General features: G+C 39.0%; 17 protein-coding genes and 1 long non-coding RNA gene across 28 annotated transcripts in view; 7 read left to right on the top strand and 11 right to left on the bottom strand.

The window, feature by feature from the left end:
* Window positions 1-22714: 22714 nt before the first annotated feature.
* On the bottom strand, window positions 22715-23531 carry LOC109406439 (CDGSH iron-sulfur domain-containing protein 3, mitochondrial). Its single transcript, XM_019679536.3, has 4 exons — window positions 23376-23531; window positions 23151-23298; window positions 22989-23082; window positions 22715-22921 (listed from the first exon to the last, which is right to left on the bottom strand). Exons 1-4 carry the CDS (start codon window positions 23421-23423, stop codon window positions 22792-22794), a joined length of 420 nt encoding a protein of 139 aa, XP_019535081.3. The 5' UTR covers window positions 23424-23531; the 3' UTR covers window positions 22715-22791.
* A 13703-nt stretch (window positions 23532-37234) lies between these two features.
* On the bottom strand, window positions 37235-53205 carry LOC109403780 (bone morphogenetic protein receptor type-2). Its single transcript, XM_029866615.2, has 6 exons — window positions 52578-53205; window positions 40418-40569; window positions 40252-40345; window positions 39782-40190; window positions 39571-39716; window positions 37235-39512 (listed from the first exon to the last, which is right to left on the bottom strand). The coding sequence occupies exons 1-6, from the start codon at window positions 52636-52638 to the stop codon at window positions 37705-37707; spliced, it is 2670 nt and encodes an 889-aa protein (XP_029722475.2). The 5' UTR covers window positions 52639-53205; the 3' UTR covers window positions 37235-37704.
* A 14273-nt stretch (window positions 53206-67478) lies between these two features.
* LOC115263127 (zinc finger protein 43) lies at window positions 67479-69555 on the bottom strand. Its single transcript, XM_062848436.1, has 4 exons — window positions 69541-69555; window positions 68543-68627; window positions 67707-68334; window positions 67479-67636 (listed from the first exon to the last, which is right to left on the bottom strand). Exons 1-4 carry the CDS (start codon window positions 69553-69555, stop codon window positions 67483-67485), a joined length of 882 nt encoding a protein of 293 aa, XP_062704420.1. The 3' UTR covers window positions 67479-67482.
* A 124-nt stretch (window positions 69556-69679) lies between these two features.
* LOC109403797 (zinc finger protein 16) lies at window positions 69680-77631 on the top strand. Its single transcript, XM_019676696.3, has 3 exons — window positions 69680-70018; window positions 76571-77247; window positions 77463-77631. Exons 1-3 carry the CDS (start codon window positions 69890-69892, stop codon window positions 77590-77592), a joined length of 936 nt encoding a protein of 311 aa, XP_019532241.3. The 5' UTR covers window positions 69680-69889; the 3' UTR covers window positions 77593-77631.
* A 7980-nt stretch (window positions 77632-85611) lies between these two features.
* On the bottom strand, window positions 85612-94295 carry LOC109406059 (protein krueppel-like). Its single transcript, XM_062852851.1, has 2 exons — window positions 92751-94295; window positions 85612-86426 (listed from the first exon to the last, which is right to left on the bottom strand). Exon 1 carries the CDS (start codon window positions 93971-93973, stop codon window positions 92777-92779), a length of 1197 nt encoding a protein of 398 aa, XP_062708835.1. The 5' UTR covers window positions 93974-94295; the 3' UTR covers window positions 85612-86426; window positions 92751-92776.
* Window positions 94296-115448: 21153 nt separating this feature from the next.
* Window positions 115449-132779, top strand: LOC109406069 (uncharacterized). The gene is made up of 5 exons (XM_019679148.3): window positions 115449-115755; window positions 115983-116634; window positions 124053-124771; window positions 124841-124951; window positions 130517-132779. Exons 1-5 carry the CDS (start codon window positions 115751-115753, stop codon window positions 130635-130637), a joined length of 1608 nt encoding a protein of 535 aa, XP_019534693.3. The 5' UTR covers window positions 115449-115750; the 3' UTR covers window positions 130638-132779.
* Window positions 132780-146556: 13777 nt separating this feature from the next.
* Window positions 146557-149285, top strand: LOC134288326 (uncharacterized protein K02A2.6-like). The gene has a single exon (XM_062852850.1). The coding sequence runs from the start codon at window positions 146928-146930 to the stop codon at window positions 149094-149096; it is 2169 nt and encodes a 722-aa protein (XP_062708834.1). The 5' UTR covers window positions 146557-146927; the 3' UTR covers window positions 149097-149285.
* A 2933-nt stretch (window positions 149286-152218) lies between these two features.
* Window positions 152219-156102, bottom strand: LOC134286765 (uncharacterized). Its single transcript, XM_062848435.1, has 2 exons — window positions 155083-156102; window positions 152219-152329 (listed from the first exon to the last, which is right to left on the bottom strand). Exons 1-2 carry the CDS (start codon window positions 156100-156102, stop codon window positions 152219-152221), a joined length of 1131 nt encoding a protein of 376 aa, XP_062704419.1.
* Window positions 156103-181675: 25573 nt separating this feature from the next.
* LOC109403790 (uncharacterized) lies at window positions 181676-193900 on the bottom strand. Its single transcript, XM_062852849.1, has 2 exons — window positions 187637-193900; window positions 181676-186797 (listed from the first exon to the last, which is right to left on the bottom strand). The coding sequence occupies exons 1-2, from the start codon at window positions 187673-187675 to the stop codon at window positions 185859-185861; spliced, it is 978 nt and encodes a 325-aa protein (XP_062708833.1). The 5' UTR covers window positions 187676-193900; the 3' UTR covers window positions 181676-185858.
* A 64579-nt stretch (window positions 193901-258479) lies between these two features.
* LOC134287241 (uncharacterized) lies at window positions 258480-259391 on the bottom strand. Its single transcript, XR_009997146.1, has 2 exons — window positions 258998-259391; window positions 258480-258959 (listed from the first exon to the last, which is right to left on the bottom strand). It is a non-coding gene; the product is annotated as an uncharacterized LOC134287241 (long non-coding RNA).
* Window positions 259392-261068: 1677 nt separating this feature from the next.
* On the bottom strand, window positions 261069-266375 carry LOC134286764 (uncharacterized). Its single transcript, XM_062848434.1, has one exon. The coding sequence runs from the start codon at window positions 266373-266375 to the stop codon at window positions 261069-261071; it is 5307 nt and encodes a 1768-aa protein (XP_062704418.1).
* A 25882-nt stretch (window positions 266376-292257) lies between these two features.
* Window positions 292258-293672, top strand: LOC109406083 (26S proteasome non-ATPase regulatory subunit 4). Its single transcript, XM_019679152.3, has 2 exons — window positions 292258-292686; window positions 292744-293672. Exons 1-2 carry the CDS (start codon window positions 292383-292385, stop codon window positions 293577-293579), a joined length of 1140 nt encoding a protein of 379 aa, XP_019534697.2. The 5' UTR covers window positions 292258-292382; the 3' UTR covers window positions 293580-293672.
* A 16337-nt stretch (window positions 293673-310009) lies between these two features.
* On the bottom strand, window positions 310010-311904 carry LOC109403784 (microspherule protein 1). The gene is made up of 3 exons (XM_019676678.3): window positions 311690-311904; window positions 310255-311590; window positions 310010-310192 (listed from the first exon to the last, which is right to left on the bottom strand). The coding sequence occupies exons 1-3, from the start codon at window positions 311779-311781 to the stop codon at window positions 310100-310102; spliced, it is 1521 nt and encodes a 506-aa protein (XP_019532223.2). The 5' UTR covers window positions 311782-311904; the 3' UTR covers window positions 310010-310099.
* Window positions 311905-315473: 3569 nt separating this feature from the next.
* LOC109406140 (probable trafficking protein particle complex subunit 13 homolog) lies at window positions 315474-317386 on the top strand. The gene is made up of 4 exons (XM_019679203.3): window positions 315474-315624; window positions 315689-316076; window positions 316140-316581; window positions 316655-317386. Exons 1-4 carry the CDS (start codon window positions 315588-315590, stop codon window positions 317060-317062), a joined length of 1275 nt encoding a protein of 424 aa, XP_019534748.3. The 5' UTR covers window positions 315474-315587; the 3' UTR covers window positions 317063-317386.
* An 8-nt stretch (window positions 317387-317394) lies between these two features.
* Window positions 317395-543532, bottom strand: LOC109406155 (RING-box protein 2). Its single transcript, XM_062852848.1, has 2 exons — window positions 543290-543532; window positions 317395-317633 (listed from the first exon to the last, which is right to left on the bottom strand). The coding sequence occupies exons 1-2, from the start codon at window positions 543435-543437 to the stop codon at window positions 317452-317454; spliced, it is 330 nt and encodes a 109-aa protein (XP_062708832.1). The 5' UTR covers window positions 543438-543532; the 3' UTR covers window positions 317395-317451.
* Window positions 429310-508094, top strand: LOC109406109 (facilitated trehalose transporter Tret1). Of its 4 annotated transcripts, XM_029866550.2 has the most exons (8): window positions 429310-430040; window positions 452037-452441; window positions 459877-460182; window positions 460255-460497; window positions 494842-494967; window positions 501761-501932; window positions 505678-506577; window positions 506933-508094. In XM_029866550.2, the coding sequence occupies exons 1-8, from the start codon at window positions 429966-429968 to the stop codon at window positions 507118-507120; spliced, it is 2415 nt and encodes an 804-aa protein (XP_029722410.1). In that variant the 5' UTR covers window positions 429310-429965; the 3' UTR covers window positions 507121-508094. The 4 variants fall into 4 exon arrangements, with proteins under 4 accessions (XP_029722410.1, XP_029722411.1, XP_029722413.1 ...); XM_029866551.2 differs by lacking the exons at window positions 429310-430040; window positions 452037-452441; window positions 459877-460182; window positions 460255-460497 and adding exons at window positions 468315-468842; window positions 494487-494705; XM_029866553.2 differs by lacking the exons at window positions 429310-430040; window positions 452037-452441; window positions 459877-460182; window positions 460255-460497 and adding exons at window positions 468315-468862; window positions 494487-494705.
* LOC109403774 (speckle-type POZ protein-like) lies at window positions 443177-448480 on the top strand. Its single transcript, XM_019676649.3, has 2 exons — window positions 443177-446853; window positions 446923-448480. Exon 2 carries the CDS (start codon window positions 446994-446996, stop codon window positions 448011-448013), a length of 1020 nt encoding a protein of 339 aa, XP_019532194.2. The 5' UTR covers window positions 443177-446853; window positions 446923-446993; the 3' UTR covers window positions 448014-448480.
* Window positions 543533-554838: 11306 nt separating the features above from the next.
* Window positions 554839-558643, bottom strand: part of LOC109406167 (protein grainyhead) — an 827965-nt gene continuing 824160 nt past the window's right edge. For 5 of the 8 annotated variants that reach the window (XM_062852843.1, XM_062852840.1, XM_062852838.1 and 2 more), the window contains one exon: window positions 554839-557315. The gene's annotated coding sequence lies outside the window, so the exon portion shown is untranslated. Of the gene's footprint in view, window positions 557316-558544 lie in introns of those variants that run through there. The other 3 variants (XM_062852842.1, XM_062852845.1, XM_062852841.1) reach the window with 1 other exon arrangement.

Below are 558643 nucleotides of genomic sequence, written 5' to 3'. Positions count from 1 at the left end.
GAAGAGAATAGAACATGTAGCACATATCTTGCATATTCTCTAATCTGTGATTTTGCCACAAAATGGGTTTCAAATTAACTTCTTCCGCAAGTAACAGAGTAATGATGAACATTTTGAAAACTATGTTATTTACAAGTATATCGATCGCACAGAACTATAAAAAATCACGGATGATTTTCTTGCGAAGCTGACCAGACTACTTAAAGTAACGATGGACGTCGTAAGTATTTCAGGTGAATTATCCAGTTCATTCGAATCTCTCATGGAACCACGACAAGGTGACGGACTCTCATGTCTACTCTTCAAAACCGCTCTGGAAGGTGTAATACGACGAGCCGGATTTGTGGTGAATGCGTCAAAAACGACATGCTTGCTGACAGAACTGAACACGACCGGATCCGTTAGGTGCCTTGTATGGAAAAAATAATCCTCGCTTCAGTCGACTTTTTAGATCCCATTTAGGTCCCATATGAACTGTACAAAATTTCAGCGCAATCGGTGGAACTATAATTTAGCGCAAGCGGTTCAAAGTTTTCATAGGATTTACTATGGGAAAAGTTACACTTTCAATCAAAAAATTCCAGAGGTCGCCCTTTGTCTTAATTCAAATCGATCAATGTTTCATGTAGAAAAATCATTTGTGAAATTTTCCTTCGAAGACCGCAAAACGATTGGATGCTTTTGGAAAAAGTTATTGATTTATTACCGATTAGTGAAGAACGGCATTTTGTTTTGTCGCAAAATTTCCATTTCAAGAAAAGTTGAGAAATTTTGATTTTGAAATTATACTGAAATTTCAAATTTTAGGTAAGTAAATATATGCTTTTGCAAAGTTGTTTAGTCCAACGAAGCACACAACTTTTCTAAACAAACCATTTACTTCAAGTAATCCGTTTACAAAATAATAAAAAAAACCCCAATTTAGCATTTTTTTTGAAATGGGAGTTTTACGATATTTTAAAAAGTTTTGCTCAGAAATATTTTTTTTTAACAGATCAAATTTAAAGTTATTACGCATGTCCAGACAAAATTTGGGATCAATCGGTGCATTAGAAGCTGAGATTCGACCCCCTGAACATGAGCATTTTGAATGAAAAACAGCCAATCCCTACTAACAAAAGTAGCTGCATAACAGCTCAATCAAGTGTGGCAACCCATACAAAAATTTCAGAGGTCTCAAAAAGTGTGACATTGGGGGGAAGGGGGGGGGGGGGTTGAAAATGAGCAATTTTTGCGATACGTTATTTATGGACGCTCCCTAGGCCTGAGAGGACGTGCCAGACGGTCTTGCCATCTTTCTTAGGTGACCAAAATCCAACTAATCTTCCTTTATCTGCCCTCAGTTGTCCCAAAAATGTGGGCAGGACAGCTACAGATTTATAAGATATTTTGAATGTTTAGGAACTGAAAACTAATGCACTATAGTTATTTATGTAACGAGTTGCAAAAAGTTGATTTTTTCAGCACGAGTCGTACATTTATCCAACGAGGCTTCCCAACTAACATTTTCAGCGCTATAAGCTTCAGTCATTTGCTTTTTGTTGTGTAACCATCGAATAAAAGCAGTCAACGCTGAATAAAAGGGAAGTTAATCAAATATAAATCATAATCTAATACACGACTGCAAAACCATACAGCTACCAAACTCGGTTTTCAGAAACCCATTGCTTGTCACTGAGGTTGCCTTTACTCCACTCTATTCCAACTCTGGGAGATTTCCCGGAAGATGTGAAAACATGAACAAATCGAATAGGAGTCTCCACTAACAAAATAGCTGCTACAATACAGTACAATTCGTCATATGTACTGACAAATCCCCAAACCAGCAGCGCTTTAAAGGCCGTTATGCGATTTCATTACAGCTAGAAGCTGTAATAAAGAAACTGTTGGTTTACCAACACGGCTTGTCGGATGTAAACATTATTGTCAAAACAAACTTTGAGCGGGATACATAGCTACTACACAAATTCTTTACAGCTATCCATCTCTGTGCTGTGAAATTGTATGTGTTGCTCTTATTGCACTTTAATTCAATGCCGGAAGATGTGCAAATCGAGTAAGAGTCCCAGCCGCTACAACAGCTGCTTTTATACAGAACGTTTTGTAATATTGCCAAAACACAAAACAGCAGCGCTTCGTAGCCGTTTAAAGAACACTTTTTCAGCTAGAAGCTGTGAAGAAGAATCTGTTGGCGCAACCACACAGCTTGATCAATGTAAACATTATTGAGTTTCACGTTTCACAAGCTTTTGCAGCAAGATGAAGTTGGGTAAGGTTTCTTGTGTCACAATTATGAAGCCTTGTGTGGAGTAAAACAAAATGGGCTATTTTCTACACGGAGAAATAAAAGTACCCAAAACTGAGTTCAATCCACCCAACTTCGAGGTTGCGTGCGGGAAGCCAATTTTGAGTTGATGGAGTTGATGTTGAGGTAGGTAGTTTGCATTTAGGCGTATTCGGCCAAAGTACCTAAAGTCGAAGTTTTGTTTACTAACCGTCAGTTAAATTTACTCAACTTTCGGTTCTATGTCACTTACTCAATTTTGGCTTCCCGCATCGAACTCTCAAAGTTGGGTTGTTTTGCTATTCACTCTTTGACAACAACCAAGAGAGCGAATGAAAGAGGATGCGAAAAAGAACTCAAAAGTGAGTTTAAAAATACTCAAATTTGGGTTTTCTTGTTTTTTCAGTGTATGCCATTTATATATAGCAGTGTGGCAGCGAGGACATCATCGGGACCAGTGGATACGGCGATCGGAAGTTCGATTCCAAGTAGCGGCAAGTACTTTAATTATTCAATTTTAAAAGTGATAATTCCAGTTCCACATGTATTGCGTCACGGTATCCATAACCTAATTATATTTAATCGATTAATTTGGGGATATCGTATAACTATTATCAAACATCTGCGAAAAGGCTGAAAAAGCGCCTTCTCAAAATGTTATTCAGTTAGTGGTTACATAGGAGCCGAGAAAAGAGCTATGACTTCGTGGCATAGAAGCTTCTCGCACAGCCAGCGGTCGGAATTTTCGCTCATTCTCACGAAAATAGAATTCTCCCTCACGCCAATTTTCAGCGAAAATCTGACTTGAGAAATCTCCCGCACAAAGAGCAGAGCGAAAACATTTTTTCACTCACTCCCAAAGGTGCGAGAATTGCGTTTGCCCTTTGTCGGCCGATTATGTTGTCTTTCCTTGACTCATATGACACCGACGATAATTGGTTTTATGCATTATATTTTCTACACTCTCTGTGTGGTTGGCGTGGTGGTGTGGATAGAGTGCGCGTGTCGCGTATGTTTTTAGTAGTGTTCCAGGTTCGAATCCCGTCGCGGGCACAATTTTTGTTAATCTTCTTTGAAAAGATTTTCGTGAAAATTGGGTGAGAGAAAATTTAACAGAACGAAAAGAAATTAGGGTATTGGTTCCCTTATTAAGCATGTGGCTCCCATTTTCATCCCACGAAAAACAAAGGATTGAAGCGCTGTTTGTTTTGTTTCTCATTTTTGTATTTTTTGTTAGAAGTGAGCACCCATGAAAACAAAAAGAACGGAGTCAATCGGTGCCGTAATCGCTTGTTTTCGAATAGGATGAAAAAGGGAGCATGAGATTACTGATGGCACACATACCTGTAGTAAACTTTACTTTTTCCGTCCGAATTCTAACAATTTTCTCACACGCGCCCGTTTTCGTTTTTCAGTTTGCCCGAATTAAAAATAAGAGAATTTCTTACACGCGTCCGTCCATCGCAAAAATCACCAACAGAAAGAGAAAACAATCAAACTTGTTTTCGTTCAATCCTGACTCAAAACCTATCGCCATTTCATTCTCACATTCATTCACCGACATTCTATCTCACATCTCCCATTCACTCTCTGAGTCCATTCAAACCATGCACGGAAACTCTGGCCATCATGAGCTTGGCAGTCAGTCAACCCATCTCTTTTTTTCTGTCTTCTATAGTGATATTCCCTTTCATTCATTGTGCGGCTATCCGTAGCAAAACAAGCGTACGCATACATTGCCATCTAATCATCAAAATCATCAATGCCGGGCAGCCATTCTAGTACTGCCTAAAAGCACGCTCAATATTTTCCAATCAATTACTCAGAATCAAACCTTATTCACTACATCCTTTCCCTTCTCTACTCTCACTCGATGAAAGTAATATGTTTTTATTATTATTATTTTTTTATTATTATTCAAAATATACCCGAATAAAACAATTTATTTCATCTATTTTAGTTTTCAAGGTTTTCCGTATGCTCGATCGCAATTTAAAGGATCCTTCTTTTACTGTTCTTGTCGAAGAAATAAAATACTGTTGATTTTGAAACCAAACTTCATTCAAATCTATAACAAATCCAACCCATTTTATTTTAAAGCATATACTAGCACTAGCTCAATCCAGACTAAATCCATTACAAATCTGTATGCAAATATTTGAAAAGCAGTTCCACAACATCCAAATTTAATCAAATCCAAATACAATCCCACTTTTCATCCAAATCAAAAATCAATCCAAATATAATCTAATTTTATTTTGATCTCAAAAGAATCCTACATGAAAACAAATTCACCAGTAAAATCCAACTAATCTATTCTATGCCAATCTAATAAAAATCCAATCCAAATCCAGTTTAAATCCAATCTAATCCAATACAAATTCAACTCAATCTAATTCCATTCCAAATCCAATCCAAATCTTACCCAAAGCCGATCCAAATCCAATGCAAATCCCATTCCAATCAAATCTAATCTAATCCAACCCAAAACCATTTCAATTCCATTCCGAATCCAATCCAAATCCAATGCAAATCCAATCCTAATCAAATCCAATCTAATCCAATCCAAATCCATTTCAATTCCATTCCAAATCCAATCCAAATCCAATCTAAATCCAATTCAACCCAAACCAAAACCAATCCATTCCAAATCCAATCCAAATTAAATCTAAAACTATCAACCCAATCAAATTCAAATACAATATAATCCAATTCAAATCCAATCCAATCCAAGTCATATATAATCCAGTTTCATTCCAAATCCAATTCAATCAAGATCCAAATCAAATACAATCCAAATCTAATGCATATCCAATCTCATCTAATCCAAACCCAATCCGAATCCAATCCAAATTTATTTCAAATCCAATCCAAATCCATTCCAAATCAAAAATAAACCCAATCCAAATTAAATCCAATCGAAATCTAATCCAATCATTATCTAATCCAAATCCAAACCCAAATCCAATCCAAATCCAATCCAAATCCAATCCAAATTAAATCCAAATCCAATCTAAATCCAATCCAAATCCAATCCAAATCCAATCCAAATCCAATCCAAATCCAATCCAAATCCAATCCAAATCAAATTGAAATCCAATCCAAATCCAATCCAAATCCAATCCAAATCCAATCCAAATCCAATCCAAATCCAATCCAAATCCAATCCAAATCCAATCCAAATCCAATCCAAATCCAATCCAAATCCAATCCAAATCCAATCCAAATCCAATCCAAATCCAATCCAAATCCAATCCAAATCCAATCCAAATCCAATCCAAATCCAATCCAAATCCAATCCAAATCCAATCCAAATCCAATCCAAATCCAATCCAAATCCAATCCAAATCCAATCCAAATCCATTCCAAATCCAATCCAAATCCAATCCAAATCCAATCCAAATCCAATCCAAATCCAATCCAAATCCAATCCAAATCCATTCCAAATCCAATCCAAATCCAATCCGAATCCAATCCAAATCCAATCCAAAACCAATCCAAATCCAAATCCAATCCAAATCCAATGCAAATCCAATCCAAATCCAATCCAAATCCAATCCAAATCCAATCCAAATCCAATCCAAATCTAATCCAAATCCAATCCAAATCCAATCCAAATCCAATCCAAATCCAATCCAAATCCAATCCAAATCCAATCCAAATCCAATCCAAATCCAATCCAAATCCAATCCAAATCCAATCCAAATCCAATCCAAATCCGATCCAAATCCAATCCAAATCCAATCCAAATCCAATCCAAATCCAATCCAAATCCAATCCAAATCCAATCCAAATCCAATCCAAATCCAATCCAAATCCTATCCAAATCCAATCCAAATCCAATCCAAATCCAATCCAAATCCAATCCAAATCCAATCCAAATCCAATCCAAATCCAATCCAAATCCAATCCAAATCCAATCCAAATCCAATCCAAATCCAATCCAAATCCAATCCAAATCCAATCCAAATCCAATCCAAATCCAATCCAAATCCAATCCAAATCCAATCCAAATCCAATCCAAATCCAATCCAAATCCAATCCAATCCAATCCAAATCCAATCCCAATCTAAATTCAATCCAAATCCAATCCAAATCCAATCCAAATCCAATCTAAAACCAAATCCAAATCTAAATCCAATCCAAATCCAATCCAAATCCAATCCAAATCCAATCCAAATCCAATCCAAATCCAATCCAAATCCAATCCAAATCCAATCCAAATCCAATCCAAATCTAATCCAAATCCAATCCAAATCCAATCCACATTATATTCAATCCAAATTAAATCCCATCAAAACCTCATCCGAACCTAATCCAATCATTATAGAATTCAAAACCAATCCAATCCTATGCATATATAATCCAGTTTCATTCCAAATCCAATTCAATCAAGATCCAACTCAAATACAATCCATATCCAATCTCATCTAATCCAAATCCAATCCGAATCCAATCCAAATTTATTTCAAATCCAATCCAAATCCATTCCAAATCCAAAATAAATCCAATCCAAATTAAATCCAATCGAAATCCAATCCAAATGCAATAAAAACCCAATCCGAATCCAATTCAAATCCAATCCAAATCCAATTGATTGATCGATTTGTCTTTATTTAAGAGACTTTCAGCTCCAAATCCAATCCAAATCAAATCCAATCCAAATCAAACCCACATCCAATCCAAATTCAATCCAAATCCAATCCAAATCAAATCCAATCCGAATCCAATCCAAATCCAATCCAAATCAAAATCAAATCCAATTCAAATCCAATCCAAATCCAATCCACATTATATTCAATCCAAATTAAATCCAATCAAAATCTAATCCGAACCTAATCCAATCATTACAGAATCCAAAACCAATTAAATCCAATTCAAATCCACTCCAAAACTAACCCAGATCCAAATCCAATTCAAATCCATTCTGAATCCAATCCAAACTATTTCAAATCCAATCCAACTTGAATCCAATCCAATTCCAATCCAAATCTAATGCAAATCCAATCTAATCTAATCCAAATCCAATTCAAATCCAATCTAAGTGCATTTCAAATCCATTTCAAAGCCAATCCAAATTAAATCCGATCCAAATTAAATCCGATCCAAAATAAATACAATCCCAATACAACCTAAACCCAATCCAGTCCAAATTCAATCCAATCATTATCCAATCCAAATCCAATCTAAATCCAATTCAAAACTAACCCAGATCCAAATCTAATCCAAATTCATTCCAAATCAATTCAAAATCCAAACCCAAACCAAATCCAATTCAAATCCAATCCAATCAAGATCCAATTCAAATCCAATCCAAATCTGACACAAATCCAATCTTATGTAGTCCAAATCCAATCCAAATCCATTCCAAATCCAATCCAAATTAAATCCAATCCACATCCATTCCAAATCCAAATTAAATCCAATCCATATCTAACCCCATCATCGTTCAATCCTAATCCAATCCAAATTCTTTCCAAATCCAAATCCAATCCAATCAAGATCCAATTCAAATCCAATCCAAATCTAATGCAAATCCAATCTAATCTCGTCCAAGTCCAATCCAAATCCTATAAATCCATAATTCTATTCCAAATATTGGAAGTCCAATCCAAATTCAATTCAATCCAATTCGCATCCAAATAAAATCCAATCCAAATCCAATTCAGTTACAATACCAAAAACCCAATCCAACACAACTTCATTTCAAAATTCAAAATCAATTCAACTACAATTCAACATCCAACTTCATTTCAAATTTAATCCAAATACAATTCAGATGCAGTTCCTAACTTATTAATTTTCGCAATCATTGATAATAATCCGTTTTTTTTTTATTCTGCGTTCATCACAGCACACCTTTCCCAAGCAGCACACTTTATCGCATTTATGTGACTGTCACTGCTATGAAACATATCGTAAATTACATTGAAGGCCTCTGTAACGTAAATTTCTACACCTCTGTAACCCAAACAGCGCAGGAGGTGGAGCCTAAATGTAACTTCTTTATTGTTACAGAAGATGTATTTTTGTAATCGATATGAAACTTGATTTGTCGCATTTAAGTCAAACGGTCACACAGATAAAATTTTTGAAAGGTGCTCTTCAGCAACATAGAACGGGTAAAGTTTATGTTTCAATCTAACCAATTTCTGCAACATATGTAATATATTTCCACAGACAGTTTGTTACAGAAATAAATTTAGAATGCCGCACACGAACTTTTCCACATGGACTCATTAAAAATATTACATCACTTATTTCTTTGGCAAAATTATGTCGATTTATCGTTTTAAGAGCAAATTTAACATGCGGCTCCAAATTTATGGTGAAATACGGTGTTGTACTTATAAATAATTCACGCGCTTCAAGAATTATGAGCATTCTAGGAAAAATTGCAAATAATGAACCAATGATTTTTTTCATGTGCATCCATTTACAATTACATGTTTTTTAAAAATGTGCTCCAAATAAAGTTCAAACCAATTTTTATCTTATTATATTGAAACTTAATTGCTTGGCGGTTATTTTGGCATAATTTTACTGTGTGTAAAGTTCAGTGATAATTTAATTTTCGCCATTTATCGCCATTTTTTCGGGCTTACACTGCCGTCTGAAAAAATGGATATTAGAAGGAAACAAACATGTTTAAAAAATAAAAAATACAAGAATCACCCTCTCTTTTCCTTGGCGTCATGTCCTGACTGGGACAAAGCCTGCTTCTCAGCTTAGTGTTCTATGAGCACTTCCACAGTTATTGCCCGTAGTGTGGCCAGCAAAAAATACACCCGTAGAATGCCGGCACGAAACTACAAAATTAAAATGATGCGGTCCACTAATTTTCCATAGATTTTATTATTATTATTATTAGCTTTATTAGGGAGATTTTCAGCCCGAGGCTGGTTCATCTCCGCCATAGATTTTAGAAATTTTGATCTTGTTCAACTCAGACAAACATTATTTGTCGACAAACCGGTCGGTTGGACCGGTCCGATCACCGTAGGTACCGGATACCGTTATAATAACTTCACTTTGAATATCTTTTGTTTGGGCCTAATAGCCAAGGCAGGGGGAGCTATTTTGGGCACATTCCGCTATAACTCAATCAATTTCACACTAATTAACTTGAATTTGTGTACATAGCTAGATACTGTACGTATCTCACCGTGTCCAAAAAACCACGTTAATCGAATAAACTATATTAGGAAGTGTCCAAAATAGGTCTCCATGCCCAAATGGGCGCAAACAGTATATGGTATTAGAATAACCCGTATAAAAGCTGAACAACGGATAGTGAAAAGAGTGACATAGGTATGTCAGTTTGTCAGCGAAAAAAAACTATTCAGTGTATACTAGATCATACTATGAAGAACATGAATGATGCAACGCCCATCGCGAACCGCCAAGAGGAAGACTTTTCTGAATTTGAAAATATTCCTAAAATTGATTCCGATGAATCTTTCAAAGCATTTGAACGTGGTTTAGCTGAACGCGCGTTTTCGGAGAAGTTTTTCCGGTATTTACATTCAATTTACAGTCTGAATGGGAAGCGAGACAGTGGACCACTGTTCCGAACAATTATGCGAAAACTATTGGCGCCGAATGTTTTGATCCCGTATTCTTGGAAAGGAAACAAAAGGACAAAGAAAGGGTCGACTGCTGATTCAGGGGCGAACATGAATTTTCAGGAAACATTCCCGAATTTCATCAAAACCATACACCAAGTTCTTCATGCCGCAGATTACTCCACCACACGCGAACAGAATGACAACCTGTTTAAAAACCTTTTAAGGTACAAAGTATTAGAGCTCAAGCGATACGAAAGCGGCAATGGTGAGCGACGTGCATCGTCGTCGAGGAAGCGACAGAAGCGTCAAGTGAAGGAAGATACTGCTCCCGTGGAAAGTGCAAACCATGCAAATCACGACGAGCCATGTGATGCGCCCTCCAAGACATTTCAAGAAGCACAGCAATTATTGCCTCTAAATCAAAGTCAAAGCAGCGAGAACAGTTCTGAAAATGAATCTGGAACTAGTGATGACGCGTCTTTCGGGAGTGATGAGTAAAAGCCTGCAGTTCACGCACTCACTACGCAGGATTTTCGTTGTAACAGAAATAATAAATCGTATGATAGATGTATAAAAACGATCGAAGTTTATTAATGTTTACAATATGAGCAATAAAGATTGATTCCGTAACAAATATTACTAATATTTAGCATCGTCGAACTACTATCCCCATAGATATTCTCATGTCTGTCTAATTGTATGAATTAATGGAAAAAGGACTGATTTGGGCAATTTCGGATCCTGGCAATCTATTTTGACCATTTTGCAGTAAATATCGTTTGATTTAACCACGATGTTAGATGCATGACTAAGATGCGATCCGAAAATTTGCAAGGATGATGAAAGGACTGGTTCTTCAAAAAAGTCGCATAGGTCATTCAATGGCTGCCCAATAAAATAGATATTACCTGATGTACTATTTTGCACAATTTGGTCAATAGAGATTACTTGCATACTTCGAGTCAAAATCCACTTGTCCACAGCTCTCTGAGTGTCTACACAAAAATCACCAAAATCTATGAAGGAATAGACATCTGAATCTTTCTCCATTTGCGATGCAAGTTGATCTAAGACATTATTCGCTGGTAATTTTCGCTTTAGGAGAGGCCGTTGGTTTCGTTCAGGAGTTTTTGATACATTCTGTTGCATTTCACATATTCTTTTCGCAACTTGTGCCAGAGGTAGATTTCCAGTACGAATTAAGCGTTTTAGAATGTATAGCTTCGACTCAAATGGGTAAGCATCGAATGTGTCGAGAGGTCCAAACCTTTCGACATCGTCAACTAAATGCGATAAGCTATGGACGTTACTGCAGAACAATTGCTCACCGTACAATATTTTTACCCCATTTAGAAAGTCCGTTATTAAACAGCGTGCCACTTTGTAATTACTCTGATCCTGATCACGTCTAATGCAAATTTGAATGGCACAGAAAAAATTCAAGAAGTGATCAACTATTTCGCTGGACTCGAAAGATTTCTTCAGCACAATTATACTCAGGTATAACAGAAAGGTTCTGAACTCGGTGCCCTTCCAACGAGCAAGGTGATCTAAGCTCCTGACTGGTCGATTAAACTCTCTAGGCAATTTGCAAGTTTTGAGGTAACTAGAAATACCTTCTGTTTGTTTAGCTGACCATTTAGCATTGAAATTATTCAGGGTGCCAGTTTTCCATCCATTTAGTAATCGTTTCATAATACCTAAGTCAATTAAGTGCAGTGAATCGCCTATCGGGAAATCTTTGATCATATCTAGATCCCGTATTTCTTCAAGAATGCTGTCGAACTTGTAGTGGCCTTCGTATACTCGAGAGCGAAAATCTGCATCATTTCGCAGTGCAGCGTTGATTTCGGGAAATATCATTGTTTTGAATGCATATGAATATTCCCCTTCAGTAACACATTTTAAGCACGAATTGTAGCCGTTGTGACCAATCACGCCTGAAAGAGAGAATTCGTTAAAACATGTTGTTCTCAATAGCATCTATCCAAACTAGCCTCGAAGCATGGAGCGAGCCGGCGTATCACAGATAAAGCAACGCAGCTGTACGGTTAACAGCTGTTGATTGATGAGAAGTCCGCGGTCAAATATGTCGTTCAATTCAGTAACAAGAGGTCTTAGAAAACCATTTACATCTTTAGGTTTTGCTGAAAAAAGGATATGAGTTAGTGATGGCATTATACATATTATTTATTGTCCAATTACTTGTTCCACAAAACACACCAACTACTAGAGGAGACATGGTGTTTTTAAGCTCGTGAACGTTTACCAGTATTGGCCAAAATGATGTTGTCGAGCTTTTAAACGTAGGCAAACCATCGATATTAATGTTCAGCGATATTTTGTTTGGTAGTTCCGCATATGTAGATAACGTATCCATAAGAATCTTTCGTAAGCCGTAGTGCCAGTATTCTCCTCCAATGTTCGGGTCCGACAAAATACCGGTGTTACGGGGAGTGCCGACTAATGTTCTGGCATCCTTGGGAAGAATGTTATCTGGGATATGACTTTTCAGCAAACTTAGCAACGAATTTATAGCTGTGTGTTTGATTTGAAATTTTAACGCCCAGTTTTTCAAATCTTCTCGAAAATCTTCCATGTCTGCCTTTGGGTTAACATCATTCGTTTCGGTTTCGGAATCAGTTTCATTCTTATCATCGTTTTGAGGATACTGCTCGCCACTAAATAGAATCGACGATTGCATCTGATCCACAATCATCTTTTCATCAGCGATCATTCCTGGTTGTGCAGGGTTTGTTGAGCTTTCTTCTGGGATATGTTGATGATTTTCTTCTGGTGTCTTGGTACGACGTATTAGCACTTTCTTTGTTTTGGAAAAATTGCCATTCCTCTTTATTTTTTTCCATATTTTTTTGTCGCTTTCACTGATAACGTTTGATGGGTCCATTTCCACATCCATATTTTGACAGATTTCAAAACATTATATCACTGTAAGGATTTGAGACAAGCATGCTACATTGAAGTTGCTTAGTGATGACGTGAAAACAAAAAAACATATGAATGTTACTGAGAGATAACTTCGTAAGTGAATAGTAACTACCTTTGCTACATTTTAGTTACTGTTTGACAATCAAGTTGCAGCAACCGCTGTGCAACGTTTATGTACCTCAGAATGATAAAATGTCAATGCGTGTCAAATATGTAACTTTTTTCTCGCATATGTAACCCAGTTTGTTTCAACGTAGCTGCTATGAAATCTTAATGCAACATTTTTTTTATTAACTTTTGAGCGACGATGTTACAGGTGCTACTTGGGTTCCTCCTCTTTTTTATAAAGAAAAAAATATCAAAAATTCATATGTAACAACTTATCACACAGAAAATTGAATGTGGCCAGCGTTCAATTATCTGTGTCTAATGCGTCAATGATTTCCATAACCAAACCATAAAAAACATTTAGTTTCACGAAAGATTTTCATTTTTGTTGTGCAAATTTATCTCTTCATAAATCGTCCTGCAGATACCCACACGTTCTGCAGATATGGCGAGGTACCCACGCGTCCTGCCTTTTATTTTGTTCAACAAATTCATCATTGCAGATACCCACACGTTCTGCATTTTAATTCATAATCGTCACAAACTTTTTTTCTCATGCTGGAGCAGATACCCTCGTTCTGCTCTCAGTGCAAGGAACCCAGTCGTCCTGCATAAATACGAATACCATTTTCTTTATTCTCATGCTGGAGCAGATACCCAGTCGTTCTGCTCCAGTGCTAGGAACCCAGTCGTCCTGCATATTTTCGAGTTCTATTCTTGTTCTGCTCCAAAACCAATATCGTCAAGCACCATTTCTATCCCTCTTCCATACCCCATTATAAAATTATCCTTAAAATCATCACTGTTCACTTCAATTTGAAAATTCAATGAAATCCCTACCGAGCCGCGCCATGTAGTAAACTTTACTTTTTCCGTCCGAATTCTAACAATTTTCTCACACGCGCCCGTTTTCGTTTTTCAGTTTGCCCGAATTAAAAATAAGAGAATTTCTTACACGCGTCCGTCCATCGCAAAAATCACCAACAGAATGAGAAAACAATCAAACTTGTTTTCGTTCAATCCTGACTCAAAACCTATCGCCATTTCATTCTCACATTCATTCACCGACATTCTATCTCACATCTCCCATTCACTCTCTGAGTCCATTCAAACCATGCACGGAAACTCTGGCCATCATGAGCTTGGCAGTCAGTCAACCCATCTCTTTTTTTCTGTCTTCTATAGTGATATTCCCTTTCATTCATTGTGCGGCTATCCGTAGCAAAACAAGCGTACGCATACATTGCCATCTAATCATCAAAATCATCAATGCCGGGCAGCCATTCTAGTACTGCCTAAAAGCACGCTCAATATTTTCCAATCAATTACTCAGAATCAAACCTTATTCACTACAATACCCTATCTGCAGGTTGAAGCGATTTTCAGTTATCATGAATCGCTACTCTAGAAAGAAGTGCTGGAGGGGAAAAGTGTTCCTCAAGCAAAATAGTGAAAATAAGCACTCCCGCCGCCGTGAGAATAGCCATATTTCGTATCGCTGAAACGAAAATTACGAACCCTGCGCACAGCATATACTTGTGGATTAAGTTCGCCAGATTCATTGGTATAGGGCTTGCATAGAAGCTTCCGTCCATGTGTACAACACAGTAACTCAGCATCAAGCCGTATTGAGGATGCTTTGTTGACGTTTACATTCACAATAAATGTTACCAACAAACTCCTATAGACCTTGTTCATCTATGAAAGTTCTTATCTGAAAATGAAATAGGGCACTTGCTGGCTTTGTTTAGTGTGCCCACAGACCCATTTGATTTTGCTAGGAAACGCATTGTAACATGTTTGGCGTTACAACTCGTTTCCCAGCCAAATCAAATGGGTCTGTTGTTGCCCTATTGAATTAAATGTGACTGAGATCAATTTATTGTCTATCCGGTTGGAATCAAGACAGTCATTCAATCAAAAATTGCCATTTTTTTGGTCCACAAGTGTCGCAACTGTTTCGCATCTAGTGCGCTGTGTTGCTAAGAACAACGACAAGGATGCGCACTACTTTTGACATAATTCAAAAACGTCGCGAGTTGGGTCGCGTCGCGACTTGATTGTGCGCGGTCCGGTTTGGTGGCGGCCCGGCGGTGGCGATGCACGATTTCGACATTTAAATACATTATATTTCCAAAGCCTATATGAATGAAATCAGCGTTCCCTTGCCATTACCAGTGTTGCGAAATGAGCGAGTACTCACACAACTTGTCAAACTCACGAGTGAGTATGAGCAGTACACCTTAAACTCACCGTGAGTATTACTCACATTTGAGTAAGCGCTGTACAACTCACACTCACTCGTGAGTATTGACGTGCAGATACTCACTCACGAGTATGCTTTACTCATATTCAAACGGTAATCTAAAATTTATCTAAAGGCTTGGAATCCTATCAAACATTAAAATGGTATGTTTTATTGGGGCGAATGTATTGAATCAGTAGACAAGGTTGCTTGTCAATAATTGTGTTTTTTTTTATTCTAGTGAATTGTATCTTACTGGTAGTTCTAAGCACCCCGTTAAGGGCGGTCCTGTAGAGGTCCCCTTTGAGCCCAACAGCTCAACGTGAGGGCTTTTGTTTGAACTCAAACCTCTTGTAGACAGAGATCAATCCCCTGAAATGGCTGTCATCCACATATAACTGGCGTTAAGCTAAAAATTTGGTGCAGGACGTTGTGCTGATTTGAATGGGCGGTTGCATTAAGCTGAAAACAGTGTTTTTTTTTTCTGTTAGTGCAGGCGTGATATTCACATATAATTGAGTTCAGCGTTGTTTTAAATGGACGAAATGTATTTGCATGCTTGTGCGTCTTGTAAATTTAATAAAGAACACTAAACGCATTGAACAAATGTGTAAACGATCGTTTCTCAAATGCACGATAATTCGTACGACAAAGTTCGCTTCCACAAGTAGCAGATTGAAAGGCAGGCTGAAATTTCGTAAACGAGCCCGTTCGAGCTCCCGCATAGTTGTAAACTGCAAGCGTACTATCTCGCTTATTGTCCAAAACCACTTAAAACTGTGCCTGTACAATTTCACATGTTATCCGGCATCACATCATAAAATAGTGTTCGTATATTGTAGTGTACCATTTGACAATTTGTAATGGGCCAAATCACAATATGGCGAATAGGCTGTTAAGTTAGGTTACAATAAAAAATCGGCCTTTTTCTCGAACAAAATTTTCGCAAAACAACAAATCATATTGTAGACATATAATCCATTTTTAGCGATAATGACAATAAAGTAAATTGTTACAAATCAGTTAAACTATAAATTTGAGACAACGTTTGAAATATCTATGGAATTGTTCGTTTATTGTTCAACAAGTTTTTATCGACAGTATGCTTTATTGTATAGTTGTACTTTTTTCAACAGTTTGAATATCATTTTCAAGCAATTTGCTGTTTTCAAATATCTGCTTTCGCAAGGACGCAATCTTCATATCGACTTGAAATAAATGTGCCAAACTGCCTCAACCCTCATGTTTTACGAAAATTATTCATTAAATTTGAAATCGTCATGAAAATTACGGAAGCAAATATTCAAAAATAACGCCGAGCAAAATACTTCGGAAATGGTAAATTAAATTACTTTTTCAAAATATTGATAATTACAACTGGATAATTTATTTAAGAACGGTTTCTGCCCAAAGCAAAAACATGAAACTAGACAAAAAAAGTTGCTACGCTGCCTTCCGCTGCTCCCCTAGTTGTAGTCTGCGGTTATAGCTTAGATATAGGTCTCTTCTTGAAAGTCGGGAATGCACAACCAAAATCCGGAACCAGGAAGTGGACCGATGCAGTTAGCGCACAAAACAGTACGTAAACTTCCAGGAAGGAGGGCGGCCCTCAGGAACAACAAGCGAGTTACTTACTCTCGAGGCCTGCTTGCGATCGCTTCAGGGCAGGGTTATTTTCAGAGATCGTATCGACATTCTATTCTTTTCAGCGTCTTGGCCGTACTTCCCAGTCTGAAATTCGAAATCAGAAGACAAACAGTAATAATTTGTGAGTGAGATCAAAGCTTGAAAAAAAAAGATTCACTAAAAACTCACCTTTATACCGCTTCTTCCGATCCGTGGCTAGAAACTTGTCATTTCTTGGAACCTGCATTTGTGTATGATTCCGTTGATACCGGGCGGACGATCTCATACTTTCAGGAGGACAGCACTCTGCCGATTGACTGGTAGCAGCGTATGTACAGAAAGGGTTTTTGTTCAACCACCGCCGGTGTTGGGGTATTGATTGGGGCTGCTCCGGCTGCGCTAAAACAGATTTGTTTCACTTTTCTGACATTAAACAATAATTTGGAATGCTTACCTGATTAAACTTTTCGCTCAGAATGGCCAATAAAGCTGGTACTTCGTGAAAGAAAAGTACGATCTTTTCCGCAAAACTTTCGTGCTGCCAAATAAGTTGAAGACCGAATCAAATATGGCTGTTCGCCGCAAAGGCAGGAAAATTAGCAAAAATAAATTATCACACACACAGTTTATGTTTAACAATATCAGATGTGGTCCATCGAATGTGATACAATAAAATGTGTCGATGTGTTTGTGACAACATAGTCTTTCCCATTTGATGATAGAAAAATACAATGTCAGCAAGATTTGACATAGTGTTACATCTTGTGAGATAGTTCTTATCGATTGTTTATTGTCATAAGCAAGTGATATGCAAACTTATGGACAGTAAATAACAATTCAACGACAATACGTTATATTTTTAAAATAAAAGGTATTGTTACTGAAGTGTCATATGTTGTTTTAAGTCAAGAGAATCATTTTGTATTACATTAAGTAAACGATATCACAAGGACCTACACTATGGTATGAAACATTTTTTATGTTAGAACTACAAGACAAAGTGTTTTTGGCTATGCGGGCTGGCTTCAAGAACTAACGCTTTCTTCAGGGGGTTGGCAGAGATAGCAATTAAGAAAAAGTAATTTTACGGGATCGTGTGGTGTGCTCGATTGGTAGCCGATTTGACCTTGGATTTGACAGTTCGATAGCCTGCTACAAAGGCGCATATAGTGCTGAATTAATGCCACTTTAGCTGCTTATTGGGGGCTGTCCATAAACCACGTGGTCATTTTTTTGGGACTTTTCAACCCCCCCCCCGCGTGGTCATTGGTCCATACAAATTTTTTTAATGGTCCATACAAAATGGTCATTAGCCGAACCCCCCCCCCCCCCCCTCATGACCACGTGGTTTATGGACAGCCCCTTGGTTACCTGGGTGTGATTTGTGGCCATGTTACTGGTAGTAATTTGCTCGGCAGTTTTTTTTCTTTTTAGGTCTGAGGCTCATATAATTAGGGTGGTCCAACTATATATGAAAAAAAAACTAAGACTTGAAAAAGCTCATGGGATTGCTTCAGAATTTGTTCCTTTTTTATTCTTCAATCACTTTACCTAATTTACAGCTCTTTTGTCCACTAGGGCACTGCGTGAGCGATTCCAATTGGAAGCTGTACTTACACTTGGTACAGCTCCTAAATGTATTCTATTATAATTCCACTAGATCGAACTGGATTCCGTTGCGCTGCTTTCACTTTCTACACTATCATGGTAGAATGATGAGCACGAGGATGTTGATGTGTGGCTCTTGTTCCTTTTTCAGCCCGATTGGGGGTCCATTATGAGTTGCCGTTAGCCGATATCCAGGTGTCCGGGTCCGTTGGAGCATATGCTCTGAAGAGGGTCAGGTGCCAGCTGCTCTCGGGGGGAAGAGCAACTGACGAAAAATTGCAAGTGCCGGGCTGGGATCGAACCAATGACCATCCACTTATGAAGTGAACGTGTAGCCACTACGCTACGGGCCCCGGCAATTTGTTCCTTTTGCCACCCATAAGTTCCAATACAGTTTTGTTTCAATTCTATCAAGTCTAAAAACTTTTTTATGAAACATCTAGCAATTTGTGCTGATAGGGCACAAAGTTGTACCGGATTCTAGCAAAAAATTTCTTAAAAATCAACTATTCGTTTTGCTGGTTTTTGCTTTGCTGGATGCGTTTAGTGTGTAAGTTTCATGTTCGATAGTTGAGTACTCAAGTAAATTTACTATTTTTTGTAAATTTTAAATTACAAACTGATCAAGTATTTAGTATGAGGAAAAACGTTACTTTTCCTTGCGGAATAATAGAACGGACTATTTTTCCGCGCAGAAAAAACTACAGCTCTTTTAGATTTGCAAGGGAGGCGTTACCAGTGTAAAACTTTTTTTTTCCTTACTTGCCTACTCAAGTAATTTTGAAGCGAAACCACTATTTGTCCATTATATGCCTTATCTTTTTGCACAGTAATAGAAACTAGCCATATGGGAAAAAAACGATCAAATGTATGCAGAAAAGACAAGTTTTAAATGTTTGGACCTAGGAGATGCTGTAATTGACCCTACCATTTTTAATTTGAAGGTAGGTAAATATATGCCAAACATCTTTATTGAATACCGTAAAGTGACCCGAGTTATACCATTAACAAAGTGTGGTGAAATATAGAGATTTCCTAATTGATGATATTACTTTGCATGCGTAGGTAAACAATAAAAGTTTTTAGCCTATGGTGCCAAAGCTCTCGAGCAGATCCACCTTTCCTCGAAAACTGTGCCTTGTATATAAATAATCACCATTGCATTGCAGTACATAACAAACAAAAACATCATTTCAAACCAACAAAAATAAGTTACTCACTAAACTCACCGTGAGTAAAATGAGTAACTCACGCGTGAGTAATGACGTCATACTCTCGCGTGAGTATTACTCACAAGTGAGTAATACTCACGCGAGAGTATGACGTCATTACTCACGCGTGAGTATACTCATACGCGAGTAACTCACAGCGTGAGCATTACTCGCAAATGAGTAAGGTGATTGAGTATTTTTTACTCGTGAGCATGAGTTTCGCAACACTGGCCATTACCCGAGCAGAAGAGAAAAACAACAGCATAACAAAATGCGTTATTTTGGCAAAATAACTGCATAATAAAATTTGTTATTTTTATGTTATTAACATAACATATTGAGTTATAAACTTGTCTGTCATAAGCGGCAAAATAAGGGTCTGTGTCATTTGGCATAAAGTCATTTGGCATAAGGTCATTTGGCATAAGTCCACTTGGTATAAAGACATTTGGCATAATGGTCATTTGGCATAATGGTCATTTGGCATAATGGACACTTGGCATAATAAAGAAAGGTGCATTTCGATTATGCCAAATGTCCATTATGCCAAATGACCGTTATGCCAAATGTCCTTATGCCAAATGACTTTATGCCAAATGTCCCGCTCCCGCAAAATAACAAGTCGTCTAACAAAAATTTGTTCCGTGAAAATCAATTTAAGACCATGTTTTATTGCAGTGAATTTGAGAAATACATATTTCAATAACAAATTTTGATATTAAAGAGTTATTGATAACATTTCTAAAGAAAATTAGTTACGATATAAAACAATCACATATGCTGTTGAATAGGATACTAAAGTGGAGACGATATGCGTACACTTTACCCGTAGTTAAATGGAAGCATGTACGCATATGGCCTCCACTTTAGCATCCTATTCTTCATCATTTATGACTTCGTGTTGGCTGAGAATGCTATACATATTTAGACCAACATGTGAGAAGGGCTAAACAATCAATGCGAACTTCAGCTTGTCTGTTCCCTCATAGGCGTATTTTCATCTATTCATGTAATCTTATACCACAAATATACAAATATATATATAGGTAGATCCGACTTCATCCTTTGAAACGACAGGAAAAAACATGTGTAAATACAAAACAAAACATTTCTGAAAAATCCCGTTCATAACCATCTACAATTTTGGATTCAGCTGTCTGTATTAGCTGCGTTCAACCAAATTTACTCAATAAGTTTGACATTCTTATGATTGAAATTCTCATGTCAAAGATGGAATCTGGAACGTCCCTTTCAAACCCCACCTTCAATATCGTCTGCTATGTTCTCGTGTTGATGTATGTAGGGTGCTGCGCCACTTGGGCAATGGCTGGTATTTTGGGTACTTTTCAGCTACAACTCAATCAATTTCAAACCTACCATAAAAATACCATAACAAATTTTGATTTCGTAATTCTCCTGCTTGGTTAATTTAAAAGCAGGAAAATTACAAGATCAAAATTTGGTTTACTTTTTGTGTTTTGTTTTATTTTTGTATTTTCACTACTAATACTTTATTTGTTTCAAGCAATAATTGATTTTAACTATAACTTTAATATAATAACTATTTGTTTCAGCGCTGTTCAGGTAAATAAAGTTGTAATTGTAATGTAGGTCAATTATATATCATAGTAATATTTATTATTTCAGGTACAATCAGGTAATTGATCAACTACATAATTAATTATATTTAAATTACATGATACATGGGATTTTGGGAGGGGTAGCCTAAGGAAGCTAAATGAACTGGTTTCTGGACAAATGTTCGTGGGGTGGCCAGACTTTGTCACGAGATAACAACCATCGTGTTGTCTTCCGAAGGTTTCCAGTGAATTTAGCTTACCCTGCTACAACAAACCATCAGGTAGACCATTCCCTTCTGGTATGACTCTGCAGCCATAGGTAATCCTTGCGCTGATGGTGGGTACACAATCATCATCATTCATCATCATCACAACTCAATCAATTTCAAACCTCGCGCCGTCCAGCAGGGACTTGGTTTTGTACACATTACAGCACCTCCATGTCACGTAATATACCACATCTCTTATCAAATGTGATACCGTAGGCGTACCATACTTTGCGCACTTTTCCAAAAATCGTTAAACAATTTTGCTGGTGCATTATGCAAACTTTTTCTCATGAAATACTAGCTTGTGATAGTGGGCATGCACTCTTTCTCAGTTAGGATGTAATGATAAATGCAAGAGGAAGACAAATTGATGAGAGAATATACAGTTGCTTCCCCCCATTCACAAAGTGTTGTAAAAATAACGTTGTAGAATAACGTAGGTTTTATTTCAAAACTTGTTTTAGTTTTGATAGCAATACCATAAAGTATTTGTACACTCTCAATAATACAATAATAACACGGGGGTGAATATTCGTCACGAAAAGCACTGCCCGTTTGATAGCTCAACACTAGCGAACCTGGTGTTGGAAGTCAAGCTTTAGCCTGCAGAGAGCATAGGGAGGCGGCGCAGCACGCTTTGATGATTTTTTATTTTCCCATGGAAATTCATTCCAATCTAGTTTTCCAAGTGACAATTTCACGACTTCCACCTCGAAACTTTACATTTGTTCGAAGATACACATCTGTTCCGTGATAATAACTAAGCTTGTTCCACAACAAAATGTAATATTAAAATGTTATTTAATGGCTGTATACCAATAGCTTAATCATAACAAAATAAGATTGTCCAACAAAACATGTTATGGAAACGTAATGCCTTGATAATTCAATAATAACAAAACAAGATATAAAAACAGGTTTTGTGATTTCGTCAAGGATTTCGTAGTTATTAATTTGATATTGCCCTCTGCTCGGGTATTGTCAGATTAGTGTTTCTACTATAACTATATCACCCAATAGATAAATGCAAGGTAATCGGTTTGAAGTAGGGAAACGATGCCTTTGAAAACTGTCGCATTTTTGGACGAAGTGTAGAATTAGCAATAAGTTAAAATACACATTAATAAAAACAAAAAAAAAAACCTTGTGGATAAATAATAGATTGCAGATATCTTCGAAACGATTCGATGCTCGTGAATATTGCATTTTTCTGTGGAGGTTATCACTGCTAAGGAAGTTTCAAATATGAGTGGAAACAAAGACATGTTCGCCTACAAAGATTTCTTTATTCAAAAAATGCTACAAACACAAACCATACACAGCATCAACCCACTAGAGCAAAATCAGTTTTTGCCGGAAGTCTTTTGGATATCTTCGGTTTTATGCGTGCCATCACAGAAGGGCCGGTTTTTAGTGTGCTTACAGTTACATAACCAATAGGTGCCGGTTTTCTCCACCTGGAATCGCACCGGTCTGGAAGAATAAACATATTGAATATATGAGCAGTGAAAATCTTGTGAGCTATCATGAGCATACTGACCTCAGGGTAATTTTGTACTGTTCGATCTTGTGCGTTCCGTCGCACAGAGGTTGTGTTTTAGACCTTCCGCACAAGCACCATGAATATCGCTTTCCTACAATATCAATTCCCCTCCATTAGCATATTGCCAATTATCATGCATCCAATATCACCCATGCATACCTTCAACCAATTCTATCTTGAACGGCTTCTTATCGTAGATGAGCCCATTTTCCTGTTGATACTGGGCAGTAGTGAGATTTTCCGCTACATTTTTAGGGATATCGCCACCGCCAGACGACCGCACCGACGAAGTCATCAATTGGCGAACCTGCAAAGACACATTGCATTTGATGTGCTCTCCTCTCAAGCTGGCTGCATGTGAACTCTTGGTTTCCATTTACATACCGATGAAAATGGTTGACGAATCAACAATACACTTCGTACAAAACTCATGTTGTCTTAGAACTTTTTAGATTAATTTTAAAATAATCACAATTTGTGTAACAATCGCTGTAATACCTAATAAAGTCCCCAGCTGATAACAATCGCTCCAAACGATGCAGAACATAAACAGATGATTTTGACATTTGGTGAAGCAAGCTTTTTAAAGCATGCTGGATTATTGGTTGACCCCTTGCAAGGTGTACGATTCAAAAAAGACGTTCTGTGCCATACATGCAACAGATTTTGAATCTGCTTTCACCGGATCCAAAAAACTTTCATTCAGAGAGTCCGTAAAATAAATTAATAAAAACATGTTTTGTTTTTTATTGTTGTATTACTTGTTGGCCACCGTCAGCACCACTCTAATCAAATACTCTAATAAAGAGTATTTGCTCTAATGCTGTGTACAAAAAGCGATATTTTTTCAACGTGTTGCACAAAATTACGAGGGTGAGCCGGTGAGCGTCGAGTTGCAAAAATACACTTTGTTTATAAATGAAATGAACTGTTCTGATGATTTATACCAACTTCTTTCAGAATACAGCATATTGTGATCCATATTTTTTTTGTATTTCCTTCAACTTGTCGAGTTATCTAACATTTAACTTCATTCTTCAAATTTGCAATTGCACAAAGGTTGATTTCAACATTATTCATCACTGAATAACAAAAATGAAAAATATAACTTTTAATCATATTCGCTTTCTTTACAAGTTGCCTAAGAAATGCCTTCCTCAGAGCCTGAAAAAAATCGATAAGGGCATTTGCACAACTTTATTTCTGACATCAAGATTTTCTTTTTTTAAGGTTTTCTGCGGAACCTAAGGATTACCCCACAGTTAGCTTTTTTGAATACATTTAATTTAAACTAACTTATTTTTTTCAGCTCATTCGATCCTTCAGAAGATGTTAATGCCTTCTTCTCCTTCTTCTGTATGGCTCTACGTTCCTACTGGAACTTGGCCTGCCTCTCGAGCACTTCCACAGTTATTAATTGGAGGGCTTTCTTTGCCAGCCATTGCATGAATTAGTATATTGTGAGACAAGCACTGTGCCAATGCCACAGTGGGCAAAAACAAAGAATTCTATATATTTTTTCCAAGTGACATCGAACATTGAACTACTTACCTTACCGGTCAGGCTAAGGCCGGGGTGGCCTCTGCTGTACATAGTAGCCGCCTCCATTCCACTCGGTCCATGGCTGTTTGTCTCCAGTTCCGCACTCTGCGTAGGGTCCGCAGATCGTCCTCCACTTGGTCGACCCACCTAGCTCGCTGCGCTCCACGTCTTCTTGTACCGGTCGGATGACTCTCGAGAACCATTTTAGTCGGGTTGCTATCCGACATCCTGATGACGTGACCCGCCCACCGTAGCCTCCCGAGTTTCGCGGTATGGACGATGGTTGGTTCTCTCAGCAGCTGATGCAGCTCGTGGTTCATTCGCCTTCTCCAAGTCCCGTCTTCCATCTGCACTCCGCCGTAGATGGTACGCAACACCTTCCGTTCGAAAACTCCAAGGGCGCGTTGGTCCTCTGCACGTAGGGTCCATGTTTCGTGCCCATAGAGGACGACCGGTCTAATCAGCGTTTTGTAGATGGTTAACTTCGTGTTACGGCGAACTTTATTCGATCGTAGAGTTCTGCGGAGTCCAAAGTAAGAACGATTTCCTGCCACAATGCGCCTCTGAATTTCTCTGCTGGTGTCGTTGTCGGCGGTCACCAGTGAGCCCAAGTACACGAATTCTTCAACCGCCTCGATTTCATCACCGTCGATATGAATTCGGGGTGGCGGGCGCGGTGATTCCTCCCTGGAGCCCTTTGCCATCATGTACTTTGTTTTCGATACATTAATGACTAATCCGATTCGCCTGGCTTCACTCTTTAGTCGGATGTACGTTTCCGCCATCGTCTCAAATTTACGAGCAATAATATCAATATCATCGGCGAAACCAAGCAGCTGAACGGACTTCGTGAAAATCGTCCCACTCGTGTTTATCCCCGCTCTTCTTATTACACCCTCCAAAGCAATGTTGAACAGCAAGCACGAAAGACCATCACCTTGTCGTAACCCTCTGCGAGATTCGAAGGGACTCGAGAGTGTCCCTGATACTCGAACTACGCACATCACTCGATCCATCGTCGCCTTGATCAACCGAACATTGAACTAACCGAATGGAAAAAAAGCCTGGGAATAGATTGAGACTAGTTTCATTCACCGCTCGTGACGGCAAATTTCTTTACGAGGCTTATTCAGCCCCAATTCCCTTATATTTCGAAGAAATCTTATAGTTTTCTCATCGTAAATCACACTTTTTGGTATTAGGGTAGGACGGGACAAGATGGCGTTTTTATGTCAGAATCAAATTTTTACCATAATTCTGGTTATCAACCAACATTACTAGCTTGCTTACTTTACCTTACCGGTCAGGCTAAGGCCGGGGTGGCCTCTGCTGTACATAGTAGCCGCCTCCATTCCACTCTGTCCATGGCTGTTTGTCTCCAGTTCCGCACTCTGCGTAGGGTCCGCAGATCGTCCTCCACTTGGTCGACCCACCTAGCTCGCTGCGCTCCACGTCTTCTTGTACCGGTCGGATGACTCTCGAGAACCATTTTAGTCGGGTTGCTATCCGACATCCTGATGACGTGACCCGCCACCCGTAGCCTCCCGATTTTCGCGGTATGGACGATGGTTGGTTCTCTCAGCAGCTGATGCAGCTCGTGGTTCATTCGCCTTCTCCAAGTCCCGTCTTCCATCTGCACTCCGCCGTAGATGGTACGCAACACCTTCCGCTCGAAAACTCCAAGGGCGCGTTGGTCCTCTGCACGTAGGGTCAATGTTTCGTGCCCATAGAGGACGACCGGTGTAATCAGCGTTTTGTAGATAATTAACTTCGTGTTACGGCGAACTTTATTCGATCGTAGAGTTCTGCGGAGTCCAAAGTAGGCACGGTTTCCTGCCACAATGCGCCTCTGAATTTCTCTGCTGGTGTCGTTGTCGTCGGTCACCAGTGAGCCCAAGTACACGAATTCTTCAACCGCCTCGATTTCATCACCGTCGATATGAATTCGGGGTGGCGGGCGCAGAGATTCCTCCCTGGAGCCCTTTGCCATCATGTACTTTGTCTTCGACACATTAATGACTAATCCGATTCGCCTGGCTTCACTCTTTAGTCGGATGTACGTTTCCGCCATCATCTCAAATTTACAAGCAATAATATCAATATCATCGGCGAAACCAAGCAGCTGAACGGACTTCGTGAAAATCGTCCCACTCGTGTTTATCCCCGCTCTCCTTATTACACCCTCTAAAGCAATGTTGAACAGCAAGCACGAAAGACCATCACCTTGCCGTAACCCTCTGCGAGATTCGAAGGGACTCGAGAGTGTCCCTGATACTCGAACTACGCACATCACTCGATCCATCGTCGCCTTGATCAACCGTATCAGTTTATCCGGGAATCCGTATTCGTGCATAATCTGCCATAGCTGTTCTCGATCGATTGCGTCATACGCCGATTTGAAATCGATGAACAAGTGATGTGTGGGCGGCACGTTGTATTCGCGGCATTCCTGCAACACCTGGCGGATGGCAAACATCTGGTCCGTTGTAGCGCGTTCACCCATAAATCCAGCCTGATATTGCCCCACGAACTCTCTTGCAATCGGTGATAGACGGCGGCATAAAATTTGAGAGAGTATCTTGTAGGCAGCGCTCAGTAGTGTGATCGCGCGGTAGTTCCCGCAATCCAACTTGTCGCCCTTTTTGTAGATAGGACACACAATCAACACGGTCGAAATAAAACCAATCTAGAGTGCGGTGCTGTTATGAGCTCAACAGTTGTTAAAGTACCACATCTTGGCAAGGCAGAGTTTGCCGGGACAGTTAGTTTTTGAATAGTTATCGATATGGTCAAACTTAATGCGTTTAATAAAGTACAACCACGGTTTTCATCAGGCAACGCGGTCGATACTTTTACAGCAAATCATTTTAATCATAATAAAATTTAATGTCTTTTGAAATGAAAAATCAAAAAATTTACTTTCGGGGTGAAATTGATCAGTCAGTGAAATGCCTTTGTAAGTGCTGAACATAATATGTTGTCCACCTGAATTAACCACCCCAAAATGCGAAAAGCTAAGTAAAACTTTTACGACTCTGCAATTTTTTTTATTATTTAAGCACGGACAATCACACGTAACTTCTTCATAAAAATTACAGGCGATTTGTGTAGCAGTGTGCGTGTTAGACAAACCTCAAATCGAAATCCATCATGGCCGACAGTACAGTGTCTCGCGCGATTCTACCAACAGTTGGTAGTGTGCTTATGAAAAAGACAGACAGACAGCAAAAGTGTTTGAGTTTGTTAGAGTTACGTCTGTTTGTCTATATGGATAGCTTCGTTAAGATAAGATAATCTCCATAAGTAAGCTAAATTCAAATAATAGATATTTTTGAAATCTGTAGCAGTACCGTCGTGGGGGGTGAGAATGGGTCAAAAAAGGATACTCAAAGATTGTTTGTTAAATAACAAATGCAATTGAAGTTGGAATAACTTTTTATTTGGTATGTATAGTCTCCTATGTGGTAATGATAGCTTAGCAAGAAAGTATCACGTTATATGAATTGCCTACTAAACTAAAAATGATTGAAAATTGACCCAATCTTACCCCTTAGAGGGGGTGAGAATGGGTCGAAGTAATCGAAATCACCTATCTAAGAATATAAGTTAATTTTATTAATCATATCTAGTAAACCCACTTAAAACATAATGTAATCATGACGAATAAAAACTTAAGTAATTTTAAAAGATGATTAATCCGCCTAAAAGGGCTACAACCGAAAAAATGGTTGAAATTTGACAAAATAACGTTAGCATACTGTATCACCATTTTTTGCCGTCATCATCCTCATTAAGAGTTTCAACCTCCATGAGAGGAGGGGAGATTACAATAAGGGAGGGGCGCATTGAAAGATTGATTGTAAAAAAAAAACATGATAGTTTTAGTATACTGCATAAGAAATGTTTAACTAAACCCTCCGTTATAAACTCTTATGTACATGATCATTGGCCTCTATATTGCTAAAACAAATCACTCCATCTCAAGATAGAGGGTCGTTCAAATATTATGTTAAGTCTATTTTGTGAGCTTACGATATTGCAGTACACTAAAGATTAGCTGATGATTAGAGGAGCTGTCCAAACGCATTGGTGTATTGTTATAAATGATTTTAGGCACTAAACGTATTAACACTATCGTTTGAAACTTCTCGACATATTTTTGAAAGAAAGCGTGCTTTTATGAAGATACGGTGAACATGGCACCACTCTAACGTCAAATGGGGACTGGATAACAAGTTGAGTTTTTAGTTAAGGTTATGGCCACTCGATAATTTGCTTGACCCAATCTCATCCCCATTCTTAATATTTAGACATAGGGTCGAAAATATTGAGTGTTTAAATAAAAAGAGCAATGACAGCCCGCTTTTTTCATAACATTTAGTTCCAAATGTTTTGTTAATTGCTTGTTAATTCCTGTCCTTTTAAATGCAAGTCTTGTTAGTAATTAGCATTAAGAGTAACATGGCGAGACCCCTCAGGTTGGGCTCGAAGGGGGCCCCTTCCGGGCTACCCTCCCTAGCATTAATTTAAGAAAGGCCTCCTCTGGGCCTTTCCCTACTTGACGTGTGAAGAATTAGCATTAAGTTGAAATTCACAAATACAAAGAATTTAAAAAAAAATTAATGACATCAACCAGGTAATATCTACAGCTATCCATTTATAAGAAAATTTATGGGTAGATACTTCAGTTAAACATAACGAAGGAGAATTTTTTTCAGAGTGATTTACAAGTAGTTTCGTCGTATAAGTTTAGCCACAAATTTAACAAAAACGATTATTGAAAAACATCTTATTCTCAGGGCTGGTAGCGATCAGGTGGCAAAATAATAGTGACTTTAGTGACCAAAATTAGCCAAAAAGTGACCAAATAGTGACTGAATAGTGACCTCAAAATTCATAAAAAATTGAGTTTCTATGTTGAACTTTCGATCAATTAACGAATTCCCAAGAAAATCAATGCCTAATTTTAAACTTCCAGAGTTTGTGCTCATGAATAATTTATTGTTTAATTTTTTTTTGTTTTGGAAAGTGTCCAATTAAGGAAGCCTTAACTATATTTTTTGCTATTTTCGAAAGTTTTGATAACTGATTGTTGGTGACAATAACAATATCAACTTATCGTACTTCATTACGCAAGAAAATATGGTTTTAATTTGTTTGCACGTTTGCAGACATTAGGAACTCTTTAAGTTCAATACTGTTTCTTGTTTTGATGATGTATAGGTGTACTACTGATTAATATAATATGCAAGGATGTTTTCGATCATCTGGCAATCATTTGACTCATTTGTCTATACAGTTCAGAAGCCTAATATTGAAATGAGGTGTTCAGCAAACTTGTAGATTACCAAGGATGCCATATCCTTACTCTTATATTTACGGCGTAAAAGTGTTAGTTTGAGTAGGTGTTACTAGCGCTCTCATGCCGTGTGTATGAGAGTTAGTCCTTGGTGATATTTGTAGGAAAAACACTTATCTACAAGTTTGCCGAACACCTCATTTAAATATTAGGTTTCTGAACTGAGCTATGGATAAATGAGTCGAATGATTGCCAGGTGATCGAAAACATCCTTGGATGAATACTAGCCGAGCGACCGAAACTTCGAAACCCCTGTTATTTTCAAGGAATTTTATTTTACACCGAAATATCATGTAATTGGCACAATTTAAAGCGCACATTTGGGGCCCATATAGCCGAGGCGGTAAACGCACGGGTATTCAGCATGACCATGCTGAGGGTGACGGGTTCGATTCCCGGTCGGTCCAGGATCTTTTCGTAAAGGAAATTTCCTTGACTTCCTTGGGCATAGAGTATCTTCGTGCCTGCCACACGATATACACATGCAAAATGGTCATTGGCAGAGGAAGCTCTCAGTTAATAACTGTGGAAGTGCTCATAGAACACTAAGCTGAGAAGCAGGCTTTGTCCCAATGAGGACGTTACGCCAAGAAGAGAGAGAGAGATTTGGGTGAATCTGTTGTTAATTTTATTTTATGGACGAATTCTAACGCACACGTTTTTACAATAAATATTGTGCCATTGCCTACCAGTACGAAAATTTCATTTTCTTCGAAGAACAAACGCAAAAAATATAGATTCCCGAGACAAATATACGACCACAACTTTCTGAAGGTTTGACCAAATCAAATGAAACTTTCGTACAATATTCCTACATACATAGATAATATTACAAACAGGTTTCATTGCAACCTGTTTAGTTTCTCTGTTTCTAAGAAATATATGTTTTCATAATTCTTTGTTTGTACAAGATTCCCAAAATCTAATTCTTTACACTTCTAAAAAACTTTCCCAGAAACTGAATTTCTGAAAAAAAAAACTGTTTAATCAATTTCTCGAAGACGCAGTTGAAAAACTGATCTATATTTTATGAAAATAATTACAGAAGTTGAGCAAATTTTGCGAAAGAAACTTTGGCAGATTTCTTATTGAATCTCACCATCGCATATTGGTTGACATTTTGATAAAATTAGATTCCAAGAAAAGAAATAAACTTCATTATAAACTTTTCCGGATTTCAGTAAAAAAAAAATGATGATCAAATGATGTCACTACTACCTCCAATAGTTTCATCAGAAATTCATCTCGCATTTGTAACACAAATAGTTCTGCAATCTACTGAAAAATCTGAATAATCTTTTCTTTACCTACTATAAAAGTTCTTGAGCTGTAAATTTCCGATTTATCCAAGATTAACTGATACAGGGGAATACAATGCACTGCCCAATCAACAGATGATCGCATATGATGTTGAATAGGATGCTAAAGCTGGGTATGTGTTATCGTATTCCGATCCGTTAAACTCCATCCAAACATCTAATTCTTAACAGTTTGAAATAATGCGAAGATATAAGGTGATATAATTAAACTGAAATTTTCAATGAAAATACTTAAGGAATATTGCAATGTTATTATTGAAAAAGTATAATATTTCAGAAATTCATCTATGATCATAGCCACACATTCGTTTTTACTTCTTCGGAATACGAGAAAACTGTAGCTATAGTTTGCATTAACCCTCCTTTAGGTAATTTTCGATCCAAACCGTATACTACGTCAGCGAACTGCTTCCAACGTGATGAAGGTTAATAAAGACAAAAACAATAATAGTGTAATAAGCGGCGCAGCCGAAATTTTTTTTAAGGATAAGGTTTCTGAGGAAAATTTGTCCATTGATTTTAACAATAAATGTTTTTGAATGTAGTCCGATTAACGAAAATAGTGACTTTAGTGACCAATTTACTGAAAAAAGTGACTTTAGTGACTTTTTCATGCAAATAGTGACTTTTTAGTGACCGACTCAAAAATAGTGACCAAATCACTAAAAAGTGACTCGCTACCAGGCCTGTATTCTGCATCATGACGTGTAAAAACATCTCCTCTTTGAAATAATTAAAGTTTTAAATATAAATTAACGATAGTTGATGGGCTATTTCAAATTTTATGTTTCTCTGTTTTGATCCAATCTCACCTCCCAGACCCATTGTCACCCCCATCGACGGTAGCTAATTTTTGAATGCAAAAATTCATTCCAATGTAGCAACTTTTGCTAAGACTGCATAAAAAATCCAGGTTAAATGCGGTATTCTCGGTCCACTCTTACTACACCAACATCGCGCAGAATCGTTTTTTTTTCTTTTTGAATGCCACATGTTTTAATGTAAAATTTGTTAAGCTACACCGGGGCAAGTTAAGACGGGTGGGCCAAGATGAAACACGAAGTTTTGAACAGAGCGTTCATGATTAACCTTCCGTAACTCGCGCGGTTGACTACCTGCGTCAGCACCACGCTAATGCTGAGTACAAAAAGCGAGATTTTTTCAACGTGTTGTACAAAATACAACAGCGCGATCGCTCGAGGGTTAACAAAAATTTTAGCCATGATTAATCATTGATGATTAAAATCCCAATTTTGGTGATTATTGATTATGATTAACAATTAAGTTAAAAAACACATTAATAAAAAAAAGATTATGATTAATGATTTATTTGATTTTAAGGATGATTAAAGATTATGATTAATGATTAAAATTGGTTTTATCTGTGATTATTGATTATGATTAATGATTAAAAATGGCTCATTGATTAAAACTCATGCTTAATGAATCACAAAAAACTGGAAATGATTAAAATATATTTATTGTTTAACATGTTTTTGAAGTTTCAAAAGTAAAAGGGAACTCTGTCCGGGAGATTTTTGAAAAAAGAATCATACATTATATTATTTAGAACAGCATTTGAAACAATTTAAATTGGATCATTTATTTTATATGATGAATCATTTTTGGTGCTGAATGATTAATGATTGTTTAATATTTTTTCTTATGATTATGATTACTGATTAATGATTAGATTGCAAAAACAGTGTGATTAGGATTATTGATTAATGATTGAATGAGATTTTTTGTGTTTTTGATTAATGGTTTTGATTAATCTTAATCATTAATAATTAATCATGATTAAATTTATGATTAATCATTAAAGGCTGTCCATTAATTACGTAAGGGTTTATGGGGGGAGGGGGAGGGGGCTTGAGAAATCTTACGCGCCATACAATATTTTTGGGATTTCATACAAAAAATCTTACAAGGGTAAGAGGGGGTGTCATAAAATCGCTAAAATTCCCTTATGTTATTAATGGACAGCCCCTTAACGCTCTGGTTTTGAAATAGTTTTCAATACAATTTGGTAATTTTTCTTTCGCCAAAAGATAATCAAAAACTATGTGTTAAGTGTTATGGCATTCAAGCTGTTTACCATCATTGGATAACATCATGTTAACCCGCTGTTTAATCTTGCCCCACCCGTTTCAACTTGCCCCGGTGTACCTTACAAGAATATATTTCTGCAATTGAGTATAACAAATTTGATCAGTATCACAATTGATTTCAGCATTTGTGGCCTTTTCTGAGTTTTAGTGGCCAATATTTATCATCATTGATGGGTAAAAGACGGAGAGGGCAGAGTATTGCAGTCTAGATTGCAGCTTAAGCCTGTTATAATTTCATAGGGTATATTTACAACTCCCGTTCCAAAACTTTCCACAAGCAACAATGACTTGACCTATTTGTAGCTGTCAGATTCCAGCAGGCCTGGTAGCGAGTCACTTTTTAGTGATTTGGTCACTATTTTTGAGTCGGTCACTAAAAATTCACTATTTGCATGAAAAAGTCACTAAAGTCACTTTTTTCAGTAAATTGGTCACTAAAGTCACTATTTTCGTTAATCTGACTACATTCAAAAACATTTATTGTTAAAATCAATGGACAAATTTTCCTCAGAAACCTTATCCTTAAAAAAAATTTCGGCTGCGCCGCTTATTACACTATTATTGTTTTTGTCTTTATTAACCTTCATCACGTTGGAAGCAGTTCGCTGACGTAGTATACGGTTTGGATCGAAAATTACCTAAAGGAGGGTTAATGCAAACTATAGCTACAGTTTTCTCGTATTCCGAAGAAGTAAAAACGAATGTGTGGCTATGATCATAGATGAATTTCTGAAATATTATACTTTTTCAATAATAACATTGCAATATTCCTTAAGTATTTTCATTGAAAATTTCAGTTTAATTATATCACCTTATATCTTCGCATTATTTCAAACTGTTAAGAATTAGATGTTTGGATGGAGTTTAACGGATCGGAATACGATAACACATACCCAGCTTTAGCATCCTATTCAACATCATATGCGATCATCTGTTGATTGGGCAGTGCATTGTATTCCCCTGTATCAGTTAATCTTGGATAAATCGGAAATTTACAGCTCAAGAACTTTTATAGTAGGTAAAGAAAAGATTATTCAGATTTTTCAGTAGATTGCAGAACTATTTGTGTTACAAATGCGAGATGAATTTCTGATGAAACTATTGGAGGTAGTAGTGACATCATTTGATCATCATTTTTTTTTTTACTGAAATCCGGAAAAGTTTATAATGAAGTTTATTTCTTTTCTTGGAATCTAATTTTATCAAAATGTCAACCAATATGCGATGGTGAGATTCAATAAGAAATCTGCCAAAGTTTCTTTCGCAAAATTTGCTCAACTTCTGTAATTATTTTCATAAAATATAGATCAGTTTTTCAACTGCGTCTTCGAGAAATTGATTAAACAGTTTTTTTTTCAGAAATTCAGTTTCTGGGAAAGTTTTTTAGAAGTGTAAAGAATTAGATTTTGGGAATCTTGTACAAACAAAGAATTATGAAAACATATATTTCTTAGAAACAGAGAAACTAAACAGGTTGCAATGAAACCTGTTTGTAATATTATCTATGTATGTAGGAATATTGTACGAAAGTTTCATTTGATTTGGTCAAACCTTCAGAAAGTTGTGGTCGTATATTTGTCTCGGGAATCTATATTTTTTGCGTTTGTTCTTCGAAGAAAATGAAATTTTCGTACTGGTAGGCAATGGCACAATATTTATTGTAAAAACGTGTGCGTTAGAATTCGTCCATAAAATAAAATTAACAACAGATTCACCCAAATGTGCGCTTTAAATTGTGCCAATTACATGATATTTCGGTGTAAAATAAAATTCCTTGAAAATAACAGGGGTTTCGAAGTTTCGGTCGCTCGGCTAGTATTCATCCAAGGATGTTTTCGATCACCTGGCAATCATTCGACTCATTTATCCATAGCTCAGTTCAGAAACCTAATATTTAAATGAGGTGTTCGGCAAACTTGTAGATAAGTGTTTTTCCTACAAATATCACCAAGGACTAACTCTCATACACACGGCATGAGAGCGCTAGTAACACTTACTCAAACTAACACTTTTACGCCGTAAATATAAGAGTAAGGATATGGCATCCTTGGTAATCTACAAGTTTGCTGAACACCTCATTTCAATATTAGGCTTCTGAACTGTATAGACAAATGAGTCAAATGATTGCCAGATGATCGAAAACATCCTTGCATATTATATTAATCAGTAGTACACCTATACATCATCAAAACAAGAAACAGTATTGAACTTAAAGAGTTCCTAATGTCTGCAAACGTGCAAACAAATTAAAACCATATTTTCTTGCGTAATGAAGTACGATAAGTTGATATTGTTATTGTCACCAACAATCAGTTATCAAAACTTTCGAAAATAGCAAAAAATATAGTTAAGGCTTCCTTAATTGGACACTTTCCAAAACAAAAAAAAATTAAACAATAAATTATTCATGAGCACAAACTCTGGAAGTTTAAAATTAGGCATTGATTTTCTTGGGAATTCGTTAATTGATCGAAAGTTCAACATAGAAACTCAATTTTTTATGAATTTTGAGGTCACTATTCAGTCACTATTTGGTCACTTTTTGGCTAATTTTGGTCACTAAAGTCACTATTATTTTGCCACCTGATCGCTACCAGCCCTGGATTCCAGTGACAACCTGATGAGAGAGTGTGCGTTCCTCAAGCAGTGCTCCCAGTTCGCAACATTTTTTCTTCATTGGAGTGTGGTTGTGGGGTATGTGGTCCACTCTAGAAAAATCTTTCCGGGAAAATAACGAGATTCAGGCGATCTTTGGAGGAGTTCTGGAATATAAAAAATCTATATCGACATGCCCATGGCCCCCGAAATCTATGACCTAGTTACGCTTCTACGGATTTTTTTTTATGATCGTACAAATTAGTACGACGATTCTCAGAATTTAATATTTTTTTTTTTCATAGGTAGAGTTCATATACAGGTATTAGGCAAAATTTTCCACTGTTGAGGGAAGTCGGTTGGAAAAGTCGGAAAAACTTTTTTTGAAGTCCGCAAAAATTCCTTATAATATATATTTTTGAAAGGAGATTTTATACCTAAGCTACATTCTGTACACTTTTCAAGATGTGATTTTTCTCCGTTCCTGAGTTATGACCAATTTTGTGGAAATTGTCCAGATGTGCTATATGAGCCGCTTTCTTTGAAAAATCATAGCTTAAGAACGAAGCATCGCAGACAAAATGTTTTTTTTTTGTGAAATCGTAAGCAAATTTTCTCAGCAATAAAAAAAAAGAAAATGGTTTTCCACAAAATTTTCCACTGTTGAGGAAAATTGGTTGAAAAAGAATATTGGAAAATAGTTTTTCAGACTTTTCTAACCGATTTTCCTTAACTGTGGAAAACAATTTTCATTTTGTATTTTTTTTTTCAATTACTGAGAATATTTGCTTAATAGGGTATGTGTTCCATCAGTAATCTCACGCTCCCATATTCATCCTATTCGAAAACAAGCGATTACGGCACCGATTGATTCCGTTCTTTTTGTTTTCATGGGTGCTCACTTCTAACAAAAAATACAAAAATAAGAAACAAAACAAACAGCCCTTCAATCCTTTGTATTTTGTAGGATGAAAATGGGAGCCACGTGCTTAATAAGGGAACTAATACCCTATTTCACAAAAAAGTGTCTACGATGCCTTGCTCTTGAGTTATGACTATTCAAAATAGGTGGTGTCTGTGGGAAATGTTTGTTTTCCACTGGAGTTTTCCCGATTTTTTCAATTTAGTTTTTGTTCATATATATATGAACCCTATCTGTGAAAAAAATGTCATTAAATTCGGAGAATCTTCATACCAATTTTTATGATAATAAAAAAAAAATCCCCCGATGTTGTTGTATTTCATGACGTTTTGAAGTCCATATTAATTGCAATTTTTGCCCAGGGATCTTCATTAATGAAACAGTTCAAAACTTACTTGTGTAACACTTCAGTGTTTTATTTCTTTTGAGTAATAATTATCGTTCAATACGTTTCTCACTGTCATGGAATAGTGCGTTTTTTTATCAAGATATTCTACTTTTGTCTTGCCTACAAGTAAGTCTTTTCCATTGGGTACATAATTGCATACATACTTTGCATTATACCACCACGATCAACTTAGATCCTATCTTTCCTCCTACATCTTAACGAAGGTTGAGATTTCTTTTTACTTCCTAAGTGGAACAACTCCGAACATAAATGACTAGCCACACAAATATCGTGTTTTATCCTTATAGGTAATTTTGTTCAAAGTTCATTTACGGTTATAAAAGAAAACTGAAATATAGAACATGTTTATTCACTATCGACTCGTGTGAGATTCTCCTGTTTGCGTTGTTGTTTGCTTATGTTAAGCCCTCTCGCGACTACGCGTTTCTACAGCTCAAGTAGAAGTACCTCCTCGTGCTATACGGAGTTGGCCAGTTTACTGGTGTCCATCATGCGATCATCGTACAGGGAGAGGGTTTTCGATGCTCGAACTTTCCGAACCGATGGCGGCACATCGCCAGGAGTTTTCACCCGTTGACTCGGATTGCGCAGTCTTTCGATGCTGCCTTTTGGTCCGAAGACTTCGTGGAACACTTCCAGCGAGCGTTGACGCTTCATGAACTTGCTATCGTCTGGACCACGGTCGCTCAGACTGGTTCTACTGGAGTTGAGATTCTTCACTGCATTCGCCGATTTGGAGACCACGATACGCAGTTTGGGATTCGGGGAGTTTGACTGGATCATGGTGAACGACTGGCTTGTGAAGTCGTCGGCAAGATTTTTGAATTTGGAGCTCTCGTTGGCGGATCGTATGAGGTTGTGTTCGTAACGACCGCTACCCGAGGACAGATCCAGATTGGTTGGGCGCTCGACGGTACGCTTTTCAATGTCATTATCTGCTGAGTTGATCATGTTAATATGGAGGCTATTTGAGTTAGTATTGACTAGATCGGATGGAAAATTTTCTATGTTTACTGCATAAGTAAGGGAGTTAACGACTAGATTTGATTTATCGTCACAGTCCTGCTGGGACAAGGATTGAGGTTTATGAAACGTTTTCTGCAGCATAGCTTTGACACTGTTCAAACCTCGTATTTTGCGTTGAGTTTCGCTGTTGTCTAGCTTAGGTAGGCCACGGGGGTTGCTGAACATAACTTCCGGTTGATGGTCATGAGACAGAGATTTGAATTTGTCTTCTACATCAGGTATGTAAGCATCGTTGATGCTGTGTCTCTGTAGGCCATTTGGGATAATCTTCTGACGAGTATCAACGGAGGCGTTCATTGTTTTCGGATAGCTTGCTAACCCAGTGCTTGTATCACTGTAGTGATTTGTGTGTGGAATGATTTGTTGATTGGGAGGAGTCATGAAAGAGACTGCTGTTGGGCTGACCTTACTGTGGGCAGAAGGTGTTGTGATGATCAAATTGTTTGTGCTGAGTGGCGGAGTTTGTCCTTTGTGAAGCTGAGCTTTTGGATTCATTGTGGTAATATCCTGAATCCGTTCCTGTACACAAAGTGCAGTTAAGCGAGCTTCAGCATCATGATCCCAGCAGTCCTCACATGTGTCTTTTATTACTTTAGCGGCCACACTTTTTTCGTAGTTTATCGGGAATCTTGGTCTGGCCTTATTTCTGGATACCAAAATTTGCATTTGTTCGAAGTTTGGGTTGGTACCTATCTCCTCTTCATAAGGGGCCTTATATTCCGGAACTGCGGTTTCATCAGAATAAAAGTCTTCACATCTTGTTGCCAACTCCCACAGCACCAATCCCAATGAGTAGACGTCAATTTGCTTCAGAGCTGACTCACAATCTCTAAGATTGACCGCACCTTCGAGCACTTCAGGAGCCATGTATCGCAACGTACCAACTTCGTTGATACTTTTTGTTTCAGCGAGAGCGATCTCTCCACGACATTCGTAACGAGGTCCAAAGGTTTTCAACGCGAAGCCCAAGTCACAGATGCAGCAAGACAAATCTGCCTTTACCAAGATGTTACGAGAGTTGAGATCACGGTGGCACACGCATGGTTTGATTATATCTCCTTTGCGAATTTCTGTATGTAAATGCGCAAGTCCGTTAGCCACCGATTTTCCCATTCGACAGAAAACGCCGAAAGGCATCCTATTATCGGTTAACCAATCTTGCAAACAGCCCAAGGGGGCCAACGACAACACCAATAGATATTCAATTCGATCGTCCATAGTTCTACGCTCATCACAACCTAGTAAATAGGAACAACATTGTATAAACTTTCGCTTAAACCAGTTTATTCAATTTACCAAAATAACTTAGCAGAGATGGTGATTCCATTAGAGGTATGCTGTAGATGTCTTTCTCATTCAGAAAATATTGTCTTTGTTGAGCTGTAAAGATCTTGACTGCAACGTGCTGTTCATTCACGATACCTTTCCAAACAGTCCCGTATCTGGAAAAGCCAAAATAATAGTACAATTACTAGTCATTTCTTGGTGTAAAACCTTGTTCACATACTTTCCCTGTCCGATCATGGACACCAGTTTCAGATTATCCACGTTGTACAGATTGGAACTGTAACCCGGACCGGACGGTGCCAATGGAGCGAGTTCCGACACGGCTTTCGTGGTCTTCCGACACGTCAGAAAGCCAATAATCAACATCAGAATAATCCCAACCATGGCAAAGCATATGTAAACCGTCGGTGAACTCCAGATGGAAGTGTACGGTGCAAACGGAGTGTACTCGCCATCTGATGCCGAATTGGCTCCACCATCGGTCAGCGTGGGATTCGTAGCATAGCTGAAGTTTCCGTTGCAGTTGTCTCCCGAACAGCAGCAGAAAAAGTGACCACTTTTAGTCTCCTTGTAGCTGATACACTCGTTGTTGATGCAGGTTTCCTTCTTATCCGAGACTTCCCAGCAACCTATGTCCAGATCAATAGGAAAGTATTAGACAATCTATTACTTGCTTCTACGAAACTATACCTTGCACGACAATTTTAGTTGTATTCTTCACTGCGTCTACGGTCCATAAGGCGTAGCAAAAGGTGGCATATCGTGAACAAGAAACCACGGTGGACTAGAATCAAGAATGAATTCAATCATCAATAACGGTTATAACAGTAATAATTTTTTGGATTTCTCAACGTACGGTATTTTTGTCAATGAGTCCATCATCTGTGGAGTCCGCTGGGTCGTCATAGCTGTCGTAATCGTCCGAGTTATCCGGGTTCTGCTGGTTGTTGGTGTTTGTGGCAGACGTTGTTCCGTACTGAAGACAGGTTCGTACCTTCAATGGTGTACCTGTTTGAGAAATAGACGATACAGGTTGTTAGTAATTTGGTTTCTCTTTCAAAGCGATTGCACTGACTATGGAGCATGGAGACGCATGGTCACTAGCGAACCAATACACTTTGAGTGTTCTATACAACCAATATACAATTGTTCGTGTCGCAGTTGCCTATCACTGAATTTGTTTCTATTGCTTGTTAAATACGTTGTACGACATTTTGTAGAACAGGCGTTACTAAATCGAACAAAGTGAACCATGTTGTAGGGGAAATATTAGGTAAAAAAGAATAAAGGAACATTATTTGAAGAGCGATTTTATAAATAGATAGGGTTGAGTTGAACCATTTCATAACTTCTTCTTCTTCTTTTGGCATAATGTCCCCACTGGAATAAAGTTTGTATCTTGCAGTTAAGTTCGCAGTAATTTATGTTTAGTCCTTTTCTTGTCAGATCGGTGTAACACGCCAAATATAATTTACACAAAAGATAATTTACAGAATTTACAGAAATACACGGTAATGAATATTATTGGGTACCGGACTGGACACACAAAATTTAATGGTTTTCTTTGGTACATCGAGGTCTCGAAACTACAACACCACTTTATTATTCACTATTAAACGTATTGTAATATGCACAGCACACTTACCATCTCCAATATTCTGCCCATATTCGCATAGTCGACGTAAGCGCCACTGTAGTTTTCAGCTCACTTTTTTAAACATTAACAATGAAATAGTTGAAAGTTAAAGATTTTTTTTTCACGTTGACATCAATCTACGGGTAAGATGTTTTGCTCTATTGAATTAAATTGATCACAGATATGTCCATGCGTTAAATATTAGCCAGTGTATGCTGACTTTGTCAATGGTGGTTACGTCAACTATGCGATCATGGGCAGTATTGTTTAATACCATTCGGTGAATGGCAAATTGCACTTTTACAGTACAAAATGGTGGTCGTTATGTATCTGTTGTTGGTAAATAAAATTAATTGAATTACGTCAATTAAATCGTTGTTATAATAAAAATACAATAATATCTGTTGTTATTTATAAGCAGTTTTCGCTTTCGAAAAACAATAGAATTCATATTTCCCGGTAACATTTCTATCCAGAGAAAATTCATGCGATGGTTATTCAAAAGTAAAAAATGCTTACGTATGACAACAAATATTATTGTATGTTTATTTAACAACTGTTCAATCGACCCAAACAAATTAACTGTATTTTTATTGTTATCAATGGTAGTTTAATATTTATTAGATATTTTAATTTATTGGAAAACAATAGGAAAACCATTGCTCTTATTGCATCTGTACTTCATAAAATGATTCATCTATAAAGAGTATTGTTGGTATCTGTCCATAAATCGTTTAACGAATGGCAACATAGTAAGAATCTTAAATAAGCCAGACACAACACTGTACAGGTCAAATATTTGTACTGAAATTGAAAAAGAAAACTAAAAAATGCCAAATGAATTGTATTTGATTAAAATGATTAAAGCAACAATAATATTTATTATTGTTTCATTGATGTGTATTGTTTTAAAGTGTAGGTGAAATATTTTTTTTAATTAAAAGTCCATGAGAACTTAACAGGTTCAAGTGTATAAACCAACATAAATTGATTTTTACTTATAAGTCTCTCTCTCTCTCTCTTCTTGGCGTAACGTCCTCATTGGGACAAAGCCTGCTTCTCAGCTTAGTGTTCTATGAGCACTTCCACAGTTATTAACTGAGAGCTTCCTCTGCCAATGACCATTTTGCATGCGTATATCGTGTGGCAGGCACGAAGATACTCTATGTCCAAGGAAGTCAAGGAAATTTCCTTTACGAAAAGATCCTGGACCGACCGGGAATCGAACCCGTCACCCTCAGCATGGTCATGCTGAATACCCGTGCGTTTACCGCCTCGGCTATATGGGCCCTTTTTTACTTATAAGTAGTGACATTAAATTACACAGCGTAACAAAATTTACCTTTTGGTCTGTCTCAATAGCAAACTTATGTGTCTCTGACAGATTATGGGCTGCTGAATCCAAATCCGGGCTCAGATTTGCTCCAGCTCGTCGCAATTTTAAGCTATACCTCAATTTATAGGGCAAAATATGCGATTTTGCGCTTTTTTGACTGCAAGCCATTAAGCATGGAAATATATTTTTTAACCAATCAAAGGATAAATTGATCAATTAACATCTGAATTAACGACTCATGCAAAATATTTAGTTCTACCAAATCGAATTTGATAGATTAGAGACTACGTGACTACTAGTGATTTCGATTGTGCATTGCGTTATTTTTCAACAGCTGATGGTATATTTTCAGGCACTCAGATATCTTTTGGGCGATTTCAAAAAGTCTCAATCCAAATCGCAATATAACTTCCCAAGAAATTGTTTCATCATGCTGTGATGCTAACAGCGCCAAGTACTGGGATTTTGGAAAACGGTTCCGATGATGATGATTTCATGGCATTGCGAAACTTTAATGTGAAATCATTATCTCGACACTGATGTAATTTAAAAAAACATATCATATATAATACCAGGAATTTCTTCTGAAATTCTGAAATTGGACTTCCTCCAGCAATACCTCCAGTAATGGATAGAGACGAACCAGCCAAGGGCTGAAAGTCTCTTTAACCCTAAAAGGGATACCTGGGGTTCATTGGACCCCAGGCGCCTTTCAGAGCTCGTCTTTTATGGAACACACTCAGCGAGGTAACGAAACTGAGGCCATGAAGGTATCCCTTTTAGGGTTAATAAAGACAAATCAATCAATCAATCCAGTAATGCCTACAGTGATTTCTCCAGAGATTTCTCCAGAGATTCCTCCAGGAATTCTTCCAGCGAGTCCTCCACGGATTCCTCCAGGAAGTCTTCCAAAGACTCCTTTAGGAACGCCTTCAGGGATTCCTCCATAAATTCCTTCAGGGATATTTTTTGAAATTCCTCATGGGATTCATTCTGGAATTCCTTCAGAATTGCCTCCAGGGATGCCTGCAGATATTCCTTCAACGATTTCTCCTAATGTTCTACCAGGTATTCATCCTAAATTTCTCCTGGAATGCGTTCACGGATTCCTCCCACGGTTCCTTCAGGAATGACCCCAGGAATCCCTCCAGAAATTTCTTCACGCATTCTTCCTGAATTTCTTCTAGGGTTTTCTTCAGGGATTGCCACCGAGATTCCAATGAATTCTTCCAGGAGTTCCTTCAGAAACTTTTCCAGGAATCCCTCCATAAATTTAGCCAGGAATTCTGTAATCCCTTTAAGGATTCATCCGAGAATTCCTTTACAGATTCTTTAAGGAGCTTCTTGATGAATTTTCCAGAGCTTCCTGCAGAAATTCTTCCTATGAATCCTTTAGGACTGTATCCAGGGATTCCTCTAGACATTTCTGCATAAGTAGATACCTCCTAAAATGCATACAAGGATTCATCCAGGGATTCCTTTAGAATTCTTCCAAAGATTTCTTTAGGAATGCCTGGGATTCCTCCATGGATTCCTCCTGAAAATCCTCCAAGAATTCCTCCTGGAATGCCTCCACGGATTCCTTCACAGATTTCTCCAGGAATACTTCCAAGGTTTCTTTCAGGAATGCCTCCAGGGTCTCCTCCAAAAATTCCTTCAGGAATTACTCCTGAAATTCTTCCAGGATTGCTCCAAAAATATCTTTAGGAATTAATCCCTTAATTTCTCCAGGAAATCCTTCAGGAATTTCTTCAGAAATTTCTCCAGGGATGCCTCCAGAAGACCTCCAAGAATTTCTCTAGGGATTCCTCCCGGGGTGTCTCTAGAGATTCCTCCAGAAATTCCTCAATGGGTTTCTCCAGGATTTTTTCCAGGGATTCCTCCAGCAATACAGCCGAGGAATTCTCCAAGAATTCCTCCAAAGATTCCTCCGGAAATTACTCCAGGAAATCCTCCAGGGATTCCTTCCGGGATTTCTCCAGGAATTGCTTCAGAAATTCCTCCAGGAGTTCTCCCATAAATTCCTCCAGGAATTTCTCCACGGATCCCTCCAGAAAATGCTCATGAAATTTCTCCCGGAATTCCTCCAGATATTCGTTCAAGAATTCCTTCAGGAATATCTCCAGGAATTTTTTTAGGAATAGAACGCAATCAGTGAAGTACTAGATTGAAAGTAGTGAGCTGGATTTTTGTATGGTGAGATGATCAGATCTGCATTTCTGTAAAGAAATGGTGCAAACAGCGTGGGTTATATGTTTTCTTACCTAATTTGATGCTGTTTGAGCAAAAGTTTGGGTGACAGTGTTGTTGTATTAATTATTTCTTGCAACTTCAACAACACAGTTATCCAAACTATTGCTCAAACAGCATCAAATCAGGCAAGAAATCATATAACCCACGCTGTTTGCACCATTTCTTTGCAGATCTGATCATCTCACCATACAAAAATCCAGCTCACTACTTTCAATCTAGTACTTCACTGATTACGTCCTATTGCTCCAAGGATTCATCCAAAAATTCTTCTAAGAATTTCTTCCTCCAGGAATTCCTCCAGGCATGCCTCCGGAAGTTCCTCTAGACATACTGTAGGAAAGCTTCAACAATTTCTCCGGAAATTCCTTAAAGGATTTCTCCGGAAATTCCTCTAAGACTTCCTCCAGAAATTCCTCCAAGTATTTCTCCATATTTTTTTCAGCAACTCCTCCAGAAATTCTTTCAGAAAACCGCCAGCAATTCCTCCAGGATTTCCTTCAGGAATTCCTCTAGCAATTCCTTCAATGATTCCTCCATAAAATCCTTCCGGAATTCCTACAGGAATGCCTCCACGGATTCCTCCAGAAATCTCTTCAGGAATTTCTACACGGATTCCTGCAGGAATTCTTCCAAAGATTCTTTCAGGGATTCCTCCTCAAATTCTTCCAGGAATTTCTCCACTAATTCCTCCAGGAGTTCTTCTATGGATACCTTCAGGAATGCCTCCAGGGATGGCTCCAGAAATCCCTTCAAAGATTTATCCTAAAATGCGCTTACGAATTCCTCCAAAAGTTCTTCCAAGAACTCCAACCATGACTCCAACGGAAATTCCTCCACGAATTCCTGCAGTAATTCTTCCAAGGATTCCTTCAAGAAAACTTGCAGAGATGGCTCCAGAAATTTCTTCAAGGATTTCTCTTCAAATACCTCCAGGGAATCCAAAAATTCTTTCAGGAATTCCTCCAGGAACTCCTCAAGAAATTTCTCGAGAAATCCTCCAGAGATTCATCCTGGGCTTCCTCCGATGGTTTCTCGAGGAATTGCTTCAGGAATTTCTCCTGAAATTCCTCTGGGAAATGCTTCTATAATTCCTCCTAGAATTCTTCCAGCAATTTTTCTAAAAATCCATTCATTAATTTCTCCAGGAGTTTTTTCTGAGCTTTTTATAGAAATCCCACCAAGGACTCCTTTAGTAATACCTTCAGGGATTTCTCCTGGTATGACTCCACCAATTCCGCCAGAAATTACTCCACGAATTTCTACAAGATTTTCTCTATGAAAACCTCAACGAATTCCTCTAGGAATTCCTCCAGAAATTTCTTCAGGGATTTGTCAATTAACTCTTCCAAGAATTCCTCCAGAATATCCTACAAATATTTCTCTGGAGATGTGTCATTGAACTTCTCCAGGAATTCCTCTAGAAATTCCTTCAAATATTGCTCCTGAAATTTCTCCAAAAATCCCACTAGGAATTCCTCCTGGAAATTCTCCAAGAATTCCTACATGAATGCCCCCAGGAATTCCTCCTGAAATTCCTCCAAGGATTTATCCTGGGATTCCACCACTAAAGCCTGTCCACGTTAAATTACGGACATCTAAAAACTGCAGAATCTCAAAAACGCTGTTACAAACTTCAAATAAAATAACACTCAAACAGTCAGTATGATGTATTAGAGTCGATCTTGTTTATGGTCATAGAATGCAGTTTTGATGTACGAAGTTTCAAAAAATAATCAGGGTGCAATAGATGATCTAGTGAACGCCACGATTGCGCTTGAATAGATTCAGTAATGCTTGAAATGTAACGATGGTGCATGATTTCGCATAAGACACATAATTGATTCAAAGATGATGCCTAAATGATTCTGTGAATATCATGGTGCATGAGCATGAGATTACCGTACAATTCGTAGTTGCTACTCCGTTACTGACCAGAACAGTCAACATTGCACAGGGAACCAAATGGATGGGGCCTGGGTGTAGCTTTCCATCCTCAATGTACAATTTTGAAGGTTCAAAACTTTATATTGTCAGTACCGGCGCCGGCCACGTCCTTACGGTCATCGGGGAAGGGAAGGAATGTTGGTGTGACATCCGTTGCTACTAGAGACCGTGTGTACCTCCGCATCCCCACGGTTGTCACAGGAAGGAAGTTTGTTAGTGGGAAGGGAAGGGATAGAAAGTTACATAGATCTGGATTCACATTGGTAAGTGATGTGAATTATGCAACCCTTGATATGATTTAGTCTTCCGCCAGCCGGCTGTCGGAAGAATACAATAATTTTATTGTATATTTGTGTATTAAATTTAATTATATACCGGGTATGAATAATTTTTAAACCACGCTTATGTCGGATCAACTCGTAATAACGCACGTTTTAAGCTTATCGTTTCTCAGTCAGAAAATAAACTGTATGCAATTCCGTTTAGTGTTACTGCCAATGCTGAAAACCCGAAACCCGCGCCGTAGCTTTACGAGAAAACTAGACAACTAGAATCGTTGCTTTTGAGTTTCATCTATGTTCTTGTATTACTTTTTTTTTCGCGTTCCTGTGTTAATAAGACTGCGGATAATAAAACCGTTGTACATATTTATTATCCACGAATGTTCGCAACGCGTAATATAAGTTGAAGGTGTGATGAACAAAAATACATTTCGAAAATGTTCGAAAAAGAAATCGAATTATTGAACTCGGCGCGAATAAATCGACGCGGAAAACGTGGTCTACTTGTCACTGTAACGTACGGTAATCTTGACCTTTCTAAAGAAAGAGATACTTCGCCGTTTTGATCGCTGATTGCCTGCTTGTTAATCTGAAATAGAAAAAAGTATTAAATTGTGATACGTTCTCCACTGTTATATTTTTGTTAATTGTTATTTACAGTACTGGCCAAAATTATAGGCAGTGGTGATGATACGATGTTAAGGTGGATGAATCTCCCTTTGAGATAGCTTTATTCAAATGCAATAATTTTTGTATTATTGTTTATTGACTACGTAATAACAATACAACGTTTCTTACTTCGAACGATTATCAATGAAGAAAATAAAATCAAAATATTGAAATTGGTCAAAAACTACCTGGCCAAAATTATAGGCACTATTTGAACCTGCTAAAGACAGTGTGATATCTTATTTCTGTAACTACTTAAAATTGAGGTTATAATACTTCCTCGAGCTTTCAATGTTCTTTTGACACGGTTTGGAATCGGGATCACTAGTTTAGGCTATTGGCGTTTGGTGTATTTTGATCAAATACCTATGAAAGCTCCAACGAGTACCTGGCAATTTTTAGTTTGATAATTTTACAACTGATGATCAATATTCTTCAAGTGTCCTCAATACGGTTGTTGTCTAGGCTAGTTGGCGATTAAGCTGGGACAGGAAATTCATGGCTTTGAAACCAAAGAATTGATATTTCAACATGTGATATGAATCATTGTCTTGCTGGGAGTACCATTTATCACCATTATAACTAAAGTTTTAATCAAAGTGTTCATCCTAGACAATAGATAGGGTGATGATATATCGTTTGGCATTCAGCATACCCTTATATAAAATCAGGGGATCAATATCTTGGGCAGAAAATATATCCCCACACACTATTACTACTCCACCTCTTTGCAATCGTGCTTGGATGCTAAGTGGTATATGGCGTTATTCTACTCTCCACCCAACAGACACCCCATATTCCAGTGAATTTCCTCAAAAGCGATAAAATCAATCAAAAAAACATGATACCATTGTATTTTGTTCCAATAGACATATTTTCGGCTCCATTCGAGGCGTTGGTAATTTGTTTGTTGTATCGAACTGGACACCGCTTTTTTGAGTAGCTCTATAACTTACAACGACAAGTGGGACTGGATACAAACAGTGTGTAAGACTGAAATTCTTCAATCAAAGCTGAACTGCTGGTTTCATAGAAAGGTAGATTGAATGCCATTTGGTATGTCAGAACCATTTTCAATGTTCGCGAGAAATATCTCAATTAGAACTTTGGTCGTAATGATGGCTACAGGTATTTCGAACAAGCCAACGCTTCACCTCACTATTCAAAATAATAAATTTTAATGCCACACAATCAAAACTAATCCATTACAATGCCTAGGAGTTCCAATTCTGGATGGGTTGCCCACTTATCCAAACTTAAAATCATTTAGACACGGTTGGAGGACATTTACTGTTAACTTTAAATTTATAAACTAGAAATCACAAGAATCTCGATATACCTGTCATGGACATTTTATAAAACACACCAAAAAATAAACTCAAAAATTAGTGATCTCGATTCTAAACCGTACTAACAGTTCTGCTAAACAGAATATTTGAGAATCCTGATGATTTTTATTATTAACGTCTGAGATAGAACATCAAACTTTCTTAAGAAGGTCTTAAGTGCCTATAATTTTGGCCAGACAATTTTCGATCAAATTCAAGAATTAAATTCGTTCTCTTTCGTTAAGTTTCACCTCATGTTGGAAACAATGCAATTATATTTTGTGATCAATAAACAATAATACCAAAATTATTGCATTTGAATAAAGCTATTTCAAAGGGAGATTTATCAACCTAAACATCGTATCACCATCACTTCCTATAATTTTGGCCAGTACTGTATATATAGGTTAAATTTACCTCCATCCCTCTGAAAAAAAAAAACGGTTTATTAGCGGTGAAAAATAAATAGAATAAAAAAATAAATAAATAAATAGTGTAAAAAAGTACACCAAATCTTGATCCTGAAATGTTCCTGCATTTAAATTAACCAGGCTGGAAAATAGCAAGATCAAAACTTGAAATGGTAGATCTTACACCGTAACGCACCATTCCAAGGTGATCTACCCACGTTACGGGTAGTAGATCCGATCCGTTCGTGAGTTCTCTAAAGCACCCTGGATTTTCATTGCAAATTTCCAAGTAATCAAAGCTAATTGTCTGACTGTAGCTTCATTATCTCGATTTTCATTAGGGCCTAACTGATTCGTTCGATTTCTCTTCGTCTATTGTCTCTTTGGCTGATAAGTTGATCAAAACAAACTAAATCATTATTCTTTTTTCTTTAGCAAGATGTAATAACACAAAGAGATAATCGTTTGCTTTCACAGCCTGAGTTTTGTCTATGAAATTTCTAATCCTAAGGGGGTATACTGATTATGACGTCTGCACTTTGATGTCCCTGTTAGGTAAGGGTTTACACATGTCTTCTAGTTTATCATTGCCCGAAGTGACATGAAAGTAGGCCATCCGAAATAAGACTGTTGAAATATCATGCTCTATTATGCCAGGACACGCCAGTTTGCTGCAGCAATCAATCAGCTGGTAGCATTAGCATTAGCATTAGCATTAGCATTAGCATTAGCATTTAGCAAGTCGCACAAATTCGTAGGTGGTACAGCCCTGGATCGCTGTTATGAGGGTTGCATCTTTCCTGTCCGTTATCAAAGCACTAAGATTTGGGACTAATCTCTGACTTTTAGACAAGATTGATGCAATCCTCCAACGGTCGAGTGCTGTCCTGGCCACGTCCTTGCGACAGCTGAGGGATGGGGAAGGAAGATTAGTTGGACACCTATGAAAGTACATAGAGACCTCTACATTCTTTCAGGCCTAGGCGTCACGGGAATTTGGATGTTAGTGGAAGGGTAAAGTTCAAAGGAAACGTTTGGTCAACGTTCAGGTGCACGCAATATTTTTGGTTGATGCCTGGTTGCTTTCCTAATTCCTTGTTGGGTGTTCGATTCCAAATCTGAAATAAAAAGTAAAATTATAGATTTTTAAATGGTGATAGGCTCACAACAGTAACATAATTACAAATTACCTGAATCCTCCTGAAAGAGATGGTTTATTAATAATGAAAAACATAACATGTAAAAGAAAAAAAAAGTAGAGCAAATTGTGATCTTGGATTTTTTCTGCATTTAAATTAAATTAAATTAAATTAAATGGTAGATCTTACGCCGTAACGCACCATTATAAGGTGATCTACCCACGTTACGGGACTGGTGGTATATGAAGTGCAAAGAAGCTGCTTGATGTCAGAATGGTGCATTAGTTTCACCATGATTCCGTTAACCTCAAACATGTTTCATGTTTAGGTGCACGAATTGCAAAAAAGATGCAGGCCTGTGGAAAAAGTTATTGACTGTAAACCGAATGGCATGCCAACGCTGTTTAACATGTAAGGAATAACAATAAATAATAAAATCTCGTCATTTTATCGATCGGGGAGGCTTAATAACATTTTCCACGAACGTCGCATCGGTTTGCGGTCTTCGGAGGTCTGATTCCTCGTGAAGTTTTCTACAGAAATCATTCATCGACTTATTTTTAGGGATCTAGGGGGACTCCTAGCGATTTTTCTGTGCAGAAGTAAAATTTCCCCATGCTAAATCGTATGAAAAACTAAGAATGGCGGGCGCTAAAATATAGTTTTTCCGATCGATCTGAAATTTTGTACAGTTGATATGGGACCAAAGTGGAGCTCAAAAAGTATACAGGAGTTAGAGTTTTTCCATTTTTTGTATTTTCCCATATAAACCGTGTACCAGGCTAATACCAAATTGATTAAAAGACAGTGTATGAGATTAGCATAATAAAAGACAATTACACCGTCTTCGACCTTGCGGCCTCTACAGACTGAACATTACAAACATTTGACAACGGACAACGCATATTACACCCAGTGGCCCAGTGGAGAATTTTCCGTTTGACGAAAAGTTTTCCCCGACTGGAGCGGGAATCGAACCCACACTCCGAGGCTTACGAGACACCTAAACGACTGACGCCGCTAACCGCTCGGCCACGAAGCCCATAATGCGTGGATGTCTAGATGATTCTATGGACATAATGGTGGTGCATGGACAGCTTTGAAGAAGGTCCATGATTCTGTGAACATCATGGTTGTGCATGGAATACTAAAAAATGCATGTGTCAGTATGGTGCATTAGTTACTATCATAGTTCAGTGATTCTCAACATTGCATGGTTAGATGCAAGGGGTAAGAATGGCAAAAATGATGTATAGAATTTAATGTGGTGCGGGATTCAACATGAATCAGGTACATGGAATGCAATTTGGTGTACGCTATACCAAAATGGAGCATATGAAATTCAAATCTGAAATAAATGCTTAGAAGTTATATGAGATGAAATGTTCAGATGGTGCATGATGTGAGCATACTGAATTTGATGGCAATAATTCAATGAGTCTCAATACGATGCATGGGATGCTGTTAACCCACGTGCAGTCGCATCTTTCGACATCTTCCATATTTCTTAGATGTATTTTTTTATAAAAGGGGGGACAACTACCTCTCCTCCTTGCCACCTCCTGTGCATGCTAATGCATTTCATAGCTCTTAGTTTAAAGAAAATACTAGCAAACATATTTATCCAAGTAAGGTTGCTATACAAATATTTGTCATTGTCAAATATATGCAGTTATTTTCCCTTCAAATGAATCATGTGCCTAAAAGGAGATGTGTAACAATAGATCCTTGTCAAATACATTATAAGACATGCATCCATGAAAATTTTAACAATAACTTTAGGTCTTTCTCTGCCGTGTGCAGCATAGTATGTATAAATGTAATGTATAAACTTGCAAAATATGATTTCCTGCCATGTGTGAAAATCGTTTAGTATTAAAAGTTAAAGACAAATTAAGAAAAAGGGATCAAGTTACCCCAGTCTCCTCTAATATGGAGGTATTTTATTCAGGATAATATTAGCTGTTGGACGTTCATGTCCAAAACTAATTTAAGATATATTGATTTTTGATATGCTTACCTCTCACATTGGCCCAGCAATGAAGCACAATCAATACGATGATACACATTAGGTGTTTCATGATTAGCCGTTCCTTCGTTTTCGTTGCTGCTAGTAGATATATTCCTTTTTTCAATGCTGGCTGGTGATGATGACGCCAAATGTGTAAGAAGATAAACACTTCACGCGACTAAATGCTGACATCGATCAAACTTTGGTTACCCATTGTCCTTTTTTTCTTAGGTCAGTTTTTTACCGCACTATTTTTTTCTCGCTTCAGCTCCAGAAGTACACAGCATAAAATTATTCACACTCCTGAATCACTTTTCTGTATAGGATATTCGCAAAACTATCGTGCTGACACACACTTTCGATTTAGTGGGCGTTTTTCGACGTAGTATCCATAGTAAGCGATAAGAAGGGTCCACACATACAGAAGTTTGCGCAATTCAATAATAAGGTAATGTCATCTTGCACGATATTTCAAGAACATAGTGAATGTGCGAATTTGAAAAATTCGCATAATGGAAATTTATGAGTACCCGGCAGAGCACCGAAAATCAGGTCCACTTTCAACGTATCCAGTCGTTGCGCATATTTGGTGTGTGACACCATACATATCTATAGCATTGAACTAGAATGTCGATGCCTACATAATGTGCAAAAAGCATAGCCCAAGAATCAGCGAAAACAAACAAACTATGCCAAATAGCCGTAGGTTAATTTTCTCTTCACAGTAATTAGGTATTTTGTCCGTAATTTGAGACAAAATATCAATTGTCATACTTTTTTCGTTCACATGTGTGTTGATGGGTCTTCATTTTCTATTCGTGTTTCTAAGATAGTTTTCCAATTAAAACACGAAAGAGGCTTTTATAGTTGTTTTTCCATCACAAACATTTAACGACAGATTTCGTATTTTTTCGTGATTCAATTTTTATTTTTTCAAAGTTTATCATGGGCGTGTAACTTCAATTTTCCTCGCTATAAAGCACTTGAGGCAACTATGATTTTTTTCCTGCATGCCTACTTCAAAAATCGACGAAGGTTACCTAAACAAGTTTCTCAAAACACTACTAAAATATCACAAGTAATCCAAATGATCCCTATTATCACAAAAAACCGCTATCACTAAAACAATATTTTCGCAACCGTAAATTGAAGCAAACTCCCGGAACAAGGCTCGAAAATTTGAAAAATTATCACGATGTCACTCCATTTGCGTAGCAACTTTGATCCCAACGCCACTACGTCTGGAACGATATTGATTTTTCCTATGGCCGAACCAATTTTCTCCGAGCGAGCACAACGCGGTGCTCTCCGATTGAATGAATGGCCACCCTCTTGCAATTTCTCACCACCTTACAAAATACACCCTATACACTATGCGTCCTCGCGATCAGATGTGTTCAACGAGAGCGAAATTTCAAAAGTGTGTGCTTATAGTTAGAACGAATAGCGTATTTTCATGAGTATTCTGCGTACTATTTCGCATTTGTACATGGCATGAAATGCGAACAACGCAACAACGAGTTTATAAGGATGTTGTATACCGTATACATTAAGGGGAGAGGAATCAAAAGTTCTCTCCTACTATATGCACATACCTGGGTTGTATCCATCATTCGATACATACTCAATATGCCGGGTTATGCTAAGTTTATGTTTGCTGATTTTGAGATAAATGTAGGAAAGAAGTGGCAATTCTCTTTTTATTTTAAGTTGCCAGCCTTCTACTCTAGTACGTGTCCTAGGGTTACTTGATTAAAAGTGCTTCATTTTATTTAAGAAGTGTATGTTTTCAATTTTTAAAGCCTTACAACTATTAAAAGTACTAACATTAACTGGCCGATATTCGCCGATGTTACAGTGGAAGTATATACGAAACCAATGCAAAAGAGTGGTGTAAAACGATCATACGTTAGCTAAGAAGTAGACTAGGTATAAAGACATTAAGTACAATGAACATTTAGCATAAAATCATTACAATCAGGTTTTTTTTACGCGGGGGATACGTACCGCGTAAAGCGCTGTTTGCAGTTCAGAAGAAATTTTTCGGCCTATCTTGATGCATGGGAAATTCCTTGCCTGAATCGCCCAAGAAACCGTTTTTCTTCGATCACAGTACGCAGTTGCGAAGAAATGACAGTTCAAATGGCAGTCACCGTGGAAAGTTTCTGCCAGGAATCGGTCAAGAAGTTTCTTGAGCGATTCCTTTCAAACACCAAACTAGGCTTAAAAGAAAACTCAGTTCAAAATTAAAAAAAAACGCGTTAAAAAAGTCTCACCATTTCTCGACGAATCATGCAAAGATAAGACGCGAATTTTTTTTTTGTATGGAGTTTTCATTTACGCGGCCGGGTAAATGAAAACCGCTTAAAAAATGACCTGACTGTATTCATTTGATGAAGTGTAGTTTTGGAAGCAAATTTGAAACCGCCCAAGTAAAATAAAACTTTGATAACAATAACGTAATACCGTCAGCGGGGGTGGCATTTGGGCCAACATTTCATAGTCCTTCCTTTTTTTTTAGTTGCTACAACTCAAATAGTTTAGCTCCAAATACATTTGAAATTGGGTGAGTACGTTCATTTTAGTATCATTTAGGATTGATTCAAATATATCGTATGCGTGATAATGTTTGCACCATCGTTAATTAGGTCCTTTAGGGGTATCCGGATTATTTCATAATCGGATTCTCCGCCCAAAAATCAGTCGAAATCCTAAATTTCATAATTTTTGGAGTCTTTAAACTATTTTTAAAATGAATTTTAAGTTTGTATGGGAAATTTTTTTTGGTCGGGTCGAACTGTCATTTTATCGATTGAACTGTCATTCTATCCACGAAAATTGAAACTCTTGTTAATTTTACCATCAAAACAAAGGCATTGGAATCTAATAAAATCACGTTATACTCAGTAAAATGAGCTTTTTGTATTAGGCTATAGAAAATAGGAATATTTTATTCACTAAACAATCCAATTACCGTTCCAGTTTTACTTGTGGATACAAAATGTATATTGGTTTTCTTTGCAGGCATTTAAACTATAACTCATGTCATAGTAGATTGTGAATAAAAAAATGTTGATTTTCTTAGTTAGACACTTGCACAAAATGTGCAACAACATTTCTCTTATTCACAGTCTACTATGACATGAGTTATAGATTAAATGCCTGCAAAGAAAACCAATATACATTTTGTATGCCCCTTGGCTGGTTCGTCTCTTTGTATGCACTAAGTGGCAGCCTACTCGTGATTTGTCCACGCACAAATGTCGAAAAGTGGCTTTGCAGTCACCGTGGGAGTGTCACAGTTAAAAATCAAAAATTTTTGAGATTATTATTTTTTTTTCTTTTGACGTTGCTTAATGGTATAGACATTAACACACAAAAAAGATTTAATATAACTAGGGTATGTGTTCCATCAGTAATCTCACGCTCCCATATTCATCCTATTCGAAAACAAGCGATTACGGCACCGATTGATTCCTTTCTTTTTGTTTTCATGCGTGCTCACTCCTAACAAAAAATACAAAAATAAGAAACAAAACAAACAACGCTTCAGTCCTTTGTTTTTCGTAGGATGAAAACGGGAGCCACATGCTTAATATGGGAACTAATACCCTATTGATTCTGGAATTTGGTACGGGATCGTTAGTAAACATGCTTTCGTCGGAGAACGAAAAAAAACGGATGTTTTGTTCGGGCAAATTCAAGATTTTCTTATATGGCGCTACTCGTAGCCCCCGGATGCCATTGCTATTTATGTGATTTTTTTTTCTATGGTCGAAGGATCATCAAGGCCACCGTAATTTTCCTTTTAGATCTTCCGTGCCGTTAAGTCGCTGATTTCGCGTTTCTTTGCTTTTTTTGTCATAGAGCGCACATAATTCACCCAAATCTTCTTTTTGGTGACAGCGATAGCCTTTGTAACCCATACTAACCTTGCACGACCAGCGGACACCAGTGGACAGCTTCGGGAATAGTTGCCCTTGATTTTTTTTTGGTCTATGTCTAAGACCGTTTTACGGTCCACCTGAACATGAACACTCCTTAAATGTTTTTTTTTTAACATTTGCGCGTGAACACATCTCGACTCCCGCTGCCACCTCTTCATGGTGCGAATTTTAAACTTAGAAATCGGATTTTTTTACCCGCAGCCTACTATTATATGAGTTAGAGTTTACGTGCGTCCAAAGAAAACCAAGATACAGTGATAGACATTCGTTTAGCCGAGGCTAAAAAATTTTCAAAAAAATGTCAGGAAACTCATACAAAAGATTTTATGATAAAACTTTTTATCGTAGTGATAGTATATCTAGTACTGTTTTATAAAAATGTGATACATCATACTTACATATACACTGAAACAAAAACGAGGGTAAAAACCCAACAAATGTCATTTTTTGCCTAGACATTCGTTTAGCCGAATTAAACATTTTTTAGAATTCCATAATAAAAAACTAATAAATTTCGAAAAATATCCAACAAAGTCATTTTGTATGGTGACCTGCATTATAGATCGACTTGTAAATCATTAATTAGGTCGTTTTTGGAAGTGTTGCCATATTAGTTTTGCATGCATCTCATATGAATATGTCATAATTTTGTAAATGTTTCCAAATTGAGATTTGATGTAATTATTTTTATCGGAAGTGTTTCAAAAGAATGCAATGAAAGTTTCATGACCAACACAGGTTGGAAATTTACGATGTTTTTAACAGAAAAAAATAACACAAACCATAAAAAAATCACGTATTTAAGTATTGTTTTGATGAAATATTATGGTTTCACTTGCAAAAATTACAGCGTTTACTACTATTCCGTCTTATTATAGCTCCCAATATCTTCCAGACTGTATTCTGGCTGAAATAACTTACATTGGACGGCTCATATTTCGAGAAATGGCAATGAAAGTATTCAAATTTCTAGCTTTAACTACTTGTTTCATAATTTAGACATTCTTTTCAAATAGATCATGTTAAAAATGAATGTGGCTCACAACTAAGACTCATTTATAATATATTTCTTCAGATTGAATGAAATAAGCCAATTGTTTGACCATATCTTGCATTTTTGTATGAGCATATGCTTTTAAATAAACAGGGTACAAAAATTCTGACACTACTTGCAGTTCTTTCACTTAGCAGTCTTCTGACTCATTATGTAATGCTAGTATCAAACAGGTATACTACAGGCATAAAGGCACGTCTTTATTTCAATGCAGAACTATTTATTTTAGCTTTTATCAGTCCCATTTAAAGTTTAAACAACCAAAAACTAGTATACTTAATTTTTTCATGACATTTTATGCAATAATTTGAACATTTCTAACAATAGTTCTGTGCCATATTTTCAAAACTGCTAATCTTGCTTACGTTTGAGTGTTTACAAAAATCAGTTTTCTTAAATAAATTTGTTTATCGTCGCTTCTCCTTATCGGGACACTTTTTTATAATATTTCTCTGAATTTCACAAATAAATAAACTTTTAAGGTCAATTATCTTGCTAACACGTCATAAACTAAATGCCTTGGAGTATATCCTCGAAATATACTCACGAAATTGCAAACAAAACTATTGAAAATCAATTTTTCATTTACCTCGGCTAAACGAATGCCTAGGAAAAAGATGACATTTGAAGGGTTTTTACCCTCGTTTTTGTTTCAGTGTATATGTAAGTGTGATGTATCTTGGATGTATCACATTTTTATAAAACAGTACTAGATATACTATCACTACGATAAAAAAGTTTTATCATGAAATCTTTTGTATGGGTTTCCTGACACTTTTTTTGGTCCCGGCTAAACGAATGTCTATCACTGTATTGTGTGTGCAGGTGATATGGGAATCTTATTTGTACGTTGGTGCAAACATTATCACGCATACGGTAAATACTTTAATTATTGCTTTCACAATAATAAAACTTATATGAATTTGGCCTAATTTCACCCCTTCTAGGGGGTGAAGCTTATCCAAACACTAAAATTAAAACAAAACCTTCAATGTGAGAAAATATGAATCATGAGTCAAAACTATTGAATATATAGATAATTGCGCACACTTTTTTAGTGTCTAATCACTATAAAATAAGATCACAGACAAACAAATGTAATTGTTTAACCGCATACACTCCCGTTCAAAAGTTTGGGGTCACCCCCTCAAAAACATGTCATTTTTTAGGCCCATATCTCTGCCAATTTGCGTCCGATTTCAAAACCCTAGGTTTCATTCAAAAGATAATAAGTCAAAGAAACTTTAGCCAAAAATAATTAAAATTGAACTATTGATGACGAAGATATCACCAAATCACTTTTCCATGTTTTACGAAAGTGACCCCAAACTTTTGACCGATACATCATATTGAGGGGTGACCCCAATCTTTTGGTCGATGACATCAAGGATTAATTTACTTAATAACTTTTTTTTCTAGATTTTTTAGCTAAGTTCTGTAAAGAGCAGTTGAAAGCTAATAGAAAATGGGTCATATTACCGCTCTCATCTTAAAATTTGGTCGACCCAACTTCCAGCGACACTGCCGTAAGTTTATATTCATTTTTTAGAAAATTTGGTAACTTTGGGTTAAGTTTACATACAAAATTTTTTGAAAATGTTTCTTTTAAATCATGTTCAAAGTTTCTTTGACTTATTATCTTTTGAATAAAACCTAGGGTTTTGAAATCGGACGCAAATTGGCGGAGATATGGGCCTAAAAAAATGACATGTTTTTGAGGGGGTGACCCCAAACTTTTGAACGGGAGTGTATGTTGTCAATAGTTTATGATCCAATAGAATACATCCGCTATCCCTTCAATAAAATTCTTATTAGCTTTATCAAATCAACATCAACATCAATTCTATGGAAACTAACAATACGTTAAATGAATGGGCTCTGGTCAAAATAGATCTAGTGCTTCAAAGTACTGCGTCAGTTTTGACCATATTCCTTACTTTGGTTTCTATTTTGGCCAATCGCGTATTTTTCTTAATGAGTGGGGCCAAATTAGAAGCACCCTGGCCAAATCAGCCATATAGCTGATTTTTAAGAAAAGAAAAGTTACTTCTATCTTCCAGTGTTTAATCAAAATGTATGGTTTTCATAGATGTAATCATCATATTATATTATGATCCACTAGTAAAAAAAAATGCTGATTTAGATCGCTACAGGTTGAATAACGCACTATGACCAAAACACCCGTCTGGCCAAAACGGATGCTTCTACCCTATTCTTTATCATCTACATAGAAACTGAGAACTTACATTAATCTACAAAACTTCACACAGAATTATGCGTAAAATAATATGAATGGTCAAAGTTGCTCAAATGAATATCTGTAGGGTTCTTGAACTGATTTTATTGCTTTTGTGTGGGATTTTGATGTTTCGTGACCTTGTTGTTTACAAAATTTCTGTAAGAGTGAAAGAGAAGGTGAGAATTGCATACGGAGGTTGGTATGATATTTCGTGACGTTTCGTGGCCTTGTTGTTTACGGTTTGAACTGGGATACCTCCCTGAAATCCGTCCCGATTTCTCCACAAATTTGTTCAAGGAGATTCATCAGTGAAGAGTGATAAATGAAATTCTTCCAGGGGTTTATTTAGGATTCCTTTAAAAGTTCTTATTGGGGGTTTTCCAGGAGTTTCTAAAGAGGTTCCGTCTGGGATATTATTAAGAGCACCTGCTTGGATTTCTCGAGGAAGTTCTCCCGAGATTCTCCCAGAGATCTTTTCTGGGATTTCTTAAGGAACACATTTTGAGATTACTTCAGGAGTTTCTAGATTATTTCAAATTCCTTTCAAAAGTTCTCTACCAATAATTTTCGAGATTCCTTCATGATTTTTTCTGGGATTACCCCAGCAATTTTTCCTGAGATTCCTCCAGAAAAAAATTCCGTGGTTTCTCTACAAATTTATTCTAGGATTACTCTCGGATTTCCTTTTACGATTTCTCAGGGAGCTCCATCTGAGATTCTAATTGGTGTTCCTTCAAAAAATTGCTCTAGGATCCCTTCTGAGATTTTTATAAACCTTTTAAAAGGTTCCTTCTGAACTTCTTCCAGAAACTCCTTTCAGGATTCCTTCGAAGATTTACTCTGGAACTTCAAGAGCTTTCTTCCAAGATTTCTCAATGCATTCCGGAAATCCCCTAGGAATTCCATCCGAGATTCTCCCATTAGTTTTTTTTGAATTTCTTCAGAAGTTTTGTTGGACTTCCAGGAAGTATTCCAGCAATTTCACCCGGCATTCCTCTAGCAGTTCTTTCGGGGATTTCTTCAGGAATTCTTTCCGAGATTCCTTCAGAAACTCGTTCCAGGATTCCGTAATACTCCAAAATATTCTTCGGGATCCCTCCAGGAACTGCTTCCGGAATTCTTTCAGGAACTACTTCTGAGATTGCATAAATATTTCCTTCCGGGATTCCTCCAGGTAATACTCCTAGATTTTTTTGGGAACTCTTTCCGGTAACTCTTTCTGGTCTTCTGTCAGGAATTGCTTCTGGAATTTCTTCCGTAACTCCTTCGTGGATTCCTCCGGGAACTTCAGTGATTCCTTTGGGAACTCTTTCCTGGAAATACAGGAAAGAATCTCTGGAAGCATCCAGGGAATAATTCCTGGAAGAATCCAGGCTACAGCTTTTTATAATATCCCATACGAAAAGTCTTTATTAATCTTAGAAGAAACTCCTGGGAAAACCCCAAAGGGAACTTTTGAAGGAGTTCTAAATAAACCCCCGAAAAAATCTCATCAAGAGCTTCTGGCAATCCCAGAAGAAACTTCTGGAGCAAATTTGTGAAGAAACCGCGAAGGATCTCTTGGAGAAATCCCGGATGGAAATTCTGTGAAATCCCGGAAGGACCTCCTGGAGGGGTGCCACAGTGCCGCCATCAAGTCATAAAACATCACACTTTCCTACGCCCGCCTGCATTTGGAAACGAAAAAGAAAAGTGATGTTTTATTTTATTTACTCCAGATCATTCCATCAAAGTTGCACAAGGTCCTGAAAAACAATAGTTTGACCGCCGAATAGTGTCGCCGTTATCAGCAAAATGTGCTCGCCACCTTAGAGCAAAAGTTGGTTATATCTAAGATAAATGCTTATATTGTAGTATTCGGGCCAAGGTAGCAATAGGCATACTATAGCGTGGTTAAAAAAATCGGTTTTGCTCCACACCGCTTATTCGATTCGTAACCAGATTCTAAACTTTCTCCCAAAAAATGAGCTGATTTGGTTGAAAATTGAGAGTGCACAAGCCCTTCAAAGTTTATATGGAAATTACTAGGGAAAAGGACGTTTTTCATTCAATTGATCGTAGCATTTTCCCAAGTACCCTAGAGTGTTAGTTGGCCCTTGGCTTAGGCTACTCTATCAGCTACAACTTTGCCGAAGACCACATTCAAATCGGACGCCTCATTAACTTGCTATCGATTTTTTTTCCAGAATGAAAATCTTTGATTATTATTATTATTATTTATTAAAGACACTTTACCACGTTTGGTAGTGGCATTCTTGTCTGCCCATCGTTGGTTATGATGATTACACCATTCGATGGGCATCACTGCAATTTGCCCTGAAACATAGTAGCAATGATTTATGTGTGCTATTTTTGGCGCCATGTGCAGCAATGTTGCCTGCTTGGAAGCTGAACGATCACCGTTAAAGTTTCTGCAGTTGGATAAACATCGATAACTAATTAATGAGGCGTCTGATTTAAATGTGCTCTTTGGCAAAGTTTAGCTGATAGAGTAGTCTAGGAGTACCAAGGGTCAACTAACACTCTAGGGCACTTGGGGAAATTCTACGGTCAATTGAATGAAAAACGTCCTTTTCTCATAGTAATTCTCATACAAACTTTGAAGGGCTTTTGCACTCTTAATTTTTACCCAAATCAGCTCATTTTTTGGGAGAAGGATTAGAATCTGGTTATGAATCGAATAAACGGTGTGAAGCAAAACCGATTTTTTGAAGCACGCTAAGGGTAGGTGAACGTTGTATGGGAAAATTTAAATTGATCAGATTCAATCAGATCAAAGTTTTTAAGATGCCCTTTGAGGTCATAAATAGCTGTGCAAAATTTGGGCATGATTGGTTTAGCCTACATTTTACGCATCGCGATTGAAGTTTGTATGGGATTTTACATGGAAAACCATACTTTTTCGTATTTTCCTTGAAAGTTGCTCAAAATTGTCCGCTAATGTTAAAGTATTACCCAGGATGAGCCGAAAAACTTTGTCGAAGACCGCAAAGCGATCTGATGCATGTGGAAAAAGATACACTCTTCTAAAGCCAGGCCAAAAATTGAGATTTTATTATTGATGTTTATTCCTTTACATGTTAAAAGATAAGCACACTAAGGTGATCAGTGGGTTATAACTTTTGTTACACGACTCGGATCGATTTGCAGTCTTCGGCAAAGTTTTTCAGGACATCCGAGGCTATACTTTTACATAATCGGTTAAATACTTTCAGAATAATTTTATTCTTTTATAAGGATAATGCAAAAATGTGAGTTTTCCCATATAAAATCCCATACAAATTTCAATCGCGATGCGCAAAGTGTAGGCATGACTGATCGCGCTCAAATTTTGTACAGTCGTTCAGGACCCGAAATGGAGTTAAAAAACCTTGATCTGGAAAAACAACCTCCATGACCCACGCTAACACGCAACCATGCGTCTCCATTTAATTTAACATAATTAAATCAAACACTACAACAAACACAAGCTACTACTGGAAGGACTGGTATAGCAGAAAGAAAAGCGGATTAAATTTAGAGACGAGATTTTACACTGAAAGACGGCTTGCGGATGAAATTACTATTCCGAGGATCAATTTAAATACACAACGCCACTAAATTTGTGCAGACTGATTTTCGTTTCATTTCAACAGATTTATGTTTTCAATTTTACCATGGACCCGATTGACAATTAAAAAAAGTTCCTATTGGCAGCCAGATTCGAACCAAGAACCTTGAGATCACCTGACTCGCATGCTACCACTCGGCTATCGATCCGGTTGACATGAGAGGAAACAAAAAGCACACAAGAACCGTTTGTGGATCGACGATCTCGTTTTGCCATATTAAATTTAAAAACATTTTTATGGTGGGCATTACCGTAAGCCGTCTTTCAGTGTAGCCATTGCGCTCCAATTACATTATTATGATCATTACATTTTTGGTAATCACGAGCTTGTTTTTTTTTTTCGAGACGTGGTACTGATATACACTGGACGATTGTTATAATAATCATTGATATTTAAAAATTACCACACCGTCCTCAACCAGACATTGTACAAACTGAACATTAACATATGCCAACAGATCAGTCGTGTTCAGGTTGAAGCATACCGCGGGCCGAATTGAGGCTTTGCGTCTGCCGCGGGCCGCAGAATAAAAATCATCACTTGAATAGAAAAAAACAAAAACCTTAAACCGTCTTGAAATCCCAACTCAATATCGCACCAGAACTTCAGATGCGCAAATCTCAAAAAGTGAACTTCTAAAGATAGTAAAATTTTAATTTTGTTCTTGCTCACTTGTAGCTCAAAATAAGATGATCTTTATGAATGTAAAAAAAAACACAGTAAGCAGGCAGTACGACGTTTGCCATAACAGCAGGTATTTACTATGTAAGAGCCACTGGCGTAGCCACGGGGGGGGGGTAAGGTTTAGGGTTAAACCCCCCCCCCCAGAGCTAAAATTTGTGGAACAAATTTTCAGTATAAATCGCTTTGTGACGAAAAAAATTTTCGGCTGCGCCGCTATTTTTTAACTACGAATACAATTACTCATTACTGCTTACGAAATGTGACTGTAAAATCAAAAAAGGTATCATTAACCTTTGAAAACCCCTCCCAGAGACAATTTCTGGCTACGCCACTGTTAAGAGCTAATTCCAGATCGAAACATTTGTTAAAACTTATTACATCCCACTAATTGTAAGAATGATTGTCCTTTCTGAAAGTTCTTCTCGGAAGAAATAGTAATACAGATTAACTGAGTTATGTACAGTAAAGATTAGTAAGAACTTGGCTTTATTTTGTTTGCAAAACTTCGTCATGAATCATGGAAATTTATTGAAAAGTATTCATGTCGGGAGCGGTCGCGAAGTGTACCGAGTACACGCACCGTATAAAAAAGCACTTGTGGTACATAGCGTGAGCGTGGTGTCGCTGAGGGTGGCCGAAGACGCGACCGTTCGAGGGTTAAAGACATTTTTTCATAAGATTGAGCATTATTGCAATATTGTTTTATCATTTTAACCAATCACCTACTTTTTTCCAAAGTGTTACCGTCCTAAACGACAACATGTTAAACGGAAAGGAGGATCGCACTATTAACACTGTAACGTTCATTTCGAACGTTTTGAGCGATAGCACCAGCGGCGTCATGGTCGCGATTTTTTTCGCAGTCAAGTTCGCAGATTGTGAACAATCCTCGGTACTCACTTTACGTAATTTATGTTTAGTCCCTTACTGTCAGATCGGTGTAACACGCTAAATATAATTTGCACAAAAGGCTATTTACACGGAAAAAAATATACGGTTATGAATATTTATTGGGTACCGGACTGGTCACCGAAAATTTGATCGTTTTCTTTGGTACATCGAGGTCTTGAAATTAGTCTATGATAGCACCATAATGTTGATGCATGGAGCAATAGCACCAAAAGCTATGAACTCAGTAACAAATTTTGAAAACGACGTATAATCAATGCTACACCATTGATTATACGTCGTTTTCAAAATTTGTTACTGAACTAGCCTGAAGTCTGTCGCACTGGGGCAGCGGATCTCCTCCTCCTCTTCTTGGCGTAACGTCCTCACTGGGACAAAGCCTGCTTCTCAGCTTAGTGTTCTATGAGCACTTCCACAGTTATTAACTGAGAGCTTCCTCTGCCAATGACCATTTTGCATGTGTATATCGTGTGGCAGGCACGAAGATACTCTATGTCCAAGGAAGTCAAGGAAATTTCCTTTACGAAAAGATCCTGGACCGACCGGGAATCGAACCCGTCACCCTCAGCATGGTCATGCTGAATACCCGTGCGTTTACCGCCTCGGCTATATGGGCCCTGGGGCAGCGGATCCTCAGCGGCGAAAAAGGCCAAAGAGAGCACCGATTGAATGGACGATCGAGGCATGTTCGGGAGTCGGGCGAATGTGATCGGTCGGTGCGGCGATCGGCGCGACCGAGAGCGGCAGTTGGTTCTAGCGCTCGTCACCGCAAGGACGCACCTCGAGACGAACGTTCGGGATCACCAACTTATCCACGATAGACGCCGATTGTGCCCCCCCTCGATAATCGGGTACGGTGCCCGTTACCCTCGATAGCGCCCCAGAGTCGGTCCGGTCATAATCACAAGTGACATTGCAGTGCTTATCATACGTGTGGACACCTCCCCCCCCACACACAACATCGGTGGGCGGGTGGAGCGATCGCTATCATCAACGAGAAGGTGATTTATCGGCCGTATCAGTCTAGGTAGCAGCAAAAACGGTTTTGCATCTACATCCGACGGTTTCGGTAATTTATTTTACCTTTTCCAAGGACTCTAAAAATTTTACAAATAATTTTAGTTTTACATAATTGTTCCTGTTTTGTGCATCCCTATAACTTACAGAAGCTCGTTTTCTTGTGAAGACCCGATTGAGCTCTACGGAATGTTGTCCATGTATTGGATTAAATGGATGTAGATGCAAAACCGTTTTTGCTGCTACCTAGACTGATACGGCCGATAAAATCACCTTCTCGTATGGTATACAGTCGTCAAGCTTCCTTCAGCTACCATCAACGTTTGTCCATTCGGAAAAGTGCGTCGGCTGACTCTCGTTCCATCCCCGAAACACCGGAGCACTTGGGAAGCTATCGAGGAACCACCTGGAGAGAGCCAACGATAGTACCGTACCAGCCACGCCCACGCCATCACCAAGTCTGCTTCATTGTGTGCAATACATCGGATAGCTTTAAACGTGAGTAAATGTTCCACTTTCCCACACCATCCGAAAACTCTCCCTTTCATCGCCCTGGGACTCGGGAGCAAAAGAGGCATTTCGCGCCCACTCCGGAAGCTGCCGACGGTCAGACCAGCAGCTTGGGGTCTAGGTGGGTCCCCTTCTGGGATCGCACGAGCTCTCGAGGTCAAAGACGTTTCAAAAGTATTCTGCGGGCCGCATTCTAAAGCTTCGAGGGCTGCATTGGGCCCGCAGGCCTCAGTTTGAGCACCACTGAGTGTAGCGGAAATCGAGATTTTCAACTGCATGAACAGTATGAACCTCAAGTTGAATTAATAATGGAGGGGCCCACAATCAAAGGGGCGTAAGTGACCTTTTTGTCTATTTTGAGCTAAGCATATAATAAAATTCTTCAGATTTCAAGCTTTCAGGAACTTTTTTAAGAATGTTTCTACGATGATTAGAAAAATTACAATAAATCAGAGAAAATTGGGTTCTTTCATACATTTAGTATTCAGAAGTTTCAATCATACATTTAGTATAGGATGAAAAATTGATCAACAATTTTAAACCTCGTTTACTCGAAAGTGAGTTTTTGTCACTTACACCCCTTTGGTTCTAACCCCCTCAATTATAAGATTTGATCTCATTGCAATGAGAAATCTATATGTATAAAAATGAGTTTCAAGTTCCTTTGAGACAACAAACTTCACGAACGGATGAACCGTTCAGCATGACTTCGATTTGTATACATAGTGGCTGTGTTTTTAAATAAAATGGTTACGATAATCGACTACAAAGTAGTACAATTGTGAAGTCGCTGAAACTGTTTTTATGAAGTCTTCGTTCGTCAGCTGGAGGAAGCTGAACTGTCGTCGGTCTGAATTTCTCCTCCTGATCCATACTTAGCATTTGTGCCCAATCAAATTACAAAAAAAAACGGCAACAATAAGAAAACAAACTTGCACTTTTACTATCTTTCCTCAAACACAGATATATCAGGAAAATTGTGTACACTTGCTCTGTGCTCTTTCATAATCGCTGCCTTCGGGAATGCTTGGCCACATTCCGGGCAATCATACGGATGTCTTTTGGTGTGAATTTTTTGATGCAGCTTCACTTCACCTCTGAAAAAGTAAATAGTAAAAGGTAGCGAACCAAGATTGTTATGAAAAATGCCTTAAGTATGCTACTTACGGTGTCTTGAACATTTTGCCACACTCGGAACACGCGTGAACCTTCTTGGTGCAGTGCGTGGTTCGCATATGACCCTTCAGTCCACTGGCTATGGCAAATTTCCTACCGCAAATGTTGCACTCGTGGTCCCGCTTATTCGAGTGCATAATTATAGAATGTTTCCTCAGTGTCGAAGCCACATCGAAAATCTTTCCACAGTTTTCCACCTGGCAGGGTAATTGAATTTTTTTGGTGTGGGTATTGAGATGCTTCGTAAGGTTGTGGTTCTGCCGGTACGAGCGGTTGCAAATCGGACAAGTGAACCTTTCGGTATTGTCATTGTGCAAGGCAACGTGAACCGTATAGGCAGCATTCGAAACTAGCTTACCGCACACATGGCATGGCAGTTTTCTTCGATCGCGGACATAGGTGGGTTTGGTTTTGCTGATTTTGTTTGATGTGTCGTCAATCTTGATATTGGATGGTTGAATTCTCAATGTATCTGAGCTACGATCGAATTGGGTGCCAGTTTCATTCAACAATGGTTGATCTTCGGAGCGGCCATCCTGTTTGGTTGATGCTACATCGTTTACCTGTTTGAATTGATATCTAGCTCGAAATTCCAAATCATTGATAGGGTATTGGTTCCCTTCTTAAGCATGTGGCTCCCATTTTCATCCTTCGAAAAACAAAGGATTGAAGCGCTGTTTGTTTTGTTTCTTTATTTTGTATTTTTTGTTAGAAGTGAGCACCCATGAAAACAAAAAGAACGGAATCAATCGGTGCCGTAATCGCTTGTTTTCGAATAGGATGAATATGGGAGCGTGAGATTAATGATGGAACACATACCCTATTACATTTGGTTTTGAATTCGTTGAATTCTTGTAAAACTTCATGACACTTTTTACACAGGTAGTAATCTTCTAAACTATCGGCAATAATCTGAAAATATGTGAGTTTAATAAGAAAACATTAAAGTGATAGCATTATACCTCTATTTGTAGAAAGTTAAAAATGCGATCAACTAGGGTAAAAGCTCCCTTAGTGGAGGTAGTACCAATAGTGGTGGTAGTGGCAATTTAGCACTATTTCGACCAAAAAGCTTGCAAATGATATTTTTAATAGATGCATCATACCCCATTAATAACATTAATTCAGTTTTGTATTCAGGATTTCCCGAAAAACCTATTTTAAACATTTATTTTCCTTAATTATTTTGCTCCTTTGCACCTATAGTGGTGGTAGTGTTCCTATAGTGGTGGGTCCCATAAGAATTCAATGGGATGCGCCACTATAGGAACCAATGTTAAATTTTACCTCCATAATAGGAACCGTGTACCTATAGTTGGTGCAAGCGATTTATTAGCAAAAACTGAAATAAACAATGGTTTTTACATTTTTTCTAGCAAATTTAAGTGAAAAACTACCGAATAACGTTTTCAGACTTTTCATTTTGTGGTATTATCAATTTTATTCAATTATTTTACTACAAGGAGCTACTAATAGCACCACTATTGGTACATTTACCCTAGTTCTACTTTTTCATTCAAAATAATGAAAATGGTGTTTTCATGTACACTCAGGAAAATTGCCTCATACTTAATGGCAAATATCCATGTGCCAAACCACATCCAAAGTATATGCAACCAATACCCGATTACGCAGGCAAATTAGCACATGAATAGTATGTGCTCTAAATTGTATGAGTTGCTGCTGTATGGTGCCTCATCAAAAGTATAAGTCGCACTAATGGAAAACATTTGTTTACCCCCATTGCAAAAATCCATGTCCCGGACACATAGAAGGAATGAAGATTTTTTTCCCAGTGTAGAACTTTGAGGCACAACCGGCAAACTTTCATAGATTCCATTACTAAATTTATAAACAAGATACCTAAATGCAAATCGTATTGGAATTCAATACATAAAGATCAAATGAATCAACCGATTGGAAATTTATGTGTTAGTGTTGCTTTATGCTTTGTAGATTGCATGCATGTCTGTAAGGCTCTCTCTGGTACAGATACAGTATGTGTGTATCGATCACAACTACCTTCAAAGAATAAGTTAATCGAATCTTTCTGAAGGGTTTAAAAGTTGGAATCAAAACAGAAACTCATATTTTTCTCATTTGCAGTCTATTCATCCAACTACCTAAGCGGTAAACTTTAATAAATTAAAGTTTTGATAGCATTACGAGCTACAATGCAAGAAAAGTTGTTGCTGGAAGCCTGTAGGTTGTGCCTACGTAAGTTGGAATCAGAGTTCGATATGGTGATACTGAATGGAAACGAAGCATACACAAGCATGGTCAAAGATCTGTTGTGCATTGCGGTGAGCATTGATTGGGATCTCTATTTACGTGTAACTAAGGTTTTATTTAATAACCCGCTTCTATGAATTGCTTTGAATGTTATTAGTTCCTTCCTTAGCTTTGTGATAATTATTCTATTTACTTAAAATCAAGCCTACCTCATAATACAATTTTAATTCAATTGTCGGCAAACAGTGATTAATTTATATATTCATACATAATTATGCTTAGTATTATTATAGAGTTTTGGCACTTCTCAGCAAAAATTGCTGGAAACTTTCACCTACCCCGGGCAATCGAAATGCCAAAGGGGATTAGGCTCTGTGGATTTCGTTAGCCGGTTTCCTTATGCTTATCCTAATGAGTGCTTCGGATGTCAGTTGTGATGATTCAGAAACCGCCTAACTATACTACAGGTTCCAAGAATCACCGCTTTCAGGATGCTGCTCAGGTCCTTCTTCAATTTCAGCTTGTCTAGGGAGGGACCTTAGGAGAGATTTAGGGACAACTCCAGTTGCCGAGAGGACAACCGGAACTATACGGACGTCAACCAGGTGCCACATCTGCTTCAACTCCTCCGCTAGGTCGTGGTACTTGGTTATCTTAGCTGAGAACGTTGATTGGACAGTACAGCTATGTCGATGAGGGTTACTCGCTTCATCCTTTTGTCGTAAACCACAATGTCGGGCCCCGGTTGGCACGAATGAGGACGTCCGTAATGATCTCGCGATCCCAGTCAGAGTTTAAAATTTTCATTTTTAATGAGTGAAGTTCAATGTGAATTTTGAAAATTCTCAACTGAAGGATCAAAATAAAATTCATTTTGGTGAATGAATTTTCTCACTTATTCATTCATTTTTCTGTCACTGAGAAATATAACTAGACCAAAACTCCCGATTATTCTTCCAATCGTCTCAAAACTTGTGCTAAGTAGTTAATTAGAATACTTACTGCTCCATTTGTTCATTAAGTCGGATTGTGCGTCTGTTAGCAGAAATTGGGCATTTTATGACGTGCGAAAAAATATTCGTGACAGAGAATTGGATAAAAAAAGAGAGGCATTCAGCTGACAATGAATGTGGCCAAACACGAATGAAAAAATGATAATGTCAATCTTCACTTTCAACCTTCGATTTTTTTTACACAATGATCCCAGTACAGCTTTATGCAACTATTTTTCGGAACCGGGTCCGGCTGGTATTTGTTGTAGGGTACACATCTGTCGACCAAGTTATGCTTTAAAGCAAGCTGTTGGTGCACAATCTTGGAAACTTCGTTGTGACGATCGAGGTAGGCTGATCCAGCTAACACTGAACAGCGTACAACGACATGCTCGATTGTTTCCCCTACTGAATTGCACTTCATACACTGCCGTGAATCGCAAGTCAGTCCCATCTGCATTTTGGGAAAATCTTAATTAATGGCAGTTTTTGATCTTTCTTCGCATGATCCTCCAGCTGTATGAATAAAAATATATAGTTTGTTCGGTAATATCGAAAAACAACACCAAGTCAGATTGTCCCATAATGAAAAGTAATCGCAAGTCAGTCCTATTACGAACTTGTGTGTAAAACTGAACACTGTCTTAGCCAGCTTTATAGTCTTTGCAGTTACGTATTCACGTTTGAAACAACTTGTGAAAGTTTCACGATGATCGCAAACGTGTTCAATTCATGGTATTTTTTGAAATTTCATATAGAAAATGAACTTAACAACTTCAGAGTTTATTTTCTCAATGCCTACTTTTTACAGATGGGACTGACTTGCGATTCACAGCGGTCCTCCACGTCTTCGTGAATATGTACCCGCGACAGTTCTTCGTCGCAATTAACCGGTCCTGGATGGCTACCATGAAACCATCTGTTTCCGAGAAGAGGTTACCTCACACCAGCCAACGTCAACGGTCTGATGTCGCAGTTCAGCTGGTAATCTTCCTGCGCCAGATGCAGGACGCTGTAAGTATGATCAGTTTCACATACAATGTGGTACATTTCGTGAAAGTTCTGGCTTTCTACGAAACATGCTCGCAACTGCCGGATTTGGGAGACACGTAGTGCCTGGATTTTGGTGACGCCTCTTCCTCCTACTGCGCGTGGCAGGGTGACTCTCGATGGACGACTTTAGATGGAGCTTGCGATGCTTGGTCAACGCCACTCTAGCGCCTCGAGGCCACTTCACCACCAAGTTCACCACCCGAAGCTATAGATCAACACAGCAAACGCGTTGATCACTTTCACCTTGTTTCCGGCTGACAGAGAGCTTCTCAAGTCCTCAGAACACCGTTGACACGATGCAAGAACTTGTCCTGTAGCTTTTTCTTGATTGCTATATGGCGAATACCTCAAACATGTATGAAGCCGAGGTATTTGTACGCTTCGCCTTCAACCACATTACTTCTGTTCGAAACAGCTGGCATACCCTACTTAACCCCAGGGAAGATGGACTGACCGACATTTGTCGATTCCAAACTCCATCCGGATGTCGCGTCGTTGCTGAGTACCGTCACAAGCTGCAACAGTTGATGAAGCCTCTGCACTGATTCCGCAATCAGCTTCAGATCGTTCATACAGAAGGCGTGGGCTGTCCTTGTGCTTCTTTTCTCACTTTTGCAGCTACCATAGCTGCTTAACCTCGCTTTGGGGGTTATATTTTTATTCACAGGTGTCGGATCACTTTGCACTTTGCCACCTACAAGAACACCAAAGGATAATTGGACGCTTACAGTGCCACCAAGCGGCAAAAATCGCAAACTTAAGATTTCTACATACATATGGACAAGTTTTTCCATACAAACTCCAACCCCAATAGCACACTTGTTCTACATCAGTTTTTGTGACTCTTATATGACCAAATTTGGTCATATAGGCGTTATATCGACTTTTCTAAAACATCCCAAGTAACATTTCAAGTTTTATCAAATTCTACAAGGTTGCTATAAAACGACTTTCATAAAGCCATGGCCAAGATATTTTCGACTTTATTTCATCGACCATAACCTCACGAAGAGTGAAATCAGGCCAGTTGGCCCACCCTGCAGGAGGTTTCGAAAGAACCTTAACAAAAGCGATTTGGCATTTATGGATGCCGTTTCTATGCCACGCTTTCTAAGCGCTTGCTTTTTCCACTAATAATTGCTTTTATCATAACATTTTTGTGTTTATGAATTACATCCAATCTAAATAAATTCTTAAAAACAAAAAAAAAAGAGAACACCAAATTCGAAACATGATGGCTCCATCATATTTTTTCAGGTGAAATATTTATCGTCTAGTACTTTAATTTCAATTGCCACGTGAAATTCACTGCGAAACATACTAAAATAGGCCTAAAAATAAAAAGCCCCTTCGAAAATCGCTCTCATTTCGATTTATTTTTGGTTCCTACCAAAGTAAGAAATGTTGGACAAAATAATAATTTGATGAATTTCACTTACATGTTGCCTTTTTAATATGCTATTTTAGTCATTAAATAAATTTCAGTTGGTATCACTCCATTATCAAGCAACACTATGTGCACAAATGCTTAAAAATAAAGTATAAGAATGAAATGAAATAAAATAATTATGGCGGCTATCAGATTTATCAACATTGCTGTTTTGCAGCCATAAAAGAATCTATTAGTGCGTATACATTTATAATTGCATTTGTGAAGACAGTATTCTTGCCAAAATGTTCTTATAAAAGCCGTTTGTAGACCGCTTGGCTATTTTTCAGAATTTATGATGACCAAACAGCAGGCAAATAAAATTTTGACAGCTGGTTTGTTGATCCGTTTGTTTATGCACTTGTTGGTCCATTTTCAGATCGTATTACCTATAAATTTATCCCAGTTTTCTCTGTACTGCGCGGAAATAATCATGAATCATCGATATACGTCCGCACTACAAAGAAGCTTCTTCGGTAAGTTTGCTATGTATCGTGTTAAAGCTGAATTCTGTTGCAACTTTATGATCCCGAGCCTGACCATTGGGACGATGATAGCGAGTCGATGCAAGCGCTACCGGATTTGTATCTAGTTCAGCTTTGCAGTCCTGTTCATCGCAAGCTAAGTTATATGGGGAAATAAGCTTGTTGTCGTCAAGAGGTTTTTGCCAGCCGATGACCTGGGAGAATCCTTTATATGAAAGTATTCCACCAAAACGCTAAAATAGTGCTATACAGATTTTGCTCGACCACCACTCAATCGATTACAATGAGGGTGTTGAGTGAATTTGGTAGAAGTGTGCAGTGTTTGTTTTTACGTATTTGCATATCATTTAAGTTGGTTATATATTTTCAATTTAACAAATGCATAGAATTTTATGATATCTTTTTCGTGAAGCCGAAGATCATACCGTTGGGACTTTCATAAAGCTAAACGGCTTTATGCTGCGTTTTGTAAATTCAAAACAGTCTTATGATGTATTTTAACATAGCAGTTATTAGCAACGGTTTTATCTTGGGTTTCATAGAGGAATTGATTACCGTTTTAAACCTGCTAATAATGCCAAACGATATTGGCATTTAAATTTGTCTTCAAAAGGTTTCGAAAATAACCAGAAGAAAAACTTTAAAGTTTATTGTTTTAGCAACCGTAAATGCTCTTTGTAATCAAAACGGCAAGCTTAATGCCATGATAAAACCGTTTTAAATTATCTTGAAAGCAAAATGGTTATTGAATTGTTACTTGGGATATGTGCTACTAGGGAAGTTCGTTGAGCGCCCCCTAAGACTAAATCGATTTCTTTAAAATTTTGAACGTAGTTTCTGGGACTCCAAAATAACTCCAAAGTACTCCAAACTCGCTTGAAAAGAAAATGTCCTAAAAACCAATTTTCTTGACTTAAAAACCTAAAAAAAATCTGCGAGTGATTCGACCAACATTTATTTCAGCGATTTTTGTCATGATTCTTTCAGGAAGGCTTAAGGCTTAAGGTGTTTTTAGAAACTTCTAAATAGATGCATGTAGTAGTTCAGGAACATAGCTTTCTTTAGTACCAGATTTTATAAAAAAGTCTGTGAGTAATGGCTACAAAGATCTCAGATATTACCTGAAAATTCTGTAAAAGTTTCAACTAAAAATATTTCACATGCTTCTCAAGAGATTTAGCATTAGCATTAAGCGAGTTGCACAAATTCATTGGTGGTACAGTCCTAGACCGCTGTTGTGAGGGTTGCTTACTTCCCGTCCGAACCAAAGCACAAAGATTTGGGACTAATCTCTGACTCTTAGACAAGACTGACGTAATCCTCCAATGGTCGAGCACTGTCCTGGCAGCGTCCTTGCGACTGCTGAGGGATGGAAAAGTATGGTTAGTTATGGTCAACTGCACGAATTTATGCTCACCTGCTTTCTCTCACAGAAAAATTGACGTTTGAGAGGTGTCGGCACCGCTCAAACGTCAAATTTCGTGTGAGAGTAAGCAGGCCAGTATAAATTCGTGCAGTAATCCATTGGACACATATGAAAAATGTAGACAGCTCTACGATCTCTCAGGCCTAGGTGTCACGGGAATTTGGATATTGTTAGTGAAAGGGTAAACTCCAAACGATACTCTTGGTCAACGTTCAGGCACACCATTGTTAGACTTCTTCGAATCAGTTGTCTGCCCGATTCATCCTGGTTTCCTCGACATCTTGATGGCATTTGGTTAAATTACTATATTCTTCGGTTGATAATTTGAAATATAAAATAATATTAACATCGTACGTCAAATAAGCATCATATTAGTGATACGCTCGCCACAGTTCCATATTTTTACAATATTATTTATATCATGCGATAAATTTACTGAATCCTGCTGAAATAAAATGTTAATTATCAGTACATTGAAACCAAAATACTACAACACACAAAAAAGTGCATCAAACTTTGATCTTGGAATGTTTCTAAATACGGTAAATGCTTCTCAAGAGCAATGGTGGATGTTTCCTCGACCTTCTCGTTCGCCCTTAACGTGGCCGAGTACCCTCTCTCTTGATTGCGCTCTCGTATTGAACCGGGAAAGAGAATGAGTAGTATTTAGTGAAGCGTTACCGAGCATGTTGATTACGAATTGCTGCATTCGCGAGTGTAGTACAAGCTGAGTATAGACCGTTCAGTGGCTCGCGATAAAATTCCAAACTATGAGGATTTCCATAAAAAAAACTAGATTTTCGTAGAAAAAGATGACCACTGAAATGGGACACGTTCGGTAAAGCACTAGATTTGAAGTAATGAGCTGAATTTTTGTAAGATGAGAAGGTTAATTCGCCGTTTCTGCATTGAAATGGTTCTAAAACAAGTTCTAAAAGCGTAGTAAAAATCTAATACTTTACCGATCGAGTCCTGACAAAGAAAATTTAGAATTATTATGTAGTTTAGTATATAACACATTGTTTCCATTTTTCTTTGGAAAATCCCTCGAATTTCAGGAAAATAATCTGGGAAAACTCTCTGGATGTATTCATTGCTTTTAAATAAAATGCGAATTGCTTGGAGCTCTATCAAAATTTTCCGCATTATTATAGATATTTCATTTTTGATCATCGTTGAATCTTTAAAGTTTATGTGTGTTTTAATGTTTATTTCCAAACTTTTAATTTTTGAATTAGATTCTTACAGATCCTACACGAGACTACTTTATATGTTCGTCATGTCGACATACTTTGGACGATTTTAGTACTTTTAGAAGCCTTTGCCAGGAAAATAATGCACTATTTCGCAGCCAACTTCAAATTTCCTCCACTACATCGGATAATGTTAGTACGGATAAAACACGATGTCAAAATGAAATACTCGAAAATGGGCACAAAGTCAATCTTGAAATAGTGAGTCCCAGCTTTGATTCGCCGGATCCGTTGCATAAAAAGTCGAGCAAACCACAAAGTGTCAAGAGGAAACACCCGACCATCGCCTGCACTCAGTGTGGTAAAATGGTCAGCAAGAACAACATGGCGGCCCACGTGGAAACCCACCAGGAATGCAGAGTTCAATTCCCGTGCGCTAACTGCGACAAGGTGTACACCGATGCAAACAATTTGAAGAAACACATCAATACGCATACCAAAAGTGCCATCTATCGGTGTGAGGAGTGTGACAAGAGCTTCGACAGAACAGATTGTCTAAGAAAGCACAGGAAAATCATGCACAGCGATGAACGGGATCATGTTTGTACTGTTTGCGGCAAGGGATATGCATTGAAGCAAAGTTTGACTCAGCATCTGAAATCCGCCCATTCTAGCACCAAAACGAAGGAATGCATGGTTTGCGGAATGTTGTTCAAATTTAAGTAAGTGCCCAGTCAACACACGATCGTATATGCTGTTGGATAGGATGCAAAAGTGGAGGCGATATACGCACACTTTACACGCGGTTAAATGGAAGCAGGTACGCATATGGCCTCCACTTTAGCATCCTATTCAACATCATATAGGACTTTGTGTTAGCTGGGTGGTGGATGGTTGTTTTCTTAGGGGCTATGAGTAATTTTCTGTTTCATTTCAGTAACGAACTTAAAATGCATATGACAAAACATACTAAGGAAAAACAGCATTCATGTCCCATGTGTTCGAAGCAATTCACAAGAGCTTATTATCTTAATGTACATATAAAAAGTATTCACACAAATGATTAAATGATTAATGATTGATTACAGTGTTGTTTTTTATTCTCTTTTTGTTATTTTTCTTACTTACTACTTTACTTTAATTACTATTTACTTACTAAATTATTTCATTATTCACGTTATTTACTTCACATTGAAACTACTTTTCATGCCATAAAATAGGAGTGCATAAGTTAAAACGTTAGCATTAGCATGTTAGCATTAAACAAGAAACACAAATTCGTAGGTGGTATAGTCCCAGAGACCTCTACATCCTAGTAGGCCTAGGTGTCACGGATATTTGGGTGTTGTTAGTTTAAGGGTAAATTTCAAAGGAAACGATTGGTCAATGTTTAGGCACCAAATCGATATACAGGAACAAACTCATCAAATTCAGTATCAGCTATATCACTACCGACAGCAATATCACTAAAAAATACACGAAAATCACGTGAAAATGAAGACGAATTTCGGCACCCTGACGGGAATAAGACAAACTCTCACAACAATCGAATTATTCTGCTCAACACTACGTGACCCGCTAAATCGTCAGGTAGGCAAGAGAAATACGTTGAACACCGAAGATGAATTTACAATCATTTTCCGAGGTAGGCATTTGCGGAAGGCATATCACCACCATTCGTTTCTCAATTCGACCGGTCATATTCAACACACGCAGAGCAAAGAAAGCGCAGGACAGTTTTGATAACGCAGCCGCTCACGCGTTCAGCCTGCTACCATGGACTAATTTCAAGACCCCGATGTACCAAAGAAAACCATTAAATTTTCTGTGTCTAGTCCGGTACCCAATAAATATTCATTACCGTGTATTTTTTTTCGTGTAAATTGCCTTTTGTGTAAATTATATTTGGCGTGTTACACCGATCTGACAGCTTTGACAGTAAGGGACTAAACATAAATTACGTAAAGTGGGTACCGAGGTGTTGCAATTCGCAACGAAAGAGACAGTTTTCCGATTCTTTAAACGATATATTGTAGCGAAATCGATTACAGTGACGATAACGACAGTAGCGTTAAAAAATCCCTGGCAAAAGAACATAGTTTCGTACATAAGTTTTTGTTTTCGTATTCGTTTTAGCTTTTTCATTTTAAGGATTTTATGATTGTTTTGTACACAGCAGTATGTAAAACTTACGTTTAGTGTCCCTTTCTAGTAGTCTAGGCAATAGTTCAGTGGTGGGTAAGCTAAAATTTACATTTCAGGTTAGATTTAGTTCAGAGGTTTTAATATACACACAAATACCTGCTCTGCGTTTTTCCGGCGATTACTTGTGTCTCGATTTACTGCACAGTGTCCGCGTCACGCGTTTATGTTTGATATCTGTATGTTTTATGTTTTAAAGTAAGAATCATTCATAATTTTAGGCTATAATCCATTGAACCCACCTGTGATAATTCGTCGTACTACTAGTTATAAGAATTTATCAACTAACTGCATGATACGTTTTAACTTAGTATTACAATAAACTTCTGATAACACTCAGTAGAGAAAAATAATTTTATAATAGTTTTAAGGTAGATTTAAGAGCAAAAGAAAATAGTGCTGAATTCACTTTCGACCGCATGCTGACTTGCTAATTTTCTATCTTCTCGCGATCTATCTGTCCCTGACGTTTACTACCGTTTTTTGTCATTCTGACGTCCTACACAGCGGCGCGCTGCTCACGGGGGCCTGTCATAGTGGACAAGGTAAAAAATGTAGGTTCGTACTGTTTCGCTGGTTGGATGTGTGGGGCGGTGCGACTAGAAGTCGCGACACGAGGATTGTTCACAATCTGCGAACATGACTGCGGAAAAAATCGCGACCATGACGCCGCTGCTGCTACGATTTCTCGGGAGCGCACGAATTGAAACAGGGCATAAAAAGAGGGAATTTAATGCATAAATTAAGTCAGAGGGCACTTAGTCTTCGTGATCAGGGTTGAACCTGAGGGTTTGAGATGGCGTCAAGGTGGTTTTCGGGAGTTTCAGGAGAGATTTCAGAAAAGGGGTTCCTAGGGGTTTCTGTGATATTCAGGTGGGTTCCAAGAGGATTTGAGAGATCTTTAACCCTTTGAAGCTGGATTTTTTAAGCGTTATTATAGAGCATAGATTCCCAAACTTTCAAGTTGTGCGACCCCCTTTGGTCAGAAGACATACCTTTAGCGACACCCCATAGAAATTCTCTCATTTGTTGTCTGTTACAGTGAAATATTCGACTCTTTCTCGCGACCCCCTGGATGATGTCCGGCGACCCCCCTGGGGGGTCACGACCCACAGTTTGGGAAACCATGTTATAGAGTATTTATCTACTTTTTTCTATTGTTTTGATGCTCTGCAGCATATGATGCAGTTTATTTTTTCTTGTTATCCTAGGTCATCCAAATGGTTTAGATCCTGAAATCTACGGGTGTAACAGTAACTTCTATAATTATACAAATTTACGATTTGTATTCTATCATATCTAGTAAGTCTTCTGAAAGTTTAATAGACAGTATCAGATCAGTCGGGATATCCTAGGTCATCCAAATTGTTCTTGAGTTCAGATCCTGAAGTCTACGGGTGTAACGGTAACTTATTTCATTATACAAACCTACGATTTGTAATCTATCATGTCCAGTAAGTTTTCTGAATGTTCAAAAGACAGTATTAGATAAGTCGGGATACTCTAGGTCATCCAAACTGTTCTTGAGTTCAGATCCAGATCCTAAAGTGTACGGGTGTAACGATAACTTCTCTCATTATACAAAGCTAAGATTTGGATTCTATCATGTCTAGTAAGTCTTTTGAAAGTTCAATAGACAATATCAGATCATTCGGGATATCCTAGGTGATCCAAACTGTTCTTGAGTTCAGATCCTGAAGTCTACGGGTGTAACAATAACTTCTTTCATTATACAAAGCTACGATGTGTAGCCTATCATGTCCACAAAGTCTTCTGAAAGATCAATATGTGCACAGTATCAGATCAGTCGGGATATCCTAGGTCATCCAAACTGTTCTTGAGTTTAGCTCCTAAAGTCTACGCATGTAACGGTAACTTCTTTCATTATACACAGCTACGATGTGTAATCTATCATGCCCAGTACACATAAAATACAACAAATGCAGATTTCTAATAATGAATTTCATAAAAGTCTGAACAACCATAAATATTAGAAAGGTACAGAGCAATGCATACTAGACCTGTTCACTTTGAAACTTTTTTTCTCCGATTCTCCGTGACACATCAAATTATCAATCCACATGCAAAAACAAGTCTTCAGTCCAAAATTGAGCCAAATTGATAAAGATTTAAAGGTGTATCAAATCGATTTTGTGTTTTTTTAACCGTTTTCACAGAAATTTACTCATAAATCCAGAAAATTGCTCCGAAAGGGTGCCGAAAATACCGTTAGGATATAGTTAGTACAATACTCTACAACTTTGCCGAAGACACTACGGTGTTTCAATTGCTTATTTCGAAGTTATTCAATAATTTTAGTTGAGAAATCACGAAAAAACACGATATTTTTACGATTTCACATATGAAAGTCATGTAATTTTACATTATTTTAAGTGACTAAATTAATTAGCTATTTCTCCTTTATGTAACGAACATTTCGTCCATACATTGTTTTTGTGTAGGAATTCGTTTTCAATGACTAATTATCAAAAGTATGTCACGTTGATACTAAAAATCGCGTAGAGTTGCCAGCACGAATTAAAACAAAGTTACCCATGATTAAGACGTCATGCCATCGTATTCTAATGTCTTTTGATTCAAGTATCAGAAATGGCGCAGATGATAAGGCTCGAGCCTGCGGATCAGAAGGTCCCAGGTTCAAGCTCAAATACATAATAAACTTTTTTTCTTTCTTTGTAGCAGTTAGGATGATGAATCTGCCATGAGCCATGGCCCATGACTTACACACAATCTCCCAAATAATGATGATCGACACCAGCCAATTAAGGCCATTCCAGGACTAGCTAGATATTTAGTATACTTGTTGACAAGAAATCGTGTCGACGAGATCAGCTGGACGAAATATTGGACATCTGTTTGATACCGATTAATTTAGCTAAAACAATTCAATACGATGATGGAACTGCTTCTGGATGCAAAATTCATCATACAACTGTGGAGATTACTTCCATCTATCTAGCCACAAGCAACACAACTACATGATAAAGGGAAACTTCATTCTTACTATGCACTCTACGGTTTCGAAATAAGGCTATGATGCCAAATTGCAATGAGATGCAGAGCGTAGTCTCATTAACTTATAGCTGGATCGAGACGCAACAAATCCTATTCCAGAGCTCGAACCTTGAATCTTCGAATCGGCAGTCTCATGCTCAACCATCTACACCAAATTGAAACTGATGCAGATGCGACAAAGAAATGTAATGACGTTTTAATCATGGGTAACTTTGTTTAATTTTGTGCTGGCAACTCTATGCGATTTTTAGTATCAACGTGACATACTTTTGATAATTAGTCAATGAAAACAAATTCTTACACTAAAATGATGTATGGACGAAATGTTCGTAACACATAGAAGCAACAGCTAATTAATTTAGTCACTTAAAACAATGTAAATTTACATGAGTTTTACATGAAAAACCGTAAAAATATTGTATTTTTTCGCGATTTTTTAACGAAAATTGTTGAATAACTTTGAAATAAGCAATTTAAACACCGTAGTGTCTTCGGCAAAGTTGTAGAGTATTGTTCCAACTATATTTTAACGGTGTTTTTGGTACCTTTTCGGTGCAATTTTTTGGATATTGGAGTACATTTTCGTGAAAATGCTCTAAAAAACACAAAATCGATTTGATACACCTCTAAACCTTTACCAATTTGGCTCATTTTTGGACTAAAGACTTGTTTTTGCATGTGGATTGATAATTTGATGTGACACGGGTAGGTCAAAAAAAGTGAACAGGTCTAATGCATACTAGTCTTTGAAGAATATGTTATCATTAATTAGTGTAGCAGGCTATAGCATTGCAAGTGTAGATATAAAACTGTGTACTCCATAAAAGATTGGATGACCTGAATTATCACAAATCCATCATGAAGTGATCATTGAGGTTCATGGATCCTATTTGGTTGTGTATCAGTGGGTCGGCTCCAGAGACACGTTCTTCTCCGTTTGGGAAATTTGTGCCATTATTTGGTTGTGTAACGTTACTATCTACTTTATCAACTAAACTCCATAACAGTAAGGATGGCCCATAATATCCCAAAAATATATAACAACGCCTAGTATTCCTCGAACTGCTTTGGTAAATACAGTGGATGTAACACTACTCAACGTAACAGCAAAAGCTATTATCACAAGTGTAGACCTGAAGATATAATCTCTGAAGTAGTTTGGTTGATCTGGAATATTTATTACAAAAATAAAAGAAAATAAATTACTATAAATGGATTAACACATCACGAACACACAGAACCTTACAAATTCACAATATACAGACATCACAAATTGATGCAACACGACACAAAACATAAATGTGCCTTGTTATGCAGTTGGATAACTTCTTCTGATCACAGGGTGACGGACGAGGTTTCATGTATTGATTTGGGTCCATCCTGGAATTGTATTTTAGATGGCAATTTGCCTTTTAGTTCACAGCATTTGTTGCTGTGTTCATAGCTTAGTTTTGTCTGGGAAAACTAATCCGGGCATCCCGTTCGGGTTTTATTACTTGCTATAACTTGAAGTTCGTGTCAGAGAAAGGTTTTTATCTCTAGTATTTATCCGCTGAACGAAATGGCCTGAAAGTTGCCAATTAAAATTTGATTGCACTTGATAGGCCACTATTCTGCCAGAACCCTATGAATGTGCATTGAAATTAGGCGATTATTTATAAGTCAAATTGAAACATATATATAACACAAAGAACTCACGAATGTTTAGAACACTTTAAAAAATATTTTGTCTTATTATTGTAACAAATACTTATACCCGTAACATATTTCAAAACTATTTTCGAATGACTCATGCAATGCCAAGGGGATTGCAGATTACTGTTGGATATGTAATGTTACAATTCAGTTTTAAAATAACTACTAAACTTCAGGACAGTTTGAACGATACTTAATGTCCCACAGGTTCATAATATATAGTAGACTTCAGGTTGGTCCAGTAACCGCGTTGGCTGACCTGGAATATTCCTATTATGTCTCTAAATGACATTTAAGATTTCAAGAGCTTCACGGATCCCAGTAGATTATGCATAACTATTATTTATTAAAATTTAATTTATTAACGAAGGAATTTGTTATAGGACAGTTTAGACGACCCTGAATGTTCCAAAGGCTGATAATTATTTCTAGTAGACTTCAGGTTTGTCCAGTAACTACAGTTGATTATGCAACGTCATTCATGATAGCAAATATGGACGCTGTTACGAATGTAAATCTGAAGTTTTTAACTCCAAGGTAGTTGGGATGACCTGGAATATCCCTGTCTCTAAATGACATTGTTGATTTCAAGAACTTCACGGATCGCAGCAGATTAGACAATCCTTCTATTTATGGCGCATAAAGTTATTCTTGAAGATTTGAAGGACTTCATTATAAGACAGTTTGGGCGACCCTGAATGTCCCAAAGCTTCATAATAATATCAAGTAGAGTTCAGATTGGCCCAGTAAGTGCGGTTGATTATGCAATGTTACGAGTGTAGAGATGAAGTTCTGAACTCTAAGGTAGTTCGGATGACCTCTTTATAGTGTCTCAAAACTACATTGTAGATTTCAAGACCTTCACGGATCCTAGTAGATTGTGTAATTCTATTATTTATGGCGAAAACACATAAAGTTATACTTGTAGATTTGAAGGACTTTACTACAGGACGGTTTGGAACACCTAAAACATCCCAGAATATGAAACACCTTTTGACATTCTTGACAAAGGTTAAATAAATACATATGAATGTAACGCATATCCAAATCCAGCTTTTAGAACAACTGGTATGTCAATTAGTTCGTTTCTCCAAACTTTATGATGTTTAGGATGTTCTAGGTTGTCAGTGAAGTCTCAAATATAAATAGTCCCATTTTTCTTTAATAGAGGACTCAATTTGCAACAACTTTGCCGAAGACAGTATTCTGCATTGAATGTGAATTTTTACAGCCGTCTCTATGTTGGGGTTATATATGACCCCTCCAGCTCCAAAGGGTTAAGTGGTTTTTGGGAGTATTATATGCGATTCAGGAGCGCTTGAAGGGGTTTGAAAGATTTCCGGGCCTTCATGAGGATTTTAGTTTTGTTTTAGAGAGTTATTTCATAGGGATTCAGAAAGCCCCTGCACTACACCAAAAAAAAAACCCTGAAACGCTCCAAAAAATCTCATGAATCCCCCTCAAACCTCTTGGAACGATTATATAAAAATCCCTGGTAGTTTTCTAAAACGCCCTGAGAAGGATGCTCTGAAACGATCCTGAATGCCCCATGAATCATTTACACATAAAGGGTATGCGATAATTGGCGAAATTTTTATGTGAAAATAAATTTAATCGACCCAAAGAAATTTAAAATAGTGAAACATATGCTCGCATAACAATATGCAAATTTATACAAAGGCAGGCAAAGAAAGCCCTTCAATGACTGTGGGAGTGCTCAAGGAACAGTACATTGAAGAAAGGCAAGCCAAGATCCAGTGGCAATGTTGAGCCACAAAGAAGAAGAATATCAAAACGTAGTGCTATTTTTGTTTTAACTATTGTTGGGGAAGAAAACCCGTAGTGAAACTTTAAAACCATCCCTGCATGGATCTCAATGTTTCTAAACCCAAATCACATAATCTTTGAATTTGAATTTTTGAGACTAACCAATGGGGCACGTTCGGTGTAGCACTAGATTTGTAGTAATGAGCTGAATTTTTGTATGTTGAGAAGGTGTCCTATTAAGTTTTGTATGAAATTTAAGAATAATTTCAATTTGCTTGGGATCCGGATAACTCCTTCTTACTGACTTATTGTCCCAACTGGGACTGAGACCCATCGCCTATATGATCCCAGACAAGGATGTTCGGATAACTATCAACTACATAACATACTTATTTACTTACGTTTACTTTATTAGCAAGAATGAAAATGAAATGTTCGTTTGAAGATGATGTTTTCTATAACCAAAGGAAGAACGTTTGTAGCTCAACTTCAGAAGATGACCCATTTTAAATGAAAGAAATAAATAAAAGCCTAACTGTTTAACTTACTGCGCTAATACTACAAACACAATGCACTGCACTAATCGGATGGTAACAAATCAAACCCACCGGCTTGGGATTGCAAATAAACAGTTTCACAGACAGTTTAAGATATGATGACTAAAATAACAGAGTGTTCTTTTAGAGAAAACTTAAACAACTTGCAGGTCTTTCTTGATAAACAAATAGGTATACAACAGTAACACAGAACGTCGAGTGCGAATTACAATGTCAAGTAAAACTTTGAAGTATTACATGCTGTTCGATCTTAAAACTACGTATGCTTAAGTAACTTCTATCTGGGTGAATGATTTAGGAAGCGATGATGGCAAGACTGTGTGTAGTTGCCTGGTCGAAACCAAATTATTTTTGCTTTTGGGTGGAAGATAATGTTTACTGGGGAATAACAATTTTACGTATTTCCAAACTCTTTTATGTTTTGATTTTTGTAGCGTTCGTTACGAGTTTTTTTTTGTGTGTGAGTGGTACAGCTTAGTAATATCATACTTCAATTTCACTGTCAAATCTCTAATGTTACTTGAGGGGTAGGTTTGTCTCCGATCTCGTCCTCGTTGATAATCTCATCCAATTCTCTATGGGTTAGTGCATAGTATGCTGTCGAATGCTATTATAATGTAGCGGCCAGATTTTCCGATGTTTATCTGAAAATAAGGGAAAATACATAAGGAAAAAACGGTAAGGGTCGAAAGCTTCAAAATATTATTGTTGGTAGTTTGGCTTATAATAAATTATTATAAGCCAAACTACCAACAATAATATTGTTGAAAAATTCATTTCGTCATATCTGAATTCAATTCCCTACAGCTCATTTTACAAGCTGAATCTGAGAATATGGTATATGAAAAACTTGTGCGTCTAGACCAGTTCTGCAAGAAAGTCACGGAAAAACCACTACTTTTCGAATATTTCAGGTAAATGTCACGGACTACCTTCGAAAAATCCCAATGATATTCACGGTGAATATCATTTGGCATTTTTCGAAGGTAGTCCGTGACATTTACATCAAATATTCGAAAAATAGCGGTTTTTCCGTGACTTTCTTGCAGAACTGGTCTATCCGCAGAAGTTTTTCATATACCATATTCTCAGGTTCAGCTTCTAAAATAAGCTGTAGGTGATTGAATTCAGATATGACGAAATGAATTTTTCAGCACTGAATTAATAATGCATTGTATTGAAAAATAAAGTTTTTTTTTTGCATCCACAGTTCTTTTTAATTTGAGATATATAAGCAATCAAAAGGCCAATTGGTCAATTAACATCTAAATAAACGACTCATGAAAAATATTTCGGTATACCAAATCAAATTCGATAGATTTAAGCATTTTAAGTTAGTATGTAAACTTGCATGCAACTTTTGGAGGGTGACTTGTTTGGGAAATATCGTACCTAACATTAATCGCTTAAAACTATCAAATTCAATTTTGTAAAATGAAATATTTTGAGTCGTTAATTTAGATGTTAATTGACCAATTTACATTTGGATTGCTTAAAAAAAAAAATTTCCATGCCTAATGACTTGCAGTTAAAAAAGCCCAGTGTTGAATATTTTGCCCTATAAATTGAAGTATAGCTCAAAATTGTGACGTGCTGGAGCAAATCTGAGCCCGGATTCGGATTCAGCGGCCCAAAATCTGTCAGAGACACATAAGTTTGCTCTTGAGACAGACAAAAAGTTATTTTTTGTTACGCTGTGTAATCTTTTGACATGTTATTTTAAATTTTGTGTAATTTTTGTTATAATTCTTAGAAGTCTGTCCTTCGGTCCAAGGTCATAAATACATAAAAAAAACATAATATGGTAATGGCCAAGACGTACGACATGAAAAATAGCCCACTTTTACCACATTCCTCACTTACACATTTTGTATTAGACATCTGAAATTTTCTTATGAGTTTTGATTTTTGAAACATTGTATATTACTTTGCCCATTACGTGCTGCTGAAGTGCTGATTGCACTCCGCACATAAGAGCAAAGATTTAGCCTTAGCTCACGAGAATAAACACCAGCACCTGCTCTACCTTCGAGCAGGGAGCCATCAGTGTAACATACGATGCCGTCTGAAATACTTCTCTCCAGATAACCAGATGTCTACTCTTCCCGGGAAGGGAATTTCGTGGAAAATGCCCTATATGGAAAATTACAAGCAATTGTAAGATCACTTGGGGCAAGGACAACTTTGTCCCAATTCACCAAAAGTGGAAACAACGAGGTGTATGTTGAACTGCGGTTCACAGGAGTTTTCTCTAGTAAACCGAGTACCCATAGGCTGTAAGTGCAAGAAAGTGCTTCTTGTTTGAGATGAATGTGTAGTGGGGCAACGTCAAGAGAACTTCGAGCGCTGCCGTAGGAGTTGAAGAGAACGCTCCAGACATCGCCATTAAGCGCATCCTTTGGAGATGGCCTAGCTTTGATTGGACCGTTCTCACTTCGCCCTTTTGCCACCACACAAGACATCCATAGGCCAATATTGGACGAACAACAGTTGTGTAAATCCATCTGATATACTTGGGTTTTAGACCCCAACTTATACCAAAGGTTCCCCGGCATTGCCCAAAGGCCATACAAGCTCTCTTGATTCTGAACTCAACATGAGGTGTCCAGGAAAGCTTGGAATCAAGAATGACACCATTACGGTTTCGCTTTTCCGTGAAAAGCACAATAGATGTTTTACTCGGATTTACTGAAAGGCCATATTGGCGACACCAACCCTCAACTACCGGAAGAGCGTTTTGCATCAGGTCGAAAAGGGTGCTGATGCACATGCCGACTAACAATGTTAGGTAGTCGTCGCAAAACCATAAGTAGGAAAACCGCTATTATTGAGTTGCCTCAATAGCGTATCTGCTACGAGATTCCACAAAAGTGGTGATAAGACTCCCCCTTGGGGGAATCCACAAACACTCAATTTCCTTGACGCAATGTCGAGAAGAGATGTCGGTTTTTGAGCATTTGGTGAATCCTATTGGAAATCATTGGAGATATACCATGACCTCGTGCGGCTTCCAATATGGCATCGAAAGGCACTTTATCTAAGAAAACACCCAAGCAGGATTGCTTTTCAGCGAATGCCTTCTCGATATCGTAAATATTTTTGTGTAAAAGAGTCACAGTGGACTTTCCAGATTGGTAAGCATGTTGGTTCACATGAAGAGGCACATTGGCCAGATGAACATCACGGATGTGATGATCGATAATGCATTCTAAGCATTTCAGAAGAAAAGAGGTCAAACTGATAGGTCTGAAGCTCTTTGCTTCTTTATACGACGCACGACCCACTTTCGGAATTAACTTTACACTAATTTCCCGCCAGGATTTGGGAATATACCCTGTGGCAAAACTGCAAACAAGTTGTTGTTTCAAAACATGTTTGAAATAATCAAATCCCTTCTGAAGCAAAAGAGGATAAATCTCATCTGCCCCAGTAGATTTGAAAGGAGCAAAGCTATTGAGTGACCATTCAATCGATTTTAAAGTTATGATACTCCAAGCCGAAGCTAAAGAATCATAACTACAAGAAAAGATATCAGGTTCATCCGAAGATGTAATATCCACACATCCGGGGAAGTGTGTGCTGAATAAACATTCCAAAACTTCCTCATTAGAGGAAGTGAAATCACCAATTGGCAAACGAAGTTCGTTCACTTGAAAATCCTTAGATTTTGCAAGGATTTTGTTCAACCGACTGGCTTCACTCAGACTGGAAACATTTGTACAAAGGTTTTTCCAGCCGGATCGTTCAGCAGACCGGAGAGCTTTCCTGTAGGCCTTGCAAGCCGACCTGAAAGCCTCCGAACCAGCCGAACGTCGTCTGTTCCAACTCTTTCTACATTGTTTCCTGAGCTTCGCCAGATCAGAGTTCCACCAAGGGGTTCCTCTTGTGGTCTTCACAGACCGTAGAGGGCATGCTTCTTCAAAAGCTTCCATGATGAAGGTCGTTGTAGTATCAACGGCATCATCTAAATCACTTGGAGTGCCAATGGATGGTGAGTATCCATGAAATGTGGCCGCAACCAAATCAGTAAAAAGATCCCAATTTGTTGACCGGGAATTCCTGAAACGCAATGTTTGCGAAGTAACATTTAAATGTTCAAAAAAGATGTAGCGATGGTCAGATAAAGATTCTTCATCTGACACATGCCAATTGGTCAGCTCGTGACTAATTCTGCTAGAGCAAAGCGTTATGTCTAACACTTCCTCTCTAGCAGATACCATGAAGGTTGGGCGGTTGCCTATGTTAAGTAATGCAAGATCTGTACTACTTAATTACTCCATCAAACTGGAGCCTCTCAAGTTAATGTCTGAGCTGCCCCAGATGATATGGTGAGGATTAGCATCACTGCCAACAATTAGCGGAAGGCCTTTTGAAGTACACTATGCGATGACTTGTTTGAAAGCATCCGTAGGGGATGGTTCATCATGCGGTAAATAAACCGAACAATAGACGTATTTCCTGTTGAGGTTTCCAACAGATACATCAATTGTGATAGCACATACATCTCTGGTGGTAAGTTCAGAGATGAGTGTAGCAACTATTGCGTTGTTGACAAGCACACAGGCTCGAGGCATGACACGCGAGTTTGCCATTTCATGTTTACTGAAAGGCAAACACCGGGTTCACAAGGTTTCCTAGATAAAAATTCCCCTTACGGAAGTAAGGTTCTTGGACCAAGGCCACTTGGGCTGAACCATTTTGCATAAGTCTGCAAACATTGATTGTTGCTGTTCTTTTATGCTGAAGATTGATCTGAGCTATCCTAACCGTAGCCACTACCCAAACTAGGCAAGATTAAACTCTTCGCAACAACAGCACAACAAAGAACAGCAGCAACAAAACCAGATCGGTATCGATTGGAAAACGCCAAAGGCGAGGATACACCGACTACACTATGTAAATCATATAATGCGAAATCATATAGGTGAAAATTTAAACTAATTAACAACATCTTCATAATCCCGCCCTTATTTAGCCTCAAGTGAGACTAAAGAAGGGCAGCCGATTGTCTCGGAGAAAGACAAGGTCCACTGCACCATTGCTCCGGTTAGCGCAGTAAGGGCAACATACTGTGGAGGGCGCCCTGGTACTCCACAGGCTCCGTTTGCGGTTAGGTTTTTATTAGACCCCCTAGCCATTCATTCCTAGGCACGGTAAGCATGAAGCCGCATCACACCATAAATTAGGGGTCACCTGTTGGTGTACTCTTACCACTGGAACAGGTGGTCCGTAGTGTTATTCTTAGCCAATTGAGTCAATCGATACCGACACTATACAGCTATCTAGGCTGATCGAGAAAAGAAGTTAATATTGATGATCAACTTCATACGGGTCCAAACAGCCTTAAAATGACTCAAACTATTATATTTTCTCAAAATACTATTCATCAACTGTGAATATCAACTATTCCTAAGACCACAATTTAAAGCCGAATGCTGAAAGTTTTCCAATTTGTAGAAGACTTCAGTAATCCAAGATATAAGGTACACCGGGGCAAGTTGAAACGGATTGGGCAAGATGAAACACGAAGTTTTAAAATAGATTTCAATACAATTTGGAAATTTTTCTCCCGCCAAAAAATTGTTTGAATCAAAAACTATGCGTTATGGCATTCAAGCTGTTCACCATCATTGGATAGCATCATGTTAACCTGCTGTTTTATCTTGCCCCACTTGTTTCAACTTGCCCCGGTGTTCCTTAATTCTAAAACCGGTTTTAAAAACAGATTTTAAAAATGTTTTCGTTTGTTTTCTATGTGGTTTATTTGTAAAATTTAAGTATTTATTTAGTAATTCAACGGGGAATACATTCTTAAAAATCTTATAGAATTTTTAGCTACAATGTTTTCTTAAAGAAAATACTGTCAAAAGTTACCTTCAGAATTCCAGTGAAATTTCAGGAATTGAGCAAGATACTCTTCAAAAGATTTCCTTTCGTTTAAACTTTCTCTGAACTCTTTTTTTTTCAGATTTTCCTGAAGCTAACTGGAAAATACATTGCAGTCTGATAGGAATTTTACTAAATACTTTTTTTTCCTAGTAGAGGTTCGACTGGGAAGTTGACTTATTTCTCGTCCAAGAAAAGCGTTGATTTTCTTATCTCATCGCCAACGTTTCGATCCAGATGTTGGGATCTAAATCGTCCAAATTTGTTTGAATAAACTTCATAGAAAATCTTGTTTACTGGTTTTCGTTTTGTTCTCCTTCATAGAGTTGTACAAATTTTCAGAATTCCAAAATTCAAAATAAAGGCTTCGATGAACTTTGCAGGAAAGCTACGGTTTAAGACTTTCTTCCGAAAATTTTTAAAATTAACTCCGATTGAACACTATAATTACAAAGAACTACAACGTTTTGTAGTTTTTTATATTTTGCACAATATTTAAAAAAAATCAACTCAGTGATTTTATGTTGGATCCTGTAAATTGTTGAAATTAATTTCCTGAATGATTTGCGCCCTTTCTCTATTTGAAATTGAATTTTGGCCCGCAAAGCACACATCTGAAGAACCAAATGATGGCCAAATGGTGATGACCAATCAATCAACTGTTCAGCGCAGACCTTCACATAGTTTTCAGATTTGTACTCTTGAAAATTAGAGATGCGGCATCGTTATATCTTCATCTTAAATGAGATTCGTGTGTAGGAATCAAAGGGCCCATATAGCCGCGGCGGTAAACGCACGGGTATTCAGCATGACCATGCTGAGGGTGACGGGTTCGATTCCCGGTCGGTCCAGGATCTTTTCGTAAAGGAAATTTCCTTGACTTCCTTGGGCATAGAGTATCTTCGTGCCTGCCACACGATATACACATGCAAAATGGTCATTGGCAGAGGAAGCTCTCAGTTAATAACTGTGGAAGTGCTCATAGAACACTAAGCTGAGAAGCAGGCTTTGTCCCAGTGAGGACGTTACGCCAAGAAGAGGAGAGGAGTGTAGGAATCATACGATCAATGTGCAAAACTTACCTAGTTCTAACGTTGTCCTCGGCGTTCTACTTTGGACCAGCATCTATTCCATGCACCCGGCGATTGTGCCGGTAGAAGCTTTGAACGAATCGGAACGAAACGTTGCACCGTTCGCAGATGAATGGCTTCTCGCCCGTGTGCTTGGTCATGTGAGTCTTGAGCAAACAGGGCCACTCGAACGTTTCCTCGCAGTAAGGACAACCGATGGATTTTTTCAATCCTCCTTTTGGGCAATTGGCGTCGTCCACCAACCGATGGGTTCGCTCCATGTGGGTTTCGAAATCTTCCTGGCTGGGGAAAAATTCTTCGCACTCGACACAGTAGTGGTTGAAATTGGTCAGAATGGGTGTGCTGGATGAGCTGTTCGGGGAGGCATTTTTCTCCGGTGTTGGATCGGAATGATGCCGCCGCATGTGATGTTCCAGTTTGCCAATGCGGTTGAATCGTTTGCCACATGTTTTGCAGTCCAATCGTGTAGTTTTGTGCGTTTGTTCGTGTACGTATAAATTCAGAGCAGATTTAAGCTCTTTTGCGCAAATCCCACATTTGAACACACCATCTTCGACCTCACTTCCAGAGACATGCTTCAACAAAGGTAATTCGTCATAATTGATCCAATCACGTTCTTCATCGTTGTCTGCGTCTTCGCTCGCAGGCGTTGGATTGCTCGCTGGAGGTTCTGCAGGGTCGTCTATGTAGCTGATGTGAAACACTTGACCATTTTTTACCACCACTTCCTCTGCTGGCGCAGCTGCGTCGTTCACTACTGGTCGTTCAACGACGGGTTCCAGGTTGACCGGTACTGGTACTGGCACTGGCGGCATTCCTACTGGGAACGGTGGTTGTTGAGGTGGCTGTGGTTGAAAGTTGAAGTGGTGAGTGGATGGTATGATGGGAGGAGGTGGTTGTGGTTGTGCCATCGGAGGCGGTATTGCTTGAAGCGCTGCCAGCGGTGAAGTATATCGAGGATATCCTCTGTGAATTGGTCCCATCATGGAGGGGTTCGGAGGACATGGCCCTGGAATCATCGGTCCCATGGGCATCGGTATGCCGGCCAGCGGAGGAACGAAATTATAACTACCGTTATCGAACTGCGGTCCCATCATTGGCGGAGGGGGAGGATGATGAGGTGGTTGCAGTGGTGGGGGATAGTTTGTAGGCCCCCCGTCAAATTCATTCCAATAGTTGAACAATGGATCTTCCGAATATAGATTTGATTGCATCTAGTAGGGTAGATTCGTTAAACACCGACTCACAAGGTTTTATCTAAACTTTTCAATTGCACTATCACTAGCGGCGATTCAATTGGCTTCAATCACGTAAGAAAAACTCTTATAAGTCACTTGAAAACAGGTAGAAAATCTATTCCATCCTCTGCCTGGAGCAAAAGGTAGCTCGTGAAATATATTGACATTTTTTCTTCACATTCTGCTTTCTACACAAAACATCACTGAGCCGTGTGGCCAGTCGAATACCACTGAACATGTTGATTTTCCGTTGGATACGTAAGGGCATCTCCATGCAAAACATAGACAAAAATTACTTCTACCTGAAACCTATAGGTATTTTTAAGCGTATGTTCTTTGAACGTCAGTCATTTGTTTCGTTTAATTTACCTGATGATTGAAATCAGATTTATGAATGAAACTCTGAATTAATCCATCTATGGCGAACAGAACCCTTCTTACACTCATTAAGATTTTTGCTGTATTATTCGTATTTAACATATTTATTGTGCCTCTTGGTCATTCAATAAAATATTATAGAATTGGTTTCCAAAATAGCATAATTGATCTTGGGTAACCTAGATCCATTTACATCATTCATCAAAAAGAATTTATTTACATGTAATAGGTGTCGCGGCCGGGCTGCAAAACGGTGAGTCGATAAGGAGAGCGTCCAATATAGCTCTGGTCCTCACAAGTTCCTACCTCATGCTTCCACGGGTCAAACGATGACAAAGACCGCCAGCTAAGAGTTGTGTGCTTAGCTGGTAGCGCAGCCTGGGCACTGTTGTCCTTCTGACTTCAGCTAGATTGAGGAGGTACGATCCGAGTGTCTGTTCACCAAGGAGGTGCGGCTCAAACAGCGTCTGTTCTGGCATCCAGCGGCTGAGTAAGAAACGCTGCACCACGCCCAGCTAGATCCAAGGTGGTAGCCCCATCAGCGTGGTCGTCCCAGTGTTGGTTGGGACGTTAAACAGAACTGGCACGATGGCCCTCCGGCGGGACAGGAGTGTTGGCGTAGGCCCAATAAGCCACCCGTAAAAATCCCCATTGCGAATAACATAGGAGAAAATACGACTCGATACAATCGGCAAAGACCCACGCGACGAAATAAGGACTACGATTGGAAACTTGGAACATGGAATTGCAAGTCACTTGGTTTCGCAGGATGTGACAGGATAATCTACGACGAACTACATCCCCGCAACTTCGACATCGTGGCGTTGCAGGAACTTTGTTGGACTGGACAGAAAGTGTGGAAAAGCGGGCATCGAGCGGCTACCTTCTACCAAAGCTGTGGCACCACCAATGAACTGGGAACAGGATTTATAGTGTTGGGCAAGATGCGACAACGTGTGATCGGGTGGCAGCCGATCAATGCAAGGATGTGCATGTTGAGAGTTAAGGGCCGTTTCTTCAACTACAGCATCATCAACGTCCACTGCCCACACGAAGGGAGACCCGATGACGAGAAAGAAGCGTTCTACGCGCAGTTAGAGCAAACATACGATGGTTGCTCGCCGCGTGACGTGAAAATCGTTGTCGGCGACATGAACGCGCAGGTAGGAAGGGAGGAAATGTACAGACCGGTAATCGGGCGAAACAGCCTGCACGCCGTATCGAATGATAACGGCCAGCGATGCGTAAACTTTGCAGCCTCCCGTGGTATGGTAGTCCGAAGCACCTTCTTTCCCCGCAAAGATATCCACAAAGCCACCTGGAGATCACCCGACCACCAAACAGAAAACCAAATCGACCACGTTCTAATCGACGGTAAATTCTTCTCGGATATAACCAACGTCCGCACATACCGCAGTGCGAATATAGATTCGGATCACTACTTAGTCGCTGTATGCATGCGCTCAAAACTTTCGACAGTTATCACCACGCGTCGAAGTCGAACGCCGCGGCTCAACATCGAGCAACTTCGTAACGTAGAAGTGGCTCAAGACTACGCGCAGCAGTTAGCAGTGGCCCTACCAACGGAAGAGCAGCTTGGCGCAGCTACACTTGAAGATGGCTGGAGGGACATCCGATCCGCCATAGGTAGTACCTCGGCTACAGCACTAGGCTTCGCGACTCCGAATCACAGAAACGACTGGTACGACGGCGAATGTGAACAGTTGAAAAACGAGAAGAATGCAGCATGGGCGAGAATGCTGCAACACCGTACGAGAGCGAATGAGGTACGTTACAAACAGGCGCGGAACAGGCAGAACTCAGTCTTCCGGATGAAGAAGCGCCAGCAGGAAGAACGAGATCGCGAAGCGATGGAAGAGCTGTACCGCGCTAAGGACACACGAAAGTTCTACGAGAAGCTGAACCGCTCGCGCAGAGGCTTTGTGCCACAAGCCGACATGTGCCGAGATAATCACGGGAATATTCTCACGAACGAGCGTGAGGTGGTCGAGAGGTGGCGGCAGCATTACGATGAGCACCTCAATGGTGACGTTGCAAGTACCGAAGGTGGCGTGGTAACAGATCTAGGAGTACGTGCACAGGACGAAAGACTTCCGGCCCCTGACCTTCAAGAGATTGAGGAGGAGGTTGGCCGGTTGAAAAACAACAAAGCCGCTGGAGCAGATCAACTACCAAGCGAGCTTCTAAAATACGGTGGAGAAGCACTGGTGAGAGCACTACACTGGGTCATTACCAAGATTTGGGAGGAGGAAGTATTACCGGAGGAATGGATGGAAGGTATCGTGTGTCCCATCTACAAAAAGGGCGACAAGTTGGATTGCGGAAACTACCGCGCGATCACACTACTGAGCGCTGCCTACAAGATACTCTCCCAAATTTTATGCCGCCGTCTATCACCGATTGCAAGAGAGTTCGTGGGGCAATATCAGGCTGGATTCATGGGTGAACGCGCTACAACGGACCAGATGTTCGCCATCCGCCAGGTGTTGCAGAAATGCCGCGAATACAACGTGCCCACACATCACTTGTTCATCGATTTCAAATCGGCGTATGATACAATCGATCGAGAACAGCTATGGCAGATTATGCACGAATACGGATTCCCGGATAAACTGATACGGTTGATCAAGGCGACGATGGATCGAGTGATGTGCGTAGTTCGAGTATCAGGGACACTCTCGAGTCCCTTCGAATCTCGCAGAGGGTTACGGCAAGGTGATGGTCTTTCGTGCTTGCTGTTCAACATTGCTTTGGAGGGTGTAATAAGAAGAGCGGGGATAAACACGAGTGGGACGATTTTCACGAAGTCCGTTCAGCTGCTTGGTTTCGCCGATGATATTGATATTATTGCTCGTAAATTTGAGACGATGGCGGAAACGTACATCCGACTAAAGAGGGAAGCCAGGCGAATCGGATTAGCCATTAATGTGTCGAAGACAAAGTACATGATGGCAAAGGGCTCCAGAGAGGAATCACCGCGCCCGCCACCCCGAATTCATATCGACGGTGATGACATCGAGGCGGTTGAAGAATTCGTGTACTTGGGCTCACTGGTGACCGACGACAACGACACCAGCAGAGAAATTCAGAGGCGCATTGTGGCAGGAAATCGTGCCTACTTTGGACTCCGCAGAACTCTACGATCGAATAAAGTTCGCCGTAACACGAAGTTAACCATCTACAAAACGTTGATTAGACCGGTCGTCCTCTATGGGCACGAAACATGGACCCTACGTGCAGAGGACCAACGCGCCCTTGGAGTTTTCGAACGGAAGGTGTTGCGTACCATCTACGGCGGAGTGCAGATGGAAGACGGGACTTGGAGAAGGCGAATGAACCACGAGCTGCATCAGCTGCTGGGAGAACCAACCATCGTCCATACCGCGAAAATCGGGAGGCTACGGTGGGCGGGTCACGTCATCAGGATGTCGGATAGCAACCCGACTAAAATGGTTCTCGAGAGTCATCCGACCGGTACAAGAAGACGTGGAGCGCAGCGAGCTAGGTGGGTCGACCAAGTGGAGGACGATCTGCGGACCCTACGCAGAGTGCGGAACTGGAGACAAACAGCCATGGACCGAGTGGAATGGAGGCGGCTACTATGTACAGCAGAGGCCACCCCGGCCTTAGCCTGACCGGTAAGGTAAGTAAGGTGTCGCGGCCGGTTCTTTACCTAGCCAATTCTACAGCATGCTGTGCTGGGTTAGGTAGTTAGTGGCCCTGTAGCTATTGATGATCTGGCTCGAAGATCGGAACAGATTGCTCTGCACTGTGCACCTACCAACTCACCAGCATTAGCCGGCCTCTACGAGGTCGTGCTCAGACCAATGATTCACCATGTCGAAATCTGCAAAATAATAAGCTGCCTCAGCTCACCACGCGTCGCGGATGGATTGCTTCGTGTGATAGTCAGAGATCAAACTAGCATCTGGCGAAGTATTCGACCGACTGATTGTTGAAACTCGCCTGCTCTTCGTCAACGATGAGCAACAATGTAGCTTTCGCTGCTTGACTTAAATTGAATTATAATGTATAACCATTATTAGTTATTTATGTAACGAGTTGCAAAAAGTTGATTTTTTCAGTACGAGTCGTACATTTATCCGACGAGGCTTGCCGAGTTGGATAAATACGAAGAGTGCTGAAAAATCAATTTTTGCAACGAGTTCCATACAACATTTTATGCAATGATTTTTTTCGTAATGCAACTCATTTGAGTTGCATAATGTTCATAATGCAACTCAAATGAGTTGCATTATGAACATTGTGCAACTATTTTTCATTATGCAACTCATTTCGGTTGCATAATGAACCGGTACGGAAAAATAGGTCATTATGATACTGAAATGGGTAGTATAAAATAGAAATTATGATACTGAATTGCATGAAATATTATAACCACTCTGTTATTCTAACACACACACTTGAACTAGTCTTCCTAAAATTTGAAAGAAATTCATTCATTGCATTGCACAATGGGTCCAGAGCCGTATTTACGAAGACAAAAATGTTCGTGCCTGAACCTTAAGTTTTTGATACATGATGTCTTTGGGAAAGTTTCTTCATATTTTTCGACCTTTTTTCTCATCATTGTGAAATTAGGGTGGTCCCTCTAGTTTAGCTGATCCAAACATCTGATTTTTAATAGTTTTATGTACGCTTAAAAAATGTTCTACAAAGTTGTAAAAGAACTTATGTGGAGCAAGTTTGCCAAAGAAACCATTATTCTATCTCTTATGGTTCCCAACTTTTAATTTTTTCAAAAATCATGTTAGGGTAAGGACTGTTCAATTTATAAAACGGACAACTTGCTTGTGCGATATCTTTTTTATTTTTCAATAAAATCATTATCAGTTTTTTGCGTAGCTTTCTATAGCTATTCTCAAATGTAGGAAAAATATAACATTAAGCAAAATGTTCTTTATTGTGTAACTGAAGCGGTTTTCGTAAAACATCAATAAAAACCCATTTCTCAAAATTCGACATAACTTTCCACATACTTAATATGCACATTTTCATGAAGTTTTCAATGTATTGGAATCTTATACTATTCTACTAAAGGTGAAGCTTAATAGTTGGTCAGTAATAATGCACCAAGCAGTCTCCGGCTTGATATGGTGAGTTGCCTTATTTTCATAGAAATTATGAAAAAATGTTCATTTAAGTCCTGTGCTGCAATAACATCACTGATTCGGCAAAAAATTTGTCTAGAATAGTAGGATATTGCTCTCTGAATGATACAGAAGAAAACTTTACTTATAATTGCATTTTTCATCAAAAATTTAATCCATAAAGATGGCCATACTGAAAAATGTCATACTTTTTGCTCCATTGATGCAGATTTTCGACTCTAGCGAATCTTGTTATTATTTATTTTCAACAAAGTTGGTCCTATGTTATTGTACACCTTATTCAATAATAATCGGATGCACAGTTTTCATTTTCAACATTATTGTTATGCAAAATTTGCATTAGGTTGCATTGTTATTTGTAAGAACCTTCAAAGATCGAAACCGTTTTGATTACTGTGTCTGCAATAGCGCACAGTTACCAAACCAGCAATGCTATTAAGATGCAGTTTTCTGCATTTAAATCCACATTATTCCCAGTTTCGACTGCATGCATAAAAAAATTGATTATTTAATATTTTCATGCCCTTTTTGCTTTACAATTGAATTTTATTGAAAAAATCGAATCTTACTTGAGATTTTAATATCTCAACACTTAATTTTCCGATTAAGTTTAAATTTTGCCAGAATGTTTAGCACTCATGCGGCTGCAGCATGGCACATACTTTTCTGGTATTAAAAACGATATACCATATGTGAACAGTAATTTTAAATATATTTTCAATTTTTAGCAATCGAAAAATTCACCTTATTTAACTCCTGGCCGATTTTCTATAAAATAAAACTATTTTTATTCGATTAAAAAATGATCACTATAATGACAGATGATGCACTGAACAACGAAGCAAGGGTGGTTAAATTTGAACTACGCGTCTTCTTTTTATAGCCCTGTAAAGTTGTCCGTTTTATAAATTGAACAGTCCTTAGTCCATGAAATTCATTTTTCTTGTAATAACTTTTAATCCATTCGTTTCTTGTAAAAACTTTGTTCCCAGCACTTTTAGAACTATCATTGAAGTGTATTTTTTTTTTCCAAAGAGCTCAATGTTCTATCTCTCATAGTTAAAAAGATATTGGCTTTTTTCCTCAAAAATTCCTTTTTTTTCTTCTAAAAGTCATATCTCAAAAAGGAGCAAATGGATTCTCAATCGCCGAAATGCATTGAAAAGATCGCACTCTGTTCTTTTGATGGTAAAAAACTTGTGAGTACCTTTTTTGTTTGAAGCTTTTTATTGAGTTGTAAAAATACGGTTTTTTTACATAGAAAATCAGTTGTAACCCTTAAAATCGATGAGATACAAACTTGGCGTCTTCGACAACATTGTGAATTTTTTGATGGTCTGAAGGTGCTGAGAACAAAGTATAGCGAAAAAATCAACGCATAAAATTATATTGAATAAAAACGGATTTTCATATGGAAAACGAAAAAAATCAAGCAAATTTAACTCGTCTTTGCTAGATAGATAAAAGTAGCTTGTTGAATGGTCATCCATTTCATTTCAGAACCAATGTTTATACTATCATCACCATTAAGGCACAATTGTATGATATTGTAAATTATGTAACTCTGATAGACTTTTACGTCAACATTTTGCAGTGATTCACATTTTCGCTATCCATGAATTAAAGAGATAAAATTAAAATTATTTTAATGATTGTTGGTTAACGGAAATTAGCTCAAAATCAATTTTTAGGTTGAGTCCATTGATGGAATGTAAAATATAAACAAGTTTAAACTTTTTTGGCATGGTTACTTTGATCTATCTAACAAAGACGATTTGAATTTTTTTGAAATGTTTTGTTTTCCATTTGAAAATTTGGTTTTATTCAATATAATATTATGCGTTGATTTTTTCGCTATACTTTGTTCTGAGCGCTTTCAGAGCATACAAAAGCTCAAAATATTGTCGAAGACGCCAAGTTTGTATATAATCGATTTTAAGAGTTACAACTGATTTTCTATGTAAAAAACCATATTTTTAAAATTCAATAAAAAGCTTCAAACAAAAAAGGAACTCACTATTTTTTTACCATCAATAAAACAGAGTACGATGTTTTCAATGCAGTTCGGCGATTGAAAATTCATTTGCTCCTTTTTGAGATATTATTTAAAAAAGTGATTTTCTGAAGAATAAAGCCAATATCTTTTTAACTATGAGAGATAAAACATTGAGCTCTTTGGAAAAAATATGCGTCAATGATAGTTATAAAAGTGCTCGGAACAAAGTTTTCACGAGAAACGAAAGGATTAAAAGTTATTACAAGAAAACTGAATTTTATGGATCACCCTAACATGATTCTTTTAAAATAATATAAGTTAGTAACCATAAGAGATAGAATATTGTTTTTTTTTTCGGCAAATTTGCTCCTAATAAGTTCTTTTACAATTTTGTAGAACATTTTGTAAGCGTACATAAAACTATTAAAAAGCAGATGTTTGGATCAGCTAAACTAGAGGGACCACCCTAACTTCACAATAATGAGAAAAAAGGTCGAAAAATATGAAGAAACATTCTCAAAGACATCATGTATCAAAAACTTAAGGTTTGGGCACGAACATTTTTGTCTTCGTAAATGCGGCTCTGGACCCATTGTGCATTGGTGGCCGGTATGTTGCGTCCACAGCAATATACAGTTTCTTATCGATTTTAGCAACACGAGGTTAATTTTATGTTGCCAAAATCTGGAAAACTTTTTTGTGAACTATGTTGAACTTTTATGCGTCATTTTGGCCTATATTATAAAAAGTGGACTATTCACAAGTATCGTTCATAAATTACGTCATGATTTGTAAAATTGTCGTTTAAGGAAAATTTAATGAATTTTCATTTTTTTTAAAGAAAAGTAGCGTTAAAATATGTATTTAAAACGATTTTTCAGTATTTTTTTGTCAAAAATTGTTTTTGCCAAAATCGGTGAAAATATGTTGCCAAAAACAAGTGTTGCCAAAATCACGAAGAAAATGTTGCCAAAAATGTGTGTTGCCAAAATCGGGAGCAGATAAAAACGGGTGTTGCCAAGATTGGTAAGAAACAGTAATATATGTTAAGTTTGAAACAAAATTGTACCCTACACAGTACAAGTTTTGATCCACTGTGAACACCGCATACCATATATGAGGGTATGAAATGCCCATTGATTCCCTGTAGCCAGTTATCACCATCTCTCCGACACGGCCGGTCGCGAATACACGCCGTTTGTTAGTGAATTGATGAAGTGAAACTATTTTTCTACCGATCGAAAATCAGCAGTGATCGGGTTTCTCCCTGCGAATCAGTGATCTATCCCGAGCTCCGTCCACTCCTTCTTTTTTGGGCTCCTCCAAACCGACATGGCTGTCGCTGGTGACAGCCATTTTTCAGGTGAGTGCTTCATCTTCAAAAGCACATTGGGTATCGCGCCACTTGGGTGGTGGCTTCTATATTCGTCTGTTTTCCACTATAACTCAGTTAATTATGAACCAATTGACTTGAAATGTTGTACACGGGTAGATACTATACATATCTCACCACATTCCAAAAGTTGTGTCAATTGGTTCACATTTGACTGAGTTATAGTGCGCGATTCTCTATTGGAAAAACATAACAACGCTTTGTGCTGGATTATTGGATAAATTTTTAAGCGCGATGGTGATGATTATTCGATAATTTTTTAAGCGTGATTCGAAGATTGATTTTTCTCACTTGTGCCATTGAAAATGCACAATGGCCTAAAACATCGCTGTCATGGTCAAAAATCTTTAGGCGTAGAATCTATCGAAGAGGATAGCAGTCGTGCGTGGACAGCAGTCTTATTGAATACCTGTGCATTAGCCGACAGCCGTATCGGCTGAATGAGCCCAAACATAAAATACAGTAAACAAAATTCAAATTTGATTTCAAACCTATGTTTCATTTAACCAGTAAACACATGGGACGATCTTGTTTTGGTAGAAATGGAATAACTTCTTCGTTTCTAAAGTGCAAAGATTCACAGGTATTGCAACCCATACTTCAAAATAATTGGAAACCATTTGTAAGCTAGAGTACGCCCAAAATGCCAGTGGACGCACAAATAACAACACATATTAACCTTCCGTAACTCGTGCGGTTGGCTACCTGCGTCAGCACCACACTAAAGCGGAGTACAAAAAGCGAGTTTTTTTCAACGTGTTGTACAAAATACAACAACTCGAGGGTTAAGAAGTACAACATAAACCGTCATTAATGAATTACATACATGTAGATAGATAGAGTAACAAGACTTGAAGGTCATAGTTCCACAATAGTTTGTATGATCAAGATCACCAAGTGAATGTAGCAAGTTTATCAGAATTGTTCTCTGAGGCTCTAAAAGTAGCGTGGACTATATTCCGCGTGCATTCGCTGCAATACAAAAATTCTAAGTTTTACAAATATTGCGACCCATACATACATTGGGGTCCATTTTTATGCCAGTGGACCAAGGGCGTAGCCAGCTTTTCGGACAGGAAGAAGCAACTCTTAAGCAGTCACGCTGTTGTATTTTGTACAATAGAGTAAAGTGGGGCGAAAGTTCAACCCTAATTCAAATTTTACAAAAAAAAAACCAAAGCAGATAAAAATAAATGAATACCGTTTGATCATTCCACCATCCATGAGCTAAAACTTTGCTGAACAAAAATACGCCAAATGTCATTTCAATTTTAAGTTACAACATGTTTTGTCCACTGCCCACACGAAGGGAGACCCGATGACGAGAAAGAAGCGTTCTACGCGCAGTTAGAGCAAACATACGATGGTTGCTCGCCGCGTGACGTGAAAATCGTTGTCGGCGACATGAACGCGCAGGTAGGAAGGGAGGAAATGTACAGACCGGTAATCGGGCGAAACAGCCTTCACGCCGTATCGAATGATAACGGCCAGCGATGCGTAAACTTTGCAGCCTCCCGTGGTATGGTAGTCCGAAGCACCTTCTTCCCCCGCAAAGATATCCACAAAGCCACCTGGAGATCACCCGACCATCAAACAGAAAGCCAAATCGACCACATACCGCACATACCGCAGTGCGAATATAGATTCGGATCAGTACTAAGTCGCTGTATGCATGCGCTCAAAACTTTCGACAGTTATCACCACGCGTCGAAGTCGAACGCCGCGGCTCAACATCGAGCAACTTCGTAACGTAGAAGTGGCTCAAGACTACGCGCAGCAGTTAGCAGTGGCCCTACCAACGGAAGAGCAGCTTGGCGTAGCTACACTTGAAGATGGCTGGAGGGACATCCGATCCGCCATAGGTAGTACCTCGCCTACAGCACTAGGCTTCGCGACTCCGAATCACAGAAACGACGGCGAATGTGAACAGTTGAAAAACGAGAAGAATGCAGCATGGGCGAGAATGCTGCAACACCGTACGAGAGCGAATGAGGCACGTTACAAACAGGCGCGGAACAGGCAGAACTCAGTCTTCCGGATGAAGAAGCGCCAGCAGGAAGAACGAGATCGCGAAGCGATGGAAGAGCTGTACCGCGCTAAGGACATACGAAAATTCTACGAGAAGCTGAACCGCTCGCGCAGAGGCTTTGTGCCACAAGCCGACATGTGCCGAGATAATCACGGGAATATTCTCACGAGCGAGCGTGAGGTGGTCGAGAGGTGGCGGCAGCATTACGATGAGCACCTCAATGGCGACGTTGCAAGTACCGAAGGTGGCGTGGTAACAGATCTAGGAGTACATATGTGCACAGGACGAAAGACTTCCGGCCTCTGACCTTCAAGAGATTGAGGAGGAGGTTGGCCGGTTGAAAAACAACAAAGCCGCTGGAGCAGATCAACTACCAAGCGAGCTTCTAAAATACGGTGGAGAAGCACTGGTGAGAGCACTACACTGGGTCATTACCAAGATTTGGGAGGAGGAAGTATTACCGGAGGAATGGATGGAAGGTATCGTGTGTCCCATCTACAAAGAGGGCGACAAGTTGGATTGCGGGAACTACCGCGCGATCACACTACTGAGCGCTGCCTACAAGATACTCTCTCAAATTTTATGCCGCCGTCTATCACCGATTGCAAGAGAGTTCGTGGGGCAATATCAGGCTGGATTCATGGGTGAACGCGCTACAACGGACCAGATGTTCGCCATCCGCCAGGTGTTGCAGAAATGCCGCGAATACAACGTGCCCACACATCACTTGTTCATCGATTTCAAATCGGCGTATGATACAATCGATCGAGAACAGCTATGGCAGATTATGCACGAATACGGATTCCCGGATAAACTGATACGGTTGATCAAGGCGACGATGGATCGAGTGATGTGCGTAGTTCGAGTATCAGGGACACTCTCGAGTCCCTTCGAATCTCGCAGAGGGTTACGGCAAGGTGATGGTCTTTCGTGCTTGCTGTTCAACATTGCTTTGGAGCGTGTAATAAGAAGAGCGGGGATAAACACGAGTGGGACGATTTTCTCGAAGTCCGTTCAGCTGCTTGGTTTCGCCGATGATATTGATATTATTGCTCGCAAATTTGAGACGATGGCGGAAACGTACATCCGACTAAAGAGTGAAGCCAGGCGAATCGGATTAGTCATTAATGTGTCGAAGACAAAGTTCATGATGGCAAAGGGCTCCAGGGAGGAATCACCGCGCCCGCCACTCCGAATTCATATCGACGGTGATGAAATAGAGGTGGTTGAAGAATTCGTGTACTTGGGCTCACTGGTGACCGACGACAACGACACCAGCAGAGAAATTCAGAGGCACATTGTGGCAGGAAATCGTGCTTACTTTGGACTCCGCAGAACTCTACGATCGAATAAAGTTCGCCGTAACACGAAGTTAACCAACCATCTACAAAACGTTGATTAGACCGGTCGTCCTCTATGGGCACGAAACATGGACCCTGCAGAGGACCAACGCGCCCTTGTAGTTTCCGAACGGAAGGTGTTGCGTACCATCTACGGCGGAGTGCAGATGGAAGACGGGACTTGGATGGAGATGACCCAGCCTCGGGCTGAAAATCTCCCTAATAAAGCTAATAATAATAACGGGACTTGGAGAAGGCGAATGAACCACGAGCTGTATCAGCTGCTGGGAGAACCAACCATCGTCCATACCGCGAAAATCGGAAGGCTACGGTGGGCGGGTCACGTCATCAGGATGTCGGATAGCAATCCGACTAAAATGGTTCTCGAGAGTCATCCGACCGGTACAAGAAGACGTCGAGCGCAGCGAGCTAGGTGGGTCGACCAAGTGGAGGACGATCTGCGGACCCTACGCAGAGTGCGGAACTGGAGACAAACAGCCATGGACCGAGTGGAATGGAGGCGGCTACTATGTACAGCAGAGGCCACCCCGGCCTCAGCCTGACCGGTAAGGTAAGTATGTTTTGTAAGTGTGCGCCCCTTGGTGCGTCCAATTCGAACTCTTGCCCCACCGCTGGGGCAAAAGTTCGAATCTAGTGTTTGTCGAATTAAGCTAACCGTAACACAATATTCTGACACTTTAGTAATAGGACTATCTGCAATCAATTGACTTTTGATGTTTGATGTGCAATACTTTTTAAAGTTCGATCTGGTTTTACCTTGGGTTTTACCCAAATTAGGGTTAAATAAACCACATCAAAAAGAGTAGTTTTTCGCCAAATCCAGTCAAAGTGGTAAATTTTTATAACTTCGACCGAAATATCTCACTATTTTCTTCATTTTTAGAGGTAATATGTACATTTTGAAGAATTTTAGGTTTTTACCTGAAGTTGCCACATGACACGAACTCTTGCCCCGCAATTTGAACTTTTTCCCCACTATGTGTAAATTATGATGTCTAAATCATTTTTGCAAAATGTTATACACGCCAAAGCATCTTCAAAATATACCTAGTTAACCCCCAAAATAAAAGACCGAGTTTGAATACATTACAATTCAAACCCACACGTTGGAAGTACCATCGAAAATTACAATTTTTTGATCAAAAACCAACATTTAGTCGTATCTTTTCGGAATAATATTAAATTTTCATAATGTTTGGGGTGAGAGACTCTCATTACAAAAGGTTTCGAGCAACCTTGACACTAGTAAGAAATAATTTGAATTGAGCTCAAAAACTTCAAAAGAAACTTGCCCCACTCGATTTTTTGCCCCACTCCATTCTATGTTGAAAAAAGCTCGCCTGTTCTACAAAAATCAGCGTGGTGCTGGTAATGCTGGCCAAATTTTGGAAGATTAGGGATTTTTGTTTACTTGTACATTATTTCTTCTGGAGCTCATGATATTTATTTTGTTAATATTTACAAAACTTTCGTAAGAAATCATAACTGAACTCTTTCGGAAATTACGAAATCTTTTTAGGGCCAACCCAGAATTTTCGTCATGATTTCTTTCAAAGATTGCTCCAGCAGAACATAATGGAAACCCTTTGTGGGGTTTTTCGTCACCGTTGAATTTTATGTTTCGAGATTTGTTGATTTTTTTCGGTGAAAAAAGACTTTCCAAATCGTTTTGGCATAACGTTTCGGCCTACTTCATTCAGCCATCATCAGATACAAAACGTTTATTCTCCACCACTGTGGTCTAACAACTAACCTTAGTTGTTAGACCACAGTGGTGGAGAATAAACGTTTTGTATCTGATGATGGCTGAATGAAGTAGGCCGAAACGTTATGCCAAAACGATTTGGAAAGTCTTTTTTCACCGAAAAAAATTAACAAATCTCGAAACATAATGGAAACCCGTCCGAAGATTTTTCGAAAATGTCTACATATTGTCTTCCATGACTAACTGTAATTATTTCAGTAAATAATCATCCAGTTTTTTTATGCTAATCAGTAATCTTGAAATATCCGGGATCACCATTCCTCTGAAGGAATACCCTTAAAACATCTCAAACTCCTAGAGCAGGGGTTCTCAAACTTTTTCAGCTTGCGACCCACTTTAGATTGTAATAAAATTTGGCGACCCACCAGCACATAACATGAGCCATTTTTAAAATTTGGAACAAAATTTTTGAATAAATCAAGGAATAAATACATTTTACCGTTTTTATGACTGCAAAAACATAATGTAACATATTTTTAAGGTTTATTATTAATAGTGCTTTATCCGTTTTTTTTAATGAAAATATGGTTCCGTTTCAAGTAGTCTGAAGAACTTGAGATAACTTGGCACTTTTCTAATGCAAATTAAATCATTCGGGATCCATGCAAAACAATAATATTTCACAGATTTAAAGTATCATATCAAATCACACATTTTAAAAATAATAAAAAGCATAATATTTATACAAACTGTTTGAGTTTGACATGCAGTGGCAAATTTGCGTAACTTTTTAAATTTACTTTCAAACAAAAGGAACTCAAATCATGTATTTCGCATCGTGTTTTCTCGTGCAATTATTTTAAGATAGCTGAACAACAGTTTCTTAAGCCAAAATTAGCTTAAGAATGGTTTCTTCCACTTTTAAACAACAACAATGTTTGTTGGGAATGCAGTTCTATTTTCTCTATACGGCGAGTTGATAACTCTCAAGAGTAGTTTTTAAAACTTCAGTACAGCGGGTTGGCCGAACGAGTCCTCTTGAAAATGTAATCTCAGCCTCTATTCGCTTATTTAAATTACATTTTGTTTGAATATTCTACTGTTCTGATAACTGTAAATGTTCAGATTACTGAAATTCAGCCATTTATTTAGCCTGTTTGTGCCGAAGTTAAGCTTTACCGAAGTTTCTTAAAATTAAACAGATAATTCGGTGGATATACCAAACGTTCATAGCTAGGTAATTTGTTGTTTATTTTTAGTATTTGTTTTCAATTCAAATTGCTGAACGTGGCGTGGGAATCTAACTGAAAAAAAAAACTGAAACTTCAAGTAAATAACAACTTGAACCCATTTGTTCTGAAAAACACGAGACAAATCCAAAATTTACCCATCAGTTTCGATTGCAAAATATTAGTATCAGAATCGTTTCCAGAACACAGATAGTAGTTTCAATGTTCGATATACTCCGGGCTGATACTGATAAAACACACGATTAAGAATCAAGGAGAAATATGATTTCTTCAAAAACCTCTGCTTTTAAAGAAAGCATCTGCGAATTTTAAAATTTGTCAAAAATATCATAAGACGTTTTTTACAACATCGCTGAAGCTTTCGCGACCCACCAAAATTCAGCCCGCGACCCACCAGTGGGTCGCGACCCATAGTTTGAGAAACGCTGTCCTAGAGGACTCTCTGGAAGAGCTCTTTAGATAAATCAATTGAAAACTTCTTGAAGAATTTGAGCTTGAGCTTGAGCTTGATTGATCGCCCGTAGATGCTACTCCAGTATCGCCAGACCAGCTACACTCACACAAGAAACCAATGAGATTATCTGCCAGGGACTAGCAGGCATCTTCAGTGTGTGAGTGTTGGCGATTTTCTAGTTTTAGGCGACAATGGCGCCTGCCACGTCAGGTTGCAGGTCAATGTGAGGAAGGGGAAGGAAGTGATGATCGCAATCATTTGTATCCACTTCAGACCAAATATACCTCTGCGTCTGCACAAACTCATGCGGATGTCGGAGTGTTGGTGGGATATGGTTGGCAGAGGGCTAACACATTCGTGCGTGGATGCTCGGCGTAGGGTGATAGATTAGTGCAATTACACAGCGTTACAAAAAATAACTTTTGGTCTGTCTCAAGACCAAACTTATGTGTCTCTAACAAATTTTGGGCCGCTGAATCCGAATCCGAATACATATATCAAATTTGATTTGGTAAAACGAAATATTTTGCATGAGTCGTTAATTTAGATGTTAATTGACCAATTTATCCTTTGATTGCTTAAAAAATATGTTTCCATGCTTAATAGCTTGCAGTCAAAAAAGCCCAAAATCGCATATTATTTGTCCTATAAATTGAGGTATAGCTCAAAATTGTGACGTGCTGGAGCAAATCTGAGGATTCAGCGGCCCGAAATCTGTCAGAGACACATAAGTTTGCTCTTGAGACAAAAAAAAAATGTTGCGCTGTGTTATTACTATGAAGCTACAGCGGCATAGTTCGCTTGATTGCATAATCTGTAGGCGTTATCTGCTAGATTGACACTGGCTGTGAAAGTTGGAAGGAAGGGAAACGGCTTTTCAACCGTCTCTGGTTCTAGCGATGGCTATGAACATATAAATATACATGAGTTGTATATATATAGAGAGGAGAGTACATATAGAGAAAATTGATAGAAAGATACAAAGCAGAAGGAAAGGACGGACAAGGATTGAACCCAGGACCTTCCACATATGAATCAGAAGCGGTAGCCACTAGACCACCAAGCCCATCTCCAGATAACTTCTTGAAAAATTTCTTGAAGATAAAAAGAATCTCAGGATATATTATTGAAGGAAACGCAGGACGAATATCTGAAGGAATTCCTTTACAGCAGCTGTAGGGGGTATTCTTGAAGGAGTTTGTGGATAGATTTCTGATCAAATCCATACATGAACTCCCAAAAGATTTCTTGGAGATACTTGTGACAAAAATCATGGATGTCTTCTTGAAAAACTTCCTGGCTCCTGTATGCATCCCTCTAGAGTTATCTTGAAGAATTCTAATATAAATCGCTGGGGGAATTTCTTTAGAAATCCTTGCAGTAATTCAAACAAATGCAGGTAATTTTGGAGAAACTTTTGGGTGCACCCCTGGAAAAGATGATGGAAGGATTCAATGAAATTTCTGAAGGAACCTCTGAATAATTTTTTGAAGAGATATGACGAATTTTTGAAGGAATGACTAGAGAAATTTCAGGAGCAATCCCTGACAGAATTGCCGGAGCAAACCCTGGAGGAATTCTTGAAAAAATAAAAACCTGTAGAAATTGCAGGATAAATTCTGAAATTTCAACAAGAATGACTGGAGGAAGCCCTGGAGGTTTTCCTGGAAGAATCCGAGGAGGAAATCCTGGCCGAATCCCTGGAGAAATTCCTGAAGCAATCCCTGCAAGAATTCCTGAAGCAAACCCTGGAGAAACTTCTGAATAAATGTCTTGACTGAAGAATTTCTAGAGGAATTTCTGGAGTATTCCCTGGAAGAATTCGTAGAATATTCTGGAGGAATCCCTGAAGCAAAGCATGGATGAATCTCTGGAGGAAATTATGAAGGAATGGCTGTAGGAACTTTTGGATTTCTTCCCAAGAAACAGAACTAGCTGAATAACAGTTTCTTAAGCTAAAATTTTCTTAAGTCTGTTTTGTTCCACTCTTGTACAGCAAAAATGTTTGTTGGGTTTTTTTTATTACGAGATTTTTTTATCGTAGGCGGGTTCATCCCTGGAAGAAACTCTGGAGGCTGAAAGATTTTCTGAAGGAACTCCTGGATGAAACCCTGGAGGAATTCCTGGAGGAATCCCTGGAGAAAATCCTGGAGAAGCCCCTTGAGGAGTCCCTAGAGGAATTCTAGGAGGAATCCTTGGAGAAATTTCTGAAGAAATCCCTTAAAAATTTCCTAGATGAGTTTCTGGAGAAATTCCTGTAGGAATTCAGGAAGGAATTCCCGGAGGAAGCCCTGGAGAAATTTCTGAAGAAATCTTTTGAAGAATCCCTGGAGGAGTTCTTGGATAAATCCCTGGAGGAATTCCTGAAGCCATTCCTTGAGAAATTCCTGAAGCAATTTCTTGAGGAATATCTGAAGGAATTCCTGGATGTATTCCTGGAAAAAATTCGGAGGGTTTCCTGGAGGAAATCGTGGAGGAATGCTCTGAGGAACTTCTGGACAATTTCCTGGCGCAATACCTTGAGGAATTCCTGGAGGAAACCATAAAGGAATCCCTGAATGAGTTCCTGGAGAAATCCCAGAGGAACACCTGAAGAAATTCCTGAAGGAACTCGTAGCAGAATTCTAGGAGGAATACCCGGATGAATTTCTGGAGGAACTCCTATTGGAATTCTGGAATATCTGAAGAAATCCCTTGATAAATTCCTAGAGGTATTTCTGAATGTATTCTGGGTTGAACCCTTGGATGAATCTCTGGAGGACTTCATAGAGAAATCCTTGGAGAAACTCCTGGAGGAATCCCTCAAGACATCCTTGCAAAAAATCATGGAGGAACCCCTGAAGCAATTCCTGGAGGAATCTCTGGAAGAATTTCCTGGAGGAATTCCTGGATATATTCCCAGAGGAATTCCTTATTGAATTCCCGGTGGAATTCCTGGAGGAATCTCTGAAGCAGTTCCTGGAAGAATCTTAGGAGGATTTCATGAAGGTGGAATTCCTGGAGGAATCTCTGAAGGAATTCCTGGAAGGATCTCAGGAGGACTTCATGAAGGAATGCCTGGAGAGTTTCCTGGAGGAATGCCTGGAGGAATTCCTAGGGTAGTTTCTGGAAGAATTCTTGGCGGAGTTTATGGAGGAATCCTTTGAGAAATTCCTGGATGAAATCCTAGAGGAATGCCTGCAGGAACTGCTGGAAGAGCTGAAGTATCCCTAGAGAAAAAAAAAACGAAAAAAATCATGTCGACAGTAATTTCTGAACGAATTGGATGGACTCTTGAGGGATTTTTGTAAAAAGTTAGGTGATTCCACATGGAAATAAGTTAGCAATCTCTAGCGGAATGCTTAAAGGAATATTCGGATAAGTCACATAGAAACAGACGTAACACTCTAATAATTCCCATCGTACACCGATTTAATTGCCAATTTGAAAAGTTGATAGTTTAGTCAACTGACCACCCATGACGCTCACAACACTTTTGTTTGAATTTGACGGTTACACACTACCACCACCTGGTTAATGGTTGTCCAAACTCAGCAGTTTCAGCATTGGGTAGTTATTTTTCCGTGAACATAGTCACGGAATGGAAAAGTGTTCGAAGTGTTACGTCAGTTTGTCTGTTGAAAAATATCTAAAGCACCTACAGAAATACCTAAAAGGATATCTGCTGAAATTCTTTGGGAATCCTTAGAGAAATTTCTGAAAATCCTCTTAAAAAGTGTTGGAGCAATCACTGGATGAAGCTCTAAAGATATCCCAGGGGATATCCCCGAAGGAATGTCTGGTGAAATCCTTAGAAGTGTTCTTGAATGTATCTCCATAGGAATTCATACTGGAATCACTGAAGGATGCTGTGGGAAATTCCTGAAAATGTTTTTTGAAAAATTATTGAAGGAATCCTTGCAGAAGTTCTTGAAAAAAAGAAGCATTTCTGAAGGTGTCTTTGTAGGTATGAATAAAGAAATCCCAGTTTTTTTTTGCTTTTAGTATGTATAAGGTTTGTTTGAATTGTTAACTAGTGAAAATTCGTGCATTTGAACAACTACTCTCTATAATAGTATTATATGGATCTAGTAAGCTCTTCTCTTTACCTACCGGAACCGGATCTGATATAAATTGGAAAATTTGTCATGTTGTTTATAAATGTCACAAAATTTGACCATTGAACCAACGATCAAGAAAGAATTACGCCGATAGAGTGAAGAGAAACAATAATAAAGCCTGTAGATATTGAAGTTCCTCATTCCAGAATTGTTTGGATAGCCTAGAATATCTCATGAATGTACCACAGTATCAAGTTGCTCACAATATTACGAGGTCTAAATAATGGTCATCAACGGGTCTAAATTTCTTGAACAGAGTGTACAGAAATGGTGGTAGCTCCTGTATATCTTAAAAAAAAAACAATTCCAGAGTGGTTCGGTTTGGATGACCTAGATCACCCAATTCATGTACCATGACTTTTTTAAAATTATCTCTATTAGATTTTTAGCCTTTGGCAAGTTCATCTCGGGACCCACGCTTTACTTCCCTTCCGAAGGAAGAACTCACATTTTGCGAGTTTGTCGGGAGTGGGATTCGATCCCAGGTCCTCGGCGTGATAATCAAGTGTTCTAACCATCACACCAGGTCCGCTCCACTACCATGACTTTCCTAGCGGTGCTTTGAGGCTTTTTGAGTACCGCAGACTGTGTTCTGCGATTATGCAACGAGTATAAAATTTGATTTAGTATGTTGGATTTGTGACACAAACTTCGGAATAATTTGCAGGCCTTTGCAGGCGTTCTGGAAAGAAAATTGCAACAGATTATGATGGGAAGCAAAACGATTAAGTTTGAGCAAAACCATGCAGAATTCATAAAAAGTGCAAAAAAACCACGTATTATCAGTTACCAGCAAAGAGGGAGAATGCAAAGGAGGAGGTACCATGTAAATTTCAGCACAACTATTCTCATTGACTTTAAAAAAGACTCAAGGGTAATATGTTTGAAAATGAAGAAGATTCTTTATTTCTACGAAAAGAAGATCGTCCCGGGTGTTTAGGAGTAAAGGAAAGAACATATTTATTCAGAAGTATTACGCGAACCAAATACGTACGTTAAGTAGGCCTACCCTAGCTACTGAAAAACTTTTGGAGGCAAAATGATGAGGTCAAACAAAACGCCCGGTGGGTTTCAGAGAAATACTAGCGGGTTCCAACGAGATCTACCCAGTAATAATGCAATGGAAGGAGAGGAAACGCGTGATATTTTATAAGTTGATGCTTTAAAATCAATGCACAATTGCTCAATTCGTTCTGAATGCAGAAAACGTCGTTTGTCACGTTTTTTTCTCCCAAGGGCACCAACTGTTCTTGGTTGCTGAATTTGAAGAAACTTGTCTGAAATATGTATAATTAAAAAGTGTGATGGTGTTTCAAGCCTATTAAAAAAAGGGAAGAAAATTGCGCAAATTCGTAAGAACGTAGTTGCGTGAATGATATGTGGTAATTCAAAAGTCCCTGTGTGGGTCAATGGAATTCCGTCAAGCTTGGCAACAGCTACGAAGTTGTGCTGAGCTGTGTATTTATTATGGTTTCACATTTCCATGCTATGGCTGCGCACTGACTTATGTTGTTTGATGCCGCTTGGTATACATTCCATTAGGTACCGATATCTAAATACATATTCATAGCTTACAGCGCGAGTCCGTTGCTGTGTGGGTTCTTGCATACGATAGCGAAATGTCAATGAAAAGGATAACGAAAAGACGATGATGACACTAGTTTCTTATGCACCAGAGAGAACATTCGATTGAATGGAAGCGTACGAGTTGGTTGATTTTGTTTATAAGTTGCTTCCATTGTGAAGAAAAAAATACATAAAAGTGCTGAGATTATGAATAGTTTACTAGAAAAATGTGCACTGATTTTCCGATGAATACCTAGATAGAGTTTAACCAAACCATTGTTGAAGTGCATCAACTGGAAAAAAAAGTTCTATAGTGTCTGATTTCGTGGAAAGGACAGTCAGCAATATCTGCAGCATTCTATTTATAGATGAGGTAGGTTTTTTGTTGACTGCACATTTTATTCTCAATAAATGCTTTATATTTGGTGGATTCAAATGTTTCTTAATAAGTATAATTTATGTCCATATAATTAACGTCACTCAATCATACTTTTACGCAATGTCCTTGAATGGAGAGTATATTCTGCAAAGAAATCATGAATGTACGTGAAATACGTAGAACGGGTATTTAATTGTGCGTTCGTTTCCTTATAATTTCAGTCAAAATTTAGAAGACAGTCCAATATCGGACAACAAAATGGACATATCGGAAACAACCACATCTCAGGATTCGCCTCCCGGTTATTCGCCAGAAGCGGAGGAATGCAGTGGGGAATATAGGCAGGATCATCGTGGCAGTGATGTCACTATCGCTCCAGAAAGAATGATGTCAACTGTTAGATCCGCAAATGATACTTGTTGTGGTAGCAGTACGACGTATCAGCAGCAAGAAATTCTTTCCAAATACCTTGACAATCGTAATGATGATCCGATAAATGTTGATATGTTAAGTTCAAAAACAGGAATCCGCACTACCAATAGTGGCCTAACACCGGTCAGCAATCACCCGTTGATGCTGATGTCACCCACTGGCAGCGAGTCGGACTCATCTGAGGTGGTCAATGCCAATAAGAATCACCAGGGACTGCGAAACTACTATCAGTTCCCCGATGTAGTACCGGTTAGCGAGCAGCCGCCCCTACGCTTGGCCAATCCGTTTCCAAACAGACCTGAGGCGACAGGGACTCGCACCGGGACAACATCGAAAACAACCACTTCAACCAGATCGACGACGTCCACACTGGACGTGATAAACAACATAGATAATGCTAATACTGTGAAAAAGGCTTCCTTGCTGCAAGATGCAAGTCCGGTAAGTGATTTTAATTTCATCCAGTACATCCATAGCATTTATTTTATAATATGCATATCTCTTTTCGCTTTGTTACTCGTTTACTAAAAACTTTGTGGATTTTAAATTGATATGTAGGGTTTTGGTTCCCTTCTTAACCATGTGGCTCCCATTTTCATCCTACGAAAAACAAAGGATTGAAGCGTTGTTTGTTTTGTTTCATATTTTTGTATTTTTTGTTAGAAGTGAGCACGCATGAAAACAAAAAGAACGGAATCAATCGGTGCCGTAATCGCTTTTTTTCGAATAGGATGAATATGGAAGCGTGAGATTACTGATGGCACACATACCCTATACCTATAGACAGTATTTTACATGGATATATTGCCTGAAACATTATTGCTGCTACTATTGATAAAAAATCTCGAATGTTAAAAAATTCAACAAAATTCAAGTGACACCATCTCTTTGTTCTGATGTGTTAAAAAATCAACTGAACTCAAGTGGCATTGATTCTCGCTCCACGTTCTATCTGGAACACTTTTGTGTGTTGTGTGAAGAATTAGCAGTAACTTTTATGCTATTACATGAATTTGTTTATTATGTGGCAAGCGCAATGCACAGTGGTCCACGAACCAGATTTACGAGGAAAGATGCATTCAGCGCCTTCAAATGATTGTTTGGACAAATATGGTCTTCTACAAAGTTGTTCCTAAAAATTAGGAGTTCTTTTCAATGTGCATGAAAATTGGGGTGGTCCATATTTTCGAAGAAATTGGAACCAAACTTTTTTATTTGCAAGAATAACTATGTATATTCATTCTTCAAGTTGTAGATCTATCAATTTTGAGCAAGTTTGTAGAAGACAGTTTTTAGGTAGCTTTAAAATTGACCGGGCTAGGGATATTTTTCTGAATTAGCTTAGGGTGGTTCAAGAAAAACCGGTTTTCTGGCATTAACTTTTTTAGTTTTGATTTTTAATCAAAGTCGCCCAAAAAACACTTGTAGAGCATTTGAAGACGCGTCGTTTTGTGTGCTGAAATGGTCTCTTTTGGTTCAAGAGTTACAGGTGTTTAAAAAAAAAATCATACACAGAAAAAATATGTACCGTCAAGGCACCATTCACCGTGGATCTAAGAGGATTTGGGGCAAATAAGGGCTGTCATTTGACACCAGTCTTATAAACATTGTTGGTGCCGCCTTTAATTGCCTTCATTATAGGTTAAAATAGTAAAGAGAATTGTCAGACAAAAGAAGCACAAAACAAGCAACAAAGAAGGCGCGACGATTATTCTTTATCCCTACTGGTAACAGATAATGACATGATCTCAATTTTTTTGTTGCAGACAAAACGGAAGCTGAATTTGTTGCGTACTTTTCAACTCGTGAATAATCAATTATTACAAACCCAAAGTCGAAACTGTTTGATGATAGATCTTCAGCAGAGTTTCAGTGTTAACCTACTCGAAGTTACCGCTTGAAAGTCTCGTGGTGTATGATGTTTGTCCTATTATTTTCAAGTTAGGACAATCTTATGTCGCATTGGGTGGATTGTCGCAACAAATCCAGGTTGCGACATTGTCATTATTGTTGCGCGATGGTTGAATATTGATTCACTGGTTAAAATTAAAGCAATACCACAAAAGTAGAAAATTTTTCACAAAATTTGGTGATATAGTACAATTAGTAAAGGGTAGTAGGGTCGCCTAATTCCGTGGTAGGTCACCATTCACCGTGGTAGTAGGGACCCATTTACCGTGTATGAGAAATTTTATTCTACTTTGTTTCAAAATGATCAAAACAACCTAGCCAATTGAACTTTCTTCGTTTAAATTCATTTCAAGTAATAACTTTTTATTTTATTAGATTTTATTAGAAAAACGAATGTTCAAATTTTCGATTTGTTTGCAGTTTTGGTTTTTTCACTATGAATGCAGTGAACGACCAGAAACCCGCTTCATGTAAACACACTTTAGTGTCAAAATGATACTTTTAAATGTTTCTAATGAGCGTTTTGGCATGGTAACAATACATTAGTGTTGTATTGGTGAAATTGAAGGGAAATTGTCATATCATTCAGTCATAATATGGAAATAATGAAAAAATATTCGAAGGCACACGGTGAATGGAGCCCCCACGGTGAATGGCGCCTTGACGGTAATTAAAATTCAGCGAGAAATCATGCACATAAAGGGAATGCTAGATTTAGTGCACTTTTACATGAGATGTAATGTAAAATTACATTACCATAGTGTAAATTTCCGCCAACCATCGCGTAAACCATCATGGACTCCAACCAGTTACGTGACTATTAGCGGAATTTACACGATTGTAACGTAATTTTACATGATATCTCATGTAAATATGCACTAACTCTAGCATTCCCTTTATGTGCATGATTTCTCGCTGAATTTTACATGAATATTTTTTTCTGTGTAGTTTTTCGAAAGGTGATATCAGTAACAAATTTTGAAAACGACGTATAATCAATGCTACACCATTGATTATACGTCGTTTTCAAAATTTGTTACAGATATGATAGGTTGGGGCAAACAAAAAAATCTTTTGCCCGAATTCAGAAGAAGAAATGTTGTTATAAATGTTGTTATTTTGGTAACTCAAGCAAAAATACTTGAAAAGAGTGCCTATTTTTTCTAGAAAATCATCCATATCTTTTGAACGGAATGACGTAGCAACATTTTCAGCGCACAAAAATGTGCGTTTTTCTGAGCTCTAAAAATCGTTCTTAGACAACTTTGATGATAAATTTGAGTTGATAAGCAAAGGAGGGCGGAATCAAAAGGTACGAATCTGATTACACTCATTCGAAGAGGGTATTCTGTCTAGAGGGTTCAAAAAGTCGGTACAAGAACAACCAATTGAGATTTTTGCGGTGAAAACTCGACCCCTAAATCTCTTGCCCAGGTGGACAGATTATTCAAGGAATTTTGCAGTGGTCTTTGAAACAATGCTACATGTGGGCCATTCAAAGAAACTACAGCATCATCTGCAAGTTGTCTTAGCGTGCATTGTCGTTCCAGACAGCTATCAACATCCTTTACATAGAAATCATAAAGCTGTCAGTTGTCAAATTAAATATACACTATTGTGTAGAAACTGAATCAAAAGCGCCCTTAATGTCCTAGAAAACTGAAGTTAATTGCTCGTTCGTTAGTTTACCCTTGCGAAACTCGAATTGTGTATTTGAGAGCAGGTTATTCGATTCAACCCAATGCAATTGGGTCGAGTCGCGATAGGATCATTTTCTCTAACAATTAAACATGATGACGTAGAAATTGGGCGTTAAGAACTATGATCACTGGTTCACCGGGCTTTTGAAGGGCTATTATTTCGAATTGTCTCCCTTTCTTGCGGAACAATGTTGTTCTCCATGAATGAGTTGGACAAGTCTAGTAATCAGGGATGCCAGATGATTTCTTGAAAAATTTGTATCGCTCTTTTAAAAAATCTCTATTTTATTCAAAATTTGGGTGGAACATCTGTATCCCATTCAAAAAATGAATAGCCTCTGTAGCTCAAAAATCTGTGTTTCATATAAAACGAAATCTATAATACAGCTCGAAAATCTGTATAATACAGATAAATCTGTATAAGGTGCGTATACCAATTAAAAGACAGCTTAGTTTCCATACTTTACTGGTAGAATATAGAAACGGAGCCAAAACTACTTTAAGTATTGATTACAGCGTGTGCCAATGATAGGAACCCTGTACCAGATATGGTTACATTTTTTAACTTCGGTTCGTTTTCGCACTATTTGCATGCATTCCTTAAGGGGTTAGCCATAACTGCTACACTATGGTGAAAAAGGGTGCACGGAAGCCGAAATTTTAAGGAAAATGATTTATTTCCACCATGATTTGAGAAAACTGTGTAGTTTAAATGAGTGCGACTATCTTTTGTGAACGTGATCTGTTGTTCACTAAATTTGTCTTGTGGATTTACATCGTTAAAGGGTGAAAATTAACTATAACGAATAATTGGTACCATAGCTATAATTGGTACGCTTACCCTATATGGTATCCCTGCTAGTAATCGTCTTTTCGCGATATCGGGGAGATTCTTAAGAAGATTGAACTTCATCATATCATCGCGGAGCAGAATTGTTTGAAGAAAGGAGATCTATAGAGAACTCCAGCATGGGGAATGGTCAGTCCAGAGAACCATCTCTTGAAGGGTCTACCCAAGAGGGCGGTCTAGCTGGAACGGAGTCTGATATTTTTTGCGAAGTTGAATATCCCAGGAGTTGGAGTATTCGTCACTCTCAGATGAGTTGTTTCGCATGTTACGAGCCACTCTTCAAAGCGTTGTCATAGAAGTTTCTCTTAAGAGATCCTCAATGAAGTGTTGCCAATAAATACACTCTTTCGCTTTCAGCAGGTTCTTTAGCTGTCTTTTGAGTTTGGGGTACCCTCGTTAAAGATTTGAGGTGCCATGACTTCGAAAAGCTTTGAAAGCATCAGCTTTTTAAAAATAAAACTGGGTGCAATCATCATCCCAACCCAAGTAACAGAACTAGCTATATAGCAGTTTCTTAAGCTAAAGTTTTCTTAACATTTCAGGACGCGCGCCAACAAGCAACCGAAACTGCACCGCGCTCGCGCTGTATACGACGAGCGAGGTTTTTTGGTAGTGTTGTACTTTTTACAACAGCGCGCGTGCTGAAGGGTTAAGAGAAGTTTGTTCCACTCTTGTACAGCAAAAATGTTTGTTGGGAACCTAGTGTGGCTGATCCTCTTTTGAAAGTTGCACTTGGAATACACCGTTTTTGTGATTCCAATGCACTCTTGTAAATTTGTTCAACCAGGAATCGATACTCATCCAAAGAAGGGAAGCGATTGAATGATTAAACACCAAAGGATACTTCTACTGCATATGTTTGTTTGCCAATCTGTATTCCTTGTGAGGTCAAAAGAACCCTGAATTGGTCGGTCTGACCTTTCGCTGTTATGTTCTATGATGGTTTTAATCAGGGGGATGACGAAGGGCCAGAATCATCTACCCAGCAATCAATTCAACATGGCGTCCAATGTTTTTGTTTTGATTGCTTAATTCATGGAAAAAATGCGCTGGAAACATCGACACTGCTTCGCTGCTACATATAATATCGTGCAAAGTGATAAGGAACGAGAAACAATCATTAAAAACAACGATTTCGTTTGAAATGTGTAATTTCTGAAATAAGCACTAGCAACACACAAGCCACACACCCGAAAATCAGGAGCAAGTTAGGGTAAACCGACCAGAAAGTGGGTACCAAAACGCGCCGTACCAAAAATGATGTTGGGTGGAGCGGCGATGTACCGAGTTTGACAGCCGTGTCACCCCACTGGTTTTAATAACGGGAAAGTGATCACTACCACGAGGATCTTCAATCACCTCACAAGCAATTGAATGATAGCAAACTTGATCCCAGAGAAAGATCAAAGTGACTTTCTTTGCCGTCAGATGCAATAAGTGTCACTCACTTCATCTGTGTTGAAAATGTTCAAAGTGAAATTGTCGCACAAATCATATAAGACAGCCGTTCTGTGATCGTCATATGGTTCACTCCACCCAGTGCCATGTGAGTTCATATCACCCTGGATTAAAACTGGATGTGATAATAGAGAAACTGCATGTAAAGATGGCAACGGTTAACCTTCCGTAACTTGCGTGGTTGACTACCTGCGTCAGCACCACACTAATGCTGAGTACAAAAAGCGAGATTTTTCAATGTGTTGTACAAAATACAACAGCGCGATCGCTCGAGGGTTAATTAAAATTCCTGAAGGAATGCAAACGGAAGCCACGCAAAGATCTATACTCTTGACGTTTATTTGATAAGTGACATTTCTACCCCAGAATGAATCGGAATTGGAATGAGTAACCTTTTTTATTCCCCAAAGAGTATTCTCCCATAATGGTCATATCGAACCTGGCGTGTAATGTTAAAATCGTGGAAGTTGAGTTCGTCTTCAGAAGAAATCTATGTTTCACAATCAGAGTTTTGAATCAAAAATTTATATAGGTCTTGCTTATGCTTCAAACTTCCACTGTAGCACAGTGATCATATCTGAGATCTAACATACTCTTCTACTACTGGGAGAAAAATGTGAAGTATGCATCTGAATGAGTAGGAAACAGAAATTCCGAGGTTAAGTGTAGAATTAGCATTAGTTAAAATACACAAAAAAAATAAATATAAAAAAATAAAAAAAATCCAAGGTAATACATATAAGCGATTCACAAGATCCCTGAAAGTTAGCAGTTCTCGTTAGTTTTGGCAGATTAAGTTGGAGTTCGACGAGCTTTTGTAGCTTTTACGTCAAAGAATAAGAATATCAAGAATGGTCACTCCGCTGATGCTCGGGGCCTCGGGGGACACTACCACAACGCTATCTGCGGATGAAAGTTCAACCTTCATGCGGTACTGTGCGTTACTGATTGTATCCGGATACCAAAACATATGCATACCACCTCCTCTTGTGACTATTTAATCTCGAATACTGTTACAGAGAGCTTCCACCTTGATTCGCTTAGAGAGCGCCACGACGATTACATACAAAAAGGCGAAAGATGGAATTCTTGCTATTTTTATTCTTTGTTTTACTTGCTACCTTGTAAAATGCTTCTGTTTGAAATATAGTACTTAACTGTTGGTATCTAGGTCTTTACTGCAGCGTGGTACTGAGTAATCAGAGACCTGTGTCTTCGGAGTTTTTAAATTTACTCCGCCTCCTTTCGTGTTAGGCAAACTTTTGAGGGAAGATTTCAAAAAGACCTTTCGGTGCAACGCCGGGGAAGGTGATGACTTCCTTTTTCCAGGTGCGTCTATCTCGGAAAGATACCCACCCTCATCAGTTTCGACATCGTCCTGATCATCAGAAGACAACTCGTGAAAGGGATTTTCAACTGGGACAGCTGATTCTGACACGGAGTCTGGTGTTTTAAAAAATATCACCATCTCCGCATATGTCCGTTTGGAGCGCCTTTGAATAGAGCGACTCTCATTTAGGATGCGTCTTTTGTAAGCCGGACAAGCTTGCAAGTCATGTGGATCTCTACCACAGTAGCTGTATTTTTTTCGCTTTCTTCATGCAAATGGGCTTAAATGGAGGACGGCGAGTACACTTTCTCACTCCATTCGGACCGTGTATAGCCGTTTACAATCTAGGATAGGCACATCAGGGATAGATCTTTTTTGCAAACTTCTTAACGCTGATCTTGATATCCTCGCAAGTTAGCGTTTCGTCCAGGATCTTCTTTTCACCGTTTATGGATACAGTAGATCAACATGCACCTCTTTGATTCCGTTTTTGATTAATGTGAAGTTGTTGGTATACCTGGAATGATTTTTTTTTCTGTATTTACTTTTGAGTTTAATTCTACTTACTTCTAGTCTCTAACGTAAACTCTATACCTTCTCTTTCCTTTAGGATTTCTTAAGCAGTGGATCTGAGCTGGATTTATCGCAGTTTCAAGCATCGGTTACGCCGACATTCCAATCGGTTGCTCTGGTGCAATCGCAATCCAACTCCCAGCTACAGCAAGTGTTCCAACACAAATCCATATCGCCCAGACTGCACAAACGACGGAAAGGTCCCTCTGCTACGGACCTGTTGGTAGATGATATAAGTTCGTTTGAAGAAACCATCTCCAATCATAGTGTGGACGATTTGCAGCAAAATCTCGTATCGTTGAGCCCTTCGTCATCGATTCTGGACGACAATGGTTTCAATGTGGATATCGATGAAGATTTTCTGGACGTCCCGGGAAGTCCAAAGACCCCCAGTGGCAACAGTGCGCCCCTGCCGCAGTACTCAGCCCGCGCCGAGGCCCGTGATATCAGAAGTTGGCAGAAGATTACTCTGCCGGACGGGAAAACGCGTGAAATAGACATGAAGGTGATTGAACCGTTCAAACGGGTATTGTCCCATGGGGGTTACTTGCAGTCCGGAGGACACAACGCCATAGTGGTGTTCAGTGCGTGCCATTTGCCCGATCGTTCTCGGGCCGACTATCATTACGTGATGAACAATTTGTTTTTGTATGTGGTGAAAACGCTGGAGCAGCTGGTGACCGAAGACTACGTGCTCATCTATTTGCACGGTGGATCGGGTAGAGGCAATGTTCCTCCATTCCCGTGGCTTAAAAAGTAAGCGTTATTGGAATTAACAAATTATTAGCAAATGTTTTCTAAGTTGTGGCAACATTTTTATTCCAGGTGTTATCAGTTATTGGATCGACGTTTGCGGAAGAGCCTGAAGAATCTGTACATGGTACATCCAACATTCTGGCTGAAATCAGTAGTTTGGATGGCCAGACCATTTATAAGGTGAGTTGTTTTTTTTTCAATATCATGTAAGGTATATAACATTTGATTGATTAACACATAATCAACAAGTTCAAGTCACTATCTCCACCCTTGATCACGTCCAATACTCACTGGTTCGCCTACCTTTCTCGCTACATATATGCTTTCCTGTGCCAATCGTCGTGGGTCAGGTCGTATTTCTGTGAACATCTTTGATTCCAAAATTTTATTGGCGTTGATGGTAAGAATTGTATCCGAGGAGCGGTGATAGTATATGCATCCTTACCTCACTTCAGCGACGACCTGAATGAGATACCATTGCGCACGTATTCTGCTTGAAGATGCCTTGCACTGTGCTTTAATGAGGCCAATGGTGTTTTCAGGGACACCCTTGCGCGTGAGAGCTCCCTACATATTTTCGTGATTCAGACATTCGGAAGCTTTCTCATGATCTTGAATCTTAGCGGATCATGCCGAGTTGTTAGAAAAAACGTTTCCAAAGTTCAATCGAAACAGGAAGGGCGTAGCCAAAGGGTGGCGGGGGGTGTGGGGGGTGGGGGGAGAGGCGGCGTGACCCTCCCCCCCGGGCCGACAGATTTTTTTTTTTAATTCGTGCCGACTCAAAGATTATCGATAATTCAAGAGTTCCAGAAAAAATATATAAAAAAAAACAATTCTCTAGGCTGTTTTAAACTGAGGTCTTTATTTACAATTATCAAACCTTTTTTTCATAAGAATCACAGGAAATTTCGCCAAGTATTTCTCCAAGAGATCTATTTCAATCTTATCATAGAATTCAACCAAATAACAAGCTTGGTTGCTTGGTTAAATTTTGTGATGTTTATTCATGGAATACAAAAACAGCATGCCAAATTTCCGGTAGGGAAAAAGAAGGACTTTGTAGAATTATATGCTGCTATAGAGTGCAGTTATGTGCTACTTCTACACGAATTTTCACTTGTATTCAATTCAAACAAACGTCATGCTAAGAGAATAATACCTGGGATTTCTTGACAAATTCTTTCAAGGACATCTCCAGAAATTCCTTCTTTATTCAGGAACTTCTCCAAGGATTCTTTCGGAAATTCCTCAAGGGACAAGTCCAGGAGTTTCTCTTTCGTGATTTCTTCCATGGACATCTTGCAGGGTTCAGATAGTTTTTTTAGGGTTTGTTCCAAGAAATGATTAAAGAATTCCTCCCACAAATCCTTCAGTTTTTTTTTACAATTACTTCTGAATTCCTTTAGGAATTTTCCATAGATTCCTTCAGTGGATTGCTCCAGAGAGTTTTTCAAGAATTCCTGTATGGAATTCACCAGACATTCCTCCGGGAATTTCTCCTGGGATATCCTTAGAAGTTCCTTCAGTGATTGTTCCAGTGCTTTTTTCGATGATTCATCCAGGAATTTCCAGGAGTTCCTTAAATCATTGTACAAAACATTCTTTTGGGAGTCCATCCACAGATTCCAACAATAATTTGTCCAAAAATTATTGCTGACATGGATGTCTTTATTTTTTTCCTACAAAAATTCTTCCAGGAATTTGTTAAGAAAGCTTTCCTGGGATTTTCTAAGGAATTCATCATGGGATTGCTTCCGGGATTCCTCCAGGTTTCCCTTCAAGCATTCCTCCAAGGATTCACTCGGGAATATCTTCTGTGTTGCTTTCAAAAACATCTCCAGGAATTATTTTAAAAAAATCCTCCAAGGATTCCGCCAGGATCACTTAGAATTCCTTCAGGAGTTTTTCTTGGAATTCTTTCAATTCTACTCCAAAAAATAACCCAATACTTCCTCCAGGAACTGTTTAGGAATTCCCCAGGATTTCTCCTGGGGTTTCTTCAGGAACTGCTATAGGGATTCCCTAAAAAGTTCTTCCACGAACTCTTCTTTGAATTCCTTCCGGATTTTTCCAAGGATTCCATCTGCAATTTCTTCAGAAACTTTAACTGGGATTCCTCCATGAAATTCTTCAGAGATTCCTCTAATAATTATTCCAGGGATCCTCTGGGAATTGTTGCATTAAAATTCATCCAATTAATAGAAATGCGTATAGAGATATCTCCAGAAATTCCTCAAGGAGTTCCTTCTAGAGATTCCTCCAGGAGTATTTCTAGAGATTCCTCCGTTAATCTCTACGGGTATTCTTCTAGGATATCCTCCAGGGATTCCACCAAGAATTTCTGCACTCGGGACTTCCTTCTGCGACTCTTTCTGGAACAACTTATTTCAAACATCGTCCAAAGATTCTCCCACGAACTCTTTTTAGGGTTCCTCCAGCAATTCCTCTTTGTATTTTTTAAGGAACTTTTCTAGGAATTGATTCAGTACTTCCTCCAGGAACTGCTTAGGGATTCCCTTAGTAATTCCTCTTGAAATTTCTTTCGGGTTTCCTTCTGGAGTTTCTTCAGAAACTCTTCTAAGGATTCCTCCCGAATTTGTTCAAGAAGTCCATCTGCGATTTCCTAAGGAATTATTTCTGATATTCCTATACGATACGAATTCTCTAAGAGATTCATCCACGAATTTCTTCAAGAATTCTTCTAGGAATTACTCCAGGAAATCCTCCAGAGATTCCTTCAGAAATTCTTCCAGGATTTTTTCTAGGAATACCTTCTGGATAATCCGCCAAGATATCTTCCAGTATTCCCTCCAGGAATTGCTTCAGGCATTCCTCCAGGACTTGCACTAAAAACTCCTCCAGAAACTTTTTTAGTGATTTTTCCAGGGATTTCTTCAGAAATTCGTTCGAGGATTTCTCCAGGAATTCCTCCACAGGTTTCTTTAGAAATTCCTCCGGGAATTTCTCAGGCGATTTTTTCAGAAATTTCTCCCAGAGCTAGGGATTCCCCCAGAAAATCATCCATAAATTGTTGAAGGAATTCCTACAGAGATTCCTCCTAGAATTCCTTCAAGGATTCCGCCAGCAATTCCTCCAGGATTTTTTTAGGAATTTCTCCAAGAACTATTTCAGGAAATTCTCCAGGAATTACTCCAAGAATTTCTTGAGGAATATCTGCAGCAATTTCTCTAGGAATTGATCCAGGAATTGCTCCTGGACATCCTTCAGAAGTTATGTCAACAATTGCTCCAGGATTTTTTCCAGGAATTCTTCTAAAGATTTTTTCAGAAATTCTTCCAGGAAATTCTCCAGGAATACCCTCAGGAATCTCTCCAGGAATTGCTCCTGGACATCTTGCAAAAATTATGTGAGCAATTCCTCTAGGTTTTTCTCCAGGAATTTCTCCCGAGATTCCATCAGGAATTGCTTAAGGGATTCCTTCAGAGATTTCTACATGAAAAATCTCTTCAGGAAATTCTTCGAAGATTCCTCAAGGAAATTCTCCAAAAGTTTCTCCAAAGATTTTTCCAGGCAATCCTCTCAAGATTTCTTCAGAAATTCCTCAAGAATACTCTCCAGGAATTCATTCAGGGATTCAGGGATTCATCCAGGTATTCCACCAGGAATTCCTCCAGAGATTCCTCCATGGATTTCTTCACAAATTTATTCAAGGATAACCCCAGGGATTCCTTCAGGTATTCCTTCGAGAATTTCTCCAGGAACTGCACTAGCAATTCCGCTAGAAATTCCTCCAGGAATCTCGCAAGGGGTTCTTTCTAAAATAGAAAAATAAAACAGAAATCTCTCAGATTTTTTCTGAAGATTCCTCTAGATATTCATCCAGTAATTCTTTCAAGAATTCCTATAGAGATTCCTCCAGAAATTTCCACAGGAATACCACTAGGAATACCTCCAGGAAATACCTCAGGAATTTCTTCCGGAACACTCCTGACATCCTTCAGGAATTATGCCAGCAATTCGTCCAGGAATTGCTCCTGGAAATCCTCTTTGGATTTCTTCAGAGATTCTTTCAGGAAATTCTCCAGGAATACTTTGAGGAAGTTTTCAGAGATTCCTCCAGGAATTACTAGGGATTCCAAGAATTCACTCAAAAAATTGCTCAAGGAAATTCACCAGGAATTCCTGCTGGGTCTAATCCAAGAATTCCTCCATGAATTTGCTTAGAAGTTTCTACATGCATTCCTCCAAGGATTCCTTCACAAATTTCTCTAAGATTTCCACTAGGATTTTTTTAAAGAGATTTCTTACGAAGTTTTACTAGGGATTCCGTCCAGAATACCTCCAAGAGTTTCTCCAGAATTTCCTCCAAGGAATCCTCCAGAAATTTATCTAGGATTTTTTTCTAGGATTTCCTCATGTGATCTCTTCGGAAATTTCACTAGGTATTCCTCCCATAATTGATCCAGGAATTCGTTCAGGTTTATTTTCTGAAATACTTACAGGAATTCCTTCTGGAATTCAAAAATTTCTGGAGGAATTTCTCTATCAAACAGTATTGGAAGATAAATGGACGCATACAAGAACCAGGAAATTCTAGGTTTATCCTCAAAAGAGTTCGTAATATCAAAAAAAGTTCAGCTTTAATTTCTGATGAATGTTTTGTAGACATTGACAAAAAAATCAGAGCAAAATAATGCATGAGTTAATAAAAATCCTTAATCTTCCAGAAATTGGTCACCGCTACCAGCACCACGTTGATTTGTGTAGATCAGGCGAGCTTTTTTCAACGTATTGTACAAAAATACAACAGGGTTAAGGGTTAAATAAAGCTTTTAGAATATAATGTTTTTATATTCAATTTCATCTTGTTGCGTTTAGTTATAAAAGCTAGTAGGTACACATTTACTAAGGGTGCATGCCCTTCCCCCCTCCCCCCTTACCCGAAAGCTGGCTACGCCCTTGCGAACCAGCGTTTCTACTGGGTTTCATCAGGGTCGGTTAACAACAGTCCAGACGTGTCTTTCACGTGTTCCCATTCCTTTTGGCTCTACTACGGCGGTGTGAGACATCGTAGAAGTGACAAATGTCGCCAGTATTCACGACTTTACGCCATCGCCGACGGGGGAGTCTGTTTACGATCTGATATTTCGTATATTTTACTTCCTTTTCGAGAGAGCCAAACAGCGTTGTTGGTCTGTTAACTGTTACTATGTTTGGCTTCTCGTGTTTCCGCTAGCTCTATCGCAGCTTTGGTTTTCCTTTGCCGCTCTCTCTTCCTACACTGCCGTCCTAAGCATAATTGTCCCATGTTATATGGGAACGGGAATCCCATATATCATGGGACAATTATGCGTAGAATGGCAGTACAGGTGTCTCCTTCTGGTTGATTTGAGCGTTCAAGTCTTCTATGATTGATCATAGATTGGGCAGTTATCGTGCTCGGGTTCATCTGCAGGGCTCCCGGAGCTTAGGATGTTCGCACGTACCTAGATTAGCTGATGTTTATATCCTTAACCAGCATTGTGTGACTTTGGGTATTATTGGCAGGTTTGTTCACTTCGTCACGAGGAGTTCAGAAACTTGGACATATAATTCATTTTGGTTGGGAAAGATTCGGGGCCTGTTTCTAGTTCAACTACTTTCGTCCATCAGACAACAATCCATCACGTGCCTCAGGGTCAAGTGATCGCAACAGCATCAACCCCTTCTAACAAACCTCCTTATTCAATGTGAAAATCATAACGGGTATCAGTTTATCAAAATATCCATCTGTTTCATTTGCAGTTCCAAGTTTTGGCGCAAGCTGGTTTATGTGAAAACTCTGGATGAACTGTACCAGCTCGTGCCCGTGGAAAAAGCCGCTGTTCCGGACAAAGTGAAGAACTACGATTCGCGTCATTCCTAACTTCAAACGTACCAGTTGCAGCAGCAGTTTCCCAGCATGGCTTTGCCTTGTCATTGTCGTCGTCGTCGACGTCGTCGTCGATACCTGCAGCATCATCGAAGTTTCGCCACAACTAGATTCAGCTGACAGTGACCTGGGCTTGGCCGGTAGCCGATCTGACAAGGTAGGACGATCTCGGTTAATATTTTATAATGCACGGACCTAGTCAAAACAAGAATGTAAAATAGTATTAAGTGCGCAAGCGAAAGGATATCATCAACGTTAGGGAATAGAGTACTATAATAACGCAATTTATAAGCAATGATTTCATCGACGGGACTTAGTAGAGCACTGGTTATCGAATAGTGTTGTACTGCGGTAATGTACATTCATTCTAGGAAGATAAATGATATTAATATACACAAGTTAAAAACGATATCTGCGAGGAGCTGTTATTAGGAAAAGTGTAGAGTTAGTTATTATATTGTTGTACATATAAATATTCGAGAAATGCTTTTTAATATCCATCATTCTACTACCGCTTGCAAGGGATACATGGTTAAACCACTTACAAACAGACATAACACTCTATAAAATTTCAATTGATCGTACCTTGGCGATCGTTTTGAATTCATTTAGTTTATTTAATTTAACAACCAAAGTCACCTAGGGCCCATATAACCGATGCAGTTAGCATGTGGATATTCAACATGACCATGGTGAGGGTGACGGGTTCGATTCCTAGTCGGTCCAGGAACTTTTTCTAAAGAAAGTTTTCCTGATTTCCTTGGACAGTCAAGAATTATGTAGAATAAAGTATCTACGTTTCTGCCACACCACAAACACATGCAGAATTGTCATTGGAAGAGGAAGACTTTGACCCATTTGGGATATGTATTACGGGAACAAGAAGAAAATGAACCAGCAGTGCGGGCATCATGGCATTTCAAACTTGCACCTTCTTTCAGTCTTGTTTCAAGATTCCGTGCAAAATGCTCACCAGATGGATATTATATGTAAAGTGAGCAATAGAGACATTTGTTCAAGGTGTTACGTCTGTTTGTCTGTGGTCAAACCATGTAGTTAGGTTAACTAGTTTAAATTGATTCGGATGAAGACTGCACCTATATCATGGTTTAAACTGATAAGTTTCCGGTTATTTTCATCTGACTAAATTGTGCAGTATTCAACATAATTTTCAGAAAATCACATTCATTTGCACCGAAATCTGTAAACATTGAACCAGTGAATTAAGGAAATCGGACGTTCAAGTTGCGTTGCATTCCATAGTAACCTGTACAATCGCATTCGTGTATGTGTGTGTCCAATGATGATAACAAATTTCTGATCATTAACAGTGTTTCGCATAAATGTGTATTACTGACTGAGAAAAGCTTCAACAGTTTCACAGACGTGCAGCTGTGTTCATAAAAATAGCAGTGATAGCCGTTTTTCATACAAAATGGCCAACTTTGACAAGCTGTAACTTTGTGCTCTAATGAGCAATTGAGCTGAACATTTCACAGTGAACTACAAATATGGTGAATATTGGTATAACAAAATCTGAGAATTTTCGAAGGTCGTGGGAAAAAATTAAACACTATGTGAAATTGTTCAAAAAAATTGCAGTGTGAATAAATTGAAAGGTAGCTTTACCTTGAAGTAGCAAGAAATATTTTCGCACGCTATTCGAACAGTTTCCACCTTGATAACAAGTTATTGTTTGACGTTGAAAATTTTAAAAATGTTTGCTGTATAAAAATCAAAACAAACACTGCTATTATTTTGATCAATTTCACATAGTGTTCAATTTTTTTCTACGTTCTTCGAAAATTCTCAGATTTTGCTATAACAATATTCACCATATTTGTAGTTTGCTGTCAAATTTTCAGCAGAATTGCTCATAGTAGAATAAAGTTTCAGCATATCAAAGTTTGTCATTTTGTATGGAAAACGGCTTTCACTGCTATTTTTATGAACACAGTTGTACATTTGATGATTTATCTTACATGCAAGTATGGGAACACTCACTTGCAAAGAGTTACACTCACTTGCTATTTTCTCAGCTCAGAAACGCGCAATCAAGAAACGATGTATGGACGACTTTTGCATTGTGGTTTTGTCTAAAGCTTTGCCGAATAGAGTACGGGGTCGCACACGCATACCGGAGTCGTGAAGGAGCTGCGAATGCAACTCTCCACGAGGTGACTGTAAATCACACTCACCTCGTCGAGAGTCGCTTTTACAACTCTGTCACGACTTTGGTATGTGTGTGCGACCCCCTACTCTATTCGGGGAAGTTTTAGACAAAACCACAATGCAAAAGTCGTCCATACATCGTTTCTTGATTGCACACTTCTGAGCTGAAAAAATAGCAAGTGAGTGTAACTCTTTGAAAGTGACTGTTCCCATCCCTGCTTACATGCATAACCAAAACGAAAAACAAAATCCATCATAAAATCTACTGTTTAGATTAGTGACAAAAAAAAACCATTCCTGTCACGGTCGCCATATGGTGATATCCGTGTATGGAATTATTTTCGATCGAACACGCCGTCATCACGGTAATGCAATGAAGTCTAGCCACTTGTAGAATGAAATACTTCCCCCAAAAGGAGGAGCTTGGATGATTGAAGAAGCTTTTGTCCAAAACATTATAACATAATGCTTTTGGACTTACAGGTCGGATTTGGGTTCTGGTGCTTCTCCAACATATATTTGGGGAACGGAATGCTCTATAATCCTGAAATTTTAACATTTTGTCAAGCCAACTTAGATTTTAATATTCAATATTTCAGCTTTTTACAGCTTTTCGTTTTTGAGATATTATTTTGGGAAGCGCCAGAACCTCACTCCGGATAATCAAGTCCGATCCGTATTTAAATATGTACATTGTATGTTTGAAAATGCTTCGCATGTTATAATATGCACAGAGAACAACTTAAAATAAAACAAATCTTTTGGTTTAGATTTGTGATTCCTTGAGCGCGAGACTCTTCATCATATCACAGCTTTTCTGTTAAAAAAATGTAAGGTTTTCAACGTTATCTGTACAGTTTGATAATGCTAATGGGAGTCTGATGGGATAAGGTGAAGAAAGGATTTTTTCACCCAGAATCAGTTTTTAAAAACTTTACGATAGTCTTGTACAAGCTGTTTTAAGTAACCTAGATCCGAACTATAAATGCAATATAAAAATATAAAAAACTGCTCTAAACGATCAGAGTTTAAAAAAAAAGTGTCTAATTAATCGGTTACAACAAATATCATTAATTTCACACTCAGAACTGTCTGAAAATTCCTACCGCTAGACCTTTAACTAACTAAACCTATCGATTACCGGCCAAAGTCTGCATCAATACCTTTCGATCCGTCATCGTCCTTGGTGGTTGGATATGCGTTGCCACCTCGATTGGATAATTAGCTGGCTCATCACTTCTGCGTTGCAACGATCGATGAGCCGATCGATGTTGTGTTCTGATTGGCTGACATGTGGGTAAGTCTGTTCCCAATGCCTCCCCCCTCAAGTATTAAGCGTCCCTAGTTTGATGTTTCAGGAGCTCGAATCTTGGCTCTGGGATGAGTTTCGGCCGCTTCTTCTCGGGATCCTTTCCTTCTGTTTGAGTAGTGGCACACACTGGTTGGTTCTTCATCTCCTAGATTCTTCGCTCTGAGCAGCAGAGCGTCGACGTGGCTCTCCTTGGCATCATTGTTGTAAGTTTTCTTGTAAAGAAAAGCAATGACGAAACAAATAAATGTTAAAACCAGAAGGGCTAGGCCCCCCAATGTTACCCTTTTGTGTGTGTGCTGTTAAGGGAAAGTTGAATCTCGCTGAGTTCTTCCAGGTTTTGAATCCGCAGCATGAAAGTTTCCTCCTCGATGTACGTGTAGTTTGCTTTCTGGAGAGGTTTGCTGAAAATTGGATCGACTCGGCCTTCTTGACTCCCTGCTAGTTGCCTTGCTCTGAAGGCCTTGTACTTAGAATCGTTGAAAATAGTCTACAAACCAGTGCTCGACAGACCAGACTAACGTTTGGAGTTCGGATGATAGCATAACATGTCACGTTCTCTGTTTCAGCTTCAGTACTCGACTGCACGTGTATTTCGCTTACCATATATCTTAAAGGCTACTTGCTCATGCTTGCCCAAACTCAAGCCACCAGCGATGTTTCCAAAAACAATTTAATTACAACCATATGGCCCTGCAGCGTAAGCATAGCTGCGCCCATGCGGAAGGCTAAAAACAGTTGTGCTTATTCAACAGGCAAAAGTGTGTAAACAAAAGAAAGGTTCGAGACGACCTTGTAATGGAATTTTATGACCTACTGAGAACGGAATGTAAACTAGGGTAAGAAATCAAATTTTGAACTAGTCAAATTGTAATCTTAATTTGAACCATTTCAAAATTCATTAAAACGACGTACTTTTCAGGCAAATATTGTCCCGAAAAAGATGTTAAATAGCTTTCCGTAATATAACCTGATACATGGACTTTAAAAGCATTGAAAAAAGCGTTTATGTCATGGAAAACAGGCATTTGAAAAATCACTGTGATTTCGCCCATTTCCCCCCAGAGAAAGCACTTTTTCGGTGCACTCGTACAGCTCATGCATTGTATCACACGCAATATGTGAACACGTCAAATGAAAGCCTATTTATCGTAGAATCGACCAACCGAATAATATTCCGCATTATTTGTCATAAAATTATCAAATTTAAGTGATTCTTACTTGGAGAATGTTATCTTAAGTTGAACCATTTGTAATCTAAATTTGAACTAGTAAACGGGGGTGAGCTTCTAGTGTTGACCTGTAGATTGCGCTAGTGGTTGCTTTGTTTACTCTTGGGGGATGAAAAAATCCAAATTTAGTTTCCAAATTCCTAAAGAATTTCGAACATTCTGAGTTGAGATTCCACTGGCTAATGAAAAATAGGTATGAGAATAAGCAGATTCACGTGATTTTTCATTGTTTAGCATGGAATTGGCTATTTTGTGAGTTGCTCGAGCTGCTGCCGCCAGTAGTTCAAATTAAGATTAAAATTGGTTCAAATTATGATTACGATGGTTCAAATTAAGATTAAAATCATTGTTGATGAAAAATCAAATATTTCAATGAAATTCGGTGCAAATACAAACTTTTTACCATTTAACAGAAAGCTTATACCCGTGGCTTTCATGTACATACGATTTTGCTGTAGTAAATTATTTCTATTTGGGAGAAAAAATCACTTAAAATTTGCACTGCTTGAGAAAGCCGCAATTTGGTTCAAATTTTGATTACCTACCCTATAAATTTAAGGCTTCGATCTCTAGGATTGAATTTCAAGATGTTCATGTGAAACAGATTTGAATAAGGCGAAAGATGTAAGGGATGCTACACCAGATAGGTAACCTTGCACCAAAAATCTTCCCGCTAGTAGGTATTCCGTATTGGATACCAAAGGGAATTTACGATCTTGACTAATGAACAGCAGTCTTTAGACTCACACGAAACTTCCCTTTATTGACTGCATTTCGGCCTGTTTAAGTGGCACTAGTCAAGTTTCCTTGGTAGGCCTAACTACCAAAAAGGTTTAAGATTTGGCGATTGTCATCGAAAGGACAACTCCAGGTTAGAACTGAGCTGCGCTCTGTATTGTCACTTCCATTACAGAGTTTGAATGTACTTGTTTATTTTTCTTCATGGTGCCGTATGCACCATTCGTGCGGATCTCTGTTAGTGCCGGGTGCACCAAATCTGCTGACTCTGAGGTGTCGGTTGACAGCCACTCAGACTTCTAAGTTTCGTCTTCGGGTGGCCGCTTCCAGGGATTTTAGGCGTTGCGCGTTGCGCCGTCACTTCCAAATGATGATGATGACGAACGCGAGTAAACAATTCGGGCAGTGATATGCCTTTTTAAAACAATACAACTACTCTACTCGCTAGTCTAAAAAGAACTGAACTTTATTTTCCTAACAGCTTTAACATTTAACTTTAACAATTCACGTTGCCCCGGTTCTTATGTTTTTGTCCACCTTGCAACATATGAACGGTCAGCAATCACCGTCGTCGATACTGGTCAACGTCCGGCTAGCTCGGCAGCTAACTCGTCCCTCCTTAAAGATGAGGTTCCATTCGAATCAAACTCGCTGGAGAAGGATTTCTGAAGATGTTATGATGATGTTTCACTGTGGTACTATTTGGATTTTCCACATTTGTTGATGGAGAGGTATTATGTTGATTGCCTGCCGTTGTACTGTTTCCGGTCCACCTGGGATTGTTGAATTTCACCTTGATGGTTTTTGCTCTGAAACAACTCAAAATAATCGAACCAATTATGAGCGGAGAAAACGAAATTCCTCCGATTAATGTCCAATGCGGCCAGCTGATACTTTTGGCTGAGAGACGAATAATTTCCAACTCCTTTCTTGTGTCCAAGTGTAGCTTGTGTAGGTGCTCTCTAGACTGATGTTAAGAACCTCTTGATGTTTCTTAACTTCGATGCCATCCAGCGGTAGTTGGATCGGATTTCCCGGTAACTTTTGTGAGCGTTGATAATATGAGATGTTGTTGATGATCAGATGACAGTCGTGAAAGTGTATGACGAATGATCCGGACAGATTTCTGTCGGTTAGTCCACAGTTTGGCGATAATGTGAAATTTGTTACTGAATTGATGAGAAGGTGTTGGTCGTCCAGATAACTGATTTGTTCTGAGATGGGGTTAATGGTAAAATTGCATATTGCGGGATTTCCTCTCAGTAGATGGGGTACGCAAGTTGAGTTATCCATGTATGTTTCGCTTTCGTCGTATATGATGGATTCAAGGGAATTTACCTGGTATATGTCTTTTTCGTGGGTGAGAAAGAATGGATTGGGTAGGTGAATTTGCTTTCGGTACTGCACAATTGGATATACAGTATCGGACAATAAAAATGCACCAAAGCCGTTTTCCCATACAAACTAGTCAACTTTGGATTGCCATATCTCAGTTATGTCTCAACCGATTGTTTTCATTTTTCTGTGACGAACTACAAAACATTTCAATTTTTAAAAACTATTGAAAAAGTTCAGTGATAACTACTGATACAAAAGTTACAGATAGGTTGAATTTTGACAATAAAAATGCACCAAGGCAAAAAATTGTGTAGCCTAAAATGCTGAAGTCAGATAGCTATGGTGTCTTCAGCAAATTTATTGGTCATCACACAAGAAACATATTTGCCGAAGACACCATAGTGATTTGACTTCAGCATTTATGGCTACACAATTTTTGTCTTGGTGCATTTTTATTGTCAAAATTCAGCCTATCTGTAACTTTTGTATCAATAGTTATCACTGAACTTTTTCAATAGTTTTTAAAAATTGAAATGTTTTGTAGTTCGTCACAGAAAAATGAAAACAATCGGTTGAGACATAAATGAGATATTGCATTCCAAAGTTGACTGGTTTGTATTGGAAAACGGCTTTGGTGCATTTTTATTGTCCGATACTGTATGTGCACCTTGTTGAAGATCCTTGGGTCCAGCTTGGGCGTCTTGATGATAAGTGCGATTTCTAGCTTGTTTGACATTACTGCGGTAGAAGCATAGGATGTGGCTTCGATGGCTGAATGAACTGTCACGTTTTCCTTATCTAAATCTGCAATCAAAATTCCAATTTCTTGTTGACTAAGAACCTTTTCGTTAACGATCCCTAACTTTGCCAACGTTATTGTTGACTACGCCCGGTCGACCCCATCTATTTCTACGCCACTGAGTGACACACACGGTGGTGAACCTGCTACAGTATGCGAGACGTCCAACGTGGAAGGAACGGCGCAACAATAGAGTGTTGATTATCCACAACATTGCATCGTTGCCTGCGAGTTATGTTTGCATATTAAGTAATTCGTGTAGAAAGTGATAGTTGATCTTATCTAACTAACTAAATTTGTTTACCCTAGGATACGCTATAATTTTTGCTAGACGGTGAACTAGAAGTCAGATTAGTTGATATAGTATCGGTGATATAGTTTGCAGCAGGTTAGCGTATGATGCTCTACGGTAGGTTCTACCTACGCTATGTTGATTGACATTATATCTTTTTGCTCAGAACAGGAGTAGGTCGGTCGAGCTAGAACTGTTATTGGCTAACCCTAGACAGTATCGTTAGTTGGTCTAGGTACAGCTCAAAAGGTAATATTTACACTATAAGCCGCATTTCACATTCTCCATAAATATTAGAGAAATCACTAAGCTTCTCTTAATAAATACAGAGGTTCCACAATCGTTCAGCAAGGGACACTGTTGCAGGAGATACGATCTGAGGCTGGATCACTAAGAGTAAGCTTGTTAAACGTATTAAGAAAAGCTAAGAAAATGCTTATGAATTTGTATTTTTAGGAATTTTATAATTTTTTTCCCACCCAGAGAATAAATTCATTGAATTTGGATCCTGTTCTTTATTGCCTCCGCAACATTTTATAAAATTCTCTTATAATGTCGAAAAAGTCGGCAATTGCTGAAACGAATACTGGAACATCGATGCCTGGCCACGCCGATGGATACGATCTCGGAGTCGCAGGAACAGCGGCAATCGGTTCGAGTACCACCCCTCCTGTTACCATCGCATCCTCTCCTAGTACTGGAATCAAGGTAAATGTTGACGTTGCCAATAATAACGTAGCCGGGGCAACCGGTCTGAACTCTGAAAATCCTGTCAATATCGGTCAATCGAACATCATTGCCAACACCGGTTCCGCGCATGTAATTAGAAGGAATCCGTTACGCGAAGTTCGTAGAAATGTAGAGTATAGGTGTCAGTTGTGTGGAAAACGTGACAGCGAAGAAATGGTGCAGTGTGATGGTTGCGATCGGTGGTTTCACTTTGCATGTGTGCATGTGGCGGAAGACATCGCCAATGTAAGCTGGATGTGTCCGATATGCAAAGCTTCATCGTTTATTGTGCCCCCCACCAACACCAACCGCATAGTTGAAAAGCAGCGTAATCTAGCTCCTCCAAGCAAGATCACATCAATACGGTCGAATAGCAAGGCTAGCTCAAGGAGTGAAGCAAAGAGGTTGAAAGAGCTAGAGATGAAGCAGCTCGAAGAAGAGTTTGAGTTGGAGAAGCGTTTCTTGGAGCGAAAGTATAAGCTCCTGAAGGAATGTGTTAGCGAGACATCATCTGTGACTGAGGAAAGTGTGGAAGGGAAGTTATCGAAAATCGAAGAATGGTTAGCCGACACAGAACGTCATGGTGAAGCTGAGGATTCTGGGTTAGTTGCGGAAGTGGCAAATGAGCATACCCCGAACAGTACGGGAAAACTCGAGGAGCACCACGCTCTGGAGGTCCAGCGAAATCTACACCCATCAATTCTCCGATCTAGCCGGCGCGGTCAACGCCTTGCAGGGAATCAACCATTTTCATCGGTGCAGCAGTCGATTCAACAAGATCAACCGATCCCGTCTACGTCAGCTACACGTCCACAGTACAACCGTCTCTCACAAGGAGTGCATTATGCTAACAGCACTCAACTGAACTCTGTTCACATACTTCACCAGAACGAACGTTGCCAAGCCGAAGGTCACCAAAGGCATTCCGCCTACCCGCAGAGCTACGGTCATCCAAGAGTCGTGTCTTCGTCGCTACCAGAAATGCATTACGGCCAATACTCGAGAGATCTTCCAGGAGGACAACCATGTCGCCAACTATCAGCCAGGAGGGAGTTTGTTTCAGCGGTGAATCCAAATCTAGTGAACGAATTTGTTCCAGGCCAACGTTCAACTCCGATTAGATCAGCTCAGCAGGACTCAGGCTCACCAGTGTTCGATGATGAAACCGTCTGTGTCCTCAATAGAAGCCAAATTGCAGCGCGTCAGGCAGTGTCCAGAGATCTGCCAGATTTTGATGGCTCATTAGAGGACTGGCCACTATTTTATGCCATGTTCAACTCGTCAACGCAGATGTGTGGTTTTACAAACGAGGAGAACATGCTACGACTACGCAAATGTCTCAAAGGGAACGCACTAGAGGCGGTAAAATGTGAGTTACTCCATCCGTCGAACGTAGGAGATATTTTATCCACGTTGAAGATGTTATACGGCAGGCCAGACGCGATCATCCAATCCATCGTTAAGAAGATTAGACATCTGCCGCAACCAAATACAGAAAAGCTAGAATCACTAGTAAACTTTGCGTTAACAGTGAAAAACATGGTTGCAACGATTAGAGCTTGCGAAGCTAACGACTTCATCTTCAATGCGTCACTCCGTTGCGAATTAGTTGAACGCCTTCCGGCAACTCTCAAGTTGGATTGGGCTAGGTTTGCTCGGAACTATTCAGATCCTAATCTAGCTGATTTCAGTGGCTGGTTATACACCATAGCTGAGGATGCAAGCACTGTGATGGCCACTTCAGGCCAAGAGCAACGAACTAAAGGAAGTAAGAAAGATGGCTTCCTGAACTTCCACTCCGAGTCGGAGCTGAACGATGAGAGCGTTACTCATCCGTCCAACAAGCCAATATCTGTCACAACGCCAAATGCCACCACAGACTCCTGCGCAGTTTGCAAGGGAAGTTGTCCTGCTATCACCAAGTGTAGAAGATTTGCCGAACTTAACTACGAGTCGAAATGGGCAGCGGTAAAAGAATGCAAGCTGTGCCGCAAATGTCTTCGTAAGCATAATGGTTCCTGTAAGCAACAGAAGAAATGTGATACGAATGGATGCACTTTTCTGCATCACCCTCTACTCCATAAACCAGAAATCCAGGACTCCAGACCTTCTGGGCCGGTACCTACGACATCTTTACCAGAGCCAGCCAAATCCGAGTCAAGTTGTAATGTGCACCAAGGACAGTCTGCAGTGTTGTTCCGCATCCTCCCGGTCATACTGTATGGACCGAAAAAGGCGATACAAACATATGCATTCATAGATGACGGATCTGAGCTTACTCTCATTGAGCAAAGTCTCGCCGAGGAACTAGGTATTGAAGGACCAAGAAAGTCGCTATGTTTAAAATGGACTGGCGGAACCCGCAAAATTGAGAACAAATCGCAGCAAGTCAACCTAAAAATATCCGGAGTGAACAGCGAAGCGACGAAGTTCGATCTTCTAGGAATCAGCACCCTATCCTCCTTACAGATTCGCCCGCAGACGCTACTATTTCCCGAACTGGAAAAACGATTTTCACATCTCGAAGGCTTGCCCCTCGAATCGTATCAGGAAGTTAGCCCACGACTTCTCATTGGATTGGACTACGCCAATCTCGGGCATAGCACTAAGAGCCGAGAAGGAAAATGGAATGAGCCTATCGCCGTGAAGACACGTTTGGGATGGATGGTCTACGGGAACTGTTCCGGAAAAGATGACACCGTTGTGTATACGAACTATCATAGTGTACAAAGGTGCGAATGTAATGCAGAGTTGGATGATAGTCTCCATAAAGCTATGAAATCTTATTTCTCGCTAGAGAGCATGGGAGTTGTCAAGCCGAACAAGCTAATTCTTTCTCAAGAAGATCAGCGGGCGCAAGAGTTGTTAGAATCACTCACGCGTCGAACGAACAATCGCTACGAGTCTGGCCTTCTGTGGCGATACGACCAGATTAGGCTTCCAAACAGTGAAGCAATGGCAATTAGAAGATGGAATTGTTTAGAGAATCGGATGAACAAGGATCCAGCATTAGCTGAGGCACTCAGACAAAGGATTGATGAGCATATTAACAAGGGATATGTTAGGAAGCTGACTTCCGAAGAAATCAACGAATCACATGCACGAATTTGGTACCTCCCGATTTTCGCAGTCGTCAATCCAAACAAGCCAGGCAAGATACGGGTAGTATGGGACGCGGCAGCTGCTGTGCATAATGTTTCTCTGAATTCGGTTCTTTTGAAAGGACCAGATCAACTGACATCGCTTTTATCGGTTCTGATTCGTTTCCGTGAACACCGGGTGGCAGTATGTGGTGACATTAAAGAAATGTTTCACCAAGTACAAGTACGCAAGGAAGATCAACAATGTCAACGTTTCTTCTGGAAAAGCGGTGGTGAAACAGAACCCAGCATTTACGTCGTTCAGGTGTTGACCTTTGGCGCTTGCTGTTCTCCTAGTATCGCCCAACATGTTAAGAATAGCAACGCGAAACGCTTTGAGCAGGATCATCCAGATGCGGTCGACGCTATTATCAAAAGACACTACGTCGACGATATGCTCGTCAGTGTGGAAACAGAAGAGCAAGCCGTAAATCTGGCCCAAGAGGTGAAGGAAATTCACGCGCAGGGTGGCTTTGTAATGCGTAACTGGATTTCCAACTCCATTGCAGTTCAAGCTTCACTAACAGAGACGGTCGCAAACGAGAAGAATTTGGACATCGGAGAGGCAGATACAACAGAAAAGGTGCTCGGGATGTACTGGAACACGTCAGCTGATTGCTTTACGTACAAAAAGTCATCCAGATATGACGAACATTTGTTATCAGGCAGCCGCCGGCCAACCAAACGCGAAGTACTCAGGACGCTCATGATGATCTTTGATCCAATGGGTTTCATAGCACATTTACTGATGTTTCTAAAGGTGCTGTTGCAAGAGATTTGGCGAACGGATGTCGGCTGGGATGACCCCATTGAAGACGCACAGTTCGAGAAGTGGATTACGTGGTTATCCGTTTTTCCAAAGATGGAATCGATTGAAATACCGCGTTGCTACAGGCGTGTGACATCAGTTCAAGCACTGGTTGAAATGCATACATTTGTTGATGCGAGTGAGAGCGGATTCGCCGCGGTTACCTATCTACGATTCCAAGAGGGAGATCTTGTTGAATGCGCACTTGCAGGAGCAAAGACCAGGGTAGCTCCGCTAAAGTTCCTATCCATTCCTCGCTCTGAACTACAAGCCGCTCTTCTCGGTGTTCGTTTAGCAGATAGTATAATGACATCTCTCTCGATCAAGATAAGCAAGCGACATTTCTGGACAGATTCCAAAGATGTTCTTTGTTGGCTGAAGTCGGATCATCGCCGCTACAGTCAATTTGTTGCCTTTCGTGTGAGTGAAGTTCTGGAGTCGACCGAAGTATGCGAATGGCGATGGATTTCAACAAAGCAGAATGTAGCCGATGAAGGGACAAAGTGGGCAAGAGTGCCGGATCTTTCTTCTGACAACCGTTGGTTCCGTGGACCAGATTTTCTTTGGCGAGACAAGGATTCGTGGCCAGTTACACCTAGTTTCGGGGGATCAACTGATGAAGAGCTACGCCCACACCTCCTCATTCACACTACAGTAGCGGAGCCGATCATAGATCCACAAAATTTCTCCAAATGGATTCCTCTGCTTCGACGAACTGCTTACGTCTTTAGATTCATCGGAAACCTAAGACGTTCTATTAAAATGGAAATTCGCTTAAATGGCCCATTAACTCAGGAAGAGCTTGCTAAAGCTGAAAACTACTTGTTCCGCCAGGCACAGCTAGATACCTATGCAGATGAAATCGCTACACTGACTTCAAATCGCACTGGGAGCTCATTGAAGCGGATCATTCGAAACAATCCACTATTCCGTAGCGCGTTCGTTGACGAAAGCGGAGTTGTTAGGATCCAGGGACGAACCCAGTCATGTCCATTCGTCAACCGTGATGCCGTCCACCCTATAATCCTTCCGAGAAAACACCGTATTACATGGTTAATCGTTGCCGACGCTCATGAGAGGTTCCATCACCAGAACCATGCGACAATCATCAACGAACTTTTGCAGCGCTACCGTATTCCTCGAATCAAGGCTACATATCATACAGTCCGTCGAAATTGCCAATATTGCAAAATACAACAGGCAAACCCACAAGTACCGATGATGGCTGATCTTCCTCAGTCACGTTTAGCAGCCTTCAGTCGTCCTTTCACCTATATGGGGGTGGACTATTTTGGTCCGATGCTAGTGTCAGTGGGTCGTCGCTCCGAGAAACGGTGGGGGGTTCTCGCCACATGTTTAACCACTCGCGCCATCCACTTGCAAATCAGTCACACACTGACAACCGACTCGTGCGTTATGGCAATCCGGAACATAATGGCTAGGAGGGGAGTTCCCGCTGTTATATATAGCGACCGTGGAACCAACTTCCAAGCTACCAGCAAGGAACTAAAGGCCGCAATCCAGCAGCTCGACCACGACCGATTTGCTAATGAGTTCACCTCAAGCCACACCCGGTGGTCCTTCATTCCTCCTTTGTCGCCCCACATGGGAGGAGCGTGGGAGCGGTTGATCCGCAGCGTCAAGCAAAACCTTGCAGTGTTACAACCCAACAGACTACCCACCGATGAAGTTTTACAAAACGCACTCACAGAAGTAGAGAATATAGTCAATTCCAGACCACTGACTGATATTCCGATAGACGATGATGATTCGCCCGTGTTGACGCCTAACCACTTCCTGTTAGGTTCAGCAAATGGCCTGAGGTCATGGGTTCCATTTGATGACAGTCCCGTGACTCTTAGAAACTCCTACACTCAATCCCAAGCTATGGCGAACGTATTCTGGAAGCACTGGTTGCGAGACTATTTGCAAACTATTACGCGAAGGTCTAAGTGGTTCACACCAGTGAAACCAATCACCGTTGGCGACATCGTCATCATCGTTGACCCAAAGTTATCCAGAAATTGCTGGCCGAAGGGCAGAGTAATTGCTACGCACAAGGCTTCCGATGGTCAAGTCCGTCGTGCCACCGTACAAACTGCGTCCGGTGGAATCTACGAGCGATCAGCAGTATCGTTGGCTGTTCTCGACGTAGGCGTTAGCGGAAATACGCAGCTGGGGAGCTCACCGCGCATTTCGGGGGGGACTGTTGACTACGCCCGGTCGACCCCATCTATTTCTACGCCACTGAGTGACACACACGGTGGTGAACCTGCTACAGTATGCGAGACGTCCAACGTGGAAGGAACGGCGCAACAATAGAGTGTTGATTATCCACAACATTGCATCGTTGCCTGCGAGTTATGTTTGCATATTAAGTAATTCGTGTAGAAAGTGATAGTTGATCTTATCTAACTAACTAAATTTGTTTACCCTAGGATACGCTATAATTTTTGCTAGACGGTGAACTAGAAGTCAGATTAGTTGATATAGTATCGGTGATATAGTTTGCAGCAGGTTAGCGTATGATGCTCTACGGTAGGTTCTACCTACGCTATGTTGATTGACATTATATCTTTTTGCTCAGAACAGGAGTAGGTCGGTCGAGCTAGAACTGTTATTGGCTAACCCTAGACAGTATCGTTAGTTGGTCTAGGTACAGCTCAAAAGGTAATATTTACACTATAAGCCGCATTTCACATTCTCCATAAATATTAGAGAAATCACTAAGCTTCTCTTAATAAATACAGAGGTTCCACAATCGTTCAGCAAGGGACACTGTTGCAGGAGATACGATCTGAGGCTGGATCACTAAGAGTAAGCTTGTTAAACGTATTAAGAAAAGCTAAGAAAATGCTTATGAATTTGTATTTTTAGGAATTTTATAATTTTTTTCCCACCCAGAGAATAAATTCATTGAATTTGGATCCTGTTCTTTATTGCCTCCGCAACAGTTATTGTTTCAATAATTTGGTTAAGTCTTTCAGATAAAAAAATTAAATGAAACAAGATTCGTGTACAATAGATTTCAATAGATCCCACATTGAATAGGCTTATGGGCTTTTTGGTTTTAAAGATAGCCTCTTTTAATTGTAAATTAAGCTCTCTATTTATCTTGATCTGCTCATTATTATTTATAATTAGGTTATTAATCGAAGAGTTGATTATTCTTAAATCATTGGCATCGGGATTGCCAGCTAAACATTTCCAAGCACTGCCTAACCTATCCCATCGTTTTTGACGTTTGACTGGGTCAATACTTTTCAATGCAAAATCAATTTCGTTGAATTTTTCTACAATCAAATCTGTGAACTGGTTTTTACTTAGATTTTCAAACTGATCTTTGATGCTTCTTGTTGGGAACCACTGGATCAACCTAGTGGTCAACCGATCGCTACCACCACCAACACTGCTATGCTCACTGGTAGCAGCTTGACTGCTACCCGTAGATGCGCGAAAGCATAATGTAAATAACAACAGATCAGCCATTGTAATAGTCCGCGCTTCCCGCGAATGTTTGTACTTTGTGGTCCGTAGTTTTAATAAAGTTTTAGTATGTTTGTTTTGTACGTTCGCGTCTAATTTATGTGCAACGATGCACTCGACCACCCCGCCGGCGCGTACGTAACAGTGGCGACGAGGAAAAAGTGAATTTTTGAGAACATTTTCGCGCGAGTGAGTGAAAGTGTTTCCTTCACGGAAGAGGAGGAGGATCTCGGAAGACGGAATGTTTTCCCCACCCGGAGGTGACCGGCCAGGATCAGTGCCGCCGGCGAATGGACTGCAGCAGCATCCAGCAGTTCCAAATCACCAGCCGGGAGTGTCATTTCAGCCACAGCAACCACCGTCGGTTCCAGTCATCAACCCTCCTCCGTTCCTGCAGACCAGTGGTTCACAAGCTGGTTCATACGTACCACAGCAGCAACAGCAAAATGTTTCGTCGGTCGATCCGGTGACGCTGCAACTTTTTCAGCAGATGCAACAGCAAATCAATCTGCAATTTCAGCAGCAGCAGGCGTTCCTCACCCAGCAGTTGGACGTATTCCGGACGGCGATGTCGGCAATCCAGGTCAGTGTTCCGACGAATCCGGAGCAAATACTCGACTCGCTGGCGAGTAACATCCGTGAGTTCCGGTACGAACCGGACCAAAACGTTACATTTGGCGGATGGTTCGTTCGTTACGAGGATTTGTTCGCCAAGGACGCCGTTCGACTCGACGATGAAGCCAAGGTCAGGTTGCTGCTACGGAAGCTAGGCCCATCGGAGCACGAGAGGTACACCAGCTACATCCTCCCAAAGAGTCCCAATGCAATCAGGTTCGACGACACGGTGAGTAAGCTGAAAAGTTTATTCGGAACACCAGAGTCTGTGATCAGCAGACGGTATCGGTGCTTGCGAGTCAAGAAGCAAGCCACCGAGGATTACAAGATGTTTGCCTGTCGGGTGAACAAACTTTGTGTCGAGTTCGAGCTTGGGAAGCTCTCGGAGGACCAATTCAAGTGCCTCATGTTCGTCTGTGGGCTGAAGGCGGAAAGCGATGCGGAGATCAGGACGAGGTTGCTTAGCCGCATTGAAGAGCGGGATGACGTAACCCTGGAGCAGATTTCAGATGAGTGCCAACGACTTCTCAACATCAAGCACGATACGGCGATGATCGAGTCAGCGTCGTCGTCGGCAGCAGTGCAATCACTGAAGAAGCAGGACGGAAAGAAGAACTACCGTTCCGAGAGGGGATCAGCAGAATCAAGATCCAGTCCTCAGAAGGGCGCCCGTCCAACAACGCCTTGTTGGAACTGCGGTGCCATGCACTACTCCAGAGACTGTCCGTTCAAGAACAACCGGTGCAAGGAATGTGGTCAAACCGGTCACAAGGACGGATACTGCTCCAGTGCCAAGAAAATCAAGTCTCCCAGCAAGCGGTATACGGGGAAGCCAGCGAATATAAGAAGTGTGCAGGTGAAGAACATCCGGAAGCGACGAAGGTTCGTGAAAGCGGAAGTCAACGGCAGGCAAGTCAGTCTGCAGCTCGATACTGCGTCGGATATCAGTATCATCTCCGAGCAGACGTGGCAGAAGATCGGGCAGCCTGCATCAACTCCAGCAACCGTCCAAGCAGCAACAGCGTCGGGCAAACCCCTGAAGCTACAGTTTCAGTGTTGCTGCGAAATCATCATCAAGGGGGAGAAGCGCACTGGTCAATTCTACGTAGTCCCGCAACAGCTCAACCTGCTTGGGCTAGATCTTATCGATGCGTTCAATCTCGGGTCGATGCCAATGGACCAATTCTGCAATCAGGCGCAAAATACAAACCATCATCAAGGTGCACGGTCATTCAGAAAACATATCAACCAGTTGCGTTGCCGAGCAGGTGCTTACAACACACCAAAGCCCAGCACGATTCCGTTCAAGGCCGGCAAACATCAGTTGCCTTTGGACATCCTGCTTCAAGCCTGCAATCTGCATCAGCCAAGCCATGCTCAATCAGCACGCCATTCTCCATCACGTTCACCTTCGCTACCAACTCTAGCACCATCCGTTCCGATGGCACAGATGCCATCGACGCTTGCAGCACCATCCGTGCACTCGACTCCACTGCAAGCTACACCAGCTCAACCGAGCCTGGTCTGGGTGTCTCCAACCACGACGGAGACACGTGGGTCGTCTTCTGTGTCAGCGTCAACGTCCAGATTCCCATCATCCTCAGCAACAAGCTTCGCAGAGACCGAAACAGCTGGTTCGTTGCCTCGCCGCTCTTCACGCCAACGAAGACCGCCGATAAGGTTCGACCCGTACCAGCTGTATAAAGAGGGGAGATGTTGGAACCACTGGATCAACCTAGTGGTCAACCGATCGCTACCACCACCAACACTGCTATGCTCACTGGTAGCAGCTTGACTGCTACCCGTAGATGCGCGAAAGCATAATGTAAATAACAACAGATCAGCCATTGTAATAGTCCGCGCTTCCCGCGAATGTTTGTACTTTGTGGTCCGTAGTTTTAATAAAGTTTTAGTATGTTTGTTTTGTACGTTCGCGTCTAATTTATGTGCAACGATGCACTCGACCACCCCGCCGGCGCGTACGTAACACTTCTGACATGGGATCTGACTGAGGTGAGATTGAAATGGTGTATGTAGTATTTGTAGTCTAGTCTGGTTCGTGCTTCGCCATGATGAAATATTAAAATGGGTTGTCGTCCTATGTCTCGTAGGTCGATTTTTGCGTCTTGTTTCGAATGAAGTAACTCTGGTCCAGTGGAAAGTAATAACAAGAGTCTGAATCGCCGCATGGTCAGGGTAATTTTCTTCCGTCAGGAATTCCGGCCCGTGTAGCCAGAAATCTTTCTTGCTTCCTACCAATTGTTTTACCGTAATTCCACGTGAAACTAAGTCAGCTGGGTCTTCGGCCTGATTTGACGTACCGCCAGTTTTCCACCGACGTAAGTTGTTGAATTTTCTTCGTACGATTTCTGATAAATATGTTCCATCGTGATGTTGGAGACTTGATCCAAGTGAATGCTAATTGGGAGTCGCATCAGTAATATTCTTCGGTGGTTCTTCTATTCAGTATTGCTCGTACGTGAGCACTCATTTCAGCTAACAGCAAGGCTGCTTGCAGTTCCAATTTCGGTAGTGTTACCGTAATTTCTTTGTCGGTGTTTGCTACTTTCTTCGGCGCCACTCTTGATTTGGCGAATAATAGATTTGAGATGATTTCTCCTTCTTTCGTTCTGGCTACCATGTAAATGGCGCAGCCGTAGGCTCTTCCGGAGACATCAGAGAAGCCGTATAGTTCCAAAATGCTTGTCGCGGTAGGACGAACTCCTTTTAGATTTTCTAGCTGTATACCTGGAAACTGTTCCATGCTGTGAGAATGTCATCAGGAATTGGCTCGTCCCAATTTACTTCTGCATCCCAAACTCTTTTGAGTAGGAGGTTGGCGGAGATCACTACTGGTTGTATGAATCCCAGGGGATCAAACAGTCTTAGAATTTTAGACGCTAGTTCTATTTTAGTTACTCGTTGGGAATCTTCCTCTGTTTTGATCGTTGCGAAATTCAATGAGTCAGAAGTAGGATTCCAAGCGATTCATAATGTCTTGATGATGTCCTGATTTCCGATTGTTATTGTTGCTTCCATGTCATCTCGTAATTCTCGTCCTCATCGGATTCCAAAGTAGTGTCGACGATCGGTGGGGTATCAAATTCGGGTTCGTCTAACTCCGGTTTACTATCGTCCGTTACTTTTGCCGTTTGCATGTGCGTTAATTTGCATTTTTGACCGGGAGGTTCTCATTGAAACGTCGTTGTCGATCAACTGTTTGGATGCATGATTTTTAAATTGTCCAGAATGTTTGGAAGCTTGATTGATGTTGTTTGAATTGCAAATGGTGGTTTATGAAATTGATTTGGATTGCCTGAAGGGCGTTTGGAAAATGTTGTTGTGGGTAAATACTGGGGTTTTGTTCCAATTTCTATCTGTAACCTGCGTTCTACTGTTTCAGGACGATAACTTCGGACGGGCATTGATAACTTTTCCCCTAGATCGTCAATGAACCTCGTGAGAGTAATTAGGCCAATCAATTTATCGATCGTTTTCGTACTGGATTTGTAGTTTTCAAATTGCTGAAGCGATTGACTTAATTGCTGTATCTATGCATTTTATTGTGATATAGTATTCTGTTATCGCGTTTTGTTCCCCTGGCTAATGTAAAACAATGATTGAAAATGTGAGGCCAGATCTCTTCTGTCCCCGTAAGCATTTAGTAATTCAGTAATATATTTTATGTCTTCCCATGTGTTTGGAATAACCGCTGCTATTAGATTTTCTTTTTCATTGCTGATAATTCTGGATTCGCTCAGAAAGATTAAACAATTTGAAGTACTTGAGATGATTCAATTTTTAGCTTTGAAAAATCAAATAATGCTAAGCCTTTATAACTCAGATTCCGAGCGCACTGAAATACATAATGACGATATCGAAGCAATTCTTCGCGAATTTCATGATGCTCCCTTAGGCGCATGCGAAAACGCATTGGTCTCATTTTTAATTGGAAAAGCATGAGAAGGGATATCGAAAATTACGTAAAACAATGTGATTCATGCCAGAAAAATAAAATTTGTAAACCCAATAGAATTCCTTTAAAAGTAACCACAACGTCATCCGAGCCATTTGAAAAATTATACATGGACATTGTTGTTCTCCCAGAATCCGAATGGGGCAACAAATATGCGCTGGTCATGCAGGATGATCTTACACGATTTTTGGTAGTAGCTCCAATGGACAATCAAGAAGCAGAGACTGTATCCAGAACTTTTGTTGAAAAATTCATTTGTAAATTCGGTACTCCGTTGGAACTGGTGACAGACCAAGGAGCAAATTTCATGAGCAAATTTTTTAAACACGCATGCAAAATTTTGAAAATCAAAAAAAAATCAATACTAGTGCTTATCACTCACAAGCAAATTTAGTAGAACGATCAAACAGAGAATTGAAAACATATTTGCAACAATTTGTCGGAGGAAACCCGCAACAATGGGACCAACATCTTGATTACTTTACTTTTGAATACAATACCACAAATAACAGCTCATCCAACTACAGTCCATTCGAACTTTTATATGGAAGAAAGGCAAGGATTCCCACCTTCATATATACTCCAACAAATTCAGATCTAACATATAATGACTATTTTTGCGAAATGAAACAAATTCTTAAAAATTCGCATGAAAACGCCAAAAGAAATTCAATTGTATCCAAAGAAAAACATAAAATTATTTATGACAAGAAAACCGAAGAATGGCAACCTATGTGGGGCGAATTGGTTTTAGTACAAGCAATCCCAACAGGAACAGGCCAAAAACTTCAAAGTAAATGGAGAGGCCCCTACGCAAGTTCGCGTTCTCACGTTTGGGATTTCTTTTTAAAAAAGACCCAAGTCGATTGACTACTAAACTTAAACTGCTTTATTGTCTTAATGTAACCTACCGCCTAACCTAATAGTGCCATATCAGCACCCTACAACTGGCCTCGATGCCAATCGATGATACTGCTGACCGAGCTCCGTGCCGTCGCCGTTGCCGAGGGCACCCAAATCGCTGACGTCGGTGGTGCCATCGATGGAATATGCTAAGTCCGGGTGGCCGGGGCGTTAACTTGCCCGGCCCAAGTGATGAGGCTCCGTCCGAATTACATCTTCCAAAGTCGTGTGTTTGAAGCCAACTTTCATGCAGAGTTTCCCATTGCTCATGTGTACATAAATGTGACAGCGAGCCTCCTACCAAATTGTCTCCCAGCTCTTCAAAATCGCAGTGTGCTGCGCTGCTAGGAGGCTCACGAAAATCTGGTGGGTGCGAGCTAAGCGCCTAGCTCCCGGGGAGCTCGTCTCATGCGCTGCGCGAGCTGGTGAAAAACAACTTCTTGGTAACGAAGAACCTCAACAACTTTTTTCCGTACACAACTCAAGTGTCTGGTTGGTCTATACGATACGACTAGGGACTCTCAATGCAAAGGTTAAGGTTTCAATTCTCGTTCGTTTAGGAAGCTTTTGTCATGAAATTTTCTAATTTAATCAGCGCATGAGACGAAGCTCATGAGACACATCTTGAGAAAAATGAGGCGCACAACTTTCAGTCTCAAAATGTACAGAGCTTGCCATGTGGCTCCCGTACATGGGACTACAGCACGTGTACATCAACTCTGCTTTCATGTCCGTAGTGATAGGTACTTCCCTAGATGGTTGGGTAAACTGGATCTTCATAGCTTTCCTGTGGGCGAGAATACTAAAGAATATGGCTAAGCCGATTATGGTAGGGGTCAAGGGCGTAGCCAGGGGGGGGGGGGGCAGTTGGGGGCGTGCCCCCCCCCCCCCCCCTGACCGAGCAACTATATTCTAACTTAACCGGAAAACTTAGATGATCAGAGCTGTTTTTGACTAGTTAAAATAAAATTCTCCTGCATCCTCGTATTTTTTTAATATAATGCAGGAATTCCTTCGGAAATTCTTGGAGGAATATCTTCAAAAATTCCTGAGGGTATTCCTTCGTAAATACCTGAAGGAATTCCATCCAAAATTCCTGAAGGAATTCCATCCACAATTCCTGGAGGAATCCCTTCGCAAATTCCTGGAAGAAATCCATCGGAAATTCCTGAAGGAATTCCTTCGGAAATTCCTGAAGAAATTCCTGAAGGATTCCTTCGGACATTCCTGGAGCAATTCCTTCGGAAATTCCTGGAGGAATTCCTTCGGAAATTCCTGGAGGAATTCCTTCGGAAATTCCTTGGGCAGTTCCTTGGGAAAATCTTGGATGAATACCTTCGGAGATTCCTGGAGGAATTCTTTCAGAAATCCATAGAGAAATTCATGAGAAAATCCTTAGGTGAATTCCTTACGAAATTCCTGGCCAAAATAATTCCAAACTTCCTGGAGGAATGCTTTTGGAAATTCCTAGAGGAATTCCTTCGGAAATTGCTGGACGGATGTCATTGAAAATTCCTGGAGGAATTCCTTCGGAAAGTCCTGGAGGAATTCCTTCGGAAAGTCCTGGAGGAATTCCTTCGGAAAGTCCTGGAGGAATTCCTTCGGAAAGTCGTGGAGGAATTTTTTCGGAAATATTTTTTGGATTTTTTTTGGAAATTCTTGCAGGATTTTTTTCGGAAATTCCTAGCGGGATTCCTGGAGGAATTCCTTCGGAAATTCCTGGAGGAATTCTTTCAGAAATTTCGGGAGAAATTCCTTCGGAAATAGCTGGACGAATTCCTTTGGAATTCCAGGAGGAATTCCTGGAGGAATTCTTTCGGAAATTCCGGGAGGAATTCCTTCGGAAGTTGCTGGACGAATTTCATTGGAAATTCCAGCAGAAATTCCTTCGGAAATTCCTGCAATAATTTCTTCGGCAATTACTGGAGGAATTCCTTCTGAAATTTCTGGATGAATTCTTTTGGAAATTCCTGGAGGAATTCCTTCGGAAATTCCTGGAGTAATTCCTTCAGAAATTCCTGGAGGATTTTTTTCGGAAATTCTTTTTAGATTTTTTTTGGAAATTCCTGGAGGAATACCGTCGGAAATTCCTAGCAGAATTCCTTCGGAAAATCCTGAAGGAATTCTTTCGGAAATTCCGGGAGGAACTCCTTCGGAAATTCCATTAGGAGTTTCTTCAAAAAATTCCTGGAGGGATTCTTTCAGAAATTTTGGGAGGAATTCCTTCGGATATTACTGGACGAATTCCTTTGGAGATTCGTGGAGGAATTAATTCGGAAATTCCAGGAGAAATTCCTTTAAGAATTCCTGGCAGAACTTGGGAGGGCGCAAAAACATTTTCTTTCTTTTTTGCTCTTGCTCCTGAGCTAAACACTTACTTTAAAGAAACCGCGACATGCCGACTTCGACAGAAACCTCGAACGCGAAAATATCGAGATTTTCTTTCGATTGAGTAGTCGACTTCACGGGTCAACTGTTGGAAACTGAATAAATGTATTATGCTTATCTCTTGACAGAGTTTGTTCAAATTCACTTTGGTACCGGGTGCACCGCTGCAGGTCTCGCTCCGGGCTGGAGCACCTAAACTGCTGACTTAGCGTTTCGTCATCAGCTATTGTGATCAGCTCTTCTGTCGTAGCTGCTCCGATCATTAAGTTGTCGACGTAAAAAGACGGCAATTGTCAGCAATTCCCGAATCTGTTAAGCGATAATCCTCACCCACTTCGTGTAGTGCTCTGCAAGCCAGAAACGAGGAAGCCGCCTCTCCGTAGGTCACAGTTGTCAGCCTGAATGCCCTCAGTGGTTCATTAGGGTGATTTCTCCATAATATGCATTGTAGCCAGGTGTCTTCCTCTGCTACTTGAATTTGGCGATACATTTTAGCTATGTCTGCCACTAATACTTTATTGTGAGTTTGAAATTCGATCAGCTGATCGAACAGCTCCTTTTGGATTGTGGGTCCTACGACCTGGATGTCATTTAAGGACACGCCACTTGTGGTCTTAGCGCTGGCATCAAATACTACCCTCAACTTGCTAGATGTTGAGTCAGGCTTTATGACGCAAGAGTGAGGTATGAAGTATTTCGCGCAGTGGAAATCTTCATTACTGATAGGCTCCATGTGCCCCAAGCTTTCGTAATCCTTCATGAATTTCTTGTATTCAATGTATGTTTCCTGATTATGGTTTAGCCTCCGTTCGAGAGACATGAATCTCCTACGCGCTTGTGTGTAGGATTCGCCTAGGGAGGATAGCTCCCCCCGTAGCGGAATGCGTACGATGTATCTGCCGTCGGCGTTCATTTTTAATGTACGTTGGAAGTGCTGTTCCGCTTCACTTTCGCTCAGTGACCTTGGTTGGTGCACCAGGTCCGCTGCCTCTTCAAGACGCCAAAACTTCTCAATAAGTTTGGCGAGATCGTCATCTGGATAAGAGGGCGCCTCATCCATATTCTTTCCAGTTGCTGTTGGCATGGCTGCTTGCTCTATTTGAGACGGATCACTAGCGATCCATCCTAGTGTGGTTTCGTGAAATATCGGACTGTTGCAGGCATTCGAGCCTGTATGCGCAACCAATCCACACGCTAACCACCCGAATTTCGAGTTTTGGAAGGTTGGTCCCCTTCCGATCCTTCTTTGTTCAGGACCTATCACCTGATAGAATATTCGTGCTCCTAAGAGCAGCTCAATGGGTCCTTTCACGTTAAACTGCGGGTCCGCTAATCGGCTATTAACTGTAACATCCACGTCTTTGATATTGATGGTTTGGGTAGGCTGGTCGGACAACATCTTTGGTATAATGATAACCTCCAGCTCAATCGCGAAATTGCTGCAGTTCGAGCTTATCACCAATTTCACCTTCTTTGTTGACTTGATTATGCCTCCGATTCCACTGACAATTGTATGTTCAGAGGAATGAGGCATCCTTAGGCCTTTAAAGCAATCCTCCGACATTGCCTCCAGTTGGCTGCCAGAGTCCAATAAACACCTTACTTGTTGTGTTGCATTGTTTTCCGCTCGAACTTCCACCACTGCCGTGGCTAGGAAAACATATCCATTTTCTAGTCAATTTGTTTGACTAGCTGAAGGGCCTGCCGGAGTGGCAGCCGCAATGATTTGCTGCGGGGTTGCAGCCGCTGTTCTATCTTCGTGAAGCATCGAGTGATGCTTCGCTTGGCAAGTCCGACAAGTGTAGGCGGACTTGCAGTTGGACACTCCGTGTCCTTGCAATAAGCAATTGAAGCAAAGCCTCTTCTGCTTAGAAATTTCCTGTCGTTGTTTCGGCGACAATTTTCCGAAGTCCGGGCAGGCCCAAATTTTGTGTCCTTCCTTAGAACACATTCCGCAATCGCTTGCTTGTTTACCCGATTTAGGTGGTTTTTGGTGTACTACGACACCCATGGTTCTAGCCACGACGGGTTTTTCCGAAACATTGACGCACGCTAATTGATTTGCGTGCTTCTCCAATTCCACGCGGAATTCCTTCCACGTGTACGTCTTTTACAAGTCCATCTTATCCTCCAATTTGCATAGAGTGGTTTCGTCCAGCCTCTCTTTCGCTATGGCCACTAGCAGGCCATTCGCCACGCAATTCATTGATTGGGTGTTTCACCGCTGATTTGTCGCGCTGACGTCATCATCGTTTCTATACTGTCGATCATCGATAATATTCCCTTTCCAGTGGGCTTTGTTATCCGTTTAATTTTGAGGGTCTTCATAAAGTGACCCTCATAGGCAATTCGCTTCTTATAGAAGCGTTTCTCAAGTTTTGCCCAGGTGCCCGTGAAGGATAGTCCAGTGTTTTCCAGCGCTTCACACATATTGTGCGCTGGCTCGTACTTCTCCAAACATTTTAGGAGGAACGCGAATTTCTCCGCGTCCTCCGTAAGAGCAGCAATTCTACGTTCGAATCGCGTTTTAAATGCGATCCAATCCGTAACCGCCCCTGTGAAGCGGGGCAGTTCCAAACGGGGCAAGTGATCTGCCCTTGCAGCCGCTCGCATCATTGATGCGTCCAGGGCTACTTCAGCTTGACGGGGTGGCGGAGGCCTGGCATCTTGGTCGTGTTGACGAGCCCAACGACACAAGCGAGTCTGGGCCGTAATGACCATTGCCATTAGAGGGGGCCTGCGTTCTGAGGGCCCCGCTGCTTCTTCGATGCGGAGCAGCACGTCCGTTGCCTGGTCGAAGAGAACACGCAGTGTGTCCCTTTGCACCAAGACTTCCTCCGCTGGCGGAACCGTATTGGCCACATTCTGGGCTTCGATGCTTTGTGCGATATCATTTATGGACCCTTCAAGGGTCGTCAACTGCCTGCGCCAAATTGGCAACAAGTCATCCACTGCTTCTTCTGCCATTTCGATTTTGTGTACTTACTGTTAATTGTTGATTTTGTTCTCGCGTATCAGAGCACGAATGTTTTCACTAATTGTTGGGGAAGTAACCTGCGATCCAAGATGTTCCACAAACCGTGTCTAAGAGCAACCTTAGCAACTTGTTTACAAGTCGAATTTAGGCCGTCTGCACTGGCCTCTTCCTCTTCGTCACCGTCAAAACTGTCAAAACACAGTGTTCGATTGTCACGCTTTCGTTCACTACACAGTAATCGCGCGCCGGCGGCATTTACTTTTCGTTTGTTTGTTTGTGTTCGGAAATTCCTGAAGGAATTCCTTCGGAAATTTCTGGAGGAGTTCTTCCGGAAATTCCTTGGGGAGTTCCCTCAAAAAATCATGGATGGAATCCTCCGGAAATTTCTGGAGGAATTCTTTCAGAAATCTATAGAGAAATTCCTGAGAAAATCCTTGTATGAATTCCTTAGGACATTCCTGGAAAAAAATCATTCTAAACTTCTTAGAGGAATGCTTTTTATGATTCCTGGAGGAATTCCTTCGGAAATTACTGAACGGATTCCTTTGAAAATTCCAGGAGAAATTCCTTCAGAAATTGCTGGAATAATTTCTTCGGAAATTACTGGAAGAATTCCTTCGGAAATTCCTGGAGGTATTCCTTCGGAAATTCCTGGAGAAATTTTTTCGGAAAGTCTTTTTGGATTTTATTTTTCGAAATTCCTAGAGGAATTCCCTCGAAAATTCATGGAGGAATTCCTTTACGAATTCCGTTAGGAATTCCTTCAACAATTCCTGGAGGAATTCATTCGGAAATTCCGGGAGGAATTCCTTCGGAAGTTGCTGGACGAATTCGTTTGAAGATTCATGGAGGAATTCCTTTGGAAATTCCTGCAGTAATTCTTTCGGAAATTCTTAGGGGAATTTCTTCGGAAATTCTTAGGGGAATTTCTTCGGAAATTCCTGGAGAAATCCCTCCGGAATCTCTTGGATGCATTCCTTCTGAAATTCGTGGAGCAATTATTTCGGAAATTCTTGGAGGAATTTCTTTAAAAATTCCAGGAAGAATTCCATTGGAAATTCCTGGAGGAATTCCTTTGGAAATTCCTTCGGAAATTCCTGGAGAAGCTCTTTTGGAAATTCCTGAAGGATTATTTTTTTGAAATTCCAGGAAGAATTCCTTCAGAAATTCCAGGAGAAATTCTTTCGGAAATTCCTGGAGAAATTCCTTTGGAAATTTCCAAAGGAATTTCTCCATGAATTTCCGATGTAATTCCACCAGGAATTTTGCGAAGGAATTCCATCAGGATTTTCCGAATGAATTCCTCCATGTATTTCCGAGAGAATTCCTCCAGGAATTTCCGTGGCAATTCCTCCAGGAATTACTGAGGGAAATCCTCCAGGAACTTCCGGAGAAATTCTTCCAGGAAATTTCGGAAAAAATCCTCCACAAATTTCTGGAGGAATTACTCTAGGAATTTCCGGAAGAATTCCTCCAGGAATTTCCGAAGGAATTGTTCCAGGAATTTTCAAGGAAATTCCTCTTGGAATTTTCAAAGGATTTCCTCCTGGAATTTCCGAAGGAATTCCTTCATGAATGTCCGAAGAAATCCCTCCATGAATTTTCGAAGGAATTCCTCCATGAATTGCCGAACAAATTCCTCCAGGAATTTTTCCAAGGAATTTCTAATTATTTTCCGAACATTTTCCGACGGAATTCCTCTACGAATTTCCGAAGAAATTCTTCGAGGAATTTCCGGAGGAATTCCTCTAAGAATTTCCGAAGAAATTCATCTAGGAATTTTCAAAGGAATTCTTGGAATTTTTAAAGGATGTCCTCCCGGAATTTCCGAAGGAATTCCTCCATGAATGTCGAAGGAATTCCTCCATGAATTTCCGAATGAATTCCTCCTGGAATTTTCGAAGGAATTTCTAAAGAATTTCCGAAGGAATTTCTACATGAATTTCCAAAGGAATTCCTCCAGAAATTTTCCGACGGAATCCCTCCACGAATTTCCGAAGAAATTCCTCGAGGAATTTCCGGAGGAATTCTTCCAGGAAATGCCGAAGGAAGTCCATGAATTTCCGAAGGAATTGCTCCAGAAATTTTCCGAAAGAATTCATTCACGAATTTCTGAAGAAATTCCTCCACGAATTTTCAAAGGAATTCCTCCAGGAATTTCCTGAGAAATTCCTCCATGAATTTCCGGATGAATTTCTTCAGAAATTTCCGGAGGAAATCCTCCAGGAATTTCCCAAGAAGATTCTCCAGAAATTTTCAAAGAAAATCCTTCTGCAATTTCCGAAGAAATTCCTCCTGGAATTTCTTAAGGAATTCCTTCATAAATTTCCGAATGAATTCCTTCAGGAATTTCCGAAGGAATTGTTCCAGGAATTTTCAAGGAAATTCCTCTTGGAATTTTCAAAGGATTTCCTCCTGGAATTTCCGAAGGAATTCCTTCATGAATGTCCGAAGAAATCCCTCCATGAATTTTCGAAGGAATTCCTCCATGAATTGCCGAACAAATTCCTCCAGGAATTTTTCCAAGGAATTTCTAATTATTTTCCGAACATTTTCCGACGGAATTCCTCTACGAATTTCCGAAGAAATTCTTCGAGGAATTTCCGGAGGAATTCCTCTAAGAATTTCCGAAGAAATTCATCTAGGAATTTTCAAAGGAATTCTTGGAATTTTTAAAGGATGTCCTCCCGGAATTTCCGAAGGAATTCCTCCATGAATGTCGAAGGAATTCCTCCATGAATTTCCGAATGAATTCCTCCTGGAATTTTCGAAGGAATTTCTAAAGAATTTTCCGAAGGAATTTCTACATGAATTTCCAAAGGAATTCCTCCAGAAATTTTCCGACGGAATCCCTCCACGAATTTCCGAAGAAATTCCTCGAGGAATTTCCGGAGGAATTCTTCCAGGAAATGCCGAAGGAAGTCCATGAATTTCCGAAGGAATTGCTCCAGAAATTTTCCGAAAGAATTCATTCACGAATTTCTGAAGAAATTCCTCCACGAATTTTCAAAGGAATTCCTCCAGGAATTTCCTGAGAAATTCCTCCATGAATTTCCGGATGAATTTCTTCAGAAATTTCCGGAGGAAATCCTCCAGGAATTTCCCAAGAAGATTCTCCAGAAATTTTCAAAGAAAATCCTTCTGCAATTTCCGAAGAAATTCCTCCTGGAATTTCTGAAGGAATTCCTTCATAAATTTCCGAATGAATTCCTTCAGGAATTTCCGAAGGAAATCTTCCAGCAATTTCCGAAGGAATACCTCCTGGAATTTCCGAGGGAATTCCTGCAGTAATTTCCGGTGGAATTCCTCCAGGGATTATCAAAGGAATTTCACCTGGAATTTTCAAAGGAATTCTTTCATGAATGTCCGAAGGAATTCCACCAGGAATTTTCGAAAGAATTTCTCCTGGAATTCCTTCACGAATTTCCGAAGGAGTTCCTCTCTAAATTTCAGAAGGAATTCCACCAGGACTTTTGCGAAGGAATCGCTCAAGAATTTTCTGATGGAATTACTCCAGGAATTTCCGAAGAAATTCTCCAGGAATTTCCGAAGAAATTCCTCTAGGAATTCCCGAAGGAAATTCTCCACGAATCCCCGAAGGAATTCCTCCAAGAATTTCCGAGGGAATTCCTCCAGGATTTTCCCGAAGAATTCCTCCATGAGTTTCCGGAGGAGTTTGTCCAGGAATTTCCAAAGAAATCCCTCCCGGAATTTCCATAGAAATTTCTTATGGATTTGCCTTGAAATACCTCCAAAAATTTCCGAATGAATTCCTCCAAAAAATTTTGACGGTTGTCCTCAAAAAATTTCCTTAGGATTTTCTCACATAATCCCCAAACGTGTTTCTGAAGGAAAGTTTGAAGAAGTTTCTCAAGTTTCCGTAGGAGTTCCGCAATACATTTTTGAAGGAATTTCTTGAGGAATTTCTGAAGGAACTTCTCAAGGATCTTTCGCTGGAACTCCTTGAGGAATTTCGTGAAGATTTATAAAAAAATCCGAAAAAAATCCTCAGCGAACTTATCAAACAATTTCTCACGGAATTTCCGAAGGTATTCCATAAGACATTTCAGACATATGTCAAAAAAATTTCCAAACGAACTGCTTTTCCGAATTTTCCTTATCAAGGCATTTTTAAAGGAATTCTTCAAAGAATTTCCGAATGAGTTCCTCTAGGAAATAAAAAATCACAAAAAGCATTTCTTTAGGAATTTCCGAAATATTTTTTCAAGGAAGTTTTGAAAGATTTTTAAGGAAATCCCTTATGGAATTTCAGAAGGGATTTCTCTTGAGACTTTTGTTTTAGTGGAATTTTTTCAATATTTTCGAAAGAATTGCTTCACGAATTTGGGAAGAAATTCTCACAGAAATTTCCGGATGAATTCCTCCAAGAATTTTTGAAGGTATTCCTCAAGGAATTTTCGGAAGAATCCCTCACGAAAACTCCGAAGGAGTTCCTCAAGGAATATTCTAAATCTATTTCAAAGAAATTCCTCAAGGAATTCCCGAAGAATCTTCTAAAGGAAATCGTTGAAGAACTCTCGAAGGAATGTCTTATGGAATTTCTCAAGGAGCTTTAGAAATGAAGGAATTTCTCAAGAAATTTCTGAAGAATTTGTCAAGGAATTTCCGGTGGAATTGCTCAAGGATTTCCGAAATAAATTCCTGAAACTATTTTTTAATTGATTCCCGAGCAGAGTATAAAAGCTCAACAATAGCATATTTTGATATGGAGAACAAAAAGTGATATTTGTTTGTTTGAGATAAGAGGTAAAAGTACTGAAAATAATATCTCAATTTTACTCCTGGAACATCATCATCATAGCACATATAGCTCTTGGTAAGAACTAACCAATAGCTGTGATCTATTTGATTGATCTTCAAATATCATAATTTGCTATTGATTAGATGGTCCAAGAACAAATTTTTGCTATTATTTTCAGTACTTTTACCTCTTATCTCAAACAAACCAATATCACATTTTGATTGTCAGTACTTGAAGTCTGCCCGGGTTCCTTCAAAAAATTCCGAATGCATTCCTCTAGCAACTTCCAAAGATATTCTTCCAGGAATTTCCGAAGGAATTCCTTTACAAATTTTCAGAGATTTTTTTCCGGTAATTCCGAAGGAATTCATTAAAGGATTTTTCGAAGAAATTTCTCCAAACATTTCTTAGGGTATTCCTCAAGGAAAGGAATCTTAGTTTGATTGGAATTTTTGAAAGAATGCCCGGAGAAATTCTTAAAGTATTAAAGTGGAGCTTCTCAAACGGATTTCTGGTGGAATTAAGAATGATATTTGTAAAGAATTACTGGGGAAATTCTCAAAAGAATGCATGGTGAAATTCGTAATAAAACTTCTGGAGGAAGTATTGAAGAAATTTCTGAAGGTATTCCCAACGGAATTACTGCAAGTTTTCCGAAGGTAATTTCTGCTGGAATATCTACATTAAAATAACCTGAAAAAATATTAAAGAAATTTCTGGAGAAACTGCTGGATAAATTCAAATTCATGATGGCATTTGTTGAGAAATTCCTGAAGCAATATCTTGAGAAATTCCTCAGGATTATAATCATATATGATTCTTCCATTGAACCATTCCTGTTAATCACCCATATTTCATACTTCATTTTTATTTTTTTTTAAATGATGAAGTATTTGAACTTGTTACTGCAAAGTGGTTTTCAGTGTAAGGGTGCTCGCCCCCCCCCCCTGGCCGAAAAGCTGGCTACGCCCTTGGTAGGGGTGAACGAGAATATTCCGAAGATTGACCAAGGGGTCCATTGGAGGCTGTTTTTCTCCAGACGTATTTGCTCCAATTCTCTCCTGGTTTCCGTTTGTAGGAGGTTTAGATGTTCTAAACTCAGATTGAATATTTGCTTGCCTTTAGTTATTGCAAGACCATCCAGTGATAAATGTATTGGTTTTCCTGTTAAGTGTTGAATAATGTTGCTGACCATGATGCTACTCACGTTGGCCGTACAGTTGTCGTAAGATATCAGGTAGGATCCCGATAGATTCCTTTCTGACAATCCACAGTTAGATTTTATGGTGAGATTTCGTACTGTATTGATCAGCAGATGTTGATCGTCTATGATGACAACTTCTTCGGATGTTGGATTCATGGTATAGTTACAGGTGGCTGGTTGCCCTTGTAGGAGATTTGGTATACATGTAGACGTTTCCTGTTCGGTAAATGGAGTTGTTGATTATTGTGGGTGATGGGGTGTATGTGAATCTTCTGATAAATTTTGCTGTCGAGCTTCGGTAGTTTTATTACAAGCGCGATTTCTTTCTGATTGGTAGCGATGGATGTAGATGCGTAGGAGATGGCAGTTGCGGTTGGTTGACATGTCCAAAGTATCCAAAGGATAGAAGATCTAGAGAGGAAGATATTATTATTTTATTTGTCGTATTTCCGTCCTTTGTCAAAACAGTGCTTCTGTTAACTCTATCTATTGTCACTTTTTTATAGCGAGGCTTATGTTTTACCCTTTGGCGTGTTTTTTCATGAACTTCTTAATTCTTTTTGAATGGTTTACCTTTCCTATGTTTGTTATGGAATTTTAAATCAATTTTTTTTGTTTTTCGATTAAATTTTTATAAACTGATTCGATGATCTCGGGGCTTGGGGCAGAAGGCAAAATTATTTCCTGCGGTGTGTGTTTTGTCGCACTATGGATTGTGTTGTTGTATTTGTTTACTGACAGTATCAGCTAGTCATGTAAAGTCATCGTCGGATTTTCAGCTTTGGTAATCCTATAAATCTCTAGAATCGTAGAGTGGAACTGTTCCACTGTTCCATTCATTTCGCTACGACCAGTGGCCGTAGTGTATGTTTAAATTTTATTTTGATTATAGAAATTTAGTAATTCACCAGTGGCAAAAGATTTTTCGCCGTACATTACCAGTATGTCAGGAGTTTTGTACTTTGCCAGTAGGTCTTATATTGCTGGTATCAAATCTACAGCGGCTCTGGAGGCTACTGGCCTGATTTGAGCGAATTTTGAGAATTTGTGAATATATGTCAGAAAAGTTTCATTTTCTAAAAATAGAATGTCGATATGGGAGATTTCAAACGTGGATTTAGGAATCGGGGTTTCCTGGATTGGATGCTTTGATGGATTCCGTTCATACTTGTTCTCATGGCAAATTTTACAGTTTGCCGTAAAATCGCGTACCTTTTGAGAAAGTTTTGGAAAATAAAACTTTCTCAAAAGTTATTGCTTATTCTCTTCGGCACCTCGATGTGCACGATAATGTTCTTTATAGACGATATTCCATTGCTTGTCTTCCTCTCGGATATCCTGAAGTTGGCCTTGTGTAAAACGAATTTTTATCATCTTTTTATCTCCAAAGTGTTTCTTATACACTTCTTGTAATTTCCCCATTATTTCTTCAGATGTTAAAAGTCCGTTCAGTCTACTTAAGTCGAAGTGATTTTTAGTACCTGTAATAGAGAGTTAATTTCGCTGATAGTAACATTGATTCTAGTGTAATTTTCAAAAGGGTGTTCGGTCGTTATTTTGTCTGGACCGTGCTTTAAAATTACTTGATGCCTGAACACGTTGATTGGTGCTTCTGTTGATTTTATATAAAAATGGTCGCTATTGTCCGCTGAGTGTTGTGTAGCGGTCATTGAACAGACTATCCGGCTGAGTTCATCCGCTACTACGTTGATTTTGCCGGGTTTATATGCAATTGTATGGTCATGCTCTTCAAGATATGCTTTCCAGCGTTTCAATTTCGCATTGGTATTCTTTGCAGAACACGGTGTGTCTGGTGGACAACATTAATTTAAAAAAATCGGTATCGCTAAGACACCCACCAAACGAAAGCTAAGGGTCTCCCCTTTCATTTGAGACTTAAATGAGAATGTTCTATCGGCGGGTCTAGAACATTTTTTTTTTTTGAAAAATTTTGATATTTTTCAATTTTTTTCGGAGAGCACATTTATGACAAAACACTCTTTTCCCATTGCAAGCATGACTTTTCGACGATATATTGTTTTATATCATGTTTATTATTTAACCCATAAAAGCACAATAGTCTCATGTGAATGGGAAATCCAGCAGATGACAGTTTTGTGTCATCTGCTGGACAGTGTGGTGAAAGTACTAGAATAGTGAGAATAAAATCGAGTTATATGCTGTTCCTTTGTATTCCAATCAAGATTCCAATAATGTGTTTGCATCCTATGACAGATGCGTATACGTCTTTAGGGTCTCGTATTTGACTGGCACCAGCAGGTCATCAATCGGCCAACTTTACAGCACAAATCAGCATTTGGTTCTTCAGATTTGTGCTCTTGAAATTTCGGGGTGTGACTTCGTCATATATTCTCCTCAAACAGCTTCTCAACTTCAATGCGCGTCTGGTACTCAAGACAGATATTTTCTTTCGTCTTCTTCTTCTTCTTGTCGTAACGTCCCTACAGGGACAAAGCCTGCTTTTCCGCTTGTTCTATGAGCACTGTAGGAGATGTAATAAGAATAAATAAAATTATTTAATTTGTTTGAAATTTTCTTATTTAATCTCCTACAAGCTCTTTCACAGTTTTTAACTAAAAACTTATTTTGCCAATTACTATTTTGCATGTGTATAGCGTGTGACTTACACGAAAATACTGCATGCTCATTTAGTTCTTGCAGCACTACATATTTCACAAACAAGGGCCGCAGCTCCATGTAGAAGGTATCAAATAATATGTAAGCTCACAGAGAGTAAATCTAATGGGTATATTTGCCACCATTGAATGAGACAAATTTAAATGAGCAAGTCCGAACTTTTTTGTGGTTTAATACTAACTGCTATCTCTGATATCTTTTAGAAAAAAAGTTGTCATAATATCAACAACCTGCAAGTAGAAACAAGAACAAGTTAAGACATTTTCAATCCGTTCTGATTAATATGTATGTGCTCAGAAGTGAATGAAAAGTTGCTAACTCGTCTATAATGCCATGATGCTAGCAGAAGATCAAACTATTGATAACCGACAGAATAGCACTTTGTTCTTATTACATAGCATAGCATTCGCAGAAGCGGGCGAGGCAGCCGTCAGGTGAGGAGCTGTCTGGCGGCGCCCGCAAGGCCAGGCGTATAATAACCCTGAAAGCCGGTGGTAACGCTGGAAAGTCGGACCCTAGCCAGGGTTCCCGGAAAGCTGGGAAGGGTGGGCCTGAAAAGGCCGGCCCGTCCCGGAATGATGGGAACAAGGGGTTGCGACCAATGGTGGGCCCTCAGCAGCCGCAGAGCAGGGCGATCCAAGGAGAGGACCCTCCTTGGACAAAGGTAGAGCGGAAGAGGAAGAAGAAGGGAAATCCGCAGGTAGAAGTGCAGGTCGCCAAGCCAAGGCGTAGGAAGGCAGGTGCCAGGCGCGAAAAAGGTGACGCTATTGTCATCAAGACCGAACAGTCGAAATACTCGGACGTCTTGAAGGCGATGAGGTGCGACGCCAAGCTCGAGGGTCTTGGAGCCGACGTACGCAGTATTAGACGTACTCGTACGGGCGAAATGATCCTGGAGCTTAAGCGCCAGAAGGATCACAAGGGCGCCGCCTACAAGAGGCTGGCAGAAGAGGTCCTTGGTGATGGAGTGGAGGTGAGGGCTCTTACGCATGAGGCGACTCTGAAGGTCAAAGACCTAGACGAGATCACCGAAGCGGAAGAGCTCGTCACGGCACTGCGGCAACAGTGCGATGTTCAGGTGGCCGCCACAGCCGTCAGGCTGCGGAAGGGGCCAGCAGGGACACAGATAGCTCTGGTTCAGCTACCTGTGGCGGATGTTAAAAAGTCCGTTAAAGTAGGGAGTATTAAGGTGGGCTGGTGTGTTTGTCACCTGACATTCCACGAGCCACCTGAGGTTTGCTTCAGGTGTCTGGAACCAGGACACAAGTCGTGGGACTGCAAAGGCCCCGACAGGCGCAAACTGTGTAGGCGATGCGGCGCTGAAGGTCATAAGGCCCAAAGCTGCACGAGTCCGCCCATCTGCATGATCTGTACCGGGAAAACCTCGAAAAACAGACATGCGATGGGTGGTCCAGGGTGCCCGGCCTTTAAGAAAGCCGCAGTGAGCAACAAATCACAGTGCAGGTAACGCAGCTGAACCTGAACCACTGTGATGCGGCTCAGCAACTGCTTTGTCAGGCGGTTTCTGAGTGGGAGACGGATATCGCCATCATTTCGGACCCATACCGAGTACCCGCCGGCAACGGCAACTGGGCCTCGGATGGGACCAGGAAAATGGCGGCGATATGGACGACGGGTAAATACCCCGTGCAGGAGTTGGTGTCTACTACCTATGAGGGCTTCGTGGTCGCCAAAGTAAACGGGGTCTTCTTCTGTAGCTGTTATGCGCCTCCGCGGTGGCCGATCGAGCGGTTCACGCAAATGCTGGACCGCTTAACGACCGTGCTAACAGGGCGAAGGCCGGTGGTAATAGCGGGTGACTTTAATGCCTGGGCTGTGGAATGGGGAAGCCGTTTCACGAACCAGCGGGGTCAGATCCTGCTAGAAACACTGGCCATCTTAGATGTCGACTTGGCTAACGTCGGTACCAAGAGTACCTATAGTCGAAACGGAGCGGAGTCAATTATTGACGTGACCTTTTGTAGTCCTGGCCTAACAAGTAGTTCGAACTGGAGAGTAGATGATGGCTACACTCACAGCGACCACCTGGCGGTTCGCTACAGTATCGACTACAACAACAGCAGACAGCGGATAGAAGAAGAGGCGGCTAGGCCAAGGCCAAGCCCTCGTAGGTGGAAGACATCATACTTCGACGAAGAGGTATTTAGGGAAGCGCTCCGCCGTGAGCGAAACTTACTCGGTTTAGACGGCGACGAGCTGGTAGCGGTGCTCTCACGTGCGTGTGATGCGACCATGCCTAGGAGAGTCCACCCTAGAAATGGGAGGCCACCGGCTTACTGGTGGACCGACGCGATTGCGGACCTGCGCCGCGCCTGCCTACGGGCTAGGCGGCGGATGCAGCGAGCACGATCAGAGGAAGAGCGAAACGAACGGCGGGTGGTGTTCGCCGCTGCAAAAGCCGCGCTCAAGACCGAGATAAGAGCAAGCAAGAAGGCCTGCTTTGAGGGTCTCTGTCAGAGTGCCAATACGAACCCGTGGGGTGATGCCTACAGGATCGTTATGGCCAAGACGAGAGGTGTGATGGCTCCTACAGAGCAATCTCCAGAGATGTTGGAGGGGATCATTGGAGGACTTTTTCCGCGTCATGATCCTAGTCCTTGGCCTCCTTTCGTAGGACAGCCGGGGACTGGGGCTGGCGATGAGGAAATGGTCACCGATGTGGAACTTGCGGGGATAGCTAAGTCCCTTAGCGTAGGTAAGGCCCCAGGACCGGACGGAGTTCCGAACCTGGCCTTAAAAGTAGCTATTGCAGAAGCTCCCGAGATGTTCAGGTCTGCTATGCAGAAATGCCTGGACGAGGGAGTTTTCCCAGAAGCTTGGAAGAGGCAGAGCCTGGTACTATTGCCAAAGGCGGGGAAACCACCCGGAGACCCGTCGGCATATAGACCAATATGCTTGATTGACACGGCGGGGAAGGTGCTCGAAAAGATCATCCTCAATAGAATGTTGAAGTTCACTGAGGGCGTAAATGGTCTCTCGAGTAACCAGTATGGCTTCCGGAAGGGGAGGTCCACCGTAGACGCTATCTTGTCGGTTACAAAAACCGCCGAGAAAGCACTCGAGCCTAAGAGGAGGGGAATTCGCTTCTGCGGGGTAGTGACTCTGGATGTAAGGAATGCATTTAATAGCGCCAGTTGGGCTGCTATTGCTGATGCGCTCCTGCGTCTGGGGATACCGGAGTACTTGTACAAGATTCTCGGAAGCTACTTCCAGAATCGCGTACTAGTTTACGACACAGAGGTGGGTCGGAAGTGCTTTCACATAACCTCAGGAGTCCCGCAAGGTTCCATCCTGGGTCCGGTGTTATGGAATGTCATGTACGACGAGGTGTTGAGGTTAGAGTACCCAGTGGGAGTGGTGATTGTCGGATTTGCCGACGATATTACGCTCGAAGTCTACGGTGAAACGATCGAGGAGGTGAAGTTGACTACCGACCACTCGATCAAGGTTGTGGAGGCGCGGATGCGGTCCAGAAAACTGGAGCTGGCTCACCACAAGACAGAGGTGACGGTTGTTAACAACATGCAGTCGGCGCAGCAGACGGAGATCAGTGTAGGAGAATGCACTATCCTGTCGAAGCGCTCTGTCAAGCACTTGGGCGTGATGATCGACGATAAGCTTACCTTCGGTAGCCACGTTGATTATGCCTGTAAAAGAGCCTCCACAGCTATTGCGGCACTGTCCCGGATGATGTCCAATAGCTCAGCGGTGTACGCCAGTAAGCGCAAGCTTCTGGCTAGTGTTGCTACGTCCATACTTAGGTATGGCGGCCCGGCGTGGGGTACCGCGCTAAGTACTGAATGCTACCGACGGAAGCTGGAAAGTACTTACAGGCTTATGTGTCTGAGGGTTGCAAGCGCGTACCGTACCGTGTCACATGACGCTCTCTGTGTCATTACTGGTATGGTGCCTATCAGCATTCTTATCAGTGAGGACATGGAGTGCTTCGAAATGCGCGGCACAAGAGGCATACGCAAGACTGTCAGGATGGCCTCTATGGTCAAATGGCAGCGCGCGTGGGACAGTTCCACCAAAGGAAGGTGGACCCATAGGTTGATACCGAGGGTAGATAGTTGGATTAATAGGCGCCATGGGGAAGTTTCATTCCACCTGACACAGGTCCTTACAGGTCATGGTTGCTTCCGACAGTATCTACACCGTTTCGGGCATGCGGATTCTCCCGAATGCCCAGTGTGCAATGGTTTAGAGGAAACGGCGGAACACGTTTTGTTCGTGTGCCCGCGTTTTCGCACAATGCGTGACCGCATGCTTGCCACATGCGGGGAGGACACAACTCCGGACAACTTGGTCCAGAGAATGTGTAGGGATGAGATTAGCTGGAATGCCGTTTCAACGGCTATCACCCATATCGTCTGGGAGCTACAAAGGAGGTGGCGCGTGGACTCGGAGAATGGCTGCTTTCGATGATAATTGTGGAGAAAAAACACTACTTCAAACACAAAACGTACTTTTTGGTTTGGTTTTCCTCGTCACTTAGGGGGTTCTTGTCGTAGTTGTTTCTTCAAAAATAAGGAGCTGCAATAGTCTAAATTAACTAAAAATGTTTATGTCTTAGGTACCATAAAGGTGCACAAATTGAACAAATACCGGCATGTGATAATTCTATCCGAGCCACGGCATTCAAGGATATAAAACAGACCTTCACGTTGATAAAATCGGTGTGGAGTTCTAGATCGTTTTATTCATGCTTTTGAACGATTCAAATTGCATCATCAAAAAACTTTCAGTTTTCCGAAATGGATTACCTTTCAAATGTTGTTCCCCCTTATCCGAGCTATTTTGATGTATGTTCTATTTTTGTTGACATTACTCGGCCTACTTCAATCGTAAATCTGTTAAATCATGAGACACTGTCAATAAAAAAATAAGAAAATTGCAGCCGCAATAACTGCTTCCACATGTATAAAAGGCGAAGTTTATTTGTACATATGCCCAAATACTGCTGAAATTCTATTTCAACTGTCTTATTTTTTTTTATTGCACTTTATGTCAAAGCAATATTTTGTAAGAGAAATTTTTAATTTTTGATTTGACTCGTTTACTCTTTTAAAAGGACACGTTATTAATGGGCGACCTCATACAAGCCTATTTGGCTACACTCAAGGTTGAAAAGAGAAAAAAACACACAAATATTTGAAAAAAAAAAATGTTCTAGACCCGCCGATAGAACTTTCTTCTTTTAGTCTCAAATGAAAGAGGGGACCTTCAGCTTTCGTTTGGTGGGTGTTTTAGCGATACCGATTTTTTTAAATTAATTTTGTTCTACCAGACACACCGTGAGAAAGAGAATAGGTTAGGGGTTGGTGATCAGTAAGAATTTTGACTTTTGAGCCGTATAAATAATTCCTAAATGTTTGCAAGGCCCAATAAATAGCTAACATTTCTTTCTCTGGTACAGAGAACCCTTCTTCTGACCTCGAAAGAGTTCTTGAAGCAAAATGAATGGGTTTATCTTTACCCGTTTCGCCTTGCGACAAGACAGCTCCGATGGCGTAGTCGGATGCGTCTGTAGTGAGTATGAATACTATAATCGGGGTAGATCAAAATATCTGATGATGATAAGATACTTCTCATCTGCTGAAAGCAAGATTTTTCTGACTCGTTTAATTTCACCTTTTTGTTCGATGTGCATCCCTCCCCTCTCAGAAGGTTTGTAAGGGGTTTTGCAAGTTTGGCAAAGTCCTTTACGAACCGTCTGTAATAGCCCATCATTCCCAGAAATGATCTAAGCTCTTTGATAGTTGAAGGTTCTGGGTAATTTTCAATCGCCTCGATTTTTTTAATGTTCGGTTGAATACCGCTGGAAGTGATTATGTAGCCAAGAAATTCGATTTCTTTATGAAGGAATTCTGACTTATCCAACTGTATTTTTAAGTTGGCATCGTTTAACGCCTTTAAAATTATTTCGAGGTTTTTAAGTACCTCTTCGAGTGTCTTTCCGAAAATAATTACGTCGTCAATATAGACGTAACATATTTTGCCAATATGTTCCCTCAATAGGTACATCATCGATTGCTCGTTTGAAAATTGCGGGAGCATTTTTAAGGCCAAACGGCATGCGAGTGAACTCGTTTTTGCCGTTGTTGATTGAGAATGTAGTTTTCTCGATGTCACTCTCTTTCATTTTTATCTGGTGAAAACCAGAGGCTAAATCGAGGGTGATAAAATACTGTTGATCTTTTAATTGGTCAATGACATAATTTATTTCAGGCATTGGATACCTGTCCGAAGTAGTTTTTTCGTTCAATTTACGGTAGTCCACTACCATTCGAAATTAATCACCTCGACGATGCCCAGGTGATCCCGGTACAAAAATACCGGATGATCCCAACCTAGGGCATTATAGACTTGCACCTCCTCGGTGTCCGTCTGCGCGCCGAGCGAGCGGGCCAGTCGCCAACGGCCACACACCCAATCCTTAAGCTCTGGAAAAATCCTGGACGCGGGTAGTTCCCCAATAGAGATGAGGAAGAATATCCGGAGTATGTATCCAAATCCTGCCAGCCGAGCACTCGGTAGCCGAGTGCTCGACGGAAACCAAGGACCAGGAAAAACCCGAATCGTCGTATTTGTTGATCCATTGGACCAACCCATTCCCCGAACTGGGGACCGTAGGAGAACGTCTCACCAATGTATGCCATTTTTCTTTCCGTTTCAGCTGAAAGAGAAAAATAGAAAAAAGGGGGGAAAGTAATTGTTAAAAAAAAAATGAAAAATCCCTAATCCCTAATCTAGAACCCGATACTCACCAAGTATCAATCCTGTGATTATCCAGAGTGCAATGATCAAGGCAATGCACGGGGCCGTTTTATAACGACAATAACAACAACCTCAGCAAAATTTCGCATGTGGACTTTCGAACGATACCCAGACCCCCAAAAACAACGGGGCGCTTCATATTATTCGGCAATACGTTGGAGTGTCTTTTTATTTTTCAAATAGATTTAACGTGTCTTCCACGTCCTCAAGCCATGGTTGGGTTTCTTTTTTGTTGCCCATGTATGCCCATTTACATAAAATACAATTTATTGGATCAGGCGTTTGGTAGGCCGAAAATGGATCCTCTGCTTTAGTTTGCAATCTAGCTATGGTGTCAAATAGCGATGACTGATTTTCTGTAATCCTTTGAAGGTGAGCAATAACCTTTTATTTCGTAATTGGTTCGTAATTGGTTGGCATATGGGCAAGTCTGTTCCTAACGGCTCTTCTTGTCTTCAGCGTCATTCACTCATGTGTTAAGAATTCCGTTCGACGTTACCGCGTCCCTTGTATTTGTCCGCCCGTCGTAGGAGTTTCTTTTGAGTAACCCGCTATGACTTCTGTTCTGTGGGATGAGCGATTCGGTAGCCCAGACTGCAAGGATAATTATTAAGAATATTGTGACTGGCGATAATCTACCGAAAGATAGCCATTCGAAAAGATGTGTGTTCCAATAATGGAAGCTCTTGGTTGTCTAGTTGTGATGCTCAATGTGTTTGCGTTGTTCTAACTGGAGTTCCTGTAAGTATTGCACGAAATGCGGTTTATGATGAGAAATACTTGTTGCATATTATGTAGCCACTGACTTTGTCTAAAACGTGTCTATACCATTTGCCGGCAAGCAGTTGCTGAATACTTTCTAAATCTTGGAGGCTGATATGCATCGGTATGAGTTTAAACTGTCTATTTGGAGTTGCATGTATTGTCTGAATTTAGGAATTTTATGAGGAGAACTACGTCTAAGTTATTATGACTTGGCAGGACTTGGACCATAGCTGTTAATCCCTTGTGATATACGTATTGAAGACTTGGTTGCTGGTTTCAGACTCTCTTAATTAATTTCTTGATTCTTAACTCTGGGTGACTGGGTGACGATCGTTTTTCTTTGGAAAGTTGGAAATCATTTCTGGCTGCTTGTTGGCTGATCCCTAGATAGCTGTTCAGCATGATCGTCCGTATATATTTATATATACTAGCGGGGATTTTCGGCTTCCAGTCTCTATGTAATCATAAACGGATATTGGTTCAACACCTGACGTTTCGGTCACATTTATTGTGCCTTTTTCAAAGGATCTGCAAATTGGACAGGTTTTAACATAGGTTTTAAGCATAATTCTACATAATCTTACAGATACAATCCCTCCGTTTACTCGTGAGGTTATGTATGTTTTAAACATAGTCGCACGTCTTCGCTTCACTATAACGAGAAAACAGAATTATTCGGGTACCAGTTTCCGAAAGAGGTATCTAAACACCCACGTGGTTGAGTTCGTTGGTTGGCGCACTTTTTCAAATCTATCAGTATCGATCTGTTTTACCTCCTACGATCTACCTCTTACCGGCGGCGTCACTTTCGCGCCAGATTTCGATTCTGTCTGTTTCTCGTTATAGTGATGATCGCTATTGTGTGCCTATTCCTCTGTTCTTCTATGTGTTGTGTGCTGTGTCGTTTTGACTGTGTGTAATACCCCTGCGTACGTGCCGCTCAGTTCGTTTGTTAACAGTGTTTGGTGTGTTCAAGATGTGGCATGACTCTAATATGGCTAGATTCTGTTTTTTGTTGCTTGAGTCTAATACTTCTACCTTATCTAATAGAAAATTGTGGTTGTTGGTGATACAGTGATCTAGTAGCGCTGTTTTCTCTCTCAGTCTTGTCATCTCACGATCCGTCTCGTCTTTCCCCGCTGCTCGTAGTTCCTCCAGTTTGTTGATCGTCGATCGGTGACCAGACACACGATCTTTCAGTCGGCACGATGTCATACCTACATAGCTTGCTATACAGTCTGCACACGGGATTTTGTATAATCACGTTGGATCGTTGGTTTTCCTCTAACTTGTCCTTCACTCCTGGTATTATGGATTTTACAGTCTTGCGTTGTTGTGGACAAATCACCACTTCCGGATAATCCACACGGAGGGTCCGTTGAATCTTGCGGGTGAGAGTGCCAATGTTGACGATCGACCGAAATTGCTTCGAGTTTTCAGCATCCGTGGGCGGCGCTGTAGTGGGCGGATTTTTTCGATGTCGGTTGATGAGGCGATTGATGAGCGGTTTCGGGTAGTCGTTCTGTCGCAGTTGTTTGTGGACAATATTCTTCGCTGCGGCTTCATCGACGTTGGTGGAGAAGGTGGTTACTCGTTTTATGAGGTTTTTGGCGACGTTCATCTTGAGTGTCATGCTGTGGGCCGACAGGTAGTTCAAGAATCTACCTGAGGCGATGGGTTTGGCGTAACATTCTGTTTTTATTGATTGGTCTGGTTTTCTGACCAACAACAAGTCCAGATATGGCACGCATACCAGGAACCTAAATATTATCGAACTTGCATGAACCTAAAATCTTTTTCCATAGGGTTTCAGCTTATGGTCTTACCTTTCAGAAAAGCCTTTGTTCAAAATATTCTATCGGTAAAAAATTAAATAAATCAAGTTGTTCAAGATTTTCTATCAAAAGAGGTATATTCAGAGCATAACTTTGTATATCATCCCAAACTGCAAACAACAAGGCATCGTGCGTGACCTGTCACATACCCGATGGTCTCTTATTAGTTTTATAAACATTATATTCACTTGTCATTTCTCCGGCATATGTGTTATATGATCAGCCCAAGGGGGTCTGCCGAGGTTAATTAGCTCATTTTTTTATTTTGTGGGCTTTTGGTCATGCGGTTAGTGGAGTTAAACGTTTAGGTGTATATGTAGTAAATCATGGAGTAAGACTCTGAAGAAACTTTTCGTGAAGCGAAACAATTCCTAACTAGCTTCTGTGTGTTGTCTGTTATATGGTGGTTATATGGTGGTATTCAGTCTGTTCAGCGTCTGGCAGAAGACGGTGTGAAATGCAAAAAAAAAAGAATTTAGGTTCATGCAAGTTTGATAATATTTAGGTTCCTGGTATGCGTTTCTTTACGTTTCAGCAATGTTTCTTGTCATCTTCAAAGGAAAAATCTTTGTTTGTTCTGTGTCTGTTGAACTAACCAAATGATTCGTTGAAAGAGTTTGTTGACTGCTTAGCCGAAAAATTCAACATTCAGTGCATCCAAAGAGTCGAACACTCGAACTGCCAGTTATACGATACGTTTATCAAAGCCTCCTCCAGAATCCCAATGTTAAGTACTTGGCGATTTACAATTTCGGATTTCGGCTTAGGCAGTCTTTGGTTTTAGCGCTGATTGTTTCTTATCTTCGCCGACGTTTTGGTCCTCGGATCGGACCTTCTTCAGGGCTCAATTAATGAAAGCTTTTTAATAAAAATGGCCACAGCATATTGAAACCCCATATTGGGAATTCATATTGTGTGTGACACCTTGATTCTATTTAGCACCATGATCATATATTACACCACCATTGTAGTGACCTACCCCCCCCCACCACCTCGGCAAGATCCCTGCACACGCTACTGCAAGGACTACCACCGCCAAAAATGTGTAGATGAAACACTTTCGCTCGGCGTCCTTCACTAGTACGAGTACGTCTGATGCAGCCCGCGCCAGCTCTCAGATACATGAGCTCAGCATATCGCCTGCAAGATCTCCAAGTACTCAGTAGCAAAAAAAAAACCGAGCCGAATTTTCCTCCCAAAATCCGTCAAGTTCAATCATTTGTAACTTTGGCAATTATCAATATTTTTGGCTGAAAATTGCACCACTTCATCATCAGTTTATATTGAAAATCTATGGTCAAAATTTCAAATTAATAGAAATTTCATATTTTGAATTGTGATAAGTTATGTGAAAAAAATACTATTGCAGAAATCCGTATTTTAGTGAAAAATTGAAGTAGCTTTATGAAAATTTCACTGCAGCGTCAGAAAATATAGGATCCAATTTTCATCCAGTGTACCTTATTGTAAGCAAGTCGGTGGGCATCACTTGGTAACGCATTGTTATTGTAATATATAGTAACGCGTGTAACATCACTTGTTTGCTTACACTTACAGTAAAGTTTTTACAGTGGCCAACATTTGAAAATCATACAGAAAACTTAAGTTGACAATTATAGATAATTGTCTATTCATTGACATATGTTTGTAACGGATTACGCGTAACACACTATGTGTTACGAGTGGGATGTCATATCATAAATAACTAATATACGGAAATTTAAGTAAACGCGTCATACAATATTAATTGTTTATTAAAAACTTAGAACTAAACATGGAATGGAACGTATTGACGTCGGCTTTTCTGCTGTACTGGTGCTTCATTATGGTCAATACGGAGTGAAAACTGTGGGCATCCAAATAAGTACTTCAAATTTGACGATGGTTGTGGCCCAAATCACTGGATTACAATTATTAAAATTTCGACCACATCATTTCCTATATTTTCTGACGTTGCAGTGGAATTTTGATAAAGCAACTTCCACTAAAATACGGGCACAGAGAAACAGACGTCACATTGGTTCCCATCGATCACCTTTTTAACGATTGATTCAAATATTCAGTAGTAGGTCGATCTACCACTCGTGGCGCTGGTATCGTTTTTGCTCCTGTTTGACGTTTGCTCACTACCGCCATCTAGTGGTGGCCCGGCCAAACACAGTACGTTTAGCATTGGGCGATTACGTTTTTGTGACGGCGATGTTTTGAAATGAAATTTGTTCTAAATGTTACGTCTGTTTCTCTGTGATACGGGTTTTCAAAAATAAAATGTTCAAAAATGACTTTTTGAACGATCGATTGCTCCTCATCTATTTCATCCAAATAAAAGGGCGATAAGGGTGACGTCACAAGTTGACGTCCAAAATTGAAGTTTACATTGTTAAATAGCGTGCCTCGTCTTCTGGTATACTGTGTGCCTCATCACACACACATTGCTGCCCTCGTTAATGCTTCTTAGTTGTTTTCCACCCAATTGTTAGCAGGACGATCGCATAACTTAAGCTAACCACGTAAATAAAGTCTGATGGAAACAGCTGCGATATTGCGGTAAGGGTAAAAAGATGGCTGGTGTAGACATCGCACCGGCGAATGTTCATGTCACTTAAAATATTAAACAAATATGGCAATTTACACCGTTTTCAGCCAGACGCTGAACAGACTGAATATTACTATCATCATATAACCGACAACACACAGAAGCTAGTTAGGAACTAGGATGTTAGGAATTTTTCGTTTCACGAAAAGTTTTTTTCCGAGTCTCACTCCATGGCTTACTACATATACACCTAAACGTTTATCACCACTAACCGCATGACCAAAAGCCCACAAAATAGAAAAAAAATGAACTAATTAATCACCCCCTTAGGCTGATCATATAAGACAGATGCCGGAGAAATGACAAGTGAATATAATGTTTATAAAACTAAGAAGAGAAGAGACCATCGGGTATGTGGCAGGTCACGCACGATGCCTTGTTGCTTGCAGTTTGGGATGATATACAAAATTATGCTCTGAATATACCTCATTTGATAGAAAATCTTCAAACTAGATTTATTTCAATTTTTACCGACAGAATATTTTGAACAAAGGCTTTTCTGAAAGGTAAGACCATAAGCTGAAACCCTATGGAAAAAGATTTTAGGTTCATGCAAGTTCGATAATATGTAGGTTCCTGGTATGCGTGTATGGTAGTTTGCCATCCTGTTCCACCTCCACGGTGAACTGTATTTTCTCGTGATATTGGTTGAATACATTTCTCACGGTTTCGATTTCTCCTTTCGGTATCGCCAGCATCAGATCGTCCACATACTTCTTGATCACCGGGATCGGAAACTTGATCTTCTTGGTGACCGAATCTAGCAAGGTTTCCATCACTAGATCCGCTATTATGGGCGACAGTGGGTTTCCCTTCGCTGTTCCAAACACCTGCTGATAGGATTGTCCTTTGAATTGAAAGTAACTGCAATTTATGTAGATCTCCGTCATCTCTAGGAACAAATCCAGGTTGATGTTCGTGTTTTCATTTATTTCGTCCCAGCGCATAATGACGTTTTGCACCACCAGCTCCCTCGGAACGCACGTGAACAACGAAACCACATCCAGGGATACCAGATCATAATCTGGTGGGAGTTGTACATTGTTGATATGTACTCACAGAAAGAGAACGAGTCCAGAACGTTGTAATTGCTTTTTATCGAACTTTGGATGATCGAGCTCACATATTTCGATAGTTCGTACGTTGGTGACGTCATGCAAGCTACGACTGGTCTCAATGGTAGACCTTCCTTGTGAGCCTTCGGTGCACCGTATATGCGGGGTGCCGTAGCTGTGTACTGTGTAGGTTTTTATCCTCATCTCTGTCTTACGATCAATCAGCTTCAAATCCGCAAGACGTTTCGCGAACTGGTTGTTTTTGCGTTGGTAGCTGGCTGTGGGGTCACTGTTTAGCTTAATGTATGTGACGTCATCATCGATCATAGCTTGTAATTTCCGGTCGTACTCGTCTCTCTTCATCACCACCGTTTTGTTGCCCTTGTCCGCCTCGATGACCACGATGTCAGGATGTTCGGAGAGGAATTTCTTGGTGGATGCTGTTGCCGAACGAAAGAAATTGTCGCGTTGCGAAATTCAATGAGTCAGAAGTAGGATTCCAAGCGATTCACAATGTCTTGATGATGTCCTGATTTCCGATTGTTATTGTTGCTGCCATGTCATCTCGTAATTCTCAAGAGGTATTTTTGAATGGTTTTGAATTGCCACCGTTGCCTTTTCATATAAACTTGAAAATTTACCAAAATTCCTTTCTTCGGGGATTGTAAAATCTCCGTCCTTCGAAGTTATTTAAGTCAAATATTGAAATTCTTGTTCCGTTGTGTTAATCCTCAAGTCATTGAGGAATTTTTGTTTAAATTTAAATTCTTTTCTTCCGACTTTCAAGGTGGTTTTTTTTAATATTCAGTTGGGCCTTTATGTCTCTCAGGGATTCATATCCAATCAGACCATGAAAAATTAATGGAATTTAAAAACGTAAAACTTCAGTTTCTTTATCATCTGGAACGAATAAAATGAAACCGAATGTGTAATTTCGTGGGCCCCTTTATGTTTGCGACCTTTACGCCTTTCACAACGTCGCAGTACTCTTGATTTACACGGTCAGCAGAAATATAATTCTTATTCACGCAAGTGTCGACTAGTAATTTCAATTCGCCTTTAGTGGTGACGGCAGGGTATACGGCAGAGAGTTGTTCTTATCTATTTGTTTGGACCGTCGCTTAGACCCGGGGTAAAATTTAGCTCCTCTCCAATGAAGTAATCGTCCTCATAGGATTCCAAAGAAGCGTCGGCGACCGGTGGGGTAGCAAATTCTGGTTCGTCTGACTCCGGTTTACTATCGTCCGTCACTTTTGCCGTTTGCATGTGCGTTAATTTGCATTTCTGACCGGGAGGTTCTCATTGAAACGTCGATGTCGATCAACTGTTTGGATGCATGATTTTTAAATTGTCCAGGATGTTTGGAAGCTTGATTGATGTTGTTTGAACTGTAAATGGTGGTTTATGAAATTGATTTGGATTGCCTGAAGGGCGTTTGGAAAATGTTGTTGTGGGTAAATACTGGGTTTTTGTTTCAATTTCTATCTGTAAGCTGCGTTCTACTGTTTCGGGACGATAACTTCGGACGTGCATTGATAACTTTTCCCCTAGATCGTCAATGAATCTCGTGAGAGTCATTAGGCCAATCAATTTATCGATCGTTTTCGTACTGGATTTGTAGTTTTCAAATTGCTGAAGCGATTGACTTAATTGCTGTATCTATGCATTTCATTGTGATATAGTATTCTGTTATCGCGTTTTGTTCCCCTGGCTAATGTAAGACAATGATTGAAAATGTGAGGCCAGATCTCTTCTGTCCCCGTAGGCATTTAGCAATTCAGTAATATATTTTATGTCTTCCCATATGTTTGGAATGACCGCTGCTATTAGATTTTTTTTCATTGCTGATAATTTTGGATTCGTTCAGAAAGATTAAACAATTTGAAGTACTTGAGATGATTCAATTTTTAGCTTTGAGAAATCAAATAAGGCTAAGCCTTTATAACTCAGATTCCGAGCGGACTGAAATACATAATGACGATATCGAAACAATTCTTCGAGAATTTCATGATGCTCCCTTAGGCCCTTCAAAGTAAATGGAGAGGCCCCTACGCAGTAGTTGACTTATCCAGCGAACAAACTACAATTATTAAAAATGGGAATAAATTGGAAAAAGTCCATAATAATAGGTTAAAAAAGTATAATGATTGATTCGCTATACAAATTAGTAAATATAAAAAAAATGATGTGAGGAATAGATTACCAACTGTTCCCTAGTTATTTTTGAAAATATAACTTAATATATTTCAATGATAAATAAGTACAATCGGTGGACAAGCAATACATCAACATATAAAAATCAACAACAATGGGTGAATAACATATGGGGAACCATAACTTGGTAAAGATTGACCAATTCAAAGGATGTGAATTATACATGAATATTAAAAAGAACTCAAAATTTCTCGATTTGATTTTTATTTATTGTCCTAAATATCGAATAATTTTACAATATTTTTAGGGCTTACGCCTTCCACATCAATGAGGTCAGACCTCCACCGGTTACCACGGTATATAAAACGTCTGATCACCTAGACGATGCCCAGGTGATCCCGGTACAAAAGTACCGGATGATCCCAACCTAGGGCATTATAGACTTGCACCTCCTCGGTGTCCGTCTGCGCGCCGAGCGAGCGGGCCAGTCGCCAACGGCCACACACCCAATCTTTAAGCTCTGGAAAAATCCTGGACGCGGGTAGTTCCCCAATAGAGATGAGGAAGAATATCCGGAGTATGTATCCAAATCCTGCCAGCCGAGCACTCGGTAGCCGAGTGCTCGACGGGAACCAATGGCCAGGAAAAACCCGCCCGAATTGTCGTATTTGTTGATCCATTGGACCAACCCATTCCCCGAACTGGGGACCGCAGGAGAAAGTCTCACCAATGTATGCCATTTTTCTTTCCGTTTCAGCTGATAGATAAAAATAGAAAAAAGGGGGAAAGTAATAGTAAAAAAATGAAAAATCCCTACTTAATAATCTAGAACCCGATACTCACCAAGTATCAATCCTGTGATTATCCAGAGTGCAATGATCAAGGCAATGCACGGGGGCCGTTTTATAACGACAATAACAACAACCTCAGCAAAATTTCGCATGTGCACTTTCGAACGATACCCAGACCCCCAAAAACAAAGGGGCGCTTCATATTATTCGGCAATACGTTGGAGTGTCTTTATATTTTTCAAATAGATTTAACGTGTCTTCCACGTCCTCAAGTCATGGTTGGGTTTCTTTTTTGTTGCCCATGTATGCCCATTTACATAAAATACAATTTATTGGATCAGGCGTTTGGTAGGCCGAAAATGGATCCTCTGCTTTAGTTTGCAATCTAGCAGCTATGGTGTCAAATAGCGATTAATGATTTTCTGTAAGCCTTTGAACGTGAGCAATAAACTTTTATTTCGTAATTGGTTCGTAATTGGTTGGCATATGGGCAAGTCTGTTCCTAACGTATATGAACAGCACAGGCATGATACCTCCATAGAAAGAAAGTCGATCCGCTTGGCGTGAATCCCTTCAATGACATAAAATTGCTTACACAGCAGTCCTGCCCGGCAGCATGGCGTAATACCAGCAGTGATTCCTAACGGCTCTTCTTGAAGAAAAGCTGTCTTCAGCGTCATTCACTCATGTGTTAAGAATAGTATGTTGAGAATTCCGTTTGACGTTACCGCGTCCCTTGTATTTGTCCGCCCGTCGTAGGAGTTTCTTTTGAGTAACCCGCTATGACTTCTGTTCTGTGGGATGAGCGATTCGGTAGCCCAGACTGCAAGGATAATTATTGAGAACATTGTGACTGGCGATATTCTACCGAAAGATAGCCATTCGAAAAGATGTGTGTTCCAATAATGGATGCTCTTGGTTGTCTAGTTGTGATACTCAATGTGTTTGCGTTGTTCTAACTGGAGTTCCTGTAAGTATTGCACGAAATGCGGTTTATGATGAGGAATACTTGTTGCATATTATGTAGCCACTGACTTTGTCTAAAACGTGTGTATACCATTTGTCGGCAAGCAGTTGCTGAATACTTTCTAAATCTTGGAGGCTGATATGCATCGGTATGAGTTTAAACTGTCTATTTGGAGTTGCATGTATTGTCTGAATTTAGGAATTTTATGAGGAGAATTACGTCTAAGTTATTATGACTTGGCAGGACCTGTACCATAGTTGTTAATCCCTTGTGATATACGTATTGAAGACTTGGTTGCTGGTTTCAGACTCTCTTTATTAATTTCTTGATTCTTAACTCTGGGTGACTGGGTGACGATCGTTTTTCTTTGGAAAGTTGGAAATCATTTCTGGCTGCTTGTTGGCTGATCCCTAGATAGCTGTTCAGCATGCTCGTCCGTATATATTTGTATATTTTCAATGCTTGTGTTAGATACAACATGGTGACTTCTGTATTAAAGTAGTAAATTGGTACGTGTTTAGTTGAAATTTTCATATTTGGTTCGATATGAATTTTGCCCGTTCCTAATATTTCTACTGTCATTGAACTTCGCCCATGGCTTTCGTCTCACAATTTGACGTCGAATTTCTGTATAATAATTCTGTTAGACAAAAATCACTTTCTCTAAGATTTTCTTGGACGTTTCTGATATCGCATATTCCCCAGGAGTTTGCAGTTCAAAAACTCGTTTGAGCTTATCAGGTATCCTGCTTCAATCTCATGTTCTCTGTTTATCAATAGTATATTTTGTTCTGTATTTATAAGGGTTATTATATGGGCATTTCCATTTATCCATGGTGAAATAGTGCCTGTAAAGGTCTCGTATTAAATTTTCTCTACTAAGGGAATTAATAGGTTTATTATTACTCCCGTCCTTTTCGTAATCGCCACAAATGAGCAACGTTTAATACGGTGACACAGCTAAAACTTGTGATATTGTGGTAATGATTTATTGTTACTACCCGAAACCAACATAGTTGCGCGGGTTATAAGGGAACAAAATTCAGTATAAAGCTCCGTCAGCTCATTTTTTTTGTCTTCCTTAAACCCGAATCATTTCTTTGTTATTCGACAAATTATAGAGTAGAACGAAATTTCATGGCACCATACCACCAAAACAGCCATACCAACGGTGCTTTCTACGCATTGCGAATCCAGCCACGGAGGTCAAAAAAGCGAAATAGGCATGGTAAAGATCACCTTAACCAGAATGTATACGCGAAGTGGTCACGGCACTGCACTGGCTTTCTTTCGTTTCACTTAATGTAACTCTAGGTACACTGAAACAAACTACAAACACTTTATTAACTAAAGATAGATTGTATGTAATAATAAAATCGATGCACCACACCCGCGAACCGAAACTCCAACCAAACTCACGCCCCCTTAAGTATTTGTATAATAATATTTTGATAATATTTTAAATTTTCTATTAATATTTGAATCCGAAATCCTATCTCAAGGAGTTCAGATTCCAGATAAACTATTTGTTTAATTGAATTTGTGAAGTTTAAATTTTCTTGTACTATGAGCTCCAATGTATTGAAGTTCGCTGAAACTTGTTTGATTCTATTGTCAATTTGCAGCATTGAACTGTCAATAAATTTATACATTGCATCTACTGTGTTGGTTTGATGATTTATTGAATCTTTTAAATTTTCTTCATTTTTTCTTAATATATCTACATTTTTATCAACCCGTGTTCTATCATCTGAATCCATGGCTCCAATCCAAGTTAAGAAACCCCTTGTTTTCCTATTTGGAAAGAAACCTCGTATGAATTGTTCTATTCCCTTTCCCCTTTTTACCGTATATTTGAGATCCTGTATCGTAATGTTACACTGTGTTTCTGGGATCCTTTTTGTAAGCATTTGACATGTTTCGTCATAGTTTTTTACTGTTGATTCCAATACTTCGCTACTTTTTAGAAGTTCTGATAAGGATAATTTTACCTCTAATGTGTATGAACCCTTCCAGATTAGTGGGTCATCTAATTTTTCCAGTAACAGGCTGCTTTTCGTCTCTGCTATCAATTGGCAGAGAATAGCCAGTATCCTGAAACAAACCATAAAAACTTGTATTATTATCCCCAAATTAATTCTTGATAAGTAAACTGTTTGGTTTTATTTAAAAAAAATAAGATTAAATTTTCCCCATGGTTCCCAATCAAAGGAGGGTTTTTTAATATATGTTACAATCCCTGTCTCTGTAAAAAAAAAAAAAAAAACATAAGGCTCCTATAATTTATTTAATTTTGAAATAAGAGTTGAAATTTACCTTTTTTTTCTCCATGACAGGTGTTGTTTTGCACCTCCACAGTGATTCCTTAACAGCACTCTAGTTAGTGCAATTGCCATCCCAAACACAATATTTCACATCTTCAAAATATATATATAAGAAAAAAAAAAAACCAAGCAACAAAACAACAAACTAAATCCAATAGGATTTAGTACAAGGTGGACAATACGAAAGTTGGAAGAATGGAGTTCTTTCTAGCAAATTAAATAAGAAATTTCATACAATTTTTCATAAAATCATTTATTTTCTTATCATCTAATTTTAACTAATTCATAACCAGCACAGAAAATTTCAACCAGCATTTTCCTATAAACGCGGTTGAAATCCGCGTTACTTAGGTTGTACCGAGTTCTATGTGGACAGCAGCATTCCTAAAAAAAAAAAAAATTTAAATACAGCTGCTAAGAAGCTCAATAGCTTCTTTACAGCTTCCATATGTCATTTCCTTTATATCGAAAATCCATTGATTTTCGAAATACAGGAAACGACAGACGGAGGAAAAAAATGAAACATTGCTCCATTTTAGGACGGGATTCTCCCATCCTAAAGTGTTGCATAAAATTCGTTCCGCCTCAGCAGTCTGAGGACCGGAACTATTAGACAACCGCCAACGACGGTGTACAAGATCATAGACCTCAGACAAGAAGTATCTTGCGGTCAATTTTTTTCGCAGAAGGCAATAAAATAGGAATACAAAAAGATCCCATGATGCCAAACCAATAGATGGTAGCACATGTGATCTTGGTTTTGAACACAACAGTAAATATTTTAATGGTCCACTAATGGCTAAATAAAGCCAAATACTTACGTTGGATTGGGCCCACGCACCAGCATTGGGCCCAACGAAATCAGGCATTCCACTATAACAATAGTGGAACGCCTCTACACTGCCACAAGGACATACCGGCAATAGGGCTGCAGGAGAATCCGAATCCACGTCAAAGTTGTCATCTGTCGGATTGGCCATGTCCACAGCCGGAGGGTCCATGGGAAAGCTATCATCCGTCAGGGTGATAGGGTAGTCCATATCCAAATGTTGAGAGCCGAAATTGTCATCTTTCAGGGTCGCCTCCCGCGCCTCCCGCACCTGGGAACGCGTAAATGGTCGACGCGAAAACACCATATTTTTCGTGACATTCTTCCTCGTCTTTCGGTTGACTCTAACCTTCGGAATGAAGGGAGATCCTCGGACTCGGTTGACTCCCACCTTCGGTCTGAAGGGAGTTGATGAAGATTCCTCCACTTTGGGCTGTTGGCGTACAAGTAGGAGAGATCCTTCGCCGTCTCCAACCCTCGGGCTGAGGGGAGAACCTTGGTTGACTCCAACCTTCGGAACGAAGGGAGTTGTTGAAAATCGCTTCATGATGAGATGATTGACGTACAAGTAACTCGATTACTGATACCATTTCATCGAAATCGAGCGATATATATACTAGAACAAATCGTTGTAATAACATTAAGGTTTGCACTTTTTCGAATCGACAAACAAACCAACCGTTCGAACTTTGGGCCACGCGCGACTCACGCGAAGCGCGCCAATGCCCAATGCAAACGAATGCATCAGCAATTTCAAATGACACACATTTCAAGCAAAATGCCAATAATTGACAATGATAATGATATATGATTTCTAATTTCAGGTTCAATGTAATGAAATATTTGGAAAATGGGATTTCTTTTTCAGACATATAATGACAAGATTTTTTTTTCCCACCTCACCCACGAGAGAGCTGCAAAAGAAAGGGGAGAATCTAACCAGATAAGCCATCCAATGTAAGGCACCATCCTACGTAAGTATAGTTCCAATAGGAAACCGACATTCCCATTTCGGTTTCAGTTGAATGCAAGATTCGAATGGGAATTTCATTTCGGTTTCAGTTGAATGCAAGATTCGAATGGGAATTTCATGTTTTTGAAATTCTGGGATTTTTTTTTGTTGGGAATTTCAATCAACTCTCACTTAGTCATATTTTACATAAGCACAATAATGGTCAATATCCAGAATAATTTTAAAACAGAAAAATCGTTTTTATAGTTATACCAAAATAACTTTCAAATAATTATATTTTACTAGAATAATTTTGAACATCATCTTATTATGAAGCAATATAATCTTTAGCAGCCTAGTTACATAACAAAGAAATAAGTAATCATCTTAATACAAACACAATAATAAATATATCTATATCTTGAGAGCATCGACATCTGGGATTTAAGAGAGCAGATTTCATCAACAGCTGAAAGTAAATTGTGGGCTCAAATTATTCAACATTTTGAGTCAAGATTACTCCTGAGAGCAGAGGACGGAAGGTAGAAGGTATTGGGCATCTTTGGAGAAAAGGAATTCATCACATAACAAATGGATAGATCATCAATTATGAAGGATCATATACCACAGCAAACTAATCAACAAATTTATCAACTAACGTACAATGCACAAAATACAAAATCAGCAGCAACATATGACACATTCTCGAGCATACCTCTTTTACGCATCAATGGCAATGCAACTTAAGAATAATTGCTTAAATTGCTAATGAGGTACCGTAACACGCAGTCAATTATATTACCACTTGAGAGTGACGTCATTACCATATTCGTAAATTCATGACATGATCGAGGAGAAGGTTGTTCCTCCTGAGGCGTAGAGTGACCCACCGCTGTCACCACATGTACACTTAAACACTACTGGTTTGTCATCAGATAAAAAACCATTTGAACGATCAGATACAAAACCAACTGAACAACTTTATTCAAATTTCTTCTTATATATATACTTAAATTTTAACCTACATTCCCCCCCTCTAGACTAACTTAAATTCTACTACCTTACATGGAGTTTCTCTTGTGGCACTCACTCTCTTAATTTTTAGTACAACATAATGGTACAACTTAGGTGAGAGAAAACCCAACTCTCTCACCTGACGTCCGGTTGGATACGTCTAATAGGATTTGTATGCCAGTTTGTGTGTACTCTCACATGCTTTATTCGTTACCCCGGTAGTTATACTTCCGCATGCCATAATTAAACTAGACCAAGAACAGACAGAATTTGTGGGTCAAGTTTAGTATCGCAGGCGTAAGCGAGTATTAGACTACCGGGGTTTACAGTATTGTTATGCTTGCAACGCTTTAGCTTAAGATTTGGCCTGAATGCTTTTGGCCTTTATTTAACTACCGGGGTTTACAGTATTATTGTTCTGAGCCTATGGTTGGTTCAACTGGTTGTATGAATCCCAGGGGATCAAACAGTCTTAGAATTTTAGACGCTTGTTCTCTTTTAGTTACTCGTTGGGCATCTTCCTCTGTTTTGATCGTTGCGATATTGAATGAGTCAACAGTAGGATTCCAAGCGATTCCTGATGTCTTGATGATGTCCTGATTGAAAATGTGAGGCCAGATCTCTTCTGTCCCCGTAGGCATTTAGTAATTCAGTAATATATTTTATGTCTTTTCATGTGTTTGGAATAACCGCTGCTATTAGATTTTCTTTTTCATTGCTGATAATTTTGGATTCGTTCAGAAAGATTAAACAATTTGAAGTACTTGAGATGATTCAATTTTTAGCTTTGAGAAATCAAATAATGCTAAGCCTTTATAACTCAGATTCCGAGCGCACTGAAATACATAATGACGATATCGAAACAATTCTTCGAAAATTAGTCGGACATGGCAAGGCTAGTGCGGTATGAATATTAAAAAGAACTCAAAATTTCTCGATTTGATTTTTATTCATTGTCCTAAATATCGAATAACTTTACAATATTTTTAGGGCTTACGCCTTCTACATCAATGACTCGGTAGCCGAGTGCTCGACGGGAACCAATGGCCAGGAAAAACTCGCCCGAATCGTCGTATTTGTTGATCCATTGGACCAACCCATTCTCCGAACTGGGGACCGCAGGAGAAAGTCTCACCAATGTATGCCAGTAATTGTTAAAAAAAAAATGAAAAATCCCTAATTAATAATCTAGAACCCGATACTCACCAAGTATCAATCCTGTGATTATCCAGAGTGCAATGATCAAGGCAATGCACGGGGGCCGTTTTATAACGACAATAGCAACAACCTCAGCAAAATTTCGCATGTGGACTTTCGAACGATACCCAGACCCCCAAAAACAACGGGGCGCTTCATATTATTCGGCAATACGTTGGAGTGTCTTTATATTTTTCAAATAGATTTAACGTGTCTTCCACGTAATAAAGTCATGGTTGGGTTTCTTTTTTGTTCCCCTAAATGGGCTTAAAATACAATTTAATGGATCAGGCGTTTGATATGCCAAAAATGGGTCCTCTGCTTTAGTTTGCAATCTAGCTATGGTGTCAAATAGCGATTACTGATTTTCTGTAAGCCTTTGAACGTGAGCAATAAACTTTTATTTCGTAATTGGTTCGTAATTCTGTTCTGTGGGATGAGCGATTCGGTAGCCCAGACTGCAAGGATAATTATTGAGAACATTGTGACTGGCGATATTCTACCGAAAGATAGCCATTCGAAAAGATGTGTGTTCCAATAATGGAAGCTCTTGGTTGTCTAGTTGTGATGCTCAATGTGTTTGCGTTGTTCTAACTAGAGTTCCTGTAAGTATTGCACGAAATGCGGTTTATGATGAGGAATACTTGTTGCATATTATGTAGCCACTGACTTTGTCTAAAACGTGTCTATACCATTTGCCGGCAAGCAGTTGCTGAATACTTTCTAAATCTTGGAGGCTGATACGCATCGGTATAAGTTTAAACTGTCTATTTGGAGTTGCATGTATAGTCTGAATTTAGGAATTTTATGAGGAGAATTACGTCTAAGTTATTATGACTTGGCAGGACTTGCACCAAAGCTGTTAATCCCTTGTGATATACCTTGGTTGCTGGTTTCAGTCTCCTTTATTAATGTCTTGATTCTTAACTCTGGGTGACTGGATAACGATCGTTTTTCTTTGGAAAGTTGGAAATCATTTCTGGCTGCTTGTTGGCTGATCCCTAGATAGCTGTTCAGCATGATCGTCCGTATATATCTGTATATTTTCAATGCTTGGGTTAGATACAACATGGTGACTTCTGTATTAAAGTAGTAAATTGCTCCGTGTTTAGTTGAAATTTTCATATTTAGTTCGATATGAATTTTGCCCGTTCCTAATATTTCTACTGTCATTGAACTTCGCCCATGTCAGTTGGGGCTTTCGTCTCACAGTTTGACGTCGAATTTCTGTATAATAATTCTGTTAGACAAAAATCACTTTCTCTAAGATTTTCTTGGACGTTTCTGATATCGCATATTCCCCAGGAGTTTGCAGTTCAAAAACACGTTTTAGCTTAGCAGGTATCCTGCTTCAATCTCATGTTCTCTGTTTATCAATAGTATATTTTGTTCTATATTTATAAGGGTTATTATATGGGTATTTTCATTTATCCATGGTGAAATAGTGCCTGTAAAGATCTCGTATTAAATTTTCTTTACTAAGGAAATTAATAGGTTTATTATTACTCCCGTCTTGTTCGTAATCGCCACAAATGAGCAACGTTTAATACGGTGACACAGCTAAAACTTGCGACATTGTGGTAATGATTTATTGTTACTACCCGAAACCAACCGAGTTGCTTGGGTTATAAGGGAACAAAATTCAGTATAAAGCTCCGTTAGCTCATTTTTTTTTTTTGTGAGATTGAAATGTTACACCTATGAGGTCAGACCTCCACCGGTTATCACGGTATATAAAACGTCTGATCACCTCGACGATGCCCAGGCTATCCCGGTACAAAAGTACCGGATGATCCCAACCTAGGGCATTATAGACTTGCACCTCCTCGGTGTCCGTCTGCGCGCCGAGCGAGCGGGCCAGTCGCCAACGGCCACACACCCAATCCTTAAGCTCTGGAAAAATCCTGGACGCGGATAGTTCCCCAATAGAGATGAGGAAGAATATCCGGAGTATGTATCCAAATCCTGCCAGCCGAGCACTCGGTAGCCGAGTGCTCGACGGGAACCAATGGCCAGGAAAAACCCGCCCGAATAGTCGTATTTGTTGATCCATTGGACCAACCCATTCCCCGAACTGGGGACCGCAGGATAGAGTCTCACCAATGTATGCCATTTTTCTTTCCGTTTCAGCTGAAAGAGAAAAATAGAAAAAAAAAATAAGGGATGAAAGTAATAGTAAAAAAAAATGAAAAATCCCTAATTAATAATCTAGAACCCGATACTCACCAAGTATCAATCCTGTGATTATCCAGAGTGCAATGATCAAGGCAATGCACGGGGGCCGTTTTATAACGACAATAACAACAACCTCAGCAAAATTTCGCATGTGGACTTTCGAACGATACCACGTCCTCAAGCCATGGTTGGGTTTCTTTTTTGTTGCCCATGTATGCCCATTTACATAAAATACAATTGATTGGATCAGGCGTTTGGTATGCCAAAAATGGATCCTCTGCTTTAGTTTACAATCTAGCTATGGTGTCAAATGGCGATTACTGATTTTCTGTAAGCCTTTGAACGTGAGCAATAAACTTTTATTTCGTAATTGGTTCGTAATTGGTTGGCATATGGGCAAGTCTGTTCCTAACGTATATGAACAGCACAGGCATGATACCTCCATAGAAAGAAAGCCGATCCGCTTGGCGTGAGTCACATAAAATTGCTTACACAGCAGTCCTGCCCGGCAGCATGGCGTAATACCAGCAGTGATTCCTAACGGCTCTTCTTGAAGAAAAGCTGTCTTCAGCGTCATTCACTCATGTGTTAAGAATAGTATGTTGAGAATTCCGTTTGACGTTACCGCGTCCCTTGTATTTGTCCGCCCGTCGTAGGAGTTTCTTTTGAGTAACCCGCTATGACTTCTGTTCTGTGGGATGAGCGATTCGGTAGCCCAGACTGCAAGGATAATTATTAAGAATATTGTGACTGGCGATATTCTACCGAAAGATAGCCATTCGAAAAGATCTGTGTTCCAATCATGAAAGCTCTTGGTTGTCTAGTTGTGATGCTCAATGTGTTTGCGTTGTTCTAACTGGAGTTCCTGTATGTATTGCACGAAATGCAGTTTATGATGAGGAAAACTTGTTGCATATTATGTAGCCACTGACTTTGTCTAAAACGTGTCTATACCATTTGCCGGCAAGCAGTTGCTGAATACTTTCTAAATCTTGGAGGCTGATACGCATCGGTATGAGTTTGAACTGTCTATTTGTAGTTGCATGTATTGTCTGAATTTAGGAATTTTATGAGGAGAATTACGTCCAAGTTGTTATGACTTGGCAGGACTTGTACCATAGCTGTTAATCCCTTGTGATATACGAATTGATTGGTTGCTGGTTTCAGACTCTCTTTATTAATTTCTTGATTCTTAGCTCTGGGTGACTGGGTGACGATCGTTTTTCTTTGGAAAGTTGGAAATCATTTCTGGCTGCTTGTTGGCTGATCCCTAGATAGCTGTTTGTCTTCCTTCAACCAGAATCATGTCTTTGTTATTCGACAAAAAATAGAGTAGAACGAAATTCCATGGCACCATACCACCAAAACAGCCATACCAACGGTGCTTTCTACGCATTGCGATGGAGGTCAAGGCGAGATAGGCATGGCAAAGATCCATATTCGAATTCAGTTTTAGGGCACCTGAAATATGTATAACTTGTGGGTCTTGTCACCCTGTCCAAGTTTTAAAAAAAAGCTAACTACTCGTTGCAAAGTCCGAAAAGGTAATGATTCTTAATTGATATTCAAGTAATACGAAACCTACCAAAAATATGCTTATTATTAAAAATAGATGAAATGCTAGCCGTGTTGCTGTTGCTTGGCATAAACCTGCTGAGATGTTAGGTCCGTCGGTGGGTCCGTCCACTTGGTGACATCGGTGGCTGCCGGGCTTGCTGACCTGGCTAGGTGCATACGTTCTACTTCTTGTAGCTTAGGGCAGAACTCCCGATGCCTGAGGCTTGCGGATTCTGGGTTGAACCGACTGTCTGTCGGCTGGTAACAGTTACCAGAATTTCCACTTCTGATATTTTGTGTTTTATAATGTTCCGGGTTCTGTCTATTCTCCATTTTCTGTATGAAAGATGCTTTTGAGTATTCTATCGTAATCTCGTGGGCCTCTTCCAAGGTTTTTGGTCTATAACGTCGGTCGTACATGGCTAATGTGTCGCCATTTAATCCGTCAATATAACGAGTAAGAGTCATAAAACTGATAAGCTAATAAGCTTATAAACAACATCAGTTGAGTCTCTGTAATCGTCCATTTGTGCCACCGTTGATTTTATTGCGGTGTCAATTGCTTTTACTCTGTTTCCCTTGCCTGGCGTAGAAAAGCGACTGAATATACGATGTTATATCGCGTTCGTCGTTAAGGAGAATTTCGTTAATTTCGCACCATTCTGAGGGGTTTCATGCAGCAATCAAAAGCTCTCTTGCTTCTCCTACTATTTTAGATTTGATTATTTGCTTAAAACAAGTTTCCAACTCGAACTCTTCAAATAATTCTAGCGCGTCCTCAGTATCGCTGATCCACGCTAGAGTCTCTCTCTTATTTCCGGAATGATCTAAATCTGGTCCGGAGTTCTAAAATTCAGAAATGAATTTCTTGCCTTCTTTTGCAACGAATTTTCCCTTTTTTTTAAATATTATCTTTACTTTTGTTATGTATAGGGTCTTGTACCATTTGGGCAGGTGTACCTAATTTGGGCACTTGGCGCTATAACTAAGCCAATTTCAAAACGATTGATTTGAATTTTTGTATAGAGTTAGGGACGTACAGTATCTAACTCTGTACAAAAATTCAAATCAATCGTTTTGAAATTGACTTAGTTATAGCGGCAAGTGCCCAAAATAGGTACACCTGCCCAAATAATACAAGACCCTACTTTAATTTATGATTTACTTGTCTGTGTGTAGATAACACTAGCAATATCCTGGCATATCATTTGTACTTCGTTGATACCATGGGGGGACTAATTAAGTTACGAAGAATCTTGAGTAATACACGCAAAAAGGATAAAATAAAAAAATCATGAGATTGAAATGTAACACCTGTGGTGGAGTTATACAAATGTCAGTATGACCAAAGTTTGGGTATTGTGAGGGAGTTTATATAATTGGCACATTCAGGACCACTGCTTATTGGATGTTGAGGTTACTTTGCAGTTCGCGCGTCAACTCTAACTCAGAGGTAGTATCATCGCCGGTATCCGCCAGACTAAGTAGATAGTCTCTCTCAACTTCGGTTGCGACAGCTCGCTCACTAGAACCGAGTGCCAGCCCTCCTGCATCTTTGCGCCGCTGCAGATATTGTCCAACTTCTGCAGTAATGTCCTTGAACATAGTGGAGTTCTTACTGATGCCCTTGTAGTTTTTGAAGGTGTCGCTCATGTAGGTTGCCACGGCATGCGATGAAATGATTAATGGCATTAGAACATTCCTGTTTATGTAGTGACACTCCTTTGGTTCGACATAAAATCGAACGTAAGGAAATATGTCCTTATGTTTAAACCAAAAACGGTACATTTCAACAAGCTGGTCATCATAAGCTCTCAAGATATGTATATTCATAATCTCAGGCACAAGCTTTACAATGTATAAATCTATATTGTACACATGAATCAGCTGCGTACTAGCCAACATTTGGAGGGCCAGGCCGAACAGCTTTCCAAATTTACTCTGACTATCCGAATACACAAACATCCTGTCAATCAGCATACGTCGGAAAGCGAATACAGCGCTGAGAGATGTATTTCCACTCTGGAGGCCGTTCATCGAAGGAGTAGCAGCAATGACACTATTCAGATCACATCCACCAATCAATCCAGATGCTGCCCGGGCACGATTAGCGTACCATCTAGCATAATTATCCGCATACACATATTTCCCTGCTGTTTGACATAATACGCACATGATGACTGCAAGGGAATCTTTATCCCCGATTTTATCAGCCTCTAGCCCGACAAAATGTGCTCGAATCGATGGCACAATTGCCATGTAGGCATCGAGGAACTCATTTGTGGTCGGGTAGTCCTTCAACACTACGCGCATATCAGCCATTGTGAGCCCCGTGTTAGCAACAGCGACAGAGAAGTCTGTTACGGGTATCAGCTGATCAACTTGCTGTATCAGCTGCTCAGGTGTGATTTCCCTAACTTGAGATGGCTCGGTATACTTTTGTCGTTGTGGGCTTCGAGTTCAATGACTGCGTTTGTTGTTGTTTATTTTACGTGTTTTGTTGGTCACTTTATTTATTTCTCTTTCGACGTTATGTTATATAGGGCACTTGCTGGCTTTGTTTAGTGTGCCCAACAGACCCATTTGATTTTGCTGTGAAACGTTTCGTAACGCGATTCTCATTACAAAGCGTTACCAGCAAAATCAAAGGGTCTGTTGGGCACACTAAACAAAGCCAGCAAGTGCCCTATTCTATTGCGAGGGCGGTTAATTTTATTATCGCGATGGTGCAGTTTGTGCGTTTAATTTGTGCACTTTTAGGATCACTTGGAAAATAATTGGAGTTTGATGTTCCCTCTCGCTCTAAATAATCTCACTAGTCAATCACTGTGTAGCACTTTAGTAAAAGAAATCTTGGTGATATTTACAGCAGGATTAGCAGCATCCTCCTGGAGTACAGTGTGTTGTGTCTTCTTGGGGGTGGTCCGTGATTGGTTCCTTCCTCGCATTGAATGCACACAACTCGTTGATATCCGCGCAACGAGAGTCTCCCGGAGCACCAGTTGTTCTGTACTCGAACTTGCTTAATCGGGTTTCGATTCACTACTTACAATGCACTTCTCCGTAGTGATGCAATTAAGTAGACACACTTGGTTGTGGATCTTGATCAAGACTGATCCGTTTATTGCTGTTTACTGTATTTAGATGTGAGAGGTAGAGTTAATTATATCTTACCTTTTCTCTTACATCTATCTTCAGGATGCTATTACCTGTTAAGCAGGTAATCGTCAGATCCTTTTCAGACTTACGACTAACATTTTACCTACGAACGAAGCCTTTTGTCCTTGTTATGAGGGTAGATAATAAGAAATTGATAAGATCACCACACAGGACACGTTTCCATTCGACAGGTCTGTCTAAGCTCAATTTTGTCTGTTGAGTGCTCTTGTCTATTTCCCTAGACCTAGACCGTAGCTTGTAAGCTTGTTTATTTTGAAAGGTCTGTATAAAACAGATCTACTTGAAACTTATGATGGAATCATTCTTATTTGGGTTTGCAATTCTAAGGAAATCCGTGTGACATTTCTCACTATTATGGGAGCTTGTTTCTGTATGTTGTTGCTACTATTGCAAATTATTATTTTCGACTTTGAGAGCGCCAAGTCTTTGCATCAGGTTTTGGATTTAATCGAAAATCACTTGTAGATGATCCATATTTCTCGTGTATCTAAGTGCTTCGACTTTATACCGGAATCAAAATGGGTCATTGTAATTGGCTATTTTGGAAAATGTGAATTTTCGATATGAGAAAAATTTATTTTTCAGGCCTTAGTGAACTGGAATGATGGAAACATATGCCTGAAGGTCCATCCCGGTCACAAAGTGCCTTGCAACCAGTTTAACGGATGTTCCAGGGTCAAGTTTTGAATATAATTCAATACCATTATGCGACACCTCAAACTTTGTCATTTTTCAAGCTACATCGTTCTGAGCTGTTCTTGTGTTTTGTGTCCGAAATACTTTTGGTCAATTTGGAACCGATATGCGGATTTCACGGGAATCGTTTCTGGTGGTTCCGGGGTCCATTTTTTCGAAGATGAATAAACACCATCATGCGACATATCAAACTTCATGATTTTGAAAGCTATAGCATATAATCACGATGATTGGTCACTTAGAATACATTCGGACATTTTGGAAACCGATTCTCCGAAATCAAGTTCCGAAGTCAAGTTTTGAAAATAGTTCCACCTTGTCATGCGGCATTTCAAGCATCACGGTTTTCTAAATACAACATTCTGTGCTAGTTTTACGTTGTCTGAAATACTTCTGGCAGTATACGGAATTCCGGGAAGTCGGTCCTGGCGATTCCGGGATCCATTTTTCGAAAGTAAACAAATACCGTCAAGCGACACCTCAAAGTTTGTGATTTTACAAGATAAACCCGCTAAGCTGTTTCCGAAGCTTTGCTCCTGCGATTTATTCAGGGACTTTTCCAAGAATTCCTCTAGGAGTACTTCTATCGATTCTTCCAGGGTTTTCTCAAGGTATTCGTTTGTGGATTCATCAAAATTCATCAATGAACTTTTATTTAGGATTCCTCCAGGTAGTCCTGATGGGGTTTCACATGTAGTTTATGCAAAGATTGCTCCAGCAATCCCTCCTAGAATTTCTCTAGAAATTTCAACTATGACACCTTCCGGAAATCTTCTAGGGATTTCTCTAGAGATTTATTTTCTTAAGGCATTCTTGGTTGGATTATTCTAGACAATCATCCTGAGATTCTTCCGGAAATGCCTCGGGAAAATTCCTCCAAAAATTCCTCAGAGATTCCTCGAGAAATTGCCCATGGGATTCCTCCAAGAGCTCCTATTGGCCCTCCTTTGGGAATTCTAGCTGGCATTCCTCAAGCAAATCCTACTTCGGATTTTCCAGCTTTATTTCTAGAACTCCTCCAGAAATTCTAACTGTGGTACCTTCAGGAATTCTACAAGGGATTCCTCAAGAGATTTTTTTGGTAATCTTCCTAGTTTTTTTTCCAGAAATCCCTTCGATGATTTTTCCACTGTTTTTTTGTCAAGGATTTATTCAAGACTTCCTCCTGAGATTTCATCCAGGGGTTCCTATCTAGAAGTTCCCCATGGGATTTCTATAGGAAATCATATTGGCCTTCCTTCATGTAGTCCAGCTGGGATTTCTCTAGCAATTCCTATTATGACCCCTTAAGAAATTCTAACTGGGGTATTTTCAGGAATACTTCGTAGGATTCCTTCGTAGGAATTTATCCTGGTATACTTACAGGAATAGTTTCGGGAAATCTTTCTGAGATTCAGAAATGTCTCCTGCAATTCAATCAGGGACTCTTGTATACCTCTACCGATTCATTCAAGGAGAACTGGGTATTCCTCAGGGTACCTATTCAAGGAGCTTATTTTAGGATTCCTCGGCATTCCTGATGGGATTTCTCTAATAATTTCTGTAGAGATCTCTCCAGCAATTCCTACTAGGATTTCTCTGGAAATTTCTTCTATGATACCACCCAGAATTCTACGCATTTCTCCAAAACCTTCAAGAATTCCAGCAGTTCCTCCGGAGATTCCTCTAGGAACATCTTCAGAGACTTAAGGCAAAACTAGATCCATTTCCTAGACAGACAGACAGACAGACAGACAGATAGAAATTCATCTATCTATATAAAAATGCAGTGACATACGTGGGACCGCGCATAACTTGCGAACGGGTGGTCCGATTTGGGTCGTCTAAGTTTTGTTCTGTTAGTTTTCACCCAAGGAAGGTTTATGAAGCCTAAAACATGGGTAAATTTAGAGTTTTTGAAAATCGGGTTTTCATACATTTTGAACGGGGACTTGGGCGCTTGGCTAGGGACTCGAAACGTCAAAAAACGCAGTAGGCAAGACAAAGTTTGCCGGGTACAGCTAGTTTTTTATATATATAGATATTTCCATAATCGGTTTTCGTACACATGTAGAGTATGGATCAAGGTATATCCTGATTTTTTTCCTGGTGGAAAATGTTTTTCGATTTTGTAGAAACCGTTTTTGAACAAAATTTTACAAAAAAATGGTTTCTGCAAAAATGGAAAACATTTTCCACCACAAAAAGAAATCAGAAGATATCTTGATCCATGTGTACATGTGTACGAAAACCGATTCGGAAATTATTGCGTCGTTTTATTTAATAAAAAAATCATAAACCAAAAAAAAAAAAAGAAAAGACTTCAGTTTCGCCTTAAGGCGAAACTGGATCCATTTCCTCATTTTTTGGTTTTTGATTTTTTATTGAATAACGAAGCAATATTTTCAAAATCGGTTTTCGTGGTGGAAAATGTTTTTCGTTTCTGCAGAAACCATTCCTGAATATAATTTCACAAAAAAAAATGGTTTCTGCAAAAATGGAAAACTTTTTCCACCACAAAAAAAAAATCAGATGATACCTTGATCCATTCTCTACATGTGCACGAAAACCGATTTTGAAAATATTGCTTCGATATTTAATAAAAAATCAAAAACCAAAAAAATGAGGAAATGCTTCCAGTTTCGCCTTAACACAAAAATTCCAGCTGGGATCCCTCAAGTAATTGTAACTATGGTCTACCATTCCTCCTAGGACTCTTCCAGAAATTTGTACTGAAATATCATCAGGAGTTCTTCTAAGGATTTCTCTAGAGATTTGTCGTGTGATTTCTGCAGGAATTCTTTCTGGGATTATTCATGGCAATATTTCTGAGATTCTTCCAGAAGTTTTTCCGATAATTCCTCCAGGAATTCATTTGAAGGTTTTATCAAGGGTAACGGTGATTACTTTAATTCATCCGACTACCGTCGGATTTTCCATGAGATTCAGGTCGGTATTAATTTACCTTCTGTTAAAAATCAATTTCATAGTACATTTTTGGGTTATGAAGACTCTAAAGTTTTGGCATCTGCTGAAATAATTTTTGTATACCATTTGAATGTTGTTCATGACGGTTTCGGGACAGTAAATGCAGTTTGTACGTTTCGTATCCATGTATTTCCTAGTTGTGGCACGCCAAAAACTATCTTTTTGATAGTTCTCCGATGCATTTTCGGTCTAAGTTTCTCCATATCGGTTTATTTTCATCCGGTCCTATCTGAAGTATAATCTGATTATTGAAGTAAGGTTCACCGGGGCAAGTTGAAACGGGTGGGGTAAGATGAAACAGCGAGTAAACTTGATGGTATCTAATCAAGTATTGCGTGTAACTCTTTCTCGATTGTAGAGTAATTTTCCTCTGATTTATTAAGAATCCTCGAATCAAATGCAATAGGTCTGTCTGTACCTATGTCTGAACCAATAGCATGGTTGGATACGTCTGTAGTTAATATGAATGGTTTCTTGAAAGCTGGATACTAAACAATATCGCTACTCGTTAGTATCCTTCTACATTTGTTGAAAACATCGGTCAATTCATAAGTGTGGCATATCTGTTCACCTTTTCACAAACAATATATCAATGGTTCAGTCTAAGTTTTCTATAATATCCAAGGATTCCAAAATATCCCCTAAGCTCTTTTTCATTTTTTTTTCTAAACATCTCGAGACAGAAGCTATGCTCTTCCTCCATTTTATAAACCAATCAATTGAGTGCCAGTCAGTGGCTCATGTATCAAGCTGACGAACGACTTTATTCATTGAGGAAATCAGCAATGGGCTGTGGAAGAGCCAAAGCATTAGCTGCTGTATAGAGGCCCTTGAGCTCCTTCGTGAGGTCTCCTCCGATGTCGGAAACGTCAATGTCGATCATTTTGAAAGATGACTTGATGCTAATCAAAGAGGGACCCCTTCCAGCCGGCTGGAAGTGTGGCGGGAGTGGCTGACAGGCTTGTAAGATGTAAGATCTTGGAACCTTTTTCATTCCTGCGATATTTTCCGGGTGTTTGTAGCGATGTTACTAGAGGCAAGTTACACAGGCTTTAGCAGCAGAGCCAAGTTCGGGTCTCACCACTGTTTCAATGTTGGTGGGATCAATCAGCTTAAAGGTACCCAAGATCATTCCCACAGAGTCCGTAGAGGTGCTTGTAAGTTTTGGTATAGATCAAAACATCCTGGATGATCTGAGCGAGTAATGGCGCTTAAGCCTAGGCTTAAGGGCCAGGATACAGAGTAAATACCTGTGTTCCATCCCAGGAAACTAAGGACCAAGGGGTGATATTAACCTTCTTAGCATCATCACCCCCACCGATTTTCAAGATTTTTTTTGCTTTTTAAAAAGCTGAGCGGTTGGTACGAGATGTCCCCACTCTATAGCTTTCTTGTGAAACCAATAACGTTGCCCAGTAGGCCTTGCCGCTTTAATGCTTGTAATGCATTTCTGATGTACTACAAGTATTAATAATGACAAGAAAAATGGTAGAATTAGTCGGTTCTATCATTTTCCAGGATTCTTTCAATGAATGGCTGTGTATGTGTAGACTAGACTAGACTAGACTAGACTATAGACCAAAACATCCTGGATGATCTCAGGTCGGTAGTGTAAGAGAATGTACTCCGCATACAAAATGTTGAATACGGTCATTTGGGATTCGTGTAGAATAGCTTTACAGTGAATGCAAAATGTTGTTGTTTCGGAAGTGATTGTCGTAGCTCTGGAACGAATTGCCCTGCAATATCACATTATCTGCTACCACTTAACCTCTGTTATTATCATATTTAACCAATTTGATATCGTTTTTCATCAAGTTCACTTCGACTTAATAGCTTATAATTATGTAAGGGTTGTTTACTACAGCCCCTATTTAACAGATTTTACTTATACTTATCTTAACTGATGAAGGTCCCTCTACGGTATTTGCTTGTAGTGGATTATCTTCTTGTTGCTCTTTCGGGTGTAGGCTGCTGCTGCTGGTTTATGGTTTGTTCACAGATGATCCCTAATTGACGAAAACCGCTCTTCAATGGAAAACTCGAGGATCACTCCAAACACTAAGCACTTCGGCACATCCTACAGATCCACGCCATTCAATTCCTTTGCCACCCAACAAGGTTTTTTTTTATAAAATAGTTTCACTTTGGATTTGGATCATTTGGATTTCTACAAAGGTTTCCCTAAAACCTTCACCTGGATTTTCGACAGTTTCACTAAATCATAATCGCTCGTTCTGACGTTTAAACCTAAAGTGAAGCTCCTATAAGCAGTTGTTCTATAAGTCCTATAAGCAGTAGTTGTAGTGTCCAAATTTACTTTGGACCAATCAATTAGAACTGAATCGATTTGGCCTAGATCCACTCGCCACTACGAGTAAGACAAACCACATTTAGCCCTTGCTTTGAATACTTTTCAAGTTCAAGGGAAAATACTTTTTTCCAGATCACTTCCATCTGGATTCCCTGTTATTATTTACTTTAAACAAACTTCTTATTCAATTAAACACTCCTCTTTTAGGCCTTTAAACAGGGACCTCATTTCCTGTGTTGCGGACAATCTTCTCCATAATATGAACAGCTTGTTTGTATTTCGTCCCCTCAATGAGTCGGTTTCGGTCCATCCAAGAGGTGTCTTCACAGCGGGAGGTTCGTTCTTTCCCACACGTTGCTTGCTGGGAGTTAATAGCAGAGGGTGCTCCAAACCGATTAGGAGTGTTTGTATAGCGTCTTCGAAGCTTTGGGTTGGCAGTTTCCGAAGATGTTTTTATCTTTCTTTAAGATTATCATAGTCTATTGTTTGTTTTGGTAATGATATTTTTTCTATCGTGTTCACATTATTCATTGAATGTAGAACGCCGTTTCATCCTAAATTTTTGGTTCAGAGTGCTCTGATTCGTTGGTTCACAATATATTGAAATGTGAGACTGTCAAACGTCTTCCCATTTGCATTAATTGTCACGGGAAGCACTTGGAAATAGATTTTGGTCTTCTGAAGCAAATGCATATTAGTACGCACTTCTTCTTCATTACTCTCTTTTCTTTCGTAGAGCTTTGCTTCCTTTTGTGATGCCTTGTGCTGTTTTGTTTTTTTTTTATCTTCCTTTTCGCTAATGTCAGTTTTGTCTGGCAATCACTTTTCCTTGCGGTAATGATGTAACCATGCATGATGTTTGTAGAAGCATTCGTCCATGTTACATGACTTGGCGATCTTGCAGTCCTTGGCCATATGGTTGGAATAGTTACAGCATCCCATGCAAACCCGTTCCTCTCCATTAGATCAATCCTTTGATTTTTTAAGACTTCTCATCCGGATTCCACTTTTGCAACTGGAACTCCTTGAAATTCTTTTGTAAATTTACTTGTGTTGCTTTCCGGCCTGCTTGCTTTCGCCATACATTCGTTTGAAATTAGGTCACTCTTTATGAGATCCGTGGAACATGTGCAAGCTGCTTGTCTTCTTAGCAAGTTGGTAATCTCATCCCGTAGCGTTACAGTTGCCACAGCTATTTTTATAGATGAGGGGCTCCCAATTCAGTCCCTTCGCAACACCAAATCCGTCAAGGCCTTCTGATATGCTTCATTAGGTGATTGTTGACTCGGCATTTGCGCCTTGAACTGTTTGCCAACTAATTCTAACGCTCAATCTTGTCCGCCAAAGATGGTGTTGCTTGAAGGATTCCTTAGTGGTACTTCTGCTAACTTTTCCGCTAATATTTGATTTACCTGCGGTGAGTTTTTTCTTCAAATCGGCTTCGACAACAGCATATACATACTTAATCTCATCTAAAGTTTCATTGGGTAAAGAAAGTAGATGAGGTATTTCCAAAATTCATTTGTGCTTCTTTCCACCTGTATTATTTGTGTTACTGCTGCGGTTGTAGCTGACTAAGCTAAAGATGCTAAGTCATTCTTGACCGAGTTAATTATTATTTGCGGAAGTGGGTCAATTGGATGCCTCGATGTGTCCGTTGCGGTAATTGTTTTTACGGCTGCTTCTTCAGCTGCTGACGGTGTAGCCTTCTGAATAGCTCTGGTGAACGCTGAAGGTGTGTCGTAGTGTGCTGATATTTGATTTTTCATTTCTGTAGCGTTGTTTCATTATTACTAGTAAGTATAGATATATTTTGTTTGCTAACATCAAACAGTTTTTTTGCGTGCTCAAGCGTAAAATGTTAAGATTTAAAGTATATACAAGAGTGCTACTACATATGTTCGAACTCAATGGAGGTTTGCTGCTTACTTAGTGATCTTCTGACATATTTTATCAACCATAGATAATTCTTGAGCGGCTATGTACTATCTTGTTTAACGTCGCGTAATTGATCGGTCGAGTCCTCTCTGGAGCCACTATTCATCTATCTGGTCCGCTACAGTTGCTGGGTTTATCGGCGCACTTTTCGATGCTTCCAGATTCCAGGTGATTGGCGAGTGTTACTTGAAGGATTGGTACTTATGCTAACTCTTCCACTAACAGCTTTTTTCAGAGCTGTTATCAAAGGCTTCGAAATCCCTTGGATAAAGGAAGTAGATGAGGTATTTCCAAAATTTCAATTGTGCTTCTTTCCGCCTATATTATTTCTGTTACTGCTGTGGTTGCAGCTGATTTATCTAAAGATAATAAAACATTCCTGACCGAGTCAATTATTTGTGGAAGTGGGTCAATTGGATGCCCCTGTGTGTCCGTTGCGGTAATTGTTCTTACGACTGCTTCTTCAGCTGCTGACTGTGCAGCTTTTCTCTACGCACTCAAGCGTTTCAGCATGGATAGCATAAAGTGTTTCGAAATTTGATTGCAGCTTGTGGTTTGCTGCCAGGCTGGATTCAATTCTGTCCTTTATGTTGGCGAAAGAGGTCGTCAATTGTTTCAGGTTCAGCTCGGGGGTGAAGTTGCCTTGACAATCCTGGCTAAGGGGCAGCATAAAGAACTTTTTCGTGACTTCAGTCAGCACGCAATTAATTATACCTCACTTCATTGCACTTGCGAGGGTAAGATAGACCAGGGTCAGAAGTTTAAATAAACAAAAGTTGAGATTTAAAATATTTACAAGAGCGCTACTACATATGCGCGTCCGAACTCAATGGAGGTTTGCTGCTTACTTAGTGATCTTCTGACATACTTTGTCAACCGAAGATAATTCTTGAGAGAACATGTACTTTCCTGTTTGACGTCGCGTTATTATTCGATCGAGTCCTCTCTGGAGCCACCATACATCGTTGACGTAACTTGTTAACGATCTTACGACGCTACGAAGGTCTCAGTTTATTCAACGAAACTCCTTCATAACATTTTTATGAATCTGCATTCTCGGGATGTGATTATCGAACCCCTTTTTAAAAACTTTGCTTGCAACTCTGGATTTCCTTCCGATTAAGCGTCTTGAGATGACTTGTTCTCTCGATTTCCAATCCTGATAACTATCCTCTCTCTAAAAAGACACAAGATTTCTTAGGATGATTATAATTACCATTGTTGTTGTGACAATCCTGCAAAGGTGGCTAGTAGTAGATGTTCCAGTTTATCGCGAGGTTTGGAAATGCCCCTTGAATCTCCGTCACGTTGCTCATTATTTCTTTCTTTATGAAGACTTTATCGTCAATCTGCACGCTGCAGTTACTCTGAAGAGTGCGGTTATGAGGCCCACAATTCAATTTCATTTGTGCCTCCTTTCCATTGTTAATAAAAATCTTATTGCTCGCAATTAGAATAATCCTAGTACATAGTGTTGTCAAAATTTGCATTGCAATGGCTCTTTCTTCCCGGAATTACATGAAGGAAGCAGTTATTTTTCAATGGTTCAAGAACATCATCGTTTTGGATGATACTATTTGAATTTGTAGTGCTGAAGAGATCGTTTTCGCTCCGAATGACGTATGATTTGTAAGATGTACACCAAGAGATCGCCTCTGGTTGCTATTTTGGCCTAGCATAATTGAGGGCTTCATCTAGAAATTCTGTCTGAATGCATTTTTCAATTAGCAACGTTTCTACGGTGAGTATTTCTTTGAATGTGAGCAACTTACTGTTAGCCAGCTCTATCCAGGTTCTCAAGATGGTGTCCTCCATCTCTTTTTCAATACATTTTTATTCAATCATAATTTCTACAAAGAGGTAGCACATCATTATATATTACACCTCCCTGACTTTGACTAACTCGTAGCCAGCAAGGTATATCTCGATAAGCATGCGCTTATAAACTTTGTCGAAATCATCATTACAAAGTTTGTAGCTTGTCTCAGAACATTGGGAACATTTCTGTTCCTGAACAGAGAGACGAATAAAAAAAGGACTACTTTTAAAGTGGCTCATGGCCTCTTTAGTAGTCCCATACTGCGCTTCCTTTATATCGAAGATCCACTGATCCCATCCTAAATTGGTACACACTAGCCGTTCCGCCTCAGAAGTCTGAGAACCGGAACTATTGGTCAATTTCCACCGACGACATATTAGATCACGGATTTCCCGAAGAAAATCCGTGATATATAAGTGTTTCTGCATATAACAATATACATAACAAGAAAAGAGGAAGGACCACGATGCTAACCCAACAGAGGACAGCATCCATGATTGTGGTATTGCATTCATCATCAAATACCTTAAGGGCCCGGTCAAAGTGAAGAGTACCCTTACTCACGTTTTAATTGGCCCACGCTCCAGCGTGAGGTCCAACGAAATCGGGCATTCCATCATAGCAATAGTGGAATACCTCTGTTCGTCCACACGGGCACGGTTGCAGCCCGGATGTACCCGCAGAAGTAGTGTTCTCCGGAACTCTACTAGGATCCTCTTGAGTTCTTGAAGCTTCGCTGGCCGCTCGGGCCAACGATCGAGTCCAGCGACGACTGACGGCCGGGTCACCAGCTAATCGCCGCTTTGGGGCTGAAGCTCGCGGCTTGCGAAGGGTGGCTCCCACATCCTTTGAGTTGATCGGATCCAGACGTTGAGGCCTCCCTCGGCCTGAGGGGAGCCTCCGTGGAACGGTTGATTTTAACTGCAACCCTCGGCCTGAGGGTGTATCGCCGTTGCACTCCCATCTTCGGATTGAAGGTAGTGGAAGATCCGTTATTAAAGTTTATGATGACTGGTTGATATTGATGACTGGAACAATTGGACCGATTCACACAAACCGCGAGACATTTATACTAGAGTCAACCAGCCGATTCTGACTTCTAGCCATGCAGGAGGTACCGAAATTAGCGAAAAAAAAAACAAAAAACAAAAATTTAAACCGTCAACAGGCTGATGTGTAGCACCGCTGTAGCAAACCGTCGATAATTGAACATTGAACATTTCATTTTCAATTAAATTTATTACACTGGTACACAAACATTTTTGAACTCGATAATTTGATGCTTCTTCAGACTCCTTCTGTACCATTAAAAAGTTCAAAAGATTCATTAACAATTTTAACATTTTCACATGGGCACTCCAATAATACGTAAATTACTTTCAGTGGAATATTGTTTACCTTTACCGGTCCAGAACTTGAAAGTCTCTTTCTTTTCATGAAACAGTTTATCTGTTGTTTTAATGATAAACCATCTCTTCAAATTACTTGTTATCTTTTTCTTCGATATTTATGATTGAAAATGTTTAAATCACTTCAGTTAATTTTCCAGTCACACGAGCAGTTCTCTCCAATTCAAATTGAAAATTTCGAAGCATGTTCTTGATATAACTCTGTATGCGAATTCCGGTTTTCCATGATGAACGCTAGCTGCTGTCTACTTTTGTTTTCTTGTTTGGATTGTGGTTTTCCAATCTTGAATTTTATAAATGTGTAGCTTTAAAGAAATCACACAATATTATAAAACATTTATACTCTGGGTCAGCCACTCATTTATCGGTCAGAAGGTTCACTTTTGTGCTCAGGTTCGTTACAATCCAGCGATACCTCATATCTTTCGGGATGCAATACCTGTCCTGGCAGTTGTCCTGGTTGCTGTGGAAGTCCTGGTCTGTGGCTTGGTTGTCTTCTGGAAATCGAAGAATTCTTCAGCCGCGACCTCTGATGTACAGAGCACTTTTTAGTCTAGGCATGTCATTCTTAACTTCTCCATGTCCATATGATGCATGAGTCCTTGGCCACTCCAGCGACACCGGGTATTTTCTCCTTCTTGCCCATAGTATTATATAGGCACATTTCACACCTGCCCTGAAGAGTTGACGTTCCTTCTTCTAGACGTCTGTCTTCTAGAAACCAAAGAATTCTTCGGCCATGACCTCTGATGTACAGAGCACTTTTTAGTCTAGGCATGTTATTCTTAACATCTCCATGTCCATATGATGCGTGAGCCTTTGGCCTCTCTAGCGACACCAAGTTTTTTCTCTTTCTTCCCCATGGTGTTATAAATATATGCACATTCCACACCTGCTCTGAAGGTGGAGATAACGTTCCTTTCTCAATGAAGACCAGAAAGATCCATCATTTATGGCAGCACTGACATCACGCCAATGAATTTCCATGCTCCATGATCCCATGGAAACGTCAATGCACACGTAAGCTATGAAGTGCTCTCTGGCTAATATTCGCGGTTTCATCCTTCGGGCTCTGAATATCTTGACAAAGGCCTTGGTTATCAGCTTGTTCGCCCGCCTGATTTGCTCAGGGAGCTCCGGGATAACCGAATTGACTTTGTCACGTAACACCTTTTGCTGCACGTACATGGAAACCTAATTTTTCTAACTTGTGGGTTGTTTACGATCTTACAACGGCTTGCCAGTTTTTCATCGACGTTCTTCATATTAGATCAACAAATTTAGTTAGCCAGATTATCTCCGCTTCTACGATTTGGATCTACATGAGTGGGGCTGGGGCTCTTCGCTGGGAAATGCTCGTCACTCCTTCTAGATTCAGCATTGCGTTTTTCGTCTGTCTCCAAGATTCATTTAGCACTTGGTTTCGTGCTTCGAGCTCCGCCGAAGAGTGGTTTAGTTCTGTTATGGAGGTTGCATACCTCTGCATGTCCTTCAGTGATTCTTCCATGGCCGTCAATCGCCAGTTGAAGGCCATGACTGTATCTTCCAGGTCTATTGTTAGCTTGTTTAGTAATGAAATGGACTACCCGATTTGGGACTTGCTGTTACTTAGTAATCATCTGACAGACTTTGTCAACGATTCTAGAGAGCGAGAGACTATGTGCCTCAATGGAGCCACCATATATCGTTGAAGCAACTTGTCAACGATCTTACGACGTTCCGAAGATTTTTTGATGGAAACTAATTAATAGTTTAAGCAATAATACTATTAGAACTGCCGATGCAATTACACACAGTTCACCCGCAGTGAATTTGTTTTGATTAAACAACTACTTGTGGTGGGGGATGTGATGATTTCGTCATTGCTAAACCAACTCGTTATGCAGCTTTTCCTTATTATTTTGTCCACCATCATGGGAGCTATGGTTGTTGTGGTAAATCAAGGGTTTTCTAAAGGGGCATAAATCATATTTTGTAGGACTGTTCTTTGATCTTTCAATTCCTTAACATCAATCCCTATATCAAATAAACGTTTTTTATTCATAAAATAATACACTCGATTAGAATCGTTCAAGTTCGGAGTTTTATCGTATTCCGGATGATTTTCATTATAACTGGTTAAATTAAGTTCCGGCTGATATAAAAGTATATCGTTACTTGTGACTTCTGTATTGAAGTAGTAAATTGTTACGTGTTTAGTTGAGATTTCCATATTTGTTTCGATATGAATTTTTCCCGTTCCTAATATTGCAACTATTGTCGAATTTCACCCATGTAAAATATTCAGTTTAGTTAAAGTCGGGGCAACGTACATCCATATGTTTGGTTTTAGAGTTGTCAACCAGATTTCATGATTTAATTTTAAAACTTTCGTCTCGCAGTTTGACGATGAATTTCTGAACAATAATTCTGTAAGACAAGAATCATTTTCTCTAAGATTTTCTTGTACCTTTTTGATGTCGCAAATCCTTGTATTACCCAAGTGTTTGCACTCCAAAAACTCTTTTGAGCTTAATAGATACCCTACTTCAATCTCATGCTCTCTGTTTATTAATAGTACGTTTTGAGCTATATTTAAAAGGGTTATTATCTGGCCATTAACCCATGGTGAAATGGTGCCTCTAAATGTCTCGTATTTAATTTTCTCTACTAAGGGAATTAATAGGTTTATTACTACTTCGGCCTTGTTGTTAATTATGAACCCGTATTCAATAATGTTGAATATACCTGGGTTAATTTCCCCATTGCTTCCTCGAGGGAAACCAATTTCTTCTGAGATATTGACTTCATGTTTCTCCAATTCGATCAAGAAACGGATAGGTTCAATGAGATCTAGCAGTACGTTAACGTCCAATTTATTGCGTAATAAAATATTGATAAGATTTGTTTGGCTCTGTTTTATGTTATCCGATAAATGGACAATCCATAGTCCTAATTCTATTAATTCAGATTCCAGATAAATCATTATTTTGACGTCATTGGTAAAGTTTAAACCCTTTTCAACGCTGAGTTTAATCAGATTAACATTTTTCCTAACCCATTCTGTTTGTTTGTCCACTTTATCCGATGCGTTATTTAGTAAATCATACATTGAGTCTACGACATAATCCTGATGATCTAGCTTGTTTTTCAATGTTTCCTCATTTTTTCTTACTTTATCTAGATTTGTATCAATCCTAGATCTGTCGTCAGAGTCCATTGCTCTTAGTGATGTCCAAAATCCTCTATTTACACGTCTTTGAAAGAATTTCCTAATAAATTGTTGTTTTGACCGTATTTTGGTCGCTCCGATTTCTAGATTTGTGCTTAGATGATCGCATTTCATTGTGGTGACTCTAACTCCTAACATTTTACAAGATTCGTTGTATAGGGAGAATTCCCTCTCTAAAGAAATTATTTTGTTGTTTAACATACCAACATCCAGTTTGACTTTTGCTCCGAAAGTACCACGCATAATTTGAGTGGGGCCTAACTTCTCCAGATACAAATTCGGTGTCTCATCAGCAATTGATTTTAAAGTGGCAATTAAAAGCCTGGAAGGTAGGAGATTTAAAAAAAAAATGTTGAATAGTATATATTAAATTTTCATAAAAGCAGAATCAACAACAATTTGATTATAACCACTGTGTGCGATGTTTTAGTTGAGGAAGAAAAAAAAGAAAAAATCCTACTTTCTTACTCGAGTGGGATTCGAACCCACACCCTGAGGTGTGCACGATTTTACGTCTTAGTCCGCACGGCTACACTGGCACTTATATGTATCCTCATGTAATCCGCAAGGCTTAGAGGACCCCGTAGGTATACCAACTTCGATAGTGTTGTGTCGTGAAATTTTGTCTTACCTCAGAAATGGTTCTGGTTTATGGAAGAAGGAATAAAGAAAAATGTGCTGATAGAGCTTTATGCTGAATTTTGTCCCCGAGCGAGTAGGCCAGTCGCCAACGGCGCCACACCCAATCCTTAAGCTCTGGGAAAATCCTGGACGCAGGTAGTTCCTCAATAGAGATGAGGAAGAATATCCGGAGTATGTATCCAAATCCTACCAGCCGAGCACTCGGTAGCCGTTCCATTGGACCAACCCATTCCCCGAACTGGGGACCGCAGGAGAAAGTCTCACCAATATATGTCATTTTTCTTTCCGTTTCAGCTGAAAGGAAAAATAGAAAAAAAGGGGGGAAAGTAATATTAAAAAAAATGAAAAATCCCTAATTAATAATCTAGAACCCGATACTCACCAAGTATCAATCCTATGACTATCCAGAGTGCAAGGTTATTAATGGAAACTACTATATATTGTAAGAAATAACACTATTAACACTGCCAGTGCGTTTACAAACAGTGCTTCTGCAGTGAATTTGTCTTCGATTCATCAACTACTCGGGGCGGTGGATGTGATGATTTCATCACTGCTAAGCAAACTCGTTATTCAGCTTTTTCTTATCATTTTCTCCATCATCATAGGAGTTTTGTGACATAATAGCTCCCAACGCTTTATCGGAAGCATCAGAAGTCAGAATGGAGGGTTTGTCGAAATCTGGGAATGCCAATATTTCATTTGAGGATAATATTTCTTTCAGGACTTGGATAGCTTGTTTTGCTGCATCATCTAAAAATATTGAAAATTCTTAATCATTTTTGAAGATTGGATGATGGTTAACTTTCTCTTTTAAAAGGTTATCAAACGCTTTGAAATTCTTGCATAGTCTTTCACAAAACGTCTCTAGCATCCTGAAAGTCCTAAAAAGGCTCTTAGCTCTTTAAGATTCTAGTTGAGGTTGACATTCGATGCGACGAGCGCATCGTTCGCTTCGCCTTTTATTTTATGGCGAATAGTTTTACAAACGACGTGGAGCTTATTTATACCTTCGATGGTGCTTCGTGCAATAGGAGTTTACAAGACCATCCGCGTTTCAGCGTCTTGAAGAAAAATACTAAGTTCATTTGAGCAACCGTTAAATATTAGCAAATCTTTAACAAGATCAGGGATATCCCCAATCGAGTCGAAGCTCACAGGAGTCCCGTCAGGATGTGTGGGATCCTCCTGATCAGTTTGAGTGCTTGCCTCGAGAGTCTTGTTGTTAATTCTCGAATTTGATCAATTATTTGATCCATTTTGTTGTTTCTTTTTTTATTCATTAAACACGTGCGTACACAATTTTTCACTCTGTGATTTTACTTTCAAAAATTTCAAATCATACTACCATTCACTCGATAATCATTACGTAACACTGGGATGTAATGTAGTGGAGATATTTATCTCAACGCGTTTCATTTTTTTTTAATTCTACAGTAGCAATAAAAGCATGATTAAAAAACTTAAAATTTAATTCTGGACATTTCCAGGAGACAGCAAGAAACTGCGGGATTCGTGTGGGCACCTGTCCAGGTAGTTGTCGAAGCCTAGTTATTTTTCCCAACACCACCAGGTGTAGTCGAGATCCATTGGGTCGGAACCGGAAGTCGTGTATTATTATCACCTTCTCAGCACGCTCGCCTTGATATTTTTCACGAAGAGCGAGTGCACTCGAGTGTTTAGCTGCTTCAGCTACTGGTGTTGCTTTATCCGTGCGGATGCCATCTGCGATCCGGTTGATGACACAAAGGGAAGTGCAGGAATGTGATTCTCTTAACGCTTCCTCATGTGGTTTTCTTGTAACTTAGCACTAACGCTGCGAATCGACTAAGTCTAATCTGGGGCATTAGACACTTCACTTATTACTTGCACTTAACTTCTGGTCCCTACTCGGGCGCCAGTAATTTTTCTCAGTTCAGATACTCTTAAAAAATGTCTTGCAGTGCTTGGGAAAGCTAAATGTTGCTGATCGATCTGGCGTTCGATTTGAATAGGTCGCGACTGATCGAGTCGAGGTTGGGAGTTTGATTGACTTTATTCAATAATCCTTGTGCCCTAGAACCTATCGTCGCGGCGTGGCTACGTGACACTTCTTGCTGCGTATACAACTTGGACAGTTTTTTCAACTTCAACGGCACAGCATGTTTATGCTTAACAGCAATAAACATCCTGCGTTGTATGGAATTTGACTAACTACTTCGTTGCAATGCATAGGCGTCGCAAGGAAGGGGTATCCACCACACGCTCTATTTATGTATTTTAAATTTTTTATCTATTAGGTAAAAATTTAAATTTACTTGTATAAATTTAACATTTCCCCTTTACTTATTTTTTTCTTAAATTGTACATATATAAATGGTTATGGCTTAACTATCCATCCACCACACGCTCTACAAAAAGTTCAATTCTACTGTTATGAACTATGAGAACCGGCTTCTATGTTCGATGACAATTACCCTTGACCACTCGGGTCAACACGCGTGCAAGTGGTGACAGCGGAAACTTCCGCCGAAGTTGCAGCAATGGAACGCCGTTTCTGACCGTTCGCGTGTGGTAACTGCTAAGTGTGTGCAAAAACCCAACTAGTTACTACTGAATAGAACGTTTGTGTGGCACGATGAACTATTGCCAGAAAATAGAGAGAAAAAAAGTGTGAATCATTCAGTTGAGTAGAAGAAAACGTTTAAGTGTTGTGTGAAGGAGTGCAACCAGTACAATTAAAAACAAATGTCTTCCCTGGAAAACCTAAAAAGGTTTACAATTATAAAAAGAAATAAGACTCCAAGATATGATACTTCTCTATGATGATCGCAGCAATTCAGTCTCGCATGGTCTAGAACATTCTCCGGAATTCCACGGAAAAACAAACTGATTTTAATTTATCATTTTCAATTAAAATAAACATTGTTTACCGGATTTTGTTCTCATTCTCGTTCCTGCAAATAACAACCATGCTAAAAATTCAATCTAAAAAATATAAATAATAATAATATATATATTTAGATAAAATTAAATGCACCTCTTCACATAAGAATGATACTTCTCTTAATAAATGATTCGTGGGTACTGCTCCACGTCTTGCATCGTATTCAAACTATCGTCGGACAAAAGGCACAGCACACATCACTTTGCTGAAACAGCAGCTTGGCCGTAGCTCGCTCGCGGTCGCGATTGAAATTTAACAGAACGGTGGAGAGATGCCAATAAAATTAAAGCAGGGTTTCAAAATGTGCGTGAATGCATATATTAATTAGCTTTGATAATACTTTGCCTAACTTACAATTTTAAGCAGTCTCTGGTTTACTGGATTCATCCTTCCGCATCAGAACGAATTACTAATTACACCAATCCTAGAAATCATATTATCAATCAAATTAAACTTGTTTCGTAGCTAATGTAAACTTACCTCTGTGTCAAACCTTCAGGTATCAGTAGGTCGGCTCCAGAGGCACGTTCTCCTCTATTTGGGAAATTTGTTTCAAACCTTACATCAAAACTTATCAAACACATCGTCGAAGTACACACCAATTTACTATTTCACTACTAAACTTGGTTTGACAAAGCGAAAAATAAAACAAAAATATAAACTTTCTTATTTACTAAGAATATACTAAATCCGATAGGATTTAGTATTACACGGTATTCCGAGAAAGCATTTGCTCTCTTTACTTAAAGACAGACTTGGTAGAATCCCAAAATGTTTAGTTCCAATGCATAGTTTAATTCCAATGCATAGTTTTTATTTGTTATAAATTCAAAAATAAATATTTTTTAACTCTCAGGCTTTCTTCTAGACTTCTAGACTGATAATCATGATGACTAAATTTATTTATATGCCTTATTATATCTCTTTCGTTCAGGTTTAACTGGTTCACTAATAAGGAAATTATGTGTCTCACACTTTCATATAATGATACTACCGTGGTTGTTTGTGATAATTGGAAGAGGTCTCTAGTAAGGGAAACCTCATTTCTTTTGTCACTGTAATGGGAGATTAGATTTGTTTTTATATCGTCCCAGTCGAGGGGTGTGCCATACAGTTCGAGAACTGTGTCGGCGTCACCGGTTATTTTTGAACGAATGGATTGCATCCAGACGTCAAACATGGGTGAGTTTTGGGCCCGTCTTAGAAGGGGCATTATATTATCCACAGATTTGAGGAATTGATTAAGTTTGATCAAACGGAATCAAATCTCTCAACGTCGACGGTGTTTGGAGGTTTTTCAATACGTCCTCTTCTGTCGTCGTCGTTCTGCTATTATTGCCTGCTGGTGGGTTCGCAGCTAATGCTGAGTTTGCACCTAGGCGGCTTAATTGAGTGGAGATGCGGGACATCTATCTCTCTAACGAGGCGATTTGCTCGTCGTGGTCAGCTCTGCACTTAGGTTTGATTCTGTCGCACAGCTGATGCGAGGAGCACGTCCTTCATTATGAGTAAGCTCTTCTTCGATAGCATTTAAGCGTTGGTTTCTAGTTTCCAGCATTTTTCTGTAGTTTTTGTTATGTTTTTTTTTTCACTTGATTACTTTTTGATTAAATAGTCGTATAGCTACCTTACCTTAGTTTGATCAATGTCCGTTCGGACGATTTGAGGATCCGTTCGTTCGTTCGATGGTGCTCTTCAACCTACAACGATGTACACTCGCCAGGGCCTGATGGCGAAAACAAGGGGGGATGGGATGGGAGAAAAAAGATTCGCGGGTTTTGTTAAGATCTATGCCACAAATCACACGATGTTAGCTCGCGGATCACCGGATACCGGACAAAGACACTCAACTGAAATCCACTAAGACTGCGCCAGCTAAAATCCGACGGTTCGAAAATGTCTTTTTAAAAAAAGACTAAACGAAGTTACCGATTCGAAAGACTGGAAAAGACTGATTTTATTGTACAACTTCAAAGTCCTAACTGCCCTGCCTTAGACCCCAAATGTGCTAATCTAGCACCTAGCGACGATGATGCGCTGGTCACGTTGTCCAAGCTAGCTGCATTCCTTCGGTGTTCGGTGTCGTCTGGCAGCGATGGTGCTGACAGATCAATTTGTGTGCATGTGCACGGTGTTTCCAGGGAAGACTCGTGGCTAACTCCGTCTGTTGATATTGCATTGGAAGACCTGTGGTTAACTTCTAGATTATGCTTTTGAATCAGATGAGTACATAGAGTAGCTCTTAGTTAAGATGAATGATGCATAATTCCAACGATTGGGTCAAATTTATTTCGCATCTGCAATCTCGATTTGGTGCTACGAAGATAATATGCGCTCCGCTCCGTTAAACACTCGACAAAAGGTGTTTCTGGATCTGATCTTGATCACATAACATAAAATGCCGGAGTAAAAATCCTGTGAGTTTTAAGGATACATTAGGAGACATATATTAATGTTTTATATACAGTTTCTACAGTACAGTAATACAGTAGTGTATTATATACAGTTTCTTTCAATGCAAAAGTATATGATATCTTTCAAATTTAATAAGGAGAAAAAAATATTACAATTTTATCAATACATTTCTATTCAATCATAATTTCTACAAAGAGGTAGTACATTATTATATTTTATACCTTCCTGACTTTGACTAACTCGTAGCCAGCAAGGTATACCTTGATATATATATCTCGATATATATATATATATCTCGATAAGCATGCGCTTATAAACTTTGTCGAAATCATCGTTACAAAGTTTGTACCCTGTCTCAGAACATTGAAAACATTTCTGTTCCTGAAAAGAGAGACGATTTTTTAAAAATGTTTACTACTTTTATGGCGGCTTATGGCCTCTTTAGTAGTCCCATACTGCGCTTCCTGTTCTCCGGAACACTACTAGGATCGTCTTGAGTTCTTGAAGCTTCGCTGGCCGCTCGGGCCAACGATCGAATCCAGTGACGACTGACGGCCGGGTCACCAGCTGCTCGCCCCTCTTTGGGGGGCTGAAACTCGCAGCTTGCGAAGGGTGGCTCCCACCTCCTTTAAGTTGATCGGATCCAGACGATGGGAGGCCTCACCCTCGACCTGAGGGGAGCCTTCGTGGAACGGTTGATTTGAGCTGCAACCCTCGGCCTGAGGATGTATCGCCGCTGCACTCCCACCTTCGGATTGAAGGGAGTGGAAGATCCGTTATTGAAGTTCATGATGACTGGTTGATATTGATGACTGGAACAACTGGACCGATTTACACAAACCGCGAGACATTTACACTAGAGTCGAATTTAAAATTTAGATTATGTTAGCAATTTTTTCCAAAACGATGAGCCAACCAACCGATTCTTACTTCTAGCCATGCACGAGGTACCAAAACCCGCGAAAACAAACAAAAATTTAAACCGTCATCAGGCTGATGTGTAGCACCGCTGTATCGTCGATTGAGGCAAACCGTCGATAATACAACATTGAACATTTCTTTTTCAATTAAATTTATTACACTGGAACACAAAAATTTTGGTACTCGATAATTTGATGCGTATTTTCTAGCGTAGATTCATACACTGACTTCTGAAACACAATTGAGAATATTACTTTTGCGCCCAGCATTTATATATTTTTTTGAAAACATTTTGATTTTAAATCACTTAAATATAGAATGAATTATTCGGGCTATGGCCGGTTCACATGAAATTCTCTCTCTTCTCGAGATACCCACGTTCGATTCTTATCGGAGCATACAGTGTAAAATGTTTATTGAACTTTTTTGTAATAAATCTCAAAACATCCATGCAGTTTATTTTTTATCAAGGCGACGTAGTTCACGCGCATCGTATTCCGACCAATCCGCTTTCCACATACATATTACGACTGCCCAGTTTACGCCATCCACCATTAGAGGTTGTTTGTGTGGACATTTCTTTGGGGTTGTGATTCTACAATATTTGAGGCAGCAGTCTAACATCCTTAGTAGAAAGCAGTTTCTCACCATAAGCAATACAATTAACTTTTATTGATTAAGGATTCTAACAACCGATAACATTGACATGGTCGCACCAGAAGTTTCTTCTGACAAACGTTGCCAGTGATTCACGATTCCTTTTTGTTTGACGTCGCGTAAATTTTCAGTCGAATCCTCTCTGGAGCCACCATACATCGTTGACGGAACTCGTCAACGATCTTACGACGCTACGAAGGTTTGGCTTGCCATTTTTTCTTCAAATGCAGTACATTGGAGAACGTACTTATTACCGCAGTATTATTAAATCATAAGAAGGTGAGAGAGATACATAACGAACATCAAAAGTTTTTAGATTCAGCCTCCTGCAGTCAGTATCCAGGTGCAATTTCCTTTATTCCAATGCGTCTGCTTTCTCCGGAACAATTCAAATAGGTGTTTTCGTTGATTGATGATGTACTCATCAATATCGAATGTTTCTTTGATGTACTCAACCTGAAATTGGAAATCGTTTTAGATATTTTGGATCGATAAATTTAGGTGAAATATATGTCCCCAATTTAGGCAAATATCAGTAGCTTCAATTCCTTGTTTTGTCAATTCGTGCAGTAGGCTTGGGGGAGATCCCCCTTCTAATAATCTTAAGTTATGATTGTTTGTCTCCAGACAATTAACCGCATTTGTCACTGATTTAATTTCATTTAAAATATCATTTTCAGCTATTGATCGTAGCTCCGACAAAGCTGCTATATTCGGCTGGCTCGCGTTTTACTCATTACAATGGGCTACCATTTCGATAGTTAGACTGCTCAATGTATCAACTTCTGTCCAGATCTTTTTTAAATCTTCTATGAGATCTTTGGTTAAAGCCTTCACATAATCTTCAATGCGCTTTTTTGAAGATTTCATGGATATATCAAAAAGGCCGGTTAAATGGTTTTTAATTGCCGTCAATCCATCGAGTTTGCACGCTGTGCTATTCTCAACCACTCGCGTAAATGCCGATACAGCATTTACTAAGCTTTTTGATGTGCTGTTGTTGATGGTGGCCACTGACTCTTGAGCTACAATTCAACGTTATCAAGCTCGCCCATTGCACTTAATTTTCAAAGGTCTGCGGCTATCCTAAGATTGGTGTAGTTCGGACTTTCGCGGTTTAGGGGAATTGTCATCGAAAGAACTGATCCCCAACACGTTTAGCCTAGAAGTGATTACTTTATTCAATTTTACTTACAGAGTTTGAATGTTTGCTGGTGCCGTGTGCACCGTTTCTGCCCAGTCCTTCTTGATGCCTGGTGCACCAGAATCGCTGACTAGGCAGGCGTCGGGTGACATCGCTCAACGTCTCGGCTGCTAAGCGGTGCTTTGGTTTAGGCGGACTCGCCTCGTTGCGTCCTCCAGCTCCTGGATTCGTCTCGCGTTCCGCCGCCATCTCCAGATTATGATGACGATGATGATCGCCAGCAACAACAGGCCTTCTATGGTGTAGCCTGCTGCCTCGTGAGTGGAGATTTCGTTCTCCACGGTGATATCGGAGCTCGCCTAAAATGGCCACATTGTAGTTGGTAGCCGTTGCTGTGAGAATGGTACCGCAATGTTGCGGCACGGTTGAAGTAAACTCTGGATCGAGTTCAAATTGTTGAGTGCGCATTTCCTGCTAACAATGCACTCGAATTGTTGCTGGGTGGTGCCCGTCCGCTGACGATTCTTGGAGGGCACATTTTCTGCTGCGTTTGGGACTTCTTAGCAGGAATTCTGTCGCCATATGCATCTATGTTGTTTTCCTCGATCGACAGTGCAACAAAGTTGCAATCGACCGCGTTTTCATGGGGTAGCCACCGTTTTGACTTATAGGGCAGCTACCCACTCTGACTTTGAGTAGGGGATTCTGGGGTAATACGCACCACTTAAGGAAGATGCGTCCAAGTGCATATAGAAAGGCAATAATTTATTGGTTTAATGCATGCATACATTGCATATACTTTCATTCTAAGAGAAACCAAACAAAATTTCAGCCTTAATACAGTTCAGCTCTTGAAAATAACGTTTTTTGTTAAGACTAACATTACGGCTTCGTATGTTTATGCGGGGCAGTATGCACCCTTGCTCGGGGTAAAATGCACTACAACAATGGGGCAGGATGCACTCAAACAAAGGGGCAAGACGCACCACAACATTGAGGCAAGATGCACCGTCGAGTTTAGAAATCTTTTTACTTCTTAGACAAAATGCATGTTTTATAAGGTTTTAAGACAAACAATAGCTCAATTTAGTTTGCGATTACTTACAGAGCACTCATAGATATGATTACAGCTTGTTTTCTCTAGGTGCGTTTTGCCCCAACGAATGGAGTGCATATTGCCCCAATCAATAGCAAAAAATAAAATAGATTAAAACATATAATTTACGTAGATTACTGTTTAAGTTATTTTTCCTATGCTTAGCATTGACCTCAATGAACTGAATAAACACAACAGCATTAGATGTTTGGTCGGTTTTCACCATCAAATCATTCGACAAACGATCGGGAAAATTACATCAGAATCGTGCTTTTCAATTTTATTCATTTTTCTCACTAATTACGTAACGCAGATATGTAAAATTTTCCAGATGCTCATTTATTAAGACGTTCTATTAGACTGATAAGGTTTCAAAGCTCTAAAACCGATAATCCCTGAAAAACAAAGGGGGTGCGTTTTGCCTCGACAGTGCGTATTACCCCAGATGCCCCTACTTCCAATTGGGGTCAGTTTGAACGCTTATTGATTCAATCAGCTGTTGCTGTTGATGGAGCGGGTATCAATGCCCATTTTGAAATTATGCTGGCAATCTGCTCATAGGGGAACCATACATGACAAAATGTGGTTTTCTTGATGGCGCTGTACTCCTATGCACGCCGCGTGATAACTTTTAAAACAAAACTCGCGCTTCCAAAGGAAGCGATCGTCACTGATACTGCACGTTTTTGTAGTGGCCGTCGTAGAGGGAGGATGTAGTGGCCGTCGAAGGTGTCAGGTGTACCATTCTGCCCTTTGATGACGTAGTCATCATAAATTTCGTCGAGCTCTTCGAGCCACACGGAGAGTTCCCTCCGATTGCCAGTAAATTCTGACATATTTTTTATTGGGCCAGGTATCACAAATGGATTCACTTGGTTACCCTGATGCAACATTTGCATCTTAAGCTCATCTAGCTGAGCCTTGAGCTGCTCGATTTTGCTCTGTCTTGTTTCAGGCATGTTTAGGTATGGGGTGAACTTTGCTGATCAAATTGTATTACAATAAAACACTAACACTTTTGGAAAATGACCGGATTAATACACTACAAACACTATAAATCACTAACACGTTTTTGGAATAATAAAGAATAAAAGTAGTTCACTTACCCAAAAATAATGGTGGCCATGTAGATCGCCGTGGTGTGCTTCCGATCGGTCGGCTGGTTCCCACTAGTGACTAGTCTTCTGTGTAACGTGATCCCTTGGATGTTGGATGTCGCCGCTGCTGTCGTCTTAAACACTTTTTTAGACACCACTACGTGATATCCTACCACCGCCGCTGCGCCAGCTAATACTTTGTAGAGTCGGAAATTCTTTCTAAAAAACAACTAAACTACCTACGGTGACAATTGAACGATGAAAAGAGATCGGAGCCTCGTGTGCTGGGCCTATTTATTATATAAAACTGCTGATACTACATTTCAAGTTAACACCTTGCTCATTGGTCGTTACCTGTGGCGTGATACGCGCCTTTCGCTCTGATTGGTTAATCCACCTATCAGTGTGCTCCTAACGCTGCTTGGAATCCGAACACACTCGATGCGTTTGAGTTAAACGATGGGGTTCAATTTTTGATGCGCTGGGCGTTCTGGGTGAGAATTCCGTCGCCTTGATTTTGATATTTGATTCCACCCTTAAGGCGAAACTGGAAGCATTTTCTCACTTTTTGGTTTTTGATTTTTTATTAAATAACGAAGCAATATTTTCAAAATCGGTTTTCGTGCACATGTAGAGTATGGATCAAGGTATCTTCTGATTTTTTTTGTGGTGGAAAATGTTTTTCGTTTTTGCAGAAACCATTTTTGAACAAAATTTCACAAAAAAATGGTTTCTGCAAAAATGGAAAACATTTTCCACCTCAAAAAAATTCAGAAGATACCTTGATCCATACTCTACATGTGCACGAAAACCGATTTTGAAAATATTGCTTCGTTATTTGATAAAAAATCAAAAACCAAAAAAATGAGAAAATGCTTCCAGTTTCGCCTTAATCCGAAAGTGTTTTGAAATTGTTGAGCAGAAATAAATCCGACGTCAAAGCAACGCAGTACAACTGCTTCGATTTCTGAATCTGATTCCAAATCGGAGAGGTTTTCAGGGGGGATTGCTTCGTAAATTTCGTCGTTATGAATCTATCTTTTGTTCAATTTGAGTTTCGATTAAGTGAAACCGAAAGTCCATTGATTCGGCTGTGGTAGTTTCAGGCTTTGGTTTACCACAAATGATATGTTTTGTTTGAAAAATGATTGTGTTGATGATTCTGTTTATAAGACGTTTTTTCTTTGTTCGGTTTTGTTCTTTCCGCCGTAATTTCCTGAGATCTGAATTTGCATAGAAACGCATAAGCGTCTTCTATACTTATGTAGTTTCTTTGTTATAAACTAAAAAAAAAGAAACATGTTCACTTTGATATTTATTATTGGATAAAAGTTTTCATTACATGTGAGTTACACTCCACTTCTTGCACTCGATCATCACTGCATGGTCGTTTAATCTTCACTGCTTGTAATCATATTTTCAGCTTCTTAAATGTGCTGTAGATGATTGCTGTTTACGAATACTTATTCCCTCCGACATCTTGTTTCGCCATAATAGGTATTTGTAGGTCGATAATTCCTGACGGTCTGCAAGTGCCGCTGTTAGAATAACTTTTACTGAATCAAAATCTTGCGGGTTCCCCATTAAGCAAATACTATCCTTTGCTCTGTCATCAATTTGATTGATGACGGCCGTTTAGTAAAAGTTAAGAGCGTTCTCGGCTGCAGTCAGCCAGTACGATAGTTGTTTCCGATTTCCATCGAAACTGGGAAGCGATTTCATAGCATCTGGGATCTAGAAAAAAAAAATCACTATATCCATTATTTGATGAATTAACACCGTTCTGGATTAGTGCATGAAGGGCTGTTCGTAGCTGGTTCTGTTTGTCATCCAGGTCGTGAAGCGATGACGATGACTACCAGAAATGCGCCGTCCATGGAATATGATACGACGTCAAGCGCAGTGATTGAATTTGAGATAGTTTTACTATCTCCGAAGGGCCACATGTTGATATTGCTTCTGCTCGTTGTTGATGTAAACTGTATTCCGAAATGAAGCATTGTACGGCTTCATCTCTTCGCTCAAAAGAGCATGTGGTTCCTTGAAGGTTGCATCGATGAATAAGGTTATTTCCGTCCTAGCGACGGAACATGTGACATATTAAGCGTTGCGTATTACATGGTATATCAAACTTCCGATCATTTAAAAAAGCAGTTAATGTTTGGGTTGTGAAGTTTAATATTGTTACACACTTGTACAAGAAATTCTTGTCAAGCAAAGCACGTATGCCAAATGTTTCGTACACAGGTTATAAACGTTACATCATATAACATGTAACGAAAAGACCCCGTCATATCGCACACCGTTTTCCATCAGTTTATATTTTTACGGCTTGCTTTCAGTGTGAAGCTTGCATTAAACCTTCCATACAAGAAATTCTTTCATGTATGTTTCAGTGGATGCAATATAAATTTATACTCTGTTTTTGTTTATATCATGTGTAATTTTCAAAAGTTTTTGCTGTGTACCTTTTGGTTGGCTAGGTAAGGTGTTTTGCACCTTTTAACAACATATGCTTCGATTGCAAAAATCGCTTGTCCATAGCACAGACAAACTGTTGAATAAGCCGTAGCATTAATTCATCTAATCTTTATCTTACCCTCTGTATTAACTTCTGTTGCTCGCGGTACAAGATGTGACGAAATGATAGTACAACTTGCTTCACTGTCCAAAATAAATGGTATTCGTTCATTTCTAATTCTAAATGTAATGAAGGGTAATCTTTTCCTGCATTATTCACGAAAAAGTTCTATTACGTTCGCAACGTCTTCTTCTGGTTGATTTGCATTTCCCCTAAGTTGCTGTTGGTTATTTTGATTATTTTGATGGTTACGGTGATGGTTACTTCCATACCCATAATTGTGTGATATTTGTATGTACAAGTCGGTGTGGTTCGATGTAGACTCAACGTCTATTTTTTTTTCAATCTTAATTCTATCGCGATGGTGTGACACACTCTTTGCTGAGTATGCATTCTTTAGTTTATCGCACTCCGGACGCTGTTATGATTATTAAGCATAACAACAGTCGTTCGAGTTTGATTTCAACATGAATGCTACACATAGGCGTAGAGGGGGGTTGCATCCACCACACGTCCTATTTTAATATTTTTAAATTTTAATCTATAGTTGAAAATTTAAATGTAAATTGTTTTACCTTGTGATAGATACCAAAGAATGGTTGGGACGATGCGAATATATCAGACATCTCTCAGATATCTCGTCATAAAAAGATTATAGAATACATGTATTTGTATAGTTATTATAAAATGATAAAATCTATCCACCACACGCTCCTATTCTATGAAATTTTTTACTCTACTTTTATGTACTACATCTTCCTTACTTCCTATTTCTATTACGACATTGGGATGTTCATCCCTGACAACGTTAAATGGTCCGTGAAAACTGGCATCCAATTTACCTCCGGTTTCATTCTTTACTAGGACTCTTCGTCCCTTTTTATAAGTCCCAATAGAGGCATTTGCGTTACTGCTTGCTGTTCGTTTTTCTTTCGAATTTTGTAAATCATTTTTGGTTGCTTGTTGACATATTCTTAGTTTGATTTTTAGCTGTTCAGCATAAGCGTCCATGTTATATATTGGTTTGCTTTCACTATTTGGGTTAGATATGTTAGAAGGAATGTTACAGTTCTTTCCATATACTAACTCAAAAGGTGTTCTATTTGTTTCCGTGTGTACCATGTTGTTGTATGCGAATTGGTAGAATGTAGTCCAATCAGACTAATCAAAAAGTTTATCCGATGTAAATATTCCTAAAAAGTTTCCTAGTGATTTTTGTGAATTTTCTAAAGCTCCGATAGATTGATGATGATACGCCGTATTATTAAGTTTATTGATTTTAAGGATTTTACATATTTCAGAAAATAATTGATTTGAAAATTCAGTTCCTCTGTCAGTAGCTATTTCCTTTGGAACACCGTAATTAAGAATTACGTTCTCCACAAAGGCTTTCGCTACGACTTCGGATGATTTACTCGCAATTGGTGAACCTGTTATAAATTTTGTCAGTTCACACTGTGTTGTAAGAATGTATTGACATCCATTTAAACTTGTCAGTAATGGTCCGACTAAATCCAGATAATTTTTTTCAAACGCACTACTTGCAGTTGGGGTCACAATCATTGGAGTTTTTGGTATTTTTAGTTTTTTATTTTTCTGACAAAGCTCGCATCTACTGATGAATTCAGCTATGTCTTTTCGCATATTTTTCCACAGATAGCGTTTTTGTATGGTTCTTAGTGTTCTTTGTATCCCAGCGTGTCCAGCGGTAGGTAACACGTGGTAATCATTAATGATGATTTGCTTTTGTTTATTATCCGTTATTTCATCCCCTATTATTATTACTTTAGGCATGCCTTTTATGTGTATATTCTTTAAATTCTGTATGACAAAAAGATGAGCGCTCATATTTCGTTTTATTACGAGGTATACCTTCTCATATTTTTTCTTTTTAATTTCGTCCACAACCTTTGCTATTGTTTCGCGTAGATAAATCAATTTATCGGTTTGTGGGGCTTCAATTTCTTTTGGGGAGTATTTTATTTGTTTAATACTCGGATTTACTTTAAGTTCTATGTACTCCACATTTGACATCAGAGGCTGATCAATTCCTTCAGTGTCCGTAACTTCCCTACATTTTTTACTCATAGATCTTGTAGTTACTGTCAATGTCATTGATTTTAAATCAGAAAGTGATATTCGCGATAACGCGTACGCTATCACATTATCTCTTCCTGGAATATAGTTTATGTCAAAGTCATACTCTTCGAGTGTCAACTGAAATTTAGTCAGACGGCTCGAAGGATCGGTCAAAGAAAACTGGTATACTAACGGCCTGTGGTCAGTATGAACAAGGAATTTTCTTCCATATAGGTAAGGTCGAAAATGTCGGATTGCCCATACCAACGCCAATAGTTCCTTTTCTATCGTTGGGTAATTTATTTCAGTTTTGTTCAATGATTTGCTGGCATATGCAACTGGTTTTCCATTATCATTAGATAGTACAGCTCCTACTGCATATCCAGACGCTTCTGTATGCAAATTGAATATATTTTCTTTGTTGAAGATAATCTAAAACTGGTGGATCTATAAATTGTGCATTTCGAAAGATTGGCCAAATTGTTCACTCCAAACAAATTGCGTACCTTTCCTCGTCAACTGACTTGATGGTGTACAAAGACTAGCAAAACCTCTAATGTGTTTTCTGTAATAATTAGCAAAAGCAACAAACCTCTTTACTTCATCAGCATTTTTTGGGATTGGTCAGTTTTTCACTGCGTCTATTTTCGCAGGATCAGGCTTAATTCCCTCAGCGAATTTCAAATGTCCTAGGTATAGTAACTCCTTTTGAAAAAAGTTACATTTAGTCGGATTGTGTTTCAAATAAATTTTCCGAAGCTGTTCAAACACTGCAATTAAATTTTTATTATGTTCTTGGATCGACTTTCCAAAAACGATAATGTCCTCTAAATTCACAAGACATTTTGTCATGTCAAGTCCTGACATTGCTATAGTCATTAAGCGCGAAAAAGAAGAAGGACTAATTTTAAAACCCATGGGCAACCTTGCCATTTGATATTGCCCAGACGGTGTAGAAAACGCTGTCGCCGGTCTATCTTCTGGTCGAAGTGGACACTGATAGTATCCTTGCGACAAATCTTAATGAGAAAAAATATTTTGCTCCTGCAAGTGCATCAATAATATCGTCAATGTTTGGTAAAGGAAACTTATCGTCTTCAATAACAGAATTCAGTTTCCTATAATCAATCAATTACAAGTCGCCATTTCTTCTTATCTCCAGAACTCTTTTTGGGGACAAAGAGAATTGCACTGTTCCATGCTGATGTAGCTTTTTCAATATTTTTTTCATTAACTATTTTTTGGATTTGTTCTTCAACTTCAGGTTTTTGCACATGTGGTAATTTGTAAGGTTTGCTATAAATTGGAAATTCTGTTTCACTTTAATAACTGGACTGTAAATGTCTGTTACGGTTAGTTGGTCGTTTTCCAAACAAAATATATCAGCATATTTAGAACAAATTTGCTCTATATGTTGCTTTTCAGTTTGTGGCAAGTGATTAAGATTCAATTCCTTCAATAGATGTTGGATTCGGGTTGTCTCACTTGTACTGTGTCCCGTTGATAATACCAAATAATCACCAGCAGGTTTGACTATTGGCTGAAGTTCTGAAATTTTTACGGGTTTGTTTTTAATATTTACCATTCGAACAGGTATTTTCCCATTCGTTGGTTGTACAATAGCATTTGCTATAAAAAACATTTGGTTGTATTTCCTGATTCAATACAACACACGTGTTGGTGTATTCTGTGTTAACAAACTTAATCATTTCCGTTCTCGCGGGTATTGTGAAATATTCCTTGTTTGGATTTCGAAATTCCATTTTCATTCGGACGAAGTCAATATTTGCACCAAATTCCTTTAGAAAATTTGTGCCAATTAATCCCACAACGTGAGATGGCAAACGATCCATCACATGGAACCTGATTGGGTACTCTAAGGAGTTATAGCCCAAAATGGTATCCACATATCCCAGCGTACTGGTAATTCCATTAACACCTGTGACTTCAAGTGTTTGGCTATTATTTATTCGAACATGTTCGGGAATAAACCTCTTGTCAATGAGACAACAGGATGCTCCACTGTCCACAATCAATTCTAGTCTCTGGTTATAAATTTTGCTCTAAAAGCTCTTTCTGCATTGAAACTAGCGAAATAAATCAATCTGGTTTGCTTCTTCTTGCGGTTGTTGCGGATGATTGTTGCGTCTTGGTTGTTCTTGAGGCGGTGTCTGTTCCGCTATATTTGCATCGTGAGGATTATGATGACCACGTTGATTTACACCTCTATTCGATCCTCTACCGGGACCTTGCTGATTTTGTTGGTGGATCTCTCTTCTGTTTCCATAAGAGTTTTGGTAACCACCTCCCCGTCCTCGGAAGGATTGGAAGATACCACGACCCCTATTTCCAAAGGAGTTTCTTCCCCTGGAGAACCCTCTGTTTCTCTGATAATTGAAACCGCACCACAATGCAGTTTCACTGTTACTCTTTGACGTACTTGGCGTACACTCCAATGCGTCAGAAATTGCTTTATTTAGCGTTGCTGGATTCCTTGCTCTGAGGAAAAATTTTGTTGATGGTTCTTTCAATCCACCAATGAAAGCTTCCACAGCAATCGGTTGTACAATGTTTGAAGCGGCTGCTTCGCTTGCAAATGTTCCTGTTGAAACATGTGCAGCTGCAAGCTTTGCCGTCAACTTTTCGACTTCCGAACCGAAGTCCGAAATTGATTTTTGATTTTGGTTTAAGCAGTGCATTTCGCTTTCTACTGCTTTTGATGTAACTCGAATGGCAAATTTTTGTTTTAAAACTGCCATGACCTGATTAATGGTGTTCTCGCCATCAATCGTGCCATGCGCTGAGCTGATAAGGGTTGTCATGAGAAATTTCAGTTTTGTCGCCTCTGTAACATCATCCGCGTAGTCCTTAAGCAGTTCTACGCTTTCGATGTACCTTGTCAACTCAGTGACAGATCCATCGAAAGGCTTCACCAGCTTAAGGGCCAACGAAAAATCCAGTTTTTGCGCCATTTTTTGTATTTTGTTTCCAATTAAGATCTTTAGCTGTTCGCGTAATGAGATTAGTTTGCGTTTATAATTCTTGACCTCGTCAATATCTAATTTGTTTTCAAATTTAGTAATTTTTTTGATTGCCTGATTAAAAGTATCCTCGCAAAACGCTTGTTTTCTCGTCAGCGTTTTGAGAAGATATTTTCTATTAGGACTTTGTAAAAGGTTTCGTAAATTAATTACGAGGTACCCTATAAACTCTTCAATTTGTTGCCTGACATCATCCACAGAATGGTTAATGCAAAGGCATTTTAAATTAACTGTAAATATGAGCCAAAACGAAGCACCCAGAAATGACACAATGAATTAAAATAGTACATTCAGACTATACACAGAGCGGAGATAAATTGAAGAAGTTTTCACCTACCCCTATACCGGTCTCTTCCGGTGTACTATGGAATTCACGGTTCTGAGCCTATGGGACGGGGCTCCTACTACCTCTAGGCTAGGCCTCGTTCGATGGTGTACCTAAAATGTTTTAATGACTTTAGGGTACGTCAAATATTCTAAATCTATATTAACGGTACTCCCCTATCTGATGTCTGCTTGCTGCGGCCTGACGGTGTTTCGCGATCACCTTCTTCAGCTCTCGGTACCAGTATTGCAGTTCTTTCCATACGCACTCTGAATGTGTTCGTAGGGCAGCTCTTGCTGCCAAGTTGTGAATCTGCTCCAGGATGAGTTCCTTTACCTGGGATACTTCGCCGGTTAAATACGATCCCTTGCACTCCAAACGTGTCCAATAGTGGTATAGTCTCTCTCCAGCACTTCTATACACTGATTTGCGATCGTAAAATCCAAAGAATTGCAGTCCTTCATTGTTGCATTCTAAGTTTGCTCTCAGCCTTATCTGTTTTCTTGATTTATTGTCACTGTTCGTTATTAATGTGCATAAGACCAAACACTCACCGTTGCTCGGCGGGCTGCTCGTTCAACCAGCCGTTCAGGGCTCCTCTTGTGCAGGTGGATGACTCCCCGGATAAAAATGAACCATTAATTGTACGGTCTAAATTATACATATACCATAAATTATACAAGATACAATAAAATGTATTGTAAGTTAATAATCCAATATCATGATTTTGTATTGTAAAAACAATACTCTAACATTATATTTTTATGTTACAATACACTTAATTGTTTTTGTTATGTTCGATCATATCCACGTGAGTATGTTTACTAAACATACTTCCGTGTGTCCCTAATAGGAATTCCCATAGAACTATACCGCACACGGCAGCATATAGTGTTATGAAACATGATGTAAAACATAGATTTACTGACAGAATGTTTAACAAAGATTTTATTTATTTATTTATTACAAAACTCAATCAACCCATGGAACATATTTGGCTATTCTAATATACATTTTATTCGACGCAAAAATACGGACGCATTTCTTAACATTGTCATTGATTTTGATAAGCATTTCATTATCGATTTCTGTTCCAATTGAAAGATTTTGTTCATTTTGAATTGCAATCGGTTTGTAAATGAAATAATCGTCTGAATTAGAAAATAGAACACGCAAAATAATCCCAAATACATTTTCATCATTTACAACCATGGTAAAAGTAGCATCATCTGAATTTTGTAAAGCCTGTGTAAACGAATGCTTTCGTCTAGGTTTGAATGTATATCTGTTCCTTGTCAAAACATTTCGCTCTTCAAAAATTTGATCTGAAATCTGATCATCTAATCTACTCCTCAAATGGTCACTGATATTAACGTTTATGTTTAGACATTTAGGTTTTTGCTTGTGTTTATAAATTGATTCACAAAACGCTCGAGCTTCAACGTGCTTGATTGCCTGCAGGTCAATAGTATTTATCTTTTGTGCCAAGACACATCGATTTGCAATCTGAACAACAGGCTGTTTAGGACCTTTAATGTATTTCTTCAAAACGCCGTTCATATCTTCAAAGCAAAAGAGTGAAAATGCCCATAACGGACCAAAATTTCTGGCACATGAAGCAATATGAAGCAGTAAATGAACATTAAACTTCATTTCATTAATTCCGTACAGTTGCTCACAATCCTTAACAAATTGTTGTAGTAAACCTTCACTTTCAGTAATGTTTTCTTTAGTAAGACATGGACCTAATAGTTTTTCAATTGATTCTACTAATAGTTGAAAATGATCATAGTATCTACTTGGTAAGGCATGTTTTAAACATACGGAGCAGTAAATCAAGAGCCAATTCTGCCATTCGTTGGCTTTCCACGTTTTTCTATCACTAACCTTACGAGGTGACCTTGAACATTCTTGAAAAGATTGTGTCGATGTCATTATTTTGTCTATTTCATCAATATGTCTTTTTATACAATATTCGTTAGCACTAAAATCAAACCAAAGCCCACAAAATTGTTTGCAGACTCCAAGCAGAACTGCATGCATGAAATCTACTGGACAATTTGTGATGATATCAAAATAAGGTATTGAAAGCAAATTCGAAACTCCTTTGATTCCATTAACAGATTCGCCTCGTTTCATGCATAAATCCATTGCTCTAACTGTGTCCTGATGATTTCTTTCGTCCACTTCTAAGTATTTGTAACGTATTTGCTTATTCGCAGCTAAATATCCGGGATGTAAACAAAAGCTACACGCCTCGTAGCCATTGAATTGTTTTATCGATCTGTTTTTCAACAGTATATATACCGTATACCTTATTGTTTTGCGAAAAAAAATATATGGGAAAAATATATTTTTTGTAATGTTACGATACTTAACAACCTATACATTAAGGTACCCCGGGGCAAGTGAGACCTACAGCTATATTTTTTTTTTTAATTTTTTTATTTTTAAGGCAAACATTCTTCATAGAAAACATAGGTATCACTCCAACGGATACTTTGAATTAAAAAATTGTTATTGTTCTCATTATATAGAGACCATATATGTTAATGTTATTCATATGTAATTTTAAATTTACTAGGTGAGATTTACGTACTCTACTACATTCGTCGTTTAAAAATAGAATAACAAATAAAGTAAAACTTTTTCAGTTTCAGGATAATATTTGGAGTGCTTGCAAATTATTTTGAACGAAAAAGCTGTAATTTATTTTCATTTATTACCTTTTGTTAACTGCTCTCACTTACCCCAGTGCATTTCAGCATCTGGGGCAAGTGAGACCAATGAGAGTAAACAAACACAATTTCTTAGTTTGATCTCGCTTTCTTCAGCCTAAGTCGAAATTCACACAAAAGTGAAGTAAAAATCGGCGCCTTAAGTAATCAATCGTTGAATTATACTTAATTACTTCTATTCTGATGATGAAGCTATTGTTTAAAATGGTAAAATCTTTGATAGAACATATTTTTTTTTTCGAAATTATCTTTTTTTCATATTTTAGTTCAAGTAAATTCTATTATTTTTTCATTTTTCGCTGCATAATGAGTTTTTCTGAATGTTAAGGAACCGGCCATAAAGTATCAAAAAATTGGAAAACGACTTATTCGTAGTTTACGATTTAGAAATCCTTATTTAATGATCGTAAAATTATGTAAGGGAAAACATAATATCTGTCAATGTCGAAAAACCTTTTGGCGAGACTCATCAACTACGTAATATAAAAAGTAAGTTTGGAAATCTTTCGGTACTTAACCTTAGGGCACTTTTTGTATAAATAAAATCAATTTGTTTTGCACAAGCTGTTAGAGTTAAATCATTTTTTTCTCAGTGATTCGTTATTATATATGTTACGTAATTTATGCACAATACCACAAAACTTTTCCAACATAAATCGCTAAACATAGTTATTCGCATAAGATATTTATAATTTATGCTACCTTGCATATATGCAGCAACTATATTAAGCCATTATTACAAAAAATCCGAATAGGTCCCACTTGCCCCGTGATACGGTGTAAATGAAGATCTGTTCCACTTTTCATAATATGCATAATATACAGAATTTAAAAATATTGAAACAGTTTTAATGCCCGTTACTAAGAAGAAATATACCAACAATGTCTTTTAGAATCATTGGAATTATAAAATTATTTATGTTTAGAATTTTTTGACTTCACAAAACCAAACTAGCATTTTTTTAGGTCCCACTTGCCCCGGGTTACCTTATATTGTAGAAACTTCGAAAACAGTTCATTAAATGGGTAAAAACAGTTCATTGAACTGTATGTTTATGGTTATTTTTACAATATACTGTACTGTACATATACTGTTTTAAATAGCGCTGTTACAATATAATCTCTTGTCCTTGTACAATATTTTTTATTCGGGTCCTTTCGCGATTACGTATACGACGGCCAGTATGGCCATTCCACACAGAGCAATGGATTGTGCTGACTGGTGGCCGTCTGCGGAATTACTCCTGTTGATGGCCAGGTTTTCATCAGATGAAAACCATCCCATTTTAACTGTAGTTTCGCTGCTTTCCTCACAAACACTCAGTCTTTCACAATTTTTCGCAAACGGTTTTTCGGTGCAACCGTAGTTCGCGAATTAGACACGATTCGGGGTGTGTTTACCGAACAAGAAAAATAACACTTTGCGGTTACCTGCTCCTGGCAGGATCGCCATGTGATATTTGTATGTACAAGTCGGTGGTTCGATGTAGACTCAACGTTTATTTTACCAATCTTAATTCTATCGCGATGGTGCGACACACTCTTTGCTGAGTATGCATTCTTTAGTTTATCGCACTCCGGACGCTGTTATGATTATTAAGCATAACAACAGTCGTTCGAGTTTGATTTCAACATGAATGCTACACACAGGCGTAGAGGGGGGTTGCATCCACCACAATTGTTTTCTTGTCGTCGGTTATTACCATTGAGGTAATTCCAACCCCGAGCTCTTTGTCGAAAACCTCGGTTTTCTGAACCTGAGGTGATCTCGGTAGCTGAAATTATTCTGTTTCCTATGGTACCGTATGTACCTCTAAGGCCCGGCAGTAAACCACATTGCCGTTTCGGGTTCATTTTCATTCACTTCTAAAGCGTCACTTATCGCCTTAGTAAATGTTTCTGGATTGCGTGCCTTCAAAAAGAATTGCGCTTTCGGATCCATTAATCCGTTCATATATGCTTTTGAAGCGCCCTGTACCGTTCAGGGGCTCGTCTAAACACAAGGATGTGGTATCTCTTTTATTCACAATAATGTCCGTGTTTTTCACTACTGTAATTGATTTTACAGTTTATTTCGTTTTCTTAACTTCTAAATGAAAAGGGTATTACTACACTACACTACTACACAACTACGGCTCTGAATGAATTCACTGCTAACTGCTTAATCAACTAACTCGTCCGAACTGTCGATTCTAACTCTGATCCGCGGACCCTGCTGTGGAATTCAACCGAAATGTCTTCTTTAACGTTGTCACCGTACTGTTCACCAATTGACCCCGACTGAAGCCAAAGCCTCCGTATTTATAGCCTAAATTTCTACAAAAGTTTAAATTTCTTTGACAAAAAATCATAGATCAACTAACTGTAATGTAACCCAATTTTCATTTACATGGAAGAGTAAGACTAAAACGTATGTTTACACTCATCGTTAACATCATCATTTAAATGCAGTTTTTTTACGGGGGATACATTTTACCCACATACTTACATTTGAACGTGATCTGTTTAAGAACGTGTTTAAAGTTCAAACTCCGCTAAGTGGGAGGGGATGCATAGACCTAAATATCCCACGCACTCCAATATTAAAATTCAATTAAAATGAAAGAGTGTATTTCTCCCCGCACTTCCATTCGAACAACTGCCCAGGTGCTTTAATTTCAATTTACGCCAATATCAATGCCCATCGTAACTAACGCGCACAATTTCGGCAGCTAGAGAAATCGCACCATATTACATTACTGACCTGGTTTTATGAATCATCGATCATGTGACGACTGACGGATGGTCGGCCGGGGCAACGATCGCGCAGCGATACGTTGTTCATGATCGTACACGTTGACCACTATTGACTGTATTGACCATAGTAATCCATCGTTTCTGTATAATATAATTCGGCCAATCTGAACGATTCATATAGTTTGAGGCTCCTTAACGATTGATCAACTTCTATTGGGATAGGTTTTGGAAGACGATAAGATCCGGGATTTGGACTGTGTGGATTATTTGAATGAGCGAAAGGTTGTGCTTGTTGAAATGTGTTCATAGACTGAGCTCGAGAAGCTTGGTTTGATTGAATTGGATGCAATACACGTTGAGGTAAAAATGGTTGGAAAGGATGTTGTGCTCGTTGAGCACTGCGAGAAAGACTTTAAGACCCATTCTTTGACATAAATGGTGTTCTGCATTTCTTAAGCCTATATTTTATTGAGATTCAACTGGTTTATTATTAAAGATAAGCAAAATTGAATTTCCTTTTAAAAATATTCGATAGGCTTATTCCTTGTGCTATCTTAAACAGATCTTTTGCTGATCCATTTATCAAAATTATGAACCTTTTCATATTTTTTGTTAACACACAGTTAAGATTTTTATTCACTATCACATTGAAAAGATTTTAGTTTTATGCACTAAATAAGTCTATACTCTTGATAATAATTTTTAGTTATGGAAAGATGCTTTTCAAATTTAAAGTTATTGCTTTTCAAGATAAGAATCGATATGATTTACTTTAAATTTATAATCACGAATCATTTGAGCAAAATTTACACAATTAACATTTCGTAAACTCTTTTGAGTAACCGGTATTCTGGATGATGTTCCACTGTGCCGGTCCTAAGTTTCGGTCATGTGTGATTCCTTCTTCGGTAATTCCCCGTTGGTCTACCGAAACGTACACAACTGCGTCAGTTCTGGGTCCATGTATCAGGTATCGATCCACTTGGTGACTTCGACTTCGATGGTTGCCAGGTTTGCTGACATGGCTAGGCACATCCGTTCTACTTCTTGTAGCTAAGAGTAGAACTGCTGATGCTTGAGGTTTGCGGGCTCGGGGTTCAATAGTCTGGCGGTCGTTCTGAAGCATACAGGGGATGGCCAAAATGTTTGAGATAGGCAACTTTTTTTTCTCTCACAAAAAAGTTCAACATGCTATAACTTTTCATAGAATGCATCAAAACTATTTTTTTAGACAACTCATTTTTGGGCTGTCATATTTCGGAAACCAATGAACCGAATTGAATGAAATTTTGAACGTACACTAACAATATATAAATGCTTCACAACTATTAAAACATATACACTTTTTGAACGTTGAAAAAAGTTATCATGGATTGACACTTTTTGGATTTATCTCGAAAAAATGTAATCTTTCAACATCAATGCCAATACATTTTAGTGTTGATGTCCAAAGATTTTCCACTTCTGTTCTCAAACTATCTTTAATCGGATATATTAGATCCTATTTAGATTAAAGGAAGAACACATTTAGTTATTTTTGTGTGGTATTGTAAATTTGACTTATTTTCCTCTATATGGGTAAAAATTTCAACCCGGTATAACTTAATTCGCCGTGAGAAAATATTACATTTTATAACGTTGTATTAAGTATCAATATATTGTTGATAAACGTAAAAAAATAATACAATTCGGTTCACTGGTTTCCGAGATATGACAGCTCATAAATGAGTTGTCTAAAAAATAGTGCTTTATCGAAACGGTTCTAACTTTGCAAAAAAATATTCAATCGAGCCCAAATTTGTACCAATGATGCACATATATAAGAGGTTGATAAACAGTCAAAATTTGAGGTTTTTTGATGCACTCTATGTAAAGTTACAGCATTTTGGCCACCCCCTGTACGTCGCCGTCGCCTCCCTTTCTGTATTGTGCAATTCTGTTTTTATAAACTAACATTTTCCGATCGATCATGACTATTCCTGATCTAACCTAACCGAACTTGAACTTGAAAAATATGTTGCCTCGGTTATGACGATGTTTATACATACGTCGTTGCGGGTGGATGTTTATATGATGCGAATCGGCTTCAGTGGTGCTCCGGCGTGTGATTGTTTATGTTTACATTATGATGATTGCGTCCCAGAGTTGTTTAGCGAAAGTGGCTTAGTGACGAATATCGGCATGATCGGTGGATTAATTGTGGTCTGCGGAAACAGGTTGCTCGTAACTACTCCCTCTCCGTAAAGTCGAGATGTCCCGGGTCGACAAAAATGTTGACTGTCTTCTTGGATATGATGAAATCTCTCGTGATTCTGATGACTCAGCGTTGGTTTGGTGATTTAATATTTCTTCTGAAAATGGTTTTCTGCGTAGATTGATGTTTACGTTTTTGGTTTTGATCTTGTACAAAATGATGAGGATTATAATTCCCAGAATGCTGAATACCGACAAACTTATTGAAGAGAAATGATCAATTTGATGTCTTATCGATAGGGCTTCCAAATGGTTTCGATTTTGCATTTGCAGATCATCAATTGAACTTTCTATGATCTGTTTTTCGATATAAAAACCATCTTATGGCACTATCAACGGCATCTCTGTTTTAAATATTTCGGTATTTTCAAATTTTTTACTGTCTAAAATTACACTGCAATTGCGAAATTCCATATTTAATTGAAAGCCAGTTAGGTTTCTGTTTGTTATTTCGCAATTTGACTTAATAGGGTAACCAATATAATTTGGACCCCCATATATTTTGGACCCTCTGGGTCGTATTATCATAATTTTCACAGCTTTAATGAAGAGATGACGAAAATTTTTAGAATCATTCGCTTAATAAGATTGTTCTGCAAGAGCAGCAATCATTTCCTCACTGGAAATATCATTATTTGCCTTGAAATTATTTTTGTTAATCTCGCCATCCGTACGTCTGTCGCGGCATGTTTACGAAAAGAGAAAGTGGTGCTGGGGAAACTTGCAGAAGTAAACAAAAACTTTTATCATTCTAGCGCATTAAATTCACAAAGTTTGTCTAATCAGCCTTTGTCAATCAAGTAATTAGGATGTGATCCAGCATATCCAAGTGGCAGATTCTTCGAAAATAGTTTCAAATGGGTTTAAACACCGGGTGTCCAAAATATATACTTAAGAGGGTCCAAAATAAATTGGGGTGTCCAATATAGTGAAAACTGATGCTTCAAAAATCAGTTATTTTCATCAAATTTTCAGCCAGAAATGACCTTGTGGGTATTTTTGACGGACAGTGGAGGCTTTTACGGTCATACCAACATCATCATTGTGTGTAACACCCTCTGAATCTGTTTGATTTTAGCTTAAATTCAAACTAATCTCCTCTAGGGGTCCAAAATTCGACCGTTACCCTATTTACGGGAGATTTAGATTTGACAATAACATGGTTATTAAGTTATCTGCTTGATTTATTTTTGATGATTAAACGTTTTGAATGAGCATTTTCCGGTCATACCTCGTAGTAAGAGTGGGAAACAGGTGTCATTGCTTATATCCAATAATTCTTCTTTTTGATCGCATATGGGTCATTCCGCGCCAAGTGACCGACCGCTTGCAATCGACAATCACGGGTTTGAACCAAATTTGGCTGAAACATTTGTCCGGCTTTTTTGAAGGAAATCGTTCAGGGAATCCAGAAAAAATATTATTTTTTTGATACAGTGTTTCCAGATATCATATTTTTCAATTTTAAAACTAAAAATCGATTTTTCTCAAAATACGTATATTTTGATTTTAAAAATTTTGATTCCATCGTGTTTATCAGACGTTTTTCGATCAAAAAAGCTTAACTCCCGAAGGTAATTTGCGTCGTTCCTGAGATATAGCATTTTAAAGAAAAGATATTCATTTTTTTCATATAAAATATATAAAACTAGGTGCAGTTTATAAATTTTGTGCTGATTTGAACAATATCGAGTATAGAAGGAATTAAAAAAATGTGACAGTGTTGCCAGTTTACCTTTTTTTATTAAACCATGAAATCAAATCTTCAAGTGTTTGTCAATGTACAGGTTTTTCTGGAAAATCGCACCATGTGTGTTGCAAAATGTGTGAGCAAGATAAAAACAATACGCATCTTCTCTAACGACCATGTTGTTGACCTTTTCTTGACAGACAAACAGACGTAACACCTAGAACAATTTTCGTGAAAATCCATCGCCTAGTTCACACTACCATCACCTGGTGGAAATGTTTCACGATACACTGCATTGTGCAATATCGTCAACAGAAGGCACTAGTGTGAAACGTCAAACGCATAGAAAAATGATGCGCGCACCTCTGGTTGTGAAAGCTACAACTATGAAGGTTTAAAAAATCGGTAAAACCATGGTCGATGGAAATTTTGCCAATGTTACATCTGTTTGTCTGTGTTTTCTTGTTTATGGTCCTATCGGGCAAAATGACCCGATAATTGATAGTTATTATTAGTTTGATAGTTAGCAATAAAAAAATAGGTTTATTGCAAAAAATGAGGATAAATAGTTAAAATATAAAATGTATGTATTGTGAAATTCATTTCAATTGTCATTTTATTCATTTAAACAATGTTGTAGATGGAAGTGTTGCCACACATGTCATTTTTATTGTAAACATCTAATTTACTCGAAAACTTCCGTAAATAGATAACACCAAATAAAAACAAATGGTTCCTTTTTTTTATACATTTCGAGCATATTTGGCAACACTGCATGAGTATGAGAATAGATGGCAACACAATTCATGATTGTTACTCCGTGATTGGTCGCAGCGAACGATTGTCGCTTTAGTTTGTGTGTTTGCTTGTCAGCGACGACAACAGCCACTTCGATCACTCACCAGCATTCTTCACCATTCATTCATTCGCTTGCGATCCAAACTACGATGAACGGCAACGAATAAATATCCATGTCAAGCAACTTGCGCATGGCTTCCTACTGGTGATGGGGTTGCGTATTTGATCACGTCAATCCGTTTGCTGCCTCTTTCTCGCCTCATTGTCGATCTGGGAATCACATATAAGTGGTCGAACAATCGATTTGATGTATCTGAATTAACCTTCGCGTACAACCGTTTTCTTTTCCATGCAAAAAAAAGCCTAATAAAAGTAGTTACCAACCCTTTTGGGAGCAAACGCCACAAATCCATCTCACTCAGAAATTTTAGTTCATTCATCGCCACGAAGAACATACAAAAACTCAGACCATATGCAATCATATCAATAGACAACACAATACTCAACACCAGTGCTGCAATTTTTCGACAGGCCTTTATGATAGCGATATTTTGCTATTTTCATTTTCTCCGTTTTGGTTTTCCTGTCAAAGTTACTTTCCGATCAGCAACACGGGAGCGAAATGAAATAGGTACTCACACTCGCACGCAGCGTGCTGAAAGCGAGAGCTGACAGGTCTAAATTTCCATTCAATTTTCTGTAGTTGAGTGTTTTCACCCGTGCTAACGTATAGGGCACTCACTCTCACAAGCCACCGCTTGAGACGAATGGTCTTTCAGCATGAGTAGTGTGTGGATGATTGGGAATTGATCTTGTTGGGTCGCTCACGAATGGAGCTCTCGGACTCTGTCAGTTCTCACATCGAGGAACTGAAAACGACCGCCGCAGTCATTCATTTTCGGCTGAAAAACAGGCACTGAGACTGATATTTTGCAGGACTGCTCAACACTGTTCTTCACTTCTCTGCCCGGGACAATAAAGGACATCATCTATTATTCTGCGATCCCCTCTTAGGGGTGATGCATCCACAGTAAGAGTAAACGCAATACTAAGCATCCCTGCACCTATTGTTTGTGTTTCCGCGGAATACTAGCATACTCGGCAACACTGCCGTAAAAATCAACCAAAAGATATTTTCACAGAGATTTTTGTAAGGAGTTGAATTTTCGAATATAAAATAAAAATACTGAAGAGTTGAGCTACCAGTTGCGCGACGATGCGTAGTATCTAATATTATCAAATTCCAGAGGATATCATACTTCATACTTTATCATATTCCATATTTTCAGGTTCAGCTTCTGAAATCAGTAGGTAATTGAATGTAGTTATATCGAAATGAGATTTTCAGCACTGTTGCTTATAAATACAGCCATTAAATGTTTTCCTGAATATATTTTACGTCGATGTTGCCAAATGTACTAAACCAAAATGAAAAAAAAATACTTTTGGCCTGTTAATTAGATTTTATACTAAAGTTCTCATAAAATTAAGATTTCTACAATAAATATTACATATTTGGCAGCACTTCCATTCAGATAATGTTAAAATATATGAAATTTGTTCAGAATTGATGATCTCAATAAATACATTTTTTAGTTCAACAGGTTATGCTAGTCCATTACGATAGACTCATAATTGATGAACTGGCAACACTGTAACATTTTTTAATCCTTAGTATACTTGATATAGTTCAAATCGGCACAAAACGTCTTTATATGGCATCGAACAATGTTTTTTTCACGAAATTTATAAACTGCACCTGATTTTATATGATACTTTTATATGAAAAAAATGAATACTTTTTCTTAAAAACGCTATATCTCAGGAACGACGCAAATTACCGTGGGAAGTTAAGCTTTTTCGGTTGAAAAACGTCTGATAAACACGATGGAATCAAAATTTTTAAAATCAAAATATACGTATTTTGAGAATAAACGATTTTTAGTTTCAAAATTGAAAAATATGATATTTGGCAACACTGTATCAAAAAAACAATATTTTTATGGATTCCCTGAACGATTTCCTTCAAAAAAGCCGAAGGTCGAAAATGTGTAGGTGTAATCGTTTCAATGGTAAAAAAAAAAGAAAGAGAGGATAATTTTCATATCGGCCAAAACGAGGGGTGTTGCCACGGGCCGAGGGGTGACCCGATCGGCAAAAAAAATTTGGATTTTTTCTTTTTCCATCTAAACAAATGTTTCAGCCAAATTTGGTTCAAATCCGTGATGGTCGATTGCAAGTTTCCACATTTTCTCGGTCACTTCATATGGAACCCATGCGATATTGTTACGGCGTTCCTTGGTAATGAAATATGTCTCATTGTTGCTGATCACTGCTGTGCTGGCTGGCAAATTTAAAATCTTGTTTTCAATTGGTAATGCTTTCAAAATCAAACGATTATAAGTATGATTCTTCAAAGACGGGAGTTTAACTACTAAGAAATCATATACCTGCTCAATTACGAATTATAATTCCTTTTTCTTCTCAATCTTAAAAATGAGACATCTTATCTCTCAATCCAATTCAATATTAACATTAATAAGGCATTCCAATATTTTTATTTGTTTCTGTAGGCTTCCTGATTGGTTATTATTAATAGCGTTTATAATGAGTGGCTGATTAATAATCGGTTTAATCAATCTATTAATTCTATCTTGCATATCAAAATTGATTTTTCTTTGTTCATTATTCTCTCTGCAACTAATCATGCTTTTTGTTGTAAGATCATCTAAATCTCGTGAAATTTCAATATAGTCTTGATGGTCCATAATTCCAGCCAAAAATTTAATTCCTGTACCTACAAAATCCATCAATCCTCGTTTTTGTCTAGTTTTCATTTGAAGTCCAAAATAAAGGCTTTTGAGATTGAAGAGCTTTTGTAGATGATGTTTTACATTGAATTCTGTAAAGTTTCCATATTTTCTTAATTCCTTTGTTATCATTTTCAACTTTGTAAAAGTGGATTCTACGTGAGGGCCGATCAACGACGGATCAAATGTTTACCCTACGGACGATCCTAGATAAATTTCGGGAATATAACTTGCAGACTCACCATCTGTTCATTGATTTTAAAGCAGCGTACGATTCAGTGAAAAGAAATGAGCTTTGGCAGATAATGTCAGAACATGGTTTTCCGGCGAAACTAATTAGGCTGATACGCGCAACGCTGGATGGATCAAAATCAAGTATTCGGATCGCGGACGAAGTGTCTACGTCGTTTGTGACCTTGGGTGGATTGAAGCAGGGGGATGCTCTTTCAAATTTATTGTTCAACATTGCACTCGAAGGAGCGATTAGGCGGTCAGGCGTGCAGAGGAATGGCTCTATCATCACACGGTCGCACATGCTCCTCGGTTTTGCGGACGATATTGATCTCATCGGCATCGATCGTAGGGCAGTGGAGGAAGCTTATGCTCCTCTGAAGAGAGAGATAGCGAGGATAGGCTTGACGATTAACTCTACCAAGACGAAGTACATGATAGCGGGTAGAGACAGAAGCAGGCCTAGTGGTGTTGGTGCTGAGGTAGTGATTGATGGGGAAGTGTTTGAAGTTGTTGAAGAATTTGTTTATCTTGGAACACTTGTGACATGTGACAATGACGTTTCCCGTGAAGTGAAGAGGCGTATTGCAACTGCGAATAGGGCCTTTTACGGATTGCGTAGCCAGCTTAGGTCCCGTAACTTGCAAACGCAAACAAAATTCGCTCTGTATAAGACGCTGATTCTTCCGGTTGCCCTCTACGGTCACGAAGCGTGGACGTTAAAGGAGGTAGACCGAAAAGCTTTTGGAGTTTTTGAGCGCAAAGTGCTGCGGACAATTCTCGGTGGGAAACAAGAAAATGGAGTGTGGCGCAGACGCATGAATCACGAGTTGTACCAAGTGTACGAAGATGCGAATATTGTGAAACGTATAAAATACGGCAGACTTCAGTGGGCTGGACACGTAGTGCGAATGTCGGAAGAAAGAATAGCGAAAACAATATTCAGCAGAGAACCCGGTAGAGGTAGGCGACTTCGTGGGCGGCCGCGAACTCGCTAGCTGCACGCGGTTGAAGAAGATCTACGATCCATACACGTTCGGGGAAACTGGAGGAACATCGCCCAAGACCGACGAAGATGGAGCTCTACTATACGCTCGGCATTGGAGTAAAGTTACTTTGTAGCCAACAAGGTAAGGTAGGTAAAAGTGGATTCGTATAGATTAAAATCAATAGTATGATAAGTTCTACGTTCACCGACTTACATAAAGCTTTCTCCTGCTGTCAATGCCAATAATCCTGGGTTTTTGTAAAAGTCCATGATTTGAATCGTGCAATGCATGGGTTGTATAATGTAACTGAAACATATCAAAAACAATGGAAGCATCGTTGTTTGCATGGTGAAATCTAAAACAAGAAAGAAAAAGTAATTTGAATTTTATTTTCTGATTCGACGCATTTTAGTTTTATGAAGTTTTCTGTTTTTATCATCCTTGTAAGTTTGAATTCTATCGGAGGTAACTTTGATTTTTTCAAACAATTTTTTTTTTTGGTTTTAGCTTCGATTCCTCGTCGTCTATTAAAAGCTTGTTGATCAGGTTCTAAAGCTGGTGGGTCTTCTCTAGATGCGTTCCGGTATTTATGCTGTTCCTGTTGAGTTGAAGTTATTTTAGTAATGGTTTCATCATTTTTTTTCACGGTATTCTATGAGTTGTGTACGATCTAGTGGTCTTTCTTCACCGCCTTTTGTACCGTAAAATACTTCAGGTGGTTTTAATTTTGTTGAGGTGTGAATTGCGTTATTGTATATACTACATGCGATTAAAAACATATCTTTACTGGAAAGGTTTTCATATTTGTGTTTGTTGCATCTGTAAATTTCACTTAGGGTAGAATGGAACCGCTCAACAATTCCGTTCACTTCACTGTAATTTGTTGGTGTAAAATATTGCTGTATGTTGAGCTTGCTTAACAAATCACGAATTTCAATTGATTTAAACGCTGGTTCATTATCTGAGACAATTACCTTTGGTGATCCAAATTGAGAAATGAATTTTATCAAACCTTTTCGAATGTCTATTGTGGTTCTTGATTTGTTAGGTTAGGTTGTGATATAAAAATATCTATGTGAATGATGTCAAGAGGTTGTTTTGGTATTGGGGTTTCACCTAGTTTGATTTTATATGGGTTTCGTTCGTATTTTATTTTATTGCAAATTTCACACAAGATAATGTATTTGCGTATTTTATTTTTCATTTTGGGGAAGAAAAATCTTTGCCGTATTTCACAGAGATTTTCTCAAATACAGGTCGGACTCGATTATCCGGGGATTCAATTAACCGGGGGCCCGATTATCTAGCAAAAATGGCTCGATTATCCGGGGAATAGATTTTTTTGCTTTGTTTACAAGTTTTTAGTTACAATATGTAAAAAAATGTGATAAAAGTCAAATCTAACACCTGTAAATATAATCTAACCTATTTGAAAATTGTTTTTATTTTTTCACATTTTTTAACTAAAATTTCCTTTTTTAAAACATGGTTAAATTAATTCTAGACGTTGAGTTTAGGCACTACAACGTCATGTATGTTAGCTTCTATGTTTAACGAACAGTTTTTAATTGAAGAACATCAAAAATAGAAGAAAATAAGTGTGGCTCGATTATCCGGGTGATTCGATTATCCGGGATGAAATAAATTAAGAGTCACCCGGATAATCGAGTTCGACCTGTACCATGATGTGAAGTCTCGTAATTGTTTTCAATAAGATTATCTTGTTCTACTTCGGTTCGAAAGTCAATACGCATCGTTTGAGATATCTTTACTTTGAAAGTGCGGCATCTGCTGAAATAGTTTTTATAAACAAATTGAATAATATTGATTACATGTTCAGGACAAAGAATACAGTTAGTACGTCTTGTATCCATGTATTCCTTGAACATTTTAATTATGAATGGTACTCCGAAAATAAATTTCGTGATATTTCGTCTATAAATCCGTGGAAAAACTTCTTCATAAATATTGCTTTCTTTCATTTCTTTAGTCAATAACTAATCGAAACTATCTTACTCCCGATGCGTCAGCCTTCTTGGGTACTACCCACACGGGTGACGTATAAGGTGATATGGATTCTTAAATAATTCCGTTGAGCATCTTTTGAATTTGCTTTTGTACCTCGTTTTCAAATATTTGCTGGTAACGATATGATTTGGTGTGAATTGGAATGTTGTCCACCGTTCTGATTTTATGTTTAATCCGATGGGTGAATGACAATTTTTCCTCTTCGAAGGATAGAATTTCACAGTTATCGGAAATATTTTTTCTAAGGCCTATTTTTCTAATTGGTCAAAGGAATCGTCTTGTATTTTGATTTTGTGTTTCGTAAGATATTTTGGGCCTTGAGTTTCAATAAATTCGTCGTTTTGAAGCTAATTACATTAACGTTGATTTCCCAATTCGATTTATAATGGCTTTTAACGGCTACGCAGGCAAAGTTATTATTACTGTTATAAATGCCAGGCAAAATTTTAAAATCACCCATGTTCCTTTCTTCTCCTATAATAAAATCTCCTTCATTAGGTGTTTTTATCTTGATGAACTGAATTTCTTGTTCATTGAGATTAATTTTCTGTGTTTCCGGGAATCTTTTCTTCAATTCGATAGTTTTCCTCCCCATTTTAAATTTATTTTCCCAATGGGTTATTGTGCGTTTAATTCACGCAGCAGTGATTCGTACCCAATCAGTCCGTCAAAGAATTGATGGAACTTGAAGACATAAAATTTCAATTTTTTGTTTAATGAAAACGAGTCAAACGACACATCTTGAAGGTACCATTGATGTGGGTGACCTTAAGGCCTCTTTCCATTTTTGCGTTTTGTAATTTTTGTTAGCCCCTGGGTCTATTGAGAATTTCATTTCGACCTTTGTTGTAGGAATAGTAGTATATGGGATGAAATTGTTTATTCCTTTATTTTTTCGCATCCGACTATCTGAAAATTTATCTCGTCGCCTACGAAATACTCGTCCTCGTCGGATTCTAACTCTTGTGAAATATTTTGCTGTTCCTCCGGCTCTTCGTTTGATTCTCTCTCATGTTTTTCCCGTTTTTGATTCATTATTGTTGATTTGCATCTTCGAAATATGTGTTCTCATGAACACGTCTTCGCCGTTGTTTCTTTTAAACTTGCCGGAATTTGCTTTTTGTTGTCTTGAGTTATTGAAATTTTGGTTTCTAGAATTTTCGCTTTTATTTTGAAATTTTGGGTGAACATTTGCTCCGGAAAAGCTAGAGGAAGTTTGCCTACTTTCAATTTTTTGCCTGTAGGAGGCGTTTGAATGGGCAATTGTTATGTCATGGGTTTCCGCTAAAGATTTTGGTCTATAACTCCTAACGTACATCGCTAAATTTCTTCCATTTAGTACATTGATGTACCTTGCAAGGGTCATTAGACTGATTAATTTGTTTACTGCTTCGGTAGACCTTTTGTGGTCCTCCATCGGCGTAGCTGTTGTCTTGATTGCATTAGCTTTTTCAAAGTACTCCTAGAGGGTTTTCTTCCCCTGCCTTACATGAAATAATGATTGGATATGAGACGTTATGTTTATTTTTTATTTGTCGTCAATCAATACGTAGACCAAATTTTACAGTAAAATGTATAATAAATAACGTCTGTAACAATGAAATTCCTAATTTCTATTTGCACCTGTCTTATTGCCTTGTGTATCTTAAAAAGAAAACATGTTTAAATTTCGATCTATTCATTGTTATATCAATTGCTTCACAATAACATCATGCTTTTAATAGGCCCACTAATGCCATAGTCAGTTCTTTGGTATTTAATTTAAAATAGATTCCTATTTCTTAGTTGACGAGTGGGAGCGTAAAAATTTAGATTTTCTAGCATAACTGCGCTATCGACTTTCTGTGATGAAGAAGTTTCGTTTCAAAATTATTGATGGGTATTTTTATGGTTCTTTGGTCATCTGGAAGGCACCATATTCTTTTTTATAAAATGTTTCAAATACGGTATGTAACTGTTATCGAAAACAAAAGTTTTCTTGTCGGAATTCATCTCACCTTTATGTTTAGACAGGGTTTCTGAAGGTGGTCGAAGACGCGACTGCTCGAGGGTTAAGCATAACTTAAAAGATACTTTCCTTTAATTACATATCACCTAGTGAGTGAAGTGAGTATTAATAGTTGATGTCTGCTACACCAACGAATAGAAGAATGTTCACGATTTCCAGTAGTGCCCGTATTTTGTCATTCGAGTACATTTCCTGCACTACCCTCTCCAGTTTTGACCGTATTTACACTAACTGTTTAAATCACAGTGAGTATGGTATTATTAAACTTTTTGTTCGCGCATGTTGTTACTTTGCTCTAAGTTGATGTAACAGTAGCTTGTAGTTAATGCTAAATGTTGACTGTTGAAAATGATAGATATTTTACAAACGATACTCCACGCGATTCATTCTGCCAATAGTTCGGTACTTCGCTTATGAAATAGCACTACCCAAGTAACCAACCCAAGGTTCCGGTTTTAGTTGTTGTTTCTGTTGCGGTTTACTTTGGTTATCGAAAGTTTTCTTAAGTTGATTACCTTGACCTCGTAGTGATAGATTTTATTTTTCTCAATTTGTTAGTTGAGCGTCAGTTCTCAGATAGTTCTCGTTTAACGTAAATTTGAAAAGAGCGATTAGTAAGTTTAATATTGAACGCGCGGGTTTCTCTCTTGGAGTGGACTCCGATGCTTAGCAAAAAAACACTAACTGGGATTAGTTCAATTTTCACTTTCACTTAAAATAGTTACATGAACTCACCATTTACAATCATGCTCTGGTTCGCGGTTGACTCGTGCTGGTCTTCCAGATGGTTGCTGGCGGGGGGTTCACAACTCAGATGACGGCTTCGCCTTCAGTCACCTATGCTTTGACCAAGTGTTTTTTCTACGTTTCATACCGTTTGTAAACTGGTAGCTTGATTGAGGAAGAAACCCATAGGAATGCACAATGTCAGTGCTAGTTGTTCGCATCATCAGAGAGCAAGATATGGCTTAAATTATCATGTTCAAACATCACAAATTTAAACAGACTTCAAAAAACTTATGCCCAAGGTCATGGATGACAATTCTCTTAAATCTTCTTTGCTCAGAGTCTTTACTGGCTCGTCAGCAAAACTTGATGCTATCAATTTTGCGGCCGTTTACACTTTAGAAATTCGGTTCACATCGCGAAATAGTTTCGTTGAAATGTCCTCTCTGGAGCCACCATATATAAAAGTTCGAACGCTTGATCTTAAATAATAAAATAAAAAGCTTTATTCACTAGAATTATCCACTAACTCTGCATTGAGTTGATTATATCTCGCTTCAATGCAGAAGAAAAACCACTTAACCTTCTGTTATCAAGCCCACCCATTCTTCTACTGTAATATTGGCAAAACGCAAAAAAGATTGCGTGTAATTTCAGTATTACTCGGTACAGGAGATTCTCATATAAACTAAGATTTCCTGAATTTCAAATAACTCAACGTACATATGTACAGATGTGTAAATTATTGGTTAACTTGGGAAAAAATCCACAGCTCAGGTGAGATTTGAACTCACGACCCTTATTCGCTAGACACGTGTTTTCCCAATAAGCTACCGAGCCAATTGACTGCAGTTTGAGTGATTCGTTTTCGAGCATCTACCTCTACGTAGTTATCCGTCGTATCAAACAGAATGCGAATGACGCGTTTGATCGCCTTCCAGGTAGCAATTGTTCTTCCTCTACAAGTGGTTGGGGAAGCGGTGCCTGTACTATAGCCCAAGTAGCACCTGCAACTAAAATAGAAATTATCATCGTTGCAAACATGTTGCAACTGAGTTTTCATGAAACAACGGATGTTAAAATCCTGTTTTTAAAGCCAAACTGTGTTATAACATATTGATAACAACTAGCACAATGTAAATAAACGTCATCGTTAGTTGAAACTTGCGATACCAATTTGTAACTGAGGTATAATCTAATTGTTTCAATGAATCTTAGTTACGACCGTTTACAAACCAAAACAACCAAAACATTGATACTGATTGTTATAAACATGATAACTTGGAACTAATTTAGAACATAACGAAAAATTTTGACAGAAGGGATGGAAGCTGCAAAATGTGCGACAAAAGGTTTTTGAAATCATAAAAATAATAAAATGCACTATAAAAACTTAAATGTTTCCAAAAAAAACCAAGTCATGTTCAAATAAAATGTATCATTTTCTTCACAAATTTTTCAACATATTCTATAATTTTATTAAATTAAAGTGATTAAAAAATTAATTGGAGCTAAAACAAATGCAAGTTGATTTTCATATTTAAACAATTGATTCATTATTATACCATAGTTGCTCCATATTGTTTACGTTTATTTATATGTTTCATCTGACAATATTTTTGAATGAAAAAGTAATAAAAATAATAAAAAAAACTCCTAACATTGACATTAACAGGAAAAAATCCTACCATAAGTAATCACAATACACAAGCACAAATAATTAAAGTATTAGGAATTAAATTGAGATAACATCATAAACATCAGTAAATTGCTCAATAAAGAATTCATACATTATACCATTCCTTCTTCAAACCAAGAAGAATATGCAAGCACTGGTAAATGCTACATTTGTTGTTAAATTCTGCATTATTTACGTAGTACTGAAGGACTGGTACCACTGGAAGGGTTTGAATACATGTTACAGTCGGACTAGATAGTGGTGTTCCGAAGCTTCCTAAAAACATCTGGCGAAAAGATGCAGCATTCCGTTAGCTTAAATGTTGACATTTTTTCGAACCAACTTTGACTCCTGATCAGGCAAAATGTCAAACACAGTATTCCGTTTTTAAATATATGGTACGGAAGTTTTATCATCTTGTTTTGATCATTACAATGAAACAGGATTTCTATAAGCACTTCCACAGTTGCTAGCAGAATACTTAGATAAATTTAGAAATAGTCATTAGGTATTTGGGGGCTATCCATAAATTAAGTAATAGTATATGGTGAGAGGGGGATTGAGAAATATTTGGGGATTCCTACAAAAAAAAATAAAATAGGGGAGGGGAGGTTCAAAAAATGATCAAATTCCTTTACGTTATAAATGGATATCCCCTTGAATGTCGGCGAAAAGTAAATGTCCAAGTGTTTTTTTGGTTGTTTATGTCCTACCGTGTGAAGCAATGTTGCCCTAGACATGGTTAAGAGAATAAAAATTCTAAACTAATTTTCAGCATTTTACGGGTGCATTAAATAAGCTGCTAAAATGAACTCAGTCAAAGCAATATGGCGCGTACATTTTTACTACAAATGTCTAAATTTTCACTCGCAAAATGATAAGTAGTCTGAGGCGCGTTGGAAATACTGAGCCAGAATGCATGATTTACCAATAAATCAAAAGCGGCATAAAAAATGACGTTCTCGTTCAGCCTTTTTTTGCGGCAAATTTTACCCACACAATTATTAATCACATTGATGAAACTGTTGACACATAGTCACTGGCAGTGACGAATGTGATGACTAGCTGACTAGTTGTCGAATCGGTCACAATTTGTAAGTCGACCATGAGTTGTATCTCGGTTGTAAATCGATTGCGAATTAAAACCGTTTATAACACGAATGGATGTTTTATATTGGCTCCACCTCTTGCGCTTTTTTCGTTGCAATTTAGTCGTTAATAAGACGATTGGTACAAAGGGCATAACATTCAATCTAGTTGCATTTAAATTATAGGAACTTATTAACGTCCAAGTGTGTTGCTTGGGAGGTGAACAGTTTCAAACAATAAACAAATCCCTTTCGCTCTTCGTACATATGTACAACAGAGATGCTTATATTTGCGGTTTAGGGGAAGATGATATAGATCGATGAGATTAGAATTGAACCTTATGACAACTAAGTTACCGGGTCATTGAGTGGCTCGGTAGCTTAGTTGGTAAAGCACTTGTCTAGCGAATAAGAGCCGTGAGTTCAAATCTCACCTCATCTGTGGATTTTTTTCCAATTTAACCAATAATTTACCCATCTGTACATATTTACGTTGAGTTATTTGAAATTCATAATTAACCACACGGATTGGTATTACCGAAAATTTGCACTTTGAGTGAGTTGTAAGATTTCCTTCTATTTCATTGAACTGCGTGCTGTGAAACATGATGTTCTGTCACGATCGCCATGTAATGTTAAAATATTACCGTTAAACATAGGAGTTTTTCTTAGAGAAGGCGATACTCTGTACACTGGTGAAGGACGATTGAGTGCTTATTAGGTTCATAAAGATTTAACTAACTGTTTTAAAAACCCTAAGTTCCTACGTAAGCTGTGTTTTCATGCTTTAAGATACGCTTACGGTTGGAGACGGTTCGAAACTATCCCAAGCAGCACATACACTCCCGTTCCAAAGTTTGGGGTCACCCCCTCAAAAACATGTCATTTTTTTAGGCCCATATCTCCGCCAATTTGCGTCCGATTTCAAAACCCTAGGTTTCATTCAAAAGATAATAAGTCAAAGAAACTTTGAACATGATTTAAAAGAAACTTTTTCAAAAAAAAAATTGTGTGTAAACTTAACCCAAAGTTGCCAAATTTTCTAAAAAATGAATATAAACTTACGGCAGTGTCGCTGGAAATTGGGTCGACCAAATTTTAAGATGAGAGCGGTAATATGACCCATTTTCTATTAGCTTTCAACTGCTTTTTACAGAACTTAGCTAAAAAATCTAGAAAAAAAATTATTAAGTAAATTAATCCTTGATGTCATCGACCAAAAGTTTGGGGTCACCCCTCAATATGATGTATCGGTCTAAAGTTTGGGGTCACTATCGTAAAACATGGAAAAGTGATTTGTTGATATCTTTGTCATCTTTCATTCAATTTTAATTCTTCTTGGCTTATTTGAAACAAAATGAAAGACACTTACTGCATAGACATTGAACCACACATATTTGTTGAAATTTTCATACTAAAACTTAACGTAAAGTTGCCTCATTTTTTGAAGCGTGGTAAAATGTGCTAACTTTACATAACATTTTTATATACAAAAATCGTTAAATACGTTAAGTTGAAGACATCAAACGTAAATTTAGTTAATTATCTTTGAAATGAGCCAAAAATAATTAAAATTGAACTATAGATGACAAAGATATCACCAAATTACTTTTCCATGTTTTACGAAAGTGACCCCAAACTTTTGGCCGATACATCATATTGAGGGGTGACCCCAAACTTTTGGTCGATGACATCAAGGATTAATTTACTTAATAACTTTTTTTCTAGATTTTTTAGCTAAGTTCTGTAAAAAGCAGTTGAAAGCTAATAGAAAATGGGTCATATTACCGCTCTCATCTTAAAATTTGGTCGACCCAATTTCCAGCGACACTGCCTTAAGTTTATATTCATTTTTTAGAAAATTTGGCAACTTTGGGTTAAGTTTACACACAATTTTTTTTAAAAAGTTTCTTTTAAATCATGTTCAAAGTTTCTTTGACTTATTATCTTTTGAATGAAACCTAGGGTTTTGAAATCGGACGCAAATTGGCGGAGATATGGGCCTAAAAAAATGACATGTTTTTGAGGGGGTGACCCCAAACTTTTGAACGGGAGTGTATGCTACAAATGTGCAGGTTTTTTTTTTGCACACGAGTCCTTTTCAAGTACCTAGCTCCTGTGCAACTAAAAACCTGCGCTGCCGTGGCTTACGTTATTTATTATCATGTGAAAAAGTGATTATCTAAATTATGTAGAACTCAAAAAGTCATAAATAAATGATCATAATGAAATAAACTTTGACAAATACCAGGGTGAAATAAACTATTTTCGGTAAAAGGGGGTTTGACATTGAAGAAATTCTTCGCAAGACTTCATAATCCAGGTACTTTCGGACGAAAGCAACATTCTATACTGCCGTAATCTTAAAAAGTGGCGTAAGCAACATTTACAATTTTGGCACATTTTTGGTTATAGGGCATCAAATTCTTGGTCATTTTCTAAGTTTTGGGGCTGTCCATAAACCACGTGGTCATTTTTTTGGGACTTTTCAACCCCCCCCCCCCCCCCCCCGCGTGGTCATTGGTCCATACAAAAAAATTTATTTATCCATACAAAATGGTCATTGGCCGACCCCCCCCCCCCCCTCATGACCACGTGGTTTATGGACAGCCCCTTTCTGCCATAGATGCCAGATTACGATAAGATCTTACAAGTATGAGGATGCACCACATCGTTTTTATTTTATCAGATACATATGTATAAACTAAAAGACGTCGATGTATGGAATGACACTTTCGTCATACCAGAGAGCGCAATTTCTGGGTTTGACTGCGGTCTTTTTCCTTCCTCATTTAGCTCCATCTTTTTCCCCACTTGTTCAACTTATTTCTCTCTTATATTTTCCCAAAATTCTGAAAGCTATCATATACTAGTATTGAATAATATTTATGTTAACTTTCTCCTGCATCTGTTTCTTTGTACTCGTTTCCGGTCTTTTATGGGGATCTTTCTTTTTTTCGTAGTATATTCTTATTTGTGGGAACACAAACAAAGTAGCATTTACTAAGCAAGTAATGGCGATTCGTACATCGACTCCGCTCCGCTTGAGAGGTCACATCCAGAGTCCCCAAGGTCGTCATGTAAGAATATGTGGCTTTTAGAGTAGAAATAAAGTTCTTTGTTTATTCATGTCTAATAATGGTTCACATCTTCTCTTACTGAAGCTTTTTGGAAGTCATTTGCTTTTTGTATCCTCTTTGGAGCCACCATGACCTATTTTTTGTATTTTTTTTATTTTAATCATTTGTTCTGCTTGTTTCACAAACAAAAGCAAATATAAATTCAATGAATCCAAATTTACAATACCTGCAATGCCGTGTTGTCTCATGCTTTATAAGAATTTTTATTAACATTGGGCAATTATGCTGCACACGGCAGTACATCAACACTGTCACAAATTAAAAATATGTGGAAGTTTCATTAGATCAGAATCATATTCACATCATGTCTTAAACAGAAACATCTGTGGAAACACTGTTAATGAATCATAAAAAAAAGAATGAATCAGTTTGTGGATAAATCCTTCGTAACGTGCATTCCGTCTTTTATAAAACACATTTTCATATAGGTAGTTCACCAACTTACACTGCATATTAGCAAACACTATTTACACGTGCTGTGCATATAAATGTAACTTAATACGTTTGTAGCGTCCTGAAATTATGGAAATGTAAAATGGAGAGCTTGGCGATGTATCCCTCAACTGGGTAAAACAATGGTTTAGATAAAGGATGCAAATAAAACGTATAGCAATATGATATAAGAATTATAAAAAAATTGTTAATGAATGTCGAAAAGTATATACAAACAGAAAAGCAAATGGGAATATGTACAATGTGAAAATGTGTACATCAAATGCCTATATTATATACAAAATTGAAGGGAAAATAGGGAATGCATCAATCGATGAGACTGTTGTGTTTTTATTTTACGTAAATGAACCAAACCAAGCATTGCAGCGAGTGATCACATTTTATTTGAGTAACTGTAGTTTTAACTGGTACCGCTAGTGAGTACTACCACGAATGATGTACATTACCATCCACCGAATGATTAAACTGAATGACTCGAATGGCAACAATAGCCCATGAATAGTTTTTATATTAAAAAAAATGTACCCAGTGCAACAGTTTTATATCAGATCTCCACAAAACAACTTATATTGTTTTGTTTTTTTTTTTTTTCATTACAAGTAATTATCATGTAATTCTTAAATTTTAATTATTATTTTTACGCTTATAGAGAACTACGATTCAATAGGTTATACTGCAGCTGTCAATGATATTACAATTGGATACACTTGAAGGTAATAACTAAATGATGACAAATCAGAGTAAAAATCGGCAATGTAACAGCTGCAGTAACTTTTTATTTCACAAAAAAGACGGAATACTATATGTAGAATAGCAATAATCCAAAAGATGTAGGCTAATTTTAGGATTATATCAAGTTACTGATACTGTAGCACAATAACTAGAATAAGCAAAAAATGATTCAAAAAAATGGTCATAAGTGTGGCGTGTTCTTCATAGATACATACACATATGACCATAATAATCATGTAAATGGCAGATAAAAAAAACTAAAAGCGTAAAGCCTAACGATCATTATACCACATCACCACTTATCCATAATTTTGTGAAATAAATGAAGCATTAGAAGTAATTTTGATTGAACTCGATCATTGCAAAGGTGCTTCAGTGGCGCATAAAGACAAAAATATTGTACTAAGACATACATGATAATTGTCACACTACGAGTAAAAATAAATTAGCTATTTATTCAATATTGTATGGTTCTTTTTTTATCCGAAACCCGATATTGTTTGAAACCGACCATTTCCCTTTTGACAAAGGTAGGAATACATATAATTAACAAGCACCGAAAAGGAAACAAGACAAGAATACGAACCAGATCCAATAGCAACGACCCATACGCGACGGAGAAGGACTTGCGATTGAAAATTCGATGGTGAACCGAAACGTGAAGCGACTCGAGAGTACCTGTTGAGCGCGCCACGAAACTTCATGCTACGATCTCCTATTCCGATCCCGACTACGCCTCTGAAAAATAAACCGGCGGCCGGCGATATGATCACGGCAAACAAATCGGCAAACAAAGGCATTTGCATAGAAAAGATCGCTTCCACCAACAAAAAGCAAAGTGTTTATTAGTTCATGAAGTTGGTGAACGTGCATCGGAACCTAGGGAATAATTAGGCTGTAAACGACTAAATAGTTGCGCGGATAGTTGGAGAAAGGTCATTAGAAGTAAGAACTAAATCAATAATGTTATTTAATGGAATGTGTAACCCGAATTTGATGTTCATTTGATAGGAATTTTATAATACTATTCAATCTGGAATAAATTATCGAATTGGACAAACTCTTTATCCTTCATCGCGCAACAGTACCCACAGGCTGATATGCCTTAGTGTGGTCAGCGCATACTGAGTACTTCAAGCGATGCGGCTTAAGATCGCCAGCACATCGTCTATGCTGAAGTAGCAGAGAGAATGGGATTCCTCCAACAAGGGTAAATCTAGGGGTAGATGGACACACAGGCTCAGGCTCATACCGAGCGTGTCTAAATGGACGAGCATGCCTCAATGCCTCAATTCCCCAAGCAATCCTGCTTGGGTGTTTTCTATGATATCAAAGATGCCTTTGACAACGTGCCTTTCGATGCCATATCTCCAATGATTTCCAATTGGATTCACCAAACGCTCAAAAACCGACATCTCTTGTCGACATTGCGTCAAGCGGCGAATAGGAAATTGAATGTTTGTTGGTGCCCCCAAGGGGGAGTCTTTTTACCACTTATGTGAAATCTCGTAGCAGATATGCTATTGAAGCAACTCAGTAATAGCGGTTTTGCTACTTATGGTTTTGCCGACGACCACCTAACATTGTTAGTCGGTATGTGCATCAGCTCAGCACCCTTTTCGACCTGATGCAAAACGCTCTTCAGGTAGTTGAGGTGGTTGAGGGTTGGTGTCGCCAATCTGGCCTTTCGGTAAATCCGAGTAAAACATCTATTGTTCTTTTCACGGAAAAGCGAAACCGTAATGGTGTTCGACCTTTACGTCTCTTTGATTCTGAAATCAATGTGACTGAACAGGTGAAGTACTTTCCAGTCATTCTTGTTTCCAAGCTTTCCTGGACACCTCATATTGAGTTCAGAATCAAAGCTTGTATGGCCTTCGGGCAATGCCGGCGATCGTTTGGTACAACTTGGGGTCTAAGCCCCATGTATTTCAAATAGATTTACACAACTGTTGTTCGTCCAATATTGGCCTATGTGTGTTGTAGTGTCCGGACGGACACCGTGGCATTTCCAGTCAGATATCCCTCTCAATCCCTACAGGTGTCTAGTGTGGTGGCAAAAGGGCGAATTGAGAACAATCAAATCAAAATAAGGCCATTTCCAAAGTATGTGCTTAAGGTTGAAGGGTTCGTCATTAGCGCCAGTCACACGATGCATATATTGATCAATAGTTGACCGTTTTATGGAAACATTGAATGTATATTATTGTTCGAAAATAGATTGATATCAATCATTCAACTTTTCCCCTATCTTCCGTTTGATCAACCACGCAGCAATATTTCCCCTCCATAGCGCATTTTACTTCAATTTTCTCTACAATATTTCCCCACCTTCAAAATTGTTACATCAATCCTCTCGAAGATTGCTCAAACCATGGGTCAAATTATTCCATGGATCAAATGATTGGTTCAATATTTCCCCTCCAGATCAACCTTTCAATACAGCAGCGCGTGAATGAGAGCATCATTATTGCAGAACATTCTGCCGTGTTGCCATTTTTTTTTAAATCATCACATATATATAATAGCCCTGTTTGTCTGTCCGGTGACTAGTCAACCAGACGCAGCACGCGGGGAAATTCTCACAAAAAAAATTGACATTTCAATTCCTTTTCACTATCAGATTCACAGAACAAAATCAGCGACAACCTTAGATAACCAGACACAGCATTTGATGAAAAAAATCACAGACAATAGACGTTGAAAATTATATTTTTTTTTATATTTGACGCTTCAATTCGTCAGATGCAGAAAATAAAATCAGTGACATTCTTAGATAACCAGACACAGCATTTGATGAAAAAAAAAATCACAGACAACAGCCGTTGATTTTTTTTTGCAGATGCAGAAAACAAAATCAGTGACAACCTTAGACAACTAGACACAGCATTTTATGCAAAAAATCACAGACAACAGACGTTGAAAATTTTGATTTATTTTTAATATTTGACACTTCAATTCTTTTTTTATATCAGATGCAGAAAATAAAACCAGTGACAACCTTAGACAACCAGACACAGCATTTCATGAAAAAAAAATCACAGACAACAGACGTTGAAAATTTTGATTTTTTTAAAGATATTTGACACTTCAATTCTTTTTTACTATCAGATGCAGATAACAAAACCAATGACAACATTAGACAACCAGACGCAGCATTTCATGAAAAAAAATCACAGACAACAGACGTTGAAAATTTTGATCTTTTTAAATATTTGACACCTCAATTCTCTTTTACTATCAGATGCAGAAAACAAAACCAATGATAACCTTAGATAACCAGACACAGCATTTGATGAAAAAAAATCATAGACGTTGAAAAAATTGATTCTTTTATCGCAGAAAAAAATCTGTCACTCTTACTCTTAGGCAACCGAATGCAGCAGTTACTGGAAATAAAAACCAGTGACAACCTTAAACAACCAGACACAGCATTTTATGAAAAAAATCACAGACAACAGACGTTGAAAATTTTGATTTTTTAGAATGTTGGAAAAAAAATGTGTCCCTCTAGGACAACCGAATGCAGCAGTTGCTGGAAATAACACAGATAGCCTGTTTGTCTGTCTGGTGACTTCACCGAAGTTTTTCAGATGTAAATATAAGCTGCATTGAATTCACCGAATAAAAACACCTTTCAGTAGTAATTTTGTAATTTTCGCATGGGCTGTCCAAAAACTTTTCGTCAAAAAAAACATAGGGGAAATTACCTATTCTCGGCCGTTTTGTTCTCTTCGTCTTTGGGGGTTTTTTGAAACCTATTGAACTCAGAGTTGGTCTCAAATCCTTCCCAACTAATCTGAATTATATGGCCAAGTTTCAGGTAATTTGGCTGACAAAAACCCCCCATGACGAAGAGAACAAACCTGCCGATAATACCCATTGTCACCCTATGTACAATACACTCCTGATCAAAAGTTTAGGGTCACCCTCTCAAAAACATGTCATTTTTTAGACCCATATCTCCGCCAATTTGCGCCCGATTTCAAAACCATAGGTCTCATTCAAAAGATAATAAGTCAAAGTAACTTTGAACATGATTCAGGTGAAACTTTCACAAAAATGTTTGTATGTAAAATTAACCCAAAGTTGCCAAATGTTCTAATAAGTAAACATGAACTTACGGCAGTGTCGCTGGAAAATGGGTCCACAAATTTTATGATGAGAGCGGTACATAATATAACCTATTTTCTATTAGCTTTCAACTGATTTTTGCCAAACTATTGACCAAAAGTTTGGGGTCACCACTCCTCAAGATGATGTATCAGCCAAAAGTTTGGAGTCGTAAAACAAGTGATTTGGTGATATCTTCGTTATCATTAGTTCAATTTCAATTTGTTTTGGATCATTTCAAAGAAAATAACTAAATTAACGTATTCAACGATTTTTATATATAAAAATGTTATGTGAAGTTAACACATTTCACCACATTGCAAAAAATAAGGCAATCTTACATTATGTTTTAGAATCTAAATTTTAAAAAATATGTGTGGTTCAATGTCTATGTAGTAAGTGTGGTAACGACCTAAAAGGACCATGGATAATAGCACGCGCGCTGCGAAGGGAAATGATCCGTCCATGCGCAAGGTGGCAGAGAGACTGAGGATATGCACAACAAAGTGTGTAGGCCGAAAGATGATCAGTGCACGAGGCGCGCACGAAGCTTCAACGAATATTAATTGAGACTCTACCACAGTAAGTACTGTTGGGGGATCGCGGTTCGTGGGTTGAGTTTTTACCGTTTACAATCCTACGTTGTGTGATTAAAAGTTTTGTGCACTCGCGAATCCACTTTCTTTCCGAATTCCACACAATTTCTACGATGATGTCCTCCAGAGTCCTTCCAAATCCTTGCACTTCCAATTCTTCCTTTTACTTCACCAAATGATGCCACATAATATCGTTTATATTAGAAACAACACTTTATTCCTCGAAGTAACTGCATAATTTATTGGCTTAGAAAAACTCGCGCGCGTGCACTAACCGTGTTTATTGTATGGCTATCGTTTCAATACTATCTAGGAAGTCTTCAGTTTGTGCTGTCCGAGTCTCATCACTTGGTGTTTTTTTTGTGTAGTGATTCGTGTTTAATTTTACAATAGTGTATGTGTTTTGTGAGTGTCTCTTATGGGTGTTTAGTTATAACAGTTGAAATACTAGGGTGGACTGTTTAGAGATATTGCATGCTAGTTTTAGGTTACTATTAGGTTCAAATTCAATACTAACTATAAGTTTTAATTCAGTACTAACAACTAACATTCCGGCCCCCTTGAAACTTGTTTCAACTGCTGGCTCCTAACATCTCAAATTACTAACACTACTAATTCATTACTAATCTTCTGTGTCATCCTTGTCTGCATCGCTGGGTAGAGGGCAGATTCGATTGACTGGCCGCTTGTATGTCCCTTTAGATGTCCGAATCGTTACTACCCGGACGGTTCCATCAGCGCCAGGATGAACCTCGATGATCCTCGCCAAGGGCCATTGAAGCGGCGGCATGTTATCTTCTCGGAGTACTACGATGCTACCGATGCGAATGGGGCTTGGTTGGAGATTCTTGGTTGATTGTTGAAGCCCAGTAAGGTACTCTCGACTCCAGCGTTGCCAGTACCTTTGGAACATCTGCTGCCGTTGCTGATAGTGGGTTAGGCGGTTTGAGGGTATGGCTGTAAAATCGGGGTCGGGGAGTGCCTTCATGGAAGTCCCGATCAAAAAATGGGCTGGGGTGAGGGCATCGATATCCAACGGGTCATCGGACAATGGGGCTAGAGGTCTTGAATTGAGGGCGGCTGAGATTTGTACGAGCAGGGTGCAGAAATTCTCGAACGTGAGCTGGTGGGATCCGACTTCCTTCTTCAGGGCAGTCTTGGCAGAGCGCACTGCGGCTTCCCAGAGACCTCCGAAATTGGGAGCCCGTGGAGGAATGAAGTGCCACGATATTCCTTGTTGTGACAACTCAGATCCTATTTCTTGCTGTCCGGATTTACTGCTCAGCGTTTTATAAAGCTCATACAGCTCGTGCTTGGCACCTTGAAAATTCGTGGCGTTATCGCAATGAATTTCGCTTGGGATACCGTGGTGCCCAACGAATCTGCGAAGTGCCGAAATGAATCCAGACGAAGAGAGGTCGAGGGCGAGCTCTAGATGTATAGCTTTCGTCGTGAAACAGATGAAAACTGCGATATACACCTTCGGTGGGGCTCCTCGTCGGTGGGACGGTTTCAAATAGAAGGGCCCGCAGTAGTCGACGCCGGTTATTAGAAAAGGTCGAGCGGGGCGGACTCGGGCGGACGGAAGTTGTCCCATAGGTTGCTGAATCGGCCTCGGGTTGAAGCGAAAGCATCTATGACACTTTCGAAGAACGGATGTCACAGTTCTTTTCCCATGGATTGGCCAGAACTCCTGCCTCAATACAGCGAGCGTGGCCTGATGTCCTCCATGGTGAATTTGCTGATGATGATGCTCAACTAGCATGCGGGTCAATGCATGCGCTTGTGGAAGAACCGCAGGATGTCGTGTTGAGTACTCTTCAAGCGAGTGACGAAGACGACCACCTACTCGGATGATGCCATCCTTGTCCAGAAATGGTCGAAGAAGTTTCAACGGCGATTTGGTAGGGACTTGATAGCTCTTCTTCAACGATTTTATTTCTTCGGAGAAACATTCCTCCTGGGCTAATCGCACTAATAACATTTTAGCGACGTTGATCTCCTGGGCAGTCAGAAATACCTGAACGTTACGCTGGTTCGATGGCCGGCAGTTGGCTGCAAATCGTAAGCAGCGAGCAACCACTCTGACTAGCGGAAGTAGTGACGATCGAAGCGAGAATACAAAGTTCGGCTCTCCAGCTACTGTATTTGCTTGCACCACGATACGGCGTTCCATATCTACACCATTCGGAATGGGTTCGGGAGATTCGTTCAGCCATTTGGATGGTGTCTCCTTTAACCATGAAGGTCCACTTTTCCAGAGGTCGCTGCTCAGGAAATCCTCAACAGGTACTCCTCGGGAAACTAAATCAGCGGGGTTTTCCTTACCCGCCACGTGCTGCCAAGGATGTCCATGAGTTGCACTCTGAATGGTGGAAACGCGGTTTGCAACGAACGTTTGCCACGTGTTTGGTGGAGATTTCAACCAGTCTAAAACGACTGTGGAGTCCGACCAGAAGAATGACCGTACGCCATCCATAGATAAGGCTTTGACGACGGTCTGGTAGAGACGTGCAGCCTCTCTTGCTGCACATAACTCCAATCGGGGAATTGTCAAGCGCTTTTGTGGTGCGACTCGAGATTTCGACGATAGAAGTTCGATTCGTATGTTCCCTTGTTGATCAGCAGAGCGAACGTATATACAAGCTCCATACGCTCGGTCCGAAGCGTCACCGAAGCAGTGAAGCTGTACGTCGACGTATTTTGCTACGAAGGCGAATCTAGGGATGCTGAATTCAGCCAGCTTCGATAACTGGCGATAAAACTCCTTCCATTTCTGCTCCAATTGTTCCGGGACTGGGGCGTCCCATCCGGTTTTCAGCAGCGACAGCTCCTGCATAATGATTTTTGCTGTCACCACTATTGGTGATATTATTCCGAGGGGGTCGAATAGTCGTGCGATTGCTGACAAAATGCTCCTTTTGGTCCAATCACCTTCACCTTCTTCAATATTGAACAGGAACCGCAGCTGGTCCGCTCTCGGTTCCCACGTAATACCTAATGTTTTGATCCTTTCTTCGGGACTCAATTCAAACGTTACCGATAGGCTAGTTCCTAACAGGTTCTCAGGAATACCAGCCAAAACTTCCGACCGGTTTGAACACCATTTCCGTATTGGAAAACCTCCTTTGGCCATCAATGCCGATAGTTGTTCCCGTTGAGCGATTGCTTCGGCAACGCTTGCAGCCCCTCCGATGTAATCGTCAATGTAAATGTCCTCTTCCAATGCTGACCTAGCGGGAGATCCGACCGTTCCTTCGTCCATCGCAAGCTGTTTCAAGGCCCGCGTCGCCAGAAATGACGACGGTTTTAATCCGAAGGTGACCGTAAGCAACTCGTAAACCTCGATCGGGCTGTCCTTCGAGAAACGAAAGAATATTCTGAGTCGAAGAGGATCCTTTGGGTCATGATACACTTGCCTGTACATTTTCTCCACGTCTCCCACAAGCGCCACTTCATGCTTGCGGAAACGTATCAGGAGGTTGAGAAGATCGTCCTGAATAACCGGTCCCTTCAACAAGACGTCGTTGAGGGAGTAGCCACTGTCTGTTCGCGCTGAAGCATCGAATACGACGCGAACCTTAGTAGTTGTGCTCGCTTCCTTCAGTACCGCGTGGTGCGGTAAATAGAAAATTTTTCGATGATCCGTTCCGTTGGAATCTACGAGCAGTTCGTCCTCCGTAATCCTGCGCATATGTCCCATCTCCAAGTACTCCTTCATAAAGGCATGATACTGCTCCTCCGAGTTCGGGTTCGCTCTCAATCGGTTCTCCAACTTTTCATACCGGTTCAATGCCATCTTCCTAGAATCACCCAGCATTATGAAGTAGTTGGGATGTTTAGGAAGTTGAACCACATATCGTCCATCCTCGTCCCTTGAGTGCGTACGCTTGAAGTCTTCCTCGCAGTCCTGCTCTTCCTTAGACCAGGCTGGTTGGTCATCGCAGCTATCCACCTTCCAAAACCTTTCCAGAAGCTCCTCTAGATTTCCGGAGGTAGTCACTGTACAGCATCGAACAGATCTCCTTTGCTGCAGACTCGAATCTCTGCCGGATACAATCCACCCGAACACGGAATCCATGAGTATTGGTAGTTCGGGACCCAAAACGACTCGTTTCATCTCCCTCTCGTAGAGGAACCTGAAGAAATGATCAGCCCCCAGCAGCAAATCGATGCGTCCGCTGATATTGAATTGAGGATCCGCCAGCGGAAGGTCATTTGGAATCTTCCAATGCGAAATTGGAACCGTTACCGATGGTAGCTCAGAAGTCACTCGCTGCAGAACAAGGAAATCCAATCCAACCGAGAATTCGTTGACTCTGGAACTAATCGTTGCACTGACCGCGTGTTTCGCCGTTGATTCCGATTGACCAACACCAGTTATAGGAACGCATATCGACCGCCGCCTAAGTTTCAGCATTTGGCACAGTCGCTCGCTCATCACGTTGACCTGAGACCCGCTATCCAGCAACGCTCGAGCCAACTGCTTACCACCACTCACATCCCGTATCGTCACAACCACCGTAGAAAGAAATACGCTCGAACCCAAACTACCCTGCTTAGTTCCCACACTATACGCTCCTCTAGACGGTCCTGCTGCTGCCTCGCTTTGATCTTCTTCCGTTATTTCCGCCGCAACGTGCGACCTCGCTACGTCGCTCCTTTTCCTCGAACCATTCGCTGGACCGTTGCCTTCGGAGGTGTTGTTATCGCTGCTTCCGCTACTAGGTTGGAATCCCGGATGTATGAGAGAGTTGTGCTTTTTCCCGCATGTCTTACAACTGAACTTGGAGTTGCAGTCACGCACCCAGTGACCGGACTTGAAGCAGTTGCTGCATAACCGTTTGCTGTTGACGAAGTCCAGTTTCTCTTTCAGTCCAAAATTCTGGAATTTGGCACACCGTACCAGATAATGTTGCTCGCCGCAACACTGACACATGGGATCACTCCTTCCGCTCTCCATGGACGCATGTACCGCCAACCGCTCTCGCTTAATGGGCGCCTTCGGTTGAATACCATTGACCTTGCTGCTGTTGGACTGCACCGCATCCAACACTCTTGTTCGCTTCTCCAAGAAATCTACCAACGCTGTAAACGTTGGATCCCTTAATGATGCTGCGTGATCCTCCCACAGTTGAAGGGTGTGCATGTCCAGCTTCGAGCACATCCAATGGACTATCATCGCTCCCCAGTGTTCCGTCTTCTCGCCAAGCTGCTTCAAAATCTTCAGTCGCTGATCGAATTCGTCCACCAGTCCATGTATCCGTACCGCAGATTCCCTGTCAATCCGCGGGAATTCCATGAGCGCCTGAAGATGACGCTTCTTCAGCAGGTACTCATTCGAGTAGCGCTTTGATATGGTATTCCATGCTATGGCGTAGTTGTCGTTGGTGATCGTGAGAGACTCGATCAGCTTCGCTGCCTCCCCCTTCAGAGCAGATTTCAGATAGTGAAATTTCTGCACGTCTCCGAGTTCATGGGATTCGTGAATGAGCGAAACGAATGTCGACTTGAAGGAAAGCCATCCTTTATAGTCTCCGTCAAACTGTGGCAACGAGATTTGAGGAAGACGAACCCCTGTATGCATTCCCAACGCGCTGTTGTTACGCATCGAGTTGTCCAAGTTTGGTACCTCTGGGACCGGTGTCAATTTCTCCAGTAACGCAGCCCTAATCTCGTAGTACTGATTTTCGAATACTGCGTACGCATTATTCGTATCCTGCTCAAGCTCACCCTCGTTATCCAACTCGCAAATTTCTTCTTGCAGCTCGTTGAATTCTTCCCAAGATACCTCTAACTTGTCCAGCCTTGACTGAACGTGCCCATACTGTGTGTCCGGATTATAACCCTCCAGAAACTGCATATGCCGACGCAGAGCCGCAAAAAAGCGCTCGCGTTTCTTGATTTTGTCCTTAATTCCCCCAGCCATACCCACACTATCAGATCCGCAATACGTGAATCAAGCAACGCACCGAGAATGATAAAATAAAAGAGACCCAGGAAGTACCGCCGGCGATGATAGAAAGTCAATGGACAGTCACTCACCTGTGACCTGTCCAAAACAGGCCTTGTAAAATTAATCAAATCGCCAAAAATCCGGCCCCGTGACCAGGATCGGCGGTTGAGTTTGGAAGGCCTTTGGGGAAGACAATTGGGCCATTGTGGTATTGTTCTTGGGACTGTGGACTTTGGACTTCTCGAATCCAAACTTTGGAAAAGTGCAGTGAAGAAGAACGGCGAAATATTTCATCGCTCGCGTACCCAACTATTCCGCGCAAGTAACACGCAACGGCGGAACCCAGAAGATCCTGGTCACGGCACCATAAAAATGTTGGGGGATCGCGGTTCGTGGGTTGAGTTTTTACCGTTTACAATCCTACGTTGTGTGATTAAAAGTTTTGTGCACTCGCGAATCCACTTTCTTTCCGAATTCCACACAATTTCTACGATGATGTCCTCCAGAGTCCTTCCAAATCCTTGCACTTCCAATTCTTCCTTTTACTTCACCAAATGATGCCACATAATATCGTTTATATTAGAAACAACACTTTATTCCTCGAAGTAACTGCATAATTTATTGGCTTAGAAAAACTCGCGCGCGTGCACTAACCGTGTTTATTGTATGGCTATCGTTTTAATACTATCTAGGAAGTCTTCAGTTTGTGCTGTCCGAGTCTCATCACTTGGTGTTTTTTTTGTGTAGTGATTCGTGTTTAATTTTACAATAGTGTATGTGTTTTGTGAGTGTCTCTTATGGGTGTTTAGTTATAACAGTTGAAATACTAGGGTGGACTGTTTAGAGATATTGCATGCTAGTTTTAGGTTACTATTAGGTTCAAATTCAATACTAACTATAAGTTTTAATTCAGTACTAACAACTAACAAGTACCATTTGTTATGTTTCAAATAAGCCAAGCAGAATTAAAAATGAACAAAAGATGGCAAAGATATCAACAAATCACTTTTTTATGTTTTACGAAAGTGATCGCAAACTTTTGGCCGATACATCATTTTGAGGGGTGACCACAAACTTTTGGTCAATGACATCAAGATTTAATTTACTTAAAACTTGTTTTCAAGATTTTTTAGTTAAGTTCGGTAAAAAGCGATTGAAAGCTGATAGAAAATAGGTTATATTACCGCTCTCATAATAAAATTATGTCGACCCAATTTCCAGCGACGCTGCCATAAGTTTTTATTCATTTTTTTAGAAAACTTAAGTTTACGTACAAACATTTTTGTATTTTTTCCATTTAAATCCAAAGTTTCTTTGACATATTATCTTTTGAATGAGATCTAGTATTTTGAAATCGGACGCAAATAGGCGGAGATATGATCCTAAAAAAATGACATGTATTTGAGAGAGTGACTCTAAACTTTTGATCGGGAGTGTTTGAATATGTAATAATGTTCAAGCTTAGAAGAAGAATTAATGTGAATAGAAAATTTATTAAAAAAATACAATTTTGACAGAAATGCGGTGTATACATTATCTTCCGCATTATTGGCATTGGGATCGGTAGGACTGAAAACCAACCCCGCACCCACCGACGACGACGCATTGATTCAATAAAAGGCTTTGCTTTGCGAGCTGTGTACGAATGTTAAGCATGCACGGACACTTGTTTTTTTCTCTCTTTATGCATTAACTTCTCTCATACTGCCGGGAGATTTTCTCTCTGCTCGAACCTCGGCTAGATCCATCTCTCTGCAAAGGGGTAATGTCGAAGATATTGGATTGATACTTGGTTTGATCCTCGTGATTCCATCAATAATCCTTGAGAAAGAAATAATTGATGGAATGGTGGAATAAAGAAAACAAGAAAGCGTTGCCAAATAAACATTTTTGTAATTGCGTTGCGAATTCCCCTACTTTTCACTCGCGGAAACAATGTTAAAACGACCTACTTTTCTTCACTGAAGCAAAGGTGCCGAAAAGTACTACTTTTCGGCACTCTTTAGAGTGCTGAAAAGTAGTACTTTTCGGCACTTTTGCCAGCACACACTTTTTGTTGAGTACCGCTACTTCCGTAGATACAGTTGCTGCTTCTACATGCACTGAGCAGTTCGAATCCAAATCAGGACGATTCAGATTCTGATTTGAACTGCCAATCAGGCGTAGAAGCAGAAACTGAACCTACTTTTGCTTATGATGCTGCATGACGACGACGGGAGCTTGAAAACTTGCGACAGTTGGCCTACCATAGCCTACCTGATCGAAGAAAATACTATGCACTACGTCCTGTCGCGCATGGAGGCTCGCACATGGTTGCTGCTGATACACGTTTGTGTGGCTAGAGAGATTATACTGCACGGGTATTTTTGCAATTACAAAAAACTTTGTATGCAACGCGTTGCAAAACTCGATTTTTTCAGCACTCGTCGTATTTATCCAACTCGGCAAGCCTCGTTGGATAAACGTACAACTCGTGCTGAAAAAATCATCATTTTGCAACTTGTTGCATAAATAACTATTTCAAGTACAGGTAGGTTGCGTATCGTAAATTTTCATTAGATTATTTAGAAATGATGTTTAATATTTAACATTGGTTTATGATGTTTTATATCACATCTTTAATTTATGCGCATATGCGATTTTCTAGTGCCTTCAGCATAAAATGCTAGAACGATATAGGGAAACTCTGTATATTTTCGACAGCTTTTTCTCTTCGTCATGGGGTGTTATCTAAAGCCTGATAAACTTAAAGTTGGCGTCACATCTTTGCCAATCAAACTGTACACAAATAGGTTTCAAGGAATTTGGAAGACAAAAAACACTTATGGCAAAGAGAGAAAAACTGCCAAAAATACCCTCAGTCACTCTCAAATCATATAATTTAATTATCGTTCAGTAATCAATCTAGCTATAGAGAAACCTGTTTTAATAATAACGGATAAAGCAAACATTTTCAATAATGAGCGAAACAAACAAATCAATATGGATAACCTCTTATCAGTCTTTGTTTTCCAAACCTATACTCCTTTACATATTCACTATGACATTAGCAAAAATTAAATCTTGTTCGAACGTAACTGTTATACTTATTGTTTAAGCTACATTTTGTATGAAATATTTTGGTTCAACGGTAGAAGTTCATAACTTGTGTTAGAAATTAAGACACATAAGCCTTCTCAAGACATTTGGAAAAATAGCATGATGAATTAGTAAATAGATCCACTATTTACCAATTCATCATATTTATCCGAAATATTGGGTTCAATAAATAAGAGTTTATGAATGCTTACAAAAACAATCGAATATGGCTTGGTAAATGACCAAAATTATCAAAATATTATTTTTTCATAATAATTAATGGAACTGAATAAGCATCGAAATTGGCACTTTCTCAATGATCAAGTCTTTATAATATTTACAATGCAAAAACGTGACACTTTATTTCTAGAAACTTGTTTTCAAAGCATTCCATAAAATTCAATTGAACTGGCCACCATGAACGCCGTGAACCACGCGCTGAACGTTGGTGAATTGCTATCTCTTCCTCACTGATGGAATGGTCTTCGTTCAATCTGCTGACTCTTTTACCCTGCTGGATTGATCGAATGAAACAACTTGAGGGGAAAGTTTGACGGACTTGGATGATCTTGATGGACTGGATGATAGTGGTGGTTGGATCAATCTTTCGGAGGGGAAATATTGAGGATATGAACATCAACCTCAATCCTCGCTTTTGCAGGTTGATCAGTATTTATATCAAGATTCAACATTATCATCCATCTTCTCCGCAATAAAAATGCAAGCAATACATTTAGCAATATTTCCATCAAATTGTGTTTCTTGATGAAGTTGAAGGAAAGATTGAACCTCTTGGTTGAATCAACTTATTGATAGGTGTAAATGGCACTATTGATATCACCGTCATCATTGAATTGTCGAAAGCAGTTTTCTCGTTCAAAACACAAATGTTCAATATGAAAATGTATTCACTGTATAGAGATAAGTGACATTTCAACACACGAACACTAGCACAATTTTTTCCTCACACAAAAGTGCACGCCGATTGAAAGGCTATTCAGATTGCATATGCAAATATTACCCAATCGAATTGGGTAAAACGGGTAAATAATGATAAAACTAACGTCCGGGGCAAGAGTGCAAATATTTTCCTCGCAGTTTCACAACTACATCTACAAAAAAGGCACGCATACATTTGAACGTGATTACCTCTATTCTATTCCCCATTTGGAAAACAGTGTTTTGAAAAAAAAAACTGCTTTCGAAAATTCAATGATGACGCTGATATCAATGACGAATCCTTCAACCTTAATGGCGATGGCTGGAGCGTTCTCTTCAACTCCCACGGCAGCGCTCGAAGCTCTCTTTGACGTTGCTCCACTACACACGCAGAACTCGATGTACACAGCGCAACGAGTAACTTTCACGCAGCGACCGAAAAGACAAAAGAATTTTCACGCAGATTTGTGTAACACCGGATCAACACAAAAAATGTGCTGATCCGGTGTTACACAAATCTGCGTGAAAATTCTTTTGTCTTTTCGCTCGCTGCGTGAAAGTTACTCGCGCGCTGTGTTGTTTCATTTAAGGGTGCACATTCGTCTCAAACAAGAGCACTTTCTTGCACTTACCGCCTATGTGGCCTATGGGTACTCGGTTTACTAGAGGAAACTCCTGTGAACCGCAGTTCAACACATAAATACCTCGTTGTTACCACTTTTGGTGAATTAGGAGAAAGTAACTTGTAACAACTTGTAACAACTGTTGTCCTTGCTCCAAGTGATCTTACAAGTGCTTGATATTTTCCATATATATAGGGTAGTTTCCACGAAATCCCCTTCCCGGGAAGAGCGGACATCTGGATATCTGGAGAGAAGTATTTCAGACGGCATCGTAACACTGATGGCTCCTTTCTCGAAGATCGAACAGGTGCTGGTGTTTGTTCTCGTGAGCTAAGGCTGCATCAGTCTTATTCACTTGGTAGACACTGCACCGTTTTTGGGCCGAAATCTTTGCTCTTAAGTGCAATCAGCACTCCAGCAACACGTAATGGGCAAAATAATATACTTCTGTTCAGATAGCCAGGCTGTCATTAAAGCACTTGCGTCGGCCAACTCCAGGTCTAAGGGCCGATTTCTTCACCCTGACTTAAGCATTAAGCCAGGCTTACCCATACAGTTAAACCTGGCTTAACGCTTAAGCCAGGGTGAAGAAATCGCCCCTAAGATAGTTATCGCTTGTTGAGCTCATTCAGCAACCACTGTTCACCTTGTATGGCTACCTGACCATTCTTCCATCGCTGGAAATGAATTGGCTGATAAGTTAGCTCGCATCTGGAGCCGAGCATCATATGACTTCATTGGCCCTGAGCCAGCTATTCCAGTACCCAAGTGTTGGGTAAAGCTTCAGATTGAGACCTGGGCTGCCACTCAGCACAAACAATACTGAAATAGTTTAGAGTCATGTTGTCAAACAAAATTTTATTGTACTGAGCCATCTCTAGGGGTGGCCGAGGGGGTGGCGAAGTATCTAACAAATCTGTCCAAGCAGAATACCAGAATGCTGGTCAAAGCATTGACTGGTCACTGCCGACTCAGCTATCACATGGCGAATATTTAGCGTGCTGATTCATTTGTATGTGATATTTAGCTGTGAATCAGATTATAGAACTTCGTAACATTTGCTATGTAGCTGTCCCGTTTTTCCGCAACTGCGTTTCGGTACATACTTAAATACTTATTTATTAAGTGAAACTGACTTCAGACCCCTGAATTCTCAGGACGTTGATGTTCTTGACCCGCTGTGGTAGCCCAAACATCTAGCACAGGTTCCAAGGGGGTGTCATCGGGGACCTTTCTGGTTTGCAAGCAAAACGTGACGTGCGACGTATCAATTTTTATGATTTCGAGAGAATAGGGGAGAAAAAATGACTAAAGCATGTACTAACTGATGTGGTCGCCCCGAAACATCTGGAACAGGTTCCGTGGGAACCTCTCAAACACAATAACACACGAAATAATAACTCTTAGCCATTTGGCAAAACATTGCTCAGCATTGCTCAGAGTTGCTCCGGATTGTACAGTGTCTTGCCCCTAGCCCCACACAGTTCCGGATATTACATGGCACCATGAGTTTAATAAACAATCACTAATTTATGATCGATTGAGAACGACTTCAAAAAAATCTTATGAAAATTGACGAAATGCCAGCATTTTGAAAATGAGTTGTAGGGGGTTGGGTACGTGAAGGCTAATCTCGTTATATCTGCTTGCCCCTAGGAAGGTGCGATGCGGCAGCTGTCAGACGTCAAACTGGTTTCGACATTGATTTGGACATTAGTATGGAAAAAATAAATCCTCGCTCCAGTCGACTTTTTACATCCCATTTAGGTCCCATATGAACTGTACAAAATTTCAGCGCAATCGGTGAAACTATAATTTAGCGCAAGCGGTTCAAAGTTTACATAGGATTTACTATGGGAAAAGTTACACTTTCAGATAAAAAATCCCAGAGGTCGCCCTTTGCCTCTTTATTTCAAATCGATCAATGCTTCTTGTAGAATAATCATTTATGAATCTTTCCTTTGAAGACCGCAAAACAATTGGATGCTTGTGGAAAAAGTTATTGATTTATTACCGATTAGAGAGCCAACGAACGGCTTTTTGTTTTGTTTTATCAGCAGCACTGCTGCTGCCGTTGTTGCATGTGGTAGCGGGAGGCATCACCACCCCCAGAAACAGCAGCAGCCAACCCAGAATGGAGGAAGTTAGGCGTTCGACAATGTTACCCGGATAAAAAATTACCATTCTTTACATGGTAAATATTATTAACAAATGACTGGTTTTATTGTTCACAATAAAACACATAGTAGATATATTGTTACTTTTTACAATAGAAATCAGGCCCATATAGTTCGTACAATAAGTGAACATTAGCTTTATTAGTGACCGATTGATTCGATTGTTTTTCAATAGTTCTATAATAATTTAAAGTTACTATCAGTAAAAATTAATTTAAGTTGTTTTTAAATAGTTGCAAAAGTGCCTGCAAAGTTCTCATGGACTTTTTATTAAAAAAGAGTTTATTTCTCAATTACACTTAAAAACAATTTGTAACAAATGAATAACAATAAGTATTATTGTTGCTTGGATCATGTTTGTATAATCAAATACAAAATCACTTGACACATTTTTTTATAGTTTTCGTTTTAAATTTGAGTACAGTAGATGTTTCGGTTATCGAATGTTATTCGCTAAAACTGACAGACGTCAAGCCGTGTTGGCAGAGGAAGCTCTCAATGAATAACTGAGGAAGTACTTATAGAAAACTAGCTGAAAAGCAGGTTTAGCCAAGTGAGGATGTTAAGACAAGAAAAAGATGAACAATGATTTTTCTTATGTTTTCCAATAAATTAAAGGAATCTAGTAAATAGTAAACTGCCATTGATAACAATACAAATACAGCGGCCGTAAACATTTTGCAACGAGCGAATGCCATTCGCTAATTGCAACGTCACTTTGACACTAAAGTGCATCAAAATGCACTGCCAGCATGACTGACAGCACAAATTTGACACTTGATTGCTTTTTAATTGCAAACATGTGTCAAATTTTGCAATTAGCGGTCTTGCAACCAAAAAGCGTTGCAATGAGCGGGTTTGCAACGAGCGAACGGGCGCTGTACAATTAGTTTAATGGGGTCAATTGAACCGATGTTAAAATAAACATGCAATAATATTTATTGTTATGTAAACAGATTTCGCCTTTGAAAAACCAAAGAATTCATATTTCTCGGTAACATTTTTCACCAGCATTTACAGATACTAATGGCCACATGAATTGTGAACGATTTATGGTATGGATCATACGACCTGAGGTCTGACTTGTGATATTTGGCAGTTATTTGAAAAGATTGAAGATAGATCTTATCAACAGCTGCCAAGCAATACATACCAGACATACATCAGAGTGTTTGATTCTTATCATAAAATGTGCATATCATTCTGGCGGACGTTAGTGCTCGTAAATGCTGGATATAAATGTTAGCGGGAAATATAAATTCTATGGATTTTCAAAAGCGAAAACTGCTTACAAATAACAAAAAATATTATTGTATTTTTATTGTAACAACGATTCATTTGACGCCATTCAATTAATTGTATTTGTATTGTAAGAACAATGAAAAAACATTAAGATATATTGTTATCTTTTGAAAATTGCCCTAAAAATGTCTCATAAAAACACAATACATTCTATTGTTTTTCGCGCAAAAGTGTATGAAAATTTTCTCAAAATTTTATGGTTAAGATACAGATACATAACGACCACCATTTTTTATTGTAAAAGTGCCATTTACCATTCGCCGAATGGTATAGAACAATAGGGGTGATGGTGAGTGTGTTGTGTAAATTACAATATGTTTAATGGTGAATATTTTTCGAAAAAATGGTGTTGTAACAATAAAATTTATCGTATTTTTATGATACTTTTTATCAGGGTAGGCATTTGTTAGTTATGTTGCTCATCGAAAATTTTTGGAGAGCATAAATCATAACCCCGAATTTATGCTGAATGTTCGATTTTTTCGCGCATCATTGACAGTTGAGCAAATGGCAGTGGAAAAACACTTTGTTAGAGCACCTTTAACGGTGCGCTTCTATACCCCGTTTGGCAGCCCTCCATCATTGCAGCAAACTTTACCGGTCGCTGCTGGATGCGCTCGCAAAATAGTAGCGCTATGGACTTATCCACCGATGAACCAAATTCATCGCGGTCCGAGAATTTTGACACTAGAGCGGGGTCTGTTCCAATCAGAATCGTCCAATTCTGATTGGAACGGCCCCGCTCTAGTGTCAAAATTCTCGGACCGCGATGAATCCGGTTCATCGGTGGATAAGTCTATGGACTTATCTACCGATGAACCGAATTCATCGCGGTCCGAGAATTTTGACACTAGAGCGGGGCCGTTCCAATCAGAATTGGACGATTCTGATTGGAACAGACCCCGCTCTAGTGTCAAAATTCTCGGTCCGCGATGAATTTGGTTCATCGGTGGATAAGTCCATGGGTGGGTGACCAAATATAGTAGCGGGACAGTTGCGCTGCTAAAAATTCTATGCAAATATGACAGCCTTCCCGATACGAATCAGGGTGACTAATTTGATTACTACCGGTGTGGAAAAGGGTGGTTAAGTCAAAATGGTAGCGCTGCGCAGGTTGCTTGAATAGTAGCCGCCGTTAATGTTGCTCTTAGTTGCGGCAGCTTAAAAATCGCGTTCGTCGGTCGAGAAAATGAAAAAATTGCGCGTCTCAATTATAGTTTAAACTCGTAGGAACCATTTCCTCGTCCTACTGTCGCCGGAACCAGTAATCACCAAAACAGTGTCCGATTCCGTTAAGTTTGGCTCATCGTGTCAGTGAGTCACTTTAATTTTAATTCAATTTCAATTCAATTTTAATTTAATGTAGATTAAAATTAAAATTAAAATTAAAATTAAAATTAAAATTAAAATTAAAATTAAAATTAAAATTAAAATTAAAATTAAAATTAAAATTAAAATTAAAATTAAAATTAAAATTAAAATTAAAATTAAAATTAAAATTAAAATTAAAATTAAAATTAAAATTAAAATTAAAATTAAAATTAAAATTAAAATTAAAATTAAAATTAAAATTAAAATTAAAATTAAAATTAAAATTAAAATTAAAATTAAAATTAAAATTAAAATTAAAATTAAAATTAAAATTAAAATTAAAATTAAAATTAAAATTAAAATTAAAATTAAAATTAAAATTAAAATTAAAATTAAAATTAAAATTAAAATTAAAATTAAAATTAAAATTAAAATTAAAATTAAAATTAAAATTAAAATTAAAATTAAAATTAAAATTAAAATTAAAATTAAAATTAAAATTAAAATTAAAATTAAAATTAAAATTAAAATTAAAATTAAAATTAAAATTAAAATTAAAATTAAAATTAAAATTAAAATTAAAATTAAAATTAAAATTAAAATTAAAATTAAAATTAAAATTAAAATTAAAATTAAAATTAAAATTAAAATTAAAATTAAAATTAAAATTAAAATTAAAATTAAAATTAAAATTAAAATTAAAATTAAAATTAAAATTAAAATTAAAATTAAAATTAAAATTAAAATTAAAATTAAAATTAAAATTAAAATTAAAATTAATTTTTTTTTTTTTAAACACATTTATTGGAACTTTATTTAACTAGACGCATACACAATGTACATTTAGGCACAGTTTAAAACAAAATCTAACGATTCCACTGAAAAATCGTGGTTGGCATCTAAAACAAAATTTACAAAGTTTATAAATAACTTTAGCGCCTGCGATTTCTGTCTTCTGGAAACGTTTTCTAGCTGTGGTATCCGAAGATCGTTGAACGTTATCCTCCTACCTAGGGTTGTTTCCAACCGTGGTTGAAGATGTCTCCATAAGGCAGTCGTTCGACGACAACCGGTGAATTTATGCTGTATATCCTCCTCGATGTTGGGGCAATGCTGACACGTTGGGCTGTCTGCACGGTTCTGCCGAAACAGGAGTGCAGCATGTGGAATTTTTCCGTTCACCAGCAGGTAATACAATGATTGTTCCTTTGATGTTAGTCCTTTGCTTCTGATGTTCTTCCAAACTCTTGTCCAGTTATTTCCAGGATTCTCTTCAACAACCTTTGGCACTTTTAGTTTCCCACGATAATAGTTGTGAAGAGCTGCAGTCGTGGGATTTTCTAGGAGGTTCCTAGGGACGTAGGCAAGCATCTTGGCAATGTTCTTCAAGCATGGGTAAAGGGCTGGAATAGCAGTTACGTTTGGTGGGTTCTGTAGGTGGTGATTGAAGGAGCTAGCAAAAGGTGTGTGTTGTAGTTCTTTAAGGAATCTGGTAATCAGTAGAGCTTTGCATTTGTGCATCGGGAGATGCAGGTTGAGACCACCCATGTTATTTGGGAGCGTGAGCTGCTCAATAGGGATCCTGAATGAGTATCGTTCCCAGATGAAGGTTCCAATGAGCGAAGTAAGCCGTGCAACCGCTTGATTTGGGATATTTATCACTGATGCTAGGAACCACAGCTTCGATGTAACAAAAGTATTTAGAACTATGACCTTTTGCTTCAGTGTTAGGTTCCTTGGTTTGAATAACCACATCAACCGAGACGTTTTTCTAATGACTTCGCCCCAGTTGAAATCAATAATTTGCCTTTGAGAGTTGAAGAAAGTTACCCCTAGAATTTTTACTGATTCGCATACCTGTGGCCAAACAGTATCTCTTGCGCCACTGTGAGTTCCGATGTTCACAGCAAACGATTTGTCGAAATTCAGAAGAGATCCTGAACATCGCCCGAAGTCCAGAAAAGCTTGCTTGATGAGGTTTAGTTTCCGCATGTCCGTTATAACGATTGATATATCGTCTGCGTACGCCACTATTAGGTCCAGGGGATGATTACAGATGGTGCGTAACTTTTCCAGGAGGGGATGGAGGTAAAGGACAAACAGGTGCATACTCATGGGATCTCCTTGGATCGGGAATTTGGGAGAGAGATTTCCATTTATGAGAAGGCGAGAGCTTGAAGCGGACATAATCTTCCCTAAGAGTTCGATGAAACTGGGATTCACACGGAAGTTCCGCATCACAACCATTAAAAAGTTCTTACTAACACGATCAAACGCATGATCTAGGTCAAACGAAATCAGTTTTCCAGATATACGACGGCAATTGAGCTCTGCAATTCGATCTTTGATTGAATGGATTGCTTCGAAAATAGTACGGTCAGAGTTTGAACACTTTTGACTCACAGTAAGAAGATTATTTTCGACCATTACATTTTCTAAGCGCTGCTTAAGAATTCTTGAAAGGAGTTTGTAATCGTAGTTCAAGAGACTTATTGGCCTATATCCTTTCAAGGTTTGGTCGTTCGACTTCTTTTTACACAACACTATGACTCCTTCGACAAACTCATCAGGAATGTTTCCTCTCAAAGCCTCATTAATTATCAAATTGAGTTGTGGGTGGATAATATCGAAGGCCTTCAAGTAGAATTCTTTGGGGATTCCATCATTCCCAGGGGATTTCCTAGAAGCGCTTTCCCTAATTGCAAAAAAGATTTCCGCAGTCGTGATTTCGTCCATTATGGCGTTATTCGAATCGGAATCTAGAGGGATAACTTGATTGGTGGGAAAATTTTCGCTACTATTGAGTTCTTGCTCAGTATACAGGTTCTTGAAGAAATCGTATACGTGGTTTTCTATTTCAGAAACTTCTGTAAGTTGGCGTTCTTGGTGGCGTATGGAACTGATCATAGTTTTGTTTCGGTAACGTTCACCAATTTGAAAAGCTGAAATTTTCTCTCCGCAGACAAATCTATCATTTATGCGTGCGTATGCTTTTGAAAAACGACTTTGTACTTGAAGCATTCTCGCTTTGATCTCGTTAACTTTTGTTACTCCATTGGAGTTTTGGTACAGTTCACCATATGCCTCTCTCAATCTACGGTATAACAACTCATTAGTAGCGTGAAATTCACGGAACGATTCATTAGTTTTCCATCTGAAAAAACTACGAATTTTTGGCTTGGCAAATTGTATCCACCACGACATCCAACTGTCGTAGTTTCGACGAACACGCAACCAACGATTCCACTTTTGTTCAAATTCTTCCAAATTTTCTTCGTTCAAGATATGCGCACGAATTGACCAGTACCCACGACCGTGTGGTTTACCCAGGTTTGGCAAACAGCAGCGAATCTTACAGGGGATAGACAAAATGATCGGGACAGGCAAAATTTTCACTTTTCAAAAAATGTTCAACTAGCTGGAACTTTTCGAAACGTGCATCAAATATTCTCAAATTTTTACTGTAAGTTCTTCAACTAGTAGTGTATCAGTGGACAAAATTTGGAAAAGATCGGACAATTCTTCACGAAGTTATAAAGATTTTTGAAAAAGATAAAATTATCCGATAGCCAACTTTGAGCTGTTATATCTCCGGATTCAATGAACCGATTGCAATGAAATTTTGACCATTCATGACTTATATGGTGAACTCTGGAAAACATTTAACTTAACTTAATATTTTTAACAAGCGAAAAAGTTATAGCGACTTTATTTTTTTCACGATTTTTTAGTAAATTGGTCTATTTTTAATATGCATCCCATTACTTTTTCAAATTATTGGCGGCTATGTTGTTACTTTCCTTCAAAACGCATTTATATATTAGTCAATTAGAGGGAAACTAAATGAACTATAATTTGCATCTTGAATTTTGAAACGATGTTGATGTTTTGGATAATTTGGTGTTTTTTTAGAAAAATAATCTAATCGTTATAACTTTCTTCCGTGTTAAGAATATTAAGTTAAGTCAATGGTTTTTCATAGCTCATTATATAAGTCATAAATGGACAAAATTTCATTGCATTCGGTTCATTGAATCCGGAGATATAACAGCTCAAAGTTGGCTATCGCATAATTTTACCTTTTTCAAAAATCTTTATAACTTCGTGAAGAATTGTCCGATCTTTTCCAAATTTTGTCCACTGATACATAACTAGTTGAGGAACTTACAGTAAAAATTTGAAAACATTTGATGCACTTTTCGAAAAGTTACAGCTAGTTGAACATTTTTTGGAAAGTGAAAATTTTGCCTGTCCCGATCATTTTGTCTATCCCCTGTATATGCCTTATGGTCTGAAAAAGACGTAACGAACAACTCCGAAGTGCGAAGATGCGGAACAAGCGACCTTGAAATGTAAATTCTATCTAAGCGAGAGGCAGAATTCGGGCGAATGAAACTATATGCGATCATATTCCTATGGAGGCAATTCCACGAATCAGAGAGATGTAAATTGTCCACTATTTGTTTGAGAGACAGACTGAAGCTACTGGAGCCAGTGGCATCTTTTGCATCAATAACACTGTTAAAATCACCACCTAGTATGATGTGTTCAGCGGAATTTTGGAGATAAAAAGGCAGTTGTTCTCTAAACAGTTTTTCTCGTGAAGCATAATTCTGGGTTCCAGAATGTGCGTAAATGTTGCAAATTGTAACGGCATTTGAAATCTTTACTGTTAGAATACGACTGTTCAAGCTTCTTTGGACATTCGAATAAGGTATATGGGATTTGAGGGCGATTGCTGTGCCTCTTTTCGCCTCATCTATATTGGCAACGATGTTATAACCGGGGATACATAGGTTTGCAGATTCGACCTCTTGTAGGAGAATGATGTCCAAATCGACCAGACGAACAAAAAAGCGGAGGGCAGCAATTTTATTTTCGTTTGAGATAGCGTTGATATTAATCGAACCAATATTGTAACTGATAGTGGCGGGATGATCCATTTTCACTGATTATGAGACGGGGAGCCGAACATACTCGCGGCTGACTCGAGGTTAATAATTGGGAAAGGAATAGGGTACATATTAATATTGCAAGATTAGTTGAGCAGGATTATCGGATAACTTTCAGAACGTCGCTAGTTTTGTTAGGCAGAATCGACAAACGTTGATGAGGGCGCGTCCAGCTTCTGTTTTTTTGGACGTCCTCGTCCACGTTTGACCTTCGTGAATGGTCCACTCTCAGTGGACGACTCATTGCTATCGCTTTCGGAAATCTCCATGGTAATAGATTTGGATGGGATCGGATTTGAGGGAATTTTGAACGCACTCACTTGGCTGGGCGCAGTTTTCATTGACTTCTGGGGGGATTGATCTTCCGCCGTACGGGTGACAGAAGCAGCAGCAACAGCAGTCGGGGCAGCGGGGGTGGCAGCAGCAGTGGTGACGACGGCGGCGGGGTCGACGGCGTGATCGATGGCGGGGGCGGCGGGGGCGGTGACGGTAGCAGGGGCATCATCAACAGCAACAACAGCAGCCACAGCAGCAGGCATCATGTGGTATTTCGTGGGTGCAGAGACGTTCGCGCCGGAGGAGGTAGCTGCTTCATCAGCTACTGTTTGTGCACGAGATGTGCGAGCGGCATCGTTAAGCTGATTCAGATTGGTGCCTACGAACTCAGGCATAAGCGAGGCTGCGTTTGGAGGCTGGTTTAACACGCTGGCATAGCTCGACTTGTTTTGCGCAACTTTCAGCCTGTTGTTGAGGTCGACCTTTTGTCCCAACAACTTTTTGTTTTCGACGCATGTGTTCCCTGGATGTGATGGATTTGTGCAGTGCTTGCACCATTGTGGCTGGTTTCGGTAAGACACTAGTGTCTCTTCACCACAGATCGTGACAAACGACTTGATGTGCCGGCGCAGAATAACTTTGGCCACTCGTACTCCGGATGACACGCCTTTGAAGGCGAAATTTTCTCCCCAAACTTGTTCCTTGATTGAAACAACATCTCCGAACTGCTTCAAGTATGCGGAAATGTCTTCATTCCGCACGTTCTCGGACAGGTCGTGGATTTTTATCTCCACACCCCCGTCATCCATCGCCAAACGGACTCTGATCTTGGTTCTGTTGACTTCGAACTCATGACGGTTGTCATGCCGCTCCACCGCGTCCTGGGCAGTCTTCAAATCACAGCACTTCACATGTGCGCAATTTTGCGCGTGGTTCATCTGCAGACGCAGCACTTGTTCCACAGTGAGACCAATCGTCTCATGGATAAAGCCATGGATTTCTTCGAACGACGGGCGTTTCGGAAAGTTCGACAAATCTACCTTGAAGGTATTTTCACGAGCACGCACGGCGGTCATGGTTGCTAACGCGTTGGATAGCACAGGTTTCTATTGTCGCCAGGAAATCTGACGCGAAATACGTTCTCCTCACAGCAGTGGGAGACCAAAAGCGAAACGAAAATAGCGATACGAAGCGAAATTGAAAAACACGTCTGGTTGCAGCGAGAGCTTGAACCTAACTACAAAATTAAAATTAAAATTAAAATTAAAATTAAAATTAAAATTAAAATTAAAATTAAAATTAAAATTAAAATTAAAATTAAAATTAAAATTAAAATTAAAATTAAAATTAAAATTAAAATTAAAATTAAAATTAAAATTAAAATTAAAATTAAAATTAAAATTAAAATTAAAATTAAAATTAAAATTAAAATTAAAATTAAAATTAAAATTAAAATTAAAATTAAAATTAAAATTAAAATTAAAATTAAAATTAAAATTAAAATTAAAATTAAAATTAAAATTAAAATTAAAATTAAAATTAAAATTAAAATTAAAATTAAAATTAAAATTAAAATTAAAATTAAAATTAAAATTAAAATTAAAATTAAAATTAAAATTAAAATTAAAATTAAAATTAAAATTAAAATTAAAATTAAAATTAAAATTAAAATTAAAATTAAAATTAAAATTAAAATTAAAATTAAAATTAAAATTAAAATTAAAATTAAAATTAAAATTAAAATTAAAATTAAAATTAAAATTAAAATTAAAATTAAAATTAAAATTAAAATTAAAATTAAAATTAAAATTAAAATTAAAATTAAAATTAAAATTAAAATTAAAATTAAAATTAAAATTAAAATTAAAATTAAAATTAAAATTAAAATTAAAATTAAAATTAAAATTAAAATTAAAATTAAAATTAAAATTAAAATTAAAATTAAAATTAAAATTAAAATTAAAATTAAAATTAAAATTAAAATTAAAATTAAAATTAAAATTAAAATTAAAATTAAAATTAAAATTAAAATTAAAATTAAAATTAAAATTAAAATTAAAATTAAAATTAAAATTAAAATTAAAATTAAAATTAAAATTAAAATTAAAATTAAAATTAAAATTAAAATTAAAATTAAAATTAAAATTAAAATTAAAATTAAAATTAAAATTAAAATTAAAATTAAAATTAAAATTAAAATTAAAATTAAAATTAAAATTAAAATTAAAATTAAAATTAAAATTAAAATTAAAATTAAAATTAAAATTAAAATTAAAATTAAAATTAAAATTAAAATTCAAATTCAAATTCAAATTCAAATTCAAATTCAAATTCAAATTCAAATTCAAATTCAAATTCAAATTCAAATTCAAATTCAAATTCAAATTCAAATTCAAATTCAAATTCAAATTCAAATTCAAATTCAAATTCAAATTCAAATTCAAATTCAAATTCAAATTCAAATTCAAATTCAAATTCAAATTAAAATTAAAATTAAAATTAAAATTAAAATTAAAATTAAAATTAAAATTAAAATTAAAATTAAAATTAAAATTAAAATTAAAATTAAAATTAAAATTAAAATTAAAATTAAAATTAAAATTAAAATTAAAATTAAAATTAAAATTAAAATTAAAATTAAAATTAAAATTAAAATTAAAATTAAAATTAAAATTAAAATTAAAATTAAAATTAAAATTAAAATTAAAATTAAAATTAAAATTAAAATTAAAATTAAAATTAAAATTAAAATTAAAATTAAAATTAAAATTAAAATTAAAATTAAAATTAAAATTAAAATTAAAATTAAAATTAAAATTAAAATTAAAATTAAAATTAAAATTAAAATTAAAATTAAAATTAAAATTAAAATTAAAATTAAAATTAAAATTAAAATTAAAATTAAAATTAAAATTAAAATTAAAATTAAAATTAAAATTAAAATTAAAATTAAAATTCAAATTCAAATTCAAATTCAAATTCAAATTCAAATTCAAATTCAAATTCAAATTCAAATTCAAATTCAAATTCAAATTCAAATTCAAATTCAAATTCAAATTCAAATTCAAATTCAAATTCAAATTCAAATTCAAATTCAAATTCAAATTCAAATTCAAATTCAAATTCAAATTCAAATTCAAATTCAAATTCAAATTCAAATTCAAATTCAAATTCAAATTCAAATTCAAATTCAAATTAAAATTAAAATTAAAATTAAAATTAAAATTAAAATTAAAATTAAAATTAAAATTAAAATTAAAATTAAAATTAAAATTAAAATTAAAATTAAAATTAAAATTAAAATTAAAATTAAAATTAAAATTAAAATTAAAATTAAAATTAAAATTAAAATTAAAATTAAAATTAAAATTAAAATTAAAATTAAAATTAAAATTAAAATTAAAATTAAAATTAAAATTAAAATTAAAATTAAAATTAAAATTAAAATTAAAATTAAAATTAAAATTAAAATTAAAATTAAAATTAAAATTAAAATTAAAATTAAAATTAAAATTAAAATTAAAATTAAAATTAAAATTAAAATTAAAATTAAAATTAAAATTAAAATTAAAATTAAAATTAAAATTAAAATTAAAATTAAAATTAAAATTAAAATTAAAATTAAAATTAAAATTAAAATTAAAATTAAAATTAAAATTAAAATTAAAATTAAAATTAAAATTAAAATTAAAATTAAAATTAAAATTAAAATTAAAATTAAAATTAAAATTAAAATTAAAATTAAAATTAAAATTAAAATTAAAATTAAAATTAAAATTAAAATTAAAATTAAAATTAAAATTAAAATTAAAATTAAAATTAAAATTAAAATTAAAATTAAAATTAAAATTAAAATTAAAATTAAAATTAAAATTAAAATTAAAATTAAAATTAAAATTAAAATTAAAATTAAAATTAAAATTAAAATTAAAATTAAAATTAAAATTAAAATTAAAATTAAAATTAAAATTAAAATTAAAATTAAAATTAAAATTAAAATTAAAATTAAAATTAAAATTAAAATTAAAATTAAAATTAAAATTAAAATTAAAATTAAAATTAAAATTAAAATTAAAATTAAAATTAAAATTAAAATTAAAATTAAAATTAAAATTAAAATTAAAATTAAAATTAAAATTAAAATTAAAATTAAAATTAAAATTAAAATTAAAATTAAAATTAAAATTAAAATTAAAATTAAAATTAAAATTAAAATTAAAATTAAAATTAAAATTAAAATTAAAATTAAAATTAAAATTAAAATTAAAATTAAAATTAAAATTAAAATTAAAATTAAAATTAAAATTAAAATTAAAATTAAAATTCAAATTCAAATTCAAATTCAAATTCAAATTCAAATTCAAATTCAAATTCAAATTCAAATTCAAATTCAAATTCAAATTCAAATTCAAATTCAAATTCAAATTCAAATTCAAATTCAAATTCAAATTCAAATTCAAATTCAAATTCAAATTCAAATTCAAATTCAAATTCAAATTCAAATTCAAATTAAAATTAAAATTAAAATTAAAATTAAAATTAAAATTAAAATTAAAATTAAAATTAAAATTAAAATTAAAATTAAAATTAAAATTAAAATTAAAATTAAAATTAAAATTAAAATTAAAATTAAAATTAAAATTAAAATTAAAATTAAAATTAAAATTAAAATTAAAATTAAAATTAAAATTAAAATTAAAATTAAAATTAAAATTAAAATTAAAATTAAAATTAAAATTAAAATTAAAATTAAAATTAAAATTAAAATTAAAATTAAAATTAAAATTAAAATTAAAATTAAAATTAAAATTAAAATTAAAATTAAAATTAAAATTAAAATTAAAATTAAAATTAAAATTAAAATTAAAATTAAAATTAAAATTAAAATTAAAATTAAAATTAAAATTAAAATTAAAATTAAAATTAAAATTAAAATTAAAATTAAAATTAAAATTAAAATTAAAATTAAAATTAAAATTAAAATTAAAATTAAAATTAAAATTAAAATTAAAATTAAAATTAAAATTAAAATTAAAATTAAAATTAAAATTAAAATTAAAATTAAAATTAAAATTAAAATTAAAATTAAAATTAAAATTAAAATTAAAATTAAAATTAAAATTAAAATTAAAATTAAAATTAAAATTAAAATTAAAATTAAAATTAAAATTAAAATTAAAATTAAAATTAAAATTAAAATTAAAATTAAAATTAAAATTAAAATTAAAATTAAAATTAAAATTAAAATTAAAATTAAAATTAAAATTAAAATTAAAATTAAAATTAAAATTAAAATTAAAATTAAAATTAAAATTAAAATTAAAATTAAAATTAAAATTAAAATTAAAATTAAAATTAAAATTAAAATTAAAATTAAAATTAAAATTAAAATTAAAATTAAAATTAAAATTAAAATTAAAATTAAAATTAAAATTAAAATTAAAATTAAAATTAAAATTAAAATTAAAATTAAAATTAAAATTAAAATTAAAATTAAAATTAAAATTAAAATTAAAATTAAAATTAAAATTAAAATTAAAATTAAAATTAAAATTAAAATTAAAATTAAAATTAAAATTAAAATTAAAATTAAAATTAAAATTAAAATTAAAATTAAAATTAAAATTAAAATTAAAATTAAAATTAAAATTAAAATTAAAATTAAAATTAAAATTAAAATTAAAATTAAAATTAAAATTAAAATTAAAATTAAAATTAAAATTAAAATTAAAATTAAAATTAAAATTAAAATTAAAATTAAAATTAAAATTAAAATTAAAATTAAAATTAAAATTAAAATTAAAATTAAAATTAAAATTAAAATTAAAATTAAAATTAAAATTAAAATTAAAATTAAAATTAAAATTAAAATTAAAATTAAAATTAAAATTAAAATTAAAATTAAAATTAAAATTAAAATTAAAATTAAAATTAAAATTAAAATTAAAATTAAAATTAAAATTAAAATTAAAATTAAAATTAAAATTAAAATTAAAATTAAAATTAAAATTAAAATTAAAATTAAAATTAAAATTAAAATTAAAATTAAAATTAAAATTAAAATTAAAATTAAAATTAAAATTAAAATTAAAATTAAAATTAAAATTAAAATTAAAATTAAAATTAAAATTAAAATTAAAATTAAAATTAAAATTAAAATTAAAATTAAAATTAAAATTAAAATTAAAATTAAAATTAAAATTAAAATTAAAATTAAAATTAAAATTAAAATTAAAATTAAAATTAAAATTAAAATTAAAATTAAAATTAAAATTAAAATTAAAATTAAAATTAAAATTAAAATTAAAATTAAAATTAAAATTAAAATTAAAATTAAAATTAAAATTAAAATTAAAATTAAAATTAAAATTAAAATTAAAATTAAAATTAAAATTAAAATTAAAATTAAAATTAAAATTAAAATTAAAATTAAAATTAAAATTAAAATTAAAATTAAAATTAAAATTAAAATTAAAATTAAAATTAAAATTAAAATTAAAATTAAAATTAAAATTAAAATTAAAATTAAAATTAAAATTAAAATTAAAATTAAAATTAAAATTAAAATTAAAATTAAAATTAAAATTAAAATTAAAATTAAAATTAAAATTAAAATTAAAATTAAAATTAAAATTAAAATTAAAATTAAAATTAAAATTAAAATTAAAATTAAAATTAAAATTAAAATTAAAATTAAAATTAAAATTAAAATTAAAATTAAAATTAAAATTAAAATTAAAATTAAAATTAAAATTAAAATTAAAATTAAAATTAAAATTAAAATTAAAATTAAAATTAAAATTAAAATTAAAATTAAAATTAAAATTAAAATTAAAATTAAAATTAAAATTAAAATTAAAATTAAAATTAAAATTAAAATTAAAATTAAAATTAAAATTAAAATTAAAATTAAAATTAAAATTAAAATTAAAATTAAAATTAAAATTAAAATTAAAATTAAAATTAAAATTAAAATTAAAATTAAAATTAAAATTAAAATTAAAATTAAAATTAAAATTAAAATTAAAATTAAAATTAAAATTAAAATTAAAATTAAAATTAAAATTAAAATTAAAATTAAAATTAAAATTAAAATTAAAATTAAAATTAAAATTAAAATTAAAATTAAAATTAAAATTAAAATTAAAATTAAAATTAAAATTAAAATTAAAATTAAAATTAAAATTAAAATTAAAATTAAAATTAAAATTAAAATTAAAATTAAAATTAAAATTAAAATTAAAATTAAAATTAAAATTAAAATTAAAATTAAAATTAAAATTAAAATTAAAATTAAAATTAAAATTAAAATTAAAATTAAAATTAAAATTAAAATTAAAATTAAAATTAAAATTAAAATTAAAATTAAAATTAAAATTAAAATTAAAATTAAAATTAAAATTAAAATTAAAATTAAAATTAAAATTAAAATTAAAATTAAAATTAAAATTAAAATTAAAATTAAAATTAAAATTAAAATTAAAATTAAAATTAAAATTAAAATTAAAATTAAAATTAAAATTAAAATTAAAATTAAAATTAAAATTAAAATTAAAATTAAAATTAAAATTAAAATTAAAATTAAAATTAAAATTAAAATTAAAATTAAAATTAAAATTAAAATTAAAATTAAAATTAAAATTAAAATTAAAATTAAAATTAAAATTAAAATTAAAATTAAAATTAAAATTAAAATTAAAATTAAAATTAAAATTAAAATTAAAATTAAAATTAAAATTAAAATTAAAATTAAAATTAAAATTAAAATTAAAATTAAAATTAAAATTAAAATTAAAATTAAAATTAAAATTAAAATTAAAATTAAAATTAAAATTAAAATTAAAATTAAAATTAAAATTAAAATTAAAATTAAAATTAAAATTAAAATTAAAATTAAAATTAAAATTAAAATTAAAATTAAAATTAAAATTAAAATTAAAATTAAAATTAAAATTAAAATTAAAATTAAAATTAAAATTAAAATTAAAATTAAAATTAAAATTAAAATTAAAATTAAAATTAAAATTAAAATTAAAATTAAAATTAAAATTAAAATTAAAATTAAAATTAAAATTAAAATTAAAATTAAAATTAAAATTAAAATTAAAATTAAAATTAAAATTAAAATTAAAATTAAAATTAAAATTAAAATTAAAATTAAAATTAAAATTAAAATTAAAATTAAAATTAAAATTAAAATTAAAATTAAAATTAAAATTAATTAAAAATAAAATTAAAATTAAAATTAAGCTCCGAGTTTTTTTTATTAAATATGTTTCGGCCAGCTTTCATCCGAGCAAGAAGTGTGATTGTAGTAGTGAACGTCGACAAAAGTTCACTACTAAAATCACACTTCTTGCTCTGATGACAGCTGGAATGAAAACAAGTAGCATAAAATCTATGCCTAACATTTGTCTAACAGCCCATAGTAAAACATGTCTAACGTTAGTCTAATGTTAGACTAACCCCAAGTAACCACAAGCATTATATCATTGCACGAATTAGACTGAATATCAACATTTGCAATGCGAAATGCAGTAATTCCACACTTGTTATGCAATAATCCTTTAGATTGGCATTATCAATGTGATGATGCATTGCATTTTTCTTTACATAAGGGTTCATTAAAAGGTGATATAAGATAATTCAATAATTCAACACTGCAAAAACTGAATAAATGCAATGTACAAACTAGCAAAGTTTGCACTAACAATACAATTATAAAAGCTTGACTCTAATGGTAAACAAATCAAATCAAGAAGATTGAACAACTTTACGGTCAGCTCCATCAGTATTCAACATTTCTGGTTCGACTCCCGACCAACTTAATCCCCATTTGAGCCATCGATCGACGACAGCAAAACCTTTTTAGAGATGACCTTTTCTCTTTTCTGTAGGCTGCTATCATATGCCAATAATGATGGAAATCACAATTAGCATATGAGCAGTGTGCGAAGGGTGTTTTAATCGTCGTTTTAGTTTTCTTATATTGATTAAATATCTTCTAAAATGCATTATTTATTTATTAGAATGTAATGAATTACTGTATTCTATTACATATGACATAGTCGTTTTGCCTTCTACGGCAATGATTGAGACAGAAGATCAGTTTCCTTTTAGTTAATGAAAAATCTGTTGTTATCACTGCAGCAGAAACGGTCCAAGGCACCAGCGCGATGGAACTCATCTAGCGGTCTTCAACACTTCTGGTTCGACTCCCGACCCGGCGACAAAAAAATAATGGTTAAAACAGTCATGTGTGGGGGGCATCAGTACCGTCGATAACAAAACGGTGCTAAAAATAGATTTTTGTTTTGGTTTTTCGTATTGCACGTATTAAGCATGTGCAAATGCAAATATACAGCACATGCATTTATGTTACTTTAGCAATGGCTGTCAGCGTGCTGCAATATGTGGCACTTATTTGATTTTAGTGGGGCCCTTTTCGACTTTAATATTGCTTTAATGAGGGGTTTAAAGCAATGCAGCATTATATTCACAATTTTAAATATAAATATAGGGCAAAATTGATGCACTTATATACGGCTTCGTGGTTACTTGGGACAACATCTTTCGAATTTGCAACATGTCTAACAAAAATGTGTCATATCTGTCTAATTTTAGACTAACATTAGCCAAAAGTGAGACAAAAAGTTAGCCTAACATGCTGACCAGTTAGTCTCACCGAGAGTCTCACATTAGGCTAATGTTAGACTAACCCTCCATACTGGGAAGGCAGCAGCTACAGTGCTGCTAATAAAACAAAACAAAAAGCCGTTCGTTGGATCACTTATCGGTAATAAATCAATAACTTTTTTCATAAGCATTTAATTGTTTTGCGATCTTTGAAGGAAAGTTTCATAAATGATTTTTCTACAAAAGACGTTGATCGATTTGAATTAAGGAGACAAGGGGCGACCTCTGGGATTTTTTATCTGAAAGTGTAACTTTTCTCATAGTAAATCCTATGCAAACTTTGAACCGCTTGCGCTAAATTATAGTTTCACCGATTGTGCTGAGATTTTGCACAGTTCATATGGGACCTAAATGGAATCAAAAAAAATCGACTGGAGCGAGAATGTGATGTGTGTCCCATACTATTGGACATTGACAGTGCTTTTTAGTTGGGTTTTGCCCTAGGTTTTGTCCCAACTAGCGAACATCCAGCGAATCGGCACTGTAGCCAGTTAATCCACAATCTAGGGGCAAGATACTGTGAAATCTGGAGCAACTCTGAGCAACCTTGAGTAACTCTTTTCGTTTGAATCCATTCAGAAGCGTCTCTACGAAGCGGGAAATCGGGCAAGACTGCTCGATTTTTCACTGGTTTCAGGCAACACTTCGGGAAAACCAGAGTGATCCAGAGCTATCCGGAGAAATTCTGAGCAGCACTTCGATAACAGAGTTATTCTCGCTGTATCTGTCTTGCGCTTGCCCCTAGTTCACAATAGAGGTTGCTGATGATTTAAATCTGTCTCTTTCTAGCTCACATATGTTTTGATCAGGAAACTGTTTCCTGATGATAACATATGTGATCCAGAAAGAGACAGATTTCAATCATCAACAACCTCTATTGATTGATGCACCAAGCGGTAAGAAGAAGAGTTTTGACATCCAAGCGGTGTGCCGTTTACATCCATCGACCAATCAGCGACGAGGATCTAATCGACGGCACACCGCTTGGATGTCAAAACTTCTTCTTCTTTTCGCGTGGTGCATCAATCAATAAAACAATAAAAAGTTTTGGCACAGACAAACAGACGTATCACTTGGAACAAAATGCGATAAAAATCATCGTCATGCAAACATAAGCGCCCAATGCTAATTACGCTGTGGTACGCAAACCCGCTGAGTAGATGGCGGTAGTGAGCAAACGTCAAACAGGAGCAAAAACGATGCGAGCGCCATGAGCGAGCGATTTGCGAACTACGGAATATTTGAATAATCCGATAAAAAGGGAAACGATGGGAAGTTAGTAGAGTGAGACGTCTGTTTGTTTGTGGTTTTGGTCTTGCCTCTGCGAGCAGACTTTTTCAAATGATAGACTAGAAAAATTTTGCGCAGTGAGGGTCGTTCACGAACAACACGTCATAATCTGTCAAAATAGGTCAACATAAGCGATTCTGAAGGGCATCCGAGAATCAACACAAGGAAGTGAAACACGTATGTACGAGTCGTTTGTTGGATTATCGTCATCTGTCAAACTGTCATTACCAAGCATTTTGCGAGTGGAACTAAATTTTACAATAATTTGCTGAATTTACGAAAAAAACTTCAGTTTTCCATTGATTTCTGTCGCCCGTAACTACTAATTCGTTGAAAATGGTTCTGGAAAGTACGATGCTGTGCTTCGATAATAGCGATTATCAGCGGAACGGTGACTATTTCCCGACCCGTCTGAACGCACAAAAGGATGGCGTAAATTTGGTGTGTTTGTCCAAGGTGCGCTCGAATCCGGAAAACAACGTCGGTCTGATGACGCTGTCCAATACGACCGAGGTGCTGGCGACGTTAACCAGCGACGTCGGCCGGATCCTGTCCAAGCTGCACCTGGTCAATCCGGCTGGGAACATAAATCTGCTGACCGGACTGAGGATTGCACACTTGGTGCTGAAGCATCGCCAGGGTGAGTTGGGGGGAAGGATTGAGTAAAAACATGATTTTAACACCAATATCTTATCAGGCAAAAACCACAAAATGCGGATTGTAGTTTTCGTTGGATCGCCGGTTAACCACGATGAGGCCGATTTGGTCAAACTGGCTAAGAAACTCAAAAAGGAGAAGGTTAATGTGGACATCGTGAGCTTCGGAGATCACCAGAAAAACAATGACATTTTTACTTCGTTTATCAACGTACTGAATGGAAAGGACGGAACTGGATCGCACCTGGTGTGTGTTCCTCGGGGTTCCGCTTTGTCCGAAGCTCTTATTTCGTCTCCCATTATCCAAGGCGAAGACGGTACCGGAGGGGCTGGGCTCGGTGGTGCGGGCTTCGAATTTGGAGTCGATCCCAACGAAGATCCGGAGTTGGCTCTGGCCTTGCGAGTTTCGATGGAGGAGCAACGTCAACGTCAGGAAGAGGAGCAACGGCGTGCGCAGGGCAGTTCTGAACCTGGCGCCCAGGAAGGAACATCTTCCGGTGGAGCTGCGTTGGCCAGTCAGACCAATACGGAGGAAGCTTTGTTGGAAAGGGCTCTCGCTTTGTCCACTGACGACGCAATGCCCGACTTTGCCAACATGACCGAAGAGGAGCAGATCGCGTTTGCCATGCAGATGTCGATGCAGGATGCCCAACAGGAGGCTCCGATTTCGCAGCCGGCCAAACGCCAGAAGAAGGAAGAAACACCGATGGAAGTGGACGAGGATATCAACGAGGTAATTACCGATCCGGAGTTCCTGCAGAGTGTGCTGGAAAATCTGCCGGGAGTTGATCCGCACTCGGAGGCCATCCGCGACGCCGTTGGCTCGCTGAACAAGGACAAGAAGCAGTCTGATAAGGAAGGCGAGGATAAGAAATAGATCCTTGGAGGTAATTCTAAATCATTATATACATAATTGCGTAAGTCTCAATGGAATTCATTTTCAACATAATAAAAATATGATGTATCGATAGGCTTTGCTTTTTTATCTGGTAAGAGAAATTACAAACATTAGAGGTCTTGATAATAAAAAACAACAATAAAACAAAATGAAGCACCAGTCTCCTCCCATGCCTCATTCAAAAAATTGCTTGGGAAGCTCAAAAGATAACTGAAAAAATTTGCCAGGACTTTTAGGCCAAATTGGCATTCACAGTACATGAAAATCGTCCAGGATTCTAAAAATTGACTCAGAAACTAGCAGAATTTCAGTATCTGTAGAAAAATGTTTAATAAATAATTCCTGCAAGAGTAAGCCGTTAAGGTGAAACGGGACGCCGTGTTATTTTTCCTATCTTGCCTCTCTTTCTAACAATTTGCCTCGCGATTTTGAAGATGGTAATCTCGAGTTCTATCGCACTGAAGATGCTGAAAAACAATCAGCATATGCACTGCAAGTGAGCATACACAGTGATAGGTTTTTGTTGCAAAATATGAAGTAGAATCTGATGTAGAGTATATAAACACTATTGATGTACCCTGCGGTAATTAGATTTGTATTATATTTGTCAATTGCATGTCTATTGTCTATGACGCTTTGGTTCAAGCTTTGGTCGTCTATTTGTCTATGGAAATGTCATTATTGAGAAGCTCAAAATAAACAATAATAGTAGAAGTGTAACCACATCGGAAAGCTCGGAACCAGGCCCCTGACACGGTCTATATCAATGCATTGGAATCATGGTAGACAGGATGTCCTGGGCGCTAATAAATAGCGCCCACTGTCAAATGCGAAAACATCAACAATTTTTTGTTTAACGTTTATTTTGGTTTGTTGATCAGTTTTTGGAATCATTTTTTCCACCTGTTACGATCACAAAGCACTTCGAACTCGCTTTAATATTAATGTACGGTAAGAGGAGCATGCGATTAGTTGAATAAAGCAACCCAACAAACACGCATTGTTAATGTGATTTCGTGTGTGGATCACAACATCAAACAAAAGCTGCGTTTGTTGATTACACGCTCGTTTCAATTTGCACGAATAAGAGTATAAGGCAGTTAGATGTTGGCTACGATATATTTCATTGATGCCAGGGGCCTGCTCGGAACACATCGGAGTGACTAACAAACCGCTGTTCGTAACTTGAGTGAGGTATGTGGAATTTCTGAAGAATCCGAAACTGCACGTAATCCGGAGCGACTCGACAATTTGGCGCAGCCGGTACGATTTATTTGCTACGGTAAGTTTCCTTTAAACTGCGGTTCCGGTTTTTGAGAGGGGACTTGAAAGGTGAACGACAATAAATGGATGTTTTGAGTTCTTGATGCTACATGTTCGGTCAGTGATCATTGTGTGTATGCTTGAGAAGATTGTGTACGATGTAGATTATTGATTGCGGGGACGATTTGAAAAATTCCATGGCATCGTGAGGGATGTCGCAAGTTCTAAAATGAAAATCGATTCTCTAGAAGTTGGAAGCTTAAAAGTAAAATCGTAGTGAGGAAAAGACGAAAGAAAAGATGCGAGTCCGGTTGATGACCGAAGCGCACACCGAGGATGAAGTGAAAAAAAGATGCGAGTCCGGTTGGTGACCGTAGCGCACAACTGAAGAAGAAATGAAAAGATGCGAGTCCGGCTGAAGACCGTAGCGCACACCGAGAGTGTAACGAAATTGAAAAGATGCGAGACCGGTTGAAGACCGTAGCGCCAAGAATAGAGGGTTTCCATGCGATTGACAGTTTACAGCGTATGCTTCTCAGGAACCCTTGCGGGTTTTGGTTTTGGAGGTTTAAATTTAGTGTTGTCCAAAAGAGGGTTGCGTTTCAAAAATTCTCGAACGTCCAGGTGGAACTGTCGATTGATTACACCATGCCTCCAAGGAAGTTGGCGTACCTCAGAGTCCCTGTGGCAATGGAGGCTAGGGTCAATCAGGGGCTTCAGGAAGTGCTCGATGCCGATATGAGTGAACCAGTTATTGGGCCAAGGGGACTTATGATATGCGGCTATGTATTGATGTGCGATATCCCAATCAAGCGATACAACGTGAGCACTATCCACTTCCAATTTTCGATACTTTGCTTAATAAGCTCAAAGGAGTGGTTGTTTTCCCATAGCTTGATGTTTCCTCTGCCTACTACCACGTGGAACTACACCCTGAATCGCGAGAGGTAACAAACTTCATGACGAGCGGGGGTCTGATGCGTTTCAGGCGCCTAATGTTTGGCATAAATTGCGTGCCAGAGATTTTTCAACGAATAATGAGCGAGATGTTGGCGGGCATTGATGAGGTGATAGTTTGTATCGATGATGTTGTGTTGTGTGGGGAGCGACTGATCGACCACAATGAATGGTTACAAAAGGTGTTGGCTGTCCTTGAGAGGAATCACGCTTTGCTGAACAAGGATGGATGCTTGTTTGAGGTGGAGGAGCTGGAGATACTTGGTTTCAAGGTCAGCGGACAGATCCACCATTCGATGAGACTTCGCAGCACTATGTTTGTCGGCTGTTTCGGCCGGAAAACGCGCGAAGGGATGCGTACCGTGCCGATACTGTCTGAGGTGAAACTTGATCAACAGAAGAAACCTCTTCTTGTAAAATATTGTTTTCCTCACTAAGCCTCAGACCGATTGCTCTAATGGTTTGAGAGCGTAAGGTTTACTGAGGGAGTTTTGGATTAAATATTTTACAAGTTCCAAGTGAACTTGTTGGGTGAGATTCCAAAAACCTAAGGGCTGGTTACTTGCAGCAGAAGTCCTGGCCTCTTTAGAGAGTTTGGTAACTACCTTGAACAAGGGTCGTCTTGACGAGGATCAAAGGGACGGATAACTTTCTGAATGAAACACTAAATTTCAACTGACCTCTCTTCATATATTTCAAACATCCTTATATACTAGGCCTATGTCTAAAAGAATGACGTATTATCATATTATTTGCATTTCTCTATCATGTGCGGTACCTGCGTTTGCCCGTTGCAGTAGGGTCAAGATTAGGGCCCTATCTTTATCAGTTGTTATTTTTTCTCTGTCCTTTTCGTCTACTTCTACAGAGGCGACAGTCTCTTGTAATGACTAATCCTACAATGTTGAGGTGATAGATAGACTGATAATTGCGTCGGGTAGACCCGTCTGCGTCATAAATGAAAAATCTTGAAAAATTAATTTTAATTATATTGCGTTTGTAACACCGGCTCCTGTAAATGGACTAATTTACACAAATAATAAGCAATATCTGATAAAAGAGAAAGTATTTCAAACAAATCTGGTTTTTCAAATGTATTTAAATATGTGATTGTTTTGTGTATCTGTTTAAAATGTGAAAAGCATTTTTTTTTTTAAATCGTTCTACTACTACGTGAGGATACATCCCCGGGGGAAGTCGCACACCGGGTACATCTGGTTTGTCTTCCACTGCTGCCTGGGATGGACTGGATGGTCCTGGGTTGGCCTTGTTATCATAATCAGTGGTCATGTTATCATAATCAGTGGTCGCCGTCCTGTTGATGTTTCTGAGGGTGTTGCGATGTGTCAAGAAGGTAGTTAGCGAATCCCAAAACGAGGCAAGGAGTTGCCAGCCGAATCCATATATTTCATAGAGGATGCGTCCATGCATCAATGTGTCGATGATAAACTTGAAGAATCGTCCGATCATATATAGACCGATAGCTGTCGATGTTACATTGCCTATCCATGTGGACCAAGATATCAATTTACTCCAGTATTTGTTGACCACGTTGTCGATTATTTTCTCAGAAACCAAAGCATCAAAATAAAATCCCTGTCGGTTTGGTGTTTGTCCTGCTAATAGTCTGTGAACAACATTTGATGCTATTCTACGGTCTCCTTGGTCGTAGATCATGGTTTTCATTTTCTGTAAACTTTCACTGTCGTATACTCCACTTTCCATTAGGTTGGGTAGAGGAGTGTAGGTCCATTTGGTGATGATATCGCTGGTGAGTTTATGGGGTGCAACTGTTTCTCTCATCCTGCCATCAGTGGTATACCAGCGTCCTCCGATTTGAAATTTGGCCGGAAGTAATGGTGTACAGTCGATCTCGGTTCCTCGTAATTGTAGTGTACGTGTAACTGGTGCTAAAAACATTGTCTGATTCCCAAACTTCACCGGAATCTCTTGATAACATATTTCTGACTCTATTGGTTTGACATAGACCGGTTTGCATTCGAGAACATGCAGCACTTCACCGGCAACTACTGCTGTGAATCCTGATCTCTTCATGATGGTATTCACGAATTCAGTTGGATTAAGTCGGGCTAATGTAAGTTTCGTCTCCATTAACGCCTTATCAATTTTGCACATCTCCACCATTACTGAATTATACACATCATCTAGCTTCTGTCCTATGTAGTTTTCCACCAGTGTTATTTTGGAGTTAAAGTAAGTGAAAATATCATGATTCCTGGCATTGGTGGGTTTCTTATGGAATGGTGTTGAAAATCCAACTGATTCTAGTATAAATATTCTCGGGTGATCAGTTTTATAACCCTGGTATCCACATATTTTCGATGTTCCTTTCGTTCGAATGGAAAACAAGTGGGAATCTGATATTGACGTATACACGGCAGGGTTATCCTTTCGTTGGGTATCGATATTAATTGTTTTATTTACAGATCCTTCGAATATAACTTCGAACTCTGTATCTTCGCACCTTTGATTCAAACTGATATCCCAGGTAGAATCATTGGCGAAACTACGGATTTTTGCCAGGGGGTGCAATACAAACAAATATTCATTAGTTCATCCATTCATCATTCATGGCCCCATACCTCACAGCAATGCATTAAAATTCTAGGGGGTGCCTGGCACCCCCGGCACCCCCAGTAGTTTCGCCTATGGGTAGAATACCCATCCTCGGAATCTAAACATTTGCCATGAGAATATGGACATACTACACCATGTCTGAGAATGATTTGATCATTTTCTGTATCAATCATGGCTTCATAATTATAAAGTGAAATTTCATATTCGTAATACACCAGTGCGTTAGTCCATGTATATTCCGGTGTTCTGTAAGTTCCTCCACTGCATGAACTGGACCGGATACTGCCAATAATCAATGTTTCACCTCTGGTGGTACTATTCCTCTTTAGCTCACCAATCCGCTTGTCATGCGTAAGAGCTAATGCTCCTAGTAAGTGTGTCGTTTTACATTCTTCAGAAGTGAATTCCTTTACGATGTAGGAGTAGCTATGCTCGTAGTCTGAAATGTGTGAGTGCATGCCGCAGTATCGTATTGATCTTTTGAGGATCACCTTGCACTGATAGACCATTACCGAACTTTTGGTACTTCTTTGAAGAACTTGTATGGGAACTTCGGTTATTGACAAGTTCTTAATAGCAGGTAGGCAAGATGAAACATCTGTTAAAGAATAACTGGTCATATTGACCTCGGGACTAGCGCAATCATAACCTATCAGTCCTGACGTTTCCAAACCCAATATCGCGCAGATGAGATAGAAGAATGCTAACATAGTGAAGGTCCACATTGGTGTTCTTATTCTTGTCTTTCTTCTGGGTTTGTAAGAGTTTTGAGCATTAAGTTTATCTCTTATTTGCTTCACCTTATCAATGTCAATTTTCTGCCGCTTACCCCAGTTGGAAAAGTTTATATCAGCTTTCGTGATAATGGAAAGATTTTCGTCCATCTCGGTTATCTCCTTTTCTGGGTTTATAATCAGTTGTTTGGAGTCGAAACAAGATCCTACTCTTGTCTTGCAACTGTTCAATGACGATTTCTCATCACGATGATGATGCAACCTTGCAAGTTGAGATGTGGTCTTGGGTTGCTTAGGTGTTTTTTCCGTTGAAGATGAGTCACCTTTCACATCTAAAATTGCAACGTTACTCGATGCTCGTGTATAGGATCCTTTTGAAGTTTCTATATCGACAGATCTCACTTGTCCGTCTTGAGCCGTGTGTACCTTGACCACTCTTCCTTTCAACCATTCACCTTGTGGAAGACTTTTATCGGTGATAACAACAATGTCATCTACCTTTATAGGTTCCACCTTGTCGGTCCACTTATTTCTTTTAATGATGGTAGGTAGATACTCCTTTCTCCATTTATCCCAGAAGTACTGTGAATAATGTTGAACAAGCCTATAGTCCTGCTTACTTAGGCTGTTGCTGGATAGTGAAAGTGGTGGGACGTATTCGCCTGCACGTAGAATCAAGAAATGAAAAGGAGTTAGAGGCTCGTCATTAGGATTGTCTAATGGTATATGGGTGAGCGGTCTTGAATTCAATATATATTCGGCCTGGATAAGTGATGATCTTAATACTTCGACTGATGGAAGACGATCTTTTCTGGCGTGTAGCATGTTATTTAAACAGTTTTTAATTATGCGAATAAGTCGTTCCCAAGATCCTCCGAAGTGGGGTGCCACGGGTGGATTAAATCTCCATTTAATTTCCATTGCTGCAGCTTGCCGTTCTCCCATGATGTCGTTTATCTCCTTGATTAATATCTGCATTTGTTTGTTTGCACCAACAAAATTTGTGCCGTTATCACTGTAGAGATGCGAAATTTTTCCTCTTCTATTCTGGAAATTCCGCAGGCACATAATAAATGCATCAGTAGTCATGTTTTCTGCAAGTTCAATATGACTTGCCCGAGTCGTCATGCATGTAAATATAACTCCCCATCTTTTTTCCACAGATCTATGGACCCTAACTTCTATCGGTCCGAAGTAGTCCACTCCAGTATGAGTAAAGGTGGGATTCATTAGACTCAAACGACAATCAGGTAATGCGGCCATTTGTGGATGTGCAGGTATAGCTTTCCTAATCTTGCATACCTGGCAGTTGCTCTTGATATTTTTCAATAGTGCCCGAGACTTAATTACCCAATACTTCTGATACACTGCTGCCAAAACTGCTTCATCGGTTTGATGCAGAAATTTCTCGTGGTATCTTTGCATGATGAGTCTAGTGATGTGATGTTTATAAGGTAGTATAAATGGTTGTCGAGTAGTTTCTGGTACGATGTTCGTTTGACTCAAACGGCTGCAAAATATCATTACACCTCGTTCGTTTAATGCTGGCGTGAGGCAGGCAATTTTGCTGCGTATTGTCAGCCTACCGTTTTTAGTCAAATCTTTCATCTCTTCGGTGAAAACATCCCATTGTGCCTTTCGTATCAGTATTTGTTCCGCTACCTCTCTGTCGTCATCACTAATATGTTTCTGGAAGTTTTTCTTATCTTTGACCCAGTCCACGAATTTCTTTATCACGCACATTCGGTTAAGCAACTTGACCCAACGAGAATATCGGATTTCTTCGATAAAGTCAAGATCTGCTTCATCCGATGTGTGAAACATAAGAGTGACATCTCTAAGTTCCTCCGTTGTATTTCGTGAAAATCTGGAGCTTGGCCAACATGATTCTGGATCCTTAAGAAATTTTGGCCCTGAAATCCACTTAGAATTTTTCACCATTTTTGTGCCTTCATCAGCTGGATTCATTTCCGTAGGAACATATCGCCATTGATCCATCGTTGTTGTATCAAGTAGTTCTCCGATGCGATGTGCTACAAACTGCTTGTAGTTTCTGTGATCTGAATTAATCCAAGAAAGCACAGTTTGTGAATCGGACCAAAATATGGTTCTATCCGGCCTTTTCCGTAATTCCTTATGGATAGTTTCTGCCAATCTGGTTCCAAGAATGGCTGCCATAAGTTCTAGTCTTGGAATTGATAACTTTCTAATCGGTGCTACTCTTGATTTGGCTGATAGCAATCTTACACTTGTTGTATTATTTAGTTTATCAATTCCTCTAACGTATATGGTAGCACAAAAGGCGTATTCTGATGCATCAACAAACACATGGAGTTCAAATCTCCGGCTTTGTTTATCCATAATACATCTGTTGATTACAATAGTTTTTGCAGATTCAATTAGGCTGAGCCAATGTTTCCATCTTTTGTACAAATGATCCGAAATGTCTTCATCCCAGTTGGAAGACTCCTTATGCATTTCTTGCATTATGATTTTACCATGAATGGTAAGATGTGAAATAAGTCCCAACGGGTCATAAATACTCATGATGAAAGAAAGAACTTCGCGTTTAGTAGGTTTTCGTGTTGAATTTCTTACTTCCAAGGGTAACTTCTCAAAATTCAACTCAAAACTGAAGTAATCCATTTTAGTATTCCAGTACAATCCGAGTACTTTTTCAGTTTGTGAATCTTTGTCGTTCAGAACTCGTATCTTTCCAGTTTTAATGCGATTGCTTGGTAACGATGCAAGCAATATTTGTTCGTTAGATACAAAATCTCTAATGAAGAAACTAGCATGATCATGTATAGAGATTACATCGTTAACTGTTTTGATTGCATTGTCCATTGAGTCAAAACTGTCCATGTAGTCGTCTACATAGTGCTGCTTGATGATTGCTTCAGATGCTTGGGGATTCGAATCCTTGAATAAACTGGCGTTGTAGTTCTTTACTGCTTGTGCGCATGCCGGTGAGCATGTTGATCCAAATATCATTACTTGCATGCAGTAAATCTCTGGATTACGAGTTTGATCACAATTTCTCCACAAGAAGCATTGTTTACGCTGATCTTCTTTCTTTATGGCGACCTGACTGAACATTTCTTTTATATCGGCCGCCACTGCAATTGCTCCTTCTCGGAATCTGATCGTTATGCCAAATGATGAGGTAGTAGCATCTGGTCCAGCTAGTAACATAGAGTTAAAAGATACTCCATTTATCTTAGCGGCGGCGTCGAAAACTAATCTGAGTTTTTTCTTATTCTCTACTATGAAATGAGGAAGATAATACGCATCATTGGACCAACTTTTAATTTCTGACGGTGTGAGTTTTCTAGCGTATCCTTTGTTAATATAATCTTTCATCGTTTGAATGGCCCATTCTCTGGTTGCTTCCTCGTTTTTTAACTTTCGCTCCATGTTTTCTAATCGTTTGTATGCGTTGTTGAAGCTTTTCGGGAACTTTGGATTATCGTATTTCCATAGCAGACCTATTTCATAGCGTACACCTTTCCGTTTCAACGTTTCGTCTATTAAATATTTGGCTCTAATCACTTCTTTCGACTGTGGTAAATTCAGCGGGATCTTTACACCGAAATCCTCAATAGAAATATGTCTTTTGATGAGGTCTGATAGTTCAGTGTCTTCTTGAATCACCATCAGGTGTTTCGCCTTTACCACTTCACTAATATTCCCGAATATCAACCAACCTAACAAAGTCTTGATGGCTATTGGATTATTGGGTCCACCAATACGTGTTTCATATGGAACCAATAAATGGCTATGGTTCAATCCAATTAATAACTTTGGTTGTTCCTTCAGATAGCTTTTTATAGGCAGATCTCTTAAGTACGAATATTTTTGTGCTAGTTCATCATAGTCGAGGGATTGGATCGGTAAATGCAGATCCTCGGCTGTTCTCACTTCAGCCATACTATAAAATCGATCTGTTGTTCCGCTTATCTGGAATTTTACAAGTTTGCTGTCGCGTTCTTCTCTTGATACATTATTCGTCCATTTCAATGTGAGTGGTTCGCTGGACCCTTTTAGATTCAATTCCTTGGCCACTTCATTATCGATTAACGTTAAAGATGATCCAGGGTCGAGGAAGGCACTTGTATGAACACTAATCGGTCCGTTTTTCAAAGTTATAGGTATTATTTGATAGAATACCTGATCACGACTATGATGAGCATGTGTTGATCCGGTGACTGTTTTTATTGTTTCTTCCGATGGTTGCCTTTCCTTGTATGTTTTTACAAATCCTCCATGTAGCAGTTTATGGTGTCGACCAGGACAATTGTCTATTCCGCATTTTTTTTGTGAATAGCATTTTTTGTAGTTATGTGGCTTAAGGCACTTTGTACATAACTTAAGTTTGAAAACCTTGGTGACTCTTTCTTGTGGGCATAGCTTCGTAAAAAAATAGCAATCTTCTATTTTGTGCGCCGAATTGCATATGCGACAATGTTCTCGTGGCTGCTCCCTATTTTTGTCGTGATGAACATTCATTCGTCCTTTTTTCTCCGGTGCCGATGTGCACATTTGCATGTTGTTCATTGCTAGTTGTGTGGCAGCGTGTGGTTTAATCCAAGTATTTAATTCTGTCAATGCAGGTTGTCTCTGATGTTGTGTCACATATTTCTGGGTGTATTCAACCCAATTCACTTGTAGATTGTATGGAAGTTTCCAAATGAGTTCTTCCAATAATCGCGGATCTGTTAATAAATCTGCTCGATTTAAAGTGTTCATATTTATGATGAAGCAATCTAGCTTATCCGCTATTTCATTAATGGTTTTGTTGCCGAGTTTTTTTATTCTTTCTAAATCTCCTCGCAGCTCTCTGCAAATCATAGAAGCCTGGCCAAATTGTTCCTCCAATTTCCGCATAATGTGTGGAACATTATTTGCACTTATCATTAGCGGCTGCACGGATTTTGCTGCTGTCCCTTTCAACGCTTTTTCCAGTCGTGAAAGATTGTCTAAATTTGAATACTCGGCTTGAGTTGTTGTGACATCGAATGCATTTTTAAATTTAGACCAATCTTTTGGGTTACCGTCGAAGTGCGGTAACTCCATCAATATTTGTTTCTGGTTCCACAAAAACATGTTGCGTTGGAAGTCTTCTTGTTGCTTGTTCTCGATTACTTCTGGCTTCACGTTTGATGCTGAATTCAATTTCATTTGTGCCAATTCACCCTGCAGTTTTTTGATCAAGTCTTCCGTCTTCTTGATGTGATCGACTTCTTGCTCCATCTTGGTGATTTTCTTTTTATAACAATTCATGCATACCCAGCTTTCTTTGTCGTCCGGTAAATTTTTGAGGCTAGCACACTTTTTGTGATACCAAGTGTCGCATAAATCACATGCAACTAAGTCATCGTAAGTGTTGGGTTCTTCGCAGGCACCGCAGCTCCACAAATCTTCAGGAGCGATACTCTTTTTTGCCATCTTAAAGGTTTTCTTGGGTTTTATTGCCCCGGCGCAGTTTTGAGATACCTGCCTCCGTGCCGGGAATGACAATTCAATTTGTTTCCCTTCCGCAGTTAAAAAAAATACCTGCCTCCGTGGTTGGGATAGATGAGTTTTGAAATACCTGCCTCCGTGCCGGGAAAGACGGTTCAATTTGTTGCCTTTCCGCAGTTTTTACGATGCTGGTCCTGATCCTGGTGGTCGGTGTGATTTTTGTGATATTCGTCGGATTTTTCTCGTCGACTTTTCACTTGCTGCTCTTCTGGCGTCAGCAACACCTTTTTACTTTTACTGAGTTCGCGATTTTGGATTCCTCTCTGGAATAACCACCAAATGTTTCGGCCGGAAAACGCGCGAAGGGATGCGTACCGTGCCGATACTGTCTGAGGTGAAACTTGATCAACAGAAGAAACCTCTTCTTGTAAAATATTGTTTTCCTCACTAAGCCTCAGACCGATTGCTCTAATGGTTTGAGAGCGTAAGGTTTACTGAGGGAGTTTTGGATTAAATATTTTACAAGTTCCAAGTGAACTTGTTGGGTGAGATTCCAAAAACCTAAGGGCTGGTTACTTGCAGCAGAAGTCCTGGCCTCTTTAGAGAGTTTGGTAACTACCTTGAACAAGGGTCGTCTTGACGAGGATCAAAGGGACGGATAACTTTCTGAATGAAACACTAAATTTCAACTGACCTCTCTTCATATATTTCAAACATCCTTATATACTAGGCCTATGTCTAAAAGAATGACGTATTATCATATTATTTGCATTTCTCTATCATGTGCGGTACCTGCGTTTGCCCGTTGCAGTAGGGTCAAGATTAGGGCCCTATCTTTATCAGTTGTTATTTTTTCTCTGTCCTTTTCGTCTACTTCTACAGAGGCGACAGTCTCTTGTAATGACTAATCCTACAATGTTGAGGTGATAGATAGACTGATAATTGCGTCGGGTAGACCCGTCTGCGTCATAAATGAAAAATCTTGAAAAATTAATTTTAATTATATTGCGTTTGTAACATCGGCCGTCACGTTGGATGAGATTAGAAAGAAAGCCAGTAATGATGACGTACTCACAGAGGTTGCGAAGGCTATTGAATCTCAAGTGTGGCCATCACAGATGTTTTCATATCAGGTTTTTCCGAAGGAACTGGGGGTCATAGATGGTCTAATGGTGAGAAATGGCGAAGTCATTTTTCCATCGGGGCTTCAGCAGGGTGTGTTGGATATCGCACATAGGGGCCGTCCTGGAATTGTTTCAATGAGAATATGGGCGTATATGGACCGTTCCGTGGAAAATCGCGTGCAAGAGTGTGCAGACAGAGTGTGCATCAGTAAGCCAATAAGGAAATCCTGAGACGATGCTACGTAAAGAAATGCCAGATCGTGCGTGGCGGGATTTGGCATTGGATTTTTTTTCTGCAAAGGAGTGCGTGACACTTTTGGTTATGGTTACTTGCTACAGCCGATTTTGGACTGTGATTGAGATGAGGACAGCATGGTCGCACAAGAGTGTCGAGGCACTGGGGCGAGTGTTTGCAGAACACACTTGTCCTGAAGCGGTTTGAATGGATGATAGACCTCCATTTACCAGCGAGGAGTTTTCGAGCTGCTGTACCAGCGGGAAGCATCCGACTAGTCCGTGCCATCCTCGGTGCCATCCCCTACTGGCCCCAAATGAGTGAGTTGGCCGAACGACTGAACCAGGGGATGCTCCGAGCGTTGCGAGTTGCGTGGTCATTGTGGGAGGACTGGAGGAGGGCGCTTGAGGATTGTGTGTATTCTTGCACCACCGGGGGATCTTCGATGGAGCTGCTTACTGGAGGACCTGTAAGGGACCTGCTGCCTTCATTAGCACTCCACTGCAGGGGAGGCTGTGCGCCGATAAGCGACAGCACGCCAAAGGGGCAGATGTAGCAATTGGAGACGCCGTCATGATCAAGGGTTATGAGACGGGAGAATTGGAGCCCAGCTTTCGACCGAAGTGTTCGGTGATTCAGAGAGGTGAGAGTGACGTTGTTGTTCTTGTTGGCAATGGAGTTGGATATCGTCGGCCTGTAGCGCACTTGAGGGGGATGGCCCATTCCGCATGATGCAACGACCGATCCAGATCCTACAGATCCAGCTACGACAGAACCTGCTGTGACAGGTGCAGCTACGGCAGATGCAAAAACAGCTACCGAGAATGAGATGACTCGAAGCCCGATTTCTAAGGAAACGCCACCACCCAAGCGCTCCAGAAGAATTGCAAAAATGCCAGCGCGTTATAACGAATGATTGGGTCAATTTTATTTTTGAACACTATGTCGGTATCAATAAAATTCTTTGTTTTTATGTATATTTCAATCCTCGGACCAAGTGAGGAATGTAGAGTATATAAACACTATTGATGTACCCTGCGGTAATTAGATTTGTATTATATTTGTCAATTGCATGTCTATTGTCTATGACGCTTTGGTTCAAGCTTTGGTCGTCTATTTGTCTATGGAAATGTCATTATTGAGAAGCTCAAAATAAACAATAATAGTAGAAGTGTAACCACATCGGAAAGCTCGGAACACATCGGAGTGACTAACAAACCGCTGTTCGTAACTTGAGTGAGGTATGTGGAATTTCTGAAGAATCCGAAACTGCACGTAATCCGGAGCGACTCGACATCTGAGATTACCATCTTAGTAGCCACAGAGCAATGGCGGATATTTCCCCGACCGTCCCGTCCGCCCTTAAATACGAAGGTGCATCAATGGAAGTCGAGCCTACCATGGGCTCTACAAGAATCTGTGGTCGAAACAGATTCACCCTGGCACCAAATGTACCAAGTACAAAACGCAGATAAGACCTGTGGTTCTCTACGAACACAAGACCTGGACTACGCTCGGAGATGGCATGGAAGCACTTGAAGTATTCGAGCGTCGGGTGCTTAGGAACATCTTTGGCAGTGTGCAGAAAAATGTTAGTGTCTGGCGGCAAAGAATGTTAGAATGTACCACGACCTCGCTGCACTCGACGGCGAACCTATAGCATTAGGAAGGTTGCAAAAGCTGGGAGGATACGATGGGCAGGGCATGTTTTGAAAATGTCGGAAAACAACCCTGCAAAGCGGGCGTTTGCAAGAGAACCGAATGGAATATGAAGACCTGGAGGGCAGCGTGCAAGGTGGCCGGAACAGGTGGAGAATGATCTTGCAAATGTGGTGGGACGCGGTTGAGTATGAAGGACTGCAGCCACGATTCATGAAAGAATGTTGTTCCGATCAACACCACTGGGCTCCACACGATGTCCCTGCCAGAAAGTACGACGTTGGGGCGATCGAACAATACAGCGATAATGGGCTGAATGGCAAGGAACACATGCACACATAAGATTGGGAGCCAAAACAAAACCGAAATACGACATCGTTTAGCCAACGTGGAAGTTTTCTACTTTAATGCTATTAAAAATTGTCTAAAACTTAGTGTAAAATCAATCGAACGCTTGATTTAGTGAAAATTCCTAAAATTATTTGCTAAACAAGTAAGTTATAATGAATTTATTAACCATTGCTTCTTAAGGACAAGGTATTTGGAGTACATTGCTCAAAATATTTAGAGCACCGTTTTTTAGAGCCGTTGAACGGATTTGGATTAAAATGCATCACGCTGTTGACAACCACTGATCAGTTAGCGTGATGCATTTTCATCCAAATCCGTTCAACGGTTCTAAAAAACGGTGCTCTAGAAATTTTGAGCTACAGTGTATCAAACAATTGTCCGTACAGCAATTTTTTGGTCTAAATAATTTTTCATTTAAATGATTATAACTTTTTTATACGTCAATCAAAAACGCTGAAATTTTGACCAATTATAACCCATATATTAAAGCTCCATTGATAAAATTTTGAGCGATATCGAATAAGTTTTCTGAAAGTTATAAAGCTTTTAGTAAAACTTATAAAATTTTTAAATACATTTTTAAAACATTATATCTCAATATGTACTTGATGAAACTTTTTTCAATATTTTTCCTGTTACAGTTTATACCTAAGGCTTTCATATGCAGCTTCGTTTAAAGTTTTATATTCACTACAAAAAATATGAAAAATCTGTATATGTTCAGAGTGTCATTTGGAAATTTGTCATATTTTGATCCATAAAAGTGCCAAGTGTTTTCAACTTTTTTAAACTCGCCTAATAATATATTTTTATACAGGACCTACTAAACTACATATGAAGAGTAGGTCCTATGGATTTTTGGTTCAGTTAATGCACTTTTATTGGAGGAAAACGTTTGGCAGATTATATGTGCAAAATATAGTAAATTTTGAAACATCGTCAACTACATACGCACATTTTTCATATTTTTTGTAGTGAATATAAAACCCCAAACATGACTGCTTATGAAAGCCTTAGGTTTAAGATGTAACACAAAAAAAATTGAAAAAAATTCATCGAGTACATATTGAGATATAATGTTTTAAAAATGTGTTCAAAAATCTTATAAGTTTTACTAAAAGTTCCATAACTTTCAGAAAACTTATTCGATCTCGCTCAAAATTTTACCAATGGAGCTTTAATATATGATTCATGATTGGTCATAATTTCAGCGTTTCTGATTGACGCATAAAAAAGTTATTAACATTTGAATGAAAAATTTTTTTGACAAAAAATTTGCTGTACGGACAATTGTTTGATACACTGTATGTACTCCAAATACCTTGTCCTTAAAACTATGTAAAATTTCAATAAATAGGTGCGGATTCGCCAAACAGGTTAGCTTGTCTAAGAGGGTGAATAAAAAAGAGGATTTACACGGAAAGTTCATTGTAAGTTCTAAATTTATCTTATTAACTAGCTTAGGTCTAAATCTATGTACAATTTTTGCAATCTTACTAAATCTACTATGTACAATTTCAAACTACTATCAGGCAAGTTAAGGAACCTATCTGTTGCAATCATAGCCCTACGAGAGTCATTTGCAAGAGGCAAACGGATTGGAAACTAAATTGTAAGTATGTGAAACAATTATTAAGTTGAATGAGTTCTAATATTCAAATACAATTTTAGCTTTGATCAGCTGTAAACGCACACGGTGATTCCAAAGACAATTTCCTAAAATTAATCCGAACAAATGTGTTGTGACGAAGAAATGTTAACATTGAATCAGTTTTGATATAGGGTATGTGTGCCATCAGTAATCCCCCGCTCCCATATTCATCTTATTCGAAAACAACCGATTACGGCACCGATTGATTCGGTTTGTTTTTCTTTTCATTACTAACAAAAAATACAAAAATAAGAATCAAAACAAACAGCACTTCAATCCTTTGTTTTTCGTAGGATGAAAATGAGAGCCACATGCTCAATAAGGGAGCCAGTACCCTAATTGTATAAAACGCTGAATAAATGAAATTTTGTCAGTTGTTGGTTAGTCCTAAAGTAATTTATTCGTGGAATAAACATGAATGGTGATCCAGTATACAATCATAGTGCTAAGATAAGCATCAATGTCTAATTCAATGGGATGTTCATCTTGGCGCTTTCGTGACGAATAGCGTTAATCAGATCGTAGTTGATGAGGAAGATAAATCGCAGGTTAGATATCTGAAAAAAAAAATGCGATTATCAATTAATCAACTCTTTTTCGGCCATTAAAAAAAACTCACCTCAATAACGCAATTGTTATTCAATCGAGTCTTGTTACCATACATCAGCGGCGTTCCATCGATGTACAACGGGCGCTTCCCTTCGTTGGTGATGAAGAAATCGCCATTGCTCCTCAGCTTGATCGTGCCTTGCTTGCGGGAAACTTTGTAAGCTGGCCCTTCCAGAGAAACATCAACATCCACAACAGTATCCTTGGTGGATCGGCCAAAAATAATCTCCCGGGATCTCATCAGAAACCGAACCAGTCTTCCGCGCAAAACGGCCAACGTTTGATTGTCAAAATCCGGCGAGAATCCGATGCCCGTCAGGGAATCCACCAGCACGTTCCACCGGGAGAGCTCATTCTCCAGGTTGCGGATTTCCTTTTTAATCTTTCGATCGGCCAGTCCTAGCTCGATTTCCAGCGTATCGTCCTTCTGGTCCATCAATTCGGAATCGTTTATAAGGTCTTCAGCGTCCGAAAAGGACAGAATGTTGTCACTCTTGGGCAGCGATTGAACGGACTGATCCGGAAGGAGCGAAAACTGCTTCATCACCTGCCAGTGGGCAAACAGCGACTTGGCCGTGCGGGCCTGGTAGAACACGGTCGAGTTCTTGTCCAATAGCTCCTGAAACGTCTCCTGCGATGGACTGGAGTTGGACTTGATCGTCCCAAGGAGTTCCTCCTCCGCCACGGAAAATAGTGCCCTGCTTTGGACACTTTCCACCACTTCCGGGTGAAGATTTCGCATCGCCGTAACCGCAATCCTCGAGATCGGTTCTTCATACAACAGCGAATACCAACGGGCTTGCATCTCGTGGATGGTGAACTTGCAGGAGAATTTGGTCCCCCGATGTACCATTCGTAGGTCATTGGTTTGCAGGATTCCGGTTATCAGCGCCAGATCATCGATCGGTTTCCATCTTCCCAAATCTTTGGTCGCCAGCGTCTGTCCGCCGCCCTTCTTCTTGTTCTTTTTGCTGTTCTTCAGGCTTTTCTTCTTCTCGTTGACCGAAGCGTTGGAATTAAGCTGCTGGAGCAAACTGGTGGCCGGATTTGGCACGACTGGCGGAGGAAGCGGCATTACGGGTGGAGCGACTACTGCTGCCAACGGCGTCTGAACTACGGGAACTGAAAGCGGTTGCTCTACGACGATCGAAGGTGATACGGAAACCGGCGGAATTGGTTGCGGCGTAACAGAAACTCCTGGAATTCCCGGACTTCCACCAAACAACGGAAGCGTCTGTGACAGGGTACGTGTACGGCCAATGTTTTTAAGCTGCGCTTGCTGCAATCCCAAGCTGTATTCCACTATTTCGTCGTCGAAACGCTTACGTTTGATCGATCGTGATGAGCTAGAACAAAGCCACGGCACAGGTAGGAAAACCAAAATAAATAATCCAAAAAAGTGTTACCTACACGCCCATCCGTCAACAACAGGGGGGAACACCTACCTGCGTCGTTTCTGATCACTGCCGAGATCCAAGCCAGAACTTCCAGAATAATCCAAGTTGTGTTCACTTTTGAAACTGCTGTTAAAATCCATGATTACTTTGATCGAAAACACATAAAATTTGCTTTCAAAAATATTGCGCTGTTTCGGCAAGCGTACAAAAATGACGCCATCCGAATGCAATATTTTTTTCCGCTTCTGACATTTGGCGATGATGCATTTTTTGCGTGCGGGGCCGTGGGTGATGTTAGCCCATGGGTCATTTATTAGTTGCGTAAAATACACGGTTGTTTGCGAACACTCATTAATGGATAAACACTATTTTAAATAATGAGCCATTTTACGAGACGTTTCGGACGTGGTTTCGGATCAGCTGATCGCAAACTTCATGAATGAAAATTTGACAGGAGGTTGCGCCCAAGCCCGTGAGTGTGAATATCAATATCAACCAAGGGACTAGTCGCTTGGAACATTGTGCCAAAAGGGTGCCAAGCACACCGTCATATACGCTGTGTGGCGCACCGAGGCACTCTGAGGCACAATTTTGACACTTGAGTTTGGGTGAAAAAACTAGGCAACCATGTGCATTTGACCTGCAACATGAAAACAAACAGTTGGTTGTCTTGGTAGTTGCCAAGCAAAATCAGAATCATCAAGCAGTGGCACTTCGGGGCACACTGAGGCACAATTCAATACCCGGTGGCACACTGAAAATAATTGGCTTCTTTAGCGGTGTTGAGATAATTCCATATTCTGAATCTGCATGCAAAACTGAGCCGAAATCCAAATTTTCATGAATTTTGGTGCCCGGGAACCTATTTAAAAATCAATTTGAAGTTTGTATGGGAGCGATTTGTCGAATCATTCTTTGTTTCGGTTAACAGTTAAAACGATACAGATTTATTTCACCTATTCGGGTACATCGCTAGTTCTGCCCTACTATTCTCTCACATAGAACTCATTTCTCTGAAAGGTGGTATTACACCACAACACCTCTTCCCTTTAGACAAAACTACATATATTCTGAAAGCTAAATGTTGACATTTAACTATATACTCAAAGTTAACTAAGTTCTATCATTTATTTATTATGTCTTGCATAATCAGATCGCAAAATCAAATTCTAATATCCAAATATTAAAGAGTAGTTGTTGTTAAGTTATGTTTCAAAATTAGAACCTAATTATGTATACATTTTTTTTACCTTTCACAACAAATCATGAATAAAATAAGCGCAATGTCTATGGATCAAGTAGCACTTGGTGCAACTACCCTAGGAATGGAAATAAAGGAGGAAACAAAATACAATTACAAACTACGACACTTGCAACCACAAAACACACTGAATAACTACTATGTGCAGGTCCTTTGGTTTATGTGGGTGTCTAAAACCGTCTAAAACTGTCATCCAAAAGCAGCGGTGGTAATTGTTAATGAGTTTTTTTTTTTTCGATATGCACTTCAAAACAGGTCGAATACGTCCACAATTTCAGCTTCGTTGAAAACGTTTAAACCAGACGAGGATGCACTTCGCACACAGTTGTCGTTCCACTGCTGATCGGTCCACTCTCCTTCCATCTAAAGTCGCAGCTCTCACATCACTCTGAGCTTCGTGAGAACATGTAGCCTTTAGTGTTGCACCCAAAGCTCATCATCTTTATCAAAGTCGGGTGTCGTTTGCACTCGGTTCGACGTCGTGCTAATACTCTGAGATTTCATTTCAGGTACTCATGCTCACCGCAAATAAATACAGCTCATCAAAAGACAAAATCCAGTAGACAAAAAATACTGCACAAAAGGGAATCATTAGCGATTCAAAATGGCCTAGCAAGATGAAATGCAGAAATGCAAAAAATCTCACAAAACAGCCAATTAAAAAATTGTGCCTTTTTTACTCAAACCGAAACATAAATGCAGTCAGGGAAAAAAAGTAAATTGATGATTCAAATCAACCACCTGACCATAACAAAAAGGCTGAGCAATAAATAATAGAAACATAAATAGATGCCGTCTTCAAAGTAGGTAAACCGTATACCTCAATGTAAAACAAATAGCCCAAAAAAAGACGCGGATAAAATCACACACAAAAAATGCAAAAAATAAAGTATTTGCACATACACACGCGTTAGTTTTACGAAAATAAAATAGGCTTAAAACTTTGGCTACTTGAAAAAAAAAACGTAACACCGTACAAAAATAAATTAAAAAAAAAATGTTGCTCACAAAACAATTGCACAAATTAAACAAAGCACGCTTTCCAAATGAATTAAAAAATGAGGATTTGGTGGCCAAGCCATCATTTTGATGGCAAATTTATCCTCGTACGCCACTGTTATAACCAAAAAGGAGCAACGAGACGACTTCTAAATAAAACACATCTGTTTCGGTTAACAGTTAAAACGATACAGATTTATTTCACCTATTCGGGTACATCGCTAGTTCTGCCCTACTATTCTCTCACATAGAACTCATTTCTCTGAAAGGTGGTACAGTAGACGTTCGGTCGGTGCAAACGGTTTAACTGCAATGCTTTTTAACTGCAAGTCCGGTAAGTGCAACAAATTTGCAGTTATCGCACCGCCAAACGTCAAAATGGTGCGCCATGTTAGCCCTAATGAACAGCGGAGTGAATTTTTTGTTCATTTTACGTCAATTGATGGCTTTTTGACACTGTCAGGCGTTGCAGTTATCGGATTTTCGTTCGCTAAGTGAAACGTAAACATGTTGCAGTTATCGAACGTCTACTGTATTACACCACAACAAGCAGCAGCTTGGCAAGATCATCGACTTTGCGTCCATGAAGTCGAACATTTGCATGGACCTGAAAACGGCCTTGCTTCGACTTCGTATGTCGATGGACGATGTCAAGCAGGAACACGCGATACTCGTGATTGTGACTGCAGCTGTGGCGGAACTTGTGAAGGAAAAGGATACGAAGTCAACAATGGTGTCGGATCGTAAAATGATTCATTGTTATAAACACCCACGTCTTACCTCCTGTCAAACTTTCATTCATGAAATGAGCGATCAGCTGATCCGAAACGTCTCGTGAAATGCTTGGTAGAATGGTAAATAGAATGGCTTAAATTATAATGCCTTAGGCCTAGTTTCGAGTTCAACAGGAATCGCTCAAGAAACTTCTTGACCGATTCCTGGCAGAAACTTTCTAATGTCGTTTTCGTTTTTGTGGCGGTGCTACACCGCTTCGTGCTACACTTTTCACTGCAAAACCGAACATTTTCGGTGTAGTTGCATTGGTGTGCGTGAATAAAAACCAAAATATTTACAACTTTGCGAACGTTGATTGGTGGACACGGTGTACACCCGCTACACTCTCGAATTTTTGAGTGCTGCACTATCTTGAGCGGTGCAGAAAAAGTGCTACACCGGTGCAGCACGAAAATCAAAAACGAACACTTTCGGTGCAAAAGTGCTGCACCGGTGTAGCTCCACCGCAAAAACGAAAACGACATAAGGTGACTGCCATTTGAACTGTCATATCTTCGCAACTGCGTACTGCGATCGAAGAAAAAAACGGTTTCTTGAGCGATTCAGGCAAGGAATTTCCCTTGATGCATGCACTTGCATCAGGCTGAGAAATTTCTTCTGATCTGCAAACAGCCCTTTAGTTTGGGTAAATTCAACCAAAGAAATGGGTAGTTTTGATTTTATCTGAACCATGAGCGTGTTTCACTTCCTATATTTGATTGTCATTGCCAGTGCCCTTCAGAATTGAATTAGATGAAGAACAGGAAAAGTAAATAAAATATTTATTTCAGTGTAATTTGTTGTTGTTTCTCATCGAATATTTTTTTTTGTGACAATTTGTGATTTAATCAAAGTTTTCTACATTATTTTACTTCATAAGTAATTATATCTTTAGTGTAAAAACTCTGAATAATGGCGGATCCATCGGAGCACCTACTGGCTCTCAAAGGTATTTGAGTATTTGAAAAAAAACAAAACATCCAAATTTTGCTTCCCCTTTTATGTGCTTTTAGTTATGCGCCTAACACGGCCAACATTGATAAGCCCGCAGATTATTACGGCGGAAGCCAAAGACCTACCGCAGAACACGTTCGAGCACATCCTCAAATCGTCCGCGACCACCGTGCAGGACAGCGAAACCTTAGCCGCCGGACAATTTATGCAGCTACCGCAGAGCTTCGGTAACATCTATCTGGGCGAAACGTTCTCCAGCTACGTGTGCGTCCACAACTGTCGAACCCATCCGGTGAACAACGTTTCCGTTAAGGCCGATCTGCAGTCCAACAATACCCGGATAAATCTGCCGATCCATGCGGACAAGCAGGGTCCGGTCGTACTACATCCGGACGAAACGCTGGACGATGTAATTCATCATGAAGTCAAGGAGATTGGAACCCACATGTAAGAACTTCAAATCTTTATTATTTCGAGTTTCGGTCTTGATTTTTCTCCTTCTTTCTCTAGATTGGTCTGTGAAGTGTCCTATATGACCCCAGCTGGGCTGGAGTCATCATTTCGCAAGTTTTTCAAATTCCAAGTGGTCAAGCCGCTGGACGTGAAGACCAAGTTCTACAATGCGGAAACCGACGAGGTTTACCTGGAAGCCCAGATCCAGAACATCACGGTGGGGCCCATCTGCCTGGAGAAAGTGGAACTGGAAAGCTCCGAACAGTACACGGTGGTCTCGTTGAACAACCTTCCCTCCGGGGAATCGGTATTTTCCCAAAGAACCATGCTGCAACCGATGAACAGTTGCCAGTTTTTGTACTGCATCAAACCGCTGCCGGCCATTTTGAACGATCCGATGGCACTGAAGGCGGCCAACAACATCGGAAAGCTGGACATTGTATGGCGGTCCAATTTGGGAGAACGGGGCCGACTGCAGACCAGTCAGCTGCAGAGGAGCGTAAGTAGTTAATTTGTTTTGCCATAGGAGCTGAAACAGCAAAGTTACTAAATTTCTATCCAATTATTCCTAGCCAATCGAGTACGGAGATCTCCGGCTGACGGTCATCGAAGCCAACAGCACCGTAAAGATAGGTGAAGGATTTGACTTCAAGTGCCGCGTGACGAACACCAGCGAACGGTCCATGGATCTGGTGATGAATTTGAACACCAATGCTAAAGTTGGGTGCGGTTACACGGGACAGACCGAGATAAGCCTTGGACCACTGGAACCCGGCAAGTACAAGGAGTTCAACTTGACGGTTTGTCCGGTGCGGTTGGGGCTGATTACCATTACGAATCTGCAGCTGACGGATGTGTTTATGAAACGGAAGTACGAGTTCGATGATTTTGTACAGGTGTTTGTGGTGGACGAAGACTACAAAGAGGACGATTTTCAACTGGACAAATACGTTCGGTATAGCATTCCACAGTCTGTTTAGGGCGTTCTTTCGCAAAGTAGTAATTTTATCTATATAAATTAGATAACGTTGAAAGAAAGAAAGCATCCAGTGTTTAGTTTGCATAGAAATAGTTAACGAAATCGAAAGTTGGAAATATGTATAATGGATAGGGTGTTTAACAGGTTCTCTTTGAAACTTTTATTTTTTTAGTTGACACCGTTAGCAGATTAAAAACTGGATGCTATCACTTTCCCTATGTATTTTTTTTTTTTATCATTTTATATTTATTCGAGTGTTGAGAAGATTACTGTAGCCAACAAAGCATAATCCACATTATAGAAAAAGCAAAAATTCCATTCCAAACACCTTGCCATCTTACTCGAAAGATTCTTCCTCCGGTTCGCCGTTTCTTCGATGTGACGGAAACCCTACTTGCCCATTCTCTGGATGGACCATTCCTGTTGGCAAAGTGGGCAGCGATTGTTCTGCTTGATCCACAGCGACATGCAGCAGTGGTGGAACGAATGGTTACATTCGCCCCAAACTACGACGCAATCCTGACGGCCGAGGGTGTCCTTCTTGCTTTCCGCCTGGCAGCGAAGGCACGCATCTATAGGAGAAGAGACAGAGAGAAAGAGAGGGGTAAGGAATCGTTTTTGAAGGGGGTTTACGTGAATTTTAATATGTTCTAGAATTCTTTAACTACAGCCTGATCAATGTCTACGTGCCGACCAACGACAAAAACAATGACGTAAAGCAAGCGTGTCACGAATGCTTTGACAAGACCTATGGAGAATACCCCGAACAGAACGTTAAGATTGTTATCGGTGACGACAACGGGCATGTCTGAGGAGAGGACTCTTTCCGTCCAATTATCGGTGAGATCCCTCATTCCGCCACCACTAATAACAACGGCCTGAGATGAGTCAACTTTTTTAGGGTCTCCAGTTAGCCTAGTGGTAAGGCTTCCCGAGTAGAGGAAAAGAGCTCAATAATAGCATATTTTGATATGGAGATCAAAAAATGATATGGGTTTGATTGACATAAGAGATAAAAGATCTAAAAATAAAATCAAAAATTTACTCCTGGAACATCATCATCATATCATATTTAGATTTTGTAAGATCTAGCCAATAGCAGCGAGCTATTCATTTGATCTTATAATATCAAATTTTGATATTGTTCAGATGTTCCAGGAACATTTTTCAGATATTATTTTCAGATCTTTTATCTCTTATATCAATCAAACCAATATCACGTTTTGATCGTCAGTATTTCACCTCTACCCGGGTTTGGATCGCCAATCCGGTCCGGAGACGGCGGGTTCGATTCCCGCTCGGGTCGGGGAAATTTTCTCGACTTCCCTGGGCATAGTGTATCATTGTAGTTGCCTCACAATATACAAATTCATGCAATGGCAGGCAAAGAAAGCCCTTCAAAACTGTGGTAGTGCTCAAAGAACACTAAGTTGAAGAAAGGCAGGCCAAGTTCCAATTGGAAAGTCGAGCCAGATAGAAGAAGAAGAAAATGTGTCAACTTTGCTGCTGCCAGTTAGTAACACCTTCTTCTCGGACCTCTTATGCCTCTTAGGGGTCCCAACATCGACTCAGATCACTATCTTGTAGTTAGTAAGATTTGAGCTCGGTTTTTAACCGACTCTTCAAACCGGCAATCGATGCGTTTCAACATCCATCTTTTTTAAGCGATATGGTAGCTGACTATCACCAGAAGATGGATGAACGGATAGAAGACACCAACGAGAGGGATAACTTTAAAACTGTGGGAATTTATCAACAAAGCGATGGGTACGGCAGCGCGGGAGGTGATAGGCAATGCTCAAATACGGCTTAGTAACACGAGGAGTGCCAGAGGATAACGGACGAGAAGAATGTTGCCAGAAGCTGGATGGAGGAACTCCAAGAACTCTTTTTTGGATATCTTTTACGATTTATCTAGGAATTACTTCAAGTACTTCTTTACAAATTCCTCTAAGATTGCCTTCGAAAGTTGCTACAGAGATTTCTTCGGAAACTCCTCCTTGGGTGATTTTTTCCTTGGGCGATTTTTTTCAAGTCCTTTTTCTCAATTCTTCTTTAACGAATTCCAATAAGGATTTAATCTTTTTCTTCTAAGATTTTTTTTAAGCTACGTTACAAAGATTCCTTCGGGGATTTCTCGGATTTTTCATGTTTCCCTTTAGATAACCCTTCAAGGATGAACACATTCGTTCCCAAAGGATTCCTGCACAAACTTCCTCAGGAGGTCTTGTATAAATTTATCCAAGAGAGTCTTTAAGAATTCTTTTGATTTTTTTTTTTATTTGAACCAAAGAATTTGAGAGGAATTCCTGGGGTTTCCGCCATGAGCTTTCTTTGAAAAATAATCTTGCTCTAAGCTTGTTCTCAGACATTCATCGAAGATACTTTCCATAAGGAACTCCAGCAAGATTCCTTCTTGGAGAAATCTCCTAGGAGAAATTCCTTAAGGTTCATCTGAAGGAATCTTTGAAGGACTTCATGAAGGAATCCAAAGAGATTTTCCTGAATGAATGCTTAAAGAAATTCACAAAAAGAAAACCTTCAGGGAATTTCTGATGAAATTCCTGAAGAAAAGTTTGGAGGAGGTCCTGAAGTTATCATTGTAAGTATTCCTAAATCAATGCTTATAAGAAATTCTGAAGCTATCGCTGAAAAAAGTTCTGAAATAATTCATAGAGAAATTTTTGTAGAAGTCTTGGAAGTAACTGTTTAAGTAACGTTGATTGCACTTGTTTTTCATACGAGAGCAAAAACAATCGACAAATTATTTTGAGGAGACAAGTTCTTCTTCTTCTTTATGACTCTACGTCCCAACTGGGACTTGGCCTGCCTCGTTTCAAATTAGTGTTCTTGGAGCACTTCCACAGTTATTAATTGAAGGGCTTTCTTTGCCTGCCATTGCATGAATTTGTATATTGTGAGGCAAGCACAATGATACACTATGCCCAGGAAGTCGAGAAAATTTTCCCGACCGGATATATATATACAGGGGATGGTCAAAATGTTTAAGATAGGCAACTTTTTTTTTCTCTCACAAAAAAGTTCAACATGCTATAACTTTTCATAGAGTGCATCAAAAAATCTAAAATTTTGACTGTTTGTTAACCTATTATATGTGCACCATTGGTACAAATTTGGGCTCGATTGATTAATCTTTCGCAAAGTTAGAACCGTTCGGACACTATTTTTCGGACAACTCATTTTGAGCAACATATAAATGCTTCACAAACTATTAAAACATAGATACTTTTTGATCGCTGAAAAAAAATATGATAGGTAGACACATTTTGGATTTTTCTCGAAAAAATGTAATTTTTTACGTCAATGTCAATAAATTTTAGTGTTGATGTCCAAAGATTTTCCACTTCTGTTCTCAAGTTATCTTTAATCAGATATATTGGAGCCAATTTAGCTTAAAGGAAAAACACATTTAGTAATTTTTGTATGGTATTGTAAATTTGACTAATTTTACTCTATATTATAGTAGGCTATGATGTATTTATACTGTAAGTTGTCAGAATAAAGGAATTGTTTGGCAGAACTGGACGTCTTTCAATAAATCCCTACAATTTCAGAAGTGGGATGAAGCCTCCGTTCTTCTCGAAATGTTCTAAATTCCAAGTTATCCGTCAAGAAAACAGTTTCACGCGTAAGTGAAGTCGACAAGTAGAACAGAAAGTTATCCGGATGTGGTACATTACTTTCGAACTGATCAGCGTTTGAGAGGAGCTACGAAGCCTATGGAAGAAACGGAATGTGCACAACAAACTGGTTGTTGAGGGCAGAAGCTGGATGTGAAGATACTGGATACTGGAAGAGGCGTTAATACGGCGCATTACTCTCGAGCTTGAGAATCTGCGAGAGGAGTTTTGAATACAAGAAGCTAGATGTAAGTGTCAAGTATATGTTCAAGAAGCAAGCACATCACAACATCGGAGAGCATGTCACCGAGTTGGAGTTTAACTGACATTAGGCGGGTATTTCACATCGAGGACGATGTGTGAAGTCAAGATGGCCGAACTATAGTAGGCTATGATGTATTTATACTGTAAGTTGTCAGAATAAAGGAATTGTTTGGCAGAACTGGACGTCTTTCAATAAATCCCTACAATATGGGTGAAAATTTCAACCCGGTATAACTTAATTTGCCGTGAAAAAATATTACATTTTATAACGTTGTATTGAGTATCAATATATTGATGATAAACGTTAAAAAATTCATTCAATTCGGTTCACTGGTTTCCGAGATATGACAGCTCAAAAATGAGTTGTCTAAAAAATAGTGTTTTACCCGAACGGTTCTAACTACGTGAAAAACTATTCAATCGAGCCCAAATTTGTACCAATGATGCACATATAACAGGTTGATAAACAGTCAAAATTTGAGAGTTTTTGATGCACTCTATGAAAAGTTACAGCATGTTGATTTTTTTTTGTGGGAGAAAAAAAGTTGCCTATCCCAAACATTTTGGCCACCCTCTGTATCTAATCAAGTACATACGTTATTTTATCAATTACCAACTATAATTCTTCTATGTAATGAAATATCTGCATCAAAACAACGCCGAAATTTTCAGAGTTGTCGAATTCCTTTGCTTATCTTTGCCTGCCCAAAAACTCGCCAAGGTCTTAGGTTTAGGTCTACTTTTAGGTCTTAGGTTCTTAAAATGCATTATTTTATTGAAAGAAAAAATACTTAAAGATTCACAAAACTTTAAAAATAAATAAATTTCTGGTCAATAGCAGGACTTCCAAATTTCTTAAATAAACTAGGGTATATGTGCCATCAGTAATCTCCCATATTCATCCTATTCGAAAACAAACGATTAGGGCACCGATTGATTCCGTTCTTTTTGTTTTCATGGGTGCTCATTTCTAACAAAAAATACAAAAAAGTAATAAAATAAACAGCGCTTCAATCCTTTGTTTTTCGCAGGATGAAAATGGGTGCCATATGCTTAATAAGAGAACCAACACCCTAGTTTGTTAAATTTAAAAAAATATAAATATTGATTGTATCGAATTTGTGGTCACTGTCACTGGTGATAGGTCATTTTCCGTTTTCGTGCAAGAAGGGCGAAATTCAAAATAGAGGGTTTTCAGAATCAAGCACAAAATTGACATACAATTTGACGCAGAATTGTTTTACGATAGTGATGTTAGTAAAAATGTATCACGAAGTGTTTGGGACAGTATGAAGACGGGGAGATTTAATCAATGATTCTAAAAAGTCCTTGAAATATTTATTTTGTATTGCAAGCCGGACCTCAGCACCCCCTTGATCGAAAACTAAGCTGAATCATCAAAAGACCAAAAAAAAAAAATCAGAATCTAAACGAAAATGTGCAGAACCTCGGAAATATAAAAATGTGATAAAAATTACGTAGTTTCATGAGACTATCAAAAACTACACACTTAAAACTGATTCTCGAGCTCGGCAGAAATATTTGCTGGTTCATAACGGCAATTCATAATTTTGCTGACATTTCGGCAAACAAAATGTTTTTGCCGAGATTGTTCAAAATATTTTATCGAAATAACGGCAAACTGCTTGAAAAATTGGAAAAGTGACAGCATTTTTGGCTGATTCTGGCAGTGATCGCGGATTTTACCGAAATCAGTAAACGAGATTACCGAGATATCAGCAATTATGTCATCCTTTGCTGAGTTTCAGTAATCCAACTGTCATTTTTGCAGCCGCCATGTTTTGGCAAAAGAAAAACAAATAAGCGGTGGTGTGTGGTGCTGAAGGCACATGAAGTGCATTTTTTAAACGAAGTCGAAAGGTGTAAGAATTAAAGACACTCTGTAAGTAAACTATTGCTAATTTGCTTCATATTCACTGTATTCTAGAATCGCAGTAACGCCTATGTGCCGCTGTTTGTCAAGGAGCCGTTGGTCTACGAGTAGTATTTCAACACATGAACCAAAATGAAAGGAGGAACCCTGAGAGGAATGAATGCTTACGGCAACAACTTCGATATTTTTCATAATTTTATGGGCCAATGCAAAAATAAATGTTGTAGAAAATAATTTCATTTTTCGTGGTTTTATATGGAATAAGACTTGGGCTAAGAATTCTGAATTTTATTTATTTTTTATTATTTTCAAATGAAAACAAAAAATATGCCGAGATTCAGTAAATCCATTTATGCTGGCAAATGATTTTGCCGAGCTTCAGTTAATGTATTTGCTGAGAATCTCGGTAAAATATCACTAGCTGTCAATTTTGTGATTGCCGAAGTCCCGGCAAATCCAATTTTTGCCGAGCTGTTTGCCGAGCAGTCGGCGGTGCCAATCTCGGCAATGCAAACCAATTCGGCAAAAAAAAACTTAGTGTGTATATTCGTGAAACATTCGAAGATTTGGGAACATCTTTTATAACAAACTAGCTGTCTCCGGCAAACTTTGTCTTGCTTACTGCGTTTTTTGACGTTTCAAATCCCTAGCTAAGTCCAAGTCCCCGTTCAAAATGTATATGAAAACCCGATTTTCAAAAACTCTCAATTTTTCCATATTTTTTTACCTCATAAACCTTCCTTGGGTGAAAACTAACAGAACAAAACTCAGACGACCAAATCGGACCATCGGTTCGCAAGTTATGCGCAAGTTAACCCTTTTAAGGCGAAACTGGAAGCAATTTATCATTTTTTTGGTTTTTGATTTTTTATTAAATAACGAAGCAATATTTTCAAAATCGGTTTTCGTGCACATGTAGAGTATGGATCAGGGTATCTTCTGATTTTTTTACGCGATAGAAAATGTTTTTCGTTGTTGCAGAAACCATTTTTTAGTGAAATTTTGTTCAATAATGGTTTCTGCAAAAACGAAAAACATTTTCTACGGCGTAAAAAAATCAGAAGATACCCTGATCCATACTCTACAAGTGCACGAAAACCGATTTTGAAAATATAGCTTCGTTATTTAATAAAAAAAAATCAAAAACCAAAAAATGAGGAAATGTTTCCAGTTTCGCCTTAAGTGACTGTTTTTTGAGAAGTCGTCATAAAAAGGCATGAGCACAGACAAACAGACGTAACACTTGCAAAATTTCCATCGACCACGCTTTCAACGATCATTTTGAATTTTCACAGTTGTGGCTTTCACAACCAGGGGCGCGTGCATCGTTTTTCTATGCGTTTGACGTTTCACACTAGCGCCTTCTGTTGACGACATTGCACAACACAGTGATTCGTGCAACTTTTCCACCAGGTGATGGTAGTGTGAACTGGGCAATGGATTTCCATGAAAATCGTTCAAGGTGTTACGTCTGTTTGTCTGTGGCATGAGTGTGAGGCGACACTACACTGAAAGGCGGCTTACAGTAATGACAAGCATAACAATGTTTTTAAATTTACCATGGCAAAACATGATCATCGACCCACCAACGCTTCTTGTGTGCGTTTTGTTTCTACTCACATCAACCGGTTCGATAGCCTAGTGGTAGTGTGCGAGCCTGGTGATGTCAAGGTTCTTGGTTCGAATCCGGTTGCCGAAAGAGACTTTTTTTAATTGAAAATCGAGTCCATGGTAAAATTGAAAACATAATTCTGTTGAATTGAAACGAAAATCAGTCTGCACAAATTTAGTGGCGTTGTGTATTTAAATTGACCCTCAGAATAGTAATTTTAACCGCAAGCCGCCGTTCAGTGTAGTATTATTAAACAAAAACTGGATAAAAGATGTTTCGTGTTTTGAATAGTAAAAGTTTGTTCTTTTTGATTTGGCTCAAAAGCCTGCGGCGCACCTGAGAAATGTTCACGGCGCACCAGGGCGCCGCGGCGCACAGTTTCGGAAGCAATGGATTAGGAAATATGAAGAATAATGTCCAGGTCCAGTAAATATTACTCAAAGAACGTATTTACACCTTTTTCTTTCAGCACTACAGTTTTACTGTACTGAATAGTTTTTGAGGAAATTTTGTAAATGCATGGTTTCTTATCAAGTTTGACAATTAAAAAGGTAAGTTTTGACGAGGCCAAATGAGAATGGTTGTTATGCCATACCTCCAGAATGTATTTTTTTTATTAAAAAAAAATATTTACAAAGTTTGTTCACAAACAAAATATCCCTCAATTATTGTGAAAAGCATTGAAATATCTCCTCCAAAAAAATCAATCATTTTGGTACGCATTTCAAACAGTATATGTCAAATTTTGTAGTTGTTTTAATACATATTGAAAAAAAAAAATAGCGGATAACTTCCAATACATCCTGCACACTTGTATGCTGCAATTTTTACACATTCATTCTCCTACCCGGATAAAAACTAACCATAGGGTATTTGGTGAAAACCATTCCTGTACCATACAGTGTACCAATTACAATATAGTGTATTGTAATGGAATGGTTCGCTAAAAGCTTTGCACATTGGTAGCTACTATACATTTACATCCGATCTTTATGTAACAATATATACCGCATTTAGTTCACCACTGGACTGTGAACTGCGACTTCATAAGTGCGAAAACGTAAATAAAAGTGCGCGATTGCATCAAATCAGGTTGATGTCTTCGGCGCACTATTTCTTCAATCTATGGTGAACAAGTGCTCTGAAGACACCGAGTTGATTTGATGCAATCGCGCACTTTTATTAGCGTTTTCGCACTCGTGAAAACTAGTGCGATAGTCCAGTGGTGAACTAAATGCGCCATATTATACTGTTTTTCTTACGTTTGAACCATTCACTATTCCGAAACAATCTTTTTCCGTGCATTTTTAATTATTTATTTTAGTTTATGATTTTTTTCCGTGCTTTGTTTTGTTGATGTTCACGGCAAAAATTCTGCACGCTCGAATCAAGGGAAAAATCTCTTAACTATTCAACATCCCAAGCAACATGATCACAAATGCTTTTTCCTTTGCATTCGCAATGCTGTCAGTATTGACTTGGAAACCAAAACAAACACACCGAATAAATCAACTGAAAATCACTTCGATTTGCACTACTGTACAAAGCTATACGATCCGAAGTGAAAAGTTCTTGATTTGAGAATGACTGCTTTAGACATGAAAGTAAATATAGATGACAGGTGATAGAAAGTGTTTCGCTTCGATTCACAGCTTTCTAACAGTTGCGAAGTAGAGTAGTGGTAAGACTAAAGATTAAAACGGTGAAGGTCCTGGTATCAAATCTGGGTGTGGTACAAACTTTTTTTTTATTTTTGTTTCAAAATCAAAACATCGTCAATAGCGAATTGAAGCGATGTGCCATTGAAATTGAAGGGGCATTGAATGTTCCTTTCCAAGTGATATTCAAATGATAACAAACTGATAGACAAGTAGTGCGAATTCAAGTGCCAATCCCTTCGTATCAGCGTGCAGAGTTTTTACCGTGTTCGTGACTTTTTTATTGCAAAGGAAATGAAAGAGAAAAAAGTGAATAAGTTGAAACATCTATTCAAAGTCGATAAAATGTTTAAATAAAGTGATAAACCAGGTGTCCTAAGGACTGCATATCTAAGAGATATGGTGGGCTAGGTATGTAGAGTGCGATGAGAGGAATACGAATGTAGGTCAACCCGGAAAGACGCAGGCCAGATTACCGTAAATCAGTGGATGAGTTCAACACTATTCTTTCTTCTCTTCTCTCATGTGAAATTGCCTTGTACAACAACCGAATTAAATGCGATTTATCTTTGACATTTTTAACATAAGGACTGGACTGGACACTGAAACGACTTCTGATATAAGTTCGTTTTCGCTTTTTAACCTAACTTATAGTTGAATCGAACTTGACAGTTTTCTCATGAGTTGTTATGTACATATTTCATAGTTCAGTCAAACTGAAGCCTCAATATTGCAATAACGGTTAAGCACGCTGTAATGATATTTATGTACCTCGTCACCCACTTCATGCAACTACATTAGTGGTCTAATAACACTTAGCGCGCTAGGCATAGTTCCATCATGCCGCTCAAAGTGTTGCCACAAATAATGCTTAGTTTGCATAACCCAGTTATCTGGCTGGTACCTTTTTAAACACTAAAAATACTATATAACATATCTAGACAACCTATAACTTCGATTAAACACATAAAAAGAGTTTTGGCCGAACTTTATCTTTTTCCGACCATTGTGATGATAATCAGAGGCTACTCAGACTTAGACGAGTTTAGGTTAGTTTGGCTAGAACTGCCATTATCGAAGGAACATGACGAGATAATATAATATTATATGGTTTAAATGGTCGATTTTTGCGTGACATAATTTGTGCATCACCCCAAGCCCTAAACTGGTGGAAATGCAATAGATTTTATTTTAATAAAGAGTGTCCTTTAGTAGAATTCACTCAAACTACAGTTATATACAAATGAGTAAAACTTACGCCACGTGATTCTAAACATCCGTGATAATGAAATCCACGACCTTATTATCGATTTATGATTCTATTTACTACCGTAGCTCAATAACTTCTGAAGGACATTCTCAATGGAACAGACCGAAATAAAAATACTAATAGTTCTTTTCCTGACCAGGGCGCCACCTGACACACATTGACGTCATAGTTGAGTGGTGCCAAAGATCGTATCGTGGCGCCCATCGGGAAATTATCGTCCAGACAATCAGTCGGCCCGGTTGGTTGTAAATCCCCTTCAAACGGCGATGACGATGCAAAGAAAGAAAGTGGGGGTGTGTTTCACTTTGGTTCCGCGGAAAACACCCACGCTGTAGAACCTCACTCAAACGCTCTAGGTAGGTACGGATACATCACACACGCCCACCACCCACCGAATTTCCCAAAATACGTGAAACATCGTGGCCACCTTGAGTAACACCTACCTAGGTATAAATATTGCAGACTACATCTCAAATTGGACTATCACACTTTTTTTGGTACGCCTAAAAAGTGTGATAAAAGTGCACATTTGCCTCGGATCGTCTCGACGTCTTCGGTGCACTTATTCCTCCATTTACAAGGAATAAGTGCACCGAAGACCTCAATTCGATCCGACGTATCCCTGCGCTGCAATCACACTTTGAAGGTGTGTGCACACTATTGTGTCAGTCCAACTTGGCGTGCAGTCAGCAATACCCACTAATTGAATCGTGTTGTGCCGGCCGGCTCGCGGCTCGCTCGACCTGTTGAAGGAGAGCTTGAAGGTCAATTTCTTTATAGGTGAGCCGGTGAGCCAAAGTAGGTATACGACTCTCCTGACTGACGCAATAAACGAACACAGTTCCAACATCCTGGTGATACCATCTCAAACCTGCTGCTGACTGCTGAGGAATTTGTGGAGGGAAGTGAATCACTCAAGATCCACATGAGAATTATTATTTGGTTAATAGAGACAATTGGTGCTTGATGGGATGCATCTACGAGAATTAGTATTAATGATGTCTAAATGTGTCTAAAACTAATATTCAAATTATGGAGCATGAAACGTGAGAGTGGGGCTAATTTTGAAAAAAAAATCTTCGGGATTTTTTTCCTAATAGAAAGTGATCTACTGGTCGAAATCTGTCGAAATAAGTGAGCAAACATTGAAAAAAAAAACATTTCAAATTAAAGTTTTGAACATAACTTTTCTTGACTAAATCGGGGATTCTAGAACCCGTTGGACCAAATTTTACCTCGAAATTGCGATATCTTTTCTGGTTTCCGAGATAGGTATATGAAAAAATGTCATATTTTATTATCAAACCCAAAATAAAAAGAAATTCTAAAAAAAAATTTTCCAACATCTCGGAAACCAGAAGAGATATCGCAATTTCGAGTTCACCGATTTAGTCTAGAAAAGTAATAAATGGAAATTTAATTTTAAATGTTTTTTTTTTCAATATTTGCTCTAGCAAAACAGTAGGTAGACCACTTTCCACTTGGGAAATCATATCACGAAGAGATTATTCAAAATTAGCCTCATCTTAGTGGAAAGTTCGCTTGAGACTTCTCTTATTCCAACTGGAGAAAATACTTGTAGAGGAAATGCTTTTCTGTCATTGATCTTGTAGGGTCTGGATCAGTGACGCACTAACACAAGTGCATGTAGAAAGGAGAGACGTCCTGACGCGAGAGGACTTGAGATGGGAGAGTGCGCGAGGAGACGTGGTTGGTGGCAGCTGCGATTAGGAAGCGGAGAATCCGGATTCTGACGATTACCTGGACCAGAAGACGTAGTAGCGGAAACTATCAGAAATGCGGTCATCGGCGATACTACAAATGGCGACGAGGACGAAAAACCGCGAGTAAATAAAACGAAACAAACTTCTTATTATTTGAAAGAAAAGCAAATGAAAAAAAAAAAAACGATGAGGGAGAGGGACTGAGTGACGTCTTGCTGAATGCCCTACTGCAATTGAAAACAGGTTCGGAAAAGGACAGTCGTGACACATTACATATACATGGAAAATTTGCAGGTTTCACTGATGTTGTGTGGATGATAATTCACTGATTGTTTGTCGAACATTTTAGATTTTTTTTTCGGTTTCATAATGGATTGATTGGATAGCGTCTGAGAATAATAACAGTAAATGTAAGAATAAGCTATTTTACGAGACGTTTCACTTGTGGGCCGCTTATTGTTATTATTTACATTTGATGTTTATGTTTTGCTGAAAAGTGCCCTGAAAAAAGTTTTCACATTGTTTTCATCTGATTTTCACATGGACTGTTTTCATATGCGGGTCCATTGAATTTTATGGGAATATTACATAGATTTTGCGAAGTTATGTGATTTTCCAATAGAAGCTATGTAATTTTCTAATGTTTTTTATAGACCGTTTTGATTTCATGTGATATTTCCGAAGAAATTTTCATCGGGGAATCCAATAACAGTTATATAGCCAAACTAATGGAAATATTCCATTGGATATGTGATTTATTTTTTCAGTGTAGCCTAACATATGGAAAACGTTCATAACTTTTTTTTGTTGGCAAAGATGTTTCCGTTTTTAATGTGACGTGTATCGATCTGCCGGGCTGCTCGATACCACTAGCAGGCTAGGAAACATCCCTGCTGTCTGCTAATATTGGTTTTAGGAGGTGGATTATCGTATTTGCCGCGGAAAAATTAGTCCCGTTTGTTTGATGTACCTTTATCACAAGTTATGCCAGCACAAACGTAAATAAGTGGGCCCATAGAATACACTTCAAAACGGGTAAACAGACGAAAAACAGCTGATTTGAAACGTCTCATAAAATGCCTTATAACTGTTTTACTATCATTTTGAAACGTTTCTTTCGGGATGCTTGACCAAACATCAAACCAGAGCTTTGAGTACCTGGTTGAAAAAGGGCAACTGACTCGAGCATTGCAAGATTTGAGTTTGTTGATTTGGGAATCAGTAGATTGGTTTAACAACCATTAAAATATGTTGATTTGGGAATCGACTTGAGTTTGCTGATTTGGGAATCAGTAGATTGGTTTGACAATCAATCAAAGTATGTCGATTTGGGAATCGACCTGAGTTTGCTGATTTGGGAATCAGTAGATTGGTTTAACAACCATTAAAAATATGTCGATTTGGGAATCGACTTGAGTTTGCTGATTTAGGAATCAGATGATTAGTTTCACAACCATTACAATACGTCGATTTGGGAATCGACCTGAGTTTGTTGATTTGGGAATCAGTAGATTGGTTTGACAATCAATGAAAGTATGTCGATTTTGGAAGCGATCTGAGTTTGATGATTTGGGAATCAGTTCATTGATTTGGCAATCAATCTAAATATGTCGATTTGGGAATCGAGCTGAGTTTGCTGATTTGGGAATCAGTTGATTGGTTTGACAATCAATCAAAATATGCCGATTTGGGAATCGACCTGAGTTAGCTGATTTGGGAATCCGTAGATTGGTTTGACAATCAATCAAAGTATGTGGATTTGAGAATCGAGTTTACTGATTTGGAAATCAGTTGATTGGTTTGAGAATCAATTGAGGTATGTCGATTTAGAAATCGACTTGAGTTTGCTGATTTGGGAATGGGTTGATTAGTTTGACAATCAATCGATTTGAGAGTCGATCTGAGTTTGCTGATTTGGAAATCAGTTCATTGGTTTGAGAATCAATGGAAGTGCATATGTTCGTAGTTACTGATTTGGTAATCAGTTGATTGGTTTGACAATCAATTAAAGTATGTCGATTTGGGAATCCACCTGAGTTTGCTTATTTGGAAATCAGTTGATTTGTTTCACATTTAATCAAGAAAGTCGATTTGGGAATCGACCTGAGTTAGCTGATTTAGGAATCTGTTGATTGATATGAGAATAAATTGCAGCTTGTCGATTTGGGAATTGCCCTTAGCTGCTGATCGGTTGATTGGTTTGATAATCAATCAAAATAGGTAGATTTGTGAATTGACCTTAGTTGCTGATTTTGGAATCAGTTGGTTAATTTGAGAATCAATCGAAATATGTCGATTTGGGAATTGACCTGAGTTTTCTGTTATGGGAATCAGTTCATTCACTTGAAAATCAATTGAAGTGTCGATTTGGGAATCGACTTGAGTTTGCTAATATGGAAATTAGTTGATTTGTTTGAAAATCAATTTGAGTTTGTTGACTTAAGAATAAACATTGGTTTGCTGATTTGGGAAAAACATATCCATTGAATCGAAGGTTGTTTACTGATTTGGGATTCAGTTCAACTATTTGAGAGTCCGTAAGTGTTGAGAACCACTGAACATCTCTCAACTCTCGCCGCTCTGCTTGCTCGCCGATAGCATTTCAATATGCGATCGGTTGATGCACAAAAGCGAAGATTAGAATTAGAAGTATTGTTGTCGTCCTACACACTAAGATCAGCTCGGTATTTTTTCCCATCTTTTTACTGAGTTCTCAACAGCAGATTTAACTCGGTACGCTCGGTTGTTTCTTTTGCGGATATTCTGTAAATGTGTTACCGAGCTCAGATAACAAACTGTCAAAAAATACTGATGCACGGTAAAAATCGTTACTGGTAAACGGTAAATACGATAACCGAGTGTACCGAGATAAATCTGCTGTTGAAAACTCAGTAAAAAGATGGAAAAAATACTGAACTCAGTGGAAAAATTACTGAGCTGGAACATCTGAATCTTAGTGTGTACCGTGTACGTGTCGCGCCATAGTCATGTAATCTTTTATGTAAATAAAGTTACATTTTAATTAGTTTATTCGTTTACACCTGGAGTATCATTACACTACCATGTGTCTCGGCCCCCCCGAACTCCAGGATGTAACAGGACCTGACCTCCAGGAGAGACGACCTGACGCGAGAGGACTTGAGATGGGAGAATGCACGAGGAGACGTGGTTGGTGGCAGCTGCGATTAGGAAGCGGATAATCCGGTTTCTGACGATTACCTGGACCAGAAGACGTAGTAGCGGAAACTATCAGAAATGCGGTCATCGGCGATACTACAGATCTATATTCTACAGCATCCGACGATGCGGCCCTTGGTTGAAATACTGCAGAATACATAGTTCCGCTTCAATTCTAATTCCGACTGAACAAGCTAACAAAAGAGGGTTTCTTATGTTTCATTTCAACTTGTTGCATTTCTTGGGGCTGGGTCTACCATTTGCTTCCACCTCTTTTGTTGGCTTTTACCAGATTTTGAAGATTAAACGGTATGGAAGACGCACAGTTTTTCCAGGTGTTCAGCTACGATTTCATGCTTATCAGCTGCTTTGTAGTTTGTGAGCTGTTCTATGACATCCAAAACTTCCGTAGGCAAAGGAGCTAAATTTCTATCGACGATGATGAAATCGAGGCAGCTGAATAATTCGTGTACTTGGCGTACTTGGGCTCACTGATGACCGCCGACAACGACACCAGCAGGGAAATTCAGAAACGCATGGTGGCAGGAAATCGAGCTTACTTTGGACTTCGCAGAACTCTACGGTCGAACAAAATCCGCCGTTGCACGAAGTTAACTATCTAAAAACCGTTGATTAGACCGGTAGTCTACTATGGGCACGAAGCATGGACCTCACGTGCAGAGGACCAACGCCTCTTGGAATTTTCGAACGGAAGATGCTGCGAACCATCTACGGCGGAGAGCAGATGGAAGACGGAACTTGGAGAAGGCGAATGAACTACGAGCTGCATCAGCTGCTGAGAGAATCAACCATCGTCCACACCGCGAAAATCGGGAGGCTACGGTGGGCGGGTCACGTCATCAGGATGTCGGCTAGCAACCCGACTAAAATGGTTCTCGAGAGTCATCCGACCGGTACAAGAAGACGTGGTGCGCAGCGAGCTAGATCAAGTGGAGGACGATCTGAGGACCCTTCGCAGAGTGCGGAAATGGAGACTCACAGTCATGGACCGAGTAGAACAGGGAGGACTACTATGTACAGCAGAGACCACCGAGGCCTTAGTCTGACCGGTAAGGTAAGTATGGATGAATCTAAATCAATTGTTCGGATCACAGGCGCCTACCTCGTTTGTGACTGGCGATCGTATGGAAGTATAGGAACCTTTCGTTTCCCTGAAGGTTGAGATAACGAAGTTTGGCACAAGTTACACTAGTTAACAAAATAAAACGAAAGTCGTGAACTTCTGCCAATGACCAAAATTTTTGAAGCATAATTTAGCGCTGATTTCGAAACCGTGCTTCAAAAAATTTAAAGTAGAACAGTTTTTGAGTTTTAGCTCAAATTGAGTTTTAAAACTTTTTAAAATATGGAATTTATTAAAATCCAAATATCTTGCGTTTTGTTCAACCAATTTTAAATCTTTTTCCATAAATTAAAAGCTGAATATAATACCACTCGATCATCTGAATGCAGGTTTTGCGTCAAATTGATGAAATTCAAGATATTGGCGAATTTTGGGGACGATCTCCTTAAATTTTAGCTAAATTTCCAAAAATATATAAAGAAATGTATTTTTTTTCAATAAGAAAAATTTAAAAATTCCTTTTCAACGTTTATTTGACATATTATATATAGGCGAGTTACAGTAAAAAAATTAGCTCAATCGGAACATTGAATACGGAGAATGAGATGTGTGAAGTGAGCGACTTTGCTTAAAAATAGAACAAAAATCGATTTCAAATCATCAACCTTGTATGGAAAGTCGAAAAAAAATCCGCTCTACTGTATTTTTTTTCCTTCACGTTTTCGAACTCAGGGCACGATTCTACACCAAAAACGATCATCAGCTTACCGAGTTCAAAAATGCTGTAAACTAGTGTTATTGGTGGGAATTTGTGAATCTTAGAATAAGTGTGACATGCGCTTAAACATTTCCTCTAAAGTGAAGATTTAAGAGCAAATCCTGAATATTCTTTTTATCTGTATTAACGAGAGTGTTAACCCTAGGTAAGTTCATCTCGGATTTCTTAATAAATCTATGTGATTTTGCAAACTGAAGTTTATGACACGTGGCCCATTAGGTCTTAGTGAGCCCCACTGTCCTTTACATGTTTTTGACCGTCGGTGCTTCCAATGTCACCGACGCCCACGTACGACGCAATCGATGGATGTCGCGTGCTTTCTGACAATTTCGGTCAGTACATGAAGAGGTACATAGAACTGACTATACTGAAGTCTCTCGAACACCAATAAGTCACAAATTGCCTTAATTGCCCGGCAAGGCGGCGTCGTCGTTGCCGTTCTGGGAATCACATCATTCAACACCACCGACCAATAGAACAATATAAAACGGGGGCTTGGCACTTTCGCCACAACCATCGACCGTCGCATATGTATAGGGTTCAGTTTGACGTCAGCACTCTCCTCTGCGCGGCCCTAATTGGTGCCAATGAAGAAACGTTGGGCATATGACGCCGCTGCCGCCGTCCGCCATATATTAGTGATTCGTTTGGCTCTCGCTCGTTGACCTTCTCAATTTGAAGACGCAAGTGATCTTTAATCGAGCGGAGATTTTTCGATTGTGATAGGACGTGCACGCCACGAGGACGTCAACGACAATTTTAGAGAATGGTGGCGCCCATGTCGTTTTGGTTTTTCCTCCATTGTGGATGGATGATATTGGCCCATCAGTTTAAATTGCTTAAATACAGTTTTGAGAGCTTTAAATTTAGTTCATGGTTATTTGTATCACTTATCTTTTATAAATTGACACGTATTTTGGCTGAGACGCTTGAATCAGTGATATCGCCTATCCTCTCGTAGACTTTCGTTGAAACAAAAATTTGAGAAATTTGTATGGAGCCTAGACTTTGGCCAAACCTCCCTCCTTCTAAAAGTCGACGTGGTTCATGAACGGCCCCGGCATACGAGTTATGGAAAACATGGACGCAACTGTTGGTCCGAGGAACGCCTTTCGTGAAATCCGGTCAGTTGCCTGCTTTACGGACGACATGGACCATGATATCAGACTGTCAGACTACATCTCTCTCGTTTGTCGGGTGAAGATCACTGCGTCCAGATTTTAGAACTACATATTGTGATAGTCTACATATTTGAAATGGTGGCACATTATCGGTGGATTTTTTTTGTCTGCTATGGGCTCCAGAAAAAACTTCAAAATAAAAACTAAACTATACGATGCACAAAATGTTAACAAGGCCGGTGGCCTTTATCGAACACGAGAGCCTCGGACGGTACCAGAGAGCCCCCACCTTTTTTAGTTATCCTCACCTTGCACAGACATATTATGACGCTTTTATCTTAAGCGCCAAAAATGCATAACAACAAACTTAACAAAGGTGTTTTCGCTAATTGATCGTATCTATTACGTCCGGGACAAACTCCACACGAATTAAAAAAAAAACCCTAATGCAATTCATTCCTAGTTCCAAATAACCTGCTATAAAAGTGGCAAATTTCAAATGACTCACGCTTCCTAATAAGTATTTTATTTTTTATTTCTTCACCACATGCCCCTTAATCATTTTCTAGAGAAGTCCGGTGAGTGTGTTTCAGTTCACTGCACAAAAAAACTCTACTAGGTATTTGCAACAGGTTGTTAAGGCGAAAAACAAAATTCCAAGACGCAATAGATCGCGTCCCCCACGGTTATTTCCGTTCGTGCACCCGATAAACCCTCGTCGCAGCATCCAACCAACCACCACAACATCTATGAAGCCTGACGGCAGCAGCCGGTGACCCGTTAATTAGCAATACCCTTACCACCGACCTACCTATTGCTCGCATGGAGTGGAGGTGTGTCGTTTGATTGACGTATCACAGGCCGACAATTAGATCGTGGCTGTTTATTTTCTAGGTTCAGCGCGAGATCAGTGGTGTTGAGTGGAAGGTACATACAGTTGATCGTCGCGGCATAATCAAACGGAATCGATAGCACGTGAGTACCGTCATGAGGTTGATGCTAAGTTTCTGAAGTGCATGACAGTTCATGGTTCATGGTTACGTAGGATGAGTCATTGTACCGCAAACATTAGTAGATCCGAACTAATTGCCAAGAACGTGGTAAATTTGCAATTTTATTTGCTCAGATGATCTCCTAGTGTAACGATAGGGTAGGCTGTGCTGGAGGAAGGTACCACGAATGGCCCTGTTCTTGAAGGCCGTGAAATCGATGAGTTGTCGGTCATTATCGTTCGTCAGCTGAACTTGTCAATTGTCGGATTAAATTCCTTCTCCTGGCCCACCTGAGCGTTTAGGTTTAGGTTTTTCCCAGCTCTGGTTAATGGTATAGTTACCTCTAAACTTTCACACCATATATCTTGTCCAAAAAACCTCATACAGCGCTACTACAGTATATCAGTAAATACAGAGGGTGGCCAAAATGTTTGGGATAGGCAACTTTTTTTTCTCACAAAAAAGTTCAACATGCTGTAACTTTTCATAGAGTGCATCAACAATTCTCAAATTTTGACTGTTTGTATATTATATGTGCATCCTTGGTACAAAGTTGAGCTCGATTGGTTAATCTTTCGCGAAGCTAGAACGGTTCTCGTGAAAAACTATTTTTTAGACAACTAATTTTAGAACTGTCATATCTCGGAGACCAGTGAACCGAATTGAATGAAAATTTGAATGTTTATCAACAGTATATTACTGCTTAAAAAGTCTTCAAAACATAGGTAGTTTTTGACCGTTGGAAAAAGTTATATTATAATATTATAAAGTTATGATTAGATTGATTAACCCTAACTGCGGAACCATATAGGTGTTAATTAAGGCATTACATCTACATAGAAATCCCCCCTACGAAAGTAAGGGTCTTGGACGAAAGCTGTTCTTTTATGCTAAAGATTGATCTTAGCTGTCATAACCATAGCCACTACCCAAACTAGGCAAGACCAAACTCTTACAACCACAATACAAGAAAAAAGAACAGCAATAAAAACCAATTCGGTATCGATTGAATTACACGGAGGACACTGTGAAGAACTCATAATGCGAAGAGCCTATGATGGGCTATAATTAAAGCTAATTAACAACATACAGTCAGGTTTTTTTACGCGGTTTTCATTTACGAGGTTTTTTACGCGGATTTTTGAATTAACGCGGTTTTCATTTACGTGGATTTTTTACTTTAAGCCGGAATTTTTCCAAGAATTATTATAGAGTTTTTCTACATGTTTCTGTAGTTTTGGTGCTTAACAGCATGAAAAAGGTAGAATATGATGCAGAATAATTTTCTGGATATCCTAGGACATCCAAACTGTTCTTGAGTTTAGATCCTAAAGTTTACGTCTGAAACGGTAGCTTCTTGCATTATACAAATTTGTAATCTATTATGCCCAGTAAGTCTTTTAAAAGTTCAATAGACAGTTTTAGACCAGTCAGGATATCTTAGGTCTTCCAAACTGTTCATGAGTTTAGATCCTAAAGTCTACGGGCGTACCGGTAACTTCGTTCATAATACAAAGCTACGACTTGTAATCTTTCATGACTTACTGGATATCTCAAAGTTCAATAGACAGCATCAGATCTGTTGAGATGTCTAAGGACATCCAAACCGTTCTTGAGATTACATGAACTTTTTCATTGTTATGATCTACGATTTGTAATCTATTATGTCCAGAGATTATTATTATATTTATTATTGTATCTATCTATCAGATTATTATATCTATTATGTCTATTATGTTCATTTCTGGCTGTTCAATTGGCTGAATAGCTGAATAGCTTAGCAGTTTGTGTAACTTGTAGAAATTTTGGCTTTATAGACCAAGAGGTCTGAGCCAGAAACGGAGAGAGAAAAAAAAATGTGTTACAGGCAAAAATCTTTGAATGTAGTCTTAAAGTAAATCGTTGAGTTCATTTTTTAATATAAAAACAAGAAGGAAATTTTTGAGTTAAAAGTTATAAAACATGGTTTTTATTTACGTGGCTTTTCAAATTCATTTATGCGGATTTTTTATTTAACACGGTTTTCATTTACGCTGATTTTTGAGCGGTTTACTTTTACGCGGTTTTTTTACGCGGTATGTATCTCCCGCGTAAAAAAAAACCTGACTGTATTAATAATCCCATCCTTATTAAGCCTCGCAGTTGAGGCTTAAGAAGGAAAGCTGATAGCTGACCTCGGAGAAACACAAGGTCAACTACACCATTGCTCCGGTAAGCGCAGTAAGGGCAGAATACTGTGGAGGGCGCCCTAGTACTCCACAGGCTCCGTTAAGCGGTTAGGATTATATTAGACCCCTCTAACCATTCATTCCTAGGCACGGTAAGCATATAGCCGCATTACACCATGAATTAGGGGTCACCTGTTCAATGGACTCTTACCACCGGAACAGGCGGTCCGTAGTGTTATTCTTAGCCAATTGTGACAACCGCTACCGACACTATACACAGCTATCTAGGCTGATCGAGAAAAGAAGTTAATATTGATGATCAACTTCATACGGACCCGAACAGCCGGCAAATTTATTCAGCAAAATAAAACTGAATCTTTAGAAACTGATTCACGGCAGAATAGCTACACCACGTCTCGATAAAGGTTTCATAAAAATGTTAACACAGGAAGTTTATTAGTACTCCTAGTGGTAATCCATTGTTTAGTAGCAACGGGTTCAACTACAGGGGATGGCCAAAATGTTTGGGATAGGCAACTTTTTTCTCCAGCAAAAAAATTCAACATGCTGTAACTTTTTATAGAGTGCATCAAGCAATCTCAAATTTCGACTGTTTGTCAACCTATTATATTTGCATCTTTGGTACAAATTTGGGCTCGATTGAATAATTTAAAAACACTAAAACACTATTTTTTAGGCAACTAGTTTTTGAACAGTCATATCTCGGAAACCAGTGAACCGAATTTAATGAATTGTTTAACGTTTATCAACAATACATTGATACTTAATATGACGTTATAAAATGTAATATTTTCTCACGGTGAATTGAGTTACACCGCGTTGAAATTTTTAGCCATATAGAGGAAAATAAGTCAAATTTACAATACCACACAAAAATTACTAAATGTGTTCTTCCATCAATCTAAATGGGCTCTAACATATCTGATTAGAGATAACTTGAGAACAGAAGTGTAAAATCTTTGGATATCAACACTTAAATTAATTGACATTGATGTAAAAAATACATTTTTTCGAGAAAAATCCAAAAAGTGTCAATCCATGATAACTTTTTAAAACGTTTAAAAAGTACCTATGTTTTAATAGTTTATGAAGCATTTACATAGTGTTAGTATACGTTCAAAATTTCATTAAATTCGGTTCACTGGTTTCCTAGATATGACAGCTTAAAAATGAGTTGTCTAAGAAATAGTATTTTACCCTAACGGTTCTCACTTTGTAAAACATTAATCAATCGAGCCCAAATTTGTACCAATGATGCACATATAATTGGTTGACAAACAGTCAAAATTTGAGATTTTTTGATGCACTCTATGAAAAGTTCTAGCATGTTGAACTTTTTTGTGAGAGAAAAAAAAGTTGCCTATCCCAAACATTTTGGCCACCCCCTGTATGTAAGAAACACATTGAAAAACTTTTGAAAATGGCCTATTTTTTTCTAATAACTGAAAAGTCTACACTCTTCTCCCGACATCTATGAACTAGATGAGGTAAAAGTTTTATGATCACAAAGACGTGCGGACTTTGCTAATATGGAATTACAATTTAGTCCGCGAATGATCAATTTCACCCCGTTGATCAATTTGACCCCGGTTTACGGTATTAGTATAGAAAATGGCATGAAGCTCTTTGATATAATTATTATTGCGACAAGCGTTTGTATATTTTCTAAAGAAACTTTGTTTGGTCCGTCACTTGAAGTAGAGGCATTAACTTATAATTCCGAGTTCCTATGAAGAGCTGGTTTCGTTTTGCATTTAGAGCAGAGTAAGATTCGCGATGGCGGTACCATATACTGGCAGAATACCGATTTTTTTCATTTACTAATTTATTTATTATTGGTATCGATATGTGATATAAATGAGTCAAAAGGAAAATATGTGTTTTTTTTTTGCAATTTGGCATTATATTATTGCATTTTACACTTTCCGTTTTAGTGTCACTACGGCCTACTTTTCCTCACTATAAAAGCAGTTGCTTTATGATTCATAATGCAATTGTTTGGGCAACAGTTTCCACTCAAGAGCTTGAAAAACTTTGACGGTCACAGCACAGCTTGTTTGTTCAAGTTTTGTGTGTAGCTTAATGGAACACGTGGGTGATACCGTTCAACCACCAGGAAGCATGATGGAAATGATGGAAATGATCATATTACAGTGATTATTTTTTTCTCATTGCAAATATTTATTGTTGCATGCAATTCGTTGCAAAACTCAATTTTTACAGCACTGCAGTGCTGTAAAAATCATCATTTTGGAACTCGTTGCATAACTAACTATTATTGGAATAGATTGTCCTCTACGGGCACGAGACATGGACCATGCTCGAGGAAAACCTGCAAGTACTCGGAGTTTTCGAGCAACGCATGCTAAGGACGATCTTCGGCGGTGTGCAGGAGAACGGTGTGTGACGGAGAAGGATGAACCACGGGCTCGCTGCACTTTACGGCGAACCCAGCACCCAGAAGGTGGCCAAAGCCGGAAGGATACGGTGGGCAGGGCATGTTGCAAGAATGCCGGACAACAACCCTGCAAAGCTGGTGTTTGCAACTGATCCGGTTGGCACAAGAAGGCGTGGAGCGCAGAGAGCACGATGGGCGGACCAGGTGGAGCGTGACCTGGTGTACATTGGGTGCGACCGAGGATGGAGAGCGGCAGCCACAAACCAAGTATTGTGGCGTACTATTGTTGATTATGTCTTGTCTTAAATGTGATGTTGAACAAATAAATGTATGTATGTATGGAATAGAATGTAGAGGTTACATGTATCAAATAACCTTCCAAAGCGAATCCAGAGCATATGACTCTTGCTCCTCCCCATTAACTCCATCCCGTGGTTCGGAGTAATTTAGTAGAACGCCATTTGGCGAAAAGGATCATTTGGCCGTTTGGCCGAAAGAAAAATAGACTTTTGTAATCGTTGAACTGTCCTCCACATCAGTATAGCTTGGAACAATAGCCTATGATTTAAACGGTGTTCGGACAAATGATCCTGTCGGCCAAATGGCGTTCGGCCAAACGGCATTTGGCCAAATGGCTGGACACCTTGTGAACGGTAAGCTACTTCCATGCTCCCTTAGCAGTTTCAGTTATTTATTGATTAATAAGGCTGATACAAATTTATTTCTGACTTTTTGTCCCCCCCCTTCAAAAATTTTTGGCTGGATTTGGTATTTTGAGGGGGCAGATAAAAAATATTTATCAAAATATCGGGCTTTGGTGAAAATTCTTTAACAAATCCGATGAGTTTTTAATATTTTTCAGATTAAATGCATTATTATTTTTATCCCCCCCCCCTCGACCAGCTAATGAGTGGTGGGACAAAAAGTGAAATAAATATTTCTAACGGCCTAAAATAATGTATATTTTTTATTTTCTATTGGTAATAAGCTGCTATTTTTCGTTGATAACTATTGCCATAATTGGTACATCTACCCGAATAACGATCAATATCCGGTAATTATCTTCCTTTTTTGGTCTGGGAATGAAATTATCCCACGTTTTTGCTGGTATGAAGTCATGCTCTTCGATTTCAACATAGATAGTGTGACTGTATTTTGTCATTGGGTTAATGTACTGTGGACCCTCGTTAACTTGCATGGTACATCAAGAATACCAACTAGGTAGGTTTATGTTTAATTTCAAACTTTTTAAGTAAAAATTCAACTTCTAGGTAAAGCAAATGCTTATTGGATCGAAAGTCTTACTTCTGGTAAACTTTTTTGCTGTTTTGTATTGATTCAGCGTTCTGTCAGCGTTACCACGGAAGAATTTATATACATATATACCCCCGTTGGTTGGAACGATACCTCATGCAAACCAACGGGATTCATTTTTAATTTGAACTTCTAGTAACCCTATGGACAACGATAAACACACAACTGGTAATCTTATTTTTTGTTTTGTTTCGATTCTACGTTCCGTCTCACCCCGTTCCTTGATCAGAATGACCTTTTAATCATTTTAACTTTTTACGTTGTGCAGATTAGCGGGGGTCAGATTAAAAAGTGTTCAGATTAGAAGCGGTCAAACCAACGAGGGTAGACGGTACATGGTATTCCCTTATCTTCAGACAGTTGTCATTGATAAGTAGATACATGACACACCTTTTTCGGCCCACGTTTGCTTCCTGAAAGTCATGGCAATTATCAGGTACCCCTCATTTGACAAATCATTCTTCCGTTGATAATAAACCCCGCAATCTACTGAATCGTTACTTCGATCATGCACATGACAGGGATTTTACGAAGTTTGGTTCAAAATCGAGATAATTTGATTTATCAGTCAAACAAATTCGAGAACAAAAACTGTGTGTTTTCGATTTTTCAACCACTCTATTGTTTCAGAAGAATATGGAAATTAAGTGAAGGAAAAAGAATGATGAAAACTTTGATCAACGGAATGCAATACAAGACTGCGATCAAAAGGTTGAGAAGATCGATTTTTTCGAAAGTACAAAAAGTAGATTGGACACATGTGGAATCTACATTTTATCCCTATGGAAAATTTCAAAGTTGGTAAGCTTTGTCATTCGCAAGCAAGTGTATGTAAAAGAAAGCAATTGAATAAAATATCGTAACAGATTGAAAATGTAAGAAATATGATGAATGGTAACATTACATGAAGAATAAAATATACGAAATATTGCGATATCTTTAATGATAAGAAGAAAAAATAACAGATGATTATCATATGACATTTCTGCCATAAGTTCTCATATAAGCTAGTTTGAATGTGTTTTACTAAAAAGATAATTTTGCTTGAAATTTAACAAGTAATTGAAACAACACTGAACCCAACATAGCTATGAACTTGAGGGTACAATAACCCACTGTTGTGCTGATCCCATTGACATCGAAATGGGCACAACGATGAATGGAGATCAGAGACTCGTGACTTGCAATTACGCATTTGTTTACAAATTTCATTCATGTTTTTTTCCCGCTAGCTTCTATGGGTGAAATAGGTGGTACATAGGTACGCCAACCGGTTGATAATTTGCAAACAAGACTGTTGTGTTCTCCACCTAGGTATGTAAGAGCGAGCGCGCCAATCAAGTGGTCAGGTAATGAACCCCTAACTACTTCCTCGAAATCGCCACAACGCCAACGTCAGTCTCGTTAGGGTCAATTTTGCGTCAGGTTGCTCTCTGTATTCAAGGGGGGTATCATCGCTGTGCATAGTGATACCCAATTATAACATATAATGGAATTAGAACGTAATTCAGAGGATTATTTTCTAACATGATAGTCACATTTTTTGCTGGGTATGATGAACGGATATTTTTTTCTTCTCGATCTAAGTACTCGAGTTCTCCTCCTTAACACCTTACTTGGAAGGGTGTGAGACCATTTGAGCAGGGATTCCTATTTTGGACAATTTCGACTGTACTCCATAAACTTTATACTAACTTCATAGACTTGTTATTTTTTTTGTATATGGTGAGATACGTACTGTCCAAGTGGGTGACAGCTTCTAAGGTATCATTTTTTTTGCTTTCATCATAGAAAACAGTGAATTCCATTTAAAATTCTTTTGTAACTATTTACTACTACTGATGCAAAGGAGGGTCTAACATAGCTTTTAGAACTGTCATTAAACTTAGATGTACAGTATCTACAAACTGTCAAAAAAAAAACAAATAGAAAAAAATAATTGAAACTTGTGAAAGAAATTCTGATAATCATGATTCTATTTGGTTTTTATTTATTTGGCTTTTCTCATATAGAATATATGTATTGGAAAAATTTTTGAGTAATTCTCACTGAGACCAGCTCATATTTTACACTTGTGTCTGAAAATGTTTAAGACGGTTAGTTTCTAAAGGTCCTCGCTATAAAGTCAAGATGTTAGTACACATGGTCAACTATGAGACCAAAAGCAAACCAATGCTCAAACATCTGGATTGACTCGATCGAACTTCCATTAGTGTCAAACACATTACATATACATAGAGTACATACTTAGTAAGGTAACCAAAATCCTATTTTGAAATGAAAAAGTTAATATTTTGAAATCAGTGATGTTTCGCCTTAAGGCGAAACTAGAAGCATTTTCTCATTTTTTTGGTTTTTGGTTTTTTTATTAAATAACGAAGCAATATTTTCAAAATTTTTTTTCGTGCACATGTAGAGTATGAATCAAGGTATCTTCTGATTTTTTTTTAGGTGGAAAATGTTTTCCATTTTTGCAGAAACCATTTTTTTGTGAAATTTTGTTCAAAAATGGTTTCTGCAAAAACGAAAAACATTTTCCACTATAAAAAAAAAATCAGAAGATACCTTGATGCATACTCTACATGTGCACGAAAACCGATTTTGAAAATATTGCTTCATTATTCAATAAAAAATCAAAAACCAAAAAGTAAGGAAATGCTTCCAGTTTCGCCTTAAGGCTCAAATGAGAATCACATATTATGCAAAACTGAAAAAGCACTTTTCTATAAAATGACGAAAAAGCAAACAAAACCAGCTGCTCGATTGTCATAATTGACAGAATAACAATCGGCCATTCTTATTTTCTTCGATTTGCGGATCATTAAGGGAAAAGTGCTCTTTTAGTTCTCAAGCATTTGGTATTCTCAATTGAGCCTTAAGTGTTTTAGACGTCAGCATTGTTAATTGCCAACTACAAAGGTACAGCACAATCGACTGGTTCTAATTAAAAAGCCAACCCTACCAGAATAAAAATGTAAAGTCCTACTTGATTGAGGTAGTAGATCGCGTCGACGCCGAAGCAGTTCGTGAATGATTGACGCAGCTAATCGCGTGCTAGCCAAGCTCTCTGATTGGACTTCGCACTGGTCGAGCCTTCTTTTTTTTGTTGCCGTCCAACACCTGCTGCTAAAGCATCACGTCTCATTTTGTATATAATCCGAAGGTAAATATAGAAGAAAACAACCCCTAGTAACTCTAGTGGCCTGCCCCCGACAGCCAAAAAGAAAAAAATCGAGCCGACATTTTTGCGCACCAAAATAAAACTAGGCAAGTTTGCACAGCCCCGAGTATGGCTTGGATCTTTCCCCGCCGCGCAGTGAAGAAAAAAAGACTGGCACAACAAACCAGAGCAAATTAAAAAATGAGCTAGAATCGGTACTGGGCGAGTTTTTCAATGGATTCAACCCGGAGAGTTCAGAAATAGAAATACGCAAATCATCTAAACTTGAAAACAACAGGTGTGAACATCGTGTATTTTTGACCAATGATCTCGCCAAATTGGGCAAAACATGGGCCCATATAGCCGAGGCGGTAAACGCACGGGTATTCAGCATGACCATGCTGAGGGTGACGGGTTCGATTCCCGGTCGGTCCAGGATCTTTTCGTAAAGGAAATTTCCTTGACTTCCTTGGGCATAGAGTATCTTCGTGCCTGCCACACGATATACACATGCAAAATGGTCATTGGCAGAGGAAGCTCTCAGTTAATAACTGTGGAAGTGCTCATAGAACACTAAGCTGAGAAGCAGGCTTTGTCCCAGTGAGGACGTTACGCCAAGAAGAGGAGAGGATGATGTTTGTGCCATCGCATCGCATCGGATGACCTTAAAGTGGGTAGGACAATCGACTCTTGCACGATGACCACGGCCGGCGTGCGCGGTACTTGATTTATTTCAAGGAGTCGCAGTTGGGGAGCTGCGTAGCCGTGTCGTTAACTCCTATTTGGATTTTCACGATCTCATTTTGAAATGAGAATGCAATATCGAGCTTGTTAAGGATCGACTATAGAGTGCAATGCGGACTACTTCTTCTTCCGGCATAACATCGTAACTGGGGCAGAGCTTGCCCCTCCGCCCAGTTTTCAGTTTGCACTTCACTGTCAATAATTGATTCATCGAAGGCCAAATAAGCAGTTTCTTTTGAGATTTTGATCATTTTGTTTCTACCTTTCTATATATAAAAACTTATCTGAAAGAAAGAGGTTACCAATAAGACTTTTACTTGCGTCTTCGCAAATATAAAAGAAACTCCCAAGGCGATATAGTGAAGCGAATGAAACACGGCAGGCTCCGGTGGGCTGAGCATGTAGCTCGTATGCCGGTGGAACGACAAGCTAAAATCATATTCACCAGAGAACCAGGAAGACGCCGTCCGCTTCGTTGAAGGCCGCACGCATGTTGGCTTTTTGCAGTTGAGGAGCCTTAGGTCCTTCAGGGCGACTGGATGTGATTGGTCCAGGACCGACACCAATGAAGGTATAGATATCGACGGCTGTATAAATTTCCGAACCCTTAGTGCCAAATTATTAGAAATCTATTGTAGATTAGCTGAGTTGCTTCAAGTTATGCACTGAGTAACCAGCTAAAATAAAAAAAATAACTCCCAATATGAGAATACGCTTCATTGAAAAAGTACAAGCACTTTGAGAATTTTTATTTTTTTGTGCCTTAAATGTAATAAATGTTCTGAATTAAAAATATGAGAAAACCATCTAGATTTCTTAAAAAAAATGCGAAATTGCAGGAACAATCACACAGGTGATTTTCTTAGTCAGGAAAAAGTTCTATTGAAAAAAAAAAACAATAAATTTAGTTAATATTATGTACACCTTTTTGCATCTCCACACGTGTAAGCAATGCTCCATTATTGTTTCTTTACCATACCAATACATCTCCTAAATGTAATGAAATCGACCAAGTGTTTTTTTTTTTCATTTTCAAATGCTGTAAGTGGGATTTTTTTTCTTTTCTTTTTTTAACCTTCCAAATATTTCATCAGTATTTCCTTCATGAATACCCCCAGGGATTCCTTCAGAAAATCCTCAAAAACGAAACCTCCTGAAACTACATAAAACAAAAACTTTCAAAACAAGTTGCAAGGATTACTTCAGAAATTCCTCCAGAGAGATTCCTTCACAAGTTTGTCCAGGGATATTTATACAGAAGTTTCTCTAGGGTTTGCTTTGGAAAATCCTTCTGAGTTTCCTTTAGAAATTCTTCCACAAAGTTTTTAAGAAAATCTGGAAAATATTCTTTTAAAAATTGCTGCAGAGATTTGCAAATATTCATTCAAAAATTCCTGTAGATATTTTGAAAAATCTCAAAGGACTTAAAGACTTCTTGAGAAACTACCACTTGGATTCTTTTGCTGATTATTTTATAAAACTCATCTAGGATTCATATGAAAATATTCTTCAGGAATTGCATCAGAAATTCTAAGAGGGATTCTTTCAAAAACTCCACAAGGGATTCCTACAGAAAATTTTTGCATGGATTACTTCAAAATTCCTCCATGAATCATTTCAGAAACTTTTCCAGTGTTTTTTTTTTGGACAATATGGTAGTTACTCCTCTACAAATTTTTCAAAACATTTTTATGGATTTCTCCAAAAAATCCTCAATAGATTCAATTTGAAAATCCTACGAGAATTTATTCAAATATTCTTCTAGAGAGGATTTCAGGAAGTTTTCCAGGGATTTTTCAAAAACTATAAGAAGAATTTCCTCAAGTTTTCCATTATAAAATTAACTACGGAATCCCTAAGAATTCTCACCAGGCATTCTTCTTCTTCTTTATAGATCTACGTTCACACTGGGACTTGGTCAGCCTCGCTTCAACTTAGTGTTCTTTAAACATTTCCACAGTTATTAATTGAAGGGCTTTCTTTGCTTGTCATTGCATGAATTTGTATATTATGAGGCAAGTACAATATGCCCAGGGAGTCGAGAAAATTTTCCCGACCGGATCGAGAATCGAACCCGCCGTCTCATCCTGATTGGCGATCCATAGCTTTAGCCGCTAGGCCTAGGCTAGGAGACCCCACCAGGCACCAGGCATTCTGATAGACAATTTTCCAGGGATCCCTTCTGAAATGGCTCTAGGGATTCTTTCAAAAAATGTTCAAGTTAAGGAATTCTTTCGGAAATTCTTCTAGGTGATCGTTTATAATTATCTTGGAGAGCTTTTAACGAAAATCTTGCTTGGGTTGCTTTAGAAACTCCTCAACGAATACCTTAAAAGTTCGCATCTGAAATTCGTCCAAAATTTTTTCATAAATTTTGCAATGATTTTTTGAGAAAATTGAGAGAACTCATTTAGAAAATCTCCCATAGATTGTTTCTGAGATTGCAGTTTGGATATCTAAAAACTCCTCTTCAATGAGTTTCTTCAAATACTTCTCCAGTGATTCCTTATGAAGATCTTACATGAATTGCTTCAGCAGTTATCCCAGAGTTCTATTCTGAATTTTCTCTGAATATTCGTCTAGAAATTACTCCAAGTATTTCACTAGAAAACATTCCATAGACTTCTTCAGAAATTCCTCCATGAATTCTTTTGGAAATTCTACGCATTTATTCAGAAATTTCTGCAGCAAGCCCTTCAGAATATCTAAAATTCTACATTCCTTCAAAAATTTCTCCAAAGGTTCCTCGAACAATTCTTTTTGGGATATCAACAGAAAATCTCCAAAAGATTGCCTCTGAAATTTCTGTCGAAATTTCTCCAATGATTAGAAAACTTTGTTGTGATCTTACAAAACTGCTACAAAGATTTCTTAACAGATACTTCCAGGGATTCTGTCGGAAAATCTTCCACGGATTCCTTCAGAAATCATTCCTGAAATTGCTTCATAAAATCTTGCAAGGACTCTTTCATAAACCCTCCAGGGATTAATCCAGATATTCCGTTGAGAATTTCTTCAGAGAATTTGTTTAGAAAATTTTCAATCCATCGATTCCGAAATTCCTTCAGAGACACATTTGGAAAACTTTCGAAGATTTTTTCCAGAAAATCTTCCAACGGAAAGCGTACAGATTACTTCATGAACTCTTCCAGGAACTCCTTCTGGAATTTTGCTAGGGATTCCATACAGCATTCCATTAGAAATTTCCGATTTTTTTTTCCAATAGAGATTCTTCCAATGATTATTTTGGAAATTCCTGTAGAGATTTCTTTGGGAAATCGTTGAGAGTGGTTCATGAACTCCTACAGGGACTCTTTCATGCATTTTACCAGGGATTCCACCTAGGGGTTCTATAGTAAAATCCTGAAGGTATGATTGTAAGTAATTGTTCAGGCAATGTTCCACAGATGTTCATTTTATTTCTGTGGCTCTAGCAGGTACACTCCCGTTCAAAAGTTTGGGGTCACCCCCTCAAAAACATGTCATTTTTTAAGGCCCATATCTCCGTCAATTTGCGTCCAATTTCAAAACCCTAGGTTTCATTCAAAAGATAATAAGTCAAAGAAACTTTGAACATGATTTAAAAGAAACTGTTTCAAAAAATTTTGAATGTAAACTTAACCCAAAGTTACCAAATTTTCTAAAAAATGAATATAAACTTACGGCAGTGTCGCTGGAAGTTGGGCCGACCAAATTTTAAGATGAGAGCGGTAATATGACCCATTTTCTATTAGCTTTCAACTGCTTTTTACAGAACTTAGCTAAAAAATCTAGAAAAAAAGTTATTAAGTAAATTAATCCTTGATGTCATCGACCAAAAGTTTGGGGTCACCCCTTAAAATGCTGTATCGGCCAAAAGTATGGGGTCACTATCGTAAAACATGGAAAAGTGATTTGTTGATATCTTTGTTATCTTTCATTCAATTTTAATTCTTCTTGGCTTATTTGAAACAAAATGAATGATACTTACTGCATAGACAATGAACCACACATATTTGTTGAAATTTACATACTAAAACTTAACGTAAAGTTGCCTAATTTTTTGAAGCGTGGTAAAATGTGCTAACTTTACATAACATTTTTGTATACAAAAATCGTTAAATACGTTAAGTTGAAGACATCAAACGTAAATTTAGTTAATTATCTTTGAAAGGAGCCAAAAATAATTAAAATTGAACTATAGATGACGAAGATATCACCAAATCACTTTTCCATGTTTTACGAAAGTGACCCCAAACTTTTGGCCGATACATCATATTGAGGGGTGACCCCAAACTTTTGGTCGATGACATGAAGAGTTAATTTACTTAATAACTTTTTTTTCTAGATTTTTTAGCTAAGTTCTGTGAAAAGCAGATGAAAGCTAATAGAAAATAGGTCATATTACCGCTCTCATCTTAAAATTTGGTCGACCCAACTTCCAGCGACACTGCCGTAAGTTTATATTAATTTTTTTAAAAATTTGGCAACTTTGGGTTAAGTTTACATACAATTTTTTTTTGAAAAAGCTTCTTTTAAATCATGTTCAAAGTTTCTTTGACTTATTATCTTTTGAATGAAACCTAGGGTTTTGAAATCGGACGCAAATTGGCGGAGATGTGGGCCTAAAAATATGACATGTTTTTGAGGGGGTGACCCCAAACTTTTGAACGGGAGTGTATGTCTCCAGAAATTCGTGTAGAAATTCAAACAGAGATTGACTTGGAAATTCCTCCGGATATTCCTCTATGGGTTTTCTCAGGAATTTCTCCTCGAATTCTTCCAGGAATTCATCCAGACATTTTTCCAGCAATATTCCCTATGAATTCCTACTGGAATGCTTGAATTTAGGAATTCCCCAGCAAATTTTTGAAGATGTGTCGCAGGTCGCAGTGTCGACTAAATTTTAAGATCATCTTATCTTGGTTTCATCCCATAGAGACTTATTCTTGTTTTGCTGAAACCTTTCAGATAAGGTATGAGTCATTTAGTGTACATGGGATGGACCGAATGTGTTCATTCTCCTTTATCCAGGAATTCTTCATTGATTTTCTCAGCATTTTCTGTACAAATTATTCCAGAACAAATACTTTAATTCTTGGAGGATTTTCTGGAGGTATCCCTGGGGCAATCTGTGGACGTGTTCCTGTAGTAATACCTGGCACAACTCCTAGACATGCTTCTGTAAGCATCCCATGAAAAGTCTCTTGAGATATATCTTAAGGAATTCTTGTAGAAATTCCTTAGAGCTATTTATGAATAATTCTTTAAATAATCCAGGGAGAAAATCATATCGTTATCCTTAGAAGCAATGTCTGAGAAATTTTTAGAGAAATACTACAAGGAAGAATATCTTGAGGTAACCTATATATGAACTATATATATAATCTATATATGAACTACTGCAGGAATCTCCAGAGGAATTCCTACCTGTATTACTGAAATTAAAATAGCATAGCATAGCATAGCATAGCATGAATACTTGCACAAATCTTGGATGGAGTTGCAAAGTTGAATATTTCCATTGACATTGCTGATGTCGCTACTATCTTCAATGTCATAGATTCACTCAGCTCCACACACCTGGCCAAGTCCTTGCAAGCATTTATAAATCCCTTCATCAACTTAGAAAGAGCCCGGAACTGAAGCATCTTCCAATAGATGAAAGGATGTTGAAAATAGCGAATTTTCAACTTATATGCAGTTATAAAGTAAATATACTGAAATAGAAGTATTTATAAATAAATAATATTGGAAAGATCTCACCAATTGTTGTGGGGGTTTTGTGGTTCAATGCCGATCATCTAATTGTTTTGATTAATGTTCTTCTCTGTAAAGAACAACACAATACTCAGCAAAGAACAACACAATACTGAACACTAAACACCCGCGCATCTATTGTTTTGATTTTCACTCGAGACAATAGCGAACGCGTTCGATTATGCTGTCATACTCACCCCCAACAGGAGCGATGCATGCACAGCAAAGAACAACACAATACTCACCTGTATTACTGAAATTAAAAATGCAATAATGCTGAGTTGAACTAGCATTAAAGAAAGACAACCACACCATCTTTGACCTTGCGGCTTCTACAGACTGAACATTACTAACATTTGACAACGGACAACACATATAACACCCAGTGGCCTAGTGGAGAATTTTTCGATATTCATAAAATAACGACCGGCTTTGATAATTTGATAGCGGTTGCTGCCCTGCGCTTATCTTAAAGTTCTGAAGAAATTTATTACTAATTTCCGAAGAATCCATGGAGCAGTTCTGGAAGGAACCCATAGAAGATTTCTTTAAGAATCCTTAAACAAATTAATGGTGAAATCTCATAAAAAATTTTTGAAGGAATCTCCAGAGGAATTGGTAAATCTCTGTAAAAGTTTCTGAAAGAAACTTTGGAAGAATTTTTAAGGAGTCTTTGGAAGAAACCCTTTCCTTGGATTTTTTTTTTGGGAATTCTGAATTTTCTATGGGAATCGCTGAAAGCACTTCTGAAAGAGCCCATGGATCCTTAAATAATTCACGTACGGTTTCCTGAAAAAAAAGCTCTTCTAAAGGAATGTTTGGAGTAATTTCTGAAGAATCATCTAGGGGAAATTCTGACTGAAATACTAGAGATGAGGAAGAATTTACAAAAGAACTTCCGAAAATAATTCGTGGAAGATTTTCTGCAAGGCATTCCTGCAGGATTTTCTAAAGCAATCCATTTATAAATTTCGGTGAACCATCCCTAATTTAGCTGAGAAGCTATTTTCCTACATGGAAGCGCAAAAAAAACGCAGTCAGTTCTTTATATTTACAAGGACGCTCATATTGATAGTTTTTGTTTTATTCCAAGAGCTGGTTAGTCAGTGAGTAACTTGGAGTAACCTCGATGACGCCACTGCTTAGGGGCTGTCCATAAACCACGTGGTCATTTTTTTGGGACTTTTCAAGCCCCCCCCCCCTCCCCCGCGTGGTCATTGGTCCATACTAAATTTTTTATTAGTCCATACAAAATGGACATTGGCCGAACACCCCCCCCCCTACTTTGAACACATACGATTTGATTGGGATTGCGAAGAGTTTGACCGCCTTTTCGAATAATAACCTACCGTCAATCATATTTTTGACCATCCTATGTACCATAGTGTCACGTAGGGTATTGGTTCCCTTATTAAGCATGTGGCTCCCGTTTTCATCCTACGAAAAACAAATGATTGAAGCGCTGTTTGATTTGTTTCTTATTTTTGTATTTTTGTTAGAAGTGAGCACCCATGAAAACAAAAAGAACGAAATCAATCGGTGCCGTAATCGCTTATTTTCGAATAGGATGAATATGGGAGCGTGAGATTACTGATAAGCACACATACCCTACCTAAGTACAAGGTATGCCAGAAATTGAATTCAGGTTCTGCATGAAATAGCTGTGACCTAGACGGAAACAGAATTCGAGCAATTTTAAGTAATTGTAGTTCTTTTAAAACATTTTTTACATGATATGGAAGCTAATTCATAAATTAGTAATTGATACCAAATTAGTCATGAGGCGTTAGGCGGGAGTCAAGAAAAAAACTCAATCATTTTTGGTCAGTGCTTAAATAGACGGGAATTAGGTTAAAACCTAGGGGCGGGACAGTGCCTAATATCGACGCTAATACCGCCTAATAAATATTAGTTTCTTAATCTTCATGGTTCACCGAATCGTTTTTTGTATAGTATGTCATGACTTTTCATACAACAACCAACTGTCACGAATAGAAGAGATGGAGATACGGTTCGTCGTAGGCTTTTCGTCAATTAATTCAATTGAAAACGCTAATTTGTTTTGATTATGTATTTTAGCTGTGAAAATAACGTGAGTTTTATTGGGGATGGTCTCGAAAGCCCATGCCGCTGGACGTAGAAAAATCAAGAAGATAGCTCCATTCAAGCCCATCCTATGTGATCCGATGCACTTTTATGGCAAGTCCTAAGCACGAGCTGATTGTGGGAAACCGTTGTGTTCAAATGAATCTGCCCAATAAATATAGAAGAAAAACTAAATTGATAAGCTGACTACGTTTTCAAACTGTTTATATTCCCCTTGATATTCACAGAATGTAAAAATTGACATTAACAGAAATGGGAATCTTGCTACTAATGATATTTTGTACTCCAATACCGTTCGAGGCTTTAATGCAATGATAGTTTAAGATTATAGGGCCTAGCTAACTGAATATTAAACTAGATATTGGCCATATTGATCTGGAGATGGACTCTCGGTAAATTTCAGCTGAAATGACCAGTGTGTTTTTGATGATCGTAGATGCAAGCTGTTGGGACGTAGATGTTAATACGAAGTACAACAGTTTTGACTGTAATATTTTCGGAATTGTTGCCCCGGGTGTGAGAAATACAATAGAATAGCGATATGCAGTAGATTTCATACAACCTGAAACCAATGAAAGTACGCATTTCTTGTTGCTGACATTTCAAATCGAACCGGTTAAATAAGCATGGCCTACTTTGTTCATATATGGATTTCGTCTGGTATTAATATTTCTAATACTGCTTGATACCGCTAATGAATATTAGAGCTGTCCCGCCCCTAGGTTAAAACCCATACACATTTTTGGTAAAATTTTCGTCTAAATCATGTTCACAGTTTTGTTGAAGTAATATCTTTTGAAAAAGTTCTACATTTTTTAAATCGGACCCAAATTGGGGGAGATATAGGCTTAAAAGAACACATGTGTTTGCGGGGATTACTCCAAACTTTTGTGATCAGGAGTGTAGGCTCTGTTTCGGTTCCAGCATGGAAATAATGTCAGTACAAGATACAATAACAGAATGAACGTAACGCATCAAACAAAAGAAATATACAACTTAAATTGCTAAATTGCTTGAATTTATTTGTTTCGTCATTCCATGCCATATTGTCAAACGCTCAAATGACGCAAAAGAGTTAAATCAATAAACGACACATGGCCGTTGGGATTCGCAATCGAGTTCGCAGAATCACCACTCAAACTTTGTTTGCGTGACAAGCCCCTCGTTTTTTTTATTCAGCTCCGTAGAATGGTACGTAATTCAGCTAGTGGATGATGAAATATTCGACTTCAGACCGAAAACCAACAGAAAGTGGCCTACGGTGGAGTCGTTTGATTCATATGACATTGTAGAAAGTCGAACTAACTAGGTTCCTCGATTGAATCAATATATGTTGAGCTGTGCGCCAACTCGTAGAGACACACCCTTGATCATCAAGCGTTTAAATCGCTCGTCATGGGAAAATGGAAGCATGGACAAGGCATGCTCGCGATTGGCAGCCGCAAGCCAATCGGCACGTGCAGCAATTCAAATATCTTGGAGGGCACGTACCTAGGGGTGTGTGTACAATTCGATAAGCCCGGTGGAGGTGTGAAGTGTGAAACTTAAAGTCGACGTTATCACACCGCCAATTGTCCCCTGCGCGATCCGTACCGACTGAGTTACGTGGTAACATATTGAGACTTCCCGGACATGCAGCAATGAAATATTCAACTCGGAAGAATATGTCGCCTGTGTCGTCTACGTAGAAAGATAAAGCTGTCGTACTCTACCTAATTGATTTTTAATAGCCGCGAAGGAAACCAATTACGGACAGTTGCTCGAGTTCAGACTTACGCAACTCATCGGGCGGCGCAATCAACAGACCTGCCTACTGAAGTTGCGAAGTGTTGCCCTGGTTAACGTGAATCTATATTCTGTATCAACGTCCAATAAATGCAGCCAGACACCCTGTAGACAATGTCACCAAAGGGAACAAGTGCTTCGCGAATATGACGGGATAAAATAAATAGCACGGGGACAGATCGATAAATATAACCATATGGAATTGTACATTAACCGATAATGTGAGTGTTAGTTGTTGCGACAGTTTATATAAAGGCACTTGCCCACTTTACGCTGTTTTAATTGAAAGTCGTTGTTCGAGGATTGAGATTATTGAAGCTCTAACAAGTTTGGAATAAAAACTATAACAAGTGGCTTTTCCAACATGTTGCAATCGGATATTGAATTAGTATGAAAATTTTTAATAGCGTTTTTTTAAGACTTGGCGGATTTCTATCGTTTACCCACCCCATTGGAAAGTTATACACTAGTCATGTTCATATTTTAGAAAATGTCTGGAAAACCACCGGTCAAGCAAGTTTCACAATTCTCATGCTAAAATGGACTTCTGGTCAAATTTTCAGCTCAATTGATAAAGATTTCGTTGTGCTTCAAGTCCATTTTGTGATTTTGAGCTATATAACCGCTTCAAAAAATCATAACTACTGAACGAAAAGACTTACGGAAATGATTATAGCTCGAAATCAAAGCTTATCATATTCCACAAAAGTCGTTCATACATGACTGAACAGTTCGAGCAAGTTCTATCAGTAATACATTAAGTTTTGTTCTGCGTGGTACCGAAAAGTCTGTACTTTTAGAATCAAAATAGCTTGGGAAACATGGACGGATGATTATTTCTGAGTAAAAGTATCCAGGAGATTATCATGTTATATCTCCGAAGAAGAACCCCTTTTGGGGCATCTCGATAGCTTTTCGAAACAACTTATTAAAAATGCTGGAATCCATCATCCATCATGGGGGGGACAAAAAATACCACCAAGCATCTTCATGAACGAAAAAAATAAACACGTTAGCATTGATTTTCCATTACTGACAACGATGATTGTTTTCAAATCGTTCAGATTCATCAATGAAATGTGACCAAAACAATCATCGTTTGGCAAGGAAAATCAAGGCTAATGTGCTCATTTTTCATTAATTTTGATGCCGCCTGATCCCCAACGATGTATGATGGCGTGTCGCATGTCTTCCAGCATTTTTAATAATTTATCTCGAAAAGCTATCGAGATGCCCTAAAAGGGGTTCTTCTGCGGAGATACAACATGATAATCTCCTGGATACTTTTACTCAAAAATAATCATCCGTCCATGTTTCCCAAGCCGTTTTGATTCTGAAAGTACAGATTTTTCGGTACCACGCAGAACAAAACTTAATTTATTGCTGATAAAACTTGCTCGAATTGTTCAGTCATGTATGAACGACTTTTGTGGAATATGATAAGCTTTGATTTCGAGCTACAATCATTTCTGTAAGTCTTTTCGTTCAGTAGTTATGATTTTTTGAAGCGGTTATATAGCTCAAAATCACAAAATGTACTTGAAGCACAACGAAATCTTTATCAATTGAGCTGAAAATTTGACCAGAAGTCCATTTTAGCATGAGAATTATGAAGCTTGCTTGACCGGTGGTTTTCCAGACACTTTCTAAAATATGAACATGACTATTATACACCATTGTGTGATTGCCTTCTGCATGTGTACATTTCGGATGTTTTTCAAGAAACTGCTTCCACCTTTCAATTGACTCCATAGTGTTATAACTCTTAGCTGGGATATAGGCTACTCCTAAGTTTGTTCCATTTGTTATTGCCATTTTTGACACTATATTTTTTAAATTTCAATGAAATTTCGTTTATGCGGATTTCATGAATCATTTACTTTTGCATCAACATATAACCATTCTTCCTCACATAACTTTTGAAATAGCAGCACAGCATGCTGTTTTGTCTCAGCCCTTCCACAGACGGACACAAGGTTTTTATATATTCTAAGGTTGTTTTAGATGTCAAAACTGGCTGAGCGGCCATTATTTTTTCACCGTGAGAAATACTGAAAACAAATCCCCCGCCTCCTGAAATCCCTTTGAAATTTCGATTCCTCTGCTTTTCTCCACAAACTTAACGTCATGCTCAACCTTACAATAAAGGGAAGTGGAACCATTTCGGCAGGGGTCCTATTTTGGGCACTTTTCTGATATAACTCAGCCAATTCTGATCCAATTGACACAATTTTTGGAACGCGATGAGATACGTATAGTATCTAGCCGTGTACAAAATATCAAGTCATTTGTTTTGGAATTGACCGAGTTATAGCGAAGAGTGCTCAAAATACCGGCCGCTGCCCAAGTGGTTCACTACCCTATAAAAACCTTGGACGGACCGATGCTGTTGGTGCAGCTACCAAGCACTGCTGCTTCAGGGCGGCTGCAAGCTCCTCTGCGTCAGTGGTCTCGTCCAGATTTATACACTGGAGAGTCACCTCCGACGTCAGGGCTCTCACCTACACCTTTTCTTCCAGTACCTCTTGAGTGTTTAGGCACAAAACGTCGAATGCCAAAACATCGAAAGGGACAAAACGTCGAATGGAGCTAGTACCTTGTAGGAGATGCCAGTCTACACCGCTTGCTTCTTCAGCAATAGCATCATCTCTCCGGTCCTGGCGCACTTGATGCTTTTGAGTGGGGAGATATGGTTTTCACCCAGTATGGTTCTCAGCACCTTCTTTTCACAAACCGTAATTCAAGGGTTTTCTATCTCTTGGTCCGGTTGTCCACTATATTACTTTGGGGTTGGCCTCCTGGTACTAGGTTTCCCTGCCCCTTGCACGTTTCGTAGCCGACTTGGACGCCTCCTTCTTCCGCTTTGACTTTCCGTCCGTCTGTGCCGGGCGCTTCTTGACCCCCGGGGGTGGCCGTAGGGCGACTCCTGCAAGTTGCATGGTCTCGTGCGCCACCTAGCACTGCCAGCAAAGAACAATTGGGGTGGATCGTTCTTCCCTGCCCGAGCAGAAAAGAATAGCAACAAAATAACATATCGAAGTATTAAGGTTGAAGGATTCGTCATTGACAAAATCGTCATCATTGAAAATTCGAAAGCAGTTTTCGCGCTCAAAACTTGAATGTTTGCATTGAAATTGTATTCACTGTACTCTATTCTCCACCCGTAACACAGTGAATACATTTTCACTGCGGAAATTTCAGATTTGAACGAGAAAACTGCTTTCGAATTTTCGATGATGACGGATATGTCAATGACGAATCCTTCAACCTTAATCTTAAATAACATTATACCTCGATATGCCCTTCATTAGGTGGACATAAGAGGAAAAATAACAAAAATGAATACCATAATTTTGTATAAATAACACCTGAAAAATAACAAGTCTTGTTATTTCAATAATGAATGCATACCATAAATTTCAAGTGCTCTATTTGTTATCCAGAAAATATAAAATAACAAAGTAATAACATTTCTTGCTATGAAATTGAACATTTTTCGATAGCTCCATGATGATGTAATAACAAATCTTGTTCTTCAGTTATTTTCCCTGCTAAATCAACAATACCACATCAATACCTAACTTTGCTCAAATACCTCCAATTGTTATTGTGGTGTTCTCATAACATTGCGTAGAATAATATAGCAACACCAACTTAGATATTAGAGCACAGGTTGCTCTTTGCACGGTATTTGTAAGGTATGCCCTTCTGCTCGGGTGCTTGCGTTAGTCGCATTTCGCTCTTCGGCCAGAAGGTCATACTTCTTCTTGTAAATATAAAGCACCCTGCAGACTACTGTTTTACTAGAGTGACTGGATGGGAGAGTGGCCTCAATGTCAAAATTGGAACATCGACCATCTGTCAAATCCATACAAATTCCTGTTCCAAACAGGAGACCTGTCAAAATTGTAACATGACGCTACTCTTCCTTCAAGTCACTCTACGTTTGACCAACATTAACTCCGTTCCCAGGTTGTGAAACGAAACAACATTCTATACAACAATCAATTTGGATTTAGGGAAGGTTCGAGTACAGAAACTGCTTGCATAGAGTCAGTTGATGATATTCTTAGGGCTTTTGATTCGAAGAAGATAGTTGGTGGGCTGTTTATCGATTTACGCAAAGCTTTTGATACAATAGATCATGAAATCTTAAAATCAAAGCTTAATTCATTAGGTATTAGAGGCGTTGCAGGTCATCTTATCAGTAGCTATTTGAATGGTAGGTCACAATTTGTTGAAATATTTGGAAACCGTAGTTCGCTCAAGCCTTTTTCAATAGGAGTGCCACAGGGTAGTAGCTTAGGTCCTTTATTGTTTTTACTTTATTTAAATGATATGGGTAAGCTACCTTTGAAAGGAAAATTGAGATTATTTGCTGATGATGCGGCTAGTTTTTATATCGGAGAATATATTTTTAATATTCAAGTTGACATGCAAACGGAATTATCGATACTTAATGATTACTTTACTCAAAACATGTTATCGTTGAATGCAGCTAAAACTAAAACAATCGTTTTCAGATCCCTGAGAAACCGTGTAAACACTAATTTAAACGTAACTCTAGGTGAAGTTTCTGTAGAACAAGTTAGTGAGTACACGCAGAAAAAAGGCGCTTGTTTAAAACAATAAAACGCATGGTTGATTTTCAAACTGAGAATTTACTTATTCCAAAGTTATATTTAATTGTTTTCATTTAGAGTTTATCGATAAAAACAACCGATTACCATCATTTCATATAATGTCAAAAATTTCATTTGTTTCAACAAAATAAAAACCATAAACATGGTCCGAAACTTGGTCCGAAAGCACTCACACACCTATAAAATGCTTACCCCAACATCGCCACAACGAAGAAGGTGCAGCAAATCCATCACGCCAACTTCCAAGTGCAGCTTTGGTCGTGATGGATAACGCGCAGGTACTCACGACAGCATCCACAAAAAGTTGATCGGCTTCGCCTTTTTTGTCTTTTTTAGTCGTTCTGCTCCCCATCCGCTCACCGACGGTCTAAAAATAGATTTCCGAGCTGCCGCAGGAGCTGCCGTCACCAACACAATCACATTCCGGCTTTGTTAGTCACAAAAGTGCAGTCGTTTAAAACAATCTGTTATTTTATGTTGAAACTACCAAATCTCTGTTTGTTCTAACAAACTGTCAAAAATTTCGTCAAATGAAAACATTTGTATTATCAAACAGTTGCAACAGTTCAGTTTAAACTAGAAATCAGTTTGTCGCTATAGTAGACTGAAAAATCGGTTGATTTGAACTAGAATTTAATTATGTTTACAATTTATTTTTCTGCGTGTACAAGTATTTAGGTTTGATTTTAGATGAAACACTATCTTGGCGCCCGCATATTAACGATTTAGTCAAAAAATTATCCCTAATATGCGGTTTGATTCGCAAGTTATCGTACTTTATTCCTCCAAAAATTTTACTCAACATTTACTTCTCCCACGTACATTCTAAGCTGCAATATTTAATAAGCATTTGGGGTGCTGCACCAAAAACTGCCCATCAGCGTGGTCGTCCCAGTGTTGGTTGGGACGTTAAACAGAACTGGCACGATGGCCCTCCGGCGAGACAGGAGTGTTGGCGTAGGCCCAATAAGCCACCCGTAAAAATCCCCATTGCGAATAACATAGGAGAAAATACGACTCGATACAATCGGCAAAGACCCACGCGACGAAATAAGGACTACGATTGGAAACTTGGAACATGGAATTGCAAGTCACTAGGTTTCGCAGGATGTGACAGGATAATCTACGACGAACTACATCCCCGCAACTTCGACATCGTGGCGTTGCAGGAACTTTGTTGGACTGGACAGAAAGTGTGGAAAAGCGGGCATCGAGCGGCTACCTTCTACCAAAGCTGTGGCACCACCAATGAACTGGGAACAGGATTTATAGTGTTGGGCAAGATGCGACAACGTGTGATCGGGTGGCAGCCGATCAACGCAAGGATGTGCATGTTGAGAGTTAAGGGCCGTTTCTTCAACTACAGCATCATTAACGTCCACTGTCCACACGAAGGGAGACCCGATGACGAGAAAGAAGCGTTCTACGCGCAGTTAGAGCAAACATACGATGGTTGCTCGCCGCGTGACGTGAAAATCGTTGTCGGCGACATGAACGCGCAGGTAGGAAGGGAGGAAATGTACAGACCGGTAATCGGGCGCAACAGCCAGCACGCCGTATCGAATGATAACGGCCAGCGATGCGTAAACTTTGCAGCCTCCCGTGGTATGGTAGTCCGAAGCACCTTCTTCCCCCGCAAAGATATCCACAAAGCCACCTGGAGATCACCCGACCAACAAACAGAAAACCAAATCGACCACGTTCTAATCGACGGTAAATTCTTCTCAGATATAACCAACGTCCGCACATACCGCAGTGCGAATATAGATTCGGATCACTACTTAGTCGCTGTATGCATGCGCTCAAAACTTTCGACAGTTATCACCACGCGTCGAAGTCGAACGCCGCGGCTCAACATCGAGCAACTTCGTAACGTAGAAGTGGCTCAAGACTACGCGCAGCAGTTAGCAGTGGCCCTACCAACGGAAGAGCAGCTTGGCGCAGCTACACTTGAAGATGGCTGGAGGGACATCCGATCCGCCATAGGTAGTACCTCGGCTACAGCACTAGGCTTCGCGACTCCGAATCACAGAAACGACTGGTACGATGGCGAATGTGAACAGTTGAAAAACGAGAAGAATGCAGCATGGGCGAGAATGCTGCAACACCGTACGAGAGCGAATGAGGCACGTTACAAACAGGCGCGGAACAGGCAGAACTCAGTCTTCCGGATGAAGAAGCGCCAGCAGGAAGAACGAGATCGCGAAGCGATGGAAGAGCTGTACCGCGCTAAGGACACACGAAAGTTCTACGAGAAGCTGAACCGCTCGCGCAGAGGCTTTGTGCCACAAGCCGACATGTGCTGAGATAATCACGGGAATATTCTCACGAGCGAGCGTGAGGTGGTCGAGAGGTGGCGGCAGCATTACGATGAGCACCTCAATGGCGACGTTGCAAGTACCGAAGGTGGCGTGGTAACAGATCTAGGAGTATGTGCACAGGACGAAAGACTTCCGGCCCCTGATCTTCAAGAGATTGAGGAGGAGGTTGGCCGGTTGAAAAACAACAAGGCCGCTGGAGCAGATCAACTACCAAGCGAGCTTCTAAAATACGGTGGAGAAGCACTGGTGAGAGCACTACACTGGGTCATTACCAAGATTTGGGAGGAGGAAGTATTACCGGAGGAATGGATGGAAGGTATCGTGTGTCCCATCTACAAAAAGGGCGACAAGTTGGATTGCGGGAACTACCGCTCGATCACACTACTGAGCGCTGCCTACAAGATACTCTCTCAAATTTTATGCCGCCGTCTATCACCGATTGCAAGAGAGTTTGTGGGGCAATATCAGGCTGGATTTATGGGTGAACGCGCTACAACGGACCAGATGTTCGCCATCCGCCAGGTGTTGCAGAAATGCCGCGAATACAACGTGCCCACACATCACTTGTTCATCGATTTCAAATCGGCGTATGATACAATCGATCGAGAATAGCTATGGCAGATTATGCACGAATACGGATTCCCGGATAAACTGATACGATTGATCAAGGCGACGATGGATCGAGTAATGTGCGTAGTTCGAGTATCAGGGACACTCTCGAGTCCCTTCGAATCTCGCAGAGGGTTACGGCAAGGTGATGGTCTTTCGTGCTTGCTGTTCAACATTGCTTTGGAGGGTGTAATAAGAAGAGCGGGGATAAACACGAGTGGGACGATTTTCACGAAGTCCGTCCAGCTGCTTGGTTTCGCCGATGATATTGATATTATTGCTCGTAAATTTGAGACGATGGCGGAAACGTACATCCGACTAAAGAGTGAAGCCAGGCGAATCGGATTAGTCATTAATGTGTCGAAGACAAAGTACATGATGGCAAAGGGCTCCAGGGAGGAATCACCGCGCCCGCCACCCCGAATTCATATCGACGGTGATGAAATCGAGACGGTTGAAGAATTCGTGTACTTGGGCTCACTGGTGACCGCCGACAACGACACCAGCAGAGAAATTCAGAGGCGCATTGTGGCAGGAAATCGTGCTTACTTTGGACTCCGCAGAACTCTACGATCGAACAAAGTTCGCTGTAACACGAAGTTAACCATCTACAAAACGCTGATTAGACCGGTCGTCCTCTATGGGCACGAAACATGGACCCTACGTGCAGAGGACCAACGCGCCCTTGGAGTTTTCGAACGGAAGGTGTTGCGTACCATCTACGGCGGAGTGCAGATGGAAGACGGGACTTGGAGAAGGCGAATGAACCACGAGCTGCATCAGCTGCTGGGAGAACCAACCATCGTCCATACCGCGAAAATCGGGAGGCTACGGTGGGCGGGTCACGTCATCAGGATGTCGGATAGCAACCCGACTAAAATGGTTCTCGATAGTCATCCGACCGGTACAAGAAGACGTGGAGCGCAGCGAGCTAGGTGGGTCGACCAAGTGGAGGACGATCTGCGGACCCTACGCAGAGTGCGGAACTGGAGACAAACAGCCATGGACCGAGTGGAATGGAGGCGGCTACTATGTACAGCAGAGGCCACCCCGGCCTTAGCCTGACCGGTAAGGTAAGTACCAAAAACTGCCCTCCAAAAACTTAAATTTGTGCAAAACAAATCACTAAGAGCCGCCTTTAAATTACCCTATACCTTCCCAAAACTGCAACTTTTTAAAGAAGTAGCCAAAAACATTCTACCTATCCAAGCTTTACATAAGTATAAAAGAATGATCTACATCTTCAAAATTACAACACTAGAGAAAATTCTAATAACCAAATTCTAAGGCAAAGTCATGCTCATAACACGAGAGGATCAAATAACTTTCAGTTGTACAGAATCAGAACTGACTATGGAAGGAAGCGGTTGACACATGATGGAATTATCACGTACAATAATTTACCAACAGAAATACGGAATTCAACAACTTTAATCATGTTTACAAACAAGCTCAAATATCATTTTAATGGTAGTTTACTGCGATATTTTTGATGAATTGAAATGTTTGTAATAAACCTAATTAATAGTTTTTTTGCGCTGAAGATGAAATAATATGCCATGAATAGATTAGTAATGATGCCTAATAGTATATAGAACCATTAGCCAGCCCTTCAAAGAACTACGGTTCATTGGGTAGCTAGTAGGATTTTTGTCATTGTTAAACTATATTGATGAAATAAATTAAAAAGATAAATAAAAAAAATCAGCATATGTTTCTGCACCCGTATGACGAACTGGCAAACCGTGTTGCATCAACACCTTACCGCCTACCCCCGTTGTTGATTTGACCGCATCTAATTGTGGTATCTTGATATGGGTGTTAAAGCCTGTATCCATAATAATCGGGACACAGAAATACAGCTGTGGCTCTGCAATATACAGATTAAAATCGCTCAAATTTGGCCTAATAACATCTAAAGATGTGTTCATTACACCTACACAATTTCATGTGAATCGGTGCAGTGCTTTTTGTTGTAGCAATGAAAGAGCAGAATGTGCGCCATTGAATTATGTACAGTCCCTAGTTTTGCTTGCCAGCGCTGTAACTTTTGAATTTGACAAAGGAAATGGCTGAAATTTTGAACACAAACCTCTCAATCTACAATTGTTGCATGGGCAAAAAATCATAAAATTCGATGAACTATCAACAATTTTATAATCGAAACATGTATTGGGATTGAACGTGATTTTAACCCCTCAGACTGCAATTAGTCAGCACCCTTTATTGTTTCGATTGTACGATTGAATGTACTATACCAATAATCATCAAATTTTGCAGGCATAATATACACATAATCGATTACCTTCTGCAGGTCCGGATTAAGGATTGTGGGGGCCCGGGGCCCGAGCTAGTGTGGAGGCCCCTCGGAGAGATGACAAAAAATGTTTTTCTTTATTTTCGAAAAGTACTTGAGCAATATGAAAAATAAAGCTAATATTAGTAACCAAAAAAGGGTTTTGTGGGGACCCCTAAAATGTGGGGGCCCGGGGCCTGCCCCCCCGGCCCCATCTTAGATCCGGCCCTGACCTTCTGTGAAAGTTTCATGAAAATTGACAAAGAAATTCAAAAGTTATAAATAAGCAAACATCGCAAATGAAAAATACGAAACATTTTCACTAACACTTACCCCTAAGTATCAACACCAGTAGCTTCCAAACCAAAAGACCAAAGATGATGAAATTTTGCAAGAAAGTGTCTCTATAAGTATCATATCTGCTAACGAAATTTCATAATTATCATCACAGAACTTTGAACTGTAGCGTAAAAGAACCATCTATTTTGCGAATGAAAATTGGTCATGATTGTACAAAACTCAAAACCACGTCTGTTTGTTTTTCATCCACAATTAAAAGTAATGAATCGATTTTTATGAAATTTGGCACAATTAATAAACATACACCAGAGAGTTCACAGCCAATTATTTGGCCAATTTTACCGATTCATTACAGAGCTACAGCCGTACTTCTGTGTCCCGATTATTGCGGATACAGGCTTTAAGTGGATGAATCAGTAGAGAAGTAGCTCTCAGTGTGGTGAGAGGTGTGTGTCCCAGACGTGGCATTGGAGTAGGTTTAGTTATTGTATAAAGGGCTACAAACGTGAGGATTTGGAACGTGCCATCACAGGATATAACACTAATCTGAACACATTTTAATTTGACCCCCGTTAATCTGCACAGCGTTCAAACCGAACCTGGTTCAAACTAGATTTGTGCGCCGACTATATTTTGCTCGGCGGCGGCGTGAGGGCCATTTTTGGCCGGCGGCAGCGGCGTCATCGGCCGAACAGAGCCGAAATGATTTATACATTTTTGTTTTTACATTGTTACATTTTTCAAATTGTCAACAGCCATAATACTAATAGTTTGTGGAGCCGAAGTACTCGCGGCTGTTTCAAGGTTAGGGATAACAAATATTTATAATTGGAAAGGAATATTGAAACATTACCGGTATCCTAAATGTAATGCATGTTGCATTACTCCAATGCAAATGAAGGGCAATAAAATATTGATTTTGCTACAGTTTTTTTGTTTGGTTGTCTCAGAACCTTCAGAAGCTATCAAACTTGATAATAAGGTCACACTATTTACACTAAGGAATCCCCTAATGATTTCAGGGAGGAATCTCCGATGGAGTCCCAGGAGGTGCCTGAAAGAAACTCCTGAAGCAATCCATGAAGAAAATTCTGAACTAATCTCTGCAGAAACTGCTGTTTGAAACCCTGAAGAAACTGCAGGAATCTCTGGCGGTTCAAGAATCTCTTTTAGAGTTTCCTGCAGAAAACTCTGAACAAATCCCTGATTGAAGTATTCGAGGAACATCAGAAAGAAATCACGGAAGATTCCCCAAATTAATTAAAGCAGGAATCCCAAGGGAATTACAGCAGGAATTTCCAAAGGAATTCCAAGAGTAATCTCCGACGGAATCCCCAACGAATTTCTAGGAGGAATCAACGAAAAATAGCGAGAAGGAATTCCAGGAGAAATTCCTGAGAGATTACTAAGAGGAATTTTCGAATGAATTCCATTAGAAAACCTCAAAGAAATTCCAGGAGGAAGCCCATAAGGTATTCCAGCAGAAAACTCCGAAGGAATTTTAGGAAGAATCCCCGGAGGAATTCTAAGAGGAATTCCCGGAGGAAATCCGTGAAGGATCCACGAAAGAATTCTAGGAGTAATCTCCGAAGGAATCCCAAGAGGGAATTCCTAAGAAATTTTAAGAAGGATCCACAAAGGAAGAACCCCTCAAGAGAAACCCCTGAAGAAATTTTAAGAGGAATTCCCGAAATTACCATAGGAAGAATCTCCAAAGAAATTCCAAGGGAAATCGTCGATAGAATTTCAGGAGAACTTTTCGAAGGAATTCTAGGAAGAATCACCGAAGGAATTCCAGGAGGAAACCTTGCAATGAATTTTAGAAGGAACCCTCGAAGGAAGTCTAGAAAGAATCCCCGAAGAAATTACAGGAGAAATCCTTGCAGGAATCCGAGAGGGCACCGAAGGAATTCCGGGAGGAATCTTCGGAGGAATTACAAGAGGATTCTTCAAAGTGGAACCCCGGAGGAATTCTAAGAAGAATCCCCATAGGAAGTCCAGGAGGAATCTCCAAAGAAATTCAAGAAGGAAGATTCGTCGAATACCAGGACAAATTTCCGAAGGAATTCTAGGAGAAATCACCGAAGAAATAAAAGTAGGAAGTACCGAAAGAATTCCAGGAGGAATCCTGGAGTAATTCCATGAGGAATTTTTGAAGGAATTTCAGGAAGAATCTCCGAAGGAAATCAAAGAGGAATCACCAAAGGAATTCCAGAAGGAAACCCCGGAGGAATTCAGGGAGGAATCCACGACGGAATATCAAGAGGAATCCCCGAAAAATCCCAGAAGGATTTGATAAAGGAAGTCCTAGAGGAATCCCCAAAGAAATTGCAGATTTTTTTTAAACTCGAGAAGAAATCCTCAACGTATTTCTAGGAGGAATAATCGAAAAATATCCAGGTGGAATTCTCGTAGGAACCCTCATAGGAATACCCCTAATATAATTCTAATAGGAGTTCCCGTAGGAATTCCAAGGGGAAAACCGAAAGAATTCCAGGAAGAATCTCCAAGGAAATTCTAGGAAAAATTCTCGTAGAAGTTTCAGGAGGAATCCCCGACGGAATATTAGGAGGAATCCCCGAAGAAATTTCAGAAGGAATCCTCGAAGAAAGTTCCGGAGGAATTCCCGAAAGAATTCCAGGAGAAATCCTCGAAGGAACTCTAAGAAGAATCCCCGAAGGGTTTTCAGGAGGAATCTTCGAATGAAATCCAGGAGGAATCCCTGAAGGAATTTCAGGAGGAGTCCCCGAGGGAAGCCCAGGAGAAATCCCTGAAGGAAGTCCAGCAGGAATACCCGAAGGAATCCCTGGAAGAATTCCTGAAGGAATTCCAGGAGAAATCCCCGAAGAAATTACAGGAGAAATCCCTGCAGAAATCCCAGGAGGAGCGCCTGCAAAAAAAAAACTGGGAGGAATTTCCGAAGCATTTCCAAGCGGAATACTCGAAGGATTTTCAGGAGAAATCCCCATAGGAAGGAAAGATATCCGAAGGAATTCCAGGAGGAATCCCCGAAATAATTCTAGGAGAAATCAATGAAGCAGTTTAAGGAGAAAACCCCAAAGGAATTTCAGAAGGTTCCAGAAGGAATTCCATGAGGGATACCTGAACCAATACAAAAGGAATCTCCGAAGGAATTCTAAGAGAAACCATCAAAGAAATTCCAGGAAGAAACCCCGAAGAAATTTCAGGAGGAATCCATGAAGGATATCCAGGAATGAAGGAATTCCAGGAGACATTCCAGAATGAATTCTAGGAGGAATCCCCGAAAGAAGTCCAAGAGGAATCCCTAAATGAAATGCAGGAAAAATCCTGGAGGAACTCCATAAGGAATCCAGGTGGAACCTCCGAAGGAATTCTAAGACGAATCACCAAAGAAATTTGACGGAATATTAGAAGGAATTCCCGAAAGAACTGCAGGAGGAATCCACGAAGGAAGTCTAGGAGGAAACCCCGAAAGAATATCTAGGCAGAATCTCCGGAGGAATTCCAAGAGGAATCCCCGAAAGAATTCCAGGAAAAAGGCCAGGTGGAACCTCGGAGGAAGTCCAGGGGAACCACTGAAGAAAGCCTAGGAGAAATCCCCGAAAAAATTGCAGGAGAAATCCTTGCAGGGATTCCAGGAGAATGCTCGAAAGCATTCCGGTAGGAATATCCAAAGGATTTCCAGGCGGAATCCTTGAAGGATTTTCAGCGGATCTTTCCGGGTAGGAGTAAGGATTTACAGGAAGTATTATCTAAAAAAATCATCTAAAGATTTCCAGAAGGAATTTTTTGTGGAAACTCCATGAAAGATCCCTCAAGAATAGCCTGGAGATATGCTTAGTTATAATCCTAAGGGAATTAATGAAGAAACTCCTACAAGATTCCCTAAGGCAACTCCTGTTGAAATTCCTGATTGAGCTTCTGGGGAAATCTCAGATGTAACTCCTGCAGGCATCCGTGAGTCTTCCTGGAAAAATTTCAATCTCAACCTACAATCTGAAGGAACCCCAGGAGCGATCCCTGGAAGAATACCTAAAGGAACTTCTCTGGAAATCCCCTAAGGAATCCTGAAGGAATCTTGGAAGGAACTCTTATATAGGAATCCCTGAATAAACTTCTGGGGTAATCCCTGAATTCCTCTGGAGGTATCTTTGGATCTTTGTATAAGATTCTCTGAAAGAACTTCTGTAGGAATCCCTGAAGAAATTCAGGAGGGATCTCTGATGAAACATCTGCAAGAATCCCTGAAACTCCTGGAGAAATCTCTGATGGAATTTCTGTAAAGAACTCCTGTTGGTATTTCTAAAGGTACTTCAGAAGGAATCCCTGCAGGAACTCCTAGACTAATTTCTAAAGACCTCCTGCAGGAACTAATGAAGAAACTTCTCACGGGAATCTTGATGGATCTCCAGGTGGCATTTATGAATCCTCCAAAAAGAATCTTTAAAGGGACTTCTGGAAGGATACATGAACGAACTCCCGTTGAAATACAGTGACCCCACAATTTATGAATCGGCAAAAATTACCACAGTTTATCGATCACTCATTTGATCAACATGGTGATTCATAAATAGTGTACAAAATTAAGGTGATTCATCGGTGTGGGGCATCCCTGAATCCTCCTGGAGCTATTAGGGAGATCCCTGAGAGATCACCGAAGGAACTTGTAGAGCAATTCTTAAAAGAACTCCTGAAAGAATCTCAGAAAAAAATCACCCATACAACGGGGTGAAACGGAGCGCAAAACAAAACAGTAGTTACTAGAAGCTTAATTTGAAAATGAACCACTTTAACTTGCATGATGACGTGTCGTTCAAACCAACGCAACGGGGGTAGACCGAGGTTGCATTCACTTGCTTCTCACGTATGAAATCGCAATAATATGTTTGTGCGATAACGCTACACACGCACGCTGCGATCGGTTCCGCCCACCATTATTGGTTTGAATAGAATCGAACTGATTAGATTTTCGCCGCTCAAACCGAGAAATCGGGTTGACGAATTGTCAAATCGGTTCGTCAATCAGCAGTGCTGATTCAGCACACATACGGTCAAACATTGCACCAACTTAAACATCAACCAGGGGGCGGAGTCAAAGTTGGTCGAACTGTTTGACTGGTGCTCAAGATGGCGACCATCGAATTTTGAAAATCGATGAAAACCCATGCAATATGGGTATTTTTGCATCGGGCTCGAAGAATAAATGATGGAAATCTATGTCCGCCGCCATTTTGAAATCCTAGATGATGGCCACCGGTTTTTGAAAATCGGTGAAAACCCATACAATAAAGCTGTTAGTACACAGGGTCAAGTATTAGTCCAAAAAGAAATCAATGCCCAAACATCTTGTTTGATTGAATCGAATTTTCATTATTGTCAAACTGATGTTGTTCCTTGAGTTCTTTCCTTGTCATTTTGGAATCCAAGATGGCGGCCATCGGGGAAAACTCATGCAATATGGATATTTTCGGAACGCAACATAGCGTTGAAACCTTCTGAAACGCTTTGTTGCGCTTCTAATACATCTTTGAAATTCCTTTGAAGTCTTCCTAAAGTCCCCAGAAACCATTCCCAAACCTCATTTAAATTCAACTGACACTCATTTGGATCTCCTTAAACGTCTTCAGACGTCTCTGAAACCTTCAAATCGTTGAGAAACTCATTCGATGTTGAATGGGTTAGCGTAAATGTGTAAGTATGAAACAAGTGGTATCAGTGACGACGCACCACAGTCATTTCATCGATCGGCGTCTTGCGTTCATTGAATATTGGAAGCATTCGACACTGATTCTTCATTAGGGCCTAACTGACATTTTCGATTTCTCTTCATCGATCCTCTCTTTGTGTTATTACGGAAAGTGTATTAAGTTTTCTAAAAATTTTTTGGTTGAAATGCGAAGACAACGACTACATCTTGCTCTAGAAACAAAAAGAATAATGATTTTGTTTGTTTTGATCAAGTTATTAGTGAAAGAGAGAGTCGACGAAGAGAAATCGATCAAGTCAGTTAGACCCTTATGAAAATTCATTGTCGCATTATATTGATTCGACTTTAAAAATTTTAATGGAAATGGAAATGTAGGAAATGTAGGATCCCAAACCACCTTTTAACTCCCAGGAACTCCGTCGAAACCCCTTGAAACGTCTCGTAATTTCCATGACCATGGTAAGTGTGACGGGCTCCATTACAGGTCGGTCCAGGAATTCTTCGTAAAGCAAATTTGACTTCCTAAAGCATAGAGTATCTTCGTGCCTGCCACACGATATACAGGGTGTTAGGTTCGTGAGTGCAAACTTTTTAAAGGGTTATAGAGGACCATAAATGGTGAAAAAAATCGTCCTTCGCATATGGTCAAATCTCAACCGTTACGCAGTTTCAACCGTTACGCACTTTCCATGTTTTTGACTCTTATTGCCTTAACTGGCTGTAACTTGAAAATGGTCAAACTTATCGCAGTTTTTTTAACCCTTATTCGAAAGATTATTAAATTTTCTATAAAATGGCATCATTGAATCGATAGTAAAATAACTAAGTTATCTAGAGCAAAATAACTCAAAAGTAGTGTGTTTTAGTTTATTTTTGTCAATTATCTTTGAAACATGCGTAGTAAATTAAAATTATTTTCTTGGCAAAGCTGTGGCCCCTGTTCCACTCTTCAATTCGTTTTTTGACACCTCCCAAGTAACATTTTAGGTTTTGTTCGGATCCATAAAAGGTCTTTATAACCAATTTTATAAAACTTGCAATAAAACTGATTTATACATCAAAACCTCTTGATAACCTCTTTAAGAGCATCTTCCGGCTAAGTGGACCACTCTCGGAGAGGTTTTGCAAACCACATTAAGAGTAGCAATAAACTCGTTTTAAAACCTAGTTGAAACATGTTCCATTCTCGTTTGTTGTTGTTTTTTTTTTCAACAAAAACTAGGACAGCTTAAGATGCAGAGACGCTTCTGCGATGGCACGTAAAGTTCAGGAGGATACATCATTTGTGAGTAGAAAGCGATCATTTCAAAGTGATATTTTAGTAGTTATTGTGTTGGTAGGCTTATGTGCATTCAATTTTACCGTGAATATTGGGGTTGTAGAAACATTAAATTAATGCGCTTCGAAAATGTTGAATATTATCATTCTGGAATGAAATAAATGAATTTGTTAATTTAGTAAAACTATCTCGAATCACAAGAAAACTCAGAAGAGAGAGTTTATTTATGTGAGCATGTTATGAAAATGGTGACAAACTATCAATGTATTGCTTTTTTAAGCAAAATTAACTATTTTCCATTCACGTAAGCTAATTATTCAATATGGCGACGACCATAATCAGCGAAAATAAAACGAAAGCAAGTTAACTTTTATGATGACCGCAATAAACCTAGCAGTGCCGTAGTTTCTGCTTTTCCACCAACAGATGTCGTTACTAATTGAACGGTTTACCATCTGTTGATAGTTTTACCAGTTTTATTGTGGTAATAATGGTTGCCAGAAGGTTTACATATCGGAAAGTTTTGTTTACTCTTAAAATATGTCTTTATGAATATCTTCAAGTATAGTATACAGTATACATTTCTAGATTGAGTTTAAATAAGGGCGAAAGTAACATGAGAGAGTTCTCTTCATCGACTCTCTCTTCTTCAAATTAAAGTGACAAGATGCAAGTATGATTGCACTTTTTGGCCATACATCGCTAGGTTGCGATGCAATCTAGCGTCTAAGTGTAAAAAATTTTGGTTGAATTTGCATCTTGTCACTTTAATTTGCAGAAGAGAGAGTCGATGAAGAGAAATCGATCATGTTACTTTCGCCCTTATTTAAACTCAATCTAGATTTTATCAATGGTTTTCATAAAAGCAGTCATAAAACTGTGAGTTTTAATTATTGCTGTAATAAAACCTTAATAAAAATCAAACAAAACCAATCTGCAATGGAATTGTTACTTGGGCTAACTTCTACCTCTTATCGTTTTCTTGCAATTTCGATTCAAATGTGCGGCACAATGCGCAAAAAAGTGCTTACCCTGACAGTTGAAAATTTATGATCTGAAATGCGGTGTTTAAATCGAAATGGCAAGAAAACGATAAGAGATAGAAGTTTCATGTCAAGGAACGAATTGTAGAGTTAAACAGGAGCCACAACTTTGCCTAAGAAAGAATTTCAAATTATTACGCATTTTTCAAAAATAATTGACAAAAACAAATTAAAACACACTACTTTTGAGCTATTTGCTCCAGAAAACTAAGTTATTTAACTAAACCAATCGATTCAAAGATGCCATTTGATAGAAAGTTGAATAATCTTTCGAATAAGGGTCTAAAAACTGCGATAAGTTTGACCCTTTTCAAGTTATAGCCAGTTAAGTCATTAAGAGTCAAAAACATGGGAAGTTCAATGACTACGTAACGGTTGAGATTTGACCATATGCGTAGAAATTTTTTTCCACAATTCATGGTCCTCTATCATCATTTAAAAAGTTTTCATTCAGGAGCCTAACACCCGTATATACATGCAAAATGGTCATTGGCAGAGAAAGCTCGCAGTTAATAACTGTGAAAGTGTTCTTAGAATACTGAGTAGCAGTTGTCCCAGTGAGTCGTTACGTCTAGAAGAAAAATCACCCCCTCCACCCCCCAGCGTCCACGTAGTTTATGGGTAGAGGTAGACCCTCAGTTATACTATCAATATCCGCATTTTTTTTATTGATCTCAAACCTTCATATATTACTGGCGTTAATACGATGTACGATAACAGCGATAAACATATTGCCTCAATTGATCCATATTTACCTGAAAAGGGAGAAAAAAAACTTTGTTTAGTCTACATAGCAAAAATAAAGCTCAAATAAATCCAATGTAATTATCATTGTGCCCATAAATTATTTAAAAACTGCCATGCGACTCCATAAATAAGTTCGTTGACATTGTGTACTATCAGAATAAATCAAAACTATTCGTTGCTTTCAACAGAGTCGCTAGTCAAATTACGCGCAACCATTATTGGTCTACATTTTGCATCTAGGGCTGAAAGAACAGGTTTTACAGCATGTCATACGAACAGCTACCTTTTGATGTCCACCGGATCAACTGGTGGTAAAATTACCATGATCGTTTAGCGTTGTCACACCACCTTTGGAGGAGCGACTAGTTATCATCTATATACGATTAGCATAAGAGATCGCTCGGTTCGGAAGTCTATGCCGGCTTGTTCTGCCTCGGTGTCTGCAAGTACCAAACTAAATTGTTATATAGGTGCAAACGAGTTAGCCACTTCTGTAAGTGTGGCCCCCCTTAGGGATCAACCATCACTGTATGGATACTGGGCTGTTGTGCTGCTCCGCTTGTTGTAGCCAAATTGCACGCAAACTTCCTGTTTTGATACAGGAAAGGGGCGATCAATTTTGACGATACGTGAAAATCACATCTTGTAATCTTCCTGATACGAAATTGATAATCTCATTATGTTTTTCTCCAAAACCATGTCATATGACACTGTCACGTAGCTTACGGACGATCCCATCGTTGATCAGGTACTTTTTTAACCATCGCCCACCTACCTCACAAACAACAAGTGCATGTGGCTTCGACCTGAGGAACTTCCATCGACCTTGGATTTTGAAAGCAAAATATCTTGACGCGACGCTTTAAGCTTATGTAGGCTGCTATTTAGCACGCTCGGCGGCGGCAGCAGCAGTATTCGAGCTATATGCGTTTCACGCATGAACGAGTTCCTAACTGATTCATCATTTGTACGAGGAAACGGCGGCATATGATGTATGTGTACCTGCTTATAGGTGTTGTCAAGAAGAATGACTTCTTCTGTGTCTAGGAATCTTCTAGAGGGAATTTTGAGGCTGAAAGGTGTCATGTGAGCGCTTCGAGAACGTTAGTTTTTAATAATGGGTACAACAATCAAAGAGGCTTGCAGTTATTAAATATGTACATGAATTGGCAACAGGAAGTCGAAATAAAACGGTAGAGACGACAAAAAACTTAAAAAACAAAAGTCAAAAGGAATTTGCTGAATTTACGCCACTTTATGTTTTACGTTGGGCTAAAATATTAAAAAATATTAAAATGGAACTGCTCATAGAACACCAAGCTTAGAAATAGGCTCTATCCCAGTTAGGACGTGGCGCCAGTAAATGAACAAGATTCAATGAGCATCAAATATTTCCTCATAAAACCCATGTTTTGATGAACGATACATATAAATCATTTATCCAAATTTCATTCCTGGCGATTGACCGGGGGTCAACCAAAAAATAGAACGTAAAATGATATCACTATGGCGTCATCACATTTCTATTGAAGCCACTGCTTCCATTCATTAGCAAATGACACCAATCTGTTTGTTTGATGCTTCTCGATAGGAGACCGTATGCGACACTTCTCAGTCAGTAAATGCGTCAAATCGATCTGTTCAATTTCGTTGATTGCCTGTGCTCGCCCCGGCGTGCCTAACAAACTATTTGTCAACAATTGGAGCAACATTAACATGTGATGACGTTGGCCCTCCTAGATGGATGGAAACAACCCGTGGTGCTGTTTCAGTGATCTCAACTCAAAGTCAATTAAGTAGTTTGGTTGGATCGCGTATACATACAGTGAGTAGAGTTGCGCCGAAGAATAGTGCGAAATACGAAAAAAGAGTATTTTCAATGTTGTTTTTCTCTTTCTTTTGATGGATGCAGTTTTTAAGTCGTGACGCTTTGCACGTAGGCAGGCTAGCTTTCCCCCTATGCGTTGATCGCCGGTAAATGTACATTCTTTTGGACATGCTCAGCCCTATGCAAGACTGATGTAGTGAACATGGCATCCAAGATTGTTGCAACAGTCTCAAATCAATTTAAGGGAGTTGATGGCTTCGACAGAAACGGTTTCTATTTTTGGTTTCCTTTTTTCTTAGGTCAAATTTCCAGAGCCCAAAGCTAGAATGTTGTGAAAAATATACTCTCTGATGATAGCTAGATAGGTTTCACTCAAAATTTAGTTTACAAAATTTTTCATTGATGGTGTTAATACAAAGATGGTTCTGGGCAAAGTATACGCTTCATACACTCAGTAGCAAAAAAAAAAAGCCGAGCTGAATTTTTCTCCCAAAATCCGTCATGTTCAATCTGCTGCAACTTTGGCAATTATCAATATTTTTGGCTGAAAATGTTACCACTTCATCACCAATATATTGATCATGTATGGACAAAATTTCAAATTGATATAAATTATATATTTTGAGTTATAAAAATTTATATGAAAAAATCCATTTTTGGACATATTTTTTTCAAAAATCTGTATTTCAGTGAAAATTTTAAGTAGTTTCATGAAAATTTGACTGCAGCGTCTATAAGTATAGGAAATGTTGTAGTCAAAATTTGAAATGTTTTCATTCATCGGTTTGGGCCACAGAAATCGTTAAAGTTGAAGTACCAATATGGGTGCCTGCAGTTTTCACTCCATGTTGACCATGCTGAATCACCGGTGCAGAAAAAAAGCCGAGGTCAATTCGTGCCATTAATGTTAAGATCAAAGTTTTATCAAACAATCCATCTTGTATGACATATTTTTATAAATTTTTGTGTGGGCTGCTAGTTATCTATGACATTCTACACGTAACACGGTGTGTCTGGTAGAACAAAATTATTTAAAAAAAAATCGGTATCGCTAAAACACCCACCAAACGAAAGCTGAAGGTCCCCCCTTTCATTTGAGGCTAAAACAAGAAAGTTCTATCGGCGGTCCTAGAACAATTTTTTTTTTCAAAAATTTATTACTATAAGACTTGCATTTTCTTCCTTTCAACCTTGAGTGTAATTTAATGGGCTCATATGAGATCGCTCATTAGTAACGTTTAATATTAATAGAGTAAACGAGTAAAAACATTTAAAATTTTCCATACAAAATGTTGCCCAGACAAGTGTGAAAAAATGTTTAAGGGAGTTGTAATAAAATTTTACCAGTATTCAGGTATATGTGTTAACTATCTTCTCTTTATCGACATGTGGAAGAAGTTATATCGACTGCCGTTCTCCTTGTTTTTATCGACAGTGCCACATGTTCGAAAAGTTTTACAGCCGTAGTAGGCCATGACTTGGATGTCAATAACAATAGAACGATCAACAAAGTAGCTCGGATCACCACGTGCCGATATAGGCCGGTATACGTTTATGTTGTGCCCTTTTCTGGTGCATACTTGTAAAAGCATTTAACATTTTTCGCTAATTTGAAGGATTGCTGTGTACTCGAAACTTTTAGAGAGACAACTACGACATGGAATCATAAAGTCACCAAGGTGTGCGTGCTGTGTTCGAAGAAGCTTTTTCTGCAACCATTAATACCATCGAAGGAAGTTGATATTCACAGATTTAGATATTTATTTTATACGGCTGAGCATAAAAATAATAGACAAAATAAATCAGAAAAGTCCCAACTTGTTTTTATTTGTATTTGCAGGTTATTAGTATTGTTGAACAACATTTTCTGAAATATACCAGATATAGAAGTTGGTATTATCCCACGATAATGTATCGCAATTACTCATTAAAAGTTTAATCGTTAAATGATGAGATCATCCCCTTTAGAATTACTCTCTTTAGGTTTTAATATAATTTATATCTGCTACGAGCAGAATCAATATTTGCTGTAATTATGAAATGTGTAGTGCTGCAGGAACTACAGTTTCTCTTTAATTAAAGGGCAAACGCGGCAGACCTAGAATGTACTACTACCGATGATGCAAAAAGATAGTGCTCGTTGCAGTTCTGCTAAATATGCTAAAGGGAGATTTAATGTTTGCATTGAAAATGTAATCACTGTACTCCATTCTCCTACAGCAATACAGTGAATAGATTTTTAATACTAAAATATCAGTTTTTGGACGAGAAAACCGCTTTAGATTTTTCCATGATGACGATATGTTAATGACGGCCTTGAGATCAAAAAATCTCGGATTACAATTAGAATATTATAAAAAGTACCTATTTCTCCAATAAACTAAATAAAACAACGCAATTTTTATTTTAGCTTTGCCAACAATAATAGGCCCGCCTTTCTCAAATTATGGGTCATGACCCACATGCCCTATAAAAAATACACGCGTTTTAAAGATTTGATTCCAGAAAATATCGAGTTGCGGTCATCTTAGGATTCTGGAAAGTGTATATCGTCTTGTAATTAATTGTAGTATCTTAGCATGCCCTAACATCATGACCTTGAGGATGTTTTTCACTTAAAACTGCTCTGTCAAATAAATTGGCAATGTTTCTTGATTTTCCAAACGGTTTATCTTCGCATTGAAATGTTTTTTTTGCGTTACGAAATATAATCAGTGGAATTCCAAATGTTTAAGTCATGCTTAACTAAATGATTCAATATAGCATTGGTCATAATATCGTGTGATGACCCGCATACATTGGTGCATGATAAAAAGGACTTGTGTGTTAAACGTTGCCTAGAGATTTGTAGAACTTGTTTATAAATTAAAAGTATCAATTACATGTTCAGTTTGCGGTTTTAGCCAATTCATGGTGTTTGAAACACACAGCCATTCCTTTATGTTACAGACAAGAAAACGTAACTCTTAGAGAAAATTCTGGTCTACACCAGGAGGTCTACACCACGACACTTGCCAACATTGCCAGAGCTAACAGCTGATTGAACATTACTTTAGACCTCCCATTTTGTAACACACACCCACCCTTCGAGGGTGCTGGCAGTAAATGAGACTTGTGCAGTGCAAATTAAAAACGCGACAATCAACCGTGAGATGTACACGGGATTAGACAAAATTGATTAATTTCGAGCCCTGAAGAAGATCCCAACATCTGGATCGAAACGTTGGCGATGAGATAAGAATATCAACGCTTTTCTTTGACTGAAAGCCGAAATCCCCGAGAAATAAGTCAACTTCCCAGACGAACCTCTACATTTGAATTCATCGTTAAATGCATGTGCCAAGCCCTATCGAAGAGCATTACGTCTGTATGTCTGTGCTTATATCGTGCATTGCTCAATAAGAAAATAATAAGAAAATAAGTAAATTCGTTAAATAATTGAAATTTTTGTCAAACGCACGCTATAAGGAGGAACACGGTGATATAATAATAATTACGAGTATTAGAGCATGACGCAGTATACATCTCCACCTGGTTGAAACTATTACAATTTTTTAAGCATTACTGCCCATAACCACGAAACTGACTACTGTTTGCTGGATTTTTTATTCACATGGGACTGTTATGCTTTTGTGGGAAGTGTAATAAAAATCATATAAAAATCTTCCGTCAGAAAGCCATGTTGGCAATGGACAGACTGTTTTTCGTTATTACTTAGTACTTCGAGAAAATACAAAAAATATAACACAATCTCAAAAAAAAAAAAATGTTCTAGACCCGCCGATAGAAATTTCTCATTTAAGTCTCAAATGAAAGGTGGGACCCTTAGCTTTCGTTTGGTGGATATTTTAGCGATACCGATTTTTTTTTAAATAATGTTGTTCACCAGACACACCGTGGTAACACATAGTGCGTTACGCGTTACGGCTTTTTTTTTGCTACTGAGTGTACAAATTTCAAAACATTTGTATGGACAAAAGTCTACAAGGTGGGGGTGGGGGTGGTTGTCTGAGATGACCAAAAATGAGTCTACGTAGTTTATGGACAGCGCCTATGTACTCCTCCACAACTACGATGGAGTGGGCTAATAGACATTCATATACTTGTACTTCTATTAGTGGGCTGCAGTCAATTTCATTTATTTGATCGATTCACCGTTGACTCAAAACCCTCGTCAAGGAACTCTTTCGTCACTACAATTTTATTTTCTGGTATTGTTGTTAACGAGGGACTTTAACCCGAAGGTCACCCTATCTCCTGCCTCCGTTATCAGACAACCCTACTGATATTGAAGTGCTAACCCCCGCACATCTTTCGATAGGATCCGATATGAGAGCATACATACATACATTTATTTGTTCAACGTCACATTTAAGACAAGACATAATCAACAATAGTACGCCACAATACTCGGTTTGTGGCTGCCGCTCTCCATCCTCGGTCGCGCCCAATGCTCGCCAGGTCACGCTCCACCTGGTCGTGCTCTCTGCGCTGCACGCCTCCTGATGCCAACCGGATCAGTTGCAAACACCAGCTTTGCAGGGTTGTTGTATGGCATTTTTGCAACTTTATTTATTTATTTATTTATTTATTTATTTATTTATTTGTCTAATCAACAGGCTATATGTAAGCCCCAATGATGTTACTTAATTCTAAGATTTAAAGTACAAAACTTATAGTCACATATAAAACTTACATACTAACAATGGATAGTCAATTAATACAATACAAATTATAATCGAAACTTCACATACAAAAACGAAAAGCAGCATACAGAATAAACACTAAGTAGACCTTGATAAAAACAGACTGAATCTCCGACGAAGTATTTGACGAGACAGGACGAGACACGTTAAAATCAAACAGTGAAGAAACTCTGTTGGAATTACGCTGCAGCCCATTGACACTCCCGAACATGCTGTAGTTCGCCCGGTTCAAAGGCAGCCGCAGCATGTAGTTGTTGTGAAGGGCACGAGGTTGGACATTGATGTCTATTTGACCTAGGAGAGCGGGACAGTCGATGCGTCCCTGCAGAATATCTGTTACCAGTAAAGCCCTGGCAGTATCTCTACGGGTCGACAGCGGTTCCAAGTGGATTAGCTGACAGCGGCTTTCGTAACTTGGTAAACGATATGGATTGTTCCAAGGCAAACGTCGAAGAGCGTACCTCAAAAACCGTCGTTGAACGGACTCGATCCTTCCGACCCCATTATTGTAGAACGGGTTCCAAACAACCGAGCAGTACTCTAGTATGGATCGAGATAGGGCACAGTACAAGGATTTAAGGCAATAGACGTCCGTGAACTCTTTAGCTGTTCTGAATATGAATCCCAGTACACTCGAAGCATGCCCTGCCCACTGTATCCTTTCGGCTTTGGCCACCTTCTGGATGCTGGGTTCGCCGTAAAGTGCAGCGAGCTCGTGGTTCATCCTTCTCCGCCACACACCATTCTCCTGCACACCGCCGAAAATCGTCTTTAGCACGCGTCGCTCGAAAACGCCGAGTGCTTGAAGGTCCTCCTCGAGCATGGTCCATGTCTCGTGTCCGTAGAGGATCACCGGTCTTATTAGCGTTTTGTACATGGTGCATTTGGTGCGTGGGTGAATCTTTTTCGACCGCAGTTTCTTCTGGAGCCCGCTGATGATGCACCTCCGAATTTCACGGCTCACGTTGTTGTCAGCCGTCAGTAAGGATCCGAGGTAGACGAATTCATCCACCACCTCGAAAATATCCCCGTCTATCGTAACATTACTACCCAGATGGATCCGGTCGTGTTCGGTTCCGCCTACCAGCATGTACTTTGTTTTTGAAGTATTCACCACCAGTCCGACCTTTGCTGCTTCGCGTTTCAGGCAGGTGTACAGCTCTGCCACCGTTCCAAATGTTCTGGCGATAATGTTCGTGTCGTCCGTAAAGCACACAAATTGCAAAGCGATATTGAAGAGTAGGCATGAGAGACTATCACCTTGTCGCAGTCCCCGGTGAGATTCGAATGAACTGGATAGTTCACCCGAAACCCTTACGCAGTTTTGCACACCGTCCATCGTTGCTTTAATCAGTTTGGTCAGCTTCCCAGGAAAGCCGTTTTCGTCCAGGATTCTCCATTTCTCTCCGCGTTCGATACTGTTGCATGCCGCCTTGAAGTCGATGAACAGGTGATGCTTTGGGACCTGGTATTCACGGTATTTCTGGAGGATTTATCGTACGGTGAAGATCTGGGCCGTTGTCGACCGGCCGTCGATGAAGCCGGCCTGATAACTTCTTACGAACTCATTTGTTTTAGGTGACATAAGACGGAAGATCAGGATAGCACTTTGTATTTAGGCAGCATTCAAAATAGTGATTGCCCTGAAGTGCTCACATTCCAAATGGTCACCTTTCTTGTGAATGGGGCAGATTACTCCTTCCACTCCTCTGGTAGCTGTTCGGTTTCCCAGATCCTGACTATCAGCCGATGCAGACAGGTGGCCAACTTTTCTGGGTCCATCTTGATGAGTTCAGCTGCGATACCATCGTTGCCAGCTGCTTTGTTGGTTTTTGATCTGGTGGATGGCATCCTTAACTTCCCTAAGCGTGGGAGTTAGTTCATTTCCGTACTCCGCTGCACTGGCGTCGTCGTTTTCTCCGTTGCCCTAGCCCTAGCTGCGTTCTTCTCCTCTAAAACCGTACTGCACTCTTCGTCGAACCATTCGTTCCGTCGATTCCGTTCCACGTACCCGATGGCGCTCTCGGCTGCGTCGTTGATGGTTGCTTCCACTGTAGTCCTCTAGAGGGGCCTCATCGATCTCGCCCTCGTCTGGCAACGCGGCCTCGAGATTCTGCGCGTATGCTGAGATTATATCCGATTGTTTCAGTCGCTCTAGGTGGTACCGTGGCGGTCGCCGGTATCGTACATTGTTGATGACGGAAAGTTTTGGACGCAGTTTGACCATCACCGGATAGTGGTCGGAGTCGATGTTGGCGCCGCGATACGTCCTGACGTTGATAATGTTGGAGAAGTGCCGTCCGTCAATCAGAACGTGGCCGATTTGAGGTTCCGTCTGCTGTGGTAATCTCCATGTGTAACGAGAAGGGAGGCTGTGTTGGAAAAAGGTGCTACGTATGGCCATGTTTTTGGAGGCGGTGAAATCAATGAGTCGTAGGCCGTTTCCAAGCGCAAGTTCTTTTTGTTCGCTGGGGTCGTTGCCGTTGTTCGCGGTTCGTATTATTCTGTTGCTGTTTTTCCGTTACAATTTTTTTTACGGCTGGCTCGTAGTGCCTGACATCAACCCCCTACTTTCCAGAGGACCATAGTGCACAGTTGAGCTTAGAGTCCTTCCCTGGCACTCGGGCGTAGATCAGCTGCCCCTAACATGGGGGTCAAACGCTGTTGTGAGCCGCTTCTCCTGGAGAACAGACGCTCAGGTTTGCCGAAGCAAACTCCCCCTACCCTGTCAGCCTACGACCAAAGTTCCCACCGGAGTTGGTTACCCGATCTTCCCTAAGGTTGCTCATAGTTTCCGGCCGATACCACGAGGAGGTAGGGATAGGAGTTGCTGAGCAGAGTCTAGTGGATCACTATAGGATCTAAATTGCGCAGCATACCTAGACCTAGCCTTTACCGTGCCCGATATGAGAGCAGTTGACCAATAATATCAATTCCAACAAATCGCCCTGACAACGGCCAGCAAATAGAGCAAATGATCTTGTGCTATTTACGACGGTTGAGCAAGCAGTTTCTAACAAACATAGCTGAAAGTAACAACCACAAGCCTGCCGGACAATGTTTTCCTAATCGGCAATACTGATTGTTGTGCTGCAGGAGAGTAACATGCCTCCACAGGCCTCCACTATGTGGGACATTGGCAAGATTCACCGGTTTATAGCCCGGCTCAGACGGAGTCGTACGTACTGTGACGGTAAAGACGGCCAATGGAGTGTGCATGCGGCCAATTTGCATTTACCCAATACCCACGGATGACCTGGACCGCCGCCGAGTCACGAGATCTTCAATGCCAGATGGTGGCTCCAGAAAGGATTCAAATCAGTACATTATAGAACCAAATATTTTAAAATGGATTCGTGGAATTTAGTCTTACAAAGGCTTATAAGAGGCTTCAGGGACGTTTCAAGGGGTTATTTCAGGGGATTTCTGAAACTTTTTAGGGATATTCTGTTTGGTTTCGTTTGCATTTTAATGGGATTACAATTATTGAAGGTGTGTTTCAATATAATTAAAGCTGTTTCAGGGACGCTTTAAGGGCGACTCAGGGGTTATCAGGAGCCTGTAAAGTGCGTAAAACGGGTTTCAGGGGCGTTTCACGATATTTTAGAGGTATTTCAGAGAGTTCCAGGGAATTTCAGGTACATTTTGAGGGCGTTCCTAGATATTTCAGGCGCGTTTGATAGCATTTCAGGGGTATTTCAAAGGGGTTTCAGATGCGTTTCAGGGGGTTCCTGGAACCTTCGAAGATTATGGAGGTTTCTGGGGCGTTTCGAGGCATTTCAGGTCAAAGTCATATCAGAAGGGGTTTCAGGAACACCCTTGAATAAAAGGAATTTCATTGGCATTTTATATAGATTACGCGGATTTCAACATTTCAAAGACATATCAATGAGTTTGTGGAAATTTTAGAGGCGCATCAAGGCATTTCAGAGGCGTTTCAAGGGGATTAAAGGAGTAAAAGAGAATCTGAAATTCTCCTGAAACCTCCACGGACCGTATGTAACGCAACTGAGAACCTCCGACACTCCCGCAAACGCCTCCGAAGCCCGTGGAACCCTCCTGAGACCTACTGAAACGTCGATGGTACCCCATGAAGCATCCCAGAGACTTTCTAGAACCCCCTGCAACCGCAGAGAACCGTGAAACCCCAAGTGCCCCTGAGACTCCTTGGGACCCCCTGCAACGCCCCTTTGCTCTCCCCTATAAAGGATTCGTGGCCGCCGTTGCCGTGGTTACCGTCAGTACAACATTTTCTTATGCACAATATTGGTTTGTGGAGCCTCGTAGCCGTGCGGTTAGGGTCACCAAGCTTTTAATCGCACCATGCTGTGGGGTGAGGGTTCGATTCCCGCTCCGGCTGATGAAACTTTTCGTGAGAATAGTTCCTTCACCGTATCCACTGGTGCATGCTCCGTGTGTCCCTTGTCTAGTGTTGGGTTTCATTCAGTCTATACTATACAGCCTTTGGCTGGAGACGGTGTCTACTTTTTTTTCTTTTTAACTATATATATGTATTGGTTCTGAGTAGCTCTCCCTTTTTTCAGGGCACATAAATTAAAAGTGCGTAAAAATAAACCGCATAAAAAGTGGTTTCAGTGTACACTGGAACCTTCTGGTATCCATTATGGTAACCCTACCTAAATGGAATTTGATAGTGTTTAAGTGCAGTTGCAGTACTTAAGATTGGGGATATTGCTGATTTATGGCTAAGAAATAGCAAGAGGAGTTAACGAGAGCTTGTAGGGCGTGTTTAAGGGTGAGTGATGAGAGGGTGTGGGCTTATTTTAGAGCTCAAAATCTTTGCTTGGCATAAGATATCGGATCTAAATAAATAACTTGTGACATGTTGTTGAGCTTGGGCCCATATAGCCGAGGCGGTAAACGCACGGGTATTCAGCATGACCATGCTGAGGGTGACGGGTTCGATTTTGGTCGGTCCAGGATCTTTTCGTAAAGGAAATTTCCTTGACTTCCTTGGGCATAGAGTATCTTCGTGCCTGCCACACGATATACACATGCAAAATGGTCATTGGCAGAGGAAGCTCTCAGTTAAAAACTGTGGAAGTGCTCATTGAACACTAAGCTGAGAAGCAGGCTTTGTCCCAGTGAGGACGTTACGCCAAGAAGAGAGAGAGAGAGAGATGTTGTTGAGCTACGCATAAAATTTATACTCACATTGGCTCATACATCTATGTATTAACTAACTATGAGTTCAATGACTGCCATAGAGGGCTCAGGAGCAAAAGGTCGAATGGCAAAACGCCAAAAGGGACAAAACGTGGAAAACCAGAAGTCATCAAATGAAGTTACGGACCAATTTGTTTAAGACAATGTGTTAGTTTTTTGTTCTTGCTAAGCAACTACTAAATTATTTTGTCATTTGAAAGAGACTCAATCTTTCAATAAAATTGTTTCTTCATCAGCAAATCCCTTATAGAGAATGAGAAATACATGGAGGCGCATGGTTGTTGATGCCAATGTTGCACAGTGTAAACATCTTGATTACTATCAAACTTTGTAACAAAACCTTGATTTCGAAAGTATTTGGGCTACATAGGATGGCTATTTCCTTTTACTGAGCATATATGCTCCAATTTTCATCCTACTCCTACTACATAGAACAAGGCGCTGTTTGCTTTGTTTCTTACTTTTTCAGATTTTATTTGTAGTGACGCTTTATAGGATGAATTCGGGAGCATAAGATTACCAAGGGTACGGTTGTATCGGCGAAAATTTCTCGAAACACCTTTCATGGGGTTTCCCAGAAAGTATGGGCACAACTTTGCAGCTCTGCCATTTGGGAATGGATGCATAAACAAACTTTATCTATGCATCCATTTCCATATGGCAGAGCTGCAAAAGTTGTACCCATACTCTCTGGGACACCCTTTAAATAGTGTGTACAGTAACGGACAGAAAAAAGTAGCCATTGGTCGATTTTCATACAAAATGCTCTGCAGCTTCTAGTACACTGATTGGCTTCAAATTTTATCTGGACACTCCCAATAACTTGAAATTAATTTTGTTAATAAATTAATAATAATTTCCTAAACAAACCATTTACTTGAAATATGTCGTTTACAAAATAATTAAAAAATCACAATTTTGTAGTTTTTCTTGAAAAGATAGATTTGCGATAATTTTGAAAGTTATGACCAATTTTGTTGAAAATGATCACATAAAATAGGCTTACATGGTCATTTTTCACAAAATTTGTCATAGCATGAACATGAGCATGAGCATGGATGACCGCACAATTCGTAGTTGCTACTCCGTGATTGACCAGAGCAATCGAAATTGCATAAGGAACCAATGAATAGGGCTTGGGACTAGCTTACTATTCTCAATGTACACAGAGAGCTCTCAACTTTATTAAGTTCAATAACGCTGCCGGCCACGTCCTTACGGTCATCGAGGAAGGAAGGGAATGTTAGTTAGACAAACGTTGATGAGAAGACCGCGAATCGCTGCATCTCCACGTTTGTCTCAGGAAGGATTTTTTAAGTAAAAAGAAAATAGCGTTAAGTACTGTTCCTTTGAATTCCACTAAGAATTTGCATCCTTTGACAGATACGTATTTCAACCTCAACTTTAAGGTCGTCTTCAGTGTTTTGTACTTGACTCGACTCGAGTCATATAGTTTTTGTCGTGCACACTAAACACCCGCGCATTTATTGTTTTGATTTTCATACGAGTTCGGGCATAGTCTTTCTGGCTTTTCTTTACGAATTTTCTCAACTGTGAAAACTTTTTTCAGTTCTTTTTTTTATTTCTGAGAAAATTTACCTTCATTTAAAATACGATGCTTATTTCTTGAGTTATGATTTTTCAAAATAAGTAGTGTCAGGGGAAAACAAAAAAAAAACACCTGAGTTTTCCGGGAAAACTGAATTTACCCTGAATTTTTTTCATTTTTTTTTTTTGGTTCGTATATCCATGAGTCCTGCCTGTGGAAAAAGTTTCATGAAAATCTGAGACCCTTCGGCCCAATTTGTACGATAATAATAAAAAACTAAAATGTTTCCGTTGTAGTATAAAGCAAATACTGTTTAGTTGATGCTAACACTTTTTACTGTCCAACATTTTTTTTTTGGGAAAGTAGGGCATAACGAACCGTCCAGGCAAATGTCATATAACTAAATTTATGCTGCTTTTATGTGTGTCCTCAATTATGGGGGGATGTTTGCTTTTTGGGCTAAGAGACGACAACCTTTATCTCACCAACTTTACACAGAACTTTATCGAATCAAATCAATGATTTAATAAAGTGTTACCTTTCAAGTCATTCGAGGTGGCATTTCCGCTTTGATTTGAGATTAAATACCAAGGGGCTCCATTTAACTATTAACAGTAGTACATAATGGAAAATGAAGGAGACGCGTGGTCAATACAATGATGTCACATAATCAGAGCTTGATCACTTAAATTTCCTATGTTTCAAATGAGATAACCTTTTCAAATGTGGTATAAATCATCGTTTTACATGTTTTTCTTTCGACTATACCAAATCCTATGAAATAGCATGAAGTCGTTTTGCCTCGAGGGTGAGGTATGACTCCAGGTTACCCTAGGGTCGACAACTCAGTGGCGTAGCAAGGGGGGGGGCGGAGGGTGCGGTCCGCACCGGGCCCCCGAATCTAGGGGGCCTCCAAATCAGGGCAGGTCTAGTGTTATAAACCTTCCCTGATTTGGAGGCCCCCTGAATTCGGGGGCCCAGTTTGAATAAAGTTCTGTGATTAGCGAAAGATTCCTACATATAAGTATAAGTTAAATACTTGCCGATCTGCTGATAGTTATGTAGGGGCCTCTTCGTGATTTTCAAGAGATTTTGGAATGGGAAACACAGATGGCTATTTTGATGTTCTATTACTAACAATTATAACTGTACACACTTTATTCATGTAGTTTCGTTAGTTTTGTTTATATTAATTTGATGACTACTCTTTGCACCTGCAGGAGCCCCAAAATACAATAAAAAATGTGTTCGAAATCAAAATTGAATTTTACTATATTCAGTACCGACATGGAAGTATGTCCCTGATATCCTAACCACAGAACCAAACATAGGTGTTGATTTAGCATAAGATAGCAGCTGAAATTCAGGAGCCCCATTTATCAAAATTAAGAACTGACCGCATGTTACGTTCCTGAAAGGTTTATGCGGGAATTCCTTCGGGCAAGAATATATTTTTCGATTTATCAGGCAGTTACTTCAAAGACTTCTCCAAAAATTCCTCTATGATTTACTTCAGAACTTTTTTCAGGGATTGCTTAAGAAAACTTTCTAAGCATTGGTTTACGAATACTTACAATGATTGCTTCAGAAACTCCTCCTGACATTTCTTCAAGAATTTTTTCAAACAATTATCAAGAAATCCTTCAGGAATTGCTTTGAGATTTTTTTGTAAGAATTTCTTCATGCAGTCGTTCAGAAATACCATTTCGGAACCGTTCATAAAGCCATTCAAGGATTATATCATGAAACTCTTCAAGAAATCCTTCAGATAGACCTCAAGGAATTTTTCCAAGAATGATTTTAGAGATTTCTTCAAGAAGGAATCTTGCAGTACTTCCTCATGGAAAATATATTTGATGATTTTTTGAGATTTTTGAAGCCATACCCGAATGGATCCTTGGGAAATTTTCCAAAGAAATTTGAATGTATTCACGAAGGAACTCTTGTTGAAATGTCTGTAGGATTTTTTGCAGAAATTTCTAAAAAAAAATCTTTAAGAATCGCCTAGATGAATTCTAAGATGTATTGGGTTGATTGTGGAGGTATATTTGATGATGTTCTGGAAGGATTACTACAGTACTATGAAGTAGTACTACAAGTACTAGCAGTACTATGAGTAATTACTTAAAGGATTCCTGAAAAAAATCTGTAAGCAAATGGATTTTTGGAAGAACTAATCATGAAATGCCTAGATAATTTCTCAAGAAATCAATGACGGAAACCCCAAAGAATTCTAAATTCTTTGGTGCAAATAAAAAAAAACAATCTTCAAAAGAATTTTCGCAGGAGGCCTTGGGTGAATTTCTGTAAGACCCCCTGAGGAAATTTGTGCAGGAATTCTTTATGGATGAATGTGTCCATCCTTGTAGGGTTATCTGAAGAAAAATACGTAACTTGAAAAACAAAATCCTTGTTGAAAAGATTAAATTTTTACTGGAATTTCTTAAAAGATTCTTGAACGAATTGTGAAAAAGGACTTAAAAACATTGCCTAAGGAATCTTTGAATGATTTTCTACAGAAATTATTAGAGGAATTTATGAGGAAATCCCTGCAGGTATGATTACTAAAGAAATGCTTGAACAAATTCTTAAGAAATCCTTGCAAGGACTTCCAAGAAAAATCGTATGAGGCAGTGCGAAAAGAACCCTTGAAGAAGTTTCTAAAAAAATCTTGAAGGAACTTCAAAGTATTCCTCTGAAAAAATGCTGAAGAGAACATGTGGGAACCGTTTGAGGATATCTTTAAGAAACTGTTTATAGAGTTCTTGGGATTACATAATACTGAAGAAAATCCTTCAAGGATTTTTTTAAGAAGTTTCCTAAGGAATCGCTGTTGCAACTTTCGCAGCAAAACCTACGAGGAATTTGTAAAGAAGTCCTTGAAGTATTTCCCAGATGAATCGTAAAAGATATCCAAGAAAGAGTTCTTGGAGCTCCGCACTTGAGAAAAAATATTGATGAAATCGTTAGAAACATTTCGTTAGAAGTTTCGTGAAAGAAATCCGGACGAAACTGGTGTAATCGCTAAAGAAACCGTTAAAGGTGTCAATAGAAAAAAAGCTAATAAAAACCTTGGAAGAATTCCTAAAGGATTCATTGAGGAATTCCAGTAGAATCTCATGGAGCAATTCCTGTGAGAATTTTTACATCATTTATTACAACTTTTGAAGTATTTCTTCGTTTTTTTATCTTTTCAGTAATTAATTCGGAAACCCGTGTACAGATTCGTTAAGGAATATCTTTAAACATTAATTTGAGAATTAATTCGGGTATTGCTCTGAAAATTTCCTTTGACGATATATTTGATCAATTGTTAGGCAAGGCATTTCCTTCGGAAACTTTTTCAACTAATTCTCAGAAATGCTACAAAAATGGCTTCTGATTTTTATTTCTACGAACTTCTTTAGATTTCTATTTCTACGAAAATTTTGTTGGGAATTCCGTCTGCAACTTTTCACTGACTTTTTTTGACAATTAGTTTGAGAAAACCTCTGGTAATAACTTTCGGAATAACTTTAACACTTTTCTGGAAACTTCTATGCCAATCCCTACGGGAGTTGATTGGGTAATTCATTTGGCATTTTTTTGGTAATTTATTCGGCGAGTTTTCTGTGAGTTACCTGAAAAAAACTTTCAAATATCTTTTGGCGTTTTTTTTTAGCAAATTCTTGGGAAATGCTTTGATTGGATTTGATCCGAAAGTTCATATAAGAGTATTCTTGGAATTTTCTCTGCAAATGTTTTTGAAAACTATTTCGGCATAACTCTTTTGAAATTTCTCGGCAATAATGTTCAAAGTTGAATTAGGTTATTATTTTTGAAAATATCTTTGACAGAACTTTTTGAAATTCTTTGGGTTTGGAAATTTATTACGGGATTCAGCAATTTCTCTAAAAGTTCTACCAGCAGTCTCTTTGCTCATATACCTGACAATTACTATTGTAATTCTTTCAATAGCACAGCGTAACAAAAAATAACTTTTGGTCTGTCTCAAGAGCAAACTAATGTGTCTCTGACAGATTTTGGGCCCAGGTTATGTTAGGTACGATACAAACCACCCTCAAAAAATTGCATGCAAGTTTCACATAAAATGCTTAAATCTTTCAAATTTGATTTGATGAAACGAAATATTTTGCGTGAGTCGTAAATTTAGATGTCAATTGACCATTTTACCTTTTAATTTCTTAAAAAAAATATTTCCATGTTTAACCGGCTTGCAGTAAAAAAAGCCCAAAATCGCATATTTTGCCCTATAAATTGAGGTATAGCTCAAAATTGTGGCGTCCTGAAACAAATCTGAGCCCGGATTCGGATTCAGCGGCCCAAAACCTGTCAGAGACACATACAGGTACTTTGAAAATTAATTAGTCGATTCGTTTGTAAATTTAAGTGGCAACTTTTAAAAGCTTCTTTGGTAATTCCTCTGTAAATTTCTTCTGATAATTCTTTATTAAATTCCGTCTGTTATTACTTTTGATGTTCTATGAGATACATCTTTGCAAATTAAAAATAAATCCACGAATTTACAACGGAACGACCGAGAAAAATCTCAATTACCAGAAGAGATCACAAACAATTTCCTAAAAATGTATGAAGAAATTTCTATAGAATTCCTAGGAGGAATTTCTGTGAGAATTGAAAGATTTTTTTTTGAGTTTCTAAAGTATTCATTGGAGGAATTTATGAATCCTTGAATAGGATTATTAGAGGAATTTCTAAAAAAATTCTAGCAAAAACACTCAATGCATCCCCTGGAGGAATTCCTATGGAATTTCTTGAAGCAATTTGTGTAAGAATCTCCAGAAAACCCTTGCAGTAGTAATTAAATAAATACATGAAGAAATCCTTGCATAAAAAGACCCCAATAGATTTCTTGTACAAAATTATTTGTAAAATACCTGGAAAAATCAGTTTAGGAATGAATGAATGAAATCAATTGAAGAAACTTTAAGAGAATACTTGAATAAAATCTTCGGGCAAATCGCAAGAGAATTACAAAATAAATCTCTGGAAAAAATCCTGAAGGAATTTTGGGAGCAATTTCTAAAGGCTGCCATAAAGGAAATCCTTTAGAATTTTGAATAACCTTAGAACATTTCCTAAATCCTTATTTGTTTTGATAAGATAGGATATCGGTTTCTTTACTATTTAGCCATTTACGCTGCCATTTTTATCCCACTCAAAACAATGGAATGAAGCGTTTTTGTTCTGTTTCTTGTTTTTGTATATTTGTTAGAAGTGAGCACGGATTATATAAAAAATAACGTAATAATTCTTGAGGAATTAATCATGAATTCTGAAGAAATAGAATTTTTTTGAAAAGTGCCCAGAGGAATATTTGCAAAAATTCCTGAAGGAACTCTTGAGAAAACTCTTAGAGTTGATGGATATTGAAAAATTCTTTAGATGATCTTCTAGATGAATCCTCAGAATATAATTGATAGATTCTTGAACTAATATTTCGAGAAATACTCGATGAAGCCTTTGCAAGAATCTTTTGAATTACTCTGTAGTATTTTGAAAACATTCCTGCATGTCTGAGGTGAACCAGCCAAGGGACTGAAAGCCTCATTAATAAGGCTAATTATAATAATATCATTCCTGAAGGAGTGCTTTTAGAGGAATACTGAATGATGTCTTTGCATTTACAACTTAAAAGTTTCTTGAATACAAATTATTCTTCAAGACCAATTTCTTAAAGAAAAAAGTTAAGCAATCTTTGAAAGCATTTATAAATGATTATTTGGTGCTATTTCTAAATAAATTGTTAAAACATTTTCAGCATAATTCTAATAAAATAATCTCGCGCTCCCGAAAAAAATCATAAAGGAAAACAGAAAATAAGATAAGATAGATAATTTTTAACCTTCCGTTGGCCATCACTGCCAGCATCACTAGAATACTGAGTACAAAAAGCGAGATTTTTTCAAAGTTTTGTACAAAATATAACAGTGAGATTATTCGACAGTTAAATGTATAGATTTATCATTGTAAAATATGTACATATTATGTAATTTTCATGGGGGCCTACCAATTTGCATCCGCACCGGGCCCCCAAATTCCTAGCTACGCCACTGCGACAACTTGACAATATTTTTGGATCTCCAAATGTTTTCTTTGACTCAAGCCTTTCTTCATTAATCGAACAACTCAACCGGTGGCTAAAGGTCGACATCTAGCCAACCGGCAACCTGAGAGTCCATTCTAAACCACGCTCGATTCTTTGGTCCAGTGCTTCCCAAACTGTGCGCCGCGGCGCCCTGGTGCGCCGCGAACCTTTCCCAGGTGCGCCGCAGGATTTTGACTGTTGCAACGAAACAAAAAAAAAAACAAACTCTTTATATGTATTGCGGAACACCTTTAATTTTTTTTATATTAGTAATACTAGTGACGCTCACTTTTTTCTAATCTTTTCTGACTCTTCGATTGTTTCATAGGTTTTCTGGTATCAAACATATCAATTGAAACCACATTTTAAAATTTCAAGTTTTTGATTTTGTTTTTGCTTCAGCTTAACTTTTGATTTTACTAAAACTTGTTTTTAATTTCAATAACATTATTTACGTTCTTTTCAGAATAATTACAAGGTCTTCGGAATAGCTTAGCGGCATGCAGGTTTGCCGATCTGGTAGTGTGAAGAGCTAGCTTTGACCTTTTCGAACCGGACTCTTTCATCAGTACTGCTGCAACCTCGCTGAACTCGAATAAGTTTGTTATGTTCGGTTTCATCAATGGGGTTATAATCCAGGCCCAAAGGGTTAACTTGAAATTTATGAAAATAAATTCAATCAAAGCCCACCTGGCAGGTCTTTACAATCTCTTTATGTGTCCCAATTTGCCAAAATTTTCCAAAATAAATAAAAGTGTTGCTTTGCAAATTCTGCAAAAAGTTGAAGCTTTGGTCAAGTTCTGTGAAGTCATTTTCATTCAATAAGAATTCTTTAATTAGTGAAAACGCTTTAGAATTTTTGGCTGAATTGTTGAAATTCAGCAGCTTGTTTTGCCTTTACATCTGAGTTTCTTTTTATTTTTGAAGCTCCTATGATGAAATCAACATGATTTTTGAAATCTTACAAATATTTAAACTATCTTTGAGAAATTAATTTAAAAGTTAGTTTTCCAAATGTTGAATTCTGAAAACATGATATTAGAGAAGTGATTCACGATTTTGTCTTGCACAATGTAAAGTGATAGTTGCCCAAAATTAAAAAAAAATGTTAAAAACTTTGGTGCGCCGTGACATTTTTGGAAATGTCAAAGGGCGCCGCGATAGCAAAAAGTTTGGGAACCTCTGCTTTGGCCCAATCAGGTCGCTGCTGCCGATACCGGCAACAAGCGTCTATACCTACCTGCCTTTTGCAACAGTTGAGTTCACTCATGAATAATGCAGTGCACAACCAAACCGAATGGCAACGGGGTGAGCCGAGCAATACCTGTTTGGTCTGTAAAATACACATGTAAAGTAGTTTAAACCCATACAACTAATCCACATGGTAGGCAGTCGCAGTTAATTCACCTGACCGTTGGTCAAGTGGAGAAGGGGGGATGGGAGATGGGAGTGACCGACGTGAGCACATGGAGGGACCAGCACGCGGAGCGATCTCGTGACTTTGATCGGGTTTGGACTAGCGAACAGGTTTATAATGCATTTTTAGGTGAGCGAACGGCGACGGGCGGCTGCGGGCGGTGACGTCTTGGGGAGGCTATTTTTAGCGTAGTTCGATCGTGTTCGACGATTCGTGTACTTGAAAGGAAGGTAGGTACATGAAGTACCACTCACCTCTATCTATGTTCCATGGAACTACCAAGATGAGTTAATTGTGGTGAAATGTATCAGGGTTTTTTTTGCTTGATTTGCAGTATGTACAGTAGCACTCGAGATGCCTCTGACGAATAGTATTTGAAAACAAACGATGCAGTGTTTTTGCTATAGGTAACTCTGTCAATTTTGAACCAATTGATTTGATATTTTGTACACGGATAGTACTAATCGTACCTAAATGTGTACAAAATTCCAAGAATCGGTTCCCAATTGACTGAGTTATAGCAAAACCAGACCAGTGCAAAAAAGAATCGGGTGTATAGGTATTTAAGAAATTTTAGAAATCTTTTTTAGTGCAGTACGATTTTCATCCCTACACTAAAAGCCTGAAACCGTTCACCTTGTTAACTGTCTTTCAAAAACCGTACTCAGTTAGTACACTTGGTGGCCGAAATCTATAAAAACAACATCAGAGTTTCCAGCATCAGCTATCCCATGTTAAATTTTTCTCAAAATCTGTCCCATGTTCCATACGAAGCTGTCTCACAAATGATGGTGAGTGAGAAATGAGCAATTAGAAGTAAGGAGTGAGTAATGAAGAGTAAGAAGTGAATAGTGTGTGTGTGAGGAGTAACCAGTGAACAGGAGTTAGATTTGCGTACTGCGGAGTGATAAATAAGCAGTGAGCTGTGATTAGTGAATGGTGAGCAGTGAATAGTGAAAAGTAAGAAGTGAGTAGTGCGAAGTGGGGAGTGAGCAGTAACGAAGGGAGGAGTAACAGTACGAAGTAAAGAGTGAGTATTGAGCAACGTGCAGCAGGAAGTGAGTAGTTAGGAATGACCAGTAAGAAGTTTAAAGCAGTGATAACAGTGAACAGTAAGGAATGAGAAGTTGGCAGAACGGAGTACGGAGTGAGTTATGAAGAGTGATTTGAGAATAATGAGGGATGAACAGTGAATAGTGTATAATGAGAAGTGAGCAGTGCGGAATAATAAGTGATGAGTTTGGAGTGAGTAGTGAGGAGTGAGCTGTGATTGGTGAGGGTTGAACAGTGAATAGTGAAGAGTGTGAATAAGCGCAGAGTGATTACTGAGTGTAGAATACTGAAAAGAGACGAGGAAGAAATTAATGGCGTGGGGTGAGGAAAAACCAGTAAAGAGTGAGGAGTGAGAGCCTCCCATTGAGAATAATATTGGGTGGTTGTGCTACGGTGGTCCGGCTACTAGTGCAGCTTATTGGCTTATGACGGAGAGATACTCTGCAAGTTAAACTCGAAACGCCATTCTTAGACATTGCACATTTTGGATCGCGACATATTGTTCACATATTACTGAAGGAAAAATTTCTAAGAAAATGTCAAATAGCTATCGAGTGCTACTGTATGAGATTTAACGGGTGCTTATCATTAGATCCGACAGGATCCGACCGATAACTCATGGAACTTGAACTTCATACGATGTTTGTATGTACACAAGTCTTACTTCCTGAGCAAAGATCATAGTACACTTGAATCGACTACGGTGAATCACAAACGCAGGTATTCCCCGTAAGATAGACGTGCCATAATTACTCAACGAACGCATAATCTTTCATCAGCACCGAAGTCATCGTCGCTGCTTTGAGGTATGATAAGTATTGGACAGTCACAATGTCGTTTCGGCCAGTCATTCAAGTCGCTTAAGTATACCCCTTCTCTGAACAAAACACAATCCTATCCATGCTTGGTAGTTAGTATGTATCACGAAATGCATGCTTCTACAACAGGTGTGTCCGGCAGGTACGGGGGAGAGGGGCTTACCGATAGGGGCAATGAATGGCTGTAGATTTGGAGGCTCGGCTTGGTAGGTATGCGTGCTCGGCTGGCTGTTGGGGGCTCGCCATGTGATGACGTAGGCAATGTGCTTTTTTTCATCAGTTATTTTTTCGCCTGACTCGTCGTGCTAGTAATGGTAAAGCTGAGTTTGCCCTCGAAAATCATCGATGTGTTTACATAATGGAGCAGCTGTAGTGGCTGTGGCGGCAAAACTTATACTTAAATGCCTACCTACAGTGTGTTCCAGTCAGTCGCGGATGAGGAAGTTCGAACGAACTTGTTAACGAATTGGAACTAAGATACAAAAAATCGATATCTTGCGCACATACACGTGCTACCCAAAAATACGAATGGTAACGATCGATGATAAAAAAAACTATCCTGATGGCTGTTGATTCACGGAAACACATTCGCGGTCGGTTTAAATCGGGAACATTCACAGACAGAAAGAACATGGATATAATTGTCGCCATATACGTAGATGTGGACGATGCTTGATGGTAGCGACTAGCGAGCGATTTGAACCGGAATCAACCAACCTGGTGGCAGAGTTTTGCCGAAGCGTACTTGTTTAGCTGTATGCGAGAGGTTTCCCGAGCTGTGTTAGATATTTCTATTCCGCGAAGCTTCACGTTGGAAGGTGTACACACGTTCGAACTAAGTCAATTGATTGGTATACATACGTATTGATAGCTGCAGTGAACGGCGCGTCGTCGGTGTTCTGCGCGAATATGTGCGCAAATAACAAGGGGCTCTTAGAGATTTTTTTATCCTCTAATATGATTTTTTTTATTTCCATCTAAACATAATTTTTTGTCAATTAAATCGATTTAAACATGCTGCTCAATTTATGATTAAGTAATTATTAGTTTTTTATAATTTTTATGTTTGAACATCCTTAAACTTTTATATTTTAGTTAGAAGCTCATTTGGGATACTGATTTTTTAAGACGAAAACATTTTGAGATTTTATTGTAAAAAATATATATATTTTATTTTTTTTTTCATGGAAATTTTATTTTCAGTTTTTGTGTTCTGCATTAGATTTTTTTGAATTGAAAAAACCATAGCTGATTGAAAATTAAAATATTCTAGCCTTCCTTAGAGGCCGTTCATAAACCACGTAGACTTTTTTGTGGAGAGGGAAGGTTAAAGTCTACGCTCCAGACAAATTTTAAAATTTTTGTGTGGACGAAGGTGTACGAGGGGAGGGTGGTCTGAGATGGTAAAATTTTGGTCTATGTGGTTTATGATCAGCCCCTTACACAAAAAATAACTGTAAAGTATGTACAATAGTCAACTGGCAATGAAACCTATTCGTAGAAAAACTGTGGAAGGGCTCAAAGAGCACTGATTAAGCAGGGATGCATGCTCTGTCTCAGAATGGCATTCAGATTTTGGAATAATGATCACCATTTGGAGTTCGAAAACATAAGCAACACAGTACAATACATAAAAAGTATACCATCGTCGTACAGTGGTCCAAATTTAAAAATACCTGGCAAAAATTGCCAAATCATTGTAGTCTGCTAGTTTTAGCCAATATAAATGTATTGGAATATGATTTAGCGCTCAGTTTCATTTTAAAGCCATTTTCATTTTTTGTCGGTTTCTTCGACCAAAATCCGAACAAAATTGATGTTTTTCATACAATTTTACTATACACATATCATCATGGCGTTATTGTTTTGGCAGCTCTTGGCAGTTCTTTAATCGATTTTGTATACATAAACGAGCATTTGAACGGAATCTCCCCGCCGGGAGTAGCGGGGAGCGATTTGTAAGACAGTTTGAAGTCGAACTGTAAGAATTTCTCGTACTTACTACTGACATGTAATGTCAATTTTGAAGCCAAAAGTGTTATTCCATTGCAGATGTCTGATATACACAAGAACTTACAAATAAACTTTTGAAAGCAATTGTCTTACTGATATCAATAGACTTTTGTAGTGGTTGAACTTGTTTGTGTTGTTTATCAAAACTTCAGTGCTTTTTCCATCAGCAGCTATTCAGTGCTGTAACAAGATACAAAATCAATATTTCCAATTTTTTTAAATGCCAGTTAGTGTTCCTGGTATGGATGAATGCACAATATACGGTATCCCATATAAGACATGTTCAAAAATTGAGTTTCTGCCAGCTTTTCTCAAAATTGGACCTCTGTGCGTCGGGGTGAGAATGGGCCAAAAATGTATACTTCCACATTCATAACTCAATAACTTTTGCTTCTTTGAATGAAAAAGTTTTTTGATCACTGGAATGTGATCTTTGGTAATGCATGTGTAGGAACACGGATTCCCCAAAGATCCGAAAAGACCGTTGAAACTCGAACACGTGGTAGGCGAAAACACGCGGTGTGTATGAAACGATACTTAGGGTATGGGCACTCTCCCGTTATTGGAAGCAATAAACGCGGATGATGTGTTCTGTACGAGCGATATATTTCAACTGAGACAATTATTCTACATAGAGATATTCTATCCTATCGACAAAATGATAGGTACGGGCCGAGTGCCTTCTGTATTGTTCACTAGCCGAAGGCTAGTAAGAGAGAGTTCTGATCTACTTAGAGCTAGGGTATAATGTAGTGGTGTACAGGGTGTGTCAATTGGTGTTTATATGACATAATATAGTAACTACGTTCATGCCCCAACATATGCCGGCCCCCGTTGAAAGGGTCGACTTTCAACAGATTAACCATGAACGCCAATGATATCTTCTGCTGTAGCTGGAGCTCGCTTCATCTTCGTATGGTTTGGTCTCCTCGTCTTGGCGTCGCGGACGCGGGCGCCACGTCGGTCGGTCGAACATCGGTCGTCATCAGGGTTGGGCGTACTCAGGGTCGAAGTAGCCGTCGGGGATCCCGGACATGTCGGAGGACAAAACATTCTTTAGACTTTTTGAAAAATTCAATAAAAAACTAACTTACATGGTCGGAGGCCCGAAGGCCTCCACGTTGCGCAATGCCGAAGCAATGCGATGGACGAAACTCAGTCCTCTGAGTTTGGGTTGATTGAGCCGGCATCGTTCAATGCAGGCTGGCGTACAGGTAGAACGCATATCTTCGAGATTGATCTGGTATACTCGCCATCGGCAGTCCGCACGACGACTACACGGATGTTGTTGTCCGTGCCGCGACAGACTCGGATGATACGGCCGTACCTCCATTTCAAGGGTGGGAGGTTGTCTTCCTTGATCAACACCAAAGTGCCGATCTCAATGTTGTTGCGCTGTTGAGTCCACTTAGTACGTGGATGGAGGCCTGACAGGTAGTCGATGGTCCAACGCTTCCAAACGCGTCGGAGTAGTTCCTGATTTGTCTGCCACCGATCGAGGCGGTTCCTCGGTACTTCGGACAGGTTGGGCTCAGGAAACGCGGTGAGCAACCGATGAACGAGAAAATGTCCCGGAGTCAAGACCTCCAGGTCATTAGGGTCGGCCGAGAGCGCAGTCAATGGCCTAGAATTCAGGCAAGCCTCGATGCGAGCTAGTAGTGTCACAAACTCGTCCTGAGAAAGCACCGAATTTCCAATAGTGGCCCGAAGATGCTTCTTTAACGATTTCACCGCCGCCTCCCACAGTCCCCCGAAATTGGGACTGCGGGGCGGAATGAATCTGAATTCGGTGCCATCATCTGCGCACGTGCTGATTACTTCTGCCTGATGTTGCTGATCATAGAACTGCTTGCGAAGTTGTGCGAGTTCCTTTGCTGCTCCCTTGAAATTTGTGGCGTTGTCGCACTGGATAAGCCTTGGTCGCCCTCTGCGAGCGACGAAACGTTGCAACGCCGCCAGGAATGCGGCTGTACTGAGGTCGTACACAAGTTCTACGTGGGCAGCCTTTGTGACAAGGCAAACGAAAATAGCCACGTAGCATTTCACTGGTGGGGCTCTAGGCAGCTTCCGAAACTGGAAGGGCCCACACAGATCTACACCAGTGTTCAAAAACGGTAGAGTTGGTGTCACTCTCTCAGGAGGCAAGTCCCCCATTAGCTGCTCGAGATTGGTGGTTTTGCAGCGGAAGCAATTCACGCAGGAGTGTACAACCTTCCGAGCCAAGTTTCGGATTCGAAGAGGCCAATATTTCTCCCGAACGCAGGCTACCAAAAGTTGTGGGCCGGCGTGAAGATTTTTTAGGTGGTAGTTAACCAGAATGCCTTCTGTAAGTGTATGGTGAGCTGAAAGGATCATAGGATGTTTCCTGTCCTCGGAAATAGCTGCGTGACGTAAACGACCACCAACACGAAGAATCCCATCAACTAGAATGGGAGCGAGGTTTTTCAAGGCGGAATGGGAGCTAACTTGTCCTTTCGAAGTAATTGCGAGAATGTCTGCTCCAAAAGCTTCATGTTGAGCAAGCTTAACGAGCGTCTTGGTAGCATTGGTCAGCTCCAAGGTGCTGAGAGGCCCGACCTTTCGAGCCGTTCGATTTCGAGGCGAAGCATTGTGCCGGAAGCGGTGTAGAAAGGCAACTACCCGAACTAGACTGGAGAACGATGAGCGACACTCGAATATTTCGCTGGATTGTGTGGCTTGCACTGGCAATGAGACCGAGCGTTCCTCGAGCTCGGTAGAAGGTAGATCCTCGGGGATAGGACGGTTGATGGGAGGCCAGAAACGAGATGGTTGACTTAGCCACTGGCATCCGTTCCACCAGGCTGGCGTATCTTTCAGTTGCGCGGGGCTCATACCACGCGAGATAATGTCCGCGGGGTTTTCAGCACCGGGTACATGAGCCCAAGTTCCGCCGACCGTCAGGCGTTGGATCTCTGAAACGCGATTCGCTACAAAGGTTTTCCAACGAGCTGGTGGCGAGCGAATCTGACAGAGAGCAATCATGGAATCCGTCCAAAAGAACGACTTCGTTTTCAATTCGACGCTTTCGGTGACCTTGTGGTACAGGTGAGCTAGGAGTAACGCTGATGAAAGTTCCAATCTGGGTAGGGTGAGCGTGGTCTGCTTTTTCGATTTTCCTGTAGGCGCCACCTTCGATTTGGCGGCGAGTAGTCTGGCGGAAATGGTGCCATCACTTGACACCGTTCGAATGTAGAGGCAGGCCCCGTATGCCTTCTCTGAAGCATCGCAGAACCCATGCACCTCTACCACAACAGGATTATGAGCGAATGCTGCCCATCGAGGAATGGAAATCGATGTGATGTCCTCTAAAGCGCAGTTTCGAGTTTGAAAGGAATCGCTCAAGAAACTTCTTGAGTGATTCCTGGCAGAAACTTTCTTCGGTGACTGCCATTTGAACTGCCATTTCTTCGCTACTGCGTACTTCGATCGAAGAAAAACCGATTTCTTGAGCGATTCAGCCAAGGAATTTCCCATGCATCAAGATAGGCTGAGAAATTCCTTTTGATCTGCAAACAGCGCTGAAGCTGTTACGAAACTCGGACCAATATTGCTGTTGCTCTAGAGTCAGCGGCTCGTCCCAGGACACAGTAGTCTGCCACAGAGATTGAATGAATATCTTGGCAAGTACAACGACGGGACCTAGCAGTCCGAGAGGCAGGAATAGTTTGGCAGTGTCGGATGCAACGACGCGACGAGTAATGACAGCTTCTTTGGACCATTCTGGAACAGCGTAGCTGTACGTGTCGGTTGTTGGATTCCACTGAATTCCGAGGGTCTTAATCGGAGATGAGAGCGAATCTAAAGCAAACACCGACCGTTCGTCACGATTTTCAGCCGGAATGTTCGAGAGGACAGCTGGGGAGTTGGACGCCCACTTTCGTAGACTAAAACCAGCTGACTGTAGTAGTTCCTGGAGTTGACTGCTAAGTTCTGCTCCGTCTTCTTCGTTGTCGACTCCGGTAAGCATGTCGTCTACGTAAAAATCCTTGCCCAAAACTAGCGATGCGTGTGGATAATTGTCAGCACCTTGTATGGACAGCTCTTTCAGGCATCTGGTGGCCAAAAAGGGAGCAGATGCTGTACCGTAAGTCACCGTCACTAGCTCAAAAGTGCGCAACGGTTCAGATGAAGAACTACGCCACAGTATGCGCTGTAGTGGATAGTCCGACGGATGGATGAGTATCTGACGATACATCTTTTCGATGTCTGCAATAATGGCAATCCTGTGCATGCGAAACCGAAGATGTATGGCGAAGAGGTCATCCTGAACCACGGCACCCACCATCAGCGCCTGATTCAAGGAGACCCCGCTGTTGGTCCGACATGAAGCGTCGAAAACGACCCGCAGTTTTGTGGTTGTGCTGTCAGCTTTCTCGACTCCGTGGTGAGGCAAGTAGTACGACAGTTCCGCAGGCGAAGAAGTTCCAGAGCAGTCTACTTCCCTCATGTGGCCCAGCTGGTGGTATTCTTCGATGAAGGCAGTGTAGGCTTCCTTTAGTTTGGGATTGTCGTCGAGGCGACGTTCGAGAGCGAGAAATCTTTTGGTGGCAATCTCCTTTGAGCTGCCGAGTTGGGCTAGAACAGACGGATGCTTTGGAAGCGTCACCACAAACCGACCCGATTCATCTCGAAAAGTGTGAGCAGCGAAATGGTCTTCACAAGCAGCTTCCTCTATAGACTGCGTACTGGGAGACCAGCAGGACTCGATTTCCCAAAAACGTGAGATTAACTCATCGAGTGGTTGTTTGCTGCATACATGGGCAACCTTTGGAGTTCGATCAGGTAGACTGGAACCGATCTTTCCCGAGGCAACCCAACCAAAAACGGTGTTCTGAAGAATCGGCTTCTCAGGACCCAACTTGGTGAATCCTTCGAGTAACAAATCGTAGTACAATTCCATGCCGAGTAGTAGATCAATGGGACCCGGCTCTTGGAACTTGGGATCTGCGAGGTTTATGTTCGATGGCAGGGTCCAGGCTGAAGCATCAAGCGACCTACTGGGAAGGTCTCTGGTAATCTTCTTCAGGATGTGACAACGTTGTTCAACGGAAAAGTCCGTGCAGTGAGATCCAATCTGGACGAGAACGGCATGAGATGACACGATTGCGGAGTTGCCTACGCCTCCAATTTCCTGGTGACACTGATAGCGATGTAGCTTCAACCTTTGAACGAGACTCTCGGTGACGAGATTCAACTGCGACGCTGGATCCAACAAGGCTCTGGCCCACTGGATGTGGCCATTCGTTGAAAACACCTTGACGATTGCTGTTTGCAGCAGCACGGTGGCAGGAGCGCTTCCTGGGACGTCGACGACGGTGGTGGACACGAGACTGGTACCAGAGGACGATGGCTTTTGGTTTTCTAACGAGGACGACGACATTGGATGCGATTGCGAGGAAGACTGGTTCGGCGAGGCGGTTTGATTTTCCGGTGGAACCAGACTTGAGCGAGACTCGGGAGGAGTAGTTGACTTGCTTGGAGTTGTGGAGCGATCATTGGGCGATTGGTGGAGCATAGTATGGTGCTTCTGGTTGCAGACTCTGCAGCTGCTAGACGAACAACTGCGAAGCATGTGCGAAGGAGAGAAGCAATTGATGCAGAGGTTTTTCTTCTTCACAAGGTCAAATCGTTGAGAAACGGCCAAACCCTGGAAAAACTCGCATTTGAATGGAGAGTGCGAAGATTTCGAGCAAAATGGACAAGAGCTGGTCGCTGGACTGGTCACGGCGTGAACGGTGTTGATCTTTGACTTCGAAGGACGCTGCTGCTCTGGTTTGTTGGACTCCGATGAATGTGACTTGGACGGTGGTAGCGACTGCAAAACTGACAAATGACCTTGAAGAAAGGTAATGATGTCTTTGTACTCTGGAACGTCCGTTGACCGGTAGTGTGACTCCCATTGCTTCAGCGTAGACGGATCGAGACGACTGCAGAGCATGTGAGCCAGGAGGACACTCCAACCGCCCGTTGGAACTCCCATCTTGTCGATCATGCTTAAATTCCGCTCAAAATCGTCGACCAACCGCATCAGAGACTAGTAGCTTTCCCTTTTCATGGGGTCGATAGAGAAAAGGGCATCGAGATAAGTTTTGAGAATCAGTTTCTTATTCTCAAACCTCTTCTCCAACAGCTGCCAAGCGACCGGGTAGTTGGCAGCCGAAAGTTCGATCGATTCAACGACCTTTTTTGCATCTTTAGTTAGAGAGGCTACGAGATACGAGAACTTGTCAAACGGGGTGAGCTGTTGGTTAGAATCGATGAGGGATTTGAATGAATCGCGAAAAGTGATCCACTCCGCAATAGTGCCATCAAACGTAGGGAGTTTAACTTCGGGTAGCTTGACGCGCGATTGTCCAGCAACTGGAGGAGGCGGGTTAGAAGGGGTAGCAAGCGCAAGTTTCCGAATCTCGTTTGCAATGAAACTGGAAACCAAAACGTAATCGAGCTCGAACCGCTGATGGATAACACGGTGCGTTTCGTCGGCGACGCTCTTCGCGTCATCATCACCCCCTTTTGCATCCTCACCCATCTCTTCCTCATCCTGATCTTCTTCTAACAGTTCGATAGCTAGACGATTTGCTTCGAACTTCTGGAAAAGTCCATCAACTCGCTGTTTCCATCCCTCTAGTTGTCCGCTGTGCTGCTCACTGTCATAATCAATCATGAATTGCTTCGCATTGGCCAACGTGTTCGTATAGAAACGCTCCATACGATGAAGCTCGCGCAATCCCGGTGCCATTGTCCACAGCGACCAGCAATGCTCGAAAGTGAAAAAATGCAGTTACTTGACCGGCCAAATCGTCAAACCAGAGCACACTATGCAACAATCCTCCAACTAGACTGGGATGAAAACATCAACTTGCGGATAGAACGCAGCGAATCAATCAGTCAATGCCCAATAAAACAACGTGCGATATCAACTTTATTTGATCTAAGCCTCCAACTTGCATGCAATGTTGTACTCACGTTTGCGGTCCAATTAGAAATACCTTCGACGAAGTCAAGTCTGGTTAGACCCGGCGGTGAATAGGAGGGATCAGCTTTTGTCCCCACAGCAAAATGGCGACCCAAGCAGCCTCGCTTTTGCGGCACGCGCCACGCCGGTTGATGGTCGAAGAAATTCCCGAACTAATCCGGTTGCACTAACAACACACAGCAGCAAGCACTTAATTGATGCAAATTAACAGCGACACTCTCTTCGGCACCCTCGTTCGGTGGTTCACTGTGCAGAACAGAACCCGCTAACAACGTGGCACACTCGCGGCGAAAGATCGATATCCAACGGTAAGAAAAGGTCACTTTGGGAACAGCGAAACGCGAAACACACTTGGACTGCGCGCGATTGTCCGAAATAAATCGCGGCGCATCCGGCTCGAAGGACCAGAAATATGTAGGAACACGGATTCCCCAAAGATCCGAAAAGACCGTTGAAACTCGAACACGTGGTAGGCGAAAACACGCGGTGTGTATGAAACGATACTTAGGGTATGGGCACTCTCCCGTTATTGGAAGCAATAAACGCGGATGATGTGTTCTGTACGAGCGATATATTTCAACTGAGACAATTATTCTACATAGAGATATTCTATCCTATCGACAAAATGATAGGTACGGGCCGAGTGCCTTCTGTATTGTTCACTAGCCGAAGGCTAGTAAGAGAGAGTTCTGATCTACTTAGAGCTAGGGTATAATGTAGTGGTGTACAGGGTGTGTCAATTGGTGTTTATATGACATAATATAGTAACTACGTTCATGCCCCAACAGCATGTACAAATGATGAAAAAATATTTGGATTTTCCTTAAAGCTACAAGTGTATAAAAATTGATCCATTTTCATCTGTTCAAAGGGGTGAGAATGGTCCAAGGGAACCGAATTTGTTCCGCATAGCCAACAAAGCAAGTTAATAAAGTGCTGGTTGATGTTGATACTACTTACACAGCGCAACATTTTTTTGTCTCTAGAGCAAACTTATGTGTCTCCGAAGGATTTTGGGCCGCTGAATCCGAATCCGGGCTCAGATTTGCTCCAACACGTCACAATTTTGAGCTATAACTCAATTTATAGGGCAAAATATGCTATTTTGGGCTTTTTTGACTGCAAGCCATTAAGAATGGAAATATTTTTTTTAGGCAATCAAAAGGTTAATTGGTCAATTAACATCTAAATTGACGACTCATGCAAAATATTTCGTTTTACCATTTTATGTTAGTATGAAAACTTGCATGCAACTTTTGGAGGATGACTTGTATGGGAAATATCGTACCTAACATAAATCGCTTAAAACTATCAAATTCGATTTGGTAAAACGAAATATTTTGCATGAGTCGTTAATTTAGATGTTAATTGACCAATTAACCTTTTGATTGCCTAAAAAAATATTACCTTGCTTAATGGCTTGCAGTCAAAAAAGGCAAAAACCGCATATTTTGCCCTGTAAATTGAGGTATAGCTCAAAATTGTGACGTGTTAGAGCTAATCTGAGCCCGGATTCGGATTCAGCGGCCTAAAATCCTTCGGAGACACATAAGTTTGCTCTTGAGACAGACAAAAAGTTAATTTTTGTTACGCTGTGTTATCAATACTATGCTATATGATGGATACTATGATAACTATGAGATTCTGAACAGTATCAATTCACAGTGTGATGTTTCATCGTGACTTTGAAGTGGCATTTTAAAATGGCCTTATTTTGAAGCTTTTTCTATGATTTATCAAAAATTTACTAATGGTTATAGAAGCCTTTTCAACAAGAACTGCTGGCAATCACGAGAATGACACCAACATTTTTTTGATTTAATATTCGCAATATTTGATGAGATATTTCAGATAATGTTTTGACTTTATCTCGCCCCTCTGACCCACTGACACCCCCTACGACAGTACTCAATTTCGATCTCAGTTTCTGAAAGTAGCTATAAAAGCTTGGAAAACAATATTGGGTTTGGGCTAATTTACTTCGAAATTTTACTACATGGCATTATCCAGTTTTGTATCTTGCATTTTTTTTTTAATTTTTTAATGCTTACTTCGGAGGAAATGTTCAACAATCTAAAATACTCAACTTTTACTTATTTATTCATTCATTTATTTATTTAGTTTGTATTAAATCATGCAACTTGTCCAACCTTTCCTATGGCAGCAACTCGCTGACGTAGTGTACGGTTTGGGCCAAAAAATTACCTTAATGCACAATTGACCGGAAAAGTGGAATGATTGGTATTTTTAACCGGGACCGGCAGAGGCTCGGAAAGAGGATCCAAATTTCGGTAACTTACAAAGCTAATGCCCTTTTTGCTTCCGTTTTCCGAACAACTTTTTTTTTATCTGTATTAACGAGATTTTTAGCCCTAGGCTAGTTCATCTCGGGACCTACGCTTTACTTCCCTTCCGAAGGAAGAACTCACATTTTGTGAGTTTGTCGGGAGTGGGATTCGATCCCAGGTCCTCGGATTCCGAGCAACTTGTTCTGAGCAAAGGAGCTGAACGATCTGGCGAACCAACCAAAACAAATACAACACAAAAGTATCACGAAAACGCCTTAAAGTTTGCAAAAATGGATTTTGGTGTTTTGAAGAAACACATTCCCGCCAATATTTTTTTCATTTTCTAATATAGTGTTTTTCATTCGTGTTTTTCTTTGGGAATTTCAATGAGAGTTGCTCAGATATTTTCCAAAATTTATTTCTCATATACGAGTAGAAGTACGAACACATTTTGCATTTTAAAAACCTCACGTCAGATCAGCACAATAATTAGAAATTATATTTCAGATTCCTAACTAAAATGATGAACCCCTCAAGAAATCTTACTGTATTTTCTTTTCTTTTCGTTTTTTTTTTTGATTTTTTGTTTATCTGAATTTTGTTTACAATAGGTTCTACCAAAATATTTCCAGAAGATCTGTAAGAAAATTTTCAGTTATCATTACAACCATGGTCATACATAGACAAATACCAGGAGGAATTCCTGAATGAATCTCCATTTGTGCTTTTGTTGAAATCTCTGGAAGAATTCCTGCTGGAATTAATGAATGAAAATATGCAGAATCACAGAAGGAATTCCTCCAGGAATATCTGGTGTATATGGAAATTCGGGAGACATATCAGCAGCAATTTCCAATGGAATTCATGGAGTAATTCTTGAAGTAGCTCGTGAAAAATCGCCTGAAGGAAAGCCTGTAGGATTGTGGTGAACCACTGGAAGGATTTCTGAAAGAGTACTTGGAAGATTTTTTTTCGGAATCTCTTTTTTTTAATGAATCTCTTGAGGATTTTATTAAAAAAGAATCGCTAGAAAGTTTTGCGAAGAAATCCCAGGAGAAATTTCTGAAGGAGTCCATGGAAGGCTTTCAAAAGTATCCTTTTGAGAAATTTTGTATAAAATAAATTGCAGATTTTCCAGGTAAATATCTGAAAGAATTCAAAATTTATGGTTTTCTGAAGGAATTTGCGAGAAAATTCATTAAAGGTTTTTTTCTACGGGAATTCTAGCAGGAATTCCTAGAGCAATCTCTAGTGAACATGAAACAATATCGGAAAGAATTAATGAAAGATTTTCTATGCGCTTTAAAAGATTCCATACAAGACTTCCTGAAGGAAACTTTAGTCAATTTACTAAAGAAATTCAAAAACGATTTCCTAAAAAATATCTGGAATAATTTCTGAAGCAATTCTCAGACGTATTTCTGAAGGAATTCCTGGAGGGATTGCCAAGGATATCTCTGCAAGATTTTTTACAGCAATCAATGGAGGAATTGCTGAGGAAATTTTAAATTTCCTATAAGAACTTTTGAGGGAAACTCTGGAAAATTTGAAAATAAAACAAATCATTAATGATTTTCCAGTAGAACTCCAGAATAGTGGTATTGAAAAATAGAAGTATGAAGACTTTTGGAAGGAACCTGTTAAGGAATTTCTGAAGGTATCCTTGTAGAAAATTCACAAATCTATCCCTGAAAGATTTTTGGAATATCTGCTGAAATTCCGTGAGGAAAATTTGGAAGATTATACAACAAAATCCTTAGAAATAAATCTTTGGTATCAACTAAATGCTTACCAGCTAGCGTTAAAAAACTTTCAAACTTGTTATTTCGGCATACGTTTGACCAAGTTTTTCTATACTAACTTCAAACTCGTTGAGCGATTGCAGACGAGAATTCTGGTCTAGTGACTACCGCTTCGGATTCACATGCAGAAGGTCCTGTGTTGAAGCCCTGGCTCGTCTCTTTCCTCCTACTACTCGTCTCTTTCCTGGCACTACTGTTCAATCAAGTCGATAACAAATTATTATCAATTGTAAAGAGCATCCAATGCCTTTTCAATATAAATGAAACTTAACATTAATTCGTTGTTGCCATTGTTTTGATTTCAAAACAAGAATTAAATAAAAATGCACCCAGTTCCCAGAGCCATGATCATATGTTTTAACTTAACACAACACTACTTGTTGAAAAAGTGCGAATCGAAATACTTTCTACCACCTGTCATCTATATTTATATAAGACACTACACCGTCTTCAGCCATAGGCAGCACAGACTGAACATTACACATACACGAGATAACGGACAACACACATAACACCCAGTGGCCCAATGGAGTATTTTCCGTTCGACGAAAAGTTTTCCCCGACTGGAGCGGGAATCGAACCCGCACTCCGAGGCTTACGAAACGCCTAGACGACTGACGCCGCTAACCGCACGGCCACGAAGCCCACGAATATTTACTTTCGTGCCCAAAGCAGTCATTATCAAATCAATAGCTTTTCACTTTGGGTCGTACTGTATTGTACATTAGTGCAAATCGAAGTAATTCTCAGTTGATTTCTCCGGTGTGTTTGTTTTGGTTCTCAGATTACAGACACAGACAGCATTGTGAATTTAAAGGAAAAGCATTTGTGATCATGTTGATTGGGATGTTGACAGTCAAGGGATTCCCATGTTTGTGGTCTTTCAAATATAACAACCGTCATTTAAGTGGGAGCGATCTTAAAAAATGTAACACCTCATGTATTGAGTATACGAAAAAGCGTGACAGAAAAAAATGATGGGGGTAATTTTTGCATGTTTTCATGAAGAAGCATCTTACTCCATGACCTTTTGCACGACATCCATTTTACGAACCAGTTTAAAAATTGATGAAAATGCATTAGTTTATTGAACATTTTTACTGAGGTATTAAGCATATATTGTCTAGTTACTGTTACCACTTTGAAAAGCCTAACAAATGAGGCTTTTTGTCATTGAAAACGATGAGAGTTTGAAAAATGGCATCTTACTCCACTTTCCCTGAAAACGTGAGGTAAGATGCCATTTTTCAAACATTCATCGTTTCAATGAAAAATAGTCTCATTTGTTAGGCATTCAAAGTTGTAACAGCACCTTAACAATATTTGCTTGATACTTCAGCAGAAAGATACAAAGAACAATGCAATGTCATAGATTTTGAGCGATTTTGAAAGTTGGTTCATAAAACGGAAGTGGTGAAAAAAGACCATCTGCTATAGAGTAAGATGTCACTTAATGACAACATCAAAAAATGACGCCATTCAAAACTAATGTCCATTATTTTTCGTGCAATTCAAACCTTCTTTCGTTTCTCTGTCACGCTTTTTCATGGAGTGTCACACTTTGTTTTTCGTCATACATATTTGGATGACCTCTAATATAAATAGCGTAAGCATCAGCTACCATGCGCTTCCATGTGTTTCTCAATCTTCTTGGAAACACATGACCGATCACCAGAAAATCCTAAATGCAAGCAAAAAACGGCAACTGCCGGGGCTTACCTGTCTAGCCTCTAGACGGATGTATTAGTATGCAAACATATCTTGACACATTTCACCTATAGTCCTAAAGTAATGATCAAATAACACTCAGGAATGATTTAACCTTCCGTAACTCGCGCGGTTGACTACCTGCGACTGCACCACGCTAATGCTGAGCACAAAAAGCGAAATTTTTTCAATGTGTTGTACAAAATACAACAGCGCGATCGTTCGAGGGTTAATGAGTTGGGCCGTTTACCCCTTCTTGGCAGTTATAAGTTTTTTCCCGTAAATATTTTCCTTAGTTTCAGACAGTCCGAAACAACAGTTTCAGAGGTTAAGACTTTGGATTTTTCGAGTTGTTTTGTTTTTTCATATAAATGAGCGGCTACCCTAGTGGACAACAATGGAGAGTGCGATTGCAATCGTTGTTTATCTTCTAGTTTCAGTTGGAAAATCACCATTTGAAGTGTTCCACAATCCGTTGGCGGATGTCAGACGATAACCTATACACTGGATAAGGAAAAGGTGAATAAGTAGGTGCATTCAAGTGGGAAAAAATGCATTCGTTCGCGAATCACGCTACGATACACAAGTGAGCCTTTTACTAGTCCCAATATTCTCCATCGAAGCGTGTAATGTAGTGCTCGTATGTATTTCCCGATTGTGTAGTAGCGACATTGTCCTAAATTCAGAACGTCTCCCAGCAACGCAGTACGCAAGGCCACTAATAACAAGATCGTTTTACTTCCGATTGGACCTCCACCTCCACCGACGAGGTGGAGCATGTTAGATTCCCGGGCTGGCTTCTACAACAACAGGCTTTTCCGGGCGATCAAACCACTCGTGCCCGATCGCGCACCCAGAATTGTGAACAATCAAACCCAGGTAAATTCTAGTGGCCATGCTCCAGGAGGTCCCGGAATAAAAGAGGCATTTTGCGCCCAAGTCAGACGATGCCAGAAGGTAGATCAGCAACTTGAGGTCAAATGAAGTCCCATTTTGGGCCCTAACACATTACTTTTTGTGTAATCTTGTTTCAAATGTATCGATAGCAACTTACCCTTTTAACACCACCACCACCCTCTGAACTTCAGATGCACAAATGCGGGCTTCAAACAACAGTGCATTTTATTATTCTGTTCTTGCTCACTTGTAATAAGCTTAAAATAAGAAGCTCAGATGCGCTGGTTTTGTTTACGAAGAGATTTGTGCTTTCGAAATCGTGAGTAGGTGCCAAAGTCGACTATTGTGGTAGCCATTTTGGGGTTCTAACAAGTCTGTCCTTAAACCGGATTAACAATTTTTCATATAGGTATTTGGAGGATTTTTCGGTCTGCAATATATCCATAACTGTTCTATGTTACTACTAACGCAATAAGTCGCATACTATACCGATGAACACGTGTACCGATTGATCCATCGGCATAGTTCACATCCAAACCAGAAACATCCACAAAACCAACATATACATCCAGCCACCACAATTCTTCCCGCAGAAGGGACCGCCGTAGTGTCGCTTCTTTGTTCTTGCATAACCGTTTCTTATTCTTCAAGAATTGTTTACCTACGCCGATAAGGTGGCTCGTGAGTTTTTGTAGAAGACATCGGCCGAGAACCATAAGAGACAATATCCAAAGCAAAGCGTGCCACCGTTAGTCTTGGCTAGTTCGTTCGACTTGTATGTAGTTTGTTGGTTTCCATTGCGAGGATCGTTACCTATATTGACAGTCGGCTTTTTTTGGACAGCGGCATCTGATTTCGATACACACATGGGTGAGTATTTATCTGGAAATTTCCGTTCATGGTTTTTATCTTTGGCGGGTTTGTGACCTTCCTTTGTATACAGCGAAATGAGCATGGGAACAAATGATTGATTCAACTTTTCTAGATCCAACCTACAGTTTTGCAGTCTTGCATACTGCAACACGACGAGTTGCTTCAAACTATTCTTAGAAGCAGTGTTCTACCGCTATGTGACTAAAAGATAAACACTGAAGATGATAGCACATCGTTGGGGGCACACATATGTTGTCTTCCAAAGTGCATGTTGCTTAGAGGTTTTCTTAAGCAATGCATTAGCACCGTGTTGCTACTATAAACAATCGGTCATTATTTCAAGTTGTCGCGCGATAAAGTTTGTTTCAATTGTTCCATGCTCCCGAAGTCAAGATCCACGCTAAGAAAGAAGTTTGTAATGTCATGGAAAGCTAAACCTCGTGTGATTTTCCATTACACCAGCCTAACTACGAGTGAAATGCGCAGAATCAAACGAAAACTGGCGATATTTACAAACAAGATCGAATAAATTGTATTTTATTGCCGTTGAACACCAAACAAAACAGAATCCGCCAGAAATCGATAGCATTCACAGCTTCGGACGCAAAGCCAAAAACAGTGGACCTCGCTCTGGAAAAATCTGGCAAATATCTATCCGATAAGTGGTGGAGGTGGCAGTGAATGAATCAGCAGTTATCGAATGAACCTTCATTCATAACTATTCACCGCTAACGAACGGTGCAAACAAACGGGAGTGCTAATTTGGTGAAGCAAGAGACACGTGAAATCAGCAAAACACAGGGGGGATTCGATTTCAAGGGTATCGGCTTACTTGTTCGGAGTCAAAGCATTGCTGGCGGAGCTCGGTGATAACGTTCGATAAAATTTTCACCGTCGGTGCAATTTCGCTGATGTAGTGTTAGATTGGCACCTTCAGAGAGTAAATTTTGAAACTGTCGTAAAATGTGGCTATATCAGAAAGAAGGAATAACTATCAGTTTCTTGGTTTTCCTCTGACAAAACAAATGATTCAGAGGAAAATTTAGTATAAATGAATAGTAATTCATGTAGAGCACTTGACAATTCTCATGATCGGCAAATTTAATAGTCAATTTTAATCTAGCCAAAAACCAACGGTAATTTAGTCTTAGTTTGCTGGTCTATAGGGGAAATCGCCTCTTTGAAAGGCTGGAGCAAATTCCAGAATCCCTACTAAATGGTGTAAATGCCAAGAGTGGAAGAAAGCATTACACGGCTGCGAAATGTATGATTTGTAACGATACTTCTCACGCTAAATAGGCTTGTTCGATAAAGGATAATAGGATATAAGACATTTATGCCACTGAGTTGGTTTATGAAGATACATGCTGGGTGAGATTTCCATTTTGTGGAATGGAATCCGCAGAATTAAAAAGTGATATGAAATCGAATAATTCGGCGATGAATTGGGTGAACAATGCACTCAGAGAAACCAGTAGATTCCAGATGGCACCTGGATGAAGATAGAGGAGCGAAGATACGCCAAAGTCGCGACAGAGGGAGCAAAAACACGAGGAGCCAAAGTCGTTGCCTGTCAGCGCTATTCGGCTCTCGAGAAGGAAGGGAAACGCTCTTGTAGACAGGACAAAAGAGTGTGGGCGCAAATACTGGCGACATTCGTCTCCTCTACGATATTTCACGCCACCTTAGTGGGACTAAGATGAATGCTACGATACCCGTAAAAGACACGTCTGGACAGCCTTTGACTGACCCAGCTGACCAGCTGAAACGCTGGTTCGAGTACTTTGGAAACCTTTTTGAAGTGCCGGCCACGCCATCAAAATCTCAACATGATCCGCCAAAGGCTCGACGCATTACCTGTGTCAACACCGAAGCTGCATCATTGCAGGAGATAGAAACAGCCATCCGTAGCAGGAAGTCGAACAGAGCTCCGGGGGTCGATCGCATATCAGCCGATATGCTAAAAGCTGACCAAGTAGTTTCTGCACAACTGCTGCATCTATTATTGTACAACATCATATGGGAAACCACGACATCTCCGGCCGACTGGATGCAAGGCGTCTTAGTAAAGGTACCCAAAAAGGGTGAGCTGACTGTATGCGATAATTAGTGGGGCATCATGTTACTGTGTATCGTCATCAAAGTCCTCTGCAAAGTGATCCTTAACCGGATACAGGAGAAGATTGACGCAACTCTCCGACGGCAGCAAGCCGGACGATCCTGTGTGGACCATATTGTCACGCTCCGTATCACACTCGAGCAAATCAATGAATTCCAAGAGTCTCTCTACCTGGTGTTCATTGATTATGAAAAAACTTTCGACCGTCTCAACCACGATAATATGTGGGAAGACCTCAGATTCAAGGGTGTTCCAGAGAAAATAACACAGCGCAACATTTTTTTGTCTCAAGAGCAAACTTATGTGTCTCCGAAGGATTTTGGGCCGCTGAATCCGAATCCGGGCTCAGATTTGCTCCAACACGTCACAATTTTGAGCTATACCTCAATTTATAGGGCAAAATATGCGATTTTGGGCTTTTTTGACTGCAAGCCATTAAGCAAGGAAATATTTTTTTTAAGCAATCAAAAGGTTAATTGGTCAATTAACATCTAAATTAACGACTCATGCAAAATATTTCGTTTTACCTAATCAAATTTGATAGATTTAAGCATTTTATGTTAGTATGGAAACTTGCATACAACTTTTGGAGGGTGACTTGTATGGGAAATATCGTACCTAACATAAATCGCTTAAAACTATCAAATTCGATTTGGTAAAACAAAATATTTTGCATAAGTCGTTAATTTAGATGTTAATTGACCAATTAACCTTTTGATTGCTTAAAAAAAATATTCTCTTGCTTAATGGCTAGCAGTCAAATAAGCCTAAAATCGCATATTTTGGCCTATAAATTGAGGTATAGCTCAAAATTGTGACGTGTTAGAGCAAATCTGAGCCCGGATTCGGATTCAGCGGCCCAAAATCCTTCGGAGACACATAAGTTTGCTCTTGAGACAGACAAAAAGTTAATTTTTGTTACGCTGTGTAATCGGCCTCATTGATGCACAGTACAGTGCATTTTCGCCCGGGTCACCTCCACTGAAGGAAGCTATGGAACATCAGAACAAATCCAGATCAAATCGACTCCATACAGCTCCAAGTGGCAATAATCACCTGTTGCCTGTTGGAAGGGAAAATTGTATAAGGATACCAGTTCTATTTAGTCACTTTATCTCGAAAACTATCATAGATTTTCAGGTTCGTCACTTTTACATTTTTGGTCTCTTGGCGGTCTACCAGTTCTATGGCAGTGGAGACGCACGGTTAAACACGACTTCGTGTTGATTTGAATTAAGCCAGTCAGTGGAGACGCATGGTTGCTTGCCGTAAGAGATGCTGATTAACTGCCTGATACCTACCCTCACAGTTCAAAATAGTTACTTCAAGTTCGTTGTAACAAAATGACCTCCATCGCTTTCAACACAATTTTCCATCGTATTATTAAATTACAGGTTGTCTACAGTATCACGCATACCAGGAACCTAAGTATTATTGAACTTGCATGAACCTAAAATCTTTTTCCATAGGGTTTCAGCTTATGGTCTAACCTTTCAGAAAAGCCTTACTTCAAAATATTCTATTGGTGAAAATTGAATTAAATCGAGTTTGAAGATTTTCTATTAAACGAGCATATTAAACGGCATATTTTTTTACGAATTATTATGCTTAGACCTATCTGTAGAGTCTCGTAGCCATACAATTCTTAATTAGTCATTACATGAAACATACCTGCCTTATGACCTACTTTTGTAGACTAACATGTACGTCGTCAATCTACGCCGAACGGAGAATTTACTTCCTCATGACCCAATCGTTTATCAAACACCGTTGACCGTTTAGAATGTTTAGTCTCATTATATTCTATATACGTAGTTGCAAGAAGCTATGTGCCATTTGCGTTACGGATTACGAACCCAACACCTACCTTGACTCTTTAAAGAAGAAAAACGACAATAATCTTTCGGCAACCGATTGATATAACCAGCCCAAGCAAGTCTGCCGTAGAGTACAAGCATTTTTTTCCAGTGAACCACAACATGAACGTTACATGGCACGACTCATGAAGTAACACTTTACAAATGATTAATAATTTTGTTCTAGATAAACAATTTCGATGGATGTTTATGCAAAATATTACGATTAGAATACTTTGATTTAACCCTGGATTTAACCACTCCGAAGTTATGCTGTTGTATTTTGTTTAAACTAACTCACATGTTATACCGTTTTACCGTGGTGCTGGCAGTAGTGATCAACCACACGACTAGCGGAAGGTTAAACTTGTTTATTGACTTGTTTATTAAACTCCAATAAAATCTAGCTTAAGATTGATAACTCTGCTATTAAGGTAAGATAATTTGGGTAATAACAACATAAAAGGTTCTGACATGTTTGTCCTTATATTTTGAATTCCATGAGTGTACTCAGCATGTAATTTAGTCTCTTCGCCAATCCAATTGCTTGCATGGTAGTGATTTGTTTCCCAATTTATTTTGTTAATAATTTGTGAGAACTGTATAGAATCGAAATATTTGGGTTCCTTTCAATAGGTTTCATGAGACTTTGGTTGTAAAACTCAATATTCGTAAAAATTGTTTATTCTATGTACCAGTTTTTTTTTTTTTTAATTTGATGAGATATTTGGGTGTGTTAGTGGAATATCTGTAAGTAAAAGAACACCTTCGAGTCAAATCAAGAACGACACACTGCAGACATTCTTACAGTTGACCGCCATACGAAGCCGAGCGCGGTGGCTGTAAAGCAAAACAAACACGCTCGACATTAGAGCTTAGGGGTCAAATGCACTCTTGCTACGCGCATAGGCAAATGTCTTGGGATTCCTTTGGATATTAAAGCCCAACCCTTTTACACTGCATATACAAAATATACGATCGTTTGTTCCGACATATGAAATCAAAATTTCAAATAGGGCCCATCTGGTAACATTTTATCAAATTGAATACTGTAAACGTAAGGAATGTTTTGAAACAACAAAATCATATATTTGACCATCATTCATGAATCAATTATTAACTGTTTAATATATTAAACAGATCCATATGATAGAAAATAGTCCCCTGATAAGTGCTGAAACTTTAAACCAAGCTACAGTCAAAAAGTTACATTATTGTGTGGAAAACATTCTAATACGTAATTAGAATCGTGCAAAGGCAAAACGGTCGACTGATGCTCATCAATTTCATTCAAGCAAAAGGACGATAAGGACAAGTTGACGTTTAAAATTGAAGTTTACACAGATAAATGGCCTGCCTCGTACTCTGCTATACCGAGAGCCTCATCACACACACATTGCTGCTCTCGCTATGCTTCTCAGTTGTTTGCCACCCAATTGTTAGCAGGATGATGACATCACTTAATCTAATCACGTAAATAAAATCAGATGAAAAAATCTGCCGTATTGTGGTAGGGGTAAAGAAGATGGCTGGTTTGGGAATCGCACCGGCGAATGTTCAGAGGCTGAACAGACTGAAAATTACTACCATCAACACACAAAACCTACACAGATATAAATAATGAGAATCACACGTCATTGAAGTTTACATCCTTTTAGTCACTTGCAGCTATGACGGTTTACAGGATATATCATGTAAATTTGTGTAATATGTTATGTAACATCTCTGAGTAATGCAGAATTTTTAAAGACACGAACACGTTCAATGCTTCCAGTGAGCTATACGCTCTTTGAAGGAAGCACAACACTAGACAAAGGGCTAGCATGCAACGCCCAGTGGCACAGCCGAAAACATTTCCTGGCAGCTGCGGCGGGAATCGAACACGCGATCCCTACCAAGATGCGACTAACTGCCACGCTCCAATTATGTGCATTATATGTCACAGAAATTTACACTATTGTTTTGATCTGTGCAGTATGGAATTTTTCGTTTTACGAAAAGTTTCTTCCGATTCTCACTCTATGACTTACTAAATATACACCTAAACGTTTAACACCACTAACCACACGACCACGAAGCCCATCAAATAAAAAAAATGGACTAATTTACCACGGCAGACTCCCTTGGGCTGATCATATAACACAGATACCGAAGAAAGGACAAGTGAATATAATGATCAGAAAACTAAGAAGAGGCCATCGGGTATGTGACAGGTCACGCATGATGCCTTGTTGTTTGCAGTTCTGGATGATCATCAAAATTATGCTCTGCATATACCTCATTTGATAGAAAATCTTCAAACTCGATTTATTTTAATTTTCACCGATAGACTATTTTGAACTAAGGCTTTTCTGAAAGGTTAGACCATAAGCTGATACCCTCTGGAAAAAGATATTAGGTTCATGCAAGTTCGATAATACTTAGGTTCCTGGTATGCGTGCGGTGCTTGCTTAAAATGTTGCGTTCAGGAAATTATTTTATGTAAAATCGAACGAAATGAAATGTAAATTTGAACGTTCCATTATTTACGTCAAGTGTGGTTTTCAGAATTTCTTTCTGTGCTGGTTTCGTCGATAATCGAGACGTGACAAAAATCACAAACACGGTAGGGTATGAGCACCCCTCTTCAGCCTATGCCCCGATGTTCATCTTATTCCAAAAACAGATGATTTAAGCACCAATTGTTTCCGTTTTTTCTGTTATCATGCATGCTCACTTCTAACAAAAAATATAACCAGAATTCGTATGGCCTGGTGGCGGAATGCCAACAAGTAAGCTATACCGGGTTGCGTATTTCGACTTCAAGTGTGGTGATAGGGCAAGATTCCAGATACGGAGGATATTTACATCTCAGAGAATCTCATGGCTGAACGGCCCTGATTTTTTTACCCTGAGAAACACTGAAAACAAATCCCCCCTCCTCAAATTCCTTTGAAATTTCGGTTCTTCTCCCTTCCTCCACAAAGTAAACGTCATGTTTGACCTCACATATATAAAACAAAATCTTGGTAGGCTATTCGGAACAACCTTGAATGCTCAACGTGAACTGCGTTCTATAACAATTCATGACGTAGAGTGTAAAAAAATCGAAGAAAATGACATTCTCATTTTTTCATTCTTGTTTGGCATATTCATTTTCAGCTGAATGCCTCTCTTTTCTCATTGAATTCCCTGTCATGAGTATTTTCTTGTACATCGTAAAATAATCAATTTCTGTTAACAAACGCAAAATTAGACTTGAATGAAAAAATGGAACATATAATTAGTATTCCAATTAATTACTATACCCAAATTTTGTGGTGATGGGAAGTTTTATCGGGAGTTATGGTCTTGTTTTGTTTCTCAGTGAAAATTGTCACTGACAGAAAAACGTATAAATAAGTGAAAAAATGCATTCGCCAAAACGAATTTGATTTTGATCCTTTTGAAATTGAGAATTTTGAAAATTCATGTTGATTTCAAAATCTACTATGCTATTTGATGTAATGAGGAATTATTATGTTTTCGCATTCACGAAAAATTGCCCTTTGTGAAAAATGCGCCCCAAGTTCTTTTATGCAATGCGAAATTTTTCTTCAGCTTTTCTAGGCATAAGAAAATTACTTTTCTTATTATTATTATAATTTAAATATTTTTACACCTACATAAGAATTTTAGAAAATCTTGCATGGATTTATTTAAAAATAATCCTTCTTGAATTTCTTCAGAAACCTTTCAGCGATTCTTTCAGAAATTCTTTGAAAGAAAAATAATTCAGAAAAAAACAACCGATAAAAATCTCCAAATTAATCATTTTGCCTAGAATACCTTCGGAGGTTTCTTCTTCATGATTTTTTCCAGGGATTTTTCTAGAAATTTCATAGTTACCTTTAGAATTTTCTCCAAATTTTCCTGGAGTATTTGAAGAAAATACTAATGGAAACTATAAACTTTCTAGAGAAATCCCTGCAAATACATGAAAAAGAAACCTCTGATGGCATTCTAGACAAAATGATTTTTTTTGGTTGGTTACCTTAGAAATTAAAGTAACTTCGTTATAAAACCTTTTTTGGATTCCTCCAAAATTGCTTCATGGATTCCTTCAGAAAATTCTAAAGGAATCCTTTTAAGAAGTCTTCCATGAATTCCTTTGGAAAGTTTTTCGAAAGAGCTTTCATGGATTGCTTCAGACATTTTTTGAAGATCCTCTACCTCAGGAAATTTCTCTAGGAATTCTCCTAGAAAAGCATCCAAGCGTTCTTCTTCCGATCGTTCAGAAATCCGTATGAGAATTCTTAAAAGAAATTCATATCGTAGTTCTTCAGAGCTACTTTCTGCGATATTTTATAAAAATCAAAAGTTAAGGATTCCGCCAAAAATGTTTCCAATGACTTCTTTAGAAAATCGTAGACAGACTTCTTCAGAAATTCTTCCGAAGTTTGCATTAGAAATTCTCCCACGATACTTTAACAAATTTCTGCTGGGCTTCTTCAGATATTCCCTGGAAGTTTCCACAGAAACTTTTCCAAGAATTCGTTAGGGTAGATTTCTATGATTTCCTTCTGAAACTCCGTGTAGGGAGTTTCTTTAAAAATTCTTTTTGGGATTCGTTTAGAAAACGCTCATAAAATTCCCACAAAAATCAATTCAAAGATTCTTTCAAAAAATCTTTCAGTGTTTTCTTCAGCAAGTTTTACCTAGATTCCTTCAGAACTATGCATTGATATTTTTTCCAATAATTTCACCAGAGATTTGATGATTGTGTACCCACCATCAGCGCAAGGATTTCCTATGTCTGTAGAGTCATACCGAAAGGGAATGATCTACCTGATGGTTTGCTGTAGCAGGGTAAGCTAAATTTACTGGAGACCTTCGGAAGACAACACGATGGTTGTTATCTCGTGACAAAGTCTGGCCACCCCACGAACATTTGTCCGGAAACCAGACATTTAGCTTCCTTAGGCTACCCCTCCCAATATCCCAAGTATCATGTAATTTAAATATATTTAATCATATAGTTGATCAATTACTTGATTTTAAATAACAAATGGTTGTTTTATTTAAGTTGAAGTTAAAATCAAGCAAATAACACTGAAACAAATGATATATTGGTAGTGAAAAAACAAAATACAAAAATAAAACAAATCACAGAAAAGTAAACCAAATTTTGATTTTTAAATTTTCCTGCATTTACATAAATCAACCAAGCTGGAAAATTACGAAATCAAAATTGGTTATGGTTATGGTAGATCTTACGCAGTAACGCACCATTATAAGGTGATCTACCCAGGTTACGGGTAAGAATTCCACCAGAGATTTGTTCAAAAACTGCACTAGGTATTTGAATAAAAATTCCCGCAGGAGTTTCTTCTGGGATTCATAGAGAAAACCATGCAGGAATTCCTCCAGAGATTCTTGTATTATTTCTTCCTGTGGTTCAGGCGAGAATTTCTTCAGAGATTCCTGCAAGAGTGCGAGCAGAGATTTTTTTTCAGAATATCGCCCAGATATTCCTCCAGGCGTTTGTTTGAAGATTTCTCTGGTATTTCCTGTAAAGATAACTCTTAGAATTTCTCCATGGATTCTTTAAAGATTTTATTCAGAAATAATTCCTACGAACTTCTACAGGAATTCCTTAAGAAATATCTTAAGATTTGTTTTCTATGTATGAATCCAAGAATTTCTACTGGAATTCCTTCAACTTTTCAGGATGAGCGTCTGTGCGATCCTAAAATTGCAATGCGCTTGCGCTGTATATGGCAAACGAGGTTTATTTTGGTGGTGTTGCACTTTTCACAATGCCGTGCGTCCTGAAGGGTTAAAAATACGTCCACATATTGCTCCAGGATTACTTTTAGAAAATGCTCCGTGAATTTTATAAAAAGAAGCTCTATTTGAGAAATTCCACAAAGGGTTTCCCTTGAAGTTTCTCCAGATATTTCTCCAGAAACTTCTTCAGAAATTCCTCTTGGAAATCCCTCACGAATTAAATTGGGATTTCTTCAGATACTCGTCTCGAAATTCAATGAAGACTACTCCTTGAGATTTCAACAACGAATCTACTGCAATTTCACCTGATATTTCTTCAAGGATTCTTTCAGAATTTCCTCCTGACACATTCCACGCGTTACGTTTTGCGCGAGAATCAAACTTTTGCTTCCAAAAATCGTTACGTTGTTAAATACATGCTAACCAGCATATCAAACGATCAGATTTGAATAGATGGTTCATTTTATACTTTCTAATTGGGAATTGAACTTTTATACTTCGAAAGAAATCAAGAAATACAGCGTAAAAAGTTTCAGGTACTAATAGAAGAATATAAGTAATTATCTTCATTTTGATGCAAAAGAATCAAAATCGACAACAGGAGCCCAGAAATATCGTTCAATGAAGTTCGAAAACCGCGGTGCAGAAGTGCGTGGAATGTGTCTCCTGGTATTTCTTCTAAAATTGCTTTAGGGATGTATTTAAATATATCTCAAAAGACTTCTTCAGAATTTAACGCAATTCTGCAGGAATTTCAGCAAGAGAAAACTTCATAAGCTGTTCTTCGTAACTTCCTCTGAAATTTTCTTAAAAAAAATCTGCAGAGATTTCTTTGGAAAGTCTTCCTAGTCTTCCTCCTTGAGTTTCTTGAGAAATTTATTCAGGAGTCAGATATTTCTTTAGATATTCTTTCAGGAGTTGCATAAAACAAAACTGGCAGAATTCTTGAAAGAATATTTGAAGAAATTTCTAAAGAAATACCTGGAGGACTGTCTAAAGGAATCTGAACAATTTTCTGGTGGTATCTTTGCAGGTTTCTAGGAGAGATTTTGAAAAAAAAATCTTGAAGGGTTCCTGGACAAACAATCCTAGAGTAATAACTGAAGTTATTCTTGGAGAAATTTTTAGATTGCTCGAAAAAATACTTGTAGAAACTACCTCTTAAATTCCTAAAAAAAATCAAGACATACTTCTGTAGGAACTCAGAAAGTAGTTTCAAGAGCAAATTGCTTGAGAAATTTTTGGAGGGATTCCTGAAGGAATTTCTGGAGAAATTTTTAAAAAATGTCAGCAGAAATTCCAGCACAAGCCGCAGGCTAAGGACTGGTAGAAAGTAAAAAGAATGCTGGAAACTAGAGAATCTTTAGCGAATCATTTCCAACCCAAGTAACACACTTGTCACCGAAGAGTCACGGCGGCGCAATTTTGTGGCGCAGAAGTAACTGTGACTTCCTTCTAACAAATAAATACTTACTTGCTAGAAGTAGGTCACAGTGACTTTTGCGCAACAAAAACCTGCGCCGCCGTAACTCTTCGGTGACAAGTGTGTTACTTGGGGAAGTATCACCGGATGAAAATTAGAAAGAATCCCTGAAAAAAAGGTCTGAATAAATAAGCTATGCCTAGGAATAAGTCCTAAGCAATACCTGAACTCTGGATAAATTCCAGCATATTTTAAATAGTTCCTAGAAAAATTTCTGAACTTTTAAAGGATAATCCTGGAGAATCTCCGAGCGTTTGAGAAAAAAAAATGTCCTGAAATTGCATCTTATAAAAAAATCTTTTGAACGAAATTCCAAAGAACAACCCCTGGATAAAGTTCTGATAATATTTGTGGAAGAATTCTTTCCAAAATGTTTAAGACATACATGAACGAAATACATGCATTAGCTTCTGTTACAATCCTTGCAAAAGTTTACTAAAGAATCCCTGAAGAAACCCCAGAAGGTAATTCTGAAGAAGCCCGTGAACTTGTATCAAGATCAATCTTTTGAGAAACTCCTGAAAAAGACCTAAGAAGAATTCCTGGACGAATTCCAAAATAAATCTCTGGAGAACTTTTCAAAGAAATACATGGACAAGAATGGATTGCCGGGGCCCGTGGCGTAGTGGCTACACGTTTGCTTCATAAGCAGATGGTCATGGGTTCGAACCCAGCCCCGACACTTTCGTCAGTTGCTCTTTACCCCTGAGAGCAGCTGACACTGACCATCTTCTGAGCCCATGGCTCAAATGAACCCGGTTACTTGGACATCGGCGAACGGCAACCCATAATGGACCCCCAATCGGACTGGAAACAGGAACAACCAACAGCCACACATCAACATCCTCGTGCTCATCATTCTACCATGATTGGGTAGAAAGTGAAAGCAGCGCAACTGGAACCAGTTCGATGTAGTACAATTAGAAATAGAATACATTTAGGCGCTGTACAAAGTGTATGTACAGCTTCCAATTGGAATCGCTCACGCAGTGCCCTAGTGGACAATAGAGCTGTAAATTAGGTTAAGTGATTGAAGAATAAAAAAAAAAGAATAATTTATTATTATTTGCTTTAATAGCGGGATTTTCAGCCCGTGGCTAGTTTATCTCCGCCAAGAATGGGTTCTAAAGAGATACCTGAAGAAATTTTTGGAGGAATACTTCCTTAAATCATTCTAGGGAATCTTTCGAAAATCTTCCTCATATGAAAATTGTGGGAAAAGGTGATAAATCCCGAAAGAAAAATTTATTTCGTCATATCTAAATTCAATCACCTACAGCTCATTTTAGAAGCTGAACCTGAGGATATGGTATATGAAAAACTTGTGCGGCTAGACCAGTTCTGCAAGAAAGTCACAAAAAAAACAATATTTTTCGAATATTTAAGGTAAATGTCACGGACTACCTTCGAAAAATGCCAATGATATTCACGGTGAATATCATATGGCATTTTTCAAAGGTAGTCTTGTGCAATTTCGATTGTTCTGGTCAATCACGGAGTAGCAACTACGAATTGTACGGTCACCTATGCTCATGCTCATGCTCATATTAAAGTAATTGGGATTTTGAATTATGAAAAATGTATTGATTTTTTTATTTTATACGAAAGAGCATCTTTTTCTGAACCACTATGATTTTTTTTTCAGATTTTTAGAACCTAATTTTGGTACCTAAAATCAATTTCAAAGAGATTTTTTGAAATCACCTTTTGACTGGGCAACTGTTTGACAGCTCCGCCCAGTACAAACTGCGACGAGGAATGATTCGACAAATTGCTCCCATACAGTGCGAGAAATAAGTATAAAAACAGAGCCGTTTTCCATACAAAATAATCAAGTTTAGGGATCAAAATCTCCTTTTCTAGCGATTCGATTGTTGTGGAATTTTGTCTGCAACCTTAAAATAACTAGAATTTTGGCTAGAAATATAAATCATCATCCATTAATACGTTCATATCGACTTTTCAGATTCAAATAAATATAAAGACACTTTTTATATGGAAATAAGTGTCTTTATATTTATTTGAATCTGAAAAGTCGAGATAAACGTTTTCATGGATGATGATTTATATTCCTAGCCAAAATTCTAGTTATTTTAAGGTTGCAGACAAAATTCCATAACAATCGAATCGCTAGAAAAAGAGATTTTGATCCCTAAACATGATTATTTTGTATGGAAAACGGCTCTGTCTTTATACTTATTTCTCGCACTGTACAAACTTCAAATTGATTTTTAAATAGGTTCCCGGGCTCCAAAATTCATGAAAATTTGGATTTCAGCTCAGTTTGACATGCAGATTTAGAATATCGAATTATCTCAACATCGTTAAAGAAGCCAATTTCCATGGGCCGTACCAGTAGGCAAAGCGACAGCACTGCAAGCAGCACTGCTTCCACGGAGTTTCAAGTGGTTTTGAAGGGGTATCGATGCGTGTCAAACCGTTTCTGAGAAGTTTTCACCGGTTTCAACGGGTTTCAAAAGAGTTTCAAGGAGTTTTAAGAGTGGTTTCAAGACGTTTTAAGAGCACCAGTAGGGGGCTTCTAAAGGGTTTTCAGTTATTGAAGCGATTCCCAAAGATGTATCAAGCGATTTAAAGTGAGGTAGCACGGTGATTCAGCTGCTTTTAGGTTCCACATGATTTCAGGGGTGTTCGGAAGTGGTTTCCGGATGATTCCATGGAGATATCAGGAATGTTTGACAAGACGGTTCAAGACGTTTCATGGGGATATGAGAGATTTTGGGGAGTTTGGGGGGCTGTTAAGAGAGTTTCAATGGGTTTTAAAAGAAGTGATAAACAATTTCAGGGCTTTTTGTACGGGTTTCAGAGAGGGGCATTTGGGAGCTTCAGGGGCCTTCCAAGATACCCAATCAACCAGTGATCGTATAAGATGTTGAATAAGATGTTAAAGTGGAGGCGATATGCGTACATCCTACATACGCTTAAATGAAGGCATACACGTATATGGCCTCCACTTTATCATCTTATGCAACATCTGATACGATTACTGGTTATCTGGGTAGTTTCAAGGAGCTTCAAAAGGAGGTTCAAGGCGTCCAAAGAGGTTTCTGATGAGTTTTTGGATGGTTTGAGGCTTCCAGGAGGTTTTGGCAGGCTTTCAAGAGTGTGTTTAAGGGGTTTTAGGAGGGACAACAGCATCAAATTAGACGAGGAATCATAATACCGACGTTGTTTGTACCATTTCAATGCAGAAGCCGAGAATTTATCATAGAGCATTTCCAGCTCAACGCACGAATCGCGTAGAAGCCATCTTTTCCAATCCAAATGAATTTTTGCTCGTGTATTAGCATCTAATTGAGCATGTTTTTTTATGTTATTCGTTTTGCAATATTTTTCACGTAATATATGAAAAAGATGTATGAAAAAATCCTAATTTTAATAAAACGGTTTGCTGGATTGAGATGCCAGCCAATACCATAACATTGGAAATGACAGTCAGCAAAATCGAATGTTTCCTGTCGCCATTTGGTAGCGTCATTGTGCTGAAAGAAGAATCAACCGAAAACATGCTGAAAGCAAAGCAGAGCATAGAAGGCAAAAGCGCAACATATATTTTGGGTTGGGCCAAACAATGTTTCGGCGGCATGGCCACTGCAACAAAATAGTACCTTAAAGGGTCACTCTAGTATCGTGAGCTAGAGCCTCCCTCCATGCTACAGATTCCGGCGTTAGGAAAGTGTTATCTTATGTGATGGTCGATGAAGGTGCGTTGCATCGCTTTCGGATGGGTTAAACCTGGCGGGCGAAAGAGGAGAAAAGTGTGGGAAAATTCCACTACCCATACAAGCATAAAGGCGATTCGGCACTGGCAACCGCAGCAGCAGCATAAGTTCAAGTTGCAACTCAATCCGCAAGACGAACATTCCAGAAGGTGTCGCCTCCGGTGAGCGACGCATCGTTCGAAACATGCATAATGTGGGAGGTGGGTGTCGTCTAGGTTTATGCTACACTAGGAGATGGGTGGCATCGGTTTCTTGGACATTGATGACTTCGACTAGAATCGCGAATGCGGATTGATATATCCCTCGGTCCGATCGGTGGGCGCGCGCGAAGTTTACGTTTACGTTTGTATTGGGTATCGTGACAGGGTGGTGTATGGGTGAACCGCGTGGATATGTAGAGTGTTTACAATACTACAACGACGGAGAATCGTGTGGATACACAGTCGGGGCGAGCGTGCTGCGAAGCAGTATTTAAGCAACTTCGTATCCACTAGTTCAGATCTTTGATGAATAAAACCGCGTACGCTGAAGTGCCCGCGAGTTCGTCCGCGATACACCGCGAAATAATTTATCAACTACTGTAAATTACTAGAGAGCAATAGCACAGCAACTGTGTGCAACATTGCATATCGAATGCTTCACGTGTGACCGACGATTTTTTTTTGAAATTGAAGAAGTGACACAGTGCATCCACCGGCAATCGGGTTGTCTTGGTAAAGTGAACGTGCGGGTTTTTGCGTGTTTTGAAAATATTGTGTGACCTTATAATGCAATATTTCTTCGAAAGTGCCTGAACGAGAGGCAGCTATTGAAGAAGCAAACCAAAATAGCAACAGAAGAACCTCAGAAGAGCAAACGAAGCAATATCAATATTCGGATAAAGAAAGGTACCGCTGGTGATTGGTGTATTTCACGGCGCCGTCGAAAGAAAGCAAGACGCAATTTTGAAAAGTGATTGATTGTTTGTCGTTTCGTAAAAACAAAATTGCAAGTGTAAATTGTAAGCCATTATACAAGTGAATAATTGTGCAAAGCTACTTAAACTGGTAATAAAACCGAACTTTGTGACATTGTGTGATATTGTCGGAGCAAAAACGGTGACCTTTGGCGGTAATTTGCTCAAGTTAAGGTACAAAAATGAGCTCTAATAGGCAGGGCGGTCCGGTGGGCCGCATCGTTGACAAGATAAAGCGTACGATGACAAACGAAGGGGTAAGTGTGAAGGTGTTTTTTCGTCGAAATGGAATGTAACAATCCTGAGACATTGCCTTCGCGGATGACTAGCGCGCGAAGACTTCAGTGTACAGTGAGCAAAAATAGGATTTGGCGGTTAAACGATCGACAGTTCGGAGTTCAAAGAACACGACCTGTGTTGCAAGTTGGGCGAATTCTCAGACATCAACACTTGGCGACTATCCTCCTGTGTCACATGCCGTGTGTGTGTCAAATTGAATCCTACGTTATTCTACCGGAATCAATGCAAACAAAATACCGACTCGTATCCACCACACCGGTGCGGTTGTGTTTACTCAATCAATATTAGTTTGCATCCACCGCCATGGCACGGCCGTGGCCGGGGACTTGAAATACGGTCGACCTGATTTCGAAAAATCACATGTTTCGTCTCACAGTAGTGGCGGGACCGGTTGTTGGTCTTCTACGGATTTGACATTCAGGAAAGGTCGAATGTTTTTTTGTTGCTCCTTCTCTTCGAGCCCAGACTAATAACATTCGCAAAAAAAACTTGTTAAGAGCCTACGTCAATGTGAAGCGACAACACGGTGACGATGCGTCGCCACTTCTGTTTTGCGCGCAAAATTTACGTCATCGAGGACCACATTGCCGACAGAGAGTATTTGACGACGGCGACGCGGCGTCGACGCCTCCGGTTGGCGCTGTTAGAATTTTTCACGGGAAAATCGTGTAGGACATGCTATAATTATCGAACACACTGCTCGGTCGGAGTGTGTTTAGAAGGAAAGGAATGGTGATTCGTGTGCTTCGCAGGTATTTATTTGACGCGACGAAGAAGTTCATCAAACGCTGTTGAATTTGTGAGATTCGAAACAAGGACAAGGATGATACTCGCATAAAAAGCTAGGAACAACAAAAGATTTGAAGTGTGTTTTATTTTCTACCTCTCTCTCTTCTTGGCGTAACGTCCTCACTGGGACAAAGCCTGCTTCTCAGCTTAGTGTTCTATGAGCACTTCCACAGTTTTTAACTGAGAGCTTCCTCTGCCAATGACCATTTTGCATGTGTAATATCGTGTGGCAGGAACGAAGATACTCTATGCCCAAGGAAGTCAAGGAAATTTTCTTTACGAAAAGATCCTGGACCGACCGGGAATCGAACCCGTCACCCTCAGCATGGTCATGCTGAATACCCGTGCGTTTACCGCCTCGGCTATATGGGCCCATTTCTACCATGATATTTAGATTTTACAAAGTTATAATTACTTCAGCTGCTGCGAATCGAATATTTTGAAAGTCAGTGATACTAGTCGTGGAAAACTTGATTTACTCCTATCTACGCGACCATATTCATCTATTAGATGAGTTAAATTAGATCTATAGAGATACTTTTGAGTTTCAATTCAGTGTGTTTTGGTAGAGTGAGGTTCGACCTTAGTAGTTATGTTGAAAAATATTTAGAACTAGCTGTCCCGGCAAACTCTGTCTTGCCAATCTTGTGGTGGTTTGACAGCTTTTAAGCTCATTTAAGCACCGCACTCTAGATTGGTTTGATTTTGATCATGTTGATTTTCTTCCCAGCTCATGAAATTCTGTACTTCATCATTTTTTTTTACTTTTCTAGTGGATTTTCGTAACTTTTTGTACATATAAACACAGCCACCACGAATACGAATCAAACCATGCTAGACTCATGCTGATCGGTCCACCCGTTCTTGAGTTTTGTTGCCTCAAAGAAAGTTGAAACTCATTTTTATATATATAGATATATAGATAGATATAGATATAGATAATCTATCTATATATTTAAAAATGAGTTTGTAGCTTCTTTGAGGCAACAAAACTCACGAACGGCCGAACCGATCAGCATGACCCTTGCACGTTTCGTTTCGTATTCATGCTGGCTGTGTTTATATGTATAAAAAGTAACGAAAATCAACTCAAAAAGTTGGAAAATTGAGAAAGAACTGATTTTTATGAGCTGGGAAGAAAATCAACACGATCGAAATCAAACCAATCTAGAGTGCGGTGCTATTTTGAGCTCAACAGTTGTCAAACTACCACAAGACGGCAAGACAAAGTTTGCCGGGACAGCTAGTTTAATATAATGAAACACTACGCTACTTACAAAAGTAACTGCATAATAGCTTATGGAGCAAACGCTTTTGAATAAAAACTCTTATTCTTATATAGCAAAAATGTTAGTTGGATAACTTCGTGATTTTACTCTTTATTAACCCTAAAAGGGATACCTGGGGTCCATTGGACCCCAGGCGCCTTTCAGAGCTCGTCTTTGATGGAACTAGCTAGCTAATTACAATGTGTCAGATAATCAGCTTCTGCCACGACGCGTCGTCTCCCAGTCAGGTGCGTTGGAATTTATAAATTCCAAAACCTTCCCAGGTTCTGCAGACCAGATCTCACCGGGTTGCATGCAACCATTATTTTGAAATCTTTGCTTGCGCGTGAATAAAGCACCACAACTGCAAAGCAGATGTTCCGAGGTTTCTCGTTCCGTGTTACAGAAACGACAGATATCACCCTGAATCTGGCCAATATTTTTCAAGTGATACCTGCTCAGGCAGTGTCCAGTTACTAGACCAGTGTATGTACATAGAGCTCTCATGTTGAGCTCCAAGAGCTTTTTGGTTTTATAAGGTTTGGTGTTTTTTTTGTGGGAGATTGTTCTGGACAAGCAAACTGTAAATTGGAACCACTTTTAGCAAGCTCGTCTGCCATCTCATTCTCTTCAAATGCCTTTGTGGTTACCTGGAAGTGTTCTACCCATTCGTAGAACAGGTCGGAGTTTATATATCCGGTGTCCGAAATAAACATTTTTGGTCCAGAAGGGGCTCTAGTTTTTGGCGTTTTCATTTAAAAATAAACGCTGGAGGTCCACAACTCCCTTGCACGCTCATGTCACAAACGGCTGTAACTAACTCTCATCTCTAACCGGAGCTTATTTCGCCAACAACTTTTTTTGCCAGTTGCAGATACATTCTACCTTTGGGACATCGTTCAAGTTGTTGGAAAATATGCCAACCTGCATCAGGTTGAAACCCATCATCCGGCAAGGCTGGTTTGCTTAGGAGTTCCACCGAGAGACAAGTTCTGCCTGCGCATGAACGAAAGCACCCATTCCTTCTCAGCTGCTTGCGACTCTTGATTGAATCCGTGGGGGATGTTGTTGATCTAGGCATCCTGAAACACTAATCTGCAGAAATCCACAAACGACAATCCAAAGAAACATTCGAACAGGGATTTGCAATGGCTTGCCAGTTCATTTTCTTGATCTGTTGACTTGAAACGGCCTAGTTTCTCCACGCCGTATCCCTAAAAACTCAAAACAAAACAAAGCAAAACTTATCATAGTTTCAGCAGCCTCTGTGATTCCGATACTTTTGGCAATGGCAAGTTTCAATTCTCTATTCGCTATCCTCTGCTGGACTTGCTCTAGCATCTAAGGGCTACAAACAGTTCTCTATGACTTTTGCACGTAGTTGAAGCGAAAAAATGTATTGTGCAATTAAGGTTAGGAGCTCGAACTTTCGCCCCGCGATTGATTCGAAGTGTTGCCTCATTACCCGAGCAGAAGAAAATAACAAGTGAATAACATTTCAAGGTATTATTTATCTTAAATACTACCATACCTTGATATGCCCTTCATTAGGTGGTAATAAGAGGCAAAATAACAAACATGAATACCAAAATTTTGTATAAATAACACCTAGCAAATAACAGAAAATAACAAGTCTTGTTATTTCAATAATAAATGCATACCTAAAATTTCAATTGCTGTATTTGTTATTCCAAAGTTATTGAATAACAAACTAATACCATTTCTTGTTATTGAATGTTACATATGTTCGATGACTTCATGATGTAATAGCAAATCTTGTTTTTCGGTTATTTTCGCTGCTAAACTAATAAATACTACATCAATACCAAACTCTGCTCAAATACCTCCAACTGTTATTGTGATGTTCTCATAACATTTCGTACAATAACGCAGCAATAACAATCTTAGGTATTAGAGCACATGTTACTCTTTGCATGGTATTTGTAAGGTATGCCCTTCTGCTTGGGTAGACACCAATGTTTGGAAATAATTCACGAAATCAACAAACATTTACTAAATAAACCTCTCACCGCATCTTTCGAGGTAGTCTTCAAGAAGTGTTCAAACAATGATTGGAATTGATAAAATTGCACATCAAACATGTTTGCCGTGGATCTAAACAATGCTTTTCTGTAGACCAAAACTAACTTTTCAAAAAAAAAAAAAAACTCCGCATTTTTGACTATTACAAACTCAGATGTCAAAATTACAAACTATTACAAACCTCAGATGTCAAAATCCTCACCTTCCAGTGTTTCCAGAATTACTTTTATTTGTATAGTAGTTAGTTGATTGAAACAAAAAAAACTTTTACCCCATTCGAACTTCCGAAGCTGGGGCACTTACTCTACACTCGCTACCCGAGCAGAAAAGAATAGCAACAAAATAACATATCGAGGTATTTATCTTAAATAACATTACACCTCGATATGCCCTTCATTACGTGGACATAAGAGGCAAAATAACAAAAATGAATACCATAATTTTGTATAAATAACACCTAAAAAACATAACAAGTCTCGTTATTTCAACAATGAATGCATACCATAAATTTCAAGTGCTCTATTTGTTATCCAGAAGCTATGAAATAACAAAGTAATTACATGTCTTGCTATTAAATTGAACATTTTTCGATAGCTCCATGATGTAATAGCAAACCTTGTTATTTAGTTATTTTCCCAGCTAAATCAACAATACCACATTAATACCTAACATTGCTCAAATAACTCCACTTGTTATTGTGGTGTTGCGTAGAATAATATAGCTATACCAACTTGAGGTATTAGAGCACAGGTTGCTCTTTGCACGGTATTTGTAAGGTATGCCCTTCTGCTCGGGTAATATTTAAGAGCAAATGTTTTTTTTTTTCAGTTTGTATTGAAATCCAGTCTGGAATAAACTCCAAATTGACTGTAACTTGACTGTACTACTGTCTTAGAATTAAAATTCCGTCAGACATTCCGGGGATACATCTTCTCTTTTTTCATGCATTTCCCATCGGCGACAGCGGGGCCGGGGAGAAGTTCTCATTCAAATAAATCACTCGGAAATCGAGCGCAGCAGCCACAGCTTGTGCTAATTCCACAAGTACACTTTGTTTCACTATAATATTTCAACGTATTTACTTGTAATCAACGCAAAGCATCCGTATTGTGTGGCTCAAAGGCTGCCCCGCAGCGGACAACTGTTTCCCCCAGAGTTTTTTTTTTGCCGTGCATAATTTTTTTCCAGCTTTGCTGGATATTTCCAACCCCGTCTCACTTGTCGCTGCAGCGCGCCTGTAATCGACTCAACCGTAGTCACTGGAAACCAAGCTGAAAACTTATAATCTTTTCTTAAAGTCGATACACTGGCCCTAATTTATTGCTTTGCACTGCGAACCACAACAAACAGAAAATGTCAAACTGTGTAAGTTCACAAGAAGTTCCACGTGAACTTTTTTTTCGAACTTTCGACTTCAAAAAGTATTCAAAGTTCAGAGAAAGTTCACACGCGAACCTGATCGAGCTCTACTATATGATATCAGCATATTGAGTAAAATCCCACAGTGCCTAACACCACATACATGGAGTAGTGGTTAGGCACCGGTTTTCGACGAGGAGAACCCGAGTTCAAATCTCAGTAAGTGAAAAACATCAAAAATTATTTCAAGGTCAATTTGGATTCCACATGAACTAATGTCTCTTAATAATAAATTACTTTTGAGGACTAAACACATTTTTTTCATTTTTTTCGAAGCTTATTTTTAAGCTGAATAGAGTTCCTTCCCGAGCAGGAGAAAATAGCTGAAGAATAACAAACTCAGGTATGGAAAACCGAATACCTACAACCTGAATGAGGTATTAAGAAGCCCTGCATAAGAGGTAAAATACCTAAAATAATAACTGATGTGTTTCCTGTGCATAACACGCGAATAATGACTTCAGGTATGGTAATACCTAAAAAATAATCGGTGATTTTTCCATACAAACAGTGATTTTTCCATATTTGAATAATACCTCAATCAGTCCTCAAATCCAAAATAATAACTCGTTGAGGTATTCTATCAATACTTACAAAATACCAAAATAAGTTATTTCCAATACCTGGACAACCGACCAATACCTGGTTTAGGTATGATACCTGACTTTGGTATGCTCCAGTTATGTGTCAGTTATTCATTCCTGCTCGGGTTTCAATGACACAATGAGAAAACAAGCATCCATTACATGCTTCTCAGTGAAATTAAGAATTGTGTCCGCCCATGCTTCCAAATAAAAAAAAAAATATTTCGGGCATTCTTCTCCGGGATTGCTTCAGAAATTTCTTCATGAACTACCTGACATATTCATCCTGAGACTTCTCTATGGAATCTTAAAAAAAATCTATCAAAGATTCATTCCTCAATGATATCTTAGGTTTTTAGAGTGATTAATGCAGATAATTCACTCCGAAATGTCTCAGAAGATTATTTGAAAAATTGTTGCATGGATAACTTCAGAAATTATTCCATTAATTTCTTCAGAAACCCTTCAGTAATTCCTTAAAAAAAAACTTCGATTGATTTTATCAAGAAAATTTTGGAGGAAATTTAGAATTCCCTCCAGCAATTCCTTCAGAAAACTTTCCTATTTTTTTTCGAAAATTTCACAGAGATATTCTCCAGGAATTCTTCCGTTGATTCCTTTAGACAATTTTTAGTTTTCTTTAGACTTTTTTCCAAAGTTTCTTTTAGATTTCCCCTAAAACTAATTTGGGCACTTTTTTATGAAACCGTTCCTGATTTTTTTCCGGATTGCTTCATGGGTTCCTTATGAAACTCGTTTAGGAGTTCCTTTCGGAAAGTCTCCAATAGTTTTTTTTTAAAGTTCCAGAATCTCCTCTAGAATTTCCTTCAGAATTTTCGTTAGAGGATCCTCCAGAAATTTATCCAAAAAATCCTCTAAGAATGCTTTTATGGGTTTACCTCCGCAGCTTTTTTTTTTTCAGAAATCCGCACAAGAATTCTTCCAGGATATCATCCACAAATTTCTTAAGACACTCTTTCCGCGATCCTCAAACAATATCTCAAAATATCTCCAAGGATTTCTTCAGAAAATGTTTCACAGACTCCTTCAGAAATTCATGAAGAGATGGTTCTTTTAGAAATTTCTCTAAAGATTCCCTTGAAAAACCTAATCAGATTCCTCTATAAATTTGTCAAGTGAATTTTCTAGGCTTTTGTCCAAAATTAAAGCAAGGATTTCTTTAAAAAATATTTCAGAAGTTCGGTCCAAAATCGACAAAGATTTTTATCAGCAAATCCTCTGTGGGTTTTTGTAGAAATTCTTCCAGAGCTGCTTTAAAACATTTTCCAGAGCTTCCTTCAGATATTGCCTTGGGGATTTCTCCGAAAATTCTCCGAGAGTTCTTTAACCTTCGAGCGATCGCGCCGTTGTATTCTGCACAACACATTGAAAAAAAATCTCGCTTTTTCAACTCAGCATTAGCGTGGTGCTGGTGGTAGTAGCCAACTGCGCGAGGTACGGTAGGTTAAGGTAGATTTCTGGGTAAGTCAGATTCATAAAAAAAAATCCAACAGGAGATCCTTCTGAGAATCTCGCATTTTTAATTACAGGTAGAAATTCTCCAAAGAAGGAAATGCAGGAGTTCACCGAGAAAGACTCCTTCCGGATTTCCTCCAGATATTTCTACATGTATTTCCCCCGAAAATTTACCCGACATTTCCTCTGAGAATAACACAAATAATTTCGTCACGGATTTTTAAAGAATTTAATCATAAATATTTCCTACGAATGTCTACGGAAATTTCTGTAGAACATTCTCAAAAGTTTTTTTTCTTGGTATCTTTGCAGATGCTTATCTTATACGTTCTTCATGGTATTCCTGAAGGATTTTTTTCAGAAATTCGCCCACAGATTTCTCCAGAAAATCCTCCAAAAAACTTATAAGATTATTTCTCCAGGAATTGGATGATGTTGGGGTCAATATGACCCAGACAAGCATGCTGAACGTGCACTACGCCATCGTGGTGCGAAAAAAAAACTAGCATCTTAGGAGGATTAAATTACTCCATACTTTTTTTTAGGAATTCCTCCAAGAGCTTCCCAAGAAGTTTTCCGATGAAGTTCTTAAGATATTCCTCTTGAGATTCCTTAAAGAGTTTTCCTGAGATATTCCTTCACAACGTAAGTAGTATTCCTATGATTTCTACAGGGAAGATTTTTTCAGCAATGCCTTCAGGGGCTCTTTCAGGAATTCATGCTGCGATTGCTTCTGATATCCCTTTGAGGAGTTGTTTTTATCTCCAGAAACTTCTCCAGAATTTTTGTGATTTTTCCAGAAATTTCCGCAAGGGATTTCTTTAGAAAGTTCTTCCATATAGTTTTCAGAAATTGCCCTAAAAATCTTCACAAATTCTACTGGGATTTCTTCAGAAATTTTTCCCAGGGTTTTAGTGTCCCTTCAGTGATTCCTGCTGAAATTCGTACAAGGATTTATCTTCAAATAGCTCCTGCGGTGTTCCATCAGAAATATCTCCTGCGATATGTATTTGCCGAATTTGATAACATATTTCTCCAGAATTTTTGAAAAGTTCTTCCAGATATTGCACAAATATTACTGAATAATTCTTTAAGGAATCCCTGAGGAAATGTATAAGTAACCCCTGGAGGATTGTCTCAAGAAATTGCTTAGAGAAACTCTAGAAGATGCATTTGATAACTTTTAGAAGCAATACTTGAACCTCTGAAGGAATTCTCATAACAAAATATTATACAATTTATGAAGGGATTTGTACACAAAAATCTCCGAAGTGCTACCAGGAGAAATTTCTGAAGGAAATCCTGCAGAAACAAATCTTTAAAATCCACTAAAGAAATGAAAATTTGAAATTCTACCTGGAATAACTTGAGATTCCTTTGCAAATACCAGCAGAAAACATAGAAAAAAATCTTGAAAAACGCTGCAAGAATCTTTGAAAAAAAAAATCTGAAGGAACGTCTGAAAAATCCAAAGCAATAATGCCTAAAGGAATACCTGAACGAACTATTGGAAAAACTCCTGAAAGAACTTCTTGGACAATCTTTTGATAATTTTCTAGACGAACTTCCAAATGAATGCCCAAAGAAATCTATAAATAAAAACAGTAATACCTGGAGGAACTTCTGGAAAAGTGCAAATAATAATTACTGAAAAGTATCTGAAAAACATTCTTCGAAGGCAACCTTTCAATTCAACAAACCTTTTTCGAGTTATAGTTTGTTTTTTAAAGAAAATGAGTTTTTTTAATACTCCCTGTTTAAAATTTAGGTGAAAAATATTGCAAAACAAATAATTTGTAAAACATTTCCCGATAGAAGCTCATACATGAGCAAAATTTCATTTGTATTGGAAAAGGTCGCGTCTAAGCGACCCCTGCGTTGAGCTGGAAGTACTCAATTATGTGGTTAGAAGTAGTGGAATTATAGTCCTTTGGGGTAATACTCCTCTCCGTACTTGACTTACATCCTCCGTGTGGGACAGTTTTTGATTAGTAATGGATTAGTGTAGTGTTGGACTTTCTATTTGAGACTTTCATAGGATTGATCTGGGAAAATCATCGTCTTTTGATCTGCCTTGCAAAATAAAATGACGTCGTAATAATCGGAAGAGAAGTGAATGAAGGGTGACTTTTTGTGCAGATAGGCCCTTTTGAGAAGTCTGACCAATAAATGCTCTAGATGTTCCATCTATATGTGACATAAGTTGTCAAACACGTTGACACTTTATCAGAATTTTGACTTTTTGTCAACTACCAAGCGACTCCATTATTTTGACTTGAGAATTTCATTTATGGGAAAATACCAAATTTTGGAGCGATTATCGTAAAATTCTTAAACGCAGTTAGCACAATGCAGTTTATTGGATGATGGTTTATAGTATGTTAGCTAAATTTCAGTTCTAAATACCAAATAAACAAAATAAAGTCTTTTTATAACACATGCTCGTACAAAGATCGAACTGCGTTTCCTTGAAACAGAACGTCAAGTGGCAGAAGCATATTTTATCGTAGGTTGTTTACAAACATCTTGCTTGGTATTTCGACGCAACAAGTTCAAAAATCGTAAATTGCCAGCCACTATTTGTGTTGTTGTGGCCGATGACGACAATTGCCATCTCTACGATCGGTCTTTGGTGTTTTAATCTTTAACCGTGCGTCACCTTGATTTTTTGTTTGACCCGAATTAAACTTTACGCTTTTTCATTTCGTTGCCCCTGAGATCTGAAAAAAAAAACACATTCAACAGGTTCTTGTTTCCCTGCCTGCGTTGTTCCCTGTCCTATATCGAACCGGTAGAATGAAATGATGTAACATGACTACAACGTTGCGCAAAAATAAAAGAGCTACTGATGGGAAAACGGGCACAGACAGACGAAGGTGTACTGCTTGCCAAAATGACCAACCGAAACGTTTTTGGCTTATCATCAAAAATGCTCCGCACGTTTTGCACACGATTATACAATATTTGCAACCGGTAGAAAGCAAAAAGAAGAAAAATAACGTTTATTGTGACGACAACACAGACTGGTGGATGGTAAGGGTTACAATTACGGAAAATACCTACGCACGCATCTTCATGGTGAGATAACAGAATACCATAGTCATACGGTTAGCCATCCGCTAGACATCATCCTCTTCCTAATCCCACCTGTCACAACAAACAGTTCGCAATTGCAACGTGCCGGACTGAGCCGAGGGCAATTTATCACAACGCAAATTGCCGCACATGGCAGTTTTATACTTTCGGATTCAATTCATTCAAGTATATTTGAAAGTGCAGTCGTCATTCAAACTGTGGCCCGTTGCTGGATGCTATTCGACTCTAGCGAAACAACCCGGTGAAAAATAATTTCGTCTCTGATGATAGAACTTGATTGAATACTTTAAAGTAGATGTTTGAACTTAACTGCAAGCTTAACTGATACTTTTTCAATAAACGTTCCAGACCAGAAGTAAGTGAGCTAAGCGATTCTCCGCTTGTTCCATACATGTTTTAAATCCTTACGACCTGAAATGGAGTCCCACTTAATAGCTTTATTGTGCAATCAACAAAGCTGTTTAGTAGGCCTAGCCACTTTAATGTCTATAATGCATCTCCGATGCACTACAAGCATTATGGACAAGAAAAACGATCGAAATTTAAAATTTTTTTTGGAGAAAAATGACGTTAAAACTAAGGAAACTACATCCTAGTTTGCATTAATGACGTTGTTTTTATGAACCTGTTGAAAATAATTGCCCTTGTAACAGTAAAATCTACAATAATTGAGCAGCACTTTCAAAAGGGATCTGCCTCCTCTTCACAATGAACGAACAAAAGCAACGCAACGGTGTGATAGTAGGATAGTAAGTGTGGCGCTAATAAAAAACAATCTTTCTCGTGGGCAAGCGCCGTTCGTCGTTTGGCATTGGGCATGTGCACTACACGGTCAGAAAATTCACTCATTTTCGAGCTAAAGTGGGACAACTCAAAATTGAGTAATTTTTTTTTCCAGCGATAGCGCTGGCCCAAGTGCGGAAAGCTCATCAGTTTAAGCCGTATAATATTCTTGATGATGCGAAGAATATTATACGGCTTAAACCAGTTGGATTTTTGCACTTGGGCCAGCGCTATCGCTGGAAATGCAATTTACTCATTTTTTGAGCTGTTCCAGTTTAGCTCAGTTTTGTGTGAATCTTACTCATTTTAGAGTAACATTTTCTTAGCGTGTAGTTCACCGGGGCTACATGTGACTTCAGGTTCATCCTATCTCTCCTATCTGACGTATACACCATGTTTGTTTGACTACCATACCATGCAGGTTCTGTACGTGTAGATTGGAATCGTTCACCGGCGGCAGAGACCGGTGAAAATGTTCACGGAGAGAACGTGGATGGAGAGAGCGAACGAATGGCGAGCGAGAGCATAAAACCATATCATTTCGTTCGACTGATTGAAGCGCCTCTGAGCGGGCACTAGGCGAAACCGTAGCATAAGTATACATACAGCGTATTTATGGACCAAAAAAGATGAATGAAACCAGATGATGTCACTCGATGGTGGGATTCCCTCGCGGTAGGGGTGTTGTTTATCCATGTTTTCAGAACAATTAGGCAAAAAAGCGTACGTGTTTTTGGTCTTGTTTACCGGACTTGGTCTTGTTTTTTAAGAAACAGGTTATTTGGATACTATATGAAGAAATAACAAATTATGCAGTGTGAGGACTTTTTTGTCAACAACAATTTAGAGTTGAGACAATTTTGTTGTCAGAGCGATAAACAGTTGATGTTTCATACTTGATCAACGGTTCCATCTCAAATTTGCTATTGGCGAAGCTAGGGTTTTGAAGGGACCCAGGAGGACGAAAGCTCATATGACTTAACTCTTGCATGGAAATCAGACATATGAATATAAGAATTTGAAGAATTTCATTTACTTTTGCATCACCTAGTCACTTTTCCACGTTGCATATAGTCACCTTCAATAATTCCAAAGGATTTATTTATTGAACGCTTACAGCGCCACCTTGCAGCAAAATTCGAAAACTTAAAATTTCTGCATACATTTGGCCAAGTTTTCCCATACAAACTTCATGCGTTTTGAGCGCCCCCTTTGGCTCAACCGATTTTGCTCAAATTTTGAACGTAGCTTCTGGGAGCCCAAAACAACTGATTTAGGAGGTAAGCCTTGGTATTTTTCGAAATTTTTGTTTTTCATATAAGTGTGGGCCACCCTACTCCTCAGGATGAATATGAAGGTGTTTTAAAAAGAAGTAACAAAATATCCGGCAATAAATTGACAAAAGATAAGGCAAGGCATGTTAAAATAGATCAATCTACTAAAAATTTGATCGCTATAACTTTTTTTCTTTTTATAAACAATTTAAAGCTCAGTCGAACGTTTTACAAAGCAAATTATATCTCGCGTTACATTTGAAAAGGGCCTATCCCTAAAATGTAAACAAATTGATTTTGATACCTTTCTATAGCATCCCCCAACAGTAACACACTGTGCAAACATCACCCGCCTAACCCCATCTTCAAAACGGCCGATCATTGCTTTTTTTCCCAATCATTCATAAGCCCGTGCTCCAAATGGGCCAGTAACGGTAAAATTTTGTTTTCATTTGTTGGTCCTCTCGTTCAAAGGGCCGACGACCGAAAATTTCACGAACAGCTCTCAGCCCGAGCGCCAAGAGAGAGAATTCTCTCTCTCTCTCTCAATAACGGCCAAGCCTTGATACGATGTCAACAACGGACTCACTCGGGGGACCAACACACGCTAAGAAAATTTTATAAAGACAATAAGGCTTACACCGGGTGAAATTTTTCAAATTAGCTTAACATGTTTATCTATAATTTTTCATACTTTTTTGATAATTTTTGATGCAAACTTGATTATTGAAGCATAGATACATCTTTTCTTGTGTCATTAAAACGAAAAGCATGTTGAAAAATCCGAAAACTTTGAAATACGAATAGGAAATGTGATGGAAAATGTTTGCATCGATTTTTCTCAATGTTTACGTTCAGGGGATAGGCCCTTTTCAAATGTAACGCGAGATATTGGGTATTGATTCCCTTATTAGGCATGTGGCTCCCATTTTCATCCTACGAAAAACAAAGGAATAAATCACTGTTTGTTTTGTTTCTCATTTTTGATTTTTTTTTGGTAGAAGTGAGTACGCATGAAAATATAAAGAATGGAATCAATCGGTGCCGTAATAGCTTGTTTTCGAATAGGATAAATTTTGGAGCATGAGATTACAAATGGCACTCTTATCCCAAGTCATAAACGCTCAAAATTTTATTACATTTGGTTAATTCAATCCGGAGTTATAGCAGATCAAAGTTGGCTATCAAACAGGTATGACTTTTAATAGAATCTTTATAACTTTGTATAGAATAGCTCGATCTTTCCCAAATTTGGACCATTGATGGTTGACCGACAAACTCACAATAAAAATTTGAAAAATTCTGATGCATCTTTCGAAGAATCACAGCTAGCTGACCATTTTTTTGAAAAGTGGAAATTTTGAATGTCCCGATCATTTTGTCTATCACCTGTATCTCAAGAAAATAGCATGTTGTTAGAAGTTAATACTACCCTTTCGACCAGATTCTGCTTTTTTCATAGTTCTTTATCTATCGATAGAGCTCTCTTTGGTAGATTTTATAGTTTCTCAAAACTGAGGGAGTTAGAAGCAAAGGGGTGTATGTGACAAAAACCCACATTCTAGTAAAGGAAGTTTAAAGTTTTTCACCAATTTTTCATCCTATACAAAATGTATGGAGTTTCAAAATCGACCCAATTTTTTACGATTTATTGTAATTTTTATATTCATCGTAAAAATTATCTTAAAAATGTTCCTGAAAGCATAAAATCTTCTATATATATTCCAATGAAATTCCACTTTCACATTTTTATTCACTCAATCAATGACATTGTTAGCCTTCATTTCCAATGGCAAAAATCCTAGAACTACTTTATATTTTAGTTTACTAAATTCCTCAACTAGATCCAGTTAAAATATATGTTATATATTCCGAAATTTAAAAAAAATGATTTGGAGTTACTACGAGAGAAAATAATTCCTATATGCATTTCTTCTGATGATTTTTTTAAAGACTCCTTTTGAAGCTCCTTTAGGGATTCGCACAAAAATCTGGGAATCCTCTAAGGTTTCCATCCAGGCATTAATCCAGGAATTCGATCTACGAAAGCTATGAAAAGATTCGAAGATTATTTGGATGTTTTCTAAAACAATACGCTTGGAACTCTTCTAGCACAAGCTACTGAAAGTTTTCCATGAAAAACTCTCGAAAGAAACTTCTGAGGGAGTCCCATAAAACATGTGGAACATTCTAAAAAGGAACATCTTCTAATGAAGTCACGACATGAACGCTTCAAGGATTTCCGTGAGAAAATTTAGGAGAATTCTTAGATGCATAAAAACGCCTGGAGATATCCAAGTTGAACTTCTGGAGGGCTCCTAGAAGGAACTTTTTCAGGATTTTCAGAAAGAAATCCTGAAAAATTTACAGCAGAAAATCCTGAAGAGTTATCAGAAATGCTGGAGGGTTCCTAGGAGAAAGCCCTGTAAGAGGATTCTCAGTATGAATTCCAAGAGAATTGCTGAAGGAAGGTAATCCAGGAACGAATTTATGGATGAATTCCAGCAGGACCTTCTGCTGAAATCCTCAAAGATACTCTTGGAGAAATCTAAAAAAATCCCTAGTCGTATCTCAGAAGTATTTGGTGTTTTTTTGGACTTGCAGTCTTTAGTGCGTAATCCCAGAAGGAATTCTATGAAGTATTTCATGCGAGGTATGCACTTCAAACGGAGTCACTCTAGTAATTTACGTTCAGTGCATTATTTTTCCGTGACCGAAATGGTTAATAAATTTAACACAGTAAGCCCCGTTTGATTTGACGTTTGGTTTCAGCTCCGTACTAGGATCCGGAATATAGTGACGCTTGCTCATTTCTTGAGCGACACCTTGATTGAATTTTATATGCATCGAGATAGCGCAAGAAATTTCTTGTGATCTGCGTACTACCCATTGGAAGAAATTTCTGAAGAAATCCAAGAAAAACTTCTAAGAACTCAAGGTATAACTCCTTGAGAAACATCAATGAAGGGAGAAACTTCTGGAAGAATTTCAAATGGGACATCTGGGTAAATCCTTTGGTTCATCTCAGAAGGACCTCCCGAAGGAATTCCGAATCGTGGATGAAATCAATTTCGAATTCCTTAAGAAATTATAGTTTTTGGTGGAACTCCCCATAGAAACTTCTGGAGGATTTAAAAAAGGGACATCTCGTTGATTTCCATCTTATTCCCTCACTTTCCTTTCCCCTATCCCATCCCTTATTCCTCCCTTCCATCTCCCTCAGGTAAATGATGAATAACATAAAACAAAGACTAAACAGATGAAATACGCAAAACTGTTCTTGCTCAACAGCACAATTGTGCTGGTTCGTCACGAAAAGGATACCTATAGAAACTTCTAATTGAATTTAAAGAGATAGGGGAATTCAGGTATTTTGGACAGACCGTTACGCGTACATATTTTGGACATTTACGGCAAAATCAAATGGAAGTGTCCAAATTATATACGTGTACCGGTCTGTCCAAATTACCTGAATCACCCTAACTAAGACTAACTGAGAACTGTTAAATCGTGTAAATAATGAAGAATACAAATATTCACCTCAAACTATAAAATTTCACCTGGCATCCCTGCATCTAGTGCCTTTAGGTATAGTGATGGTTGTTGGCAATGCTCTAAATTTCACAGGTTAGGCCGTTAGGCCCATCGAACAAAGTGGTGTTTGTGAAATGATAATTTTGAAGTAGTAGTCGTGTCATGTCAACTTCGGCAAGCCACACTTGTGGAGCAAGAAAATGATAATTTTTGATTGAATGTCGGTCTTGATTCCAACCGGATAGACAATACGTTTAACCGGACCTGTGAATAATTGACATCGGGTTGTTGTGTAGTATTTTTTGTCATGATGCTTTGACATAAACTAAAATAATTTTGTTATTGTTATTTGGCTCCAAACCCTTCAACAGAACAGCAGATCTTAGCGATTATTTCTAGAAGCAGAAAACAATTACCTGAAAAATCTGTACATTTACACACCAGCAAAAGGTTCAGAGTCAACAACAGTGCCCGCAAAATACAGGAGAAAAAGCACGATTGCTGGTAAGACTAGAGATATTTAGACAAATGAAAAAAAAAAAAACCTTACAGGTTCTCCACGCTTTTTTCCAGAGGCTGATATATACCGTATAGCAACGGGTAATCGACAAGTCCAGTATCGAGCAAACTGTCTTCAATCCGGTATGATGTCCGATTCAACTCCAAGAAACCATTCTAGCATCCACACTAGCAACGTGATCACAGAACTGAGTGCTTCTTTTACCATCGAGAATGCGCATCTTCGACTGAAACCCTTTCCTTGTTCACTAAAATCGCCTCCAATATTCTCGAACGATCGGACCCAGAAATGGTATTTGGAAATTTCCCACGAGACTCACAATAGATATCTAATCGTGTACAACACTTACATGATGGTAGAATGTGCGGACGTTGTTTATGCGGAATATATGGTTTCTGTTGTTGATGATGAAGGCGATAAAATCTTGCTCTGGAGCAGTTCGAGCAAGGAATACACCAGTGCATCTTCGCGAGCAAAAGGTGTAATCGTAAGCAAAGCGGCGTACGATTTAATAAATAATCGAAAGTGGGTGGTTGATGATAAATTAACCCTATACTGCGAGGTGAAGGCAATTACAGTGACTAACGAAGGATCAAAAGTTCGGTTCAGCCTACCGGACGGCGCTCTACCGGACGTCTATCCGATCAGGCTCTCTATGCTGACATCCCCGAAATTCACGGATGTCGTCCTAGTGTTTGGTGAACGGGAGCTGAAGGCACACAAGGCCATGCTGGTTGCTCACAGTTCCGTATTCGAGGCCATGTTCCATTCCGACATGAGAGAAAGCTCTGAGAATCGTGTAGAGATCGAAGATTTGGATTACGAAGTGGCCGATCAAATGCTTCAGTTCATCTATACGGACAAAGCTCCTAAATTGGAACTGATGGCGGATCGTCTGCTAAAGGCAGCCGATAAGTACGACCTGAAACGGCTCAAGATCTTCAGCGAACAGGCTCTGTGTGGACAACTTTCGGTGGATAATGTGGTGAATATGCTGGCGCTGGCCAGTCGGCACAATGCGGATCTTCTGGCTTCACGCGCCAACGAAATTGTTGCGAATAATATTGGAAAGGTGATGCTCACGCAGGACTGGCATGATATGATTGAATCATTCTCGGTGTCAGTACAGAGAAACAAAGATTAGCGGCATCTTCATCATTATACTTAGTTGTTTAGCTATAAAATTTACATGAAATAATGAATACAATCTATAAATATATCACATTCGCATTTTTATTCTGCTTGGAAGAAATATAAAAAACAACAGAATGAAGAACCTCGTAGAAAAAAGTTTTCTTCTAGAACACATCTATGAAAACACCGTGGCCTTGCTGTTCACGCTTCAGACTTAGAACAATTTCGTAAGCTTTCGGACTTTAGCCAGCCTCCTTGAGGAAACACTCCAGCAAGTTCCTTCGGATTTCATCAGAAGCTATCAAGAGAATCTCGGATGGAATTCCGGGAGGATTCCCGAAACTCTATAAAATATCCCTTGAAGTCCCAGAAAGAATTTCAGAAAGAATCCAGGTTTTCCAGATTTTCTTCAGGAACTCTTTCTGCACATCCTTCTGGAATTCCTCTGCAAGTTCATTCTAGATTTTTTTTTCCAATATTCCTCCAGAAGTTTATTAGGCTGTATTTCAGGAATTTCAGAACAAATCCTGGAAGGATTTCCTGAGATGGAACCTGTTAGGAATCTGAGAAGCAACTCCTGGAAGGACTGCAGAGTTAACTTCAGAAGGAACCCCAAAAACAATCTCAGATATAGCTCCCTGAGGAATCACGGAAGGACATCCTAGAGGTATCGTAGAAAAAAATTGAGAAGAAACCACGAAAGAAATTCCTGGAAGAATCTCAGGAAAAAATGCTTGGGTAATCTTGGAAGGAGTAATCCTAGAGGGATCTCGGATGTAATTTCTAGAGAAATTTCGGAAGGAATTTGTAATAAAAAAAAATCCTGGAGCTCCTAAAATACTTTCGCCAGCATCCCCTACAACCGCAACAGTCTCAGAAAGTATTCCTCAAGCAAACCAAGAAAAAAAAAAAAACAACTCTGGAAGTATTCCAGGAGTAATTCCTGGAGCAATCCTGACAAAACTCTTGAAGGAATCCCAGAAGAAACCACTTTTGGAATCTTAGACGAAATTCCTAGAAGAACCCCAGAGGGAACTTTTGAAGAAATCCTAAAAAAAACCCTGGAACAAATTTTTCAAAATTTAGGGTGTGCGTGCGTGGGAAAGTGTGCTGATTTATGACATGATGACGGCACGGTGGTTTTCTATTTTTCCACAGGAATTTCATACGCGATTTCTCCAAGAAATCCTTCGCGGATTTTTCCCAAATTTGTTCCAGGATTCCTTCTGAAGTTTTATGTGGGATTCCTTGGGCGCTCTTGATGATTCTTTGGGTTTTTTTTTCAGGAGTTTCTTCCGAGATTCCGTCTTTGATTCATTGAAGTGCTCTTGCAAGGATTCTGCCAAGAGGTACCCAGGAGATTCTTCTACACATTTTTTTTCTGGGATTTCTCTTCCAGGAATTCCATTCTACATTCTCCTAATAGTTTCTTCTGGAATGTTTTTAGAAGTGTTTTTTACTTCCAGAAGGTACTCCTGAAAATTCCAGCAATTTTACCTGGGTTTTCTTTCGGGATTCCTTCAAGCGTTCTCTTGAGGATTGCTTCAGGAATTCGTTCCGAGATTCCTTTAGAAACTCCTTCCAAACTTCTGACAGTGATTCCTTCCAGGAATTCTATGCGAGATTTCTCCCGGAGTTCCTTCTGGGATTTCTTCTGGAATTCTTTCTGAGATCCTTCCAGGAATCCTACAAGAACTTTATTTAGTATTCCTCCAAAAACTCGTTCGGGATTTTTCCAGGACCTTCTTTTGGGATTCTTTCAGGAACTACTTTTGAGATTGCTCCAAGAACTTCTTTCGGGATTTCTACGGTAATTTCACTGGGAACTTCTTCCGGAATTCCTCCAGGAACCTCTTTCGGGATTCCTCCAGCTCCAGGAACTACTTCCAGGATTCGTTCGGGAGCTCCATCAGGGATTTCTCCGGGATTTTTTTCTTGGATTCAGACAGGTATTGCTTCTGGAATTTCTTCTGGAACTCCTTTGAGAATTTCTCCGGGAGCCTCTTCCGGGATTCCTTTTAGAACTCTTTCTCTTTGAACTTATTCTGCGAAATTCTTCTGGAATTCTTTCAGAAACTGCTTCCAGGATTTCTTCAGGAACTCTTTCTATGATTCATCTTCGTTTGGAATTCCTGCCTTCTGGAATTCCTCTGGAAGTTCTTTCTAGATTTTTTTCCGATGTTTTCAATAGAAATCCTTCAGAAGTTTATTAGGCTGTATTTTGAGATATTCCTCCTGCAGTTTTTGTTTTTTGGATTTCCTCATGAAGTTCCTACAGGATTTCCTTGAGGAAATAGGTACTCCAGCAAGTTTCTTCGGATTTCATCAGAAGCTATCAGGAGAATCTCGGATGGAATTCCGGGGGGATCCCCGAAACTCCATGAAATATCCCTTGAAGTCCCAGAATTTTGTAAAATAAAATGCAGGAGCTCCTAAAATACTTTCGCCAGCACCCCCTACAACCGCAACAGTCTCAGAAAGATCCTCAAGCAAATCAAGAAAAACAAAAAAAAACTCTGGAAGTATCCCAAGAGTAATTCCTGGAGGAATCCTGGCAAGACTCTTGAAGGAATCCCATAAGAAACCACTTTGACGAAATTCCTGGAAGAACTCCAGAGGGTATTCTGAAGAAATCCTTTAAAAACCCAGGAAGAATCTCCCAGGAAATCCTACAAGAGACTTCTGGAGAAGTCCTGGAACAAGTTTGTGAGGAAATCGCGAAAGAGTTAATGACCATTCCTTTGAACGTAGCGAGTTCGCGCCCGCAAACGCGTCACTACGGCCGTGCGTTTATAGTTTCAAAGTTGAAAAAACAGTTTTCCCGCTTCTCAATTAAATAAACTCTTATGAGTTATGAGATACATAAGTTCCACAAGATGAGGAAATAACACATCTTGAAACTCCAGTCATTACACAATTCAAGCCTAACTTTAACAAACACCGTATGTAACATATGTAAACAAAAAAGAGATTTTTATTTACATGACGCGCTGACTTTAGTTAAGGACTACTTGTTTCATTCAACTTTGGGGATGATTTGTGAAAAAGTACCCGGATTTTTCACGTTTCTGAAATGCTCAATGTAGCGAACTTCTCCTTCGATTATCTCCGTTTGTTGATTTTGTTGGATACGGTGTTTGGTAAAGTTAGGCTTGAATTATGGGTCACCTCTGTCACAATTATTAGTCAGTCACTTAATCATGCTATTCTAGTGAAATTTACCCATAATTGTGCTATGAATGTAAATTAAATACGTCCCATAAACTAAATTAATAGACCGAACGTAAATTTATTGTTTGGTTCTTCCAAGTCATTTAGATTTCTTGATAGCACCCTGCGCTTCCTGATGCTGAAGCTACCGCAGGTACCTATTTATTTACAAACCCAGGAAAGCAGAGTGTATAAGATGATCGGATTTGTAATTTGTTTGTACCACCACGTTTACTGATTACCGGGTGGTCGGCCACGTTTGTGGCTGATAAGAAGAATGCGCGATGTTCATTCCGTTCGATCCCGCCACGCCACCCCACTTGCAATCCCGCTCGTTTGCTAACGTAATTCAACACTGATGATGAGCCCGGCTCGGCCCGGCGAGCACTCGTCTAGCAGCTGATCTCCAAACCGCTTCAAACTGAATTGTATTGGTATGATCACCTACAAACTTGTCGATTTTGAATATGTTTTCGCCCTAGCTCTACATATTTACCAGGTCGAATCTAGTTGATACGAACGGAACCGGGGTACAGTTCAAGGGGTCATGTTTGTAACACATCATTCACGACGAAAATAGATGAAAAATTGGGAAAGGGGTTGTTACTGGATGTACAAGATTGTACGAGGCTAAGTAAGCGAAGTTCACATGCTAAACACGAGTTCAACGCTCTTCATTGAGAGATTCCCCATAAAAAATGATTAACTTTGTAAGCAGAGTATGATAGTTATGACGCAATATCAGGATTGGTACACTCTTTTATTTACGATTATATAACCGACATACTAATGAGTACCTTCATCTCTTCCCAATCCAAAACAGGATGACACACGCGATCCCCTACAGTACGGCTACCAGCGTGTCAACACCGGAGAAGGATCTCTATCCACATCGACCACGGGCACCAGCTTGGATACGATCGTGTTGGATACCAACGCCGAAGACCTGACCAGCACCCCTCGGGTAGGCGCCCAGCGGACGTTCAGTCCCATCTTGGAAACGGACGACACGAACCCGTTCCTAGACCCACCGCCACCGGGCCAAAAGTCTCCGCCCTCGGTGAGCGACGCCAAAGCCAAGAGCAAATCGTCCCTGAAGGGTTCGCGGGTGTCCTTCGACCAGGAGGATCGCTTCGATGAAACCGATGAGGGCTTTCGCAAGCAGCGGGAGCACTTTCAGAAACACAAGAGCCACAGTACCTCCGAGCATAAGAATCAGCTGATCAAGGTAAGTGCGATCATTTTGGGTAGATATATGACTTAAAGATAAGACCCCCCCCCCCGTACCGACTGTATTTAGTCGTCTTGACAAATTAAGGCAAGCTTATTGTCTACCCCTCGTTTTGGCACTGTGTATGGTACTTACCTTCCCGATCAGGTCAAGGCCGGGGTGGCCTCTGCTGTACATAGTAGCCGTCTCCATTCCACTCGGTCCATGGCTATGTGTCTCCAGTTCCACACTCTGCGTAGGGTCCGCAGATCGTCCTCCACTTGGTTGACCCACCTAGATCGCTGCGCACCACGTCTTCTTGTACCGGTCGGATGACCCTCGAGAACCATTTTAGTCGGGTTGCTATCCGACATCCTGATAACGTGACCCGCCCACCGTAGCCTCCCGATTTTCGCGGTATGGACGATGGTCGGTTCTCTTAGCAGCTGATGAAGCTCGTGGTTCATTCGCCTTCTCCAAGTCCCGTCTTCCATCTGCACTCCGCCGTAGATGGTACGCAACACCTTCCGTTCGAAAACTCCAAGGGCGCGTTGGTTCTCTGCACGTAGGGTTTATGTTTCGTGCCCATAGAGGACGACCGGTCTAATCAGCGTTTTGTAGATAGTCAACTTCGTGTTACGGCGAATTTTTTTCGATCGTAGAGTTCTGCGGAGTCCAAAGTAATCACGATTTCCTGGCACAATACGCCTCTGAATTTCTCTGCTGGTGTCGTTGTCGGCGGTCACCAGTGAGCCCAAGTACACGAATTCCTCAACCGCCTCGATTTCATCACCGTCGATATAAATTTGGGGTGGCGGGGGCTGTGATTCCTCCCTGGTGCCCTTTGCCATCATGTACTTTGTCTTCGACACATTAATGACTAATTCGATTCGCCTGGCTTCACTCTTTAGTCGGATGTACGTTTTCGCAATCGTCTCAAATTTACGAGCGATAATATCAATATAATCAGCGAAACCAAGCAACTGAACGGACTTCGTGAAAATCGTTCCACTCGTGTTTATCCCCGCTCTCCTTATTACACTCTCTAACGCAATATTGAACAGCAAGCACGAAAGACCATCACCTTGCCGTTACCCTCTGCGAGATTCGAAGGGACTCGAGAGTGTCCCTGATACTCGAACTACGCACATCACTCGACCCATCGTCGCCTTGGTCAATCGTATCAGTTTTTCCGGGAATCCGTATCCGTGCGTAATCTGCTATAGCTGTTCTCGATCGATTGTATCATACGCCGATTTGAAATCGATGAACAAGTGATGTATGGACACGTTGTATTCGCGGCATTTCCGCAATACCTGGCGGATGGCGAACATCTGGTCCACTGCAGTGGGTTCACCCATGAGTTCAGCCTGATAGTGCCGCACGAACTCTCTTGCAATCGGTGATAGACAGCGGCATAAAATTTGAGAGAGTATCTTGTAGGCAACGCTCAGTTGTGTGATCGCGCGGTAGCTCCCGCAATCTAACTTGTCGCCTTTTTTGTAGATGGGACACACGATACCTTCCATCCATTCCTCCGGTAATACTTCCTCCTCTTTTTTTTTTTTTTTTTTTTTTTTATAGAATGAGGAAACCTGTTGGTTAGCAACACCGTAGGAAAACCACATTCTGCACTACCTGACCTTGCTCCGCGGCACGCCCGTTAGGGATTACTTCGTAGAGGAGGGGGGGACTGTGCTTTCGCACTCTCGCTCATCTGTCAGCCATCACACTCGGCATATCTCTAGGGGGCCAACTCGACTAACTGTTGGTCGGCCCGCCATTTCCTTTGGAGGTGGAGCACGATTGTGGATACCGTGTTCGACACGACATTCCACTCGTCCACCCCCGTACACATCCTCTCAATAATGTTATCGGGAGTAGTATCCCTGCCGCATACCTCTAACATGCTCGACCTCTGCTCCGCAAAACGCGGGCACTCGAAGAGTACATGTTCCGCCGTCTCCGCCCTGTTTGCACACTCCGGGCATGAGGGTGAGTTTGCATGCCCGAACCTGTGCAGGTACCACCTAAAGCACCCATGGCCCGACAGGAATTGTGTCAGGTGAAAGTTCACTTCGCCATGGGGTCTACACGTCCACCGGGACACGCTCGGTATGAGCCTGTGTGTCCACCTACCCTTTGTTGAAGAGTCCCAGACTCTTTGCCATTTCACCATAGACGAAGTTCTGGCGTTTCGTCGCGCGCCTCTCGTACCTCTTTCATCGTAGCACTCAACATCCTCGGCCAACACCAGTGCTATCGGCATCATGCCCGCTAGCACGCATACCGCGTCTTTCGAGACAGTCCGGTATGCACTGGCCACCCTGAGGCACATCAGCCTATGTACACTCTCTAGTCGGTCAACATTCCTCTGCAGCTTGAGCGCGTTCGACCATGCGGCGGCGCCATACCGTAGTATGGACACCGCGACTGACGCGAGCAGCTTCCGCTTACTCGAGACAACTGCCGAACTGTTTGACATCATCCTAGACAATGCCATAACCGCTACACTCGCCCTCTTACAAGCATACTCGACATGACTACTGAAGCTCAACTTGTCGTCGACCATGACTCCAAGGAGCTTCAGTGAGCGACAGGACTCGATCGAGCACCCGCCCGTGGTGACCACTGCCTGCTGTGCAGACTGGCGGTTGTTCACCACCACCACCTCTGTCTTGTGGTGTGCGAGTGTCAGTTGCCTCGACCTCATCCAGCCCTCCACTATGTCAATCGCATGCGCTGCCGTCAATTCCACCTCTTCGAGCGACTCACCGTATACCACCAGGGTAATGTCGTCGGCGAAGCCAACCAACTTTACTCCCGGTGGTAGTGCTAGCCTCAGTACTCCATCATATGCCGCGTTCCACAGTACCGGACCCAAGATGGATCCTTGCGGTACACCTGCAGTGACATTGTACTGTTTTTGGCCTTCCTCGGTGTCGTAAATCAGCACCCTGTTCTGGAAGTAACTACCCAGAATACGCCTTAGGCCAGCCGGGACACCTAAGCGAGATATGGCGCTCTCTATGGCGGCCCAGCTTACACTATTGAAGGCGTTTCTAACGTCTAGCGTTACGATCGCGCAGTACCGTATGCCTCTCCTCTTTTTCTGCAGCGCAATTTCGGCCAATCCAGTCACCGACCTAATGGCATCCACTGTCGATCTACCTTTGCGAAACCCGTACTGGCTGTCTGATAGCCCCGCGTTGTCCGACCTCTCGGTATAGACCAATAACCTTGACAGAATGATCCGCTCTAGGAGTTTCCCGGCCGTGTCTAGGAGGCAGATTGGTCTATAAGCCGACGGGTCGCCTGGTGGCTTCCCGTGCTTGGGCAGTAGAACCAATTTTTGCCTTTTCCACCTCTCCGGAAACTCGCCGCTATCCAAGCATCTCTGCATAGCCGATCTGACCATGTCAGGGCTAGCCTCGATGGCCGCTTTAATAGCCACCGTCGGAATGCCATCCGGGCCCGGGGCCTTGTTCAGCTTAAGTGATTTCGCAATTGCGGCTAACTCCTCATTCGTCACTGGGGGAACCTCACTCGGACCAGGATGGTCTTGTGGTGTGGGTGCCCATGGTCTTACCTCGTGGTGCGGGAACAACGTTTCCACAATCCTCTGCAGCATCGCAGGAGAGCGTTCCGGTGGTGCAGATGTGCCTTTCGTTTTGCACATGACTACGCGGTATGCATCTCCCCAGGGGGTTGTGTTGGCCGTCTGACAGAGATCGTTGAAGCACGCCCGCTTACGCGCCTTGATCTCTTTGTTCAGTGACAACTTTGCCGCCCTGTATGCCGCCTCTCGTTCCGCTCTCGACTCATCGGTCCGGGCTCTCTGCATCCTTCTCCTTGCCCTGTGGCAAGATGCACGGAGCTCCGCGATTTCTTGACACCACCAGTACACCGGTCTTCGTCCATTCCTGGGTATGGATCGCCTCGGCATTGCCGCGTCACACGCTCGTCTCAAGGTACCAACTAGACCGTCGCTAGACAAGTAGTCTGTATTCTGCTCCATGAGCATCCGCTCCACAAATGCCGGCTTATCGAAACTCGAGGTTAGCCATCCTCGGTGAGTGTCGCTTATCCTCGACTGCTGCCGTCTACCGCCCTGTTCGATACTGTATCGAATCGCCAGGTGATCACTATGCGTGTACCCGTTATCAACTCTCCAGTCTGAGCTAGGGTTAAGCCCTGGGCTCCAGAAGGTCACATCAATGATGGACTCCGCACCGTTTCTGCTAAAAGTGCTTACACTGCTGACATTCGCGATCTCAACGTTCAATCCCGCCATAGCTTCGAGTAGAGCCCAACCTCTCTCGTTCGTAGAGCGACTGCCCCACTCGACCGCCCACGCGTTAAAGTCCCCACCGATGACCAAGGGGCTCAGTCCAGCTAGAGCGCTTGACAGCGAATCTAGCATGGACGAGAACTGACCTATCGGCCACCTAGGTGGGGCATAGCAGCTGCAGTAGTAGACTCCGCCGATCTTCGCGATCGCGAAGCCCTCGCACGTCGTGGAGATTATCTCCTGGACCGGGTACCGACCGGTCGTACAGATCGCCGCTTTCTTGGCTTTATCCGCAACCCAGTTCCCGTTATTGGGGGGGATGCGATATGGGTCCGAAAGAAGCGCGATGTCTATACTCGACTCCGAGGCGGATTGCCACAACAGCTGCTGCGCGGCTTCACAGTGATTCAGGTTCAACTGTGTGACTTGCGTCATTTTCGGCCGTTACGTCCACTTATACTTGGGCACTTAGGCCCACCCGTCACATGGCCCTTGTTCGTCGTGCATATCAGACACTTTGGCGCCGATTTACACTCCGACCATCCGACTTCAACCATGCCCTTAGCAGTCGCTTTCTTCGCTTCCCCGACTGGAAGCTTGATCGTCGCGATCTGCATACCTGCTGGGCCTCGCCTCATGCGGATCGATGCGCATGGCGCGTCCACATTACACTGCTGTTTAAGAACAGCAGAGAGCTCCTCCGCGGTGGTGATCTCATCCAAGTTCTTACACTGGATGGTCATCTCCGGATACTTCCTCCTCTCAAATCTTGGTAATGACCCAGTGTAGTGCTCTCACCAGTGCTTCTCCACCGTAGTTTAGAAGCTCGCTTGGTAGTTGATCTGCTCCAGCGGCTTTGTTGTTGTTCAACCGGCCAACCTCCTCCTCAATCTCTTGGAGGTCAAGGGCCGGAAGCCTTTCGTCCTGTGCACATACTTCTAGATCTGTAATCACACTACCTTCGGTACTTGCAACGTCGCCATTGAGCTGCTCATCGACCACCTTACGCTCGTTCGTGAGAAGATTCCTGTGATTGTCGCGGCACATGTCAGCTTGAGACACAAAGCCTCTGCACGAGCGGTTAATGTTCTTGTAAAACTTCCGTGTGTCCTTAGCGCGGTACAGCTCTCCCGCCTGTCTATAACGTGCCTCATTTGCCCTCGTACGGTGTTGCAACATTCTCGCCCATGCTGCATTCTTCTCGTTTTTTCAGATGTGCACATTCGCCGTCGTACCAGTCGTTTCTAAGATTCGGAGTCGTGAAGCCTAGTGCTGCAGCCGAAGTACTACGTACGTATGGCGGATCGGGTGTCCCTCCAGCCATCTTCAAGTGTAGCTGCGCCAAGCTGCTCTTCCTTGATGATGATTTTGATGAATGCAGCTGCAATAATATCCTTATCAGTTGCTTTGTTGGGTTTGAGCAGGTGATAGCATCCCTAAATTCCATCAGCGTGAGTATTGGATCATATGCGTCTTATGCTGCACCGACATAGTCGTTTCCTCCGTTGTCTGGGTTTTTGGTGTGCATCGAAATGCTTCTACCTTTCAATCACCTTACGTCTGTCCGTCAAGAGGCTCCCGTCCTTATCACTGCATATTTTAGCTCGCGGCATGAAGCAGTTGTGGAATCCGTTGAGCTGCTGATAGAACTTCCATGTTTCTTGAAAACGGTACAGCAGTTCCATTGCCTCGCACTACGCGTTTTCCTGGCACCACGATAGGCCCTGGCGTCGCTAATGTCGGAGAAGTGCCGTCTGTCAATCAGAGCATGGTCGATTTGCAATTCCGTCTGCTGTGATAATCGCCAGGTCTAACGATTAAGGGAGGCTGTTTTGGTAGAATGTCCTTCGAATGGACATGTTCTTGAAGGTAGCGAAATCGATGAGTCGAAGGTCTTCATTGTTCGTCAGATGGTGGGCGCATAAATGTCTAATCTTCGGTCTGAATTCCTCTAGCTGGTATATATCTCAGCGTTAAGGTCTCCCACTAGTCTCCCATGATAATCTAGAAGTCGTGGCCTGGGCTGCGGTCGCACTCGCGTTTGAGCTGTGCGTAGATTCCGTCCGTGCCGGAATGAGGGCTGTTCACGTTCATCATGCAGAAGTTGAAGAATTGGTCCTTGATTTTCATCCTGAACATTCTGCCGTCGATCGGCCACCAGCTCGCGTGTGTTACGTTGCGACAGCTCTTTGAGATGGTATGAATATGCGGAGTATGCGGATGCTCCCGATGAAGTGGGGAGATCGCTTGCTCCACGTATCGAGTTTCCAATCGGTTCGTATTATTCTGTTATTGGTTTTCCGTTGCAATTCTTTTTCACAGCCGGCTCGTAAGGCGGGACACCAATCTTCTGGTTTCCGGAGGACTATAGTGCACAGTTGAGCTTAGACCTTCAGTGATACTCTGACTTTGATCAAGCGCTCCTCCTGGAGAACAGACGCTCAGGTTTGCAGAAGATAGCCTACCCAGGCCTACCCTGAGCCTACCAAACTCCCTCACCCCCTGCCAAAAGCGCTTCTGATAAGAATCAAAGTAGACTTGCATAGCTATCGTTTGGACATTTGGAGCCAGTTTCATAAAATTACACAAATAAAAATAATTGGATTTTTAGCTATCAAAACAGACCAGGTGATCACTTCAAGGTGACACTGAGCCACTAGCGTGGGCAGATTTTTCTTCTTTCTCGCTCATTCTCTTCGATAAACACAACAAATAGTGAGATAAAAGGGGAGGCAAGTCTTTCTCTTTCTCGTGTTTGTTTACGTGAGTTAGAAAAAAGAAAAAGCTGCACACGCTAGAGACTGAGCGTTCGAAGGATAAATTTCCCTCCGTGTATTCATTGGCAAACTGAAACCTCTGATGTTAAGTGATAATATGCGGAATTCATTTTACATAGATATTCAGTACAAACGTCGTACTGATTACATATATAGGGTGACAATGGGTATTATCGGCAGGTTTGTTCTCTTCGTCATGGGGGGTTTTTGTCAGCCAAATTGCCTGAAAGTTGGCCATATGATTTAGCTTAGTTGGGAAGGGTTTGAGACCAACTCTGAGATCAATAGGTTTCTAATAACCCCCAAAGACGAAGAGAACAAAACGGCCGAGAATAGGTAATTTCCCCTATATTCAAGAAACATTTCTCCCACTTATCCATTCCAGGAGCTTCGGCATCTGCTCGCTGCCGACAACCGGCGCCAGTTCCAGGGCAAGAAGCATGTCTCCCTGGACGTTCAGAGCTCCAAGGTGCTCGAGGAGCTGCTGAAGGCGTCCTCCTCCGAGGACGACTTCGAGGGCCAACGGAAACAGTTCCAGGAGCGCAAGCACAAAAGCCTCGACGCGCGGCACATTTCGTTCAAGTTCGAGAAGGAACCGACGCCGTCCAGCAGTGAAGAAGACTTCGAACCGTCGAGCTCGTTGCTCAAAATCGACGCCGATATCACCAAGCCCGTCATCATCGATCTGAAAGTAAACCGAGCGCCCCAGCCCGATCAAGCAGCAGCATTGACGCAATTTCAAAAAAATCTTGCCCATTTTCAGGACCTAGAATCGAGCGAGGACGAAGACTATATTTCCTCGCGGAAACATTTCCAACAGGCAAAGTCGATGAGTACCGACTCGCGCAAGAGCAACAAAAGCATACGTTTCTTCGAGATGGAAATGGGCACTAAGGAAGAAAACATCCGGACGGCCGTTCCCTTCGTGCGACAAATCACGGAGGATGGCAAGCCAAAGCTAGAGGTCTATCGGCCGACCACGAATCCGATCTTCATCTGGACCCAGGTAGGGATCTAAGGCTTTGATTTTTGTCTGCATGGTGAATTTATTTGTGCGTTACATGTCATGATCATCTCGCGAAAATGTGCATTTACAGCACCTGTTAGTAATCACTGAGAAACCGAACAACCCCTATTTCTTCAGAAAAAAAAAGTTATCAAACTCTTGCCAAGCTGCCCCCATACAGAGTAATTCTCAACTACGGTGGTGGCGGCGCGGGGATCCCGCAACCACCGCCGTGATAACGTGGTTGCTGAAGGATCTCGTGTCATTGACGACCCCGACCTCGCCGTCGCCGCGCCGTTTGGCACATTCGGCTACATCATACCCATAGCTAGCACGATTGTTTCAAAACGCCACAGCAGATCCAGAACTTGCCAGTCCCGTCAAATGTGGTGGCGTAGAATTTGCGTCACCGATTGTGGACAGCTACCGACGACGTGATCGTGCCTCCACGTTCGGCCGATTAATCGAAATGTTGTTTTGTGGCTTTCTTATATACATATGCTCTTCAAGGCGTCTATGGAAAGGCTATGGGATCACTGGGAGAATGGAATTTCTCTGTGGTAGTAATAAATACAGTGGACACTAAATCTTTACTGATTTAGTCGTTTGACCATTTTACATATTTTCAGAGGAAGGATGAAATTCTGATCAAATTCATTATTTTTTTCGGGACGATTCTTCCGATCCAAGGGTCATTCGACAATTTTGTAATAAAACATCTACTAATGGCATTATTGAGTAACACAATACAGAAATTATGAGACCAACTGTCCGACTTTTATGACAAAGGCGTCTTAGGTTAAATTACTGCAGCAAAATTTGAAAAAATGACTTCGAAATTTGCAATTGCTGAAAAATTCTTATTGAATCTCAGCGACAAATCTTTGAGGGAACTTTTAAGGAATTTTTTGATGAAATATTGTAAGCCCAAAATAAAAAAAATCTTTGCCTACTTCAGGGAGAAACTCTTGCGGAAATTTTAGAGACATACGTGAAGATTAAGTTTCTTCCAGTTGAAATGGGAGAACTTATGTAAAATTCTTGGAGAATTTTTCAGAAATGGGATTATCCTTTGTTTTTTGGGATTTGTCCGGTCCAAAAGCTGATATACACAAATTTCTAGATTAAAACCTGTTCAGGATGACATTGAGATATTCCTGAAGAAATTCATAGTAACATAAGCAAAACCATTCCTTTCAGAGTTTCTGATGCAATGAATACCTGGTTGGATGCTGAAATTATTGTATAGTTTCGAAACCAATTGTAGGTTCTGGAAGAAGCTCCTGTAGAAGTTGGTAAAATATTCTGAGAAAAAATATAGATTTCCGTGAATTTCGTTTCAAACCAATTAGAAAAAAAAGCTCACAGGATATCCACCATCATGATTGCAAATAAAATTATTTCTGAAATTTTACAGCAATTCATCAGAAATTGGGGTTAAAAGACGGGCTTGGTGGTCTAGTAGGTGCCGCTTCTGATTTGTATGCGGATGGTCCTGGGTTCAGTTCCTGGCCCGTCCTCTTTCTTCTACTTTATATCTTGCTATACACTTTCTCTCTCCTCTCTACACATACAACTGATGTATATTCACTTGTTCATAGCCATCGCTAGAACAGAAACGGGTAGAAATAGCCTACTACCAAATTCCAACTTTCACAGTACAGTGTCAGTATATCAGTTAACGCCTATAAGTTATGCAAGCGAACTGAGTCACTCATGGAGTCGCTTTAGCTTCATAGTAGGTAATAATCACACAAATCTATCACCTTACGACTGGCATCCACGCACTAATGTGTGAACCCTCTGCCAACCATTACCTTCCAACACTCCAACATCCGCATGAATTTGTACAGCTGCAGAGGGTTATTTGGTCTGCTGGGGTTACCAACGATTTTTCTTCAGCATTCTTTTATATATTTTTTGATGAAATTTTTAAATAAACTAACTTTTGTTAAATCTGCAATAGTTCTGCTTCAAACTCACAGAATTATGATTTTTTTTTTTCAGAAATAGGGTGACAAAGGGTATTATCGGCAGATTTGTTCTCTTCGTCATGAGGGGTTTTTGTCGGCCAAATTGGTTGAAACCTGGGCATATAATCTAGATTGGGAAAGACTTGAGGCCAATTTTGAGATCAATAGGTTTCATAAACCCACTTATGACGAAGAGAACAATACAGCCGAAAATACGTAAGTTCCCTTATCAATGTTTGCTCTCATGAATTTTTCATCATTCATTTTCAACAGATTTTTGCAGCAGTTTCAAAGATTCCCTATAGATTTTTACTAGCAAGTGAGAAGGAAATGTTCGAGTGAATTACCATAAACTCAATATTTTCCTTAAAATCTTCTTGGAAATGTGTTAAAAATTTGTCAAATGACACTAGTTTACAGCATTTTTGGACTCGGTAAGCTGGTGATCATTTTTAGTGTTGAATCATGACTAGAGTTCTGAAACGTGAATGAAAAAAAAACATATTTTTAAAAACTGTAGAAGTTGATTCTAGTCTAATTTAGACTAGTCTAATCTAGTCTGGTCTAGTCTACTCATACACAGCCAAATGATACACATACACACATCATACACAGGAAAATGATAGAATCGACTATTTCCATATTTTTTCTTGTCATTATCAACACTAGCAGTGCATCGAAGATGCACTATATGTATTGAAGCGGCCAGGCCTGTAGTGTTTTTGTATAGAATTGAACAAAACCATAGAACGGAGACATCTCGTGTCAGTCGCTTATTATAGTATAAGGTATACATGAGAAGCGAACACGTTGGAAGTGACGTTGCAAAGAAAGTTAATGCCACTCCATTGAAGCTCTACTTCCTGGGATGGGGCATAGATATTTCCGCCTTATGCCCTGGCTCGAAAGCCTAGGCTTAAGCGCCATTCATTGCTCGCTCTGAAAACGGCAAAAGTAGATCCTCAGCTAAAATTCAAAACTGTTTCACGGTGTCTGTGGCAGAAGAATATTATTGAATCGAAAAATTGTATACAATCGAAAAATTGTATTCCTAAGTCACCAATTGAAAGCTTAGGCTCCATTCTTTCATTGGGAGCTAAGGGCGAAATGTTATATCGGGGATTATTTGCCCATACACATTTTGGGTAAAATGTACCCAAAAAATGGGTACTTTTCAGAAATTTGTTCTAGAAATCACAAAAAAAAATAAAAATGTTCTAGACCCCCCGATAAAACATTTCGCTCTTAACCCAAATAAAAGAGGGCACCCTTAATGTTCATTTGGTGGGTGACTTAGAGATATTTTTTTTGATAATATTTTATGTCACAGACACCGTGTGTTCTTTTGATACACGGCCCCGAAATCAGCTCGTAATTTCACATGATCGTTGGTAGAAGCTATGGATTTTTTGTAAACTAGTGTAATCTATCCTAAAAGCAGAAAGAAAAGCCTTTAAGCAGCATTTGTGATTTTTTTACAATTTTTTCATTAATCTAGAGATTTTACCGAATTTGTGTAAACATATCTTCTGGGTGTTGTCCAATTGAAATGGAAGAATTTCGCCTTTTTCCAAGAAAGATTTCCAGAAAACCTCATGTAATATTTCATGAACTTCTTATTCAGCAATACAGCAATACAAAAGTTAGATCTTAAAATTTAAGCCAAAGTCTCGTTTTCAAGAAATATTTAATAGATCACGTAGGATATTCTGTTTATAAAAGTACATACTCCTCTTGAACTCGTGAGACGGAGGTACAGTATCGGACAATAAAAATGCCCCAAAGCCGTTTTCCCATACAAACTAGTCAAATTTGGATTACCATATCTCAGCTACTTCTCAGACGATTTTTTTAAATATTTCTGTGACGAACTACAAAACATTTCAATTTTCAAAAACTGTTGAAAAAGTTCAGTGATAACTATTGTTACAAAAATTACAGATAGGTTGAATTTTGACAATAAAAATGCACCAAGACAAAAAATGTTATAGCAAAAAATGGTTACGTCATATCATTATGGTGTCTTCGGCTAATATGTTTCTTGTGTGATGACGAATAAGTTTGCTGAACAGACCAACATGATTTGACTTCAACATTTTTTGCTATACAATTTTTTTGTCTTGGTGCATTTTTATTGTCAAAATTCATCCTATCGGTAACTTTTGTAACAATAGTTATCACTGAACTTTTTCAACAGTTTTTGAAAATTGGAATGTTTTGTAGTTCGTCACAGAAAAATGAAAACAATCGGTTTTGAAGTAACTGAGATATGGTAATCTAAAGTTGACTAGTTTGTATGGGAAAACGACTTTGGTGCATTTTTATTGTCCGATACTGTATAATGAATTAATTAGAAAAATATTATTGTTTTCAGTTTGACATGTGAGTACAACCGTCGAAAAAGCTAACTGGTATGATCATATTCGACATACACGGTTAAAAGTTTTCAAAAGTTGAATAAAAAAATTGAAAAAAAATGATTAAATACATGTATGTATGTACCGTGATCTCGGGTAAAACTGACGAGGTCAATTTTTATTTGTTAATAATAATGCTTTAAGCTTAAAACAATTTGTAAAAAATGTTCATCGTCATGGCTTAAGAGTTATTGAATGACGAGTTACAGCAAAATAGTCAAACATTTCTGTATAAAATTCAATATTTTCCGAAACTGCCTGACAGGCGAACTTTAAAGACACTTTCAAACTATTGTTACCGTAGCTGTATCGCTAATGTAATGAATATTCGAATGAATGTTTCTAGCCGCCAGGCATTCGCTAAACCCGATTTCGTCATCAAAAGTTCTATAAATATTAAAGTTAATACATAAAATTGTACTTTTCTGGAAGTTATAACATATTTAGTATGAAAATTGCATACTTTCAGGCGTTTTCTTAAAATTCATTAAACTTAAAAATTAAATAATTAAAAATTTAGTGAACTTGTAAAAATTTTGCATAGCTTTTCGCATTCCGAGGTGGTTAATTCAGGAGGAAAAAAATATTTTTAGTACTTACAAAAACATTTCACTGCCTGATCAATTTCACCCCGAAATTAAAATTTTTGATTTTTTATTGCAAATGATATTTTTAGTAATAAAATGATTTGCAGTAGAATTTTCAATCTCGTTGACTGATGAAAAGCATGGTCGTACTTGTTTTAAAGCATTAAATTTAACCATATCGATAAGTATTCCAAAAATATTCGCCAAAAACTATGAAAAGTGTTCAATTTTACCCGAAATCACGATCAAAGTTGAAATATGGAATCATGCCTCAAGAAAACTCTGTCACCTGTTTGTTGGATCGATCTGAAAATTTGTTTTTTAGACAACGAGTTAAACAGTACAAGTGAGCATCGCTCGCACGCTACTGCACTTGTCTAGTTATAGAGGTGATGATACAGTATGTGCTTGGTAGTATAGATTCCTGACCGTTGATGCGTGACCGCCGAACGTCACTGAATTGAACGAAGCACGATAAGAACCAGAACCAACAACGTTGACTTTACTCTCTTGTGGACTCTTGTTGACTATGGAAAGTCAATGTCTGCCAGAGTAGAGGATGATTTGAGCATACTCATTGCAATTTATGGCATTTTCCTAATCAAGTGCTACTGTTCGAAGATAATTTCAATCAACCCCGAATGGACTGGAAGCTTCATAAACTGAATTGATCCTACATCTAGGATGAATTTAGCACCTAGAGAAGAAATATGGAATTTATAAATACTACTGATCGGATTAAGTGACTCCCCCACTAATAATACAGGGGATGCATTACTTGCCGGGTCATAAACAATCTGCGCCGGCAAGTATCGCGATCAGGTGCCGAAAGGAAGGCTTGTGTTCTCCTCCACTTGCATCGAGTGACCATAAATCAATCTTCGAAATAACCAACGGCACTATCGACGGTGCTGTAACGTTTGATTATTCTATTTTCATATCGGCACGTGTGCGTGCATCCGAACTGTTAATACCTACGTTTCCCACATTTAAAGATTCACCGTTTGGTGGAATTTTTCCAACGTCAGCTGGCCAGCCAGCTTGCCAGTTTGAAAAGGAGTGCCATCAGCTGAGTTATTTCGATTGCTGCCTCGCGCGGTTATCGGTTGATACCAAACGATATCCCGACAAGGACTCGGATATCCTTAGCGCTGTGGAATGACACGCAGGGAAATTTTGTATCCATTTGCCCAAATTACTGTGTTGACAACCGGGAAATACCTTTCAGAACCTGAAAATATAAAATATCAGGGTCTTTATTTTATACTCACTTTCAGACGCTTCTGTTTTGAAAAACTTTTTTTTTTGATTATAACTGAATAAAATGCTGGAATCCTCCGAAAGAAGCTACACTGATAGACGGCTTACGGTAATGACGAGCATACAAATGTTTTCAAATTTACCATGGCAAAACGTGATCATCGACCAACAAACGCTTCTTGTGTGCGTTTTGTTTCCTTACTTATCAACCGGTTCGATCGCCGAGTGGTAGCGTGCGAGTCTGGTGATCTCAAGGTTCTCGGTTCGAATCCGGCTGCCAACTGACACTTTTTTTGTAATTGTAAATCGGGCCCATGGTAGAATTGAAAACATAAATCTGTTGAGATCAAACGAAAATCAGTCTGCACAAATTAAGTGGCGTTGTGTATTTAAGTTGACCCTCAGAATAGTAATTTCAACTGCAAGCCGTCTTTCAGTGTATGTTCTGAAGAATTTTCTTATTTGACGGATATACAAGGGATAGACAAAATGATCGAGACGGGCAAAATTTTCACTTTTTAAAAAGTGTTCAACTAACTGTAACTTTTCGAAAAGTGCATAAAATATTCTCAAAATTTTACTGTAAGTTCATCAATTAGTTGTGTATCAGTGGTCCAAAATTAGAAGAGATCGGGCCATTCTCCACGAAGTTAAGATTCTTTAAAAAGGTAAAATTATCCGATAGCCAACTTTGAGCTTTTATATCTCCGGATTCAATGAACCGATTGAAATGAAATTTTGACCATTTATGACTTATATAATGAGCAATGAAAAACCATTGACTTAACTTAATATTTTAACACGGAAGAAAATGATAACGATTAGATTATTTTTCTAATAAAACACACAAATTTTCCAAAATATCAACATCGTTTCAAAATACAAGATGCAAATTATAGTTCATTTAATTTTCCTCTAATTGACTTATATATAAATGTTTTTCATAGGAAAGTAACAACAAAGCCACCAATAAATTGAAAACGGTATAGAATGCATATTAAAAATGGACCAATTTACTAAAAAATAGTGAAAAAATAAAATCGCTATAATTTTGTCTCTTGTTCAAAATTTCAAGTTAAATCAAATGTTTTCCAAATTTCATTATATAAATCATAAATGGTCAAAATTTCATTTCAAGCGGTTAATTGAATCCGGAGATATAACAGCTCAAAGTTGGCTATCGAATAATTTTACCTTTTTTAAGAATCTTTATAACTTTGTGGAGAATGGCCCGATCTTTTTCAAATTTGAACCACAACTAGTTGATGCACTCACAGTAAAAATTTGAGAATATTTGATGCACTTTTCGAAAAGTTACAGCTAGTTGAACATTTTTTGAAAAGTGAAAATTTTGCTTGTCCCGATCATTTTGTCTATCCCCTGTATAGCTGTATTAGATTTTTTCAGTAATTCCTTTAGTGAATTATGCGGGAATTTCCGATAGATAATTTTTAAATTTTGACTTTAAATTCAGGAAATCTTATTTTTCAGGACGGTTTTTAATCAAGACAGATCACCGTACGTATATCGAACTATTTTACTTCGGTATCTTTGATACATACATCAAAGTTAAGATAATGTAACAATTGCGAACATACTTTGAAGTAAGCATCCATTCAATTTGAAATTCAAACGACTGTTTGGTTGCTTCGAGCTGTCTGTCGACATTTCTCTGAGTGAACAGTTGGTCGACGGAATGCAACTCCCGGTAGGTAGCAGTCGCTTGCATAAAATCATCAATAAGTGCATTTATGGCGATGGCTTTTTCGCGCTTTCCTGAACATCTTCCCTCATACTCGTGCTAAACCGAGGGATAGCTGGTAGAAAAGGCAGAACGGCGAGTGTCGGCGTTCAATTGCTGAAATATGGCACGATAGAGTACTGAATCGTTCCGTGTTGTTCCGTCTCGCTCCTGTTCCAAGGAGTAGCATTTTTTAAATCTGCCACTATCAGTTGTATAAAAACAATCATCGATTGGCAGGACGGCTCAGTCTCCGTCCGGTCGCTAAGCTGAAATCGATAGATCCCGTCGTCGTGGTCGTCGTCGCCACCGTCTCACGAGTGGAACGTGTCAGTGAAAAGAAGCGTGTTTGCTTCTCGACGGATTCGTGAGTGTTCTAAACCGGGGGTAGGCTCTGTGGGACACCGAGCAAATCGCCCGAGTGAGCCGCAGTGCATTTTCCCAGAGGGTGCCTAGCGATCCTTCCCGTACGCGGCACCGTAGACGCCTCCGCCGCCGCTGTTCAAGATCATTCAATACCTTGTGTGTGCAAATTGCTCTGTTTGGTTGGTTCCGAAGATCACGTTTAACTACCAGATTACAACCCGTGCAAAACAAGCGGAATGGAAAATATTTACGCTAGTGATTCGAATCTGGACTAAACAGCATGGGGGCAGTTTGTGTGACTCTTGTGTGAACGTGGCCAACGAGTGTCGCCTGAAGGTCGTAGAACAAAGCGATCACAGTTTATACTGCTCAAAAGCAAAGAAAACTTGCTCTATACGTTATCAGAGTGAACAGTACTCCAAGATGGAGCAATTACACTTCGAGTTATCATATTTTGATTTATTAGCGTTTCCTAGAATTATGCTGTATCAGCGCGTGGAGAATAACTCTGTTTAAAATTAAAAAAAAAAATCATCCTTTAAATTGGCATAAGTAGTTTAGAAATACCTACAGGGAACTACAGCTAGTCTTGGTTAAAGATCGTAAAATCCTTTGGTTTTATCGGTTTTATCTCTTTCCTTCTTCGAACATGAGACGGTTCCAAAGTGATTAGAGTTGTGCTACTATTAACAAAGTCAAAGAACAAATCATGTTGATCCCAACTTTGTTCCTTAGTGTGAAGATGTCGGTTTTGAACTTACTTTTCTCGCTCAATCCCAAACAATTAACAATTCCCTCAATTTTTCTGGAGTTGTGCTGTGATGTATGTTCTCTATGAAGTGATACGCAAAGCAGCACGACGATGATCACGCCAACTGAAAGATGTACGTACTAAGTACGTACGATCGTGCATGCACTGCTAGCTAGTTACCAATACCTTGGATCTACAATACGGCCTAAACAGCCTGAGCAAGGAAGATCAGCATTCAGCGTATCCGTAATTATGATTGATAGCCCTCATAGATGTGGCGCACGTGCCAGTGACCTTTTTCGAATTCGTTCAATGCGTTACATAGATTATCTTGCCCAATTAGACACATTGAACTTCCCCCTGCGGAAGATTTGTAATTCAACATTTCCGCGTTAAACTGGGTCGAGGTCGTTACGACACCACCAGTAGTACTGCGTTGATAAGGCAATTGATTTCGGAAAACCGTCCGAATATGGGTCGTCACGTGAAGCTGAATGGGATTATTTTTGGGTCGATCCGAGTGGTTTGATAGTTTCTAATAATTAATGTGCTTCATACATCGTCATGTAACGGAACAAAAGTGCAATGGCAATACAATTCGATTTTAGATGAAATATCAGTATCAGTGCGATCAGTAAATTTATAAAAGACTCTCACAATACGTTATAAATATCGTCAATACCATTCAATTTCTAATAATTGCTGCATTGCATTACTAAGGATTATTCTATTTGACTTGTACATAACAGTTCTAACCGAATCTAACAGCATCAAATATTTATAAGTTTTTATAACCTATGTATCAGTTGGTTACTTTTTTTCCTGTATTATATGTGATCATCAAAACATCTTGACTAAATATGACATTTAAGATACCGAGCCGATTTAATTATCTGCAATTCAATTAATTGATTTGGTATACTCTAATTTACTGCCCATAAAAAGTTATAAAGCAGTTTTTGCCAAAATGGCAAAAAAATCTTCCTTAGCACATGCTACTGAAGTGAGCTTCTAAGAACATGAACGCTCCAATAAAGTTCCGAGTAGCATCTTAAGCAGCTTCCAATGAGCCTGACAATGAGCCTGACAATGAGCCTATTTGCAGCCAGAAAGTTCCACTCAGAACTTTAACTAAACTTCGTAGAACTTGAAAGTGCATTTTGTCATGGGAAGCGGAACTTTTGATTACTTGGACCATAAGCTGAGAGCTTCCTACATACTTACTTTTATTTGTTCAACATTACATTTATAACAAGACATAATCAACAATCAACCCCATGAAACGGCTGTCATCCACATACAACTGGATTGAAGCCAAAAATATGGTGCTGGACGTGGTGCTGATTTGAATCGGCGGTTGCATAAGGCTGAAAACACAGTGATTTTTTCTGTTGGAGCAGGTGCGACATTCAAATTTAATTGACTAACAACACTTACAACAAATGGGCTAATAGTTATTTATGTGACGAGTTGATTTTTTCAGCACGAGTCGTACATTTATCCAACGAGGCTTGCCGAATTGGATAAATACGAAGAGTGCTGAAAAAATCGAGTTTTGCAACGAGTTTCATACAAAATTTTATGCAATGATTTTTTCATAATGCAACTCATTTGAGTTGCATAATGTTCATAATGCAACTCAAATGAGTTGCATTATGAACATTATGTAACTGTTTTCCATTATGCAACTCATTTCAGTTGCATTATGAACCGGTACGGAAAAGTTGGTCATTATGATACTAAAATGAGTAGTATAAAATAGAAATAATGACACTGAATTGCATAAATGTATTTTCATACTTGTGCGTTTTGAAAATTTATCAATGAACACTAAACCCATTGAACAATAAGTGGAAATGATCGTTTTTCGATCACGAATTCATCTTCGTACGACAAAGTTCGCTTCCGCACGTAGCAGGTTGGCCAGCAGACTGAAATTTTGTAAACAAACCTGTGGCGCCCCACCAAAGGCGGCAGCTTCAAGAACTAACGCTTTCTTCAGGGGGTTGTCAACAATAGTACGCCACAATACTCGGTTTGTGGCTGCCGCTCCCCATCCTCGGACGTGTCCAATGCTCGCCCGGTCACGCTCCACCTGATCCGCCCATCGTGCTCTCTACGCTTCACGCCTTCTTGTGCCAACCGGGATAGTAGCAAACACCAGCTTTGCAGGGTTTTTGCCCGACATTCTTGCAACGTGCCCACCGTATCCTTCCGGCTTTGGCCACCTTCTGGATGCTGGGTTCGCCGTGAAGTGCAGTGAGCTCGTGGTTCATCCTTCTCCACCACACACCGATCTCCTGCACACCGCCCGTCTATCGTAACATTATTACCCAGACGGATCCGGTCGTGTTCGGTTCCGCCTACCAGCATGTACTTTGTTTTTGAGGCATTCACCATCAGTCCGACCTTGCTGCTTCGCGTTTCAGGCGGGTGTACAGCTCAGCCACCATTCCAAATGTTCTGGCAATAATGTCCATGTCGTCCGCAAAGCACACAAATTGACCGGATTTTGTGGAAATCGTTCCCCGGCTGTTGAGCCTGGCTCGTCGCATCACACCTTCCAGAGCGATGTTGAAGAGTAGGCATGAAAGTCCATCACCTTGTCGCAGTCCCCGGCGAGATTCAAATGAACTGGATAGTTCACCCGAAACCCTTACGCAGTTTTGCACACCGTCCATCGTTGCTTTAATCAGTCTAGTTAGCTTTCCAGGAAAGCCGTTTTCGTCCATGATACTCCATAGCTCTGCGCGGTCGATACTGTCGTATGCCGCCTGGAAGTCGATGAACAGGTGATGCGTTGGGACCTGGTATTCACGGCATTTCTGAAGGATTGAAGACCTGGTCCGTTGTCGACCGGCCGTCGATGAAGCCGGCATGATAACTTCCCACGAACTCATTAATTTTAGGTGACAGACGAAGGAAGATGATCTGGGATAGCATTTTGTAGGCAGCATTCAAAATAGTGGTCGCCCTGAAGTTCTCACATTCCAAATGATCGCCTTTCTTGTGAATGGGGCAGATTACCCCTTCCTTCCACTCCTCCGGTAGCTGTTCGGTTTCCCACAGATCCTGACTATCAGCCGATTCAGACAGGTGGGCAACTTTTCTGGGCCCATCTTGATGAGTTCAGCTGCGATACCATCCTTACCAGCTGCTTTGTTGGTTTTGAGCTGGTGAATGGCATCCTTAACTTCCCTCAGCGTGGGAGTTGGTTCATTTCCGTGCTCCGCTGCACTGGCGTCGTCGTTTCCTCCGTCGCCGTGGGCTCCCGTGCCTACGTTCTCCACGCCGTTCAGGTGCTGATCGAAGTGCTGCTTCCACCTTTCGATCACCTCACGTCCGTCCGTCAAGAGGCCTCCGTCTCTATCCCTGCAAATTTCGGCTCGCGGCACGAAGATGTTGCGGGATGCGTTGAGTTTTTGATAGAACTTCCGTGTTTCTTGGGAACGGCACAGCAGCCGAGATTGGAAAAGCTATTTCAAAGTCAAATTTCATCGCAGTCGAATACGAAAACTTATGCACTAAATTAACAAAATCAATACTTTAATTGATGAGCCTGTTTGAAAATGTGCAAAACTTTTTTTTTGCGACAGCTCAAGCGTATCTGATACGAGGTACCTTCAAAAGTGGTTACAAGGCTCTCCCTCTATTCATCCTTAAGTATTCAGTTGCCTAATACGCAGCAAACGGTGAAGTACTAGATTGAAAGTGGTGAGCTGGATTTTTGTATGATGAGATGATAAATTCTCCGTTTCTGCAATAAACTAGTGAAATTCTTCATTTCACATCTCGCTATCAGGGGTAAACTTTACAGTAATATTCCATCTGCTCTTGGAGATTTGAATTAAGTGACGATTCAACGAAATACCTACTTCGCATCTTCTACTACATTGCTTCTTGATTCCTCGTTTTATCCTCACAGACCACAGAGGGAAAGCTGCTTTCAAAGCTACCGTAGGCATTATGTCACTTGGAGAATAAACGAATCGTGAGAAGAGTTCCCAGTTTATATGCCTTGAATTACAGAAGTGATGGCCAAATGTAGACATATGCCAATTTGTATTCTTTTTGAACTGCAATATGTGGCGATTTCTTTGAAAGCATCACTTTAGAAGATGGTTCCTCATATGGTAAATAAATCGAGCAAAATACGTGATTCATGCCAAGTTTCCAAACAGAAACGTCAATTGCAGCAGGAAATACTCTCTCTCTCTCCTCTTGGCGTGGCGTTCTCACTGGGACAGAGTGTGCTCGTCAACATAATACTAAAATTTATTCAGGTTTGTGCTAACGTAAGTACCTATCTCGACAACACATAGAACGTGACGTGAGACAGGGCACAACACTTATAGTTCTTGCAACAAAAAAAAAAAGGAATAAAATTTACCTTTTATGTCGACCGGTTTTGGGCTCGATGTTGCCCATCGACGGGACGATATCTGCCTGATTAAGTAAGGTGCTAATTCGTCATGCAGCGCACAGTCTCTCTCTCTCTTCTTGGCGTAACGTCCTCATTGGGACAAAGCCTGCTTCTCAGATTAGTGTTCTATGAGCACTTCCACAGTTATTAACTGAGAGCTTCCTCTGCCAATGACCATTTTGCGTTTGTGTTCAGCTTAGCAGCTTTCCTACGTAGTAGAGGAAACTTTCAGTCAGGCATTGTCAACATGCACAGCTCTTCACACAATCTCAAGTGCTTGTCTCCCGTTTTTGCTGAGAGATAGAGACGTATTGGTGAGAGCTTTCGTAACTGTGCGGGAGACAAATCGTTGCACTAGCTCTACTCTTAACGACGCAGAAAGTAATGCGCAGTACTTCGCACTGTGCTTGTCACAGTGCATTTGTTTGGTGTTTTCAGTAAACGGAGTAACACTTATTAAATTAATTAGACAGTTTGTGTTTTCGGCAAAGTTGTTAGGCTTGTCAAGAACTTCTAAGTGATGGATCGTTTGATTCGAAAATTCACCAATCTTGCGTAGAGTCAAGCACAGTGCCAAGAACAGAAAGAGAGAGTGCATACGACGGTGCGCGAGAGGTAAGAGCGCACGGCAAAGTAATCAATTGTACATACTCGCCTCCTTCTAGTTTGCTGTGCTATCTCGTAGCAGCGTGTGCGGCTCACAAAGAGTTTTGAGTCGCATCCTATCCCTGCTCTCAGTCAATATCGGTGTAAGTGCTCAAAGAACACAGAGAAGCAGGTTTTATTCCAGTGGCACGTAACGCTACACCGAGGAAAATTTCTACTCAATGACTGAGTTGGCCTTACTCAGAAATTGAAAAATCCTTTGTTTTCTTACTCAGTTTCGGCTAAAAGTGGGACAACCCATTGGCAATCCAAATTGTCCCTTGAGATATTCCTAAATTATCCTACTCTAAATCTCTAAAGAATTCCTTGATAAAATTTTAGAAGATATTCCTGAAGGAACAGCTGATTTTTTTCCTGAAGGAGTTCATGGAAGATTTCTTTAGAGTATTTTCCTAATGGATTCGTTAGAGGATTTTTTTTTAAGAATTCTTGGTAAAACTTCGGTCAAAATCTCTGGAAGAATCGATGAAACTTTTCGCAAGAAATGTTTCTTCCTCGAACTCACTGGTGCTCGTAATGTGTTTCGTGTTCGTTGTCTAGTGTTAAGTTTCGTTCAGTTTGTACAGCCTTTGGCTGAAGATGGTGTCCGTTTTTTTTTCTAATTTTTGTAGGAATTCTTGTAGAAGTTGGAAACCGTGGAGAAGCACAGACAAGATTCTATAGTCAATCTTACTAATAAGTTTCGAACAAATCCTTATTAGCATTCCTGAAAAAAGAAGAAATTCTTGAGGAGTCCTTGCAGGAATTGCTGAAAGATTCCTTGGAGGATTACCCGGAGAATACCGGGATTCTGGGATGAATTTCAGAAGGATTTTTTCCTGACGCAATATTTGTAAGAATTCCTGAGGGAATCTTTGAAAACATTTCTAACAGGATTAAAAAAAAAAGACACTACACCATCTTCGGCCAGAGGCCGCACAGACTGAACATAACTAACATTAGACAACGGACAACACATGAAACACCCAGTGGCCCAGTGGAGATTTTTCCGTTTGACGAAAAGTTTTAGTTTTCCCCTATTGGAGCGGGAATCGAACCCACACTCCGAGGCTTACGAGACACCTAAACGACTGACGCCGCTAACCGCTCGGCCACGTAGCCCACAATTTTGAAGGAATTGATGGAGAAATTTGGATCATTTCCTGTATGTATCCATTGAAGCTTTCCTGAAGGAGTACTTGGAATAATATTATTTCTGACGAAAACTCCGGAGGACTTCCTCAAGAAATTCTTGGAGAACTTCCAAACTCCTTCAGGAGGTCTTCCAGAAAGAGTCCGCAGAGATGGTATTACGCACTAAAAAGGTGCACAGTGCAGCTAATTTTCATATTAAAACCGCGCACACTTGCACTCACACTGAGGAGCATGTCTTCCCTGGGAGTCCGGGTAGAAATTTCTGAATAAATCATCGGAGGAATAAACGAAGCATTCTCTGAAGAAACCCCAAGCGTAATTCCTGGAGGACCTCCAGGAACTCTTTCAGCGCCTTGAAGAAATACTTGGGAATCGTAGAGGAAATCTAGAATAGATTCATGGAAGAATGTAGGCGTAACTGCTGGTGAAACTCGAAAAGGAATCTCACCTAGGACACCTTGAAAAAATATTCGGGAATCGTGTAGAATACTTTCGATGAGGTACCTGGATTAACTTAAGGTGAAATATCAAAGAAGAGTTCAAAAATTCCTGAAAGTACTCCACGGTCTTAAATAGGGCTCGTCAGTGAACTACGTAGACTTTAAATGGTGGAATGGATCAAAGCTATACATATTCTAAAAATTTAGTATTGACAAAAGTCTACAAGGGGAAAAGAGGGGTGATTTGGTTTCTGAGATGATCAGAATTGAGTCTACGCAGTAAACAGTAAATTGACAGCCCTTGAAACCTGTACAAAATCTAGTATTTTAATTGAAAACTAGTTCCGCATTGTGGTTAAATCACATACCAAACTTTTCCACACTTGGGGGCAATATAGACTTTGCAATCATGGGATGAAACATCTAAAAAATTGCTCACGAGAGCCACGTTGTTGTGAATTGCGTACCATGCGTTCCACCACTTGTGTATCAGTGTCATTAGCTTTCTGTATAACTTTGCTACAGACACGAATCTTCATGGTGGCGTGGTTCATGAATAAAAGCATGTCATTCCCAATTAGAGGTAAATTGGCAAGAAGAGGTTGTTAAAACCATCATAAAATCAAAATGAAAGGTATAAGGTTTTATGACGGTTGTCAAAACCTAGCTACAAGAGAAGTTGGTCATCAAAATGTTACTTGAGATTCATCACGTTATTTTCAACCGTTAGCAAGGCATTGAGGTAGACGAATTCTTCTACCACCTCGAAAGTATCTTCGTCTATCATTGCTGCTAGGGCTTGTTCTGTCTCGCTCAGTCCCTCCTACCAGCATGTACTTTGTTTTAGCCGCATTCACCACCAGTCCAATCTTTACTGCTTCACGTTTCAGGCGGGTTTACAGTTCTGTCACCTTTCCAAATGTTCTAGCAATAATATCCATGTCATTCGCAAAACAGACAAATTGGCCGGATTTCGTGAAAATCGTCTCGGCTCATCGCATAGTATCTTCCAATGCGATGTTAAACAGAACAGAGTCCATCACCTTGTCGTAGCTCCCAGCAAGATTCGAACGAACTAGATAGATCACCTGAAACCCTTACGCAGATTTTTACACCGTCGCTTTAATCAGTCTAGCGTCTCCAAGAAGCTGTTATCACTCATGATTTTCTATAACTCTGTGCGGTCGATACTGTCATACGTCGCCGGGGAATCGATGGTGCATTGGGACCTGGTACAGATCTGGTCTGTTGTCGAGCGGCCATCGACGAAGCCGGTATTATAATTTCCTACAAAGTTGTTCACTTTAGGTGAGAGACGATGGAAAATGATGTGGGATAGCACTTTGTATGCGACATTCGGAATTGTGATCGCTCGGAAGTTCTCACACTCCAACTTGTTACCTTACTTGTAGATGGGGTAAATGAGCCCTGCCTCCCAATCCTGAGGTAGCTGTTTGGTCTCCCAGATCCGGACTATTGGCCGGTGCAGGCATGTGGCCAAAATTTCAGGCTTATTTTGATGAGTTCAGCTCCGATGTCATCCTTTCTTAGCTGACTTATTGTTCCAGAGACTGTCCGTATTAGAGTCCCGCAGATTGTTATTTTTTCTTCTTCACCAGACTTTATCTGTTAGTACACAGGGTCAAATATTTGTCCAAAAAGAAACCAAAGCTCAAACAACTTGTTTGACTCGATCGAATTTTCATTAGTGTCAAACTGATGTTGTTTCTTGAGTTCTTTTCTTGTCAAATATTCGACCTTGTGTACTTCAGGCCTTGTATTCAAAATTTTTGCAGACGTGCTTGATAGGTAAGCAATTGACAGTTTGATAGATAGATTTTTTTTCACTATTTCCGGGACAGTGAGATAAACAGACTGTAATAAAAATGAAAAACACTGAGATCTGCGTGTACAAAATTCGCCACGCACCGGGTCGAATTATTTGAACTTAATCGGTACCAATTTAGAAAACGTCGTCGTCGTCGTTAAGCACCCACCTAAGCGTCAATCCTCGCTCCACCACCAATGCAATGAATTCAAATGAGCAAATTTGTCAGCATTTCCGAACGAAGTCGAGCCCCCAGTTCGTTAAACAAACCGCCGAGCCCCTTCGAAATGAAAAAAAAAAACGGTTCATTTGAATGAGTCAGTGCCAATTGAACATTCAACTCACTTTCACGCAAGAGAACACGTCGGTCATTAGCGTCATCATTACCCACCATAACATCCAATTGAACACGGTGCTCCCCAGACCGTTATTATAAAATAAAAATCTCCATCCAATCGGTGCCCACCATTCGTTTTCTATGACTATTCTGCATGTCTGGGCAAAATTTGAAAAAAATCGTAGGGCCCATTTTTGAGTTAGGCCCTTTTAAAAGGCGTAAAGCCATATATTCAAAGAAAAAATCGAAATATCAGCCATTTTTTAACGATTTTGATGAAATATTTTCACGAAGAATCGTTTTGTATTGAGTACCAGTAGTATCAAACATAGTTTTTACTGATTTCTACCAACATGTGAAAAGGGCGGAACAGCCATTGGACGTCTCAGCTTCTTCCGTCCCTCCTAGACGTAAATCCATTTATTTATGAAAACATAAACCGTTATCAGATACAGGGGAGTCTGCTCTACCTGTTACTGGTCAAAAGTTGCAGAAATTTGCAATGGTTGTTACTCCATTTTCAAATGCTAGTCTAGATTTTTTAATGAAAATGTAAACATTTGAGTGTTGTAGTATGGATAAGTGAGTACTATTACGTGAATATTACAATAAATTCTGAACATCTATGTTTGCATCAACTAAGAATAAAACGCGGACAAAATTACAAGAAAAGGAAAATATAAAGATAGGTAGGGTAACCAATATAATTTGGACCCCCATATATTTTGGACCCCCTGTGTCCTATTATCACAACTTACACATGTTTAATGATGAGATGACGGAAATTTTTAGAATCATTCGCTAAATAAGATCGCTCTGCGCGGGCAGCAATCATTTCTTCGCTGGAAATATCCTTATTTGCCTTGAAATTATTTTTTGCCAATCTCGTCATCCGTGCGAGTGCCGCATCATGTTTACAAAAAGAGATTGCAGTGCTGAGGAAACTTGCAGTTGTAAACAAAAACGTTTATCATTCTAGCGCATTAAATTCGCAAAGTTCGTGTAATCAGCCTTTGTCAATCAAGTAATTAGGATGTGTTCCAGCATATTCAAGCGGCAAATCCTTCCAAAATAAATTCAAACGAGTTTAAACACCGGGTGTCCAAAATATATACTGAAGAGGGTCCAAAATATATTGGGGTGTCCAAAACAGTAAAAACTGATGCTTCAAAAATCAGTTATTTTCATCAAATTTTCAGCCAGAAATGACCTTGTGGGTATTTTTAACGAACAGTGGAGGCTTTTTCGAACATACTAACATCATCATTATGTGGAAATACCCTCTGAATCTGTTTGATTTTGAATTAAATTCAAACCAATGTCCTCTAGGGGTCCAAAATTCAACCGTTACCCTATCTAATACATGATAAAAGTGATGAGGAAATTTAAATTTAAATAACACTTATAAATTTTATAGGAAATAATAGAAATTGTAGAAAAAAGTTGGAGCCATGGTTGGAACCTTGAAATTTTATCCATATAAGTTCGTTTTCTCACATGAATGAAACACAAAATAAATACCCAAGTATGAGGCAGAGCAGATCCAAACAAAGTATCTTATTCAAAGGAATAGGTTTAAAAATATTTGCTACAAGATACCAATCGTTTTGTCAGTGTTTTATGTCTCTCGAGTCTCGAGTCATTTAATCATTTTCAAGAGTTGATGAAGTGATATCCATCACGATGTTTTGACATTGTAATATCAAGCACATGTGTTTTAAGACTGGGGCCGGAATCCCACTTCTAATGTATGTAAAGGACATACTTTCCTGTCCTTTCGACTAGAAATCTTATTGGGCTAAAAGCTAGTTTAAACAGATAAAAAGCTATTTTCTTAATACCATGTCAAAACATCTGATACATCTATACAAAAAGTTTTTATATTTGTTAAAAAATATTGGATTTAAAGTTCTCAATAAATCAAAGTTCTGAGGGAAAGAAGGTCAATATTCCGGTCCCTTAAATGTTGAAAATATTGTGTGGACAAAAGGGGGAGGAGGTTAAGATGGCCACCGATTGATTTCTTTCTTGTTGTTATGATGTATTCTCACTTCTTACAAAAAACAACAAAAAGAATACACAAAACAGACCAGAACAGATACCTTACGTTGATTATGGATAGCGCCAGTTGAAATGAGCTGCGAAAATTATTGAAGAAATTACCCACATAAAATATGCAGATGTCTCTGTTAAAGTAGATATATACAGACTTGCTTCGGCATTAGAGTCTTTTAATTTGCAATACACTTCAACGATTAACATTAACTCAATTTCACCATGGCATGGCATCTTTTCAAACTTAAAATAAAGATTCTGCGGCCAATCAGTTTCGAACAAAGCACATTGTGATTATCGAATTAGTTGATAAAAGAGAAGTCAAATCGCTGTCAAGAGGCACTTGTGGTGTGATGATCATGTTTTCTCATAGTAAATTTAAACACATTTTTCAGTGTTGATATTATTTATAATACACTACTTTGTATTCAAGATATTACTTTAATATATTGAATTTGATTGTACTTGATTAAATGCAATTGCCAATCGAAATTTATAAATCATCACATATAGGTGTTCCTGATTTTATACAGAATTTATTTTTCTGCAAATAAAACTAGTACGTTAAGGGCTTAAAACAATTTAAACTCTTCTTCTACGGCGATTCACTCCAGATGAGCTGCAGTGAAACCTTTGGTTCAACGCTTACCCTGTCCATCCCTCAAAATGTGACCTTCTAACCTCGAGCTGCCACGAATATTGTGGCTTTCTCCCATTACTAACAGATATGATTAAAAAGTTGTTATCGTGAGTATATTCCCGGGTAGAGGAAAAGAGCTCAATAATGACATATTCTGATATTGAGATCAAAATGTGATATTGGTTTGATTGACATAAGAGATAAAAGATCTAACAATAATATCTGAAAAGTGCTCCTGACACATCATCATCAGAACATATTTAGATCTTTTAAGATCTGACCAATAGCAGCAAGCTATTCGCTTAATCTTGAAATATCAAATTTTGATATTGTTCAGATATTCCAGGAGCATTTTTCAGATATTATTTTCAGATCTCTTATCTCTTATATCAATCAAACCAATATCATGTTTTGGTCGTCAGTACTTCATCTCTACCCGGGTTGTATATATTTTGTTCAAAAAAGATCTTCGGCTTCGTAAAACGTTATATGCGATTGAGCCCCGAATAAATGAACTAGATAAAAAAAACCCTTCTCCTATTATTCTTACGCACATAATGTGCATTCCCTTCATTTACTTATTTGTTTATCAATATTCACGATTTTCTTACCGTATTTGAACGTGAGAAGTTACAAACTTTATTGAAATATTTTCATATAAATTCACATTTATTTATTTCAATTAACAAAAATGTTCATATTTTCTTCAAATAGTTCAACAAAAACTATGCCAAACATATCTAATACTCAATGCAATAGAATTATTCTTGAAAATATTTCATCAAAATTGTTTTAAAATGGCTGAGTACATAAATATTTTGATTTTTTTCATTGAATATATAGCTTTACGCCCTTTAAAAGGACCTAACTTAAAAATGGGCCCTACGATTTTTTTCAAATTTTGCCCAGACATGCAGGATTGTCATAGAAAATGAATGGTGGGCACCGATTGGATGGAGATTTTTATTTTATAATAACGGTCTGGGGAGCACCGTGAATACAGCACGCGTCGTCAGGACCCTTGTGGTTTTAGCGCCACGGGCGCCCCAACCAGTAGGTAATAGGGTGTCTCTTGTCAATTCAATTGAGAGCCATTGTCACATTAAGTCAGTTTGCAGTGATACATTTTCATCGAGGCATCATCGGCTTGGTCAATTTGTATTGTTGGAATCGCGTCATCCGTAGGGTTGGCATTGGATTCATCTTATGATGTTTCACTATCAGTTCAAGTTGTTTTCAGAAGCTACACGCCTACACATTAAGAGCGAAATCAGATGCATGGGATTGGACAATTGGTTTAATATACATACCCATTAATATGGATTGAGTATTTAAATTCAATGTCGGATTTTTCACAAAATTTTTGAAAGAATTTTGAGAAAAACGTATAGTAATTCTAAATAAATTTTAGTGAATTTTTTGCCGCAATCCTTCGCAGATTTCTAGGAATCATCTGAAGAGATTTTTAGTCCAGGCGTGAACTTTAGTAGTTTTGGTGATCTTAATCTCTCAGAATATCCATAAATAATATCGCCAAGAGATCTTCAAAGCTTTTGATTAGGTCTTCACAGAGTATCTTCTACCCTGCAGATCCTTTCTAATCTCCAAAAGTAAATAGTAGGAGAAGAACGATACAATTTGTTTTACGAATCTAGCACATATCATGTAACTCATTCGAGTTATTCAACAACGCCAGAAGTAACCATAACGCTACTCAAATGAAGGTTTGCTTCATTTCCTCACATGTTTCTTCACAAGGACTTATGTGGTTTCTGCAACGAAGTATTCAATCCATCCGCAGATCCCACGCAAAACTGAGAAGAGAATGAGTGTAAATCATTCCCTCAAATCACCCATCCAACAAAACTCGAATTCGAATCGCAGCACTATGACGACAATGACGCGCCCGACAATTGCTGTAGGCAAATTACTTGGCCTGTCCACTCGTCGGCGTATCCTCTCGCGCTCAATTGTCCTTTGGCTCGCGAACGACGTGATTGTGTGTCCCTTTACATGCTGACCAGACAAGGAATCCCATCCCCTTTGCGACTTGCCGTTTTTTGGAAGTTTTGGCAGCAGAGGCCGCAGATTGGCTGGTTCCGGGCCAAGTGCAATTCGCCGGGTGTGCCAGCAGCAGCAACAGCCGCTCAGAAGTTCAGTGGACGATCCGGAACGTTCGCGCAGCACCTGGTCGACTTTGGGGACTGGCGCTTTTGATTGTGACCCGTTGTTCGGTGTTGAAGTGTGTGGCAAAATATCGGAAGAAAAGTGGAAAATTCAAACGAAACCAGCCATCGCCAAAAAGTTGGCCCACTTGTCCACATATGGCAACAGTTGGAATGGTGCGTGTCATTGGTGGTCACTGTGGTGGTCGAGATTTTTGCGGGTTCTGAATTGAGCTAGAATAAGATGGACTGCGGTGTGTGGTGTGAGACGTGTTAAAGTTGCATCTCCGTCCAAATGGCAAGAAAAGGAAGCAACCAACTGCAGCACTACTGCAACTAAGAAGACAGTGGAAAGTTTTCCGACTTTTGCCCGTACGCTGGAAAAGTCTGTGAATCAATCAGTGCTGAGCGAGAGGAAAAAAAAAAGAAAGGCAACTGGTATTACTATACACATGTGATTGGTGTGATTTACTAACGCAATTGGTGAAGAGGATGGGAAGACTGTTCTCATTTCGCCGGACAGTTGGTAGCCATACGCAGACTTGATCTTGATAGCCGTACGAAATGTGGATTAAGATTCCCGAGTGCTATGAGGTATTCAACTACTACTGGATGATGATCGGTGATTATGGACAGTGGTGATTCGGTTTTAGTTAGCATGATGATATTTTTCAAAGCGAAAAACACCAAGACTAGTTAGTTTGTGAATATGTGGAAACGGTTGTCTTGTGTTGGGCGGGAATGTACGGCAGTATTTTGCATGACATCGGATATCTGTTGATATGACCAAAATTCTCTATGAGGTAAAAAGAGCAGCTTGATTGAATGTTAGAGAAATTTTCATTTTTAGTTATCAATTGCAGGCGACGCAATCTTCAATGGACTCGCTTTTGCTAGTGTCCCACAGTTAATTAGTTGCTTGTTTAGCTGTTTAGCTCTGCTATTGGGAAAGGTGATAAATAACGCATCGTCCAAGCAAATGTGGTATTATTACTAAGCTCAGGATGATTTTACGTTTGGAGATTAGTTTACTACTTTGACTATAATTATCTTTCCATGTGATACCAAATTTACTGAATATAATTTACAATTTTCAAAAGTGTTACCTTTTGAGGTGGGACTAAAGGATCGCTGGTATTTTCTGCTCTTGCTTTTAATAAAATACCAGAGGGCTCCATCAAGTTATTCACGGAAGCGATTGACGGTGCAGGAGGCGCATGATACATAGTTAATATATTGATGTCATAACATAATTTGTGCTCAATCGCGAGTGCTTCAAATTTATTTTTTTTTCGAAATGTGAGAAATACTCGTTTTTCAGATTTACCCTTCGATTTTATTCTTGGCATTCTTGGCCTTTTAATTCTTAAGTGTATAACCTACTTTACCAAGGATGGAAGAAAATCTCTCCTAGCGACGAATGATACAGGGAACGAATGATCCAGCGATTGCTCTTGCAGTAACACCACAGAGAAACAGACGTAACACTTGGAACAAATTTCATTGAAAAACATCGTCACAAAAACGTAATCGCCCAATGCTAAACATACTGTGTTTGGCCGGGCCGCTACTAGATGGCGGTAGTGAGCAAACGTCAAATAGGAGTAAAAACGATACCAGCGCCGCGAGTGGTAGATCGACCTACTACTGATTATTTGAATCAACCGTTAAAAAGGTGATCGATGGGAAGCAATGAGAGTGTGACGTCTGTTTCTCTGTGGTAACACGATGCCGAAACCCTTGCGCCATGTTCGTGTCATAGAGATAATCCTAGCATCTGATGCATGCTTTATCGCGGGATCAACTGTTATCGGATCATGTTACTAGTCGCGATAAGCTTTATTAATAAACTAATCGTGCCATTTATGCATTTCAAAACCGTATTCATGGCTAGAAATAATGCATTCACGGGCATATCTTGAAGATGGAGCAATGAAAAAGTTCAAAAACTGTTTAATTTAAATTTTATCTTTTCGACTTCCTGATTACTAGATTTCCATCCTTGTAATTAACAGCTCTATTGTTTATTGGGCGATTGCAATTCCCCTTGCAATTTGTACAGCGCCTAAATGTATTCTAGTCTACTATTGCGTACTGGTTGCCTTCAGTAGTGCTTTCACTTTTCTACTCTGTCCATGGTAAAATGGAAAAGTTCTATTCTGCAATTTTTCTCCAAAGCTGCGTATTATGTCAGGTTACTCAATTGACTGCACTGCACTAATAGAGGATGGTGTTTATAAACTTCCCATCAACATTGATGGCGTGTAGGTATGACAAATTGCCTACATTATACCTGAAAAATAAACTGTCATTATTGTTGGAAATGGAATTTGTTTTTGATTCTGGATGGTTTTTCAGTAGTGCGAATCAATATATACTGACCAAATTATCGAGAATGGCAAAAGTTTTACTTTTCAGAGAACGTTTAGCTGTAACTTTTCGTGAAGTCCATCATTATAAATCATTTGAAATGTTGGTCAAGATTGGGCTATTCTACAATGAGTTAAAGCGACTCTAGTGAACTGCATAATTATCAGAAAGCCATTTTAGAACTTTTATGTCTCCGAATTTAATGATTTAATATGGAATTTTAAAAATTCATGACTGAATATTAGTGCTAGGATTTAGACTTCAAAGTTTCATTTCATAAATTTCCAAAGAATTTCCAGGACAAAATTTCGTGGTAAACTTTCTATATTTAGAATCTATTCAGCATTTCTACGAAAATTCTATCGCAAATGCCAACACTGTTAAGCCGAAACTGGATACATTTCCTCATTTTTTAGTATTTGATTTTTATAAATAACGGAGCAATATTTTTAAAATCGGCTACCATACAAATTTCGAGGAAGGATCAAGGTGTCTTCTGATTGTTTTCCTGATGGAAAATGTGTTCCAATTTTACAGAAGCCATTTGAAGAGCCCAGATGCAAAAGGTTGACGATGATTTTTATCGCATTTTGTTCCAAGTAATACGTCTGTTTGTCTGTGGTGTTACTAAAAGTCATATAACTTTTTTTTTAACTTTTATCTGATTTTACCCGAGTTTCCAAAAATTATGTTCAATGAAAAAGTTGTGAGCATTTGGATAAAAAAAATGCCGAAATATTCGCAGTATGGACAATTGATTGATACACTGCACTGTAGGCTCTACCAAATAGTGGAAAAAAAGTTGTTTGTTTATCTGTATTAACGAGATTTTTAGCCCTAGGCTAGTTCATCTCGGGACCCACGCTTTTCTTCCCCTCCGAAGGAAGAACTCACATTTTACGAGTTTGTCGGGAGTGGGATTCAATCCCAGGTCCTCGGCGTGATAGTCACGTGCTCTAACCATCCAACCAGGTCCGCTCCACTGGAGAAAAGGTGTTGTTTTGTTCAAAAATCTAATTGAGTTCGTTAAGGGGATCCAGATTGTTTCCGAATCGGAATCTTTACCCGAAAATCGAAATAAAATGCATTTGAGCATTTCCACCGAAAATGATTATTTTTTTTAAATTTATTTTTGTTTTTTTTTTTAATTTGTCTTAAGCACCGTTGGCTATGTTTTGAATCGAACTTTTGAATACCAATGTATTTAAAGTACAATGGCAAGTTATTTTCGCGTAAAAAGGAAATATTTCACTGTTTACCAAATGTCTTATTATGGATCAGCTCCACAGGGTCCCACATATTATGAATCAATTTTTGCCATATTATAGGTCAATGCATCATTACTCTAAGTTCCAACTCTAACATAAAATTTGCGTTGGTAAGGCTATAATACGTAGTGTATTGATTGTCTTATTAATGAAGTATCCGATATAACAACAGAAATAAAAAGAAAACATAAAAAAGTCCCGAATCCATGGTATAGTACATGGAGGTAAAGAGGTACGACACTAGCGTTAAGTGATGTTCTACATCTTAAGTGTTATTATTACCATTCTGCGGTTCAAGACACGTGATTTTCAAATAATGCTTTTGACACTAAACATGTTATATCAAGATTGTTGAGCGGAGTAAAAATCTATACAGTGTCGGACAAAACAATAAGATCAGCAGTCCTATTTCATACAAAATGGCCAAGTTTGACGATATGGTACTCAGTTTCCTGTAAACTGATTTGGCTGAAGCTTTGACAGCCGACTTGGAATTACGGGATTTTGATTTGTATTAACTTGATTGAGTTCTGTTCACTACATCCAAAGTTACAGATATACGGTGCGACAAAATTCTAACACCAGATTTTTATTATGGTTATTTGTTGCCAATTCAATAAAAAATATCCCCAAATTTGAATAGCATCCTTAATTTTAGTGCTTGTTTATCAATCATCAAGTATCAGATACTCTCGAATATCCTTTGGTAATGGTAATCTGAAAGTGGATCTCTTATTTTGTCGTTTCGTATATCTGTAACTTTTGATGTAGTGAAAACAACTCAATCAATTAAAAACAAATCAAAATTCACGTAACTCCATGGCAGCTGTCAAAATTTCTGCCAAATTGGTTCACTGGAAACCGCGCATCAGATCGTCAAACTTGGCCATTTTATATGAAACATGGCTGGTGGTTTTGTCCGACACTGTATTTGTTTAAAGTGATCCATAATATCGTCAAACGATCAGTTTCCGGGTCACATTATGGATCACTGTTGAAAGTCACGTTATTTTAGTATTTGAATCCCAGAGTCAAGAAAACTTCGATAATAGATACATACATATTTTATCCAAGGTCAAAATCGATGGATTTCGTCACTTTTATAGCTAACCATTTGCAGGAGTAGCTTCTTCTAGAATTCGGCTATTTTGTGGCAGTTGTTAGAAGACGAACTCTATCGTTGCATTATAATGCATTTTTTTTACATTAAGCTCTTGTAAATCACCTTTCATCTCAGAAAACAAATAAGATTTCAACACTGTAGACTTGGTTGTTAATGGCATGAACCCAGAAGACCATATTCATATATACATATGTATGGAGATTTCGATCAAAATTCAGTTGATTTCTTGGTGGATGTAGATAATGAATCATTGTTGCTTCCTCTTATCGGTGATTACAAAACATTGTAGCTCATTTATGACAAAACTAATCAAGTTTCGGTAAATCAAACTAATCATGTTTGTAATGAACTTAATTGCTACTTACATTTATTATGTATCAACTGCAAAGTTTTCATGAGGGCAAAGCCCTGTATTTCTTATGCATAAATGAGAATCATCATATCGCTATAGATTTTTTTTATTTAGCTGTAATTTCAACAGCTGTAATTTCAACAGCATTTACAATCTCAATGATACGGATTGGCGAATTTTATTGAAAAAAAAATGTTGATATGAGTGGCAGTGTGAATACACTGAACGAAAAGCTTTTCACTATATTGAATGAAATTGTACCGAAGAAACGTAACAAGACGACAAACTACTCTAAAAACTCCGTTTGGTTCATGAGCAACATAAAAAAGTTAAGAAATTGAAAACAGAAAATGAACAAAGCGATCAAAAGAAATCGTTCTTCGGAGAGTCTAGAGCAGGGCTGCCCAACCTTTTTTGCTTGTTTCATACATTTTTTGTCTGTACGATCGTAAAAATGGTCTGATATTAGATCTTTTAGCATCAAATGAAAGCCTGGTGTTAGGGCTAATGGGTTCATGCGACAACTTATCCACTTAGCTACCGTGGTAATTCAGTGAAAAAAATCCATCCGGCCCGCGGGCCGGACTGTTTATAGGGTTCAACTGCACCGGTAGCTAAAACTTGTCAACAAATTCTCACTTTCTCACTTGGCTGAGTTAGACGTAACATCCCAAGTAACAATGGTAGCTGAACAGTGAGAGTCAAAGCTGAACAATGGTTGGTTAATGGTGCCAGTAGCTGAATAAGCCGGAAGCTGAACATCTAGTTGAACAGTAGCTTGTTGAGTTTACAAAGTATCTTTTGTTCAGCTTATCATCGCATGCTGAATGTGATACTCAATAGAAGATTATCCAACTTCTCTACATCCATTTATCCAGCCTTTCTACAATATTGAAAATTATGCGCTAGGACTCTTTTATTCAGCTTTTAATGATAATAACAAATCATCGGAGAGAAAGTTGTGCGGATCATAATCATTGACAAAAATGGATTGTAAATCTAAAATAACATTCAAAAAGAATGGTACTTATTACCGCAATTTTAAATAAAAAAAGACGTGAGAAATGTGAAAAGGTGTTGAAGACCATATTTTCTAAAAATAATGAAAGGGATTTTGTCGCCTTCGATCACCGAACGATGGATTGCGAATCTGCTGCAGAAGTTACACTATCGAAAGATAATCTGTACAGAAGTTCTAAATGATATAGTATTGCTTGATCAAATATTCATTTAAAAGGCAACAACGGTATTCCTGATGTTGAACAATTACCAGGGAAAAGAGAATCGGTCGGTCCCAGTGACGCGGTCAGTGATGAGGACTATGGTATTGAAGGTGACGGTATAAGTAATTCACTATCTTATGAACCGGCGGAAGAGGAAATCTATCGTATGGCAGAGGCGCTCGACTGTGAATCAAACCTCTACAATGAAGAACCAAGATCATTACGGAAATGGGCAATTGAACATAATTGATGCCTCAAAAGATCTCTTACGGATTATAAAACATCAATATCGAGCTAATGATCTGCCCTCCGATCTACGAACATTACTGGCCACGCCTCAGAACACGAGGCATTTCATCAAGGACATTCCAGGTGGAAGATACTGGCATCAATGCTTGGAGGTTTGTTTGAAAAACCGGTTCAAAGACATTTCGGAGGACATCTTGTTGAGGCACGATAGAGATGAGGGTTTTTCCGCGTTCTACCGTTTCGACAACGGCGAAACAACCAGCGTTCTCTAAAAATATATAACAGATACTTGCTATCCACACCGTGGAATATTAATTATGAATATTTACCTTATTTCTGTTCATTTTCTCTGACTGCCGCGTGCCGCGGTGTTTCACGATAACCGAACCGAGGAGCACTGAACTGTAAACAAAACAATGATGTTTTGACAGCTAATCCATGCATTCGTAACAAAGCACTTCCACTGCTTATTCAACCTCAACACAGCCTTTGTTCAAAATTGTTCAACCTTTATTCAGACACGACGGTATCTAGCTTGTTCTTTCACAAATTACTAAGCTCGTACCATTTCAGGTGGAGCAGATGCTAAGGTAAGTGACTATGAATCAATGCACCGAAGTTCGATTCTCAATTATTATCATCATTAATATATTTCAATTTCAGCAACTATGAACTACTATTCTTTATCTAGACCAAGAGTCCTGGCAATTATTGCTTAAATTGTGTGGGACTAATTCTGATTTTTTTTATTTGGTAGTGCTGCATAATTGATGATGAATTGCTGAACTAAAGATGATTAAGCGACTCTGAAGCTTCACCTGATCCTTATCTGTTCTATAAATAGAATCATAAATCATTCCCATTTGCTGAATAATTGATGGATAAAGGCTGAAAAGCGTTCTTCGCTCGGATATAAGCGCTTCTTCAACCTTAATCCAGCTTCATGGAGAGCTCAAATCAAACTTTGGCTGGATAAAATCACCAAAATTGGGTGTTTAAGAGCTGAACAAATGTTTACAGTTCTTTTGCACAGCTTTTGTTCAAATTAAGGCTGATAAGCATAAGTTAGAGAAGCGCTTAATCAACATCAAATTGTTACCTGGGATTAATCTTTCATTTGATGCTAAAATATTCCATATATGACTTGCTTTGCAAACGTGCCGATTGAAAATGTCTGAAACATGCGAAAAAGGTTGGGCAGCCCTGATCTAGAGCATTATATTATATGAGGTTACAATGCGAAAATCGAAAATGACGTGAAGAATAACTCCAATTGATGTTTGGAGATGTAGTCAGTAGTGATAATCCTGAAATCTGCAATAATTATGCAAAATTTTTTCAAAGTAATTGTAATACATGTAATGACATTTTCGATGGGAAATACCTAAAGCTATGTTCACTTAGAACCGGAATCATGTCACATTTTCTAGTGGCGCTCTCAATGAACATAATCATCATTCTTTTGCAGCACTCTGATCATACACTAATCCTCTTTAAATGGTGAAAATTTCATCGATTTTCTTGCAACCAGTGAAAAGTTATTTCAGATTGAAGACAAGAGTAGGAAAAAAATCTTGCACAAACACGTTGAAAATTTAGCGTGGTCAGGTACGACAGTCGCGAAAAATGTTAATATCGTCAAAACCATTATGTTATTAATTTATGTGGGTTGGCTCTTTTCGGTGACATAAGAAAAAGCAGCATAATTCGCGTTACGCGTTTCGGCTTACTACTCTTCAGCCCTCTTCAGACGCAACATGCTGAATGTGACCATCAGCTCGGTCTGTCACAGATAAACCGAGCTGATGGTCACATTCAGCATGTTGCGTCTGAAGAGGGCTGAAGAGTAGTAAGCCGAAACGCGTAACGCGAATTATGCTGCTTTTTCTTATGTCACCGAAAAGAGCCAACCCACATAAATTAATAAAATTCCACGGTGATCAATCCCGATCAGTAAAACCATTATGTGTTATGTGCACAGATGTTGTAAACCATGGCATAAGGAAGTGTCCTCGGAAGAAAAAAGCTTGGGTTCATTGATAAATCTGCTTTGAATTTGAAGATTTGGCAAGAAGTTCGAACTCTGGGCATGGTTTTTTCGCAACAAGATGATGAGAACCAATTCATACAAGGATGACAGCCTCAAGAATCGCGTGCTGCTTTTCAAAAACGCACACAAGGGATATGTAGAGGTTTTACCTATTTTGATGAGCTGCCATGACAGCCGGAGACGTTCAGTGGTATCGTTACAGATGGGTAGTGTTTATCAACGAAAAAAACACTCAAATTTCGCGTTTTCTCAATTCACTGAATTGCCCCTCATTTCGCAATAAAAAAAAAGTTGGGCAATTTTTCTTCGGAATCCTAGTCAAACTAGTCAAGGCACTCAGGACACTGCATAGATGACCTGATTGTTGAACAAACGTGCGGAAGGGGTTGTTGCTAAAATTTACCATTGTTGTGCAGATTTTTAGAGAGGTCAACACTGAAAAAGTGAGAAAATGTGTGAAAAATACAAATAAATAATTTAAATGATATTTTTCCATGAAAGTACAATAAATAACCTTTGCTTCATCTTTTATGTTTGTTATTCCATCCCTAAGATATCCGTGATTTTGTCATACCGGATTCTAAATGAACATAGCTTAACTTTGACTACATATTTACCAGAAGTAACAATTAATGTTTCAGTCAGCTTTATTACAGTGCCAGAGATTATAGCTGCGTTAGGGTTAGAATCTTCAAAAGGTCCGAAACCGGATTGAATACCTCCTTTTCTTTTAAAGAAGCTAGCTACCTCTTCTGTGAAGCCCATGTTTTGGATCCTCAATAACTACCTAGCGCCACTAACGACACACAGATCGAAAAAAGAGTGTAAAATTCTGTCACATATGATGCACATGATTGGAGCGTGAGATATTACAGATTTTTACATGACATATCATGTAAAAGTCATAAAATATCATGTAAACTTCCATTATATGTCATGTAATTTGGCATGACTCTGTGTTTACATGACATATAACACAAATTTACATGATATATCATATGAACCATCACAACACATGACTAAACTGAAGTTTACATGACGTGTAAATCTCATTATTTTTATCTGTGCAGAGTGGTGTATTTCCATCACAATGGAAGCAGTTGTTTCTAATTCCAATCTTTAAACATTCCGAAATAAAAAGTTATCGAAGAATTTCTCTTTTGCTTGAATAAAGTAACAGTTGAATGTTTATAATTTTTAACAAGTGTTTCAACTACTTTTGTTGTCGACCTGATCCTCAATTGCAACTATTGTTTCTACAAGTCATACAGGTAGCGCTGGTAGCGCTCCAATCATTGGTCCAAGAGCTCAATCGAAACTAATCACAGACCCATGCACGATTAATGCTCAATACGGTTCGTTTCCAATCGATTGACTGCCACCAATAAACCATGATGCGATAATGATGCTGTTGAGTTGCTTCTACTGCTCTCAATACTCCACGGGAGAATTGAAATCGATTACTATGGAGACATCACATGACACCATATTACATTACGCGTACAACAAACCCTTCATCCCCATGTGTTCTCTGTCTCCTATTTTCGTCCAATTGACTCATAGTCTTCGCCAATTCGAATCAAACGATGGATGACATCGTCGTCGAATTAGTACGCACGGAGAGATTCGGCCAATCCTTAGTAGGTACGAGAGAGTATTTAGAAGGACGAAGTAAAAATAAACAACGATTTGCACAGTCGATATCCGATTTTTTGGATCGATTTAGTACCTATTGGAGGTTTCATTGTAATTGCAGAGAATTTATGAGCTCATGTCTGTGCTACTGCGATCAATTTATAGTAGAAATTGTACATTCATGAAATGCACACTTACGGATTTGAAAATATCAAGTTGAATGTCTTCTAGTTTTATTTTGCTTTGAAATTATAATCTTGTTTAGAAAACTTTGACAGATTTTCGCGTATATCAAAACATTTCATAAGATAATATATGTAAATCTAAAGTTGTTTTTATCCTACTAAACAACACTATCATCCCTCCTTAAGTTTGGACACGTACTGTATTTAATTGTCCCCTCGCCAAATTTCCGGAGCTCGCAGACGCAAAAAGAGCTACGCACATCATACGCACAGTGGCAGCGTTGTCTGCCGCTGCTGGACAATCGCAAGCAGTACCCCCGTGCTGAACAATCAGTCATAACTCGCAGTGCGTAGCGTGCGTCGCGTGTGTAGTTCATTTCGTTCCCAAAAGTACAATCATATTCAATATGCGGTCACCGTTCCGGAGTGGCACTGACCGATCATCGATCAGCAACAGTGGCAGAGTTTCGTTGTTGGCCACACGTTGCTGGTGGATCTGCTGTATATAACCGTCTATCAAAATTTAAACAACCTCAGTTGTTAGTTTGTACTCGGTCAATGCGCGCTGATAACGCAACAATTGAATGATCTTGAACGGAATACGGGAGCGTACGTACGGTTTTTCTTCTTCTGGAGCATTCGATTCGACAAATACCTCCCCTATCAATACTCCAGAGAAAGTGTGCGATCGTTGGAAGGATCAAAATCAAGCTGCAGCCCCACTTTGACCAATTGCAATAACTCTTTGCAGCTTCTGAACTCCGTGACTGAACGGAGCCCATAGGTAGAGTGAGGGAGAGAGAGAAAGAAAGAGAACATCAGGATAAGGGGTTGAATCCTGACAAAAAGCTTTCCAGGGCCGGTGTAGCACTCAGCCCACAAGATGGTGAAGCTATTGATGCGTGCGGACACCCACGTGTCCTTTACCGTTCCAGCGGAAGAACCGGTTGCCAAGTGCACATTTTCGCAGGTTTATAATTTTTATATTTTTTATTTAGATTACCCAGATAATCACACAGTACCGAACGGTGGTGAAAGGATACAAAGGACTCAAGAACGCCAAGAGCTAACCGAAATTTCTCTTTTCCTCTTTTTTTTATGTAAAGGTCTTGGCAGCACTATCGGTATCGCTTGGTTCCATGGTTGTAGGATTCTCGTCAGCTTACACCTCTCCGGCGCTGGTGTCCATGAAGGATCGCAACATTACGTCGTTTGAAGTGACGGATCAATCGGTGAGTAGGATTTGTTGTTTATCATGGCTGTGCTGTGGATTGAAACGCACATTGTAAATTCTGTATTTTGCGTTGAAGTTGCTTTCATACAGTGTTTCGTCCAGTTTAGATAAGAGAAAAAATATATAGGGAAACTTCGCCTTGTACCAAATTTTTGAACCCACTAAGCAGAATACCTTCAAATACGCGTATCTGTTAAAGGATAAGCATTAGAGGACGGAATTAAAAGGTACAAAGCTTATTACACTCATTCAATAGAGCGTAACTTGGTGAACTTTCAGCAGCGTTGTGCTCTTTGTCATGTTTTTTTAAACCTGTCGAAGTCAATGTTAACCTTAAAACTTTCCCAACCAAACTAAATTGTGACCGAATTTCAGAAAATTTGGTTGACGAAAGCCCCCTATGACGAAGTTTTTCGTTAAAAGTTCGGAGAATCCTTTGGACTTGATGAATGTGAATGCAGATCTTTTGTAAGCAAAATGGAAAGTCATGATGCACTTTTCGATAGGTACAGTGATTTCACTATTTTATTCCAATGAGGAAAAAATCAAACGTAAATTCAGAAAAAAAAATCTAGCAAAATATTTAAGGAGAAACTTCAGAGAACACAAAAATGGCTGCCACAATAGCCGACTTGGACCCCTACTCACGTTTTCAAGAGCACCAATTTTAAAATTTCGTAATCGAATGCGCTCGATTTGGAAAAGCTGCCTCTTTTGCAAGTGAGCAAAGCCAAGATAAACAAGTACGGATTATTGGTTTGATGCTTCAGATTTGTGACTCTAAAGTTTGTATGCAAAATTGCAATGGTTTTAGATGGTTTTTAGTTTTTGTCAAGTTTTAGTGTAGTTGTGATTGTATGTAATTCGATTTGGTTTGGTTGAAATCATTACCAGTTACTTCTTTTTGAATGCCAATCAAAAGATGGGGGTGGACTTGAGAATCAGAGAATATTTTTCATAATTGTACGTACAGAAACATTTTTTACACACTGTTTCACAAAGTTCCCAAACAAAATATGGAAAGGGTAGCAGATGAAACTTTGCCAAATTGAGCCTTCGCAAGATATTTCAAAAATTTCGCACACAGTTTATCTCATGTGAAATTTAGGAGGAGTTGATCAAAATGCACGTGTTCTAGATTTCAAAATTTCAAATCCATCTGGCAGGTTTTCGTGCAAAAAACTTTATCCACACTCAAGTGGGTCGTGAATTTGCATGGACTATCGTTCTTCAAAATAGGGGCTATGGTTCAAAGTGACCTTCTTAGGGATGAATACTTGTATAACACAGACACGCGTACGATGTGATTAAAATTTATGTACGTCTCCATTAATTGAGTTCAACTGTCTGTTTCAATTAGGCTGCTGTTTTGGAAAGTTTCCCTGCTGAATAAAGAATTCATGCATCATAATGTTGTTGTTTTTTGTTTTCATTTGTTGTATTGTTCAAGCACTCAATACTGGCCTGAAATGTAGGAAGGAAAACTCCCAACTACGTGGTAGCAACCCGAGTTGCGTTGTATGTACTTTGAGTATTGAGGGATTATTGTTGAATTATAGTCATTTTTTAGCTGACTCGTATATTTGGTTAAACATGTGAGCATGAGCGCATAGGTGACTGTGATAGAAGAGTTTCGGTAAAGTCACATGTTGAAATTAACGCACTCTAAAAAAAGTATATATGCATCATTAAAATTAGAGTTGATAGCTTATAGTTTAGTTTAGCTTAGCTAAGACGGGATGTTTACATGCCAATGGTTGCTCCTCCGTGGTTGATTTAAGCTGGTTAAAATTACACTAAGATCCAAATGAATTAGTGATGAGATATTTCACTTATTCTGAATGCTATAACGCTCGTTCAATCCTTACAACCAATTTAGAAGGAAAAGGAATGTTAAAGTATGATGTTTGTTGCTACTAACGACCGATATTACTCTGCATCTCCACAACCAGCACGGTAAGGTGTGTATTAGTGGGAAAACATGGGAGACCTGGGATGCACCTTTGGTCGATAATATGATCCATGGATAACACAGCAAATAATTTTGTATTTTACTTGGTTACATCGGTTTCCTACAAAATACACGATCACCATGTGCATCCTGGTTAGCACCGAAAAGTGTAAACAAACCCGTTCCAGCAGATATCTAGAAACAGTATCATATATATTTATTCACCTACGGTGAAATAGGCGCCTAAAAAATCAACGGGTCAGTATACGAATCCATGCTAAAATTTTACTTTTTTTTACTTGTCTGTTGGTTCACAGACCCACATTCAAGCTACGGTAGCATTTACATCAATTTTACGACGGGAAAGATGTACAGTGAAAATGATGTGATAGGGTACCGAACCACTTGGGCATTGACTGGTTTTCGGCCATTTTCAAACCAATTATCTTGTATTTTTGTACATGGCTAGATACTAGACGTATCCCACTACAAAAATCAGGTTAGTTGGTTCAAAATTAACTGATGTATAGCAAAAAAGTGTCCAAAATAGGCGCCCTGCTGAGATGGTTCCACTTCCCTATCCAAGTTTTTTTTTTTGCTATGATGGAATATCAACAGTGATTCTAGAAATATCTACTGAACAAATTAAATTTTCATTATTTTGAAAGCATAACATTACTTGAACCAAACCCAACACTATCAGTCATAAGATTAAAAATCGTTGAAACAAAGGAATTGCCACTTGAAAATCTTGTGCAAACAAACATTTTGGAAAATATCACTTTTTTGCCGTTTCAATTCTGGCGCCAAAAATACTGAACCGATTTTAATGAAAATTTTTATGTACGTAAAGTATGTATGTAGAAGTAATTTGTCAAAATTTCATTCAATTTGATCATGCCGTTAAAAAGACTATGTCACAATAAGCAGATGTGGTTTTTGGTAGTGAAATTCATACTGCTCTTACTTTGATAGTACTCAACAAAAATGGCTGAAATTTTCACTGTAAACAGTATAATACAACGATTTTACACTGTCAAAGTTTTATAAAAATCGGGACAGTGTTACCAGTTCTACAGTCAAAATAGCGCAGGCGGAACTAAAAATGGTCAAAAAGTACCTAAAATTTACCTTGAACAATTTGAGCTTTGGATATTTGCTAGAAAAAGTACTGAACCGATTTCGATCAAATTTTTAACACTTAATTGATACTATGTTAAGAATATCGAGTTAAATTTTCGAACGTTTTGATGAGGTAACAAAAAAGTTATAGCCTAAGCATTTTTTTTTTAAAATGGGTGCCCAAATTTTCTAAAATCTCATTTTATGATATCGACTATATCTGCGCCAATACTCAACCGATTTTAATAAAAATTTTATGGTATAAGCTACGCATAATATACTATTCATGGTCAAAAATTTAGCTATTTTGGCGAACGCAATCAAAAGTTATACAATATTTTCTGTGTGGCAATTTCATCGTGGACACCCTTTAAAGGAATAACAATAGCAATAAAATCTCATTGAATGGGTTCGTACTGTCAAGGCTATAGCTTTTTTCGCAAGTGTCTGATTACGTTGCAGTTTTCGACAAAGTTTTGGGCATATCCCAGGCTATATTTCTATAGAATCTATTACGTATTTCAAGGAAAATTAGAACCCCTCAGAAGCAAAATGCAAAAAACGATGTTTTCCCATATTAACTCCCATACAAACTTCAAACGAGTTTAGCACTGCCCAAATGTTAACGGATTTAGCTGAAAATTTTACCAGAGCATCGTGGCGTCAAACATCTTGACATGTTATTTTTTCATTCTTGCTTGAGCCACCCTAATGTATAAGGATTCAAAATATAATCTAATAAAAACAAATGTTTTGTATGGGAAAATTTGACCTTTTATTTTCAAAATATCATGTTTCAAAAACTGAAAAACATACATCTCCAATTTTATGACATGTTACGCCAAATTTCCTAGATTTTCTGATAAAAATATATAACCAACCTCTTTGGTCCCAAGACCATGAAAACGTGAAAAAAAACTAATATTGTTGCATATTGTTTGAACAAAAACACAATTTGTAATATTCATCGATTTTGTCCTAAAAACTAGAATTCAATAGCTATCAAACAAAAAAAAAGAAGTTTAAAATCGGTTGACTGGTTCAAAAGTTATGATATTTTGAAAATTGTAATTTATTTAAAACCTTGAATTTTAGGACCACCCTATCTGAATGTTGGTCGCCCTGATGACGAAATAAAAAATGCGGGTCTAATTATTTTCGAAGAACTATTGGCACGTACAATTTAAGCATTTTATGTCAGTATGTAAACATGCATGCAACTTTTGGAGGGTGACTTGTATGGGAAATATCGTACCTAACATAAATCGCTTAAAACTATCAAATTCGTTTTGGTAAAACGAAGTATTTTGCATGAGTCGTTAATATAGATGTTAATTGACCAATTTATCCTTTGATTGGTTAAAAAAATATTTCCATGCTTTTTGGCTTGCAGCCAAAAAAGCCCAATATCGCATATTTTGCCCTATAAATTGAGGTATAGCTCAACATTGTGACGTGCTGGAGCAAATATGAGCCCGGATTCGGATTCAGCGGCCCAAAATCTGTCAGAGACACATAAGTTTTCTCTTGAGACAGACCAAAAGTTAATTTTTGTTACGCTGTGTAATAGAACCACGGTATGCACATATTTACTCATATAAGAAAATCCTATAGAAGTAACGCAATATGTTCAAATGACAAAAACTTCAGTTTCCCTCGAAAAAAACATTTTCAAAATTTTGGAGGAGATACTTCAAAAGTATATCTTTCAAATAACGGGTGCCACTTCGTTGGACATTTTTATTTGTCAATAACGGTTTCTGGTACACCGTGGCATCTGACAGCAATCACGACGACTAGATGCCGTTTAACCAACCGGGCAGCATTCTGCGCTGCCATCGATCGAGACCAAACCGAAACTGGAGTCGGAAGGCTCCAAAAACTTCATAAACATGTCAAATGTATGCAGCTCCTCCCTCCCAAAACATGGAGGGTGAAAACTTCGGTTTTACAAATTTTAAAGGACCTTTTAGAAGCCCAAACGTTCTTGGTGAAACAAATTCAAAATCTGTTTTTTTACTCAGAGGGTATGATTTTGTCATATCGTACCCCTTATTAGTTCAGTCTAAGCTATTGTACCATAAGCATGAGCACGATTACGGAAGTCCAAGCACCCTTCAGAAACAAAGGGTTATACCAATTAAAGAACGCCTCTTAATTTGCATACAGGCTATTTCATCACAACGTTCCACGCATATTACTTCATATCTAGCAACGCCAAATGGTTTGATAATGAGTTCCATTATGGCTAAACCATCCAATTATTAGGGACGTGTTCCTCTTGACTACATATTGTTATATGACAACAGCTGACAACAGGCGTTCAATAGATAAAGAGCTACGACTTAAGGTGAAACAGTCCGAGAATCCAATTCGCATTCACGTTTCAGAAGAACGAAGTTACTGGTTGTTTTGCTTGGTGCGCATACTACGTCACCAGTACAATACATTGCGATAGGAAGTGCAAAGAAATAACACCAAACCTTCCAAATGGCTCGTATTTTTTGCAAATTAGCTATAAATAGACACACCCACCCAGCACCCGGTCAACCACCACCGCACCGCCCATTACATGCGGTAACGCAACACCAATGCGCCTCAAGGATTTACATTGTTTTTATGCTGCGTTGGTACACATCTCGGCCTGGAGTGGAGGCGATTAAAGTGTCCACTGACTGTTTATCGCAACTTCAACCGTGCGTTCCACCATGCCCTTAGTAGGGTAAATAATATAATTTGGACATGTATGTAATTTGGACATGCACGGCGGTATATGTCTTGTTTCGGAGAGCTAATAAAAGTGGATACTTCTCAATATCGATTATTGGATCAAACAGACCCTATTCTGCTGACTTACGTTGAGAATACGCTTAACAAATAAGAATTTACTTCAAAATTATCGAACATGTAAATTATTTCACTAAAACCCCTCAAATGCACAGGTATGCAAGACGACATACACTTCACAGTCAAATACAATATTCACCTCAAAATCGTCAAATTATTAATTGTAAAAAATTTGAAAGCCTTATTGCAATGAAATATGTTCAATTAAGAAGCATTGGGCAGCCAAACTCTTAACATTCATCTAGAACGCTAAAAATAGGTGGTGTCCAAAACACATTACAAGTTTTCTACTGTAAATATATTTTGGTCATCTGACGAACTACATGGGGATGCTGTACAATTGCATACTTGGAGGCGTATTCTGTAGGTCTGGCGATATTTTCTCGATTTTATCAAATACTGTAATAGTTATCAAAATAGATGCCTGTTAAGCGAAAAAATTTGATTATTTACAAGAAAATATTTGTTAATTTTTGTTACTTTCATGATAAAGCAGTATTCATGGCTAAACATGGAGATAACTGCCCTGTTCAAATTATATATACCTGAGGGTGTCCAAAACATATATTCGGTGTCCAAAATGCAATTCTAACAGGCGATAAGAAATTGTGATTTTCTCAGCTTAAAAGGCTTTCGTTAAGGTTTTTGTCACCAGGAACGCAAAGTACAATCATATTTCAAGCGTATTAGTAACTTTGGAAAATAAATAATTGATTTCTAAGGAAGCTAGGGGACGAGTTTTCCAACGTTGTCCTCAGCCTGTCCAAAATACATGAATTACCCTACCTACCCCACTTTTCCCCCAGCTCGATCGATCGAGGTCATTTATTTTGAGCGTTTCTCTTCTCTTTTCTCCCGTAATTGATTCTAGGGTTCATGGGTCGGCGGAATTATGCCCTTGGCGGGTCTTGCTGGCGGTATCCTCGGTGGACCGCTGATCGAGTACCTTGGTAGGAAGAACACCATCCTGGCGACGGCCACCCCGTTCATCATCTCCTGGCTGCTGATTGCATGTGCTACCCATGTGGCGATGGTTTTGGTCGGTAAGTACGACTCCGTTATTAAGGCTTCTAAATGTACAGAGGGTGGCCAAAACGTTTGCGATAGGCAATTTTTTTTTCTCTCACAAAAAAGTTCAACGTGCTGTAACTTTTCATAGAGTACATAAAAAAAATCTCAAACAGTGACTGTTTGTCAACCTATTATTGGTACAAATTTGAGCTCGATTGGTTAATCTTTCGCAAAGCTAGAACCATTCTTGTAAATCGCTATTTTTTGGACAATTAATTTTTGAACTGTCATATCTCGGAAACCAGTGAACCAAATTGAATAAAGTTTTAAACGTTTATCAACAATATATTAATACTTGATATGACGTTATAAGATGTTACAATTTCTTACGACGAATAAAGTTATACAGGTTTGATATTTTCTCCCATATAGTGGGAAATATGTCAAATTTACAATACCAGACAAACATAACTAAATGTATTCATCATTCAATCCAATTAGGTTCTATCATATCTTATTAGTGATATACACTCCCGTTCAAAAGTTTGGGGTCACCCTCTCAAAAACATGTCATTTTTTTAGGCCCATATCTCCGCCAATTTGCGTCCGATTTCAAAACCCTAGGTTTCATTCAAAAGATAATAAGTCAAAGAAACTTTTAACATGATTTAAAAGAAACTTTTTCAAAAAAAATTGTATGTAAGCTTAACCCAAAGTTGGCAAATTTTCTTAAAAATGATTATAAACTTACGGCAGTGTCGCTGGAAATTGGGTTGACCAAATTTTATGATGAGAGCGGTAATATAACCCATTTTCTATTAGCTTTCAACTGCTTTTTTCAGAACTTAGCTAAAAAATCTAGAAAAAAAGTTATTAAGTAAATTAATCCTTGATGTCATCGACCAAAAGTTTGGGGTCACCCCTCAATATGATGTATCGGCCAAAAGTTTGGGGTCACTTTCGTAAAACATGGAAAAGTGATTTGGTGATATCTTCGTCATCTATAGTTCAATTTTAATTATTTTTGGCTCATTTCAAAGATAATTAACTAAATTTACGTTTGATGTCTTCAACTTAACGTATTTAACGGTTTTTGTATATAAAAATGTTATGTAAATTTAGCACATTTTACCACGCTTCAAAAAATGAGGCAACTTTACGTTAAGTTTTAGTATGTAAATATCAACAAATATGTGTGTTTCAATGTCTATGCAGTAAGTATCATTCATTTTGTTTCAAATGAGCCAAGAAGAATTAAAATTGAATGAAAGATGACAAAGATATTAACAAATCACTTTTCCATGTTTTATGATAGTGACCCCAAACTTTTGGCCGATACAGCATTTTGAGGGGTGACCCCAAACTTTTGGTCGATGACATCAAGGATTAATTTACTTAATAACTTTTTTTCTAGATTTTTTAGCTAAGTTCTGTAAAAAGCAGTTGAAAGCTCAATAGAAAATGGGTCATATTACCGCTCTCATCTTAAAATTTGGTCGACCCAACTTCCAGCGACACTGCCGTAAGTTTATATTCATTTTTTAGAAAATTTGACAACTTTGGGTTAAGTTCACATACAAAATTTTTTGAAAAAGTTTATTGTAAATCATGTTCAAAGTTTCTTTGACTTATTATCTTTTGAATGAAACCTAGGGTTTTGAAATCGGACGCAAATTGGCGGAGATATGGGCCTAAAAAAATGACATGTTTTTGAGGGGGTGACCCCAAACTTTTGAACGGGAGTGTATTAAGAAAAGAAGTAGAAAACATTTGGATATCAATACTAAAATTTAATGACATTGATGTAAACAATCTAGCTGTTTTCGAGAAAGATCCAAAAAGTGTCATTCAATCATGACTTTTTTCAACATTCAAAAAGTACCTATGTTTTAATAACTTGTGAAGCAATAATACATTGTTGATAAACGTTAAAAACTTCATTCAACTCGGTTCACTGGTTTCCCAGATATAGCAGTTCAAAAATAAGTCAGATTTGTACCAATGATGTGCATATAATAGGATAAAAAACAGTCAAAATTTGAGATTTGTCCATGTCCGTGTGGTATGTAGGTATGTGTACTCTATGAAAAGTTACAGCATGTTCGATGTATTCGTTCAATACATGGTCACTTGCCTAATTTCACCTTCTATTAATTTTTCACACTTGTTCGCGACCTAGCGAATTCTATCATATCTATCATTTCATTATCCACTTTGATCTCTACTCCCTTATACTATGAGTAAAAAGAGACCGATATAGCCACAAAATCATCAAGTTAGCATGTTGAACTTTTTTGTGAGAGGAAAAAAAAGTTACCTATCCCAAACAGTTTAGCCACCCCCTGTAGATATTATCCAGAATATCGTTTGAAGTTGCAACTTATAATCAGAGCTTTCAGTATTCTACGACTAATTTAACCAGAGATTCCAGATATTTTTTTCAAAGCCCTTCAGGAATTGTTTTCTATTGATTACTTATAAGTCTTCACAGAAAAAAATATTCATGTAAAATTCAGCGAGAAATCATGCACATAAAGGGAATGCTAGAGTTAGTGCATATTTACATGAGATATCATGTAAAATTACGCTACAATCGTGTAAATTTCCGCTAATATTCACGTAACCGGTTGGAGTCCATGATGGTTTACGCGATGTTTGGCGGAAATTTACATGATGGCAATGTAATTTTACATTATATCTCATGTAAAAGTGCACTAACTCTAGCATTCCCCTTATGTGCATGATTTATCGCTGAATTTTAATTACATATTTTTTTCTGTGTTCAAGATTTTTACAACTATTTACACCAATAATTGAATCGTAAATAATTTTACAGGAATTATTTAAAAATTAATGGCAGAAACCTGTTCCAACATTTACAAAAAAATATGAGAAAGTTTTTTGAGTTTTTTTTTCAAAAATTTATTCTGAAATTATATAAAAAGTTTCACAAAATCCACAAAAGAATCATCAAGAAATTTGTCCTGGAACCTTTTCTCTCCAGGATTCTCTTCAAATTTCTAATAGAACTTCTGCAGCAACTTACTTACTACAACCTTGAATGATTTCTTTGTGAATTCTCTTAAACGTTAAAAAGAGTTTCTTCAGAGATTACTCCAGAAATTTTCCCATAGGTTTTTTTTAAATACGTTAAAAAATCATATTGAAATCCCTATCAATTCAATTAAATTGAAGGAACTCTTAAAAACCTAGAACTTGCTTCTAAAATTTCTATAGCAGTCTGATAAGTTATATAGTCTTTCAAATATTCCTCCGATACTGTTAGCAGCTTATCGAGAATATCATTCAGGAATTCTTCCAGAAAAGATTTCTCACAAAATTTCGTTGAAAATTCTAGAAATTTCGACGAAGTCCACATGTTTCCAAAACTTTCCTATGGATGCCTCTGAAACTTCTCGAAAAGGTCATACCAATCATCCCAAGAATTATTTTAGGAACTGCCCCAGAACTATTCAGAAGAATTCTGAGCAACACTTCGATAACAGAGTTACTCACGTTGTTTCTCCAATAATACTTTCTGCTTTCTTCAAGGTTTTTTTTTATCAAGGATTCTTAAAATGCTTCGAGAAATTTATTTTGGGACTCTTTTAAAAATTCTTTGGAGATTCCTTCACATTTGTTTCTCTGAATTCCAAAGGGTTTTTAGGCACTGTTCAGGGTATTTTTCCAGAAAGAAGCTATAGTCGCAACTTGAAACTTTTAGATTATAACTAGACTGGCCAAAGTATGGAATTATGATCATTACCCTAATTACAGGTCGTGCGCTGTCTGGATTCTCGGTTGGTGTTGCTTCCCTATCGTTGCCGGTATACCTGGGTGAAACCGTACAGCCAGAGGTGCGAGGAACGCTTGGGCTGCTTCCAACGGCGTTCGGTAACATCGGTATCCTGCTATGTTTCGTAGCCGGCAAGTACATGGACTGGTCGGGGTTGGCATTCCTGGGAGCGGCCCTGCCCATACCTTTCCTGCTGTTGATGTTCCTGATTCCCGAGACGCCCCGTTGGTACGTTTCACGAGGACGCGACGACCGAGCCCGCAAAGCCCTGCAGTGGCTGCGAGGCAAGAAGGCCGATGTGGATCCCGAGCTGAAGGGTATCATCAAGTCCCACCAGGATGCGGAACGACATGCATCGCAGAGCGCCATGCTGGATCTGATGAAGAAGGCCAACCTGAAACCGCTGCTTATTTCGCTGGGCTTGATGTTTTTCCAACAGCTGTCCGGTATCAACGCCGTCATCTTCTACACCGTGCAGATCTTCCAAGATGCCGGCTCGACAATCGACGAGAACCTCTGTACGATCATTGTCGGTGTGGTGAACTTCATTGCCACGTTCATCGCCACCATGCTGATCGATCGGTTAGGCAGGAAGATGCTACTGTACATTTCCGACGTGGCCATGATCATCACTCTGATGACACTGGGTGGTTTCTTCTATGTGAAAAACAGCGGACAGGACGTGTCCCAGGTCGGCTGGTTGCCACTGGCTGCGTTCGTGATATACGTCCTTGGCTTCTCGCTAGGGTTCGGTCCCATCCCGTGGCTGATGATGGGTGAAATCCTGCCCGGAAAAATCCGAGGTTCAGCCGCGTCGGTGGCTACGGCCTTCAACTGGTCCTGTACTTTCATCGTCACGAAGACGTTCGCCGATATCATAAGTAAGTATTTCTCGATAAAAGTCGCATATCACAAGTGTTCCAAAATACATAAACTATTCAACAACAACACCTAATCTGCCATTGTCTCTACCGGCAACCATCTATTTTGCCTTGGTGGAGTTAATTGCCAAGACTATGTATATCTATCTTGAGTTTAAGGCCGATATGATTCGCTAGTCTACGATCAGAACACTTGGTTTTGATTCTTCTAGAGGTGCACGTATGAGCCTTATCAGGTTCGCCGGAAGACCATGCTCTGTAATTGACATATTACCACCTTATTCATACGCAAAAATTCACAACCACAACAGTAGACACTAACTCACGCTCTTCCAACCTCTCCCCCTTTTTCCAGATGCCATCGGAACGCACGGTACCTTCTGGATGTTCGGCAGCATCTGTGTGATCGGTCTGGCGTTTGTGATATTCTACGTGCCGGAAACGCAGGGCAAATCGCTGGAGGACATCGAACGGAAGATGATGGGCCGTGTCCGACGAATGAGCTCGGTGGCCAACATCAAGCCACTGTCGTTCAACATGTAGAAGTATGCAACCACTCTCAGTGAGAATGATCGCGGTTAGTCTTCAATTGTTAGGAAAATAAAAAAGTACGCTCGAGATAGACAACAAAAAAAAAAACAATGTTAATCAGGACTCACGACGAAAGCAGCCATAGGAAGCGCAAACCATATACACTGTGCTGTTATATAAGAAAACCGTGCCTAGAATGTTCAACTGTAGTAGCATCCTTACTCGGAGGGTTAAAATTGCGAGATTTAAGGTTAGAGAAAGAGAGAAAACAAACAAGAGATTCTTTGTGATATACCAAGAGAACGAAATCCAGACAGTGTCCCTCATAGAGGAACGGTTGACAAATATTGACAGACAAAACAGTAACATAAATCACGCAATAGTTCAAAACTAATCAACGTTAGTCTCTAGTTGCTGCCTTGGCACAAAAACTGCATCATATGATGATTGATGGATGGATTTGCGGAAGTTTGTTTCGTGTTTTACACGAAATAGAATCAAAATTTGCTAGTTAAAAAAAACTATGAGATTGAGAGGCAGCTAGGATCGAAAGGAGAGAGAGTAGAGTATCAATGTATATATTTTTCAGACGATAGAAATCAGTTCCTTTCCGAAGATAATTTCTTTATTTTAAACTAAGTAACATGCATGGACGCTCTAGATTTAGTAAGATAGACAGAAATCGCTTATTTCATGACAAGAATTGGTACCAAAAATTAGGATACGTTTTACACATTTACACGCCATCCCGTGGAATGCGAGGACGCAAGAATTCTCCGCTTCGAAAGTGCGACAGGTAGGCCACAGATAGATGAATCTCAATCAGAATTTTACAGAAGTTGACACTTTGTCTAGCTAAGTGATGATTTCATTATTCTAATTTCATAAATTAAGCATTACGAATAGCATAAAACTTATGTATGACACAATGATTATTTAATGTAAAGTAATGAGTATACTGAATAAACTATAATTTATACGATTAATCAATGGTATATTTTTTACTAAAGAATTGATCGCCCAGATTCGCATAGTTGACGTAACTGTAGTTTTCAACAAACATTTGAAATTTTGGCAATTAATACATAATACAAAATTTGCCATGAACCCCTCCCCTCCTCGCCACCATTTTCGCATCTCTCGTACACCAAAGTGTACTGAAAGGCTAAAACGAATTTTCGATAGAAGGCTCGGAGGGTCAAGTCACATATACCAAACAACTTAGTTCGACGAATTGAGATGATGGGGGCTATTTTATAACTCGAGTCGATTAAATCGGGTCGCCTGCTATCACTGTCGAGTCGAGCAGAAAAGCTATCACAGAAACCGACTAGCTCGACAGTCGACAGCAGAAGAGTGGTCGATTCGCGATTTTGACAGTTTACTGAGAGGAATTTTGTTTAAACAAACTATATACGAGCGGCCGCGTCGTTGAATGTTGGTGTATGCGCCAAACATGTCCAGCTGGGTGATGCGTGTCTGGTAGTGGTCATGTGGAACCGGCCAACCCCATCTGGTCCTGTTGTGGGCGTCGGAATTACCCCCGCGGGAACCTGGATCATGGACATTTCAGCAAGGGCACCAAAACTAGGCCATCCATCTCCATGATTTTTTTTATGTTCATTATCTTGGTCACCGTAAAACGTCAAATGGCTTCCCTGGCCAACCATTGATCAACCCGTGGCCACCGGAATGTGCTCTGCAGGAGCCTATTTCGAGGACGTTTTGGCCATTGTACCAAAACTAGACATGTGATGGCTCCATCTTTATGATTTTTCATATCCATCGTTTTAGTAACCATAAAAAGGTCCAATGGCCTTCCTGACCAACCCGTGGCCATTGCAAACCCTGTTCCGAGGACGTTTGGACTATGGAGGCATGCGACGGCTCTATCTTCATGATTTTTCATATCCATCATCTTGGTTACCGTAAAAAGGTCCAATGTCCTCCCTTGCCAATCGAAATGAGTCCTGAAGATGCCTTCTTCGTGAACGCCAAAACCAGGTATGCGAAGGTCTATCTTCTTGATTCTTCATATCCATTATTTGATATTCCTCCCCGCTATTAGGGAAATCAAGCCACTACATATAATAAGCTGAACTTTTGTGGCATCCATCATCCATAAAAAAGGACCAACCCAAGTAACACAATTTGTTATAATACTGTATATAATACATGTTTCATTCAAACGTCCATGTTTTGTTTCAAATATGGAAAACGTATTTTCATACACTTATATAACCGAAAAAGCGCAAAAAATGGCGGCTTATAAAACATCTTTGATGTTACTGAAGATGTTTTTCAATACATCATTATAACATAAATTTATGTATCGAATATGTTCTCAGCAACATCATAACAACTTACTTATTGCTGGCACGAAATTAATATTCATCAACCACGCACAGCAAATCAATATGGCATCTATTATAAATGCAGTATTAAGTGATGGCTCAAAATAATTTTCAGGTCTTACACATCGTTTGTAATTTACCATCTCGATGTTTAGGCACTATGACTTAATTTCATGTGCCGTTGAAAATTTATGGTGAAATGAGCACTTTTTCTCTTAAAAAATTCATTTGCTTTCCATCGGAAAGAAATAAGAAGGGAAGTTTTTTGACATTTCTGTGGTTTGTAAGAGATTTTCAAACAAATTTTCAGATATGCAACATGGTGGCTTCTTGACAAAGTACCGTCAGAATGTTTTTGGATGTTATTTTAAATTATGATGTATTAATGATGTTCTTTTAGACTGTAGAATCTGTCTTCGTTATCAATAAGGAAATTATATTATTTCATTACATATTTAAACTGTTCCAGATGGATAATTATTGGCAGAAACATCAGTAGATGAATTAACGGCCATATATATAAATGATAGTGTGAAACTTTTTAGCAGACACTGTAATTGGTCTGGGCTGATATACGGAAGAGCTCAAAATTTTAGAAATACGTTTAAATTACGACTGCTATACATCTCAATAACATGTTTATCGAATACCACTTGAGTCGAATGAAATACATTGAAAAAACATCATAGCAACGTATTTTGAACATCTACTACTCAATAGCATACGACGATGTCATTTTTGGTTTTGGATTACCTGTTTTGAACATAGGTATAACAATAACAAAGTTAGAGTGCGTTTCCTAGAACAAATATCAATTAATTGTTTTCGTTTGCTTCACGGGATAAAAATAGTGTAAAAACTGTGCTGGTAAGGGAGATTTAGCCGCCAGGTAAGTATCCCCAGTGATTTTTAGATGACGGGAGGCCTACCATGTAAATAAAGTAGAATGGTGGCGTCCATCTTTCGAGCCATGGTGACTGTGATCTGCTGATTGGTCTGCGCCAAGTTTTTAGAGACTATTAACATACCCATTGGTTACCTCGCTTTTAGCATACTTGAAGCATTGTCAATCCACAAACCATAAAATTAAAGTTGCTATCGTATTTGGATTGCCTTGTATTTTAAAGTGAAAGAGATGTTTTTTTAAATAATGATCAAATCAGTGAGAAGAGATAGCAAACTAATAATGTTGTACATTAACGTATTTAGTACGTAAAAACAACGTTTTAATAACATGTTTGATCTCAAATGTTATAACAATGTGCTGCTGGTGTTATACAAAACATCTTCAATTGAAGGAAGACGGTGATATAAATATCTTGTGTAACCAACGTTAAATTTACGTTATTTTAACATGTAGTGAGGATGATAACATTTTTCAGTAACTTGTTATTAAATAAAAGAAAATCGGGTTAAGTACGGTTCCTTTGAATTCCACTAAGAATTTGCATCCTTTGACAGACACGTATTTCGACCTCAACTGTAAGGTCGTCTTCAGTGTCTTGTACTTGACTCGACTTGTTATTGCCAAACAGAGTTAAAACATGATTTATGTGTACAAATACGATTATACTACTATACTACAACGTCTTTTTTAAAGTTTATTCTCAAAGATGTTTTCTGTGTTACTTGGGAATGGGCCAGGCCACTGTGGCCATCCCGTGGTTATCGGAATGTGACGGTTCTGTGAATGCCGGGCAACTCACTGGAACAATCCGTTCCCAGCCATCTTAGCAAACTGCAGTAGAATCACTTGGCATAATACGGAACCTCACGGTGATGGCGACTTGCCCCGCCAACAGTCCACTCGTCAATGAGGCAGCATCATACTGACGACGACCCCGTCATGGTGCTGGCTGTCACTGATGCTTGCTAGGAGAAATACACGCATGGGAAATGCTACTCAGCTTTGTTCATACCCCACAGGTTCTATCTATATGGATTTTCATATTCATCACCTTGGTAACTGTAAAAAGGTCAAATGGCCTCCCTGGTCAACCGGTGGCCACTAGAATGTGCCCTGGAGAAGCCTCCGGAAATTCCTCCAAGAAATCCTCCGGAAATTCCAACAAGAATTCCTCCGGAAATTCCAACAGGAATTCCTCCGGAAATTCCTCCAGGAATTCTTCTAGAAATTTCTCTATGTATTCTTTCAGAAATTCATTTAGGAATTCCTCCAGGAATTCCACTAGGAATTCCTCCTGGTATTCCTCTGAGAATACCTCCAGGAACTCCTCTAGGAATTCCTCCAGGAATTCCTCTAGGAATTCCTCCAGGAATTCCTCTAGGATTTCCTCCAGGAATTTCTCCAAGATTCCAGGATTCCTAGAGGAATTCCTGGAGGAATTCCTAAAAGAATTCCTGGAGGAATTGCTTAATGAATTCCTGGAGGAATTTCTAAAAGAATTCCTGGAGGAATTCCTAAATGAATTCCTAGAGGAATTCATAGAAAAATTTATAGAAGAATTCTCAGAGGAATTTATATAGGAATCTCTGCAGCAATACCTAAAATACTTTCTGGAGAAAATCCAAAAGAAATTTCTGGAGAAATTCCAAAAGGAGTTACTGGAGAAATTCCTAGAGAAATTTCTGAAGATTCCTAGAGGAATTCCTGGAGGAATTCCTGGAGAAATTTCCAGAGGAATTCCTAGAGGAATTTTCGGAGGAATTTCTGCAGTAATTCTTAGAGGAATTTCTGGACAAACTCCTAGAGGAATTTCTGGACAAATTCTTAGAGGAATATCTGGGGAAATTACTAGAGAAATTTCTGGAGAAATTACTAGAGGAATTTCTGGAGAAATTACTAGAGGAATTTTTGGAGAAATTCCTAGAGGAATTTCTGGAGGAATTTCTAGAGGAATTTCTGAAGGAATTCCTAAAGGTATTTCTGGAGGAATTGCTAGAGCAGTTCCTGGAGGAATTCCTAGAGGATTGCCTAGAGGAGTTCCTGGAGGAATTCCTAGAGGAATTCCTAGAGGAATTCCTGGAGAAATTCTTGGAAAATTTTCCGATAGAATTTCTAGAGGAATTATGTAGGAATTCTTAGAGGAATTTCTGGAGGAATGCCTAGAGAAATTTCTGGAGGAATTCCGGAGGAATCCTTAGAGGAATTTGTGGATGAATTCCTTGAGTGTAATTGTAGTTTCAGTTTCTTAGATGCCTGCAGGCGAAGAATCAGGTATTGATCACCAAAACACAGGATAAACATGAAAAGATAGATCTGGCGATATGGCCAAAGCGACTGATGGAGGGTTTAAAACGAATAAATATTCTAGAGTAGTTTTTGTAATAAAATGCAAAAATACTTCCGCGTACAAAGCCATGTTGTTGGTAGAAATTCAAAATTTCACATCAGCTGTCTGAAAATCAAAATTTCACATCAGCCGGAGAAAATCCTGAAGCAAACATCGGAGGAATTCCAGGAGGAGTCCCCGGAAGAATTTCTAGAGAAAACCTCTAAGGAATTCCCGAAGCATTTGCTGCAGTGGTTCTCGGCTGAATTCCTGTAGAAATTCTCGGTGGAATTTCTGGGAGGATCCCCGAAAAAAAATGCTGTAGGAATACCCGAAGGAATTCCTAAAAAAATCTATAGTAAAAAACCCTGGAAAAATTCCCGGAGGAATTCCTGAAGAAATTCCTGGAATTCCTGGAGTTATCCTCAGAGAAATTTTTGGGAGAATCCCTTAAAAAATTCTGAAGCAATTCCCGGAGAAATACCAGAAAAAGATCCCGTAGGAATTCCTGGAGTTATCCACAGCGGAATTCCCGGAATTCCTGGAGGCATTCCCGGAGGAATCCCTGGAGGAATTCCCGGAGGAATCCCTGGAGGAATTCCCGGAGGAATCCCTGGAGGAATTCCCGGAGGAATCCCTGGAGGAATTCCCGGAGGAATCCCTGGAGGAATTCCCGGAGGAATCCCTGGAGAAATTCCCGGAGGAATCCCTGGAAGAATTCCCGGAGGAATCCCTGGAGGAATTCCCGGAGGAATCCCTGGAGGATTTCCCGGAGGAATCCCTGGAGGAATTCCCGGAGGAATCCCTGGAGGAATTCCCGGAGGAATCCCTGGAGGAATTCCCGGAGGAATCCCTGGAGGAATTCCCAGAGGACTCCCTGGAGGGATTCCCGGAGGAATCCCTGAAGGAATTCCCACAGAAATCCCTGAAGGAATTCCCGGAGGAATCTCTGAAGGAATTCCCGCAAAAATCCTTGAAGAATTTGCCGCAGCAATCCCTGAAGGAATTCCCGGAGGAATCCCTGATGGAATTTCCGGATGAATCCCCAGAAAAATTCCTGGAGTTATCTCCAGAGTAATTTCAGGAAGAACCCCAAAAAATGCTGAAAGAGCCCGGAGTAGTTCGTGGAGTTATATTCAGAGAAATTCCCTGAAGAATCACCGAAAAAAATTCTTTAGCAATATCCGGAAGAATTCGTGCCGGAATCCCTGGAGGAATCCCCGAATAATGTCAGAAGGAATTCCTGGAGAAATTCCCGAAAAAAAAAATCCAGGATGAGTTTTCGGAATCTTCGGTGGGAATAACACCAGGTGGGAATAGCTGGGTTGGAAACCCAGGAGGAATCCCCGGAGAAATTCCTGGAGGAATCCTTGGGTAATTTTCTGAAGGAATTCGCGGAGAAATTCCTGGAGTTATTCCCAGAGAAATTTGTGGAAGAATCCTAGAAAAGATTGCTGAAAGAGAACCGGAGGAATTCCTGGATGAATCCCCGGAGTATTTTTTTTTTTTTTGAGAAATTCCCAGAGGAATTCGAGGAAGAGTCCTTGAAGCAATTCCTGGAAGAACCTCCGTATGAATTCCTGGAAAAATCTAAGGAGGAAATGCAGGAGGAATCTACGGAGGAATTCCTAGGTGAATTCACGGTGATATTCCTGAAGGAATCCCAGGAAGAATGACCGGGAGAAATTCTGGAGGAATGCTTTGTGGAATCCCCAGTGAAATTCCTGGAAGAGTCGCCGGTGGACTTCTTGGAGGAATCCGCGGTAGAATTCCTTGAGGAATCTCTAATGGATGTACCGAAGGAATTTCTGGAAGAGCCATTAGGTCATATGAATAAAGTTGAGTATATTCTCTTTACTAAATCTATGTGAAGCCGTGGAGCAAATCTCTGTGAACCTTCACAGAGATCTGAGTAAAGCGTAATTACTCAGTTCTATTCATATGGCCTATTGGAGGAATTCCTGGAAGTTTCCTTGAAGGAATCCCCGTAGGAAGCCCAGGAAGAATCTCCAAAAAAAATTCATGGAGGAACTTGCAGAGAAATTTTCGGAGGAACTCCCGGTGGAATCCTCGGAGAAATTCCTGAAAGAATCCTCGGAGGAATTTCTGGAGGAATCCTCTGTGGAAGTGCTGTTTTTGTGCTAAAAGAATTCCTGAAGGAAGCCCTAGAGAAATTCTTGGAGGAATCGCTAGAACAATTCATGGAAAAAATCCCCGAATGTATTCCTAGAGTCTATGGCCCTATACAGTGGAATTCCTGGAAGAATACCAAAAAAAATGCTGGAGGAATACCCAGAGGAATTCCTGGAGTTATTCCTGGAGAAATTAACGGTAGAATCCTTGAAAAGAATGCTGGAGGGGTACCCTGAGGAATTCTTGAAAAAAATTCAGGAGGATTTCCGGGAGAAATTTTCGAAATAATTCCAGGAGGAGTCCGTTGATTTCGGGTAGAAATCCCCGGAGAAATCTTCGGAAGAATTTCTGGAGGAATGCCTGGTGGAATTCCCAGTGCAATTCCTGGAAGAGCTTCCGGTGGAATTCCTGGAGGAATTCCCGGTAGAATTCGTTGAGGAATCTCTACTGGAATTACCAGTAGAATTCCCGGAGTAATTGCAGGAAGAGTCGTCTGAGGAATTCCTGAAGAATCCTTGAAGGAATCCCCGCAGGAAGCCCTGGAGAAATTTCCAGAGAAATGCCCGGAGGAATCCTCGGAGAAATTCCTGGAATAATCAATGGAGGATCCCTGTAGGAAGCCATGGAGGAATCTCCGAAGGAATTTCCAGCGGAATTTCTGAAAAACTTCCTGGTGGAATCTTCAGAGAAATTCCTGGAAGAATCACCGGCGGAATTCTTGGAGGAATCCATTTCTGGGAGAATCCCCGGAAGAATTCCTTGTGGAATCCCTGGCGGAAATCTCTCGATAAATCCCCGATAGAATTACTGTTGATATTCCCTGTAAAATTCCTGAAGGTATTTCTCTCTAGGGATTCCTGTAGAAATCCCAAAAGAATTCCTAGAAGAATTTTCGGAAATATATTCGGAATCCCTACGAGAATCCCCGAAAAATATACTGGAGGAATACCCGGAGGAATTCCAGGAGGAGTAGGAATCTTCGGATTAGTTTCAGGAGGATTTTTCGGTGAGAATTCCTGATGGAATCCCCGGTGAAATTATTGATGAATCCTAGGAGAAATTCCTGGAGTTATCTGGAATTCAGCTAGGAGAATCTGCGAAAAAATTGCTTGAGTAATACCCGGAGAAATTCTCCAGTAGTTACTTGCAATAATTCTTTGGCAATGTCCCGCAATGTCAGGGAATCTTACATTCTTTCTTTCTGAGGAATTTTTCATCAATTTCTGTTTCGAAATCTTTCAGTAATTCCAGCTGAGAATTTTTCCTGCAGTCTTTTCCGGGGAAATCTCAAGGCAAATGCTAGGAATCCTCTTTAAACCCTTTGGGAGATTTCATCACCGTTAATATACGAGGAGCTTCTAAAGGATTCCTTATGAGCACTGGTCCAGCAATTCCTCCGGTTAATTAATTAACTGTTTCAGCCGCCGCAGTGTCTAAAATAAATTCAATTTGTTGTTATTTACATCTGCAATTTTCTAATCAAATTAGCCTGAGCCTTCTTTGATGAAATGGATGGTTGTTGCAGAGGAAACTTATCGTGTAGCATGACATCGTACCGGTGCAACTCATCAAACAAACGATAGGTTCAATTAACAACTCGCCTACTGATTGCTGTGTGATGACAAGTGACCGACCATTTTCATCGAGTCATCGAGTTGTTAATTGTACCTATCGTTTGTTTGATGAGTTGCGCCGGTGATGTCATGCTGCACGATAAGTTTCTCCAGCAACAACCAGCCAGTTCATCAAAGAGGGCTCAGGCTAATTTGATTATAGAAAATGGCAGATGTAAACAACACCTAATTGATTTTTTTGTTTTTTTTAGACATTGCGGCGGCTGCAAAAAGTTTATGGATGCAACGGAGGAATTGCTGGACCAGTTCCCGAAGCAGAATATCTTGGTAGAATTCTCGGATGAAAGTGTAGAGAAAAACCCGTAAAACATCGCTAGAAGTTTCAAGAAAGGAAATTGTGCACTTGTTTTCCGTTCCCCCAGACTCCTTCAGGAGCTGCTTATGGAAATTTCTGTAGGAGTTAATTCTCTGGACTCCTTCCGAAGCTCCTCGTAAAAAACGATGAAGAATTCACCCGTAAGAGTTATGGAGAACTAGCATTTGCCTTGATAATTCCCCGGAAAGACTGCTGGAGAAATCCACAGCAGGATTTACTGAAAGATTTCGAAAGAATACATGAGAGATTCCCTGATTGAAATCGCGGGAGTGGAAGTGCTAAAAATTGCCATAGAATTCTAGAAGGTAATTACTTGAAGAATCCCAGAAAAAAATGCTCGAATAATACCCGGTGGATAACTCCCCTCCGGGTATTATTCAAGCGATTTTTTCGGGGATTCTCCAGGAGGAATCCCTAAAGGAATCCATAGAGGAATTCCTGAAGGTTTTTTGGAGGATGTCCTAGAAAAAATCCCTGGACAAATCCCCGGTGGGAGTTCTTGGAGAATTCCTCGGTGAGAATTCCTGGAGGAATCCTTGTCGGGTATTCCTGGATGTATCCCCTGTGGGAATTCCTGAATGAATCCTCTGTGAGAATTCCTGGAGGAATTTTCGTTGGGAATTCCTGATGATTTCTGGAGAAATCCAAGGAGGAGTTCCTGGAGGAATTCCCGGACAAATTCCAGGAGAAAATCCCGGAGGAATTCCTGAAGCAATTCTCGAAGGAATTCCAGGAGGAGTCCCCGGAAGAATTTCGTGAGGAATCCTCCGAGGAATTCCTGAAGCATTTCCTGCAGTGGTTACCGACTGAATTCCTGGAGAAATCCCTGAAGGAATTTCTGGGGGAATCCCTGAAGGAATTTCTGGAGGAGTCCCTAAAGCAATTCCTGGAGGAATCCCAGAAGGAATTCCAGGAGGAATCTCAAAAGGAATTCCTCTAGGAACTCCTCCTGGAATACCTCCGGGAACTCCTTCAGGAATTCCTCCGAGGACTTCTCTCGGATTTCCTCCAGGAATTCCTACTACAGATACCTCCAGGTATTTCTCCAACACTTTTTTCGGGATTCTCCCAGAAATTCCTCCGGGGATAACCGCAGAAATTCCTACGGGAATTTCTCCAGGAATTTCTTCGGAAATTTCTCCGGAAAATCCTCTAGAATTTTCTAGGTATTCATCAGGGAGTTTCTCCAGGAATTTCTGATATAATTTCCTCCAGGAATTCCTCCGAGTATTCCTCCAGCATTTTTTGAGGGATTCTCCCAGGAATTTCGCAGTGGATAACTCCTGAAATTCCGCCGGGGATTCCTCCAGGAATGCCTCCGGGAACTTCTCCAGGAATTTCTTTATGAATTCAGCCTCTAGAAATGCCTCTAGGAATTCTACTATAGATCCTTCGAGGAATTCTTCCGGGTATTTCTCCAGCAGTTTTATTCGAGGATTATCCCAGGAATTCCGCTGTGTATAACTCCAGGAATTACTCCGGGAGTTTCTCCTGGAATTTCATTTCGAATTTCCCAGGCAATTTCTCCACAAACTCCTCTTTGGATTTCTCCAGAATTTCTTCTGGGGATTCCATCAGAAAAATCCCTGGAGAAATTCCTGGACAAATCCTTGGTGGAAATTCCTGGAGGAATCCCCGTCGGGTATTCTTGGAGGAATCCCCTGTGAGAATTCCTGAATGAATCCCCTGTGGGAATTCCTGGAGGAATTCTCGTTGCGAATTTCTGATGGAATCCCCGGAAGAATATCTGGAGGAATCTCTCGTGGGAATTCGTGGATGAATTCCCGGTGGATATTCCAAGAGGAATTACATGTAGGAATTTCTGGAGGAATCCTTGGTTGGCATTCCTCGAGGAATCCATTAGGAAATTTCTGAGGGAATCCTAGGAGCAATTCCTGGTGGAATCTCCGGAGGCATTCCTTTAGTTATCCTGTGAGTAATCCCCAGCGGAATTTCTTGGAGAAAGCCGGAAAAATTTGCTGGACGAATATCTGAACGAATTCCTGGGAAAATCCCCGAAAAAAATGCTGGAGCAATACCCGGAAAAATTCCAGGAAAAATCAATAGTAGGAATTTCTGGAGTAATTCGCGGAGGAATTCCAGAATAAATTCAAGAGGAATTTTATTAGGAGTCCCCGGAAAAATTCCAGGAGGAATTCCAGAAGGAATCCATGGAGGAATTCCTGATGGATTTTCTGGGGGAATGCCAGGAGGAATTTCTGATAAAATCTTCGGTGGGAATTTCTGGAGGAATCACCTGTGGGAATTCCTGGAGGAATCACCGTTGAGAATTCGTTGGGAAATTTCTCCAGTAATTCTCCATAAATTCTTCCGGGGATTCCATCTGGAATCCCCAACAAGAATTCCTCGAAGAATTCCTGCAGTGGATTCCGCCAAGAATGCCCGTCGAAAATTCCACCAGGAATTCCTAACAGGGAATCCTCCTGGATTTTGTACCGGGGGAACCTCCGAGAACTCATATCGGGGATTTGTCCAGGAATTACTCCGGGGATTTTTCCAGGAAATTCTCCATGAATTCCTCCATGGTTTTTCCAGGAGTTCCTCCGGGGACTCCTTCTGAAATTCCCTCGGGGATTCCTCCTGGAATTCCTCCGGGAATTTCTCCAGAAATTCCTACTATAGATTCATCCGGGAATTCTTCCGGGGATTCCTCCAGAGATTAATCCGAGAATTTATCCAGGAATTCCTCCGGGGACACTTTCTGAGATTTTTTCGGGAATTTCTCCAAGAATTTACACGGGGATTCGTCTTGAAATTCTTTCGCGGATTTCTCCAGGAATCCCTCCTAAGAAACCTCCAAGTATTATTCTGGGTATATCACCAGGAACTATTCCTGGAATTTCTCCAAGAATTCCAAGTTCTTTAGAAATTCTTCCAAGGATCCCTCCAAGAGTTTCTTTAGGATTTTTTTAGGAAATCTCTAAGGATTGCTCTGGAAAATTCACCGTAGATGCCACTTAAAGTTCCTCCGGGGACTTTCCCTAGAAATGCACCGAGAATTTCTCCATGCATTTCCAAAGAGTGCATCTGGGAATTCTTCCGGAAATTCCTATTTGGATTCTTCTAGAAACTCTTCAGTTATATCTCCAGGAATTTCTCCGTGGTTTCCTCCATGAATCCTTCCGGAGATTGATCCAGGAAATCTTCCGAATATTCCTTCAGGAATTTCCCCAGAGATTCTTCCGGGGATTCCTCTAGGAACTCCTCCGGGGACTCTTCCTGGATTTTTATCGGGAATTTATCCGTGGATTCCTCCAGAAATTCTTCAGAGATTTCTCCAAGAATTCCTCCGGGGTTTTCGCTGGGAATTCCTCCGGAAATTCCTCAAGTCATCTTTCGGGGATTATTCTTGGGATTCCTTCAGGAATTTCCCGTAGGATTACTCCAGGAATTTCTCCGGGAAATTTTATAGGTATTGCTCGGTGAATTTCTAAGGGAATACCTCCGGGGATTCCTCCACGAATTCCTCTAGAGATTCCTTTAGGAATTACTCCAGGGGTTCTTCCGGAAATTGCTCTGAAGATTCCTCCAAGAGTTGCTTCTTAGATTCCTCCAGGAATTCCTTGGGAGATTCCCCCAGAGATTCTTTCACGAATTACTCCGGAGATTTTTCCAGGTATTCCTCCGGGGAGTTCTTCAGACATTTCTTAGAGTATTCCTTCAGGAATTTCCTCGAGTATTTGTCCAGTAAGGCCTACTGAGATATCTCCAGGAATTCCGCCGAGGACTTGTTCTGGATTTTTTTTTCGGGATTTTGTCCTGGAATTTCTCTGGGGATTTCTCCAAAAAATATTCAGATTCCTCCAGGAATTCGTATGAGATTTTGTCCAGGAGTTCTTCCGGGGATTGCTCCAGCAATTTCAGGAATTTCTGGAGGAACTCCTTAAGGAATTCTTGGAGGAATCTTTTGAACAATATCTAAAGGAATCCATGGAATTATCCATTTGGAATCCCTGGAGGAATCCTTGGAGGAATCTCTGAAGGAGGTCTTGGAACAGTTTCTGGAGCAATCTCTGGAGGAACCCTTGGAAGAATCCCTGAAGTAACCCTTGGAGTAATCTCTGAAGGACTCCCTGAAGGAGTTATTGCTGTATTCCCCGGAGGAATCCTGGGGGAGTCCCTGAAAGACTTCCTGGAGGATTCCTTGAATGAATCCTGTAGAAATCCCTGAAGGAATTTCTGGAAGAATCCTTGGAGGAATTCCTGAAAGAATTTCTGAAGGGATTCCTTGATGAGTCCTGGAAATCTTGGAGGAATTCAAGAAGGATTTCCTGGAGGAATCCCTGAAAAATTCCTGGAGGGGTCTCTGAATGAATTTCTGCAGGAATTCATGAAGGAATTCTTGGAGGAATCCAAGAAGGAATTCCTAGAGGAGTCCCTGAAGGAATTTAGGAAGAATCTCAGATGGAATTCCTAGATAAATCAATGAATCATAAGGAATCCCTGGAGAAATCTCTGGAGCAATTTCTGGAGGAATTCCTGTAGTAATCCCTTGATGAATACCTGAAGGAATTCTTGGAGGAATCCAAGATGGTATTCCTGGAGAATCTCTGAAAAAATCCTGTAGAAATCCCTGAAGGAATTCCTGGAGGAATGTTCGGAGTAATTTCTGGAGGAATCTCCGAAGAAATTCCAGGAGGAATCTCTAGAGGAATTCCTGGAGGAGTCCCTGAAGGAATTCCTGGAGGAATCCTTGAAAAAAATCCTGGTGAAATCTCTGAAGGAATCTTTGGAGGAATTCATGGAGGAGTTCCTGAAGGAATTTCGGAGGAATCTCAGATGAAATTCTCAGACAAATCAATGTAAGAATTCCTGAAAAACTTTCTGGAGGAATCCCTGAAGGAATTCCAGGAGGAAGCTCTGGAGCAATTCCTGGAGGAATCTCTGTAGTAATTCCTGGAGGAATCTCTGTGGATATTCCTGGAGGAGTCCCTGAAGGAATTTCTGGGGAATCTTCGATGGAATTCCAAGATGAATCAATAAAGGAATCCCTGAAAAACTTTCTGGAGGAATCCCTGAAGGAATTCCTGATGGGATTTCTGGAGGAATACCTTCAGAAATCCTTAGAGGAATCTCTGGAGGAGTCCCTGCAGTCATCCTTGGAGGTATGTATCCAGTTGTGCTTTTCCTGATCATCATTGTAATTTGTATGAAAAACCATAACCTTAAACCACAGACAAACAGACGTCTCACTCAACTCACTTCTCATCGTTACCCTTTTTACCGGTTAGTTAAAATATTTTGTAGTTCGCAAATCGCTCGGTCACGGCGCTCGCATCGTTTTTGCTCCTGTTTGACGTTTGCTCACTACTGCCACCTACTGAGTGGTTTGCGTAACACAGCCTGATTAGCATTGGGCGATTATGTTTTCGTCACGATGATTTTTATCGCAATTTGTCCCAAGTGATACGTCTGTTTGTCTGTGCTTAAACCATTTATGCCTTGTTTGGTCGATCAAATTTTACTCTTTTCGGATCTTACCGGAATTGGCTCCGAAATATATTTATTTATTTATTTATTCCGTCAAACAGTGTAGACGCCTATATGCGCCTATAAGAGATTGTAAATCGGATCAAATTTTTTTTTGAGAGCGTGTGTCAAATAAAATTTGGAACGATCATGCTCGTGTAAAAAAATGACAGGGCTCATCAGCTAATTTCATTCATCAGACTTTTTCTGAGATTCTTCATTACACCAACAAAGCTAGCCATGAAAATGTTTGACAATTCACAGGTCATTTTGACAGACCACACACATGCACGAAAAAGACGGATAATGTATTCTACTTTATCGATCTTGTTGCCGTCCTTTTCATGCTCATTATACATCTGTCAAAATGACCTGAGATTTGTCAGTCATTTTGAGGTTAGGTTCGTTGGTGTAATGAAGAATAACCAAAGCCTACAACTGTCAGCTGTCAAATTTGTGCTTCCTACCTTTCGCTCCCCTGCGTAGCTCAACAGCTCAGCATGATCCACCTTACGATGGGTTGATGAGCTGCCTGGTTGTTGTAGTTGAACAACTTATCGTGTAGCGTGACATCGATGTGACACCACCGACGTAACTCATCGAACAAACGATAGGTTCAATTGGAAGCACCTTTGGAGGATTCCCCAGAGAGAACTCTTGGAGAAATACTCTGAGGAAACTCCTGGAAAAATATCTGGAGAGAATTGCTGGGTAATCGCCAGAGGAAACTCCTGGAGGAATTCCCCATTCTCAAACCGATCCTCTGGAGGAATCTCTAGGGGAACTTACGAAAGAATCGCTGGAGAAAATACCCAAAGGAATCTTCAAAAGAAACTCCTGCGGGATTCCCTAAGTGATTACATTTTACGGAATTCCCAAAAAGGTATCCTGGAGGAATCTCCAAAGAAAATTCCTGGCGGAAACCTCAAAACGAATCCCCGTCGGAATCACCATGAGGAATTGTAGGATCGTAGTAGCCATGAATTGTATCATTGACATTTAGCTGTATCTAATAAATCATTATTGTTCCAACCACCACCAAGAGAACACTACATTTGGCGACGAGCATGAAAAATAAAGGAAAATGAAGCTTGCGCAAGTTAGAAGAACAACCGGGCTCATACAAAACCAAATTCCATATTTCAAGCAACATGAAAGGAAAAATCCCGAGGAGAAAATAATTTACTGTATGGTAAAGTGTAAATCATGGTGAAAGAAGAAAACAGATTGCTCTTAGGGATGATTCCAGTAGTCCTGACGATTGAGCCCGGATTCTCAGGGATGATTTTTACGCTGAGGGACATTTCCGCTCATTTGTAAAACCCGGAATCTTAGGGATGAAATCCAATCGAGAAGGCCTGGACCCGGAGCAGGTGAAATTTAAGGATTGCTCTTAGGGATGCCTCCAGAATTCTGACGGTGGACCCGGATTCTAAGAGATTACTTTTATGGTAAGGAAGAGTCATCCGAGAATCTTAGGGATGTAATCCAGCCGGGAAGATTTGGACCCAGAGCAAAGACAATGTGAGTCCCAGAGATGAACTTTTCGGGATGAAGCTCACATATAGAGCGGAACCCAAAGAATGGGATGACAGTACGCTGAAAATGGAATCCAGAGGCGATTCCCGATGCGGAACCCAATAATATGGGATGAAGTACGCAGATCTACTTGGAGTAGATGGAAAGGCGGAACCCTGTTGATGGGATGAAGTACACTGCTGTTAAACAGTGGAACCCAGTCAAAGGGATGAAGTACGCTAGGTGAATTATGAGACCCGGTGGTTATGCACGCGGGATGATTCTCTGAAAGCAGCTTGAGACCTGGAGGCGATCCTCAGGATGAATCTCAAAGCTGAAAATCTGGCTCTTTTAGGGATGAAGTATCTATATTAAATTGTACGCTTTGACTAGACATGTCTTTGTTCTTAGGGATGAAGTTCCTATATAGATATATATCTTACTGGAATCCCAGAATTTTGGATGAAGCTAAATCATGTTTTCATAGGACAATTTAAACTATAGAGAACCCGAAGAGCAGATCGGAGACCAATTCATTGAATGTCTCAGAAAAGGTTCTGGTACTTTTAGGGATGGCTTCCTTGTGTTTAGTTTTCACAATATATTCCACTTGGACTTTATTTGTAAAACTGTAAACATGGGGAACCCGAAGTACAGAAGACGAGATCACTTCATGGAACATCTCGATGTGATTTTTTTTACTCTGCGAAAATATATTTACTGATCAATGTATATGGTTGAAATATTTCCATTGAATAATTTTAGCTTGAGCTGATTTATCGCATGCTAGTTTAGCAGCAGATGTATTACTTTCCAAAACTGAAGACGTATTAAGCCAATTCAAAGGGAAATGCAGTAAGCTCTATTCTATAAGGAAACCCTATCGGTTGCTGGATAAGCATACATGTGAACCAAAAGAATAACAACAATGCGTAAGTACAAAGCAAATCACGGTAAGACGATTATCATTTATTATTGATGTATAAATTGGAACGTTAACGTACAAGCTAACGTGTAAATGTTGTTTTAGTGTGAAGTTTATAAACACTATACCTAGTGTTTTACATATTCAAAAATAGGACGCATGTCACACATATAACCCAGATGTAGGCGAAAATCAAATCCACATACAGTACACAGCACTTGAAAATGCTTAAAATTCAATTGACAATGCTCCATTAACTTTTCAGCATGCGCGCTGTTGTAAAAAGTTCAACACAACCCGAGCGCGTAGCACTTTCATTGCTTGATGGCGCGCGTCCTGGAAGGTTAAATTCTTATGTGAACTTTACAACACTCCATACAATTGGATATGTGTACATAGAAAAGTCGAGCACATTTCGCATTATAGAAATATGTCACCTTATTGCAATGGTCAGTTTAAGATAGGGTACAATGTTTAAATTTACGAAACATCTTAAAACCTGTAACTTGAAAGGGCATACTTGAACATCTTGTCCATGCAACATACATAGTTTTACACTTATCACTAGTCACTAAAATAATTTTGGATATAACCGCCTGCTGGCAAGCTGGCTATAGATTAATTGAAGAAACTATTATCATCCATTAAATTGCCAAAACACAAATTTCTATTAGAATAAAACAGAGTTTAAAAAGTATACACTTTAACAGAAAAAAAATTACTATTCATGTATAAATAGAGTAGTTGTTATGTATAAATAGAGCCATACTACTATGCCACATTACAAATATGCCAAGGATGACTGGATTTAAATTTCGATCTGAATGAATATTTTGATTAAGTATATTGATTGTATTTTCAAAATTCCATGTCACATGATAAATGTTTATAGCAAAACGTTGATTGCATAACTTTATTTTAAAATACCACAGCGAATTTTGCTACTACTGGTGTATAATATTTTTTTGTGAAACAGCGAATATCTCAAATAGTGTTTATGTTTTGTTTGTGGTTTACTTGTTAATAAAAAAAACGTCACATGCAATATAATACAATAACAAAGATTCTAGGAAACATGATTTTGATAATTATTTTATGTTTTGAATAAAAATAGTGTGACACATTTGCAACAAAATATTTGAAACAATTATAATTTGATTAATTTTAGAAAAAAAAAACCTAGTTTAAAAAAAATGCATTACTAAAGACAAAATCTCAACTATAGATGATGAATAGAATTGATTTTATATCTAACATATATAAATTTGGCATGTACTTCAATTGGGATCATTAGGGGTACCCGGATTATTTTATCATTGGATTCTCCACCCAAAAATGAGCTCTATTGATTAGGTTATAGAAAATAGCAATATTTTACTTACTAAACAACCCAATTGCAGAGAAATTAACACGTTGGTTGTCTCAAATTTGAAGATAATATTACATAAGAAACGTATCAAGACTTCAAAATAATTAAAAGAGAAGAAAATATTACAAGAATGAAACCACAAGGAAATTATTAACATAGATGGCTCAGGAAAACAAGAAACTGGAAGATATGACAGCTGTATTACTAACAAGCTAACATAATGGCTGAGTTGATTTTATTACTGTTTCTTTATATCCAAGTCGAATTCCCTATTATTTCAGTCATCATTTCAGATACTTCCCATTCGTGAAACAGCAATCGGAAGAAGAAACGCACATGTCGCACTACTGGCACTTTGGTTCTGGATGACGGTCGAATTAATTAATTTGTGGGCCACTCTTCTTCACAACTGGTTGGTCAGGAGTCTGGACTGAATGTTCACTGTATATGTATAAAGACAATGAAGATCTTATTCAATATTAACAAGTATTAGATATAGAAATATTTGATAGAAGTATAAAAGAAGGGAAAGATTGTAGGATCGTAGTAGCCATGAATTGTATCATTGACATTTAGCTGTATCTAATAAATCATTATTGTTCCAACCACCACCAAGAGAACACTACAGGAATTCCTGGTGGAATCTTCAAAAGGAGCTTCTGCAAAGGACATTCCTGACTGTATTTGTAAAGGGAAATACTGGCGAAAGCCCCTGACTGAATCCCTGGCGAAGTCCCAGACGGATTTGGCTGGAGTTCCCCTACGTAATTCCCGGCGGAATCCTCAGACGGGATTCCCGGTGGAATCCCAAGAAGATTACCAAAGGAATGACAGGAACGAGTTCCCGGTTCCTCATAAGGAGCTCTTAACCGAGATCTTAACGGATTCTCCAGAGGAAATCATGGCGGAATCGTCAGAGAGAATTCTTTGCTGAATCTCCAAAGGGAATTCCTGTTCTAAAGGGAAATCCTGTTAAAATCTCAAGACGGAATTCCTGACGGAATCTTCTGAGGGAATTTTAGGCGGAATCTTAATAGGAAATTCTTGGCCGAATTTCCAGAGGAAATTTTTTGTTGAAACTCCACAGGAAACTCCTGGCGGAACCTTCAGAGAGAATTCTTTCCAGAATCTTCAGAGGGTATCTGTTGGAATTTACAGATGGAATTCCTGGCTGAACCTTCTGAGAGAATTTCAGATGGAATCTCAAGAGGGAGATCCCAGCGGGATCCTCCCAACAAAATCCCATGACAGAATTCCCAGTGAAATCTCCAGAGGAAACCCTTGGCACTCTAGAGGGAATTTCCTGCGGAATCCCTAGTGGGAATATCCTTCCGAAACCGAAGAGAAAATCCCAAAGGGAATTCCTATTAAAATCAGCTAAAATTGAGCTGAAAGGATACTCGGCAGAATTACCAGGAAGAATTACAATAAGATCTGTGAAACATCCAAACCTTTGACGTTTGTTTTGCTACTTTTCAAAAATGGGTTACCTTGATTTTCCATCCAAGCATGCAACATTTGAATAAATCACGCGCAACAAAAAACTGACAGCACAACTCATCAAAATTACTCACCAAAGACGTTTGGTGATTTTACCAACACAGCTAATGTATCGAGCACTCGTTGTGGCAGGCTATTTACTCGACATCTATCGACAAACTCGTTTTGTATAATTCGACAACTATCGAGTCACATGAAATTATGGTCGACTCAAGTTATAAAATAGACCCCGATGTCTGTATGTGTGTATGTATGTATGTTTGTGAGCAAAAAAAGTTCACTCACTTTTGAAGCACTTTCCATTGGCCGGATTATAGCTTAAATCGAACCGGAATTTTACCACATTGTTTGCTATTAAATATGGTCCAGATCGGTAAAGGCGTTCCGGAGTTAGGGCCATTTCAGTGATCCAGACCAGCACCGCACACTGGGGCAGAACGCAGTTATGGACAGACAAAACCTCTAGTGCTTTGGATATCCATCCTAGAGGTTTGGTGTCTTTAGAGAAGTGTCTTTAGAGAAGTGTCTTGTGAGAGTTTTGACTAAAACCTGGTAACTCATTAATTGATCTAGATAAGTTGCAACTGATCTAGATCAGTTTTAGCTTTTTATAGAAGCGTCATAGAAGAAAACTTTCTTTTGCAAAGTTGTTCATTCTGATATTTTTGACATTTCTTCCGAAGACATTTATACTCTATAATGCACACGAAAGGCACAGTGGGCTACTTTACTGAAAAAGTCGGAAAAAATCGATTTTGATCAATATTTTGAAGTAAAAAAATCAGAAAAAAAATCGAACGTCAGGTTAGCAAAAACATATAAGAAAAAGATTATTCCATAACAAAAACTTACATAATCACGGAAATTGGAGGTTTTTCTTATTTAAATAACAAAAAAAAAGGTGATTTACAATTTATTTGATAACTCATGAAGCAGCAGGCGAAGGCAGCTAATTTTTTGGCCAAAACATGTCAATACCACTAGCATCGATACAGTGGGGAAAGAAAAGTGGGGTAACTCCGGGCTTTTGCTATATACTAGTATGAAATCACCACGAAAATAAATGAAAATTGACCATTAAGATCAATTTTTTGAACTCCAAACATGATGTAAAGCAATTTTCCGATTGGTTTTTAATGTAACATGTCTGGGTAATTACTGTGATAAAACATGAATACAATAAATAGATATTAAGTGTTGCTCTGGCCAGTATATGCCATGTGAAAGTGTATCTAGATATGTTATTTTTATTGATTTGGACCATACGTCTTGACAAACAAATAAATACCAAATATTTGTAGGGTGGGGCGGGGCAAGATGGGTCACCTAAGGATGGATCACCATAACTTTGTAAATACAGATCGTATGGGTTTGTATTCGTCCTCTACTCTTCAATACACTAGCTACCTATGCTAAAAGTCGATAAAAAGTTCATTAAATACAAAACATGATGTTAAACAAGCAGTTTTAAAAAGCGATCGATTTTGCGCCGTGAAAAAAGTGCGGGGCAAGATGGGTCACCTTTTAAGTAATTCACATTTTCTCAACAAAAACGTCAAAATATAAGATTTGTTCCGCATTCATATATGCTCCATATCCATACTGAGTAAACAAGAGCTACTAGTAAACATTTTATAAATTTATTTGGAATATAAAAAAAAACTTGAAACTTGAAAATCGATGTTTTCACTAAAAAAATATCATAATTTTATGTTATAATTTTGAGCGTTCATTCCGCTTGATTGAAGTCATTTATGAGATAGTCTTGTAATAAAAAATAAATAACTTTTGAATGCTCCAAAAATACGTTCAAAATTAAAGGTGACCCATCTTGCCCCGCGGCTGTTTATATGGAGATTATATGGAATGTATCGCACAAGAAAAATGGCTAAAACCAAATATTTTTTTATTTCCAATGAGAGTGAATAATTTTTCAATCAATGCCCGAAACTTTTGTATATTCATACTGGTCATCTAACAAAATTATTAACAGAATCAAATGGCACTGACCCATCTTGCCCCGCGGTCCATCTTGCCCCGCCCCACCCTATGTGCGCTTCAACAGTATTATTGAATTAAAAAATATCAGATTTGGTTATTGAGCATATATTCATAAACAAAGGTCAAATCAAATGAATTATCAGTATGTAATATATTTTACGATAATTTCAATCTGTGAACTGCCTCAAAAAATCTGGATATGTTCCATTGCTCTCTCGCTACGTTTATCAGGCATATGTTCTAAGATAGTCGAACACATAAAATTAGTTTCACCACCTTCTGCTATTATATGAGTATATATATACAACAATATTATTACTTGAGGTCCCTCTCAATAAACATCTAGATATACATTCATAAGGAACATATTGACCTAAAAAGCGCCAAACCAATTTTAATAAAAATGTGCTTCATCACAAAAATTCTCCAGACAGCAAAAAATAATCCAAAAATTGTTTTCCATCATGTTAGGTTTTCAAAAAATTGGCCTCAATTGCTAATTTTCATTTATTTTAGAGATGATTTCATACTTGTATATAGCAAAAGCCCCGAGTTACCCCACTTTTCTTTCCCCCACTGTATCGATGCTAGTGGTATTGACATGTTTTGGCCAAAAAAAGATAGCTACCTTCGCCTGCTGCTTCATGAGTTATCAAACAAATTGTAAATTACCTTTTTTTGTTATTTAAATAAGAAAAACCTCCAATTTCCGTGATTATGTGAGTTTTTGTTATGGAATAATCTTTTTCTTATATATTTTTGCTAACCTAACGTTCGAAATTTTTTTCTGATTTTTTTACTTCAAAATATTGATCAAAATCGATTTTTTCCGACTTTTTCAGTAAAGTAGCCCACTGTGCCTTTCGTGTGCATTATAGAGTATAAATGTCTTCGGAAGAAATGTCAAAAACATCAGAATGAACAACTTTGCAAAAGAAAGTTTTCTTCTATGACGCTTCTATAAAAAGCTAAAACTGATCTAGATCAGTTGCAACTTATCTAGATCAATTATTGAGTTACCAGGTTTTAGTCAAAACTCTCACAAGACACTTCTCTAAAGACACCAAACCTCTAGGATGGATATTCAAAGCACTAGAGGTTTCGTCTGTCCATAACTGCGTTCTGCCCCAGTGTGCACCGGTAGAACTGCCCGTAGGGTGAGGCGGGGCAAGATGGGTCAGTGCCATTTTCGGGCGCATTACTCATGTTTTGATTATGTTAATAATTTTGTTAGATGACCAGCATGAATATACAAAAGTTTCGGGCATTGATTGAAAAATTATTCACTCCCATTGGAAATAAAAAAATAAAATGGTTTTTAGCGATTTTTCTTATGCGATACATTCCATATAATCTCCATATAGACGGCCGCGGGGCAAGATGGGTCACCTTCAATTTTGAACGTATTTTTGGAGCATCCAAAAGTTTTTTTTTTATTACAATACAAGACTATCTCATAAATTACTTTAATCAAGCGGAGTGAACTCTCAAAATTATAACATAAAATTATGATATTTTTTTTAGTGAAAATATGGATTTTCAAGTCGCCTTAGGACCCCTCAAATCGTAAAGTTTTGTATATTCCAAATAAATTTATAAAATATTTACTAGTAGCTCTTGTTTACTCAGTATGGATATGGAACATATATGAATGCGGAACAAATCTTATATTTTGACGTTTTTCGTTGAGAAAATGTATGTCAATTACTTAAAAGGTGACCCATATTGCACCGCGCTTTTTTCACGGCGCAAAATCGATCACTTTTTAAAACTGCTTGTTTAACATCATATTTTGTATTTAATGAACTTTTTATCGACTTTTAGCATAGCTAACTAGTGTATTAAATAGTAGCGGATGAATACGAACCAATACGATTTGTATTTACAAAGTTATGGTGATCCATCCTTATGTGACCCATCTTGCCCCGCCCCACCCTATATAAAACTGTACCAAGCCCCATTCTGCGTTACATCAAACTGCGGCGATTTTTGTAACCTTAAGCATGGTTGATGCTTTTTTTTGCGGAAATCAACATTAGAGACCAGAAATTCCATGATGTCGGCCCAAAATTCAAGGTGGCAGCCTAATATTCAAGATCTCTCTCTCTCTTCATGGCGTAACGTCCTCACTGGGACAAAGCCTGCTTCTCAGCTTAGTGTTCTATGAGCACTTCCACAGTTATTAACTGAGAGCTTCCTCTGCCAATGACCATTTTGCATGCGTATATCGTGTGGCAGGCACGAAGATACTCTATGCCCAAGGAAGTCAAGGAAATTTCCTTTACGAAAACATCCTGGACCGACCGGGAATCGAACCCGTCACCCTCAGCATGGTCATGCTGAATACCCGTGCGTTTACCGCCTCGGCTATATGGGCCCCATTCAAGATGGTGGTTCTAAATACAAGTTGTCGGCTGTTCAATATAGTTTTAGGATCTAAAGCCATGCAATATGGATATATTTGGAATGAGGAAGAAGTCTGGACTCCACAAATGGCTACCAAAATATCCAAGATGTCGGTCTTATATACAAGATTGTTATTGCATTGCGATCAGGCTAAGGCCGGGGTGGCCTCTGCTGTACATAGTAGCCGCCTCCATTCCACTCGGTCCATGACTGTTTGTCTCCAGTTCGGTACTCTGCGTAGGGTCCGCAGATCGTCCTCCACTTGGTCGACCCACCTACCTCGCTGCGCTCCACGTCTTCTTGTACCGGTCGGATAGCTCTCGAGAACCATTTTAGTCGGGTTGCTATCCGACATCCTGATGACGTGACCCGCCTGATGACGTGATTCGCCTTCTCCAAGTCCCGTCTTCCATCTGCACTCCGCCGTAGATGGTACGCAACACCTTCCGTTCGAAAATTCCAAGGGCGCGTTGGTCCTCTGCACGTAGGGTCCATGTTTCGTGCCCATAGAAGACGACCGGTCTAATCAGCGTTTAGTAGATGGTTAACTTCGTGCTACAGCGAACTTTATTCGATCGTAGAGTTCAGCGGAGTCCAAAGTAAGAACGATTACCTGCCGCAATGCGCCTCTGAATTTCTCTGCTGGTGTCGTTTTCGGCGGTTACCAGTGAGCCCAAGTACACGAATTCTTCAACCTCCTCGATTTCATCACCGTCAATATAAATTCGGGGTGGCAGGCGCGGTGATTCCTCCCTGGAGCCCTTTGCCATCATGTACTTTGTCTTCGACGCATTAATGACTAATCCGATTCACCTGGCTTCACTCTTTAGTCGGATGTACATTTCCGCCATCGTCTCAAATTTACGAGCAATAATATCAATGTCATCAGCGAAACCAAGCAGCTGAACGGACTTCGTGAAAATCGTTCCACTCGTGTTTGTCCCCGCTCTCCTAATTACACCCTCTAACGCAATGTTGAACAGCAAGCACGAAAGACCATCACCTTGCCGTAACCCTCTGCGAGATTTGAAGGGACTCGAGAGTGTCCCTGATACTCGAACTACGCACATCACTCGATCCATCGTCGTCTTGATCAATCGTATCACTTTATCCGGGAATCCGTAATCGTGCATAATCTGCATAATATACAAGATGGCGGATCCAAAATCAAGATGGCGACTGTTTAATGGCGTTTTAGGCTCTAAACCATGCAATATGGGTATATTTCGCATAGAGAAAATGTCTGAACTCCAAAAATGACGACGGGAATATCCAAGATGGCGGTCTAAAATGGCGGCTATTTAATGGAGTTTCATGCTATAAATCCATGCAATATGGGTATATTTTTTTTTTTTTGGTTTTATTAACGACCTTTTAACCCTAGGGTCATTCAGGTCGGCGAGATTTATTTTGCAATTCAAAAGCTACAATTTTTTGTTCCAATCTTTTGTTTCTTCTATCGAATCGAGTTATCCATCCATCTATGTCTCCAGGGTCGGGTTCTGGTTCAGTGTCTGTATTCAATTGAACGGTGCTTACGGTCTCCATATCACTATCCGTTTCTTCACTCACGCATTGTTCTTCAGGCTGCTTTGTTGGGATAATTTTATGTGTCTGCTTGCGATCGGGTTTTTTCCTTGGTGGTGATTTTGTTTTGGCTTCGTTGGCTTGGTTGGTGTTATCGCCATCAGCAGTCCGTTTCGATGCCTGCTGAAGTTGTTTCATTTGAGATGATTTCTGCAATGGTGCGCTTGGTTGTGTCATCGGGGATGCGGATGATGTTTTAATTGAACCTTCTTTGGCAGCTTCCTTCTTGGCATTTGAGCATGTTTTTCCCGGATGTATGTTCTGCATACAGTGGCGACATGATTTTAATTGATTTTTGTAAGAAACTAAAGTTTCTTCGCCGTGCACTGTGACGTAGGATTTAATGTGACTTCGTAGTGTCATCCTCGCTACTCGGACGCCACTAGAAACTCCTTTGTAAGGGAATGATGGTCCCCAAACCAGTTCCTTCACGGAATGTACATCTCCGTACTGCCGTAAATATGCAGCAAGCTCGTTGTTGGAAATACTCTCCGAAAGATCATGAATTTTCACTTCAATACTATCGTCGTCTAAGGCAAGGCGCACAGTATACTTAACGCCTTTCACTTCTATTTGGTGCTTTTCGTTGTGGAGCTCAACAACGGTTTCAGCAACTTGTTGGCTGACGCACTTCACATACACGCAGTTTTGGGCATGGCTCATCTGAAGCCTTTTAACATCACTTAATTGTAAACCGACAACTTTGTGAAGAAAGGAATGTATTTCTTCAAACGAAGGACGAACCGGGAAGTTAGTGAAATCCACTTTAAAAGTGCTTCCACGCAAGCCGATAACCGCCATGGGCGGCAAACAATGTAGTTATCCCAACAATGAAGAAGGAAGTTCAATACGTCCGAACTGAACCGATGCCTAAGCAGAACTGTATGGGTATATTTGGTATGGAGAAGATGACGAGAGTTAAAAATTAACGACCAGAATATCCAAGATGGCAGGCTAAAATCCAAGATGGCGGCCCAAATTTAAGATGGCGACTGGTAAACGAAGGTTTAGGCTCTAAAATCATGAAATATAGGTATAATCAATACCTAGAAGATGCAAGAAGGACCTACTAGGGCCATATAAGGCCATAGAGTGTAGTAGCAAACTAGCATTCAAATCAACAAACGTCATACTTAGAGCAAAAACCTGGGATTTCTTTATGAATTCCTCCAAAAACACCTTCCGAAATCCCCTTGGAAATCCCTCCATGTATTCCTTCAGGAATGCCTCAAGCGACATCTCCAGGATTTTTTCCTCTATGGACGTCTTGCGGGGTTCGAATGGTGTTTTTTTCATGGCTTGTTCCAAGAAATACTTAAGAAATTCCTTAGACGATCCCTTCAGAATTTTTTACAGATACCTCTGAAGGGATGCATCGACGAATTCACCCAGAAATTTCCCTATATCTTGATTATATCATGGATTCTTCCAGAGAATTCCATCTGGAATTATTCGAAGCATTTCTGCAAAAATCTCTTTCACGAACCCTTTCAGCAAATTCTACCAAAGATAATTCAAAAATAATTAAAGGATACCTTTAAAATGTTGTACAAGACATCCTTTATGAGTTCATTCAATGATTCCTTAAATAGTTTGTCCAGAAATTACTGCAGACATGGGTTTTTCAGATTTTAATACAGGGATTCCTACAAAAAATCTTTTAGGAATTCATTAAGAAAGCTTTCCTGAGATTTCCGTTTTCATGGGATTTCTTACGGGATTCCTCATGGGATTTCTTCAGGAATTCCTCCAGGCATTCCTCCAAGAAAACCTCCAGGGATTCATACGAGAATTTCTTCTGTGATTCTTTCAGAAACAACTCGTGGAATTGTGTCCAATATTGCTCCAGGTATTTCCCCAGGAATTCTTCTAGAGATTCCTTCAGGAATTCTTCCTGGAATTCACTCATGAACAACTTCAGGAATTAATCTAGGACTTCGACCAGGAACTGTTATGGGATTACATAAGGAATTCCTCAGAAATTCTTCAAAATCTCCTCCAGGGATTCCTTCAGGAACTTCAACGCCGATTGCTCCAGGAGTTCATCCACGAACTTTTCTTAGGACCCTTTCTGGTTTTAGCGATTTCTGCAGTACTTCTTTTGGGATTCCTCTGGAAATTCCTCCAGGGATTCCTCAAAAAAAAAAAAACTTCCAAGGATTCTATTGGGAATGCCTCTAAAAAATCCTCCAGGTATTCCTCTGAGCATTTTTGCAGGGATTCTTCCAGGAATTCCTCTAGAAATTTGTTCAGAGACTCCATTAGAGACTCCTCCAGAAATCCATAAAGACATTCCTCTAAGATTTTCTCCTCAAGTTCCTCCAGGTATTCCGCCAAACATTCCTCCAGTACTTCCTCCATGCATTCTTCCAGGAATTGCTTTAGGGATTCCCATAGGAATTCCTCCAGTAATATATTCTTCCAGTAATATATTCTTCCAGGGATTCCCCCAGGGATACCTGCTGGAAATGCTCCAGTGATTTTTCAAGAAATTCATGCAGGCATTTCTCTGGCGCTTTCTCCAGAAATGCCTCCAGAGATTCCTCTAAGATTTCCCCCGGGGATACCTCAATGTATTCCCTAAGCCCTAAGGACTTCCTCCACTCATTCCCCCATGAATTCCATTAGCCATTACCCTTGGAATTGCTTCAGGAATTTCTCTCGGGATTCCACTAGGTATTGTTACTAGGGATTCCTTCAAAGATTTTCCCAGAGATTCCTTCAGGAATTACTTTAGTAAGATGTTGGGGTCAATATGGCCCAGACAGGCACGCGAAACATGCACGACGCCAGCGTGTTACATCAATCTTAACATCCTAGAAGCATTAATTATTCCTCCAGGAAATGCTCTAAAAATTCCTACAGAGATTTTCCAGGAAGTGCTTCAGGAATTCCTCCAGGAATCCCACAAAGATTTCCCCTAGGAATTCCTCCAGGAATTCTTCCACGGATTCCTCCAAGAATTCCTCCAGAGATTTCTCCAGGAATTCATTCAGCGATTCCTCCAGGCATTCTTACAGGCCTTCTCCCAGAAGTTCTTCTAGGAGTCCTTCTTGAATTTCTTCAGTAATTCTACCTAGAATCCTTCTGAAATCCCTCCTATGATCCAAAATATTCTCCAAGAACTTCTCCATGGATTGCTGCAGGAGTTATAGTTAATCCAGGAATTCCTCCAGGAATTCCCACAGAAATTTGGTCCACATTATTCCTCTAGGAATTTCTCCAGGTAATCCCTCAGTGATTCAGAAATTCTTCCTCGAATTTCTCCAGGAATTCCTTCAGAAGTCAATTTCTTGATTTTGCTTTGGCTGACCAAGCCATGTGGGAAATTACACTGTTGAAAATGCTTTGACAACCATGTGCACAACAGAACACGTGCTCGATGAACAAATTGAGATTTGAAATTATGAAAAGAAATCCACGTACTCCGGTGAGACTCGAACTCACGACTCCCAATTCGCTAGACGGGCGCTTCTATTCCTTCAAGCTACGGAGTCACACGACTATCTCCGTCGCCAGCAGGCCTAGAACTGAACTCGATTCCACAATCGCACATGGTTATCTTCTTTTCACAATCCAAACCCCCTTCGGATGGGATTAGATGAACATCTAACACATTGTCTGTTGTGCACATGTATGTCAAAGCGAGAGAGGAAGTTATTTTTAATTGTCGAGAGCTTCGGGCACTGCCTCCCAATCACTTATTGGTATGGCAATTAGTGTGCAGTCGGACTCTCGATGGGTCGGTCCTCGGCCGACCGAATACGGTAAGGGTGACCGTAGCACCTTACAAATGTCAATTTCTTGATTTTGCTTTGGCTGACCAAGCCATGTGGGAAATTACACTGTTGAAAATGCTTTGACATCCATGTGCACAACAGAACACGTGCTCGATGAACAAATTGAGATTTGAAATTATGAAAAGAAATCCACGTACTCCGGTGAGACTCGAACTCACGACTCCCAATTCGCTAGACGGGCGCTTCTATTCCTTCAAGCTACGGAGTCACTCGACTATCTCCGTCGCCAGCAGGCCTAGAACTGAACTCGATTCCACAATCGCACATGGTTATCTTCTTTTCACAATCCAAACCCCCTTCTTCCTAGTTCGAGAAGTTCCTTAAGAAATTCTTCCAGAAGTTCTTCCAGGGATCGCTCTTTCAGATAGTAGATTGAGATTTTTTCAAGAAGACTCACGAATGCTTTCAGGAGTTACATCAGAGATTTCTCCAGAAGCTGGAATTCCTACAGGAGTTTCTTCAGGGTATCTTTTAGGAGTTCCTTCAATAATTACCTTAGTATTATAATCAAGTAATTTTTTGAGGGATCTTTCATGTAGTTTCTACAAGAATTCCTCAAGGATTTCCTTCTGGAATTCTTTAGAGAATACCTCCTGCAAATCCTTCCCCCTACCCGGAAACATCCGCTGAAAATCCTTCGAGGATTCCGCCTGGAGATCCTGTGGATAGTCCTACCGGAATTCCATCGAGAATTTCCCTGGGGGAATCCCTGCAGGGATTTTTCTTGCAATTTCTTCGGGAATTCCTCCTAGACTTCCTTCAGGGGTTCCCCTGGACTTCCTTCGGGGATTCCTCCTGGCTTTTTCCTGGATTTTTTTCGGGGATTTCTGTTGGAGTTCCTCCGGAGATTCTTCCTAGATTTTCATTCGGGGTTTCCTCCTAGACTTCCTTCGAGGATCCCTCCTGCATTTATTTTCGAGGATTCCTTTTTATATTCCGTCAAATTTCTTTGATGGTTCCTCTTAGAAATCTTTCAGAGATTCCACCTGGATTCGTCATGGAATTCCTTCGGGTATTCCACCTAGACATCCTTCATGGATTCCTCCTAAAATTCTTTCGGAGCTTTCTCCTGTTATTCTAACGTGGATTTCTCCTGAAATTTCTTCGGGGTTTCCTCCTGGAGTTTCTTAAGTGATTTCTCTTAAAATTCCTTCGGAGATTCTTCCTGAATTTGCTTCAGTGATTACTCGTGAAATTCCTTCCGGAGTTCTTCTGGAAATCCTTTGGGAATTCCTTCTTGAATTGCTTCAGTGTCTTCTCCTAGAATTCCTTCGGAGATTTTTACTGAACTTCCTATGGGAATTCCTCTTGAAACCCCTTCAAGTATTCCGCTTGGAAATCCTTCGGAGATTCCTCCCAGAATTCCTTTAGGGGTTCCTCCTGAGATTCCTGCAGGGATTTCTTCTTTCATTTCTTCGCGTATTTTTCCAGGAATTGATTCAGGAATTCTTCCAGGAATCCGGTCGAATATTCCTGCTGGACCTCCTTCAGGGATTTCTCCTGGACTTCCTTCGGGGATTCCTCCTGGAATTAATTCGAAGATTCCTCCTTAAATTCCCTCGGGGATTCCTTCTACAGTTCCTTCGGGGATTTATCCTGAAATTTCTCTGAGGATTCCTCCTGATATACGGGAATTCCTCTTCGATTTTTTTCGGAGATTTCTCCTGGAATTCTTTCGGGGTTTCCTCCTGGAATTCCTGCGGGAACTCTTCCTAGAATTATGTCAGGGTTTTCTCATGGAATTCCTACGAGGATTCCTATTGGATATTTTTCGATGGTTCCCCCTAGAAATACTTTGAGGATTTCTTCTTAAATTCCTTCAAAAAAATGTGGAATTTGTTTGGGAAGTCCTCCTGGACTGCCTTCATCAAATCCTCCTGGGTTTTTTTTTCGAGAATTTCTCTTAATATTCCGTCGTGGTTTCCTCTGGTAAATCCTCTAAGACTATTTTTCGGAGATTCTTCCTTTCATTCTTTCAAAAAATCCTCATGGAATCATTCCTCCCGGAATTTTTCCATGATTTCCTTCTTGAATTTCTTCGGTGATTTCTCCTAGAATTCCTTTGGGAATGTCTCCTTGTATTCGAAGATTCTTCTTGCAGTTTTTTTGGAGGATTCCTTCTTAAGTATCTTTAGAGATTCCTCCTCCACTTCCTATGGAGATTCGTCTCAGAATTCCTTCGGTGTTTCCTTTTTGAGGAATCCGCTTTTGATTCCTTCGGAGATTCCTCCCGGAATTCCTTCGGAGGTGACCTCTGAAATTCCTGCAGGAATTTCTCCTGCAATTTCTTCGGGGATTTTTCAAGACTTCTTTCGCAGATTTTTCCTAAAATTCACTCGGGGATTTCTCCTGATCGGGGAATACACCTGGAATCCCTTCGGGATTTTCTCATGGAATTCCTTTGGTGATTTCTCCTCCATTTCTTCGGCGATTCTTGATGGAATTCCATCGGTAGTCCTCCTAGAATTCCTGCAGGATTTCTTCCTGGAATTCCTTCGGTCATTCTTCCTAGAATTCTTTCGAGAATTTCTCCTGGAATTCTGTCAAAGATTTCTCTTGGAATTCTTTCGGGGATTCCTCCTAGAGTAATTTCGGGGATTCCTTTTAGAATTCCTTCAGGGTTTCTATTGAGGGGTTCTTCCTTCGAGGATTTTTCCTAAAATTCTTTCAAAGATTTCTCCTGATATTTTGTCGGGAAATCTTTCTGGATTTCTTTCGGCATTCCATTTTGAAATTCCTATGGTGATTCCTCTTGGAATTTCTTCGGACATTCCTTCTAGAATTCCTTCAGACATTCCTTCTAGTATTCCTCCGGGAATTCCACTTAGACTTCCTCCAGGGATTTGTCTTACACTTCCTCCGGGATTATTCCTAGAATTCCATCGGAGTTTTCTGCTGGAATACCTTATGGGGTTCCTCCTGAAATTCTTTCGAGCATTCCTCATAGAATTCTTTCGGAAATTCCTCCTAGTATTCTCTCTGGGATTTCTGCTGGAATTCCTTCAAAGATTTCTTCTTGATATTTTTCGTTGATTCCTGCTTGAAATCCTTCGGAGATTCCTTCTCGAATTCCGTAGGGGATTCATCCTGAATTTCCTTTGGAAATTCCTGCTGTAATTCCCTTGGGATTGCTGCTTGAAGTCATTTGGGGAATCCTCCTGGAATTTTTGTCGAAGATTCGTCCTAGATTTCCTTCTGAAATTCCTCTAAAACTTCTGAGAAAACAAAAGAAAAGCTATTTGGAATGCGACCAGGGTTTTGTTGAATAGTCCCTCTGTTATTGGCTGTTTCCGGTCAAAATGGATTTTTAGGCGGAATAACTTTATATCTTCCAACGTTTCGGCCCTTGGTTTGGGCCTCGGTACGCCTATAACCTCCCTGAGGAAGGCCCAAACCAAGGGCCGAAACGTTGGAAGATATAAAGTAATTCCGCCTAAAAATCCATTATGACCGGAAACAGCCAATAACAGAGGGACTATTCAAAAGAAAAGCTGTAGAAAAATCAATATTCAATTGCCCTTCATTTGCAATGGAGTAATGCAACGTTCATTACACTAAGGATACCAGTAATGTCTCATTATTCATTTCCAATTATAAATATTTGTTATCCTTGACCTCGAAACAGCCGCGAGTACTTCGGCTTCCCAAACTAATATAGTATTAGGAAGAAACATCACAGAATACAAATATGGCTGCCACAATGACCGACTTGATCTTCTACTCACGTTTTCAAGGGAGTGTAGAATTAGCATTTAAGTTAAAATACACAAAAATAAAATTAAAAAAAAAAAACGTTTTCAAGAGCACCAATCTTAAAAATTCGCAAACAAATGCGCTCGATTGAGAAAAGCTACCTTTTTTGCAAATGAGCAAAACCACGATAAACAAGTGCGGCTTGGTTCGATGCTTTGTTCGTCAAATTTGTGCATCTAAAGTATGCAAAATTGCAATGGGATTTTTTACTGTTTCACCTTAAAGCAGTTAAAAATTTGAAAAATGCAAACAACTTAAAAACAAAAATGTACAAATCATTTCGGCTCATTTATGATCATCACAACAAACATTTTAGCTGTCCAGGAGTGGAACAAAAATAACTCTTATCTTGAGCAAACTTTAGTGACGGATCCGAACAGAAATAAAAAAAGGTATTCATTTTAACGCAATAGTTTATGTCATCAATGGCATGAAAAAGCTCAGACTACAAATTCCAGAACGTAATGACAACTTCTTCGCTTTGCCAATGTTGAAATTAAGGTCAAATTTTGGTCACGCCGATTCACGCCGCCGCCGCCGCCGCCGAAAGCTGCCACCGGCGTGACGCCGATGACGCCGCCGCCGCCGGTCAAAAATGGCCTTCACGCCGCCGCCGAGAAAAATATAGTCGGCGCACAGGTCTACTCCAGAGATTCCTCAAGACAGTACTTCAGGGAATTTCTCCATGATTTTTTTTTTCAAGAATTCATCCACAAATTCCTCCATAAATTTCTCTAGGAATCCCTGCGGGAATTCTTCAAGAAATATCTTTGAAAGTTTTCTCAGGGATTTCTCCCAGAACTTCTCCAGGAAATCATTCAGGGATTCCTCCAGGCTTTATCAGGGATTGTTCTAGGAACATCCAGATATACTTTCAGAAATGTCTCCAAGAGTTCCTCCAGGGATTTCTCTATGGTTACCCCAGTTATTGCACCATGAATTTCTTTAGATCAGATCGAAATTTTAAGGTTATTTTTTATCGCAAACTGCACTTCTTTCATTTCAGATGAATTAGATGTACATCCACACAACACATCTATTGTATATGTCAAGCCTAGGCGAGAGCACATGGTTTTTAGTATGTTGAAAGTCCTCTCACTTCTCATCGACGGCTGTGTGAGTCTTCTCGTGGTGTAGTTGGCAACGCGCCTGTCTAGTGAGTAGGAGTCGTGAGTTCGAGTCTCGCCGAGAGGTCGAGTAACTTTTTCGCAAATGCCACTCCAATTTGTCCCTTTCTCACTCACGCAAGTATCTGTAAAATCTAGCTTAATCTAGTTAGAAAAAATTCCACTGGGCTGGTTTAGCCGCAAATATCGATAATTATTTAAATAATCACAAAAAAGTCACTATGGGACGCAAAATCTATATAGTGGGACTAAAAACATGGTTTTACATGTACTTGGTTAGCTTATCAAAATAAACAGTTGATAAAATAGAAAATCCCATAAAAAATCGCAAACTTTCATTTCCCGGTACATAGAATTCCAACCCCATTTAGACATTTTCTTGTTTCGCTGAGACTTTTCTGATAAGGTATGAAACATTAGTGTACATGGATGGACCACATCCCATATATTTTTGGCCAAGTCTCTTTTGTCATGGGATCTTTTTAAGAAGTTACCTGCAATTATTCCTGGGATTTCATTGATTTTGAGAGGTCTTGAAGCAACCACCATTCATTAGCTCACATTATGCAATACAAAATGTTCTCTTTTAGATCTTAGATTAAATCTTATGAATCCATAATGTGAGGTAATACATTTATCTGGTTTTAATTATGATTTCATAATGTAGTGTTATAATTTATTGCTACTGTATCATTATTAAGTTTATCACTTAAATTATAGGTATAAACATTTTGATTCTGTGTAGGATGATGCAATGCACGCGTAATTTGGCCCAAGAGCGATTGTTTTATGCATAAACTGAAAAATTTTGAATCCGGAATCAGTTATTTTGTTGTTTATCGTTCAGTTTTAGTGACATGAAGCTTTCGCTCAAGAACCAAACCTTTCGTAGGTAAATTTGTAAAGTTAGTTTACGAGACTTATTCTGCACGGTTTGCTCAAGTTTGTTGCCTGCTTGTGACAAGTATTTCATCGTGGCTCATACTTCGTCCCCTATAAAACAAGATCTTACAAGTAGAAAAACAAATCACTCACCCATGACTTGCACCCGGCAAATGGCGCAGGTGTCGCACTCGACGTCCCAGCTCCACATTGCCACCGCATTCCACTTTTTCAGGGTGAACATTTTGTCCGGCTTCACATCGTCGAACTTATCGCACGAATTTTCATTCTCATCACCCATTTTTTTCGGAGTACTTGCACCACAAATCACTGCACACAAATTTTACACTGAATTGCACTGGTACGGAGTCGAACAGGTAAAAGAACGTAAACATAAACAATTTGATCAAACAGCTGATTTTAGAGATATGTCAAGTGTCCGACCCTTCAGAAGATGCAATTGTACTAAAACTTGTTCTAATATGTTCATGACCACAGTAAAGTTCATTTGATTTGGCAGTTATCAATGACTGGTTCATTGCAGCAGTTGGCCTTGACTTGGCCGGTCGGATATTTTCCTGCGTCTGACAGTTTTTTCTCTTTCTAGGAAGGAAAATTTTCAAGGACTATAACGGTTGGATTCGACTTGATTGAAGTTATTTAAGAGGATTTATGGTGGCATCGGATTGTAGGCGACTGGATTTGGTGTTTTCGAAGTTGGTGCTCAAAGGATCTGCGGTCTTGAAGAAGAAGGAAATTTCAAGCTAGGACAAGACAGATACAGCGAGAGTAACTCTGTTATCGAAGTGTTGCTCAGAATTCCTCTGGATAGCCCTGGATCACTCTAGTTTTCCTTAAGTGTTACCTGATACCAATGGACGTTCTAGCGGTCTTGCCCCATTTCCAGCTTCGTAAAGATGTTTCTGAATGGATTCGAACAAAAAGAGTTACTCAGGATTGCTCAGAGTTGCTCTGGATTTCACAGTGTCTTGCCCCTACATTTCAAGCTTCCGTTCGTTTGAGGATGGGGCTGGTTGAACTGTGGTCGAAGTTCGAAGCTGGTCTACCTTCAAGTTTTTTTTTTTACCAAGTATACGTTGTTGGAGAAATTATAAAGAAGGAAATTTCAAGCTTCTAATCGCTTATTGTTCGGCAGCGGTTCGTTGACCTGGGATTGGAGTGTGAAGCTGCTCTCCAAATTTATATCGAAGTTGTTTGGTAAAGCGAACAAAGTTCGCCGTCACACGAAGTTAACTATCTACAAAACGCTGATTAGACCGGTAGTTCTCTATGGGCACGAAGCATTGACCCTACGTGCAGAGGACCAACACACCCTTAGAGTTTCCGAACGGAAGGTGTTGCGTACCATCTACGGCGGAGTGCAGATGGAAAACGGGACTTGGAGAAGGCGAATGAACCACGAGCTGCTAAGAGAACCAACCATCGTATACCGCGAAAATCGGGAGGCTACGGTGGACGGGTCACGTCATCAGGATGTTGGATAGCAACCCGACTAAAATGGTTCTCGAGAGTCATCCAACCGGTACAAGAAGACGTGATGCGCAGAGAGCTAGGTGAGTCGACCAAGTGAAGGACGATCTGTGGAGCCTACGCAGAATGCGGAACGGGAGACACACAGCCATGGACCGAGTGGAATGGAGACGGCTACTATATAGGGGAGACTGGGGAGACTTGATCCCGTTTTCTTAATTTGCCTGTAATTTTAAGAAAAAACACAAAACTAATCCATTTTTCGTACAGGATAGCAGGTAAACATCTATTGCAAGTTTATACAAAACAGAAGGACTTTAAATTATTGTTAAAGTTTTCAAAACTGTGTTTTTATGGAGGCATGTCTTATGATGTATTTTTCAAAAATGGGTCAAAATTGATCCCCTTTTGAGCACATGATTAATTTAAAGGGAAAATGACTCCAGAGTCTTCCTATTCATTTTCTTTTTGAGTTTTCTCGCATTTTTGATGCATACGGTGTATTTGAAATTATAAGATTTCCTTAAATTGTTAAGGAAATGCCGTATCTTGAAAATGGGGAGACTTGATCCCCCTTTTATGGTTTGTACTAAAATAATAATTGTCAGACACGTTTTATCATTGAATATACTAGAATTCCGAGTAAATAGAGGCTTCCAAATTGAATTTTATTTTTCACATGTATAATGTGTGTGCAATCCTCGAGGGATCAAGTCTCCCCATGTCACTGTTGTATACACAAAGCTACATTAATTGAAATATTTATACAACAGCCTTATTTGAATAAATACGCTTGATAGTACTTTATTTATACTATGTGCTGTGAAATTTTTACACGATTTGGTTCAATTTTCACAAAGTTATTGAGATTTTTCAGAATCGCCTAAAAGATTTCTGAAAGACTGAAAACTAACCATCAGCCATTAAAAAATAATGCAATACGCAATTAAAATCAATTGTAGCCAAAACATTGTCGTCTTTCCAGAGGTCGTTTTGGAAAAAATATGCTGGAAGAAAACTGTTTTTGATTCCGAGAAAATATGGGGGGAACAAGTCTCCCCAGGGATCAAGTCTCCTGAGTCTCCCTACAGCAGAGGCCACCCAGACCTTAGTCTGATCGACGACGACGACGGCTACGACGATGATTGGTGAAATGTTTTGAATTCGGTGAATTTATTTTGCATTTTTCTGGTAGTTTTTATTATTTTTATTATTTTCCTATTATGAAAACTGACGGGGATGGAACAAAATTTTCCGAGAATTTAAATTCAAAGGAAATTTCTTCCAAACCGAGTGTGTTTTTGGAGGCAAAACCGAAATGCCGCTTTTTCATTTGGTTCGGCCGCGAGCGCGTCGTCGTCGTCTATTTCACAGTGCTCATCTTCGTACGGGCAGTTCAGTGTTCAGTGTGTTTTTGGAGGCAAAGTCGAAATGCTGGAGTGTGCGGTGGACGCGTCGTGGATCGAGTCGGTTCCGAATTTTTCGCTTCCTGTCGGCGCTAGTTCCAAATACACTTAAAGTTGATAATACATATTTTCTATCATTTTTTGCATTTACACAAAAGAGTGAAAAGTGTTGGTTCAGGCTCGCCGGTCGAGAAAAATCCGGGCGCCGACAAGTGAGTCGCGTTCAGTGTATTTCTGTGTGGAATAGACTAAAGGTTTCTGCTCCCTAGTGGAATGGAGACGCGCGATAGAATTTTCTTTTTGGCTAGTTTTTGCGTCGAAAAGTGGTCGGTTGTTAACGGCGGTTTGTGTATATTGATCCATTGTCAAATCATATCACCAACCATAGGTGACTCCCGGACTGACAATGTACCTTACCCTACTAACAAAAAAAATCCTTCCTGAGACAAACGTGGAGATGCAGCGATTCGCGGTCTTTATAACAACGTTTGTCTTACTAACATTCCCTCCCATCCTCGATGACCGTATCAAAGTTGGGAGCTCTCGACCTGTGTATAGGGTAACCAATATAATTTGGACCCCCATATATTTTGGACCCCCTGGGTCGTATTATCACAACTTACACAGGTTTAATGATAGGATGACGGAAATTTTTACAATCATTCGCTAAATAAGATTGCTCTGCACGGGCAGCAATCATTTCCTTACTGGATATATCCTTATTTGCCTTGAAATTAATTTTTGCCAATCTCGTCATCCGTGCGAGTGTCGTTCATGTTTACAAAAAGAGATTGCGGTGTTGAGGAAACTTACAGATGTAAACAAAAATGTTTATTATTCTAGCGCATTAAATTCGCAATGTTCGTCTAATCAGCCTTTGTCAATCAAGTAATTAGGATGTGATCCAGCATATTCAAGCGGCAAAATCTGCCAAAATAGTTTCAAACGAGTTTAAACACCGGGTGTCCAAAATATATACTGAGGAGGGTCCAAAATATATTGGGATGTCCAAAACAGTGAAAACTGATGCTTCAAAAATCAGTTGTTTTCATCAAATTTTCAGCCAGAAATGACTTTGTGGGTATTTTTAACGGACAGAGGAGGCTTTTACGAATATACTAACATCATTATTATGTGTAAATACCCTCTGAATCTGTTTGATTTTGACTTAAATTCAAACTAATGTCCTCTAGGGGTCCAAAATTCAACCGTTACCCTATTGAGAATAGTAAGCTAGTCCTAAGCCCTATTCATTGGTTCCTTGTGCAATTTCGATTGCTCTGGTCAATCACGGAGTAGCAACTACGAATTGTGCGGTCATCTATGCTCATGCTCATGCTCATGCTCATCAAAGGAAATTTCTTCCAAACCTTTTCGTATTAAACATATCCTCCAACGTTTATTGGTGCTTTTGTTGTAAAGGTCGCCCCAGAAAGTATGGGTCCAGTAAGAAAATACTGTCATTTTAAAACTATTGATGACTAGTTCTTTTTGAAGGCCACATCCTGTTGGTTAACCTAGGTATTATAGTTTAGCTAATGCAACATAACTTTTATTTTACATCTGTCAAGTAATGAAGCGTTTAATCTACATTATGAAAGCATTGAAGCATTACGAGATTTTGACAGTTCTGTATAGTTCTATAGAGCCGTTGTTAAATGCTTCATTGCATTACCATGTTAAAAGCTTTATAGCAATCAATAATGCAAGCATTTATTACTTTATATGTGCCTTTACTAAAGCTTCCATCGTTGTAAACAGAAAAATATCGCTCAGTTCAAAAAAAACTGTAAAACACTTTTGGAAACAGAACCATTCAAAACAAACCAAAATTTTCATGGATTGCTGCGGAGCACTTAGATTATCATGCTCTGATGTTGCTGTGTGAAAATTTATATTATGTATGGTTTTTTGGGTTTCTGGTTGGGACATGAAAATAATCAGATGCTGAGGGAACAAAAATTATGTGGGGTATCGGTTTCCTTGTTTAACCCGATTTCATAAAAGGAAGAATTGAAGCGCTGTTTGTATTGTTTCTTATTTATTGTATTTTAGGTAGAAGTGAGCACATATGAAAACAAAAAAAAACAGAATCAACACAGACGAATTTATATTCGAGAGTAACATAACTGATGGCATTCAGACCCCGGCACATTTTTTAGAGTTGCTGAAAACACAACTCAATAAGGCACTAGCTAAGTATACTTTACTTTATGTTGCACATTTTTCCAGGTGCAAAATACATGGTATCGTAGCACACAGCATTAGCGCGTCCGAGTTTCATCGTGGTCAGTTTCAGCAGTCTAGGTTCAATTCCCGAAATACAATAAAAAACATCAAAGTGAGAGTATCGGAAGATAAAAATAGATAGAAAAATGATAAACATACTTTTTTTCTTTTTTGACATGATGCATTAAGTGTGCATTCAATGCGATTTGATTGCATTAGCTATAAGGTACAAGCATTTTATATGCTTTAGCAATCACCACAGTAAAGCTTGCTGTAAATCAACAATAGTAGCGCCACTTTCGACTTTAAACCTACTTTAATGGTGCCTATATGACAAAACAACTTTATATCGCATGTCATATAATACACTATAAAGCGAAAATAATGCTCTATATAAAGCGTCATGGTTACTTGGGTAGTACATTAGTTGCTTTGTGAGTGATAGCGTTATAATGATCAGTGAAAGTTAACTTCGAATCTTAGATAACTCCTAAATCTCTAATTCTATTACATTTTACAACTTCTTGATTTCCTAAAAATATAGTAATTGGTGGTGTGCTATGTTTTCTGCTGAAAGTAATTGAATTACATTTTTTCACGTTTAACTGCAGTAGGCTTTTTCTACACCATTGATCAAATATGCTTATTTCTCTTAAAAAACATTCTCTGTCTTCTACATTTTTTATTTCCATAAAAAGCTTGATATCGTCAGCATATATGAGGATCTTGATGTGCTTAAGAATATACGTGATATCGTTTACAAACAATATAAAAAGCAAAGGTCCTAAATGTGAGCCTTGAGGAACTCCCGATGATACTTTGATAGGTTTTGAATTTTTTCCATCAAAGGCAAAGTTCTTCAGGAAGTCAAGAGCTACTGGTTGGCGTTAAGTCAGAGGAGACCAAGAAACAAAATTGATGAAAATGAGATTTTTGAGGCATTTGATCAAGAATTATGTAAGCTACATGGAACATTGACTCGATTTGCTTAATGTTACAATTTACGAGAATTAAAGCACGATTTTATTTTGAACTACAAAAATCTGTAATAAGGTTCAGTCAGAGTGGACTAAATGATTGACATCAAGAGAATGGAAAAAATATTTTTTTTTGTCTGTATTAACGAGATTTTTAACCCTAGGCTAGTTTATCTCGTGACCCACGCTTTACTTCCCTTCCGAAGGAAGAACCCACATTTTGTGAGTATGTCGGGAGTGGGATTCGATCCCAGGTCCTCGGCGTGATAGTCTTGTGTTCCAACCACCACACCAGGTGCGCTCCACGCGGAAAAAATATGTTATGCATACTTGAAATCCAATAATTAAAATAATGCATCATAAAATGAAAAAAAGTTTCCAAACTGGATGACTCCGTAACGCATTTTCTAATGATTATAGATCAAATAAGCACGTTTATTATAGGGTATGTGTTCCATCATTAATCTCACGCTCCCATAATCATCCTTTTCGAAAACAAGCGATTACGGCATCGATTGATTCCATTCTTTTTGTTTTCATGGGTGCTCACTTCTAACAAAAAATACAAAAATTAGAAACAAAACAAACAGCGCTTCAATCCTTTGTTTTTCGTATGATGAAAATGGGACCCACATGCTTAAGAAGGGAACCAATACCCTAGCATCCATTTATTATTCTGTTATTTTTTTATTTTACAAATCATTTTGTTTGAGCATATTGCATATAGCTTCAAACTCCGCTATCTCAGAATCCATAGCAGATAGGAAAGTGTCGACTTCGGCAAAGTTTTTTAGGAATTTAAGAGCAACCTGGTAATGGGAAGCAATCAGCTGCGTTTTTGGTATAGTGCCAGTAGAGGCGCTTTTATGATAAATGCGGTAAACGTGATAACAGTGTAAAGTAACGGCGAAGATTACGCTATGCGATCGTAGACGGCGCTCGTGTTCCACATGTTTTTCACATACACTCAGAAATAAAAGTATACACGGAATTACTATTATTTATGCATTTTGTATCCGCATCTCTCTCACTCTCTTTCTGTTTTCATGCTATCTGGTGCTTCGCCTGGGTTGACGAAACACTTCTCTTCAACCCAGGCTAAACGGCAGATAGCATGAAAACAGAAAGAGAGTGAGAGAGATGCGGATACAAAATGCATAAATAAAACTTTCGTGTATACTTTTATTTCTGAGTGTATACACGGCGCCGCCTGCACCTATCCACTCGGAAACATCATACGCAGCACGGGTGGAAAATGCCAGTCAGAAAAAAAGAAGTAAACAGCATGAAATTTGTATGGTGGCGTAATAAATTCTCTGTTACTGTAATGAATCCGGAAGAAACGCATAGGTATAATGATTTTGTTTCTAATTTGCAACTTTTTGCCCTAGGGTACAAATCGTTGCGATGTGGAACAAGTGCAAGCCAGCGATTTGTCCATACAAGAAAAATGATTTTACTTTTAATGTGGTGGTGCCATCTCTGAGAAATACAAGCTTTGAGTTCTTACTATTCAACAATTAGATTGTGGTTTTGCTACAAGGTGCCACTAGTGGTCAAGTTTGGGTCAAGTAAAGTTTCAAACTTCTCTACCTCGGAATCCAAAGCAGATAGAAGAGTGTTGTCTTTCAACAAAGTGCTTGAAAAAGTCAAGAGCATTCATTACTTCCAAGGGTGCGACCATTCATTTGCAAAGATTTACATTCATTTGCTATTATCTCAGTTCAGAAGCATGCTATCGAAAAACAATGCATGGATGAATTTAACCTTGTAGTTTTATCTGAAAGTTTGCCAAATCACATTGGCATGAGCTGGGAAGGAAATCAACACGATCGATATGAAATCAATCTAGAGTGCGGTGATGTTATGAGCTCAACAGTTGTCAAACCACCACAGCTTGGCAAGACAAAGTTTGCCGGGGCAGCTAGTACATGATAAAATGACAGCAAACATAGTACAAATACGAATTTTGAAAGAATAGCCTATGTTCAAAAGAAGGAAAAACATAGATGAAAAAATCACAACCATAATGTCCACTCTTCACTCTCAGTACAAATAAGGGAACGTCCATAAATTACGTCACGCAAAAATTGACCATTTTCAACCCCCCCCCCCCCCTCCCCCCCCCTATGTCACACTTTTTGTATGGGACCTCTAAAGTTTTTGTATGAGTCGTCACACTTTGCTAAACCCCCCCCCCCCTCCCCCCTCAAAGCGTGACGTAATTTATGGACGTTCCCTAATACACTTGAAAGAACAGAGTATGTTGAAAAGAAGGAAAAATATTTGATGGAAAAGCCAGTATGTTATACACAAAAACGCAATAAAATTGTAAAACTGGAAAGAAGAGCCGAAACCTACACTGCACTACAATGTTTTCTTTTTTATGTTTGATATAATTAAACACGACCAAATTGCTATACGACTTAGCGTCCATTCGACCAAACGTACTTTCAACCGAATAAGTTCAGTAACATATAAATTATTATACCGAAATCTATAAAATTATTTTCCATTCAAAGCTCTTCATCAGTTAGTGCCTTTCGACCAAATGTCCATTCGGCTAAATGTCATATGCTTCTTCTTCCAAAAAATGGATTTCGACCAAATGTCCATTCGACCAAATGTCCGTTCGACCAAATGTACTTTCGACCAAATTTCATTCGACCAAACGTCATTCGACCAAATGTCATTCGACCAAATGTCCTAAAGCCCTTTGTTGGAACCTTGAAATAATACAAACTAGTTTTCGTACCGGATCCAACAAATAAATCTAAATATAACAAACCTTGATATAGATATCAACCGTTGATATAATTATGTTATATTTTTGTTATGCCTTTCTGATCGGGTACCATCTACCGGAGTTGCGGTAACACACGTGAGCTGGGAAAAACTTTTACAGTGATGGGTGACATGCAAGGGCGCGTGATCGGTTGGATCGACGAAAAAATCTCTACACTATTAGCGCATTTGCCCAAAAGTACACGCGGCAAATCCCTGAGGAAAGGAACAGCCGCGTTTTTTGCTTCCCTTTTACTCCATTTTTATGGGAGATAACATTGCGGTGTTTCCTCAAGTGCGGCTGTTCCTTTCCAAGAGGCTTTGCCGCGTGGAATTTCGTGAAAATGCGCGTTTGGAACATTACAAAGGCCACGCGGTGTATCATATTCAGCACACCAGTCAATATCTGGTGTGGGTTAAACTGCGCCCAAAACTCTCCGTTACTAACAATGGACAGTACCGGCGGCCGCCCCTGTACGATCTAGAGCGACTGAAGCAACAGGATGTCGCCACTGCATACGCGCAGAATCTCGAGGCAGCGTTGCCGGAAGAGGGTGTGCTCGAAGCGGCCCCTCTGGAGGACTACTGGGGTACAGTCAAAGCGTCGAAGCACCCCGCAAAGGCGATCTTATCTGCAGGGATAAAGACGGGAGCGTGGTGATGTAAAGGTGAAAGCAGCACTTCAACGAGCACCTGAATGGCAAAGAGAAGGCACGGGGTATCAAGGCAGCGATGGAAATGACTATATACATAAACATATGTTTGTGCAGCAGAGAACGAACGAATCAACTCCCATGCTGATACCATTCCCCAGCTCAAAACCCACAAAGCAGCTAGTAAGGATGCTATCGCAGCTGAACTGATCAAGATAAGCGCAGAAAAGCTGGCCACCGGTTGCACCGGTTGACAGTTAGGATCTAGAAAACCGAACAGCTATTAAGAGGTAAAATTACTCATTGAAAAATGATGATTTCAGAGCGATCACTTACAAAGTGCTATCCCAGATCCCATCTTAAGACAAAATGCATAATTGAAAAAAACAAAAACAAATTTATAAAACATCATTTTATAAAGGAGCGGACCTGGTGTGATGGTTGGAACACTTGACTATCACGCCGCGGACCTGGGATCGAATCCCACTCCCGACATATTCGCAAAATGTGAGTTCTTCCTCCGGAAGGGAAGCAAAGCGTGGGAGATCGCAGCAAGCTACGCGCGCGGATGGTTGTTGTTGAATTCCGCTGTCACGTTTTTTCTCCACTTTTCGAGCAAAAAAGATAAATATGGCTAGTAGTGCTACGCCTTCCGGTGGCCGTTTTTCATCAGAGTCATTGAATCCCGTGAAACTTGCGATTGTGAAGATGCCTATTCGGATTAGTGACAGTGCCAACCTTAGTGCGACGGAGTGCCCATGTAATTGTTCCTAAGTGAGGCCCACCCACCGTGTGGTGTGCAAAATGCTGATTGCATCCTTAAATGTCATGAAAAATAAGTTACATATATCTGATGAAACATTGTGAAATCGTGCTAGCCGAAACCACCGCTGCAGGAAATATGAGAACGATCCATTGCACCTTTTAGGATCTATGAAACAGCTAGATGGAGCAAGACATTGACCTGGTGAGATCTTTCTGATTTACATATTAATTTTAATATCATAAATTTCTGAAATGAAAGAAAAAAAATCTCAAAATTAAAGTTATAATGTCCCTTTTTATCCTCAAATAGATCATATGTTCAAATAATATATTTCAAAATAACTACACTAAATGAATTTCATAACAATTCAGTCCCATAATTTAATCATATCCGTCCTTTCCCGTACCAAAATCCCTTCTCCTTTCTATTTACGAGAGCATCGGTGAGTCGCTGGCATCTCGATAAATAGATATCATCCCTTCCCTATTGTCCCTTCCCATCCACATAACGTGTTTCTTATCGTTTCAGAGAGCGATCAATGGCGCTTAAGCCTAGGCTTGTTAGCCAGGACACATGGTCCAAATGCCTGTGCCCCATCCCGGAAGCAAAAAGGCCCATGGAGTGACAAATTTCTTAGCTATGTCACTCCCAACGTTGGTGTTAAAAAAATCACTTACACTCACATCAACACATCTACATGATCAACTCAAATACACTTACACAATCTGAATCTTGCCGTATCACTCGCTTATAGTGAATCCCCAATCAACCCATTCCTAATATCCAACTCCTTGACACCTATGGGGGCGCCGGTGAGTCGCTGGCCTTTCATAAAGTAGGTGTCATATCATCACATCCTTTCCTATCCTCGTAACGGAGAAGATGGGCGTGGCCGGCAGTGAAGGCTTTCATGTCTTTTTTACTTCAACCTCTGATTGGATAGCTGTTTCTTCCTAAACAGCATTCCATAAGCAATTAGAATAGGAGTATTAAAGTTTTAACATGACAACTTTCAGTATGCAATCTACGAATTACTCCGTTACAACGCAACGCAACGCAACGCAAAGTTTGCCAAATCACATTGGGGTCGCAAACGTATACCAAAGTCGTGAGCGAGCTGTGAAGGCAACTTTCCACAGCGTGAATGTCTACCATCGAGCATTTTCTGTAAGCAGTTTTTTTTTCTCTTTGCTGGTGTCTTTCGACTCGGCTAAGACCTAAGTAGATCCATCTTGCAATTATAAGCAGTTTTGGAGCTCATCTCTGGAGAAACCTGCCACATACATACACAACGTTCAAATTATGATTTCTCACCCTAGTGTTCGATCAAGATAACGATAACGAGTAAACGAAAGGTTTTCGGAATGTTCTAGAAGTTCTAATGATCAACAGCGCATTTAGTAAAAATCATGTTTTATTCAATATTCATAAAATATAACAATAGAAAATTTTGAAATTTACTTTCATAATAAGAAACGATTTTGTCTACTATAAATCTCTATAACTATCTTACTAATGGAATGATAATATTCTTCTTCAATTAGCCTTACGAACTATTTGTTAGTCACATTTTTCTCATAATTGGTCCCATAGTTTGACGTGTTTTTTTTTTCTCTTCGTTTCATGTCGCATATATGGAATGGCAAACCTTGTTTCTACTATCCGGAAGGGGGTGAAAACAGTACAATAACCGCGTTCGTTTTTTGTGCTTTGTGGTTTATCGTTAAACTACTGAGAATAGGCGTTGTTCTAAACTAACAGGGAAATTGTTGGGAACAGTAAAATAAAGAATACAGAAGAATCTATCGAAAAGCTAGCTTCATCATCATCGTCGTCGTCGTCGTCATCGTCATCCACCACCACCAAAAAGAAATCATTAAAGTCGGTTACCTACGAGTGAGTAGAAGGATTTGCGTGTTTTTCACAACAGAATGAAAAAAATGTAGCCGCGCGTAAGCGCGCATTAAATACTGTGTAAACTACAATACGGTCTAGTCTCAATTTAAGATTAGTAAAATTAATATTGCAAATATTTTCGGGCGATTCCCACACTAACAATATCTTCACTTCAACACACACTTCCTATTTAGCGTAGCTAAAAGTCTGATTGTTTTTCAGTGTGTATAATTCACGAACTTTGTGCGATCGTTTTTTTTTCTTTTTTGTGTGCAACTAGGTAGTTGCAATATTTTGGCCACCGAGGACATTCTGAGGAGGAAATTGGGTTCATTTGTATGGCAATTGATTGACATTTTGTTGTTATTTGTGGCAAGATTGTTTGGGAATGCAGTTTGCTAGTTTTCATGTGGCGCTACCTTCTCTTTCTTGTTCCTATATCACATTAGCATTACTCATGTTTCGCTGTCGTCGCAGTTTGTTGTTTTTTTTGTGAAAATCTTAAAACTGCTTTTCAGTTAAAATACTCTTTCTTTCTGTATTGTCTCGATTAAAATCTCTCAGGTACTTATCAATTAGTGCTGAATGTATTGTTGTTTCTTTTTTTTTGCTAGATGTTAAAGATGATAGACGTTGTTCTTATTCTCTATTTGTATTCTCAAGTATGGCAGTTTCATCAGAGGGGATTTCCTTAACGTTAACTATAGGTTTAAAACGATAAAAAGCATGCTTTCTTGGAATGATTCAAGAGTACAAGTACGTTGATGGGAGTTTGTAATTAGAAGAGTGTGTACGTGTGTGAGAAATAAACATTAAAATCTGTCATGGAATATTGAATGAGCGATTAAACTAACAATTCTACGAGTTTATCTTATCCACCTACGCTATTGTTTCTACGCTTGTAAAGTTATTGTTAATATTGCAACCGATGGATGATCGCTACCAGCTATTATTATGAAAACTATTTTGTTGTACAAAAAGTTTCGTTTGCTATGATTCTGTGATGTAAAGTACGTTCAATCGTAAAATGATTTAGAATCAAAGAATATAAGTACTCATTCCGCAGGAGAAAGCAAGAGAAAATCTCTCAATCTATCTAATAAAAGACATGAAATTTATGGCTGAAATCTACTCCGACCGGAACGGTTGGCTTGGACAAAGGAGGAGTAGGCCAAGAGCTAATCGCAGCGCCAACCGTTCCAAAAGTTGAGCAAAACAAATCGTAGGAGGCCGTACGCGCCCCTCAGCTGTGACCGTTCGGCCCCCTCAATTAAGTACAAATACATATTTTGAGATCTTGTAGTGGATTTCCAGCTTGCTTTGTTCATTGAAGTTGTGTTTTAGTAGAACTAGGCTCGATATAAATGCGTTCGATGGATGAATAGTGGAAAACGGGGGGCACTCTAACGCTCCTAACTACGCTTCACTCACTGTCACAATTGTGGAATCTCTACTCTCTGCGCTATCGATGAGGAGCTTGCGGTGTTTCGCGTCCTTCTGCTCTTAGTTTTTAAGTAATGGGTTGTTGAGGGTAAGGCTGGTTCACTGTTTACAGATTGTTCCTTTGGAATAATTTAACTTATGAATGTATGAAATTCCTTATTGAACAAGTTTGGGAAATGTTTTTGATTCTATAAATTGATAAAGCCCTAGTTCGTTATGAAACAAAAACATTCAATGAGCCATTTTACGAGACGTTTAGGATCAGCTGATCGCTCATTTCATGAATGAAAATTTGACAGGAGGTTACGCCCAAGCCCGTGAGTGTTAATATCAATATCAACACTGTTGTCGTTTCGTAAAATAGACTATTGACTTTTGCAGGCCTTTTCATTGTATTTTTGGGAATTTGTCTCAGATAGGCCTATGCCAGACAGTTTAAAACAACAGATTTTGGAAATTTTTGACGGTTCTCCTTGTGAAATAACAGACTATAGTGTATACAGCTATGTTCGACAATTGTAAACAAATGCATACCTACACTCCCGTTCAAAAGTTTGGGGTCACCCCCTCAAAAACATGTAATTTTTTTAGGCCCATATCTCCGCCAATTTGCGTCCGATTTCAAAACCCTAGGTTTCATTCAAAAGATAATAAGTCAAAAAAACTTTGAACATGATTTAAAAGAAACTTTTTCAAGAAATTTTGTATGTAAACTTAACCCAAAGTTGCCAGATTTTCTAAAAAAAAATAATATAAACTTACGGCAGTGTCGCTGGAAGTTGGGTCGACCAAATATTAAGATGAGAGCGGTAATATGACCCATTTTCTATTAGCTTTCAACTGCTTTTTACAGAAAAAGCAGCTAAAAAATCTAGAAAAAAAGTTATTAAGTAAATTAATCCTTGATGTCATCGACCAAAAGTTTGGGGTCACCCCTCAATATGATGTATCGGCCAAAAGTTTGGGGTCACTTTCGTAAAACATGGAAAAGTGATTTGGTGATATCTTCGTCATCTATAGCACAATTTTAATTATTTTTGGCTCATTTCAAAGATAATTAACTAATTTTACGTTTGATGTTTTCAACTTAACGTATTTAACGATTTTTGTATATAAAAATGTTATGTAAAGTTAGCACATTTTACCACGCTTCAAAAAATGAGGCAACTTTACGTTAAGTTTTAGTATGTAAATTTCAACAAATATGTGTGGTTCAATGTCTATGCAGTAAGTATCATTTATTTTGTTTCAAATAAGCCAAGAAGAATTAAAATTGAATGAAAGATGACAAAGATATCAACAAATCACTTTTCCATGTTTTACGATAGTGACCCCAAACTTTTGGCCGATACAGCATTTTGAGAGGTGACCCCAAACTTTTGGTCGATGACATCAAGGATTAATTTACTTAATAACTTTTTTTCTAGATTTTTTTGCTAAGTTCTGTAAAAAGCAGTTGAAAGCTAATAGAAAATGGGTCATATTACCGCTCTCATCTTAAAATTTGGTCGACCCAACTTCCAGCGACACTGCCGTAAGTTTATATTCATTTTTTAGAAAATTTGGCAACTTTGGGTTAAGTTTACATACAATTTTTTTTGAAAAAGTTTTTTTCAAATCATGTTCAAAGTTTCTTTGACTTATTATCTTTTGAATGAAACCTAGGGTTTTGAAATCGGACACAAATTGGCGGAGATATGGGCCTAAAAAAATGACATGTTTTTGAGAGGGTGACCCCAAACTTTTGAACGGGAGTGTACATGAAATGTCGAACGAGCAACCCAGCCATTGCTAAACGCGTATGAAATCGTCTTCGTATCCGGATACGTATTGGCTCTCAAGTGCGGAATAGGCCTTTTCAT

The sequence above is a fragment of the Aedes albopictus genome, chromosome 2 (assembly GCF_035046485.1).
Source record: "Aedes albopictus strain Foshan chromosome 2, AalbF5, whole genome shotgun sequence".
Classification (NCBI taxonomy): domain Eukaryota; kingdom Metazoa; phylum Arthropoda; class Insecta; order Diptera; family Culicidae; genus Aedes; species Aedes albopictus.
Note: the sequence above shows the minus strand (reverse complement) of the source record. Positions and strands in the feature narration are given on the sequence as shown.

What these genes read in the sequence shown, in the direction of transcription:
- LOC109406439 (XM_019679536.3), bottom strand. Translation starts at nt 23,423, where the DNA reads ATGAGTTTTGTACGAAGTGTATTGTTGATTCGTCAACCATTTTCATCG. An exon ending in TTCGTCAACCATTTTCATCG is followed by an intron (nt 23,299 to 23,375) that starts GTATGTAAATGG and finishes GTGTCTTTGCAG; the next exon opens with GTTCGCCAATTGATGACTTC. An exon ending in CAGTACAAAATTACCCTGAG is followed by an intron (nt 22,922 to 22,988) that starts GTCAGTATGCTC and finishes TTATTCTTCCAG; the next exon opens with ACCGGTGCGATTCCAGGTGG.
- LOC109403780 (XM_029866615.2), bottom strand. Translation starts at nt 52,638, where the DNA reads ATGAAACACCTAATGTGTATCATCGTATTGATTGTGCTTCATTGCTGG. An exon ending in TTGCTGGGCCAATGTGAGAG is followed by an intron (nt 40,570 to 52,577) that starts GTAAGCATATCA and finishes TTTCTCAAACAG; the next exon opens with GTACACCATTGAAGGTACGA. An exon ending in AACTAAAATTGTCGTGCAAG is followed by an intron (nt 40,191 to 40,251) that starts GTATAGTTTCGT and finishes ATCTGGACATAG; the next exon opens with GTTGCTGGGAAGTCTCGGAT.
- LOC115263127 (XM_062848436.1), bottom strand. An exon ending in CAACGAATTCAAAACCAAAT is followed by an intron (nt 68,335 to 68,542) that starts GTAATAGGGTAT and finishes ATGCTTAAGAAG; the next exon opens with GGAACCAATACCCTATCAAT. An exon ending in GGCAAAATGTTCAAGACACC is followed by an intron (nt 67,637 to 67,706) that starts GTAAGTAGCATA and finishes TTACTTTTTCAG; the next exon opens with AGGTGAAGTGAAGCTGCATC.
- LOC109403797 (XM_019676696.3), top strand. Translation starts at nt 69,890, where the DNA reads ATGCAAGAAAAGTTGTTGCTGGAAGCCTGTAGGTTGTGCCTACGTAAG. An exon ending in AAGATCTGTTGTGCATTGCG is followed by an intron (nt 70,019 to 76,570) that starts GTGAGCATTGAT and finishes TTTTTGAATTAG; the next exon opens with ATTCTTACAGATCCTACACG. An exon ending in GGAATGTTGTTCAAATTTAA is followed by an intron (nt 77,248 to 77,462) that starts GTAAGTGCCCAG and finishes GTTTCATTTCAG; the next exon opens with TAACGAACTTAAAATGCATA.
- LOC109406059 (XM_062852851.1), bottom strand. Translation starts at nt 93,973, where the DNA reads ATGCAATCAAATCTATATTCGGAAGATCCATTGTTCAACTATTGGAAT.
- LOC109406069 (XM_019679148.3), top strand. An exon ending in CCATTCCCGTGGCTTAAAAA is followed by an intron (nt 124,772 to 124,840) that starts GTAAGCGTTATT and finishes TTTTTATTCCAG; the next exon opens with GTGTTATCAGTTATTGGATC. An exon ending in ATGGCCAGACCATTTATAAG is followed by an intron (nt 124,952 to 130,516) that starts GTGAGTTGTTTT and finishes TTTCATTTGCAG; the next exon opens with TTCCAAGTTTTGGCGCAAGC.
- LOC134288326 (XM_062852850.1), top strand. Translation starts at nt 146,928, where the DNA reads ATGTTTTCCCCACCCGGAGGTGACCGGCCAGGATCAGTGCCGCCGGCG.
- LOC134286765 (XM_062848435.1), bottom strand. Translation starts at nt 156,102, where the DNA reads ATGCCTCATTCCTCTGAACATACAATTGTCAGTGGAATCGGAGGCATA. An exon ending in AATTTCAAACTCACAATAAA is followed by an intron (nt 152,330 to 155,082) that starts GTATTAGTGGCA and finishes ACCCGGACTTAG; the next exon opens with CATATTCCATCGATGGCACC.
- LOC109403790 (XM_062852849.1), bottom strand. Translation starts at nt 187,675, where the DNA reads ATGTCGATGCTCTCAAGATATAGATATATTTATTATTGT. An exon ending in ATAGATATATTTATTATTGT is followed by an intron (nt 186,798 to 187,636) that starts GTTTGTATTAAG and finishes TTCGTTCCGAAG; the next exon opens with GTTGGAGTCAACCAAGGTTC.
- LOC134286764 (XM_062848434.1), bottom strand. Translation starts at nt 266,375, where the DNA reads ATGGCTGGGGGAATTAAGGACAAAATCAAGAAACGCGAGCGCTTTTTT.
- LOC109406083 (XM_019679152.3), top strand. Translation starts at nt 292,383, where the DNA reads ATGGTTCTGGAAAGTACGATGCTGTGCTTCGATAATAGCGATTATCAG. An exon ending in GGTGCTGAAGCATCGCCAGG is followed by an intron (nt 292,687 to 292,743) that starts GTGAGTTGGGGG and finishes ATATCTTATCAG; the next exon opens with GCAAAAACCACAAAATGCGG.
- LOC109403784 (XM_019676678.3), bottom strand. Translation starts at nt 311,781, where the DNA reads ATGGATTTTAACAGCAGTTTCAAAAGTGAACACAACTTGGATTATTCT. An exon ending in AGTGATCAGAAACGACGCAG is followed by an intron (nt 311,591 to 311,689) that starts GTAGGTGTTCCC and finishes GCTTTGTTCTAG; the next exon opens with CTCATCACGATCGATCAAAC. An exon ending in ATAACAATTGCGTTATTGAG is followed by an intron (nt 310,193 to 310,254) that starts GTGAGTTTTTTT and finishes TTTTTTTTTCAG; the next exon opens with ATATCTAACCTGCGATTTAT.
- LOC109406140 (XM_019679203.3), top strand. Translation starts at nt 315,588, where the DNA reads ATGGCGGATCCATCGGAGCACCTACTGGCTCTCAAAG. An exon ending in GCACCTACTGGCTCTCAAAG is followed by an intron (nt 315,625 to 315,688) that starts GTATTTGAGTAT and finishes ATGTGCTTTTAG; the next exon opens with TTATGCGCCTAACACGGCCA. An exon ending in CCAGTCAGCTGCAGAGGAGC is followed by an intron (nt 316,582 to 316,654) that starts GTAAGTAGTTAA and finishes AATTATTCCTAG; the next exon opens with CCAATCGAGTACGGAGATCT.
- LOC109406109 (XM_029866550.2), top strand. Translation starts at nt 429,966, where the DNA reads ATGAGCTCTAATAGGCAGGGCGGTCCGGTGGGCCGCATCGTTGACAAG. An exon ending in ATAAGAATCAGCTGATCAAG is followed by an intron (nt 452,442 to 459,876) that starts GTAAGTGCGATC and finishes TATCCATTCCAG; the next exon opens with GAGCTTCGGCATCTGCTCGC. An exon ending in CCGTCATCATCGATCTGAAA is followed by an intron (nt 460,183 to 460,254) that starts GTAAACCGAGCG and finishes GCCCATTTTCAG; the next exon opens with GACCTAGAATCGAGCGAGGA.
- LOC109403774 (XM_019676649.3), top strand. Translation starts at nt 446,994, where the DNA reads ATGATGTCCGATTCAACTCCAAGAAACCATTCTAGCATCCACACTAGC.
- LOC109406155 (XM_062852848.1), bottom strand. Translation starts at nt 543,437, where the DNA reads ATGGGTGATGAGAATGAAAATTCGTGCGATAAGTTCGACGATGTGAAG. An exon ending in TTGCCGGGTGCAAGTCATGG is followed by an intron (nt 317,634 to 543,289) that starts GTGAGTGATTTG and finishes CTTCTCCTATAG; the next exon opens with ATGCGTGCCTTCGCTGCCAG.